The sequence below is a fragment of the Hyperolius riggenbachi genome, chromosome 11 (genome assembly GCF_040937935.1).
Source record: "Hyperolius riggenbachi isolate aHypRig1 chromosome 11, aHypRig1.pri, whole genome shotgun sequence".
NCBI lineage: Eukaryota > Metazoa > Chordata > Amphibia > Anura > Hyperoliidae > Hyperolius > Hyperolius riggenbachi.
In genome coordinates this window covers 128,205,647-128,720,270 of record NC_090656.1, presented here as the reverse complement: position 1 = coordinate 128,720,270, position 514,624 = coordinate 128,205,647, and the positions used below count along the sequence as shown (strand labels likewise).

At 45.4% G+C, this 514,624-nt stretch overlaps 3 protein-coding genes and 1 long non-coding RNA gene across 6 annotated transcripts; 2 read left to right on the top strand and 2 right to left on the bottom strand.

Annotated features, from left to right (window-relative positions):
* Nucleotides 1–185,681: 185,681 nt before the first annotated feature.
* On the top strand, nt 185,682–191,954 carry LOC137538920 (uncharacterized). Its single transcript, XR_011024900.1, has 2 exons — nt 185,682–187,445; nt 189,570–191,954. It is a non-coding gene; the product is annotated as an uncharacterized lncRNA (long non-coding RNA).
* Nucleotides 191,955–196,397: 4,443 nt separating this feature from the next.
* Nucleotides 196,398–216,535, bottom strand: TMEM80 (transmembrane protein 80). Of its 2 annotated transcripts, none has more exons than XM_068261309.1 (5): nt 215,860–216,535; nt 214,264–214,280; nt 202,411–202,504; nt 198,368–198,460; nt 196,398–196,884 (listed from the first exon to the last, which is right to left on the bottom strand). In XM_068261309.1, exons 1-5 carry the CDS (start codon nt 215,876–215,878, stop codon nt 196,679–196,681), a joined length of 429 nt encoding a protein of 142 aa, XP_068117410.1. In that variant the 5' UTR covers nt 215,879–216,535; the 3' UTR covers nt 196,398–196,678. The 2 variants fall into 2 exon arrangements, with proteins under 2 accessions (XP_068117410.1, XP_068117411.1); XM_068261310.1 differs by lacking the exon at nt 215,860–216,535 and adding an exon at nt 214,425–214,623.
* Nucleotides 216,149–288,347, top strand: DEAF1 (DEAF1 transcription factor). 2 transcript variants are annotated; one of them, XM_068261307.1, is made up of 12 exons: nt 216,149–216,559; nt 220,707–220,795; nt 228,931–229,060; nt 232,099–232,245; nt 236,825–236,964; nt 238,712–238,777; nt 244,582–244,708; nt 249,283–249,411; nt 265,089–265,303; nt 272,072–272,134; nt 274,468–274,557; nt 283,344–288,347. In XM_068261307.1, exons 1-12 carry the CDS (start codon nt 216,403–216,405, stop codon nt 283,434–283,436), a joined length of 1,446 nt encoding a protein of 481 aa, XP_068117408.1. In that variant the 5' UTR covers nt 216,149–216,402; the 3' UTR covers nt 283,437–288,347. The 2 variants fall into 2 exon arrangements, with proteins under 2 accessions (XP_068117408.1, XP_068117409.1); XM_068261308.1 differs by lacking the exons at nt 216,149–216,559; nt 220,707–220,795 and adding an exon at nt 222,142–222,357.
* Nucleotides 288,348–289,168: 821 nt separating this feature from the next.
* On the bottom strand, nt 289,169–456,769 carry DRD4 (dopamine receptor D4). Its single transcript, XM_068259920.1, has 4 exons — nt 455,952–456,769; nt 410,897–411,009; nt 402,704–403,275; nt 289,169–291,737 (listed from the first exon to the last, which is right to left on the bottom strand). The coding sequence occupies exons 1-4, from the start codon at nt 456,189–456,191 to the stop codon at nt 291,535–291,537; spliced, it is 1,128 nt and encodes a 375-aa protein (XP_068116021.1). The 5' UTR covers nt 456,192–456,769; the 3' UTR covers nt 289,169–291,534.
* Between the last annotated feature and the right edge of the window lie 57,855 nt (nt 456,770–514,624).

Sequence of the window (514,624 nt, the reverse complement as noted above, 5' to 3'; positions counted from 1 at the left end):
GCCAGATTGTAATTTCGATCAATTTCGGTCCCAAAGCGTTCAAAATTATTGATTGTACTGAAGAGCTTGCTTCGAAAAGGGGCACAGTGGGGGTGCAGCGGTAAATCGATGGTAGACTCCTCCTCTCGTTTTTCTGCAGGATACTCGCAGCATGTTCTATCATGTGTCCTGACTTCTCCATCCTCATGGTATTTCTGTCCCCATGACCCAGTGGCATATTATGTGAGGAGGTCATACATGCTACCGGTGCATGAAGAACAGGCACATGTGGAAATGGAGACAGAAGGACACAGGAGGGAGGAACGCACTGGCCAGACAGGTGAGTACTCCACTGCGAGTACTCTGCTGCAAAACAGAACCATGGGATAAAACTATTAACAATATTGTGGGGATAAACCGGGGGGGTGGGGGGGGAGGAGGACAGTTAGCCACCTCTTGGCCACACAGGGACAATACTATGCGGCGGTAGCAGCAGTCTGTAACATAGAATTTTAGCCAATAAATTCTAGATTCTCTAAAGAATCACTTTCACAGATGTAACTATAGCCACTCCACAGAATCACATGCATTGAAAAAACCTGCAGGTGCACCCCGCAGAATCGCATGCACGGACCCAAATGTAGGCGGGCACCACAGAATCACCTGCAGGCACACACCACAGAATCGCATGCACGGACGCACCTGCAGGCACACACCACAGAATCCCATGCACAGACTTAACTGCAGTCACACACCACAGAATCACATGCATGGACGCACCTTCAGGCACACACCACAGAATCACATGCACACACCAGAGAACCGCATGCAGAATCGCATGCACAGACCCACCTGCAGGCCCACACCACAGAATCGCATGCACAGGCCCACCTGCAGGGACACACCACAGAATCACATGCATGGACGCACCTGCAGGCACACACCACAGAATCGCATGCACAGACGCACCTGCAGGCCCACACCACAGAATCGCATGCACAGACCGACCTGCAGGCCCCCACCACAGAATCACATGTACGGACGCACCTGCAGGCACACACCACAGAATCGCATGCGCAGACGCATCTGCAGACACACATCACAGAATCACATGCACAGACCCACCTGCAGGCACACACCACAGAATCGCATGCATGGACGCACCTGCAGGCACACACCACAGAATCCCATGCACTGACACACCTGCAGGCACACACCACAGAATTGCATGCACAGACCCACCTGCAGGCACACACCACAGAATCGCATGCACGGACGCACCTGCAGGCACACACCACAGAATTGCATGCACTGACACACCTGCAAGCACACACCACAGAATTGCATGCACAGACCCACCTGCAGGCACACACCACAGAATCGCATGCACAGACCCACCTGCAGGCACACACCACAGAATCGCATGCACGGACCCACCTGCAGGCACACACCACAGAATCGCATGCACGGACGCACCTGCAGGCACACACCACAGAATCCCATGCACAGACTTACCTGCAGTCACACACCACAGAATCACATGCATGGACGCACCTTCAGGCACACACCACAGAATCACATGCACACACCAGAGAACCGCATCCACAGACCCATCTGCAGGCACACACCACAGAATCGCATGCACGGACGCACCTGCAGGCACACACCACAGAATTGCATGCACAGACACACCTGTAAACACATACCACAGAACTGCATGCATGGACACACCTGCAGGCACATACCACAGAATTGCATGCACGGACGTACCTGTAAGCACACACCATAGAATCACATGTACGGACGCACCTGCAGGCACACACCACAGAATCGCATGCACAGACCCACCTGCAGGCACACGCCACAGAATTGCATGCATGGACGCACCTGTAAGCACACACCATAGAGTCGCATGCACGGACACACCTGCAGGCACAAACCACAGAATTGCATGCACAGACCCACTTGCAGGCCCACACCACAGAATCGCATGCACAGACCCACCTGCAGGCCCACACCACAGAATCGCATGCACAGGCCCACCTGCAGGGACACACCACAGAATCACATGCATGGACGCACCTGCAGGCACACACCACAGAATCGCATGCACAGACGCACCTGCAGGCCCACACCACAGAATCGCATGCACAGACCCACCTGCAGGCCCACACCACAGAATCACATGTACGGACGCACCTGCAGGCACACACCACAGAATCGCATGCACAGACGCATCTGCAGACACACATCACAGAATCACATGCACAGACCCACCTGCAGGCACACACCACAGAATCGCATGCATGGACGCACCTGCAGGCACACACCACAGAATCGCATGCACGGACACACCTGCAGGCACACACCACAGAATTGCATGCACAGACCCACCTGCAGGCACACACCACAGAATCACATGCACGGACGCACCTGCAGGCACACCACAGAATCACATGCACGGACGCACCTGCAGGCACACATCTCAGAATCACATGCATGGACGCACATGCAGGCACATACCACAGAATTGCATGCACGGACGCACCTGCAGGCACACACCACAGAATCTCATGCACGGACCCACCTGCAGGCACACACCACAGAATCACATGCTCGGACGCACCTGCAGGCACACACCACAGAATTGCATGCACGGACGCACCGGTAAGCACACACCACAGAATCACATGTACGGACACACCTGCAGGCACACACCACAGAATTGCATGCACAGACGCACCTGTAAGCACATACCACAGAATTGCATGCATGGACGCACCTGCAGGCACATACCACAGGATTGCATGCACGGACGCACCTGTAAGCACACACCATAGAATCACATGTACGGACGCACCTGCAGGCACACACCACAGAATCGCATGCACAGACCCACCTGCAGGCACACACCACAGAATTGCATGCACGGACGCACCTGTAAGCACACACTACAGAATCGCATGCACAGGCCCACCTGCAGAGACACACCACAGAATCACATGCATGGACGCACCTGCAGGCACACACCACAGAATCGCATGCACGGACCCACCTGCAGGCACACACCACAGAATCACATGAACGGACGCACCTGCAGGCACACACCACAGAATCGCATGCACGGATGCACCTGCAGGCATACACCACAGAATCGCATGCACGGACCCACCTGCAGGCACACCACAGAATAACATGCACGGACGCACCTGTAGGCACACATCTCAGAATCACATGCATGGACGCACCTGCAGGCACATACCACAGAATTGCATGTACGGACGCACCTGTAAGCACACATCACAGAATCACATGTACGGACGCACCTGCAGGCACATACCACAGAATCACATGCACGGACCCACCTGCAGGCACACACCACAGAACCGCATGCACGGACCCACCTGCAGGCACATACCACAGAATCACATGCACGGACGCACCTGTAAGCACACACCACAGAATCACATGTACGGACACACCTGCAGGCACACACCACAGAATTGCATGCACAGACGCACTTGTAAGCACACACCACAGAATCGCATGCACGGACGCACCTGCAGGCACACACCACAGAATTGCATGCACAGACGCACCTGTAAGCACACACCATAGAATCACATGTACGGACGCACCTGCAGGCACACACTACAGAATTGCATGCACAGACCCACCTGCAGGCACACACCACAGAATTGCATGCACGGACGCACCTGTAAGCACACACTACAGAATCGCATGCACAGGCCCACCAGCAGGGACACACCACAGAATCACATGCATGGACGCACCTGCAGGCACACGCCACAGAATCGCATGCACAGACCCACCTGCAGGCCCACACCACAGAATTGCATGCACAGGCCCACCTGCAGGGACACACCACAGAATCACATGTACGGACGCACCTGCAGGCACACACCACAGAATCGCATGCACAGACGCATCTACAGACACACATCACAGAATCACATGCACAGACCCACCTGCAGGCACACGCCACAGAATCGTATGCATGGACGCACCTGCAGGCACACACCACAGAATTGCATGCACAGACCCACCTGCAGGCACACACCACAGAATTGCATGCACAGACCCACCTGCAGGCACACACCACAGAATCACATGCACGGACCCACCTGCAGGCACACACCACAGAATCGCATGCACGGACGCACCTGCAGGCCCACACCACAGAATCGCATGCACGGATGCCCCTGCAGTCACACACCACAGAACCGCATGCACAGACCCACACCACAGAATCGCATGCACAGACCCACCTGCAGGCACACACCACAGAATCGCATGCACAGACGCACCTGCAGGCACACACCACAGAACCGCATGCACAGACCCACCTGCAGGCACACACCCCAGAATCGCATGCACAGACCCACCTGCAGGCACACATCACAGAATCGCATGCACAGACCCACCTGCATGCACACACCACAGAACAGCATGCACAGACCCACCTGCAGGCATACACCCCAGAATCGCATGCATGGACCCACCTGCAGGCACACATCACAGAATCGCGTACATGGACGTACCTGCAGGCCCACACCACAGAATCGCGTACATGGACGCACCTGCAGGCACACACCACATAATCGCATGCACAGACGCACCTGCAGGCCTACACCACAGAATCGCGTACATGAACGTACCTGCAGGCTCAAACCACAGAATCGCATACATGGACACACCTGCAGGCACACACCACAGAATTGCATGCACAGACCCACCTGCAGGCCCACACCACAGAATTGCGTAGATGGACGCACCTGCAGGCACACACCACAGAATCGCATGCACAGACGCACCTGTAAGCACACACCACAGAATCGCATGCACGGATGCACCTGCAGGTGCACACCACAGAGACGCATGCATGGACACACCTGCACATGCATAGCACAGTACGCCTGACCTAGATCACGTGCTAGGTGCAACGCGGAATTGCGGGTGAGGCGCACTGGACCTACTAGCCTTGCCACTGTGACATGCCACTATCTCCATCTTGGAGTTTGTAAGTGTTTGGAGGGCGCGAGAAGCGCAGTTGTATTTTATCTGGAAACTAATATGTTGCGCGATGAGAGTTTTTATGTGTTTTATTGAAGAATAAATACGGCCATTTTACAACGTAAACATGGATGTGGATCACTGATGTGCTGAGTGAACTATATATAGTGCGAGAATCCCACCGATGACATGGTGGTTTTAATCTGGTGAGCCGCTCCTATATCTGAGGTGGTGGGATCACGAGTGGGCACGTTTTATCACCTGCCCGGCTGAGTGTGGTGTGGCATAACAGTTGTCTTATTGAAGAAGGATTACACTATGTGAGGTTATCTTCACAGGTTTTGGAAGCGCGCAGTGGAGTGAAATAAATTAAACATAGCACAGAATTGCATGCACAGAGGCACCTACTAGACCCACCACAGTTGAGGGGTTTGTGCGCAGGTGCATCGGTGTATGTGATTTTTTTAGAGATATGTTCTTCACATCTTCTTTCTCTCCCCTAATTGAAATGCTTTCATTGAAGTGGACTTTAATTTGAGGGCTCTTTCTTTTTGTTGTTGTTTTTTTGGTTAGATTTGAGAGAGAGAGAGAGAGAGAGAGAGAGAGCGTTTAGTCTGTCTAATGCTTCCTCATTTGCCTCTAATCTCAATTTGCAATGTGATCTCTCCCCTGTGTCACCTGAATGCCATAGAAGAGACGGCAGATAAGCACAGGCCATAGCCATTTGGTTCCCAACTGCTTCTGAGCTGAGTGCTTCTGCCTTACTTTTACCGATTGTTGCCTGGATTTTGACTACTTTCAGCCTGCAGCCTGCACTGACGTCTGCCTGTATTTTGACTACTCTCTGCCTGCTGCCTGCACCGACCTCTGCCTAGATTTTGACTACTCTCTGCCTGCCGCCTGCACTGACCTCTACCTGTATTTTGACTACTCTCTGCCTGCCGCCTGCACCAACCTCTGCTTGGATTTTGAGTACTCTCTGCCTTCCTTATTTGTACAGTTTCACAATTTTGTAAGTTTAATCATAAATTTAATGAATTCAATAATTTTGTGTTCCAGTCTTTTATTTATATGCAGAATGTCTCCCAGGCTTTTACGCGTATTCTGACATATTTTGGTGAGTTTATGACTTAACAATAGGAGGCCTAAAATTCTTGAATAAAACGTACCGTTTTGACTCATAATTGCAGACGGAAATGCACCACCAGGGAGGTTAATGGTGTTATAAGCAAAGGTCTTTATATTTATGATACAATTATATCAATTTGCAATTAAATTCACAATAGAAAGTATCTGCTCTGTGCCCAGTGTGAGATTATTAGTACATAATAACAAGTAATCATAAGGGTGTGGTATTGGATTTACTGCACTGAAACTGCCACATAATGAATTCCTTATCTATTTTATATTTAACCCTTATACCTTATTCCAATTCATTTGTAAAGGTGGAATGAGGAGCCCAACATAGTAAAAACACTTATGTTAGTCTTGGAAGCAGAAAAAAATATACAGTATATTTTTTCGGGTTACAGAATTTATTACATCTAAGCGTATGCCGATTTTATTGGACTTAGTTACCAACATGTCATACAACCACTGAGAAACAGAAAGAAACTTTGAGGTTTATTCGCAAAGCTTTATTTTGCATTATCTTACCTTACTTTTTTCACTCCAACTATTAGGAGAGCTACGTAATTCATGCAATAAATAGATAAGAAAAAATCATGAGTTAAGACGGATAAGGAGAGATAAACTGTGAGTTAACAAGTAAGGAGAGATAATTCATGAAATTAATTTTGTGAATAACCCCTCCCCTTTCATGTATAGTTTGTGTAAATGTTTACAATGGTTAATTTGCATATATTCAGCAGTGATGCACTGAGGATCTCGGAGCTCACTCCAACCTGAATTATCGCAAATACTTTCTATTTTAAGAAAGCAAACTTTTGTAAATGTTTAGTCACGGTAGTTGGTAACTATCCCAATGGTGTCTATATACTTATATATTTTAAAGTAACATATTTTAATTATTGCTGTTAAAAAAATTGCAGAATAATTTTCAAAAAATCATTTTTTTCATTGACCAAAAGGTTTATTGAAATATATCACAACAACAATACAAAAGTATAGTGCAATACACCCAGCATATATTATCAATCAAAGTATATTGTGCATATCAAGTTATTACTCTATGACGTTAGTACATACCATGGGAATGTAAAGAGAGCAGAAGTGAGAGGAAAGAATAGGGAGGAGGAGCTCAGGGAGAATAATTGCATATAGAGGAGAAAGTAAGAGGAGAATAAGAGGAAGAAAAAGAAGGCCAGAAGGAGACAGCTAACATACTGTATATGAGAAGAAGACACTCTACATCAATGAAAATATTAGCAGTTAGCTTTGACTATCCAACGGTCCCAGACTTTATTAAATTTAGCCCCTATGCTGATAGACTCATTTCTTGAGAGAGAGCGAGTTTTCAATCCTAGTTTTAACCAGTAACTAAATGTTCGAAGGATAGGGAACAGCTATCTAAAGGCTATGCATTGCTTGAGCATAAAAACAGATTCCAGTAGAAAAGACTTATTAAATTTGTTAATATCTTCATCGTAGATGTTAAGTATGTAGCTTTTAATGTTGAGAGCAATAGGAGAGCCCATTGTGTCATGGAGAAAATTAACCGCTTGTTTCCAAAGGTCCGCAGGAGGGGGGCATTGCCACAATATGTGTATAAACGAAGGGTCAGGGCCAAACACTTGGGACACTGATTAGGGGTGTTGGGGGGTAAATTTAGAGAAGCGACTAGGAGTAAGATACTCAAATAATTATTTGAATGAATTCTGCACTATAAATGAAAGAAACATGGGTAAACAGAGGTGCCAAGTTAGGATAAAATACACTTAGATCCAGATAAAAAGGAGGTAATGCTGGACTTACCTCCGAAGCAGGCGCTGTGCCTACTCCTACTATGCCACAGTGACGCCCATCATTTTTGCCTGAAGAAGCAGGAAATAACTGTGAAATGCGTTGCAGTTGGAGTTTTATGTCTTTAGTAAAGCTATTTTAGAAAACATTTTGACTGTCTGTGTCACATACAGAGGTAAGTCCACCTCTACCTACTTTTTAACTGGATTTTAGTGTATTTTATCGTTATTATTTGTTGGCGCCTCTGTTTACCTACGTTCCTTGAATTGTGATGTCCATGCTTAGCGGGGGGTATCCCCTTTTTCTTCATTCTACAGTGAGCGACTTTTTAACCCAAGTGGGGTTCAGCTTGTTCTCCCCACCTGCCTACACAGTGGTTGCCTTTGAGGTATTAACTTCACCTATAACTACAGTGGTTTGCAAAAGTATTCGTCCCCCTTGAAGTTTTCCACATTTTGTCACATTACTTCCACAAACATGAATCAATTTTATGGGAATTCCACGTGAAAGACCAATACAAAGTGGCATACACGTGAGAAGTAGAACGAAAATCATACATGATTCCAAACATTTTTTACAAATAAATAACTGCAAAGTGGGGTGTGCGTAATTATTCGGCCCCCTGAGTCAATACTTTGTAGAACCACCTTTTGCTGCAATTACAGCTGCCAGTCTTTTAGGGTATGTCTCTACCAGCTTTGCATATCTAGAGACTGAAATCCTTGCCCATTCTTTGCAAAACAGCTCCAGCTCAGTCAGATTAGATGGACAGCGTTTGTAAACAGCAGTTTTCAGATCTTTCACAGATTCTCGATTGGATTTAGATCTGGACTTTGACTGGACCATTGTAACACATGGATATGTTTTGTTTTAAACCATTCCATTGTTGCCCTGGCTTTATGTTTAGGGTCATTGTCCTGCTGGAAAGTGAACCTCCACCCTAGTCTCAAGTCTTTTGCAGACTTAAAGAGGTTTTCTTCCAAGATTGTCCTGTATTTGGCTCCATCCATCTTGCCATCAACTCTGACCAGCTTCCCTGTCCCTGCTAAAGAGAAGCATCCCTGGAGCATGATGCTGCCACCACCATATTTGACAGTGGGGGTGGTGTGTTCAGAGTGATATGCAGTGTTAGTTTTCGGCCACACATAGCATTTTTCATTTTGGCCAAAAAGTTTCATTTTGGTCTCATCTGACCAGAGTGCCTTCTTCCACATGTTTGCTGTGTTTCCCCCATGGCTTGTGGCAAACTGCAAATGGGACTTCTTATGCTTTTCTGTTAACAATGGCTTTCTTCTTGCCACTCTTCCATAAAGGCCAACTTTGTGCAGTGCACGACTAATAGTTGTCCTATGGACAGATACCCCCACCTGAGCTGCAGCTCGTCCAGAGTCACCATGAGCCTCTTGACTGCATTTCTGATCAGCGCTCTCCTTGTTCGGCCTGTGAGTTTAGGTGGACGGCCGTGTCTTGGTAGGTTTACAGTTGTGCCATACTTCTTCCATTTCTGAACGATCGCTTGAACAGTGCTCCGTGGGATGTTCAAGGCTTTGGAAATCTTTTTGTAGCCTAAGCCTGCTTTAAATTTCTCAATAACTTTATCCCTGACCTGTCTAGTGTGTTCTTTGGACTTCATGGTGTTGTTGCTCCCAAGATTATCTTAGACAACCTCTGATGCCGTCACAGAGCAGCTGTATTTGTACTGACATTAGATTACACACAGGTGCACTCTATTTAGTCATTAGCACTCATCAGGCAATGTTTATGAGAAACTGACTGCACTCAGACCAAAGGGGGCTGAATAATTATGCACACCCCACTTTGCAGTCATTTAATTGTAAAAAATGTTTGGAATCATGTATGAATTTCGTTCCACTTCTGACATGTACAACACTTTGTATTGGTCTTTCATGTAGAATTCCAAAAAAATTGGTTCATATTTGTGGCAGTAATGTGACAAAATGTGGAAAACTTCAAGGGTGCCGAATACTTTTGCAAACCACTGTATATGATCATATAGTATTAACACAACTTAGTACATTATTGTGATGAATAGCGGAAAAGCCGCCGCATGCTCCGCGTTGGATGCGCCGGTTTGTCCGCGTCAGCATGCGTCTGGAACTAATGGTGCGCATGGGAAGAATGGCGTGGGGGGCTGCCGCGTGTTCTAATGGTGAGGCGGCGGATTCCGCGTCCAGTACAGCAGTATCCCCGCAGCAACATGCCTCTGGGGTTTCTGGACCTAGTAGTACACACAGATGGAGAGCTACGTGCGCGCGCGCTGCAAGACAGGCTCTTTATACCAATAGGAGGAAGATCAGCTGATCAGGGCGGTCAGCTGACTCCTGCTCAGCTAGTGATTGGTTGATGGGAGCTGGGCGGCACTGAGGGGCGCTTTACTATATATATCTCTTGCTGTTCAGTTGCTGGTTGTCTGGCGTTGCGAATACATATGTGTTAGCACTCAGACCTTAGTCAGATCCGTCAGCATGGTGGAACCAGGAGGACCTGGGAATCCATACTTAGCCAGATACTGTATATCATCTGTGTTATTCTCTAGCATAGTTCCAGGGTGTTGAGATCACGGCCCTCACACCCCAGACTAGGAATACTGTTTATCATCTGTGTTATTCTCTAGCATAGTTCCAGGGTGTTGAGATCACGGCCCTCACACCCCAGACTAGGAATACTGTATATCATCTGTGTTATTCTCTAGCATAATTCCAGGGTGTCAAGATCACGGCCCTCACACCCCAGACTAGGAATACTGTATATCATCTGTGTTATTCTCTAGCATAGTTCCAGGGTGTTGAGATCACGGCCCGCACACCTCAGATTAGACCTTATTCTGATATCTGTTATGACCTATTGCTTTCCTGACTACTCTTCTGTTCTCTGATTTGGTACTTTGCGTATCTGATATTCCGTTGCCGACCCGGCCTGTCCGACCTCCTGGCTGTCACCCTCCATTGGGGTTCCAGCCTTCCTGCAGGGCTCCTCTGCTCCTCAGAGGGGACAATGCTCCTTAGCAGTCAGGGACTTCCTCTCCTGGTGTCCTTGACTGCAGTATAGTCTTCTCTACTTTTTGGACCACTTGCTACCCCGGTGGTCCAAAGTTACTGTTGCACCAAAACACTAACACACTCAGGTGTGAGGTGTCTAGAGGTTAGACATATCTGATTATTGGTGATTCTGCAGATCCCCAATAATCAGGTATATCTGTATTCTTGGGGATACTGCAGATCGCCAAGAATCAGATTCTCTCTCTGGTTGCTGACACCGATCGTTACAATTATATAGGGCTCAATTGTTGCATTCACTTCTGGCTCCATCATAATTACGCCAACTGAGCTGCACAGTACCAGACAATACGCTTGTTACTCCTGCATACAAATGAATGACAATGAGGTACCATGTGCTGTGACACGCAGTTTATTTTTTAAAGCAGTGATTTCAGTGTAAGGTACAATCTGGTTTATTCAGCTGTTAACAAAAAGAAATAATGATTACTTTTAGGCTCTGTTTTGTTATGAGCAGTGTTTGATTAGCCAAATAAAACAAATTTACTTCTGTTTTCTTTTCAGGAGAGCCATGGCTGCATAATGCTAGGTACACACCAGGCGTTTTTTCAGCAGTTAGATGGTTTGATAGATAAATTCCGTCATGTCCGATATTATTTGCAATAATTTTTCTATTCGATTTCTTATAGAAGTGAATGGAAATTGATAAGAAAAGATAAGAGAATCAAGCGGAGAATCAATCGGATGGAAAATCGACCAAAAAATGCATTGTGTGTACCTAGTATAATGCTAGGTACACACCATACAATTTTCTTGCAGATTTTACCTACCAGATCGATTATATCCAACATGTCCAATCTAATTTTCAATCGATTTTTCGATTTTCCGATTTTCTTAAAAATCTTTTGTGTTTGCTTTTATAAATTGATCAGTTCTATGAAAATCGATCAAAAAACAACAAAAGATGCAAATTTGAAAAATTGATCAAAATTCAGATCGGACATGTTGGAAATAATCGATCTGGCAGGTAAATCTGCCAGAGAATTGTATGATGTGTACCTAGAATTAGACTTGCTGTTTGACTGCTTCATTTGCATACAACACTGCTCTAGTAACACTTGCAATGCAAAAAATAAACAGTGGGCACATACAGGTTCTAAGTAGACTTATTACTATCTGTACCCTTGTTTATTTCACCGTGTCACATGTAAATTCAGGTATAGAGATGGCCTGAACCTCCGATTTTCGGTTCCCGAACTTCCGCAAAAGTTCGGTTCGCGCGAACTTTCGCAAACCGAACAGACTTCAATGGGGAGGCGAACTTTGAAAACTAGAAAAAATTATGCTGGCCACAAATAATGTATTAGTGTACTGCTTCACACTGACAGTGACACACCAAACTCACTGTGTAACGCACCACAAACAGTTGTTTGTGTAGTGACGGCCGTGCTGGACTGGTGCGCACCATGGCCAGAGTGCAGTTAACAGATATTTCGACATCATAAGAAGATATACAGGTAAAAGCTCACGCGTATTGGAGCAAAGCATGGTTCCTTAATCATAGCTTACAGAGAAATGTGCTACACAGATGAAATAGGCAGGTAAGCACCTTCCAATAGGTGCTACACCCTTCTTGAAGAGACTGATACACCATTAAAATGACAGAGATATCACAAATAGCCATCATATTATAAAAACATCGAAATGTAGAAAAACACATATACAAACAACAAACGCACCAGGTTATATATATAAATATGTTACAAAATGATATACATGCATAGACCAAGAAGACATTCAATCTGATACAGTAATAGGCTGGATCGCAAACACACAGACGCACTTTGGATGCTATAAAAGAATTGAGGTACATAAAACCCCAACCTACAGACCTGTATTATATGTGATGTTCAGATCCAGCCTAGGATTGAGTCCTAAAGGGACACAAGTCCCTAAGCTCCAGATCCAAAAGCCTTGCGTTTAAGCAAGACCCTATGCAGGTTACCCCCTCTAGGGAAGCATGTGACCCTTTCTACCTGAAAGTTAAAATTCGATGTATCTCCTTGATGAGTGTATAAGAAATGTTTTGAAACACTGGAAACATGAGTGATATATGTACTACTTTTAATACACCGACCAGGTCCATTGTAATGCTCTGCAATACGTTGGCGGAGAGGTCGAGTAGTACAACCAATGTATTGTAATTTACATTCCTGACATGTTATCATATACAACATTACTTGACTGACAGTTCATATACTTTTTGTTTTAATGTATACCTCTGTCCTGTATTTACATCCTCCCAGTCATTGTTCCACCTCCTCAAGAAAAGGTCCTAGCCAAGTGCCCAGAGGATTATGATAGATCACAATGTATGATCCACCCCCTCAGCTGGACGCCATATTTGTGTACGGCTTGTATTGAGCAAGTTTGGGACTTAACAGGCCCACGTTCATGAAGAGTAAGGCACTAAGAGAAGCATGATTGCTGTGCAAATAATGGTTTTTTACGTCTTTCTTAAAGAGAACCTGTAACGAAAAAAGTTTCCCTGGGGGGTACTCACCTCGGGAGGGGGGAAGCCTCAGGGTCCCAATGAGGCTTCCCCCTCCACTGCATCTGCAGGCAGTCCAGCGCTGGCTCCCCCGAAGTGTCCCGGAATACTCCCTCGACAAGCCTGAGAAGCGCTGATTTATTTATCTTTCCTGGCTTTCCAAGAGGCTTGCGTCTGCGCAGTAGAGCAGCCCGACAGCGATCGGCTATTTCCGCCTATCTCCGAGTGGAGCGCCAATACTGCGCCTGTGTTGGAGCTGGGAAGGTAAATATTTACATCCCCGCTGTTCGAGGAGCTGTATCGCAGCCACCGTTGGACCAATGAGGAAGGGGGAAGCCTCAATAGGATCCAGAGGCTTCCCTCACCCCAGGTGAGTACCCCCCAGGGGAAATTTTTTTCATTACCGGTTTTCTTTAAGATATTAAGGGATTGATGCATGCAGCAGTGGTAATATTGCTGTCCGGAATAATAAAGGAAAAATCGTAGGCAGTGATGAAATCCTGACCACAAACTTCGCAAAAGAGTGTAATATGGTACAAAAAGGATTCAATTTATTGGTATCAAAAAATATTAATAGCTAATAGGTATATGGACATCTGAAATTTGAAAAAACACGATTCTTAAAACACTTACTGACAAACCCGAATATCGTGTCACATACATATACACAATGAGGCACCAAATAGCACTGTAAGCAGATGCAATAGGCACTGTGCAGTTCAAAGCAATACTCCAGGGCAAATAGCATTCCTTGTAGGTAAAATACATACAGCCAAAGTCCCAGTCGCAGACTTAAAGGACCTCTGTCGCGGAAATCTTAACATTTAAAACATATGTAAATATATACAATTAAAAAGTACGTTTCTTCCTGAGTAAAATGAGCCATAAATTACTTTTTTCCTATGTTGCTGTCACTTACAGTAGTATAAATCTGACAGAACCGACAGGTTTTGGACTAGCCCATCTCCTCATGCAGGGTTTGCAGGGATTTCTTTATTTTCAAAATGCACTTAGTGAATGGCAGTTGCTCAGTCCAACTGCCAAAAAAAGAGTACGGTGAGCAGGTAGGCTGGTCAGCATCTTTGTATTAATCTTTTTTAAGGAGTGTCTTTATAAAGAATAAATGTCATGCTGAGACTCCCCTATGGAGTGATGGACTAGCCCAAAACTTGTTAGTAATGTCAGATTTCCACTACTTACTGTAAGTGACAGCAACATAGGAGAAAAGTAATTTATGGCTCATTTTACTCAGGAAGAAATGTACTTCTTATTTGCATATGTTTTAAATGTTACGATTTCCGCGACAGTTCCTCTTTAAGGTTAATGCAGAATCATGCAGAGGAAAATGCCAAGCAGAGCAGCAGTAGAGTTTGTATAAGTTCAAAGTCCCAGTCGCAGACTCAAATGGATCTAGCAAAGTTAATGCATATTCTGCAAATCAGATGAGGCGATAGCACTAGGCACAGTTTCAGATATTAGGATTGATGCATCAGATTTAGCAATATTATCAGGCAAAGTAGCATGCCAAGCAGTTGAATTCCACTAATTGCCTTGTAAATGTTCTGTGACGCTTCACCTTAGGGAAAAGTCCATGGAGTAATCATAGCACAGGTCCTTATAACTTGCTAGTCTTCCATAACATGAAGGGTTTTGATGGAATAGACAGTGCTATGGCTGACATCTGGCAGCGTGGATCGCGAGATGCCAATGTGTTTCCTGGTAATCCATCCACTGGCTGTGCCTCATGTGTGTGACGTCGGAGGTCTCCTGGCTCCGCCCACCGACCAGTTTCGTGCATTCGCGCTTCCTCAGGGTGTGTCCAAGTGATGTGGGCAAACACAACTTATGCTGTGTGGCCTCCCTCATTCTACCCACAAGGGTGGGAATAACTACGAGGTTGAGAGCCGGAGCAGAGCAGGGACACAACAGGGACACAACGTGATACATACAATTGAGGCAAAATGAAAACTTGGAAAAACAAATGAAAAATAATAAAAAGAAGTTTCTAACGCTCAAAGTGTATAATATGTACATAAGGGAATCTATAACTCTCAGCCTGCAGAGTTGCAGTAATATTGCTGTCTGTAGCTTTTGTAATAAATATATAGAAAGTACCTATCTGGCTTTGGACAGATTGCAATGCAGAAATAAGGTGATTAGGCCTCCACCTGGATTCATAGCTATTTATTTCATCATAGCAAAAGATTGCACACAATGTTTCTCGGCCACAGAGCCTTTTTTAAGTACTTAAAAAGGGCCGTGTGGCTGTAATGTGATATGATGAAATAACTAGCTACAGTTGCTAAAAATCCAGATGGAGACCCAGTCATCTTCTTTCTGAATAATATCTTTACTAGAGATGTCACAAACATCAAATTATAGGGTTGCGAAAAGCAAACGCGAAATTTCGCAAATGTTCGCGTACCTGCGAACCGTCAAACCGCCAAACCGCCATAGACTTCAACGGACAGGTGAATTTTAAAACCTACAGGGACACAAAAAATGTTTCAAGGGGTCTAACACCTGGACTGTGACATGTCGGAGGGGGATCCATGCCAAAAATTCAACCAAAAATTACGGAGTTGACGCAGAGTTGGGTTTTAATCCCTAAAGGGCAGAAATCACAGTACAGTCCTACAAATAATGCACTGGAGTGGTACTGTGCCTGCAACTTAATGTGGCCACAATTGCAGTGGTGTGCACAGCTATGGGTGTTAGTGGGCTGTGGAGTATTCTTTGTAAGAAGTCGCACTCACTGGTCTTCCATCAACATTGGATGGTAAGGTGTGCAGATCAAAGGTCCATAAAATCACAAAAAGACACGCACACCAGCCTCTTGGAATGCTCAAAAAGTGTATTACAAAAACAGACACAATAATATATAGTGGTGCAAGCTGCTGGTCTGAACCCTCAGTACCAGTATAATGATATACACATAACATACATATAAAAAGGAACAATAAAGTGCTGTTATACAAATACTGATGGGGAGTAGCACTACAAAAGTGAGCCTATATAGGCAATAGTCCTTTTATGCATTCAAGACACTTGAACAGTTCAAACTTGAGTGCATTGTAACTCCACCAAAACTCAAAGAGAACAAGTTCCATTAAAACAAATGCATATAGTAGCACAGTTCAGATGGTCAGAGCAAGATGAGGTGCTGTCACCCTCAAAACAATTTACCCAAACGTCGGCGTTTCGGAAGAGATCTGTGAGAAAACGCGGAAAAGCCGCCGCGTGTGTCAAGAGCAAGGCGGCTGACACCGCGTTCAGCGCGGCAGTTTGCACGCATAGACACGCATCTGGTAGTATGGTGGAATGCAGAAAGGCTGCCGCATGTCCTGACAGCAAAGCGGCCGTTTCCGCGTCCAACGCGGCGGTTTGCATGCAGCGGCGTGCGCTTGGTGTGGCTGGGTCTGTTAGTGCACATAGGCAGATGGAAGAGCTATGCGCGCGCGGGCCTGAACTCAGGACCTTTATACCAGCAGGGGAAGTGTCAGCTGATCAGGAAGATCAGCTGATTCCTGCAGGACTCATGATTGGCTGAGTGGCTCGGGCGGGGCGGCAGAGTCCAGCTACTATATATTCTGCTGCTTGTCAGTTGCTGGTTGTCTGTCATTGCAAACACTTTGTGGAAGCATTCAGACCTGTAAGGCTTGGTGGTGTATTCTCCACAGTCAGCATGCAACGCATGAGCTGACATGGAGGAGGTACACACACTAGCACAAGGAAACAGGCTATCCCCAGTATAGTGGAGGGGAGGACCGACTCCAAAAGGAGATTGTGGCGCACAGAGCCGGTGCAGATCCGACAGCCACAAACAATGCTTTCGCTATAACGTCTCAGCGCAAAGTAGCGCTGAGCGCATAAACCAGAACTGAGGAGATCAGGACAGGTAGACAGAATGAACGCTTGCTAGCTAGCCGCTACTTAGTGACAGCAAGCGTCCACAACAAGACAGGCTGGAATGAGGCAGCCAATGCGTTGCAGCGATGGCGTGCCTCACAAAGACAGGACAGGATAGTCAGGAAATAGCAGGATCAAGATAGATGAACGTAACACAGACAAATATACAATAAGTATGTTTTCCTAGCGTATTACAATTACAGCTATCAATGAAACTATTTGTAACGTCTGACTAACATATGTATATATCGGCAATGAACCGATATATGACATAAGCAGGAACGCTGACTAGGACTGGAGTAATACAGGGAAAAGGACTCAGAAGGATTCGCTATCTCTTCGCAGAGATGAACGCAATCCACAAACGGTAACAGGACAGGATTCAGAAGGATTCGTTATCTCCTCGCAGAGATGAACGCAATCCACAAACAGGACCAGGAACAGGATAACTAGCTCAGCACGGGTGATCAACGTGCTAGAACTGACTAACTGAACACAGGATATAAACAGTTCGTGTACGTATATATCAGCGTCACTGATGTATCAACGTAACACGAATACAAGGAAAATAATAAACGTGCTGGTATGCATATATATGGGCAATGAACCAATATATGATGCAAAACCAGCAAAGTATCTTTAGAACAAGAAACACGATCGGGGGCTGAAGCGACAGCAAGACAGGCTTAAACTGAAGCTATGAAAACCCGAGGAGTCCTGCAGGAAGCAGATCTTTATACTGAGGTCATCCAATGGGAGCAGACATGCAGATTCCCACACAGGTGAATGATAATCAGTCACAAGCTGACAGCAGGGAAAGGCAGACAAAGCTATGCAGCTTGCATGAAAAGAGATCAGAACTACCTGAGCTGCAGCACTACTACTTCCAGCAATGCCTGCTGCAGCAGCGCTCATTACAGTACCCCCGCCCTTAAAAGCGGATTCCAGACGCTTTTCAAAACTGAAATTCCCAACAAAACAGTCTGACTGATAATTCATGATGACCGGGACAGCCCGGCAAGACCGAATTCCAGAATCAGTCCCCACAAGACTGGACCCATCAGAACCAGAACCTACAGAACCATGCCCATCAGTACTACAAGCCCCAGTGTGACACCCATCAGAACCATGATTTCCAGAAGAAAGCCCTCCGAAACTCCCTGAGCGATACCCACCGCCTTCCAGGAACCGTTCAAAAACGCCAAAGCCTTTGCAATGCCCACCGGGACTGTCTTTACCAACACAAAACCCACTGTTGAACCAGTCCAAGGCACCAGGACAAGTTTTCTCAGAGACCTCCCAGAACACCTTGAAGCTCCAAAGAGATCCCCATAGGTCAGAACGCCCCTTAGGCTCACATGGAGAACTATCAAGAACCCCTATGGAACCTAGGGCAGTTCCCGAGTCAGGGCCACAAGGACAAACATCAAGATCAGGGCTTTCAGGGACCAGAACCATCTCTGGGCATGCAGGCAGACTGGCAACATCAGAACATGTTCCCACTAAGGAAGCATCAGAGCACGCTAACACCTTAGACACACTTGGGCATTCTGGCACACAAAGAACATCTGGGCACACTGGCACAAGAGAAACCTCTGGGCATGTCAAGGAACTGTGAGCCTCAGGGTCAGCCAAGACAGGACCAAAACCAGGACTGGCCAAAAAAAAATCATCATGACTAGACTTCGCAACTACTGGACTTTTACACGAGAATGCAGGATCAGACTTAGATGTCGCTGATTCCAGCAAAGTCAGTAACAAATCAGATTCAGGGGCACTAACAAGACAGGACGAATCTTCTGATGTATGCACTGAACCAGATAGGGACTCCACAACTACCTCTGGACTGGACAGAGACTCATCTAATACACTGGATTGAAGCTCATGAGGCGCTGCAGAACAACAGACAGGAAGGGGACTCTGGAACCTCTGCCACAGCGGCCAGAGAACCAGAATCTTTCAGGATACAGGGCTGGGTTTCAGGAACACTCATCAGACCGGACTGAAATTCTGAGATTTCTATTATTTTGACCAGAGAATCAGAATTATCCATGTTACAGGGCAAGACTTTTGAAACATTCAGAGGACAGGGCTGGAGTTCCTCGGCTGTTACAACACTGGAGAGGGACTCAACAACATTGGTTAAATCAGACTGTGTACAGGGCAAGGTATCTAACACACTTGCTGACGAGGACAATATTTCAATGGCTTCTGCTTTGCTGGGCAGAAATTCATCAAGTTTTATTAGAGCAGACTGTAATTCCAAAACAGCTGCTAGACAAGTGAATATTACTGCAACACCAACTGAGGTAAGCAGTGCCTCAGACTCCTCTGCTAGAGGGTTTGAAGTATCCAAAGTACTGGGTGAAGCATAAGACTCTGCGACCACAGCTTCACTGGACAGGATCACTGAACAGTCCATATTGCAGGGCAAAACGATGGAAGCACCTGCTGGACAGCATAATGATTCTGTGACCTGAGTTTCATTGGAGAGATCTACTGCACAATTCATGGTACAGGGCAAATTTACTGGAACATTTTCTAAACAAGGTAATAATTCTGCGATTTCAGGTTCACATAGCAGATTCTCTGAGCTATTCACGAAACTAGAGAGAGGTGTAGAAACAGGAAGATCAAGACACAATGTTTGCGCATCTGAATCACCATTCATTTGTAAAATTGGAAAATTCAGATGCTGGGGTTCTGAGGTTTCTAGACAGGATTGCTGGGACTCGGAAACTGATGTAGTGCATCTATTGGCATCTGCTGGATCAGACAGGAGTTGAACTTTATTAACACAGGTAATTTCTGCAGAAGTGTTTGCAGAGGCAGGCAAGATTTTTCTGGTGTCTGTTTCACTGAACAAAGAGTCATGAGTACTGGCTAGGCTGGACTCGGAAGTCAGCAGGACCTCTGGATTCTCTGCTGAGAAATTTGCGCAGGGCAAGGTTAAGAATGTATCAGTGGCTTCTGTTTTACTGGTAAGTAACACTGAGTTATCCATGGTACAGGGTGGAATTGCAGGAACTTCAATTTCACACAAAAAGAGCTCCGAATCACCTGCTGAATCAGCCAAAGGTGCTGAAGCAGGCGGGTCAGAACGCCAAATTTGCGAATTCGGAGTCACATAAAAATCATCCAAAATCAGTTCCCACACATCAATCAATGGAGCCACAAAGTCATACCCACACACACCAGTTTTTATTAGGTTATAGGCAGACTTAATGCATGCATTCAATACTAATTCACTTTTTGCACTGTAAAATTGACAAAATGAACTTGAATCATTCTTCCATTCATTGACCAGAGCTTCCATCTCTCCTTTCTCAAATGGAGGATTCCAAGCATACTTAACAGGCAGATCATGGTTTGCAGATATGATTGTAGCAGGGACATATATTGGGTTAATTAGCAGGTGATTGGCAGATTCCTTATTCCTAAGAATCTCCAATACCTGTAGCAAGTGCTGAACTGTAGTGTATGCAAACTTTCCTTGCTTCACAAATAAGTTGATTTGTTCAATACTCTGTAATATCTCCTCATAATCATACTCAGATACTTCTTTTAAACAAAAATCTTTATTTTCCCTAGCCAGGGAGGAAAGTTCATTAGTAGTTTCATAAGTCCATTTAACTCCCCTGAAAGACAATTGCATTTCATTATCTGTTAATTGCAGAATCTCAATATAGGTCTCAGTCGCTAAGGATAACGACTCTGCAGATCGGACACGTTTCTTAGAACGTTTGCGTTTTGCCTTAGACCCTGCTGTTTTTGGTGATTTATTCAAGGCTGCAGGAAAATTATCAGTAACACTTTCTGCTTGCTGAACATTTTTGCAAGCAATTGAAGGAGAAGCTGATTGGCCTGCTGCCAGGAGTTCATTAAGAGGAAAAGGCAATGGATCTATGCGCAACCAGTTATGGATCACAAACGCTAGAAATTCCAGCGGTCTCTCTTTCAAATCGGAATGATTGAGAACATCAAATGCCCACTGGAATAATTCCCCTTTAAACAAAATATAACTTAGTTGGAGTGCCCAGGTTGAAACAGGAGTCGCTTGGAGATCGGGATTGGCCAGGAACCTGGCACATTCAGAGAAAAACTCATTTTCTGTTTCAGAGTTAAGTTCTTCAAATTTCTTAAAGGAACAGGAACCATAATTAACAGTGTCATACTTTCTGGGAATCCCCCCCACAATGGGGATTTGTAATGGGGTTTTCATAATGTAAGGCTTGGTGGTGTATTCTCCACAGTCAGCATGCAACGCATGAGCTGACGTGGAGGAGGTACACACACTAGCACAAGGAAACAGGCTATCCCCAGTATAGTGGAGGGGAGGACCGACTCCAAAAGGAGATTGTGGCGCACAGAGCCGGTGCAGATCCGACAGCCACAAACAATGCTTTCGCTATAACGTCTCAGCGCAAAGTAGCGCTGAGCGCATAAACCAGAACTGAGGAGATCAGGACAGGTAGACAGAATGAACGCTTGCTAGCTAGCCGCTACTTAGTGACAGCAAGCGTCCACAACAAGACAGGCTGGAATGAGGCAGCCAATGCGTTGCAGCGATGGCGTGCCTCACAAAGACAGGACAGGATAGTCAGGAAATAGCAGGATCAAGATAGATGAACGTAACACAGACAAATATACAATAAGTATGTTTTCCTAGCGTATTACAATTACAGCTATCAATGAAACTATTTGTAACGTCTGACTAACATATGTATATATCGGCAATGAACCGATATATGACATAAGCAGGAACGCTGACTAGGACTGGAGTAATACAGGGAACAGGACTCAGAAGGATTCGCTATCTCTTCGCAGAGATAAACGCAATCCACAAACGGTAACAGGACAGGATTCAGAAGGATTCGTTATCTCCTCGCAGAGATGAACGCAATCCACAAACAGGACCAGGAACAGGATAACTAGCTCAGCACGGGTGATCAACGTGCTAGAACTGACTAACTGAACACAGGATATAAACAGTTCGTGTACGTATATATCAGCGTCACTGATGTATCAACGTAACACGAATACAAGGAAAATAATAAACGTGCTGGTATGCATATATATGGGCAATGAACCAATATATGATGCAAAACCAGCAAAGTATCTTTAGAACAAGAAACACAATCGGGGGCTGAAGCGACAGCAAGACAGGCTTAAACTGAAGCTATGAAAACCCGAGGAGTCCTGCAGGAAGCAGATCTTTATACTGAGGTCATCCAATGGGAGCAGACATGCAGATTCCCACACAGGTGAATGATAATCAGTCACAAGCTGACAGCAGGGAAAGGCAGACAAAGCTATGCAGCTTGCATGAAAAGAGATCAGAACTACCTGAGCTGCAGCACTACTACTTCCAGCAATGCCTGCTGCAGCAGCGATCATTACAAGACCATAGTCAGATCCTTACAGTGTGTTTGAACCGAGAGGACTTGGGAATTCACACTGAGCCAGATTACCTTGTACTGTTATTTGTTAGACCAGTTCCAGAGTGTTGAGATCAAGGCCCTCACACCCAAGACTAGGGAACTGTATTGTCTTTGTCAGGGCCGGATTTCTGGAAAGGCCACAAAGGCCACGGCCTAGGGCGATAAAATCAGATAAGATAAGAAGGGCGGCATGACTTGGAGAGAGAAAAGGTCATATGTCAAAATTAATCACCTCTTCTGGTCCCGCAGCGCAGCCAGCCAGCGCCCTGCTCTGCACTAATAGCTGAATTCCAGAGTTCCCCAATTCCAACAAGTCTCTCTCTCAATCAACATCTGCTGTCACCTCATCTGATGATCAATTCCTCTTATCATGATCATACAAGTTGATGTGAGAAATACCAGGGATTTACATTACAAAGCAGATAGAACTAAGTTCCGCTGAGTTTTAATGCAGGCATTCAAAGACATCAGTGAACCCTGCTAATTTCTTCACTTTCTCCTTTACAGTTTTGACACTGACCCCAGCAGCTATAAATTACACTTTCTTATCTCTAGTCTACTTAAATTTATGGCTTTAGGGGTTTTTTTCTTCCTAGCCAGCAGTGGTCTCAGTTAACTCTTTCCTGACTCATTTTCTGTTCCTACAATCTATGAGAGGAATAAAAATGCTGTTTGCTTTACTTTCATTGCTACACTGTCACTGTCACCTGAGCTGTTACTATCTCTATGCTAGTCTGTATAGTTTGGCATCCTTCTCCTTTCCTGTAGCAGTAAAGCATTGTACCATTTTAGCCACAGCGAAAGCAAAGAGTTTTGAATCAGGATGATACCATTTATTGGCTTAAAAGAAAAAAAAGTAATCTTTCTGTGAATAAGCCTTCGTAAGACTTTGTTCCTGTATACTGTCAAAATGTTAGAGCACACCACCAAATGTACTTTCAACATTCAAAAGAGATACATAGATTTTTCAAATATAAATAAATATCATTCAGATGCTTTAAAGTGGAGCTGAACTCTTGCACAGGACAGAAGGAAAACATAGAAAAATCTACCTTGTATTTGTTTAGAGAGCCTGTGTAATTCCCCCTCATCTGTGTCTAATCTGACGTTGTAATTTGATCTCTCCTGTGTCCCCTGACTGCCATAACATCTAAGCTAATTTGAAAGCACAGGATGTTAACAATATGTCTGCTTCCATGAAAGCAGGAAGTAGACACTACCGATTGATTGCAGGATTTGTATCAGCTGTAACAAAGAAATGTTTTTTTAAAGGTTATTATGTTATTGTGTATCTTTTGAAGCAGAGAGGAAGTTCTGAGTTCAGGTCCGCTCTAATTACAACCAAACATCCAAAGTGGGTATTGACAGGATGTTTGCTACTTACCTGTTCTTTGTTTCTCTCCATTGAGCTGTCCTGTCACCTGTTTGTGGCTATGACTGCAGCCAGTCGCACAGAGGACAAAGAAGCAGCGCATGCTCTGGCCACTCACGCTCCCTGTTACCTGTTTGTGGCTCTGACTGCAGCCAGTCTCACAGAGGACAAAGAAGCAGCGCATGCTCTGGCCACCCACGCTCCCTGTCACCTGTTTGTGGCTATGACTGCAGCCAGTCGCACAGAGGACAAAGAAGCAGCGCATGCTCTGGCCACTCACGCTCCCTGTTACCTGTTTGTGGCTCTGACTGCAGCCAGTCTCACAGAGGACAAAGAAGCAGCGCATGCTCTGGCCACTCACGCTCCCTGTCACCTGTTTGTGGCTATGACTGCAGCCAGTCGCACAGAAGACAAAGAAGCAGTGCATGCTCTGGCCATTTGCGCTCCCTGTCACCTGTATGTGGCTATGACTGCAGCCAGTCTCACAGAGGACAAAGAAGCAGCGCATGCTCTGGCCACTCACGCTCCCTGTCACCTGTTTGTGGCTCTGACTGCAGCTAGTCTCACAGAGGACAAAGAAGCAGCGCATGCTCTGGCCACTCGCGCTCCCTGTCACCTGTATGTGGCTATGACTGCAGCCAGTCGCACAGAGGACAAAGAAGCAGCGCATGCTCTGGCCACTTGCGACTTGCGCAAGTTTTCTGCTCCTGCCCAGATGTGCACAGCAACCAATGCCAGTATAGTGTTATGCATTCTTGACAAGTACATATATCAGCGTCATTTCTCAAGTATGCATTCCCAGAACACTATTGGCTGCTGTGCACTTTCGGGCAGGAGCACAAATTGCAGGAATTATTGAGCAGACAGAGCATCCTCTGATTCTTGGCTGAATGGGAGGCAGAGCAGCACAACTGAAATGAGCCCATTCAAACCAATGATCGATAGTCAGTGTTGGTCAGAATGTTTTTTGGTAGTGGTGGTGGTGGCTAGTGATGGGCGAACAGTGTTCGCCACTGTTCGGGTTCTGCAGAACATCACCCTGTTCGGGTGATGTTCGAGTTCGGCCGAACACCTGACGGTGCTCGGCCAAACCGTTCGGCCACATGGCCGAACTAAGAGCGCATGGCCGAACGTTCCCCGAACGTTCGGCTAGCGCTGTGATTGGCCGAACGGGTCACGTGGTTCGGGCCCGAACGCGCTCTGATTGGCCGAACGGTCACGTGGTTCGGGTAAATAAATACCCGAACCACGTCATATCTCCGCCATTTCTCTGTGGGTTTAGCTTTGGGTAGGCAGGCAGGGTAGTTCGCTCTCCAGCCACGCTAGCCAGGGTCCCCCCCAGTCATTGTGTGTCGCTGCTGGGAACAGTAGTACACCGCTCGCTCAGCCACACTATATAGCATTCTGTTTACTGCCACTCTGTGTACCTCGCTCAGCCACACTATATAGCATTCTGTTTACTGTTCTGTGTCTGCTGGGAATAGTAGTACACCGCTCGCTCAGCCACACTATATAGCATTCTGTTCACTGTTCTGTGTCTGCTGGGAATAGTGGTACACCGCTCGCTCAGCCACACTATATAGCATTCTGTTTACTGTTCTGTGTCTGCTGGGAATAGTGGTACACCGCTCGTTCAGCCACACTATATAGCATTCTGTTTACTGTTCTGTGTCTGCTGGGAATAGTGGTACACCGCTCGCTCACCCACACTATATAGCATTGTGTTTACTGTTCTGTGTCTGCTGGGAATAGTAGTACACCGCTCGCTCAGCCACACTATATAGCATTGTGTGTACTGCCACTCTGTGTACACGGCTCAGCCTGACTATATAGCATTGTGTGTACTGCCACTGTGCACCTCGCTCAGCCACGCTATATATAGCATTGTGTTTACTGCCACTCTGTGTACACCGCTCAGCCAGACTACATAGCATTGTGTGTACTGCCACTCTGTGTACACCGCTCAGCCAGACTCTATAGCATTGTGTGTACTGCCACTCTGTGTACACCGCTCAGCCAGACTATATAGCATTGTGTGTACTGCCACTCTGTGTACACCGCTCAGCCAGACTATATACCATTGTTTACTGACACTCTGTGTACACCGCTCAGCCAGACTATATACCATTGTTTACTGACACTCTGTGTACACCGCTCAGCCAGACTATATACCATTGTTTACTGACACTCTGTGTACACCGCTCAGCCAGACTATATACCATTGTTTACTGACACTCGGTGTACACCGCTCAGCCAGACTATATACCATTGTTTACTGACACTCTGTGTACACCGCTCAGCCAGACTATATACCATTGTTTACTGACACTCTGTGTACACCGCTCAGCCAGACTATATACCATTGTTTACTGACACTCTGTGTACACCGCTCAGCCAGACTATATACCATTGTTTACTGACACTCTGTGTACACCGCTCAGCCAGACTATATACCATTGTTTACTGACACTCTGTGTACACCGCTCAGCCAGACTATATACCATTGTTTACTGACACTCGGTGTACACCGCTCAGCCAGACTATATACCATTGTTTACTGACACTCTGTGTACACCGCTCAGCCAGACTATATACCATTGTTTACTGACACTCTGTGTACACCGCTCAGCCAGACTATATACCATTGTTTACTGACACTCTGTGTACACCGCTCAGCCAGACTATATACCATTGTTTACTGCCACTCTGTGTACATGGCTCAGCCAGACTATATAGCATTGTGTGTACTGCCACTCTGTGTACACCGCTCAGCCAGACTATATAGCATTGTTCACTGCCACTCTGTGTACACGGCTCAGCCAGACTATATAGCATTGCGTACTCTGCCAGTCAGTGTGTATATTGCTGGGATCAGTAATACTCCACTCACCGTCAACCACTATATGAGCTCACCATGAGTTCCTCAGAGACCTCCGCTGTGAGCAGCACTCCCAACAACAGCAACAGCCAACGCCCCACGCAAGCTATAACATCCACCCCAGCAGCCAGTGGTCAGCAGCAGCCCTCCCCGGAGGAGAACGTTGTGTCCATCGGTCCGGCGCCAGAGCGATTAATGAGGGCTGCCATTGAGGGGATGATGGGGCCTGATGTGGAGGAGGAGGTCGGGCTCAGGCCAGCATCCCAAGTTAATGTTGAGGACGATGAGGGGTCTGTGACTGTGTCTGGGGATGTTGGGGTGGCAGAGGTGGTGGGTGGGTCAGACTCAGGAGAAGAGTTGTATGATGAGGATGATGATCGGGACCATCTGTATGTGCCTCAGAGTCCGACCCCGGAAAACATGTTGTATCGTGTGTTTAGGTACTAAAATCTGCGTTCCCAGTAGTGTTGGGCGAACAGTGTTCGCCACTGTTCGGGTGCTGCAGAACATCACCCCGTTCGGGGTGACTATATAGCAGACTATATAGCATTGTGTTTACTGCCACTCTGTGTACACGGCTCAGCCACACTATATAGCATTGTGTTTACTGCCACTCTTTGTCTGCTGGGAACAGTAGTACACCGCTCACCCGCCACTGTATAGCATTGTGCTCTGTGTCGCTGCTGGCAATAGTGGTACACCGCTCACCCACCACTGTATAGCATTTCTGTACTGCCACTGTACTGCTGCCAGTCAGCGTGTACTGTAAGGATAAGTGAAATGAGGAAGAAATCCGGTGAAAGAGGGAGGGGCAAGGGAAGAGGTGTTTCCCCTGACGGTTGTGCTGGGGAGCTGTACTCCACGGCGGCGGCCCCCCACAATGACATATGACGAGTTTGAGGAGATGGAAGAGGAGGGTATGGACAATGTGGACATAGACCCAGATTTTGTTTGTGAACGAGAACATCGCCGTCGTAGCAGCAGCACAGATGAGTCTGTTGAAGAACCCACTGCTGCACGAGTTCGCCTTGTGCCACAAGGTAGGCGGCGCGCAATTTCAGGCACCACAAGCGTGGAAGTTCAAGTGAGAGGCAAAAGAGGCGCAAACAGAAATCGCCAGCAAGGCAGGTGCTCCAAATTCTGGGCTTTCTTTGAAGACTGCACTGAGGATGTTACCATGGCGATTTGCAAGGTGTGCAAGACCCGCCTGAGCAGGGGGAAAAGTATTAACAACCTCTCCACCACCAGCATGAGCCGCCACATGCTATCCAAACATCCCACTCTGTGGGCAAACGCGGCAGGACAGGGTACCACCAGCAACACTGCCTCCCTTGGGTTCACCAGACTCACCACCAGACCCGCCTCAGCAGCAGCAGTAGCCCAGCCATTGCGTGGTTCAAAACATTCCAAAAAATCAGATGACGCTGACACTGTCACTTTCCGGAGTAGTGCTCTTGAGGTCTCCCAGTGTTCATCAAACACAACAACCAACAGCCCTTCGTTGTGCAGCCCTACGGTTCAGTTGTCTGTCTCGGAGATGTTTGAGCGCAAGAGGAAATTGCCAGCAAATGACCCCCGGGCCGTGGCAGTAAGAGCCAGCATAGCCAAGCTTCTGGCCTGCGAAATGCTGCCATATCGAGTGGTGGAGACAAACAGCTTCAAGGGCATGATGTCAGTGGCCATCCCACGTTACGTGGTTCCCAGCCGCTACCACTTTGCGCGCTCTGCAGTGCCTGAGTTGCATGAGCACGTGGTCAGCAAAATAACCCGAAGCTTGAAGAATGCCGTTGCCTGCAAGGTTCACGTATCCGCCTCTCCACAGAAAATGCAGACCGTCTGACTCAAATTAAAATGAATCAATCCTGGATTGGAAATGACTACGCAACACTCCAGGACCCCAACCAAGTAACATGACCAATGAACATCTGGGATGGTTTAGCGTTTCCGGTCCCTGTTTATTGAACCTCTCATCTGTATTACATTTATGACTGCATGGCGGCAAAAAGCATTGCTGCTATATCCGCACGCTTTTTGTCCTCATGCAAGGCCTGGGTTGTTGTGTCTCAAAAAGCATGGCCTTCTCCTCCTGCGCCTGCTCCTGTTCCATCACGTGTGCTGCTGCTGCTGGGTTAGCGTTTCCGGTCCCTGTTTATGGAACCTCTCATCTGTATTACATTTATGACTGCATGGCGGCAAAAAGCATTGCTATATCCGCACGCTTTTTGTCCTCATGCAAGGCCTGGGTTGCGTCTCAAAAAGCGTGGCCTTCTCCTCCTGCGCCTCCTCCTGTTCCATCACGTGTGCTCTGTGCTGCTGCTGCTGCTGGGTTAGCGTTACCGGTCCCTGTTTATTGAACCTCTCATCTGTATTACATTTATGACTGCATGGCGGCAAAAAGCATTGCTATATCCGCACGCTTCTTGTCCTCATGCAAGGCCTGGGTTGTTGTGTCTCAAAGCGTAGCCTTCTCCTCCTGCGCCTCCTCCTGTTCCATCATGTGTGCTCTGTGCTGCTGCTGCTGCTGCTGGGTTAGCGTTACCGGTCCCTGTTTATTGAACCTCTTATCTTTATTACATTTATGACTGCATGGCGGTAAAAAGCATGCTATCTGCACGCTTCTTGTCCTCATGCAAGGCCTGGGTTGTTGTGTCTCAAAGCGTGGCCTTCTCCTCCTGCGCCTCCTCCTGTTCCGTCACGTGTGCTCTGTGCTGCTGCTGCTGCTGGGTTAGCGTTACCGGTCCCTGTTTATTGAGCCTCTTCTCTTTATTACATTTATGACTGCATGGCGGCAAAAAGCATTGCTGCTATATCCGCACGCTTCTTGTCCTCATGCAAGGCCTGGGTTGTTGTGTCTCAAAAAGCGTGGCCTTCTCCTCCTGCGCCTCCTCCTGTTCCATCACGTGTGCTGCTGCTGCTGCTGGGTTAGCGTTACCGGTCCCTGTTTATTGAACCTCTTATCTTTATTACATTTATGACTGCATGGCGGTAAAAAGCATGCTATCCGCACGCTTCTTGTCCTCATGCAAGGCCTGGGTTGTTGTGTCTCAAAAAGCGTGGCCTTCTCCTCCTGCGCCTCCTCCTGTTCCATCACGTGTGCTGCTGCTGCTGCTGGGTTAGCGTTACCGGTCCCTGTTTATGGAACCTCTTCTCTTTATTACATTTATGACTGCCTGGCGGTAAAAACCATGTTACCTGTGCAAAGAAACATGACATTTTCAGCATTTAAAAGACAATTTTTCCTTTGAAACTTTACAATCAATTTTCTCAAAAACTATAAGCTCTTTTTGCTAAATTTTTTTCCCTCTTGTACCCACTCCCAAGGTGCACATACCCTGTAAATTTGGGGTATGTAGCATGTAAGGAGGCTTTACAAAGCACAAAAGTTCGGGTCCCCATTGACTTCCATTATGTTCGGAGTTCGGGTCGAACACCCGAACATCGCGGCCATGTTCGGCCTGTTCGGCCCGAACCCGAACATCTAGATGTTCGCCCAACACTAGTGGTGGCGGGGGGGCGGTAGATGACAGCAGGCCTAGGGCACTGGAAAGTACAAATCCGGCCCTGGTCTTTGTGTTATATTCCAGACTAGTTCCAGTGTGTTGATGATCACGGAACTCACACCCAAGACTAGGGAATTGTATTATCATTCATGTTATACTCCAGACTAGTTCCAGGGTTTTGATGATCACGGAACTCACACCCAAGACTAGGGAATTGTATTATCAGTTATGTTATACTCCAGACTAGTTCCAGGGTGTTGATGATCACGGAACTCACACCCAAGACTAGGGAATTGTATTATCATTTATGTTATACTCCAGACTAGTTCCAGGGTGTTGATGATCACGGAACTCACACCCACGACTAGGGAACTGTATTATCATTTATGTTATGCTCCAGACTAGTTCCAGGGTGTTGTGACTACGGACCTCACACCCCAGACTAGGATTGTGCTATTACTGTGTTACGTTAGCCCAGTTCAGGGCAAAACCTTGCATATTAGCAGCAGGGCTTCCTGCAACCCAGCCTCGGTCCCTCGTCCAGGGGTCCACAGGCTACAGGAATATCACCCACCGTCAGGGGTGAATTCCTCAGGAGTCTTAGGCCGCCAGCTCCTCTGGTGGTCTCCACTCAGAGTTGTTACTGTTACACCAAACACTCACACACACAGGTGTCCAGAGGTTAGCAATATATCTGATTATCTATTACTATTACTATATAAATACTAAATAATAATAATAAAAAACAATAATAATTATCGGTGATACTGCAGATCATCAATAATCGGGTATATATCTGTATTGTTGGTGATACTGCAGATCACCAATAATCAGATTCTCTCTGCGTGCTGACACCAATCGTTACAAGATCCTTTATCAATGGGCTTGTTGCAGTAAATAGCAGTTATAGCGACCAAAGCGTGGCAGATGGGAGGCAGATCAGATCAGGATGCTGCCTCCCATCTGCCACGCTTTGGTCGCTATAGTAGGGTAACCAGGGCCGGATTTACGATAAGGCACACTAGGCACGTGCCTACAGGCGCCTGATTGGTCAAAGGCGGCATCTCTTTCATGTCCCCTTTAAATTTAAAACTGTGAAAAACAATAGCGGCCGCTCGCGTCCTTATTTACATAATAGTACAGCGGACAGCCGCAACTACAGACAGGGGCGGGCAGCTAGTGACAGCGCACACACACACATAGATAAAGCCGCTCTCCCCACCCACTGGCCGCCGTTTCCATGGCTGCACGCAGCGCTGCAAACAGCTGCGTGCATAGGCGGCGGGGGGCGGAACGATTGTCCGTCTTCTGTGGCTGGGAGTTTGAACTTTGAAGAACCACGTGGGCGGCCAAGGTGAGGCAAGCATGGCATCACTTACTGCCGGCAAGTCACACAGCGTGATTAGCCTTAACACGGCGATTAAAGCGCTGCATGAATTAGGCGCAGCTATTCCTTCAATGCAAATTTCAGCTATAAAACTTCTTGCAGGCGCAGACTGCATAGTATGGGCGCAGGGCAGCCCGACCTCTCCCTTCCTATATAGCGGCTATATGTGTATGTTTACCGTCCGAAACATTTATAGGTTATCTCGCTGTAAAGGATGGGGGGAGCCACAGAGAGGGCAGCCCGACCTCTCCCTCCCCTTCTCTCCCCGCGCCGCTCTCCGTGCTCCCTTCTAGGACTCAAGAGTAATGCGCACCGACACAGGGAAGTGATGTAAATACCTGCCTCACCTCCAATTGTCGCTCACTCGCCGCCGGTCTTCTCCTCTCTGCATAGCCGCTGCTGTGTACAGCGGCTGTGCAGAGAGTAGACCGGCGGCGAGTGAGCAGCAATTGGAGGTGAGGCAGGTATTTACATCACTTCCCTGTGTCGGTGCGCATTACTCTTGAGTCCTAGAAGGGAGCACGGAGGGCGGCGCGGGGAGAGAAGGGGAGGGAGAGGTCGGGCTGCCCTCTCTGTGGCTCCCCCCATCCTTTACAGCGAGATAACCTATAAATGTTTCGGACGGTAAACATAAACATATAGCCGCTATATAGGAAGGGAGAGGTCGGGCTGCCCTCCCTGCGACTGCTGCTCAGGCTCCCCCCTCCATTAAGCGATAAATAGTTCGAACAATAAAACAGACGTATAGCCGCAATATAACAAGTACGATAATCGCGCCCAATTTAACAAGCGGCTAATTCAAATGTACGCTGATTAGCCTGCCCTGCCTGCACCAGTGCGCTCAGCCCCAGAGCCCCCTGATGGAGTGGGAGAATTGGAGAGAAGGTGGAGGAGGAATCAAGCGGCGGAGCCGTACAGCACAGGTAGGCAAAAACGTCCGCCCTCCTCCCTGTCCTGTTCTAAATCAGCCAACCAGCATATGTATAAGTGACAGATGGGGAGGGGGTGGGCGAAACAGCTCTGCCCCTTTAGGTCGTAGAAGAGAGCCTGGCCCCGGCTGCACTGCACTGTATTTGTTACAGCTCCGCCCCCCGCCCCTTGTGTATTCTATTGTTTCCTGCTCATTAGGGGGTCTGGGGCTGTTACGTTGTGTGTGAGTGTGTGTGTGTTTAGAGGGTGCTCTGTGTACTTAACTCTGCTCCTTAGGGGGGCTGGGGCTGTTGCAATGGCTGAGTATTTGTATGTGTGTTTGTGTTGTGTACAGTGTGTGTGTTTATAGGGTGCTCGGTGGTTGTTTTCATTGCTTTTTTGATGGGGAAGGGGGATTCTATGGTTAAAGGGAATCTGTGTCCTTAACGCTGCAAAAAAAGTATCACTTACCTGGGGCATCTACCAGCCTCCTGCAGCCATCCTGTGCCCTCTACGTCGTCTTCTCTGGTACCCCGCTGTCAGCTAGTTTCGATTTTGCCGACTCACGTACCTTTACAGGCATTCCCGCTGGTGCAGGTCAGTATCGCGGGCGGCAACACGTATCTTTATACGTGTTGCGCCTGTAAAGATACGTGTTCCCACTGCACCGTGTTCCCTGCACCAGTGGGAACGTGTGCAAAGATACGTGTGGCGGCCTGCCTACTTCAAGGCGGCAAAATCGAAGCTGACAGTGGGGGACCAGAAGAGACGTGACTGACGTAAGGGGCACAGGATGGCTGCAAGGGGCTGGTAGATTCCCCAGGTAAGTGAAAAGATTTCCTTTAAATGGAACCTGGGACAAGAAGCGTCTCAGGTTCCATACTTACCTGGAGCTTTCTTAAGGCCATTCGTCCCTCTCCATCTCCCTGGGTGGCTCCGGTCCCTGCCAATTCAGCCCGCAGGTGCAGATTACTCCCAGGGACGGGCGCTTGCCAGGCCACGCATGCGTGGTGAAGTGCGACTCAGCCAGGATTTTGGGCTGAATTGCCAGGGAGACGGCGAAGGATGGGCAGCCTTAAGGGGGCTTAAAGCGGACACAAACCAAACATTTTTTTTAATTAAAAATATTTAGTTGCACCACTCTGACACATACAAAGATAAATAAACACTCCTTCAAACCTATGAGCATTTCAGTGCATGCTTTTCACCCTTCTCTTTGCATAACTAGAGTTATACTGGGGGCAGCCATTAGCAATTACTCCATTGCTGGACACCTCCTTCTCCACCACTCTGCCGGATTCTGTCCCGGCAATATGAAAGGAAGGAGGGGTTCCTCCAATAAATGTAAAATATTTTATATTTGTCATCATGCAACTGAAAAAAGGCTGCTATTTATTATTATAATTTAGAAAATAGATTTTATTTCTGAAACCTTGTATTTTTAATTTGGGTCCACTTTAAGGAAGCACCATGTAAGTATGGTATCTGAGACGCTTCTTGTCTCAGGTACACTTTACAGGGAGAAAAAAAAGTGCACCTTGGGGTACTTATCTTGGGGAGAGGGAAGCCTAAAGAGGCTTCCAGAATCCAGTCTTCCTCAGTCTCCTGGATCCAGCGGTGGCACCCTCAAAAGTCCGCTTCTTGGTGTTGCACGTAGGCACAGTAATGGCTTTCCACTCAGGCTCTGGCAGGAATAGCTGGGCCCGATCATGTTCGCTCTACTGCACAGTCATCTCACGTCTGCACTATAAAGTGGACCCGATCAGGTTCAGTTATTTCCACCCAAGCGGGAAGCCACTATTGTGCCTACGCGCACTGGCTGCCAGCACTGGATCCCCTCTGCTGAGAAAGACAGGGGAAGTCTCATTAGGATGCAGAGGCTTCCCCCTCCCAAGGTATGTATCTGATCCTTTTTTTATTCTTAATTTTTGTGTGGCATGGAGGTGTGGCCTGTAGTGAGGGGCGGGGCTTAAGGCGCCAAGACTTCTGTGCCTATAGGCTCCTGAGCTGTAAATCCGGTCCTGAGGGTAACAAGTAGGGGAATAAGTTGTTATTGTATGCCAGACTGTAATTGTAATTTGTACTAAATGTGTTGTGGAATGCTGTACTTGCATTGGAATGCTGTGGAATGCTCTAGTCTTGCTTTTTCGGACTATAAGACGCACTTTTTCTCCCCCAAAAGTGGGAGGGGAAAGTCAGTGCGTCTTATAGTCCGAATACTACATATTGGGACCTGCGCCTCCTTCCCCTGTCCAGCCTGTCCTAGTGTCTGCGTGTCCCCGTGTATTAAATACATTCACGTAGCCGCAGGCTGTCCTGTCTTAAAAACATTTTTGTCTGTAATGTCCCCGGGTGCTAACAAGTGGAAGTCCGCACAACATACCATACATGCAGCTATCCTCAGGCTGTCCCCGCTTTCATTACCACGCTGTCCCGCTTTCATCACCGCGCTGTCCCGCTTTCATCACCGCGCTGTCCCAAGCACTTGGATGTCCGTGATGTCCCCGGCCGGTATTACCGATGCGTTCCTAATCAGGAAGTGTCCCGCTCAGCGTTGTCGATAAATGGGCCAATCAGACGAGGGACGCTGGCCCCAACTGCCAATCACGCCGCACACTGCTCCTAGCAACTCTGTTAATAGGATGAGATGGCTAGAGGGCGGGACAGCCTCTCCGTCATTGGGACCAATCACTGTAGAGTGCACAGTGAAGAGTGTGCGGCGTGATTGGCGGTTGGGGCCAGCGTCCCCGTCTGATTGGCCCATTTATCGGCAATGCTGAGCGGGACACTTCCTGATTAGGAACGCATCGGTAATACCGGCCGGGGACATCACGGACATCCAAGTGCTTGGGACAGCGCGGTGATGAAGGCGGGGACAGCGCGGTGATGAAGGCGGGGACAGCGCGGTGATGAAGGCAGGGACAGCCTGAGGATAGCTGCATGTATGGTATGTTGTGCGGACTTCCACTTGCTGTAAACGACTTCCACTTGCGGTAGACGGTAGTACCCGGTTTCATTACAGACAAAAATGTATATAAGGCAGGACAGCCTGAGTATAGCTGCAGCTACGTGAATGTATTTAATACACGGGGACATGCAGACACTAGGACAGGCTGGACACGGAGGACAACAGACACAGGGGGACATGCAGACACTGGAACACAGAGGACAGGGATAGCAGACACAGGGATAACAGACACTGGACATGGAGGAAACAGGACAATCGAGACAGAGGAAGGGGGACAGATGACATGGGGTCAGAGGAAGGGGGAAAGAGGATAGAGGAAGACACCAGAGGGCACAGAGAGACAATGGACACAAGGGGGACATAAAAGCAGCAGAGGGACAGAGGAGACCACAGGGAAACAAGGAAGGCACAAGGGAGACATAATAATTGTAGGGGGGAAAGTCTATAAGACGCCCCTGCAGCATGGACGCATCAGGCTTAGTATATTATTTTTTCCTTGGTTTTGGTCCTCTAAACCTAGGTGCGTCTTATGGTCCGGAGCGTCTTATAGTCCGAAAAATACGGTAATTTGCAGGTGATAACAAACCTGTTTATCTGTAAAATAGATTTACTTTAGCTAATAATCCCTTTGTCCTCTCCTTGGACATTCTGGACTGCAAAAAAGGATACAAAAAATGGCAAGCCAATGAGCAACAAGGTATTTATAATCTACGAGTGTACTAAATCACATAAACTCATGCATGCACACAAGGGAATGTTAATATTTCTGAACATTAACTTTAACACACCCATTAACACCCCTCTGCTCATTTGGCAGAGCCTGATATGATTTACCGTATATTTAGATTGTTATGAGACCTGAAGCAGGATTAAACTAATTAAAGAGAAACTCCGACCAAGAATTGAACTTTATCCCAATCAGTAGCTGATACCCACTTTTACATGAAAAATATAATGATTTTCACAAACAGACCATCAGGGGGCGCTGTATGACTGATTTTGTGCTGAAACCCCTCCCACAAGAGGCTCTGGTACCGTACGGTACTCTGGGCAAACTGCCACAATGTAACAATGACACACACAGGAAATGGCTGTTTATAGCTGTCTGTTAAAGCCAGAACAGCTACATAATCTGCCCACAGTAACAATGTCACCATGTAATACATGTCAGAATGTGAATGCGGGAGAGGAAAGATTTTACAATGAGCAAACTCTGACTAAATCATGTATACATAATTATTGTAAAAATTAAGCACCTTTTTATAATAAATTGTTTTCACTGGAGTTCCTCTTTAAGCACAGCTATGCTTTTGTTATGTGAAATAAACATTTTCTTCAGTCAAGATTTTTTTTTATTTTGTTTACAATGAAAAAAAGAAAAAAGTGTGGCCTCATTAACCAAATCAGGTCAATTGGCAGGTATTTAAAGCGGTATTGTCACCATAAAAATCAAATTTCAACAGCAACTGGTCTGAGTGTATTAAGTGATAAAGATGCTAATCCTGCATTCAAAACTTTCAAAACGTTTTCTGCTGTTATGGTTTGTAGTTATCACATACTTTAGGAGCACTAGTCCTAGTGCCAAAGAGTTGAATGCTGGGAGTTTTTTTTTTACCTATAATATATTTTATTTCCCTGCCTAGCAGCTTATCAGAAACACCCTCTGATTACTTGTGTTTACAAGCAAGACTGAGGTGACTCAGTGATTGGATGTGTAAAAAAAAAAAAAAAAAAAAAGTGCAGTTGTTAGTATACACCTCAGTGGGAGTGTCTGAAGACTCTGGGAGGAAGCCAGCTAATGAATACACAATGAGCAAGAGAAGAGGGGTGCTAAAACAAGAGTCAGGGAGGATATGATGTCAGCATTAGCTTGGCAAGATGGCCACTGCCTAGAATAGGATTTTCTGCTTTTCCTTTATAAAATTCACAGGAATCATTACGTGGATAGCACAATACATCTGTTATGTAAGTAGAAGTAGTATTTATCTACTTATATATGTGTTTTTTATTTCTAGGTTAGCATGGGTGTCGCTTGTTCTTTAAAGGGATACTTAAAGAGAACCTGTACTGAATAAAAATATTTAAAATAAACACATGCGGTAACTTCAAATGAACATTACATAGTTACCTTGCCATCAGTTCCTCTCAGAAGCTCACTATTTTCTTCTGACAATAATCCCTTCCAGTTCTGACAACATTTTGTCAGATCTGAAATATCAGTTGCTGTCAGTAAAATATCAGTTGCTGTCAGTTATAGCTGAGAGGAAAACTGATGTACCAGGTAATGTCCATGTTTCCCTATGGCTCAAGTGGGCGATGTTACAGTTTAACAGTGTGCTGACCAGCAAGCTGTTATGGGTAATGGCCATTTTCAAAATGGAGGACGGAAAATTCCCTTGATCACAGTGAACAAATAGGACGCGGGACAGGAGAAAGACACTGAGGAGTGACTACATGGAAGGTAAGTATGACTTGTGTATGCTTATTTTGACTTTTAATTTTCAGTTCAGGTTTTCTTTAAGTCATGCGGAAAAAATGAGTTTAACTCACCTGGGGCTTCCCTCAGCCCCATGCAGCTGATCGCTTCTTGCCGCAATAGCAGTATATGGGGTGCTATTGTGGCTGGGAACGCAAAGAATCACTCGCATTCCCATGCCTGTCGGCCGGTGACGGCGAAACCGGAAGTCGCTGCCGGAAGGTCCAGGAGCATAGGAGCCGGGCTGCGAGGGCACCGATCAGCTGCAGGGGGCTGAGGGAAGCCCCAGGTGAGTTAAACTCATTAAACCTTTAAAGAGTAGTTGTCAGCCATACTATCTCAGAAAAAAACACATATATAAGTAGATACTTGCTCTACTTACATAACATATGTATTGCACTGTCCGCGTCTTGATTTTAGTGATTTTCTACAGTAAAAAAAAAAATGGCCATTTCACTCTTGTAGGCGTTGCACCAATGCCAGTTTGTAATACTCATGATAATACATATTATGCTGAAAGATTGGGTGTGCTAGTTGGATGCCTGTACAATTAAGGCCACAGCCAATTCCGTCATATTGGATCCTCTTCCCTGTAGGCTTTGTCACTTGTTATGGTCATTGCACATTAATTTTCTTAAATAACTGTCAGACAACCTTGGTGAGTGCGTTCATGTCAGTTGATCATTGCAAGTGAGAGTGTGTATGTGTGTACTCGTATGTGCATCTGCCATGCAGACTGTGGGGATTCGCCTCTTGGTCAGTAAATGTCTTTCACCTTGAAGGGGGAACCTTGAAAATGGGGTGAAAAATAGTCCCCTACAAACTTGCACCCTTGTGTTATAGCAAATTGCTCTTCCCCACCACAAGTGCTCAGGAAGAGGTGGGAGTAATAGTTATACCATGAGTGGGGCTTATGGTCACACAAATAAATAAGTAAAAGTTGTCTTCCACTAGACCTCTTACTTATTTACCACAAGAGTAACATAGTAGTTAATAAACTAGACAATGTTGCAATAGTTTGTTTTATTCTAAAGGTGGCCACTAACAATACAATTTCTAGCGAAAAATCGTTCGAGCGATCAGAAATTCTAATCGGATTGGTTGTAAATAATCTCTGTTGATGGGCACAATCGATTATGAACGATTATAAAAACAATCGTCCGATTGAATTTTCGTTGAACCAAAATTTGGATTTTCTTGTTGGTCGTGATAGATAGGAAGGAAAGTTTGGTTCGTTGATGGTGTAGTGAACGATTTCACTTCCGAGCAGAATTTATGATAGCTCAAATTATTTTTCGCTAGAAATTGGATCATTAGTGGCCACCTTCAATGATGCTTAGAGTTTTGCAGTTTCTTTTCTAGGACCCAGGTCTTGATTCACCGCTTTTATTGTGTAAATAAAAAAAAAAGTTTAAGTTCCCTAGAAGAATCTCTTGACAACTTTTTTTTTAAACACTTTCATTGATATAAAAGTCAATTTACAAGCAATTGTTGGTCAGCAAGTACATTACTCAGAACGATGGAATATATATAATGATCCAATTTCTAGTGAAAAATCGTTATAAGCAAAGATTGGTTTGTTGATGTTCTAGTGAACGATTTCACTTCTGATCAGCTTTTCTGATCGCTCAGTCGATTTTTCGCTAAAAATTGGATCATTAGTGGCCACCTTTAGGTCGTCGCAATTACTAAATACATAAAAGCACATATGATCTATATCATCCAAATATGCTTTTCTCACATTGTTAATAGTATTCGCATGTTCCTAAAGTTGACCAACAAATTGCAAACAGTTAAACAGAAAACTTAGGCCGGGTTTCCACTGCTGCGAATCCAGGCCGATTCCCCGCCCACGAATTCGGATGGATTTCAGCAGCCTATAGAAGTCTATGAGAGCCATCCGAATTCGTGGCCGAGGAAAAATCTGAGGCCCTGCAGCATAATTTCGTCCGTAGCTGTCCAAATCCCATAGCCGCGCATAGCACGGCTAGAGGGATTCAGCTGCGAGAGGCAACAGCTGTGCCGGCATCGCGTCTCGCAAGACGCATGCCGCCGCACAAATGGAAACCTAGCCTAACAGTCTCAAATCTGGTCTTCCCCCTCCCATAGAGGAAATAAATTCAAGATACTTCTTAAACAGATCTATTCTTCCCTTCTCCTTGCTTATTAACATATTTAATATACTGACAGTTGTTTGTGGTGGGTGAGTCTAACCATTTACAGTATGCCAAGCTGCTATATATTTTGCAGCACAACCGCTGTGCATATATACCAATTTATGGAATGGCAGGACAGTATTTATAAGTTGTAGCCATTGAGATATGGTAGGAGATGTAGCAGCCATCCAATGCAAAATGCTTTTCTTGCCATGCACAGGGTCTCTCCAATGCCCGATTCACATTAGTGTTTCGTGCCGAATATGTCAGTTCCAACCGATCCGTTGTCCGTTCGTACGGATCAGTTGCGGACCGGTGTTAATGTTTCCGGTCCGTTTCATTTCCGTTTGTATCGGTTTTGCATGCGATTTTTGTCAGTTTCCATTTTTAAAGGGGAAGTTCTAAAAATAGCATTAAAGATAAGCTATATATACCCCAGAGCTCTGAATGATCAGTAAATACATTGTGGTCATTGTGTCATTGAGGAGAGAGCTTGCTGTTTGGATAGCCTTTTTTTTTATATTTACCTACTACTATGCGGGGCAGTGGCCTGCTATTCGCAGGAGATGGTGGGTGCACCCTCTACTCCTGCAAAGGCAGAGGAAGGGACAGTTCAAGACACTGTACCAGGACTTGAGATGACACCCAGAAAAATTCTACAGCTACTGCCGGATGTCCATATCCCTGTAAGTATCCATACTTACCCACCCCAACCCCACTCTCCCCACAACACCTTGCCCCACAGCAAACTCTTTCCAGTTCTAATCCTTTATACCTCTTGTCACAGGTTTGATACCCTCCTGGAGATGGTGAGGAATGACCTCAAGAAGAAGGATACCCATTTTCACACCAGAGGAACAGCTAATGATCACTCTAAAGGTGGCCACACACCATACAATTTTTTAAATATCTGTTCAATTTAAGAATTGCAATCAATTTTTCTGACTGACTGTAACATTTCAAAAAATATGACCAATGTACCACACACCTATGTTCAATTTTATCCCAATTATGATAAAAAATTGTTGGAAACTCTGAGGAAATTGCTAGGGTGTGTATATTAATAAATTGACAATCTAACACACACCATACAATCTTTAGGGAAATTGAAGAAAAATATCTGGCATTCCGGATAGATAAAATTCGAAAAAAATGGGAAATCCGATCGGCTTTTTCAGTCGAATGAAAAATAAGCTTTCAATTTTTTCGGGAGATCTGATCGTTTTTATCGAATTGATTAAAATCGGATCATTTTATTGTATCGTGTGTGGCCACCTTAAGGTTAGTAACAACAACTCCAACATTTTAAACCACAATGAAAAGTTTTATTACAAAACCTATCAACAATTGAAAAATAAATAACAAAGCTTTCAACATGGAAGTAAACACAGCAGTCTTCCAACATGGAAGATAGAAAAAAAATTTAAATTTTTAAAAAACAGAACATAAACTCTGGGCACATAGTCCCTTGGGCGTCACCTTCTAAACCTGACCCACAGGGACGGCAACATTCCATGCCAAGGCCAAAGGAACCAAGCCGGTAGCCGGGTTGGGCCGAGCCATGACATGTTGCGGTTCCTAGGGGACAGGTTCTGAAGGCCACGTCCAAGGGGAGGCAGAAGTAGTGCTACAATTTGCAGTTCAGCAGACACACACTGGGTGTGGGTACAATGGGGCACAGAGACCAACTAGTGCAAAAAAAGGACACTATATTCCATGGGTGAGGGTAGAATGTGGGCACAGAGTCCCTTGGGCATCGCCTTTTAAACTTGACCCACAGGAAAAGCAACATGCCATGCCAAGGCCAAAGGAACCAAGCCGGTAGCCGGGTTGGGCCGAGCCATGACATGTTGCTGGATTTGGTCAAACTGTGTACGATATTCATCATGCAGCAGTTTCACTTCATCCTGGTAGTGTTTGTGCACCACATTTAGCTCTTTTTGAAGCTACTCGATATGGAGCCGATAGCCATCTATCAGATTGCTTCTGTCTCCATCCTGCATCTGCCTGGTAATGATGGATTTTTGGCTTCCGAGGATGCCAAGTAGCCCTGACACTGCACCCAACATCTCTTCCTCAGTCTCCCTTCTTGTGTGTACAGGAGCAGCTCTCCATCTCTTTGGAGCTGGAGGGGTTGCTGCCTCTGAGGCTTGGACTCTACAAGGCTGGGCAGCACTAGTGGACGGTGTTGGTGCCTGTGGAGTGTCCTGGACAGTGTCGGTTGGGGTAGGATCAGGGCCAGGTTCCTGAGGAGGGAGGGTCAAGTCCTCAGTTTCGGACCGCCTGGGGTCCTCGGAAACCTGCCTACTGGCAGGTGGTGGCAGCAAATAGTCCGTGTCCAGCACAGGGTCATCATCAATGTCATCAAAATTATCGTTGTCACTGTCCCCAATACCAATGAACGCCTGATCCGTATCGAGGTCCTTATCCTCCTGAAAATTATCTTCAGTCCTGTAGATAATATAAAGGAAAATGTTACCATAATATAAAGCGTGTTGTTGTTGTTATCATCATATACAGTGTTTTTACCAATGGTAAAAGTAGTTAAACTTACTATCTAGCCTCCACACAAGTTCTCAAGAACACCAGCTGACGTGCGTAACAATTGGGAGTTCTTTTGGAGGATCCGCTTCCACTCCTTTGTTCTTTGTGTTGAATTCTCAGTTCCTTGACATAGGAGTCACATGCACTGCGCCATCGGGTCGTGTATTATTCAACTGCAAAAAACAAAAAATAATAACTTTATTATTTCTCTCCTAGGTTCTTGGCAACTGGGCAATCCTACGCATCGCTACACATAACATTCAGAATTGGGAAGAGTACGGTGGCAGGCATCATAGTGAGGACCTCCAAAATTATCTGGAGAAGGCTGAGGGCCACATATATGCCTGTTCCACACACCAGAAAATGGGAGGAGATCTCAGACCATTTCTGGAAAGACTGTGGGTTCCAGAATTGTGTAGGTGCGATCGACGGAAAGCACATCAGGATCCAGAAACCATTGAGGAGTGGCAGCCATTACTTCAACTATAAAAAGTACTTTAGTATTGTCCTAATGGCAGTGGCTGATGCGGACTACAAATTTATATATGCAGACGTGGGGTCACACGGGAGAGCCAATGACTCCGGCATATTTCAAAATACCACACTGTACCTCCGGCTGGAGCAAAACCAACTGCACCTACCCACTGAGAAACCTTTGCCTGGGAGAACAACACCCGCCTACCCCTTTGTCTTTGTGGGAGATGAGGCTTTTGCCCTGTCTACCCATGTTATGCGTCCATCCCTGACAGGGGCCTCGACTGGAAACAGACTATTTTTACCGCACGGCTCAGCCGCGCTCGCCGAATGGTGGAGTGTACCTTTGGAATCCTGGCGAACAAGTGGAGGATGTTGCACACAACGCTGCTACTGAAGCCGGACAACGCTGTCCACGTCGTCAAAGCAGCATGCATCCTCCACAATTTTGTGCGCCAGGAGGAAGTGGACATTCCCAATGTTCCAGAGGTACTCCCACTTCGGCCGATGCGGAGGTACACGCAAAGGCCAAGAGTAGTCGCCCTTCGCAACAGGGACAGTATGGCTGACTTTTTTTTATTACACCAGAAGGACAAGCATAACATTTTGTTTATTTTGTTCATTGTTTATTTTGTACATTGGTTATGTGGTTCATTAGTTTATTTTGTTCACTGTTTTATTTTGTTCATTTTTAATACAAAAAAATTATTAATTACGTTTGTAAATTGTTTGACTGGACGTAATGTCGGTTGTGGGTACACAGAGCATGCATGTCTGAGCCGCAGGCAAGCAGTCGTATGCCTGCGGCCCAGACACATGTGGCTGGGACACGGGTAGTGGGTGGGACACGGGTACACAGGGCATGCGTGTCTGAGCCGCAGGCAAGCAGTTGTGCGCCTGTGGCCCAGACACACGTGGTTGGGACACGGGTAGTGGGTGGAACACACGTGGTTGGGACACGGGTACACAGAGCATGCGTGTCTGAGCCGCAGGCAAGCAGTCGGGCGCCTGCGGCCCAGACACATGTGGTTGGGACAAGGGTAGTGGTTGGGACACGGATAGTGGGTGGGACACAGGTACACGGGGCATGCGGGTCTGAGCCACAGGCAAGCAGTTGTGCGCCTGTGGCCCAGGCAGACACACGTGGTTGGGACACGGGTAGTGGGTTGGACATGGGTACACAGAGCATGCGTGTCTGAGCCGCAGGCAAGCAGTTGTGCGCCTGCGGCCCAGACACACGTGGTTGGGACAAGGCCTGCATGCTACATATTCAATATGAACCCCCCACTTCAAGAAATCACACAGCTGCAACACATCACAACCTCCCAACATCCATTGTAAACATACAATGGCCTCATATGTCTTCCATCTCTTTCCAGAAATCCACAAACTGGGATGGATCCCAATCCTGCAGCACTTCCAGGCCCATGTGCCAAGCAAACAAGCCAAGATGGCCGCTGTACCATAGAGCTGTATCATAGAGAGTACACAGGAAAGCAGCTAGAAAGGTCCGTTTTTATAGCCAGCGTGTTGTTCAGTTCCGTTTTTCATTGGTTCCTAACGCCCTGCAAAACATTCCGTTTCAGGTCTGCAAAGAGCAACGATCTAAAATTAGGGCCTGCGGCATTTTTTCGATCCGGGGACCTGAACATATGCAACATATCCGTCCATATGGACGGATGGGTACTGCCCCATAGATTAACATTGGATCCGTTCGCATCCGGTCCGTTTGTACAGTATATGGTCCTGTTCCGATCCGCAAAAAAGCTAATGTGAACCGGGCCTTTGTAGCGTCTTTTGGAACTTATCTCCCAACCCCATCTCAAAAATGCCCAAAATACAAAGCTTAGGCTGCCAGTGCCAGATATATTGCCTGATAATTCACCTCTCGTCTGCCTGTACCACTGCCTGATAATTGGCCTCTAGTCTGCCTGCCAGTGCCAGATATATTGCCTGATAATTGTCCTCTAGTCTGCCTGTACTAGTGCCAGATCTACTGCCTGATAATTGGCCTCTAGTCTGCCTGCCAGTGCCAGATATATTGCCTGATATTGACCTATAGTCTGCCGGCCAGTGCCAGATCTATTGCCTGATAATTGTCCTCTAGTCTGCCTGCCAGTGCCAGATATATTGCCTGATAATTGGCCTCTAGTCTGTCTGCGCCACTGCCAGATATATTGCCTGATATTGACCTCTAGCCTGCCTGTACTAGTGCCAGATCTACTGCCTGATAATTGGCCTCTAGTCTGCCTGCCAGTGCCAGATATATTGCCTGATATTGACCTATAGTCTGCCTGCCAGTGCCAGATATATTGCCTGATAATTGACCTCCAGTCTACCTGTACCACTGCCAGATTACATGTATTTTGGGTTATCTGCTGCCAGATTACTCCCATTTGGGGGAACTGGTACCAGATTATGTGTATGTTGGGAAGACTGCTGCTGCCAGATTACGTCTATTTAGGGGGAACCACTGCCATATTATCTGTATTTTGGAGGAACTTCTGCCAGATTATGTGTCTTTTTGGTGAAATGCTGTCAGATTACATCTATTTTTAGGGGATACACTATGGCAGAGCTCAAACTTCCCCAGCAGACCTTTTACACCACTGCTAAAGTCATGTACATTTGGCCCCACCCATGACCATGCCCACGTTCTGATGCGTGACCACGCCCATTTTTCTACGTGCAGTGCAAGGATTTTTTAGGTGAGTCCACTCACATTTTTTTCCCAGAACTAGACCCCTGTTTTTAACTCTGAAGCCCTTTTTTTTTTTTTTTTTTTTTTTTTTTTTTTTGGTGTAATTAGGCTTCCATATCTAAAAATCCTTCTTTCAAGTTTTAGGCAGGTTGTGTAGGTGGAGTACTTTAGCTGGTGCCTGGTTGTACAGTGCTGATTACAAGGAGGTAGGCACAGACTGTATTTCTGCAATAAACATTGAAACCTATAGCAATGATGCTCTATGGTGCAAGTAGTGTCCAGTGTCTAGGTTCCTGACTAAGTATTTGAGAAGTATTTGACATTGGCCACTAAAGGAGTTTCAGATAAAAAAACAAGCTCTGCAACTGAGTGCCTAAGCAGGTCTAGAGATGTCGCGAACATTAAATTTGCGAACTCCCGCAAATGCTCGCGAACAGGCAAACTTGGCAAACCGCCATAGACTTAAATGGCAGGCGAATTTTAAAACCTACAAAGACAAAGTTTCTAGTCACAAAAGTGATGGAAAATTTGTTTCAAGGGGTCTAAAACTTGGACTGTGGCATGCCAGGGAGGGATCCATGCCAAAAGTCCCACCAAAAATTATAGAGTTAACGCAAAGTCGGTTTTAATCCCTAAAGGGCAGAAATCACATTATGCACAGATCTGGGTGTCAGGGGGGTGTGGTGTGCCACACACAGAGAAATGCAATACAGTGAAATAATAATGCACTGGAGTGGTACTGTGCGTGCAACTTAATGTAGCAACAGCAGTAGTGTGCACACAGCTCTGGGTGTCAGTGGGCTGTAGAGTGTCATACAAGAAAAAAAAAACACACAAAAAAAAACACAGGAGACTGATGTGCTAGTCCTCAAAAGGGCTGTTTGGGGTGCCTTCACAGCAAGTGAGGAACAAGAACACAGGCCTAGCTAATGCTTTCCCTACCTGCAGCAAGTCTGACCCTGCTTTCACTAACAGTCAGCAGCCAGCAGAAAATGAATCCAATATGGCCACCGCAACTGCTTTTTGATAGGGGGCTGGGGGGTTCAGGAGGGGGTGCTAGCTGATTGGCTGCCATGTGTCTGCTGACTGTGAGGTAAGGGGTCAAAGTTTAGCTCAATGATGATGTATAGGGGGTGGGTTGAACACGTCAAATGTTCGCTGTTCGCCGCAAATGTGAACAGCGGAAGTTCACAGAATACTGTCCACCGGCAAACAGTTTGGACCATCTCTAAGCAGGTCTAGGAAAACATTTGTGCTTGGAATTGGGTTTTGGTATCAATAGGCTACAACCACGGATCAGTTGCGGACCGGTGTTAATGTTTCCGGTCCGTTTCATTTCCGTTTGTATCGGTTTTGCATGCGATTTTTGTCAGTTTCCATTTTTAAAGGGGAAGTTCTAAAAATAGCATTAAAGATAAGCTATATATACCCCAGAGCTCTGAATGATCAGTAAATACATTGTGGTCATTGTGTCATTGAGGAGAGAGCTTGCTGTTTGGATAGCCTTTTTTTTTATATTTACCTACTACTATGCGGGGCAGTGGCCTGCTATTCGCAGGAGATGGTGGGTGCACCCTCTACTCCTGCAAAGGCAGAGGAAGGGACAGTTCAAGACACTGTACCAGGACTTGAGATGACACCCAGAAAAATTCTACAGCTACTGCCGGATGTCCATATCCCTGTAAGTATCCATACTTACCCACCCCAACCCCACTCTCCCCACAACACCTTGCCCCACAGCAAACTCTTTCCAGTTCTAATCCTTTATACCTCTTGTCACAGGTTTGATACCCTCCTGGAGATGGTGAGGAATGACCTCAAGAAGAAGGATACCCATTTTCACACCAGAGGAACAGCTAATGATCACTCTAAAGGTGGCCACACACCATACAATTTTTTAAATATCTGTTCAATTTAAGAATTGCAATCAATTTTTCTGACTGACTGTAACATTTCAAAAAATATGACCAATGTACCACACACCTATGTTCAATTTTATCCCAATTATGATAAAAAATTGTTGGAAACTCTGAGGAAATTGCTAGGGTGTGTATATTAATAAATTGACAATCTAACACACACCATACAATCTTTAGGGAAATTGAAGAAAAATATCTGGCATTCCGGATAGATAAAATTCGAAAAAAATGGGAAATCCGATCGGCTTTTTCAGTCGAATGAAAAATAAGCTTTCAATTTTTTCGGGAGATCTGATCGTTTTTATCGAATTGATTAAAATCGGATCATTTTATTGTATCGTGTGTGGCCACCTTAAGGTTAGTAACAACAACTCCAACATTTTAAACCACAATGAAAAGTTTTATTACAAAACCTATCAACAATTGAAAAATAAATAACAAAGCTTTCAACATGGAAGTAAACACAGCAGTCTTCCAACATGGAAGATAGAAAAAAAATTTAAATTTTTAAAAAACAGAACATAAACTCTGGGCACATAGTCCCTTGGGCGTCACCTTCTAAACCTGACCCACAGGGACGGCAACATTCCATGCCAAGGCCAAAGGAACCAAGCCGGTAGCCGGGTTGGGCCGAGCCATGACATGTTGCGGTTCCTAGGGGACAGGTTCTGAAGGCCACGTCCAAGGGGAGGCAGAAGTAGTGCTACAATTTGCAGTTCAGCAGACACACACTGGGTGTGGGTACAATGGGGCACAGAGACCAACTAGTGCAAAAAAAGGACACTATATTCCATGGGTGAGGGTAGAATGTGGGCACAGAGTCCCTTGGGCATCGCCTTTTAAACTTGACCCACAGGAAAAGCAACATGCCATGCCAAGGCCAAAGGAACCAAGCCGGTAGCCGGGTTGGGCCGAGCCATGACATGTTGCTGGATTTGGTCAAACTGTGTACGATATTCATCATGCAGCAGTTTCACTTCATCCTGGTAGTGTTTGTGCACCACATTTAGCTCTTTTTGAAGCTACTCGATATGGAGCCGATAGCCATCTATCAGATTGCTTCTGTCTCCATCCTGCATCTGCCTGGTAATGATGGATTTTTGGCTTCCGAGGATGCCAAGTAGCCCTGACACTGCACCCAACATCTCTTCCTCAGTCTCCCTTCTTGTGTGTACAGGAGCAGCTCTCCATCTCTTTGGAGCTGGAGGGGTTGCTGCCTCTGAGGCTTGGACTCTACAAGGCTGGGCAGCACTAGTGGACGGTGTTGGTGCCTGTGGAGTGTCCTGGACAGTGTCGGTTGGGGTAGGATCAGGGCCAGGTTCCTGAGGAGGGAGGGTCAAGTCCTCAGTTTCGGACCGCCTGGGGTCCTCGGAAACCTGCCTACTGGCAGGTGGTGGCAGCAAATAGTCCGTGTCCAGCACAGGGTCATCATCAATGTCATCAAAATTATCGTTGTCACTGTCCCCAATACCAATGAACGCCTGATCCGTATCGAGGTCCTTATCCTCCTGAAAATTATCTTCAGTCCTGTAGATAATATAAAGGAAAATGTTACCATAATATAAAGCGTGTTGTTGTTGTTATCATCATATACAGTGTTTTTACCAATGGTAAAAGTAGTTAAACTTACTATCTAGCCTCCACACAAGTTCTCAAGAACACCAGCTGACGTGCGTAACAATTGGGAGTTCTTTTGGAGGATCCGCTTCCACTCCTTTGTTCTTTGTGTTGAATTCTCAGTTCCTTGACATAGGAGTCACATGCACTGCGCCATCGGGTCGTGTATTATTCAACTGCAAAAAACAAAAAATAATAACTTTATTATTTCTCTCCTAGGTTCTTGGCAACTGGGCAATCCTACGCATCGCTACACATAACATTCAGAATTGGGAAGAGTACGGTGGCAGGCATCATAGTGAGGACCTCCAAAATTATCTGGAGAAGGCTGAGGGCCACATATATGCCTGTTCCACACACCAGAAAATGGGAGGAGATCTCAGACCATTTCTGGAAAGACTGTGGGTTCCAGAATTGTGTAGGTGCGATCGACGGAAAGCACATCAGGATCCAGAAACCATTGAGGAGTGGCAGCCATTACTTCAACTATAAAAAGTACTTTAGTATTGTCCTAATGGCAGTGGCTGATGCGGACTACAAATTTATATATGCAGACGTGGGGTCACACGGGAGAGCCAATGACTCCGGCATATTTCAAAATACCACACTGTACCTCCGGCTGGAGCAAAACCAACTGCACCTACCCACTGAGAAACCTTTGCCTGGGAGAACAACACCCGCCTACCCCTTTGTCTTTGTGGGAGATGAGGCTTTTGCCCTGTCTACCCATGTTATGCGTCCATCCCTGACAGGGGCCTCGACTGGAAACAGACTATTTTTACCGCACGGCTCAGCCGCGCTCGCCGAATGGTGGAGTGTACCTTTGGAATCCTGGCGAACAAGTGGAGGATGTTGCACACAACGCTGCTACTGAAGCCGGACAACGCTGTCCACGTCGTCAAAGCAGCATGCATCCTCCACAATTTTGTGCGCCAGGAGGAAGTGGACATTCCCAATGTTCCAGAGGTACTCCCACTTCGGCCGATGCGGAGGTACACGCAAAGGCCAAGAGTAGTCGCCCTTCGCAACAGGGACAGTATGGCTGACTTTTTTTTATTACACCAGAAGGACAAGCATAACATTTTGTTTATTTTGTTCATTGTTTATTTTGTACATTGGTTATGTGGTTCATTAGTTTATTTTGTTCACTGTTTTATTTTGTTCATTTTTAATACAAAAAAATTATTAATTACGTTTGTAAATTGTTTGACTGGACGTAATGTCGGTTGTGGGTACACAGAGCATGCATGTCTGAGCCGCAGGCAAGCAGTCGTATGCCTGCGGCCCAGACACATGTGGCTGGGACACGGGTAGTGGGTGGGACACGGGTACACAGGGCATGCGTGTCTGAGCCGCAGGCAAGCAGTTGTGCGCCTGTGGCCCAGACACACGTGGTTGGGACACGGGTAGTGGGTGGAACACACGTGGTTGGGACACGGGTACACAGAGCATGCGTGTCTGAGCCGCAGGCAAGCAGTCGGGCGCCTGCGGCCCAGACACATGTGGTTGGGACAAGGGTAGTGGTTGGGACACGGATAGTGGGTGGGACACAGGTACACGGGGCATGCGGGTCTGAGCCACAGGCAAGCAGTTGTGCGCCTGTGGCCCAGGCAGACACACGTGGTTGGGACACGGGTAGTGGGTTGGACATGGGTACACAGAGCATGCGTGTCTGAGCCGCAGGCAAGCAGTTGTGCGCCTGCGGCCCAGACACACGTGGTTGGGACAAGGCCTGCATGCTACATATTCAATATGAACCCCCCACTTCAAGAAATCACACAGCTGCAACACATCACAACCTCCCAACATCCATTGTAAACATACAATGGCCTCATATGTCTTCCATCTCTTTCCAGAAATCCACAAACTGGGATGGATCCCAATCCTGCAGCACTTCCAGGCCCATGTGCCAAGCAAACAAGCCAAGATGGCCGCTGTACCATAGAGCTGTATCATAGAGAGTACACAGGAAAGCAGCTAGAAAGGTCCGTTTTTATAGCCAGCGTGTTGTTCAGTTCCGTTTTTCATTGGTTCCTAACGCCCTGCAAAACATTCCGTTTCAGGTCTGCAAAGAGCAACGATCTAAAATTAGGGCCTGCGGCATTTTTTCGATCCGGGGACCTGAACATATGCAACATATCCGTCCATATGGACGGATGGGTACTGCCCCATAGATTAACATTGGATCCGTTCGCATCCGGTCCGTTTGTACAGTATATGGTCCTGTTCCGATCCGCAAAAAAGCTAATGTGAACCGGGCCTTTGTAGCGTCTTTTGGAACTTATCTCCCAACCCCATCTCAAAAATGCCCAAAATACAAAGCTTAGGCTGCCAGTGCCAGATATATTGCCTGATAATTCACCTCTCGTCTGCCTGTACCACTGCCTGATAATTGGCCTCTAGTCTGCCTGCCAGTGCCAGATATATTGCCTGATAATTGTCCTCTAGTCTGCCTGTACTAGTGCCAGATCTACTGCCTGATAATTGGCCTCTAGTCTGCCTGCCAGTGCCAGATATATTGCCTGATATTGACCTATAGTCTGCCGGCCAGTGCCAGATCTATTGCCTGATAATTGTCCTCTAGTCTGCCTGCCAGTGCCAGATATATTGCCTGATAATTGGCCTCTAGTCTGTCTGCGCCACTGCCAGATATATTGCCTGATATTGACCTCTAGCCTGCCTGTACTAGTGCCAGATCTACTGCCTGATAATTGGCCTCTAGTCTGCCTGCCAGTGCCAGATATATTGCCTGATATTGACCTATAGTCTGCCTGCCAGTGCCAGATATATTGCCTGATAATTGACCTCCAGTCTACCTGTACCACTGCCAGATTACATGTATTTTGGGTTATCTGCTGCCAGATTACTCCCATTTGGGGGAACTGGTACCAGATTATGTGTATGTTGGGAAGACTGCTGCTGCCAGATTACGTCTATTTAGGGGGAACCACTGCCATATTATCTGTATTTTGGAGGAACTTCTGCCAGATTATGTGTCTTTTTGGTGAAATGCTGTCAGATTACATCTATTTTTAGGGGATACACTATGGCAGAGCTCAAACTTCCCCAGCAGACCTTTTACACCACTGCTAAAGTCATGTACATTTGGCCCCACCCATGACCATGCCCACGTTCTGATGCGTGACCACGCCCATTTTTCTACGTGCAGTGCAAGGATTTTTTAGGTGAGTCCACTCACATTTTTTTCCCAGAACTAGACCCCTGTTTTTAACTCTGAAGCCCTTTTTTTTTTTTTTTTTTTTTTTTTTTTTTTTGGTGTAATTAGGCTTCCATATCTAAAAATCCTTCTTTCAAGTTTTAGGCAGGTTGTGTAGGTGGAGTACTTTAGCTGGTGCCTGGTTGTACAGTGCTGATTACAAGGAGGTAGGCACAGACTGTATTTCTGCAATAAACATTGAAACCTATAGCAATGATGCTCTATGGTGCAAGTAGTGTCCAGTGTCTAGGTTCCTGACTAAGTATTTGAGAAGTATTTGACATTGGCCACTAAAGGAGTTTCAGATAAAAAAACAAGCTCTGCAACTGAGTGCCTAAGCAGGTCTAGAGATGTCGCGAACATTAAATTTGCGAACTCCCGCAAATGCTCGCGAACAGGCAAACTTGGCAAACCGCCATAGACTTAAATGGCAGGCGAATTTTAAAACCTACAAAGACAAAGTTTCTAGTCACAAAAGTGATGGAAAATTTGTTTCAAGGGGTCTAAAACTTGGACTGTGGCATGCCAGGGAGGGATCCATGCCAAAAGTCCCACCAAAAATTATAGAGTTAACGCAAAGTCGGTTTTAATCCCTAAAGGGCAGAAATCACATTATGCACAGATCTGGGTGTCAGGGGGGTGTGGTGTGCCACACACAGAGAAATGCAATACAGTGAAATAATAATGCACTGGAGTGGTACTGTGCGTGCAACTTAATGTAGCAACAGCAGTAGTGTGCACACAGCTCTGGGTGTCAGTGGGCTGTAGAGTGTCATACAAGAAAAAAAAAACACACAAAAAAAAACACAGGAGACTGATGTGCTAGTCCTCAAAAGGGCTGTTTGGGGTGCCTTCACAGCAAGTGAGGAACAAGAACACAGGCCTAGCTAATGCTTTCCCTACCTGCAGCAAGTCTGACCCTGCTTTCACTAACAGTCAGCAGCCAGCAGAAAATGAATCCAATATGGCCACCGCAACTGCTTTTTGATAGGGGGCTGGGGGGTTCAGGAGGGGGTGCTAGCTGATTGGCTGCCATGTGTCTGCTGACTGTGAGGTAAGGGGTCAAAGTTTAGCTCAATGATGATGTATAGGGGGTGGGTTGAACACGTCAAATGTTCGCTGTTCGCCGCAAATGTGAACAGCGGAAGTTCACAGAATACTGTCCACCGGCAAACAGTTTGGACCATCTCTAAGCAGGTCTAGGAAAACATTTGTGCTTGGAATTGGGTTTTGGTATCAATAGGCTACAACCAAGCCAATGTTGCTTTGAATAATATAGTGCCTTCTCAAACAAAAGTTCCTTCAAACCTGTGAAGTGTACTACAAAAAGAAAGGACACACTCTGCTGGAGGCTGTAAGCCTTTAATAGCTTCAGAACTACGATTGATTCTTGGTCTGAAACCAAGACAAACAATATTTACACCACAATTACACTGCACTACTTTCACCAATGGTTGTGTGCATTTCCCAATGTTGGCTGCAAGGGAAACCACTGGTAAACAAACTGGTGAGAATATGCATTGATTTCTTTCCAATATTATTACAGAGCATAATAGCCTCCAAAGTATTTTCATCTGTGTGTCTGATAACACCACTAATATGAAATCAGCCTTTTGCAATGATGAATGAATATAATGAGCTGGTCCTCATCTCTTGAAGTCAGTCATGGTCTTCAGCTATTGGAAAATGAAGATGATCCAAATATCTCTCCAAAAGAGGTGCATTCTTCAGAGACATATATACAGGGGTGCATGACTGATATGTGCCATCTTACTTTAAGGAGCTGGGGTTCTATTTCTGGAATTCACTATATAGATTCCTATTCTCTCCCCTAGAGATCACAGCAGCTCTTCTCTCCAGTGTCACGTGACATGGGAGAAGGGCCCAGAGCATATCCATTAGGAGGGGCGGAGCTTGATGCTGGTCAGTATGGAGACAGCTAAGCTCTATCAGAACACATGAGAAATGCTTGTTAATGAGAGCTTTATAACAAGACAACTGTCTGTTACTGGGGATCCTGTTTGTTACAAGGTCACTGATGTGCTTTCTAATACTCGGGGTGCTGTTTGTCAATTGGGGCTGTTGCTGAAGGGGGGGGGGGGAGGATGGGTCTTTCATGGGGTGCTGTAACTAAAAGAGGGAGGGCAACAGCCATCTGCCATCAGTGTCTGTCATATGCCCTAGCTGTTACTGGGGTCTGACATGGAATCTATTTTTTTTTTTACTGGGTCAAGCATACTTCTTCATTATTATTTATGATGATTTGTGTTAATTGGGAAGTTGTCTGTTTTAACTTGGGGGTCATTCTTCTGCTTTTGTTTTTCTTTGGGGGGGGGGGGGGGGTGTTATGCTACCTGTTATTTGGAGGACATATACACATGTTGCTATGCTTCGGTCTTAAAAGAGGAACTCCAGCCTAAACAAACATACTGTCATTAAGTTACATTAGTTATGTTAATTAAAATAGATAGGTAATACAATCTCTTACCCACACTGTTTTAAAAGAACAGGCAAATTTTTGATTTCATGATGGCAGACATCTTTTTGGTTGAAAGGAGGTGACAGGGACCAAGAGACACAGCTCCAACTGTCCAGTGTGCTGAGCACCTCTCCCAGTTGCTAGGCAATGTGAATAACAACATAGGAAATCCCATCATGGTCTGCACAGCATCATGTAGCTAAAATGATGCTTTGGTAAGAAAAACAAAGTTCTGATGCTGTGAAACTGTTAAAGAAACACCATGCCTTTCCAGTGCTGCTGAGTAGATTTTTAGTCCGGAGGTTCACTTCAAAGAGAATCTGTACTCTAAAATTTTTACAGCAAAAAGCATATCATTCTATTCATTATGTTCTCCTGGGCCCCTCTGTGCTGTTTCTGCCACTCTCTGCTGCAATCCTGGCTTGTAATTAACAGTTTTAGGCAGTGTTTACAAACAAACTAACCAGCTTGTGATAGGCTCACATAAGCAGAGTGTGTGAGTCATACAGAGCCTGCAGGGGGCCTGCAGAGGGTGTGTATCGCTTCTATCCAATCACAAGCAGCCCTGCACATTCCACACATTCCAGCCTTTGCCGACAGAGCCGACAGAAGAAAACAGATTAGATCATATAATAGAGATAACACAGCCACTGTGCAGTTAGGAAAGGCTGCAGTAAACCAGAGCACATTAGAACAGGCAAAGGAACTTATAGGATAGAAGAACTAAGGCTGAACATTTTGTTACAGAGTCTCTTTAAAGGAAACAAGATGTGAAAATAGTCTGATGAGATAAACAATTGTATCTATCCTCCTTTTCCTAAAAATGAATAAATATCCCTCCGTTTTATTTTCTTTTTGAATCTGCATGAGTTTTTACTGTATCATTGTCTCTGCTCAATGTCACATGCATTGAAGTATTCCAGAGCTACAATCTACGTACGATTGACCCTTTTTATCTCTTTCCTGCTCTCATAAGCCATTTTCTGCTATGAAAGTGTTTTTTGGTTGTAATTCCTCATCAGTGATCGTTACACTATAATCCGACCGAGTCCTGACCCGGACAGAAACTGTCACCTGCATACCTGATTTTTAACTATTTCAGACAGAGAAAGAAAAAAAGAAACACAGCATAGTTATTTGTGTGCTTGGCACTGTACATACACATGTCTATCACATGTCTATCTATCCTTTAAAGGCCAAGCTTTACGTTGAGACTACATATTAACATGTTTGGAGGGTAGAAGTAACCCCCTTAGCCAATATTTATATACTATTATTAATGACAAAGCTAAACACAAAGCAGGAGGTGACTGAAAACAACCTTTTTCCTTGTGATGTATGCATGCAGTGGCCTTAACCTGTGAATTCATTGTTGCAATGTTCAGTACTTACAAACTTAGTACACGCTACTTATAAAGCGGGACTGGACTTGCTTTTCCCACAGTATTCAGCAGCCCCATCAGCGCTTTCAGTGGTTACGAGTTGGACATACACTTATAGTTACATAGTTATTTGAGTTGAAAAAAGACATACGTCCATCGAGTTCAACCAGAGAACAACACCAGCCTGCTCCCTCAGATATTCCTGTTGATCCAGAGGAAGGCAAAAAAAACCTTACAACGCATGGTCCAATTAGCCCCAAAAGGGAAAAAAATTCCTTCCCGACTCCAGATGGCAATCAGATAAAACCCCTGGATCAACATTACTGGGCATTACCTAGTAATTGTAGCCATGGATGTCTTTTAACGCAAGGAAAGCATCTAAGCCCCCTTTAAATGCAGGTATAGAATTTGCCATAACTACTTCCTGTGGCAATGCATTCCACATCTTAATCACTCTTACTGTAAAGAACCCTTTCCTAAATAAATGGCTAAAATGTTTTTCCTCCATGCGCAGATCATGTCCTCTAGTCCTTTGAGAAGGCCTAGGGACAAAAAGCTCATCCGCCAAGCTTTTATATTGCCCTCTGATGTATTTATACATGTTAATTAGATCCCCTCTAAGGTGTCTTTTCTCTAGACTAAATTAACCCAGTTCTTGGTAAGTGAGACCTTCCATCCCACGTATCAATTTTGTTGCCCGTCTCTGCACCTGCTCTAAAACTGCAATACCTTTCCTGTAATGTGGTACCCAGAACTGAATTCCATATTCCAGATGTGGCCTTACTAGAAAGTTAAACAGGGGCAATATTATGCTAGCATCTCAAGTTTTTATTTCCCTTTTAATGCATCCCAAAATGTTATTAGCTTTAGCTGCAGCGGCTTACAATTGAATACAATTATTTAACTTGTTATCGATGAGTACTCCTAAGTCCTTCTCCAAGTTTGATGTCCCCAACAGTATCCCATTTATTTTGTATGGTGCTAGACCATTGGTACGACCAAAATGCATGACTTTACATTTTTCAACATTGAATTTCATCTGCCAATTATGTGCCCATATAGCCATCCTAACCAGATCCTGTTGCAATATGTCGTTATCTTCCTGAGAGTTGATGATTCTGCACAATTCTGTATCATCTGCAAAAATAGCAACATTGCTTTCTACTGCATCTACTAGGTCATTAATAAATACATTAAAGAGCACTGGACCCAGTACAGACCCCTGTGGGACCCCACAGCTAACAGTCACCCATTTTGAGTATGATCCATTGACCACAATGCTTTGTTTTCTGTCCATTAGCCAGTTCCCTATCCATGCACGCAGACTCTTCCCCAGTCCTTACATCCTCAACTTTTGCACCAGACATTTGTGGGGAACAGTGTCGAAGGCCTTTGCAAATTCCAAGTATATCACATCTACAGCATTCCCAATAGCCACATTAGCGTTCACTACCTCATAAAAGCTGAGCATGTTGGCCAAACAGGACCTGTCTTTAGTAAACCCATGCTGATGCTGAGGAATAAGATTATTTTCTACTATGAAGTCATATATAGTATCGCTTAGTAACTCCTCAAATAATTTGCATACAACTGGCTTTAAGCTTACAGGTCTATAATTTCCTGAATCTGATATTTTGCCCTTCATAAATAATGGGAAAACGTGGGCTGTACATCAATCTACTGGGACTCTGCCAGTTGAAAGAGAGTCACAAAAGATAAGATAAAGGGGTTTATCTATAACTGACCTTAATTCCCTCAGGACCCGAGGACACATGCCATCCGGGCCAGGTGTCTTGTCTATTTTGAGTTTATTTAGTATTGCCTTTACTTCTTCCTGCGTTAAGTATTTAATATTACAATTGGAAGATTGAGAGTCTTCTGCATCTGTAATTTGCAACAGTGATGTTTCCCTTGTGAAGACAGAAGCAAAGAAAGCATTTAATAACTCTGCCTTACCTTGGTCATCCACCATTGAGCTCCCATCCTCATCCTTTAGGAGTCCAATACAGTCAATCTTTCTTTTTTTAGAGTTGATGTACTTGTAAAACTTCTTTGGGTTAGATTTGATATCCCTAGCGATTTGATTTTCAGCTTCAATCTTTGCTAGCCAAATTTATTTTTTACAACTTTTATTGCACTCCTTATAATTGCTTAATACAGCCTCGGCCCCCTCCTGTTTTAGGACCTTATAGTATATATATTATATTCGACTTCATTTTATCTCTAACCTTTCTATTCATCCATAGAGGCCTTTTTTTATTCATAGATGTTTTGTTTCCATATGGGATATACATACTACAATATTGATTGAGAATAAGTTTAAAAGCTTGCCATTTCCCTTCAGTGTCCTCCCCTTGTAGTGCATTATCCCAGTACACCAAACTTAGTGCCTACCTGAGTTGATTGAACTTTGCTTTTTTAAATTTCATAGTTTTAGTGGTCCCGCTGCCTATCAGTCACTAGATCAAACATTGTGTGATCACTATTTCCCAAATGTTCTTGAACCTGCACATTTGGTACATTATCTGGTCTATTTGAAATGATAAAATCCAGTAATGCATTCCCTAGTTGGTTCCATTACCATTTGAGTCAGGTAACTGTCCTGTAGTGTAGCCAGAAATCTGCTGCTTTTAGCAGAATGGGTAGCCTCAATACTCCAGTCAATGTCTGGAAAGTTGAAGTCACCCATAACTATGACCTAATATTTAATAATTGCAGTTCTGCAGCTTCATGAATATGTGGTGGTCTGTAGCATATCCCAATAAGTAATTGGCAACCTTTATTTCCACCATGAATATTTACCCAGATGGACTCCCAACTTCACAATCTTCATCCATCTCATCGTTCAGGACAGCTGGAAAAGAGTTCTTAACAAAGAGACAAACCCCTCCACATTTTTCCCTGTTCTATCCTTCCTAAACACATTGTATCCCTCTTAATTTGCTATACAGTCATGGCTTTCATCCATCCATGTCTCGGTTATTCCCACAATGTCATAGCCTTTGTCAATCAGAATTAACTGTAGTTCGTCCATTTTATTTGCAAGGCTCCTAGCATTGGTTACCATGCACTTTATATTTTTACCACCACATTTTCCAATTTTGGATACCTGAAATGGGCTACTTGAAGTTTTACCAACCTCCTTACTCTTTACACTGCCCCCCCCCTCTCCACCCCCCCCCCCCCCCCCTATAATGTTAGGCTCCCACTGTCTTTTTACCTTATCTTGTCTTCATATTAAGACGTTACCCTACGGCTTCCCCCAGATCCTAGTTTAAAATCTCCTCCAACCATTTAGCCATCTTCTAGCCTTTCATTCTAATTTACATTCTTATTCTTAATTGATTCCATATCTTACTGTTGGGTGCTAGGATGCTCTGGGCATTTAAGAGTTATTTATTAAATTTTCAGATTCATATATAATAGTGTCTATGAATCCTATCTCCTGCATCTAGCATGATATGCAGAAGGCTATGTCTCTGACAAGTGGGTGTTTCCCCATGCCCACCTTATGAAAGTGGCCTTGTGTGTGATAAATACCTCCAGCAACGGAGTCTTCTGCGTGGGGAGGAGTTGGGGTTTGACGTTTAGTTTTTTCCCTGAATCCCCCATGTCAGCCAACACATCTATTAGGTGTCAGTTTTTTCAGGCTTAGTACAAATTGGCAACACATAAATATTTCTGTCATGGTGTATTTTAACCATATATACAGGAAAAGCTTTCTGTCTGTTGCCTCCTTACCATGCAAGTGACATTAATTCAGCATTTTATGATAGTGTAAAACCCTTTCCATGCTGCTTGCAGCTTGTACAACCTCACAGTGAGAAACACAAGCACCCATTGATCCAATTCTTCTGTTCTTTCTCTGACATTGTGGTCATAACAGTGTGTTTGTTTGGCCTGGGCCTGGGCCAGGGTTTCTCTTACCAGTTCAACCAGTGACTTAATTTTGTCTCTGAATGCAAGGACGTAATCAACTACAGAAACTTGACTTCTGTTGTCCTTACCTTTAAGTCTCATGGATCAGTTTGAAGGGTCCTTCCACTCTTGCGCCATACAAGAGTTCAAAGGGTGAGGATTCCTTCGTTCAACATGAGGTAAACACCAGTAAGGATTACATCACTTGTATTTTTAGAAAGAGGGCCTCCATCCAGTCATTAATATATTTTGGGCCCTGGTGACTGAGACTCTCTGCAGGGATTTCCAGCAAAGCCTCTGCAACCTTATCTGCTCTTTGAGAGTTAACCAGTACTGCTTTTGGATAATGGGTGGAGTATAGTCTACCCCTGTCAATTTTACCTATTATGGAGGACCTAATAATAATAATGAGACTCCAAGATGTCTGCCACCTTCCAGGTAAAACGATAATGAGGGTTATATTTAATCCCCTAAATATTTATAGCCAAGGATTTAGAGTAAAGGTTTAAGAAGGGTCCCATTGCTTTATGCACCAACCAATGGGATTTCTCAGCAGTTATATATGTATGTAATATAGAATGAGCCACAAAGGCTGAATAGTTCATTTGCATAGCTGAAGACTGCAACAGGTTACCTACACTATGGCAATGAGGGTTGGATGGACTCCATGAAATTGCTTAGGGACATAACCAAGGGTAAGGCCTGAAACCCACTAGGAGCGCTTTTCTAAGCGCTTTATGATTTGAACAGCTCTTGCTAATGTAATGCTATGGGTGTGATCGTACTGGAGCGATGTGATTTTATAAAAATCCACCACAGCATTGCATTAGCAAGAGCTTTAACAAATCACTAGCGCTTAGAAAAGGCTTCTAGTAGGTTTCAGCCCTAAGGGCCCATTTACACTTAATCAGGTGGTATGCGTTAGTGTGCGTTAGTGCGCGTTGGTACACGTTTTTCCATAGCAGTGCATTGTGAAAAAGATTTCAGTTAAAATGCGTTAAGTGTGAAAGGCGCCATAGGAAAACATGGGCATTACTTTTTTTTTTAACTTTTTACAGTTTTCTTTCAGTTATAAGTGAGAGCAACTGATTAAGTGTAAACGGGGCCAAAGGGGTGTTTTCAATTTTTTTTTCTAAAAAACATTAAGTTGTATACTTTGAACAGACCTTTCCCTGTAAAATGTTTTTTCAGCAAGGAATTTGGTTAAAATGTCAAGATTGAAGCAAGGTCTAAAACACCAGGAAATACAGTATTTAGCAAGATAATACAAAGATCAGTGATGACAATATGTACATCTTCTGTTGTTAGCTACAAGGAACTGCACATACAGAGCTCCCTCTGCACACTGGGCACAATATAATGGGCACATATGGCCTTCTTATGTACCTGGACGGCTCTAGCCCTGGTTTATTTTCCATTGAGAACGTATTACCAATATGGTAACTGTTATTGTTATTTGGCCTCTGATGAAGTGGCTAGAGAACTGTGAAACACACATTAGGCATTATCTGCACCTCACATTATGTGCACAAGATATGCACCTCACATTATCACACCACTGGTTTATAGAGCAACAAATTGGATTCCTCAGCAGTAAGGAATCCCATTGGTCAGTGCATAGACCAAAGGGAACCCCTGGTGACAAATACAATGATGCTTTTCTGGAACTCCTAGGACTCCCACATTATCAGAGAGAATAGAGCCTTGGCATAAAGCATCTTTAAATCGTCCACAGGAAGGATTCTCATTGGTCCAATCAATGAACCAATAGGGAGTCCCAGTGGGAGATTTAAAAATGCTCTCTAAATATGACTAAAACACCTTATTACATATCTATTATTTTCAATGCTTGCATATACAGCACTATTTAAGTTAATATATGATAACGAGTAGCGGTGAGTAACTTTCATGTGATTATTTTTCCTGATCTCTGCCTCCCTTGCAAACTGCTGACCCTGACCTTGCTATCTAGATGAACCTTAATCTCACCTTAGGAATGCTGGAAATTGTGGGTCACAAGGGCTCAATCGCATGTGCGGCGGTAACAGCGTTTGATATTGCAATAACCAATGGAACCACCGGCAGGTGTTCTCCAAAGTGTAAATGCGTGTTCCTCCCTCCCCCAGGTCTGTGCTCAAGTGTAGTGTTGAAGGCTCATCTGTCATGCCAATGGCAATCCTGGCCTCCTCCATTGTCCGGCATCACTGAGAACACCTGTACCATGTGACAGCAGCGCATGCAGCAACGTCACTACATGCACTGCTGTCATGTGGTACAGGTGTGACACCGGACAATGGAAGAGGCCAGTATTCGTGCCAGCATGTAACAGGTGAGCCTTCAACACTGCAATTTTGCAGGGGAGGTAGGGAAGGGGATGACAGCAGGACGATTTCCAACAGATCTTATGCTGAAATCTATTGGAAATCGGTGTGCAGTGTGTGGGCAGTAGAGCGTTCTCCGATCAGATTCGATCAGAGAGGGATCTATCTAATGGTCAACCTGGTGGTAGATTGACCTTTACACCAACCTAAGCTTTAACCTAAGAATATCCCAATGCCAACCATTCTAGCTGCTGATGCTAGCAATGCTTACCAATGGGACACAGAGTTCAGCATACCCTGCTCCCTGGTAAGGAAAAGCGGTATTTCACACATAACTCCTTAGAATAAGTGTAGCCATGCTCCTCACTGGATCAGTGAAGAAAAATAATCCATAATAGAAGATTTACTTAAAGTGTACAAAGTTTCACCATCACAAGCTTAGAACTGTATTGTGTAACAATCTCCATCCATGTATTGGCATCTTAACCTACCGCATCCTGAGTTTGCAGCTTTGTGGGAATGTTATGTTTCAATTCTTTAAAGGGGTTCTTTCGCGAAAAAAGTAGGCAGTTAAAAAAATGTGACAGATGACAGGTTTTGGGCCAGTCCATCTTTTTAAGAGGGATTCTCAGGGCTTTCTTTGTTTTCAACAGCATTTCCTGAACAGCAGTTTAACTGCCAAAATAGCAAGATACCAGCCGGCCTCCCTAATCACTTGCACACTATTATGTCAGTTAGATTTTGCAACTGAATCAGAATCAGAATCAGTTTTATTAAGAGCTATAATCGGAATTATTTGTGGTACACATGGCATAGACAGAGTAGAGACACAAACACATGCAATTTGAAATACAGTAGTCAGATAGACAGATAGTGATGCCGGTAAAAGCTGGTAAAGGCCCCCATTTCCGGATTGAGACCGGGGACCAGCTGACCTCCCGGCAGTTGGAACAGCAGGCCGGGCCGGGGAGGGTCAGAGTTCAGAGTTCAGTGACCGAACGGCTTGAGGGAAGAAAGTGTTCTTGCGCCTGGTGGTTTTGGCTGGTTTAACTGTTGTTCAGGAAATGCTGTTGAAAACAAAGAAAGCCCTGAGAATCCCCCTTAAAAAGATGGACTGGCCCAAAACCTGTCATCTGTCACGATTTGTAACTGCCTACTTTTTTCGCGAAAGAACTCCTTTAATGTTTCCTCTAACCATCTTGTAGCCTTTGGCCAAAGTGAACAAAGCATTTACTGTTTAATAATATAAGGCGAAAACCAGCTGAAAGAGATCTGTATGTGATATAGAATGAGAAAATCAGCAGTGGTTTTCCACAAAGGCTGAATAGTTCACTTGTATAGCTGAAAACTACAACAGGTGAGCACTGTTACCTACACTATGGCAATCAGGGTTTGGATGGACTCTATGAAAGGGTATTTTCAAAAAAAAATCTTGTTTAACCCCTAAGATTAAGTTTTATACTTTGAACAGACATTGCCTTCCTTGTAAAATGTTTTTTTCAGCAAAGAATTTGGTTAAAATGTCAAGATTGAAGCAAAGTCTACAACATCAGGAAATATTTAGCAAGATAATACAAAGATCAGTGATGACAATATGCACTTCTTCCATCTTTAGCTACATGGGGTTGTACATACGCATCTCCCTCTACACACTGGGCACAAGAGAATGGGCACATATGGCCTACTGATGTACCTGGACAACTCTAACCCTGGTTTATTTTCCATTATATTCATGATATGGAAACTGATATTGTTATTTGGCCTCTGATGATGTGGACAACTTTTTGGGTCCGTTCCCAAACATTTTGTACAGTTAAAAGTTAAGTTTTAATTAAGACTGCCCCCCCCCCCCCCCCCCACACACACACACACACTAAACTATATGCATAGTACATGCTGGCCACTGTGCATAACACTGTCATTGCTGCTTATATACAATGTGTACTAAGTCATATAAATAATCGGAAAACAGCAACTATTCTTTACATTTTAAAGTGTCAACAACCAGAGTGCATTATAAATGATAAGCTCTGAAGTTGTCACACAGTAATGCAGTAAAATCAATTCCAATTAGAATTATACTTTTCTGTAAATTGACTCAAAATTACTGATAAAAGTTAGAAAAACTGTGAAAAATGCAAAATAATCAGCTTTAGAAATATTTCTCAAACACAACATACATTTATATAGTTAAATTGAGCTTGGGCACTTGGCTATAATAGTTGATGCAAGTGCTCAGTGGCTTTTGACTACAAGGAGTTGATTTGGGTACTATTTCTCTACTATCGCATAGCTAGGGTGAGGTAGGGGTACGGTTATTGGTGGGAGAAGAGGTGATACCAGCATTGCATGCCTGAAGTATCAGACCACATTTGCTGATATTTGGCACGAATATTAAATTCACCAGTGCCAATGTACTCAACCTCTTTTACCATGGCAAAAACTGGACAACTACAGAAGATCTAGTAGACAAAGGGTTATACATTTGATGCAGTTTCTTTTGGTGAGGGACTGTCATTAATGTGTGAGAAGAAGGCACATAAGTTAGTAAACCTACCAGATCTTTCTCCAGGATTTGGAATACAAAAACTTTGCATGCAAGTCTGAAAACCTAACATACCGTATTTTTCGGACTATAAGACGCACTTTTTCTCCCCCAAAAGTGGGGAGAAAAAGTCACTGCGTCTTATAGTCCGAATGTACAGCTTTGTGTCCCCCAAAAGCCGGTGCAGGACATAGCGGGAGCCCTCACCTATCCAGCCGCCGGCTCCGAGTCCTGCATTCTGCTTTGTCCAGCGATTCATCCAGCTGTCATCCCGACTTCTCTTGCTGATGAGCGGCACACCCCCAGAATGATCCTGTGCTCGCCGGTGCACCCGTCTGCAGCCGCCCGACCACCGCTGTCACACACTGCCGGAGACCTGGGCCAATGTTTCGTCTGCAGGGATGATGAGCGTCACCCCCTGGAAACCTGCGCTCGCCGGTGCACCCCGTCTGCAGCCACCCGACTACCGCTTTCACCACACTGCCGGACCGGGCTGATGTTCCTTGCCTGCAGGGATGATGAGCGCCACGCCCCCGGAAACATGCGCTTGCCGGTGCACCCGGGGAATCCTTCGCTTGCTGGTGCACACCGTCTGCAGCCGCCCCACCACCGCTGTCACCACACTGCTGGAGACCTGGGCCGATGTTTCTTGTGTGGAGGGATGATGAGTGTCAGGCCCCCGGAAACCAGCGCTCGCCGATGCACCCCGTCTGCAGCCGCCTGACCACCGCTGTCACTACGGGCCGATGTTCCTGGCCTGCATCACGCCCCGGAATCCTGCGCACGTGGGTGCACGAAGTTTGCAGCCACTCCACCGCCTTTGACGCTTCTTCGCTGGAGACCCCCGGGAACATGATGATGATGAGCGCCACGCCCCCGGAAACATGCGCTCGCCGGTGCACCCGGGGAATCCTTCGCTTGCTGGTGCACCCCGACCACCGCTGTCACTACACTGCCGGAGACCTGGGGCGATGTTCCTGGCCTGCAGGGCTGATGAGTGGCACACCCCCGGAATCCTGCTCTCGCTGGTGCACAAGTCTGAAGCTGCTCCAAGACCCGGACCATTGTTTCTGCTGGGCTGCCTTACCCACATACTTTCGGAGGGCACTCATGCTCCCATCTGTGATCAGGGTGCACACCAGTGGGGACCTCCAGCTCCTGGCTCCTCCACCGTTGTTGATTAGAGACCCTACCGCTGCAGAGGACCCACAGCAGCTGTGATCCTGTGTCCCTGGAAGCACCCCTCTGCAAGTATTGGAAATGTTGTATGATTACTGTATTAGTATTTAGTGTAGGTTGTGGGGACTATGTAGATCAGTTTAGCTTAGTGTAGGTTATGGGGTCTGTGTAGCTTAGTGTAGGTTATGGGGTCTGTGTAGCTTAGTGTAGGTTATGGAGCCTGTGTAGCTTAGTGTAGGTTATGGAGTCTGTGTAGCTTAGTGTAGGTTATGGAGTCTGTGTACCTTAGTGTAGGTTATGGGGTCTGTGTAGCTTAGTGTAGGTTATGGGGTCCGTGTAGGTTATGGGGTCTGTGTAGCTTAGTGTAGGTTATGGGGTCTGTGTAGCTTAGTGTAGGTTATGGAGTCTGTGTAGGTTATGGAGTCTGTGTAGCTTAGTGTAGGTTATGGGGTCTGTGTAGCTTAGTGTAGGTTATGGAGTCTGTGTACCTTAGTGTAGGTTATGGGGTCTGTGTAGCTTAGTGTAGGTTATGGGGTCTGTGTAGCTTAGTGTAGGTTATGGAGTCTGTGTACCTTAGTGTAGGTTATGGGGTCTGTGTAGCTTAGTGTAGGTTATGGGGTCCGTGTAGGTTATGGGGTCTGTGTAGCTTAGTGTAGGTTATGGGGTCTGTGTATGGTATGGTCAGACCACCACACCATCCACTTCTCTCTGACAGCACCAGCGATAAAACACAGAGGGAAAGAACTCATAAAATACCGTTCACTGAAAGATGTCTCACCCCAGCACGTTCAGAATATCCTCAACTTCGACGCATTAACCAATCATTGCGCAGACCCAGACTCCATGGTCCTGATATACAACCATGCAGTGTCATCTGCCTATGACGCCCTCGCTCCAGTTCGCATCAAACGATCTACACCACTTCACCATGCACGGTGGTTTGACAGCTCACTAAAGGACATAAAGAGAGAAGTGCGCAGACTAGAAAGGAAGTGGCGAAAATCTCAGAATTCAAAAGATAAACACACCCTTGTCTCTCACCTGGAAAGCTACCAAAATGCGATCACCAAGAAAAAATCCTCCTACCTATCACAGGAGATCGCAAAGGCCGCCAACAGACCAGCCCAACTATTCCGCACAGTTGATAGACTATGTAATCCATCCTGTCTAAAACCCACTATAACTCCCTCAAAGGAGCTATGTGAGAAATTTGCTTGCTACTTTGCTGACAAAGTATCTTCTATTCGGTCTCTCATTCAGTCCACAGCACCCAAGACTCATGCAACTAATGGAAATAGCTGCAAAAACAACCTAACACCCTGGACTGACTTCAAAAGTATTAGTGAGGAAGAGATCTCAGACATCCTCTGTCGTCTCCGCCAGACAACCTGCGACCTGGACCCTGGACCAACTAAACATATGCTGAAATGCCCTGACCTGCTTGGTCCAGCATTTCACAAAATAGTAAATTGCTCTCTGCAAGCAGGGAGGTTTCCTACCTCTCTAAAAGAAGGAATCATCAAGCCCCTTCTTAAAAAACCTTCCATGGATCCAGATGCTATGAGCAGCTACAGACATGTCTCCAACCTCCCCTTCTTAGGTAAAGTTATTGAAAAGGCTGTCTATCTGCAACTTGAAACCAGGCTGTCAGTAAACAACATCCTGGACCCTCTACAATCTGGCTTTAAGAAACACCACAGCTGTGAAACAGCCCTCACCCAAAGTCTGCAACGATCTGCTCATGGCAAGGGACAGAGGGGAATGCTCCATTCTAATCCTGTTGGATCTCTCAGCTGCTTTTGATACAGTTGACCATAAAATCCTGCTTAACAGACTGCAGGAGTACTGTGGCATCAGTGGATCAGTCCTCCAGTGGCTCAGATCATTCCTGACTGACAGAACACAGAGAGTATCCCTAGGACCTATAATGTCCAAACCTGCACCTCTACAATTCGGAGTGCCACAAGGATCAATCCTATCCCCTCTGCTGTTTGCAATCTACATGTTGCCAATCGGTACACTTATCCAACGACATGGCCTGACGTACCACTGCTACGCCGATGACACACAGCTATACCTGTCCTTCAAACCTGGTGGAACAGACCCTACCCCAAAAATAAACTCTTGCTTAGCTGAGCTTCAGACATGGATGAATGATAACTGGCAGTGGCGTAGCTACAAGCCTCGGGGCCCTGATGCGGAATTTGGACCCGGGCCCCCATCCCGATGTGGAATTTGGACCTAGGTCCCCCCCACCCTACATTAAATAGCCAGGTATAGGCGCCTCAAGTATAGGTAGACAGGAATAGGTGCCCTCATTATTGGTAGGCAGGAATAGGGGCCACCAGTTTCAGTAGCCAGGTATGGGTGCTCCAGTATAGATAACCCAGAAATAGGTGCTCCCAGTATAGGTAGCCAAGAATACATGCCTCTGTATAGGTAGCCAGTCATAGGTGCGTCCAGTATAGCCAGGAGTAGGTGCCTCAGTATAGATAGCCAGGAATAGGCTACCGACTCCAGGTACCTAAAAATTGCTCCGACTCCTCAGCTCCATAGCCCTACCTCTGGGGACAGTCAGTGACTATGTACTTTATAAAGTGACACAGAAAATGTCCGTGCTATAACATAAATAATATGGTAGGACATCAGGTAACAACTTCGGGAATTAAACTGTTAGCTTCTGTGAGGTACAGTTGCTGACATAATTGTGTACTGTGTAAAGCACAGGGGGGTCGGGGGGGGGGGAGGTAATCAATTCTATATACAGCAAATTAAGATGAGAGAGTGGAGTGTGAGATAGGGAAATAGAGAGTGATGCTGGCGAAAACATAAGAAAGGAAAAGTCAAGGAAAGAGAGGGGGGACATATAGGAAAGTAGGAGAATGTGGGAAAGGGGAAGATAAAGAGGTATAGAAAAGGAGGAGACAGATTGGGGGGATATGGAGCAAGATTTAGCTGAGAAAACCTGACACCAACACCCTGCACTGTGGAGGAGAGCACATGCAGAGCCTGACACAAAGTAGACCACATGATGACAGGGGGAGAGAGGGGAGAACAGACGACCAGAAAGTATACAGCCGGCAGGTTATCTTTTAATCTTAATTGCCTAAACTAGTTCACAGTTCCTTTCTCTGCTCCCGTATTTACAGACATCAGCATGTCATAACGTCAGTGTATATACATGTGATAGCCTGTGAGACTTGTGTGATGCCGGGTGAGTAGTGAAGCACAGTGCAGCGGCAGAGGGCTGCGCAGGACTTACTTGTCCACAGCTGTGTGCTCGTTCTCTGAGCTTCTCTGATAGCCGGAGCCTGGAGCAGGAAGGAGGGGGGCAGAAGTGAAGAACTGCAGACAGCGCTGCAAGCTCTGTGGTCACTTGCTGCCTGCTGGAAACAGAGAAGCGGCCATCCCTCGTTTCCGTTTCCTGTGCACAGCAGTCTGCATATGTGGAGTTGCGAGTGCGGCAGAAATCTGGCTCTGATGTGGGGAGGACGAGCGAGCCACTCGGGGCCCTTAGGGGCCCCGGGCCCGTTCGCACAGGCGACTGCTGCGACCGTGGCCCCTACGCCCCTGATAACTGGTTGAAACTGAATGCTGACAAAACTGAGGTCCTGTTTGTCCAAAGCCAGTGCTCGCCATCAAAACAGCTCTATCCTAAAGCAACACCAATCAGGATTGGGAATTCAGACATAAACAGCTCCAACCTTGTGCGCAGCCTTGGCGTACTAATCGATGGGGAATTGAGTTTCAGAAACCAAATTTCATCTGTAGTTAAATCTTCCTTCTTTCATCTGAAGAACATTGCAAAGATTAAACATCTGATTCCCCCAGAGGATCTTCAAACCCTAGTCCACGCCTTCATCACATCACGGCTGGACTACTGCAATGCCCTTTATGCTGGCCTCCCCAAAAAGGACCTGCGTCGCCTGCAATTAGTGCAGAATGCTGCTGCCAGATTGCTAACAAACCAGCCTCGCCACTGTCACATTACACCGATCCTTCGCTCACTGCACTGGCTACCAGTAGAATGGAGAATACTCTTCAAGATTGGACTGCTGACATTCAAATCCCTGCACAATCTGGGCCCTGGATACATGAAGGACTTGCTGAAGCTGCACCACACCTCTCACAACCTCAGATCAGCAAGTTCTATAAACTTGGTCACTCCCAGAGTGCACCTCAAAAAATCTGGAGACAGAGCCTTCTGTCATGCTGCCCCTACTCTTTGGAACTCCCTACCACACCCAGTAAAGACAGCACCATCCCTGGAGCTATTCAAATCCAGACTGAAAAGCCACCTGTTTAGCCTGGCATTTCCAGACTTATAAAATTCTTCCTCTGTACCACGATGGTCGGAGCCATGCTTATGCGCTTTGAGTCCCACGGGAGAAAATCGCTTTACAAATGTTATTTGTTGTTGTTGTTGTTGTGTAGCTTAGTGTAGGTTATGGAGTCTGTGTACCTTAGTGTAGGTTATGGGGTCTGTGTAGCTTAGTGTAGGTTATGGGGTCCGTGTAGGTTATGGGGTCTGTGTAGCTTAGTGAAGGTTATGGGGTCTGTGTAGCTTAGTGTAGGTTATGGAGTCTGTGTAGGTTATGGAGTCTGTGTACCTTAGTGTAGGTTATGGGGTCTGTGTAGCTTAGTGTAGGTTATGGGGTCCGTGTAGGTTATGGGGTCTGTGTAGCTTAGTGTAGGTTATGGGGTCTGTGTAGCTTAGTGTAGGTCAGTGTTTTACAACCAGTGTTCCGCGGCACACTAGTGTGCCGCGGAACGTTGCCTGGTGTACCGTCCTCTTCTCCCCCTCCTGCCCGTGCCGCCGCTGTTATTAGCATAGCAGCGGGCGCTCTCCCCTCTCCGGCGCCTGTATATTCTAGCAGCGTATCTCCGGCTGCTCTGTCTGTGTGATGCGGAAGGAGGGAGGGCTCGGTTCCCATAGTAACGGCGATACATATCGCCGTTACAGGAAGCCGCTGCCCGGATGCTTCCTTCCGCATCACACAGACAGAGCAGCCGGAGATACGCTGCTAGAATATACACGCGCTGGAGAGGGGAGAGCGGCAGCTGTTAAGGTAATAACAGCGTTGGCCGTGGGGATGGGCGGGAGGCACTATACTGGCTATCCTGGGGCACTATTCTGGGGCACTATACTAGCTATACTGGGGCACTATTCTGGCTATACTGGGGCACTATACTAGCTATACTGGGGCACTATACTGGGGTACTATTCTGGCTATACTGGGGCACTATACTAGCTATACTGGGGCACTATACTGGGGTACTATTCTGGCTATACTGGGGCACTATACTGGCTATACTGGGGCACTATACTAGCTATACTGGGGCACTATACTGGGGTACTATTCTGGCTATACTGGGGCACTATACTAGCTATACTGGGGCACTATACTGGGGTACTATTCTGGCTATACTGGGGCACTATACTAGCTATACTTGGGCACTATACTGGGGCACTATACTGGCTATACTGGGGGGCTATACTGGGGCACTATACTAGCTATACTGGGGGGCTATACTGGGGCACTATGCTGGCTATACTGGGGCACTATTCTGGCTATACTGGGGCACTATACTGGCTATACTGGGGCACTATACTGGGGGGCTATACTGGGGCACTATACTAGCTATACTGGGGGGCTATACTGGGGCACTATTCTGGCTATACTGGGGCACTATACTAGCTATACTGGGGCACTATGCTGGCTATACTGGGGCACTATTCTGGCTATACTGGGGCACTATACTGGCTATACTGAGGCACTATGCTGGCTATACTGGGGCACTATTCTGGCTATACTGGGGCACTATACTAGCTATACTGGGGCACTATGCTGGCTATACTGGGGCACTATGCTGGCTATACTGGGGCACTATGCTGGCTATACTGGGGCACTATACTGGCTATACTGGGGCACTATACTGGGGCACTATGCTGGCTATACTGGGGCACTATTCTGGCTATACTGGGGCACTATACTAGCTATACTGGGGCACTATGCTGGCTATACTGGGGCACTATTCTGGCTATACTGGGGCACTATACTGGCTATACTGAGGCAACTAAACTCCCTACACTGGGGCAACTATGCTAGCTATGCAGCCGCAACTCCGCCCGTCGCCGCACCCCCCCCCCCCCCCCCCCCCCGCGCCGTTCCCCGGAGAAAAATTTGGTCAGGCAGTGTTCCCCGGGCCGGAAAAGGTTGGGAACCACTGGTGTAGGTTATGGGGTCTGTGTAGCTTAGTGTAGGTTATGGAGTCTGTGTACCTTAGTGTAGGTTATGGGGTCTGTGTAGCTTAGTGTAGGTTATGGGGTCTGTGTAGCTTAGTGTAGGTTATGGGGTCTGTGTAGCTTAGTGTAGGTTATGGAGTCTGTGTACCTTAGTGTAGGTTATGGGGTCTGTGTAGCTTAGTGTAGGTTATGGGGTCTGTGTAGCTTAGTGTAGGTTATGGGGTCCGTGTAGGTTATGGGGTCTGTGTAGCTTAGTTTAGGTTATGGAGTCTGTGTACCTTAGTGTAGGTTATGGGGTCTGTGTAGCTTAGTGTAGGTTATGGGGTCTGTGTAGCTTAGTGTAGGTTATGGGGTCCGTGTAGGTTATGGGGTCTGTGTAGCTTAGTGTAGGTTATGGGGTCTGTGTAGCTTAGTGTAGGTTATGGAGTCTGTGTAGCTTAGTGTAGGTTATGGGGTCTGTGTAGCTTAGTGTAGGTTATGGGGTCTGTGTAGGTTATGGGGTCTGTGTAGCTTAGTGTAGGTTATGGAGTCTGTGTAGCTTAGTGTAGGTGGTGGGGTATGTGTAGCTTAGTGTAGGTAATGGGGGACGTAAGGGTTAGTTTAGCTGGGCAGTGTAGTTTAGAGAAAGTCTTGGGGAAAGGACCATAAGATGCCCCTGCGCTATAGATGCACCAGGTTTCATTTTTTTTTTTTCCCATGGATTTTGTCCTTTGAAACTAGGTGCGTCTTATGGTCCGGAGCGTCTTATAGTCTGAAAAATACGGTAGGTCACGAAAAACAGACTAAAAAACTATAGGGTTTTCTTCCTTGGTGATTCTTGTAAGGGCCAAGAATACCTAGGTGAGAATGATAAAGGGGAAAAGAGGCGCCCAGAGAAGATGCAATGCGTTAAAAACAAAATGAAAAAAGTGAGGTGGCTTACCTCCATGAAGACAAATTCACGTATTAATAGAATTTTATTGCCCTGGCAATCCAGTCAACCCTTTATCCTGTGCATTCACCCTCCTTTCGGAGGGAGATCATCCCTCTTTGACCAATTTAGGTCATTTGAGGTTTGCTTTTTATCAAGAGTGCGACCATTACCAGCTCTGTCTGGTCACCCTAGTGGAGTCGGGGTTATACATCTCTACCTGCTTCTAGTGGTCGTTTGCCCTTATGCAGCCCACCTGGCTATACTGGGGCACTATTCTGGCTATACTGGGGCACTATACTAGCTATACTGGGGCACTATGCTGGCTTTACTGGGGCACTATACTAGCTATACTGGGGCACTATGCTGGCTATACTGGGGCACTATTCTGGCTATACTGGGGCACTATACTGGCTATACTGAGGCAACTAAACTCCCTACACTGGGGCAACTATGCTAGCTATGCAGCTGCAACTCTGCCCGTCGCCGCCCCCCCCCCCCCCCCCCCCCCCCCGCGCCGTTCCCCGGAGAAAAATTTGGTCAGGCAGTGTTCCCCGGGCCGGAAAAGGTTGGGAACCACTGGTGTAGGTTATGGGGTCTGTGTAGCTTAGTGTAGGTTATGGAGTCTGTGTACCTTAGTGTAGGTTATGGGGTCTGTGTAGCTTAGTGTAGGTTATGGGGTCTGTGTAGCTTAGTGTAGGTTATGGGGTCTGTGTAGCTTAGTGTAGGTTATGGAGTCTGTGTACCTTAGTGTAGGTTATGGGGTCTGTGTAGCTTAGTGTAGGTTATGGGGTCTGTGTAGCTTAGTGTAGGTTATGGGGTCCGTGTAGGTTATGGGGTCTGTGTAGCTTAGTGTAGGTTATGGAGTCTGTGTACCTTAGTGTAGGTTATGGGGTCTGTGTAGCTTAGTGTAGGTTATGGGGTCTGTGTAGCTTAGTGTAGGTTATGGGGTCCGTGTAGGTTATGGGGTCTGTGTAGCTTAGTGTAGGTTATGGGGTCTGTGTAGCTTAGTGTAGGTTATGGAGTCTGTGTAGCTTAGTGTAGGTTATGGGGTCTGTGTAGCTTAGTGTAGGTTATGGGGTCTGTGTAGGTTATGGGGTCTGTGTAGCTTAGTGTAGGTTATGGAGTCTGTGTAGCTTAGTGTAGGTGGTGGGGTATGTGTAGCTTAGTGTAGGTAATGGGGGACGTAAGGGTTAGTTTAGCTGGGCAGTGTAGTTTAGAGAAAGTCTTGAGGAAAGGACCATAAGATGCCCCTGCGCTATAGATGCACCAGGTTTCATTTTTTTTTTTCCCATGGATTTTGTCCTCTGAAACTAGGTGCGTCTTATGGTCCGGAGCGTCTTATAGTCTGAAAAATACGGTAGGTCACGAAAAACAGACTAAAAAACTATAGGGTTTTCTTCCTTGGTGATTCTTGTAAGGGCCAAGAATTAGTGTTGGGCGAACAGTGTTCGCCACTGTTCGGGTTCTGCAGAACATCACCCTGTTCGGGTGATGTTCGAGTTCGGCCGAACACCTGATGGTGTTCGGCCTTTTAAGTTCGGGTTCGACCCGAACTTCTAATGGCCGCCGAACAGGGCCGAACAGGGCTCCTGTTCGGCCGAACAGGGCCCTGTTCGGCCGAATACTGCCCCCCTATGGGGTCGCAGGCATAAGGGGGGAGCATGCCCCGATCGCGGGGGGGGGGGTCGGAAATTCCCCCCACCCCCTCCGCTAGCGCTCCCCCCTCTGCCCGCTTCCCCATACAAAAATTTCAAGAAGTACCTGTGTCCGGTGGTAGTGGGTGGCTGCCTGGCTGGCAGTGGGCGGCACTATGAAGGGACTGACTGAGGAGGAGGAGTCCGGAGAGTGACGCGTTGAGGGAGGCCGGGCAGCGGGCGGTTCAGCAGTAGTACCGTACTACTGCTGATCCGCCCACTGCCCGGCCTCCCTCAAAGCGTCACTCTCCGGACTCCTCCTCCTCAGTCAGTCACTTCATAGTGCCGCCCACTGCCAGCCACCCACTACCACCGGACACAGGTACTTCTTGAAATTTTTGTATGGGGAAGCGGGCAGAGGGGGGAGCGCTAGCGGAGGGGGTGGGGGGAATTTCCGACCCCCCCGCGATCGGGGCATGCTCCCCCCTTATGCCTGCGACCCCATAGGGCCCCTAAAAGCGGGATGTTCGGGGAGTTCGGGGTTCGGCCCGAACATGCCGAACATTGCGGCCATGTTCGGCGAACTTTCCCGAACCCGAACATCCAGGTGTTCGCCCAACACTACCAAGAATACCTAGGTGAGAATGATAAAGGGGAAAAGAGGCGCCCAGAGAAGATGCAATGCGTTAAAAACAAAATGAAAAAAGTGAGGTGGCTTACCTCCATGAAGACAAATTCATGTATTAATAGAATTTTATTGCCCTGGCAATCCAGTCAACCCTTTATCCTGTGCATTCACCCTCCTTTCGGAGGGAGATCATCCCTCTTTGACCAATTTAGGTCATTTGAGGTTTGCTTTTTATCAAGAGTGCGACCATTACCAGCTCTGTCTGGTCACCCTAGTGGAGTCGGGGTTATACATCTCTACCTGCTTCTAGTGGTCGTTTGCCCTTATGCAGCCCACCTTTGTGAGTATAATCCATCTGCATATTTTATATACTTCTAGGACTGTGGTGTGCTGCACCGTTTGGGCTCCTGTTGTCTCTGTGTTTTCTTTTTGCAGGATGCTATTTTTATTATCCCTACATTTTGACCTACAACAAAATGAAGACACGGCACTCAGAAGCTGTATGCAGCCACAAGCTGTATTGAAGCAGACAGTACACTACATGTTTCGGGCGGAGCCCTCCATCAACATAGGCAATTTATACCCACCCCCAGGAAGTGACAATATTCAAAATAGAAAGCCATCAACAACAGGGAACTACACTCTTGGTGTCTACCCTGAAAGATACTGATATTACATATTAGTGTACAAAAATCATCACATTTAACTCTTATACATTTATATACATCCTCAGACAAAGAGTAAACAGTGACTTATCAATATGATGAAGTGAGTCCATTATTCATCTGTGGAGTCCCCCCTGAAAAAAAGAGTCAGAGAAAACAGGCCAAATTATTGTTTTCATTCAAAACGTTAGGACTTAGGAGATTCATTTTGACCTAGGTGAGAAGCAGGGATAGACCAGGAGCCCAATGGTGCAGTATTGTCAGCTATAGGGAGGATACAATTATATAGATATATATACTCACAAAGGGGGGTTGCAGTTCCTGCAACCACCATATAGGCCTGCAGGGAATTAACCATCCCTGCTCGGTACTCCAGGTCCTGCTGGATACTGGATGGTCGCTCTCCTGTAGTACGAAAGACTTTCCAGAAAAACTGCAAAGCTATTACCTTCAAAGGAGGTCTGGCTGGTAATGGGTAAGATGGAGGCACCCAAAGTGTGTTCTATTTTAGTATTTTAAAATACAAATAAAAAATTATATAATAAAAAAAGATGTAATTGCTTACCTCTCCAGAAACCAGACTAAAAACTAGATAGTCAGTGGTTATAGCTATTTTAAAGAGCCCTACAGCACTATTCTGTTTTGGTTCCTAAATTCCTGATGTTCTCTGTTGCTCTTATTTCAAGTGTAGGCGCCTCTTAGATTTCATTCTGAAATGTATTGGAAATCTGTTCCTAGTGTGTGGCACACAAACAGGCATCTGACAGAAATCTATCTGATGGTCAAATCTGATGCAAATCTATAAGGGCTAGTTGTTTCCACTTGTGCCACACGCGTCTGCGAGACGCGCGACGGCACTTCCAGGTCTGCGGGTACGCAGACGAACCCCATCAGCCGGGCCATTCACGCTATGGGATTCACAGCCTCCCGCACATCTTCGGATGGAAATGCCGGCCGAATCGCTAGCGCAAGTGATTCGGCCAGCGGCGCTATTAGGGCCCTTTTCCACTAGCAATCGCTAGCGTTCACGCTGAACGCTAGCGATTGCTGAATCGCAATTACCGGCGATTCCCCGACGTTCGCGGCCGCGATTTTGCTATGCTATGCACTGCATAGCAAAATCGCGGCAATTATCGCTCCGCCGCGCGTTCGCGTTCCCCGCAAAAACGAATCGCGGTAGTGGAAATGACCTACCGCGATTCCCATGTTAAAAAGCAAACCGTAGCGATTGTAAAATCGCTAGCGGTTTGCGTTTTTGCGATTCAGCCAGCGCAAACGCGCTGGTGGAAAAGGGCCCTTACTACCTATTGAATGCTGACCATTTATTTGGTTAAACACCTTTCAACAGCAGACATTGGACCTGATTTCAGCAGAATTCTGATCTAATATTTACCACATTACCCCACTGCTAATTCTGTGCTGCTTAACCTCCCTGGCGGTAAGCCCGAGCTGAGCTCGGGCTATGCCGCCGAGAGGCACCGCTCAGGCCCCGCTGGGCCGATTTGCATAATTTTTTTTTTGTTACACGCAGCTAGCACTTTGCTAGCTGCGTGTAACCTCCGATCGCCGCCGCTACCCGCCGATCCGCCGCTATACCCGTCGCCGCAGCCGCCCCCCCCCCCACCCCCAGACCCCGTGCGCTGCCTGGCCAATCAGTGCCAGGCAGCGCTGTGGGGTGGATCGGATTCCCCTTTGACGTCACGACGTCGATGACATCGGTGACGTCATCCCGCCCCGTCACCATGGCGACGGGGGAAGCCCTCCAAGAGATCCCGTTCTTTGAACGGGATCTTTTGATCTCCGTTCGCCGAAGGCGATTGGAGGGGCTGGGGGGATGCCGCTCAGCAGCGGCTATCATGTAGCGAGACATTGTCTCGCTACATGAAAAAAAAAAAATTTAAAAAAAGGTATTTGCTGCCCCCTGGCGGATTTTAACAAACCGCCAGGGAGGTTAATATAGTACAAAGCAATGCAACTGCCAATTGTTCACCACTCCTGCCCATGGCTTACTACATTCCCAAAAGGATTGATTTCCCAAAGAATAGGCATTAGTAATCGATGTTCGATTAAATAGCCTATAATTGTGCATTCAATATTTATACTGAGTCTAATGTCTTAACAATATATACAATTATGTAGCTGACTTAAAGCAAATTTAAAAACAAACACACAGATACTTACCTTAGGAGAGGGGATGCTCTGGGTGCTATAGAGCCTCCCTGCTCCTCTCTGTGTCCCGCTGTTCCTGTGCTGGCTCCCCTGTTAGCATTCTCCAGTTGGTGGGTTGGAGACTGCTCTCTTCCATTTTGGGTGGGCTTCGAAAGTCTTCGGTAGCACTCGGGCCACTCCATACTGTGCATGCGTGAGCACCTTGTCTCGCACATTCACACTTAAGTGACAGGGATATGGAGGCTGCCATATTTATTTCCTTTTAAACAAAAACCAGTGCTCGGCAGCACTGCGGATCTATTTGGCTGCAGTGGTGTCTGAGTAACAATAGAAACAAGCATGCAGCTAATCTGTCAGGTCTGACATTGTCAGAAACACCTGATCTGCTGCATGCTGGTTCAGGACCTGTAGCTAAAAGTATTAGAGGCAAAGGATCAGCAGGATAGCCAGGTAACTGGTATTGTTTGTAAAGAAATAAATATGGCAGCCTCCAAATCCTTCTTGCTTCAGATGTCCTTTAAGGAAAGGTAAAAGTCTTAGAGAGGAACTGTAGTGAAAAAACATAATGAATAAAACTACTCTTTTTTTACAATATTAATTAATGAATGATTTAGTCAATGTTTGCCTGTTGTGAAATATTTCCTCACCCTGATCTACATTCTGAAATTTATCACAGTTGGTGAAATCTTTAGTCCTGGCAGGTGACCTTTGTGGAATGTTTGGTTACTGAGAGTTCTGAAGCTATTACAAAAAATACTTGGTCTCCCAGAATGCTCAGGAATTGGGGAGGGGGGTCACCTAGCTAATAAGCCTAGGCAGTGACATTACTGTGAGGGCAAGGCTTCACACAACAATACTGTGTACGGCAATATATAGCTGTAGGAAGTGTTTCTGGTACTGAATCCAGGTAACTTACATTGTATTCTGCTCTATTTTACTACAGTGCCTCCTTAAAGAGAACCTGAACTGAAAACAAAAAGTCAAAATAACCATACACAGGTCATACTTACCTCCTGTGCAGTCTACTCCTCAATCTCTTTCTCCTCTCCTGTGTCCCATTTGTCCACTGTGATCAATGGAATTCTCCGTCCTCCATTTAAAAATGGCCATTACTTTATAACAGCTTCCTGGTCAGCACACAAACTGTAATATCACCCACTGGAGCCATAGGGAAACATGGACATTACCTTGCAGATTCAGTTGTAACTGACAGCTGCTGATATATAACTGACAGCAACTGGTATATTTCATTTCTGACAAAATCTTCTCAGAACTGGAAAGGATCACTGTAAGAAGAAAAATGTGAGCTTCTGAGAGGAACTGACAGTGAGGTAAGTATGTAATATCCATTTGCAGCTACATCATGTGCTTATTTTAAATAATTTTCCTCGCTTCAGGTTCCCTTTAAGACTGGTCTACAATTGCCCTGATGTGTGGACAAAAGTTCCGGATGCTACATTATCTTTGCTGAGCATTTTATTTCCCTCCTTACCCCACCAGTTGCATGACACCTCTGTACGGCACTTGGCTATGAGCTGTCGCCCGGAGGGATAGAGTCCTTATCCCTGCAGGTGATAGTCATTTTGCGTTCATGTGGCGCTTTACCTCAAACCTGCTTGCCAGTAGAGCACACCAAGCCTTTGCAAGTTTTGTAAAGATAGTTCTACCACTACTCCAGCTTGAAGCCCACAGAGAGCTTTGCAATGTTGGTCCATGGACAGGTGTAATGTTGCAAAGTACAGACGGTAACGTGAGCCTAGTTGTGAGGATTGTTTGTGTGTACAAAGGCAAACGCTCATTAACCCCTTTTCTGCCACCAGTGAAGGACACAAAGACATGCATGGAATTTTTCCTCAACGGTGTAATAAGTGCATCTTTGTGTCAGGAGCTGGAAAAACATCACTAATGAAAGAGCTGCAGGAACTTCACTGATACAGTAGAAGAAACACAGTCGCTAAACAAACAATAAGTCCTTTGTACGCAACGTGAGAGCTGAAATCTGGGCCATCTCTCTCATGGATGGAATTTACCATTACACTGCATCAGCATAAAATGGCATGTTCATTCTCTACTACTTTACTTTACTAGAAAAATATATTTTGTTCTGTTTTGTTTTTAGTTAGAATAGTTAGAACTTCATGTGTGATGTGTTATTGTGGTCAATCGCTAAAATCTAGAGGAAAATAAACAAACTATAACCAGTCAGGATCAATTTCTACTTTTCCTGTATACAGAGCACATAAGTCAGCACCTTACTAGCTATTAGGGATAAGTGGGGTGTCAAAGGAGGCCCTAGTGGTCAGACCTCAAATTGCCTTCCACTCGGTTTCAGCACACAGACCATGCAAGCTTTGGCCGCGATCTTTGCGCAGAAACCGACAGAAATTTGGGCAGGAGCCCGACCAGAAGGGAGCCTGTGAGGTACAGGTAATTACAACTTACACACGATTCAGGGTATAACTGCCACCACCTCGGTTACCATGGGCCCGAGGAGCCCGCTGACTGACTAGTCCTGCGAATAAAAACGGTTAAACACACTCTATTCTGTCTAGCCAACAACAAACAATAGTAGTAGCGTCTCTCCAGAGACCTGGGATCAGTTTCTGTGTGTGTGCTGAATAGTAAGGTATCTAGAACAACAACTGACGATAGCGTCGGTTTATTGAAAGCAATATAAATAATTAATATATACAGACAATTATTAAAATCAACAATTATTAAAACAGTAATAGCCAGTATGAAAAATAAAAGAAGGGAGAAAAAATACTTAGTTCCTGGAAAGATGTCCTTTAGTGGGAAAACTTGTAAAGTTCTTGGTTTCAATCAAAGTTCAGAGTTCAGACCAGGTGGATGCCAGCATATCCTCAAGCTGGCACAGATGAAATCAAGATGATGTTTCAGGGTGGAGGACACTGAGTTTGGGTCCTCTGCCATTCTTATGCCCCTGATTCAGTAGGAGGGAGTGAGGACGGGGAGCCACACACCCCCTTAGAAGATGAGATGAGCCCTCCCCTTTTCCTGGGGACCAGAAATCATATCTAACCATACATGGGCTCTATCTCACAGAACGGTACAGGTCAGGGCAGATTTATTAACATTTTCAGGTCTGTCTCGATTTACCCAGCGCCCTGATACCAGACATGAGGGGTGGGACCCCTGTGGTATCATCAGGGCACTTTCAAACTGCCTAACTGGCAGTCTTTACCTCAGAATGTTCTGAAACTTCCTCAGAACAAGCACCGGGACTCATGCTACACTTCCCCCACGTTTGGCGAAGCTGCCATCTCAGGAACCCCAGAAATATGACAGATCTGGGAAGTTATGGATTATCCTATGAGACTCAGGTTATTCAGGATGTGTGCTAGCTGCTAGCAGCTGGCTTCCCTTTGATCCTTACCAGGGAGCAAGGTGTCAAGACCTCCCGGGGGTTCGTAGCCTGCCTGGCTGAACCTAGACCTCCTTATCACTCTTTGGTTAATTAACATCTACATGAGATCAGCTAGGTGTCACCTGGTTCCCAGAACAGAAAAGGGAATTCATGCCTCCATGTTATTCTGCCTTCCACAGGGAATATGTCCAAGCTAATTAACACCTCCCCCAGGCTCTTACTCAGCTAAGACAAATCCCCCAGCTGTTCCTAGGCAGAGGGAGACTACACATCAAATCTTGGTTTAACGATTTGTGTCGCAAAGCGACCGCAATTGCGTTTTGGCCGACTGGGCGTCGCCCGGCGTCACATGGGGTCAGAAGGATTTGTGTGCACCATGAAATCTCCACTAAGGCTTTGTTCACATCTAAAATCGAAATCGCTGACGCCGTTTTGTTTTTTGCACATTTTGTTTGCGCCTCCCGGCACTCACCTGTGCGCTGCGTTTTTAAGCAGGCATTTTGTAAGCGCTTTTTTGGGGGTGATTTTTAGCTAGTTTTTGGCCAGATTTAAAGAGCCCCTTACCAAAATAATTGTAAATAGTATAATTAATATTTTAATGAGTGTACTGGGCAAGATACAGTGGGATGCGATAATTTGGGCAACCTTGTTAATCGTCATGATTTTCAGGTCATTTGAGAGTTGTTTTGAGACCCCCATGTTGCTACTCTTCAGAGAAAATTAAAAGAGGAGAGAAACTTACAATTGACCCCCTTAAATACTCTTTTTCATAATTGGATTCACCTGTGTATATAGGTAAGGGGTCACTGGGCTTACCAAGCCAATTTGAGTTCCAATAATTAGTTCTAAAGGTTTTGGAATCAATAAAATGACAGTGCCCAAATTTATGCACCTGCCTAATTTTGTTTAAACAATAATTGCACACTTTCTGTAATCCAATAAACTTAATTTCACTTCTCAAATATCACTGTGTGTGTCTCCTATATGATATATTTAACTGACATTTTTTATCGTATCAACCAACGATTTATACAGGAAAATCATGACGATTAACAAGGTTGCCCAAACTTTCACATCCCACTGTATATAAGGGGAGTGGTAGCTTCAGTGTTTTATGGGTTGTAGAGAAGAGTATAGCCATGGAGGAAGAGTTGGTGTTCTTCTTGTCTGCTGTTGCTTTCTTGAGGGCAAGGTCCATGCCTCGTCAGTCCTGGGTGCATCCCATGAATGTGAGTCCACATTTGAAGGGACAATTCCCTTATACTGACTAAGATTTAATTGCTAAATCTGGAAAACCATTTGATTACACTAGAATGAATATAGGAAGCTAACTTTAACTATTTTGTTGGGTTATCTCTATGTAATATAATGTGTAAGTTAGATTGTGGTTCTTCAAAGCCATTGTATCTTGAAATATGTTAATTCAGTGCTGATCGTAATGGAAAAAGCTACGCTTACGGATCATTACGCGTAATTTTACGCTATTACGCATTACGAAATTACGCTTACGGCATAGACATTCAATTTCGGTACATGTCTGTAATTACGCATTGCCCTTACACAATTACGCGTAAGAATACCGTAATTCAAGTTGTTACGTTATAGGCTTACGCGTAAATTCCTACTAGCAATTAATGCGTAAGGTCATGCTGCCAAGCGGAAAAGTTGACGCATGGATCAATGTTAGGTAGCCGCCGACTTTAAGGGTTAATAGCAAAGCCCCCTTAAGTGCTAAGAGCCTCAAATTTGGAGAATATATTAAGGAGATCAGAAGGAATAAGAGGGAAAAATTTTTTTTCAAAAAGACCTTATAGTTTTTGAGAAAATCGATGTTAAAGTTTCAAAGGAAAAATAGATACATTTAAAAACCCGCCGACTTTAACGGTTAATAGCAAAGCCTGCTTAAAATTTAGAAACACCAAATTTACAGGGTATATTAAGGGGATTAGTGGGAATAAGAGGAAAAATTTTTTTTTCAAAAAGACCTTATAGTTTTTGAGAAAATCGATTTTTAAGTTTCAAGGGCAAAAATGTCTTTTAAATGCGGAAAATGTCAGTTTTTTTTGCACAGGTAACAATAGTGTTTTATTTTCATAGATTCCCCCAAGTGGGAAGAGTTTTACTTACTTCGTTCTGAGTGTGGGAAATATTAAAAAAAAAACGACGTGGGGTCCCCCCTCCCAGACCTCTTTAACCCCTTGTCCCCCATGCAGACTGGGATAGCCAGAATGCGGAGCACCGGCCGCGTGGGGCTCCGCACCCTGACTATACCAGCCCGCATGGTCCATGGATTGGGGGGTCTCGGAAGGGGAGGGGCAGCCAAGCTTTCCCCTCCCCCTCCGAGCCCTTGTCCAATCCAAGGACAAGGGGCTCTTCTCCACCTCCGATGGGCGGTGGAGGTGGAGGCCGCGATTTCCTGGGGGGGAGGTTCATGGTGGCATCTGGGAGTCCCCTTTAAAAAGGGGTCCCCCAGATGCCCACCCCCCCTCCCAGGAGAAATGAGTATAGAGGTACTTGTACCCCTTACCCATTTCCTTTAAGAGTTAAAAGTAAATAAACACACAGACACTTTGAAAAAGTATTTTAATTGAACAAAAAACATAACCACGAAAAAAGTCCTTTAATATTCTTAATTAACCATTAATACTTACCTGTCCCTTTAAAAGCCAGTTCCCACGCAATATCCTCGGAAATATACTAATCAGTTACAATGTAACAAAGCTATTACAATGTAACAACTTTGTTACTTTGTAACACCACCGCACCCGACGTCACTCGCCGCCACCGCCGCGTCTGCGCTGACCCGACAGAGCTCTGAGCTATATAGCTCAGAGCTCCCTAAGCATCTTTGTATTTGGGCTCCAAGGAGCCCCATTGGTCCTTAGCAGACCAATGGGGTTCCTTTAAATCAGAAGGAACCCCATTGGTCTGCTAAGGACCAATGGGGCTCCTTGGAGCCCAAATACAAAGATGCTAAGAGAGCTCTGAGCTATATAGCTCAGAGCTCTGTCGGGTCAGTGCGGGACGCTAAGTCCCCGCCGCCTCCCGCTGTCCTCCCCGCCTCTTCCACATGTCACCCACATGTCACCCACATGTGGGTGACATGAGGGTGACAGATGTGGGCGGGGCTGACAGCGGGAGGCGGCGGGGACTTAGCGTCCCGCACTGACCCGACAGAGCTCTGAGCTATATAGCTCAGAGCTCTCTTAGCATCTTTGTATTTGGGCTCCAAGGAGCCCCATTGGTCCTTAGCAGACCAATGGGGTTCCTTCTGATTTAAAGGAACCCCATTGGTCTGCTAAGGACCAATGGGGCTCCTTGGAGCCCAAATACAAAGATGCTTAGGGAGCTCTGAGCTATATAGCTCAGAGCTCTGTCGGGTCAGCGCAGACGCGGCGGTGGCGGCGAGTGACGTCGGGTGCGGTGGTGTTACAAAGTAACAAAGTTGTTACATTGTAATAGCTTTGTTACATTGTAACTGATTAGTATATTTCCGAGGATATTGCGTGGGAACTGGCTTTTAAAGGGACAGGTAAGTATTAATGGTTAATTAAGAATATTAAAGGACTTTTTTCGTGGTTATGTTTTTTGTTCAATTAAAATACTTTTTCAAAGTGTCTGTGTGTTTATTTACTTTTAACTCTTAAAGGAAATGGGTAAGGGGTACAAGTACCTCTATACTCATTTCTCCTGGGAGGGGGGGTGGGCATCTGGGGGACCCCTTTTTAAAGGGGACTCCCAGATGCCACCATGAACCTCCCCCCCAGGAAATCGCGGCCTCCACCTCCACCGCCCATCGGAGGTGGAGAAGAGCCCCTTGTCCTTGGATTGGACAAGGGCTCGGAGGGGGAGGGGAAAGCTTGGCTGCCCCTCCCCTTCCGAGACCCCCCAATCCATGGACCATGCGGGCTGGTATAGTCAGGGTGCGGAGCCCCACGCGGCCGGTGCTCCGCATTCTGGCTATCCCAGTCTGCATGGGGGACAAGGGGTTAAAGAGGTCTGGGAGGGGGGACCCCACGTCGTTTTTTTTTAATATTTCCCACACTCAGAACGAAGTAAGTAAAACTCTTCCCACTTGGGGGAATCTATGAAAATAAAACACTATTGTTACCTGTGCAAAAAAAACTGACATTTTCCGCATTTAAAAGACATTTTTGCCCTTGAAACTTAAAAATCGATTTTCTCAAAAACTATAAGGTCTTTTTGAAAAAAAATTTTTTCCTCTTATTCCCACTGATCCCCTTAATATACCCTGTAAATTTGGTGTTTCTAAATTTTAAGCAGGCTTTGCTATTAACCGTTAAAGTCGGCGGGTTTTTAAATGTATCTATTTTTCCTTTGAAACTTTAACATCGATTTTCTCAAAAACTATAAAGTCTTTTTGAAAAAAAATTTTTCCTCTTATTCCTTCTGATCTCCTTAATATATTCTCCAAATTTGAGGCTCTTAGCACTTAAGGGGGCTTTGCTATTAACCCTTAAAGTCGGCGGCTTTTTTATATTATACGGGAGCGTAATATTACGCGATTACGGCAGACTGTGTAATTTCAATGGGAGTTTACTGTCTTACGCGTAATTTGTTACGCGTAAAACGTAACCCACGGTCTACGCGTAATTAATTACGCGTAATACCGTAACCTTACACGTAACGCTTACGGTGCATTTGTAGTGAATTACGATGCGTAATTACGCTAATGCGTAATTTCGGCCCAGCACTGTGTTAATTAACTGAAATGTAAACATATCTGACCCCAATGTCCTTAGCAACAGCTATAGGCTACCAATTTGCTCCCACTATACCCTAAGCTATTGTCACAGGAGCCCTAGTGGCTGACCGCACTTAGCCTTCTAAACGGTGCCAGCGCACACATCGTGCGAACTCTGGTCGCAGTCAATGCGCAGGAACCGTTAAGAATTAGCCGCAGACAACTCAGAAGGGAGCCTGTGAGACACGGGTGATTACAACTTCACCCACTGGTTCAGAGTAAACTGCCACCACCGCGGTTACCATGGGACCGTGGAGCCCACTAACTGACTGACTAGTCCTGCGAATAAAACGGTTAAACACACGGTATTCTGTCTAGCCAACAACAAACAAACAGTAGCGTATCTTCAGAGACCCGGGATCAGTTCTGTGTGTGCTGATAAGCAGGGTAGCGGACAGTGAATGACTTGGAGAAAGTCGTTTATTCACGCAATATAAATAATTAATATATACAGACAATTATTAAAATCAACAATTATTAAAACAGTAATAGCCAGTATAAAAAATAAAAGAAGGGAGAAAAATACTTAGTTCCTGGAAAGATGTCCTTTTTGTGGGAAAAACAGAGTTCTGGGTTTCAATCAAAGTTCAGAGTTCAGACCAGGTGGATGCCAGCATATCCTCAAGCTGGCACCGATGAGTTCAAGATGTTTTCAGGGTGGAGGACACTGAGTTTGGCTCCTCTGCCATTCCTATGCCCCTGATTCAGTAGGAGGGAGTGAGGGCGGGGCCACACACCCCCTTAGAACATGAGATGAGTCCCCCCCTTGTCCTGGAGACCAGAAATCATGCCTTAACCATATATGGGCTCTATCTCACAGAACCGTACAGGTCAGGGCAGATTTACTAATATTTTCAGGTCGGTCTCGATTTACCCAGCGCCCTGATACCAGACATGAGGGGTGGGACCCCTGTGGTATCATCAGGGCACTTTCAAACTGCCTAACTGGCAGTCCTTACCTCAGAATGTTCTGAAACTTCCTCAGAACCAGCATCGGGACTCATGCTACACTTCCCCCACGTTTGGCGAAGCTGCCATCTCAGGAACCCCAGAAATATGACAGATCTGGGAAGTTATGGATTATGCTATGAGACTCAGGTTTATTCAGGATGTGTTCTAGCTGCTAACAGCTGACTTCCCTTTGATCTTTACCAGTGAGCAAGGTGTCAAGACCTCCCGGAGATTCGTAGCCTGCCTGGCTGCACCTAGGCATCCTGATCACCCTTTGGTTAATTAACATCTACATGAGATCAGCTAGGTGTCACCTGGTTCCCAGAACAGAAAGGGAAATTGTGCCTTCCACAGGGAAGATGTTTAAGCTAATTAACACCCCCCCCCCCCCCAGGCTTCCACTCAGCTAAGACAGATCCCCCAGCTGTTCCTAGGCAGAGGGATACTACACATCAAATCTTGGTTCTATTGATCTGAAGCGCAATCGATGCAGGGAATCGAGTGCGATCGTTCTTTTCTTCACGGGCGGTTCCAGGACGCGCCTGCGGCCCCGCAACCGTCCGTGACAGCCCTCCCCCTTGTCTGCGGCTTAGCCACACATCCGCAAGATGTGTGGCGGCGCCGCTAACCTGGCTGACGGGCCTCGAGTTGCCGGTACGGCGGGAAAACCTATTGGAGCCTGTGGCTCGGTTCCCCGGGACCGGTCGCGGTCTGCTACCCTCAGGGTTGACCCGACATGGACCGTTCTGGACAGGGCGTTTGCGCCACTGCAGTCGGACGTGGTGTCTGCCGGGACTGCTGACAACGGGCAGTGGGTTGGTTAGGTCAACAGCCAGCGCACGCAGGGTTCCCCTGCTAAGTGGCTGTGGACCTAAGGGAACCCCGCGGGAATCCCTGGACCTTCCCAGCTCCTGACAGACGGCACATGCTCTGCAGTAGTTTGCTACATCCCTGTTCATCCGGGGCCAATAAAACTGTTTCCGAATACCGGCAAGTGTCTTGCGGACCCCTGAGTGCCCTGTCAGAGGATTACCATGTGTGGATTTCAGCACATGTCCCCTGAACGCACTCGGGACCACAAGCCATTTGGTATTCGCGTGGGATCTACCTGTAAGAGGCTGTACAGACTCACTGTACAGTCTCCCACCTTCCCAGTACACCTTGAAAGCGGCCCCGTCTGCGAGGGGCTCAGCGGCTTGCTGCCTGAGCACCTCCAGGCTTGGGTCACTTTGTAGTGCGGCTGAGAATACGGCGCTGTCAGTTTCAGCCAACTGGCTCATGTCACACGAGGGCAGCGGCTGAAAGGTCTCATCCCTGCGGTCAGAGGAGGGGGAGGAGGCCGGAACCCCCTCCACCTGTTCTGAGCTCGGGTTCTGAGCAGTGCAGCTGCGCGGTACTGCTAGCACAGGTACACTGTCAGAATGGCACAGACGGACATTACTCAAATCATCATTGCATGCAGTAATGACATTGACAGGTATAGACATTTTTTCATTACAGACAGGTTGTACAGTAAACTCAGATACAGTTACAGCATCATCACAACAGACAGTCTGTACATCAAACTCAGGTGCCTTTGAAGCAGGCACTATTGAACCTGGTACCCTTGAACTGGGCACATTCAATCCACCTCCCCCTGGTGCTCCCCCAAGTGTATAAAGTACCTGGTGGTGGGTGGAGAGTCCGTCTCCTTCCGTGAGCGACAAGGCGGTCGTGGCAGGTTCATAGTAGGACACAAGCTTGCCCAAATCAGTCCCCAGCAACACAGGGACTGGAAGATCCTTCATAACCCCAACAACCCTTTCTTGGATTCCTCCTACTCCCCAATCCAGCTTCACTCTTGCGTGGGCTATGTAAAAAAGGGTGCCCTCTACTCCAGTAAGGGCAAGGGATCGGCTGGAGCTGATGCTCTCCTTTGGCACAAGGTGTGAGTGAACTAACGTGATGTCAGCTCCGGTGTCTCGAAATCCGGTGACAACTTTGCCGTTCACTCTAACAAGTTGCTGCTGGTCGGTTCGGTCGCGGATTTCCTTTCCGCGGGCAAACAGAACAAAATCTGATGATCCAGGCTGTGGTTCGCTGGCGGGTTGCCTCTGCTGTGGGTGAGGTACAGGTGATGCAGATGATCCAGGTGCTGGTGGTGTCTGTCTCCGCTCCGGACAGTCGAATTTCATGTGTCCGGGCTGGCGGCAGTAGTGACAGGTGACCTCTCCAGGGGCTGCACGCCTGGGTGCAGCAGCTGTGCTGGATGGCCTCTGTGGCTGACGGCTCACAGGGGCAGGAGAGTTTGCCGAGGTATTGGGCTGACCTCCTCTCCAGCTGGATGGGACAGTTCTGCGGGTATCAGCCACCCGAGTAGTTGCAAAAGTATCAGCAAGGTCTGCCGCGACAGTGGCTGAAGCCGGCCTGCGTTCTAACACAAACTGTCGTACATCAGCAGGGCAAATGTTCAGAAATTGTTCGAGGACTATCAAGTCCTCCAGGACTCCATAAGACCCTTTGGTGAGGCCTAGAGTCCACTGGCGGAGTGTGGTGAGCAAGCTGCTGACCACATCTCGGTACGAATCAGAAGACTTTTTCTGCCAGGCCCTGAACTTTTTCCGATAGGCTTCTGGCGTCAGCTGGTACTTAGTAATGATAGCGTCTTTTATAGCAGCATAATCATTATCCTTCTCCGCAGGCAATTCTGCGAAGGCATCAAGCGCTTTGTAGCGCAGCAAAGGTGTCAGATGTCTGGCCCACTGGTCTTGGGACAGACGATACTGACGGCATGCTTTTTCAAAAGACCGCAAAAACAAGTCAATGTCTGTGTCTTTCTCAATATTAGCAAATTTAAATTTTGCACTTACGGGTGCTGCAGCTCCTTCAGCAGGGAGACTGGGCGGTGAACTCCGGCTGGCCTGTTGCACTTTTGCCATGTTTAGCTCATGCTGTCGTTGGCGCTCCCGTTCTCGCTCAGCGGCATCCCTCTCCGCGTGGCGTTCAGCAGCAGCAGCAGCAGCTTGCCGCTCCCGTTCCTCCCGCATTTGGCGCTCTGTCCGCGCTTCTGCAGATTGGCGCTCCTCACGCATGTACTGCAGGTACTTGTCCAGGTCAGTGTCCATCAGCTTTTGTAATGCCTGCTGCATTAGCGGATCAGTACAAACGGACAGTCCAGTACTGGCCGGTTCCAGGCGAGTACTTTCAGAAACTCTGGGATTGGGGTCCATACTGACAGTCTCTGGCGTAACTGTTGCAACAGGGCCCGCAGGATGCTCAACCTCTGTACGCCTAGGATCTTCAGCCTCTGGTTCCCCTTGCCTTGAGTCAGATGGGGCAGCGTCTACCTCAGCAGACACATTCAGCTCCCGCGGTTGCTGGGTATCCCATTGAAACAAGTCATTTACCATGTCCTGTTTGTTCCTGCGGAGGGTGTCAATGCCTCTCGCTTGGCAAAGATTTTGCAGGTCCGACAGGCACATGTTCTGGTAATTCCCGGGCATTTCACTGCCAAATAAAATAAAACTTTTGGGGAGGGGTACTGGCTACACAGTCTCTCTGTATATATAAAAAATATATTGCCTTCCAGCTACACCAACGAATTAGTTCGTTTCTCGATAGCGCTAGCGCTATCGTAGATACTTTCAGCACAACACAGGTCCCAACCGCTGCCTAACACTGTCACAGGAGCCCTAGTGGCTGACCGCACTTAGCCTTCTAAACGGTGCCAGTGCACAGATCGTGCGAACTCTGGTCGCAGTCAATGCGCAGGAACCGTTAAGAATTAGCCGCAGACAACTCAGAAGGGAGCCTGTGAGACACGGGTGATTACAACTTCACCCACTGGTTCAGAGTAAACTGCCACCACCGTGGTTACCATGGGACCGTGGAGCCCACTAACTGACTGACTAGTCCTGCGAATAAAACGGTTAAACACACGGTATTCTGTCTAGCCAACAACAAACAAACAGTAGCGTATCTTCAGAGACCCGGGATCAGTTCTGTGTGTGCTGATAAGCAGGGTAGCGGACAGTGAATGACTTGGAGAAAGTCGTTTATTCACGCAATATAAATAATTAATATATACAGACAATTATTAAAATCAACAATTATTAAAACAGTAATAGCCAGTATAAAAAATAAAAGAAGGGAGAAAAATACTTAGTTCCTGGAAAGATGTCCTTTTTGTGGGAAAAACAGAGTTCTGGGTTTCAATCAAAGTTCAGAGTTCAGACCAGGTGGATGCCAGCATATCCTCAAGCTGGCACCGATGAGTTCAAGATGTTTTCAGGGTGGAGGACACTGAGTTTGGCTCCTCTGCCATTCTTATGCCCCTGATTCAGTAGGAGGGAGTGAGGGCGGGGCCACACACCCCCTTAGAACATGAGATGAGTCCTCCCCTTGTCCTGGAGACCAGAAATCATGCCTTAACCATATATGGGCTCTATCTCACAGAACCGTACAGGTCAGGGCAGATTTACTAATATTTTCAGGTCGGTCTCGATTTACCCAACGCCCTGATACCAGACATGAGGGGTGGGACCCCTGTGGTATCATCAGGGCACTTTCAAACTGCCTAACTGGCAGTCCTTACCTCAGAATGTTCTGAAACTTCCTCAGAACCAGCATCGGGACTCATGCTACACTTCCCCCACGTTTGGCGAAGCTGCCATCTCAGGAACCCCAGAAATATGACAGATCTGGGAAGCTATGGATTATGCTATGAGACTCAGGTTTATTCAGGATGTGTTCTAGCTGCTAACAGCTGACTTCCCTTTGATCTTTACCAATGAGCAAGGTGTCAAGACCTCCCGGAGATTCGTAGCCTGCCTGGCTGCACCTAGGCATCCTGATCACCCTTTGGTTAATTAACATCTACATGAGATCAGCTAGGTGTCACCTGGTTCCCAGAACAGAAAGGGAAATTGTGCCTTCCACAGGGAAGATGTTCAAGCTAATTAACACCTCCCCCCCCAGGCTTCCACTCAGCTAAGACAGATCCCCCAGCTGTTCCTAGGCAGAGGGATACTACACATCAAATCTTGGTTCTATTGATCTGAAGCGCAATCGATGCAGGGAATCGAGTGCGATCGTTCTTTTCTTCACGGGCGGTTCCAGGACGCGCCTGCGGCCCCGCAACCGTCCGTGACAGCTATCAATATATTTAACTCACATTTTCACCCCTTTCAACAATGCATCGAACAGTATTTGTAAGCCTTATGATTGAACAAAGGCAAAGAGGATGGTTTAATTTTTTATATTATTTTTCTGTCATTAACTAACTGAATATTACTATTTTTTTTTTTTTTATGCAAAACACATAAAACTTTAGTTAAAACAAAAGTCAACAGTACACACAATAAAACGCGTAGCTGGCACATGTCACACTTAAATGTTTCTAATGTTTAAAGAAACTATTTTCACCACAGTTTACATAATGTCCTGGAAAAAAAATTGGCCTAGACGTTTATAGACAACTAAAGTCTTACAGCTGCCTATATGTCCTACACAACGACTTTTAATTATATTTAAGTAATTTTTAAGCAAAAATATGAGCACTGTGTGCTAAAATATCTGCTTAAGAAAATAAAGTATAAACTTTAAAAGTAAACCTTAATGACCAGTTTGTGTATGTAAGGAGGCCACATTACATCTCAGTCATAAACAATAATTGAGGGTACATTTTCCTGTGGGTTGTTATGTCCACTACCTTGACCACTTAGGTCTGTGAAGACTGGTGTGTCAGGAGAGGGGTCTTGGGGACTTGATGGTCTTTGAGACATAGGTGGTGGTGTGGGTGGATTGTAGGGGTGTGCAGCCCTCAGAGAATAATTTGGAAAAGTAGGAAAAGAATAGTTGTGATGCTCATATATAGGTTGGCCATAATAAGGTGGCTGTACTGGGTGTTGGTATGGAGCAGGAGGTTGACCCATATGAGTCTGGCCATTATAGGAGGGGTCTTGGGGATCTTTAGATGGTTCTGGGTTGACAAATGTGTCTATAACATCAATGATAGTACGTTTGGCACACATTATTTTCTCACGTGGGATTTGTTTGAAAGAGGGAGCTAAACAGAGAAGAAACGGGACGTTAGTGTCAGGCATCGTGGGGGGGGGGGGGGGGGTGTTTGGGTTAGGCATTTTGTGTGGGGGGGGGGGCATCGGTAGAGGGAGGGCTCGTGTAAGAATAGTGTTAGTGATATATTAGCGATAGCAGAATATCTGTGAAATTTACTGATACTTTACTATTAGAATTACCACTACCTAATAGAATATTGGTAATTTTTACCATATTATTATTATTATGCCATATTATTTCTCTTTCATCTATAGCCTAAATGTAACTGGGAACTTAAGTCATCTGAACTGTTACCATTTTGCATTCAGCAGAGGAACCTTAAAACTATCCCCCCAATGTTGATTATTTCATCACTACAGCATGATTGCCTGTGTATTCGCAATGCATAGCAATATGTTTGTCCTGCTCTATCAGACGCTGGGGAAGCTCCGGTTACCCTTCAGGTGGTGCTCCTTACCACATACTATATAACCCACAGTGTGTTATCAGGAGGACTACTAAACACTAATTACAAATCTCCATGCAGAAATGCTAGTCTCATTGTAATTCCTCTGCTGAAATCATGAGTCACCACTTATGCTAAACATATTGTGTGAAAGAAATATTGTTTTATCAGGATTACAGGTTGATGATTGTGCAATCTTGACTCAGTGACGGCGCCGTGGTAGTTGGTAAAGCATTTAATTACAACCTTGGAAAACAATGCAAATTATGGCAAGATGTAACTGATCAGTCACATGTCAGACACTAGAATGTATTTGTGCAGTGGTCACATGACTTATTGCACACAATGGCCTCAATTCACTAAGCATATCTCCTGTCTTTAATAACGTTTCTAGAGTGGTCACCATGGTGATGAGGCATGTAGTATTCAGGAAACATTTTACCTCAGGCAAACCTAAAGTTAACTCTTCTGTCTTTAAGTTAACTCTTCAATCCTTAAAATAACTCCACAGTTTAAGACAGGCTGTTTATTAACTGCGGGTGAAAATAACTACAGAGGAGGTAAATTAACTACAGAGGAGGTAAATTAACTACAGAGGAGGTAAATTAACTACAGAGGAGGTAACTTAAGGAATTAAGAGATAAGATAATTCTCTCACTGTGTGGTGGCAAGTTTTCTCTTGCCTTATTATCTCCAGCATTATAGCCTTGTACACACAAATGAGTACTATCACCTCCAATGATAAAGACTGGATCCCTAGGATGAGGACAGGGTCCAGTAGTAAATGATGAGCAGCAATGGAGTCAGGGCGGAGGGAGGCACACACAAAACACTCAACGCGTGGTGTGGTTTACGTGACCACTTCGTCAGGAGCGCTCCACAGTTTATACTGTCGTGCTCATCCCTGTATGCACTGTTCATTATTAGCACTCTTTAATATATGTTTGTGAGCATATTTAAACTTTGATATTCTTTCACTATTTATGATCCTTTAATGCACTTATCTGGAAACTGTTGGTGTATTTGCATGTATGGCACCAGCACTTTAACTAAATTATTCAGATCAGATCAGTGGCGGACACAGCCAGCAGTGGGCCCCTGTGCACAATTGCAATTGTTGGCCCCTATGACCTGCGCCGCAGCAAAAAATGGGTGTGGCTATAACCTAAAAATGGGTGTGGATACAACCTGCGGCGCGGCAAAAAATGGGCGGAGCAGATTTGCCCAGAAAATACATGCAATCATGTCGGCAGATTTGCCCAGAAAATATGTGCAATCATGTCGGCAGATTTGCCCAGAAAATACATGCAATCATGTAGCAGATTTGCCCAGAAAATACATGCAATCATGTGGCAGACCTGCCCAGAAAATACATGCAATCATGTCGGCAGATTTGCCCAGAAAATACAAGCAATCATGTGGCAGACCTGCCCAGAAAATACATGCAATCATGTAGCAGATTTGCCCAGAAAATACATGCAATCATGTGGCAGACCTGCCCAGAAAATACATGCAATCATGTCGGCAGATTTGCCCAGAAAATACAAGCAATCATGTGGCAGACCTGCCCAGAACATACACCTGGTAATATAAATTAAAAAAAAAAACATTTACTCGCCTGCAGCAGCAGACCTCCTGTCCAAGCCTCCATCCGGCGCGCAGCTCCCATGAGTGGTTGGGTGGGTAGGTTGCCTGGTGGGTGGGTGGGTAGGTAGGTAGCCTGGTGGGTAGGTAGGTAGCCTGGTGGGTGGGTAGGTAGGTAGGTAGGTAGCCTGGTGGGTGGGTAGGTAGCCTGGTGGGTGGGTAGCTGGGCGGGTAGGTAGCCTGGTCAGTGGGTGGGTAGGTAGGTAGGCGGGTGGGTGGCTGGGTAGCCGGGTGGGTAGGTAGCCTGGTGGGTGGGTGGTTAGGTAGGTAGCCTGGTGGGTGGGTGGGTAGGTAGCCGGGTGGGTGGCTGGGTAGCCGGGTGGGTAGGTAGCCTGGTGGGTGGGTAGGTAGCCAGGTGGGTAGGTAGCTGGGTGGGTGGGTAGGTAGCCGGGTGGGTAGGTAGCCTGGTGGGTAGGTAGGTAGCCTGGTGGGTGGGTAGATAGGTAGGTAGCCGGCTGGGTAGGTAGCCTGGTGGGTAGGTAGCCTGGTTGGTGGGTGGGTGGGTAGGTAGCCTGGTGGGTGGGTGGTTAGGTAGCCTGGTGGGTGGGTTGGTAACTAGCCCGGTAGGTAGGTAGCCGGGTGGGTGGGTGGTTAGGTAGGTAGCCGGGTGGGTGGGTAGGTAGCCTGGTGAGTGGGTAGGTAGGTAGGTAGCCGGGTTGGTGGTTTGGTAGCCGGGTAGGTAGCCTGGTGTGTGGGTAGGTAGGAAGCCGGGTGGGTGGGTAGGTAGCCGGGTAGGTAGGTAGCCTGGTGGGTGGGTAGGTAGGTAGCCGGGTGGGAGGGTAGGTAGCCGGGTAGGTAGCTATCCGGGTGGGAGGCTCCCGACTCCTATCCTCCCTCACCTCGGGGGGCCCCCCTCCCGGTATAAGCGGCTGGAGAGCGGCAAATACAGGAAGTCTCCGGGGTTCCAGCAGGCGCTAGAGGCTCAGCCGCTTGGTCTCCGCTGTCTCCTTTCCTCTGTATACTGCTCGCTACTTCCTGGTTTAGTGGCGAGCAGTATACAGAGGAGAGGAGACAGCGGAGACCAGGAGCCTCTAGCGCCTGCTGGAACCCCGGAGCCTTCCTGTATTTGCCGCTCGGCTCTCCCGTCGCATGAGGGGGGGCCCCGAGGTGAGGGGGGGAGGATAGGAGTCGGGGCCCCCCAGGAAAAAAATAATAAATTAAAAAAAAAAAAAAACCAGCAATACTCAATGGGCCCCTGAAGCAACAGAACTTCAGGGGCCCTCGTGCGGCGGCACGGCCTGCACAGCCGTATGTCCGCCCCTGGATCAGATCCCCAGGACCCGGGTCCTTACTTTCCATACTGGGATCCATTTTGGAACTCGGATGGATGTATATGCAGTTTAAAAGGGTTACTATTTATTTATGGGAGGTGAGGCACTGTATTTGAACAGTCCTTCCCCACATTACATTGTGTTGTGGAGGGTTGCTCTTGTTGTGCGATGTACATCATTTTAAATGGTTTTATGATTCTTGTCTTAGTGTGTTGAATAAAGATAATTTGATGGTAAATTATGGTGGTGCAACACATTTTTGTGCTGGATTTCTGTTTCTCAGTTTGTAGGGGGAAATTGATGGGTGTATGGGAACCTTAAAGCAACCCTGAAGCAAGAAAAAATACAAAAGTCTTGGATCCTCACCCAAGAAGAAGAAAGGCTCTGGATCCTATCCAGCCTTTCCAGTCCTCTCTCTGTGTCCCCATTCCTGCACTGTTCCTCTGGTGATATTATTCAGCCTGCAGGTGGGATATGTCTTCATCCCTCTTTGGAAAGCCTTCAGAAGTATTTGTGTACCCAAGTACTTCAGAAGACGAGCGGATCTGTACTAGCGGATGCTCCTGCGTGCACAATACCGATGCACCCATCTTTGGAAGAATTTGGGGACACAAGTGCTCCTGAAGCCTTCTGAGGAGTCCTGAAGGTGCCTGTAAGGATCTGCACATGCAGATTCTTATCAAGACAATGCAAGAGCAAGGAATCACATATATGAAAATACTGAGGTCTGCACAGGATGGATTTGAAGGTGAATAAACATGTTTATTTACAGAAGTGCAAATTAACATATATACACATACAAACAATTTGCATGCAATCGTACAATATGACCACCGTGCACTGATATCACCCTGACTAACTAACTAATATTTACAATGAAGCTGCAAAGACATGGGTCACACAATATATACACAATAGCAGCACACAGGAACCTGGGTCACACAATAGATACAATAGCAGCGCACAGTAACCTAGATCACACAATATATACAATAATACAATACATACAGACACCTATCAGCAGAATCAGCACACAGGAGAATTGTTGTACAGGCCAGGATCAATGATCAGAATATCAGAAGTATACAGACAGTGGACAAGAGAATAGGCAGACAAAGCAAGAGAACAATACCGGGAGATCAATACCAGCGGCGGATCTAGAGGCGTGCAGGCATGGCTCATGCTATGGGCGCCATAGCAACATGGGCGCCTTGCCTGCCCTCCGTTTTGAGCTTCCACCGCTCCCTCTGTGCGCAGCCCACCAGCAACTGCTGCCCCCCGAATGACCGCTTTCTCCCCATCACAGGCAGCATCACTTGATCATGCAACCGCAGTGAGCACACAGTACCTGTGGACGCTGCACATTACCACATGTGAAGTACAGCCGTCTTGGTACTGTGCGCCCTCTGCTCACTGCGGTTACGTAAACGAGTGATGCTGCCTGTGACTGAGAGAAAGCAGAACCTGGAGTGCGTACAGTTTTCCCGCTCTGGTGCCGTGCTTGAAGCCTCCTGTTTAATCTGAATTCGCTGACTCGAGCCATGCCCACTTCCCATGGCCAATAATAACAAAAGTATATGGAGCTCTATTGGCCGGCAATACGTATGACGTCAATTCCTCTGGCCACAAGCGCTGGAAACTGATGACTGACTCCTCCACCGATATTGTCCTGGCAGACGGTTGTGGCGATCCGGAGCAGAGTGACAGATGGGGAGCAGTACGGCGGTGGGAGGGCAGCAGCAGCCAGCTGGGACAGCGTGGGTGCATCACTGAGTGTGTGACTGCACCACATTGTGCTGCCCAGCTTCTGCTGCTGGCTGCTGCTGCAGACAGTAGATCATTTATTTATTCCATGTGTTGTAAAAAAAAATAATTGTAAACATGAGTTTTAAAGTTTAATGTTGTCCCTTAACACCCTCCCTCCATCCCTATCCTAGTAGTTTGTGTAATTTTGTATACTGTGGGGCACTAAAAGATGAAAGGGAACCTTATGTGAATGAAAGTTGCATTCAGTTGAACTTACCTAGGGGCTTCTACCAGCCCCCAGTCAATCAGGTCTGTCGCTGTCCTCCCAGTGCACTGTGTTCCACTGCAGTGCCCCTCCGAATGCTGGCCCACTGAGCCCTGATGCGGGCTACTGCGCATGCGCATCCATAGCGCAGCCCTGTCCTTGATTGTGTTCCTGTCGTCAGGAGCATTATGCGCTTGTGCAGTTCATAAAGCTTGCAAATGCGCATGCGCAGAAATCTCCCGACTACGGGAGCGTGGTTGAGCCAGGGCTGCACATGTGGGGGGCAGTTGCGGCGCTCCCGGGCAGTGGATGCTTTGTGGGGGCGTTTGCGCTGCCCTTCATTTCCTGGGGGTACAAGGAGACCTACACGCGGCACCCCTGTTGAGATGCAAGTATTTGCGTGGGCCAACTCCTGCAGGAATGTCAGGGAGTTAGCCTTAGATCCTGCATAATCTGGTAGGCGATTGCAGTTTGCAACGCTTTGCCATTTTAATTAGACGAGAGTCAGTTAATATTCAAATTTGAATGAGTCAATAGACTTGAGGCAGCCAGTATATAAGTCAGGTGAAACTGGTTAGATGCACACACCTCTGTTTCTCCCTTTGCAATGCATTGTGTTCTTTTTTCTTGGGGGTGTTTGGGGGGGGGGGGGGGCGCGCGGATGGGTCCCCCGGTAGTAGTGTTGCACCGGGGTGTGTGTCTGTGCCCCCCCCCCTCGCCCCTTTTGGTGTGTTTGCTCCCAGGATGCGCATATACACCACAGGTAAGCAAAACTCGCAAGATTAGGGCATCTATCCTTTGAGGGGCAGCATGGATGGTTCTCTCCGGGCGTAGGCCGCGTCTGGGGAGTATACCGTTCATGCATTCTTGCCCCCCCCCCTGTGAGGGGCAGTTGCGGCACTCCCGGGCAGTGGATGCTTTGGATGCTTTGTGGGGGCGTTTGCGCTGCCCTTCATTTCCTGGGGGTACAAGGAGGCCTACACGCGGCACCCCTGTTGAGATGCAAGTATTTGCGTGGGCCAACTCCTGCAGGAATGTCAGGGAGTTAGCCTTAGATCCTGCATAATCTGGTAGGCGACTGCAGTTTGCAACGCTTTGCCATTTTAATTAGACGATAGTCAGTTAATATTCAAATTTGAATGAGTCAATAGACTTGAGGCAGCCAGTATATAAGTCAGTGAAACTGCTCAGAAGCACACACCTCTGTTTCTCCCTTTGCACTGCACATGTGCAGTAGCCTGCAACAGGGGTCAGTTGGCCAGCATTTGGAGGGGCACAGCAGTGGAACACAGCTGACCGGGAAAATAGCGCAGGTTCTGATGGACTACTGAGGACTGGAAGAAGCCTTAGGAAAGTTAAAATGAATGCCTTTAGTTCACTTAAGATTGCTGTTTGAGTGGGCGGTCCTTTGTTGCGCTCCAGCAATGGCGCTGGGGGGCGCAATTTCAGTGTTTGCCATAGGCGCCATATCACCCAGATACGCCACTGATCAATACAAATACAGGAGGCAAGAAGCTAGGAGCAAAGCCGGGTGACCAAAGCACAAGGCCTACAGCACAAAATATTCTAACAATGTTCTTCTGCTAGAGGCAGCCTTAAATACTGCACAATGGTCAGGTGACTGTTCACAGAGTTCCCAAGATGAGGTGAGACCTCTGCTGGTGGACAGCGGAAGTTCATGTAAAGTCCATAGTGTGACACCAGCAGGAATTCAAACAGCAAGCAGCATGACAGTGCCAGTTTTGAACAGGGGCAGTGGGGGAACAAGGAGACAGAGAGAGACCTATGGGATTCAGAGCCTTCCCTCTTCTTTGGTTAGTATCTAAGTCTTTTGTTGTAGGTCACTTCAGGGTTGCTTTAAAAGATACCTGAGGCAAATTAAACTACTGCAGCTTTAATTACCTGGGGCTTCCTCCAGCCCCTAGGAGTCTCTGTGTTTCCTTTGCCGCAATGTCGCTGTCTCCTATTCTTCTGTAGTCTTGTCCATAGCGGCGGGTGGCCAGCTTCTGCGCATGTGCACGCAGATGGCTTCCGCTATGGACAGGATTACAGAAGAACGGGTGACAGGGAAACTGTAACGAGGGACACAGAGACTCCTAGGGGCTGGAGGAAGCCCCAGGTAAGTAAAGCTACAGTAGTTTAATTTGCCTCAGGTATCTTTTAAGGGATAGATTTGAAGGCTTTGCTTAGCTGGTCATGATAATGTGTTGCCTCTGTTTCATTTGCAAGAAGTGATAAGGACAAGAGCCTTACTTGGTCAGACTAATCACTTAGGGCTGGGATCCACTAGGTGTGCTTCGCAAGCACTTGCTGATCGTCGATAATTGGCAAATCGCTTTGCCAGTGGAATCCCAATGGGGGTGGTCCCACTAGCGGCAATGCAATCGTGGCGCGATTGCAAAATGTTGCTTGCAGTAGTTTGGTAGTGATCACATCAGTGGCTACAGTAGCCATCTTGATCACTCTAGGAAATTGCGGCACTTCTGCGATTATGCAAATCATGCTTGCGCAGTGGGCCACAACCCTAAATTCTCCATGAGGTCTTCTATATACCAGCAGTCCTACTATTAGGTGTAAAAAGGTTGCATGTTCCGTAAATCACACTATTCCGTAGTTAGGATTGCTAAAAAGCCTAAGAACACCCCCAAAGCATTAGGTTCCCACCACCATGTTTGACAGCGGGGATCGTGTTCTTTGGGTTGAAGGCTTCTCTTTTTTTACGCCAAATGAAGGAAACATCATTGTGATTTGTGACCAAAAAAAATTCAATTTTTGTTTTATCTGACCATAACACAGAAGACCAGAAGTCTTTTTCTTTGTCCAGATAAACATTTGCAAAGGCCAAGCGAGCTTTTGTGTGCCTTATCTGGAGAAATTTGGAAAAGAAGCAGGCGGTTTACTTCCGGCAAACAGAAGGAGCGATCAGTGTGGCAGGGTAGAAGAGGGGAAGGATAAAGGTGCTGCTCTTGGTATCCACCTCGGTGGCAAAAGTATCTGTGTTTGAGACAAGAAGAGACAGAGTGCACTCAGGGAAACAGTACAGCAGTAGATTGGGTGAATTTAGAATGATCTCACCTCTAGAAGTTGCTGGCGAGCCTGTACAGGAGTAGCCAGCGTGTAGGCTTTTATCCCTCTAGCCAGGGATCAGGCACAAAGGCAGCTGGATTCCTCCTTCACTCGGATGGTTGTTGGCAGGCAACGAGCGGCTCTGAAGTTGTATACCCTGTCTGTGTGCGAGTCCGCTATATGCGGTTGCACAAACAGATTGTGGTGGATTTCAAAGCATCAGCTCCAGGATTGAGGGATCTAAAAGCAAAGCTCCACGCTGCTCCATGAGTCTTGCACATGCAGTTTACGGGCAGTTGGCGTGGTAGTCTGATTGTAATGCAGCAATGCGTGTAGGAAAGAAGAAACGGCGGCTGCCGTATAGTGTTAAGATTTATTAAAATATATTGCAACGCGTTTCAGGAGACCAAGTCCTCCTTTCATCAGGCAAAGAGTTACAATGATGTTTGCAAGACAGTTAAATACATAATTTCCTGTTCAATTAGAAAAAGTTTTTTTAAAAGGACTAATCAGGGTTGAGGTTAGAAGGGACCAATCAGGATTGAGAGCCAATCAGGGTTGAGGTTAAAAAGCATGGGCTAGGTTTTGGAGAGCCATGTCATCAATATGCAAATGACTGGCTCCCATGAGTCTAAATGTGCAGCATATCAATATTTGAGCTGCAACTTTGGCAGAGGAAGTGAAAGTTTAAAATAAATTTCTGTTGGCAGATAAAATACTTGAAGATTGTGGGTTTAAAATTATATCTTGTGTAAAATTTATATTAAATATTTATGGGGGTCGCCCTAATATTAATAAGCATATTATAGAGGATGGGTGCATAAGAGCTTCTAACCATTTGGCAGTGCTGTACAAACAGCAACAGCCAAAACGCCAGAACAAGCAAGGCCAGACAACAAAACACAACAAACACCAGGCGACCGGAAAACCACACAAAAAACACACATCCATGTCCCAAAACAGGACCCGGTCCACACCACAAAAGCAAAAACAGAGGGCGTCAGAAATCTTGCAAATGACTCTCTTCAAGTCTAAAGAAATGTGGGACTTGATTACTAAAATAATCCATGGATAATAAATAGTCTATGCAAATATCTGTCTACAAGATAAAAAAACATGAAGAATTATAAAATATCACTAAACAACCTTTTGATAAATAATTGTAGATAATAATTAATAGAAATGGAAATAATTGTATGCATACACACACACACACACACACACACACACACACACACACACACACACACACACACACACACACACACACACACACACACACACACACACACACACACACACACATATATATGTGTATACACACACACACACACAAATACACATATATATGTGTATACACACACACACGTACATATACATACACATATACATATACACATGCACATATACATATACTGTATATACACATACATACACACACACATATGTACACATACACTCAAACATATACAAATACACACATACATACACACACATACATACACATACATATATACTCACATACACACATTTACACATACACACACATACATACATACATACACATTTGGCCTAACGTTCACAGCGAACATTCATCCTACAACAATCGACTTCTTAGATTTGACAATTTTTACTGATAACATATCTAAAAGAATTTTAACTAAAACTTTTTTTTAAAAAAACAGACTGTAATGGCTACCTGAACTATAATAGTGAACACTATAAGCCTTGGATGAAAAATGCACCTTATGGCCAATTCAAAAAATTAAGAAGAAATTGCACAAATACATCAGATTTTATCGACCAATCAAAAATTTTACAGAAATGTTTCCTGAACAAGAAGTATCCACCACAAATCGTTAATGATGCTCTAAAAAAAAAGCCTCGCAACTGAGTCAAAAAGACTGTCTAGTACCTACTAACAAAGATCAGCCAAGCTCTAACTCAGAAAAAAGAAAAATGAACATTGTTATAAATTTCTCTGGACAGCACAGAGAGTGTCGAACGATTTTCGAAAAACACTGGGACATTCTTCTAAGTGATCCTCTCTTAAAAACAATCCTCCCCAAAAAAACAGCTATAACCTTTAGAAGAAGCAAGACTATACGTAATTTGATAGCTCCAAGCCAACTCAAAACAATAGATAAAAACCAACAACAACTAAGGAATATAACGCCAATTTTTGGCTGTTATAGATGTAATGGAAAACGTTGTCTATGTTGTAAAAGCATACAAAATGGAAAAAAGAGTTTCACATCTACCACAAACAATCAAACTTGGCCTATTCACCAATTTTTAACGTGCAAGACTTCTTTCGTGATATATCTTTTAGAGTGCCCATGCAAACTGCAATATGTGGGACGCACCAAACAGCCCTTCCATAACAGACTAAATAAACATAGAGAGAACTTTAAAAAAAGGTTGTGACAAGCACAGCGTCTCTAAACATTTTAACGAAACCCACAATAAGAACTTTGATTTGCTGAAATTGACCATTATTGAACAGATTATAGATAATAACAGCAAATATAAACGATTAAGGACTCTGTGCAATCGAGAAACCTTCTGGATACTACAGTTGGACACTTTAACCCCTAATGGACTTAATATTGCTTTGGAGAATATGAATGATTGAACGTTTTGTTCCCTTTCTTGCACATGTGTGTGTGTGTATGTATGTATATGTATGTATGTATGTTAGTATGTATGTATATGTGTGTATGTGTGTGTGTGTATATGTATAAATGTGTGTATGTGAGTATATATGTATGTGTATGTATGCGTGTGTATGTATGTGTGTATATGTATATGTTTGTGTGTATGTGTATATATGTGTGTGTGTATGTATGTGTATATACAGTATATGTATATGTGTATGTGTATATGTATATGTGTATGTATATGTACATGTGTGTGTGTGTGTATACACATATATGTGTGTGTGTGTGTGTGTGTGTGTGTGTGTGTGTGTGTGTGTGTGTGTGTGTGTGTGTGTGTGTGTGTGTGTGTGTGTGTGTGTGTGTGTGTGTGTGTGTGTGTGTGTGTATGCATACAATTATTTCCATTTCTATTAATTATTATCTACAATATTTATCAAAAGGTTGTTTAGTGATATTTTATAATTCTTCACGTTTTTTATCTTGTAGACAGATATTTGCATAGACTATTCATTATCCATGGGTTATTTTAGTAATCAAGTCCCACATTTCTTTAGACTTGAAGAGAGTCATTTGCAAGATTTCTGACGCCCTCTGTTTTTGCTTTTGTGGTGTGGACCGGGTCCTGTTTTGGGACATGGATGTGTGTTTTTTGTGTGGTTTTCCGGTCGCCTGGTGTTTGTTGTGTTTTGTTGTCTGGCCTTGCTTGTTCTGGCGTTTTGGCTGTTGCTGTTTGTACAGCACTGCCAAATGGTTAGAAGCTCTTATGCACCCATCCTCTATAATATGCTTATTAATATTAGGGCGACCCCCATAAATATTTAATATAAATTTTACACAAGATACAATTTTAAACCCACAATCTTCAAGTATTTTATCTGCCAACAGAAATTTATTTTAAACTTTCACTTCCTCTGCCAAAGTTGCAGCTCAAATATTGATATGCTGCACATTTAGACTCATGGGAGCCAGTCATTTGCATATTGATGACATGGCTCTCCAAAACCTAGCCCATGCTTTTTAACCTCAACCCTGATTGGCTCTCAATCCTGATTGGTCCCTTCTAACCTCAACCCTGATTAGTCCTTTTAAAAAAACTTTTTCTAATTGAACAGGAAATTATGTATTTAACTGTCTTGCAAACATCATTGTAACTCTTTGCCTGATGAAAGGAGGACTTGGTCTCCTGAAACGCGTTGCAATATATTTTAATAAATCTTAACACTATACGGCAGCCGCCGATTCCTACACGCATTGCTGCATTACAATCAGACTACCACTCCAACTGCCCGTGAACTGCCTGTGCAAGACTCATGGAGCAGCGTGGAGCTTTGCTTTTAGATCCCTCAATCCTGGAGCTGATGCTTTGAAATCCACCACAATCTGTTTGTGCAACCGCATATAGCGGACTCGCACACAAACAGGGTATACAACTTCAGAGCCGCTCGCTGCCTGCCAACAACCATCCGAGTGAAGGAGGAATCCAGCTGCCTTTGTGCCTGATCCCTGGCTAGAGGGATAAAAGCCTACATGCTGGCTACTCCTGTACAGGCTCACCAGCAACTTCTAGAGGTGAGATCATTCTAAATTCACCCAATCTACTGCTGTACTGTTCCCCTGAGTGCGCTCTGTCTCTTCTTGTCTCAAACACAGATTATCTGGAGAAATGGCGCCCTTTTTGGTCTTTATCCGTGGAACCCATCAGTGTGCAGTGTCCGTTGGATTGTCTGCCTTGAGACATTGCCACCAGCAGAGCCCAGACTCACCAGGATGGCCTTGGTGGTGATCCTTGGAATCTTTTTCACCTCTCTCACTATCCTCCTGGCCAGCACAGGTGTCACTTTTGGCTTCCGACCACGTCCTCTGAGATTTTCCACAGTGCGGATTTCCACAGTATTTTATACTGTGGAAATCCGCAGTATTAATACTTTGCACTGTAGCCACTGGAACTTTACATCTGCGCTGCATAGATGTGAACGAGGCCTGACTGTCCACAAACCAACTGCAGAGAGCTGCTGTTTTTCACCCGTTGAGTTGATTAAAACAGCTGTTCCCAATTAATCAGCGTAACTAGGATGCTTTAGAACAGCTTATTTTCCACAATAATGCCTCTTGTACATCGTCTTATTATCTTTTGGGAGACACCTATGTCATGCCCCATAAAAAAAATGACTTGCTGGTTGAATAAAAGTAACTTTAAAGGGTACCTTAACCTACGGCAAAAACATTTTTTCACTTACTTGGGGCTTCCCTCTGAGTCGGCTGAAAACGAAAATAATCAGCGGCGGGACCGGAGTGCACTCGAAGGAGCAGCAAGGGCACAGGATGGCTGCAGGGGGCTTGGGGAAGCTCCAGGTAAGTTAAAAAAAATTTTTTTGCTGTGGATTAAGGTTCCCTTTAAGTGAAAATTTTCCAGGGGAATGAATAATTATAGGCAGCACTGTATATTCAGCATATTATACCCTTTGTTTAAGAAAAATTACTAATTTCAGTAGAGTGTAGTTTAGTGCAATAGCATGCCAGCTATCTCACTATTCTCACTAACCTTATAGCAACTATCACTATGGCCTCGATTCATAAAAGTGCCTGCGAGCGGGGAAAGTCGAGCGGGGAAACACCGCTGTCGGTATTTCCGCCTTCAGGGAGGTAATTCATAAAAATGTTGCCTGTTGTGACAGGCGTGCGGAGATACTCCGCTGTAGGCAGGCGTTAGGCTGTCCTACGCATGCGGAAACAGGAGAAGCAGGCGGAATCCCTCCGTGCGGTGTTCTCTCTGCAGCTGCTTGGGAGGTCTGTCCCATTCACTGCAACGGATTCCGCACGCTTCTCGCCACATCAGAGGTAGCGGTAATACCCGTCCGCATACCGCTACCTCTAATCTTTATGAATTGACATTTGTTACTTTTGCTGTGATAATCACCGCGCAAGGCGGTGATTGATCACTCTGCTTGTGGATGTCGGCTTTTCATGCGGAAAAAGCCTTTATGAATACATATTTTGCTGTGTGGTCGGTAAAGCGAGCGGCTTTCTGCATTTCCTCATGCGGAAATGCTTTATGAATCGAGGCCCATGGCTTGTGATGACCTAGGTCAGGGTTATACATGTTTGCCACCTAAAGGCACAACATTTCTTACTATATCCAAGCCAGGTTTGTGAAATTCTCTACAATCCTCCTTTCTTAGAATACCATGGGAAATCGGGACTCATTGTGATGCATTCTGGGACACCTCAGAGCTCACTCCAACCTGAATAACCGCAAACACCTTCTGTTTTAAAAAGACAAACTTCGACCTTTAGGCCGGTTTCAGATTACAGATTGGCGTGGGCACCACGAAAAACAGGCCTTTGGGGATTACCGAGTTAGTATGGGGTAATCCCTGTCTGGAAGCCAGGCAAGCAGGAAGTGACGCTCACTTCCTGTGGCTGAAGCGTTTACGTGCGCAGAAGCGTATTGCTAAAAATACACTTTCGCGCTTGCGGACGTGTAAAACTTTTCACACACGTGCGTCGCCATAGACTTACATGACTTCCAGTCTGCCACACATTACCACAGGTCGACGCAGAACCACATGGCAACGTAGATTTATCCGAGCATCGGGGATGCGGTGAAAACATCACTTCTGTCACATCGCATCACGTCAGTATGAAAGTCCCCATAGACTTTCATTGCTTTGGGTTGGGGTGCGGTAAAAATACTGCACCGCTCCAGTGTAAAAGCACCCTCAGGCAGAGGCAGTGCCCTGCACCCACCACACACTCATCCAGCAGGCCCTTCTAATGTACACGTGCACAAACTGGGTGTTTAAACCACTGAATTTATTTTTGAATAAAACAGCCTAAGCAGTGCAGAGCATCTTTTCCTTCTCCATATACAGGCAGCTTTGTATTGGTCCTGAGCATGCTGTATGTTTCATGCTGGATGCAGCCTCACAGGTTCACAGCCATAAACTGAGCTGGTAGTGCCGGGCTTCCTGTATCTCTCCATTGTCATTGGACATTTGAGTATTTTAGGGATTGGATTGTGAGGCCCTCTAGGGACAGTTAAGCAACAAGATTATATATACTCTGCAGAGCGTTGCTGAAGATGCCAGCGCTATATAAATACTAAATAATAATATTCCCTCATAGATGTTTTGGGATTTTTGTTATTAAGGACTTTAGTCCAGCTTTCAGGCAGGAAATTAGGCAACCCTAGATAGTTTGTTATATGGCTGGCTGCACTCTTTGTGCTTCTTCCTTCCTCGCGGGGTGAAGTATCAGCTTTTGTAATCAGCTTGTGATGACAGACTAGAGAGGACACCTTCAGAGAGAAAGCCGATTAACTCCAGCGAGTAACACCTGAGCCTTGACATAAGCCTCTTCAAATATGTCCCTTTTAAATATTTTAAACCAATACTGCCCAGTCCAGCTTCTTGAGTTGCAAATGATTACATCCGTGTTCTCCTCACCCTCCTGCCATGGCCACCTAGTCTTTACACAAACTACAGACTTACACACCAGAGTTTTACATGGTGTGTGTATTATATGTGCATATGTAACTAAAGCATCTCAATGTTTCACACGCACGCTAAAGGTGCCCATACATGGTACAATTTTTAAATTGTTTTTGATTAGATCATTTTGTTCGATTATTCCATTAGATCGAATATAAAGATTTTTCCAACACGTCCAATCTAATTTTTATAGAAAAAAACAGGATAATTGTTTGTTTTTCTTGATTGATATAAAGATTCTTTTTGACTTTTATTTGATTCAATAATTTTAGTCAAATAAATGGGAAAATCAAACGTTTTTATTATCCGTTAGACCAAATATAAAGATTTTTCCAACATGCCTGATCGTATTTTTATTGAAAAAATGGGATAATCGATTATTTTTTTGTGGTTGAAAGGTACCTGACAGGGGCGTAACTAGAAATCACTGGGCCTCCTGCGAAAATGAGGATGGGGCCCACCCCCATAGGCGCCAAATAATCGTAATGGGGCAGCGTTTCACTATAAAATAATCCTAATGCAGCAATGTTTTACCAGAAATGAATCGTAAATTGGGCAGCATTTCACCAGAAATGAATCGTAAAATGGGCAGCATTTCACCATAAAATAATCGTAAAGTGGGCAGCATTTCACCAGAAATTAATCATAAATTGGGCAGCATTTCACCAGAAATGAATAGTAAATTGGGCAGCATTTCACCAGAAATTAATTGCAAATTGGGCAGCATTTCCCTATAAAATAAAAGTAAAGTGGGCAGCAGTCACCATAAAATAATCATAATGTGGGCAGCAGTCATCAGAAAATAATCGTAAAGTGGGCAGCAGTCACCAGAAAATCGTAATGTGGGCAGCAGTCACCAGAAAATCGCAATGTGGGCAGCAGTCACCAGAAAATCGCAATGTGAGCAGCAGCCACCAGAAAATCGTAATGTGGGCAGCAGTCACCAGAAAATCGCAATGTGGGCAGCAGTCACCAGAAAATCGTAATGTGGGCAGCAGTCACCAGAAAATCGCAATGTGGGCAGCAGTCACCAGAAAATCGCAATGTGGGCAGCAGTCACCAGAAAATCGCAATGTGGACAGCAGACACCAGAAAATCGCAATGTGGGCAGCAGTTACCAGAAAATTGTAATGTGGGCAGCAGTGACCAGAAAATCACAATGTGGGCAGCCGTCACCAGAAAATTGCAATGTGGGCAGCAGTGACCAGAAAATCGCAATGTGGGCAGCAGCACCAGAAAATCGCAATGTGGGCAGCAGTGACCAGAAAATTGCAATGTGGGCAGCAGTTACCAGAAAATCGCAATGTGGGCAGCAGTTACCAGAAAATCGCAATGTGGGCAGCAGTTACCAGAAATCGTAATGTGGGCAGCAGTCACCAGAAAATAGTTATGTGGGCAGCGTTCACCAGAAAATCACAATGTGGGTAGCAGTTACCAGAAAATCGTAATGTCGGCAGCAGTGACCAGAAAATTGTAATGAGGGCAGCAGACACCAGAAAACTGCAATGTGGGCAGCAGTTACCAGAAAATCGCAATGTGGGCAGCAGACACCAGAAAATCGCAATGTGGGCAGCAGTGACCAGAAATCGTAATGTGGGCAGCAGTCACCAGAAAATAGCAATGTGGGCAGCGTTCACCAGAAAATCACAATGTGGGCAGCAGTTACCAGAAAATCGTAATGTAGGCAGCAGGCACCAGAAAATAGAAATGTGGGCAGCGGACACCAGATAATGGCAATGTGGGCAGCAGTCACCAGAAAATAGAAATGTGGGCAGCAGTTACCAAAAAAAAAAACAATTTCACCTGTGAAAAGAAAACCAATTCACTCACCTGACAGAAGTCTCCTCTCCTGGCATCTGGCTCGCAGCTCCCCGACGATCCTTCTGCAGCACATCTCCCGCGCTGACAGGCAGAGCGCAGGGCTACGGCAAGATGGCTCCCGAAGCCCTGTACTGGAGACATAAATAGTCTCCAGTGCAGGGCTTCGGCAGCCATCTTGCCGTAGCCCTGCATTCTGCCTTCCGGGAGACTGCGGGGCTGCGGGCAATTAACTGGCCCACCGTCTATTACATGCCGCGGCCAGTTCTACACCTGGCTGGGGGGCCCCACAATCGGGGGGCAGCGCTTCCCCCGCACACGGATGGGGGGCCCCAGAGCGGCCCCGGGCCCCCTGCAGCCGATGGGGTTGCATCCCCAGTAGGTACGCCACTGGGACCTGAGTCTAATGGGTCTAATCAAAGTGCTGCATTCATACTCACCTGGGGCTTCCTCCAGCCCCCTCGCTGTCCTTCATGGACTGGCATTATCTCTTCCTTCAGTCGGGTCCAGTCATGCTGTACTGCGTATGTGTGGCCCGGCCATCACTGGGAGCATTCTGTGCCTGCACAGTACTAACTGCACAGGGGGCATGTGTGTGGCCGTGCATGCGCAGTATGACTGGGCCAACTGAAGGAAGAGACCAGACAGGACAGCAAAGGGAGGGCTGGAGAATTACTGCACAAGCTTAGAATGTTCCCGCCATGGGAGCATGATGGAAGTAATAAACGGCACAGGGGTCACAGGACCAGCTAATGCCAATAGGTTTGCAGGGAACAAGCACTCGCATGAGCACACGTTCACTGCAGTGGGCAGAGGGGGCCACCGTGAACAGCGATCTAGCGCAACACTGTACTTAGAGTGCCCGTCACTTAACTGTCCCTCGGATGGGCTCACAATCTAATCCATGCCATAGTCCTATCCCATGTAGAGGGGGGGTACGGGGGGAACAAAAGTAATAGTGTTTTGTTTGTGTTTTTTTTTAATGACCTATTTTAATTAATAAAAAAAATAAAGATTGCAGTAGCAATCAGAGTCCACCAGGAGATAGCTCTATTAGGGGGAAGAAAAGAAGGTAAAATTCATTTGGGTGGTAAGTTGTATGGCCAAGCAATAAATCGTTGTATGGCCAAGCAATAAATCGTTGAAGCTGTGAAGTACTGAATTGTTAATAATCGCCTGGTCACTAGGGAGGTGTAAACCTGTGGTCCTCAAGTGGTTAAAAGATTACAAAAAAAATTCACATCTACATTTTTTTATTTCTTCTAACATTTTTCACATATATGATATAACTGTGTCATTTATTTATTCAGATTCCCTTTGTCTATCATTGATACTGATCCTGATTTTTATCTAAATTCTAAAGTTCAAAAAGCAATTCAGCGTGAACAAAATAAGCAATAACGAGGGAAATCAGAAGGTGTGCAAATTTTTCACATCATCATAGTGCTTTCTTTTTCAAAAATCCATGAGGCTTTACATGCAAAATGCCATGGATGAGACCAGACAGGATGAGTCTAATAAACCTCCACTCACCCAGGAAGTGAAAGCTGCACTAGCAAATTGAATCCACATTAATTTCCTGATTAGGCCACCTTCACATTAGCAAATGCATGCAGATGGACGTGTGTTCAGAATGTTATACATGTGTTCGCGCGCCATCTGTGTTGCACTCCGTTGCGCTTAATTTTGCCGAAAACATGTGTAGCAGTGTGATATAGCATCGAACTGCTGCAAAGAGCACAGAGTGGGAACTCTAGACACTGCAGTCTATGCACTTCTGGTGATGACCTTGCGAATGATACGCGTTGCTGAAATGCGCACAGCAACGTGTATAGTGTGAGATTTGCATATTTGGAGAGATCTCTGCTCATACAGTATGTAATATTGAATTCTTATTGGCTAGTGTCACTGCCAGTCTGCCACTAAGCAGATGGGAGTGGGTACAAGTCAAACAGAATTAGTCAGCTAGCTGTAAATGGAATGCATTAGCTGTGTTGATGTTTTTGACATCTTGCAATTACAAATCTTGTTATGAAAACTGACGTGTTAGCTGTGTGTGCAGGGCCGCCATCAGAAATTTTGGGGCCCATCACAAATCATCAGTCCTGCCCCCCCCCCCCCCCCCCTTCATATGATGATGATTCAGCTTTTCCTATAGTCTCACAGTCAGCAATCGTGTGACCCCCAACAAGACAAATTCAGCAATCATGAGGCACATAAATAGACAGCATTTTCACATAAATATGCTTAAAGGGACACTTAAGTAAAAAAAAAAGTGAGTTTTACTCACCTAGGGCTTCCGGTGCCCTCGCCGTCTCCCTCCGATCCTCCCGGCCCCGCCGGTAGCCACTTCCTGTTTCGGTGACAGGAGCTGACAGGCTGGGGACGCGAGTGATTCTTTGCGTTCCCAGACACATTAACACCCTCTGTGCTGCTATATGGTATATGATATATGCTATAGCAGCATAGATGGCGCTATTGTGGCCAGGAACGCGAAGAATCACTCGAGTCCCCAGCCTGTCGAAGTGGCTGCCGGCGGGGCCAGGAGGATCGGAGGGAGACGGCGAGGGCACTGGACAGCTGCAGGGGGCTATTGGAAGCCCTAGGTGAGTAAAACTCTTTTTTTTTTTAACTTAAGTGTCCCTTTAATATGGAAGACACCTATCACCTGGATTCTGAATTCTGACAGGGACCCCCCAGGTTAGATAGTGAGTGACAGGCGCCCCCCAGGTAATATAGTGAGTGACAGGGACCCCCCAGGTTAGATAGTGAGTGAAGGGCTCCCCCCTCACCTCCCAGCAGCAGCCCAGCATCAGACCTCGATCAGCGGGCGACCCGACCAGTTAGAGCGGGCGCACGGACGCACCACGCTCTATATGCGGAAGTGATGTCACTTCCGCATATAAGTGCGGCGTCCGCTAGGTCCTAGCGCCCGCACAGTGGTCACCTGCTGATCGAGGTCTGATGCAGGCAGCGGCGTCCAGCGGCGAGGCGTAGCTAGGGTTTTCAGCGCCCGGGGACAATGACAGTTTTACCGCCCCCAGAGCTTGCACTTAAAAATGGGCGTGGCCACACAATAAATTGTGGGCATGGTCCTAGGTGAAGACAAATGTACATGAACTTAGCAGTGATGTTAGGGCCAGTTCATAAAGGTGCTCGGGCAGGTCGCATTTTAGCTGATGCTAAACGCTTCTTTGCAAATGAGCAGAGAAGCATTTGACATCGGTCCCCATGGTTCGTCAAATATTCAACATTTTGACCCCCAGCAGGGAGACACAGAAGTGCCACAACTACCCGACAAGACATTGGGAAACGGTACAATCGAGTGCGGTGTTTGTGCGAACGATAATTATTATTTAGTATTTATATAGCACCAACATATTGCGCAGCTCTGTACAGAGTATATATTGTCCTGTCACTTAACTGTCCCTCAGAGGGGCTCACAATCTAGTCCCTACCATAGTCATATGTCTATGTACCTTATGTATACAGGATCTTCTCAAAAAATTAGCATATTGTGATAAAGTTCATTATTTTTTGTAATGTACTGATAAACATTAGACTTTCATATATTTTAGATTCATTACATACAAGTGAAGAAGGTCAAAGCCTTTTATTGTTTTAATATTGACGATTTTGGCATACAGCTCATGAAAACCTAAAATTCCTATCTCAAAAAATTAGCATATGACGAAAAGGTTCTCTAAACGAGCTATTAACCTAATCATCTGAATCAACTAATTAACTCTAAACACCTGCAAAAGATTCCTGAGGCTTTTAAAACTCCCAGCCTGGTTCATTACTCAAAACCGCAATCATGGGTAAGACTGCCGACCTGACTGCTGTCCAGAAGGCCATCATTGACACTCTCAAGCAAGAGGGTAAGACACAGAAATAACTTTTTTAACGAATAGGCTGTTCCCAGAGTGCTGTATCAAGGCACCTCAGTGGGAAGTCTGTGGGAAGGAAAAAGTGTGGCAGAAAATGCTGCACAACGAGAAGAGGTGACCGGATCCTGAGGAAGATTGTGGAGAAGGACTGATTCCAGACCTTGGGGGACCTGCGGAAGCAGTGGACTGAGTCTGGAGTAGAAACATCCAGAGCCACCGTATACAGGTGTGTGCAGGAAATGGGCTACAGGTGCCACATTCCCCAGGTCAAGCCACTTTTAAACCAGAAACAGCGGCGGTGACATCATCTTGGCATGATGTCTAGCTTTTGAGGTGCTTTTGGTCTACTTCTCTGTATCAGATAGCTCCTATTTAAGTGATTTCTTGATTGAAACAGGTGTGGCAGTAATCAGGCCTGGGGATGACTACAGAAATTGAACTCAGGTGTGATAAACCACAGTTAAGTAATTTTTTAACAAAGGGGGCAATCACTTTTTCACACAGGGGCATGTAGATTGAGTTTTTTTTTCTCACTAAATAATAAAAAACATCATTTAAAACTGCATTTTGTGTTCAATTATGTTATCTTTGACTACTAGTTAACGGTTTTTGATGAGCAGAAACATTTAAGTGTGACAAACATGCAAAAGAATAAGAAATCCGGAAAGGGGCAAATAGTTTTTCACATCACTGTGTATATATATATATATATATATATATATATATATATATATATATATATATATATATATATATATATATGAAAATGGTTGGGTACTATGGTTTGTGGGAGGGAAATTGTTAATTTTATATGTAAGTGTGTTTATTTGTATTAAATAAAATGTGTTGAGATGTAGTTTTACTATTTGGCCACAAGATGTCCTCAGTCAATATTTCCGATTCGCGTATGCAAGGACGTGAATCGGAAGTAATGCGTGGCAGTATAACACCCGGAAGATACAATGACGCAGGCATCTAATAGATGCCAGCGTTCATTGATTTGGGGACTTAGATTAATGAATGGGAACTGAGTTCCCATTTATTCATGTCCCCACTAACCGGCGATAACGGTAGCATTGACTAATTTTTGCGGCCTTGGCACTACAAATGAAGTTTACCAGGACGTGATTATTCTGCACCTGGTGCAGTAAGAAGTTAAAGTAAAAATGTCAATAAAAAATGCCCAAACTGTTGCCTCAAGAGTCCCGCTAATGATACAATCACCTGGGTAATTGATAGGAAATAATCAATCGTGCCTATTAATTCCCGCTAACCAATTCTATGGGATCAATGCGAAAAAACGATCGATTCCATTAACCCCTTCACTCACAGCCTTTTTGTAAAGTCAGTAGTTTCTGCTCAGAGTTTTGTTTACAGAAATGGAGTAAACAACATCTCTTTTCCAGTGTAACATGCAAACCTGCAAACCGCCACCATATTTGTGTCCCACGCCACGCAACATGCCACAGGAACAGAATAATTGCAATGTCCCACCCTGCGGGACATATGCGTGGAAAAGGGTTAATCTGATCAAAGTTGTTAGCGGGAAATAATCAATAGGCCGCGGGATTGTACCGTTAGTGGGCACCTTCAATAGTGAAAGGGGTGTAACGATCGGTGTAACACAGAGAGGGTCTGATTATTGGTGATCTGCAGTATCACCAAGAATGCAGATATATACCTGATTATTGATGATCTGCAGTATCACCGATAATCAGATATATTACTAACCTCTGGACACCTGAGTGATATGAGTGTTTGGTGCAACAGTAATACTTTGAGGACAATATCTGGAGGACAGGTACAAAGGCAGTAAGGAATACTGCACTAGAGAACGAGTACCTTCCAGCAGCCTGAGAATCTCCCGCAGGGAGGAGACAGGCTGGGAGAAGGAAGGACCAGAGCGTGAGCGACACCAATAGGAGGATGTCACTGACTGATCTGTGAACTATCTCTAAACTGCGGAGATAGTTCTCAAGGTCGGGCAAGCCGGGTCGGCAACACACGGACATACAAAATACAAAGACAGAAGGCTGATTCGGTAATCCTAAGGCACGCAGGGTTTGGCAACAGAGTATCAGATGTAGCGAAGTACCGAATCAGTGAACAGAAGAGGGGTCAGGAAAGTAGTAAGTCATAACAGATAATAAACAATGCCTAGTCTTGGGTGTGAGCTCCGTGATCATCAACACCCTGGAACTAGTCTGACATATAACAGAATGATAACACAAGTCCCTAGTCTTAGGTGTGAGGTCCGTGATCATCAACACCCTGGAACTAGTCTGAAGTATAACAGAACAATAACACAAGTCCCTAATCTTGGGTGTGAGGTCCGTGATCATCAACACCCTGGAACTAGTCTGAAGTATAACAGAATGTTAACTCAAGTCCCTAATCTTGGGTGTGAGGTCCGTGATCATCAACACCCTGGAACTAGTCTGAAGTATAACAGAATGGTAACACAGATTCTGACAATAAGGTCTGAGTGCTTCCACGTAGTGATCACAACGGCAGACCACCAGTGAATGATAAGCACCCGGTATATATAGCACAGCGCTCTCCAGCGCCTCCCCTAAGTGCTGGACCAATGGGAACTGGTTGCATCGTCAGCTGACCGGCTTGGTCAGCTGACTCCCTTCTGGCTGTCATAAAAGTTCTGCCTCTCAGCACGCGCGCGTCCTTCTGAACCTGTGTGGACTATCAGTCCCAGCCACACCAGACATGTGTTGTGTACCACCCGCCGCGCTAGACGCGGAACCAGCCGCACCGCTATCAGGGCATGCGGCGGTTTCTCCGCGTTTAGCCATACTGGCAGATGTAGGCCCACGCGTGCAAACCGCCACATTGGATGCGGAATCAGCCGCCTTGTTCTGAGCACATGCGGCGGCTTTTCCGCGTTTTCTCACAAGGGGCAAATTGATTAAATCCACTAGCAACATTGGTGGGAATGCATTAGTTTTGTATGGGTATTGAATGAGATGATTGCCTCTAAAAGCTATCTTTGTGAAACTTAGGTGCAGTGCAATATAGCTCAAAATCTGGAAATGTTCAATCTGTCAAGCGGTTGCAAGTGTAGAGAAATGAGGAAAAAAAAAAAGATCTGCAATAATTTGCTATACCCCAAAAAAGTACAGGCCTGTTTCCTTGAAGCTGGGCAAGGACAAGTTCATATGGCACAATTTGTATTTGTCGGGGGTTGTGTGACCCTCTGGGCCTAAGGCATACCCCAGGTACTGTGTTTTATCTAGCCCTATAATGCATTTTTTGAACTGGTATCATGCTTTTGAGAGCGCATCTAACACTAAGGGCCCTTTTTCACTAGGTGTGATCCGATCCAGAAATTGGATTGCACCCGTTTTGCTGATTGGAACAGCACCTCAATTAACATGTAAATTGCAGTGCTGTTTTTACACTTGTGTGATTAATTTTGCCCTGCATTTCAGTCACCAGCCTGCACGATTTTTGGTGCATTTGCACTAGTTTCCATGGAGTACCACTGTGTAGGCTCCGTATGGGAAAATTTAAGCAAACACCCTCCAGGACTTGAGACAGTTCCAGATAATAATGGACTTCTCTCAGCTCTGGAATAAAGACTATGGACACCTCTTCTGCTCCTGGCCTCATGGCATGTTCAGCCAGGGATATATCTGCATGGAGTTTGTATGTTTTCCACGTGTCTGCGTGGGTTTCATCCGAGCACTCCGTTTTCCTCCCACGTCCTAAAAACATATAGATAAGTTAATTAGCCTTCCCTTAAATTGGCCGTAGGTCAGGGCGAGGCAAACTTTGCATGCTGTGGACCATGCATTCTTTACATCCTCCGCAACCCCCCGCCCCCCCTCCCCCGCGGAGTCATGAGTTTTAAGTAACCGCCTGCAACCGCCTGCTCGCGACGGGAGGCTAATCCGGCTGCCTGTCGGATGCGGCCCACGGGCCGTAGTTTGCCAAGCACTGCTCTAGTCTATGGTACATATATACTACATGATACATAGATAGACATATAACTATGGTAGGGATTAGATTGTGAGCCCCTCTGAGGGACAGTTAATGACAAGACAATATACTCTGTACAGCGCTGCAGAAGATGTCGGCGCTCTATAAATACTAAATAATAATAATAAATGTTCTGTTTTTCCCCCCTACTCCTTCCCCAATTTCCTCCTCTATAACATTTCCTGTCTTGTAGTTGTACATTGCCTGTAGAAGAGTACTCCATCTTGTGGCAAATTCTCAGTACTACAGGCTTATTATATAAATGGCAAACAGTGGACTAATTTTTGCAAAAACAAGAACTTCCTTGAAAATGTGTTTTCTCGTGTCCTTTGTCTTTAACACACCTGGTAAAGGTGATTTTTCTCATGCCCATATTGTTGTGAAAATGATGCAGAAATTAAAATTGTCATCGCTCATCACTACTCCCTATTATCTGCTATTGGCTTGCAGCAGGATTCACTGAGTTGCTTGTAAACATTCAACCTGCTTGTTGCCCTTCCAGCTGCAGGACTGGCACCCAAACTTTTAGCACAACCTGTGATTCAGGCTGCATATTGGGTCGTGTCCAGAGAACACGGATTCACCCCTATTGATTTAGTGGGTGTCTCAAGTCATGGAGTTGGAAATGGGCCAGTTATACCTTTTTAAAATATACTGTGCATTCTGTCTGTCATAGAATGCATGGGTTACATATAGATTCCGTACAAAATACACAAACCATGAGCAAGCACAAACCAGTTGTCAGTAGCACACAGCAGTGTTATTCTTCACACTGCCTTCAGATATATACATTTTTTTTTCTACACAAAGCAAAGCATTTAAGCCTGTTGTACTTCATGAGCTATGGTCTAAGTGAGGTTAGTGCACTGGAACAAAATGACAGAAAAAATGCAATTATGTAACAGTTATGCTCTCCCCTCACTGTGGTCTTTGGCTTGAAAAAAACAACATAGTGCAAAAGGGCTTGATTCACAAAGCGGTGCTAACCTACTTTGCACGCCTAAAGTAGTTTAGGCATGATAACCTTTGCACTAGTAGGTTAGCACCGTTTTCAGGAATAAAACTCAAAGTTTTACGCGCGCAAAGTCCGGTGCGCGCAGAAAGTTACAAAGGGTTTAATGGGTGCATAAAACTTTACGCACGCAAAACTTTATGCGCACTAAACTTTGCGCGCGCAAAACTTTGCACGCGGGTATTTCACGCGAGTTTGTTTTTATCACACCTAAACTGAGTTTACGTGTGATAAAGGGCTTTTCACCAGCGTGCTAACAGTTTGCACCGCTTTGTGAATCAAGCCCAAAATGTTGTAATACATCGATTATTTTACCATCAACCAACCAATCTGTACTTCCTATCCATCATAGCCAATTATAAAACAGTTTTTCTGACACACAAAATTGCTGTCAAGCGATCCCTTTTAGAATCGATTGGGAACATCTACAGAGTTTATTTTCTGTCAATCTGATCACAATTATCTGAACACTCAAACGATTTGTAACTTTAGTGGCCACCTTTAGAATATGTGACTCAGTACACTATGATGTGTTTCTATAACAAATTTGAAAAAAAAATGTGCTTACACTCTGCTCCTTCACTGTTAAAAGTCCCAGTCAGGGACATTGCTAGAGATACAATGAGTCCCATCAGCTGCCAAGAGGCCAAAAGTCCTCAGATAGACTCCTAATTGCAAACTCTTCCAAACACCTCAGCGTTACAGGACAGTCCTCACTGTCGTTGCCATCACCAAACACCCTTTAAAGTGCAGGCTTACCGGATCTAGGTCAGACCCAAATTATAAGGTCTAATGCGCTCAGTCAGATAACCTCTACGATCACCACCGCAGTCACGTTCCCCTTAGATCCTTGATAGTCACTTATTCTTTAAATGCCAGTTGCTCTCAGCATAAAGTATATGACATAAAACCAGAAAACAGATCTGAGCGTATACCGTTTAAAAACCAGTACATTTATTGCACATCCTTATAAAATACAAATCCAGCAAAGTTTCAGATACTCACTTCCGGGCCCTTCCGACAGCGAAGCGAGCCCCTGATGACGCAGAAGCGAAACCGGTCGGGCCTACGGATAATAGATAAGGACAGCACTTCCAGAGGAGATTGGAAATATATGCGAGATTATTTCATGGGTCCCTGTCGGAAGGGCCCGGAAGTGAGTATCTGAAACTTTGCTGGATTTGTATTTTATAAGGATGTGCAAGAAATGTACTGGTTTTTAAACGGTATACGCTCAGATCTGTTTTCTGGTTTTATGTCATATACTTTATGCTGAGAGCAACTGGCATTTAAAGAAGACGTGACTATCAAGGATCTAAGGGGAACGTGACTGGGGTGGTGATCGTAGAGGTTATCTGACTGAGCGCATTAGACCTTATAATTTGGGTCTGACCTAGATCCGGTAAGCCTGCACTTTAAAGGGTGTTTGGTGATGGCAACGACAGTGAGGAATGTCCTGTAGCGCTGAGGTGTTTGGAAGAGGGACATTGCTAGGGTCCCAAAAAGCCTGGGGCACCAATAAAGGAAGAAGGGCAACAAAGAGTGTGAGTGGTCACAGGAGATTGTGACCATGGGCAAAAGAATATTTGTAATGCTGGCAGGGCTGTAAATTAGATGCATTTCCTGTCCAGCAATACAGCCATATCACATGATAAAAAAAGTAACGTAACTCCCACTTTATACAAGAATAATTTCTCGAATTTTAGATCACAATTAACCAGGTGCATCCAGCAAGCAAGAAATAAGAAGCATGCTCCCCCAACCAACATAATTAGGCACGCAAGTACACGAAAGTAATATAATTAGGAAGTTCCCACAAAAAAATAATCTAACCATGCAACATGTATCCCTGAACAACATGCAATGTTTTACTCTGTAAAACTGTTGTTCCTGAACTGTTCTGGGTTTTGCACAGGAAAAGCAATAGCTACCAAAATAATACAAATAAGCAGAAAACGGCAAACTTTTCTGGTCGCATTCACAGTGCCACGTTGCGGAGTTGCGTTATAAAGTCTCATAATGCAGCTTACCGCACTGCAATGCTAATCCTATGGGCCGTTCACAGTGCGACGTTAAAGTCGCGTTGAAAAATGTTGCGTTGTGGTAACTCACTGCTTGCAGTGCGTTACCTCTCAATGCGGATACATTCCGACTTTAACGTCACATTAAAACGCAACGTCCCACTGTGAATGCGACCTAAGTTGGGTAAAATGAAGCAGTTCAGTCACTCAGTTGGGTATGCTTATGCTGGGGTGGCCGGAGCTGCATTCAGCATCCACTATTTGAGTTTATTAGAAGAACGCTTCTCACTGCATGGAATTGAAAACACACAACTTTAAATCTGCTAACCTTTCAGTAATCCCTGTTGTGTCAACATAACAGAAATGTGGGTTGCAATCTTTAATCTTGTACCAAAAATGAGTAGCAAGGTGACTTGCCCGAAGCAGGTTATTACTCCTGCAGCAAGGTGGGGGTTTCTGTACAGTCTCATAGTCTCCCTGGATTACTGAGAAAGCAAATGGTACAGTTGCTAAGGCTGCAAAGAAAAGCAATCTGAACTAAGTGTAAATTTTGCAGCTGCTTAGCTCTCTTATTAGACTGAAATGAAAAGATAACTTAAATTATATAAATTGCAGCAGCTGCAGTTTTTTTTCCACTAAGTCTAGGTTTGCTGGATCACTTGTGGCATTCCCAGTGGAAATACTAAAAGAAAAAAAAAGGTAAGCAGGGGTCTTTGCAAATTAGGCCCAGAATTGTGCAGGCAACCTTAATTAATAATGAACCTCTGTTCACCTGGGGAGATTTTTGATTATGGGTGTGCACTGTACAAGGACTCAATCATTACAGCTAATGCTGGGGATACACGGTACGTTTCTGTACCGTATATCGACCAGCTGATCCGGCCAGCTGATAATATTCAGCTGGCCCGATCAAGCCGCTCGACCCTCGCCCGCTCGATCCGCGCCATCGAACAATGGCAGGGAATCGAGCGCTGATAAGGAAGCGCCGGCGGGGATGAGCGGTAATCGATCCGCGCGGAGACGTGGCGGGGACGCGGCTGGGGTCGATCTGTTGGCTAATCGAGCCGCCGGTCGACCCGTCTATTCCCAGCATAAGCCTCGCCTCTTCTAGTACTAAACCCCCACTACTCAACAGTCCAACAGCATATTATAGGGGAAAAGCAGTAGGAATTGGTGGGGAAAAGGATTAAAATTAGATTGCTAGCCTACAGATTGCCATTTTATGCTCCGTCATTGTACACCGCTTGGCTGTCTCTTCACCGCTGAGCTGAGGTCTGAAGTATGCCACAGGGCAGCACAACCACAAGCAAGTGAGGGAGAGCCGAACTTTGAGGACCAGGACAAGCGGCACGCCGCCAAATAAGTGGCAGTCAAACCTGGTGCGTACCACCTGGCCAACAGCGAAGTACCACCGGTGGTACTAGCCCTGATCTAAATGGCTCAAAAACGAGCCGTGTATGCCCAGCATTAGGGTCCATTCACACTGTGATATATCCACTGCGACTTAGAATAATTCTGCAGGTCAACCCAATGTCCATATAATGGGCATGTTAACATCTCTGCGTTGTAACGGATCATGTTATTCTAACTCGCTGCATGCAGGCTTTGAATGGTAATGTTCCATTTCCACTTTTTAACCTGCATTTTAAAATCATTTTCCCAATTACATTGTATTTTGCCACAGTACATAAAATTGCAAACAAACACAGAAAATCATGAAATCACACCAAAAATCGCACCACTGTGTACAGTCTCTCTCGATTTGTTTTATTTTCATGCAATTCTCAAACTGCAGCGCAGCCAGTGTGTATAGGCCCTTAGTCAATGGTGAGGCAGATTTTTTAATGGTTTGCCTTAGCAGTGCGCATGTGCGGATGCTTATTTTTTCAGGACACTTGCTTGCACGGCATATTGTCGCCACAGGAAGTGAGCGGTAGAGAGGCTAATTTATAGTGTGGTTTGGAGCCAGGATTTACATTAAAGATCATTAACACAAATATCTACAAAGCTTGTTTTTTTACGATGCGTTCCAGTGCGATCATCAAATTGCACCACAATGAAAACGCTGGTTGCAGATGTGAAACCGACCTTAGACATAGATCCTGAACATGCATGCATATCAGATGATTGATTGAAGTCTGCCTGGATTAGCTGCATGCTTGTTTTAGGTGTGTGATTCAGACACTACTGATGCCAGAGAGATCAACAGACCAGCCAGGAAACTGAAATTGTTCAAAAGGAAATAAATATGGTAGCCTCCATATCCCTCTTACTTCAGGTTCCCTTTAAGAACTTGAGTTGGGAAGCATATATCCCATCTCTAAAATTTGACCAACTAAACCAAAATGGTTATTGTGGGGAATCAGAGAATAATAAAATAACTTGGCAGCCATGATTTAATATATTCTAAAGATATATCTCACTGTTGTGTGCAATAGACATTTGCAATTTAGATTCAGTTCATCAAGGAATCTAAAAGATGTTAGCTTTAGACCCACATTGGTGCTCCAACATGGGCGCCTGCAGACAATTTTCCAGGGGGAGGTAAAAAACGATGGAAGGGGGCAAGCCATGCGGTCACGGGTGGAGCCAAAATTACATGAATTTAGCAATGATGGGACATTAGACTAGGAGGACCATGGTAGGGATTAGATTGTGAGCGCCTCTGACACAGGTGTCAAAAACCTGAGCGGTTCTTGCCTTTTTCATGATTGCTAACTCAGTAAAGGACCAGCCCTTAAAGCGTTGCTATCATATAAATCCGGCATAGCAGGGTCTGAACCCTCTATAACAGTAATTATAGATTGACGGTGTACCTTGAAATGAATCAGAGCACTCAGTATATGATTTTATATAAAAAATTGTATTTGCTTATCATACAGCATATATACAAAATATGAACAGTTCCAAGTAGTGTTTCCTTCTCATCAAGCCTTTAGAGGCAAGCAATAATCAATCTTCTACGTACATTCAAAAAAGAATATAACAGTTGTGTTGTCTAGAATAGGATAAAAAGTAGTCTCATCTGCATTAATAGCTGTGTATATAGTAGCTGTGTAAATCTTGTAGTAATCTTATTAAAGAAATAGCATAAAAAATAGCTTCTAAAAAAAACTTCTTGCTAACATCTTAACAGAACTTAAAGAGGAACTGTAACGTCAAAACGTCCCCTGGGGGGTACTCACCTCGGGTGGGGGAAGCCTCCGGATCCACGCCGTCCTCCGTCCCTCAGGGATCTCGCCGCAGCCCTCCGTGCAGCGGTGACGTCAATATTTACCTTTCCGGCTCCTGCGCAGGCGCTCTGACGGCTGTCGGCTTCGAAGTAGGCGGAAATACCCAATCGCTGTTGGGTCTGCTCTACTGCGCAGGCGCAAGTTTCCGGCGCCTGCGCAGTAGAGCGGACCCGACGGAGATCCTGTATTTCCATCTATTTCCGAGCCGAAAGCAGCTACAGCGCCCCCGCTGGAGCCAGCAAAGGTAAATATTGAATCTACAGTCGGGTCTGTCGCCGGCTGTTCGGAGGGCTGCAGCAAGACCCCCGTGGGACAGAGGACGGCGTGGGAAGCCTCATTAGGATCCGGAGGCTTCCCCCACCTGAGGTGAGTATCCCCCAGGGGAGGTTTTTGATGTTACAGAGTCTCTTTAATGCTGAAAAATTAATAAAGCAATTTACCAGAATATTAGGCATATTACCCCTTCTCTGTCATCTCTTCAGCATCTAGAACCAGGTGTGGGAAGGTAGCTTCTGCCTCGTGTGTCTTCTCAGGAGATTAGTAGGCTAGTTTAAACTAGAAAGGGCCCGAACGGTCGCTGGCGAATGGTTCCTGGCGAACTTCCGGTGGTTCGCATTTTGCGGACGTTCGGTTCGCCCCCATAATGCACCATTAGGGTCAACTTTGACCCTCTACATCACAGTCAGCGGGCACATTGTAGCCAATAAGGCTACACTCTCTCCCGGAGCCACTCCCCCCTTATAAAAGGCAGGCAGCGTAAGGCTTTGGACTCACTCGTGTGCCTGCAGTAAGTAGGGAAGGGACAGCTGCTGTAGACTCTCTCATAGGGAAAGATTAGTTAGGCTCTTGTAGGCTTGTTAGCTTGCTCCTTGCTGATTATTATTGCTAAACTAGCACCCCACAACAGCTCTTTTGAGAGCTAATCTTGTTCTTGTGATCTATTTTTTTGTTGTTGTTTTGCCCACTGACACTGCATTATACAGCCCTATCTGTTGCAGCTGGACCTTGATAATCACTATACTGTGCAAGGCCCTGTCTAACTATCTATACTGGAACACCTACTTATGCCTAGCTAACTACTGGGGCACCCACCTACCTATACGGGAACACCTACCTATGCCTAGCTAACTACTGGGGTACCCACCTACCTATACGGGAACACCTACCTATGCCTAGCTAACTACTGGGGCACCTACCTACCTATACGGGAACACCTACCTATACCTAGCTAACTACTGGGGCACCCACTTACCTATACGGGAACACCTACCTATGCCTAGCTAACTACTGGGGCACCCACCTACCCATACGGGAACACCTACCTATGCCTAGCTAACTACTGGGGAACCTACCTACCTATACGTGAACACCTACCTATGCCTAGCTAACTACTGGGGCATCCACTTACCTATACGGGAACACCTAACTATGCCTAGCTAACTACTGGGTCACCCACCTACCTATATGGGAACACCTACCTATGCCTAGCTAAATACTGGGGCACCTACCTACCTATACGGGAACACCTACCTATGCCTAGCTAACTACTGGGGCACCTACCTACCTATACAGGAACACCTACCTATGCCTAGCTAACTACTGGGGCACCCACCTACCTATATGGGAACACCTACCTATGCCTAGCTAACTACTGGGACACCCACCTACCTATATGGGAACACCTACCTATGCCTAGCTAACTACTCGGACACCTACCTATGCCTAGCTAACTACTCGGACACCTACCTATGCCTAACTACCATATGGGCTTGAAAACCGACATCGCCTGCACTCTGGCCATGGTGCGCACCAGTCCAGCACGGCCGTCACTACACAAACAGCTGTTTGCGGTGCGTTACACAGTGAGTTTGGTGTGTCAGTGTGAAGCAGTACTCTAATTACACTCCCTGATTGATGTATACACGTGCAAGATGTTTTAAAGCACTTTAGGCCTGCAATTTAGCATTCAATGTGATTTCTGCCCTTAAAACGCTGCTTTGCGTCACATCCAGATTTTTCCCGGGGACTTTTGGCGTGTATCCCACTCCGCCATGCCCCCCTCCAGGTGTTAGACCCCTTGAAACATCTTTTCCATCATTTTTGTGGCCAGCATAATTTTTTCTATTTTTCAAAGTTCGCCTCCCCACTGAAGTCTATTGCGGTTCGCGAAAGTTCGCGCGAACCAAACTTTTGCGGGAGGTTCACGAACCCGGTTCACGAACCGAAAATCGGAGTTTCGGGCCATCTCTAGTTCAAACTTAGCTTTCAGCTCCTACTTTTATAGTGATTGGATGCAATATGGCTGCCTAATCTGGAATTTCCCTAAATCCCAGGTTCTGATTGGCTGAAACGTCCGTGCGTCAATGCTTTATCATGTTTTGAATACCTAAGGCCTGGTTCACATTAGCGTTCCCTGTCTGGATCCGCCTGATCGGATCCGGACCGTATACTGTACAAACGGAACGTACGTTCCGCATAGCAATGCAAAGTCTATGCGGACGTTCACATGCGTATGTTCCGTACAGAACGGAGCCGGAACGGATCCGGACTCCGGACACTTTTCCAACATGCGCTATTTTTCGGGTCCGGATCATCCGGCCCACGCACCCGGACCGGAGCCTGACTGCACCATCTGGAAATAGAAACCTACTGTATGGGGAACGGAAAGCACAGAACAAACAGGATACAAACACCTGACGTTCTACCCCACTTCCTATGCGTATTCTAGCGGCCATTTCGGATGGGGACACATGGGCAGCAGTGGAGCAGCAGTGACTAACGTGCTGGAGCTGTTTGGCAGTATGTCGGAGGTGGAGGTGATGCCTAAACAGCGGAGGACCTGATTCTACAGGTGCACCTTCTGCTGACCCCAACAATTTTATTAGTAATTTCGCTGTTTTTACCACACGGATCCGGATGGCAGCCTGATACATTCCTGATGCAAACGGACCGGATCGGATCCGGATCGGAACCGTATGGTTCCGATCCGGATCAGGTCCTGATCCGATCCGGATCCGGTCCGTTTGCATGCCAAAACGCAAGTGTGAACGGGGCCTTAGTCATAATATTATTGTTTATAAATTCCTTAATTACCTTATCTTGTGAGAATTAACGTCATTTGTAGTGTTTACAAATTCTAACATTTGATTATAAGGTCATATTTGACGCAGTAAATAAAAATGGACATCACCAGCCATCTTGTCTGCTGGTTGTAGTGTTTCCTTAATTACGGACGCAAATTTTGCCGCTACAACATAAATTCGTAATTTTGTAATTGCCATACAAACCGTAATTCGGAATTCCGTAAGCGAGATTTCGGTTTCATAATTTCGCGTTTCGTTGCAAATTCGTGTTTATTGCAAAATTTAGTAATTTCATGTTTTTTATAGAAACAAAGTTATTTTAGTTAGGAAAATGAACGTAATTTCGTTTCTAATAGTAATTATGCACATTTAGGTAATGACTAAACTCAGGAAAGTCACTCATTAATTGCAATTACTGATAATGCAAAGGCCCCTGCACATGCTGTCGCTTTAAATGTATCAGGAGGCTCTATCTGCAGCCACTTCTAAGACAGGTGCTCTTTGCCATGGTGTACTTAGCTGTCATGTTGAGACACTTGGTTTTGGGCCTTGCAATATCGGATAATGCAAAGGTCCCTTCACTTGCTGTCACTTTAAATGCATCAGGAGGCTCTACCTGCAGCCACTTCTAAGACAGGTGCTCTTTGTCAAGGTGCACTTAGCAGTCATGCTTAGACACTTGGTTTTGGGCCTTGCAATATCTGATAATGCAAAAGTCCCTGCACGTGCTGTTGCTTTAAATGTATCAGGAGGCTTTACCTGCAGCCACTTCTAAGACAGGTGCTCTTTGTCAAAGGTGCTCTTTGTGCACTTAGTGGTCATGCATGCTGAGACATTTGGTTTTGGGCCTTGCAATATCTGATAATGCAAAGGTACCTGCAAGTGCTGTCACTTTTAATGTATCAGGAGCCTCTGGACTGGAATACAATTTTGAGAAAGGTCGAATTTGCATGTTAAACACAAAATTCTTATTTGTTTGTTACGTAAACGATCGTAATTACAAAATTCCCCCAAAACACAAAATTTTGCATAGTTTCGGGAAATTAGCTAAATTTCGATTATGGCCATAATCGTAATTTCGTGAATTATGCAAAATTTCACGAAATTTCGCGTAATCGTAATTGGGTCATTACGCTCCTCACTAGCTGGTTGACTTATTTGCCTCAGACATTGGGACTTTGAAAGATTAAACATTGTCATTTATGACGCATTTCTGATAATGTGTCCTTCTGCTAATTAGTTTGGAATGTGTCTGTATTTTTCCAAAAAATAAATTGGTCAGGTTGACCCAGTAAAAAGTCTACAGCAATTAGATGCTTATTGAGGTACACAGGGCTTCTAATAAACTAATTTAAATATAAAATGTATTAAATAATTCTTCTAATTGCATAGTAAAACTTATTATATCTTCTATATATTTTTGTCTTTCTTATGAAGAAATAAGTATAATAATTTCCACCGGCAGATGTCACCATTCAATCATGTTTAAATAATTGGAAAACCCCTTCTTTTTGTTTTATATTTTTCCTATTTTGACTATCTCTGGCTGGAAAAAAGTTTTACCGTCTCATACTATCACTGACAGAATCCAGCATTTAAAATGTATTTCAAAGTAATAAATTATATTATATGTAATTATAGGGTTTAACAATAATTATTTCTTTCTTTAAAAGGACTGTATTGATTATTAACATTTATATATAATAACTGAGCAAATGTGAATATATATGATTGCTGCAGTAATGTGACTTTTAAACTTCTTTCTTTTCACACAGTACGCTGTCTAACCTTGACATTTGAAAGATGCATGTAACATAAACAAAAATGTTTTAGCTTCTGTAACTAAAATAATATAATAATTATGAGTTTCACTGCCTGGAATATGCTGAGATGTCCCAGAGCAATATTTTAAAGAAGTGCGCTAACTACAGTTTACAATGAAATTTTGCATAGAACATTACAACATACACATATGACAGCTTTTCTGCATAAATAAACTGCTAGAATTCTGACACAGGTGCCCCCCAGTTTAGGCAGTGACAGGGACCCCCCTCGCTTAGGTGATGACAGGTGTCCCCAGTTTTATGTAGTGACAGGGACCCCCCATGTTTAGAGACAGGGACCCCCCCCCCAGTTTAAGTGGTGACAGGTGCCCTCCAGTTTAGGTAGTGACAGGTGCCTTACAGTTTAGGTAGTGACAGGTAACCATTAGTTTAGGTAGTGACAGGTGTCCCCCAGTTTAGGTAGTGACAGGTGCCCCCCAGTTTAGGTAGTGACAGGTGCCCCGCAGTTTAGGTAGTGAAAGGTGCCCCCTAGTTTAAGTAGTGACAGGTGCCCGCCAGTTTAGGTGACAACCAGTGCCCCCGAGTTTAGGTAGTGACAGGTGCCCCCCAGTGTAAGTAGTGACAGGTGTCCCTCCATGTTTAGTGACAGGGACCCCCACTCACCGGCATTCGTCCAAACAGCCAGCGTCAGACCTCTGACCAGCGACCAGTGAGAGTGGGTGCATGGTACCTCCGTGGACACCACGCTGCATATGTGGAAATTATGTCACTTCCGCATATCAGTGTGGTGTCCATGAGGTCCTAGCATCTGCACTCACTGGTCGCCGGCTGATCGGAGGTCTGACACTGGCTGCTGGTACTCTGTCTATTACATTATAGGCAGCGAGGACTGCCGGTGGGGGGGGGAGAAAGCTGATGGCTGGGGGAAGGGCATCCGCCCCATTTTGGCCCTCTGTGCAGACGCCCATGACCTCCAATGCATACACATAGATATAGGGAAGAATCCAGAGTCGGCCATTTGCCTTCCAAAAGGGAGCCAACAAACACATACAGTAAATACTCAGAGCCCTGTATAGTGCTGTATGTTAATAGAAAGTAAATTAAATTCAAATAAAAAGAGAAGTACTCACAAACACGGGGTTGGCAATCATGGGTCATCACCTGTGAAGAAAGGCCCGCTGTCACAGATGAGCCGTGAAAAACCACAATCGCAATCGGTTTTCTGCACCGATTGTGATTAACAGTACAATTCCAATTGTATGTGTGGTTATAGCAGAATGCAAATCACTTGGAGTTGCTTGTGTTTGGCTGAAATTGTGTCTTTGAAACCTGGCTATTCAAGTTTTTTAATACAGATAGAGCTTTTCACAGTTACCTGTGAAAGACCACTGCACACACACGTGGTCTCCTACAAAGAAATTCAGGAAACCCACAGCAGAGGACCTATTCAAAAACTAGGATCCTGTAGATAATTTGGCACCAGCCCCAGCATGACTTCCAGTGTGAGCAGCACATGTTGGAACCAGTCATTTTTGGTAAGATTTTAGCAGACTATCTAAGGTAATAACACATTCATGAGCAGATTAAATTGAGCATGTTTTAAGATATCGTGGATGTTCATAGCTTTTACAAAGCCGAGATATTAATTTTTGTGCAACTAATTGGGCTAGACTATTGGACTATGGTCTCTATGGAACCACATGGATCCCCTGTGTATAAACCTGTTATCAGCAAAAATATATCATTTCTCATTTTTGAACAGCGAGCGTTCCACCTAAATTTCCCTCCAAGGAGGCGAACTGTGATTGGTTTGTAAACCGGAGGGGGCACACTTCGTCCCACCCCAAAACTAGCTTCAATAAAACCAAGATGCATGCAGGGAGGAGGAGTTCTCCCATTTTCTATCTGGCCGGAACCAGCTGGAGGACCTTTGATGCTGGGTTCCCTGTTGCCTTAATTCTGAAACAAAGGACTTTGACTTTCTTCCACAAAAGGACATGTTACTCCAAAACCTTTTTTTCCCTTTGATTTTCACTGTGGCTATTGTCTTCATAATTGTTACTTTTAATGATTTTCTGTATATATTAATTATTTATATTGCATTTATAATTAAAATACTTTTAAGTAATTTTCTTCGTCTACAAACCTGCTTTCAGCCAAGCGGAAAGAATCCTAGCCTTTCTGAAGATTTGCTACCTGAAGTTTTGTATTGTATCAGCAGTTGAAGGTGTGTTAACGATTTTTATCCGCAGGTCTAGATTAGTCAGAAAGGTTTCACTCAGCCTGCAAATGAGTGGTGGTAGCCTAGTACCTGAAATATTGGACGTAAAGTGTTTCTGTAGCTCGCAAACTCCTTTCTAGCCTGTCAGCTGCCCAATTCCGCCGGTTTCAGCGCACAGATTGCATCCACGAGGTTGGATGGTCTGTGTGCTGAAATAGATGAAAGGCGTTGAGCAGTCCAGCCACTAGAGGGCATGTGACAACCGCCAACACTCGTGTGTGTGTGTGTGTGGTAACCTATGTAGAGGTAGGTGGTCCAATCAAAAATAGTCATGGATAATCAAATGCTTTTTACTTATTTTTTAAAAAATTATTTTTATTGTCACAAAAAAAACAAAAAACAGACAAAACAGTAACACAAGAAGAAAACATATTCCATGACAGTATCATAAGTATGAAAATACAGCCATCCAAATTGCAGGTGTACAGAGATATCATGCATATCCATAATGGTGACATTTTATCAGTGTAAATAAATACAGGTCAGGGGAGGAACATTCCAAAACAAATCAGTATGAAGGACGAGGATATGTATCAAATGAGCGTGAAAATTAGCAGAAGAGCTCAGGGGCAGAATCAGGCAGTACATAGATCACAGGATGTCAATAATATGAGGTGTAATATCAAGTTCAGGAGAAACTGACTCAACCGAGTCAAGCCAGGGATCCCAGATTTTATGAAATTTAGAGTTAGCACCAAGTCTTTCCCAGGTAAGTTTATAGAGAGGAAGGGCCTGATTCATTAAGCGGGCCCAAGTTAGGACGGAGGGTTCTGAGATACTTTTCCATTCAATAGAATTTTTTTTTTTTACCATAGAACAGAAGATATTGCATGAAAAGCTTTTTATATTTTTTACAGGAAGATCCCACATCATAACCAGAATACAAGTTTTGTAGGACAAAATAAAGGGGAGATCTAGCTTGTCTTGCATGAAAGTCACAACACATGACATGACAGTCCCAACACATATGTTTAAAAGAGCCTGGGTCATAACCACAACACCAACAGGCACTAGAAACACTAGATAAAAACTTGCTCATCCTAATAGGGGTGAAATAAGTCTGGTGAAAACAACAAAGTTGGATCAGCTTATCCCTAGAGGGAATAACTGTTTTAATATAGTTTTCTTCAAAATCAGCCCAATCCTCAGAGGACAGTTCCTCACCCAAATCCAGCCGCTTAGACCTGGCTTTATTATCCTTATGTAAATACTTATTTTCAATAAGGTTAGAGTAATATCTAGAGATGAGTTTGGAAGGGTCATTAATCAGAAGCCATTTCTCAACTATACCTGGGAAAAGCTGTGTTTCAAGTCCACCGAATTGGCACAAGGCAGCATGGTGTAGCTGAAGATAACGAAAATGGGCACAACGGGGGAGGTTGTATTCTGGAGCCAGGAGAGACTAAGATTTGAGACGGTTATTTTGAAAAAGCTGATTGATATATTTAATCCCTCTAGAGACCCAAAAGCCAATATCTTGTAATGATGAAAATTGATTTCAATTAGGATTACACCAAAGGGGAGAGCTAGGGGAGCAAATCTGTTTATTTTCTCCAGATATCTGTTGGGCCTTATGAAATATTTTGAGGGAGAAAGTCAAGATATTGGAACCTTCTTTGAAGGGAGGACTGCTACTGTAAATAAGGTTACAAAGGGCCTCATAGGAGGAAGCACAATCAGCTTCAGCATCGAGGGAGGAATCATTTCTAATGTTATGTACCCATCTAAAGATATAGGAGAGTTGGGAGGCTAAAAAATACAGTTGGAAGTGGGGAAGAGCCAGTCCTCCTTTACAGACGGGGAGACGAAGGGTGTCTAAAGAAAGTCTAGGGGATTTTCCGGCCCAAAGAAAGGATTGTACCGAAGAGTTAATCTTGGAAAAGTATGACATAGGGAGCCAACAAGGAGCCATCAAAAGAACATGAAGAAGTTTTGGAGCAATGATCATTTTAACAAGATTAACTCTTTCCAGCAAATCTAATGGTAAGTTGTTCCATTTCTTAAGTTTCCCTTCAACATTGGACATAACAGGAATTAGATTATTATTAATATAGGAGTTGTTGTGCCTAGAAATCGTTATCCCCATATACTTAAAGGAGGAGCAAACTTGGAGGGGGAGATCAGGGGGGATATTCTTCATCCACCGGAAAAAGCAGAGACTCTTCATCCACCGGAAAAAGCAGAGATTTTGACCAGTTAACGCTCAAGCCTGAAAGACCACCAAAAGTTTTGTATACTTCGAGAACTCTATCCAACAAGGATCCAGGACTGTCAAGGTAAAATAGGACGTCATCAGCATGCAAAGATATTTTCTCATGCACCCCGCTGATCACCCAGCCAGTAATATTGGGGTTACCACAAATAAATGCAGCTAAGGGTTCCATGGCTAGGGCGAACAGGAGGGGAGAAAGTGGGCACCCCTGGCGAGTGCCCCTACATATATGGAAAGGATCAGAGATTTGACCATTAACTCTCAGTCTGGCAGTAGGTGTATTATATAGGATACAAATCTCTATTTCCTAAAGCCTGGGCCAAATCCAAAAATTTCAAGAACCGATTGAAGATATTGCCAAGATCAATAGTGGTGGGGGTGATGCAGCACCCTATAGGAAAAGACACAGGAGACAAAACGGGAGCCCAGTAGTGCAATATGTATGATACCACAATGTGAAGAGAAGAGTAAAAAGGCACTACTCACAAAGGAGGGATGCTGGGAGCAACCAACCACAGGAAGCAGGTGGAGACAATAAACCCGACTCCACTCGGGGTGGTCCTAGCCAGGACCGGACGATAGGTCGCTCTCTTAGTGAAAAAAGGTTGAGACCACCACTGTGGGACCCCACTAGTGGTGTAACACCACCCCTCGAGCAGGATCTGTTCGAGGGTATACTTAGCACAATAGAGGAAAGAGGCGCCCTGAGGTATTAAAAGCGTTTAAAAACAGCTAAAAACAATCGATATTAGGAGCCTCCCTATGCGGAAGGAATTTTTTCATTTGGCACTGCAATTGGCCTGATGAAGCGGGCTGTGACCCGTGAAACGCGTTGCCGCTTGTGCTAATAAAAAATCTTTTGTAATCTTTACAGAGATTTCGTCATTGAGGTAAGCTACCTCATAATATCGATTGTTTTTAGCTGTTTTTAAACGCTTTTAATACCTCAGGGCGCCTCTTTCCTCTATTGTGATATTGCCAAGATAACGTGTCAAAAGCTTTGTTAGTGTCCAAAGCCAGAAGAATTACCGTATTTTTCGCCGTATAAGACGCACTTTTTCTTCCCCAAAATGTTGGGGGAAAAGTGGGTGCGTCTTATGCGGCGAAGGTACGGATTTCGGGATGCAGAGGTGCGCAGGGAAGCACTATATACATTACCTGCTCCTGCCGCCGCGCTCCTGGCTCCAATCCTGGCTCCCCGATCATCTACCGCTGCCCGCTGCTGCCCCCGCCGAACATCGCTGGCCGGTCTTAATTAGCCGCAGGGATACGCTATCAGCACACCACGTGCCGGGGTCACGCATGCCGCCGAACGCTGGCCGGTCCTAATTAGCCGCGCAGGGATACACTATCAGCACACTGCGTGCGCCGGGGTCACGCATACGCATGTGTGACCCGGCGCACGCTGATAGCGTATCCCTGCGCGGATAATTAGGACCGGCCAGCGTTGTTCGGCGGCATGCGTGACCCCGGCACGTGGTGTGCTGATAGCGTATCCATGCGGCTAAGACCGGCCAGCGATGTTCGGCGGGGGCAGCAGCGGGCAGCGGTAGATGGAAGAAGAGGATCGGGGAGCCAGGAGCGCGGCGGCAGGAGCAGGTAATGTATGTGTACTCACACTACCTGCACAGGGGGACACCGGCACTGGAGGACACACGGACAACGGGGCCACAGGCACAGGGGACACTGCTACCACAGGGGACACTGCTACAACAGGGGGACACTGGCACAACAGGGGGACACTGCCACAACAGGGGGACACTGCCACAGGGGACACTGGCACAATAGGGGACACTGCCACAGGGGACACTGGCACTATAGGGGACACTGCCACAACAGGGGGACACTGCCACAACAGGGGGACACTGCCACAACAGGAGGACACTGCCACAACAGGGGGACGGGGGACACTGGCACAGGGGGCTGCAGGCAGAACAGGGGGACACGGCAGGCAGAACAGGGGGACACAGCAGGCACAGGGGGACACAGCAGGCAGAACAGGGGGACACAGCAGGCACAGGGGGACACAGCAGGCACAGGGGGACACAGCAGGCACAGGGAGACACAGCACAGGGGGACACAGCAGGCACAGGGGGACACAGCATATAACACTGTCCCCATATGTGGTGTAATAGTATGTAATGTAACTGGAAAGGGGGAGGTAAAAAGTCCTTAAGACACCCCTGCATCATAGACACACCTAGGTTTAGTTTTTTCTTTTTTTCCTGATTTTTGCCCTCTAAATCTGGGTGCGTCTTATATGCCGGAGCGTCTTATACGGCGAAAAATACGGTATTTTACCTGCATTTTTATGAGGATATTGTAAATTAACAAATAATCTGGGAAGGTTTAGTTTAGTAGAGCGCGACGGGATAAACCCGGTTTGATCCAGGGCGACCAGTTTTTTTACTACCAGCTTTAGACGATCAGTAAGAATTTTGGCCAATATCTTCACGTCTGTATTTAAAAGGGAGATAGGACAATAAGAGTTACACATCTCAGGATTCTTCCCAGGCTTCAGAAGAAGGGTTATATGGGCATCTCTAATGGATTCTGGGAGAATACCCAGAGTGTTGGCATCTTGGTAAGTTTGGAGAAGGGCTTGAGAGGTAACTGATCTGCTTTTAATATACCATTCAGACGGTATACCATCGGGACCCGGGGCTTTGTTGACTTTAAGAGTCTTAATTGTGGCCAAGACCTCCAAAGAAGAGTATGATCAGAGATTCCGTGAGGAAGGTATTCAATTGTTTTAATTTTATTGAGTATATCGTGAGAACCTAACATTAAATCAATTCGAGACATAGTACCATGTGAGTCAGAGAAACAAGAAAAGGTTATTCTGTTTGTGTTATTTTGTGTGTGTAATTACACCACCTCCAGATATCAAATAGATTATGTTTCTGCGTCCATTCCACAAAGGCTAGGTGCCATCTATGATCCCCAGGAGAGGATCTGTCAAGGGTTTGATCTGTAATATTATTAAAAGCACCGCAAAGTACAATAGGGCTTGAGGGTAAGTCATAAATAATGGACATAACCTTATCCAAGACAGAGATGTGGAAAGGAGGGGGTACATAAACAGAGGCAATAGTGAACACCCGGCCCTCAAAGAAGAAATACAGAATCACATATCTACCCAAGAGATCTGTATGGACAGAGTTAATTTTAATAGGTGCATTTTTAGAGACAAGAATGGCAGTACCTCTGGAGTAAGAAGACATGACCTATCCAGGGTTTTTTAAGTGTATTTAATCGGGAGCATGTGAGGTGGGTTTCCTGCAAGCACATGATATATGGGTTAATCTTTTTCAAATGATCAAAGACCATCCTCCTTTTAATGGGATGGGTCATTCCCCTGACATTCCAAGAAATAATCTTGAAATCACCCATTATAGATAATCACAACAATGAGATATATTGAACAGAAGTGTTGTAGATATACACACAGGCTGTCAAGTAAAAAGGTTACTGTCATGAAACCAAAAATAACATACAAACCAGAACCCTGAAGAAGACCCCCACCCTTATCCCTTTTGTCCCTAACTTAAACAGCATTCAGAAACGTGGAACCAGAGGTATACTCCAAAACCCCAAAAGAACATACTTAGACTCAATTTAAAGTAAGTACATATATAGTGCACGGCAAGGAACTTCAATTTCAGAGGGTACACCCTGTAGAGAGCAAATAAAGTTATATATGCATACAACATATTAAGACTGACAGAAGCAGCAAAAAAGAAATCATCATAAGGAAGTGATGGGGGGAAGGATAATCAAATGCTTATCACACTGTCCCCCAAAAGGGGGAAGACCAACAATAGGAGGGAGGAGGCGTCCCCCAAACATTTTAAATGGTAAGGATGGTAAGGAAAATGTGAAGGATAGTTTACCTCATTAACACATCACCATAAATGCAAAAAATTAGTAGTTTAATAAGACACTTGAACAACTTGTTTTGTGGGAGCACTCCTGCTTCCTCAGGTCAATGCAAGATTCTAGAGGTATAGCATGCACAGTTAGGATTCCCAACCATTTTTAACTGTTTTTAGATTTTTATTTTTTGGGAGTGTTTCCTCCTCCTTCCATTGCATATATAAGCCTGCAGCACTGCATTGGACTGCTCTAGGCCTAGCCAACTAGAATGGTTGTGACCTAGAAAAAATATTACTATGAAGGTAATACAGTTTATGAACTTCAGATGAGCACCACATTATGGTTCAAATCGCTCAGGGCAGTTTCTAGGCTAAATTGCACCCAGGGCGAGGGTGTAAAAATTGCGCCTTCCCTCCACGATACCCGCAGCCTGGGCAGTTTCTAGGCTAAATTGCACCCAGGGCAAGGGTGTAAAGATTGCGCCACCTTCCCCCCCCCCCCCCCCCGCCCCCGTGCACTCACACACTCTGACTCTTAAGGGATAGTCCCACAGCCACAGGTCACAAGAGCTGCCTACTTACTAGTGACCAGCCGCTCATCCAGGAGGAAGCAGGGACCAGGAAAACACACAGGCGAAGAGAGCCCGGAAAGCCGACTCCTCCATGTGTACCGCGCACTGACAGCCTGCAGTACCGCTACAGGACATCAGGTGTCATCACGCGGTGGTGACGTGATGATGATGTCTGACATCTTCTTCCATTTGGCTGCACCGCATTTCACCAACCCCCCAGCGGTTATCTCCTTCTTCCTTCCAGGCTGCGCCCAGGGTGGCCACCCTGCCCGCACTGCCCAAGAAACAGCCCTGCCCACAGCCTCTATCTCTGTCCTGTCCCAGGCGCCTGTAGCATTGGTAACAGCACCACCTGTGATGACATGCGGTGATGGTGTTACCAACGCGATGGACGTCTGGGAGAGAGAGAAGATAGAGGCTGCGGGGAATCATGGCAGGTGAGTTGTAACTACACTATGCCCGCTCACGCCGCCGCTGCGCCCCCCCCCTTCCTTTCTTTTCAGACAATCCGGCACCCCAGGCGATTGCACTATTTGAACGCCTACAGAAATGGGCTGAAATCACTAAGCTTTGGGTCAAATAGATGCATTTCTGATATGGTAATGCTAGGTACACATGATGAGATTTTCAGGCAGATTTACTGTCAGATCGATTATTTCCTACAAGATTCGCATTATGCTGCTGGTACTAATCCAATTTAACACAATACTGTGGATCTGTGTGGAAAGTCTAGTGAGTATGAATGAAGAGTGGGTTTTTGGCAGGGTGTCTGTGGAACTGCACAGTAGCAAATATCAGTGAACATGAATGTGCTTGCCCTTATCAGATACATCAGCAAACAATCTTATTGTTCTAGTGGGGCGTTACTCTTTAACTGGGCTGGTTCTAGACCTTTTGCTGCCTGAGGCAAACTTGTGAGGAAGCCCCCCCCCCATTTGTATTGATCGCACAGCACCCGACAATTTACTTTGCTTCATTTCATGTTCTCACACGACATGCTGCAGCTCAACACAACAGCACACTGGCTGGCTGTGAGCCTGTGACAAACAAACTGCTCACCCTCAGCCACTCCATTCCACCTCAGTCAGGACAGCAGTGCCACCTCCTCCCTTCTGCTGTGCAAGTCAAATGAAACACTGCTGCTCTCCTGCTTCCCCCTCCTCACTCACTGTCAGACTCTCACACAGCACAACAAGCTGCTTTTCCCCAATGATGACCTCTACACCTCTCTTTCCTACTACTCTGACTGCATGCTGTTAGGGATGGTCAGAAATGCCAATGCGGTAAATCTGCATTCTGCCATTGCCAATTACCGATACCGCTTTCCGCTACCAATTTCCGCATTCCAATGCGGAATTTCCGCCGCAAATCGCGGAAATTCCGCCCGACTTTAACATCGATTTTCTCAAAAACTATAAGGCCTTTTTGAAAACTTTTTTTGCATCTTGTTCAGAAAATAGGCAGATTCTTGTCACTAATACAGCTTTCTTTTGCTGCTATTTGATTGCTGCTGCGAGTTTCAGTTTTTATTATATTCATCAAAAAAGACATGAATTTTGGCAAAAAAATGACTTTTTTAACTTGCTGTGCTGACATTTTTCAAATAAAGTAAAATTTCCTATACATTTGAGCGCGAAAGTTATTCTGCTACATGTCTTTGATAAAAAAAAAACCATTCAGTGTATATTTATTGGATTGGGTAAAAGTTATAGCGTTTACAAACTATGGTGCCAAAAGTGAATTTTCCCATTTTCAAGCATCTCTGACTATTCTGCGCACCTGTCAGGTTTCATGAGGGGCTAAAATTCCAGGATAGTACAAATACCCCCCAAATGACCCCATTTTGGAAAGAAGACATCCCAAAGTATTCAGTGAGAGGCATGGTGAGTTCATAGAAGATTTTATTTTTTGTCACAAGTTAGCGGAAAATGACACTTTCTGACAAAAAAAAGAAAAAAAAAAAGTTTCCATTTCTTCTAACTTGCGACAAAAAAAAATGAAATCTGCCACAGACTCACTATGCTCCTCTCTGAATACCTTGAAGTGTCTACTTTCCAAAATGGGGTCATTTGTGGGGTGTGTTCACTGTCCTGGCATTTTGGGGGGTGCCTAATTGTAAGCACCCCTGTAAAGCCTAAAGATGCTCATTGGACTTTTGGCCCCTTAGCGCAGTTAGGCTGCAAAAAAGTGCCACACATGTGGTATTGCCGTACTCAGGAGAAGTAGTATAATGTGTTTTGGGGTGTATTTTTACACATACCCATGCTGGGTGGGAGAAATATCTCCGTAAATGACAATTGTTTAATTTTTTTTACACACAATTGTCTATTTATAGAGATATTTCTCCCACTCAGCATGGGTATGTTACCCCATTTTAGAAAGAAGACACCCCAAGGTATTCCGTTAGGAGGATGGTGAGTTCATAGAAGATTTTTTTTTTTTTGTCACAAGTTAGCGGAAATTGATTTTAATTGTTTTTTTTCACAAAGTGTCATTTTCCGCTAACTTGTGACAAAAAATAAAATCTTCTATGAACTCACCATACTCCTAACGGAATACCTTGGGGTGTCTTCTTTCTAAAATGGGGTCATTTGTGGGGTTCCTATACTGCCCTGGCATTTTAGGGGCCCTAAACCGTGAGGAGTAGTCTTGAAACCAAATGTCGCAAAATGACCTGTGAAATCCTAAAGGTACTCATTGGACTTTGGGCCTCTTAGCGCACTTAGGGTGCAAAAAAGTGCCACACATGTGGTACCGCCGTACTCAGGAGAAGTAGTATAATGTGTTTTGGGGTGTATTTTTACACATACCCATGCTGGGTGGGAGAAATATCTCTGTAAATGACAATTGTTTGATTTTTTTTACACACAATTGTCCATTTACAGAGAGATTTCTCCCACCCAGCATGGGTATGTGTAAAAATACACCCCAAAACACAATATACTACTTCTTCTGAGTACGGCGATACCACATGTGTGACACTTTTTTGCAACCTAGGTGCGCTAAGGGGCCTAACGTCCTATTCACAGGTCATTTTGAGGCATTTGGATTCTAGACTACTGCTCACGGTTTAGGGCCCCTAAAATGCCAGGGCAGTATAGGAACCCCACAAGTGACCCCATTTTAGAAAGAAGACACCCCAAGGTATTCTGTTAGGAGTATGGTGAGTTCATAGAAGATTTTTTTTTTGTCACAAGTTAGCGGAAAATGACACTTTGTGAAAAAAAAAACAATACATATCAATTTCCGCTAACTTGTGACAAAAAATAAAATCTTCTATGAACTCATCATACACCTAACAGAATACCTTGGGTGTCTTCTTTCTAAAATGGGGTCACTTGTGGGGTTCCTATACTGCCCTGGCATTTTAGGGTCCCTAAACCGTGAGGAGTAGTCTTGAACCCAAATGTCTCAAAATGACCTGTGAAATCCTAAAGGTACTCATTGGACTTTGGGCCCCTTAGCACAGTTAGGCTGCAAAAAAGTGTCACACATGTGGTATCGCCGTACTCAGAAGAAGTAGTATAATGTGTTTTGTGGTGTATTTTTACATATAACCATGCTGGGTGGGAGAAATATCTCTGTAAATGACACATTTTTGATTTTTTTTACACACAATTGTCCATTTACAGAGAGATTTCTCCCACCCAGCATGGGTATGTGTAAAAATACACCACAAAACACATTATACTACTTCTCCTGAGTATGGCGATACCACATGTGTGACACTTTTTTGCAGCCTAGGTGCGCTAAGGGGCCCAACGTCCTATTCACAGGTCATTTTGAGGCATTTGTTTTCTAGACTACTCCTCACGGTTTAGGGCCCCTAAAATGCCAGGGCAGTATAGGAACCCCACAAGTGACCCCATTTTAGAAAGAAGACACCCCAAGGTATTCCGTTAGGGGTATGGTGAGTTCATAGAAGATTTTATTTTTTGTCACAAGTTAGTGAAAAATGACACTTTGTGAAAAAAACAATAAAAATCCAATTTCCGCTAACTTTTGACAAAAAATAAAATCTTCTATGAACTCATCATACACCTAACAGAATACCTTGGGGTGTCTTCTTTCTAAAATGGGGTCACTTGTGGGGTTCCTATACTGCCCTGGCATTTTACGGGCCCAAAACTGTGAGTAGTCTGGAAACCAAATTTCTCAAAATGACTGTTCAGGGGTATAAGCATCTGCAAATTTTGATGACAGGTGGTCTATGAGGGGGCAAATTTTGTGGAACCGGTCATAAGCAGGGTGGCCTCTTAGATGACAGGATGTTTTGGGCCTGATCTGATGGATAGGAGTGCTAGGGGGGTGACAGGAGGTGATTGATGGGTGTCTCAGGGGGCGGTTAGAGGGGAAAATAGATGCAATCAATGCACTGGGGAGGTGATCGGAAGGGGGTCTGAGGGGGATCTGAGGGTTTGGCCGAGTGATCAGGAGCCCACACAGGGCAAATTAGGGCCTGATCTGATGGGTAGGTGTGCTAGGGGGTGACAGGAGGTGATTGATGGGTGTCTCAAGGTGTGATTAGAGGGGGGAAATAGATGCAAGCAATGCACTAGCGAGGTGATCAGGGCTGGGGTCTGAGGACGTTCTGAGGTGTGGGCGGGTGATTGGGTGCCCGCAAGGGGCAGATTAGGGTCTAATCTGATGGGTAACCGTGACAGGTGGTGATAGGGGGTGATTGATGGGTAATTAGTGGGTGTTTAGAGGAGAGAAGAGATGTAAACACTGCACTTGGGAGGTGATCTGATGTCGGATCTGCGGGCGATCTATTGGTGTGGGTGGGTGATCAGATTGCCCGCAAGGGGCAGGTTAGGGGCTGATTGATGGGTGGCAGTGACAGGGGGTGATTGATGGGTGGCAGTGACAGGGGGTGATTGATAGGTGATTGACAGGTGATCAGTGGGTTATTACAGGGAATAACAGATGTAAATATTGCACTGGCGAATTGATAAGGGGGGGTCTGAGGGCAATCTGAGCGTGTGGGCGGGTGATTGGGTGCCCGCAAGGGGTAGATTAGGGTCTAATCTGATGGGTAACAGTGACAGGTGGTGATAGGGGGTGATTGATGGGTGATTGATGGGTAATTAGTGGGTGTTTAGAGGAGAGAATAGATGTAAACAATGGATTTGGGAGGTGATCTGATGTCGGATCTGCGGGCGATCTATTGGTGTGGGGGGGTGATCAGATTGCCCGCAAGGGGCAGGTTAGGGGCTGATTGATGGGTGGCAGTGACAGGGGGTGATTGACGGGTGATTGACGGGTGATTGACAGGTGATTGACAGGTGATTGACAGGTGATCAGGGGGGATAGATGCATATAGTACACGGGGGGGGGGGGTCTGGGGAGAATCTGAGGGGTGGGGGGTGATCAGGAGGGGGCAGTGGGCAGGGGGGGGGGATAAAAAAAAAATAGCGTTGACAGATAGTGACAGGGAGTGATTGATGGGTGATTAGGGGGGTGACTGGGTGCAAACAGTGGTCTGGGGGGTGGGCAGGGGGGGGTCTGAGGGGTGCTGTGGGCGATCAGGGGGCAGGGGGGGGGGAAATCAGTGTGCTTGGGTGCAGACTAGGGTGGCTGCAGCCTGCCCTGGTGGTCCCTCGGACACTGGGACCACCAGGGCAGGAGGCAGCCAGTATAATAGGCTTTGTATACATTACAAAGCCTATTATACATTGTTTCAGCGGCGATCCGGGTGCTAGTAACCCGCCGGCGCTTCCGAACGGCCGGCGGGTTACTACGAGCGGTGGGCGGAGCCAGTCCCCGGCGGCTGATCGCGTCACGAATGACGCGATCGCCGCATAGCCACTCCCGCAGCCGCCCCCGCCGATGGGCGTATTGCGGTCGTTTGGGCCCGGTCTTTGCCGCCGCCCATCGGCTGGGGGCGGTCGTTAAGTGGTTAAACTGAATCTTGTGAACAAGATGCAAAATAAAGTTTTCAAAAAATACCTTATAGTTTTTGAGAAAATCGATGTTAAAGTCGGGTGGAATTTCCGCGATTTCCGGCGGAAATCTGCCTACCGCACTTGCATTACCGATTTCCGCATTCCGATGCGGAAATGCAATTTCCGATCGGAATTTCGGAAATTGCATTTCCACGGAATCAGAATGAGCATCCCTACATGCTGTTGGTGTAAACACAGTAGAAAAATGATGCCCCTGTAATTTCTGCACCTGATGCAAATGTTTCACCTTGCTTCATGGGAGAAGAGGCCCTGCTCTTTAACAGGGCATCTCATGTCCACCTAGACTACCAGAGTATAACTATCTGAATGTTCCAGGATGTGCTTCCTTCTCAGTGTAGCAGATCACACTCTCAACAGTAAATGTAGTTAAACACTTATTCTTTTGACCTTAGTGCATTTTGAATGGTTTTAAGTATATTTTTACATTGACTGCAAGTGAAAAGCTTACTTATTCTTTAGGAAGTAAAATTTCCCTGTGTTTTCATTGTGCAGAAAGCATAGGAATGTCAGTGTTGTAGGAACTCGGCTAAAAAGAAAAACAATAATTTCAAAGAATCAATATTTGCCTCGGTCTTGCCTTATGGCACCTCATGCAAGTTAAACTGATGAGATAAATAATTGTATCTATAGTTCTAATCCTAAGCCGGATCTTTCTGGAGTCACATAGTCTTTAATAGCTAAAAATCTACAGTGGGTTGCAAAAGTATTCGGCCCCCTTGAAGTTTTCCACATTTTGTCACATTACTGCCACAAACATGCATCATTTTTATTGGAATTCCACGTGAAAGACCAATACCAAGTGGTGTACATGTGAGAAGTGGATCAAAAATCATACATCAATCCAAACATTTTTTACAAATAAATAACTGCAAAGTGGGGTGTGCGTAATTATTCGGCCCCCTGAGTCAATACTTTGTAGAACCACCTTTTGCTGCAATTACAGCTGCCAGTCTTTTAGGGTATGTCTCTACCAGCTTTGCACATCTAGAGACTGAAAACCTTGCCCATTCTTCTTTGCAAAACAGCTCCAGCTCAGTCAGATTAGATGGACAGTGTTTGTGAACAGCAGTTTTCAGATCTTGCCACAGATTCTCGATTGGATTTAGATCTGGACTTTGACCGGGCCATTCTAACACATAAATATGTTTTGTTTTAAACCATTCCATTGTTGCCCTGGCTTTATGTTTAGGGTCATTGTCCTGCTGGAAGGTGAACCTCCACCCCAGTCTCAAGTCTTTTTCAGTCTCCAAGAGGTTTTCTTCCAAGTTTGCCCTGTATTTGGCTCCATTCATCTTCCCATCAACTCTGACCAGCTTCCCTGTCCCTGCTGAAGAGATGTACCCCCCGAGCATGATGCTGCCACCACCATATTTGACAGTGGGGATGGTTTGTTCAGAGTGATGTGCAGTGTTAGTTTTCTGCCACACATAGTGTTTTGCATTTTGGCCAAAAAGTTCCATTTTGGTCTCATCTGACCAGAGCACCTTCTTCCACATGGTTGCTGTGTCCCCCACATGGCTTGTGGCAAACTGCAAACGGGACTTCTTATGCTTTCTGTTAACAATGCCTTTCTTCTTGCCACTCTTCCATAAAGGACAACTTTGTACAGTGCAGGACTAATCATTGTCCTATAGACAGAGTCTCCCACCTGAGCTGTAGATCTCTGCAGCTCGTCCAGAGTTACAATGGGCCTCTTGACTGCATTTCTGATCAGCGCTCTTTCTTGTTCGGCCTGTGAGTTTAGGTGGACGGCCTTGTCGTGGTAGGTTTACAGTTGTGCCATATGCCTTCCATTTCTGAATGATCGCTTGAACAGTGCTCCGTGGGATGTTCAAGGCTTTGGAAATCTTTTTGTAGCCTAAGCCTGCTTTAAATTTCTCAATAACTTTATCCTTGAACTGTCTGGTGTGTTCTTTGGACTTCATGGTGTTGTTGCTCCCAAGATTTTCTTAGACAATCTCTGAGGCCCTCACAGAGCAGCTGTATTTGTACTGACATTAGATAACACACAGGTGTACTCTATTTAGTCATTAGCACTCATCAGGCACTGTCTATAGGCAACTGACTGCACTCAGATCAAAGGGGGCCGAATAATTATGCACACACCACTTTGCAGTTATTTATTTGTAAAAAATGTTTGGAATCATGTATGATTTTCATTCCACTTCTCATGTGTACACCACTTTGTGTTGGTCTTTCATGTGGAATTCCAATAAAATTGATGCAGGTTTGTGGCAGTAATATGACAAAATGTGGAAAACTTCAAGGGGGCCGAATACTTTTACAACCCACTGTATGTCTCAGGTGAAAGATGACAGTCTTTTAATGTTTTACAGCCTACTGACCTTTTTTATCTCTTTCCTTGCCATGAAAGTTTTATGGCCTGTAATCAGTTATTCTACGCTCTGACTCAAATCTGCAGAGAAAGTGTCCTTTACAGCCCTAGATTCTTAACCCTTATAGTGAGAAAAAAAAACCAAAAAGGAACACAGGCTAGTTCTATGTAGGATTGGGAATGTACATGCACGTATATCTCATCATCTTACATGTCACTATAGGTACCCTGTAAAAAAGAAAAAACAATAGCTGACACTGTTTATTGAAGTTCCCTTTGTCTAGTAGTGAAAAATGTTGTTTAATTGACCACTCTAGCAAAAAAGTGAACAGTTAAAATCTGGCATACCCAATGAAATCGTCTCCTGACCGGCTCAGGGAGTTCTGCCGTCATAGGGACGGCAAAGCAAGAGGGCTACAGCGGTGGGAAATCTGCATGAACGGCGATAGTGGTGGGTCAAGGCAGTGTGACGTTGGTAAGTGCTACTTTTTGATGAACCAGCATTTTCTAGTCCTTATGGGGTCAGAAACTCCTGGTATGGAAGGGGTTAAACTGCGGTTCAGGAAATACATTTAAAAACAAAGAAATCCTGAGAATCCAACATAAATAAATGGACTAGTACAAAATCTGTTGGTTCTGTCAGATTTTAATTGCTTACTTTTCGCTGGAGTGACACTTTAGCGGTGTGGGGCGTTCCGGTTGCGAATGGTTGATCCCAGTAAGTAAATGGTATTTAAGGCTGAGTACGGATAGGGGAATCTTGTATATTGGGCCTCTGACATAACGGTAACACTGCGAAACAGCTGTCAGGTCGTTGCTCTATGTATACACCCACCACATGCCACTTTGTATGTGTATTCAGCAGATCAATAAAGGTATTTGCTTCTATGAAAGGGCACTCCACCCTGAATGGAACCAGTCAGAGCTGTGAATGGAGGCTACACCAGCAGCATGAGGCCGAGCACAAAAAAGGAACACCAAATGTCTGATGAACTAATGCCTAATACACACGGTACGATTTTCCATGCGATAGATGGATCCGATTGATAAAATCCGTCATATCCGATATTGCTCCTGATCTTTCTGCGCTCCATTTCTCATAACAGTGAATGGAATAGATAAGAAAAACTAATGACGATAAGAGAACCGAGCACAGAATCGAGTGCAGAAGCGTGCGGGAAAAAACGATTGGGTCGGAAAATCGCACTGAAAATCGTACCGTGTTTACCCAGCATAAGAGCGTAAGCAGGTATGCATAATCTTCAACATTTTCTCACCTTAGGTAAACTTTAACCCATGATTTACCTCTCCCCATCTGTCTTAATTCAAAATGTATCTCTCCTTATCGGTATCAAGAGTTTCTCCTTATCTGTTTATCTCTTGAATAATCTCTCCTTATACAGTGGTGTGAAAAACTATTTGCCCCCTTCCTGATTTCTTATTCTTTTGCATGTTTGTCACACAAATGTTTCTGCTCATCAAAAACCGTTAACTATTAGTCAAAGATAACATAATTGAACACAAAATGCAGTTTTAAATGATGGTTTTTATTATATAGGGAGAAAAAAAAACTCCAAACCTACATGGCCCTGTGTGAAAAAGAAATTGCCCCCTGAACCTAATAACTGGTTGGGCCACCCGTAGCAGCAATAACTGCAATCAAGCGTTTGCGATAACTTGCAACGAGTCTTTTACAGCGCTCTGGAGGAATTTTTGCCCATTCATCTTTGCAGAATTGTTGTAATTCATGTAATTCAGCTTTATTTGGGGGTTTTCTAGCATGAACCGCCTTTTTAAGGTCATGCCACAACATCTCAATAGGATTCAGGTCAGGACTTTGACTAGGCCACTCCAAAGTCTTCATTTTGTTTTTCTTCAGCCAATCAGAGGTGAATTTTCTGGTGTGTTTTGGGTCATTGTCCTGCTGCAGCACCCAAGATCGCTTCAGCTTGAGTTGACGAACAGATGGCCGGACATTCTCCTTCAGGATTTTTTGGTAGACAGTAGAATTCATGGTTCCATCTATCATAGCAAGCCTTCCAGGTCCTGAAGCAGCAAAACAACCCCAGACCATCACACGACCACCACATTTTACTGTTGGTATGATGTTCTTTTGCTGAAATGCTGTGTTACTTCTACGCCAGATGTAACGGGACACGCACCTTCCAAAAAGTTCAACTTTTGTCTCGTCGGTTCACAAGGTATTTTCCTAAAAGTCTTGGCAATCATTGAGATGTTTTTTTAGCAAAATTGAGACGAGCCTTAATGTTTTTTTTGCTTAAAAGTGGTTTGCGCCTTGGATATCTGCCATACAGGCCGTTTTTGCCCAGTCTCTTTCTTATAGTGGAGTCGTGAACACTGACCTTAATTGAGGCAAGTGAGGCCTGCAGTTCTTTAGATGTTGTCCTGGGGTCTTTTGTGGCCTCTCGGATGAGTTTTCTCTACGCTCTTGGGGTAATTTTGGTCGGCTGGCAACTCCTGGGAAGGTTCATCACTGTTCCATGTTTTTGCCATTTGTGGATAATGGCTCTCACTGTGGTTCGCTGGAGTCCCAAAGCTTTAGAAATTTATAACCTTTACCAGACTGATAGATCTCAATTACTTTTGTTATCATTTGTTCCTGAATTTTTTTGGATCTTGGCATGATGGCTGGCTTTTGAGGTGCTTTTGGTCTACTTATCTGTGTCAGATGGCTCCTATTTAAGTGATTTCTTGATTGAAACCGGTGTGGCAGTAATCAGGCCTGGGGGTGACTACAGAAATTGAACTCAGGTGTGATAAACCACAGTTAAGTTATTTTTTAACAAGGGGGGCAATCACTTTTTCACACAGGGCCATGTAGATTTGGATTTTTTTTTCTCACTAAATAATAAAAACCATCATTTAAAACTGCATTTTGTGTTCAATTATGTTATCTTTGACTAATAGTTAACGGTTTTTGATGAGCAGAAACATTTAATTGTGACAAACATGCAAAAGAATAAGAAATCAGGAAGAGGGCAAATAGTTTTTCACACCACTGTAGTTGAAGTGAACAATAAATAAGGTGACAAAGAATGACACAGAGATTCCGATATAGTGTAGTATGTACTGGTAAGGATGAATTGATTGTAGAGTAAGTATGTTTATACTCACAAGCCAGGGTTTCCACTCAGGCAACCACTGTAGATGCAGGTGGGGAGATTAAGCTGCTCCCAGGGCCGGGCCGAGGCATAGGCTGGAGAGGCTCCAGCCTCAGGGCGCAGTGCAGGAGGGGGCGCAGAATTCATTCATCTGTCATTCCTAATTGTGTTTGAAGCAGAAAGAAATAAGAAAAGGGGGTACATGGCAGTGACTGCAAACCAGATAACTAGATATTAAGGTGTTGGGGAGGTTGTGGGCCCTGTGGTCCTCTTAGTCTAATAGCAATCAGTGTGTGATGGCTGGGGTGGCAGGGATGGGGGGGCGCACTTTGCTGTCTCAGCCTTGGGTGCTGGAGGACCTTGTCCCAGCTCTGGCTGCTCCCCACTCAGGGTTAAGAGGTTGCTCTCCGTAGATTAGAAGAAAAGAGTAACACCCCTCCACCAGGGGTGGACTCGTATAGTACAAGGTGAACAGAGGCACCAAAAGAGTAAAAATAGATTAAAGTTTTAAAACATGGGGAGGCAGTGGTGGACTTACCTCCTCCAAGTAGACACAAAAACGCATTAACGTTTAAAACATAGAAAACGTATTGATACATTCCACGGTTCTTTGCAACGCATTTTGCAGATATGACCCTGCTTCATCAGGCGATTGGCTCAGACTGAGACCTGCATTTGCCATATTCTCAAGAAAAAAAAGTTTGTGAATCGGCCCTATAACCTGAAGATTCCCATAGTTTCTTTAAAACAATCAATACTTGTACAGCAGTTCATCCTGCCCACCTCTAAGGGCCCGTTCTCACTTAGGCGATTAGCTATATTAAGTATATGGCAATGATCTCACTGCCGCGATTGCAGACGATCACGGGCATTTTGCGATTAGCGGCAAATGCGTTACATGCAGCATTTTTTGGCCATTCGGGAGCGATTGCGATTAGTATGGTATTGAAGCGCTAATCGTGATCGCTCGTTAAAAGCAAATTTGTACAGTAATTTTACCGCAATAATCGTGATAAAATATTTGCCTTTTTCAAGTATGAATGGGATCTCTAGGCACTGCTGAAATAAAAGGGAGGATGTCATTTAGATCAGTATAGAGCCTCATTTCTATCATCCTACTGCACCCTCTAGTGGTGGATAGGATTGCTGCTTTAGAAGAACTTAAAGCTGCAGGCCACAGGTTGTAAAACTTTTTTTTTACTTTGTTGTAAAACTATTACTTTTAATAATTATTTTATCCTATTATAATAACTTTGCACAAGAACATTTTCAAGGGCATCGGGCTCTGTCCAAATACATGAGACTAGCAAATGCCCACACATCCTTGGGAAAATGTGTTATGTAGCTTAAGTACACCTGTCTAAATGTATTCATGAATACCTGCTACAGCCAGCCTGTCATCACATTGCAGGGTCACACGGTAACAAGAGCATTGTTCCATACAGAGTGAACTTTCAGGAAAGACTTTTCTGCAGTGTTTTCTTGTCTCATGTCCTCACTGTTCTTGTTTGTGAAAGGGAGAGATCACTGTTGGAGTTTTCTTTACAATAATGCTCCAAAAGCCTATATGAATAAATGTGATATTAAAAGAAAAATGTAGGTGTAACGATGGGTGTCAGCACGCAGAGAGAATCTGATTATTGGTGATCTGCAGTATCACCAACAATACAGATATATACCTGATTATTGATGATCTGCAGAATCACCGATAATACAGATATATTGCTAACCTCTGGACACCTATAGGTATGTGAGTGTTTGGTGTAACAGTAGTACTTTGAGTAATGCACCTGCTGAGCAGGTGATCATAGGCAGTAAAGGAATACTGCTCTTGAGGGAACAGGAACCTTCCAGCAGCCTGAGACTCTCCAAGGGGTGGAGTCAGGCTGGAGATGGGAAGGACCAGAGAGTGAGTAACACCTGAAGGTGGATGTCACTATCTGATCTGGAGACTATCTCTTAAGAGGAGAGATAGCTCTCGAGGTCAGGCACGCCTGGTCGGCAACACACGGACAGATAAAGTACAAAGACAGAAGGCTGATTTGGTATCCAAGGCAAGCAGGGTCTGGCAACGGAATATCAGATATGCGAGGTACCGAATCAGAGATCAGAGGGATAGTCAGGAAAGCAGTAAGTCATAACAGATATCAACAATGCCTAGTCTGGGTGTGAGGTCCTTGGTCTCAACACCCTGGAACTAGTCTGATGATTAACAGATAGATAACGCAAGTTCCCTAGTCTGGGTGTGAGGTCTGTGGTCTCTACACCCTGGAACTAGTCTGAAGTATAACAGATAGATAACACAAGTTCCCTAGTCTGGGTGTGAGGTCCGTGGTCTCTACACCCTGGAACTAGTCTGAAGAATAACAGATGGATAACACAAGTTCCCTAGTCTGGGTGTGAGGTCCGTGGTCTCTACACCCTGGAACTAGTCTGAGCATAAACAGGAAAACAGTACAAGTAATCTGGCTCAGTGTGAATTCCCAGGTCCACCTGGTTCAAACACACTGTTGGATCTGACTAAGGTCTGAGTGCTTCCACGTAGTGATCGCAACGGCAGACAACTTGAGACTGGCCAGCAGTAACTATGTATGGAGTAGTGCTCTCCGGCACCACCCCTAATTGATCAACCAATAGTAACCTGCTCTGGAGTCAGCTGATCGGCGTGATCAGCTGATCTCTCCTTGCCCAGTATAAGAGTTCTGTCTCTCAGCACGCGCGCGTGTATTCCTAAGCCTGTGTGCACTAACAGACTCAGCCACACCAGACACACGCTGCCGCGTGCAAACCGCCGCGCCCGACGCGGAACCAGCCGCCTTACTGTTGTTACATGCGTCGGCTTTTCCGGCGTTCTGCCCTGTTACCAGACGCACGCTTCCGCGTGCAAACCACCGCATTGGACGCGGAATCCGCCGCCTCCTCAGCAGCACACGCGGCGGCTTTTCCGCGCTCTCTCACAGTAGGCATAGTTCAAAATAAGTGATGCTTGCTGACTGCTAAATGCAGAGTTTCTTCCAGAGACTAGACTGGATGCCTGTAAGAATGTTAAATTGTTAAATCATTGTTTACAAAATGAAATGTATTGCAGTCAATGGGGAAAGCGATTGGCCCTTGTAAAATACTGGTACGGAACTCGTGAACAGCGGCCAACTTAAATCTGTATCACAGACAAAATATATGGGTTTCCATGCTAAGATTTATCCCTCCAGCTATATGCTGGGCGCTAAGTCCCTCGATCAGGGCCAGATTCAGGTTTCACAGCCCCCTGAGCGAAACATGATTTGAGTGCCCCCCAGATTTCGGCCCCCACACTGGCTCATTTAGCGTTACTTACAAATGAGCGAGAAACGAGCATATTGGGGCATATTAGTGAAATAGAGGTAACAACTCCAGTGTTAAGGTACACACACAAAGCAAAGACTGTCGCCTATAGGAATTGGGCTTCATCCCTCAGTGGAGAGTTTGGGGTTGAGTGCTGTACAAACACATTGTGAGGCTACAGCTGAGTGATGACTTCTATTGCTATGGAGAGGGGAGGAGGAGAAGGGACAATGGTACATGCATGGGGTTCTCTTAATGATACATCTGGGTGACTGTACACATGCTACAATCAAGGCCATGACTGGCACTCTTGGTTGAGAACACACTAGTGTGTGGACCGGGGTTAAAGGGACACTGTAGGGGGGTCGGGGGAAATTAGTTGAACTTACCCGGGGCTTCTAATGGTCCCCCGAAGACATCCTGTGCCCGCGCAGACGCTCACCGATGCTCCGGTCCCGCCTCTGGTTCACTTCTGGAATTTCAGACTTTAAAGTCTGAAAACCACTGCGCCTGCGTTGCCGTGTCCTCGATCCCGCTGATGTCACCAGGTGCATACTGCGCAGGCCCAGTATGGTCTGTGTCAGCGCAGTATGCTCCTGGTGACATCAGCGGGATTGAGGACACGGCAATGCAGACGCAGTGGTTTTCAGACTTTACAGTCTGAAATTCCAGAAGTGAGGCGGGCCCGGAGCATCGGTGAGCGTCTGCGTGGGCACAGGATGTCTGAGGGGGACCGTTAGAAGCCCAGGGTAAGTTCAACTCATTTTCCCCCGACCCCCCCCCCCCCCCCCCCTACAGTATCCCCAACCACTTGACGACCAGGGGATTTTTCAGTGATCGGTGCTGTGTGGGCTCTACAGCCCGCAGCACCAATCAGGAGTGCAGCAGGGCGATCAGACTACCACCCTTTTTTCCCCACTAGGGGGATGTCCTGCTGGGGGGCTCTTATCGCCACCGGCTGCATTTGCTTAGCGGGGGGGCTCTTCAAAGCCCCCCTCCGCAGCGTTCTCCGCCGTCTCGCCCGCTCCCTCCCTCTCCCTTCCCCTCTGAGCGGCGCAGGACGGATATCCGTCCTGCGCTCTGATAGAATAGGCTTCTGCCTATCAGATGCCGGTGATCCCCGGCCAATCAGAGGCCGGGGATCGCCGATCTACGTCACGGCGCTGCTGCGCAGCAGCGCCGTATGATGCAAACAGCGGGGATTTCTTCCCCACCTGTTTACATTTTGCCGGCGAGCCGCGATCGGCAGCTCTCCGGCTGTTCACGGAGACACCCTCCGTGAACTGACATGGAAATCCATGGAAACCCTCAGACAACCAGTTTACGCCAATCGGCGTTAGCTGGCCGTCAAGAGGTTAAGTCTTAAAGTAGGAGGTCCAGAATGTAATTTTGCATGCAAAGCCCATCAAGTCCCCAGACTGAAGTGTGACTTGTATGGGGCTCACAATGTTTTTATGAATTCTTATAGGAGCCCTAATCATTAAAATACCAGCACTCTAGAGTGCAGCAAAGCAAAACTCGGAGCCTGTGTCTGTAGCAAACATCTATATATAGAAGCAATGGCCCTTATTCAATTCCCTTTTTCTCCTACATCATTTTTCATATTCTGTTTAAAATAACTTATATGAAAAGTACTGTCATAATTATCCAAAGTATTTTCTTGCTTGCTGGTGGGTTAAAGGGCATTTTATTGATAAGGTATGAAAATATCACCTAGGAGAAAAGTTGGAAGAAAAAGTGAATTGAATAAGGGCCAATATTTTTAAATAATTTAGAACCCAATCAATACACTAAGCAGTTTAGACCAGTCTACTGATGGTTTTTAGTCTACTGATGGTTTGGTGTAAATCAGTTGCATCAAGAGGGAATTCACTAATAATTACCAAATGTTTTTGACCTGTTTTTAGACCTAGTTTAAAACATTTGGTAATTAGGTCAGTAAAGCAGGAGAAATTATCAAAAGAGTCAATTCACAAATGAGTAGCTATGACTGACATCCCTTCTCCTCTGATGTGCTCTCCTCTGGATAAACTTCTGCATAATTAATTAAAAAAGTTCCATCCTCATGTCTAAAATACCTCACAGAATTACTTTACCGACTGAAATCTGCTGGTCTAATCTCTGTCAGAAAATGTGGGCGTGGTTACTCCTTGTTTGCCTTTGTGAATTGCATCTTTTGATCATTTCCCCTGCAATACCGACCTAATTTCCGAATGTTTTAGACCAAGTCTAAAAACAGGTCTAAAACATTACACCAAACCATCAGTAGACTAAAAACCATCAGTAGACTAGTCTTAGTGAATTGAGGCTAGATTCCTGTAATTTAACTACACTTTTTCATCTAAGTACAAAATTAGGACCATGTAGTTTTAGTGTTGACAGCCTACATTCCCAGCTTGCCTTTAGAGATGCTGTGAGTGTGACAGCGGTGAGTCAGGGCAGGTTGCACACTGCATGTTCTTGTTTTGACAGACATTTGGCTGATGACGCTCATTTTTCTGCTGCTGACTGTCGCCTCCCTAGCTGGGTGTGATGCATACCAAGTACAAGTCAATGTCCTGTATTGTCACGGTTATTAAACACTAGTGTTTATCTTGACATCAGAACTCTCCGGGCTTGCATAAGTTCCTTGCTATTTTTTTTCTGCTATTTTAGATGAAAAATAGTGAAGATGGGTACTAAGAATGATCTTTCATTGCCTGTGGTAGGGGAGTAGGCAGAGGCTGGCAGGGAATGCTGGAATTTGTACTTCTCCCACACACACAGAGCCACTGGTCTTCATATGTGAGTTATATGGCTGTTCTCAGATACCCAATTAGGGGAGTTTCTTAAAGTCCCATATTACACTCAGTACAAGCAAGCTAAAATACCAAGCTAAAACTTACAGATGAGCTTAAAGGGGACTCTGGACAAAATGTGTAATGTTACATGGGGATATTGTTGTATTTCTGCTTGTCTTTTATATGCTGTATTTTCTAGATAAAGTTGTTAAAAATGTATATATGGTCGCTATTCCTCTTTTGGGATGACATTAATTAGTTACAGTGATTATTACATCCGTTGTCACTTAATTGCCTGCAGACCAGTGGCGTACCTACCATAAGGCTGCAGGTGTTCACAGCCACAGGTGTAGCCATGGCTAGGGGTGCCGCTGTGGTGCTTAGCCACTGTGTTCTTCCGCATGAGAACTTTTTCATAGTTCGGGCAACATTGAGGAAAATAACAGCAGGCAGTGTAGGGGACTGTATTACTTCCTGCACTAGACGTAGCAACCCTCCCCCTTCCTGTCCTGTGGGCAATGTGTCTCCTCGCTCTCTACACACAGCCTGCAGTGAGTGAATATGGAGAGCAGCAGGGTGAGTAGAGAGAATGATTGCTGTTTTGCAGCTGGAACATTAGCAGGAAGAGGTGGCAGGATGTGTTTAGTGCTTCAGAAGTTGCCTGTCATTAGTAGCCATTTGCACTGGCTTCTGTAATACCAGAGCGCCCTGGACTATTGATTATTTATCCTGATCAGAGTGGTGAATGAATAATGCAGAGCAGTCTGCTGTTGCAGAACCCAGTGATAAAGGTGCTGACAGCTGACTTCTGTAGTGAGCAGAGAAGCAAGCCCCAGGCAATTTAGATTAGCTTGAATGCAGGTAATCTTATCTCTTTTCCCAGCTCTCCCTCCCACCCTGTTGTCTTCCCCCATTACCATTTTCTCTTTTCAGATTTCAGTGGCTTCTTTTAACATAGTATATAAGATGCGAGCAGATCTCACCTATAAATTGGCAAAACTCAAAGAGGAGGGCATACCTGGAAAAACAATAGCAATCAAAAATTAAAGCCAAGCCAAAAATTAAAGCCTGTGCATCTTGAAAAAACGTTATTGGTACAACATAGGAGGTGGGACAGCAGCTTGGTAATCCCTATTAAAATACTTAAAACCACAAGAAACAGGAGGGAGCGCTCCTTCTCACAATACTCCACTAGCCACCATTAGGTTATTGCACCACACGATTGCCCAGCATCAGCCTATGCAAATTGTGTCTGCCCCCCATGCGGTCTGGCCATGTGTGGACCCACCCCCAACGCCCACCTCAGAGGCCTCAAAAAAGCAGCTCCAAGCACCGTAGGTGCTACAAAACACTCTGTAATGTCCGGTTGGGATCCTGTGTGTTTAATGCTTTAGTATGAACCTGCAACGTATCTTCCGTGTCACTGGACTAGTACTAATGAATCACCACTTTTCCAACCACGCTGCCATCACAGATTAAACTCAAATGTCCAGGTTGCAGGACCATGGAATGTACATTGGATGATAGACACTAAGCGTGAACCCAGCCTGTTGACATCATAAAAATTGTCCATAGACTTTTAGAAAATGCATTCCCTTCATGCTTACTAGCATCTTCAGCCGTCATCTCTTTCCGCAGGACTCTTGGTGTGCGTCCGTCAAGGGGTCACGTGAGCGTTCACTCCAGTTCCTCCCCTCCTGCAATAGCCCTATACGGGGAGTGCATTTTGTAAAAGTCTCTGGACACTTTTTATGATGTCAACAGGCTGGGTTCACGCTTAGTGTCTATCATCCAATGTACATTCCATGGTCCTGCAACCTGCATATTTGAGTTTAATCCATGACGGCAGCGTGGTTGGACAAGTGGTGATTCATTAGTACTAGTCCAGTGACACGGAAGCTACGTGGCAGGTTTATACTAAACCATTAAACACACAGGATCCCAACCAGACATTACAGAGTGTTTTGTAGCACCTACGGTGCTTGTAGCTGCTTTTCTGAGGCATCTGAGGTGTGCGTTAGTGGTGGGTCCACACATGGTCAGACCGTATGGGTGGCAGACACGATTTGCATAGGCTGATGCTGGGCGATCGTGTGGTGCAATAACCTAATGGTGGCTAGTGGAGTATTGTGAGAAGGAGCACTCCCTCCTGTTTCTTTAAATATTTTAATAGGGTTTACCAAGCTGCTGTCCCACCTCCCTCCTATTTTGTACCAATAAAGTTTTTTCAAGATGCACAGGCAGGGCCACTTGGCTTTATTTTTGATGGCTTCTTTTAACAGCATGTCCCTGCCAAACAGCACTGATGGTGGCTGCAGCTCTGATGAGAGTCCTTCCTGCCATTTCTCCTCTCCCACCAGGCTCTCTGGCTTGTGCCTCTATCTCTTTATCTCCCCCCCCCCCTTCCTCCTATGCACCCCCCTCTTTTGTATGTCCCCTTTTCTGACTGTCCTCAGAGAAGCTCACAATCTAATCGTACCACAGTCATAGTCTAATGTCCTACCATATTATTATTGTGTATTTACAGTGGGTTGTAAAAGTATTCGGCCCCCTTGAAGTTTTCCACATTTTGTCATATTACTGCTACAAGCATGAATCAATTTTATTGGAATTCCACGTGATAGACCAATACAAAGTGGTGTACATGTGAGAAGTGGAATGAAAATCATACATGATTCCAAATATTTTTTACAAATAAATAACTGCAAAGTGGTGTGTGCATAATTATTCGGCCCCCTTTGATCTGAGTGCAGTCCGTTGCCTATAGACACTGCCCGATGAGTGCTAATGACTAAATAGAGTACACCTGTGTGTAATCTAATGTCAGTACAAATACAGCTGCTCTGTGAGGGCCTCAGAGGTTGTCTAAGAGAATCTTGGGAGCAACAACAGCATGAAGTCCAAAGAACACACCAGACAGGTCAAGGATAAAGTTATTGAGAAATTTAAAGCAGGCTTAGGCTACAAAAAGATTTCCAAAGCCTTGAACATCCCACGGAGCACTGTTCAAGCGATCATTCAGAAATGGAAGGCATATGGCACAACTGTAAACCTACCACGACGAGGTCGTCCACCTAAACTCACAGGCCGAACAAGAAGAGCGCTGATCAGAAATGCAGTCAAGAGGCCCATGGTGACTCTGGATGAGCTGCAGAGATCTACAGCTCAGGTGGGAGACTCTGTCTATAGGACAACGATTAGTCATGCACTGTACAAAGTTGGCCTTTATGGAAGAGTGGCAAGAAGAAAGGCATTGTTAACAGAAAGCATAAGAAGTCCCGTTTGCAGTTTGCCACAAGCCATGTGGGGGACACAGCAACCATGTGGAAGAAGGTGCTCTGGTCAGATGAGACCAAAATGGAACTTTTTGGCCAAAATGCAAAACGTTATGTGTGGCAGAAAACTACCACTGCACATCACTCTAAACACACCATCCCCACTGTCAAATATGGTGGTGGCAGTACATCTCTTCAGCAGGGACAGGGAAGCCGGTCAGAGTTGATGGGAAGATGGATGGAGCCAAATACAGGGCAAACTTGGAAGAAAACCTCTTGGAGACTGCAAAAGACTTGAGACTGGGGTGGAGGTTCACCTTCCAGCAGGACAATGACCCTAAACATAAAGCCAGGGCAACAATGGAATGGTTTAAAACAAAACATATTTATGTGTTAGAATGGCCCGGTCAAAGTCCAGATCTAAATCTAATCGAGAATCTGTGGCAAGATCTGAAAACTGCTGTTCACAAACACTGTCCATCTAATCTGACTGAGCTGGAGCTGTTTTTCAAAGAAGAATGGGCAATGATTTCAGTCTCTAGATGTGCAAAGCTGGTAGAGACATACCCTAAAACAGGGGTCCCCAACCTTTTTGAGCCCGGGGCCCACTATCCCGACCAAAATTTTCCCCGGGGCCCCCCTGGGGGGGGGGGTTGAGTGGGCGTGGCTAGTGTCGGCGGCAGCAGCCCCCCCCTTTTTTCCCAGATTCTACAGTATAGCAAGTACAGTTTCCACAGTATAGCAAGTCCAGTTACCACAGTATAGCAAGTACAATTACCCCAGTATAGCAAGTACAGTTACCACAGTATAGCCAGTATAGTTACCCCAGTATAGCAAGTACAGTTACCACAGTATAGCAAGTACAGTTAGCCTAGTATAGCAAGTACAGTTACCACAGTATAGCAAGTACAGTTATCCCAGTATAGCAAGTACAGTTACCACACTAAACCAAGTACAGTTAGCCTAGTATAGCAAGTACAGTTACCCCAGTATAGCCAGTAGTTACCCCAGTATAGCAAGTACAGTTAGCCTAGTATAGCAAGTATAGCTACCCCAGTATAGCCAGTAGTTACCCCAGTATAGCAAGTACAGTTAGCCTAGTATAGCACGTATAGCTACCCCAGTATAGCAAGTACAGTTACCACAGTATAGCAAGTACAGTTAGCCTAGTATAGCAAGTATAGTTACCCCAGTATAGCAAGTACAGTTACCACACTATAGCAAGTACAGTTAGCCCAGTATAGCAAGTATAGTTAGCCCAGTATAGCCAGTAGTTACCCCAGTATAGCCAGTAGTTAGCCCAGTATAGCAAGTATAGTTAGCCCAGAATAGCAAGTATAGTTAGCCCAGTATAGCAAGTATAGTTAGCCCAGAATAGCAAGTATAGTTAGCCCAGTATAGCAGGTATAGTTAGCCCAGTATAGCAGGTATAGTTAGCCCAGTATAGCAGGTATAGTTAGCCCAGTATAGCAGGTATAGTTAGCCCAGTATAGCAGGTATAGTTAGCCCAGAATAGCAGGTATAGTTAGCCCAGTATAGCAGGTATAGTTAGCCCAGAATAGCAAGTATAGTTAGCCCAGAATAGCAAGTATAGTTAGCCCAGTATAGCAAGTATAGTTAGCCCAGAATAGCAAGTATAGTTAGCCCAGTATAGCAGGTATAGTTAGCCCAGTATAGCAGGTATAGTTAGCCCAGTATAGCAGGCATAGTTAGCCCAGTATAGCAGGTATAGTTAGCCCAGTATAGCAGGTATAGTTAGCCCAGAATAGCAAGTATAGTTAGCCCAGAATAGCAAGCATAGTTAGCCCAGTATCGCTGCCCCAGTGTCGCCAGTACAGTTAGCCCAGTGTAGCCTCTCCTCTCTTCCCCCCGCGCGGCCGCCGCTCCTGTTACCTTACGAGCGGGCAGTCGCTTCCTTATGTTCCCCATAGCTCCTCTCCTCTTGCAGCACCTCGTATTACAGCAGCGCTTCCCGCGCGGCTGCTGTAGGAAGCGTAGGAAATAGGGCAGCGGCTTCCTGTAGCGGCGATCGCCGTTACCATGGGAACGCTGCCCCGCCTCCTTCCCTCCTTACAGCAGTCGCACAGCAAGCGCTGCTGTAATACGAGATGCGAGAGGGGCCATGGGGAATATAAGGAAGAAAGCGGCCGCCGCTCATAAGGTATCAGGAACGGCGGCCGCTGGGGGGAGAGGGAGAAAGGCCAGATCCGCCGCGGCCCCCCAGAAATCTGCCAACGGACCCCCAGGGGGCCGCGGCCCCCAGGTTGGGGACCTCTGCCCTAAAAGACTGGCAGCTGTAATTGCAGCAAAAGGTGGTTCTACAAAGTATTGACTCAGGGGGACGAATAATTACGCACACCCCACTTTGCAGTTATTTATTTGTAAAAAATGTTTGGATTGATGTATGATTTTCGATCCACTTCTCACAAGTACACTACTTTGTATTGGTCTTTCACGTGGAATTCCAATAAAATTGATGCATGTTTGTGGCAGTAATGTGACAAAATGTGGAAAACTTCAAGGGGGCCGAATACTTTTGCAACCCACTGTATATAGCATTGACATCTTCGGCAGCACTTTATAGAGTACAGAATTTCATAATGGGTAGCTCCGTCCACATCCTGATGACTCCTCCCACCATTTTTTTTGTTGGGGGGGGGGGGAAGGGGGTGTTGTCTGTAAATAATCAGCACCGGGTGTCAAATTCCCTAGGTACGACACCACTGCTGCAGACCTATGAACTGACATCAGCCCTTGTTATTGAACAATGTCAGTTGGGCATCAGAATTTAAAGGACCACTATGGGGTAGCTGTCACTTACAGTAGATATTATAAGCTATGAGTTCTGCACCTCTTGCTGACATGTTTTGGATTAGTCCATCTCATAAAGGATTCTCACATTTTTTTAAACAGATTCTCTTCTCAAACAGATTCTTAAACTTTCTTTTAATTGTTTCAAAAGTATTCCCTCAAAGGACCTACTGGACCTATGCAAACATGCATACCTTAAAGAGACTCTGTAACAAATTGTTTATCTTTATTTCTTCTATGCTATAAGTTCCTATGCCTTTTCTAATGTGGTCTGGCTTACTGCAGCTTTTCCTAATTGCACAGTAGCTGTGTTATCTCTGTTATATGATCTAATCTTCTCTCTATAGTCGGCACAGTCAGGCTGAGGCAGTCAGACTGGAATGTGCAGGGCTGCTTGTGATTAGCTAGAAGCTGTACACACCCCCTGCAGGCTCTGTGTGACTAACACACTCTGCTTAGCTGAGCCTATTAGAAGCTGGTTAGTTTGTTTGTAAACACTGCCTAAAACTGGCAATTACAAGCCAGGTTTGCAGCAGAGAATGGCAGAAACAGCACAGAGGGGACCAGGAGCACATAATGAATAGAATGGTATGCTTTTTATTGTAAGAATTTCAGAGTACAGATTCTCTTTAAAGAGGAGCTGTTAGGTATAGGGTCTCAGAGAAAATAAACACATATATCAGTAGCTAAAGATTGGCTGTACTTACATTACATATGCATTTCACTGTCCACGTTTGGATTTCACAGAATTTGTATATAGTATATGCAGAGAATGATGCTCCTGACAGCTCATGGCAGGTTCCATGTTTGTGAAGCCAAATGTGTCGTCATGTCCTGCCTGCTTCTGATCACAGAACAGCTCATACTGAATAACACTAGTTTGCAGTGAATATTAATGAGCCATGTGGCTAGGAACAATAGCGGACTCCTGCAGTGTACGCTGCCCCGAGATTTATCTGTGCTGTGGCTGGACTGAGTTTTAGAAGCTGCTGAAACTTGATCCCGTCTTCTCCTTAGCAGCCGAGGGGAGGGCCCCAGAATGCTTTGCAGTATGTTATGCGGCTTGCGTCCAGCTTAGCTCTAAGCTTTGCTGATAAGCATACATCAAAGGTAAGATAGATCTTTATCTTCAGTAATGTCTTTTTGGCTTCCTTCTAAACTGTTTAACACAGGAGACTAGAGGTTTAAATTAGCTTCTGCAGCCTGACAGTTACTCTTTAATTGGGGGGCTCTCTGGATGCCTTAATGAGGGGGCTTTCTGGCTACCTAAAGGAGGGCCTCTCTGGCTATCTAAATAGGGGCTCTCTAGACACCTAAACAGGAGGGTTCTCTGTCCACCTAAACATGGGCTCGCTGGCTGGCTACCTACAGGGTGGGAAGGGGGGGCTACAGCTGCCTAAATAATACTGGGGCCTCTGGCTAGCTAGATTGGGGGCTACTACCTAATACTGGGGCGCACCTCAGGCTACTGCAGCGCAGCAGTGTGCCCGAGTCTGGGGAGGAGGGGGAGGCGCAATTGATACACCCTCGCCCTATGTGCTGCAATTGCTTCATCTAGGATTTCACTCATAGGCAAACTCAGGGGGGGATTACAGCTGCCCAGAATCCCCCCTCAGACCAGGGCCAGTGCAGTGTCTGGGGACAGGCACAAGTTGAGACAACAGATTATCTGCAGGCATTCTGCAGCTCACAGCACTGCCCCCTTTCTTTCCCTGCTACAGTTGACTTTGGATGGAGCAGCAGCTTGTGTACAGAGCATGGAGCAGCTCTGGGGAACATAAGAGAGTCAGGTATGAGCACAGCCCTGTGCCCTGCTGTGTGAGTGCTTCACTTTCCCCTTCATTAGCAATGTCGGCTGTCCTCATTTTTATCTGTATTCAAATTGCTCCTGATAGACACTGTTGTCGATCGGGAGCAGATTGGACATTTAGGAAATAATTGTCCGATCCTGTCAGTCGGACGGGAAATTGCATTGTGTGTACCCAGCATGATGTCCTACTATATTATTATACTGTATTGTGCGTGGCTGAGGGAGACCTTTCAGGAATCCCCCAATTGAAAATCCTGAGTTTGCCCCTGTCACTATAGTACACACACATCCCTATTTGTTGAGATAAAAGAGAGGGACATTTTTAAGGCATGCCCCTGCCGCACCTCTAACCACACCGATAGTCATGCTTACCACTAAGAATTCATGAGCAAAAGGATTCGCTTTATGATTCAAACCACGCTAGTCTTGTATCATTACTAGTTGTTCCTGACATGAACATTTCAGAATAGGAAATATATCAATTTAAAAGCTGGGAACAAAGTTTATTTAACCACATTTTCAGTAGAAAATACATATATTTACATAAAGCTGTACCTCAGTCCTAAAAGAGGGACACATGAAGGAGAAAGGGATTTGTGGGACACATTGCCTATAATGTTTTTGGGCAGACTCTGCCAAGTTATTTTGGGGCAATTTGGAGAGGGGGAGCTGCCTAATTATTTGGGAGCTTTTAAAAGTGGACTGTGCCTAATTATCTTGGGGGGGAGGAGGGAGGCGGGGCACTGCATAATTAAGTTTGGGGATTTTTATTCTCTGGGGAGGAGGGAAGGGAGCTCTAAGTATATTTGAGGGTGGTGCTATATCTAATTATGTTTGAGGATTTATGGGAGGCTCTGCCTTATTCCATCTTGGGATTTAAAGGGGGACTCTGCCTAATTATATTTGGGATATATGGGGTGCTGTGCCTATTTATGTTGAGGATCTAACAGGGCACATTACCTATTTATTTGACATTATGCTTACTTATGTTTTTGGAGACAGACTGGCTAATGTGTGTGTTTTGTTACGTCTTGCATGAAGCTTTTTGAATGGTAACTGGGGCCCTATTTTTAATCAAAGGAGAGGGGACTGAGTGTTAAGGCAGGGCCACTGTCTTTGAACTACACCACTGCTATGGCTCCGCCCATGACCTGCCATGTACTTTTGGCCTGGCACACTCCTGCCTACTTTGTGCACATTTTCTTACTTCAATACAGAGTGCTGTCATCCTGACATATAGTACAGTACTAAAGTGCTAGAATTTAATTTTGAATAAGCTGATTAACTGATTATTATTATTGATGTATAAATTGCCAACATATTCTTTGGTGCTATAGAGTAAGAAATTGATGATTGAATGCTGCATTAATATTTTATCCAAACAAAAATAAAAATTGAGCTATTCAGCTGAGTATATTCCACATACAATACAAAACAGTGCAAAACCGGTCTTTAGAGAAGTTCCAAGATATGTTAACTTAAAGAGGAACTCCAGTGAAAATAATGTAATAAAAAAAAGTGCTTCATTTTTACAATAATTATGTATAAATGATTTAGTCAGTGTTTGCCCATTGTAAAATATTTTATATCCCTGATTTATAATCTGACATTTATCACATGGTGACATTTTTACTGCTGGCAGGTGATGTAGCTGCTGCATACTTTTTTGGCAGTTGGAAACAGCTGTAAACAGCTATTTCCCACAATGCAACAGGGTTCACAGACAGGAAACTGCCAAGAGTAAGTACTCAGAATTTCTTTGTGGGAGGGGTTTCACCACAATATCAGCCATACAGCGCCCCCTGATGGTCTGTTTGTGAAAAGGAATAGATTTCTCATGTAAAAGGGGGTATCAGCTACTGATTGGGATAAAGTTAAATTCTTGATTGGAGTTTCTCTTTAAAACACAAACAGTGACATTCTTGGAATACATAAATGGATATATCTCTGGCAATTAACCTTAGCAAACATTCACAGCTTAGCTATACAATCTATGGATCTAAGTTTCACTCTAGTTTTATCACAAAACTAGAAACACAATACACAGAACCAGGGGCGGAGCCGGGCAGCACGCTGACAATCCGGAAGCACAGGCAAGCCAAGTGAGGGCGGGGAGCCTTGTATCCGCGGCAGAGGCGGGACAAGGTCCTCCAGCACCCAAGGCTGAGACACCAAAGTGCGCCCCTCCATCCCTCCCACCCCAGCCGTCACACACTGATTGCTATTAGACTAAGAGGTGCCACAGGGCCCACAACCTCCCCAACACCTAGTCTAGTTCTAGTTATCTGACTTGCAGTCACTGCTATGTATCCCCTTTTCTTATTTCTTTCTGCTTCAAACACAATTAGGAATGACAGCTGAATGAATTGTGCACCCCTCCTGCACTGCGCCCCGAGGCTGGAGTCTCTCCGGCCTATGCCTCAGCCCGGCCCTGATCCACGGCCAAGGGCTGCTTTGATGTCCGGTGTATCTTGGATTGATTTTTATTGATTTTAAAATAAAGGAATTTTACGTGGAGTTCACTGGAGGAGCGTGGATTACTGTATACTTCTACGTGCAATATGCCAAGCTGCTATCCGGTAAGTGGATTCACAGAAGGGGGAACTCCGTTTCTATTCCCAGTGGTGAAGGCACATCCCCCTGGAGTGCAGCACGTGGTGGAAGTTGCAACTTGTTTATACAGTGTTGAGCACTATGTGCGTTCTTTTGTTTGATTTGTTTTTATAGGGGTCATTTCTCTGTTGGAGATGAAGACTAAGTAAGCGCAGCAAGTGACTTGTGACATTGTGTGTAAATTGGAGTGAAGTTTCACTCTAGTTTTATCACAAAACTAGAAACACAATACACAGAACCAGGGGCAAATTCAGGATTTTCAGGGGGGGGGGGGGGGGAGCATTCCTTAAAGGTCTCCCTCCGTCACACACAATACAGTATAATATGGTAGGAAATCATGATGGGTACACATAATGCAATTTTCCGTCCGACTGACAGGATCTGACAATTATTTCCTGAAAACATTCTGCTCCCGATCAACAACGGGATCGATAAGGAGCAGTTTGGTTACAGATAATAATGAGGACAGGCAACTTTGCTAATGAAGGGGAAATGAAGCATTCACCCAGCAGGGCGCAGGGCTGTGCTCATACCTGGCTCTGTCATGTACCCCAGAGCTGCTCCATGCTCTGTACACACTCTGCTGCTCCATGCTCTGTACACACTCTGCTGCTCCATGCTCTGTACACACTCTGCTGCTCCATGCTTTGTACACACTCTGCTGCTCCATGCTTTGTACACACTCTGCTGCTCCATGCTCTGTACACACTCTGCTGCTCCATGCTCTGTACACACTCTGCTGCTCTATGCTCTGTACACACTCTGCTGCTCTATGCTCTGTACACACTCTGCTGCTCTATGCTCTGTACACACTCTGCTGCTCTATGCTCTGTACACACTCTGCTGCTCTATGCTCTGTACACACTCTGCTGCTCTATGCTCTGTACACACTCTGCTGCTCTATGCTCTGTACACACTCTGCTGCTCCATGCTCTGTACACACTCTGCTGCTCCATGCTCTGTACACACTCTGCTGCTCTATGCTCTGTACACACTCTGCTGCTCTATGCTCTGTACACACTCTGCTGCTCTATGCTCTGTACACACTCTGCTGCTCTATGCTCTGTACACACTCTGCTGCTCTATGCTCTGTACACACTCTGCTGCTCTATGCTCTGTACACACTCTGCTGCTCTATGCTCTGTACACACTCTGCTGCTCCTAGCTCTGTACACACTCTGCTGCTCTATGCTCTGTACACACTCTACTGCTCCATGCTCTGTACACACTCTGCTGCTCTATGCTCTGTACACACTCTACTGCTCCATGCTCTGTACACATGCTGCTACTCCATCCAAAGTCAACTGTAGCAAGGAAAGAAATGGTCAGTGCTGTAAGTTGCAGGATACCTGCAGATATTCTGGTGTCTCAACATGTGCCTGTCCCCAGACACTGCACCAGGTCTGGTCTGAGGGGTTATTCTGGGCAGCTGTAATCCTTCCCTGCATTTGCCTATGAGAACCCCCCCCCCCCCCCACATTTGTAATGATTGCATAGCACCCAACAATTCACTTTGCTTCAGTCAGCAAGGGAGGATATGCAACAACCTGTGACATGACATGCTGCAGCTCAACACAATAACACACTGGCTGGCTGTGAGTTTGAGACAAACAAACTGCTCACCCTCAGCAAGTCGGCCATCCTCCATTACTCCTCAGTCAGGACAGCAGTGCCAGCTCCTCCCTTCCGTAGTGCAAGTCAAATGAAACACTGCTGTACTCCAGCCTCTCCCCTCCTCGCTCACAGTCAGACTCCTCACACATCACAACAAGCTGCTTTTCCCCAATAATGACTTGACCTCTTCACCTTCATCCTCTCACTTCTCCTTCTACTCTGACTGCATGCTGTCAGTCTAAACACACAGAACAAACATGCTGACCCTGTAATCTCTGCGCCTGATGCAAGTGTTTCACCTTGCTTCATGAGAGAAACGGCCCTGTTAGTATATGCGGCAGAATGCATTGACAGGGAAACTGGAGGCAACCTGCCTTCAAGATGTCACACCCTTCAGTCATGAGTATACTGATGAGCAGGAAGTATGTCATCCACAAATATGCATCTACGCATGGGCACTGCAATGCAAACACAGCAAAAATAGAAAATGTACATATTACCATTGACTTTCTTTGCTTCTGGTGCCACCTGCAGTGTACAGTAACACACTGCAGCTTCTCCGTCAGCTTTGAAACAATGTTAAAGAGACAATGAAGCGAAAAAAAAATTATGATATTATGATTTGTATGTGTAGTATAGCTAAGAAATAAAACATTAAAATCAAATACATCAGTCTAATTGTTTTCAGCACAGGAAGAGTTTAGAAACTCCAGTTGTTATCTCTATGCAAACAAGCCATTAAGCTCTCCGACTAAGTTAGTCGTGGAGAGGGCTGTTATCTGACTTTTATTATCTCAACTGTAAGTGAACTGTGTACTTTTCCTCTGCTAGAGGAGGGGTCATTACTTCACAGACTGCTCTGAAAGAATCATTTTGAATGCTGAGTGTTGTGTAATCTGCACATATTATAGAATAATGCAATGTTAGAAAAAACACTATATACCTGAAAATAAAAGTATGAGAATATTTTCTTTGCTGCTAATCTTCTAGTAATTATTCATAGTACACAACCAATTTATTATATCATATTTTTTTTTCGCTTCAGTGTCTCTTTAAGAGGCTTCAGATTAGCAGATTAACTGGGGTGGTATAAAGTATAGATATAGCTTTTGTATTGAAATCCTGTTGAAAATTGAAAGTACAGCACAAAGTTTTATTATAACTTGAACAGCACTACTGTTTTTCATAGAGCTATAAAGATTGCAGTATAATCAGCTATGAGCAAGGTTGAGCTTGAATTTCTACAATGAAATAAAAATTTTTGGTTGGCTCAAACTTTTCTCTAAAATACAACACATTTTCATAAGATACACATCAACACAAAATGAGACCTTTCTTGAAAATGTGTTTGCGCATTCCCATTGACTGTAATGCATTTGGGGAAATGGTTTTTTTGTAAGCATATTTTTTGAAAAAATTCTTATCTATGCAAAAATGACATTTTCATGCCCATAGAATTTAAAGACCTTTAGTCCAAGGGATCTATTTTTTTGCATATGAAAATATGCTTGAGGCTGGGTTCACACATAGCAAAAACGCTAGCATTGCGGAAAATGCTGCGTTTTTACCGCTAATGGAAGTCTATGGGCCGCAGGAGAAAACGCATATAAAAACGCATATGCGTTTTCTCTGCGTTTTCAAACCTGCATTTTTAAAAACGCTGGTTTTGTTGCATAATATTCATAGACGCATCAAAAACGCACATAATGAAAGTCAATGGGAACGCAATGGTATGCGTTTTTTATGCATTTTCATATGCATTTTTTCCCCCAAAAAATTTTTTATGCTGTATTTCCGCTTCCTGTTGTCTTCTGAGTGATTTGCATAAATGGAAATAGAAAAACATATGAAAAACGCATACAAAACGCTCATGAAAAATGCATCGCAAACGCACCAAAAACGCAGTAAAAATGCACAAAAAACTCACAAAACATTAACATAAAACATGACATAGAACGCAGCCTTTCACGTTATGTTATGCATGCACCCAGCCTACAGTAAAGACAATCTTTTTAGCCATAGGCTAAGTATCCACTACACACTTGTCTTATGCGTTTGAGAATTCACATGCCAATTTGCACATGGAGATAAAGAAAGATATGTGATTTCTCCTATGCGGCTAGCATAATGGGCAATTTCCTTCTCCACTGCTTTCTATGTACCAGTGAGGTATGGAACCCACTACAAAACGCTATTGCTAATCGCAATCGCTAGCATTTTTAATGAGCATTTTGTAAGCGATATCATGAGTTTTCTGGAGATTTTGGTCACGATTTTAAAAAGTGTAAGCATTTTGCCAGCGATTGTGTAGCGATTAGCGTTTTTAATTCTGATTGGTCCTTTCAATTAATTTAAACATTTTTACAGTGTGCAGTAATTTAAAAACGCTAGCAAAATCGCTCTATGTAGGTTTTGACGAGCGATTACGTCAGCATTTATATACTTACGGTAACGCTAAATGCTAAAAATGCTGCATGTCCTGCGTTTGCGATTTTGGTAATTGCAATCGCTCCAGTGGAATTTAGCCCATCCATTAACATTAGCTGAGCGTTTAGGGAAATCGCTAGCGTTTTAGAATCGCTCCCTAAACACTCAAAAAATCGCTCTAGTGGGTTCTGTTAGAATTTAAGTATTATATACCCTAAAACGTATGCAAATTGTCGCATTACGCAAGTGGAGCCATGCACAAATCGGAAATGAAAGCATGCGTAGTGCAAAAAAAAGGCCGCAGGCTGTTTTTTTTTTGTTTGTTATTTTTTTTTATGGAAATTTGCATGCGTTCTAATGCAATTTTTCATTCTGAAAAATCATAAAAATCACAAATGGTAACCCTGCCATAGTCTTTCCCCCGTGGATTACTGGAAAGTTTATTAAAGCTTTCATTTATTACAATGTGGCTGTGTTCTATATCTCCAGGTAATGGAAACCTACCATCTTCCTCTCCTTTAAAGAGAATCTGTATTGTTAAAATCGCTCAAAAGTAAACATACCAGTGCGTTAGGGGACATCTCCTATTACCCTCGGTCACAATTTCGCCGCTTCTCGCCGCATTAAAAGTGGTTAAAAACAGTTTTAAAAAGTTTGTTTGTAAACAAACAAAATGGCCACCAAAACAGGAAGAAGGTTGATGTACAGTATGTCCACACATAGAAAATACATCCATACATAAGCAGGCTGTATACAGCATTCCTTTTGAATCTCAAGAGATTATTTGTGTGTTTCTTTCCCCCATGCACTGAAGTTTCAGGCTGCTCTTTTCTTCCTGCAAACAGCTTTGCCCTTGTTTGTAATTCCTCAGTATGTGAAAGCCCAGCCAGCTCAGAGGACGATTTATCCAGCTTGTAAAAGATAAGAGAGAAGCTGCTCTAATCTAAATAACACACAGGCAGTGTGCATAGAGGGGCCAGGAAGGGGGAGTTCATAGCAGAACCACAACACTGAAGAACTTGGCAGCCTTCCAGACACAGGCTGACAAGTCTGACAGGGGAAAGATACATTGATTTAATACAGAGACAGTGATAGTATAAAGTGCTGCAGTTAGCCACAACACATTAGAATAGCTTTTGGAACTTGTAGGATGATAAAAAACAGGATGCAATTTTTGTTACGGAGTCTCTTTAAGATTTTCCTATGATCACTACCCCCTAGGCCAGGGGTCAGGAACCTTTTTGGCTGAGAAAGCCACATATTTTAAAATGTAGTTCCCTGAGAGCCATACAATATGTTTTTAAAACTGGCACAGTGCGCATGCGCAGCAGAGGGCTCATGTCCCTGTTGCCATGGTGATGTGTATACAGTTGAACCTCCGGGCAGCAGAAGTGTCAGACAGGTCTTCAGCTTCTCTTGGGTTTCAGCAACATCAGCAATTTCCCCGAGAGCCAGACAGGAGAAATACAGACTAACAGCTCTTACGATTAGCTAGCTGACTTGGGGGTTGATTCACTTTGTAGGAGGAGATCCCCGCAAATTGGCCCAATAGGCAGCTTGTCAAGTGACAGACAGTCTATTGGGCCAATGAAAGTGTGAGGATCTCATCCCACAAAGTCACTGGAACTGACAGGGTCCAGGGTGGTACAATTGGAGCAGCTGTTAGTTTTGGGGTAGCGCGAGTAAGCTAGTAGTGCACGCTACAGCGCTGCCACACTAAGCTGTGCTGCTTGAGCGGCTCAGCTTAATGAATCAACCCATACTGTTTTGTATGTGAGCCAGATGTAGCCATCATATAGCTCCTGAGCCATAGGTTCCCTACCCCTGCCCTAGGCCAAGCATTACCAGGCAGATTTAAAGCAAACTTAAAGCCACGCAAAAAAAAAAGTTAGCCACTTGCCATTGTACATGGAAGCCTCAGGATGCTGCAAAGACCTTCCCAATCCTCCATAACCTCTTCCCTGCCGACTAGCTCCCCTATGTGTACAAACACAGCTGTACTGCACAGGTGCCAGTAGGGTTTGCGCCTGCATGGAAGCACTACTACTATGCAGGCCATACTTGTGCACAGAGGACTATCCAGAGGTTTCCCTCTACTGAGGTATCTACTTTCCCCATTCAAGGGCACTTTCACAGCAGTTTTACACCTCAGGTTTGGAAATGTATTTTGCAACATTGCAGATACACAGTACTTGATTGGATTGCAGCAGCTTGAAATTCATATCTGCTGATTTCATTATTCTGGACCTGCAAGCCCAGGCTTTAGAAATGGATTTCTTATCTGCAGGGGCGTATCTGGGTAATATAGAGCCTATGGCAAACACTGAAAATGTGCCCCCCCCCCCCATTAGAGCCCCCTTTCCCTCTGAAAATAGCATCCTTTCTCGCAGGCATGTGTTATGGTTGTCTGTGTTTTCTGGCTGAGGATATTGCTGAAGTTACTGCTTTGGAACTATCTCTTCTTATTCCCTCTCTGTCCTCTTAAGTAGCCATGTTCCCCAGATAACAGAATTCATCTAATCTGAGGTCTGAGTGATGGGGGGGCATGGCGGTGCAGCACAGGGGCAAGCATGGCGCCCTTGCTGCTGTGGCGCCCGTGGCATGAGCTATGCCTGCACCCCTCTAGATACGCCTCTGCTTATCTGTCACATGGGAACTGATGGTGATGTACATTTACCCTCTGAACCCATCCTCAAAAGTTTGAGCAAATCTAGTAATAGTGACTTCTGGTTTAGTTATCCTTACCTTCTGACCACTCAAACCTTGGTTCTCTTTATTTGTAGATGCAAAAGAGCTGCCACTACATCATCCCCTGAAACAAGATCTAACCTTGGCCAGCTTTCTTCATCCAAATCTTTAAAATATAATTCTATAAATGTTAAGTCGTAGAAACATTACTTAAATCCAGGAAGTACTATGTTGATTCTACATACTTTACAATATGGAGAAAGTTTCACTCTTTTGTTCAGCAGGGGAACTTTGATACTGTTGATACTTGGCAAACCCATAATCTGGGTTTTCTTCATTTAGTAGCTGAGAACAAGGATAGTCTAAGATCAATAAAGGTGCAAGTTTTCTGTCCAGCAAATCTTGGCAGTGAATCCTCTGACGGCCAATACATGATGTAAGCATTAATCAAGACAAATCCCCCTTTCCCCCTTGTCTATCCAAGAAGAGCTGCTCTCAATCTTCAATTAATGTTAAGATGATTATTTGTAAAAGATTGACTAAATGTAATCTAATCAAGCACACAGTGCAGTCCAATTGTAATCACAATTACTTGCTATTACTTGCTATTACTTGCTAATCCAATCTAAATTTCTACTCCATATGGTACATCAGTGCAGTATTAAATGTTTGTTTTGCTGCCAGCTTGGTTGAGATCTTCTGTCCCATTCCCATGTGACTGCATTTTCAATCAGACAGGCATCTAAAATCAATCAGATGTTAGTGTTCAATTTTGAGTACAGTAAAAATTTTGGAAAGATCCAGTCAAAACGATCAAATCTGCTAAAATTCATGTGGAAAAAATGAAGGCAAAACCACACCAGGAAGAAAACAACGCATGAGGAAAAGGTAAGAGGTGTGAACAGGGAAGAAACATGTTGTGCACAAGGAGAGGGTAGAGTAAAGATAGAAGCTCACCAGGGGAGCAGCAGCTGGACACCGGACACTCCACTGACAACCTTGTGAGCTTCTCTCTGTACACTACCCCTTCCTAGTGCACAACTTTGATGTTCCTCCCCTGTGTGCACCTCTTACCTTTTCCTCACACCCTTTTTTCCTCCTGGTGTGGTTTTCCCTTTATTTTTTTCCATGTGGCCTCCCTCATTCTGTGTTTTACACCTTTGTATTCATTGCAGTAGAATCTTCACTATATTACATCAATGAAATACAAATATTTGATCTCATTGCACTGTGCACTATATTTAAATGTATCTACCATGGACCTTATTACAATCATGTTATTGACTTAACATACATTATTGACTACAATTTCATTGTTTTTATATTTCCTACATTAATTGATTTAGAGATATTTTGTAGTCTGGTGTGGTATTTGAACCTTCTTTTCCTTAAATGTGATTTATTGACAAGTCCAGAAAGGAAAGTCTGCATGGATTAAGCTATCGTAATAAATATGCATTAATACAGTACTTATTACAGATACTATATTCACAAAACCTTGGTAACGCAATCTACATAGCATGTTACACAAATCTTGTTATATCTGCAATGCCGCTTGTATAACAGGCAATGTAAACATTGCATGTATAACGTAAGTTATAACGTAAGTTAAAGGTTCATACACACCTACCAACTATCTGTCCAACTATCTGCCAAACTTGTCTGTTAAGCCCCATTCACACGCTCAACAGCGGTCTTTTAAGGCGCGTACACACGCCATATTTTCACAAACGACGGGTCCATCAGACCCTCCCGCTGGGCGGACGATCTGCCGACAGTAGGACATGTGTCTTATCAGTCTGCCGACAGACTGTACACATGTCGTACTGTCGGCAGAACATCCGCCCAGTGGGAGGGTCTGACGTCATTAGTGAAAATATGGCGTCTGTACGTGCCTTTATGCAGCACAATTGTCAAATAGCTTTTGTTGTGAAACAAGTTCAAAGAACTAAAAAAAAGTATTTTGCTATTGTTTAAAAAGCTGATAAGACTGATAAGACATCAACCCAACAGTTGGACTGACTTCTTATCAGTTGTTGAACAATAGCAAAATACTTTTTCAACTTGTTTCACTACAAAAGTTGTATGGGGCTTAACAGACAAGTTTGGTAGGTAGTTGGACAGATAGTTGGTAGGTGTGTATGAACCTTCAGGGTATAAACATAATGCGCAGGTAACATTTGTGAATATATCTCTAGACTACTACCCTATCCTAGCAAGCTGACAAACACTGAGAAACATTTACAAATAATGTACAGTTTACAGTGTGTAGCAAGCAGAAAAAGATGCAAAGCAAAAAAAAAGTCCACTTATGCCATCTAGTGTTTCCAAACAGTACATCAGGAATCAGGACAATAGCAGAAAGTAAAGTTTTCATACATAAGAAACATATAACTATGGTACATAGAATGCAACAAATGTATGTTGTAAGTGGGAAGAAGGGAAGGTGCCAGGGCAGACCCCATTTCAAAAATTTCACTTTTTTGCCTGTTGTCCTGGTTACCTGCTTACACTACATTTCCTGTCAGTGACCCATACCAAGTATCACATCCTGTGTACTGCATCATATAAATGCAAAATTGTTGCAAGTGTGTGGCTAGGACAACACTGAGACCAAAAGTTCAGCACAACAGTCCGGTTTACACTGAAGGTGGTTAAAAATGCATACATTTTAGGTTCTCTGTCAAGTTGCTATGCAGTTCTTGTGCACTTTTGTGTGTATTACATAGGGGTGCACATCACAAGCTCGTGATCATGAGTAACTCGTGTTCACAAGCTGATTTTTGCAATCACGAGGTCGTAACCGAATGCACTCGTGACCACACTCATTACCCGACTCGTGATCACGAGTTACTGCACTCCCTCACGGAACCCCCCGCCCCCTATAAAAATGCAGCAGCGTTGCCCATGTTCAGTCTGTCTTCGGCTGGAATGGTGAGAGGGACAGAGCTTGCTGGAGATAGGGAAAGCGTTAGGTAGGCTTGTTTATTTTAATCCTAGCTGACTGGTTGCTGTTTAATCACCCCAAACAGCCCTTCTGAGGGCTACTTCATCTTTCTGCTGTTTTTCTTTTTTTTTGTGTGTGCGACACTCCACAGCCCACAGGCACCCACCATTGTGCCCAGTGCCCACTACAAGCACAATAGTGCTCCAGGGCCTGTGTTATTACCACTAAATTGTGTTTAAACTGTTGCAGCATTCTCAGGGTCTGTCTGATAGTGCAAAGACAGAGCCACACCTGTGCCCACATATAGTTATATCTAATTGTGTGCCACATAAAAGCACAAGCACATTTTTCTCTTCTACTGTGCTCCAGGGCCTCTGGTACTATCAATAAATTGTGTTTGAAGTGTTGCAGTTCTCAGTGTCTGTCTGATAGTGTACAGACAGAGCACACTGGCACTGAGCCACACCTGTGCCCACATATAGTGATTTCTAATTGTGTGCCACATAAAAGCAAGCACAAGCACAGTTTTACCACTAGGGCCTCTGTTATTATCACGTTATTGTGTTTGAACTGTTGCGTATCTCTGTGTGTGACACTACACAGCCCACTGACAACCAGAGCTACTGCTATTGTTGTTGCCACATTCAGTTGCAGGCACCTCCACTGCATTACTTTTCACTTGTTGCAGGCAGAGCACCCCAATAAAAAAAATGACAGCGTCAGAGTCAGAGGCAGGCCACCACACAAGTGTCCTCGAGGTCATGCTGCTGTGATTTCCTGCAGCCCTGGAAGAATGCAGTGTTCAGAGGGCACATACTCTCATCCCCTAAAATTCTGAGGACGTGGTTGACTGGCTTACACAGCACACCACATCTTCTACAGCTTCCGCACGGAACCTCCTTGATACACCGTCGTCCTCTGCTTCTGGTATCCCACAACAATTTACCACCACCACCACTAGCACCACTATGTCAGAGGAGTTATTCACACATGATGCATTTAGTGATGCACTTGTGGCCAGCCAGCCAACATGCCCTTCAACGCCTGCTGTTGCCACCACCCGAATGCCGACATTCCAAAGCTCACCAGTGTGGCATTTTTTTGTTTGTGTACCTCTGATACCAGCAATGCCGTCTGCAACCTCTGCCAAAAGAAACTGAGTAGTGGGAAGCCCAACACCCAAACTAGGGACAACTGTTTTGCAAAGGCACCTGATCGCAAAACAAAAACACCAATGGTATGCACACGTTAATAAAAGCAGCACACAAATATAATAACTTTATAAATAATTTTTTATAAATAATTTTTTTTTTGTAAATGACAGACATTTTTTTTCTAAAAAACAAATACTTTTTTTTAGATTTGATAAGAGAGAGATTTGTCTTTTGGTTGAATCGGCCCATACATCGCTAGATATATGGCTACCTTAAAGGACAACTGTAGTGAGAGTGATATGGAGGCTGCCATATTTATTTCATTTTAAACAATACCAGTTATCTGGCTGTCCTGTTGATCTATTTAGCTGTGGCAGTGTCTGAATACATTCAGATACAAGCATGAAGTTAAAGGGAACCAGAAACGTTGGGGGAAAGCTGTTATACATACCGGGGGCTTCCTCCAGCCCCATACGCACGGATCGCTCCCACGCCGCCATCCTCAGCTGCCTGGATCCGCTGGTACCGGGTCCCGTCATTATCGCCAGTCGGCAGGCAGACACGGCCAATTGTCCGCATCACAGGGGGCTCCCTCCATATAAGTACGCGTGAGGCTGCATACTGCGCAGCCGCATGCGTACGGATATGGAGGGAGCCCCTGTGATGCGGACAATTGGCCGCGTCCGCCGGAAGTGATGGGACCCGGTACCGCTGATACAGGAAGCGGTGGACGGCGGCGTGGGAGCGATCCGTGCGTATGGGGCTGGAAGAAGCCCCAGGTATGTATAAAAGCTTTTTCTGTTTTTAACGAGCGTTCCTCTCTGGTTCCCTTTTCATATCTAGCAATAATGGCAGAAACATCTGATCTGCATATGCTTGTTTAGGGTCTATGGCTAAATGTATTAGAGGCAGAGGATCAGAAGGACAACCAGGTAACTGGTATTGTTTATAAGGAAATAAATATGGCAGCCTCCATATACCTCTCACTTCAGTTGTCCTTTAAAAGTTCATAAAAATGGTACCGTTAATGGGCACCTTTAGAGACAGCTAATCAGTCCAACAGCTAGACAAAGCATAGAAATAAACAAAGACTGCAACCCACATACATATGGCTCTTTGCAAGTATATTTTATTTTGTTTTATAAAATGCCCCATTTAAACGTATACTGTAAGAATACATTTACACAGTAAAGATATACAAAAAGTAATTTATTTTATTTTATAGAGAAATCACAATTTTACATTTTTCATATAAAAGTGAAAAAATAAAAAACACCAATCCAAGATTGAGCAAACTTGAAATATTAAACATATAGCATATAGGAGTAGCACTGCCACACCACAATGCCAAACTAGATGACACTAATATTGTTTGCAACTGAATGTAGCAGAGGAATCTGCATAGATCTGCAGTGTGGCTGGACTATGGAAATCAAATGACTGTCTGTACAACAACTTATGTGTACCCCACAAGTCTTGACTGCAATACAGAATTTACCACCCTTTTACGGGTGCTAGTAGCTTGAAGGGAACCCAAAGTCAATTGGATATGGAGGCAACCTTAATTATTTCCTTGTATACAATGCCAGTTGCCTGGCAGCCCTGGTTGATCTTATGGCATAAGTAGTGTCTGAGTCCAAACCCTGGAAGAAGCATATGGCTAATCCAGTAAAAGTACCTGATCTGGTGCACACCGTATTTTTCGGACTGTAAGACGCTGCGGACTATAAGACGCACCCAGGTTTAGAGGACAAAAAACAGGGGGAAAAAACAGTGGCGTCCCTACCATGGGGCGGCCAGGAGCGCTCCGCTCCGGGTGTCAGCTCCAGGGGGGGTGTCATCAAGGCCTCCCCAGAAGACTTGATGACACAGGAGGGGAAGCAGCGCTGAAGGAGGGGTGGCAGCGTCGGCGGGGAGGGGGGAAATACCCCCCCACATCTCCCTCACCTGGGTCCCCTCCTTCGGCGCTTCCCCTCCACGGGCGCCGGCAACGGGCACTGACAGGGCGGCTGATAGCCGCCCTCAGTGTACCCGAGCAGGGCTACGAGAAGATGGCCGCCGAAGCCCGCACTGGAGACAAAAATAGACGGCAAGATGGCCGCCGACGCCATCTTGCCGTCTATTTTTGTCTCCAGTGTGGGCTTCGGCGGCCATCTTCCCGTAGCCCTGCACTGATGACGCAGCAGGAGACGGCGCGGGACATTCAAGAGGAGCTGCGGAGGCTGCCTGGGACTCGGAAGAGAGGTTTCATCTGCAGGTAAGGTTTTTTTCTTTTACAGGTGCACCGGCCACCCACCGCTGCTGCCCACCTACCCACCGCTGCTGCCCACCTACCCACCACTGCTGCCCACCACCTACCCACCACTGCTGCCCACCTACCCACCAGGCTACCCACCACTGCTGCCCACCTACCCACCACTGCTGCCCACCTACCCACCGCTGCTGCCCACCTACCCACCACTGCTGCCCACCACCTACCCACCACTGCTGCCCGCCTACCTACCAGGCTACCCACCACTACTGCCCACCTACCCACCACTGCTGCCCACCTACCCACCGCTGCTGCCCACCTACCCACCACTGCTGCCCACCTACCACCACTGCTGCCCACCTACCCACCACTGCTGCCCACCTACCCACCAGGCTACCCACCACTGCTGCCCACCTACCCACCACTGCTGCCCACCTACCCACCGCTGCTGCCCACCTACCCACCAGGCTACCCAGCAGGCTACCCACCGCTGCTGCCCACCTGCCCACCGCTGCTGCCCACCTGCCCACCGCTGCTGCCCACCTACCCACCACTGCTAGCAGGCTACCCACCACTGCTGCCCACCTACCCACCGCTGCTGCCCATCTACCCACCGCTGCTGCCCACCTACCCACCGCTGCTGCCCACCTACCCACCACTGCTGCCCACCTACCCAGCAGGCTACCCACCACTGCTGCCCACCTACCCACCACTGCTGCCCACCTACCCACCACTGCTGCCCACCTACCCACCAGGCTACCCAGCAGGCTGCCCACCTACCCACCACTGCTGCCTACCTACCCACCAGGCTACCCAGCAGGCTACCCACCACTGCTGCCCACCTACCCACCACTGCTGCCCACCTACCCACCGCTGCTGCCCACCTACCCACCGCTGCTGCCCACCTACCCACCACTGCTGCCCACCTACCCACCGCTGCTGCCCACCTACCCACCAGGCTACCCACCACTGCTGCCCACCTACCCACCACTGCTGCCCACCTACCCACCAGGCTACCCAGCAGGCTGCCCACCTACCCACCAGGCTACCCACCACTGCTGCCCACCTACCCACCACTGCTGCCCACCTACCCACCACTGCTACCCAGCAGGCTGCCCACCTACCCACCAGGCTACCCAGCAGGCTGCCCACCTACCCACCACTGCTGCCCACCTACCCACCACTGCTACCCAGCAGGCTGCCCACCTACCCACCAGGCTACCCAGCAGGCTGGCCACCTACCCACCACTGCTGCCCCCCTACCCACCATGCTACCCACCTACCCACCACTGCTGCCCACCTACCCACCAGGCTACCCACCACTGCTGCCCCCCTACCCACCACTGCTACCCAGCAGGCTGCCCACCTACCCACTAGGCAATCAGGCTGCTCACCCTTCACCACCTACCCACCAGGCTATCAGCTTGCCAACACTCAAATCTGCTACCGATATTGTGTATTTTGTTGTCAGATCTGCTACCGACATTGTGTATTTTGTGGTCAGTTTAACTACCGTCATTGTGTATTTTGTGGTCAGTTTAACTACTGATATTGTGTATTTTGTGGTGAAATCTGGTGCTGACATTGTGTATGTTCTGGTCAAATCTACCGCAAGATTGAATGATTTTTTTCTGGTCAAATCTGCCGACATGATTGAATGTATTTTCTTGTGAAATCTGCTCACATAACGTGTAATGTCTGGTGAAATGTTCTCGCATTACGTGTATTTTATGTTGAAAGCTTCTGACATTTTGTGTATTTTCTGGAGAAAAGCTGCGCAATGATGTGAATTTTCTGGAGAAAGGTTGACTAAAACTTGGGTGCACTTTTAAATTAGCTCCGCCCCATCCGGTCATAGCCACGCCCATTTTCCTCACCTGGGTCCCCTCCTTCGGCGCTTCCCCTCCACGGGCGCCGGCAACGGGCACTGACAGGGCGGCTGATAGCCGCCCTCAGTGTACCCGAGCAGGGCTACGAGAAGATGGCCGCCGAAGCCCGCACTGGAGACAAAAATAGACGGCAAGATGGCCGCCGACGCCATCTTGCCGTCTATTTTTGTCTCCAGTGTGGGCTTCGGCGGCCATCTTCCCGTAGCCCTGCACTGATGACGCAGCAGGAGACGGCGCGGGACATTCAAGAGGAGCTGCGGAGGCTGCCTGGGACTCGGAAGAGAGGTTTCATCTGCAGGTAAGGTTTTTTTCTTTTACAGGTGCACCGGCCACCCACCGCTGCTGCCCACCTACCCACCGCTGCTGCCCACCTACCCACCACTGCTGCCCACCACCTACCCACCACTGCTGCCCACCTACCCACCAGGCTACCCACCACTGCTGCCCACCTACCCACCACTGCTGCCCACCTACCCACCGCTGCTGCCCACCTACCCACCACTGCTGCCCACCACCTACCCACCACTGCTGCCCGCCTACCCACCAGGCTACCCACCACTACTGCCCACCTACCCACCACTGCTGCCCACCTACCCACCGCTGCTGCCCACCTACCCACCACTGCTGCCCACCTACCACCACTGCTGCCCACCTACCCACCACTGCTGCCCACCTACCCACCAGGCTACCCACCACTGCTGCCCACCTACCCACCACTGCTGCCCACCTACCCACCGCTGCTGCCCACCTACCCACCAGGCTACCCAGCAGGCTACCCATCGCTGCTGCCCACCTGCCCACCGCTGCTGCCCACCTGCCCACCGCTGCTGCCCACCTACCCACCACTGCTAGCAGGCTACCCACCACTGCTGCCCACCTACCCACCGCTGCTGCCCACCTACCCACCGCTGCTGCCCATCTACCCACCGCTGCTGCCCACCTACCCACCGCTGCTGCCCACCTACCCACCACTGCTGCCCACCTACCCAGCAGGCTACCCACCACTGCTGCCCACCTACCCACCACTGCTGCCCACCTACCCACCACTGCTGCCCACCTACCCACCAGGCTACCCAGCAGGCTGCCCACCCACCCACCACTGCTGCCTACCTACCCACCAGGCTACCCAGCAGGCTACCCACCACTGCTGCCCACCTACCCACCACTGCTGCCCACCTACCCACCGCTGCTGCCCACCTACCCACCGCTGCTGCCCACCTACCCACCACTGCTGCCCACCTACCCACCGCTGCTGCCCACCTACCCACCAGGCTACCCACCACTGCTGCCCACCTACCCACCACTGCTGCCCACCTACCCACCAGGCTACCCAGCAGGCTGCCCACCTACCCACCAGGCTACCCACCACTGCTGCCCACCTACCCACCACTGCTGCCCACCTACCCACCACTGCTACCCAGCAGGCTGCCCACCTACCCACCAGGCTACCCAGCAGGCTGCCCACCTACCCACCACTGCTGCCCACCTACCCACCACTGCTACCCAGCAGGCTGCCCACCTACCCACCAGGCTACCCAGCAGGCTGGCCACCTACCCACCACTGCTGCCCCCCTACCCACCATGCTACCCACCTACCCACCACTGCTGCCCACCTACCCACCAGGCTACCCAGAAGGCTACCCACCACTGCTGCCCCCCTACCCACCACTGCTACCCAGCAGGCTGCCCACCTACCCACTAGGCAATCAGGCTGCTCACCCTTCACCACCTACCCACCAGGCTATCAGCTTGCCAACACTCAAATCTGCTACCGATATTGTGTATTTTGTTGTCAGATCTGCTACCGACATTGTGTATTTTGTGGTCAGTTTAACTACCGTCATTGTGTATTTTGTGGTCAGTTTAACTACTGATATTGTGTATTTTGTGGTGAAATCTGGTGCTGACATTGTGTATGTTCTGGTCAAATCTACCGCAAGATTGAATGATTTTTTTCTGGTCAAATCTGCCGACATGATTGAATGTATTTTCTTGTGAAATCTGCTCACATAACGTGTAATGTCTGGTGAAATGTTCTCGCATTACGTGTATTTTATGTTGAAAGCTTCTGACATTTTGTGTATTTTCTGGAGAAAAGCTGCGCAATGATGTGAATTTTCTGGAGAAAGGTTGACTAAAACTTGGGTGCACTTTTAAATTAGCTCCGCCCCATCCGGTCATAGCCACGCCCATTTTCCTCACCTGGGTCCCCTCCTTCGGCGCTTCCCCTCCACGGGCGCCGGCAACGGGCACTGACAGGGCGGCTGATAGCCGCCCTCAGTGTACCCGAGCAGGGCTACGAGAAGATGGCCGCCGAAGCCCGCACTGGAGACAAAAATAGACGGCAAGATGGCCGCCGACGCCATCTTGCCGTCTATTTTTGTCTCCAGTGTGGGCTTCGGCGGCCATCTTCCCGTAGCCCTGCACTGATGACGCAGCAGGAGACGGCGCGGGACATTCAAGAGGAGCTGCGGAGGCTGCCTGGGACTCGTGTGATACAAGTCTGAAGAGTCTGTGTGAATGACTGGCTGTTAGGTAAGAAACACATTAGCAAGCTAGTCTGTAGGCAGATAGGACATATTTTGATCTTTTAGTAGTGATGCACCATTCTCCATAAGAAAACCATTGACAGAAGAACAAAAGGTTACTGCAAGTTATAAAAACATACGGCTGTGCGCTGTGTTCACGCGGTTATCACGAGGGATGAATCATACTTCCACGTTGTGGATAGGCTGAAGGACGAACCCACCCAGTCACAACAAGTACTGAGCATGCGTGGCACGTGATATGGTTATATAACATTGTGTTGCAATAAGCGCGTAACCCTGAATTAACTGTTTCAGGGAATGCGCAACTTAACTAGAACTAGTTCTGTTTATGAAAATATTGACTATAAGTCATCCAACCATAGTGAAGCTCATGCCTGTGCATCCCCAGGATGCAATAGGGAAAATGGGTGGAGCTATGAGTATAAGAAAGAGAGATTTCCCTTGCTCTGATGGGACTCTCCACTACTGACGAGTTGTGTGATGTTGTGTATGCGCTGCCTCCTGACGATCGCTGGTCCCCCGATACGGAGTGATGATGCAATATCCGGTAATGTATTGATTCTTTACTCTATTACTTATCCATGATTCACTGCTATACCTGTAAATAATGTAAATAATTGAATAAATATCCTAATACAGTGTGAAGTCGTAAGCTATGTATTTACCTAGTCTGTGTGCTAGTGTGAGTCGAGTGTGAGGCCTTAGCAACGCCAAAAACATAGCATTACATAAATGGCGACGAGGATGACTTTTGACCTCTGAAATATATTGCCTATGATTCTGTGGGTCTCTGGGTGTAATTTTGCAAAATTTGGCATTTTGCCAGTTAGTGGGGCAATTAATATAAATCTTTGTAAAATTGCCCCTGTATGGTATATTGACTTGATACTTGACATGTATATATCTTAGGACAGATTACAGGTGTGGGCAAAGTTTGGAGTCAGTAGCTCCTCCCACTTAGTTTCAAGTCAAGATATCTTTTGAACTAAGCAAAATTTACCTGTGGGAAGTTTGACCATTGGTGTCTAGAAGTTGAGGGGCACCTCTGGTCAAAGCCACGCCCAGTTGGCAGTGTGCCAAAAGTAAGGCAATATGTTTAAGAAAAAGGCCAAATGCCTAAAAGAACCTGCGGAGATCCCCGGCTGGACCGAGTCTCCGTATAATATTATAGCAGTGGAATTAGCTAGCCATGGGTTGGCAGAATCATGGGATAAGCAGTTAAAAGAATCAGAACCGGTTGATTTAGTTCAAGTACTTGAAAAACTCCCTGCCAAGGTAGGTGATGCAGTTACCCTAGCTAGAAGGAGCTGGGTGTTGGCCTCTGCATATCGTGGTGTGCACAAGCGATTGCAGAAGGCGTTCCAGGATCAAGAAAAGGCGGAACAGGCTCAACTTGAGGTTGAGGGACGCTGCCTGATGCTGGAATATAGTGGTTCCCCGTTAAAGCGGGTGATGTTGTTGCTCTCTCTAGATGTAGATAAGACTCTAGGGGGGGTTCCCCGTTGAAGCGGGTGATGTTGTTGCTCTCTCTAGATGTAGATAAGACTCTAGAGGGGGGCCCTGTTAAGGCGGGGCATGATGTCGCTCTCAGGCGGCATAGTGGGATGTTGTTGACAGCTTATAGAAAGCTTCAACAAAGATTGTGTAGGTTGAAAGAATCAGAATCCCTCAATGTTGTTACTTTACTTGAGGGTATTCCTGTTGGAAAAAGGCTAGTCCTGTTAGGAAAAGGAACTAGAGTAGGATGACAGAGTGATAGTTGCACAAGTGTCATCACAGGCAGCTGCAGATAAATACCAACATGTAACAGAATCTGCAGCTGGTAAAATAAATGTACTGGAGGAAGTAGCTGGGGAAGAGGCTCCTGTGATGACACATTTTGGATTGTTATCAGTGGAGCAGGGAGCTTCTGTAAATAAAAGGAAGCCAAACTCTGCCACTGATCATTGCACAAGAAATAGGACAATGTGCATTGAACTGGAATTGGAAGTGTTTAGCACAAATGTATTTTGTTCCATTTGAAAAGATTAGGAATAGCTGGGAACTTTCTTTAGGTTGTTACTGCTGTTTTTGTCCCTCTTAAGGAAAACCCCATATTTTTAATGATAAAATATGGATGGGAAAAAGGGGCAGAGAGTAACCTGACAGTGAATCTCAGCTTTTACTACTACGGTTTTTAATACAGTCTGTGTCTTTGTTGGTAGATTTCGGAGTATAATCTTGGAGTGCTGTGTTTAAACTTGTAAAGCAAATTCCTTAAAGTGACAGTATCTGACTGCACTGGCAGAATTGAAATGGTAATATAATCTGGACAAGACAGGTGGGTTAACATTGTTGTTTCTAGTGAATGTTTTATATGGTGAATCCGTTATAGCGAGTCCTGATTAATCGTGTATTCATATGTCTGGTTTTTGTTTAATTGAATGCATAGAGGAATGTTTTTTTAAAAAAAATGCATTTGTGCACGGGAGGTGAGTGCTCCTAGGGAATGTGTGTGAGCCAGTGAGTGTTTGAGATGCTGCTCTCCTCAACTGGGGATGCTTGGCAAGCATTATTTTTTTTTCATTCAGGAGTACATGCTGTAAAAAAAATATTGACCTTTAACTCTTACTTCATGGGATATGCGTCTTGTTTGATAAAATAAATGGTTAAAGAGGTGAGAAATAGTAAAGCAACTTTCTTGTGTGTGTGTGCGTTGTGTGTTTGGTGCAGCACTGTGCGTTGTGCTGGGTTTTGCTAGAACTTCCAAATCCCTGCAAATGCTCATTTTTTTTTTGGGGGGTTACAGGGTTAAATGTGATTATGGTGTCACGGTGACATCTCTGCCAGCAATTTTTCCCCTGGTTTCTAGCTATAATTGTGCAGGAGTGAAATTGTTTACCTGTTGAGCTAAGAAAGCTAGATTAGATGAGACCGTGTGAAAGAAATAGAATTGTGAAGTCTATTATGGCAATGTAGAATGAAAATATTGCGTAATTAGACTGGAAAACCTTTTTATATAATATGCCAGTGTCTCTGCGTCTATTCAGAGTTTTTTTTTTTTTTTTTTTTTTTTTTTAGCACTGCACATGTGCAGGGAGGGGCGCAGAAACACAGGGGAAAAGTTGAGGGAGGATAGGGCCAGAGGCGGCTAGCGTGTGCGCAACGGTGTATGAGGGCACGCGCGTGGCGGGTGCATGTGCACAGCGGGCACATGCATGCGCAGCGAAAGGCCTAGCTTGTTTTTTTTTAAACGGGCTAAGGTCATTAGTTACTAAATGAGATTTGTTTGTCTTGCAGAGAAATGTCTGGTTTCTCTAGGGTTGAATGTTGTACTGATTAGCTGAATGGCGTGAAGTGGCAGAATGTGTTGATGATGAAGTGTGAATTGAGTTGTTTCTAATGAATTGTATGAAGTTTGCTTTGAGACCTTACTGATATAGTGTATTATATGTTTAAGAATACCTCTGTTAAAGATGCTAGAATGTATGCATATGCTAGTTTAGAATAATACAAACAAACTGTGAAGATGACAGATTTTTGTTTATACCAGAAACTAGCTGGTGGGGTGGTTAAAGTAGAAACGATTTCTTATTGAAAAATGCATAAGGATGCGGTAGCTCCATATAGGGGAAAACCTGTATCAGCTGGGTTGGATTTGCATGCTTTAGAAGTTGTTATCATTAACCCCTCACAGGTTACAACCATTCCCACAGGTATAGGATGTAAAATACCTGACTAACATTATGGGCAAATAGCTACCCAATTCAGTTTTGCTCAGAAAAGAGCTATAGTAATAGGAGGAGTAATTGACTCCGACTATCAAGAATAAATTAAAGTGATCATGATTAACCTGGGAAATAGTGAGTTAATTATTGGAAGAGGAGAGAGGATGGGTTAAAGTTTTTAGGGGAGGACACTGTGTATACACAGGCCAAAGAGTTGTATAGCCCAGGTTCTCCTGAGGGCCCTTTTACACTTAATGCGCTGGTATGCATTAGTAGTAGTACGCATACAATTTTGTTGTTGTTTGTTTTTTCTTGTTTTTTGTTGTTGTTGTTTTTTCCCCAATGGCAATGCACTGTGAAAAGATTTCAATGTTTTTTCAGTGTATGGTGTGAAAGAGGCCATAGGGGGACACGGACGCTGGACTGTACATCAGTTGTTATTTTTTGATTACAGTTAACAGCAGCTGATTAAGTGTAAAGGGACCCTAATTCCTTTATTTGTAGAGAGGGAAGCCCATCAGTAAAGGGTGATGAATATTTTGGTTCTACTAATACAGTAAAGGTTGGAGCTAAAATGTGGGTCAGAATCCCCAAGGACCGCCTCCTCCAGCAGATGTGATTGCAGTAGGCAAGGACCGAACTCTGCTGGAGGCCAGAACAGGAAAAGTGGGAATATATCCTACAGGAAAAAAATGTTATTTGCAAGAATAAGTCACACTTGTTTGGGTTTTTTGCAGATTGATCTCCATGTCTATGGCATTGTCCTTGGAATCCTTGGTATCGTGTGGTTGGAAAGCTGTTGCGTTAATGCAAGGACTTCAGGTATTCGAGTAACCGATACAGGGGATCCACGGTGACTTTCGTGTGGGGAAATAAAACCAAGAGTTGTCTACAGAGAAACTTTACCAGTAATGCTAGGCAAGCATGTGACGTTCTCAATGTTACTTTCAATGGAACATGTCTCGGTGGGGCCTACTTTGATATTTGTGGATATGATGGATGCTAAAGTGGACCCTGGGCATATAAAGAGACTACCTTCCACTTGTGTAAAGGTGGGGCAACATGCCTAAAAGACTGTGATTCATGCTAAAATCACGTTTCCAGCTGCCATAAACTGTTCTAAACCACACCAAATACGAAGAGAGTGGTATGACACTTTGTTAGGAGGATATGGGACATTGACTGGAACTCTTAATAGTTTTGATATTGAAACATTAGCAAATAGATTGCATAACGTTGGAAGTAAAATAAATGATGTCTTAATTTTACAAGCTAAATGGATGCCAACTATATGGGCGCCATTTAAGTTACAAGCTAAAATAGATGATGATTTGCTTGGCTTAATTAACGCAAGTGCCTCTGTTATGTATGAAACAGATGTTAATATAACTAGAATTGTAAACTGGACTATCTGTTCCATGCAAACCTTACAACAGCAACAACAGAGAGTTATTTCAAACTATGTTGTTGACTGGAAATGAGGAGGTTTGGAGGACCGTGTTCAGTTCCATGATAAGAACTGATCACTGGATAGATATCAAAGCACCTAAAGTGATGTGCAATGATACATTTTGCATGGGACAATTGACACTTTACAATGTTACTAAAAGTAGTATAATGTGTAAGAATGTTATTTTGCCATTATTAATTGGGCCAGAAGGTGATCAGCACTTCTGGGTACCTACGTTTTATGGACAGGTTATTGATGACAGCAACAGAACAGATGATTTGACTTTTTGTGATAATACTTTAAACAGTAAAATATGTAAGTTACAGTCTACTGCATATGAACCTTGTTTGTTACAGAACACTGTAAACAAATGTGGGCGGACCATAATGCCTATAACATACCGCTGGATGGTGGAAATAACACCTCAAGTGGTATGTGTAGTGACAGATCGTCAGGTGGTCCCTAAAATGAGGGTGCCTTTTGCAGGATGTATACACAATATCACTGTATTCCAATGGGAAAATGAAACTTTTATGTTGATGCCTGATATAGCGTTAACTACAAAGGTTTCCTGGCAAGGCCAAGGTTTGGAAGTTCCCAATTGGGATCTAAACCTGACTAAACTAAAGCGGATTGTTGAAAAAAATCTAACGGAAGTGAAAAAGTGCTATTAAAAAGTTGAATAGAAGTATAATCGTACACCAGCTCAGTACTGCCATGATTGCAAACAAAATTGTTAAAGTGGGCTCTGCCATAGCAGATGCCACCTCTCACCATTGGTGGGATGTATTTATGGGTTATTCGCCATCAGCAGAAACAATGATGAAGTGTATAGTTCATCCTATTTTTTGATTGTAATGATTGTTATAGTTATCCTATCCAGATGGAACTGGTATGTGGCATATGGGATCTGTTGTAAGAGGAAAAAAGTTGTCATGGTTTCATATGTTAATGGTCATCACTAAGGACCGAATGTGATACAAGTCTGAAGAGTCTGTGTGAATGACTGGCTGTTAGGTAAGAAACACATTAGCAAGCTAGTCTGTAGGCAGATAGGACATATTTTGATCTTTTAGTAGTGATGCACCATTCTCCATAAGAAAACCATTGACAGAAGAACAAAAGGTTACTGCAAGTTATAAAAACATACGGCTGTGCGCTGTGTTCACGCGGTTATCACGAGGGATGAATCATACTTCCACGTTGTGGATAGGCTGAAGGACGAACCCACCCAGTCACAACAAGTACTGAGCATGCGTGGCACGTGATATGGTTATATAACATTGTGTTGCAATAAGCGCGTAACCCTGAATTAACTGTTTCAGGGAATGCGCAACTTAACTAGAACTAGTTCTGTTTATGAAAATATTGACTATAAGTCATCCAACCATAGTGAAGCTCATGCCTGTGCATCCCCAGGATGCAATAGGGAAAATGGGTGGAGCTATGAGTATAAGAAAGAGAGATTTCCCTTGCTCTGATGGGACTCTCCACTACTGACGAGTTGTGTGATGTTGTGTATGCGCTGCCTCCTGACGATCGCTGGTCCCCCGATACGGAGTGATGATGCAATATCCGGTAATGTATTGATTCTTTACTCTATTACTTATCCATGATTCACTGCTATACCTGTAAATAATGTAAATAATTGAATAAATATCCTAATACAGTGTGAAGTCGTAAGCTATGTATTTACCTAGTCTGTGTGCTAGTGTGAGTCGAGTGTGAGGCCTTAGCAACGCCAAAAACATAGCATTACAACTCGGAAGAGAGGTTTCATCTGCAGGTAAGGTTTTTTTCTTTTACAGGTGCACCGGCCACCCACCGCTGCTGCCCACCTACCCACCGCTGCTGCCCACCTACCCACCACTGCTGCCCACCACCTACCCACCACTGCTGCCCACCTACCCACCAGGCTACCCACCACTGCTGCCCACCTACCCACCACTGCTGCCCACCTACCCACCGCTGCTGCCCACCTACCCACCACTGCTGCCCACCACCTACCCACCACTGCTGCCCGCCTACCCACCAGGCTACCCACCACTACTGCCCACCTACCCACCACTGCTGCCCACCTACCCACCGCTGCTGCCCACCTACCCACCACTGCTGCCCACCTACCACCACTGCTGCCCACCTACCCACCACTGCTGCCCACCTACCCACCAGGCTACCCACCACTGCTGCCCACCTACCCACCACTGCTGCCCACCTACCCACCGCTGCTGCCCACCTACCCACCAGGCTACCCAGCAGGCTACCCATCGCTGCTGCCCACCTGCCCACCGCTGCTGCCCACCTGCCCACCGCTGCTGCCCACCTACCCACCACTGCTAGCAGGCTACCCACCACTGCTGCCCACCTACCCACCGCTGCTGCCCACCTACCCACCGCTGCTGCCCATCTACCCACCGCTGCTGCCCACCTACCCACCGCTGCTGCCCACCTACCCACCACTGCTGCCCACCTACCCAGCAGGCTACCCACCACTGCTGCCCACCTACCCACCACTGCTGCCCACCTACCCACCACTGCTGCCCACCTACCCACCAGGCTACCCAGCAGGCTGCCCACCCACCCACCACTGCTGCCTACCTACCCACCAGGCTACCCAGCAGGCTACCCACCACTGCTGCCCACCTACCCACCACTGCTGCCCACCTACCCACCGCTGCTGCCCACCTACCCACCGCTGCTGCCCACCTACCCACCACTGCTGCCCACCTACCCACCGCTGCTGCCCACCTACCCACCAGGCTACCCACCACTGCTGCCCACCTACCCACCACTGCTGCCCACCTACCCACCAGGCTACCCAGCAGGCTGCCCACCTACCCACCAGGCTACCCACCACTGCTGCCCACCTACCCACCACTGCTGCCCACCTACCCACCACTGCTACCCAGCAGGCTGCCCACCTACCCACCAGGCTACCCAGCAGGCTGCCCACCTACCCACCACTGCTGCCCACCTACCCACCACTGCTACCCAGCAGGCTGCCCACCTACCCACCAGGCTACCCAGCAGGCTGGCCACCTACCCACCACTGCTGCCCCCCTACCCACCATGCTACCCACCTACCCACCACTGCTGCCCACCTACCCACCAGGCTACCCAGAAGGCTACCCACCACTGCTGCCCCCCTACCCACCACTGCTACCCAGCAGGCTGCCCACCTACCCACTAGGCAATCAGGCTGCTCACCCTTCACCACCTACCCACCAGGCTATCAGCTTGCCAACACTCAAATCTGCTACTGATATTGTGTATTTTGTTGTCAGATCTGCTACCGACATTGTGTATTTTGTGGTCAGTTTAACTACCGTCATTGTGTATTTTGTGGTCAGTTTAACTACTGATATTGTGTATTTTGTGGTGAAATCTGGTGCTGACATTGTGTATGTTCTGGTCAAATCTACCGCAAGATTGAATGATTTTTTTCTGGTCAAATCTGCCGACATGATTGAATGTATTTTCTTGTGAAATCTACTCACATAACGTGTAATGTCTGGTGAAATGTTCTCGCATTACGTGTATTTTATGTTGAAAGCTTCTGACATTTTGTGTATTTTCTGGAGAAAAGCTGCGCAATGATGTGAATTTTCTGGAGAAAGGTTGACTAAAACTTGGGTGCACTTTTAAATTAGCTCCGCCCCATCCGGTCATAGCCACGCCCATTTTTTCGCCGCGGCGCACCGTGGGGGGGGGTTGTCTTTCAATACCTAGCACCGGGTGTCAAATGCCCTAGGTACGCCACTGGGAAAAAATATACTAAACCTGGGTGCATCCATGGTGCAAGGGAGACTTGTAGACCTTTTTCCCCACCAGCTGTCCCCACCAGCTACAATAACTAAGCTTCAGTGCCCAGCTACACTTACCCCTGCTGCCCCAACCAGCTAAACTAAGTACCCTACCCTAAAGCCTGACGCCCCACCAGTAACCTTGCACTACACTACACTAGTTCCTGATTTCCCCACCAGTTACTACACTATACTATATCCACCCCTGCTGCCCAACCAGTGACACTACACCCTACATTAAACTAACCCTGCCTCCCTACCAGTTACAATAACTAAACCCTACAACTTGTATGACCTCACCTATCCAGCTGTCCCTCTGATGTGAGCTGTGATGACCTTGATGTGGCAAGGGAGCAGTGGCACGATCCAGGCATCCCTTGAGGGACGATCTCATGGCTAATTGCAGCGGATGTCCTCCTCGGCGGGGGGCCATGGCTAATTGCATCGGATGTCCTCATCGGCGGGGGGCCAGGGCTAATTGCAGTGGCTGTCATTTTGTAAGTTCCTGCGCAGCGGCGGGGGGTGTGACAAAAGACGGGAGATTGTAGAGGTAGTTATGACTACCGATGCCTCAGTACTTCCTTGTTTACTAGCGCCATGACGTGTGACGCTCATGCGTGGAAGGAAGTACAAGGGAGTACTGAGGCATCGGTAGTCATAACTACCTCTACAATCTCCCGTCTTCTGTCACGCCCCCCCCCCCCCCACCCGCTGCGCAGGAACTTACAAAATGATAGCCGCTGCAATTAGCCCTGGCCCCCCGCTGATGAGGACATCCGAGGCAATTAGCCATGGCCCCCCGCCGAGGAGGACATCCGCTGCAATTAGCCATGGCCCCCCGCCGAGGAGGACATCCACTGCAATTAGCCATGGCCCCCCGCCGAGGAGGACATCCGCTGCAATTAGCCCTGGCCGCGATACATGGAGGACAGCCGCTGCGGCTTCCGAAAGCAGGCATGGAAGAAACATGGGGATCATTGCGGGCGGCCACATTGACGGTATCAAGGCGGATGGTTGGCGGCATGGGCAGCGGTGTGATGTAGCAGATGATTGAGCTTTTGGTTTGCTCCACGCCACCAGAGACCCTCAGAGGGAAATAGTAAGCAACGATTTATGTATTTTGCAATATGTATACCACTTTTTTTTGCTACCTTCGGACTATAAGATGCAGGGACTTTTTATCCCCACTTTTGGGGGAGAAAAAGTGCGTCTTATAGTCCGAAAAATACGGTATTTGTTCAGGGTTTATGGCTATGACACAGGATCAGGTGGGCTGCCAGGCAACTGGTATTGTTTAAAAGGAAATAAATAAGGCAGCCTCCATATCCCTCCCAACTCGGGTTCCCTTTAATGTGTACCGGAGATAAACTGGAGAAGAGCATTTTTACTTACCTGGGCTTCTTCCAGCCTTCTGTAGTCCTTTAGCTCCCTTGTGCTCTCCAGGTCCCCTCAGTCGCGCTTCTGTCAGACCCATAAAGTAGGCAACTCGGCTCAATCATGGACTACTGCATCGTAGGAGCTGTCAGACTACAGGAGGCTGGGGGAAACTCCAAGTAAGTAAAAATCCATTACTCCATTCATCTCAAGTTTACTTTAAGTAGTCTCAGTCCAATATAAATAGATGCTAAAATAATGCAAACCTTTGCTAAAGGCTGTTATTTTTCTGTAATGTTAAGCTGAGGTGAAGGCAGCAAAATCCTTAAAAGGGGAACTACCAGGCACTACCATAATAGTACCCCATGCTGATTGGGCCCAATTATTTCTTCAACTGTTCAGGCACGATAAACTTACGTAGAGTTCACTGTGAAACATCTCCATTCATATACCGGTAATTAGATCTCTACTTTATGAGCTCTTTATAGGACCAGTACAGCAAAATGTAAGCAGTTAAAATTTACAGAACCGTCACGTTTTGGACTGGTCCATCTGCTCATAACGGATTATTTTTGTTTGTTTTCAATAGCAATCCCTGAACAGCAGTTTGCTCAGTCCAACTGCAAAAATAGTGTGCAAGCAAGTAGGAAGGCTGGCTGATATTTTACTACTTTGGCAGTTAGACTTAGTAACTGCAGCTCGGGAAATGCTTTTGAAAACAAGGGAACCCTAAATATTCCCCATGAGGAGATGGGCTAGTCCAAAACTTGTCAGTTCTATCAGATTTTAACTGCTAATGTTTTTCACTGTAATGGGCCCTTTATTAAGCAGTTGGTTTGTTTCTCACAGTTACACCTGTCAGTTATGTTCTGCTGTCTGTGTCCCCACCATAGAGATTCCTATTACCTCCTTGTTAGCAGAGACAGAAATAGAAACTGTTTTAATAGTTAGGGGGAAAAAGGTATAAGCTCGATCTACATAGTGTATTTATTGCAGTAAGTGTAGTATACTACTGATTGCAATCCATGAGACAAGATGTGATGATCAATCTCCTTAGCCAGTGCCTAGACAACATAAAATCCTGAGAGTGGTTTTATCAATTCTCTCTGTGGAAACCCAAAGTAAAGATTTTGGATGATATTCCACTTGAATTGAATCAGTCCTACTTCAGGTCCAGCGTGAGAGTCCTTCAGGTACAACCTGCAAAGTGCTGTTGATTTTAACGGAAGAATGCAGCAATGGTGAATATTTCCAGGACTACTTCCAGACCATAGAAGACCAGCAGAATACCATTGATAATGAGATCTGCCCTCAGGATGTATGTCTCCCATACCAGGAAATATACAGACAGAAGGACATTGCCTACAGTGAAGAACAGACTTGATCCTAAGGGAAGCTGTTCTTCTGTCAAATTTCCCATCATACCTGAAATCAAATAATAGTGTGACTATTATAATCCAGTGCTTTCTGCAGCATCAAAATCACTAATATCTTAAAGAACCACTATGACCAAAAAGTAACATTTGTGCCAATGTAACCATACATATAAGGTGCTTGTGTGTCTCAGAGAACATTGTACTGTTAACAACGTATTTGCTATGTAGCTGTCTCTTACAGTAGGTATTTTTAATCTGACAACTGTAAAACTCTTACTGACAGGATTTGGACTAGACCATCTCTGCATGGGGGATTATCAAGGCTCCCTTTATGCTTTTCAAAAGCACTCCCGCGCAAGAACCTACACAAAGATGCCAGCCTGCCTACTTATGGCACACTATTCTAGCTGCTGGACTTTGTATCTGGCATCCAGGGAGTATGTCAGAAAATAAAGGAAATAATCCATATTTTAGATGGTCCAGTCCAAACAATGCCAGCCAAGAGATTCAGAGTCATCAGATCATCATTGCTAGTGTAAGTGACAGCTACAAAGGAATTAAGTAATTTACAGTGCATTCACTTGGGTATAAATGTCTATATGTGTACATATACTTAAAAGTGGATCTCCAGCCTCAAAGAAAAAAAAAAACTTGCAGCCTCCTTGTAACAGAAAGTTATATTTACCTGAGAAGCCTTGTCCCGTGAAGCCGTCCCGAAGACCCCCGCATCATCTCACTTCCGGTGCCTGGCCCCGCCTCCCCTTTCCCCAGAGAAAAACGCCAAGCTATTTACGGCAGTTGGTCCAGGCACCGGAAGTCAGATGATGCGGGGGTCTTCGGGACGGCTTCACGGGACAAGGCTTCTCAGGTAAATATAACTTTCTATTTTAAGGAGGCTGCAAGCTTTTTCTTTGAGGCTGGAGATCCGCTTTTAAGTCATGGTGTCAAGTAGAGTTTTTGTTTCATTTTAGTTTTATTCATTAGACAAATACTATTTTTTTTCAAGTGTTAGTTTTTACTTTCTATCAGGAAAAAGAAAAATGATTTGGTGTGATGACCTTGCTTTCCAAACATCATCAAATGTTATGGGTAAACTTGTACAGAGTCAGTAATATTGTAGGATTACAATCAGGTGTATGTTTAATCAGTTATACCAAACACGTGCTAATTATCATTCTCCTATGTAGGTTAAAATGCAGTCTTTAATTGAAACAAAAAAATGATGCGTAGGAGACTTCCAATTGGGTGAGGAACAGCCAAAGGAACAAAGTGAGAGTCACAGATGATACACTATGGCAATACTGAGCACAGCAACAGGACGCAAGCTACTACATCAGCAATGCTCCTCCCAGGCAAAGATTTACAAGCAGACTGGGATTTCAAGACTCACAAAAATTATCTCTCCTTGTAGTTGAGTTGGAAAATAAGTAACGTGAGATAACGTAAGAGAAAAGCTTTCTCGATCAACTGCTTTGTTTATTATAATTGTTGTACAAATTGTAGCTTAGAATAATAAGAATTTGGCAGCTCACCCAGATATAGCCGTACAGACTCGATTATCGCCATAAGGAACAGCAGACCAAGATCTAAAGCCAAGTTAGAGTCAGGATAACTGAAGACCTGGCCTGCAAGAGAGACACAGAGGTGAAAGGCTGGACAGAAAGAAAACTTTAGGTCATTGTTCAGTAGGAAGCAACTTGTTATATACGGTAATACTGAGACCATTATTTATTACACAATGGCCTAATTTCTGGTAGGTTTAGCATCCATTTTATCATACATTGTATTTTTTTTCTTTAAAATTATTTTTATTATTATTTTAACAATAATAAAAACAAACAGTAACAAGACAACAAGACAATGTTAAAGAAATCTGTACCAAATGTCCCGCAGAATAATAAAGCACTTCCAACATCATACACGGTATTTTACAGCATGCGGTAAAAGCAGTTTGCTATTCTGCTAGATTTTAGTCACAATGGACCGCCTAATTTACCGAATGTGGAAAATTAGGTAATAAATTGTGCGGTATTTTGGAATATTTTACTGAAAATCGGAATTCTCATGAAAAATAGGGGGCATGTTAGCACATAATTTACCAGTTTATCAGTTTAAGGCCTGCCTGTACCTGGCAGTAAAATCAATTTGTGTGCAATTTGCAGCTTTTAGTGGAGTTCCTGTTACTGTTTTAGTGGAGTTCCTATTCAGTCTATGTAATAAATTATTATTATTTTATCGGGGATGCCTATAATAAAATACACATGATTTAGAGGCTTGCAAGTGCTCCGGGCCAATTTATTTTAGAACATTTTTTTCTTTATTTATTTGTTACCTTTTTTTTGCTTCTAATTAGTACTGCTGTAATGTGTATTTATGGCCACTCGTCACTAGGGGGCAGTGTGAGAAAATAACAGAGAACTTCTGCTTTTAGTTTCTATATGTTCTGCTAGGAAGAAAGATCAAAGCATTTAAAGAATTTACAGCACAATAAGTTCTGCCTACTGAGGTCAAAATCAGTGCATTTATCTCAAATGATAGAACTCTATTGAAGCTGCTAATGGGTTAGGGGCAGTTGCACACATGGTGTGGCATTACTGCATAATTACCTATATTTTTTTCCCTTGGGCAAACTGCGCCAATAGGGAAATCACTGTGACCCTACCCCCGAACATCTACGTTAGTGAAATAGAAAAAACCGAGAGCCCAATATGGTGTAGTATGTTAAAGACAATTGGTAAGTGGTTTAGTGAGAGAATTTATACTCGCAAACATGGGTTACCATTCAGGCAACCACTATGAAGGCAGGTGAGGAGATTAGACCTGTCCTCACTCAGGATTAAGAAGTCGCTCTCTGTAGTAAAGAAACAAGAAAGGGGGTAGCACTTTCCTCCACCAGGAGTGGACACAGAGTATTTGTATGTAGAACAGAGGCGCCAGCAGGATAAAAGTCAATAACACTTTTAAAAATTGCTTGGAGGAAGTGGTGGGCTTGCCTCCCAAAAGCAGACACGAGATCCTGTCTTCATATAAATCAATACATTTATTATACAGTACCCCAAAAACAGTGCAACGCATTTCGCAGGCCCAGCCCGCTTCATCAGGCAATAAAAGTGGGGACAAAACAGAATGTCAGCAATAGCAGGTGTAGGCTACACCTGCTATTGCCGAAATTCTGTTTTGTCCCCACTTTTATTGCTTGATGAAGCGGGCTGAGCCTGCTATTGCGGAAATTCAGTTTTGTCCCCACTTTTATTGCCTGATGAAGCAGGCTGGGCCTGCGAAACGCATTGCACTGTTTTTGGGGTACCGTATAATAAATGTATTGATTTATATGAAGGCATGATTTTGTGTCTGCTTTTGGGAGGCAAGCCCGCCACTCCTGCTGGTGCCTCTGTTCTACATACAAATATCTACGCTAGTGAGGACCCCCTCAGTCATGTGCGCACACACATGGGCAGGAAGCGCGTCACGTGTTTTTGCGATATGTGCATGTGCGCGATATGTGCAGTGGCTGGATAGTGTAATGGTTAAGGGCTCTGCCTCTGACACAGAAGACCTGGGTTCAAATCTCGGCTCTGCCTGTTCAGTAAGCCAGCACCTATTTCAGTAAGGAGTTTCTTGGCAAGTCTCCTTAACACTGCTACTGCCTACTGAGTGCGCTCTAGTGGCTGCCTCGCAAGTGCTTTGAGTCCGACAGGAGAAAGGCGCTATACAAATACTGCAATTATTATTAATTATTATTGGTTCTGCGTTTACCATGCGCTATCATGCTGTGTCAGCCAGACCACATCACGTTGCACCGCAGTTACTGTCTCACAGATTGTAATGTCCACTGCGGCAGGGGAGAGTACTGCAACATAACACTGTTAGTGTAAAAGGATCCTTAAAGTTACACACTATTTAAACCTGAATACATAAGTGAAACAGCTAGGGGCTATGGACAAAGTCCACTGAAAACTGACTACTTAAAGAGACACTGAAGCGAAAAAAAATTATGATATTATGATTTGTATGTGTAGCACAGCTAAGAAATAAAACATTAAGATCAGATACATCAGTGTAATTGTTTCCAGTACAGGAAGAGTTAAGAAACTCCAGTTGTTATCTCTATGCAAAAAAGCCATTAATCTCTACGACTTTCAAAGTCGTGGAGAGGCCTGTTTTCTGACTTTTATTATCTCAACTGTAAGTGAACAGTTTTCTTTTTATCTGCCAGAGGAGAGGTCATTAGTTCACAGACTGCTCTGAAAGAATCATTTTGAATGCAGAGTGTTGTGTAATCTGCACATATTAGAGAATGATGCAATGTTAGAAAACACACATTGGCTTCAATTCATCAAGCATTACCGCATTCGGTAATGCTGAAAACAGCTGACTTAACGAAGCACTTTAGAAAATGTTAATTCATCAAAGCTGTTACCGAATGAGAAGCTGAAATGACACAGCAATGAGATAAATTACCGACATGTGCTCAACAAATGTTAATTCATCAAGGTTCCCACATTCGCTAACACATTCGGTGTTTATCTCAAGCTCTCCCCTGTCGTTACAGGCTTCGTTACAGGCTTCGAAAGCCTTCTGTGTGAATGTTTTCATGATTAGCAGGAGCAGGCAGCCAATAGAAACAGCCCCTGTTCTCCTGCAAGTGCCGCTGATAGGTCACACAGGCTTCTCCACACAAGCTTTCAGACCCCCCAAGCAGTGAGCAGAGAGAACGGGTCAAAATATATCCCCAGATTCCCTTCGGTGGTGTAACCCTTTCAGGCCCTGTTTGATAATGCAAAGATGCTGGTGGTGAAATCACCAAGCATGGCATTTGTAATGTCTCCAGGAAGTTCATCTACGTTGTGGCAAATAAATAAAATGTTAAGAAAGACTGATCGACAGATTCAGAGCAGCAGAGGCAGTATAAATAACAGTAACTATAACACCTTTACATCACAAAGGGATGTCTGGATGCCTTCTATTGTTATCAGCTTGTAACAACACACGGACATTCCAAGCTGCTCTGCACCACTCTGCAGTTATCGAACAGCCTTTGATGAATTGAAGCCTAGTAGTTCGGTAACTTAACGAACCTCTACCACACATGGGAAAATATTGATGAATTAGCACAGTGAAGTGTAAAATACTGAATGCGGTATTTTAAGGACTGGGGTTTTGTTATCGAACACCCTTTGATGAATTGAAGCCTATATACCTGAAAATAAAAATATGAGAATATTTTCTTTGCTGCTAATCTTCTAGTAATTATTCATAGTACACAACCAATTAATTATATCATATATATTTTTTCGCTTCAGTGTCTCTTTAAGTGTACACATTTCCTTAGGACCACACTTTTGTTTACTGCTACTATTACTGTGTGTAATTGAGCTGTGACACTATTATAGTACATACTGTATATATTATACGTAGTGTGTGAGGAAAATAATAATGCAGTACATAGAGTGCAGCCCATGGCTTGCCTTCCACAACATTCAGGAAACTTTTAGGTGCCTTGCCAGCATATATGAAATAATCCTGTGTGAATGTTTAATATTTGCATGTTTAATTACTCCAGGTGTTTACTTACTTTTATAAATGATCATAAGAAGGGAAGCAAGAAAATAAAACACATAGTACATAATATTGATGTATAGTAGGATCTGGAGGGGAACAGATGACAACTGTTAATTATTATTAAGGAATCAAAGAAATATAATGCATAGATGAAAACATCCCTTTTCATAAAAGTATCTTTTAAAATATCTAATTCCACTTTTGATTTTTACCCTAAACTGGCGAAATGAAAGTGGTAAAATATGGCAAAACTGACAGACAATGCACCAGAGGTTGTGAAAAATACAAAAGTGGAGCTATTGAACTGAGAGGATGAAGTAACTTTATGCCCATGTTTCTTTATCAAACGTATCTCAACACTCTACTCCTTAGAGTCCAATGGCTACCAAGCATATCTGTTCTGAAGCAAACCTGAACTGAAAATAAAATTAAGAGATAATTAATCATTTGAGTCTGAAGCTCACACTTTTGGTGCCTGCAGTAGGTGGCGTCCTCGTCAGTATAGTGCTCCCTGATGCTTAGATTCGGCACACTTGGCAATAGATTTTTTGGAAGTCGGTAAGCGGCTGTACCGCGGTATTGCAATCAGGAAGTGATGATGGGAATGCTCCAGCAATCCCTGAGGACGGCGTAATTGCCAGAACTGGTCGGAATGAACTAGAGAGTGGGCGTCTCCAAATTTTTACTTACCACTTGCTTTGAAGATCTACCAACATTTCAGATGCTAAACTTAGCATTTATAATGTTGCTATATTACTATATAAGGCTTATATAGCAATTTACCAACATTATAAAGACAAGTATACTATATTTGTCTTATACTGTATATAGTAAAATTTAGCATTTGAAATGTTGGTAGATCCCTCGGCACTCTGAACTGCACCACAACCATAGACACACACACACACACACACACACACACACACACACACACACACACACACACACACACACACACACACACACACACACACACACACAGTCACAGAATCCTCCCTTCCCTCTCCCCCCTCAATCCTTTCTCCAGCCCCCCTCCTGACCACAACCACCACAAAAAATAGAGTCAAGGAATCTCCACCCCACCCCCCCCCCCAACATCAAAAATATGTGCCCACCTAGAAAAGAAAGCCGTTCTGTCCCCTTGTCGCTCTCTGAACTCACTGCACACCACACAAGATGGCGACGACTTATGTGTTAAATCCCCGAAGAACTGCGGGACCTGGGGGTGTGTGGCCACATTGGTGTGCACTTCTCACACAGCCTGGAGGGGAGGAGATGCTTTCTCATCATTTTCTCCTCTCCCCTATGGGCCATGCATCTCCCCTTCAGCAGCACGTCTCCTCCTTCCTCATTGATGCGGCTAGGCATCAAATTCTGACCGCCGCAGCTACTAGGCAGCAAATTGTGACACCCACGGGTACACAGTGGTAGCAAAATTTGACAGCTGCAGCTACGCGGAAGTAAAATTTGACTGGACGTGGCCACGATCTACTCAAGAGGCGGTCGTGATCTACTGATAGATTGCGATTGACCTATTGGGCACTCCTGAATTAGCACAAGTGGTGCATTAAGGCTTGCTTATGTTGATTGGGTCCCTGTTGTTCAGAGTGTGTCTGTTTTTTATTTGTGCAGTTGTTTGAATAAATAGATGTTGTTTTGTACCCCTGGACGCTGATCAATGGGCCAGATTTATCAATACATTACCGACAGTTTTTTCTTCTGAAACTGTTCTAACCAGCAGGGAGAACAGCTCTGCATGATAATAGGAACCTTCTTAAATCCTAGGTAATCGCGGTAGTTTAGCGTGAATTTCTAGAGCTTCACTACAGTTAAAGTGAACCTCCAGACTAAAAATCTACTCAGCAGAACTGAAAAGGCTTGGTGTTTCTTTAACAGTTTCACAGCATCAGAACTTTGTTTTTCTTACCAAAGCATCATTTTTAGCTGCATTTTTACCTAAGCTCCACCCATCAAAGAAAAAAAGCCCAGGCTTTTTTCCCTGATGCTGTGCAGAGCATGATGGGATTTCCTATGTTGTTGTTCACATTGCCTAGCAACTGGGAGAGGTGCTCAGGACACAGGACAGTTGGAACTGTGTCTCATGCTCCCTGTCACCTCCTTTCAACCAAAAAGATGGCTGCCATCATGAAGTGTGGGTAAGAGATTATATTACCTATCTATTTTAATTAACATAACTAATATAACTTAATGACAGTATGTTTGTTTAGGGTGGAGTTCCTCTTTAAGAAAAGTGCAAATCTGTCCCTAAACTGCTGCAGATTAAAAAGTGCTTAATAGCAGTTCTCCAGATAGTGCAGAGTGCAGACTAGACATGATTTGTGAGGTGCTGAATTCCACCTCAGAGCCTGCTGGTATCAATACAGCAGATGTATTGGTTACCTCAGCAACAGCAATTTCCCTCACACACTGCACTGTCTGAGAGACCTTCCTAGCTCCTCCTATTTTACAACAGTTTAAGAAGGAATCTGCACTATCTAGTGATTTCTTAGGATGTCTGAGACAGTTCTGCAGGGATTTCTCAAAATCTACCAATATGTTGTCTCAGACATTGTTGACAAAGTTCCCCCAGTGCTTTTATTCACATTTGGTGACAGCCACCTTGTCCATGAGCACTGGGTATCTGCAGGAGGTTACATAGCAGCTGCACAAGAGAAGAATTACACACTATTGCGAGTGCTGAGCTTTTTTGGGGGAACAGTATAGCTGCTGTCTGGGCTTTACAAGCAAGAGATGTGACTGACAGCTGTTAGAACTTTAATTCAGTTATGTGGGGAATAAAACAACACATACAGCACAAGCTTGACAGTTCATCCCCCAGTGTGGCAGCTTTGCATGCGTTTTAGAAGTGATATCAACCACTTCTTATTTCCAGCACAGATTAGCACTGGATTTGCACTGTTCTAACTGTACGACATTTCTAGAAATTCATGCAAAACTAGGGCAAAAGTCTTCTTATTTTGTAGGAAGAGAATTTACGCTCAGAACACATGCAGATTACAATTCTGATGGAATAGATCGGAAATAAGAAGAAACAAATGTTGTCATTGCTATGAAAAATCTGGCCCAGTGAGTAGTGGTAATAAGAGGGATAGATTTAGTTGTAGCGGTAGTAGACGAGTTAGTGTAAGTGTGTAAGTGTAGCGTCAGTGAGTAGTGTTAGTAGGAGGGATAGATTTAGTTAGCAGTAGTAGAAGAGTTAGTGTAAGTGTAGCGTCAGTGAGTAGTGGTAGTAGGAGGGATAGATTTAGTTAGCAGTAGTAGAAGAGTTCGTGTAAGTGTAGCGTCAGTGAGTAGTGGTAGTAGGAGGGATAGATTTAGTTGACGCGGTAGTTAAAGAGTTAGTGTAAGTGTAACATCAGTGAGTAGTGGTAGTAGGATGGATGGTTTTAGTTGTAGTGGTAGTAGGAGGAATAGTGTTAGGTGTATTGGGAGAAGGCAGATTAGTGTTAGGTTTAGTGGGAGTAGGAGGGTTAGTGAGAGAGAAGAGATCAGGAGAAATTTGGCACAAGCATTGCGTTTTTACCTTAATAGTATAATATTGGTTTGGAGGTGGAAGCATGGGGATACTTCGGGGTTTACATGACAGACCTCTACACATCATACTATGTCCCGGATTGACTTTCTTTGCCTCAGGAGAGGCCCTCCTGGACATAGTATCTATTGAACGTCTCCCCTGGGCACTTTCGGATCATGCGCCCCCAGCCGCTTGTTTTGGCGATGGGCAGTAGGAGTGGGGTCTGTACCTGGGGATTGTCAGGTTATTGGGTTAAGGACATGGAGGTGCATATACAGGTAGAGAGGGAGAGGTCTATATTCTGGGAAGTTAAAGAGGAACTTCAGCCTAAACAAACATACGGTCATTAAGTTACATTAGTTATGTTAATTAAAATAGATAGGTAATATAATCTCTTGCCCACCCTGCTTTAAAAGAACAGGCAAAGGTTTGTGATTTCTTAAGGACATCTTTTTGGTTGAAAGGAGGTGACAGGGAACATGAGACACATTTCCAACTGTCCTGTGTCCTGATCACTCCTCCCAGTTGCAAGGCAATGTGAGTAACAAAATGGGGAAGACGAAAGACTGGCACCAGATGAACCAGAGGCAATGAGTACACCGGATCCTGTACCAATAGCTAGGACGTGCTCTCAAGAACATACATTAGCATGATAGGAACAGAAAAATGGAGGCACTGTTGAAGCAGAAAAATGGTACCTTTAATCCACGGTGGAACAGACAACGGGGTTCACAGTGGGGGTGAGGGGGTGCCTGACAGCTGTTTCGCTAAGAAAGCTTCTTCTTGCCTCTGAAGAAGCTTTCTTAGCGAAACAGCTGTCAGGCACCCCCTCACCCCCACTGTGAACCCCGTTGTCTGTTCCACCGTGGATTAAAGGTACCATTTTTCTGCTTCAACAGTGCCTCCATTTTTCTGTTCCTATCCTGCAATGTGAATAACAACATAGGAAATCCCATCATGCTTTGCATAGCATCAGGAGAAAAAAGCCTGGGCAGTTTTCTTTGATGGGGCGGAGCTTAGTTAAAAATGCAGCTAAAAATGAGACTTCTATAAGAAAAACAGAGTTCTGATGCTGTGAAACTGTTAAAGAAACACCAAGCCTTTTCAGTTCTGCTGAGTAGATATTTATTCTGGAGGTTCACTTTAACAAAGGTTCTGCCACCCACTCTATAGTTTGGGGAGCCTCTAAGGCCTTTTTCAGAGTTTCCTATAATTCTATCATCAGAAGAGTGAGGGAAGCTAGAAAAGCACGCTTAGTATGCGCACAGAATGAGGCAGCGGAGCGGGAGCTGGAGTTCTACAAAGATCAATCCACTGATAAATGGAAAACAGCTCAAATAGTGTCAACTTAATAGAAGTTGAGCTGACAAAAAAAGAGTCTCCTTGCAAAGAACCATCGAATTGTTGAGCAAGGTGAACAACGTGGTAAACTTCTTACTTGGATGGCTAAAGAGCAGCAGGTTACAACGAGTATTCCTTGTATACGGGATCCGGCTGGGGCTGAGTTTGGCGATCCAGGGAATATAAATTGGATTTATGCAGAATTTTACCAGCTCCTTTATTCCTCCAGGGTTACATATGATATGGCTCAGTTAGGGTCATATTTGGATGGAATTTCTCTCCCACGACTGACAGATGACCAGATGATGGCTCTGGATGTGGAGGTGACCCCAGAAGAGGTTGAGGGTGCTATACTGGCTATGCAGAACGGTAAGACCCCGGGGCCGGATGGCATCCCGGTGGAATATCATAAGCAATACAGAGATATAATTAGTCCAAATTTGGCTGATTTGTATAACCATATGTTGAATAACCGGACAATTCCGGACTCTATGCGGGAAGCACTGATTATTGTAATACCAAAAAAGGATAAAGATCCCCTGTCCTGTGCATCCTATCATCCCATTTCTTTATTGAATGTGGATATACAAATTTTGGCCAAAATATTATCTAAAAGAATGAAATCGGTCATAGAATCACTTGTCCATCAATACCAGACAAGTTTCATGCCAAACGGCGGTACGGACATCGACATTAGGAGACTATACAGAAATATATATACCACACATGACAATGCTAGAGATAGAGTCATTGCGACCCTGGACGCAGAAAAAGTGTTTGACTCTGTTGAGTGGCCGTACCTCTGGGAAGTTTTGAGAAGGTTTGAGATTGGGGAGAAGTTTGTCACTTGGGTTAAGATGCTGTATCAGTCCCCAATAGCTTGGGTTCGAACAAATAACAAAAAATCTGACCCCTTTTTTTGGAGCGGGGCACCTGTCAGGGTTGTCCGTTGTCCCCCCTTTTGTTTGCATTGGCGATTGAGCCATTGGCTGTTAGAATTACGGGGGAGGAGGGGATCGGAGGAGGGGATCAGAGGACTGATCAAGGAGAAGTTGGAGGAAAAAATTGCACTTTATGCGGACGATATGCTCCTCTTTCTTCAGGACTCTGGTCCCTCCCTCCAGAAGGCTCTGGCGGTTATGGGCCAGTTCGGTAACTTTTCAGGGATTAAGATAAATTGGGATAAATCATTCTTTTTCCTATAGATAAAAATAATACACTTCAGGCCGACTTAGCGGGGATAAGACAGGTATCTAGCTTTAAATATTTAGGTATTGTTGTTGATCACATACCAGAGTCATATTTCCCTCAACCTACAATCAATTATAGATGGATACTACAGGAGCTGCCGTCTATGGATGAAACTACCTATGTCAGTCGTGGGAAGAGTAAATGTATTTAAAATGCTTTACCCCCTAAAGTTTAATCATATCTTTCGCCAATCGCCAGTGTGGATTCCCCGGTCGATATCCCGTAGAATAGATTCTATAACGTCTGATTTTATCTGGGCCGGTGGTACTCCGAAGCTGTCACTGGAAGTGCTGTGCCTTCCGATTAAAGCGGTATTGTCACCAGGGGCGCCTCTAGCCATTTTGTCACTCCAGGCGAGAAAACCTGTGGCGCCCCCTCCCCCAATGCGTCAGCGTTTCACCAGAAAATAATCGTAATGCAGCAGCATTTCACCAGAAAATAATCGTAATGCGTCACCGTTTCACCACAGTCAGTGACATGACTATGTACTCTGTAAAGTGCTGCAGAATACAGTAGTCAGTGCTATATAAATACATAATAATATGGTAGGCCACTAGACTATGGTAGGGATTACATTGTGAGCGCCTCTGAGGACAGTCAGTGACATAACTATGTGAAGACAGAGACATGATAACAGCACTATGAAATTAATGCACTATAATCTTCAAGAACCTGAGCTGAAGCTCAGAAATAGATACTTAGCCAAAGAGAGGGAAGCCTCAGGATCGTATTGAGGTTTTGAGGCTTACCTCAGCGTCGTCTCCTCTCCCACTACCCAGTGCAGACTCCCTCCACATCGGGGCTGCACTATTCTTCTGTGACGAGCACGGCTATGCGTGTGCAGCTCCACCTTACTGCACATGCGTGACGGCTGCGCTGATGCCAGAAGAGGAAAGCAGCTGCGCATGGCAAAGGGGGGGGGGGGGACCACAGAACGCAGAGGGAAGCCTCAATAGAATCCTGAGGCTTGCCTCTCTTTAGCTAAGTATCTTTCTGAGCTCGAGCTTCAGCTCAGGTACACTAATACAGGACAATAAAGGCCCATACACACGTCTGATTTTCGCAAACGACCTGTCGCTTGGACGTCAAATTGGGTGTGTGTACAGTCTGTCGTTCAGCTGATAAGACTGGACTTGAGGGACCGCTTGGTGGATCGCTCAGGTCCAGTCTTATCAGCTGAACGACAGACTGTACACACGCTTGATTTGACGTCCGAACGACCGATCATTTGGACGTCCAAACGACAGGTCGTTTGCGGAAATCAGACGTGTGTATGTGCCTTAAATAAGTTATTTCATGAGATAAAGGAAAGTGAGAAAAAGTGAAAGACACAGCAGACTGGGAGAGAAGGCAGGTAGACAGAGGGCAGTAGGAGATGGCAGAGAAAGATGCAGGAAAGTAGGAGAGTGTCCTAAGAGTGGTGAGGTAGAGGAAAAAGATTGGGGAAAAAATAGGAGGGAGAGATGGCAGAAAATGGAGAGTCAGAGTGAATGTGGGAGAGAAAGCTGTCTCTCACCACAGGTGGTCCTGTTTGACAGGGTCAGATTGAAGCATTGGGAGGGGGGTACATAAGTAGGGTGGGAAGGGGGTACATAGGGAGGGAGGAGGGGTGGAACATATGGAGCCAGAGACTAGCAGGACAGTCACAGGGAGTTCAGACACAGCATCGTTTTAGCCAGCTATCACTACAGTGCATGTAAACAATGAATGTACCTTATATGGTGCTTCCCTGCTCCTGTCACTATGGCTGCCATCATTGTCACCAGGATGCATGCAGAGAATAGCTGACCAGATGCAGGACACACACAGCTGATCTCTCCCCACCTCCTGACATCATGCTCACCGTGCAGCTCTGTCCCTCAGGCAGCCCTGTGATGGCATCTGTGCATGGCTGATCTCTCCACCACCTCCTGACATGCTCCCCGTGCAGCTCTGTCCCTCAGGCAGCCCTGTGATGGCATCTGTGCATGGCTGATCTCTCCACCACCTCCTGACATGCTCCCCGTGCAGCTCTGTCCCTCAGGCAGCCCTGTGATGGCATCTGTGCATGGCTGATCTCTCCACCACCTCCTGACATGCTCCCCGTGCAGCTCTTTCCTTCAGGCAGCCCTGTGATGGCATCTGTGCAAGTCGTCACTGATGCCTGGAACTTTCAAATTCCCGGGGAATGAGAGGGGGCGGACACACAATCAGACATAGAGCAGGCAGCTCTCTGGTGCTCTGTGTGCCACATCCTTCCCCCTGGGCGGAGCAATGGCACTCCCTCGTTCCTGGCTGTCCTCCGATGATGCGAAGGGGGTGGGCGGACTTCTCCATGCAGCCGGGCTGGCCGACTCCTTCTCCCTCCATCCATTGCCGCTTGCCTTCTGAGCAGCCGGCAGATAATACCGCTGAGCTCCCGCGACTTAAAGGGGCCATGCCGAGGGAGCATAAAAGGCAAACAATTGCGCCTTTGAACTGGATGGCGCTGTAGGCCAATTGCTGTAGTGCCTGTGCCCAAGGGCGCCCCTGATTGTCACCATAAAAATCAAATTTCAACAGCAACTGGTCTGAGTGTATTAAAGGAGAACTGTAGTGAGAGGGATATGGAGGCTGCCATATTTATTTCCTTTTAAGCAATACCAGTTGCCTGGCAGCCCTGCTGATCTATTTGGCTGCAGCAGTGTCTGGATAACACCAGAAACAAGCATGCAGCTAATCTTGTCATATCTGTCAGAATTGTCAGAAACACCTGATCTGCTGCATGCTTGTTCAGGGGCTATGGCTGAAAGTATTAGAGGCAGAGGATCAGCAGGATAGCCAGGCAACTGGTATAGCTTAAATGGAAATAAATATGGCAGCCTCCATATACCTCTCTCTACAGTTCTCCTTTAAGTGATAAAGATCCTAATCCTGCATTCAAAACTTGCAAAACTTTTTCTGCTGTTATGGTTTGTAGTTATCGCATACTTTAGGAGCACTGGCCCTAGTGCCAAACAGTGCCAAAGAGTTGAATGCTGGGAGTTCTTTTGAATGCTGAGAGTTATTTTTATCTATAATATATTCCTCCTCTTCCATTTATTTCCCTGCCTAGCTGATCACTTGTGTTTACAAGCAAGGCTGAGGTGACTCAGTGATTGGATGTGTAAATAAAAAAAGACTCTGGGAGGAGGGCAGCTAATGAATACACAATGACCAAGAGAAAGGAGGGGGGAAAACAAGATTCAGGAAGGATATGATGTCAGCATTAGCTTGGCAAGATGGCCACAGCCTAGAATAGGATTTTCTGCTCTTACTTTGTAAAATTCACAGGAATCATTACGTGGATAGCACAATACATCTGTTATGTAAGTAGAAGGAGGTCAGCATGGGTGTTGCTTGTTCTTTAAAGGGGAACTTCAGCCTAAACAAAAATACTGTCATCAAGTTACATTAGTTATGTTAATTAGAATAGATAGGTAATATAATCTCTTACCCACCCTGTTTTAAAAGAACAGGCAAATGTTTGTGAGTCATGGGGGCTGCCATCTTTGTCATGGGGGCAGCCATCTTTTTGGTTGAAAGGAGGTGACAAGGAGCAGGAGACACAGTTCCAACTGTCCTGTGTCCTGATTACCCCTCCCAGCTGCACACGCTAGGCTTCAAATGTCAAATTCAAAATGTAAAAAAAAAAAAATTGCACCAAAACAGCAGAACGAGAACAACATCAGAAATCCCATCATGCTTTGCACAGCATCAGGGGAAAAAAGCCCGGGCAGTTTTCTTCTGTGCAGCTAAAAATGAGGCTTGTATAAGAGAAACAAAGTTCTGATGCTGTGAAACTGTTAAAGAAACACCAGGCCTTTTCAGTGCTGCTGAGTCGATTTTTAGTCCGGAGGTTCACTTTAATAGAGGGGGGTTGAAGCTGCAGTAATGGGTTCATATGAAGCCCTTGCCGGCCTCCCGTATTGGGGTACTGGTGGGGACACGAGGATAACACCTTCCATGCAAGCCCTCATAAAGGCCTGGGTAGCTGCAAAGTTAAAGTTTGCTGGCCCAAACTCTATGTCTCCCTATACTCCCCTTTGGGGAAATCCCAACCTGAACCATTTTTTGGACATTCCAGACCCGCATCTATGGACCCGAAAGGGGATCACTCAGGTAGCACAGATAGCTCCCAGAGGAAACCTCTTACCCTTCTCTCAGCTAAGTGCCAGATTCCAACTTCCTAATACGATGTTATTTAGGTATTTTCAGTTACAACATGCCTGGACAACACAGTTCCCTGGGGTGTGGAATTGGGATTCAGATAGATTGGAAAACCTATTATTTTCACATAAGGCTGCTAGCTTATTATCTGCAGTATACGCCACTTTGATGCCTTCTACCACTTTAAGGCTTACAAAGGCTCGTATAAAATGGACTGCAGACATTAGCCCCATCTCAGGTTTGGAATGGGTGGAGGTGTTGGAGGGTATGATTGAGGTGTTGATTTCTGCAACAGATAGGTATGCACATTTGAAATTGATATACCGGGTCTATTATACCCCTCAACAATTACATCAATATTATCCAGATAAGTCTGGTTGGTGTCCGAAGTGTAAAGTTGCTAAAGGGGATTTCTTTCACATGCTACGGAGTTGCCCATGTATTGTCAGCTATTGGACGGACTTGGCCAGAACTATGACGGAGGTGATGGGTGAGAGGATAGTAAGGGATCCAAAAGCTCTTTTACTTTATACACTAATTCCACCCACTCCTCTCATTGCATCAACTTGGTCTAGATTATGTGCTTTTATGGGAGATGGGAAATTGTCAGTAGATGGGGTAATTAAACTTTACCCTCAACTTCTTCATGGTCTAAAAGGTTAAACAAAGCAATGGTTTGGTATAAACTAACTTATATTAAGCGTGGTGGTCTACACAAATTTCGATTGATATGGCAACAATGGATAGACTATGCTGACTCACATGATGTGTTGGAATAGCTTTAGAGAGGGTGGTCTCATTATGTGTGCATGTGTATGTATACAGTGTGTATATATATATATATATATATGTGTGTGTGTGTGTGTGGGGGGGGGGGGTTGTTCGGTTGCTTTGTATTGTTTATGTTTTCTAAAAATTCAATAAAAATGTTGCACTAAAAAAAAAAATAGTATAATATCGGTAATACAAACTCTGCACAACTTTTATTTATGACGATCTTCATCTCCTCTGGAGAGATTTCACCTGATACTGTCATGAGGGGAATTCTACCAGTTGAAAAGCAAAACAACAATAAAAGCTTTGAAGACATTCTAACCATTTGCTAAATTATATAAAACTTAGATCATACTTGTGGCTTTAGTTGGGCTTTAGGGCTGGTTCACACGGACGTCTGCATGGCGTCGCGTTTGGGGGCATTGCGGCGGCTGCGCGGTCAGGCTTTCAGCAGCCTTCGCGTCGCGTTCGGATGCGGTCGCGTTTTTTCTTCCCCTAGGGGGACATTAGCCGTCGCGGTTGGCCGCTCCTGGAAGCTACATGTAGCTTCCAGGGCGGCCACGAACGCAAGCGAAAATCGGGACCCGAACGCCGCGTTCGTGTAAACGCGTGTAAAAGCTCGGTGCAAACGCTCCCATTCACTTGAATGGGAGCGTTGTTTAACGCGACGTTCCGAACGCTTGCGGTAAACGCTCTGAACCAGCCCTAATCACAAGCCTCCATTGTGAGACACAAATGAAACAATAAAAAACAAACTGAAAACAAACAGGTACAGAATATGTAAAGTGTAAAGGATACAACCAAGGCGCTCTTCCCTGCATATAAAAAACAACAACAATTAGTTACAAAAATATAAAAATGCATAATTCATCAACAATATACAGCATAAATAATGTCCTTGCCGAATAAGAGCCATTATATAGATTTGCATTATAGTAAAATATGATATATACACCTACCAGATGTTCTTTTGGTGTTTTCAGAATTTTATATAAAAAAATACCAGCAAATGGGTGTCCTTTAGTTTTATAAAAGTTTGTAAAAGTGATAGACAGCTAAGTGGGAGATAGAAATGAGTGAGAAATGGGAGGGCAGAAAAGAGGTATTGGGCTTGATTTATCAAGCTGCACTGCTAAAGCAGCACAGCATAATGGGCTGTAGTGCGCTCGCTGCCATGTCAGGAGAGTGCCTTCCTTAGTTATGCGCATTGCTTCCTTAGCAATGCACGTAACATTAACTGCGGGTAGTCCTGCTCCTGTGAATTACTGCTACCGCAATGTTATTTAAATTAACACAGTAGCGGTCACGATTGAACTATCGCGGTTTCTGAAAACTCACAGGAGCAGGATTACCCACGATAATGTTACGTGCATTGCTAAGGAAGCAATGCATGTAAAGGCCCATACACACGGGCTACAACTGTTGCTGGAAACACATGGCGCGCGCATGTTGCGGCAACAGGTCCTCAATGTGTATGAGGCGCGCGCAAGCAACTGTTGCTAATCAGAGCTGTCTCCAGGCGATGGAGGTTGCTGTCGCTAGTCCGCGTACTCACGCGGACTAGCGACAGTTGCGGCGGGGGGGCAGCGGCGACTGTCGCCATGCGATTGAAAGTTTCAATCGCATGGCGACATAGCGACGGGCGACAGTTCGGGGGCGCGCGGGCGTGCGACGGCCCATACTCACGGGCGACCTGTCGCCGCAACACGCGCGCGCCGCGTGTTGAGGCGACAAAAGTCCCTCGTGAGTATGGGCCATCAAGTCGGTGCAGTCGTGTGTATGCTAGTCTCTAGCAACTCTTGTGAGTCCGACAGTTCGTGAACCTGCAAAAGAAGTTGCTGAGCAACAGTTTCCACTATGTTACAGACAGGTTGTTGCCGCGTGTATATAATCGTTGCTTGTATACAACTGTCGTTGCTGGAGACTTTCAACTGTTGCTTGTCTCCATGCAACTGCATCATGTGTATGTAGCTTAACTAAGGAAGGCACTCTCCTTACATGGCAGCGAGCGCTGCTATGGTGTGCATAGCGCGCACTACAGAACATTAAGCTGCGCTGCTTTATCAGCGCAGCTTAATGATTCAAGCCCATTGGCCTGTTTAATTCACTTTTTTCTCCTACGTTTTCTCCTAGGAGATAATGTTTCATCTTCTGTTTAAAATAACTTTTAAAGTGCTCTGCAACTGAAAAAGTACCAAAAAGTGAAGGAATACTGTCAAACACATAACATATCCTAGAAGACATGCAAAACAAAAAGAGACACATAAGCAATATTCTCTGCAAACAGGTGAAAGTGCGCCTGTAATATATCTACACTCAGAAGCTGATAGATAACCAGATAAGGCTCTAATTTGGGGGGCCTCTAGTAACTATGGCAACGCGTCTAGCACGTACCTCTTCTGTACAGCGCCATGTTGCTGAGCACTTCGCGTATTCTCGGCAATCTCCGACGTGGACTCGATGCAGAACACCCTCATGAGCTTGTAGTGGCCATCTTTAGTCAGGGCAATTGTAACATTTGCAACTGTCTCCTATTTTACTGCTGCCTTTTAATCGACACCCGGCATTTTATAACATCCATTCTGGGGTTTGATCCCATAAGCAAGTAGAAATATAATTTATGGTTTCACTTCGGGGAAGCGTGACCTTCTATAGTCGGCACAAAGCACTCTGCACATGCGCAATAGCTGTCGGCTCTCGGGGGTGTAGAAGGAACTCCGTAGCCATCTTCGGCGGCAATCGGCTTTTCTCGGTGGTTTTCGTGCACGGGCCTGAGACACGTCTGAGAGTCGCTCGGCGTTCGGGAATTTCCGTAGCCCATCGGGTGTTTTCGCACTATTCCGGTTATTGCTTATCCTTTCCGGAAAGGCAGATCGGTTGTTGCCGAGGTTCACTTTCGGGTGTTTCCGGAAAGTCTATTCGGCTGTTTCCGGAGAGATGGATGAGGCTCAGGCTTCCCGGCTCGGGTTATCGGAAGCGGCAGCGGCGGTGGCAGCAGTGGCGGCAGCAGCTGTGCGGGACAGGCCAGAAGTGACCTCAGTCACCGTTATGACTGGGCCTGATGGAAGGAGCGCTGCAGGGAACGGCTATACAGGTGAGGGCTGGTGCAGTACAATAATCTACCCACTAGGTGGCTCTGTTCTCGGCTGCATTTGTTGATGTAATACCTACGCTTGACGCTATGTGGTGCTACTGCTGCAGTTTTGTGATAATGCATGTACAGTATAATATTCTTACTTCAATTGCATATCTAAAGTTTATTTTGCTTATGAAGGTTCTTCCTTATCTAGTTCTGAGTAACTTTTATGGAACATGAAACAAATTCATGTAGTCATATTATTATTATTATTTTTTTTTTTTACATAATTGAAAATATTTCACCACTAGATTGGTTAGATTGTGGAAGAGGGTTATCTGAAGTCTACGCTCATAGATACAATTTATATGAATTTTCGGTACTATTCCGTTAGCTGGGCGCAACTGAGCTAAGTAATGTACCGATTCATGTTTTTACTGGTCGGAGTTAATTTAATTAAATTAAGCCGGCGGCAATGTAACAGATGAAGCCGCCGGCTTCGGCTCTCTCTCCTCCCCCTGCCTCTCTCCTATACAATACTGGCAGCCGGGATCATGCATGTCCCCCCCAGAGTCATTTGGGAATCCTGCCGTTCGTTCTTGCAGAGCGGGTGCTGGCAGAAGCAATGTCTGCAGCCTCCCCACTCTGCTTGTTTCTTGCGACGAACGACTCTCGGGGACACGCGTGTCCCCCGGCTGCCAGTGTTCTATAGGTGAGAGGCAGGGGGAGGAGAGGAGGCAGAGCCGAAGCCGGCGGCTTCATCTGTTACATTGCCACCGGCTTAATTTCATTCCATTAAATCACTTTTGATACATTTGGCCGCAGCGATACGGACAGTAAAAACATGAATCGGTACATTACTTAGCTCAGTTGCGCCCGGCTAACGGAATAGTATCGAATTTTCTTTTTACAGTACAGACATACTAAATCACTTTACATTCTACAAGAATGTTTACAGTTCTGCGATATGTATGCTTATTATTAAATCTCTTATTCAATTTTTAGTCTATCCCAACAAATATTTAATGTTGAAGGTCTGGTGTTTTCAGTCAATGTGATGGCAATCAGGTGTGATCCCTGTTTTATTTAATTAGCAAAGCCTGAACATATACTGTGGGATGCAAAAGTTTGGGCAACCTTGTTAATCTTGTTAATCGTCATGATTTTCCTGTATAAATTGTTGTTTGTTACGATAAAAAATGTCAGTGAAATATATCATATAGGAGACACACAGTGATATTTGAGATGTGAAATGAAGTTTATTTGATTTACAGAAAGTGCGCAATAATTGTTTAAATAAAATTAGGCAGGTGCATAAATTTGTCTTTTTATTGATTCCAAAACCTTAACATGTAATTATTGGAACTCAAATTGGCTTGGTAAGCTCAGTGGCCCCTGACCTACATACACAGGTGAATCCAATTATGAGAAATGGTATTTAAGGGGGTTGATTGTAAGTTTCCCTCCTCTTTTCATTTTGTTTGAAGAGTAGCAACATGGGGGTCTCAAAACAACTCTCAAATGACCTGAAGGCAAAGATTGTTCACTATCATGGTTTAGGGAAAGGATACACAAAGCTGTCTCAGAGATTTCAGCTGTCTGTTTCCACAGTTAGGGACATATTGAGGAAATGGAAGACCACGGGCTCAGTTCAAGTTAAGGTTTGAAGTGGCAGACCAAGAAAGGGACAGAAGAGACAAATGGTGAGAACAGTCAGAGATAACCCACAGACCAGCACCAACGACCTACAACATCATCTTGCTGCAGATGGAGTCGCTGTGCATCGTTTGGCGCACTTTACACAAGGAGATGCTGTATGCAGAGTGATGCAAAGGAAGCCATTTCTCCGCTCACAGCACAAACAGAGCTGCTTGAGGTATGTTATAGCACATTTGAACAAGCCAGCTTCATTTTGGAATAAGATGCTGTGGACTGGTAAAATTAAAATTGAGTTATTTGGGCATAACAAGGGGCATTATGCATGGAGGAAAAAGAACACAGCAGTATCTGCAGATTCTGGAGACCAATGTCCAGAAATCAGTGACAAAGCTGAAGCTGTGTCGGGGCTGGATCTTTCAACAAGACAACAACCCTAAACACTGCTCAAAATCCACTAAGGCATTTATGCAGAGGAACAAGTACAGCGTTCTGGAATGGCCATCTCAGTCCTCAGATCTGAATATAATTTAAAATCTGTGGTGTGAGTTAAAGAGAGCTGTCCATGCTCGGAAGCCATCAAACCTGAATAAACTAGAAATGTTTTGTAAAGAGGAATGGTCCAAAATACCTTCAACCAGAATCCAGACTCTCATTGGAACCTACAGGGAGTGTTTAGAGGCTGTAATTTCTGCAAAAGGAGGATCTACTAAATATTAATTTCATTTGTTTTTCGTGGTGCCCAAATGTATGCACCTGCCTAATTTTGTATATTCTCTACAATAAAACCCCTGTGTCCCTGCGTGTGCTGTCTCTGTGTAGCTGGTCCGTGCTTTTTGCTACTGCGTATGTGCGCAGCACGGACCCAGCCTCACAGAAACAGGAAGACGGGGACGGGGCTAGGGAGCGGGCGGCCGGGTGTGTGGTGGGTGCATGCGCGGTGGGTGGCGAGCGGTGAAAAACACAGACCTAGAGCCCGTTTTTAAACGGGCTTAGGCTTGCTAGTATGATATATTTAACTGAAATTTTTTATTGTAACAACCAACGATTTATACAGGAAAATCACGACGATTAACATGGTTGCCCAAACTTTCGCATCCCACTGTATGCAACACATTTATGGATATGTATCATGCAGAGGCAAACCTCGGATTTTCAAGGGGGGATTCCTAAAGAGTCTCCCTCAGCCACGTACAATACAGTATAATATGGTAGGACATCATGCTGAGTTCACATAATGTAATTTCCTATCCGACTGACAGTATCTGACAAATATTTCCTAAATGTCCGATCTGTTCCCGATCGACAACGGGATAGATTAGGAGAAGTTTGGTTACAGATAATAATGAGGACAGCTGACATTGATAATGATGAGGAAAGTGAAGCATTCACACAGCAGGGCACAGGGCTGTGCTCATACCTGACTCTGTTATGTTCCCCAGAGCTGCTCCATGCTCTGTACACATACTGCTGCTTCATGCTCTGTACACACCTTGCTGCTCCATGCTCTGTATACATGCTGCTGCTCCATGCTCTGTACACACCCTGCTGCTCTATGCTCTGTACACACCCTGCTGCTCTATGCTCTATACACATGCTGCTGCTCCATGCTATGTACACACGCTCCTGCTCCATCCAAAGTCAACTGTAGAAGGGAAATAAAGGGGGCGTTGCTGTGAGGTGCAGGATACCTGCAGATTTTCTGGTGTCTCAACTTGTGCCTGTCCCCAGACACTGCACCGATCCTGGTCTGAGGGGGGATTCTGGGCAGTTGTAATCCCCTCACCCCTGCGTTTGCCTATGTCATGGCGTGAACAAAGGAGGATGTCAGTAAAGAGTTGTTGACCATAAAGTTGGATAAGGTTACAAGACCATTGCTAAAGAGTATGGACTTCACCAACTGGCAGACAGATTGTGCACAAATGGAGCGGATCCAGTTCTACTAGGTATGACCATCGCTAGCAAGGAACCGGGGTAACTTGTAACTGAAGGCATCTCTCTCATTGATGAATGCTGATATTCATGAATCCATCATCAGGAGAACACTGAATAGAAATGGCGTGTATCACAGGGCAGCAAGAAGAAAGCTTTTGCTCTCCGCCAGATATATTGCTGACTGTCTAAAGTTTGCTAAAGATTATGTGCACAAAACAAAAGGGTAGCGGAAGAATGTTTTGTGGACAGGTAAAGCCAGAATATAACTTTTTGGCTTAAATGAGGAGTGTTACATTTGGAGAAAGAAAAACACTATACTCTAGTATAAGAACATTTCCCCTTCTGGGAAACATGGTAGTGGGACTGTTCTGATGTGGGCCTATTTTGCAAAGGTGCTCCTGAATCCAACTAATCGCATCGTTTCTCTTATGGTATTTTGTCACTTGAAGTCTGTCATGAGGTGCATTGCTTTGTTAAAGTTTTTTAGGCTCATTGAATAGCCGAGTCTTCCATATTCATGTATATACAGTAGATGATTTGTGCTTCAAGTTTACCAGCTTGTTTTATCCTACAGAGGTCACAGTGTCCAGCGTTGGAGCACCAGGAGAAAATGTGTTTACCACATCAGTGGCCAGCACAGCATCACTCTCTGATCATGTCTTGGTGAGTGTATTATTTAACAGCTTATTATGATCCTGTCTAGTTTTTATTAATGAGAACCTGTCAGATCAAAATAGTGACCACATATACAGTACCAATGTGCAGGTGACATCCTATGAGTTATAAATAAAAATGGGCTATCACAGCCCCTCATTCTCCTTGCATTCATTTGCCCACTGATCTGAATCCCAACCTGCCCTGGGAGAAGGACAGGTATAGCTTTACTGAGCGGCTGGGGACTCCTGCTGTGAATAGTGGTTCCATCTGTCATATGGACAGAAAGAAATGGGGTGGCTGCTGTTGAAGGAGGGAGAGGTGGAACATAAGGGACCAGTCAAGATGCTTGATTTTTTTACTGGAGGCTTAGTTACATTTTTTCCACCAAATTCTTATTGGTCAACATTAATGCACAAATAGGAAGCCTCAGCTGAAGATTTAGATGAGCCACTGTTGAAGTTTATGATGAGTATAGCTATGGGGGCGTTGTGAGGATGTATGGGTTGCAGCAATCTCCAGAGAGACTAGAAGACAGAAGACTTTATAAAGATTAAAGTGTACCTGAGATGTTACAAACAAAAGGATTATACTTACCTGGCGTTTCCACCAACCCCCTGTAGTCTGTGGGCTTTCGTTTTGCATTCAGTGCTGTCTGTTTTCCCACAGTCAGTTCTGGGAAAGACTTTGACTGAGTCAGTTGGGTACTATTGTGCATACGTGGTCTTGGCCAAACGCCTCTTTGGTCGCACTCCCGTGGCTGGACCACCGGTGTAGATACTGCTCTGTCTGATCCCGCTGGCCATTGGAGATATTTTTCAAATGTGAACTGTGCCTCATAACAGCCTGCATGCCATTTTTGGGGGGATTGCACATTTACACAGCTGTAGTAAATCACCCTTTTCATCTATCTGCCCCTACCTGTGTGCGACAGCACTCTCAGACTATATTAGGTGAATTCTATGCACAAAGGCATGACATTTTTTAGAAATGTATTTTATGTTGTTAAATTAAGACTAGCTAGCAGTCTGCATTAAAATTATTCAAATAGAGTGAGGGGCATTTATACGGTACAGTATAAGGTATACATATTTAATGCCACCGTATGGAGTAACTGCAGAGCAGATCCTTATGCCTGTCAGGTAAGCCTGTAAACCAGCAGCAGTATTAACATAGCTGCTCAGATGTAGCAGAGAAGATGTAAAGATAATCATGTGATCACTTTAATCAATGGATACATTTATTTGTGAAGTTTTGATTTGCTGGTCACGATCATGTGACACTTCTGTTTTCTGTGTAGGCTAAAGCAGGAAGTGGTCACAACAAATCAGAGCCTTACAAACGTGTCACCTGATCAAACAGATTACATGCTTCTCCATGAGTTCTGCTTCACACAGCCTTGTCGTGGACTGTCCTTCGGTTCCTAGTTTCCAAGCATCGCCTTTCTATAGTCTGTGGTAGTTAGGAACTGCATGAACTAGGCAGCAGTGACACAGCACTAGCTGTGGAAGACATGACCACTTGGGACAGTACAGTAGCAGGCAACACACTTCAGAGTACCTTCTTGCTCAGTGAGTAAATCATTCCTCCCATCCCAAGCCCGCACCCTTGCCCAGACTACAGTTAGCAACTGTTTATCTCTGTTATTAACTTTTTTATAAAGACTCTGGTGTGTGTATGTGTGCGTGTGTCGGAGTTAAATAATTTATTACACAGGTAAAAACTATATTGGGACTAATGACTTTCTTTTAAAGTGCAGCTGCAGTGCTGATTACAAAGAGGTTGGCAGGATTAAATGATCTACGCTCACAGGAAAAGGTTTAGCAAGGGTTTATTAGCAAAAATTAGAAACTGCAATTAAGATGTCCTCTCTATTACCCACTGCTTTCTCACACACTCTACACAGAGGCCGCTGCATACAGTAGGATGAAGAAAGATTTAAACTGTAATGTAAAGTAACAGATGAGTGAAGGCCTGCACACATAGGGACAACTGCTGAAACCTATGCACCACATTTTCCACTCAAAATGCAGGTACTTTAGGGCTTCCTTTTTGTAAGGTGACATGGTAATAGAAAATAGGTGTGCTTTACTAAAATATCTTTGAGAGGTGCGCTGAAGAAACAATACCCGCTCTGCGTGGCCTTATTTCGTTTTATTTGTATAATTTCCTGATATTAAAATATTGTTAAAACATACGCATCCACCAAAAACTGTGTGTAGGAGGAGCAAACCAAGAGCGCTTAGCACATCCACACCACCACACAAAACCACACTGTTAGCGTTTCAATACATCCATACTGCCACACTTAGCGTGCTGGTTCCCTGTAGTTAAGGGAGATATACTCCTCTTAAAAAACAAAAATAACAAATAATTACAATTGTAAAAAATGTAAAAAATTATATATATTAAAATATATGTATGTGTGTCGAAAATAACAACCACATAAATATGAGGTAAGGATCCCAAGGATAAAGATTGTAGTGTTGGGAAGTTTTGAATCAATACCCGGGTTTCCGTTCCAAAAGTCTCAGGCCTTATTATAAATATTCAGCTGGATCAAATGTATGCTAGGTCTCTGTTCCAATAGCACTATATCCCTTCAAAATAGAGGTCTTATAGATACTCCACCGATAACTGGGAAAGCTCTTATTAACGTTCCATTACCTCACCTTCTCTGGCGGGTCTTCATTTAATAGTTACAATGTCCCGGTCCCATGTAGGTTGGTAGATGGATCGTCTATTCCAAAAGGTTTATCCGGGTGAACGTCCAAAGGATCAGTAGCGGAGATCCGTCTCTTACCAGTCCTCTCCCACTCCGGTATCAACTTCCGGCTTTCGGCTACTTCGTGATGGCGTCACTTCCTCCAGTGCGTCTCACCACTGCTGCTCAAACCACTTCCCTGCGTTCCACCTTGCCGATATGGGGTTGTTATACTCTCCTCAGGCTGATGTGCAGGTAGAAGTGGGCTGACTAGTAGATAGAATGGGGCGCCCCTTCACCTCTACTGCAGTATATAGCTGATTGACATGTTTCAGCGGTAACGACCGCCTTCATCAGAATCTTCTGAGCCATTGAACCGGTCGTCTTTTTATACCAGCTGACATCTAGACCACAGACCCTCCCCTTCTTTCTCCATTAAAGGGATACTTCTGCCAAGGTTTTTCACATACTCCAGGGTTCAAGGGGCATGTAGCTATATACATATTAAAGTTTATTTGAGTCCATTTTAACACTGTGTGCCCCCGAGACCTGCATACTGTAGGTACACTTGCTGCTGCCATTATTTTATTTTTATTTTTATTTCATTTCTATTGTTATTTATTTGCTCCAAATGTTCCAAATATTTCAAACACTTCAGATATCTAGAAACATCACAGCCTCATGTATCTAATTAATAGTTAATGAGCTGTCTCAGGGAACCAGACTTTTTTCAGGGAACCAGAACGCTTACACATACAACACACTATATCTACTTCATAAATCCAAACAGCTCCATCTCTTCATTCAATCCCCTTGGTGCAAGACTGTCTAGATTAAAAATCCATCTGCTCTCCTGTCTTGACATTTTAGCGATGTAATCCCCACCTCTTAAGTCTCGGTGAACTACCTCTAGTCCAAAGTAAATTACATCCCTTGCACATCGGTTGTGGTGACTTTCAAAGTGTTTGGAAAGTGGGTGTCCCTGCCACCCCTTCCCAATGTTGTTTAAGTGTTCCCCGATCCTACTGGATAGGGATCTCTTAGTACGTCCCACATATATTTTTCCACACGGACAGGTCAAACAATAAATGACACCCCTGGTGTCACATGTAATCAATTCTCTAATCTTATAGGTCTCCTTCCCTCCCCTAATCTCAGTTATTTTATTATACCCTTGTGTTTTCCTGCAACTAACACATCTCCCACATCTTACAAACCCTCCCCCCATCCCCCCCCCCTCCCCTAAATCTAGGGTTATAATCACTAGCTGCCAGGGCCACTCTTAGACCCACATTTTGGGATTTTCTATAAATAATAGCTGGGTTAGTTGGTAGAATTCCATTTAATACTTTATCTTCTCTTAGTGTGGGCCAATGCTTAGCAATAATATTCCGTACCACTCGACTGCGTGGACCATATCTCAGACACATCTTCAAGGAATGATCCTGTGGGTCTCCGGTTCTCCTTTTGCATAATAGATCTTTTCTATCAATTCTCTCAACCTCTCTCTTTGCTTCCTCTATAATTTCATTAGTATATCCCTTCTCCCTAAATCTTTCTGCCAGGGTGTCTACTTCTATTTGATATTGAGTATCCTCTGTGCAATTACGTTTCATACGTACAAACTGGCCTTTTGGAATATTATCTAGCCACATGGGTAAATGGCAGCTAGTGGTTAAAATATAGCTATTAACATCTGTGGGTTTTGTGAACGTGCGTGTTTTCAAACAATCATCTTCTATATAGATATTCAGATCTAAAAAACTAATTTCCTTGTCACTGATCTCAGATGTAAATTTCAGGTTGACCGTATTACAGTTCAACCTTCCCACAAATTCCCTTAAGGACCCCTCGGAGCCCCTCCAGACGAGCAGGACGTCGTCAATGAAACGTTTCCAGAGGACCAGGTCCGCGCCAGGACCCTCGGGCCCATATATATGGGTATGTTCCCAATGGGCCATAAAGAGGTTGGCGTACCCCGGGGCGAACCTGGTCCCCATTGCCGTCCCGCTCGTCTGGAGGAAATATTCATCTCCGTATCTAAACCACCCTCTGCATACCGTCTGCGGACTGATCCTGGAAAATTGTTTGGGAAAGAATTAGAACTTATATTAAAAGATGCCCATCAGGAAGGCATCCTAAATAAAAAAGAATTTGAATTTGTGAGTATATCCCACCCCAGGACAGCAATCTTTTACCATCTTCCCAAGATACATAAGGGCTTGGTTGACCCTCCAGGGAGACCTATTGTCTCAGGGGTGGGATCGATGACATCCAACCTGTCCAGGTATGTGGACACTTTCCTCCAAAAATATGTTAGAACTATCCCCGCCTTCCTAGAAGATACCAGACATGCCTTAAACATCATAGAAGGGATTGGATGGGAGAAAGGGTGGTTGCTTGCCACTTTAGACGTAACCTCCTTATATACTGCAATACAACATGAAGATGGTCTGGTAGCCATTGACTATTATTTGGGGCTGGATCCCATCATGAGAAGTGAACAGAGGAAATTCATTTTACGGTCGATCGAATTTATTCTGAAACATAACTGGCTTAGATACGGAGATGAATATTTCCTCCAGACGAGCGGGACGGCAATGGGGACCAGGTTCGCCCCGGGGTACGCCAACCTCTTTATGGCCCATTGGGAACATACCCATATATATGGGCCCGAGGGTCCTGGCGCGGACCTGATCCTCTGGAAACGTTTCATTGACGACGTCCTGCTCGTCTGGAGGGGCTCCGAGGGGTCCTTAAGGGAATTTGTGGGAAGGTTGAACTGTAATACGGTCAACCTGAAATTTACATCTGAGATCAGTGACAAGGAAATTAGTTTTTTAGATCTGAATATCTATATAGAAGATGATTGTTTGAAAACACGCACGTTCACAAAACCCACAGATGTTAATAGCTATATTTTAACCACTAGCTGCCATTTACCCATGTGGCTAGATAATATTCCAAAAGGCCAGTTTGTACGTATGAAACGTAATTGCACAGAGGATACTCAATATCAAATAGAAGTAGACACCCTGGCAGAAAGATTTAGGGAGAAGGGATATACTAATGAAATTATAGAGGAAGCAAAGAGAGAGGTTGAGAGAATTGATAGAAAAGATCTATTATGCAAAAGGAGAACCGGAGACCCACAGGATCATTCCTTGAAGATGTGTCTGAGATATGGTCCACGCAGTCGAGTGGTACGGAATATTATTGCTAAGCATTGGCCCACACTAAGAGAAGATAAAGTATTAAATGGAATTCTACCAACTAACCCAGCTATTATTTATAGAAAATCCCAAAATGTGGGTCTAAGAGTGGCCCTGGCAGCTAGTGATTATAACCCTAGATTTAGGGGAGGGGGGGGATGGGGGGAGGGTTTGTAAGATGTGGGAGATGTGTTAGTTGCAGGAAAACACAAGGGTATAATAAAATAACTGAGATTAGGGGAGGGAAGGAGACCTATAAGATTAGAGAATTGATTACATGTGACACCAGGGGTGTCATTTATTGTTTGACCTGTCCGTGTGGAAAAATATATGTGGGACGTACTAAGAGATCCCTATCCAGTAGGATCGGGGAACACTTAAACAACATTGGGAAGGGGTGGCAGGGACACCCACTTTCCAAACACTTTGAAAGTCACCACAACCGATGTGCAAGGGATGTAATTTACTTTGGACTAGAGGTAGTTCACCGAGACTTAAGAGGTGGGGATTACATCGCTAAAATGTCAAGACAGGAGAGCAGATGGATTTTTAATCTAGACAGTCTTGCACCAAGGGGATTGAATGAAGAGATGGAGCTGTTTGGATTTATGAAGTAGATATAGTGTGTTGTATGTGTAAGCGTTCTGGTTCCCTGAAAAAAGTCTGGTTCCCTGAGACAGCTCATTAACTATTAATTAGATACATGAGGCTGTGATGTTTCTAGATATCTGAAGTGTTTGAAATATTTGGAACATTTGGAGCAAATAAATAACAATAGAAATGAAATAAAAATAAAAATAAAATAATGGCAGCAGCAAGTGTACCTACAGTATGCAGGTCTCGGGGGCACACAGTGTTAAAATGGACTCAAATAAACTTTAATATGTATATAGCTACATGCCCCTTGAACCCTGGAGTATGTGAAAAACCTTGGCAGAAGTATCCCTTTAATGGAGAAAGAAGGGGAGGGTCTGTGGTCTAGATGTCAGCTGGTATAAAAAGACGACCGGTTCAATGGCTCAGAAGATTCTGATGAAGGCGGTCGTTACCGCTGAAACATGTCAATCAGCTATATACTGCAGTAGAGGTGAAGGGGCGCCCCATTCTATCTACTAGTCAGCCCACTTCTACCTGCACATCAGCCTGAGGAGAGTATAACAACCCCATATCGGCAAGGTGGAACGCAGGGAAGTGGTTTGAGCAGCAGTGGTGAGACGCACTGGAGGAAGTGACGCCATCACGAAGTAGCCGAAAGCCGGAAGTTGATACCGGAGTGGGAGAGGACTGGTAAGAGACGGATCTCCGCTACTGATCCTTTGGACGTTCACCCGGATAAACCTTTTGGAATAGACGATCCATCTACCAACCTACATGGGACCGGGACATTGTAACTATTAAATGAAGACCCGCCAGAGAAGGTGAGGTAATGGAACGTTAATAAGAGCTTTCCCAGTTATCGGTGGAGTATCTATAAGACCTCTATTTTGAAGGGATATAGTGCTATTGGAACAGAGACCTAGCATACATTTGATCCAGCTGAATATTTATAATAAGGCCTGAGACTTTTGGAACGGAAACCCGGGTATTGATTCAAAACTTCCCAACACTACAATCTTTATCCTTGGGATCCTTACCTCATATTTATGTGGTTGTTATTTTCGACACACATACATATATTTTAATATATATAATTTTTTACATTTTTTACAATTGTAATTATTTGTTATTTTTGTTTTTTAAGAGGAGTATATCTCCCTTAACTACAGGGAACCAGCACGCTAAGTGTGGCAGTATGGATGTATTGAAACGCTAACAGTGTGGTTTTGTGTGGTGGTGTGGATGTGCTAAGCGCTCTTGGTTTGCTCCTCCTACACACAGTTTTTGGTGGATGCGTATGTTTTAACAATATTTTAATATCAGGAAATTATACAAATAAAACGAAATAAGGCCACGCAGAGCGGGTATTGTTTCTTCAGCGCACCTCTCAAAGATATTTTAGTATCCATTCCTTGTGCATGGTGGGGAACGGGGGTTAACCCCACCCGAGAAGGTCGCAGCAGGAGATAACATTATACAAATCTGTACAACACAATTATTGTAATTATTCACAATTTAGGCAGCGCCCTCTGATTTTTGTATATTTGAAAGGTGTGCTTTACTTTTTATCCTGGATTTCCTCTTTAAGCATAATTTTGTATGTTTATGTGCATGTTTGTGTGTAATTACAGGCAGAGAGGGCTTCCCTGCAGATTGGAGACAGCCTGAGCACGGAGAAGGCCACACTGATCGTGGTACACACTGATGGGAGCATTATGGACACACAAAACATTAAAGTGCCGACAGCCTCAATGACATCTGGTGAGCTGAATGGTTGTCAGCTGATGAGTCCTGCATTTTTTCACATGGTTCTTGTATATTATTGTCAGGTTTGTTTTACTGGCCACATCCTTATTAGGGGATGTACCATGGCATAGTGGATGCTGAAATCGATTGGGAACTGGCCTGTGGTGTATAGGCAACCAATAGATCTCTCTCTGATCAGACTCAATCAGAGAGAGATCTGTCTCTTGGTCGGTCTGCCCATACATATAGATTTCCCTCTCCAACCATTACCCACATTGTGTACCTGTCAACCTGTCCTCCACGCCGATATATCCCCCTCTCCAGCTATTACCCACAATCTATGCCTGTCAGCCTGCCTTTTGCTCCATAGATTCCCCTATCGAACCATCACCCACAATCTGGGCCTTTCAACCTGCCTTCTGCTCCATAGATTCCCCTCTCCAACCATCACCCACGATCTGTGCCTGTCAGGCTGCCCTTCACCCCAATAGATTCTCCTCAACCATTCTTTACTGCATAGATTCTTCTCCCCAACCATCACCCACACTCTCTGCCTGTCAACCATTCTTTACTTCATAGATTCTCCTCTCCAACCATCACCCACATTCTCTGCCTGTCAACCATTCTTTACTGCATAGATTCTTCTCCCCAACCATCGCCCAAACTCTCTACCTGTCCTTCACTCCATAGATTCCCCTCTTTAACCATCACCCACATTTTTTGCCTGTCAACCATTCTTTACTGCATAGATTATCCTTTTGGAAGTAGGATAGAAAGGTGCTGGCACTGCAGCTAAGGGTGCAGGGAGAGTTGCGGGGGTGCAGACCAGGTATCCAGTGCGATGCAGATAGATCAGCATGCTCAGGCTCAGATAGACATCATATGCAGGCGGAGAAAAAGATGAGAAATGCCAGCACTGCTGTAAACTGCTTGTTTATTCATAACACATGGTGCAACAACGTGGATTCAAATTTCATGCATATTGAGAGCTAACATACCGGTTTGCTGGTGAAGCTGTGCGGTGGGTGCTGGGGGATGAGAGCCTTATGGCCGTTTCGTGCAGATGCGCTTCTACGGAGGCTGCGGAGGTCGGGTGTCTGTCAGCTTAAATCCTAAACAGATCAGTGTGCGGCAAATTGCTGCTAATGGCACCGCCTCCTCTCCGCCAAGGGTGGGCAACAACACTCTGGGTTACAGTTCAATCCAGCATGGGATGCATGGATTTAACTGTAACCCAGCATGTTATTGGCCACCCTTGGTGGAGAGGAGGCGGTGCCATTAGCAGCAATTTGCCGCACACTGATCTGTTTAGGATTTAAACTGACAGACAGCCGACTTCCACAGCCTCCGTAGAAGCGCATCTGCACGAAACGGCCAAAAGGCTCTCATCCCCCAGCACCCACCGCACAGCTTCACCAGCAAACCAGTATGTTAGCTCTCAATATGCATGAAATTTGAATCCACGTTGTTGCACCATGTGTTATGAATAAACAAGCAGTTTACAGCAGTGCTGGCATTTCTCATCTTTTTCTCCGCCTGCATAGATTATCCTCTCCAACCAGGACCCACATCCTCTGCCTGTCAATCGTCCTTCACTCCATAGATTCCCCTCTTCAACCATCACCCACATTCTCTGCCTGTCAAACATTATTTACTGCATAGATTCTTCTCCCCAACCATCGCCCACATTCTCTGCCTGTCAAACATTATTTACTGCATAGATTCTTCTCCCCAACCATCGCCCACATTCTCTGCCTGTCAACCATTATTTACTGCATAGATTCTCTTTTCCAACCATCACTCACATTCTCTGCCTGTCAACCATTCTTTACTGCATGGATTCCTCTCCCCAACCATCACCCACAATCTGTACCTGTCAACCTGGCCTTCAGTCCATAGATTCCCCTCTCCAACCATCACCCACATTCTTTGCCTACCCACCTATCTTCCCATCCCTTTTTTGGCTTCTATACCCAACAGTAACATATTTGCTAGTGATTTACAAATCATGATTGATATTAATAGTGAAAGTGTCTAACCTGTTTCATTCCTCTGCTCATGCTTGTTCGTTATGACTAGGCCAGTCTATATTAGGTGAATTCTATACACATGGGCATGACATTTTTAGAAGTTTATTTTGATTTTTATAAATATATAAACACCAACATATCTTGTAGATTGATCATCTATTATTAAATTATGATGCAAAGCCTGGCTATCAACCTGCAGTTACACACTCACTCACTCACTCACTCACTCACTCACTCACTCACTCACTCACTCACTCACTCCACTGTCTGCTGACTTGATGGGTTAAGCAGTTGACCTATTTTTATTAGATTTGTATAAAAATGCATGTAATCATTGTTTATGTTACTGAATTAAATTCTTGGTGAAATTTGCCTAATTGCTTATTAGTAGGAGGGCTTTTCGGTCTCTTGTATACCACTATACATTCCTAGTGGTTTGGGTCACCCTGAGCTGCTTGGTTACTCTGTTGAATTAAATTCAGCTTTAGGGGCTCGTTTCCACTAGTGCGGTGCGGATTCGCCTGCATTCCACCGCGGACGAAATCGCATGCGGGTGCGATTCCGCATGCGTTTTTGCCGCGATTCCGCATAGGTAAGGCTGTATGCGAATTTAACCATGTCACTGCCTGAGTAAATTAACATTAATACCTATGCGAAATCGCATGCGATTTCGTGGCAAAAACCGCATGGTCACCCCGCATGCGATTTCCCTATTAGTTACATTAGCGGCGATTCGCGCACATTCCTTCTGCACGCGAAATCTGACGGCCCTGCCGTGCAGATTTCTGCCGCACCAAAAAACGCTGCCGCAGCCGCACAAGTGGAAGCAGCCCCATCCACTTACATTGCCTATGCGAATCCGCGTGCAGTGCCCGCATGCGGATTCGCTATAGTGGAAACGAGCCCTCAAATAGATTTGTTTTCTGTAAGTTGTTGCACTTTGCATAGTTCTCTAATACTCATTTAAATAAGCCTGATAGTTTCCACCTGGTCATTTAACGCATTTTTTAATACTGTGTGCAGGATCTGATAGGTCATCAAACGGGCAATCACCTGGCCCAGAGAAGGATGGCACAAAATACAATTGGGACCAGTCTGCTTATGACAGTGAACTCCCTGTGCGGTGCCGTAATATCAGTGGCATCCTGTTCAAGAATCGTTTGGGATCAGGTACAGTACCGCAAAATGGTCTTTTGCAGCTGATCTAATACAATTTGTCTATAACACTTAAAGTGGACCTGAACTCTTGCACAGGGTGCAAGGAAAACACAGAGAAATGCACCCTGTGTGTTTTTAGAGAAAAGAGCCTGTCTAAATCCCCCTCATCTTCAAGTAATCACAAGTGTAATTTGATCTCTTAGCTGTGACGCAGCTAATATGTAAACGCAGAATGTTAACCCTTTGTCTGCTTCCATGAAACCAGGAAGTAGCCACACTGCAGATTTACTGCATGAGTTCTGTAAGCTGTAACAAATAAATGTTTTTATTGAAAGGTTATTATACTATTGCTTAATTTTTAGAGCAGAGAGGAAGTTCTTATTTCAGGTCCACTTTAAAGAGGAGCCATAATGTAATAACATAGGGAAGGATGCAGTTCTGTAGTCCATAGTGACGTGAGCTGATAGCTCTGCCTTCCTTGTTTTTAGGGAGAAGATTTAACTCTTGTTCCCTTTCCTTGTAGTAAGGTAAATAGAGGCTCATGTAGTTAGAACTCGATAAAAATGTCATGTTTTTTCAACCAAGAAAACTTAATTTTTTGACTCATCAGGGTCAATTCATAAAAGGCTGTGCGAAAAAAAAATTCTCTTTGGGGAAAATACAGCTTTCGGTATTTTAGACTTTTGTGTACCAATTCATAAAAATTTTCACGGGTGCGGTAGAAGTCCGATAGATTACGAAGCCCATTGACAAAAATCTCTGCGGTAACAGCAGAGCAGTGTGGAGTGTCTCTGTGTGCTTACAAGCTGTGAGGGCATTGAGAGGCATCCTGACATCCCTTTAGATGTACATGTTTTGTTATACTGTCTCTGCTTGCTTTGAATCTGCTCTGATTCTATCTGTGTATTGTCTTTCTTAAAGCGGACCCAAACCAAACATTTTTTTAATTCAAAATATTTAGTTGCACCACTCTGACACATACAAAGATAAATAAATACTCCTTCAAGCCTATTAGCATTTCAGTGGATGCTTTTCACCCTTCTCTTTGCATAACTAGGGTTATACAGGTGGCAGCCATTAGCAATTCCTCCATTGCCGGACACCACCTACTCCACCAGTTTGCCGGATTCTGTCCCGGCAATATGAAAGGAAGGGAGGGGTTCCTCCAATAAATGTAAAATATTTTATATTTGTCATCATGCAGCTGAAAAAAGGCTGCTATTTATTATTATAATTTAGAAAATAGATTTTATTCCTGAAATCTTGTATTTTTAATTTGGGTCCACTTTAACATTCAATTTAATTGCTACAGCTTAGAAGAACTTCAAGAAACTTTACACATGGCATGCTTAGGTGATTTTCCCGACTAGTTCATACACATCTTCAAACAGGAACCCAAGAGGTTAAACAGCCAAAGGTATTTAGGGGAAGCCTGTTTTGTTCCTATCACTCTGCTGCTGCCTGGGGGGGGGGGGGGGTTATACACTTGTCCTGTCTGAGAAGGCTGCAAGTCCTATCAGAGTTCCTCATTCATACTTGCAGGAGAACAGGGGCTGTTTCTATTGGCTCTATGCTCCTGTCAGTCACAGTTCTCACTGCTTCTGTGTGTGAGTCACAGCTCCCAGCACAGACTCCGCATTCTTTTCACCACTTCAAAGCAGACGGTATTTTTCCGTGGCTTTACCGCATGTTGTAGGCTTTATGATTTGAAATTTAAAGACACGTGTTGAGGTATTTACCGCACAAATTGGTAATTTACCTCGCTGCTCGATAATTTAAGTTTTTCATGCAGCAACAGTCTTTATGAATTGACATTTTCCTAAGTGCTCGGTAAAGTCAGCTGTTTTCTGCATTACCGAATGCAGTAATCTGTGCCGGATTTACCATAAGGCACACTAGGCACGTGCCTACAGGCGCCTGATTGGCCAAGGGGCGGGTTTAAATCAAGTCCCTTTAAGATGGGAAGCCACCCAGAAAAAGCAACCTGCCAGCGCCGGCCGGTGCGGCCGCAACTACAGTGAGGGGCGGGCGGCTAGTGACACACATACAGACTCGCTCAGTCCTTAGTGCCGGCGCCGCTCTCCCCGCCCACCGGCCGCCGTATTCATGCCTGCACGCAGCGCTGCAACTTGACAGCGGCTGCTGCATGCATAGACGGCGGGGGGCGGCGTGATTGTCTGTCTCTGCTGCTCGCTCTGACTGATAAACCACGTGGGCGGCCCGAGGCGGGTGCATGATCCGGATTGGCGAAATTAGCCTGCCTGCGCTGGTGTGATGGAAGGGGACAGAGAGGAGGACAACTCAACTCGTGCAGCACAGGTAGGAAGAAGCTCCGCCCCGCCCTGCCTCTCTTGTCCATTAACAGGCAGCCAGCCGATCAGCATGTGTTTTGAAGTGACAGGCGGGGAGGGGGCAGAGGAAACATCCCTGTAGGTAGGACTCAGGAGATAGCCCTGCACTGTCTGTCTATATAGTTACAACTCCGCCCCGCCCTCTGTATATACTATTTGGGTCTTGAAGCTGGACTCTGCACACGTGTGTGACATAGTGTGACAGACAGTGGTGTGTGTGACCCAGTGCCCTGGTGGTGGGTGGTGGTCCCCCCTGGAGTGGAGAGTGAGACCTTGCTGTGGCACTCAGGCGGTGCAGTGACAGCTGTGGAAAACGACATGTCAAGGCTGCCTGTGGTAATGACTTTTTAGCTTGCTGCCTGAATATCCAGTGGGGAGGGGGGAGGAGGAGGGAGTTGTGTGTACTGTGTGTGTGTGTGTGTGTGTGTGTGTGTGTGTACTGTGTACAGCGGATGTATGTGTACAGTGTGTGTACAATGTGTACTGTGTTCGTATGTACAGTGTGTGTGTGTGTGTGTGTGTGTGTGTGTGTGTGTGTGTGTGTGTGTGTGTGTACCATGTGTTATGTGTCTTTGTGTATCATGTGTGTATGTACACAATGTGTACTGTGTGTATGTAGAGCCAATTTCCACAAGTGTTTCAGAATGGGACACAGCACCTGTGCAGTTGCTGTGCAATGGCTGTAGGGATTAGGAAGCATGCTGCAGGAAAATGCAGCATGCTATCCAAAATCGCAATGGCATGTGATTTGGAGGGGAAACCCACTGACTGAATAGGCAGCGTTTCCTCATCCGACTCGCATGCGGGGAAACGCTGTGGATTTGGAACAGATTCATCCCTACTGGAAACGGGCCTTTAGTGTTAAAAAGACATGCTCTATGTGGTGAGGGGTGGGTTTAGAATGGTTATTGCGCAGGCCACAGTCTGCCTGGGGGGAGGATTTTGTATAGGCCAGGGGCTGCTTAAGGGGGGCACAGGAGTTGAGCTCCGTACTTACCACCCGACGGGTCCAGCGACATCCTTTGACGATGGTCGTTAGGCGATGCCTCCTCCTGCTGGCGAGTATGCACAATGTCAAGTGACGTTACATGTCGGCGCGACAAGACTGTAATCCATCACGTTACTTTGCGCGAGAGTCGTCGGGGATCTTAAAGATCCGATCAGCCATGATGGTCGTTATTGCAGCGCGATGCTAAGCAACAGTTGTATAGTTGTGTGACTGTATCCACATCGCGATAGCGCAGAAATGACTGCTCGGTGCTCAAAAAATTGCTAGTCATTGAGAAAATCGTGACGTAGGTACATATTAATAGAAACTATACATCACAATTTTTGTGTTATTAGTCTCATTTCCTTGTGATTTGTATTATTTGCATGTCGTTGGCATTCTCTGCTTGTCTTTAGGGATATCTGCATTACCATGTGTGGTTTTATTTCTTAAAGTGAACCTAAACCCAATAAATGAGTTTCACTTACCTAGGGCTTTTACCAGCCCCCTGCAGCCATCCTTTGCCCTTGACGTCACTCCCGGATCCTCTGGTCTCCCGCCGCCAGCTAGTTTCGGTTTGCTGACTCGAATCAGCGGGCCGCCATGTGTATCATTTCATGCATTACCGCGGTTACAGGATGCTGCAGCGGTTGGCAATGCGTACAAAGATACATGTTGACACCCACTGTAGCGTCCTGTAACTGTGGTAATGCGTGCAATGATATGATTCCGAGTTGGCAAAAACGAAACTAGCTGGCGGCAGGGGACAAGAGGATCCGGGAGTAATGTCAAGGGCAAAGGATGGCTGCAGGGGGCTGGTAAAAGCCCCAGGTAAGTGAAACTCATTTTTTTATTGGGTTTAAGTTCACTTTACGAAAAGGGGGTGTGATTTGGGGTGTGGCTTCAGCTGAGGGGCGGAGTTTAGGGCGGCAGAACTTCTGTGCCTATAGGCTCCTGAGCTGTAAATCCGGCCCTGGCAGTAATGCTTTATGAATCGACCCTATAATGTTTTAACAGCTGTACACAACTTTGCCAGATAGCTAGTACCATGATTCTATTCAGATCAAAATTAGCAATAAAATCCCTAACGCCTCCATATATGGTTAGTTGAGTTCATTGAATTAAGCAAAGCATGACAGTGCAGTAACGCACAATAGTCAATCAGCTTTCTATTCATTGTAGGAATTTATTGTATAGATTTAGTTGTTAGATAGAAAATGAATTGTCTGCCATTGCTGCTGTTCTTTCATAGGAGGTCGCGGGCGCTGTGTAAAGCATGGAGATGGGTGGTATACTCCCACTGAGTTTGAAGCCATGGCGGGGAGAGCTAGCAGCAAGGATTGGAAGAGAAGTATCCGTTATGCAGGAAGACCACTGCAGTGTCTGATACAGGTAAGTGAAGCAGCAGGTGTGATAAACCAGTGCTGGGCTCCATTATCTCCATATTGCCTTCAGAAGAGAGTCCGATTCATTGTGTGTTTCATCTGTTTACCTAGTGTGTACTATAAGAGGACAGCATATTTTATTTCCCTCTGCTTCATGGACATGATTTAGGGTCCTTCCACACTGTGCATGTTGCGTTGCGAAGGCAATGGTGCCGAAAAGTAGCACTATACAGTGAGGCATACAGTACAATGATAGTATGCCTCACTGTCACTGTAAACATGAATGTTGTCCAGTAAACAGACAGTATGCTGCATGTTATGCTGACGGGACCCGCCTCACCGTGCCCAATGTGAATGTACCATAGGAATATTGTATCACGTCGCAATGCGATGATATTGCCTGTCGCAAAGGACGCAGTGTGAAAGGACCCGTAATGACTTTTATGTTCATATTAAAAATCAAATCCAAGACTATGACCTTTATTTTAGTTTCTTGTAGCATGAAAAGGGTTCAGAACTAGAGATGTGATGCCAGATTTGAGTAGACATTTTTTTCCTAAGCAGGAATGGGAACTGGATAGGATTGATCAGATTTGGAAGACTTATGAATGATTGACACCAGTCATCTACATTGAGGACTGGATTAGACTGTCAGTCAGTAGTTTAGGAATCTGATTAGCCACAGGCAAAGTTTCAGTTCTGTGCATGCTAATTCCACTTCCTGTGTAGCAACAAAAACACCCAAGTTGGGTTTTCAGCACGTGCCTTTTTGATTTTTTTTTTGGGGGGGGGGGGGGGAATTATTATTGCTATCTGTGCCCCATCCTAGGTAGTTTTTGTACATCCTGGATGGAGCTTAGCCAGGAATCTGGTGTGTGTACTGTTATCCCTCAAGTTTGCTTAGAGATTGTGCCTGATCTTTAAAGGGAACTTAAACTGAGAAGGATATGTATCTTTCCTTTTAAAATAATACCAGTTGCCTGACTTTCCTGCTGATCCTATTGCCCTGTTATCTGAATCTGTAAACAGAATGTGTGCAGTTTTCTATGCTGCAGATGCAAAACCCAGAGCATTTGGTTCTGCATACTGTCTACAGAATGATAAAAGCCAGATCATAGAGGTTCAGTGGCAATGAACTGCTGTGTAAAATAAGGGAGACTACCATGTGGTGTAAGCACAGGACTGCAGGATCTTAAAGGACAACTACCGAAAAAAAATAGAAAAAGGTAAAATACATGTTTATTAGGTATACATTTGTCCCAGAGTAAAATGCACTATAAATTTATTTTTTCGCATGTAGTTGTCATTTGCAGTAGCTATGGACTAGTCCATCTCCTCAAGGACGATTTCCAGTATTTTCTTTATTCTTTTTGAAAACAGTCCTTGGAAAGGACATTTACAATGGTGCTGGAAAGCCAGTCTGCTCCTGTACACACTGATTTGGCAGTTGGAGTGTGCTGCTGCTATCCAGGGAGTGCTTTTATAAATAAAGTAATCCCTGAGAATCCTTCGTGAGGAAATGGATTAGTCCAAAATATGTAAAATCTATCACATTTTTACTGCCTGCTGTATGTGACATGAAAATAAGAAAAAAATAAAGTGCATTTTACTTTGGGATAAAAATAATACATGTGCATTTAAAATTTTACCGTGTTTCATTTTTTTGTGATGGCGGTCCTGCCAATATTATTGTAGAAAAGGACAGCTTATTCTGCCATACTAATATTGTAGCAACACCTGTTCTGTGTTTTCAGGATGGTCTGCTGACCCCCCATGCTGCTTCCTGCACATGTGCAGCCTGCTGTGATGACCTCAGCCTTGTAAGTAGCACATTATATATTATCTGGATCTTATTATCTGTGTACAGGGTCATCAAACCTGTTAGTGTAATGTTCGCTTTTCTCTGTGTAAAACTACAGATATTCGCCTAGTTCTTTAGGTTATAGTATGTAAAAAAAAAAACTTGCTGGCAGTATCTTCAATGTAGGAGGGGTGATGACAAGCTTCCTTCTCGTGGGCAATGTGCCAAACATAGCCAGGCTGACTGTGATAAGATTTATTACAGCAGAAACATTTCTGAATAGATTGAAGTGCCTGCAATGCAGAGTAAGGCTGCAGGAAACATAATAAACACAGTGCAGTGGGTAAATTGATTTTGTGGCTGACAATCCCTCTTTAAAGAGAGCTTGGATGCTTTCATTGCATTTAAAAGGGTTCTGTGTGGGGGTGTTACAAATAAAAACAGACACTTACCTGGGGCTTCTATCAGCCCCCTGTAGCAGTAATGTCCCACACCGTCCTCCTTGGAACCGCCGTTCCCCGCCGCCGATTCGTCTAACAAGATGAATAATGCGCGCTCCCACTCACGTCATCAAAAGCTTACTGCGCAGGCGCTGTACGAAGTTTTTTTGTAATGCACCTGCGCAGTAAGCTTCCGATGATGCGTGCGGGAGCGAGTAGGCCGTTGGATGGCATGCTGCGCTAGACCGGGACCGGCGGCGAAGAACGGCGGATCGGAGGAGGACGGCGTGGGACATTACTGCTACAGGGGGCTGATAGAAGCCCCAGGTAAGTGTCTGTTTTTATTTTAAACACCCCCTCACAGAGCCCATTTAAGGGCAACTGACGCTATAATTACTGGGTAATTCCCAGGAGAGTTGTTCCAAGGATTTCATCTGACTGCCATCTGGAGTCAGAAAGAATTTTTCTCTTTTAAAGGAGTTATCAGCCAAAATAGCTCAAATGAGCTTTTCTCACCTGGGGCTCTCTCCAGCCCCTTGCAGCTGACTGTCCCACACCGACCGCTCCGCTCCCTGCTGCTCTCCCGGTCTCGCTGCTCATTATTCAGGCCTTACTGCAGCTGCGCCAGGTAAGTTCAACCCTTTTTTTCCCCCCTACCACGTTACAGTAATCCTTTAAAGTGTACCTGAAAAGTGTCTCAGGTACCATACTTCCCTGGGGCTTCCTTAAAGGATTTCCGAGGCCAAAATTAATAAAATCACACTATACCTTTTTTTTGCAGAATCCATGGAGGACGTCCTGCCCATCCTCCACTCCGTTCCGCCATCAATGCAGGTCTTTTTGTTCCCCTAGGGCTCGGCCCGACCCCACCGAACGGGTCGCATCGATGCCACCTCTAACATGGGTGCCGCCTTGCTCCGCGGCTGCGCAGTACGCTTTGTCGCTGACGTACGCTTGGGGAGCATGCCGGGACCTAGTACACGGCGGGAGGCGGGCAATAGGCTGCGCAGTCGCGCTAGCGACAAAGCGTACTGCGCAGCCGCGGAGCAAGGCGGCGGCCATGTTAGAGGTGGCATCGATGCGACCCGTTCGGTGGGGTCGGGCCGAGCCCTAGGGGAACGAAAAGACCTGCATTGATGGCGGAACGGAGCGGAGGACGGGCAGGACGTCCTCCGTGGATTCTGCAAAAAAAAAGGTATAGTGTGATTTTATTAATTTTGGCCTCGGAAGTCCTTTAAGCCCCCTTGAGGCCGCTCATCCCTCGCCATCTCTCCAGATGGCTCCTGTCCCCCTCACTTCGGCTCGAAATCTTGGCCGAGTCGCACTTTGTCACGCATGCGCGGCTTGGTCGAAAATGCACACCCGTTGTGCTCCCGTGGCCAGGCGCTTTCTGCACCTGTGCAGAACTACTGCGCAAGCATAGAACATTCCCAGCTACGGGAGCACGACAGGGTAGCTTGCGTGGCTGAGCTGCGCATGCACGATGAAGCTCGACTCAGCCAAACCTTTGCGCTGAATTGCGAGGGTCAGGAGCCACTTGGGGAGACAGCGAGTGGCGGTGCGGTATGGAGGAATCTGTAGGCATAACGCAATGCATGCATGTGCGTTTAGAGTTGCAGAGAAGCATACTTTCTACGTACAGTATGCTTCACTATATGCGGCGTGCCACACACATAATGCACAAAGTGACCTTTCCCATCCCTTGCGATTCTGCTTTTACAGACTACGCACTGCAACATGCCACTGTGAACATAGCCTCAGTCTTCAACTATAACAACAGTACAGTTTAACTGGCAAAGGACAGCGATTTGTAACCCTATTTATTTACATGACTAATCAGTAAGGTTGACTCCTTTCCTCTAAAGATTTGCTGTAAATTCCCACTGACACTGCCTTATGGCTTGCCTGTCAAACAACAACAGTGCTGTTATGATTACAGGAAAGAAAAAAAAATGCTTTGCTCTCTGGCAGTCTCAGACATACGGCTTCTGCTTTATCAGCTGAGAGAGAGGGGGAGAGAGGAGTTTCTCTGTACTGCCCATTATTATGAAGTTCTCTGAGTTTACACAGTTAAAGTTTTTTTGTTTCATCCTGCATTGAATAGAGCAGCGTGAACTCGTGTCCTTGGCTGTTTGTTATATAAGAACAGAGTGAGCTATGATTATTCCACTGTATGCTGGTATTTATACATTTGGCAAGAAGTAGAGCATACAAACTTTTTTAGTGTTCCTGTGGGACTCTACTTTGTGATCAGCCAGGTTTTGTTTCTCTATAGTCCTCGGGGAATATGAAGCACTTACAGTTCTTTGCATCAAACGCGTTTTTCAGAAGTCGTGTCACTTCTATCTCCAGGCTCTTGAAGTCCTGCTGATTCTGTCATCGCAGCTTGTCATCTGCTCCTCCTAATTATCTATGCAAGTTCTTCAAGGAGAAGTCTACTTACTATGTCCTGTGGCATTTCAATTTAATTAGGTGAAATAAAACACTTGATAGCCAATTGCAGCTATGCTGGCAGAGCTTCCTATGCCTGTCACCCATTGACATTCAAACAGTCCTTGGCATAGAATAAATACAGAACTCCACAATGCAGATGACTCGGTGCTCAGGATCTCAACTTATGTTGTTTAAGATAATGGAAAAGCCCCTATACTATCACATTTGGAAGTATATGTTGCTGAAGTTGCCCATAGACATTAGATAGCAGCAGTCAGCCATACAGGCATAGTGTCTTCAGACACCTTGGTAAGTGATCAGCAGGAGGGTGAAATGCTCATATTTATCCCTAAGGTGAGAGGAAACTTTTGAGGAAAATTCCTGATCAAGTCATTTATATCATCTCACGTGGATTTGTTGTAATACTGAACACACATTAAAACAGAGAAACTTTGATTCTACTAGCAGATGTCTTGAGCTGAGTTTAGCACCATCTAGTGCTCTTTCTAAGTTTCCACCATTTGGTTGGAACCAGAAAACCACCGTGGGACGCATAATCACTTCCTCTTCCTACTCTGACAGAGTTACGCGTCATAGGCGGACAGTAGTACGCATGCGCACAAGTGTTTATCATGCGTCAGGCGGATTTATTGACGCATGCGCAAAGGACGCATTAGAGGAAAGGAAGGGACGTTTTTAGCGGCGTGAAGTACGCGGAAGCCGGAGCGGACGCCCGGACTATTTAAGATTGCAACTATCGATTGCCCCGCGCACGGAGCCTCAGAAGAAGCTCATTTGAGCGAAACAGCTGTCAGGCGGACCGCTGCTCCCACATTGCCCCACAGCAAGTATCCAAAGGGTATGTTTGTTATCCGTACATTTGCAATGTTTATGGACTTGTTTGCATGACCAGCAACACAGATACAATAAAGAACAGCTTCTGCTTAACCTTCAGAGGTAGTGCCGGATGAATCTATCTCTCTATTATATGTATATGTTTGATGTTATCTTCAGCATCCAGAGCACACAGGAGGTAAATACCCTGAATACCCGGATCCATATTGACACCTCCAGTAAATAATCCCCAATTAGACCCCACGATCGCAGTGCCAGTCTTTTTTTTCTTTTTTACTTGAAACGCATTAAAACAGTAATTGAGCTGCTGGAGCAACAAAAAAACTTTATTATCAAAATAATGTTCTTTCAGATCATTTATAAGGTTTACAGTGGCTGAGACTTCAGTGTACGCGAAACATCCTATGAAGCCAACAGAGTGCAAAAAGTATAACTGGGAGAGAGGAGGGGGGCCCCCAAAACAGCTTACCTCTAAAAGAAGGTGCATTGCCAATTTCAAAATAAAATTGAATATTCAGATACTTGAACAATAACACGTTTTGCGGAGCACTGTCTGCTTCCTCAGATCAAATAAACAGTGTCTCAAATAATAAACCGTATAGGTACTCCTTAAACCATAGAAATATCCATCAAAATTACATAATTTATAATTTTTGTAATGTATTATAAAAAGTTTTATATATATATATATATATATATATATATATATATATATACACACACAGTGCTGTCCATATATATTCATACCCCTGGCAAATTTTGACTTAAAGTTACTTTTATTCAAAGTATATGAACTCTCCAATTTTACTTTTATTCAACCAGCAAGTAATTTTTTTTAGGGGAAATGACACAGGTGTCTCCCAAAAGATAAAACGATTGTTGAAGAGGCATTATTCATGGCACCGTTTACTGTGATTAGGTTCCCTGGTTCATTGGCTGAAAAACACCACCAAAGCATTAGGTTCCCACCACCATGTTTGACAGTGGGGATTAGTGTTCTTTGGGTTGAAGGCTTCTTTTTTTACGCCAAATGAAGGAAACGTCATTGTGACCACACAATTCAATTTTTGTTACATCTGATCATAACACAGAAGACCAGAAGTCTTCTTCTTTGTCCAGATGAGCATTTGCAAAGGCCAAGCGAGCTTTTGTGTGCCTTATCTGGAGAAGTGGAACCCAGCAGTGTACAGTGTCCATTGAATTGTCTGCCTTGAGACACTGCCACCAGCAGAGCCCAGACGGCTTTGGTGGTGATCCATGGATTCTTTTTCACCTCTCTCACTATCCTCCTGGCCAGCACAGGTGTCACTCTTGGCTTCCCACCACGTCCTCTGAGATTTAGTGCGGAACATCGTGTATTTTTTAATAATACTTTGCACTGTAGCCACTGGAACTTGAAAACATTCAGAAATGGCCTTGTAGCCCTTTTCTGACTTGTGAGCAGCCACAATGCGCAGCCACAGGTCCTCCCTGAGCTCCTTTGTCTTAGCCATGACTGTCCACAAACCAACTGCAGAGAGCTGCTGTTTTTCACCTGTTGAGTTTATTAAAACCATTAATAGCCAGAAGGTTAAATAAAATACTAGTTGGTGAACGGAGTAAAATAAATAATCACAAGTTACCTGTATCGTAGCAAAATCAAGCTAGAAGCACCTAAAAGAGGAGCTCCTGCTTGCTGAGTGGTTTAAATAACAGTATGGGCTGAAAAGCCCTGTCTGAAGTGGAACGCCCGCCAAAGCGTCTTTTTGTATTGAATGACGTAGGCAAAGGTAGGAACTTCTGTCGTGGTGTTACATTGCCTGTAGGAGTTGTTTCCCAGAGACACAAAGGGGAAATGATGGAAATCTCCGCAAAGAGAAGGGAAATGCCAACTTTGATAGCAGTTACTGCAATAGGTGTCTTTATTGTGAGATTCATTCCCAACTCTTATTACAAAGACAGAAATCGCTGGAACAGGGGTGCAGACAACAATTAAAAAAAACAGAAAATCTAACTCTTTACCAACTTAGGATGCTGTAGCTGATGTTCTATTTTAATGAGAAAAATGCTTTGCTAAATGAAATTGATAAAATACTTATTATTATCCATCATTTAGAGCGGTCCTGTCCGTCTGTTCATTCCTTATAAGCGCCGCAAGAAGGAGGGAGAGATGTCCGCAATTTCTACCAAGAAGGATCCAGCAAAGAACATCAGCCTTCTACCAGCAGCAGCTGAAACCACATGTAAGACAGCATTGCAGATATAAAGCTTGTATGCATACCTTCCATCTATTGAAAACACATGTCCTATTATCAATGCTTAAAAACAAGAAGAGAATCGAGAGCCCAATATGGTGCAGTATTGTCAGGTAAAATTAAGAGTTCAATACAATTTTATGTATATATATATACTCACAAACACGGGTTACTCATAGGCAACCACTTTAAATGCAGGTGGGGAGCATTAGGACCTGACCCCACTCAGGTTAAGAAGTCGCTCTCTGTAGATAGTAGATGGGGATGCACCCCTCCACCCAGGGTGGACTAGAAGATCAGCATAAACTTGGTATACAGAGGCGCCAGAGTAGAGTAAAACGTTTTAAAAACCGCTTAAAAGGAGAGGGGGATGTTAAGGTGGACTCGCCTCCCTCTTACAAAAAAAGAAAACTCACTTGAGTCTCAATAAAACAGAATTGTCAAATAATTTATTCAACTCCACAAATGCAACGCTTTTCGCTGGCCTGACCCCGCTTCCTCAGGCAAAAATGGGAGCACAACTCAGTGGGTCAAGCAATAGGTTTGAGCGCCTGTGATGACATTTTTTTTACAATATTATTTTATAAATTATTTAGTCAGTGTTTGTCAAATCTTTCCTTAACTCTGATTTACATTCTGAAATATATCACAGGTGGCGATATCTTTAGTCCTGTCAGGCGCAGCTTTATGGAATGCTTATATACTCTGTATACATGCTTATATACTCTGTTATACAGGATCTTCTCAAAAAATTAGCATATTGTGATAAAGTTCATTATTTTCTGTAATGTACTGATAAACATTAGACTTTCATATATTTTTGATTCAAATATACACAACTGAAGTTGTTCAAGCCTTTTATTGTTTTAATATTGATGATTTTGGCATACAGCTCATGAAAACCCAAAATTCCTATCTCAAAAAATTAGCATATTTCATCCGACCAATAAAAGAAAAGTGTTTTTAAAACAAAAAAAAAGTCAACCTTCAAATAATTATGTTCAGTTATGCACTCAATACTTGGTCAGGAATCCTTTTGCAGAAATGACTGCTTCAATGCGGCGTGGCATGGAGGCAATCAGCCTGTGGCACTGCTAAGGTGTTATGGAGGCCCAGGATACTTCGATAGCGGCCTTAAGCTCATCTAGAGTGTTGGTTCTTGCATCTCACAACTTTCTCTTTACAATATCCCACAGATTCTCTAAGGAGTTCAGGTCAGGAGAGTTGGCAGGCCAATTGAGCACAGTAATACCATGGTCAGTAAACCATTTACCAGTGATTTTGGCACTGTGAGCAGGTGCCAGGTTGTGCTGAAAAATGAAATCTTCATCTCCATAAAGCTTTTCAGCAGATGGAAGCATGAACCCACTTTTGAACCAGAAACAGAGGCAGAAGCGCCTGACCTGGGCTACAGAGAAGCAGCACTAGACTGTTGCTCAGTGGTCCAAAGTACTTTTTTTGGATGAAAGCAACTTTTACATGTAATTTGGAAATCAAGGTGCCAGATTCTGGAGGAAGACAAGGGAGAGGGAAATGCCAAAATGCCTGAAGTCCAGTGTCAAGTACCCACAGTCAGTGATGGCCTAGGGTGCCATGTCAGCTGCTGGTGTTGGTCCACTGTGTTTTATCAAGGGCAGGGTCAATGCTGATAGCTATCAGGTGATTTTGGAGCACTTCATGCTTCCATCTGCTGAAAAGCTTTATGGAGATGAAGATTTCATTTCTCAGCACAACCTGGCACCTGCTCACAGTGCCAAAACCACTGGTAAATGGTTTACTGACCATGGTATTACTGTGCTCAATTGGCTTGCCAACGCTCCTGACCTGAACCCCATAGAGAATCTGTGGGATATTGTGAAGAGAAAGTTGTGAGATGCAAGACCCAACACTCTGGATGAGCTTAAGACCGCTATCGAAGCATCCTGGGCCTCCATAACACCTGAGCAGTGCCACAGGCTGATTGCCTCCATGCCACGCCGCATTGAAGCAGTCATTTCTGCAAAAGGATTCCCGACCAAGTATTGAGTGCATAACTGAACATAATTATTTGAAGGTTAACTTTTTTTTGTTTTAAAAACACTTTTCTTTTATTGGTCGGATGAAATATGCTAATTTTTTGAGATAGGAATTTTGGGTTTTCATGAGCTGTATGCCAAAATCATCAATATTAAAACAATAAAAGGCTTGAACTACTTCAGTTGTGTGTATTTGAATCTAAAATATATGAAAGTCTAATGTTTATCAGTACATTACAGAAAATAATGAACTTTATCACAATATGCTAATTTTTTGAGAAAATCCTGTATATGCACTGCGGAAGATGTCGGGACAATATAAATATATAATACTGTAATAATGTTTTGGAAAATTCCAGATCCAGTGAAAATAATGCCTAGCCTCCCAGAATGCTTTGGGAGGAGAATTCTGCGCTAGGCTAAGCCTCACTGGGAGGGCGGGGCTACAGACCAATACACAACAATACAGTACATAGATATAGGTAGTGTTTCTGATGCTGAAACCAGGATAATTACTGTAAAAGTTGGTATTCTACTATACTGTATGTCACTACAGTACTTCTTTAATTCCATGTAAGAATTAAGCGATAAAAAGTTATTATAAAGCAATAAAAAGACTTATTGACAAAACACATTTTCTACGTCATACTCACTACATAGTGTGTATTTAAAGGAAACCTAAGATGAATAAATATAAAAGTTTTATACATACCTGGGACTTCCTCCAGCCGCCTCCGCACCGATCGCTCCCATGCCGTCTTCCTACTCCGCCTCGTTCTACTGATAGAAGCCCCGTTAGCTTGGCCAGATGGGACGCACTGCGCACGTGTACACTCCGCTGCGCTCCCAGTCACAGGAGCAAGATAGGGAGTGCGCGCAGCCGCACTGCGCATGCACCGACTGACTCCGACTGGCCAAACTTACTGGGCTTCTACCGGGAGAACGAGGAGATGTAGGAAGACAAGACAAGACAAATAACACTTATATCGCGCTTTTCTCCTGGTGGACTCAAAGTGCCAGAGCTGCAGCCACTAGGATGCTCTCTATAGGCAGTAGCAGTGTTAGGGAGACTTGCCTAAGGTCTCCTACTGAATAGGTGCTGAACAGGCAGAGCCAAGGTTCGAACCCTGGTCTCCTGTGTCAGAGGCACTTAACCAGTACACCATCCAGCCACCACCATCAAGCTGGCATGGGAGCGATCGGTGTGGAGGGGCCTTTTTTATATTTATTAATCTCAGGTACACTTTAATTAACGCCTTATGTTTCATACTTGACAAGAATATACAGTATGTCGTGGTAATGCAAGTGGTAATTTTTTGCCTGATTTGTGATCTTCTCATTTGGAGTAAAGCAGTGGTTTGTACTTTTACTCTAAGGGCATTTCCCTATCATTCCTGTTTTGTATCCCTTTACCTCATTTGTTGCAGCTGGGTAAATGCACCCATACACTTATATATTGCCACCTGATGTGGCAGAATGTTCAATTCCTCTTTGATCTGAATCGATTCCGAGAAGAATTGATTCCTACCATGCATATCACATAATTTCAATAGATTCCAGAAGTAAAGGGAGTCTTTGAATTTCCCCAAAGCTTTTCCATTGGTGGCCTATATATCCAGTTAGCTATAGCATATTATTTACAGGAAAGAATTGGCAGTGCATCCTAAAACTAGGCTGCTTCTGAAATGACTACCAACAGAGCCCCATAGAGGGAACATACACACCCTGTATTCAAAACAGATGCTAAACGATGCACTAGAGCCCTAACCTCTGAATTAAAACTGAATGTAAACATGAAATATCAAATAGGTTAGCTAGCATAACACGCCGCCATGTAACCATGCTGGGTGTCTGTGCTTCCTCCCTGCTTATGCAGACCTGCCATCCAATTGGTTTAGCCGCCTCCCCGCATTCTTATTAGACTGCCACCCTGAATGATCCCCATCATTCATTTTAGGTGACAAATCTGAAATATCTATCAACTCTCTACCTGTTCTGCACTCTATATGCTGTACTATAGCTGATCAACAAGACTTCTGCACAAATGTTCAATGGTTTCAGGCAGACAGAAAAAATATATTTAAAAAGAAGAACGCTCGTGTTAAATGCCTACCTCACCCTAGAGTGACAGCCATGTGCATGCTCTTTACCTGCCTAATAGTAAGTTTGGCCTGGCTGCGCTGGATTCATCATTTTCAGCAGCAGATATTCCCTAATGGCCGTGGTAGAAGCAAGTGTAAGATATACGGTAGTTATCAAATCTCCCTGAAACCTATTGGCTCTGTCACCCTGTGTGACAGATTCTCAGAAGGGTTCATTAATAAAAATACATTAGAATGAAAAAAAAAATCAATTTGTGTTTGACAATCTCCAGTGCTCTGTGGCCTGACCTTGCTGATGTACAGGTACTTATTGAACACTGTTGCCTCTAATGTATAACAGAATCCACTTCAGATGATAAGCATCTCAATCTTGCAATGCTAATGGTGTGCTCTACACTGGTCTATGCATTATAATGAGAGTGTTATAATTGTCTTCCCTCTGCAGTCACTGTGTCATCATCCGGCCAAATCACAGCTACAGATTCGCTGACCTTTGAGAGAGAAGCCGCTGCAGAGGCAACTACCATACTGACTGACAGCCCTACACAGGCAGACGTGTATACCGGGGCTACAGGTGAGGTGCAGCATACATGGCTTTACTCAGCAACTACCATACTGACTGACAGCCCTACACAGGCAGACGTGTACACCGGGGCTACAGGTGAGGTGCAACATACATGGCTATACTCAGCAACTACTATACTGACTGACAGCCCTACACAGGGAGACGTGTACACCGGGGCTACAGGTGAGGTGCAGCTATACATGGCTATACTCGGCAACTACTATACTGACTGACAGCCCTACACAGGGAGACGTGTACACCGGGGCCACAGGCGAGGTGCAGCATACATGACTATGCTCAGCAACTACTACACTGACTGACAGCCCTACACAGGGAGGCGTGTACACTGGGGCCACAGGCGAGGTGCAGCATACATGACTATGCTCAGCAACTACTATACCGACTGACAGCCCTACACAGGGAGGCGTGTACACCGGGGCCACAGGCGAGGTGCAGCATACATGACTATGCTCAGCAACTACTATACTGACTGACAGCCCTACACAAGGAGACGTGTACACTGGGGCCACAGGTGCAGCATACATGACCATGCTTAGCAACTACTATACTGACTGACAACCCTACACAGGGAGACGTGTACACTGGGGCCACAGGTGATGTGCAGCATATATGACTATACTCAGCAACTACTATACTGACTGACAGCCCTACACAGGGAGGCGTGTACACCGGGGCCTTAGGTGCAGCATACATGTCTATGCTCAACAACTACTACACAGACTGACCGCCCTACACAGGGAGACGTGTACACCGGGGCCACAGGTGAGATGCAGCATACATGGCTATATTCAGCAACTACTATACTGTCTGACAGTCCTGCACAAGGAGACGTGTACACTGGGGCCACAGGTACAGCATACATGACTATGCTCAGCAACTACTATACTGACAGCCCTACACAGGGAGACGTGTACACCGGGGCCACAGGTGAAGTGCAGCATACATGACTATGCTCAGCAACTACTATACGGGCTGACAGCCCTACACAGGGAGGCGTGTACACCGGGGCCACAGGTGAGGTGCAGCATACATGACTATACTCAGCAACTACTATACTGACTGATAGCCCTACACAGAGAGACGAGTACACCGGGGCCACAGGTGAGGAGCAGCATACATGACTATGCTCAGCAACTACTATACTGACTGACAGCCCTACACAGGGAGACGTGTACACTGGGGCCACAGCTGAGGTGCAGCATACAGGACTATGCTCAGCAACTACTGTACGGGCTTACAGCCCTACACAGGGAGATGTGAACACTGGGGCCACAGCTGAGGTGCAGCATACATGACTATGCTCAGCAACTACTACATTGTCTGACAGCCCTACACAGGGAGGCGTGTACACTGGGGCCACAGGTGAGGTGCAGCATACATGACTATTCTCAGCAACTACTACACTAACTGATAGCCCTACACAGAGAGACGAGTACACTGGGGCCACAGCTGAGGTGCAGCATACATGACTATGCTCAGCAACTACTATACTTACTGACAGCCCTACACAGGGAGACGTGTACACTGGGGCTACAGGTGATGTACAGCATACATGGCTATGCTCAGCAACTACTACACTGACTGATAGCCCTACACAGGGAGGCGTGTACACCGGGGCCGTAGGTGTAGCATACATGTCTATGCTCAACAACTACTACACAGACTGACCGTCCTACACAGGGAGACGTGTACACCGGGGCCACATGTGAGGTGCAGCATACATGGCTATAATCAGCAACTACTATACTGTCTGACAGTCCTACACAGGCAGACTTGTACATCTGGGCCACAGGTGAGGTGCAGCAAACATGGCTATACTATGCAACTACTATACTGACTGACAGCCCTGCACAAGAAGACGTGTACACTGGGGCCACAGGTACAGCATACATGACTATGCTCAGCAACTACTATACTGACAGCCCTACACAGGGAGACGTGTACACCGGGGCCACAGGTGAAGTGCAGCATACATGACTATGCTCAGCAACTACTATACGGGCTGACAGCCCTACACAGGGAGGCGTGTACACCGGGGCCACAGGTGAGGTGCAGCATACATGACTATACTCAGCAACTACTATACTGACTGATAGCCCTACACAGAGAGACGAGTACACCGGGGCCACAGGTGAGGAGCAGCATACATGACTATGCTCAGCAACTACTATACTGACTGACAGCCCTACACAGGGAGACGTGTACACTGGGGCCACAGCTGAGGGGCAGCATACATGACTATGCTCAGCAACTACTACACTGTCTGACAGCCCTACACAGGGAGGCGTGTACACCGGGGCTACAGGTGAGGTGCAGCATACATGACTATGCTCAGCAGCTACTATACTGACTGACAGCCCTACACAGGGAGGCGTGTACACTGGGGCCACAGGTGAGGTGCAGCATACATGACTATGCTCAGCAGCTACTATACTGACTGACAGCCCTACACAGGGAGGCGTGTACATTGGGGCCACAGGTGAGGTGCAGCATACATGACTATGCTCAGCAACTACTACACTGTCTGACAGCCCTACACAGGGAGGCGTGTACACTGGGGCCACAGGTGAGGTGCAGCATACATGACTATGCTCAGCAACTACTATACTGACTGACAGCCCTACACAGGGAGACATGTACACTGGGGCCACAGGTGAGGTGCAGCATACATGACTATGCTCAGCAGCTACTATACTGACTGACAGCCCTACACAGGGAGGCGTGTACACCGGGGCTACAGGTGAGGTGCAGCATACATGACTATGCTCAGCAGCTACTATACTGACTGACAGCCCTACACAGGGAGGCGTGTACATTGGGGCCACAGGTGAGGTGCAGCATACATGACTATGCTTAGCAGCTACTATACTGACTGACAGCCCTACACAGGGAGGCGTGTACACTGGGGCCACAGGTGAGGTGCAGCATACATGACTATGCTCAGCAGCTACTATACTGACTGACAGCCCTACACAGGGAGGCGTGTACATTGGGGCCACAGGTGAGGTGCAGCATACATGACTATGCTCAGCAACTACCATACTGACTGATAGCCCTACACAGGGAGGCGTGTACACCGGGGCCACAGGTGAGGTGCAGCATACATGACTATGCTCAGCAGCTACTATACTGGCTGACAGCCCTACACAGGGAGGCGTGTACATTGGGGCCACAGGTGAGGTGCAGCATACATGACTTTGCTCAGCAGCTACTATACTGACTGACAGCCCTACACAGGGAGGCGTGTACACTGGGGCCACAGGTGAGGTGCAGCATACATGACTATGCTCAGCAGCTACTATACTGACTGACAGCCCTACACAGGGAGGCGTGTACATTGGGGCCACAGGTGAGGTGCAGCATACATGACTATGCTCAGCAGCTACTATACTGACTGACAGCCCTACACAGGGAGGCGTGTACACTGGGGCCACAGGTGAGGTGCAGCATACATGACTATGCTCAGCAACTACCATACTGACTGACAGCCCTACACAGGGAGGCGTGTACACCGGGGCTACAGGTGAGGTGCAGCATACATGACTATGCTCAGCAGCTACTATACTGACTGACAGCCCTACACAGGGAGGCGTGTACATTGGGGCCACAGGTGAGGTGCAGCATACATGACTATGCTCAGCAACTACCATACTGACTGATAGCCCTACACAGGGAGGCGTGTACACCGGGGCCACAGGTGAGGTGCAGCATACATGACTATGCTCAGCAACTACCATACTGACTGACAGCCCTACACAGGGAGGCGTGTACACTTGGGCTACAGGTGAGGTGCAGCATACATGACTATGCTCAGCAGCTACTATACTGGCTGACAGCCCTACACAGGGAGGCGTGTACATTGGGGCCACAGGTGAGGTGCAGCATACATGGCTATGCTCAGCAACTACTACACTGTCTGACAGCCCTACACAGGGAGGCGTGTACATTGGGGCCACAGGTGAGGTGCAGCATACATGACTATGCTCAGCAACTACTACACTGTCTGACAGCCCTACACAGGGAGGCGTGTACATTGGGGCCACAGGTGAGGTGCAGCATACATGACTATGCTCAGCAACTACTACACTGTCTGACAGCCCTACACAGGGAGACATGTACACCGGGGCCACAGGTGAGGTGCAGCGTACATGACTATGCTCAGCAGCTACTATACTGACTGACAGCCCTACACAGGGAGGCGTGTACACCGGGGCTACAGGTGAGGTGCAGCGTACATGACTATGCTCAGCAACTACTATACTGACTGATAGCCCTACACAGAGAGACGAGTACACCGGGGCCACAGGTGAGGAGCAGCATACATGACTATGCTCAGCAACTACTATACTGACTGACAGCCCTACACAGGGAGACGTGTACACTGGGGCCACAGGTGAGGTGCAGCGTACATGACTATGCTCAGCAACTACTATACTGGCTGACAGCCCTATACAGGGAGGCGGGTACACCGGGGCCACAGGTGAGGTGCAGCATACATGACTATGCTCAGCAGCTACTATACTGGCTGACAGCCCTATACAGGGAGGCGTGTACACTGGGGCCACAGGTGAGGTGCAGCATACATGACTATGCTCAGCAGCTACTACACTGTCTGACAGCCCTACACAGGGAGGCGTGTACATTGGGGCCACAGGTGAGGTGCAGCATACATGACTATGCTCAGCAGCTACTATACTGACTGACAGCCCTACACAGGGAGGCGTGTACACCGGGGCCACAGGTGAGGTGCAGCATACATGACTATGCTCTGCAGCTATGTACTATACTGACTGACAGCCTTACACAGTACAGTTTATCTACTAGTGCTCTATTTGCATAACATACTACACTATCCAGACTCCTGTTGTTTTTGTGTTTATTTTACAAGTTACAGTACATCCTAAATCTCAAGTCGTGCTCGTCTTATCTTGCATGAGATGCATGCATGCTGTCAGGGTGCATGAAATAGTGGTAATTGCATATACAGCAAAGTCCCTGTTATCCGAGTATTTTAATGCAGGCATTAAAATACTCACTGAGCCTCCAGTGACCTCTTGTAGCCTTCCTGTAGCACCTCACGGCGTCCAGCATCTTTGCACGGCTCCCGGTGTGTCACTTGACCCGATGCGGGTCAGGTGACAGGCTGGCTTCCGTGCATGGATGATGCTAGAAAGCCGCTAGGAGCAGCAGGAAGGCTACAAGACGTTGTTGGAAGCTCAGTGAGTATTTTATTGGAGAGGTTTGTGCTTTTTTTGGCATGTATCTGGCATCAAGTGATCCCGGCATCAAGTGTCACTAACTATCCCACAAAGGAGCTCACAATCTAGTCCCTACCATTGTCATACGTCTATGTATATATCATGTAGTGTATGTTTTGTAGTCTAGGGCCAATTTAGGGGGAAGCCAATCAACTTATCTGTATGTTTTTGGGGTGTGGGAGGAAACCAAAGTGCCCGGATGAAACCCACACAGACACGGGGAGAACAGAAAAACTCCTTGCAGATAGTGCCCTGGCTTGGATTCAAACTGGGGACCCAGTGCTGCAAGGCGAGAGTGCTAACCACTAAGCCACGGTGCTGCCCTGAGGGAACACAAAGAAATAGGCAGTACTGATGACAGTAGATGTAGTGGCCAATGAAGGAAACTTAGTGAAGAAAGACACGTCATGCCTACTTTCCTTCAAAATAGGAACATGTCAAGAGCTTGGAAGTGGCATATACCTGTGGGTCACAGGGGCACCCATCTATTGTTTAGAGAAGTCTGGCAGGTGCAGAAAAATGCCACCAGGCGCTCTGGGCTTATGAATTGAACATTTTAAATGCTGGGCTGTAGCAAAAGGTGGTTTGTTCACTGAAGGGCTGGAGAGCTGGAAAGTGGTACAATAAAAGTCTGCAGGCAACAGTGAAGCATGGTGGTGGTTCCTTGCAATGAGGGGGCTGCTTATCTGCAAATGGTATTGGGAATTTGGTTAGAATTAATGGAGTCCTCAATGGTGAGAATACAAGAAGATACTTAGGCCTCTTTTCCATGAGCCTTCCGCCTGCTGACCATAGGCACCTTCCAGCTGCAATTTATAGGAAATCTAAAGCGAAAATAAACGTATGAGATAATGACTTGTATGTGTTGTGCAGCTAAGAAATAGAGCATTTGTGCTGTGTCCAGGTGTACCTTAAAGAACAAATGTTTTGAATGCAAAGGATGGTCACACCATATAATGATTTGATTTAGATTTTGCTTCTGTTCATTAACTTTGCATTGTTAATTGATAAAATAATCTATTAACAGTTTGATATGTGAAAGCATCCTTCATTCACAACATTTTTGTGTCTGCTGAATAATTTATGTACATACAGTGGCTTGCAAAAGTATTCGGCCCCCTTGAAGTTTTCCACATTTTGTCACATTACTGCCTCAAACATGAATCAATTTTATTGTAATTTCACATGAAAGTCCACTATAAAGTGGTGTACACATCAGAGAAGTGGAACGAAAATCATACACGATTCCAAACATTTTTTACAAATAAATAACTGCAAAGTGGGGTGTGCGTAATTATTCAGCCCCGAGTCAATACTTTGTAGAACCACCTTTTGCTGCAATTACAGCTGCCAGTCTTTTAGGGTATGTCTCTACCAGCTTTGCACATCTAGAGACTGAAATCCTTACCCATTCATTCTTCTTTGCAAAACAGCTCCAGCTCAGTAAGATTAGATGGACAGCATTTGTGAACAGTAGTTTTCAGATCTTGCCACAGATTTTCGTTTGGATTTAGATCTGGACTTTGACTGGGCCATTCTAACACATGGATATGTTTTGTTTTAAACCATTCCATTGTTGCCCTGGCTTTATATTTAAGGTCGTTGCCCTGCTGAAAGGTGAACCTCCACCCCAGTCTCAAGCCTTTTGCAGACTCCAAGAGTTTTTCTTCCAAGATTGCCCTGTATTTGGCTCCATCCATCTTCCCATCAACTCTGACCAGCTTCCCTGTCCCTGTTGTAGAGAAGCACCCCCAAAACATGATACTGCCACCACCATATTTGACAGTGGGGATGGTGTGTTCAGATTGATGTGCAGTGTTAGTTTTCTGCCACACATAGCGTTTTGCATTTTGGGCAAAACGTTCAGTTTTGGTCTCATCTGACCAGAGCACCTTCTTCCACATGTTTGCTGTGTCCCCCACATGGCTTGTGGCAAACTGCAAACAGGACTTATGCTTTTCTGTTAACAATGGCTTTCTTCTTGCCACTCTTTCATAAACGCCAATTTTGTGCAGTACATGACTAATAGTTGTCCTATGGACAGATTCCCCCACCTGAGCTGTAGATCTCTGCAGTTCGTCCAGAGTCACCATGGGCCTCTTGACTGCATTTCTGATCAGCGCTTTCCTTGTTCGGCCTGTGAGTTTGGGTGGACAGCCTTGTCTTGGTAGGTTTACAGTTGTGCCATACTCCTTCCATTTCTGAATGATCGTGTGAACAGTGCTCCGTGGGATCTTCAAGGCTTTAGAAATCTTTTTGTAGCCTAAGTCTGCTTTAAAATTCTCAATAACGTTATCCCTGACCTGTCTGGTGTGTTCTTTGGACTCCATGGTGTTGTTGCTCCCAATATTATCTTAGACAACCTCTGAAGTCGTCACAGAGCAGCTGTATTTGTACTGGCATTAGATTACATACAGGTGCACTCTATTTAGCCATTAGCACTCATGAGGCAATGTCTATGGGCAGTGACTGCACTCAGAACAAAGGGGACTGAATAATTATGCACACCCCACTTTGCAGTTATTGATTTGTAAAAAAAATGTTTGGAGTCATTTATGATTTTCGTTCCACTTCTCACGTGTACACCACTTTGTATCGGTCTTTCATGTGGAATTCCAATAAAATTGATTTATGTTTGTGGCAGTAATATGACAAAACGTGGAAAACTTCAAGGGGGCAGAATACTTTTGCAAGCCACTGTATGTTTTACTGTGAGATGAGGTTTGGGGAAAGTTTAGTAGGGATTGAGGAAGTGCCTGTCTGTTTTTTTGTTTTTTGGTAGGTTGCAGGGTAGGATGCTGCAGTACTATATACACTGATAAGCCAATACACCCTCCTAAAAATGTGCATTAGTAAGCCATGGACACCCATGAACCTGCCACCATCTCACTGGCTGTCCTTCCTTGGAACAAATTTGACCACGGTATAAGAGGAGCATTTCACTGGACCTTCCTGTTTTTTATACACTGTGATGAAGTCTAGCCATCACAATTTAGCCCTTTTCAGAGTTGCTCAGATCCTAAAGGTGCCCATTAACAGTGTCCTTTTAAGAAACGATCGATCTTCCGATCGGATAATTGCAATCCGTAGGAAACGAGCATGCATAAATCTTCGGTTGGCCTCATAAATGGAATTGAAAATATAAACATCTAAACATTTAAGAAATAATCAATGTAACTCCCTTCACCTGTCAGAGGTTTTAGTACTAGGATCAGTGTATACTTTTGATGGCTCCTTTCGTGAAATGACATCACCTTGGCAGCACATAACCTCTAAGGTGAGATCTCGCTGAGCTAAATATACACACACTAGTGCAGTGCTTGGAGCTGTGCCATCCAAAGGTGCAAATTGGCATAAAAAGTACTAGAGACCTAACAGAATACAGTTCTTTGTTCTTTCACCTTGGCTGTTTATCCCTGCACATCTGAGTGCATGCTGAACCCTTCTGCTCTTTTCTCTATCCTCCACTTTGTACTTTTTTAAAATTCTGTTATTTCTGCACTAGACAGTAGTTTCTAATGGCAAGGCTGCTCAAATCACTAATATAAACTTTTCAGAATTTTTTGTATTTTATGTACCAGTCAACTAATCTAATACCACCTAGAATGTCTGTGTCTGTCCTCCGTGTTTTGGGATCATTGTGAGGCATGATGGACACAATACACAGAAGATGTACTTGTTGGAATGGTTCTAGGGGGCAGAGATTTGTTTTCTCTATGTCTGATGAGACCCATTTAACTATGACATGCTCTGGAGGAGAATTTCTTAGGTGGGCACATTTATGCAGGAAATGTGAGCATCTTGTTGAACTTCTTTAATCTTGTTTCCTTCTGTCTTCTTTCTTCTAAAATTTTGATTGTAAGTTTGCTGCCCCTGTACAATTGCTGGGCACCCCTCGCCACCAATACTCACCGCCACTACCTGCCACAGGACTGTTGACACCTTTACCACCAGAAAGAGACACAGAGAGCCCAATATAGTGTAGTATGTACTGGTAATATGGGTGTGACAAAGTAAGTATTTGATATGACTACTTACAAACCAGAGTTACCATCCAGGCAACCACTGTGTCAGCAGGTGGGGAGATTAGACCTGTCCCCACTCAGGAATAGGAAGTTGCTCTCTGTAGGTTGGAAAAAAGGGGGCAACACCCCTCCACCAAGGGTTGACTTAGATCATGCACAGGAAAACAGAGGCCCAAAAGGATTTACATACTCCAGAAGTGTGGAGTATGTAAATAAATATGTTGTTGAACTCTTATCAACAGTTTATTGTGTCTATCTGGAGGAGGGAAATCCAGCTCGGCCTCCCTCGATTTTTAAATTTTTTATCGACTTTTATCCTTTTGGCACCTCTGTTTGCCTGTACATTTATCACACCATTGTTCTCTGGACTAAAGAGAATCCTGCTTAAAGGATACGTCCAGGCATTTTAAAAAATAAAATTCCACTTATCTGGGGCTTCCTCCAGCCCCTGGCAGCCATCCTGTGCCCTCGCCGCAGCTCCGATGGTTCCCGGTGTCCTCCTCTGCAAAAGCCTCGGCTTTTGGGTCGGCTTCTTGTGCGCTCCACGGTTCGAGTCACGTGGTCTGCCCGACGTCATCAGGACTACTGCGCAGGCACAGTAGTTCTGCACCTACGCAGTACAATACTTATGATGTCTGACAAACCACGTGACCTGCGCCGTGGAGCGCACAAGAAGCCAATCCGGAAGCCGACCTTCTGCAGAGGAGGACACCGGGAGCTGCGGCGAGGGCACAGGATGGCCTGGAGGAAGCCCCAGGTAAGTGGAATTTTATTTTTTAAAATACCTGGAGGATTCAATTGGTCAGTTCAATGGACCAACAAGGTGCTTTTTCTGGGATTCCCTTATTGTACTATTGCAGGTTTTCTAGCAATCCCAGCAAAGCTGGAAGAAATCCAAATTGGTCAGTGCATAGACCAATAGAAATCCCCACCAGCAAATTCAGAGGTGCTTTTGCCGGGTGTTTCCTAGTATAGGAAAACCCTTGTGGGAAAAGTACAATAAGGGAAGCCTATGAAAAAGGATCTTCGAATCTGCCATCATTGTTCCCCACTTGCACATTGAACTAGTGGGATGCAGTGCTGCAGCGGGTAGTGGCGGTGTTGAAATGGCCGGCATTAGTGTGGCAGTAGTACACAAAAGGCGCAGACCGGGCACTGTCTCATTCGCTGGTTTATTGTTTCTATGGAGTACAGCCAATGACATCCATCACATTTATGGCATTAATGCTCTGCACTTTTTGTGTACTCTGGCAAATGTGTTTCTTCACTCTCCTCTGCTCTGTAACCAGGTCCTGCTGGAGCTACTGCTTTAAGGTGAAGGCAGGTTTATATTGTATGGGGGAACTGCCTGACTTTAAAGTCCTGGCCTGTTGTCGAGCGGCACTGTGCTTGCTTGTGTATTTTATTAGTATGGCAGTTGTAGATCTGGGTGAAGGTTGCTTCACAGCTGTGATGTCCTCTGAAGCCAGAATGAAAAGGGACAAGGATGTTGCATCTTGAGAGCCTGGCTTCAAATTGGAGATAGACAGCCTTTTCAATAACTTTCCCCAGAAAGGGGAGGTTGGAGACCGGTCTGTAGCTGTTTAGAGCATCTGGGTCTAAGGATGGTTTCTTGAGTAGCGGTCTGACGATTGTTTCTTTCAGGCAGGTGGGATAGAATCATTACACAGAAAGCTGAATGATTCTAGAGAGCAGAGTTTTGTTTTCTCGATTCCCGATGAGACCCATTTAACTATAACATGCTCTGGAGGAGTGGCTGCATGACTGTGAGGCGCTAGAGATTTTTTCTTTCCCACTTGTTGTGAGTCCAAGTTCTGCAGAGGTGGCTTCATTGCTGCAGCTGCCTATTGGAAAGGAGACTTTACTGTGCTTTAGAAATTGTGGGGAGTACTTGAATTTATGAAGCATGAATTTTGGGAATGTGAGGAGACCATATAAACCTCACATCAGACTGAATATCATGAATATACAGTATTATTATTGTTGCCCTCAGATGAAGAGCCCGCAATCTTAAGAAAAAATCTTCAGGATAGTACTTTGGATAATGCACTTAAATTGAAGAAAAACAAATAATTCATTCTCACAAATATATAGAAGAGTAGATACTATAATGTTAATGGAAAGGATGACTCATACTCTTGATAATACTCTACTTACATTCTGTTGGAAGTGGCAGGAATGGATTGTGTAATGGGATTAAAACAACATTTTTCACAGACATCTATCTGCTAACTAGGAGAGGATTCTAGCTCTGGGAGCTGTGATAGTGGCATATTTCCCATAATCCCTGGCTGGCGGCTAGGGTTTTCTGATTCTGTTGCTAAACTCTTATTCTCTGTATGTGGAACTACAGTATTTTGCAGTTTATTTACTGTTTCATAATGCTGTTACATAAAGCCTGAAAAAAGGTACAAATGTTTTCTTACATCTGGGTAGACACACAGTTGCAGAGCCTCTTCCTGTCTGAAGGTACACACACACACACACACACACACACACACACACACACACACACACACACACCACACACACACACACCACACTCACCACACTCACACACACCACACACACACACACCACACACACACACACACACACACACACACACACACACACACACACACACACACCACACACACACCACACTCACACACACACCACACACACACACACACCACACACACACACACACACACACACACACACACCACACACACACACCACACACACACACCACACACACACACCACACACACACACACACACACACCACACACCACACACCACACACCACACACCACACACACACACACCACACTCACACACACCACACTCACACACACCACACACACACACCACACACCACACACACACACCACACACACACACCACACACACACACACACACACACACACACACACACACACACACACACACACACACACACACACACACACACACACACACACCCACACCCACACTGCTGTCCATATATATTCATACCCCTGGCAAATTTTGACTTAATGTTACTTTTATTCAACCAGCAAGGGGGGGGGGGGGGGGGGGGAGGACGGACATGTTTCTCCGCTTTTATTTACATTTGAGCAAAAAGTGTCCAGTCCGAAATTATTCCTACCCTTCTCAATAATCAATAGAAAAGCCTTTATTGGCTAATGGCTATTACAGCAGTTAAAGCTTCCTATAGACCAGCTATTTGTATGTCTCCACAGGTATATTTGCCCATTCATCTTTAGCAATAAGCTCCAAATCTTTCAGGTTGGATGGTCTTCTTGCCATCACCCTGATCTTTAGCTTCCTCCACAGATTCACAATTGGATTCAAGTCAGGACTCTGGCTGGGCCACTCCAAAACTTTAATGTTGTTGTATGCTAACCATTTCTTCACCACTTTTGCTGTGTGTTTTGGGTCATTGTCATGCTGAAATGTCCACTGGTTCCTAAGGCCAGGTTTCTCTGCAGACTGCCTGATGTTGTCGTTGAGAATCCTCATGTATTGCTCTTTTTTCATGGCACCGTTTACTGTGATTAGGTTCCCTGGTTCATTGGCTGAAAAACACCACCAAAGCATTAGGTTCCCACCACCATGTTTAACAGGGGGGATGGTGTTCGTTGGGTTGAAGGCTTCTTTTTTTACGCCAAATGAAGGAAACGTCATTGCGACCACACAATTCAATTTTTGTTACATCTGATCATAACACAGAAGACCAGAAGTCTTCTTCTTTGTCCAGATGAGCATTTGCAAAGGCCAAGCGAGCTTTTGTGTGCCTTATCTGGAGAAGTGGAACCCAGCACCCACCTTTTGCTGCACACAGGGTAAAAGGACTCGATTCCGAGGGGGACAGTGATACTGTACAGACGTGTTGCTAACCTACAGGCTAGCTATGCATTCTGCCAGGCGGAGGAGGGACGACTGCACAGCAGATGATTGAGAAGCTTTCAGGGCGAGGAGTGAGGAGAGGATTAATGTGGTCGGGTATCATTGTTGCTTAAAGGACCACTATCGCGAAAATCAGTTAAAATCTGACAGAACAGACAGGTTTTGGGCCAGTCCATCTCCTCATGGGGGATTCTCAGGGTTTTCTTTGTTTTCAACAGCATTTCCTGAACAGCAGTTTAACTGCCAAAATAGTAAGATACCAGCCAACCTCCCTAATCACTTGCACACTATTTATCAGTTATACTTTTCAACTGCTGTTCAGGAAATGCTGTTGAAAACAAAGAAAACCCGGAGAATCCCCTATGAGGAGATGGACTGACCCAAAACCTGTCGCCCCTGTCAGATTTTAACTACCTACTTTTTTCGCTATGGAGGTCCTTTTAAGCCCCATCTACACTATACAATTTTTTGTGCGATTCGATTCATAGATTCGATTCAATACAACATGTCTGATCGGGATTCGATTCGATTCAATTTGCCATTGTTTTTCAATGGCAAATTGAATTGAATCCCAATTGGACATGTCAGATTGCATCGAATCTAATCAATGAATCAAATCAGACAAAAAATTGTATGGTGTAGTTGGGGCTTAAGATCCATCATCACGATATATAAGTCATTTTGGGCCTGATGCACGAAAGGTCGGCACTTTAGCAGTCCTAATGTCAGGGGAGCACCGCTCGTTACTTTATTAGCGCATCGTGTGTTACCGGGGTAATGTGCCCACTGCTATGGTAATGCATGTTATGCCGCACATTACCATAGCAACATGACTCTAATTGTGTAACATGCAGTGCTCCCCTGGTGTTAGGGCTAGGAAATTTGCTGTACACTGCCTGAGCACAGCAACATTACTGACCTTTCTTGCAGTAGGCCCTTTGTAACTTAACCTGCAATTATTACAATGACATACCTGTAATTACTCTGGTGTTGTCCCTGCTCTTTTTTTGGGGATGTCTCTAGATGCAGCTTAGTGAGTGACTGTCAAGGCTGCTTTGCATTGTTGTGTCACCTGTTACTCAAACAGGAGTGATTATATATATACTAGTGACTTAGCCCGTTTAAAAATGGGCTAGGTCTGTCATTAATACCGCCACGCCCATCTCGCACGCGCACTCGCCGCGCGTGCCTGCCCGACGCACAGGCACGTACGCCCCTTCTGGCCCCGTCCTCCTCCGGCTCTCTGCAGTGTCTCTGCCTCTGTCCCTGCACATGCGCAGTGCAAAAAAGCACTGACACAGGGACGGACGCAGGGACATTAGGGTTTTATTATATAGATTATATGTGTATACACATAAGTGGGATCTATCTGCCCAGTGGAATAAATGTGTCATTGCAGTAAATCAAAACCAGTACAGCTAAAGGGATTGGAAGGACCAGTAAATTTTACTTTCTGCTAGGGGCGTAACTAGAAATCACTGGGCCCCCTGCGAAACTTTGGATGGGGCCCCCTCCACCCCTCCCCCATGCCACATTTGTTTATAGGTAAACTGAGAACCAATGTTATTCAATTGGCTAATGCACACTTTAATGTGTTTTCCCCATGCAGATAAAGACAGCTATGAAGCACTGCAGGCATTTTCTTTATCAATTACATTAGCTTCTGTGATAGAACAAGCATGTTTTCACACATACAGACACACATGGGGTGCCGAAAACACATACAGAAAATCAACAGATGAGTGCTCCCAGCCTCAGCTTATTACACTCACTCTGTCCACCTCTGATGGAGCAGAACTGGCCCTGTAGACTTCTCCAACATCATTAGGGAGGGGTAGAGAGACTGGGGGCTGGGCGCTGCTGTACACAAGAGCCTGCTGCACACTGAATAGGGACTGGCTACAAATCTTTGTCTACAAAACTTTGTATGATTCCTTATCAGTGGCTGAGCAGATGCAGTCATTGGAACTATTGTGCAGAGAACAGAAAGCTTTTTCTCTCCGTGCCCTTAGTTGTTAGTCTCTCCCCACTGGGCCCCCTGGGGCTTCTTGATCCCCCTGCGGCTGCATCCCTTGCAGGGACTATTGTTACGCCCCTGCTTTCTGCTTCATGCAGACTTTTGCACCAATGAGACAGAAAGAAGAGAATTCTTGGTATCTTTTAAACCAAGCTAGATAAGGTTGCCATGGTTTCCAGAAAATGTCCTAAAGCCGTTATAGCAGCTCCAGAGGGGAGTTCAAAGATATCTAATGGTTAAAAATTGACTTGTACAGTGACAATGGAGTATATGCAATAAACTGTGAGAATTAAATGCATAAAGTCTTACTACACGATGAGTAGAGCAGAATGCAATACATTACTCATTGTGCGGTAAGAGTGTTCTCGTAATTCTGCTTAACGCAGTTTATTGCATACACACCACTATGTATTAAACAGATTTTTCAGCTCCTCTTTAGCTCAATGACCTTTCTTGTTTCCTTACAGTGTTGTCTTCCCTCCCAGCACTGGCTCTTGCACCCAGCACCCCCACTAAGGAGCCCCCACCAGCTGTTGTCAATGGACTAGAGGTGTCAGAACAGCAGAGGCCCTGGCTGTATCTAGAAGACATGGTGAATTCCTTGCTCAGCACTGCCCAGCAGCTAAAACACTTTATAGAACAGACCAAAAATGAGGCAGCTGCCGCCTCTGACAGGAAAGAGGTAAGACTGAAACCAGAGCATCTTAATAAATGAACATATAGAAGCCTGGCTTATGGCTTTCCTCTGGGCACCTTAGTTTCTGCCATCACCTCAAAAACATATTGGTAGGTTGATTGGCATGTGACCAAACTGGCCATAGAGTGGCCATAGAGAGTGACCATAGAGTGTGGGGGTAGGGGTATGGGCACGGATCAGGTGATTTGGGTGCGAGGATCAGCAGGAATCTAATAAGCGCCTGGACAAAGTATCGGTAATCGGGTGCCAAGACGGTGAGTTGGACCCTGATGTGGCACTAGTAACCTATTGGCTACGGAAGTAGCCGGTCGGATACTAGACAGGGAAGGAATAAAGGGGGACGATTGTTTATTTGGTTGACAATCAGCTACAATAGCGGTTGTTTCTGTGCCAGAGAGGGAGATAGTGTTAGGCACTTGGAGGGGTGTTAGTGTTAGGCACTTGGATGAGGGTTTATTGTTAGGCATTAGGTTGGGTGATAGTTTTAGGCATTCGGAGGGGAGGGTCCAAGTGGGAATGGCTGCCGGGTAGTGCATAGTAAAATATACATTGGTAATGTAAATTATTAATATTTTTACAAGTTGGACCACCCAGTGCCCAACTCATGTGGCAGCATTACTATATATACTCATATGTGTATGTGTGCTCCTTTAGGAGATAGAGAGAGGTTGGAATGGTTATTTATATTCAGTGTGTGGCCATCCTGCAAACATGGCTATATTCAGTACCTGTACAAAGTATTTTCTCTGTGTAATCATATCGCTGGATTTGTGGTTTTATGAAATCAGCTCTGAAACAGTTAATTGCTAAATAGTTTGCTGTTTGCAGTTTTCTCTCCTACATCTAATTGGAGAATTTTTCTCACCAATAGGAGAGCAGCTTTTATACTGTGGAGATTTTGTAGCCAATGGGCTTGATTCACAAAAGAGTGCTAACTGTTAGCATGGGCGTTTCACGCGAATTTTCGCATTGCGCGTGATCGCGAATTTCCGTGCGAAACGATAAAGTTTTGCGTGCAAACGTGAATTCTCACGCAAAAACAATATTGATTTCGTGGCAAAATTCGCGTTTGCGCTCGAAAACGTTACGTTTCGCACGAAAATGCGTGATTGCGTGCAATGCAAAAATTCGTGCGAAAACACCTGTGCCAACAGTTAGCACTCTTTTGTGAGTCAAGCCCAATGAGAGAAAGTCTGAGTCTTAGCTCTAAGAGGAAGAAATGTTCCAGAAGGGGAGTTTTAGTGATCTGGGAGCAGAAAGAACTGATAGAGATCTGAAGAGGAGAGCGTTAAGATCGTTCAGAAACAGCCTTGTCAGTCTGCCGACAGACTGAACACACGCTGTACTGTCTGCTGAAAACCCGCCCAGCGGGAGGTGCCGATGGACCCGTCGTTGGCTGCAGTCAGGCGTGTGTACGAGCCTTTACTCAGAGTTGCTGAGCTATCTGTGAGGTAAAAATCCTTTTTTCACTGGCAGCAGTGACTGCATCCTTTCTGAGTAGAATTGTGGCAGACAGATTACTTCACATGGCTGCTTCATTCTGCCTCATCTGAAGGAACTGTAAGCAAGCTACTTGACTGGCTGATAGTGAATCCAGTTTATTGGTATATTTATCTGCCTGCATAGCAGCTCCTGCAGATTCACAAAGCCAGCTTTGAGTGAATGATTCCTGTTGGATTGTGACTTTCACATGGTCAGGCCCCCCAAGGTCTTATACAACGCAGTTCCAGTTACGGCTAGAGTCAGAAACTGTCATATTGGCCTAACAATCTGCTCTGAGGTGTCTAGGCCTATCAGAAGAGGATCATTCACATATAGTTAATAATCCAGCCTTGTCCTTGTGACATCTTTCTGCTGCTGCTCTCCTGAGTGAAGCTCCTTGTTCATTACAAAAACTGTTTTATATATGAGCTCCAACTGCCAGCATACTACTTAAGAGACTCTGTAACAAAATGTTGAGCCTTATTTCTTCTATCCTATATGTTCCTATAGCTGTTCTAATGTACTCTGTCTTACTGCAGCCTTTCCTATTTGCACATTGGCTGTATTATCTCTGTTATATTATCTAATCTTCTCTCCTATGTCGGCTCTGTCGGGCTGAGGCAGTCAGGCTAGAATGTGCTGTGGTGCTTGTGATTGGATATAAGCTATACACACCCTCTCCGGGCCCCCTGCACACTCTGTATGACTCACACACTGAGCTACTCTCAGCTTATCACTTGCTACGTCTTTTGTTTGTAAACATTGCATAAAATGGCAATTACAAGCCAGGATTGCAGCAAGGAGTGGCAGAAACAGCACAGAGGGGCCCAGGAGAACATAATGAATAGAATGGTATGCTTTTTGCTGTAAGAATTTTACAGTACAGATTCTCTTTAGATTAACATTGGCCAATGTTTAGGGAAATTAGCTTAAATGTTTATCTGAGTTTGATTATAACAGACTGTTTATACATTTGTCATTTAAAGTGCACTTAATAATTTACTGTGATTTTTGGGATTTGACATCTCTGGATTTTCTGATGCTTCCTTGGGCCAAACCCTTTCCAGAGACTTTGAAGGTGTAATTCTCTATTGCATTATTCCATTATTGCCATAACTGTGAATTCAGATACTGTGACCTATCTGTTAGAACATATTGCTAGAAGGTAAACTGTTAATTTTATCTTTATTACTGGGTCTCCAGATCCAATAAAATTGCTTAGTATTATATTGCTGGTTTATGTGTATCACTGGAGGTTGCGGGTGCCACCAGAGGTGGACAAGAGCAGAACCCATCTAACACGGCTACACCTACAGGGTACGCTAGTGAAACTGCTGTATAATACAGTATATCCATGCTATATACTCTGTATATAGTTCATCATTCATAAACATTCACGAAGGACACATTTTCAAAAGTAAAAGTGCTGCAGCAAATAGAGACTTCTCCTCAATACAAATGGCCACTGAGTTGCTGATCATTTTGGCTTGCATGCAGTTAATGCAAATTGTATGAGGCTCGGATTTTGGACAGTCAAAGCTGTCAAGAATGACATTTGATAAACAAATATGCAAGCTGCTTACAGTTCTCATCAATGTGAATGCAAGCCAGAATTATTAGCATTGTCTTGACCATCTCCACTCCTCAAGGCAAAACTCCTCCACTGAGTAGAGATGGGAAGTTTGGATCTTTTCAATGATCCGGATGATTTGAATCGGATCATTGAAAAGATCCGGATCTTTGATCCGAATCTCGGATCATTTTACTAAGGAAGCATTCGGGGGTGAAATGACTAGCAGGACAGGAGAAGGGGAGGGGGGTGGACACACAGAGAAGGGGAGAAGATGGACAGAGGGCAGGGAGTGGACAGAGAACGGAGGAGGGACGAGCAGAGAGCAGAAATGTTTTCTTGCACACAATACCCACATGCTGCAATCATATGCTTTACATGTATTTAACCTATATGCTCATCTGTGTACTTTGAATGCAAACGTCGCACAGTGAAAGAAAGCATTCCCCAAAGCATTCCCAGAAGTAAAGTGCAGCTGTTTAGAGCAGTGCAGGAGGATCGTATTGCGCTGCAATCACAGTGCCTGCAAAGTTACTGAGCTGTGCTGAGCCAAAAGCTTCCAATTTGTTCACTGTGCACAACTACGGAACAGACAGCCTATAATCAGCAGCACGTTATAGCCAGTATGTGTGCTCTACACATATCTGGCAATGGCACCCATGTCCCCTCTCTCTCATCTACCTGTCTCCCTGTCTCATCCAACAGAGCGATCCATCTCCGCTCTGCTTCCAGGAACCCGCTGCCCGCTGAGAGGGGGCGTGTCGCTCCTGGCCCCGCCCCTTTTGCGATCCGAATCACTAATTTTGATGATTCGGATGATTCGACTCACAAAATAGATTCGGATCAAAGATCCGAATCGTTCATAATCCGGACAACACTACCACTGAGTGATCTAAAAAGGCATTCACTGGCTTCAAAAACCATTTGCCACACTCACCACACCTCACACGCCCTCATCCTGGGCATTTTCTTTCCTCTGGGATGCTGGGGGTTTTTATGACAATAATAACAATAACAATAATATTTTTATAGCGCTTTTCTCCCTGGGGACTCAAAGCGCTGTGACCCTGCATTATGCAGTCTCAAAGGCTCAGGAAAAGAGGTGAGTTTTTAGCCTTCTTTTAAAGCTGTTTTTATGGTAGTTTAGGGTGAATTGTGATCGCTGGAGCAGTGGGGACCGAGAGGGAGTTTACCTCATCGCACTAGAGCGAGAAGGTGACCAGGCATCAGGGGGATGGGCAGGGCCAGCGTTAGTGTGCATACTGTAGCTCCACCCCATTGCACGTGCGTCAGTGTAATTACGTGGCACAGCCAGGTGTCAGAGGGGATCAAAGTGTCTGACACTGATCCACATAGGGTGACGCCGTACCGGACTAAATCTGGCAATGTTGACCCTAGTGAAGAGCCCAAATGTGCCCACGTAATAATGAAATTACCTGGCGAAGCAGCAGAGGATGGGGCCAGTGATCAAAGTGATTGAATTAGTCTATAACATGTTATTCCTGTGTTGAACTATGTACGACATTGGACCTATGCTGGAAAAGGCCAATGTCGGACAATATTTGTTATTTGGGAAAGGTGTTGTGTAATTATGTTATGGGGGTGGACACTACCTGTTTCTCTGCTATTACAGTGGACATGCTGCATAATTTTTTTTTTTTTGTAGCACATCTGACTAATTATACTATTTTTATTTGGGGAACCAGCAGCATTATGTTATTATTATTAATTGTGTTATTTGGGGATATGCAGCCCAGTTATGCTATTTATTATCTCTCATAATCGCTGTCAATACAGCAGTTATGGCATTATTTATTGTCTTTGGTTAATGGGGGCTTCCGACCCACAGTTTTAATGGGGGCCCAGTGATTTATAGCTATGCCCCTGCATGAATGTACAAGATGGAGTCACAATAATTCATATGACTGGCTGAATCTAGCAACCATTTTGCCTTACTTCACCCCTCCGAATACCCATGACAAAGGTCAGCGAGATGATCTGTAATTAAATCTTTAATCCTCTTATGAGACAGACAGGTTCCAGAGCGACTGAGACCTGCTGTAAATCCATGATGTTTGAAGATATTGTTTCCTATATACTGTCCTCCTTCCAAGCCAGAGCTTTCTCTCAATGTAGGTGTTGGCCCATATTACTAAGTGTAGTTGATGAGCTCGCTAGATCGATTGCTAATGTCTGGCTTTATGACAGTATGTGGGAGTTGGGGTATGCATATTCTTCCAGGTGGATCAATCAATCTACGTGAGGACTTAAAGTGAGCCTGAGGTGTTATTAATTTAGCATCTGGAAAAGGATTATGTGCACTTTGAACCTACCAGTGATGTATTGACTTGAGGCTGATTAATAAACCTCAATATCATGCAGTTTTTTTTTTGTCAAAATTCTGATCAGGTATGCTGGTAATGTTAAATGGGAGGGAGGAGAAGTGGCTGGGAATTGATACAGGCATGCAGTAGCTTTGTATTGCATCAATCAGTAGAAAGCTAATGAGGTCAGGGTTTCTGCAAGGGTCAGATTTCTGAAAGGTCCGGGCCTTGGGCGGCTGCAGCCCTAGGGGTTACCTGAACATGAAAGAAGGGTTGCAACTACGGATGATCAATGAAATGCAAATTTCAGAGATTATGCAAATTTATGCAGCTTTTTTTGCAAATATATGCTTGAAAATGGACCAATCATGTCCCGCTCAGGTTTAAATTGATTGGTCCATGTTCGAGCTGTATATATTTGCATAAAAATGTGCATAGATTTGCATAAATTTAGAAATATTTGCATCTCATTGATCATCCCTAGTTACTACATATGGTTCATGTGAAGCCCTCCAAAATAATATCTTCACCAAATTTATGTCAGGGTCACTAGTGGCAACAATATGTGTCTTTTATTTTTTAAAAGACCCCGTAGTATTTGGAGAAAACTGATTTTAAAATTATGACGAAAACGTTTTTTTACCCTGTGCAGCGTCACTTTGCATTGGTTCAGTGCTTACTAGCTCTCACATATTTTTTATCTAGAAAATATATTTTTTAAAATTTTAAGTGACAATACACATCTTTAAGTAGTGACTGGATAGGGTACTGGTTAAGGGCACTGCCTCTGACACAGCCGACCTGGATTCAGATCTCGACTCTTCCTGTTCAGTAAGCTTGCACCTATTCAGTAGGAGATCTTGGGCAAGACTCCCTAATATTGCTACTGCCTACTGACTGTGCCCTAGTGGTTGCAGTTCTGCTGCTTTGAGTCCACCAGGAGAAAAGCGCAATATAAATGTTCAGTGTCTTGTCTTGTTTATCTTTAGCAATTTAAAAAAAATGGCCAACATAGGGTTCTCCTTACAATTACAGCGAACCCCCTCCATGCAGGCTGGCATTACACAAGAAATTTGGAGACTGCCAATGTGGGGCTACCCCAACTCTAAAGCAATACCAGCCCAGATGGATCATGGGATTTGGCTGGAGGTCAGGTGGTAAAGGTTATAAACAAGGGGTTCATCCCTAACTTCGTTGCCCAGGGAGAGGTAGGTGTAATTTATTGAGGAGGTAGGAGTGACTTATGGTGGTATCTGAAAGCCCCTCCCAGATTCACTGGCCTCATGTCTTATCCAATGCTGAGAGATTCACTGGGATTTCTATCCTGACAGGTCCCTTTTAACCTAATTCATCCCATGAATCTGTATTCTCTTACAGTTCCCAAGTCACTTGTTCCAGCAGACTGAGGAAATGGATGGCAAGCATGAGATCCTGCTAAGGGTAACGCTTCTCTTTCTCTTCTGTTGCGTCGTTTCACCCGTCTCTAGAGAATAGCGCTTTCTGTAGTGAAATAATGTATACTGCAAGTTGCTGCTCTGTAGCAGGACCTGTGTTCTGCGCTGTGACGTCTGCTTGTTCTATATACGTGGCTATTGCATCTCTGCAGAAGAATTACATGGTAAAACACACGTTTCTGAATATTAATATCCAGGTGGAGGTGTCCTATATATAATGTACATTCCCACTCAAAGCGCTTGACGTGTGACAGATTTATGAATGTATCGTTAAAGCAGAGTCACACCCCCCTCCCCTCTCACTCTGCATCTCATTAACTCGCTATTTTCAGGAATGTTTGCTTCTCCAGCTTCACACTCTCTCCTCCATATCCTGTGTGCTGGATGCATTTTCTTCATCATTGTTTATTTGTAAATTGTCTGCCTTACCGGCTTACATCCTAACTGTGTCTCTGTAACTGCAAGCACAAGTGTTATTCATGTATATCACGTCCCATTTATAGTCTATGTGAATCTTGCTGCTTTTACACCTTTCTTTCTTCATGCATGGTGAACTTCTGCTACAAATTCAGAATGCAATTATCCAGCACCACTAATTTTTCCTATACCATACATTAAAGTGCACCTGTTAAAGTGTAGTAATCAATGCAGCAAATGATGCCCAATCGATTGATTTCTGGCTGAAATAGATCGAATTGGTCGATCCTGTTATACGGAATATACAGCTCGATTGGCAATAGGTCGGGTGTGTGGCCATATTGGCGTTCGATTACAGGACGGCCGACGTGCAGTGTTGGCAGCAGAGCTTGCACTCGCCTCCCCCCCATTGCGTCTTCTTTACATCCCTGCCAGGCGCTCCACACTGTCTCTTCTCTCCCGGGGTGCCTGTGTCACGTGACAAATACTAGAGGCCGAATACAGATTCCACTAGTGGTCACATAAGGTACATGCCACTTTGCCTCTAGAGTTTGGTCTCTAGTGTTCAGCACCCCCGGGAGAGAAGAGACAGTTATGTGGGTTGAAAAAAATGTCCATCAAGTTTAATCAGAACTTTTTTTCATGAAACTGATTATATGTACCATGCCCTGCAAATAGTCAAGGGAAGTCATGAATTACAGTTGTATTTGTGAATGTGCTCTGTAGAAACCAGCAGCGCACTACAATAACAATATTTTCCATGGAATTGTCCTGCATGAAAAGAATAAAGCTTGAGGCTGCTGAATTATTGGCTGATATTGAATGGTGCAGGAAAATGACTGATATCTGGCAGATACCAGTTGTATTCCTGATCTACCACAAATCTAAAGATGCCCATACATCTACTGATTTTGCAGCCCGATCGACCATCCTATTCGATAATTTTCTCAAATGAAAAATCAATGCTGCAAGATGTCTGCCTGATCAATGATATGATCAATTAAACTAAAACAGGGTCAAATGCGTTGATCGGTCACGCGGAAAAGCGCTTGATTGGGTACATGGCGGTAATGGCACTTGATATTGTGACCACCTACGAACATGATGGACCTCTGGCCACTGTCCCCCCTAGTGTAAATTGTTACCCCTGGTGCCTGTGCAGTGTAAAATCTCACCTGTCCTGCTGTCACCCTCGTGGGGCGCCAGGCATACCGCCGGGATAGATGAGATTTTACACTGCAAGGGCACCGGGGGGAGGAACACTTAGATTTGGGTGGCTGGCAGCGGAAGTGGTGTCACTAGGCCAATTCCTGATAGATTAAAGGCTTAAATCTATTGTGAATCATTCTGTGGTGTATGAGCAGGCAACAGATCATTCTTTAATCATATTCGATCAGAGAGAGATCAGTCTTATGGTCGATCTACTCATACATTACTAGATGTATGGCCACCTTACAGCTAAGTTCACACTGGGGCATTGCATTGTGCACCCTGTAAAACAGGATTGCAATGGAGAGGAGAAGCTGATGTGATGCAATGCACGGAGTACATAAAAAATATGCTTAACCGCAACTGTACACACACATATCATCTGATAACCTGTGCTGATATGAATGTACCATCGCATTTGCTATGCAGTCATATTTTGTGATGCATTGTGTGAAAGGAGCCAGATAATGTGTGGGTACCACTAACTCACTAGTTAGATTTTTATTGCTGTTTTTGTCTCTGTTGACAAAACTTTTCTCACTAATAGTGAGGAGACAAAGACCAGTAAAAATCTGATAGAACTGTCTGGAGGGTGATTGTAAATTGTGCTGCAGAGATAATGGTTTGGTGCACTCTAGGCACTATTATGACAGTGAGACCTTCTTACACTTTTCTGATCTTCTCCGTGTTTAGCAGTCCTGCGTTAACTGCGGCAGAGAAGCTCTTAGTGAATGTACGGGCTGCCACAAGGTCAATTACTGCTCCATCTTCTGCCAGCGCAAGGTAAGGCTGTGATAATACAGCTATCTGTGAGCATAGCTGCTGGTAAGAGCGTTAGTTAAAGAGAACCTGAGATGAGAAGCATCTCAGGATCCATACTTAACTGGGGCTTCCTTAAGCCCCCTTGAGACCGTTCGTCCCTTGCCGTCTCCCCCGTGGCTCCGGTCCCCCGCAATAGTGCCCGAAAGCCTGGCCTAGTCATGCTTCATCGTGCATGCGCGGCCCGGCCCCTGGGAGTGTTCTGCACCTGCGCAGTACTACTGCTCAAGCACAGAACACTCCCAGTCGCGGGAGCAAGATGGGGCAAGATGGCTGGGCTGTGCATGCGTGATGAAGCGCAACTTGGCCAGGCTTTCGGGCTGAATTGCGGGGGACCGGAGCCACCCAGGTAGACGTCGAGGGACGAGCGGCCTTAAGGAGGTCCTAGGTAAGTATGTTACCTGAAAAGGCTTCTTCTCTCAGGCACACTTTAAGATGGTAGTAGGGGAAAAAATTAAGACATTACAAAGTGAGAAATAAAAAAACTGAAGATAGATCACAAATTGATTGATACTCGCCATGTAATTTGTTCAGGTTGTTTGATTCTCTGTGAGCCCGCAGGTCAGTATCTTTACTGCTGGCAGGCATGGAAAAAAAATGGGCATCACGAACTGTCCTTATCTATAACAAATCCACTAACAATGGCATAGGCTCAAGGGTGTTTTTTTTTTGTTAATATATATATGCACAGAGGGAGATACTGCATCCTTGGCAGTTAGCAACAGCTGCTATTTCCCACAACGCAATGAGGTTCACAGACAGGGGTTTCACCGCAATATAAGCCACACAGACATCCCTGATGATCTATTTGAGAAAAGTTATAGATTTCTTGTGGGAAAGGGGGTATTGCCTACTGATTGGGATAACGTTCAATTATGCATTACATTTCATTTTTAAGCTGTGGACAGACATTACAGTTCTGACAGCCAATAGGTTTGTTTGTAGTCATTACAACTGCCAGTTGATGTCTGTACAACAATCACTCCAAGCCTTCTGTGCAACCCAACACATGGGTGCCAAGCAGCTGGCTGCAGCTGAGTGTTACACTTTTCCCCAGATGCTTCTGTAAGTAATTCCACAGTAAAATCAGTGAAAGATGATTTCCCTTCAATAGCTTGTTCAGTATTAGCATTTAAACTGCACATCTGAAAAGCTCATCCTGTTTGCTGTAAAATCTCTGGACATTCACCTTAAAAAGAGGAAAATTATGAATTAGAAAATTTACAGACCACAAATAAGAAAACAGGCTGCAGGAAAGTACTTGAAGGACCCCTGTCATGAAAAATTGCAATGTTTGCAATACATACATGTAAAATAAACATTTCTCTCAGGGCCAGTTCACACTGGGTGCTTTGGTAGCGTTTTGCTGATCACCGGCGATCATCAAAAAGCTGTTTTTTTCACTGTACAGGAAAGCGATTTAGGAGTGATTGCATTTTGTGATTCTATAACATTGAAATGCAATCACTCCAAAAATACTGCATGCACCATCAGCAAATCACTGGCGATCACTACAGTGTGAGTACTACCATTGACTTGCATTAGCAGCAGCATTTTGCTGATCGCCGGTGATCAGCAAATCGCTGAAAAATCGCCCAGTGTGAACTAGCCCTCAGAGTAAAATGCACTGTAAATGAACATTTTACCATATTGCTGTCACTTACAATAGGTAGTAAAAAGCTGACAGATACAACAGATTTTAGACTAGGCCATCTCCTCATGAGGGATTCTTATTTACGTTATTCTTTACAAAAGCACACCCTGGAAAGGATCCATACAAACCTTGTCAGACAGCTTCCCTACTCTGTTGAACACTATTCTGGCAGTTGGACTGAGCAACTGCTGTTCAGTAAGCGCTTTTCTAAGTAAAGAAAACCCAGATAATCCCCATGAGGAGAAGGGCTAGTCTAAAACCTGCCAGACTCTGTTTTTACAATCATCTGTAAGTGACAGCAACATGGGAAAATGTAATAAATAGTTGATTTTTCTCTGGGAGAAATGTACATTCATATGTATGAATTTTACATTTCACACTTTTTTTTTGCAATAGTGGTCAATTGAAGAGGAATTGTAATGAAAATAAATTAATAAAATTACTTTTTTTTTTTTTTTTTTTTTTAAACATTATTCATTTTGTAAATTATTTGTTAGTGTTTGCCCTTTGTACAATCTTTCCTCATCTCCATTTAAACTCTGAAAGTTATCACTGGTATCACATCTTTAGTTCTGCCAGATGCATCTCTGCGGAATGTTTGTTTACTGAGAGTTCTGAAGCCAGTGGAAAATATAACTTGTCTCCCATAATGCTCTAGGAGGAGAGTTCTGCATAGCTAAACAGCCTAGATTAAACATGACTGGGAGGGCAAGATTTCATACCAATATACAGCAATATATACATATAGAAGGTGATTCTGATGCTGAAAACAGGAAAATTACTGTAAAAATGGGTATGGGAATAATTGACTGCATTCTAGTACATGTCACTACACTGCTTCTTTAACCACTTCCCGACCGCCTAACGCACAGAGGCGGCCGGGAAGTGGAGCCCTTAAGGACCGGCTCACCCACAGAGGCGGCGGTCCATTTAAGGGCATGGGCGGAACGATCGCGTCATCCGTGACGCGATCCTCCGCCGGTGCCTGTCACCGCTCGCCCGCCGCAACATCCCGCCGGCTATACGGAAGCGCCGGCGGGATGTTAACCCCGCGATCGCCGCATACAAAGTGTATAATACACTTTGTAATGTTTACAAAGTGTATTATACCTAGTCTGCACCAAGCACACTGATTTTTCCCCCCCCTGCCCCAGATCGCCCACAGCACCCCTCAGACCCCCCCCCTGCCCACCCCCCAGACCCCTGTTTGCACCCAATCACCCCCCCTAATCACCCATCAATCACTCCCTGTCACTATCTGTCAACGCTATTTTTTTTTTATCTCCCCCCCTGCCCACTGCCCCCTCCTGATCACCCCCCACCCCTCAGATTCTCCCCAGACCCCCCCCCCCCCCCTGTGTACTGTATGCATCTATCCCCCCTGATCACCTGTCAATCACCCATCAATCACCCCCTGTCACTGCCACCCATCAATCAGCCCCTAACCTGCCCCTTGCGGGCAATCTGATCACCCACCCACACCAATAGATCGCCCGCAGATCCGACATCAGATCACCACCCAAACGCAGTGTTTACATCTATTGTCTCCTCTAAACACCCACTAATTACCCATCAATCACCCCCTATCACCACCTGTCACTGTTACCCATCAGATCAGACCCTAATCTGCCCCTTGCGGGCACCCAATCACCCGCCTACACGCTCAGATTGCCCTCAGACCCCCCCTTATCAATTCGCCAGTGCATTAGTTACATCTGTTCTTCCCTGTAATAACCCACTGATCACCTGTCAATCACCTGTCAATCACCCATCAATCACCCCCTGTCACTGCCACCCATCAATCACCCCCTGGCACTGCCACCCATCAATCACCCCCTGTCACTGCCACTCATCAATCAGCCCCTAACCTGCTCCTTGCGGGCAATCTGATCACCCACCCACACCAATAGTTCGCCCGCAGATCCAACGTCAGATCACCTCCCAAGGGCAGTGTTTATATCTGTTCTCTACCCTAAACACCCACTAATTACCCATCAATCACCCCCTGTCACTGCTACCTATCAGATTAGACCCCTATCTGCCCCTAGGGCACTCAATCACCCGCCCACACCCTCAGAATGCCCTCAGGCCCCAGCCCTGATCACCTCGCCAGTGCATTGCTTGCATCTATTCCCCCCTCTAATCACACCTTGAGACACCCGTCAATCACCTCCTGTCACCCCCTAGCACACCTACCCATCAGATCAGGCCCTAATTTGCCCCGTGTGGGCTCCTGATCACTCAGCCAAACCCTCAGATCCCCCTCAGACCCCCTTCCGATCACCTCCCCAGTGCATTTATTGCATCTATTTTCCCCTCTAACCACCCCCTGAGACACCCATCAATCACCTCCTGTCACCCCCCTAGCACTCCTATCCATCAGATCAGGCCCAATACAACCTGTCATCTAAAAGGCCACCCTGCATATGACCGGTTCCACAAGATTCGCCCCCTCATAGACCACCTGTCATCAAAATTTGCAGATGCTTATACCCCTGAACAGTCATTTTGAGACATTTGGTTTCCAGACTACTCACGGTTTTGGGCCCGTAAAATGCCAGGGCGGTATAGGAACCCCAGAAACGGACCCCATTTTAGAAAAAAGACACCCCAATGTATTCTGTTAGGTGTATGACGAGTTCATAGAAGATTTTATTTTTTGTCAAAAGTTAGCGGAAATAGATTTTTTTTTTTTTTCACAAAGTGTCATTTTTCACTAACTTGTGACAAAAAATAAAATCTTCTATGAACTCGCCATACACCTAACGGAATACCTTGGGGTGTCTTCTTTCTAAAATGGGGTCACTTGTGGGGTTCCTATACTGCCCTGGCATTTTAGGGGCCCTAAACCGTGAGGAGTAGTCTAGAAAACAAATGCCTCAAAATGACCCGTGATTAGGACGTTGGGCCCCTTAGCGCACCTAGGCTGCAAAAAAGTGTCACATATGTGGTATCGCCGTACTCAGGAGAAGTAGTATAATGTGTTTTGGGGTGTATTTTTACACATACCCATGCTGGGTGGGAGAAATCTCTCTGTAAATGGACAATTGTGTGTAAAAAAAATCAAACAATTGTCATTTACAGAGGTATTTTTTCCACCCAGCATGGGTATGTGTAAAAATACACCCCAAAACACATTATACTACATCTCCCGAGTACGGCGATACCACATGATTGGCACTTTTTTGCAGCCTAACTGCGCTAAGGGGCCCAAAGTCCAATGAGTACCTTTAGGATTTCACAGGTCATTTTTGTTTCAAGACTACTCCTCACGGTTTAGGGCCCCTAAAATGCCAAGGCAGTATAGGAACCCCACAAATGACCCCATTCTAGAAAGAAGACACCCAAACGTATTCTGTTAGGAGACTGGTGAGTTCATAGAAGATTTTATTTTTTGTCACAAGTTAGCGAAAAATGACACTTTGTGAAAAAAAACAATTAAAATCAATTTCCGCTAACTTGTGACAAAAAAATAAAAACTTCTATGAACTCACCATACTCCTAACGGAATACCTTGGGGTGTCTTCTTTCTAAAATGGGGTCATTAGTGGGGTTCCTATACTGCCCTGGCATTTTAGGGGCCCTAAACCGTGAGGAGTAGTCTTGAAACAAAAATGACCTGTGAAATCCTAAAGGTACTCATTGGACTTTGGGCCCCTTAGCGCAGTTAGGCTGCAAAAAAGTGCCAATCATGTGGTATCGCCGTACTCGGGAGATGTAGTATAATGTGTTTTGGGGTGTATTTTTACACATACCCATGCTGGGTGGGAGAAATACCTCTGTAAATGACAATCTTTTGATTTTTTTACACACAATTGTCCATTTACAGAGTTATTTCTCCCACCCAGCATGGGTATGTGTAAAAATACACCCCAAAACACATTGTACTACTTCTCCCGAGTACGGCGATACCACATGTGTGGCACTTTTTTGCACCCTAACTGCGCTAAAGGGCCCAAAGTCCAATGAGTACCTTTAGGATTTCACAGGTCATTTTGAGAAATTTCGTTTCAAGACTACTCCTCACGGGCTTACTTGTGACAAAAAATAATATCTTCTATGAACTCACTATGCCTCTCAGTGAATACTTTGGGATGTCTTCTTTCCAAAATGGGGTCATTTGGGGGGTATTTATACTATCCTGGAATTCTAGCCCCTCATGAAACATGACAGGGGGTCAGAAAAGTCATAGATGCTTGAAAATGGGAAAATTCACTTTTTGCACCATAGTTTGTAAACGCTATAACTTTTACCCAAACCAATAAATATACACTGAATGGGGTTTTTTTTATCCAAAACATGTTTGTCCACATTTTTCGCGCTGCATGTATACAGAAATTTTACTTTATTTGAAAAATGTCAGCACAGAAAGTTAAAAAAATCATTTTTTTGCCAAAATTCATGTCTTTTTTGATGAATATAATAAAAAGTAAAAACCGCAGGAGCAATCTAATAGCACCAAAAGAAACCTTTATTAGTGACAAGAAAAGGAGCCAAAATTTATTTAGGTGGTAGGTTGTATGAGCGAGCAATAAACCGTGAAAGCTGCAGTGGTCTGAATGGAAAAAAAGTGGCCGGTCCTTAAGGGGTAGAAAGCCCTAGGTCCTCAAGTGGTTAACCTCATCAATATACAGTATATTAACCCTCCTGGCGGTTTGTCAAAATCCGCCAGGGGGCAGCAAATACGTTTTTTTTTTTTTTTTTTTTTTTTCTTCCTGTAGCGAGACGAGGTCTCGCTACATGATAGCCGCTGCTCAGCGGCATCCCCCCAGCCCCTCCGATCGCCGCCGGCGATCGGAGATCAAGAGATCCCGTTCAAAGAACGGGATCTCCTGGAGGGCTTCCCCCGTCGCCATGGCAACGGGGCGGGATGACGTCACCGACGTTATCGACGTCGTGACGTCATAGGGGACTTCGATCCACCCCACAGCGCTGCCTGGCACTGATTGGCCAGGCAGCGCACGGGGTCTGGGGGGGGCGGCTGCGGCTACGCGTATAGCGGCGGATCGGCGGGTAGCGGCGCAGATCGGGCACTGCACGCAGCTAGCAAAGTGCTAGCTGCGTGCAGCAAAAAAAAAATTATGCAAATCGGGCCAGCGGGGCCTGAGCGGTGCCTCCCGGCGGCATAGCCCGTGCTCAGCACGGGCTTACCGCCAGGGAGGTTAACAGCATTTAATGTATTAAACACAAGCTTTCTTTTAACGTATTAAAGTGGAACTGAAGCATTCTAAAAATCCTATTTTTATTTGATATTTATCATCTGCAATACAACCAGTGCTAAAACTCTGCATCCCTGCGGCAGAACGCTGTCATTAAACCCCCCAAATCCCCGGGTCAAAATGTGGGGAGCCTTCCTGATAAAGGCAGAGCTTAGCGCTGTAGCTCTGCCTCTACTCGCGTCATTCCCCGCTGATCGCCACTAGAGCGCACTCAGTAGGCAGTAGCAGTGTTAGGGAGTCTTGCCCAAGAAACTCCTTGCTGAATAGGTGCTGGCTTACTGAACAGGAAGAGAGTAAAGTTTTACGCGCGCAAACCGCTGCACGCGGCTGATCGCGTGATAACTGCTATGATAGCAGTTATCACGCTTTTGTGAACCAAGTCCAAGGTGTGAACATATAACCTAAGAGAAAACGTAGGAGAAAAAGTGAACTGAATAAGGGACAAAATCCAGATGTTACATTTTGTATAAATGGGGTCCTTTAAAATTAAAAATGTTGAAGTAGCAGAGTGGAATGAAGTAACCTTGTGTGGAACTGCTGCTTGATTCTGTATCATCATACTGTTCATCCCGCAAAGGGAGGGGAAAAGACTGAGCTCTGGGAGGAGATTTCAGCATATAGCTGTGATGTGGCTTTTGAAGGGGCTTCCTGGACAGGTAGTTTGTAAGTGACTTATTATCAGGTGCACAGATAAAAGCAGATTCCGCAAATGCGTAGGTAAACATGACTAGGAAACACTAGTGCCTGGAGATTATCTTTAAAGTTGTAGTCCACTCTCTCAGATTTTTCCTTTGTTAGTAAAGCTGAATAGGGGGACTGTGACATTACTCCCACAAAAATCATATTTGTTGCAGCCGTTCCAGAGAAACTTTAAAAAAAAAAAATTAAAAGTCATGTGACCCAGAATCCATTAACATAAATTTGCAGCTACAAGCTAAGTGGTAGTTCTGAAGCTATGGAGCAACTTTCACTGCTGAGCACCCAACCACCCCACCCACGTTCTTCCCAGGGCTGTGGAGTCGGTGTCAGAGTCGAGCCAGTTTTGGGCACCCGGAGTCGGAGTCGTTGATTTCATAAACTGAGGAGTCGGGAGTCGGATGAATTTTGTACAAAATCCACTGCCCTGTTAAGTATTAGACTAAGGAGTCGAGGAGGTGGAGTCGGGCCATTTTGAGTACCTGGAGTCGGAGTTGGAGTCGTGGTTTCATAAACTAAGGAGTCGGAGTTGGAGTGAAGATTTTTGTACTAACTCCACAGCTCTGGTTCTTCCTATGATGTTAAAGATGGAACACTTTGTGACCAACAGCGCAGGTACAGCCTATTCTCATTGTTACAAGATTCTGCTGTAGCTGCAGTGCTGGTTGCAAAGCGTAATGCACAGCAGTGGGAGGAGATAGGAAAGGTCAGGTGATCTGTGCTGACAGGAAAACCTATTTTGTGTCCCCTTCTTGACTACCTCATGTGGGTAATCATGGGATAGGAGAAGCCTGGACAGTGTTCTGTCCTGTAAAATTGTACAGGAAATGGATCTACATGACCAAGCTAGCCAGATAATTTTAACATATCCACATAACTATTGCAAAAAATACAAATTTACTATTATATCCTTTAAAATGAGAGTTACCATTACATAGTTACATAGTTAGCTGGAATGAAAAAAAGACATGCATGTCTGAAAGTGTGTCTGATAGAAGGTGGCATTAGGTACCCACAGCAGTCTGTACTTTTTACATTCACAGCTGCATTGAGTGAATGAAACTGCCAGTTTGAGTGGTTGCTATGAGCAGCACAGACCATTCTTCCAAGCATCCTGATAAAGCTCTCCTGACACTGAGAACGTCCTTCTTACCTGCCCTTGTTCTTTTTTTCTTCTACAGGACTGGAAGGACCACCAGCATATGTGCGGCCAGACGTCCACCTTGTCAGTCCATGCGGAGGAGGTTCACGTCACAGAGAAGGATCCTGTCTGATTATCTTCATGTGCCACGTCCTGCAAACATGCTCTGTGACATTCTGGAGAACAGATCGTGCCCTTACACACAGGCATCATCAGTAGACAGATAACTCCACTTTTGCCAAGGATCTGAAGTGGATTTTCCACTATATCAGTATTCATTATCTCAGCAGAACGTTTGTTCGACATTTGTTTCTAAAGCCCAGTTCTGTGTAATGTAGGCTTTAATATGCAATACATGAGGGGAAAAGGGCTGTATTTTGGAATGGTACCTTCCATTATGGTACCATGTTGCCAACAAGCCTGTATTTGCTGTGCGTTTTATATTGCTAAATTGGAAATGAACTGTGCACATACTTAATGATATGCTCATAGATCAGTGGTTTATAGGATAAGTGTATTATCCTACATTCCCCCTCCCAGTACAGGCGAGGTAGGTAATTTGAGCGCCGCGCAATGCCTGGTAATTTAGGTGCCACCATATACCGTAATCAGAATTGCAGCTATAGAAGCACCCAATGTGTATCGTATATACTTAGCTATAAGTCGAGAAATTTAAGTCTGCCTCAATATATAAACATATGGGGGATCGACTTATATGCGTGTCAGACCTAAATTTCTGACTCCTAGCCGGGTAAGGGGTGCACTTTCAGCTGCATGGGTCCCTCCTGCCCAATGGTATGCCACTGGTCCCCTCCTGCCCAATCTCTATTCCCCTTCCTGATATACGCTGGCCAGCGCAAGTGGAGGAGATAAGGACATCGCCTAGTGTAGCACTTTGTGAGTGGCTTTCTGCAGTTCAGAGCAAGAACTGCATTAACGAAGGAAGGGGAATAGAGAGCGGGAGGGAACCAGAGGCACACCGATACACAAGAAGGCTGATTGGTGAGTGGATTAGCGGCATACCGATACACACTGAGGCTGATTGTTGAGTGGATTAGCAGCATACCGATACACACGGAGGCTGATTGGTGAGTGGATTAGCGGGATACCGATACACACTGAGGCTGATTGTTGAGTGGATTAGCAGCATACCGATACACACGGAGGCTGATTGGTGAGTGGATTAGCAGCATACCGATACACAAGGAGACTGATTGTTGAGTGGATTAGCAGCATACCGATACACACGGAGGCTGACTGGTGAGTGGATTAGCAGCATACCGATACACAAGGAGACTGATTGGTGAGTGGATTAGCAGCATACCGATACACAAGGAGACTGATTGGTGAGTGGATTAGCGGCATACCGATACACACTGAGGCTGATTGTTGAGTGGATTAGCAGCATACCGATACACACGGAGGCTGATTGGTGAGTGGATTAGCGGGATACCGATACATACGGAGACTGACTGGTGAGTGGATTAGCGGCATACCGATACACACGGAGGCTGATTGGTGAGTGGATTAGCAGCATACCGATACACACGGAGGCAGATTGGTGAGAGGATTTATATTTTTCAAGCAGCCATATGAATGCAAGTACAGCAAGTATAAGTAAAGCCATACACCTTAAGGTGCTTTAGCCAGACAATACTACTATATTATAGTTGCAAGCTCTGGTACCATCACTGACTGACTGGTTCCACTAGGACTGACTGAGCCTGGAGGAGTTATTGGCTGCACTTAGGGGCCAGGAGGAGTTAATAGCTGCAATACTTTATGCAGTGCAGCCGTTAACTGCTCATGGTCCCCAACTTTGCTGGATAGACTTATGCTAGAGTAATCAAAAAATTCCAGCTGAGTGAGTAGGGTCAAATATTTGGGTTGACTTATACACATAGTCGATGTATATGCGATTATATGCAGTGATTTAGCCGGGCCCAAATTATGTTAGGAAGTGTGTAATTTGGGTGTCAGCAATGGCATACAAATTACGTTAAGAAGGGAACACTACCCGTTAGGCTTAGGGTTTACAGTATTGCTAGATTAGGCATAGCTACCAGTATTGTTATATAGGTAAAAGCCTCAGTAGAATATCAGGAGGGTTGCCGATATTCTGCTAGCTGCTTCACCCGACGCCCACATTACCTTGTGTCTTTTTCCTATGTACGCCAGCACAGTTATCCTTTAAGCACTGAGAATGAATTGAACATGCATATGACAAATTCCAGAACTGGGTATGGCACTGGAAGGAAAGGAGGGTGGGAGGGGGACAATGACAATAAGAAGAACCTAATTATTTGCTTTAATTTTTTTAAATCTTTTATTCTTTGCACTAGCCCCTTTTACTGCTTCTGCCATGGAAATACCTGATCCAGCATTGACATTTGGCTCCTCCTGTGTAATGTGCCCTCCATATGACTGTGCCCCCACCTCTGACCTCTGCATTGGTGCAGAGGGTGGCAGATGTACCCAGCAGCCTGGCAATTCCAGTGTTCGCCTGTGTGCCATACCCTATCGTCACACACACATAGGAGAATGTGTTGGGCACAGTGGTGGCAACACAGGGATCATGGAGAAGATCTTGGCCAGAAGGAACATTGTGCAGCTGTGGCAATACAGTCTTTAGTGCCATAAATGAATTTCTAACAGTGGATGGAAGCCACTTTAAGAATGATTATTGTATGATCTCTTCATCCTGTACAATGCACTTTACAGTAGTCTACAGTCTTATCTACTATCCCTTCTCTAAATCAATATTGATGATTTTACCTTGCAGCAGCTGGTTAGGAGTACACCACTGCCACCATCTTTCCTCAGGTCAGACAGCTTGTGTCTTTAGCCCAGAGGTGAACCTCAGTGTACATGAGAGCGGCATGCAGGCTGGGGGAAGCTAGAGCAAGATGGGCCATTAAAAGTGGATGTGCAATGACAGTACAGGTGCATACATAGTCCATCAAATTCCATGTATAACGTAAACCTGAATTTCGCCTTATTTTCTTAGTTCCCAGTGAAGTCATTATGAACCTCAAGGCCTGAAGTGTTGTCAGAGTTAGGAGGGCAAGTTTCTACAAGGTTCCAGTGCTACCTGAATGGCAACTGTGATGCATTCAATGATAGCTGGAGCACTATGGAGGATAACATATTCCAGATATCTGCACTGGAACAAAAAAGATGGGCAAAACTGCTACTGAAATGGCATGGAGAATTCAATACATGGATACAGTTGAGAAATGTATACGAGTTTGTTGTTGCAGTCCCATCATATACTGTATATGAGATCCTCCTTGCTGCTTCTTTTTCCCAGCTATGCTGTCCTGCAAAGGTTCATCTGCAAATATGGCTGGTTGAGTCATGTTGGGAAATGAGTGGTTTGACAGGATGGGAACCAACATACAGGTGGAGTTTGTTTCCACTGAGGCCAGTGCTAGACTTGTCTGCATGTACTTCCTTGCCCTCAGTATAAAGGTTGTCACATGTCCTAATCTGATCATTGCATCAATAGGCTGCATCCAGGTGAGTCATCACTCTATAGCTAATGTAACAATATGTGATTCAGTCCTTTAAATGAAGGTGAGACTAAAACATAATACAGTACATTTGAAAGTATTGACAGCAATTATAAAATAATTAAGTTATTAATCAAATGATCGATTGCACTATCTTTTCTGATTGCCATTACCAGTATTTTCCAAACTGAGCAAAAATACAATTGGTTTAATTTTATGAAATATACTAGACAGATGAGCGCATTGTAGTATCGTTTACCTCATCTACTGGGAGCCACTTGGTGGTGTACCGCCTCCTCCTCCATTGAACAGGGCACGCCTCTTGGTTATAGCTGAGCAACACGTCTGTACATCGCTTATTACATACAGTGCCGCCTCAACTAACCATGCATAATCCTTAAGGGTGACACGTATTGCGCATTGAGCACTTATCGCTAATGCTGGGTTATGCCTGCATGGCTACCTATGCACTTTTTACTCCTCTGATGACAATGCCGGTTCAAGTGCAGCCCTGTTTGTAATTCCTGTTTATCAAAATAGAATTTGATACTGTGTTTACAACTATCATATAGTGTTTACAGTGTACCTATGTTCAGACTTGAAATAGTAAATGGAAAGTATTGCTTGTTAATTTCTTTCCTAAATTTTATACTGGAGTTTGATATAGCAGTAAGATTACTAGGATTACTTTTATACATTTGACTTTGACTTAATAAATTGTCACCTGGAAAAAAATATTTTTCATAAAATAATTGCACCTCTTTTTGTCTTTCTTATGAATGCATTTGCGTTACAACAATCACCCTAACCTTTATAAGCTCTTTTAGACTATGGCAAGATAGAGACACTTTGAGCTAAAGCCAGGACTACATGTTTTCACTGTTATGCACTATCACTCTGTGTATTTATGTTATATCTCTGACGAAGCCTTTTTTGAGGCAAAACATGGATAGTTGGTGGGGGTGATTTTTGTGTGTATTATGTGTGTTTTGGAGGGGGTGAATTTAGTAGTCACTAGCAAACATGTTCACTTGTACCAAACAGCATTACACAGGTGTAGTGACTACCTCAGGCCAAAACCTTGAGAGCCTGAAGCTAGTTACTGTGAGAGACATACACTTATGCCCTGTACTGCTTGTTCACTAATTAGGGGACCCGGGTAGCAGTCAAACTGGGAAAAAAATATCTGAACCAATTAAATTACTCCCCGTACTCCCCTAGATGACTCATATCCCTTTATATCTGATTGTCTTGCCATATTTTAAAAGAGCTATCAAAGGTTATATTTTAGGGCATTAGATTGCTGTAACAAACAAGTGTTTCACTGTTATATATTGAGTGCCCTTATCGTGCTTTTTTTTCTTATGCTTTTGCAAGATGTTTATCGTATGATTTCTCACTGTAACAGTTTGTTATGGTTATGTCATTGACTTTTATGAAACATGAAATCTCCTGTGGCATAAGTTATTATACAACCTAGCTAATACAGCCTTTTCTTCTCAGCATGGGTAGTCGATTCACCACAGATAAGAAAAAGATTTACGGTAGTGACCTTTAATGTTGGATTAAAGATTAAGCTGTTTTTTAAATGTTGTTTAAACTACCTCCTGATTGCTGACAAATGTATTTAAAGATACTTGAAAATATTGTTGAATACGCTGAACTTGCAGTCATGTGCTGGCAGGTCACACTTCTCATTCACAGACTGCCAGGCTAGGTACAGTACAATAGCATGAATTCACCAAAACTGCACCTCCCCATGAACAACTTGCCAAACCACAGGAGCTATGGTAACATCCTGTACTAGTCAACACAAATAACATAAACAGTGCTCAACTGGCATGTGAGATAAAGTAACATTTTATTATTATATAACCTAAAAGAACTGCAGTAAAACAGAAACCCAACACACATATCCTACATGCAAACACACAAATAGAAAGAACTTTGTGTGTTCACCCATGTGTGCTCAGGACTCAGTCCTCCGTATAGTTCCAGGTGTCTAGGTAGCCTCAACAACCGGCATCTCACAAGCGCAAATAGCCGACAATATTTTGCATTTCAGCGGTCTGAGACTTTAGTCTTGTGAAATGCTAGGTATTGAGGCTAGTCTTTAAAAAGATGATTCGTCAGCGCCAAACGGGACCTTAAAAACACTCCTTAGTTACATGTGTGATTAATTATGGAACATCCCTTATCACTCCTCACCAGCCGATTTCAGGACCACATTATAGGGTGTTAAACGCATGTGTTCCGAATACCCTAGTTAGGCGCAGCCGGCCACTCACATCACATTCTACAGACATGTTTTACATGACAAAAGTATAACATAATAGGTACTCACTGCTAAATCCTTTTAAAGATTCTTTAATGGGTTATACCAAAAAATATAAAAGCGACTTACATTCAAAGCCATCAAAATGGACTCATTGAAAAAGATGCACAGTAAAAACACACCATATACTTGGATCAGATGAGCCACCGCCTCTCCATCCAACCAGTTTCGCAATTAGCGTTGTCAGGGGCGTAGTGAGGGGCAGACTCGCAGCTCTTATAACTTACCCACTAAGGGTTCAAAGGATAGGCTGACATCCAGTTTTATGCTAGGTACACACCATACAATTTTCTGTTAGATTGACCTGCCAGATAGATAATTTCCAACATGTTCTAATGCTGGGGATACACGGTACGTTTCTGTACCGTGTATTGAGCAGCTGATGCGGCCAGCTGATAATATTCAGCATGTCCGATGATGCTGCTCGATCCCAACCGGCAGACAATGGCAGGGAATCGAGCGGCTGATAAGGAAGCGCTGGCGGGGACGAGCGGGAATCGATCCGCGCGGACGAGCGGGGACGCGGCGGGAGTTGATCCAGCGGCTAATCGGCCACCGGATCGACCCGTGTATGCCCAGCATAACATCTAACCATCTATCTGCCTAGCAATTAGGCATTGTTCTACTCAGCAGGAGATAACCAGAAGACAATTCACCAGAGATAATGACCAGTCTCTACCAGTACTTAAAGGTGCATACACACGCACTACATCTGGCAACGACGTCCGTCAGACCCTCCTGCTGGGCGGACGTTCATCCTACAGTAGTGCGTGTGCTCAGCGGATCATTCAGAAACAGCCTTATCAGTCCACCGACAGCGCACTACTGTCGGCTGAACGTCCGCCCAGCGGGAGGGTCTGACGTTGCCGGATATAGTGCGTGTGTACGCATCTTTACAGAAAATAATCTAACAGAAAATCTAACAGAAAAATCTAACAGATAATTGTATGGTGTGTACTAGGCTAGGCATAGTAGGATTTTAACAATGTGAGCATTGTTATGCTTGCCGTACGTGCCTAAGTACACCTAAAAGTCAGATTGAATTTCTGGAAGCTTATGGAACTAAACGCTATAAAATACAACTTGTTATCACATGTTCAATTAAATTTGTAGTGCACCATTCGTGCTGAAGAATACGATTTCCGAAACATTGCATTGTATGAAAAGACAATATGTATTGGCTGCATTTGGGACTTCCTTTAACTATATTTGTGTGCTGTATTATTTCTTATATGTAGTTGTATATGAAAGGTGACAGTTTTAGTTTAGGCAGCAAGGTGGATGGATGAATTCATGTAACACTACAGGGCTGGTTTAACCTGCTAATGAGCCAGAGTAGAGGTGAGAGTTATCCCTATTAGAAGGCAGTGAGAATATCATCTCAGGCAACAACTTACTTGGTGACTAGAGAAGGTCAATGAGATGCAAATAGTTCCATTTTGCATACGGATTACATGAAATTTGCATGCAACTGGGACCTGGACGACAGGAAACGCATTTGACTAGCCCAGCTCCAAGCTGCATACAATTTGCATAAAATTTACATGCAAGTCAGACTTATTTGCATGTCATGGTCCCGCCTCTTGGTAGCATATTAAAGCTTTGGATAAATTCTCAACACCATGTGTCGGACGCCCCAGACCAGTGGCATCCTAGCATGTGGGAGTATGGATTGTTTAATGAGATATCATGAGAGACAATTTCATATCAAATAATGAATTTATTGATCTATACAAAATCTCCTGTCCTGCATCATGGGAATTTATTACAGAAAAAGTATGGTTTATGTCCACTGGGTGATAAAGGAACATAAGGAACACCCTTCATGTGATAAAGCATTGGTAGACAGAGTGCTGTTGTGGACAGATAGGACTGCTCCCTGCTTCTGCACAGCAGAAAGGGAATATATTATGCCTGTAGCCATAGCAATGTTATTACACACTTCCACTTTGGAAAGCTCTTCATAACCAAACTCTACTGGGAGATCCACAATAATATGTTTGCATGCATAAAGGTTTAAACCCAGCAGAGACCTTGGAGTTGATGATCTCATAATGTACTCGTTCCCAAAATATAGCAGCCAGAGATAAATAAGGTAAAATTAAACCTGAAGTCTGTGCATTCCTATTGTACAAGTGTGTCTTTTTCCAGCATCTGTAGTAAACATTCATTATGAGTAGACTGCAAGCAGTTCAATACAGTCACAGTGAGAGCACTACCAGAGTTGTCTCCGAACCACTGGAGCAGTGTGGTCACTCACTGCGGTCATCTGCCATGCATAGTGGCATAACTAATCCATTTGACTTGACAGGTGAGTTTTTCAAGTCAGGCCAACATTCAGAGGAGCTATCGTCATCCTGTGAGGTATCCGACTTTCACAGGCATCAGCAGCATATCCGCAGAACTTTGCGGAAATAGTTCCTAAACTCTGTGTTGAAGATAGTGTAGATTACAGGGTTCAGCGCGCTGTTGACATATCCCAACCATGTGACAGTGCTGAAGAGAGGCTCGGGGATGTAGCAAGTTTCACACAGGGCTCGCGTTATGTGCACCACGAAGAATGGTGTCCAGCAGAAGAGGAAAGCACCTGGGGAACAAAAGTGTGGCAATTAGAAAACTATTCAGTGAGTCAGATGATAATTAATAGGATTCAGGCAGTGACTCAGAGCAGATATAATATTAGCATTCAGCGCTTTGACGTCTGGAAGAAACTAAAAAAAAATGTGTAATGCATATCTGACACAATAGCAAAGTTACCCAATTAAGTACTAGTTTTAATAACCAGAGCTCAGAGAAACAGGAAATGTATGCTATCGGAAATGTATTCTATGTTTTAAAAAATTAGGAAAACTCTGTTTCATAATGATTATCACAAATGTAGGAATCATTACAACTCTTTTGGGTTTATAAAGAGACATTGGAGATGATTCACATACGCAAAACGTACTTATTTTTCACCGTTATGTTAGTAGAGCTAATGCATGAGATAAGCAAATAAGGGTCCATATGCAATTCACTTTTTCTCCTAAGTAATATTTTTTTTTACATCTGGTCAAAAAAATGCCCTTTAAGCCACCAGCAAGCAAGAAATAGGATAGTACTTTTTAACCAACTTTTGGGTACTTTTTCAATTGTAAAATGCTGAAAAGTTAGTTAAAAGAGAAGATGAAAGTTAACTCCTAGGAGATAACTCAAGTGAAAAAGTTAATTGCATATGGGCTCTTAGCCCAAGAGTGATCATTTGTGAGATAAACAGATAAAGGCCCATATGCAATGAACTTTTTTTCCAGAGTTTTCTCCTAAAAGTGTTATTTTCAAACTTGTCAATAAAATGCCTTTTTAATTGCCAGCAAGCAGAAAACTACTTAACATAATTTTGATGGTACTTTTCCAGCTACTCCAAGAAGAAAACTCAGGAGAAAAAGTGAATTGCATATGGCCCCAATGAGAGATACATAAATCATGAGTTAGGTCAGTTAAGGAGAGATAAATCTTGAGTAAAGTTACATAAGGAGATATAAATCACGAGTTAAGTCATTTTTAGGAGAGATATATCTTGAAGTAAGTTAAATAAGGAGAGATAAATCATGTGTTAAATCATTTAAAAAGACTCTGAAGTCTCATAACATGCCACTTTTTATGTAACAGTTACCTTCAGCAGTATCGCCCTAACTAAAACGCTGCATCCCTGCGGCAGATCACTGGTTTTAAACCCCCCAAATACCGGGGCAAAAATACATGATTTTCAAAGTTGTGGATTTTGCTGGCCAGGGAGGCAGAGCTTTGAGCTGCAACTCTGCCTCCATTCACGTCAATCCCCACGGATCTCCGCCTCTCCCCTGCCCCTCTCAGTGATGGAAGACTGAGAGGGGTGGGGAGAGGCAGCGATCAGCAGGGATTGACATGCATCGAGGCAGAGCTACAGCCCAAAGCTCTGCCTCTATGAGGAAGTACTCCCTGCATTTTCCCATGGGGATTTGGGGGGTTTAAAACCAGCAATCTGCCGCGCGGATGCAGCATTTTAGTTACGGAGATACTGCTAAAGGTAACTTACATAAAAGTGGCATTTTGTGAGCCTTCAGAGTCTCTTTAAGGAGAGAGAAATTGTAAGTTAATAAGTAAGGTGAGATACTGGAACAGAAAATCTTTGTCAATCAGCCCCATAGTACCATATTCTATTAACTTTTCTCCAAGGAGATATTTTCAAACCTTACAAATAAAATACATTGAAAGCTCTCACCATGCAAGGAAATACTCAAAATAGGTTTCAAATTACTTTCTTTTTAGTACTTTTTCAATTTCTTAGTGCTGAAAAGTTTTTTTTTTAGATAAGACAAAAAATGATCTCCTTGGATTAAACTCAGGAGAAAAAGTTAAATTGTGTAACTGTGTATTCATTAAACTGCGGTAAGAATAATGTGCGTAAAGTCTTATGCAATGCACTACACTCTACTCATCATGCTTAAGACTTTATGCACGTTATTCTGCATACTGCAGTTTAGTGACTATACCCCATAGAGGCTGTTATCTTTATTCCCTTTAAACAAAGGCCCGCTGGTCTTTTGGCTCCAGGAGTTGCTGATTTGCACACTTCTCATTAGCATGCAGCCATTGGAGGTAGAATACCTAACAAATACTGTTGGGTGACACTGTAAGTGCCCCCCTGAGAAAGCCTGAAGCTGGTGAAACTGTTGGGAGTTCACCGCTCACATAGGACACCAGGTAGCACGGGACTGTAAGAAGGCATCAACATAAGCCTGGAATTCCGCTAGTGGCAATTGCCTTCCACTGTTTTAGCAGTTCTTGGTCCTTGCAGTTGCAGTTTATTTGCAGTTGTTGAGGCTCTAACTTCCAAACTATGCAAGGCCCTAACTTTTTGGCTGTGAGAAGTCCAACATTCCCTGCAGAGATGCAGGAACAACCAAAATAGCAGAAGACAACAGACAGGGGCGTTGCTAGGATCCTAAGAGATCTGGGGCACTTTTGGGCACTCCATCCAGAAAATGGGTGTGGCCACACACCAGAATGTGGGTGTGGTCATGGGTGGGGCCAAATTTACATGAACTTAACAGTGGTCTAAGTAGGCCTCCCCAGCAAAATGTTGGATGAAGTTCCCCTCTCCATTAATACACAAAAAAAAATGCAGCATATCACATAAATAGGCAGTGTCACTTCAGCACTGGCTGGTCTGCTACCAGGTTGTCTGGCAGGTCCCCCATAGCATTCCCTGACCTCCCACCCTATCCCCTATCACTAACCCTCCTACAACTACGCCTAACACTAACCTCCAACCCTATCCCCTCACACTATCCCTCCTATAACTAAGCCTAACACTAACCTCCCACCCTATCCACTAACTCTCCTACAACTATGCCTAACACTATCCTCCCACCCTATCCCCTATCACTAACCCTCCTACATCTATGTCTAACACTAACCTCCAACCCTATCCCCTAACACTATCCCTCCTATAACTAAGCTTAACACTAGCCTCCCACCCTGTCCACTTACACTAACCCTCCTACAACTTCGCCTAACACTATCCTCCCACCCTATCCATTAACACTAACTCTCCTACAACTATGCCTAACACTATCCTCCCACCCTATCCCATATCACTAACCCTCCTACATCTACGACTAACACTAACCTCCAACCCTATCCCCTAACACTATCCCTCCTATAACTAAGCTTAACACTAGCATCCCTCCCTGTCCACTAACACTAACCCTCTTATAACTATGCCAAACACTAACCTCCAAACAGAGGCGTTTCTAGGGTCCTTGGAGATCGGGGCACCTGTGGGCACCAGGCGGGGAGGGGCGTGGCCATGAGGTGCGTGGGCGGGGCCAAATGTACATGAACTTAGCAGCGGTGTAAGCTACAGATAACGGGCCTGCCCATCGAAATATTGGATGGAGCCCCTGTCCTTTATTTGGATAATTTACAATCAGTATAGGCATAGATCAAAGATGTATACGCACATACAATTTTGATTGGTCAATCACTGACCCCCAATTTTACCACCCCCGTGCAGTAAGTGGGCCAACAGACAATAAATTTTATGAACAAAGCTAAAATTGGCTAATCAAAATTGTATGTGTGTACCAGGCTTTACAGCTAATACTGTACATACTGAAAGTAGCAGGGATCAGCATACAATATAGCTGGTTTACAATCAGTAAAGGCACAGAGTAACACCTTACACTGTACACACGGGAGGTAAATCAGCACACAGTGCAGGCACTAGAGAACAGCGTATACTGTACATACTGTAGGCAGCAGAATTCAGCACACTGCAGCTAGCGTGCCAAAAATATGAGGATCACGTTGTGCGGCGTGCTTATCACGCCGCACCGAAAAATGGGTGGGCCATGGACCAGAATATAGGTGTGGTAACGGGTGGAGACAAATTTACATGAACCTAGCAATGGTGGGACATTAGATTATGACAGTGGTGGCGAACCTTTTGGAGGCCGAGTGCCCAAACTGCAACCCAAAAGTCACTTATCTATTGCAAAGTGGCAACAGCAATTTAAACTAAATACTGTACAAACGTTTTAACTCATACATGAACATTATGGAAAATCCAAGTTGAAAATAAACTGTGAAGATAAACAATTTCATCCATCCTACTCCTGAAAAATGTATTCAATTTTTTAGAACCTCCTAGTTTTATTTTCTGTTTCAAAAAGCTAAAAAAGTAGGTTTAATGCTATTGTCTCATATGATAAGGATTCAGCTTTTCCCATAGTCTCGCAGTTAGCAATCATGTGACCCCCAACAAGACAAATTCAGCAATCATGAGGCCCCCAACAAGACAAATTCAGCAATCATGAGGCCTCCAACAAATCATGAGGCCCCCAACAAGACAAATTCAGCAATCATGAGGCCCCCAACAAATCATGAGGCCCCCAACAAGACAAATTCAGCAATCTTGAGGCCCCCAACAAATCATAAGGCTCCCAACAAGACAAATTCAGCAGTCATGAGGCACATAAATAGACAGCATTTCAAATAAATAGGCAGAATGCCCCCTTAATATGGTAGCCCCCCAAGTTAGGTAGTGAGTGACAGGGACCCCCAGGTTAGCTAGTGAGTGACAGGCGCCTGCAGTTAGGTAGTGAGTGACAGGGACCCCGATAGTGACAGGGAGCCCCTTTAGGTAGTGAGTGAGTGCCAGGGAGCCCCTTCAGGCAGTGAGTGAGTACCAGGGAGTCCCTTCAGGCAGTGAGTGAGTGCCAGGGAGCCCCTTCAGGCAGTGAGTGAGTGCCAGGGAGCCCCTCCAGGCAGTGAGTGAGTGACAGGGATCCCCTTTAGGCAGTGAGTGAGTGACAGGGAGCCCCTTTAGGCAGTGAGTGAGTGCCAGGGAGCCCCTTTAGGCAGTGAGTGCCAGGGAGCCCCTTTAGGCAGTGAGTGAGTGCCAGGGAGCCCCTTTAGGTAGTGAGTGAGTGACAGGGAGCCCCTTTAGGCAGTGAGTGAGTGCCAGGGAGCCCCTTTAGGGAGTGAGTGAGTGCCAGGGAGCCCCTTTAGGCAGTGAGTGAGTGCCAGGGAGCCCCTTTAGGCAGTGAGTGAGTGCCAGGGAGCCCCTTTAGGGAGTGAGTGACAGGGAGCCCCTTTAGGGAGTGAGTGCCAGGAAGCCCCTTTAGGGAGTGAGTGAGTGCCAGGGAGCCCCTTTAGGAAGTGAGTGAGTGACAGGGAGGCCCTTTAGGTAGTGAGTGAGTGCCAGGGAGTCCCTTTAGGGAGTGAGTGCCAGGGAGCCCCTTTAGGGAGTGAGTGAGTGCCAGGGAGCCCCTTTAGGGAGTGAGTGAGTGACACGGAGGCCCTTTAGGGAGTGAGTGAGTGACAGGGAGGCCCTTTAGGTAGTGAGTGAGTGCCAGGGAGCCCCTTTAGGCAGTGAGTGAGTGCCAGGGAGCCCCTTTAGGCAGTGAGTGAGTGCCAGGGAGCCCCTTTAGGGAGTGAGTGAGTGCCAGGGAGCCCCTTTAGGGAGTGAGTGAGTGCCAGGGAGCCCCTTTAGGGAGTGAGTGAGTGCCAGGGAGCCCCTTTAGGGAGTGAGTGAGTGCCAGGGAGCCCCTTTAGGGAGTGAGTGAGTGACAGGGAGGCCCTTTAGGCAGTGAGTGAGTGCCAGGGAGCCCCTTTAGGGAGTGAGTGAGTGACAGGGAGGCCCTTTAGGGAGTGAGTGAGTGAGTGAGTGAGTGAGTGACAGGGTGGCCACCTAGGGAGTGAGTGAGTGACAGGGAGGTCCAGCCACCGCCGCTCCCCCCCCTTATCTCGCAGCAGAGTCAGACCTCATGATCAGCGGCGACCCGACCAGTACCAGCGGGCACCGGACGCACCCGCTCGATATGCGAAAGTGATGTCACTTCCGCATATCAGTGCGGGCGCTGGGTCCTAGCGCCCGCTAGAGATGGGAAGTTCGGATCTTTTCAATGATCCGGATGATTCGAATAGGATCATTGAAAAGATCCGGATCTTTGATCCGAATCTCGGATCATTTTACTACGGAAGCATTCGGGGGTGAAATGACTAGCAGGACAGGAGAAGGGGAGGGGGGTGGACACACAGAGAAGGGGAGAAGATGGACAGAGGGCAGGGAGTGGACAGAGGAGGGACGAGCAGAGAGCAGAAATGTTTGTTTGCACACAATACCCACATGCTGCAATCATATACTTTACATATATTTCACCTATATGTTCATCTGTACACTTTGAATGTAAAGTAGCACAGTGAAAGAAAGGATTCCCCAAAGCATTCCCAGAAGATATGTGCAGCTGTTTAGAGCAGTGCATGAGGATCATATTGCACAGCAATCACAGTGCCTGCAAAGTTACTGAGCTGTGCTGAGCTGAGCCAAAAGTTTCCAATGTGTTCACTGTGCACAACTAAGAAACAGACAGCCTGTAATGAGCAGCACGTTATAGCCAGTATGTGTGCTCTACACAAATCTGGCAGTGGCACCCATGTCCCCTCTCTCTCATCTACCTGTCCCTGGCTCCCTTCCAACAGGGCGATCCTTTTCTGCTCTGCTTCCAGGACCCCGCTGCCCGCTCCTGGCCCCGCCCCTTTTGCGATCCGAATCACTCATTTTGATAATTCGGATGATTCGATTCACAAAAGAGATTCGGATCAAATATCCGAATCGTTCATGATCCGGACAACACTAGCGCCCGCACGATTGGTCGCCGGCTCGCCGCCTGATCCTGAGGTCTGAGGACGCGGCGGCGGCGGCTGGAGGGAGCCGCTGACAGAGGGGGCGGCCGGGCGGAGATCCGTGGCACCCCAGGACAGATTGGGGGCACGTGCCCCCCCAAAATAGGGCTAGCGACGCCCCTGCCTCCAAACCTATCTCCTAACACTAACCCTCCAGAGTCGATCAGGCGGCCACTAATTTATTGTCAATATTCAGAGTTTTGGTTTATAATAGCCAAACCCCACAGCCCTGTCACTTGCTGCACTGCTATCTGGAGCTCAGCAATATAATAGGCGAAAACCCGGCAACCAAATTAATAACTCGGAATCTAAGTGGCACCTGAGTTGTACAAACCCTGTGATCGATCACTTTGCACACGGTAATATTACCAACAAAGTACTGTGCATTACACAATTAGCGTGGCCAGCGGCACATAGGTAGTATACCACGGGTCATGCATATTGCAAAATGCGCGGTATTCTGCTGGTGTTAGTACTGGCAATATTGCCATGCATTGTCCCCACCAAAAGTTAGCCTTAGGCTTTGATAGGGACATATGACTATGGTATTATATTGTGGGCTCTGACTATACTCTGTAAAGCACTGCAGAAGGTGTCGGTGCCAAATACATACACTGTAACATTAATAATATGTCTCAGGCCGCAATGCACAGTTATCAAGGTTCTATTTCTAGTATTTCTGGAAGAACAGAAGCTGAACAGTTCTAGACCACAGCAGTGCAAACTACATAAATCTAAACTGCCCTAACACAGCTCGACTTATTTTTATATGTTCCCTGTAGGCTGAGCTAGGTAAGATTAATCACAAGCTGTATTTTATCCTGTCATCCACAATACAGATGGTACTTTACCAACAGTGGAATGGAGTCAGCTGACCTTTTTAGCAGACACTTTGTTATCAAGGCCCTCTGTCAGAGTTTTAAGCAATGGAGGTGTGACAAAGATTAGCAAACTTAGCGAAACAAACCATAATGTGCATGAATTCCTTATGCCAGTGACTGCAATATTGTATCTTCACAGGGGAGATACCAGTCTGCTATATATTAGCACAGAATCTCGAGATGATGTCAAACTATGGTTTTCTTTACCAACACGAATCAATTCCATTAATTTAAATACTTAAAGAGAAACCGTAACCAAGAAATGAACTTCATCCCAATCAGTAGCTGATACCCCCTTTCCCATGAGAAATCTTTACCTTTTCACAAACGGATCATCATGTGGCTCTGTATGGCTGATATTGTGGTGAAACCACTCCCATAGTGTGATGTCAGGACCATGGTTCTGACATCACACTGTAGAAGCCTTGTTGCATTGTGGGAAATAACAGCTGTTTACAGCTTTTTCCAACTGCCAAAAAAAAGCACGCAGCATCTCCTTCCACTGACATCACCTGCCAGCAGTAAAAATGTCACCATGTGATAAATGTCAGAATGTAAATCAGGGAGAGGAAAGATTTTACAATGGGCAAACAGTGACTAAATAATTTATACATAATTATTGTAAAAATGAAGCACTTTTTTTGTTACATTATTTTTACTGGAGTTCCTCTTTAACCACTTGATGGCCCAGCCTTTACCCCCCATTAAGGACCAGCGCTATTTTTTGTGATCTGTGCTGGGTGGGCACCCCCAGCACAGATCAGCTCACACGCAGAGCGATCAGATCGCCCCCCTTTTTTCCCCCCTATGGGGATGATGTGCAGGGGGGGTCTGATCGCTCCTCCTGGCTGGCATGTTGCGGGGGGGGGGGCACCTCAAAGCCCCCCTCCGCGGCGAAATTCCCCCCCTCCCTCTCCTCCTGCTCACCCCTGATGATCCGGGCTGCACAGGACGCTATCCGTCCTGTGCAGCCAGTGACAGGCTGTCCCCTGGCGGCGATCCCCGGCCGCTGATTGGCCGGGGATCGCTGATCTGCCTTACGGCGCTGCTGCTGTAAATGTATGCTACTCCGCTGTAAATGTAAACAAAGGAGACAAATGTCTCCTACATTTACATTTAGTCTGCGAGCCACAATCAGCAGCTCGCAGGCTATTCACGGAGACCCGCTCCGTGATCTAACAGGAAACGGCCGCTCGCGCGAGCGGCCTTTCCTGATTAATTAGGGAGGCACCTGGCGACGCAGATCTGCATCGCTGGTCCTCCAGCTACCGCTTTGCCGCCGCACGGTATGAGTGTGCGGTCGGCAAGTGGTTAAATGGGACCTGAAGTTATAGACAATGCCAGTTGCCTGGCTGTCGTGTTGCGCTTTTGACTTTAGTTGTATGTATCATAACTACAAATGTCCATATCTTTGTAATGCTAGAATTTCTGTTGTGTTGCTTAAAGTGGACCTCCGCTGTAATTTCCAAAGTAAAAAAACGCCAGAAGGACACTTACTATGCCTGTTCCCCCTCTTTTTGCACCTAATGCAGGAACTGCTGACTACATTATTATGCAGCAGGGAAGCAGTGTGTGGCAGCTCTGGAATGCAACATGGCTCAGAAAAAGGGGAAAAAAGAAACCTCCTCGCACTCCAATGAAAAGACTGGTGCATGTACAGTGCAAAACGCCTTACAAATATTGTGCCTCCACAAACAGATTAAAAGCTTGTTGCAGTCCTTAATAGAAGATAGCATGGGCACCAATATATTCCAAGCAGCATTTATTGCACATAAGTGTAAAACCAAGCAGCAGTGTCACAAGGTAAAAAGACCATTGTACATCACCCTCCGGAGATCACCGCACACACAGAACCTGGTCCCCCAACAATTGTTTCGCACCGGACCGGTGCTTGATCACGGGAAGCCTGTCGCTATGGCGCCCCAGGAAATCACATGCTGGAATGCAACATACTGTGGCTGGCACTGCACTACTTTTCTCTCTTCACTTCTCCTCTCTGTGATAGGATGGCTCAGAAGCACAGACAGAAGCAGAGTATCTCTCAGGCGTAACTATTGGGCTCCTCCCACCCACAGATGGCACAGACTATTAGTAGTCTGCAGAAAAGGGGCATGGCTAACAAAACCTGGATTTTATGGCAAAAGTGGTAACATTTTAGACCTTTTCTTCCAACTACTATTTTATAACTCTTGCTGCCTGTGCTGACAGTGTGAGTTTTACTTTTACACTGATCCACTTTAATTTAGCAATAAAAGCCTTTTGAGTTAGAAAAGTGCTGTGCACAGAGATGCGTGTACAAATGGTAATGTTACTTCCGGATGTACTGAGCACAAGAGAGCAAGTTCACGTTAAGGTGAGAGGAGCTCAGAAATGATCACTGTATGATATCCGTACACTGTGCCTTCTCATGGATGCCATACTCTGCCACATCAGCTTTCATATGTAATTATGCCTGAAGAAGGAGTCTGTGCGTCTTAAAACTTGAATTATGAAACCTTTACTTAATTAGCCATTAAAAAGTATTAGTTTATCCATGAATTCTACACATTTATTTCTCCTGGCTACCAATGTTCCAAAAAAACAAAGTATCTTGCATTAATCACCCAGCATGTCGCCATAACATGTAAGATTGTCGTATATTTTGTACACACTGCAGTGATCATAATTTAGTGTTATAGTGATGTTTCCCCGTAATTTCTGTTTTACTGTCATCTTGCCTTTTCAGAGACAACTTTTCCCAAACATGACCCATATTCTCTGGTACAGAATGCTCTCAGCGCTGTTACTTCCATTTATGTTTCTGTTACAAAACTGTCTTGGCTGATCCTTGTGTGATAATTAGGATGAAATCTTGTAGTGTGCAGTGTAAATATAATAATCTTATTTGCAGGGACGTTGCTTGCTCAGGTTAGCAGTCCTTCACCATGTATGGCAAAAGTAGGTGAATAGTCAGGGCCGGAGCTACCATAGGAAAAAATGGGCAATTGCCCCAGGGCCCCAGAACCTGTAGGGGCCCCAAGGTGTCCCTCCCCCATCTTAACTGTTGCTCCCCAGGGACTCTGCAGAGTCTGTTAAGTTGGGAGGTCAGCAGCTAGCTCAGGGGCCCAGGAGGGAAATTTGGCTGCAACAAAAGGCCTCTAATGATGCTTTTTGGTCGGGGGGTGTCTGTTGGGGGGCCCCCAGGCTAATTTTGCCCTAGGGCCCAATTGTTACTTGAACCGGCCCTGTGAATAGTAACTGTACAGCAGACATAACAGCTAAACAGACATAGTTATGTGCACAAGGAGCGTTTGTTTAATTGGTGGCATTATATATATTCAGTTGACTATGTTTTTTCTAGGGTAGGAACACACTAAGGAGATTAACTGTTAGGCAAAAAAAGCTAATTTAAATCTCTATTATCCTGTGTTAAAAATTTTGGAAGGAAGCCAAAAAGGCAATACTGAAGTTAAAAATCTATCTTACTTTTTTGTGGCTGAATAGTAATCATCTTTTCCCCCAGGTTGCTAAGGAGGCCGCAGGCCGCACATGAGAAGTTGCAGAGCATGCAGAGTGACAGAGCTGGCGACCTTCGTGCACCCCCCAGCCCGCATAACCACCCCCCGCCCCCCCCCCCTGCTGAGTGACTGAGCTAGCGACATGCACACACTTTACAACCCCCCACAGAGTGATAGAGCTGAAGACATTTGTTCACATACCCCCTCCCCCCCCCCTGCAGGGTGGCAGAGCTGGCGACATTCGCGCACCCCCCAGCCCGCATAACTCCCCACCCCCCTGCTGAGTGACTGAGCTGGCGTCATTCGCGCACACCCCCCCCCCCCCCTGAGTGACAGAGCTGACGATATCCCCCCCCCCCCCCTTATTCCAGAGACATGTGGGAGTGTCTGAGGGCTAGGAGTTGGGAGGGCTAATGAATAATAAACCAGGAAGCAGGGTAAGTGAGGATATTACATCACGACTGGCTTCAGACACAGACAGTCAAAGATGAAACCTGCCAGGAACTGTCAGGAGCATAAATCTCTGCAGATACTAGATAAAAATTCTGTGAAATGCAAACGTGGACTGTGAAATGCATATGTAATGTAAGTAAAGCCAATACTTAGCTACTGATATGTGTTTTTATTCTCTGAGACCTTATACCTAACAGCTCCTCTTTATGTGCTATGAAAAATGCATATGCAAATGCAAATTCTGCCTAGTGTGTTCTATTGCTCTGAATATTTAGGGGTGTATCTGTGCTACACAGCAACAGTTAGAGCACAATGATGTCGGAACGATTTGCATGACTTTGTCCACTACACTTAAAGGACCGCTATCACAATAAAGTATACAATGTAAAATGCCAATATATAAAATGTAGATTTCTCCAAGAGTAAAATTGTGAGGAAACGCGGAAAAGCCGCCGCATGTGCCAAGAGCTAGGCGGCTGACTCCGCGTCCTACGCAGCGGTTGCACGCGTCTGGCGGTGTGATGGAACACAGAAAAGCCGCCGCATGTCTTGACAGCAAAGCGGCTGTTTGCATGCAGCAGCATGTGCTTGGTGTGGCTGGGTCTGTTAGTGCACCTAGACAGATGGAGAGCTATGCACGCGCGGGCCTGAATGCAGGACCTTTATACTAGCAGGGGAAGTGTCAGCTGATCAGGAAGATCAGCTGACTCTTGCAGGACTCATGATTGGCTGAATGTTTCGGGCGGGGCAGCAGAGTCCAGCAACTATATATTCTGCTGCTTGTCAGTTGCTGGTTGTCTGCCATTGCTAACACTTGCGTGAAGGCACTCAGACCATAGTCAGATCCCAAAGTGTGCTAGAACCGGCCGGAGCCGGGGATCCACACTTAGCTAGATTCTGTTGATAGTTTAAAGTACTAGTTTGATTGTGATTATTGTCATGACCTGTTTTCCTGTCTGACCATTCTTCTGAAACTCTGATCTTGTACTTTGCTATTCTGATACTCTGTTGCCGAACCCCGGCTCGCCTCTAGACTCCGCATCTGCACTCCTGATTCTGTACCTCGATATTTCTGATACTCTGTTGCCGAACCCTGCCTGTACTTTAGACTCCGCCTCTGCCTTTTGAATCTGTACTTTATCTGTCTGTGTGTTTTCGACTTGGCTTGCCCGACCTCGAGAACCGACCTCACGATTGGAGGCGGTTCCTTGTCCCGTTAGTGACACTTGCGCCTGAGTGTCACTTTCGGACTTTCCTTCCCACTGTCAGTCTGACTCCTCCCGTTTTGGAGAGCTCAGACCTGTGGAAGGAATCTGTGCAGTACTCCTTGCTGCCCTGTACCTGCTCTTGAGGTGCAGCCCTCAAAACTTTACAGTTGCACCAGACACTTGTTACTCAGGTGACCAGAGGTTAGCTTATATATCTGATTATCGGTGAGACTGCAGATCACCAATAATCGGGTATATTCTGCATTCTCGGTGATACTGCAGTTCACCGGTAATCAGACCCTCTCTGTGTTACACCGATCGTTAAAGAACGCCAGACCTGTTAGTGACACCCTCTCTCTGGTGTCACTCACGTTCTGTCCTTCCCTCTCCCTGTCTGACTCCTCCCCGTGGAGAGTCCAGACTACGGAAGGAACTTGTTGCTAAGACTGCAGTAAGGTCTGAATCACCTGCTCCACAGGTGACCATTAGAGCCGTGCTATTTGTATCTCTGAGACTGCAGTAAGGTCTGAATCACCTGCTCCACAGATGACCATTAGAGCCGTGTCATTTGTATCTCTGAGACTGCAGTAAGGTCTGAATCACCTGCTCCACAGATGACCATTAGAGCCGTGTCATTTGTATCTCTGAGACTGCAGTAAGGTCTGAATCACCTGCTCCACAGATGACCATTAGAGCTGTGTCTTTTGTATCTCTGAGACTGCAGTAAGGTCTGAATCACCTGCTCCACAGGTGACCGTTAGAACCGTATTTATCTGTCTGTACCTTCCAGCCCCACTGAGGGGCCTTGTGTCTGGTCTGTTCTGTTGGTGTCCTGAGTGTTCCTTGCCAACTCCTGTGGTAAGGTCCTGTAAAACCATTATTCCGCAGATCACCAACATTCAGTCATCTGAGTAGTGGCATAATCGTTACAAAAATGCACTATAAATCACTTTTCTCCAATGTTGCGCTCACCTACGGTAGGTAGTAAAGTGCTGACAGTTCAGACTGATTTTGGACATATCTCCTCATGGAGGATTCACAGTATTACCTTTATTCTTTACAAAAGCACTCCCTGGAAGGGATCTATATAAAGATGTCAGACAGCTGTCCTACTCGTTTGCACAATATTTTGGCAGTTGCATTGAGCAACTGCTATTCAGTAAGTGCTTTTTTAAATAAAGAAATACCTGAGAATCCCCCATGAGGAGATGGACTAGTCCAAAACTGTCAGATCTGTCAGATTTTCACTACCCACTGTAATTAGCAGCAACATAGGAAAATGTATACATTTATAAAGGTAACAAGAATAGAGAGACACAAATTATCCTTTAAAGTAACAGGATGGGAATTTCCAAAACAGACACTCCCTGCACCACAGACTTTCATAGCTATAGGCTGCAGTCTTCTCAGAGAGTTAATGTATGGAACCACTCAGCCTCAGGGCCAGACTTAGCACTAGACATAGTAGGCATGAGTCTAGAGGTTTCAGTGTCCTGAGAGTTGGTTGCCATGTGTTTGTTAACCTGCACTCATTATCCTCAAGGAGTGCTAATGTCAGGCAGGGCAGACAGAACGGAAGCGAGAGTCCTGGATATATTTAATAACTATACTTTCATGTTTTTGCCTTTTTTAAAAGATACCATACTTATAATCTATTTGAAAATTATATCATGTGATCGCTAAGGTCCTGTTGAGTATCCTCATGTTTAATTTATCAAGCTGGCTTAACCAGAAACCCAGTTATTAAACTTCTCAGGAAGGGAGTTTCACACACTATTCATGTCTGGTATTAATGTGATCCATATTCTGTGAGGTTGCAGAATTTGCTATTATTATCTGTGTGCAATGAATGTGGGCTAAGATATGGAAATGTCACATATTGTGGATTTAAGATTCCTTCCCAAAATAAGATAAGGGCCCCAACCCAGGGGCTGGGTATGAGTTCTGCCCTCAAGAGCTGAGTCCTATATAAGCGAAGGACTGAAATATGATAAGAGTCCTCTATTTTGAACACCACTGAAGCTAGCAGAGGACAGTGAGGCTGGCTTCTTGAATTCTGAAACAAAGGAGCTTTGAATTTCTTGGATTTCCACTCAAAGGACATACTTCTTCCAAAACTTTAAGTATTAATTTTCTTTGGTTTTGACCCTTTTATTTTAAATGTGGCTACTATCTCTATAATTTTCACTTTTAATAATTTTCTGTCTATATTATTTACAGTATATTGCATTTACAATAAAATACTTAAGGTCATTTTCCAGCTACCTACCTTCTTTAAGCACCTGGCCTTTCTGGATGTGGGTTGCAGTACTAGAAGCCACAGAGTGAAGGTGAGGAAAGCCAATCTCACTTCTGTTCTTTAAAGGAATACTATCGATTCACATATTTTTTTCAATTGACACAGACATTGTTTGGGAAGTGCTGCTAATTACTGGTGTATACATTTTAGTAGCAACTTCATTGTTTACTGTTATCAAAATACTTTCAAAGTTTACTGACGCCAAAACTGACGGCTGACTGAGCCATGAGGAGAGGGGAAATTCCCCTCACACTTGATCAGTTAACTCTATGTGTAGCTCTGTGTGTGACAGAGAGAGACAGGACACAGGAGCTGCAGCTGTTGGGAGCTCTGTTTCTGACTGAAGTGTCTGAAGAGAGCAGAGGAAATGTAACGAATTGTCACAGCTTTTTCATATTGTTTTTGCTTTCAGAGTTTGATATGTTTGATATATGCTTTCTGTAGCCTGATATGCAACTCTGGCTGTGCATTGAAGCAGACACCCCTTCTGCAATTGATTTGTCCCAATATAGCTAAATCCTACACTCAATAAATTACGGCTTTTGCCTCTGATATTTAACATGAAAAGTAGGAAAATGTTTACACAGCTACTTAGACATTATTTGTACATTGTCATTTAGAACACTTGGGTATCGATAGTATTTCTTTAACCTATTTTGTTTCCTGGACGTAGAAACTACGTCCAGGAACCATGCGCGCTACCGCGTGCTCCCGCGGCCGATCGCGCGCGTGCACGCGCACTCCTGGCCGCGGATTCGGTAGCCACAGAATCAATGTATCGGGCTATGGTGCCCGATCACTGATTCCTCTCCCCCGCTGAAAAAGCGACAGCTTCTCTCGGAAGCTTCGCTTTTTCTGGCCGTTCCCTCGCCGATGCGTCACTCTAAGCGTGTTACGCTTAGAGTGACGTCATGTAAACAAACTCATAGCCGCCATCTTGTGGCCAAAAAGTAAAACTACAACAAAAAGTAAAAAAAATTAAAATCAACACACATTTACATTAAAAAACTTTGGTTTACATCCCACCCTCCCAAAAATACCCAAATAAAATGTTTAATATAAAAAAAACCCATTACAATAAAAAAAACATGTAAATATTTACCTAAGGGTCTAAACTTTTAAAATATCAATGTAAAGATGAAATATTTCTATATTTTTTTTTTTTTAATTTGTAAATATTGATAGATGCAAAACGGAAAAAATGCACCTTTATTTCTAAATAAAATATTGTCGCCATACATTGTGATAGGGACATAATTTTAACGGTGTAATAACCGGAACATATGGGCAAATACAGTACGTGAGTTTTAATTATGGAGGCATGTATTATTTTAAAACTATAATGGCTGAAAACTGAGAAATAATGATTTTTTTCCGTTTTTTCTTATTCTTCCTGTTAAAATGCATTTACAGTAAAGTGGCTTCTAGCAAAATGTACCCCCCAAAGAAAGCCTAATTGGTGGCGGAAAAAACAAGATATAGATCAGTTCATTGTGATAAGTAGTGATAAAGTTATAGGCTAATCAATGGGAGGTGAACATTGCTCAAGTGAAAACGACGGAACGCGAATGGGTTAAGGTCCTGACCTCCTTAACATGAGGAGGGTTTCACCCTACAAAAGCTGCTGAAAGTTCAAAGAACTTAGAGCATTACCAAACACCCCCCCCCCCCCCCCCCCCCCCCCAAAATAGAAAGCAAAAAATTGATTGGTTTGTATTTTTGTTTTTTAAATGGTCTAAAACTCTAACATAACGTTCAGTAAAAATGTGTTTTCCTACTTTTTATTACCCATACAGTTACCATATTTGTTTTTGTGCACAAGTAATATTTGTTCCAAAAGTACAGTTTATCTGCTCTGAAAGTTGCCATTGCATTTTATTCAAGCTGTTTTTTGTTATACATTAAAATCTTCTAGCATGCTGTTCTGAACTGTGCGCATGCTTGAAGCAAAGAGAGCTCGCTTCCAGTGGTTACACGCAGTGTAACAACATCGTAATGTAAACAAAAGATATTGTTATCTCCTCTGTGGATGCAGATCTAAAGCCTCGTCTACACAGTACAATCTACTAGATATATCTAATAAAATCGTGTGTAAACGTCCAAATTGTTTCAGATCAATTTTGCAATACATTTTGCTTTGATAAGTACCCCAAATCTATTGCAAGTTGTACTGTGTAGATGAGGCTCTAAGCTTTCCAGTGCTGAGCAAAGTGGTGTGTTTAATTATAATAACTATCATTTTGTGGACTTTGGACGTTGTTCATTCTCTGCAGCAATATCATATGTTCTATTTCCTTAGCGATGATAAAGTGTTTGCTGGGGTGTGTAACTGTTTGAATGCCATTCTGATACAATTTTTTTTTGTGGTAGTAGGTTTAAAGCTGCAAGGAATCTTTTAAAGGAAAGAAGAAATGTTGAGTTTCAGACCACTTTAAAGAGGAACTCCAGTGAAAATAATGTAATAAAAAAAGTGCTTCATTTTTACAATAATTATGTATAAATGATTTAGTCAGTGTTTTCTCATTGTAAAATCTTTAGTCTCCCCGATTTACATTCTGACATTTATTACATGGTGACATTTTTACTGTGGGCAGGTTATGTAGCTGCTGCATGCTGTTTTGGCTGTAAACAGCTATTTCCTGTCTGTGAATCTTGTTACATTGTGGCAAACTGTCAAAAGTACCGCTGTCCTCAGAGCTTATTGTGGGAGGGGTTTCACCACAATATCAGTCATGCAGCGCCCCCTGATGGTCTGTTTGTGAAAAGCAATAGATTTCTCATGTAAAAGGGGGTATCAGCTACTGATTGGGATAAAGTTAAATTCTTGGTTGGAGTTTCTCTTTAAGGTAACTAGGAGGGAAGAGGTTAAAAAAAACAAGATATGGATAATCCAAAATAATATAAGAAGATTTCTTACCTCAAAACAAGAAGAAACCTTGCATGAGGTAAACCGTTTCTTTCATTGGACACTTAAAGAGAATCTGTAACTTCAAAACGTCCCCTGGGGGGTACTCACCTCGGGTGGGGGAAGCCTCAGGATCCTAATGAGGCTTCCCACACCGTCCTCCGTCCCTCAGGGGTCTCGCTGCGGCCCTCCGTACAAGATGACGTCATTATTTACCTTCCGGGCTCCTGCGCAAGCGCTCTGGCGGCTGTCGGCTCCGAAGTAGGCGGAAATACCCGATCGCCGTCGGGTCTGCTCTACTGCGCAGGCGCAAGTTTCCGGCACCTGCTCAGTAGAGCGGACCCGACTGAGATCGGGTATTTCCGTCTACTTTGGAGCCGAAAGCAGCCACAGCGCCCCCACTGGAGCCAGCAAAGGTAAATATTGAATTGACAGTCGGGTCTGTCGCCGGCTGTTCGGAGGGCTGCAGCGAGACCCCCGTGGGACAGAGGACGGCATGGGAAGCCTCATTAGGATCCCGAGGTTTCCCCCACCCGAGGTGAGTACCCCCCAGGGGATGTTTTTGATGTTACAGAGTCTCTTTAAAACCGATAACACGTTTGGCGGATCTCTGTCCGTCAATATACAGGATATGAAAAAAAAACCTTAGAGCTCTGAGTGCTCCCGGCGTTTTTTTCAGACACTGTATATTGATCTGACAAATCGGGCAAGATCCGCAAAACAAATTTATCTGTTCAATGGCAATGTTGACCTGCATGAGGGACTAGAGGTTAAAAAAGAGTGATGCATGGTGCTGCAGAAAACGTAGCAAACGCAATAGAAATTGACCAGCAATTTTCTTGAAAGCACCTTTCAGTCAGCTAAAATACCAAATAATATAGTGACATCTACTTTTCTCCATTCAAAGCACTTGGGAGCTGCTGTCACTTAAGGTTTTGTCTGAAGAGCACTCTGAAGACTTAGGGAGTTTTGCCCAGGAACTCCTTAATGGTTAGGTACTGGCTTCAGGATTTGAAATCTGGTCTCCTTCATCAAAACGTACCCTAAAACCTGGTACACACTTTCAATTATGACTGGCCAATTACTGACCAATTTTACCACCTCCAAGTAGCATGAGGATCAACAGATACTGAGTACAATGAGCAGTTTGTGTAAGTAAACCATCATACTACAGGGAGGTGATAAAATGTGTTAATGATTGGTCAATCAAAATGGAAGGTGTCTGCCAGGCTTTAAGCTAGGGTCACAGCGATCAGTTCAGTTGCATAACACATGTGTTGTGAGTGTGAACTGCAATGGAGACTGGACATAGACGTTACTTCAGAGACTGCATGCAGTGAGTTAGAATAATGCGATAAATTACAACGCAGTACTGTGAACAGCCACATAGAATTGTACGATCAATGATTTGACATGCAGGATTATTGTGCAATGCAACTGGCCACTGTAAACTAGCAATAAATGATTTGCCCATTTTACCACTTCCATGTAGTATCCTCTTCAAAATTGTCATGCTAACATTCAAATCTCTAGATGACCAAGGCCTTGGATACCTGAACAAGTTTTTGCAACTGCTTCACACCTCCCACAACCTCAGATCAGAAAGATCTAATACCATGACCACCCCAAGAGTCCAACTGAAAACCTTTGGAGCCAGAGCCTTGTTATGCTGCTCCTAACCTTTGGAAAGCCTTACCACACCCAATCATGACATCTCTAACCCTGGAAGCTTTTAAATCAAAACCATAAAATCACCTGTTCAGTCTGGCATTTGTGATGCTATAACTTTTTTAGTTCCTCAAGCGTCCAGGAGCACCAACTAGGCTCAGCATAGAAAACTAGCGTGCCACGGTCCTCACCCCAGTACCCAGGGGCCACAGTCAGCAATCACACGAAAAGGACCGGCACCACTCCAAAAGGTTGTAGCTCTTTCACAGCTTTACTGTGCAAGCATGATAAGCAACAACAAACTGTTGTTTCGGCCTCCAATGGCCTTTGTCAAGTTGCTAAACGGTCAACCGTGACCGTTTAGCAACTTGACAAAGGCCATTGGAGGCCGAAACAACAGTTTGTTGTTGCTTATCATGCTTGCACAATAAAGCTGTGAAAGAGCTACAACCCTTTGGAGTGGTGCCGGTCCTTTTCGTGTGATAACTTCTTTAGTGTAACACGTCACTATGTACTGATCATACTGGAGAAAAACACTTTACAAATGTTTTATTGTTGTTGTTGAGAGCTAACCTACACAATCTGTTCATAGTATTCAAAATCTGATGGCCCTCATACTACCTGAAAGTGGTAAAATTGGCCAGTTTGTTGGGTGATGGATTCTGTACACGCACGATCGCTAACTAACAATATCTATACGTACAGTGGCGTAACTAGAATTCACTGCCCCCCCTGCAAAACTTTGGATGGGGTCCCCCTTGACCCTGCTGAACACTGAATAGGGACTGTCTACAAATCTTTGTCTGCAAAACTTTGTATGATTTCTTATCAGTGCCTGAGCAGATGCAGTCGTTAGAAAAATTGTGTAGAGAGCAGAATCTTTTTTTATCTCCGTGCCCTTAGTTGTCAGTCTCTGAGGACAGGGAAAAGAAACTTCTCCCCCCACAGGGTCCCCTGCAGCTTCTGGGCCCCCCTGCAGCTGCATCCCTTGCAGGGTCTATTGTTACGCCTCTGTATACGTACTGTTGGAAATAAACAATCATTGTTCAATCAGATCCGGTAAGATGGATCAAAGTATGCTACCAATGTCTCTTCGGTTGTTATTTTAAATGATCATTTGTGAAATTTTCTGCACACGATTATCAACAAACGACTAGTCTAAAGTGTGTACACAGCTTTAAAATTGCCTTGTCTCTTCAGGCTGGCTCTTGAAAGAAACTGTGATTGTAGTACATCATGCCAGACTATGTGACCTAATCCCAAATCGTGCGTCACAAATGGTAAGCAAACATTAGTGACAGTTATCTATTTTTAAAAAGAAGCTTTACCAAACTTAGATCCTGGATGAAGCTCACAGTTTAGTGGTTTAGAAGCTCAGTGATGTCACTGGCTCTCACTAATCATCAACTGACAGAGAACAGCGTCTGGATATGGCAGTAGACAACACAAAGGCATATTTTCTCCATCCTTATTAGTTCAAGTAATAAGTATTTGTAAAGTGTATTTGAAGCAAAATAGTAAATGCTGGAAGGAACATCTGCAAAATCTGGCAAATAAGGAGAAGTGACAGTCTGGACATTATAGGATCAGGAGCATAGCCGGCCTTTGATATGAGCGACCGGAGCGGTCGCTCAGGGCGCCAGCTTCCAAGGGGGGCACCTATAGCTGGCTAACTATACGGAGAGCACCTTCACTTGACTTCCTATATTGGGGGCACCTATAGCTGGCTACCTACTGTATACTGAGGGAGGACATCTACTCCTGGCTACCTATACTGGAGGCACCTAAGCTTGGCTACCTATGGGGGGAGACCTACAATTGACTTTCTATACTGGGGGAACCTATGCTTGGCCACCTATATTGAGGGAACCTTACACATGAGATCCTATACTGGGGGTACCTATACCTGGCTACCTACCTATACTGAGTCTGATGGTGCGTTTTTTTTTGGGGGGGGTGCTGGGGCAATAACGTGTGGTGCTAATTGTCGGTGCTGTGCTATCATTTCAAATTGGGGGGGCTAACTGTCCCACTGATTGTTTTTATTAATATTCCTGAAAGGTTCTACCCTTCATTTTTAAGTTTATTCAGGATAATGCACTCTTTCCATCCATTTTGTGGTTATTAATATTTTTTTTTCTATTATACATATGTGATGTGTCACGAAGATCTGAGCATTTGACATGATGTGTCACGACTTCAGAAAGGTTGGGAAGCACTATCCTAGAAGTTAACTCAGGAGAGAAGTTGAATGGCATATGGGCCTGTGTGCGTGCGTAAGTGTGTGGGCACGCACAAAGCAGATGAAGAGGGGGGGGGGGGGTACAAAAATCAGATTTCGCTCAGGGCGCTGTGAACCCTAAGGCCGGCCCTGATCAGGAGCAGCTGAATCCCCCTCCCTTCTCCTGCTTTACAGCACACTGCATGGTGGTGCTTACAGTATGTGGTTGAGAATTACTTTAATGTTGTCCAATGGTTATATATTAACCTATTTTGGTTCCTGGACGTAGAAACTACGTCCAGGAACTATGTGCGCTACCGCGCGCCCCCGCGGCCGATCGCGCGCGTGCACGCGCACTCCCGGCCGTGGATTCGGTAGCCAGGGAATCAATGTATCGGGCTATGGTGCCTGATCACTGATTCCTCTCCCCCGCTGAAAAAGCGACAGCTTCTCTCAGAAGCTGCGCCTTTTCTGGCCGTTCCCTCCTCGATGCGCCACTCTAAGCGTGTGTTACGCTTAGAGTGACGTCATGTAAACAAACTCATGGCCGCCATCTTGTGGCCAAAAAGTAATACTACAACTGAAAAAAAAAAAAATTAAAATCAACACACATTTACATTATAAATCTATTGTTTACATCCCACCCTCCCAAAAATACCCAAATAAAATGTTTACTATAAAAAAAAAAAAAACCATTACAATAAAAAGAAAAAAAACATGTAAATATTTACCTAAGGGTCTAAACTTTTTAAATATCAATGTAAAGATGAAATATTTCTATATTTTTTTTTATTTTAAACTTGTTAATAGTGATAGATGCAAAATGGAAAAAATGCACCTTTATTTCCAAATAAAATATTGTCGCCATACATTGTGATAGGGACATAATTTTAACGGTGTAATAACCGGGACATATGGGCAAATACAATACGTGAGTTTTAATTATAGAGGCATGTATTATTTTAAAACTATAATGGCTGAAAACTGAGAAATAATGAATTTTTCCATTTTTTTCTTATTCTTCCTGTTAAAATGCGTTTACAGTAAAGTGGCTGTGACGGACGAGCCGTCAGTGCGCAGAAAACGCAGCCGCAATCGACTTCCTGCCTCGGTTGTCGTTGCGCTGCCCCAATCAGAATCTCGTGTCTGTGGACACCAGGCAGTCCAGCCTGGGGAGTCTCTGCTGTCTTCAGGGGAGTAGTTAGCAGAGTTCTTTTCATGAAGCCTGTGCCCTGTGACTTGCTAATGAAGCCAGAGGGGTAACACTCAGATGTTAATTAACAAACCAGGAGTCTTTTCAGAGCCAAGGAAGCTAATCCCAGCAGGGGGCAGACTTAGCGGAACCATTCAGCCAGGATAGGGAAACATAGAGTTATGATCTTTATGCATGTTTTAGAAGTATCATACATCGGAGAGCTGTGGGAGTTATATCCTTCTGCTGGTCCGGATCTTGTGAGTATTTTGATATTAAATTGGGGCCACTGGCAGAATCAGAACTCGGGGAATTCCACCGGTTTTTAGCCGGGCATGCAAACATGCCCAAGTTTGATATCATATTAATCGGTAGGTTCTGGGGATCGAGAATATGTAATTATTATTTGTGTGCCGGCCGCGCAGGTCTGCCTAGGGAACATGTCAGGATTATGAGGTTGCTAAAGCCCCTGCCCAGATGTGATTACCATAGTCCGGCCTGGGGGCCGACTCTGGAAGCCCGCCTCTGATCTCAGCTCCATTAAAAGTGAATGAGCTGCCTGGGAAGGGAGTCCTCCCATTCCATCCATATGAGAACATCCTGCTGCCAGCTCAGAGGACATAGGGCTGGTGGCCATTTTGCTGAACTTTGAATGAAGCTCTGAAACAAAGGAACATGTGCTGGCGGCCATCTTGATTGGCCATCTTCTGTAACCTGGAACAAAGAATTCTGCTGAACTTTGATTGAAACCGTTTCGCTTGAACTTTCTGATTTTCCCACAAAGGACATATTTCCACAAACCATAAGTATTTTCTCCCCTTTTATTTCATACTGGCTATTACTGTCTTAATAATTGTGATTTTAATAATTGTCTGTATATATTAATTATTTATATTGCGTGAATAAACGACTTTCTCCAAGTCATTCACTGTCCGCTACCCTGCTTATCAGCACACACAGAACTGATCCCAGGTCTCTGAAGATACGCTACTGTTTGTTTATTGTTGGCTAGACAGAATATCGTGTGTTTAACCGTTTTATTCGCAGGATTAGTCAGTCAGTTAGTGGGCTCCACGGTCCCATGATAACCGCGGTGGTGGCAGTTTACTCTGAACCAGTGGGTGAAGTTGTAATCACCCGTGTCTCACAGGCTCCCTTCTGAGTTGTCTGCGGCCAATTCTTAACGGTTCCTGCGCATTGACTGCGACCAGAGTTCGCACGATCTGTGCGCTGGCACCGTTTAGAAGGCTAAGTGCGGTCAGCCACTAGGGCTCCTGTGACAGTGGCTCTTAGCAAAATGTACCCCCCAAAGAAAGCCTAATTGGTGGCGGAAAAAACAAGATATAGATCAGTTCATTGTGATAAGTAGTGATAAAGTTATAGGCTAATAAATGGGAGGTGAACATTTCTCTCGTGAACACCACGGAACCTGAATGGGTTAATCAATGCTATCATCACTAAACTGATACAATGGGACAAGTTTCCTCTCCCTAGTAAAGCAATCCCTTCCCTCCAGCAAGAGGCCAGTCTGACTCCCCCCACTAATTATGGTCAGTATAACACTAACCCCACCCCCTTCCCCACTTATAGCAAATGTGGCCAGTAAAAAAAAAACCTTCCCCACCCATAGCATGTGTGGCCAGCATAGCACTCTAGCCCAGCCTTTCTCAACCTTTTTAGCCTGGAGGAACCCTGCAAATACTTTTTGGATCTCGAGGAACCCCTGGCATGGTCTTTAAAAGCTGATGTGGCTGTTTATGCCTCTACCCCCTATTACAGTGCCCTTTTTTTTAATTCTAATGTTTTTTATTAATGTGCTCATTATTATTCTGATTCCCAATTTAGTGCTTCTTTTTACAGTACCCCCTATTATAGTGTGCCTGCTATCTGATACTTCCCCCAACCCCCACGATGGGGAAAATGCCAAGGAACCCCTGCAGAGTACTCAAGGAACCCTGGTTGAGAAAGCCTGCTCTAGCCAATAAAGCAAATAAAGCATTAATTCACTTCCAACCTCCACTACTAATTGTGGCTAGAATTACAATGTCTCTCTTCCTGAGATGCAGGGAGGAGCATAACTAGAGGGGAGAAGCCCTTGTGATAGCAGAGGGGCCCAGAGCTGTGCAGGCTCCAAATTACTAACCTTCTCTTCCTCTGATACAGGGGACTATACAGTATTTCAGATGGGGTGTTTTAGCGGCTACATTTATGGGTGTGAAGATTATGATGGCCACAAGGGCCGGATTTATCATAAGGCACTGTATGCTCATGCCCACAGGCGTCTGATGATGGAAAGGAGGCTCACGCCCCTCCACAAGTGCCAGGGCCGGTTCAAGCCACAAAAATAGCCTGAGGGCCCCCCTCCCCCAGCATATTCACCCCCAGGACACCTGAGCCAGCTGCCGTTGCCCCCCCCCCCCCCCCCGATCCCTCCATTCAACTTTACTGTGTCCCCCAGGGCCCCTGCACTGTTTGTGTCAGAATAGCAACTCGCCTAATCCCTGCGCGCTGCTCCATCCATGCTTCCTGTCTTCATCCCCACTGGCAGCCTCTTCTCCATGACTCTGTGCTTGTTATTGCGTAATGACTGGTCATGGAGAAGAGGCAGCCAGTGGGGATGAAGACAAGAAGCATGGATGGAGCAGCGCGCCGGGATAGGTGAGTTACTATTCTGGTCTCCATGATCAGTCATTATGCAATAACAAGCACAGAGTCATGGAGAAGAGGCAGCAAGCAGGGATGAAGACAGGGAGTACGTCTTCTGACAAAAACAGTGCAGGGGCCTCAGGGGACACAAGTCAGGGAGATCTGGGGACCCTGCAGTACTCAGGGGCCCTGGGACGATTGCCTCCCTTGCCACTATGGTAGCGTCGGCCCTGCCAAGTGCCTTCCATATGCAGAGTCCCAAGCAAAGTGTAAATGAGAGGTTACTCAACCAGCTCTCACCATTTCACTGATGAGATCAGATCACACTTCAGTCTGGGGTATTGGGCGAATGCTAAGGGACATTTGTAATGGCTGACGACAGCGCACTTAAAGCGGAACTGTAAATACGTTTTCAAGACACTGTTTCACTTACCTGGGGCTTCTGCTAGCCCCCAGCAGCTGTCCTGTCCCGCGCAGTTCCTCCATGAGTCTCCTTTCTCCCGCTGCCGCTCCTTCCGTACCTCTACTTGTAAGTCAAGGCCAGCGCAGCCCTGCCAAGGGGATATGCGTGGCCAGAGCCGCGCAGGCGCAGAGGCCCTGCGGCGAAACCGAAAGTAGCTGGCGGCGGGAGAACGGAGGCTCGTGGAGGACCGGAACGGGACAGGACGACTGCTGGGGGCTTGCAGAAACCAAAGGTAAGTGAAACAGTGTTTTCAAAACATATCTACAGTTCCGCTTTAAGGGCCCTTTCACGCAGCCAGCTGACAAGCGGTGAATTCACCGCTTGTCACCTGCTCTCCTGCACCAACTGGGTGCTTGTTAGCACCTGATACCGGCGCTGTACATATGCCCCCCCACCCCCCACGGAGTGAAAGTTGAGCATGGCCACAGCCGCACTCAGACTCGTCATGCCGCGTTCCTCTGCCGCCCAGTAACAACCATTGCAATTCAGCTCCATTTAAATTCACCCGAATTGCACTGGCAGGCAGTGGACAGTAGGCTGAAATGCTCTTCAAACATGCAGTCCAGCCGTCTATCTGAAAGGGGTCTAACTACTTGTCAGCCACTCCTGTTTATGTGCAGAGCGCTGGAAGATAGCTGCAAGCATCTAGCTCTTGTGCATCCAACCCTGGACGCTCTAGCTTGTGTTTTTTTTTATCAGGCAGTAACCGCATTGCATGTAAATCGCTGATTTGCTCGTAGTTACAAATGCACCCATTTAGGATGCATTATTTTGCAACCGGAAGGCGATTGACCCCAGCAATCGATGAGTAAACGGTACAGTTAATGCACCGTTTATCTGAAAGAGGCCTTAAATTGGGAATGTACACTTCTGGGTAATGTAGTCTTGTAGCAAATATGACTATTTAACCCTTGCCTGCAAATCTGTTCCAGGCCAGCAATACATATAAAGCACCACATCCAGTCTATGCAGCTATAGAATTAGATGTCCAATTGATCATCAGAGATTTATTTAAACATATTTTTATTATTCAAGGAAAGGAGAAAAATCTAATTCTTGGTTGAGACCTCTCGTGGGTGAGAGTTTTCAATTTGAAAATCCACAGACTTTCTACTAGATAATCAATTTAAATTTGCAGGTGGACATTTCTTTTCACGTCCGAAGTCTGCTCGTCCAAATTCCTGGCCCTATGTGCTGTCAACAAGGGGCGAGGGCCAACAATTTGGGCGATCTTGGGGTCCGACTGTAACACATGTTATCTATTCTCGAAGATTCCCCGTAATTGTGGCCAGTGGGTTCCATCAAGTTATAATACGTGATGGTCCCTGAATTTTAGAGTTATTCCTTCACTTATTCCCTCTCCCCAACCACTCATTTTGTTCTCTGGAATCAACCCTCTCAAAGCTCTTGCTTAATAAGTTCCTCCGATATCCCCTCTGTTCAAATCTTCTTGTTAATGCGACAGTAGCTGTCTGGTACAATTCCAACGCAGTCGGATATATTGACCAGTAGGAATACCCCTAATGAGGGGACCAGGATGAAAGCTTGAAGCATGTAAAAGATTATTGCCTGCTGTCTCTTTACGAAAGGTAGAGGTACAAAGGACCCTCCCTTACTTTTGAATTTTCAGATCTAAAAACGTGATCTCGTTCAGATCATATGTATAAGCCAGTTGCAGGGGCGCCGCCAGTGTACAAGCGAGGAAAGCCCCTGCTTTGGGCCTCACTGTGGTGGGGGGGCCACGCTCTGCTGCTGGCGGCCGCCGACCTGGTCTGTGTAGCCCCGGGTGTGGATGGGTGGTCCTCCCCCGTCAAACTTACAGAACCTCTCCTGTGCAGACTCCACGCAGCTCTCTCCTACTGTCCTGTTGCTATGGTTACCTAACGGCGCCTCTGACGTCAGAGGTGCAGCCGGAAGTAACATAGATCCAGCGAGTTGGAAAGCCCAGGTGGCGAGAGGAGAAGAGCCCAGCGAGGGGAGTCTGTGTTGTAAGAACAAGGTAAGTCACTGCTACCTGCAGCCTGGGCACCACTATCTGTCTACCTAAACTGCTGCCCCTATTGCCCACTATCTATACTGAAGGCTCATCTGTACCTGGCTACCTATATACTGATGCCCCTATAGCTCACTACCTATACTGAAGGCTCCATCTGTACCTGGCTACCTACTGCTGCCCCTATAGCTCACTACCTATACTGTCTGCAGCTCGCTACCGATATTGGGGCACCACCTGTACTTGGCTACCTATACTGCAGCACCTATAGCTCACTACCTATACTGAGGGCACCACATGTACCTGGCTACCTATACTACGGCACCTATGGCTCGCTACCTATACTGAGGCCACCACATGTACCTGGCTACATATACTGCAGCACCTGTACCTGGCTATCTATACTCCAGCACCTATAGCTCGCTACCTAAACTAAGGGCCCCACTTGTACACTATATTGTATGTTAACTACTACCTGCATTTTGCTAGTATTTGGCTCCGCCCACAGCACATTGTGGCCACACCCACTTTTTTTGCTTCGTGACGTGCCCCTGGTCTGAAGATAAAAGGTTCTGTCAAAACAGAAACAGTTGGATCATAGCACCAATCTGAAAGCTTGATGGATAAATTGATTGCTCACGGAGGGATAGTTGAATGACCTGGATAAAAAGAAAAGTGTAAGGGTTATGCCCAGACTAACTAACTAAATCTGTTCACACTAACAGTCGGAACGTCGCGTTTAACGCACCCAGCAAAGAGCTGTAGTGATAACGTCAGGTGAGCAAATAATTGTTTTTACTAGTTGACACCTCCAGGAAATAAATGTTCTATTGGTGGCAGTCCTATTGGCGGCAGTCTTTATGTAGTGGTGTGTAGTGGCCGTTGTGCTTGTTCGCACGTTCGCAGGAGTGCAGTCGATCGTGGTTTTCCAGCTCCTTCAGTCGTGCTGAGCTAGTTCAATCACAGTTAAGTAACCAAAAAAAATAAAAAAAAAACACTGATTCTGCACTGAGGCCTTATACAGGGGGCAGTAGTGGATACTAGATTCCAGTAGTGGTGGTGGATTATTGGGTTTTGGTCTGTGCACTACTAGGACAAACAGACCTGTCTCCAACAGCTAACGTGTGCACTGGACACACAGGATTGAAATATAACAATAGCAAGAAAAAGCAAAACAGCCCATAGAAGGGTGACGTATAGTAGCACCAGTAACAACAAGCACTGACTGCACCTGTCTGCAACAGCTAAAGTGCACTGTGTGGACACACTGAACAGCAATATCACAAGATCAAAACATAGTCTTTAGAATGGCTCTGGGGTTATGTAGGTGGTGAATTGGTACTGTAGCAGCAAGAAACTCCACTGAGTACATAGAACACAGGCCTTGTTAACACTTTCCCTATCTGCAGCACACTCTCCATGATCTGCCTAGCCCAGAAGCCAAACTGCAAAATGGCTGCTGTGCTGGCTTTCTGATAGGTGAGAGGTGGGGGGTCCAGGTGGGAGGGATAGCTGATTGGCTGCCATGTGTCTGCTGACTCTGGGGTGAGGGATCAAAGTTTGGCTCTATTATAATGTATTGGGGGATCGAACATGCCATGTATGCGACCTGAGAGGGCGAACTCGAACATGCTTTTTTTTTTTTTTGCCGCAAACTATTTGCTGGCAGAACAGTTCGGGCTATCTCTATCTATGTAGTGTATGCAGAAAAACAATCCTTTTCTTGCTCATCCCGTGTGTTGAGCTTGCACACAAACATATTGGCCTCCATTAACGATGAGTTACCGTATTTGGTAACCAAATGTCAGAAAATTACAGACTGAAGTATGACCATGTTTACCACGTAAAATTACCATTTGTGGAAAAAGTGCAGTGATAAAAGTGCTGTAAAGTGTCGGAAAAAAAATTATTGTAGAAATAGATTCTGCAAAAAAAAAAAGAATTCATAATGGGAAAAAAAAACCCAGTACGTTGTTTTATCGTTAATTACCTTTTTTTTTATCTTGTACGTACCAGGCGCTGTTTTTCACTGCACATCAAATTACATGTAGTCTACAGTTTTTTGAGCTGTGTTTGCTGGACTTTGGAATTTTTCCACAGAAAACAATATTTTATGCACTAAGGCCTAGTGCACACCAAAAACCGCTAGCAGATCCGCAAAACGCTAGCGGTTTTTGAAGCGTATTTTCTTATTATGAAGCGTTTTGCTAGCGTTTTGCGGTTTTCTGTAACTTTTTTTGTGTAGCAGATGACAGGTATTGTTACAGTAAAGCTGTTACTGAACAGCTACTGTAACAAAAACGCCTGGAAAACAGCTCTGATCTGGCATTTTATCAAGCGTTTTGCGTTTTTCCTATACTTTACATTGGAGGCAGAAACTCCTCCGAAATCCAAAAAATGCTGCAACCCGGGAGTATGCGTTTCTACAAAACGTCTACCGCTCTGGTGTGCACCAGCCCATTGAAATACATTACCCAAGCGGATTAACAGGCGGATGCGGCCGGTGGATCACATCCAAATCCGCTCGGTGTGCACTGGGCCTTATTCCGCATTTTTAACAATTGTTTAACAACTTATTTACTCTACAGTATTACCGCCATGTTACAGCACTATTTTATCAATTTAACTCTCTCTTGGAGGGTTGGTGCACACATAATATAACATGAAAGGCTGCGTTTTACGTCATATTTTCATCTTATGTTGTGTGCATTCTATGTGCGTTTTTGCTGCATTTTTAGTGCGTTTTTGTTGCGCTTGCGTTAGTGTTTTGCATGCATTTGCGATTTGCATATACTAAACGCATATGCGTTTTCTATGCATTTTTTTAGACGTTTTACACGTTTACAATTGAGTTTTATGCAAATTAATAGGCAGCCAACAGGAAGCGGAAATACATCACAAAACAATTATTTTACAAAAACGCATGAAATACGCATACCCATTGACTTTCATTATGTGCGTTTTTTATGCTTTTTTGAATATTATGCAACAAAACCAGCGTTTTTGAAACCGTACGCATTGAAAATGCATGTGTTTTTATATGCGTTTTTTCCTGCGGCCCATAGACTTCCATTAGCGGCAAAAGCGCAGAGGTTTCCGCAATGCTAGCGTTTCTGCTATGTGTACACCTAGCCGCAAACATTTTTGTGAATGTGGAAGAAAATGGTAATTACCGCTGTTGTTAATTTTGAATTACAAATGTCTGTACAGCACATAATACTGTGAATGGAGGCCAATTAGGGATGGTCAATAATTCTGACTTGTTGAAGGGCAATGCAAATTCTGTATGCAAATATAAGCAGTTTAAAAATGGACTAATCAAATTAAACCTTGGTGGGATTAGATTGGTCCATTTTCAACCTGCATGAATTTGCATACAAAATTGACAGAGGCCCAGTGCACATCAAAAACCTCCAGCAGATCTGCAAACAGCAAGAGGTTTTTAAAAGCAGATTTTAGAGCGATTCTAGGCATGTTTTTGTAACGGTCATGTAGCGGTTTTGTGTAACAGATTACAAATATTGTTACAGTAAAGCTGTTACTGAACAGCTACTGTAACAAAAATGCCTGGAAAACTGCTCTGATCTAGCGTTTTTCAGAATGGTTTTCCACTTTCCTATACTTTAACATTGAGGCAGAAACACCTCCGAAATCTAAAAAATGCTGCAGCCCCCGAGTTTGCGTTTGTGGAAAGAATGAACTGCTCTGGTGTGCACCATCCCATTCACTTTCATTAGCCAAGCTGTTTTCCCACTGCAAGCGTTTTAAAAACCACTTTAGAACCGCTCTGGTGTGCACCAGCCCATAATCCTGAATGAACTTGTCAAATTTGCATGTCATTGCATGCAACCTTCCCTACACACAATCCTTTCCTTGCTCCTCTACTCTCTGCTGTGCATGCATACACAATGATGTCATCATGCATGACATGTTCGGATACAGAGAGGAATGAGAGAGTCACCAAAGACAACTGTGAAGTACATACAAAGAAAAAGAGCTGGATCTTGTGCATGTAAGTGAGAAATGTATGTTACAGGCCAGGGGATGTTACCTGGCTAGCGGGTGGGTGTATCCAATATGAAATCAATCAGCTTATTATGAAATTAAATTGTATTTATTTGTTCTTGCAATATTAGTCTAAACTGCTGTATAAAATGTATATGTCAAGGTATTTGACCCTTTAGGCAACTTTCACACTGGTGCATTCCATTGGACAATAAAAACCGCTAATGTTATGCAATTGTATTGTAATGGTACTGTTCATATTCATGCGTTACCAATGCAGTATGATGGAATCCTTTGGCATAACACAATGGGCTCTATTCATAACATATTTGTGGCAAAAAAACTCCTGGAGGGAAAATACCGCAGCGGTATTTTAGACTTCTGGGTGGTAATTCATAAAAATATTGCCAGCTGCGATGCAAGTGCGGAGATCTCCCGCTGAAGGCTGGCGGTAAGCTGTCGGAAGGCATGTGGAAACACTTCAGCCGGCAGAGTACTTCCGTGCACTGCTCTCTCTGGGAGGTCTGTCCCATTCACTTGTATGTAATCCACAAAATCAGAGGAAGCGGTATTTCCCGTCCACATACCGCTTCCTCTAAACTGTATGAATGGCCATTTTGTTACTTTTTTCTAGATAAAGCTAGAAAAACACTGTAGAAGGCGGAAATTTCTCGCTCTGCTGGGGGATTGTAGATTTTAATGCAGGAACAGCTTTTATGAATGCCCACTTTGCTAAATGGACGGGAAAATCCGCTGTTTTGAGCGGAAAACTTGCGGTAACCTTTTATGAATAGAGCCCAATGCATGCAGTGTTGCATAACGTGCATGTTAATGGTGGCACTGAAGCATGCTTTCTACATACTGTATGCTTTACTGCCTCGCTCCACACATAACAACCCAGCTATAGCTAGCAGCTGAATTGCATCTTACCCCTGAGTCCATGGCGGCCTGGAGGGGGAATAGTAATTAAAGCCACCAGGACTTCTGCAAGAATAGGGTGAGTCTTTTTTTTTAATTGAATTTTCAACAACCGGACATACATGAAGTAATATACGTCGCATATTGAATACAGACAATTTACTCTACTAAGGGTATCATTCATAAAGGACCAGTCGGTAGTGCGGGAAAACACCGTTCTTCTCCGCAACCGGTAATTAAGACTTCTGGGTGGGCATTCATAAAGAAGTTGCCTGTTGCGATACAAGTGCGGAGGTTTTCTGGAGGAAGCTGGCGGTAGCGTGGCGGAAGACATGCGGAAACATAAAAGCTGCCCGATTCCCTCCGTGCGCTCCTCTGTCTGATGCTGCTTGGGAGGTCCGTCCCAATCATTTACATGTAATCCGCCCGCCTATCGCTACTGTCGAGCAAGCGGTATTTTCCTTCCGGATACCGCTTGCTCTAATCTTTATGAATGGATGTGTTTGTTACTTTTTCTAGATAAATCTAGAAAAACTCAGCACAAGGCGGAAATGTATCGCTCTGCACGGGAATGTCATTTTTCCATGCGGAAAGAGCCTTTATGAATGCTGACTTTGCCGAGTGGTCGGTAAAGTCAGCTGTTTTTAGCATTTCCGCATGCGGAAATGCTTTATGAATGATACCCATAGAGTTTAAAAACACAATACTATATGCATAGTCTACATATATTTAGAAAATAAAGATAAATGAGATGTTTGAGCATTACCTAAAACACTACATACAACTTACAAACTACTAATTATAGGGTTTTAATTCTCGAATTATGGTGGGCTTTAATCTAAACAGAGAGTTCCTAGCTTCCGTACAACAAATAATAGTTGCTAACTGCTTCGTGTCTTTCCCAATGTAACACTGTAGGGCCTGGATCCCACTACAAATCGCTTGTACAATCGCTAGCGTTTTTAATAAGCGATTTGTAAGAGATTTCATGAGCGGTTTCCGGTGCTTTTGGGATCGATTTTTTTTTAAAAAGTGTAAGCTTTTTGCCAGGGATTGTGTAGCAATTTGCGATTAGTGATTTTAATTCTGATTGGTCCTTTCAATGTATCATAATTTTATTTACAGTTTGCAATCGCACTTAAATCGCTATGTGTATTCATGAGCGATTTGCCAGCGTTTCAGTACATTACATTGAAGCGCAAACTCTTTCAAAATGCTGCATGTCCTGCGATTGTGATTTTGCTAATCGCAATCGCTACTGTGGAATTTGTTACATTTATTTACATTGGCAGAGTGTTTAGGGAAAGCGCTAGCGATTCAAAGCGCTCCCCAAACGCTCAAAAAAATCGCTCTAGTGGGTTCCAGCCCTAAAACCCCAGGTTCTCCCACCAATGGTAGCTGGGGTTACAGTTCGGGGGGGGGGGGGGGGGGTAACCCAATCAGGGGGAAAGGAGGGGTCGGGGGGGGGGATACAGGTTCCATAAATATCTTCTCTCTTGGAGTTTTCAGGTATACCTTGCTTTTTATAAGATAGCTATCAGTGCTTATTCTATAATTAGGATGTCAACATATTATAGTTAAAGGTCCAATTATCTGAGTATTTGTTCTGATTATTGCGAAGTTTGAAGAGTCTTTCCATTTGTAAGTTGACTTTAAGTATGTTTATTAGTTGGTTAAAGCTAGGTCTGTCGGTTTGTTTCCAGTTGGAAACTATTAGTTGACGAGCAATACATTGGATGTGAGTAGAGACCAATCTTACATTTTTAGGGAATTGGTCCACATCAGTAAAGAATAGGGCCATTTTGGGGGATAGTTTTAGGCTGCTTACACACTAAGACGTTACAGGCGCACGTTAGTGCAGCCTGTAACGCTCCCCCAACGCACCGCAATGTAACACAAGTGGGCTGTTCACACAGCCCACGTTGCGTTACATGTAATGCTGCACGTTCGGTGCAAAGTGCAGCATGCTACGGCGTTAGAGCGGCTATAGCCACGTTAGACTGTTTGCACATGCGCAGTCGGGGGCGGAGAGGAGGCGGGGAGATGCAGCTACAGTAGCCGTGCACATGGCTACTTAATATTCACTGCACTGGCGGACGCTGATTGGCCGGCGGGACCACGTGATGCGGAGTGTCTCGCTCCGCATCACGTGGTCCCGCCGGCCAATCAGCGCCAATCTGGGAGACCTTATACGGATAGAGCCGCCTAACGCGCCTCACTCTACCGTCCTCTCCCGCACCACCATACGTTGCGTTAGGTGCACGTTATGCGACCTTAACGTAGCACCTAACGCAACGTCTTGGTGTGCAAGTAGCCTTAAGTTAGAATCTAGTGCTTTAGACAACATAGCTTCTACTTCATCCCAAAAGGGACGCATTTTAGGGCAGTCCCATAAGAGATGTACTAAAGTGCCTGTATTGGAACACTGTCTGCAACAGAATGAAGTAATAGTTGTAGAGAATTTAGAAAGCTTGATTGGGGTAAAATACCATTTTGTTAGAATTTTTGGAACTGTTTCGATATGGGAGGCGCACTTTCAATATTTCCTGATGTTTGAAATGGCTCTAATCACCTCTGTCAAGTTTATAGGAGTATTCATGTCATATTCCCAAGTACATATATATTTAAGAGTGGAGATACTAGCATTGGTAATCCAGGAGTACCATAAAGTTATACCCTTTTGTCATTGAGTAGGGTTGGACATAAAGTTCCGAAGGTCTGATGGAAATGTAGGTACACGTAAATGTCTTTTTTTTTTATTTTGGTTGGCTATCTGGTAATAACTGTATTGCTCCGAGTCAGGGAGTTTGTATTTCCATTTTAGGAAGGAAAAGGACTGGAGTTGGTTATGATCTATGATGTCATTCAAGTTTGAAATTGGGTGAGTCGTTATTTAACTTCATCCTGCACCCAATTTTCCAGGCACCCTTTTTGCATATATGCCCCTCTTACACCAACCCAATGGGGAAGGGGGTGGATGAATTAAATCACTAGGGATGTCGTGAACATCAAATTTTGGGTTTGCAAAGAGAGAGCGCGAACTTCAGCAAATGTTTGCGAACATGTGAACCGCCATGTACACCTGACTATCTCCTCTGTAACACAGTCCAGCCTGCAACCCTGTATTCATCACAACTATGCGCTTTGAGCCCTTTGGGAGAAAAGCGCTTTACAAATGTTATTGTATTGTATTATTGTATAAACTTCAATGGGCAGGCACATTTTAAAACCTACAGGGAACTGCTTCTGGCCACAAAAGTGATGGAAAAGTTGTTTCAAGGGGTCTAACACCTAGACTGTGGCATGCCGGAGGGGGATTGGCTGGCGGTGGGAGGAAGCAGGGGAAAAGCAATAAAAAAAGGGCTAATTTTTGGCGGGACTTTTGGCATAAAAGTCCCGCCAAAAATTAGCCCTTTTTTTATTGCTTTTCCCCTGCTTCCTCCCACCGCCAGCCAATCAGGGTGATCAGCTGTCATAGGCTTCAGCTTATGACAGCCAATCACTGTCCAGTCTCAGGAGGTAACAGCCATGTCACACGGCTGTCCCCAGTACAGCGCTGCTGCCGATCACAGCACTGTACATGTAAATAGACGGCGATTATGCCGTCTAACAGTCTCCCGAGCCTGAAGGTGGGGTGAAGCTCCGCCCCGAGAAGGAGATGCGTGCGCAGCCTGCGCGCGATCTCCTTCAATAGCCGGCTCCACCCCATTGCCGTGGGGCGGTCTTTAGGTAGTTAAACTTTAAAAATCATGAAACTGTACAAATAAGGCAGGCAGAGAGTAGTCAAAGTCCAGGCAGAGGTTGGTGCAGGCGGCTGGCAGAAAGTAGTCAAAAACCAAGCCGAGGTCTGTGCAGGTGGCAGGCAGAGAGTAGTTAAAATCCAGGCAGATGTTGGTGCAGGCCGCAGGCAGAGAGTAGTCAAAATCCAGGCAGAGGTTGGTGCAGGCAGAGTAGTCAAAATCCAGGCAGGTGGCTGGCAGAGAGTAGTCAAAAACCAGACCGAGGTCGGTGCAGGTGGCAGGCAGAGAGTAGTCAAAAACCAGGCCAAGGTCGGTACAGGTGGCAGGCAGAAAATAGTCAAAAACCAGACCGAGGTCGGTGCAGGTGGCAGGCAGAGAGTAGTCAAAAACCAGGCCAAGGTCGATACAGGTGGCAGGCAGAAAATAGTCAAAATCCAGGCCGAGGTCGGTACAGGCGGCAGGCAGAGAGTAGTCAAAATCCAGGCAGAAGTCGGTAATAGAAAGGCAGAAGCACTTAGCTCAGAAACAGTTGGGAACCAAATGGCTATATTGTGATCCTGTGCTTTCAAATTAGCTTATCTGTCATCTCTGCCATGGCAGTCAGGTGACACAGGGGATAGATCAAATTACAATTTTGACTTAAAGTTACTTTTAGTCAACCAGCAAGTATTTTTTTGCCAGGAAATTATATAGGTGTCTCCCAAATGATAAGATGATGTACAAGAGGCATGGGGTATGAATAATTATGTGCAGTACTGTATATACAGGTCCTTCTAAAAAAAATTGCATATTGTGACAAAGTTCATTATTTTCTGTAATGTACTGATAAATATTAGACTTTCATATATTTTAGATTCATTACACACAACTGAACTAGTTCAAGCCTTTTATTGTTTTAATATTGATGATTTTGGCATACAGCTCATGAAAACCCAAAATTCCTATCTCAAAAAATTAGCATATCATGAAAAGGTTCTCTAAACGAGCTATTAACCCAATCATCTGAATCAACTAATTAACTCTAAACACCTGCAAAAGATTCCTGAGGCTTTTAAAAATTCCCAGCCTGGTTCATTACTCAAAACCGCAATCATGGGTAAGACTGCCAACATGACTGCTGTCCAGAAGGCCATCATTGACACCCTCAAGCAAGAGGGTAAGACACAGAAATACATTTCTGAACGAATAGGCTGTTCCCAGAGTGCTGTATCAAGGCACCTCAGTGGGAAGTCTGTGGGAAGGAAAAAGTGTGGCAGAAAACGCTGCACAACGAGAAGTGACCGGACCCTGAGGAAGATTGTGGAGAAGGACCGATTGCAGACCTTGGGGGACCTGCGGAAGCAGTGGACTGAGTCTGGAGTAGAAACATCCAGAGCCACCGTGTACAGGCGTGTGCAGGAAATGGGCTACAGGTGCCGCATTCCCCAGGTCAAGCCACTTTTGAACCAGAAACGGCAGAAGTGCCTGACCTGGGCTACAGAGAAGCAGCACTGGACTGTTGTTCAGTGGTCCAAAGTCCTTTTTTCAGATGAAAGCAACTTTTGCATGTCATTCGGAAATCAAGGTGCCAGAGTCTGGAGGAAGACTGGGGAGTGGGAAATGCCAAAATGCCTGAAGCCCAGTGTCAAGTACCCACAGTCAGTGATGGTCTGGGGTGCCATGTCAGCTGCTGGTGTTGGTCCACTTTGTTTTATCAAGGGCAGGGTCAAGGCAGCTAGTTATCAGGAGATTTTGGAGCACTTCATGCTTCCATCTGCTGAAAAGCTTTATGGAGATGATTTCATTTTTCAGCACGACCTGGCACCTGCTCATAGTGCCAAAAGCACTGGTAAATGGTTTACTGACCATGGTATTACTGTGCTCAATTGGCCTGCCAACTCTCCTGACCTGAACCCCATAGAGAATCCGTGGGATATTGTGAAGAGAAAGTTGAGAGATGCAAGACCCAACACTCTGGATGATCCTAAGGCCGCTATCGAAGCATCCTGCGCCTCCATAACACCTGAGCAGTGCCACAGGCTGATTGCCTCCATGCCACGCCGCATTGAAGCAGTAATTTCTGCAAAAGGATTCCCGACCAAGTATTGAGTGCATAACTGAACATAATTATTTGAAGGTTGACTTTTTTTGTGTTAAAAAACACTTTTCTTTTATTGGTCGGATGAAATATGCTAATTTTTTGAGATAGGAATTTTGGGTTTTCATAAGCTGTATGCCAAAATCATCAATATTAAAACAATAAAAGGCTTGAACTACTTCAGTTGCATGTAATCTAAAATATATGAACGTGTAATGTTTATCAGTACATTACAGAAAATAATGAACTTTATCACCATATGCTAATTTTTTGAGAAGGACCTGTATACACATAAACATATAAAGGGCGCATTTCGCTCTGTTTTTCTTTTGCCCTGTGCGAATCTTAAGGTTCACTTTAAAATGTTGTCCCGCCCTGTGAAATCACTCCACTACCGCCGCTCCGCCACACTGATTGGGCGCCGGGTCCCCAGAATAAGTGCGGAGATATGTGGATCCTGGCAGCCGGAGAAGGCTGCAGACAGCCAGGCACAGAGGCTTTAGTCCCTCTGTGCAGCGCAGATCGTGCGCGGGGACTCCTAAACAGTCGGGAATGCAGGTAATACACTACCCCGACCTGAGCTCAGGATTACCGCTCGCAGCAATTTTTTCCTACCCTGAGCTCAGGTCAGGGTTACCACCAGGGAGGTTAATCCCTAAAGGGCAGAAATCACAGTACATTCCTACAAATAATGCACTGGAGTGGTCAGGCCCGGATTTACATCACAGGAGCCTATAGGCACAGATGTCCTGGCACCCTAGACTACTCCTCCGTGAACCTACAAAACCTTGCCGAACTGCACTGCTAGTGTGCAGGCTGGCCCATCTGTCACTTCTCTCTTTCTTCCCTTGCCCGTCATAGGTTCCTACAGGTGTTCCTTATCATTAGGTAACTAGAGGTAGCCAGTATAAAGTAGCTAGTGGTGCCCCCAAAGGAAGGGAGATCTCATCAGTAGAATACCAAGAGTGAGCAACCTCTCATTTACGCTCTGCTCAGGACTCTGTACAGGGAAGGAAAGAAGGAGGCACTAGGGGAGGGGAGTGAGCCGCCTTTTCATCATTAGGCGCCTGTAGGCACGTGCCTACAATGCCTTATGGAAAATCCAGCCCTGGGAGTGGTACTGTGCCTGCAACTTAATGTGGCCACCAGTGCTGCTCAAAACCGATCCGGATGCTACTCGGATAGTAGCAATCTGGATTTCTCCCAGTAATGCATTGCAGCCTGGGCGGGGGATTAAATCTTACCTATCATGACGTCTTCTTCGTTCGTCCCTCGTCACCTCCCACGATGCGCTCCAATCCGGCGTCACGTGACTAAAAACACTTCCTCCTTCCGGGTTGAAGGAGGAAGTGTATAGTCACGTGACGCCGGATTGGAGTGCATCGTGGGTGGCGACAAGGGACGGACGAAGAAGACGTCATGATAGGTAAGATTTAACCCCCGCCCAGGCCGCAATGCATTACTGGGAGAAATCCGGATTGCTACTATCCGAGTAGTACCCGGATCGGTTCTGAGCAGCACTGGTGGCCACAATAGCAGTAGTGTGCACAGCTATGGGTGTCAGTGGGCTGTGGAGTGTCGCACACAAAATAAAAAAACAGGAGACCGACGTACTAGCCCTCAAAAGGGCTATTTGGGGTGCTTTCAGCAAGTAGTCAGTGAGGAACAAGAACACAGGCCTAGCCAGGGCCGTTTTTACTGCCGTGCGGCCCGTGCCGCCGCACTGAGCGCTGCTGGGAGGGGGGCGCTGTGATGGATGGGGGAGCCGCAGCCGCGGGGAGGGCAGCCCGACCTCTCCCTCCCTCCCTCCCCCCGGGCCGCCCTCCATGCGATTCCCCCCTCGGACTGCAGAGTAATGCGCAGGGAAGCGCTATAGAAAACTACTCACCTCCCTGGTTCCAAGCGCTGCTCTCTCGCCGCCAGTCTCATCTCTCCATACACGCTGATATACACGCTGCTTCCTGTTTAGCTGAAAGCAGCGTGCGTGTGTATCAGCGTGTATGGAGAGATGAGACTGGCGGCGAGAGAGCAGCGCTTGGAACCAGGGAGGTGAGTAGTTTTCTATAGCTCTTCCCTGCGCATTACTCTGCAGTCCGAGGGGGGATCGCATGGAGGGCGGCCCGGGGAGAGGGAGGGAGAGGTCGGGCTGCCCTCCCTGCGGCTGCGGCTCCCCCCTCCATCATGGGGTGCACCTATCTAACCTATCCTGGGGGGCACCTACTTATCTAACCTATACTAGGGGGCACCTACCTAACCTATACTGGGGCAGCTACCTATCTAACCTATCCTGGGGGGCACCTACCTATCTAACCTATCCTGGGGGGCACCTACCTATCTAACCTATCCTGGGGGGCACCTACCTGTCTAACCTATACTGGAGGGCAGCTACCTATCTAACCTATACTGGGGGGCAGCTACCTATCTAACCTATACTGGGGGGCACCTACCTATCTAACCTATACTGTGGGCCACCTACCTAACCTATATTGGGACAGCTACCTATATAACCTATCCTGGGGGGCACCTACCTATCTAACCTATCCTGGGGGGCACCTACCTATCTAACCTATACTGGGGGGCACCTACCTATGTAACCTATACTGGGGGGCACCTACCTAACCTATATTGGGGCAGCTACCTATCTAACCTATCCTGGGGGGCACCTACCTATCTAACCTATACTGGGGGGCAGCTACCTATCTAACCTATACTGGGGGCAGCTACCTATCTAACCTATCCCGGGGGGTACCTACCTATCTAACCTATACTGGGGGGCAGCTACCTATCTAACCTGGGGGGCAGCTACCTAATCTAACCTATACTAAGGGGGCAGCTACCTAATCTAACCTATCCTGGGGGGCACCTACCTATCTAACCTATACTGGGGGCAGCTACCTATCTAACCTATCCCGGGGGCAGCTACCTATCTAACCTATACTGGGGGCAGCTACCTATCTAACCTATACTGGGGGCAGCTACCTATCTAACCTATACTGGGGGCAGCTACCTATCTAACCTATCCCGGGGGGTACCTACCTATCTAACCTATACTGGGGGGCAGCTACCTATCTAACCTATACTGGGGGGCACCTACCTATCTAACCTATACTGTGGGGCACCTATCTAACCTATATTGGGACAGCTACCTATCTATACTATCCTGGGGGGCACCTACCTATCTAACCTATCCTGGGGGGCACCTACCTATCTAACCTATACTGGGGGGCAGCTACCTATCTAACCTATACTGGGGGGCACCTACCTAACCTATATTGGGGCAGCTACCTATCTAGCCTATCCTGGGGGGCACCTACCTATCTAACCTATACTGGGGGGCAGCTACCTATCTAACCTATACTGGGGGGCAGCTACCTATCTAACCTATACTGGGGGCAGCTACCTATCTAACCTATCCCGGGGGTACCTACCTATCTAACCTATACTGGGGGGCAGCTACCTATCTAACCTGGGGGGCAGCTACCTAATCTAACCTATACTAAGGGGGCAGCTACCTAATCTAACCTATCCTGGGGGGCACCTACCTATCTAACCTATACTGGGGGGCAGCTACCTATCTAACCTATACTGGGGGCAGCTACCTATCTAACCTATTCCGGGGGGTACCTACCTATCTAACCTATACTGGGGGGCAGCTACCTATCTAACCTGGGGGGCAGCTACCTAATCTAACCTATACTGAGGGGGCAGCTACCTAATCTAACCTATACAGGGGGGCACCTACCTATCTAACCTATACTGGGGGGCAGCTACCTATCTAACCTATAGTGGGAGCATTAACTTATCCAACCTGTATTGGGGGCACCTACCTACCTAGCTAGCTAGCCTATACAGGTAACAACTATACTGGCTACCTATATTGGAGGCACCTACCTAACTAACCTATGCTGGGGGCATCTACCTATCTAACCTATGCTCAGGCAACTATTCTGGCTACCTATATTAGAGGCACCCACCTAGCTAACCTGTACTGGGGGCACCTACTACCTATCTAATTTATACCGGGGATGCCTGCCTATCTAACCTATACTGGGGGCAACTATACTGGCTACCTATACTGGAGGCACCTACCTGGCTAACCTATACTGGAGGCAACTATACTGGCTCACATATGCCTGGCTACCTATACTGGGGGGACCTATAGCTGGCTACCTATACTGGGGTACCTATTCTGGGGGAATCTATACTGAGTGCAACTAGACCTGGCTTACCTATACTACGGGCACCCATACCTTGCTGCGGGGGGGGGGGGGCGCAATTTTTACACCCTCGCCCTGGGTGCATTTTAGCCTAGAAACTGCACTGGGCCTAGATAATGCTTTCCCTAACTATCTGCAGCAAGTCCGACCCTGCTCTCACTAACAGCAGCCAGCAGAGGATAAATCCAAAATGGCGACCGCAACTGCTTTTTAATAAGGGGGTGGAGGTCCAAGAGGGGGTACTAGCTGATTGGCCGTCATGTGTCTGCTGACTGTGAGGTAAGGGTCAAAGTTTGGTTCCATGATGATGTATAGGGGGCGGGTCAAACACGCCAAATGTTCGCCAGGAACGCGAAAAGTGGAAATTCACCCCGAACTGTCCACTGGCGAACAGTTTGGGCCATCTCTATAAATGACGTGGAAGTCAGAACAAGTGAAGGAAGCGTTCTGCTGTCTGCTAAACACTTCTAGTAATCGAAATAAACTCAATAAGTTTCAAATCCACTGCGAAGTGGATTTGAAAGAGCAGTGAGAGCGCAGTGGATTTGAAACTTATTGATGTTCAGAATTGGACATAACACAGCAAACCCACAAACCCACGGAAATATTTTTTAAGAGGAGTGTTGTTAAGTGGACTATTTGGTGTATCTATTTTTACTGTTTAGGATCTAAATAAACTGTATGAAATTGCTTTGTGTGCCACACAAGTTGCAGGTCCATATTTTATTTCATATATCTTACATTCTCTACTTTGCATGGTAAAATCTGCTGACCTGCACACCTCTCCAAAGAAGGTCAGTTATAATCTGCCAACCAATCGTGAGTTTGCAAGAGACTATAGTTGTTATTTGCATATAAACTGGAGGACAAGATGCGCACAAAGGCCTAGTGCACACCAGAGCGTTTCGGCTGCGGTTTGCGATCCGCTTGCGGGAGCGGATCCGCTTGGGTAATGTATTTCAATGGGCTGGTGCACACCAGAGCATGAGGCATTTTGCAGAAACGCATACTCCCGGGCTGCTGCAGATTTTGGATTGCGGAGGCGTTTCTGCCTCAATGTTAAGTATAGGAAAACCGCAAACCGCTCTGAAAAACGGCACTTCAGAGCGGTTTGCCAGGCGTTTTTTTGTTACAGTAGCTGTTCAGTAACAGCTTTACTGTAACAATACATGAAATCTACTACACCAAAACCGCTACACAAAACCGCAAAACGCTAGCTGAAACGCTGCAGAAAAAGAAGAAAAAGCGTTTCAAAATCTGCTAGCATTTTGCGGATCTGCTAGCGGTTTTTGGTGTGCACCAGGCCAAAAATAGGGATACAAAGCGTTAATTGTTTATATTTAGTGATTTCATCAGTTCCTCATTTAAAACACCACCCTGCTCTTTAATTAGTCTAGAGATCTCGTTTGCTTTTTTTACTCGTTAATTTGGGGATTTGCATCTTAATTATTCTGACATATCACTTACTAACCCACATTTGGATTTATGCAGTAAAAACGCAGTGCCAGCTGGAAAGAGCAAAGATCTTTGCCACCAGCTTCATGTACGGTCTTCTGCTCTTCCTCCAGATCACGGCAGCTTAATTAGCCATGATGAAGTATAGTAACTGGCATGAGCAAGAGTGTTTGTAGGACAACCAATATAAATGTGCTAGATACTGTATCTACAGTGAAAAATCTGGACATGTTTCTTAGCTGAGCACTCACTGCATTTCATTCCACTCACTACTGCAAAGCAGATGCAGCAATAAAGATGGAGTGTTAGCAGATATGTGAACAAAGGAAGACCTGGCTCCTTTATCACATGGCCCTGGCACCTCCAGGTTTGGACAAAAGGGCAGGACCGGATTTATCTTCTAAGGCCCGGTTCACATTAGCGGTCGCCGTCCGGAATCGCCGTGCCGGAGCCGGACCGCATGCGGAACGGACGCACGGCATAGCAATGAAAGTCTATGCGTCCGTTCACATGCGTCCGTTTCGTCCGGACCGCGAAAGACCCAACATGCGCTATTTTTTTGGTCCGGCTCCTCCGGCAGACGTATCCGGAGCGGAGCCGGACTGCACCATCCGGCCAATACAAACCAATGAGAACCGGAGAGCGCACAACACACTGGCTATAAAATCCGGATGTTCTACCCCACTTCCTATGTGTATTGTAGCGGCGATTTTGGATGGGGACACATGGGCAAGCATTTTGGAGTGGAGCAGCAGTGACGTTTAACGTGCTGGAGATGTTGGCAGTATGTCGGAGGTGGAGGTGAGTTCTAAACAGCGGAGGGCCTGATTCCACAGGTCCACCTTCTGCTGACCTCCCAGACCCCAACTTTTTTATTTTATTTCTACTCTCTTTTGCCAAACGGATCCGGATCGCATCCTGATGCACACCTGATGCAACCTGACCGGATCTGGATCGGATCCGGATCAGAACCATACGGTTCCGATCAGGATCCGGTCCGGATCCGGTCAGGTCATCCGGTCCGTTTGGCAGAGAACCGCAAGTGTGAACCGGGCTTAAGAGCCTTCTAAGGCACAGATGTCTTGGCACCCTAGACTCTGCTCTCCATGAACCTACAAACCCCCACTGAACCGCACTGCAAGTGTTCTGGCTGGCCTAGCTGTCACTTCTCTCTTACTTCCCTTACCCATTATAGGTAGCTACAGGTGCCCCTTAGGTAGCCAGAGGTACTCTCTTTAGCTAGTGGTGCACCTGACTGAATGGAGAGCTCATCAGGGAATGTAGAGAGCAGGGTGAGTAACCTCTCATTTATGCTCTGTTTGGGACTCTGCATAGGGAAGGAGGGACGAAGGCACTAGAGGAGGGAAACAAGCCGCCTTTCAATCAGGCTCCTGTAGGCACCTGCCTACAGTGCCTTATGGTAAATCCGGGCTTGCAAAGGGGGTCAGCGAATAGGATGTACCAATGCGTTGCTCCGCCCCATCACATTGCTGAAAACTTCATTCATATGACTCTGTGACAGAGTGCGTCGACAGGGTCATATGCATAGCGCCGCTGCCCCCCCCCCCCGCACACCCTTTGTTTCCGCCCCTCGCCTAGTGACATACTCCCTGTTGGACAGGAAGTAAATCAGTGGGATTCCCAGCTTTCCCATGGTATTCCAGTTGTTCCATGCATGTGTGCCACTGTCACCGGGCTTAAAATGTATGTGTCACCTATTGACTGACATTAGTTGGTTTGCAATGGTTTTGGCGGCAAATCGGACATTTCTAGCGCAATGCTACAAAGCAGCACATAGCCACTAATTTAGCATAGGCCAAATAAACCGATTGTCACAAGACTCTGATGAATCAGAGGTGTGCAGCAAGCTGGGGTGACACGAACGGAGAAAGTGCCTGGAGCAGTTGTCTCGGGGTGATTAAGTGCAGCTAGACTGGCTAAAAGTCGGGGATATGAGCATAGGGTGGCTGCAAGTCTAACCAGTGGCGTAGCAAAGAAGCTATGGGACGCAGTTCGGGTTTTACATTTGGAGCCCCTCAACTAAGCACTCTATATATAAGAACTGTTACGGTCAGGGGCGTAACTAGAAATCACTGGGCCCCCCTGCGAATATTTGGATGGGCCCCCCCCCCCATAGGTGCCAAATAATCGTAATGGGGCAGCGTTTCACTGTAAATTAATTGTAAAGTGGGCAGCATTTTACCAGACAATCGTAATGTGGGCCAGAAAATCGTAATGTGGGCAGAGTTCACCAGAAAATCGTAATGTGGGCCTTTAGAAAATCATAATGTGGGCAGAGTTCACCAGAAAATCGTAATGTGGGCAGAGTTCACCAGAAAATTGTAATGTGGGCACCAGTCACCAGAAAATCGTAACGTGAGCAGCAGTCACCAGAAAATTGTAACGTGGACAGCATTCACCAGACAATCGTAATGTGGGCAGCGTTCACCAGAATATCGTAATGTGGGACAGAAAATCGTAATGTGGGCAGAGTTCACCAGAAAATCGTAATGTGGGCAGCGTTCACCAGAAAATTGTAACATGGACAGCATTCACCAGACAATCGTAACGTGGGCAGTGTTCAACAGAAAATCGTAATGTGGGCCAGAAAATCGTAATGTGGGCAGCAGTCTGTCACCAGAATATCATAATGTGGGCAGCACACACCAGAAAATCCTAATGTGGGCAGCAGTCACCAGAAAATCCTTATGTGGGCAGCAGTCACCAGAAAATCGCAATGTGGGCAGCAGTCACCAGAAAATCCTAATGTGGGCAGCATACACCAGAAAATCGTAATGTGGGCAACAGACACCAGAAAATCGCAATGTGGGCAGCAGACACCAGAAAATCGCAATGTGGGCAGCAGACACCTGAAAATCGTAATGTGGGCAGCAGACACCTGAAAATCGTAATGTGGGCAGCAGACACCTGAAAATCGTAATGTGGGCAGCAGACACCTGAAAATCGTAATGTGGGCAGCAGACACCTGAAAATCGTAATGTGGGCAGCAGACACCTGAAAATCGTAATGTGGGCAGCAGACACCTGAAAATCGTAATGTGGGCAGCAGACACCTGAAAATCGCAATGTGGGCAGCAGTGAGTAACCAGAAAATCGCAATGTGGGCAGCAGTGACCAGAAAATCGCAATGTGGGCAGCAGTGACCAGAAAATCGCAATGTGGGCAGCAGTGACCAGAAAATCGTAATGTGGGCAGCAGACACCTGAAAATCGCAATGTGGGCAGCAGACACCAGAAAATCGCAATGTGGGCAGCAGACACCAGAAAATCGCAATGTGGGCAGCAGACACCAGAAAATCATAATGTGGGCAGCAGACACCTGAAAATCGTAATGTAGACAGCAGGCACCTGAAAATCGTAATGTGGGCAGCAGACACCAGAAAATCGTAATGTGTGCAGCAGACACCTGAAAATCACAATGTGTAGGCAGCAGACACTAGAAAAAAAAATGCACCTGTTAAAAAAAAAACAATTCACTTACCTGACAGAAGTCTTCTCCTCTCCCGGCATCTGGCTCGCAGCTCCCCGAGTCCTCCTGCAGCACATCTCCCGCGCTGACAGGCAGAGTGCAGGGCTACGGCAAGATGGCTGCCGAAGCCCTGTACTAGAGACACAAATAGTCTCCAGTGTAGGGCTTCTTCGGCGGCCATCTTGCCGTAGCCCTGCTCTGCCTGCCGGAGACTATGGCCTCAATTCACTAAGATCATGCTGGAGATAAGGCAAGAGAAAACTTACCTCCACACAGTAAGAGAGTTATCTTATCTCTTCAGTCCTTACGTTACCTCTTCTGTAGTTAATTTACCTCCTCTGTAGTTAAGTTACCTCCTCTGTAGTTAAGTTACCTCCTCTGTAGTTAAGTTACCTCCTCTGTAGTTATTTTCACACGCAGCTAATGAACAGCCTGTCTTTAACTCTGGAGTTATTTTAAGGATTAAAGAGTTAACTTAGAGACAGAAGAGTTAACTTTAGGTTTGCCTGAGGTAACATGTTTCCTGAATACTACATGCTTTATCACCATGGTAACAACTCTAGAAGAGTTATTAAAGACAGGAGATAAGCTTAGTGAATTGAGGCCTATGCAGGCTGCTGGAGCAGGGCTGCGGGGAATGAACTGGCGCAGCGTCTATTAGACGCTGCGGCCAGTTGAGCACCTTGCTGGGGGGTCCAGAGCAGCGCTCCCCCCACGCACAGTGAGCGGGCCCCAGAGCAGCCCCGGGCCCCCCTGCGGCTAAGGGGGTCGCATCCCCGGTAGGTACGCCGGTGGTTACGGTGCAAGGACAACCACAGTGTCAGAGGTGAAAGAAGTGGATGGGGAACAGTTAGTTAATGATTACTACTATTCAGTGCATCTGTAGAAGTGATTATTACCAGCACAGGACCGATAGAGAGCTAATACTGTGGTTGAGGGTGGGCCCTTCGTGGCCCCTCTGGTCCAAGGGCCCTGATGCAGTCGCAACCTCAGCACCCCTTATTACTACGCAACTGAGTGTCATAGACCTGGCTTCTATTACTGTGTAAGCAGTTTCCAGGGTTTTTATTTGCAAGTTGCTGCATGAACAGGAACTAGTGGCGTAGCAAAGAAACTATGGGCCACGGTGCAAGTTTTACATTGGGGCCCCCCAAGCACTCTAAACATAACAATTAATATGGCACACCAAAACCAATCAAGGACAAGTACAGACTTGGAAGTGCAAGAAGGGGATGGGGAACTGTGTGTTAATGATCACAATTATTTAAAGCATCTATAGAAGTGTATTTTATCAGCACATGACCAATAAAGAGCTAATTCTATGGCCAAGGGACCCAATGCAGTTGCAACCTCTGCACCACCTACTGACATAAAAGCGAGCAAATCGTCCCACCAGGGGCTGAGAAATCCTCTGCGGCGGCTTAGCCCGAGCTCAGCTCGGGCTTACCGCTGAGGAGGTTAATGTGTTAAGTGCAATATGAGAACAACAGTAACATATTTTCTATACAGTGTGTGTAATACACAGTGGCGTAGCAATAGGGGGTGCAGAGGTAGTGACCGCATCGGGTCCCTTGGGACAGAGGGGCCCACCTGCAACCACAGTATTAGCTCTCTATTGGTCCTATGATGGTAATATTCACTTTTATAGGTGCTTTTATTAGTAGTAATCCTTAACAAACTGTTCGCCATCCCCTCCTTGCGCTTTTGACACTGTGGTTGTCCGTGGCAGGTTTTGGTGTTCTGTATCAATTGTTATTTATAGAGCGCTAGGGGGGCCCCATGTAAACCTTGCATCGGGGCATACATCACATGTTGCTTGCTACCATGCAAATAATACTGGTCCTGGCCAGCAGCAGTGGGTTTACGGAAGATCTGCTACCCACTACTTAGGTAACACTTTTTCTCCTCACTGGGTTGCTCTACAATAAAATACCGGTAATATCCTGTAGTTGTGTTATAACTATTCAATCAAGAGAAGAGGATTGTCAACCAATGTAGTTCTGACCAATGTATTTCATCACCTGGCTGTATCATCATGACGCTGTTAAGAAATGCTGATAGGAGTAGATCAGTCCAACTGGGAAATATTTGATCAGCAAGGCTGAATATAATCTATGTCCTCACATTTATAAGGTTCTCTGTAGATAGGTATAAGTGGAAATTGCACTCAGTGTAGATTGCTACCAGCCATTGAACAATTCCAGCTTGATAGAGCAAGTTGTAATCACTAATCATAATAATAATACGCTTCACAATATTAGTACTTTGAAAATATAATTTCCTGTACTTGTTATCTGTGTTGATGACACCTTTATTAAGTCGTGTGTTGATAATGTCATTATTACTTCAACACAATTCACAGGACAATGCTCACTTCCTCAGGAAGGACATGGTGTCACACAATTGTTGTAAAAGGACAATCACCTAAAACACATGGAACCACTAAGAAAGTAAAAAGGTCTCAAAGAGGCCAAAAATCTCTTTTACTAAAAGGTTATGTAAAATATAAAGTTGCCTTCATAAAGCAAACGGTATTTACAATAATTCAGCTAAAAGTGACTTAGAGGTGAACTGTAAAAAAAAGATTTATACATACCTGGGGCTTCCTCCAGCCCCATCTGCTCGGATCGCTTGATGCTGCTGGAGAGATATATGTAGAGGGCGCACTTCTCATGCGTAGACTGGAGCCGACTGATGGCAGTGACGGGACCCGGTTACCGAAGCTGCAGACGGCGGAGGATGACAGCGTGGGAGTGATCCGAGCTGATGGGGCTGGAGGAAGCGCTGCATGCAATGAGTTTGAATAACGCGATCCGTTCCAATGCAGTACTGTGAACAGGACCATAGAACAGTATGGACAGTGAGCTGACATGCAGAATTATTCTGTAACCTCACTGAGCACTGTAAACTAGGCCTCAGAGTTGGTGGTTCCTAATATTTCTAGGTCATAATTAACTACCTGCATATACAAATGTATAAATAGTATTCTGTAGTGCTCAGTCCATGCCTTATCTCATAGATCCATATTAATCCATGATGCCATGCATTGATGAGGAGCAGAAACTCTACAATGGCTGCATGCATGATGGATAAGTATGGCTCTCTAAAATGTATAGGCTATAGGCATGCTGTACAACAGCGGTTCTGGATGTGTGTCTAGATTTAAAGGATACCCGAGGTGACATGTGACATGATGAGATAGACATAGGTATGTACAGTGCCTAGCACACAAATAGCTAGCCTGTGTTCCTTTTTTTCCTCTCTCTGCCTGAAAAAGTTAAAGAGCCCGAGGTGGGCTCAAAAAAGAAAAAATAGACTACCTGATCCGCAGGGCTGAGTGGATCAGGTAGCCGCAAAAAACGGACGTTCCTGTGGGTCACAATGGCCCACTTTCACTTGCATGACCTCTGGGTCACGACGCTGTGCTGAGAGACTGTTGTCTCTCACAGTGTGCAGGGAGGCGGGGGAGCAGCAGGAGGTGTGGCCAGGGGAGAGAGCTGCCCAACGGCAGCTCAGGAAACCCTGTGGGAATTCCTCTCTCCTCTGTTTATCTCCGAGTTAGCGACAAATCTTGTCGAGTTAGCTACAATTCTTGTCGCTAAACTCGGGGGGGCTATAGCGAGGCGGTGGAGGGGCAGAGAGTGGCAGTTGGGGGACACAGAGCCATGTCATTAGGCAAAGAACATGGCTCTGTGTCCCATCTGCCCCCCTGAAGATCCACCTCAGGTTCTCTTTAAATATCAAGTATGTAAGTGGCTGACCCAGTTCTGACTCAGACAGGAAGTGACTACACTGATAAGAAATTCCAACTATAAAACACTTTCGTAGCAGAAAATGGCTTCTGAGAGCAGGAAAGAGATAAAAAGGGTCAATAGTTAATACATTTTAGCTTTGGAATACTTCAATGAATGTGTCATGAGCAAAAACAATAAAACAGCTAGAACTTAAAAAGTAGATTTAAACATAAAATAAAACAGTGGAATATCTTAAGTCTGAAGTTTTTTCTTGATACCTTCCATGGTTTCCATGTGGAAAAAACGTTTTCTTTTTTTTCCTAGGTTCAGTAGAAAGAAAAAAAAAATAGAGAAAATGCGCGCGCGCGCACACACACACACACCTCTTCTAAATCTAGCTGTTGGAAGATAAGTTGGGCGTTTGTATGGCTGGAAAACAACCAGATGACCAACTGATAAACGGGTTGTTTGCAAGTCCAACCGGTGGATCAATCTGCCCAACTGTCAGGCAGGTTGGAATGTGCGTACAAGTCTTCTGAACAACTTTATTGTTTTTGAATAAGGACATGTTGTGCCGTTTGTCATTCAGCTTGCACAGATAGCACGTGAGTTGGTTAATTGGTGTGTGTGTATTTACTTGTCAGGTAAACAACTTGTGTGTGGTTGTTCATGTTGTGGGGTTTGTTGTGCATTAAGATGGATGTGTATGAGCCTTAAAGAGGAACTCCAGTGAAAATAATTTAATATAAAAAGGTGCTTAATTTTTACAATAATTATGTATACATGATTTAGTCAGTGTTTGCTCATTGTAAAAGCTTTCCTCTCCCAGATTCACATTCTGACATGTATTACATGGTGACATTGTTACTGTGGGCAGATTATGTAGCTGTTCTGGCTTTAACAGTCAGCTATAAACAGCCATTTCCTGTGTGTGTCATTGTTACATTGTGGCAGTTTGCCCAGAGTACCGTAAGGTACCAGAGCCTCTTGTGGGAGGGGTTTCAGCACAAAATCAGTCATACAGCGCCCCCTGATGGTCTGTTTGTGAAAATCATTATATTTTTCATGTAAAAGTGGGTATCAGCTACTGATTGGGATAAAGTTCAATTCTTGGTCGGAGTTTCTCTTTAAGTGTGAACAAGCCCACTAATTGATTAATATGGGTTCTTGCACATGTAAACAGACAAATGTGAACCCTGCCTAAGCTGAATTATTCTATAACACTTGGCTGTTGCAGTGTGGTGTTGCTTATTTTTTCCCATGGATGGCCAAGTAGATTCTGAGATCCCAGCTCATATTGGTAGCAATAGTATATTGCAGGGACGCATGCAGGGCCCAGAATAGAAACACATATTGGATATTAGGCACTCACAACCAGGCTAGGAAAATAAACCGGCACAGTTAATAATGGTGCAAATTGAAAAATGGTGCACCGTTCCGCTGATCAATGTAACATAAATCGCTATTTACCGTTTTAATGTAAATGCATTAATGTTTAATAATTTAAAACCGGTAAATTGTGTTTTCTGATACAGTTATCGTCAGAACGGTGCACCATTAAAAAATTCAGGGGGGCTAGTGTTAGGTAGCGGGGTCGGAGGGGGCGAGTGTTAGGCAGCAGGGGTGGAGGGAGTAGGATTAGGTGGAGGGAGGATGTGTGCATAGGCATACATTATCTTGTCCCAGCGATCGCTCCTTCACTTCCTAGTTGGTTTGCTGTAGTCCTGCATCCAGCCAATCACCATGCGGGGACTGAAGCCACAAGGTGATTAGCTGGATGCAGGACTACTGCAAACTAACTGAGGAAGTGAAGGAGCGATCGTCGGCCGGGACAAGGTAATGTATGCCTATGCACATATCCTCCCTCTACCTAATCCTTCTCCCTCCACCCCTGCTGCCTATCCCCCTCCAACCCGCACTGCTTAAAGGGGCCCATACACCTAACGATTTTCCCGCCGATATACAGCAGATTGGATCACTGTGATCGAATCTGCTGTGAAATCGTTGCGCAAACACAAACGATTGATTTCCATCCGAAATCGTTCCCGGCGAGCCATCCGTGCGGAACATTTTGCTCGATCGCCGGCGGGTCGGGAGTGCGTTGATAGCGGTGTTCGAATGCCCGACGACCGATGCAATACAGCGGCAGTAAATTACCTGCTCCGGCCGGTGTGACTCCTCCCGGTCACCGCTGTCTCTTCTCCGCTGGGATCCAGGGCTGCAGCTTCACTGAACTTCCTGTCCCGGCAGGAAGTTTAAACAGTAGAGTGCCCTCTACTGTTTAAACTTCCCCGGACGGAAAGCAGTGAAGCCTGCCGGTCCGGAACCCAGCGGAGAAGAGACAGATGTGACTGGCGGGACTCGTGCCGGCCGGAGCAGGTAATGTATGCAGGGGGGAGCGGCAGCACCACCACAGATTGTGATCGGTTTCATGCTGAAATCGAGTCACAATCTGTTTGCAGTAAAGGCAGCCATACGATCCCTCTCTGATCCGATTTGATCAGAGAGGGATCTATCTGATGCTCAAAAGGCAGAGGGCGCTTATTTTGGGAACCCCTTGTTACTTGTGATTTGCCCGCAGCTAACCAATGAAGTGTGGGTACCCACACTCCCACACAAATTATGAAACCTAAAAGCAAAATCAGGTTGCGCTGGGCAAGTATATTGCTATATAATAATAATACTAATAGTGATTTAATGATGCCAAATGTGCTTGAGGGTCATGCATGATTGACTTATACTGATTTTTATTGTGAAGCATTTATATGAATTTGAAAGAATTTGGAAATGCTAATGAGCTGGTACTGATTGTCATAACGAATGATTTCTAACTTTTGTCGTGGATATTTTTATATATGAGGAAATAAAATTATATTTGGTTTCACGCACAATTGGCATCATTAACCCATTCAGGTTCCGTCGTTTTCACGTGAGAAATGTTCACCTCCCATTCATTAGCCTATAACTTTATCACTACTTATCACAATGAACTGATCTATATCTTGTTTTTTCCACCACCAATTAGGCTTTCTTTGGGGGGTACATTTTGCTAAGAGCCACTTTACTGTAAATGCATTTTAACAGGAAGAATAAGAAAAAAATGGAAAAATTCATTATTTCTCAGTTTTCAGCCATTATAGTTTTAAAATAATACATGCCTCCATAATTAAAACTCGCGTATTGTATTTGCCCATATGTCCCGGTTATTACACCGTTAAAATTATGTCCCTATCACAATGTATGGCGACAATATTTTATTTGGAAATAAAGGTGCATTTTTTCCGTTTTGCATCTATCACTATTTACAAGTTTACAATAAAAAAAATATAGAAATATTTCATCTTTACATTGATATTTAAAAAGTTTAGACCCTTAGGTAAATATTTACATGTTTTTTTTTTTTTTATTGTAATGGTTTTTTTTTTTTTATAGTAAACATTTTATTTGGGTAGTTTTGGGAGGGTGGGAGGTAAACAATAGATTTATAATGTAAATGTGTGTTAATTTTAATTTTTTTTTTTTTTTTACAGGTGTACTATTACTTTTTGGCCACAAGATGGCGGCCATGAGTTTGTTTACATGACGTCACTCTAAGCGTAACATACGCTTACAGTGACTCATCCGGAAGGGAACGGCCAGAAAAGGCGCAGCTTCCGAGAGAAGCTGTCGCTTTTTCAGCGGGGGAGAGGAATCAATGATCGGGCACCGTAGCCCGATACATTGATTCCCTGGCTACCAAATCCGCGGCCGGGAGTGCGCGTGCACGCGCGCGATCGTCCGCGGGAGCGTGCGGTAGCGCGCATGGTTCCTGGACGTAGAAACTACGTCCAGGAACCAAAATAGGTTAAATCACTATTAGTATTATTATTATATAGCAATATACTTGCCCAGCGCAACCTGATTTTGCTTTTAGGGATCTATCTGTTAAGCGACCTTAACACTAGTCCCCCTAAATTTTTTAACACTTACCGCTATTTAGCATTAGAAGTGTAAGTCACCCTGCATGCACCATTTTTTAACACTTTTAACGCTAAATAGCATTATATAATGTTAGTCGGCACCATTTTACCCTAGGCACTGTGCGCCATTTGTATCTATCCTGAAATAAACACCCATTGTGGTTCCAATCCAAAATAGAGGATATCCTAAAGTAAAGGGTCTATTCCCATCAGAGACAGCTTATGGTATTTGTGTCATCAAATATAGGCAGGTGTAATATGTTTAGAAAAGTGACAGATGTACTTAGAGTAAGTGCATTATGAATGAGCTTAACTAACGTTAAGAGATGACTATTATGTATTGCTGCAAGACTTAACCACCTGGAAATGTGAGATTCAGCTGAGATAATGGCAACACATATAATAAATAGAGACGGTCCATGAAATCTAAAAACAGTAAATATTTTGGTATGAAAAGCAGATTTGAGGAGCTTAAAAGAGAAAATGCAGGAGTGTCTCTGCATAGAAATTAATACATATATCCAGGCACATCCCTTCAAGTTAAGACATTGAAATAAGTTACTAGGGAGGTGCTAAAGGGGCCAGAAAAATAGCAAAAAAAAAATTACCTTTAGGCTACTTGCACACCAAGAAGTTGCGTTAGGTGCTATGTTAAGGTCGCATAACGTGCACCTAACGCAAGGCCTGGTGCTCTTCGATGTGGACGTCAGAGTGAGCCGCGTTGTGCAGCTCACTCTGGCATCCGTGATGCCGTGATGCGTACTCTTGGACGCATGCGGCATCCCGTGGTCCCACCGGCCAATCCCCGCACAGAGCGGTCGCACCAGGAAGTAAACACTGCACGTCACAACGTGCAGTGAATATTATTTAGCCATGTGCCTGGCCGCTCTCCGCTCCTCCCCAACATGACTGAGCATGTGCAAACAGTCTAACGTGGCTTAAGCCGCTGTAACAATACAGTATGCCGCACTTTCGGAAGAACGTGCAGCGTTACATGTAACGCAACGTGGGCAGTGTGAACAGCCCACTTGTGTTACATTGCTGTGCATTGGGGGAGCGTTACAGGCTGCCCTAACGTGCGCCTGTAACGTCTTATTCAACAATATTAAAGTCTCATCCCTTTGTACCTCAGTCATCTGATACCCGTTATAGACCTCAGCTAGCTTAACGACTTTGTCTCTGTCTCATCCTTGTCTGTGCCTCGTATATCTGATCCTATGTGTATGACGTCTGCCTGAATATAGACCTAGCACCTGTCTCTATCCCTTGTACTGTAGTCATCTGATTACCTGTGTAACGATCTTAGCCTGTTTTTGACCTAGCTCTACATTAGTCCTTCTGTACCGCGCATTTCTGACTTTTCGTGTATGGCCCGAGCTTCGACCTGACCTTGATTTATTGTATTTTCTTTGTGTACGTTAGACCCAGCATTACAGCACGTGCAAAGGGTTAACTTTTCGTGCTTGGGGTTTTTTTTTTTTTGTTTGCAACTTTTTGGGCCACACCCACTTTAGCACCTCCATAATAACATTTATTCAAAAGTCCTTACTTGAGGGGATGTGCCTGGATATATGTATGTTTTTCTTGTAACTGACCCTTGTGGCCAGGGTTTAATCTTGGTTGCAATCTGGCAGGCAGTGCATTTGGAAAAAGCATTCATTTGTAACTGGGGGGTGGGGGATGGTCGATGAAGTGTGACATCACACGGTGGGTGGGGGAGTGGCGCTGACAATGCGATCGTCTACAGTTGATCCATCGGGCGGATGGCTCGTGGCTTGGGGTTGGTGGCCGATGTACATACATCTGACTAAGGGTTGAGGAGGTCATCAGCCAACCTTAGTCAGGCTTGAATACTGGCCTTTCAGAATGGTCGTTGTGTATGCTTGAAAATCAATGTAAGTAAGCTGATATGTTTGTCATTCATTAGTCCTTATAATGTATAGAGCTGACCTGAAAGGGTTGTAATTTCTCTTGAAAAGTGGGATTTCTATTTTGGACCACACCACTGGAACTTGCCGCTTTTAGTGTAATGTCTAGAGCAGCATCAGGTCTTGACCATACTGCAGCAAGCCACTCTTTTCTGAGAGAGGAGCCCAGCCACAGACTCAAGATACTGCATTTGGAACATTTCCTATTTTCTGCACTCCAGTATTTTGTTTAGTGTAGAAAAACTGGAACAAATCAAAAAGGACTGATAAGTATGCAGAAGGAAAAATGGGACACATCTTGTAAGGCAGGCAGGGCCGGGACGACACAGAGGCCCGAGAGGCTCCGGCCTCTGAGCGTCAGGTCAGGATGGGGCGCTTTCAAAGGCATTTCATTTCACAGACAGTCTAGAAAAAAAAAAGTTTTTTCCCCCTGTCCTGAGAGACACAAGTAAGGTAGGGAGAGAAAAAGCTTTCCTCACAGTAGTTGTAAAGACTGCATCTGATAAGGAGTTATACATAGTTTTGTAGGGTAAGATTGGTAGACAGTTCCTAGTACACTAGTAAGGGCGCTCAGCTGGTCTGAAAGTTTGTTTTTTCAACTCTTTTTCACTGACTTCTGTCAATGATGTCATCCAGTTGCTCTCCTAGAATGGAGTAATAAAAGCCAGCCCAGTGAAGCGCGGCTGGCTGATGGAGAATGGAATTCTAATGGCTAGAGGAAAGGTGTGTGTGTGTGTGTGTGTGTGTGAGGGAGAGCAGCAGCCCCCTTCTGCATCCTAAACTGTGCTAACGCCTTCTCTACTTCTCCCTGACCCCCCTCCACTCCCAGTACTGATAAGGACCTGGACATACAGGAATGACACTGCACAGGGTCCTAATGCTGCCATGCTAGAGTAAAGGTAGCCATACATCTAGCAATGATGAATAGATGCCACCAAGAGACAAATCTCTCTCTGATCAAATCTGATTAGAGAGAGATCTGTCAGCTGCCCATACACCGCAGGCAGATTCCCGGAAAATCAATACGGAATTGGGCGAGTCCCCTGCATGTGCTGCATCCGCCACCACCCCCTAGTGCAGGCATGGGCAAACTCGGCCCTCCAGCTGTTACGGAACTACAATTCTCACAATGCATTTGCCTTTATGAGTCATGACTGTGGCTGTCAGCCTCGTGTAATGCATTGTGGGACTTGTAGTTCCTTAACAGCTGGAGGGCCAAGTTTGCCCATGCCTGCCCTAGTGTATAAATGAACCCCTTGTGTGTGTATTTATACATAACCTGTCCTGTGTTGCCCATTGTGCGGTGCCCATCCGTCTTCCACTTCCCGCTCCTCCATTTGCACATCACACGCTGCTGGCATTTAGCACACGTGACATCACACATGAGTCACACACTATATGCTGGTGGCATGTGAGCCACAAATAAAACAGGAAGAAGCTGAAGATGTATGGGCACCGCGCAGTGAACGACACAGAACAGGTAATATATAAATGCACACTTGGGGGCACATTTATACACTTGGGGGAACAGTGCCAGTGGTTTTATCGAGTTCATCACTCGCACCACTTTACAAAGTACATAGTCATGTCACTGACTGTCCTCAGAGGAGCTCACAATCTAATCCTACCATAGTCATAGTGTAATGCACTACCATATTATTATTATGTATTTATATAGCACTGACATCTCCTGCAGCACATTACAGAGTACATAGTCATGTCACTGACTGTCCTCAGAGGAGCTCACAATCTAATCCTACCATAGTCCTAGTCTAATGTCCTACCATGTTGTTGTTATGTATTTATATAGCACTGACCTCTTCTTCAGCACTTTACAGAGTACATGGCCATGTCACTGACTGTGCTCAGAAGAGCTCACAATCTAATCTTTGCCATATGTTGGCGCTTTATAAATCAATAATAATAATAATCATAATGTAATCTCCTACCATATTATTTGTGTGTACTTATATAGCACTGACATCCTCTGCAGCACTTTACAGAGTACATAGTCATGTCACTGACTGTCCCTAGAGTAGCTCATAGTATAATCCCTACCATAGTTATAGACTAATATTTTCACTATAGGATTGTTTAGGGGAAACCAGTTGACTTAGTATGTTTTGAAGATAAGAACACAGAACCTGAATTTTTACTGCAAACACTACAAGTAATCCTGTTTACTGAATCATTAAAACTTAACTTTTAATAAAATATAAAAAAGAGGTTGTTGGCTGTCTGATTGCTCAAAAATTCTTGCAAAAATGACGCTGGACCTATACGGTCAATGCTAAGTGAATAAGGGAAAGATTTGCCTCTCCTAGGTCCTCTAGCATCACTTAGTTAAACATAAAAATTACAGACCCCCCACCAAATAACCCGACATGTTTCACTCCATTAACTGAGCTTTTTCAAGGGATAAAGTGCTCAAGATAAGTGCCAAAGTGATAAGGTGCAAAGTTTACATTTTAAAATAACAAGTTTAGAGACATAGCATATCAGCTCATAACATGATAGCAGCCAGACTGCTATCATGTTATGAGCTGATATGCTATGTCTCTAACTTATCTTGAGCACTTTATCCCTTGAAAAAGCTCCGTTAATGGAGTGAAACATGTCGGGTTATTTGGTGGGGGGTGTGTAATTTTTATGTTTAACTAAGTGATGCTAGAGGACCTAGGAGAGGCAAATCTTTCCCTTATTCACTTAGCATTGACCGTATAGGTCCAGCATCATTTTTGCAAGAATTTTTGAGCAATCAGACAGCCAACAACCTCTTTTTTATATTTTATTAAAAGTTAAGTTTTAATGATTCAGTAAACAGGATTACTTGTAGTGTTTGCAGTATGTTTTGAAGATGTAAGAGAATATGTAGTGTCTGAATGAAAACTGGGGGCACTTATACCTGGCTTCCTATACTGGGGAAACCTATTCCTGGCTTCCTATACTGGGGGCCCCTATACCTGTACCTGGCTACCTATACTGAGGCCACCTATACCTGGCTACCTAAAAACCCATAGCAACAGAAATACTTCAAGTTATCTGTACTACTGTTGTATGCATGCCAAATGCAGTCCTATTGCGAAGCTCACTATATACACCACCCCGTTAAGAGGAACAATAACAGGGACGGATTGGCCATGAATCCATGTCAGTAACATAGTTGTGGCCCATGGCGGAGGGGCGCACTTGGGCAGCTCAGCCTCTGTTGGTGGTGGACCTTGTCCCGGCCCTAAAGGCAGGATCATGTAACATAATTTAAACAAAGCTAGAGCATGTTGTTTATTTATTTGTGGAAAAAATAACAGCTGGAGGGAAGCAAGAAATTTGGGAACCTGTGCCAGCGCAGCCACGTACTGTGCAGGCACAGCCCAGTATGGTCTGTGCCTGTGCAGTGTGCTCGTGGTGACATCAGCGGGAGCAAGGACGCAGGCGCAGTGGTTTTCAGACTCTGTAACAAAATGTTCTTATAAATTCCTATGCCTGTTCTAATGTGGTCTGGCTTACTGCAGCCTTTCCTACTTGCACAGTGGCTGTGTTATCTCTGTTATATGATCTAATCTTCTCTCCTCTGTCGGCTCTGTCGGGCCCAGGCAGTCTGGCTGGAATGTGCTGTGCTGCTTGTGATTGGATAGAAGCTATACACACCCTCTCCAGGCCCCCTGCAAGCTCTGTGTGACTCACATACTCTGCTTACTTGAGCCTATCACAAGCTTTTAGCAGCCATGTCTTTTGTTTGTAAACACTGCCTAAAACTGGTAATTACAAGCCAGGTTTGCAGCAGAGAGTGGCAGAAACAGCACAGAGGGGCCTAGGAGAACATAATGAGTAGAATGGTATGCTTTTTATTGTAAGAATTTTAGAGTGCAGATTCTCTTTAAAGTCTGAAATTCCAGAAGTGAACCGAAGGCAGGGCTGCAGCATCGGTAAGTGGCTGCGCGGGCACAGGATGTCTGCAGGGGACCATTAGAAGCCCCGGGTAAGTTCAACTCACTTTCCCCTGACTTCCCCCGCCCCCCCCCCCTCCTTCCTTACAGAATTCCTTTAAGGTTAGGCATCAGGTTCAGTGTGAGAATCTACTTAGGTTTAGCTGTAGTAAAATACCGGTATTTCATGCTGATATTTTACTATTGTTTTTTACACTTAAATTATAGAATATTGGTAAATTTACTGATATTCTACTATTGGCTTTTCTGGGCACACAAATATCCCGGTGCCCTTTTATTGACTTATGCAACTAAAGCCCAATTTACTGGATTAAAAAGACAAGGAAGTACGTACTAAAGCAGGTGTGGAGCTGCATGTACCAGCAACAGGTGCTGCAGGGAGTTTGAAGTAGCTGAAAGAGCAGAAGGTAGCGTGCTCTCAAAAAGTCCAATGTTAAAGCAAAGTAGAGAAAAGCAGCGAGGCACAGCACGCCATCAAAATCCTTTATTTCTGCTCGAGTAGATACAATGGCATCAGCGCAGTCGGGGTGAAAAAGTCTCACAGCTGTTTTGTTACTATGCGCTTCGTCAGAGGCAGTATGTCTGACGCGTAGAAGGATACATAAAAATACTATCCAAATAATGGGTGAGAAAACAGTGTAAGTCATTCAAACATAGAAGACTACAAATGTTAGATTCAGAAATAGTCCTTGCTTCTAGCTGTAGAAGCTGCTGCACAAAACATCAGTCATAGTTTTTCTGTCACCCCCCACTGCTGATGCCATTGTATCTACCGGAGCTGAAATGATGGGCTTTTATGGTAAGCTGTCCCTTGCTGCTCTTTTCTACTTTGCATTAGCATACTGAAGTACATAATGTTTGTTCATTACATATTGTGTGCAGCCGCATCAGTTGGATACCGGCTGATGCTGCTAATAATAAAATATTGGTAATTTAATAACCAATATTTTACTATGCACCACCCAGCACCTATTCTAACCTACACAAACACACACACACACACACACACACACACACACACACACACACACACACACACACACACACACACACACACACACACACACACACACACACACACCTCATGCCGATAATCAAATTGGATGACAATCGGTGCGTCCAAGTGCATGCCTGATCGACAATGCGTCCAATTTCAGGATTATGGAATGACGTGTCATAATTGCGAACGATGAACCCAACAGAAACCCACAGATGCTCCCCCCTCTAACGTTTCCTGTGCCCCCCCCATGCAGTTATACTTTTCCTGTCACGCTGCCCGCTAGTGTCTGCTGCTGTGCCCACTGTACTTCTGCATTCTGGCCCTGGAGAGATCTGTCTCTTGGTCAATCAGCTGCTAAAATTGCTAGATGTATGGTTACCTCAACAGTAATTTTTGGAACACTAAAGTAGGGACCACGGTTTAACCAGGAGGCATGATGTGCTGCCTTGGCTTAAAGTGCATTTTATTTATGTGCAGACAAATCCTGATTTTTTTAATGACAATTAGAGTAAGTGATTTTTTTGCAGGCCTGCAGGGGGTGCCCCAAATGTTTTTACAAGTGTGGTTTCAAGATTCACATTGGGTAAGAGTTTTTGTGGTACTTTTGGGAGAGGTTAGACATTAGGCATGAAAATATTAAGCTCTGGTGCAGGTTAGCCATTTTAGGGTAGTGGTAATCAAGGTGTTAGTGTAGTGTTCAGCATGCAGAGGTTTAGGTCAAGGCACTGGCCAGGCGAATGCGTCTAAAGCCTGGTACACACCATGCTATTTCCCATCAGATAGATGGGTCGACGATAGATATTTTCCGTCAGGTCCGATCTTATTTCCGATAGTTTTTCTGATCGTTTTCTGATCACTTCTATGGAAATCGATCAGAAAAAATGATCGGAAATAAGATTGGACCTGTCAGAAATTATTTACTCGACCCATCTATCTGACGGGAAATTGCATGGTGTGTACCAGGCTTTATACATCGCAGGAGATTTGGGCACAGCCGGCGGCACCATAGACTGTAATAGGAATTACGGCTATAGTGGTGTACAGTGAGTAACTTCGGCGCCGTGGGAAGACTGAGCTGCAGTTACTTTTAAAACACTGTAATTCAGCCGCAAGCAGTAGCTGGCAGCCGAATTACAACATTCCCCACCATCCACAATGACTTGGAGGGGGAATAGTTATTAACGCCGCCGGGACTTGTGCAGGAGCAGGGTAAGCTGTATATTGGCTGTATCGTGAACCCAAGTCTCCCGGCAGCGATTTCTAGCCAGGATGTAAAATAAGGGTAAGGCCTCCTTCACAGGGAAGGTAGAAGATGATGAATTCACTGCCTGTCAGCTGCTCCCTTGCACTAGCCAGGCACATGCTAGCACTTGGTACCGGCGGTGAAGCTGCGGCCCACACATGGTGTCACATCTGAGTGCGGCCATGCTCATGTGCTTTGCCGCCGGGTAACACCACCAAGTGTCAAGCACTGACACACGTGGAATTACAAAAGCTGCCATGTGGCACCATTTTAATTGCACCCGAACAGCACTTGTGATCAGCCGCTGGGAGAATGGACTGCCCAACAAGCATGTAGTTCAGCTTCCTGTGTGAAAAAGGCCTTTAGGCGAGAAGGTTTGGAATAATTTAGGAGTGAAGGAGGGAGACCTGAAAATTTAGTTTTGGAGATCTTTACCTTTCTAAACATTCACCCTGAAATTACTGTGGCACCAAAACACTCTCTGCTAGAACCGGTGTTCTAGTGTACTTCTTGTTCTCGTCTATAAACTGAATGATCTAATGCTGTACTACAAAGAGCTAAATTAAAATAACAGCTTGAAGAAGCAGATGGCTGTGAATGATTCATACCAAACAACTGTGTGACGTACATTAGAGGTTCCGTCCTGTACACATGAAGTAACCATTCAAAAATTGTGAAACCAAAACAAGGCAGTTTCGAGCTGGACACGTTTTTCTGTTCTACATGGTTCTTTGGCGTTACAAGTGAAATGTTGTGTAAGAATACATTTATTTGTACTGATAATTCACTTCAGCCATCAGAAGAATAAAGCCTAGATGGCACTCATTAGGCGAATGTTAATTGTTTTTCAAGTTACCAAGCTGATGAAGCCTACAGAAAATCTATACACACAGTCCACTCTTTCCTCTCTGAATGCCACCACTCACTGGAACACCAGCTGTATGGCAGAACTCAGAGCTGGGACAAGGTCCACCAGCACTCAAGGTTGAGACATCAAGGTGCGCCCCTCCATTCCTTCCCACCCCAGCCGTCACACAGATTGATATTAGAATAAGATCCCCCCCCAACACCTTAATCTCTAGTTATCTGGCTTGAAGTCACTGCCTTTTCTTATTTCTCTCTGATTCTCTGCTCTACCAGGCTTTTCAGTCAGTGTCAGATCCAGGTTATGGCCCTCTGGTGACAGGAAATTAAATAATTGCGCTTTATGCCTTGCATTTTGATTGAAAGGACTGGGGACTCAAAAAAGATGGGTCTAGGACTACAATGATTTTTCTATGTCGCAGTTCACATTGGCTCACTCCATTTGGGTCAACTGTGGTTTGTTGCGGAAAAATCTAACCGCACCTATTTAGGAACAAGAACAGAGACGCCAAAAGGATAAAAACAAACTGTTAAACTTTTAAAATTGCTTGGGAGTAAGTGGTCGACTTACCTCCTATAAGCAGACACTAGAAACTGTTAATGAATGAATGAATGAATTCATTCATTCATTGACAGTTTCTAGTGTCTGCTTATAGGAGGTAAGTCCACCACTGCCTCCCAAGCATTTTTAAGAGTTTAAAAGTTTGTTTTTATCCTTCTGGCGCCTCTGTTCTTGTTCCTGAGTATATATCCACCCTTCGTGGAGGGGGATCCCCCCCTATTTTCCTATCTACAGAGAGCGACTTCTTAATCCTGAGTGGGGTCATGACAATCTCCCCACCTGCCTACACAGTGGTTGCCTTGGAGGTAACCCTGGTTTGTTAGAATATTATCTTTGTACTCTTCATATCTTCATATTATCCACATTCCAGTACATACTACACTATATTGGGCTCTCGGTGTCATCTCTTTATATAACCGCACCTATTTATTCAGACAGCGGGTTGCATTACCATTCATTTGATGAATGGCAGGCCTCTGCTCCACGGTGGTATCGGCTCTGCAACTGACCGTGTCTGCAACAATAGTACATCCATCAGAAGGGAATGCGGCACCATCCGGCATAGTGAGAGCCGAGTCTTAGAGTGAAACGTTTCCTATCTGGTGATTCAACAATGGGGATACTAAGAAAAAGAACACTAGAGGGAGTGTGAGGGGAATCTGGAACTCTGAATAGACTAAGGACCCCCCTCAGGCTGAACCTTTGCAAATGTTTGATCAGGTCAACTAACCGCAATTTTGAGTCACAAATAAAGTTAACTTGCATGTAACATGTTCCTCAGATATACAGAGCCTCCCCAGGGGTTAGAGAAGCAATGGGAAATTGCTCTTATAATTCAAATGGAACTAATGTACCATGTGAGATCATGCAGAATCTAGGGATCATCAGGATGAAAAATTACCACAACAAAAGTTCAGGAAAACCTCCATAACTTGGGCACAGATGGGAATAAAAGCCTTAGGCTGGGAACACGCTAGGCAGTGCGGGAAAGATAGTGTTTTGCTGCATATGTGTTTGTGTGTTTTTCCGTGCGTTTGCGTTTTGCAGTTTTTCCTGCGTTTTAATGCGTTTGTGGTTCACATATATAAATTGCATATGCCTTTTGCATGCTTTTTTGTATGCGTTTTAAGCAAATCACTAGGAAGTTAACAGGAAGTGCAAATACATAATCAAACGTGTTTTTTTTTAAAGCATACAAAACGCATAAACGCACTCAAACGCAATACCTCTGAATCCCCATTGAATTTTATTATGTGCATTTTAGATGCGTTTTGGAAAAAATGCAGCAAGACCAGCATTTTTAAAAAAGCACGTTGCAGAACGCAAACATATGCATTTTTTTCATGCGGTCCATTGACTTGCATTATTTGTGTTTTCGCTGCGTTTCTGCCTAGTGTGTTCCTACCCTAAAGAAGGCCGGACACCTTCACCCACAGCTACGAAAAAAAAAGAATCAGAGATCCTCATTAGTAATTGTATGCCTTTTCTTACAAAAATGTGTTTTTGTGTGAGAGATGGATTAACTTTATGTGAAAGCACGGAATGCAAATGAGTAGAAAACAGGCCAAACTTAAGACAAATTGCTACTTCTGATAAATTGTTGTAACCTACTTGTAAGATAACAGAGTTCCAGCCAAATAGCACAGCGTGGCAGATCTCAGCGAGCTTGTATAATGCTGGGAATACACAGGTCATTTTTTCCACTAGATTCTCCGCTCGATCGATTTTGCCACTCGATTCTCCTCTCGATCTCCTCTCCATTCTCTTATCTTCCCCTCGTTCTTATCTTTTTCCACTTACCTCGATCAGGACTCGAGCGGCAAAACGATTGAACGGGAGATCGGACATGTCGGAAATTATCTCTCTAGCCATCTATCTGTCGCAAAAATGACCCATGTATTCCAAGCATAACACTCGATCTTCTTTGCTTTTTCATAATGGTAATAGTCCATCTTAATCTGTTAAAGTGGCATTACACTAAAAAATTTAATGAAATGTTTGCCCTGATGCAGTAAACACAGTAAAAAAAGAATATCAAACACTATAAAGGTGCGTACACACATGCGACTATAGTCGTTTGTAACGATCGTTCCCCGATCTTTACCAACGACGATCGTTACAAAAAACGAACCAACGACTATTAAGGCAAACGACGAACGAGGCAAATCGCTACAAAACAAAGTTCTGTCTTGGCGGATTTTTACCACCGACGATCGTTAGCAAAAGTGGTACATCGTTGGAAACGATCGTTCGTACCAGGCTGGACATGCGCATTTCACTTTTTCTCCAAGGAACTTTACAATTTTATGCGGAGGCGCATTAAGTGCTTTTACGTGGTGTAACGTTCGTTCTAACGATGTGATCGTTACACACTTTTTACAACTAACTTTACTTCGGTCGTTCTTTCGTCAATTAAAAGATCGTTCGTCGTTGACAACGAACGATCGTTGTCGCATGTGTGTACGTAGCATCAGACTACTCTGACATCATTTCAATGCATATTTACATCTCACTAATGCTGGGGATACACAATGAGATTTTTCAGCAGATTTACTGTCTGATCAACTTTCTGATCGTTTTTCACTCACTACTATGAGAAATCGATCAGAAAAACAATCGAAAATCAGATCGGACCTGTCGGAAATTATCTATCGAACCATCTATCTGCCAAAAAATCTCAAGGTGTATTCCCAGCATAAAGCTAAGTAATATAATTGCCAGCTACGGGACACATTAAGTGACCTGCATCCCCCCCCCCCCCCCCCCCCCCTTGGATGCAGCAGAAACTTTTCGGTCTTGTTTACACAGTTTTACTCTTACAAAACAATCTAATAATGCTGATGGCAAAGGAAACCTTAAGGGCCCGTTCTCACCTGAGCGGGAATCGCGCGATTTCCGCTCACGGCAAACCGCTAGCGGTTTAGCAAAAGCCGCTACACAATGTAGCGAGTGGCAGTGTTCTCACTGCCGCGGTTGCGGTTAGCGATAACCGCAACCGCGCTGCATGCAGCGGTTTGCCGGCGACGAGCGTTCTGCGATTAGCGATCGTGATTAGCGTGCAAAGCATGCTAATCGCAAACGCTCCAAAACTGCCGCAGTGTCCAGTGATTTTTCCGCGCTAATTGCGGGAAAATCACTCCCGCAAAACGCCGTCGGTAATCGCCGGCGTTCTGCGATTATAAGTGTGAACGGGCCCTAACAATTAGAAGCTAAATGAGGTAAAAAGCTTGAGTTTTAACCCTTCCAGTACCTTGAAAAATAGATAATTTGGGCTGTTCATTGTATGCTGTAGATGAAATTTTAGTATAATACCACTTTAAAGTGCTCATACACACATCAGACTATAGTCTTTGGAAAATGAAAGATCACAGACCAATCTTACCACCCTTCATGTAGTATGAGAGCCATACTCTACACAGTCTTTTCTATGGAGCTGAACTCCCCATCAGAAAAAAAATCTTTGCAAGATGCTGCACACACAGATGCTGTACAGACACAAAAGATCAGTATCTGCAAAAGATCTGTTCCTGCCAAAAATCCATTCCTGCAAATTGCAATGATAGTCTGAGATCTGCAGATCATCATACACACATGATTTAACTGACATTCATCTGCAGATCAGATCCACCAGGATGGATTTTCAGATCTGCAGATGATTGCTTGATCTGCAGATGAATGTCAGTTAAATCATGTGTGTATGATGATCTGCAGATCTCATAGACTATCATTGCAATTTGCAGGAATGGATTTTTGGCAGGAACAGATCTTTTGCAGATACTGATCTTTTGTGTCTGTACAGCATCTGTGTGTGCAGCATCTTGCAAAGATTTCTGTCTGATGGGGACTTCAGCTCCATAGAATAGGCTGTGAAGGTATGGCTCACATACTACATGAAGGGTGGTAAGATTGGTCTGTGATCTTTCATTTTCCAAAGACTATAGTCTGATGTGTGTATGAGCCTTTAGACATCCCACCAACTGCCCTGAAATGATGCACTGTGGGTCTTGATTCTTGCTCATGAAAGTGAAACTTGCAAATACCTCTTCTTCTTTAGAGTTTAAACTATATGGAAATAAATGAGCTGCTCAATTCCAAACTGCCAATGTATCTCCCTGAGAGTTCTTATAACTGAAATTACAATGGCCTCGATTCATCAAGACGTATCGAATCAATTACCGACAGCTTGGTAAAATACCGAACTCGATAAATTGATTTTAGGATTCATCAAAGTTATCTACAGCAGTTAGCGAGCATTCGGTAATGATGCGCTAAAACAAAGGAAAGTGCAATTCATGAAAATGAAAATGGGCGTGGTTTAGCGTTAAATTTAGGATTAGTTATCTCCTTCACTGCTCTGTCAATATTCCTGTCAGATCATTGCTGACAAAGAAGATGGAGCCATCTGAAGTAGTTATGTATCAGCTGAGAGTGATTCAAAGGCGCAGAAGGGCAAGAATAAGGTCATGAACTACATCAATTTGCAAGAGAATGGATTTCTTTGCTATACCAGGACATCTGCATTTCTCTTGAATCATCTTGTAAGAGAACACAGGCAGTGCCAGGGTTAACTAAATTGCTAGCTGCACTACATTTTTTCAGAAAAGGCTCCTATCAAGCCATAGCTGGCGAAATTGTGGGATTGTCCCAAGCCACTTCCAGAATCCTGGTCCAGGTGTTAAGCCCTATTCGGAATGTTGCTATGTGGTGTTCAAAGGACTGCCTTTTTACCCACAATTCCACGGGAATCTTATGGCCTGGTGTTAAATTACCGCTGTAAAATGGAAATATCGAGACATTACCGAATGGTTACCGCATTGTTATCGAATTCACACAGAATGCGGAAAAAAACCTTGATGAATACAACTAGAAATCGATAAACTTCGAATTCGGTAATTTAACGAACTGGAAAAAGCTATTGCAAAGACAATGATGAATCGAGGCCAAAGATTTGAAATAACATAACCCCATATACCAGATAAGCAGTTACATATGGACTACTTGAGCTGGTTTAAAACAAGCCATATAGGTATACTGGAGATGCTATCATTTAAGTGCGGTATTGCCTCCTGTGTATCTGTAGTTAAATATTCCATATAACTATAAAGTATGCCTGAACCCAAAAAAATAACAAACTGAGGTGATGTGACCCACTGACAAAACACGCAATTATTTACTGCAGTGTTTGACATGTTTTTCCAGCATGCTTCATTAAAGTAAGCAGCTTCTACCAAATAACATGATTAGACAGCCATAACCCCCAAATAACATACCGGTAAGTAAGCAGATGTGACATCCAACACCCCTCCCCAACACACACATTCCCCCCCCCCCCCCCCCCCCGGAAAAAAATATACATATTGCTAAGCAGCATGAGGTTCACCAAATAGCATTAAGGCTTGGAACCCACTGCAATACGCAATCGCTAATCGCAATAGCTAGCGTTTTGTATGAGCAGTTTGTAAGTGATTTCATGATCATTTTAGGGAGCGTTTTTAAAAAGTGTATGAATTTGCCAGCGGTTGTGTAGCTATTAGCGATTAGTGTTTTAAAGTCTGATTGCTCCTTTTAATTAATTTTAATTTTGTTAATGTGCAGTAACTTTAAAACGCTAGCAAAATCGCTGCGTGCAGGTTTTGATGAGCGATTACGCCAGATATGATATACTTAACATTGAAGCGTTAACGCTCCCAAAATGCTGCATGTCCTGCATTTGCGATTTTTAGGAAGCGCAATCGCTTCAGTGGAAGTTGCCCCATCCATTAACATTAGCTGAACGTTTTGGCAAAACGCTAGCGTTTTGAATCGCTCCAGAAATGCTCACAAAACCGCTCTTTTGGGTTCCAGCCCTAAGTCTTTGTTCACATCTAAAATCGCAATCGCTGACACCAGCGTTCTGTGGTTTTGTGCGCAGTTAATTTTGGCGCCTCCCAGTGTTTACCTGCACGTTGCAAATTTTTTTTTTTTGTAAAGCGCTTTTCTTAGCGCTTTTGCGGAGTGATTTGTGACTTGCATCAGGAAGTTAACTTTTTGACCCGAAAAAGAATAAATAAAAGCGCTGGGGAAACCGCTATACAAAGTGCTTTCTCAAGCGTTTTGCAATTTCCTTATACCTTCCATTGAGGAAAATCGCCCCAAAAATAGTACAGGCAGCGCTTTGGTGAGCGGATCATAATCGAGCCGCTCAGATGTGAAAACTCTCATAGGGAATCATTGCACAAGCGCTTTCAGGGCAATTTTCTAAATCGCCGGCTCTTAAAAAAAATCCTGAAAACGCCCTTAGGCCCCCTGCACACTGCAAATCTGATTTGCGATTCCGATTTGCGATTCCCTGGATATTATCAAAAGAAAAAATGCAGCATGCAGTACTGTTTAAAAATCGAAATTGCATGTAAAAATCGATTAAAAATAGCAAGTCTGAGTCCAGAATTCCTCTTGAAGATCTGCCTGAGTGTAAGGAACCTATAGGTTCAAAAGGCCCCTTACCTTAATCTTTGCTCCCCAAAACATGACACACTCTGAATCACACCTCATTTATAAAAGTTACAGGTCTGAGCAGGTGCTGCAGACTCAGTCACACTGAAGGGGACGGTATGGGGTCGGTGAGATCCAACCACAGAATAAATCTAATAATGGGTAGGATGGAGGTGCCCAATGTGTGTTTTACTTTAGTGCTTTAAAATCTATATAAAAAGAAAAAAAAGAGGTAATTGCTTACCTCTCCAGAAGATATAGACAAAAGTTAAACTGGAAAAAAGTGTTTTTTTAATAAAAAATCTTGACAACGCGTTTCACAAGTCATGAGCCGCTTCCTCAAGTCAATACAAAATGCCCTGATAGCATAGGGGATAGAGAGTAGGTGCCTCTAATAATAAATAGGAATAAATCTGGTCCTGTTTACAGATCTACATCAAATTTGCAGCTCAGAAGTGTTTTGTCAACAGTGCAGTAGTTCTGCGCCTGCGCAGAATGCTCCAGGCCACGTGAGCGCGATCCCAAGCAATGCGATCCCAAGCAGCGCGGCCATAGGCCGACCTGGCGAGGCCGGCATCTGCAACGGAGGGGATCCCGGGTCACCAGAGCTCTTGGCAAGGGACATATTGGCTGTCAGGGGCTGGAGGAAGACCCAGGTAAGTAGATCTTGTTTTTTATTTTTCCTTGGACATGTCCTTTAGGGGGGGCTTAGATGCTTTCATTGCGTGAAAGACATTCATGGCTATAATTACTAGGTAATTCCCAGAGGTGTTGATCCAGGGATTTTATCTAATTGCCATCTGGAGTCAGGAAATTTTTTTTTTTCCATTTTGGGGCTAATTGGACCAAGCCTTGCAAGGGTTTTTTGCCTCTGGATCTATTAAAGATATGTGAGGGAGCGGGCTGGTGTTGTACTTTATTTTCTGGTTGAACTCGATGGACGTATGTCTTTTTTCAACCCAAATAACTATGTAACTATGAATACTATATATAATACGGTAAAACTTTTAATAATGCTGGTTAAGCAGACCTCATATTTTTATTCGCACTTGTGCATCCCCTTCCCCCTTTTTCCACATGCAGTATTATAAGGCTCTGTCCTGCTGTTACTGGCTGCACTTGGGGGGCCACATGGTACTATGGCTGCATTTGGGTGACTTAATTATGTAAGCAGACAGAGGCACCAGAAGAATAAAATATACTAAAGATTTTAAAACGAGGAGGAGGCAGTGGTGGGCTTACCTCCAGACACATACGAATGTTGTGTAAATTCAAACAACAAAAGATTTATTTGTATACTCGTTTCGTGTGCATCTCCCGCTTCATCAGGCAATACAAAAGGAGCATACAACTCAAACAGGTCTGCTACAAAGCTCAGCGCCTCTGTGAAGTGAATTTGGGGACTTAAGCCCTTCATGGCAGTCATCAAAAAATTTCAGCTTAAAGAGACTCTAACAAAATGTTCAGCCTTATTTCTTCTATCCTATAAGTTCCTATACCTGTTCTAATGTGGTCTGTCTTACTGCAGCCTTTCCTAGTTGCACAGTGGCTGTATTATCTCTGTTATATATTTATCTAATCTTCTTTCCTCTGACGGCTTTGTCGGACTCAGGCAGGAATGTGCTGCTCTTCTTGTGATAGGATAGAAGCTATACACACCCTCTCCAGGCCCCCTGCAGGCTCTGTGTGAGTCACAGACTGAGCTCTTCTCAGCCTATCACAAGCTGGTTAAAAGCCATGTCTTTTGTTTGTAAACACTGCCTAAAACTGGCAATTACAAGCCAGGATTGCAGCAGGGAGTGGCAGAAACAGCACAAAGGGGCCCAGGAGAACATAATGAATAGAATGGTATGCTTTTTATTGTAAGAATTTTAGAGTACAGATTCTCTTTAAGAGGGTCAAATATTTCAGTCTATTTCTACATGATGTCAACTTGTATCCGACTATATACAGGTAAATTATATGCTGTACGGTTCCTCTTTAACCTCCTGGGCGATAATCCCGAGCTGAGCTCGGGGTATATCGTGCAGGAGGATTTCTCAGTCCCTGGTGGGCCGATTTGCATAATTTTTTTTGTTACACGCAGCTAGCACTTTGCTAGCTGCGTGTAACTTCTGATCGCCGCCGCTCGCGCCGATCCGCCGCTACCCGCCGTGCCGCGCAGCCCCCCCCCCCCAGACCCCTTGCGCAGCCTGGCCTATCAGTGCCAGGCAGCGCTGAGGGGTGGATCGTGACTCCCTCTGACGTCACGATGTCCATGACGTCGGTGACGTCATCCCGCCCCGTCGCCGTGGCGACCGGGGAGCCCAGCAGGAAATCCCGTTCTGAATGGGATTTCCTGCTTACTCTGATCGCCGAAGGCGATCGGAGTGGGTGGGGGGATGCCGCTGCGCAGCGGCTATCATGTAGCGAGCCCAGGGCTCGCTACATGATTTAAAAAAGAAAAAATTAAAAAAAAAGTGCTGCGCCCCCGCCTGGGCGATGCAATTGTATCGCCCAGAGGGTTAATGAGTGTGTGTTCTGTTATGTGTGATCTGTCTTATTGTTCCCTCTTATGAGGGAATTTGTGTGCTGCACGCATACAGTTCAGTAATGGCACACATTACATTTCAGTTGTGGAGAATAAAAAACCAGCAGCGACTCTATAATGTCCCATGAAGGCTTCATCCATACTGAGGTCACATCATAGTGCACCTGAGTTTTCTTAATTTGTTTGTATATCCTAGTTTTCTCTAGTTATTACTTTTCGCCTTTATATAACAGCTTGTCTGAGGAAGGGAGTTATCCAAATTCCTCAATGCTTGCTTCTGTATAAATATTCATTTCGCCAATTAAAAGTTTTGCCTGTAACACCAATCTTCTTTCACGCATCTATACAAATTTAAATATGGTAAGTGGCTGAAACTGAAAAACACATCGCTAATGACATCCGGTTAAATCCTAATTAAATTAAAGTCGAAAGCTTGCAAACTGCAATCCTTCAGCTCAGTAAAGCAGGTCTATTACCTTGCTATATGCAACCTGTATTTATGGCAAATAAGAGTGAAACTCCACATTAGTTATATGGAGGCTGACATTAATTTCCTGTTAAACAATACCAGTTGCCTGTGCTTGAAAAAAGGCCAAAAATGTCCCTAGTGTGAACGAGCCCTTAGTCATAGACCCTGAACAAGCATGCAGCAGATCAGATGTTTCTGACATTATTGACAAATCTGAAATTTGATTAGCTGCATGCTTGTTTCATGTATTATTCAGACACTACTGCAGCCAAATAGATCAGCAGGGCTGCCAGACAACTGGTATTGTTTAAAAGGAAATAAATGTGGCAGCCTCCATATCCCTCTCACGTCAGTTGTCCTTTTAAAGTGGTCCTGAACTCTGATAAGAGGCCGTCGGTTTTTCTGCCGGGGACATAGATCAAAGAATGGGAACTATATTCCCATTCATTGATCTCAAGGCTAACGGCAGGTGGCGGGAGCACGCGCAATCGTGCGCATAGTGCCGCTGCAGCAGCACAGACTATCTGGATGGATATATCCGTCCAGATACTTAAGTGGTTAAAGGTTATTATGCTGTTGTGTATCTTTTAGAGCAGAGAGGACATTCTGAGTTCAGGTCCTCTTTAAGTAAATGGGAACTTGGAAAGAAAAATCAACCAGATACTCACCTAAGGAAAGTAAAGGCTCTGGGTCCTATAGAGCCTTCCCGCTCCTCTCCTGGTCCCCACATTCCAGGGCTGGATTCCCCAGTAGCAGTATTCCCCGAATTTGCTTAAATACTGCTTTCAGCCATCGAAGGAGGCTATGGAAGTCTTTCGGGAGCCCGAGTGCTCCTGAAGATGGGCCGCTCCGTACTGCACATGTGCAAGTGCGCTCTCTCACAAGCTCACACATAAGCTGCATGGAGCCACACGTCTTCAAGGAGGAATCAGGCTCCAAAAGACTTCCAAATCCTCAGGCGGCGAATTCAAACGGGGAGCCAGAGCTTAAAGAGCAATTCCAGTGAAAATAACGTAATGAACAAAAGTGCTTAATTTTTACAATAATTATGTGTACACTAGTCTACCTAAGCCCGTTTAACCACTTGACGACCAGGGTATTTCCCCCTTATCTGTGCTGCGTGGGCTCTTCAGCCCACAGCACAGATCGTGTTTGCAGCATGGCGATCAGACTTCCCCCCCCCCCCTTTTTCCCCACTAGGGGGATGTCCTGCTGGGGGGGTCTGACCGCCGCCAGCTGTTTGGGTTTTGCGGAGGGGGGGGGCTCCTCAATGCCCCCCTCCGCAGCGCTATTCTGCCCTCTCCGCCATTCCCTCCCTCCTTGCTGTGGACGGCACAAGACGGCGATCCGTCCTGCGCCGCCTCTAATAGGCTTTAGCCTATCAGATGCCGGCGATCCCCGGCCAATCAGAGGCCGGGGATCGCTGATCTCCTTTAAGGCGCTGCTGCGCAACAGCGCCGTATTGATGTAAACACCGGGGATTTCTTCCCGGCGTGTTTACAATTAGCCTGTGAGCCGCGATCGGAGGCTAGCAGGCTGTTCCCGGAGACACCCTCCGTGAACTGACATGGAATGGCCACATGGAAACACCACTTCAAATTGCCGACGCCTATCGCGTTAGGCGGTTGTTAAGTGGTTAAAAACGGGCTCTAGGTGGTGATCCTACGCCACCATCGCCAGTCAGCGTGCGCGCGCACACGACCGCCCTGCTCCCTGGCCCGTCCTCCCATCCCAACGGTTTACAGTACTGCGCACATGTTGGAAAGAGCTGTTATTTCCCACAATGCAACAAGACTCCCACAGTGGGATGTCAGCACCATGGTCCTGACATTACACTGTGGGAGGGTTCTCAATACAATTTCAGCCATACAGAGCCCCCCGATGATCCGTTTGAGAAAAGGAAAAGATTTTTCATGGGAAATGCCAACAGTAAAGCATCCTGAGACCATTCATGTGTGGGGTTGCTTCTCATCCAAGGGAGTGGGCTCACTCACAATTTTGCCAAAAAACACAGCCATAAATAAAGAATGGTACCAAAACACCCTCCAAAAGCAACTTCTTCCAACAATCCAACAACAGCTTGGTGAAGAACAATGCATTTTCCAGCACGATGGAGCACCGTGCCACAAGGCAAAAGTGATAACTAAGTGGCTCAGGTACCAAAACGTTGAAATTTTGGGTTCATGGTCTGGAAACTCCCCAGATCGTAATCTCATTGAGAACTTGTGGTCATTCCTCAAGAGGCGGGTGGACAAACAAAAACCAACTAAGGGCTGGTGCACACCAAAACCCGCTAGCAGATCCGCAAAACGCTAGCAGATTTTTAAACGCTTTTTTTTATTTTTATGAGGCGTTTTGCTAGCGTTTTGCGGATTGCTGCTGCGGTTTTCAGTATAGTAGATTTCATATATTGTTACAGTAAAGCTGTTACTGGACAGCTTCTGTAACAAAAACGCCTGCAAAACCGCTCTGAAGTGCCGTTTTTCAGAGCGGTTTGCGTTTTTCCTATACTTAACATTGAGGCAGAAACGCATCCGCAATCCAAAAAATGCCTCACCCAGGCATTTTTCGTTTCTGCAAAACGCCTGCCGCTCTGGTGTGCACCACCCCATTGAGATACATTGACCAAGCAGATCCGCAGCCGCAAGCGGATCTGAAAACGCCCAAAAAGCCGCTCGGTGTGCACCAGCCCTAATTCTGAGAAACTCAAAAGAAGTGATTATGGAAGAATGGGTTGCTATCAGTCAGGATTTGGCCCAGAAGTTGATTGAGACCATGCCCAGTCGAATTGAAGAGGTCCTGAAAAGAAGGGCCAACACTGCAAATACTGACTCTTTGCATAAATCTCATGTAATTGTCAATAAAAGCCTTTAAAATGTATGAAGTGCTTATAATTGTATTTCAGTACATCACATAAACAACTGAAACAAAGATCAGTTGCTGTTGAAACTTGATTTTTATGGTGACAGTCCCGCTTTAAAGGAAACCTGAAGTTACCTCTGTTTTGTTTAACCAGAAACTGTTAACCTCCCTGGCGGTTTATTTATTTTGCCAGGGAGGCTGCAACGTGGTTTTTTTTTAATAAAAAAAAAAATATTTCATGCAGCCAACTGAAAGTTGGCTGCATGAAAGCCCACTAGAGGGCGCTCCTGTTGCGTTCTTTCGATCGCCTCCGGCAATCGAAAGTAACAAGATAGGCCGCAATTAGCGGCCTATCTTGTTTCGCTTTTGTCGTCGCCATGGCGACGAGCGGAGTGACGTCATGGACGTCGGTCGACGTCCTGACGTCAGAGCCGCCCGATCCAGCCTCTAGCGCCGGCCGGAACTGTTTGTTCCGGCTGCGCTGGGCTCCGCGGCGGCGATCGGGCAGCACACGCGGCTGGCAAAGTGCCGGCTGCGTGTGCTGCTTTTTTCAGAATTGAAATCGGCCCAGCAGGGCCTGAGCGGCGACCTCCGGCGGCATACCCCGAGCTCAGCTCGGGATTACCGCCAAGGAGGTTAAATAACGTCTACTCAGAGAGCAAAAAAAAGAGCAGTGTGTGTTCCTGCCAGAAACCAAAGCATGAAGCCTGTGTGAAATGTATCCTCTACCTGAGATTTGCTGTAACTCACAAGATAAGACTAGAAAGCAGCATCAGGCCGGTTATCCCATCTCTTAAAGGAAACCTGGAGATTCTTAAAGGTGGCCATACACTTATAGATTTGCAGCAAATTCGACCATCAGATAGATTTCTGTCAGATGCCTGTCAAGTCCAATCTGACAGGAATCTATCTGATGTGTGCCACACACTAGGAACAGATTTCCAATAGATTTCAGAATTAAATCTATTGAAAATCTATTGGAAATTGATCGGAATGCATTATTGGACTATTAGATCCAATGCAACAAAATGGGCCATCAATCTACTGCCAGCAGCAGATCGACCTACAGTAGATTTTCCATCCTGTCAGATAGATCAAATCGATTGAAATTGTCCGCAAATCGATCGATAGAATTGATTTACAATCGATCGATTCCACAGAATCGATCGCTGAAATCGAGCAGTTTATGGGCCCCTTAAAGCTGGCCATACACTGGCCCGATTTGCCGCCGTTTCGACAGCAGATTTGATCACTGGGATCGAATCTGCTGCCAATCGTTCACGCTACACGCCGAATTTCGATCCATTCTGTCCGATCCCGTCGATCGCGCCGTATTTTTCACGGAAAATAACCGTCGATCGCCCGCGGGTAAAGAGCGCATCGCTAGCGGCGTTCGAGTGCCCGACGACCGACGCAATAGAGCCGCATACATTACCTGCTCCGCCGGCGCGACTCCCGGGTCTCCGCTCTTCTTCTCCGTCTCCGCTCTGGTCTGGTCTCCGGCATGCATCCCTTCTTCCTGTCCCGGCAGGAAGTTTAAACAGTAGAGGGCACTCTACTGTTTAAACTTCCCCCAGACAGGAAGAAGGGAAGCATGCCGGAGACCAGAGCAGACCAGAGCGGAGAAGAAGAGCGGAGACCCGGCAGTCGCGCCGGCGGAGCAGGTAATGTATGCGGGATGGGGGGAAGCGGCGGCAGCACCACCACAGATTGTGAACGGTTTCAGGCTGAAATCGGTTCACAATCTGTTTGCAGTAAAGGTAGCCATACGATCCCTCTCTGATCAGATTCGATCAGATAGGGATCTGTCTGTTGGTCGAATCTGATGGCAAATCGACCAGTGTATGGCTACCTTAAGAGTTTCACTTACCTGATTCTTCTGCCAGCCCTCTGCAGCCATACGGTGCCTGCGCCATCCTGAAACGATCTTTCAGGGGATCGTTCAGAGACAGCGTGAGCACAGGGTGGCTGCAGAGGGCTGGAAGAGGCTCCAGGTAAGTGAAACTATTTTTGGGTTTCCTTTTAGTGGGCTTGAACTCTTGCACAGGACAGAAGAAAAACAGAGAGAAATGCACCTGGTATATAGTTAGAGAGTTTAGCCTGTTTAATTCCCCCTCATTTGTATATAATCACAAGTTGCAATGGTATCTCACCTTGTGTCACATGACTGCCTATGGCAGATAAGCTCATTTGAAAGTACTGGATGTGAACAATATGTCTGCTTCCATGAATCAGGAGGTAGAAACAGTGCAGATTTATTTTAGGATTTGTATCAGCTGTAACTGAAAGGATTTTTTTTTTTTTTTTTGTTTAAAGGTTATTCTGCTGTTGTGTATCTTTTTTAGAGCAGAGAGGATGTTTGGAGTTCAGGTCTGCTTTAAAGGGAACCTTAATTGGTGGGGGAAAAAAATTCACTTACCTGGGGGCTTTCCCAAGCCTCCTGCAGCCGTCCTGTGCCCGCGCCGGTCCTTCGGTGCCCTCCGGTCTCCCTCCACGGCTAAGTTTCGTTTTTGCCCGAGGACTACTGGCAGTCGTCCGAAAACGAAACTTAGCCGTGGAGGGAGACCGGAGGGCACCGAAGGACCGGCGCGGGCACAGGACGGCTGCAGGAGGCTTGGGAAAGCCCCCAGGTAAGTGAATTTTTTTTCCCCCACCAGTTAAGGTTCCCTTTAATGCGAAGTCCACATCACACAATTTTCTGTTAGATTTACCTGCCAGATTGATTTTTTTTTTTCCAACATGTTCGATCTGAATTTCGATCAATTTTTCGATCATTTTTATTCGTTTTTTCAATCTTTTTTTTTTAAAATCGATTTTCAAAGAACTGAATGAAAATCGATCAAATAACAATCGGAAAAACGATAAAGATCAGAAAATCGAAAAATCGATTCAGATCGGACATGTTGGAAAAAAATCGATCTGGCAGGTAAATCTAACAGAAAATTGTATGATGTGTACCTAGCATTGAGAGATGGGATAACCAGCCTGATGCTGCTTTCAAATCTTCTCTTGTGAGTTAGGCCTAGTGCACACCGAGCGGTTTTTGGAGCGATCCGCCGGCCGCATCCGTCTGTAAAAACGCTTGGCTAATGTATTGCAATGGGATGGTGCACACCGGCGGTTTGAGGTTTTTGCCTAGCCGCAAACGTGCCTCCTGCTGCACGTTTGCAGTTTGCAGAAGCGTTTCGTCCTCAATGTAAAGTATAGGAAAAACGCAAACCGCTCTGAAAAACGCTACTTCAGAGCGGTTTGCCAGGCGTTTTTGTTACAGAAGCTGTTCAGTAACAGCTTTTACTGTAACAATATGTGTAATCTGCTACACAAAAACGCACCCAAAACCGCTAGGTATGTTTAGAAAACCTCTCTAAACATACCTAGAATCGCTCTGAAATCAGCTCCCAAAACCGCTAGCATATTGCGGATCTGCAATTGGTGTGCACTGGGCCTTACATCAGATCTCTGATAGAGGATAAACTGCAGACAGGCATCATGCTTTGGTTTCTCTCAGAAACACACCCTGTACTTTTTTTTCCCCTCTCTGAGTAAACCTTATTTAGGCTAATTTCACACCAGGACGTTGCGTTAGAGGGGGCGTTAAGGTCGCATAACGTCCCCCTAACTCAACGCCTGGTGGTGCTGGATCTGGACGTCAGAGTGAGCCGCGTTGTGCAGCTCACTCTGGCGTCAGTGATGCCGTGATGCGCACTCTTGTGCGCATGCGGCATCACGTGGTCCCGCCGGCCAATCGCCGCACAGAGCGGCTGCTCCAGGAAGTAAACACTGCACGTCATAACGTGCAGTGCATATTAATTAGCCATGTGCCTGGCCGCTCTCCGCTCCTCCCCAACATTAGTGAGCATGTGCAAGCAGTCTAACGCGCCTCAGCCGCGTCTAAAGTACTGCATGCAGTACGTTGCCTTGTGACGCAGCGTTACAATGTAACGCAACGTCTGCACTGTGAACAGCCCCATTGATTTTTCATTACTGTGCGGTGGGCTGCGTTACAGGCTGCTCTAACGTGCGCCTGTAACGTCCCACTGTGAAACCAGCCTTAACCGTTCTTGGATAACAAACCTTCAACATTGTCACATGACTCTATATCAGTGGATAAACTGTATAAGGGCATATGAATCATCACATATCTAAACAATAGACCCTGATCAGGTATGTAGATCAGATATTTCTGACTGAAGTGACTGAATTTGTTGCATGCTTGTCTATGAAGTGTGATTCAGACACTGCTCCTGCGAAAGAAATTGGCAGGACTGCCAGGCAATGTGTATTGTTTAAAAGGAAATAATTCCATATCCCTCTCAGGGTAGGAACACGACAGTTGCGTAGAACACTAGAGTTAACGTACATAATGTAAGTCAATGGGGCGCATGAAAAAACGCATTTGTTTGCGCTCTCCAATGTGCGTTTTTGCAATGCAGAACTTGCTGCATATTTTTCCAAAACTCATCTAAAACGCACATAATGTATGTCAATGGTGACGCAGAGGTATAGTGTTTTAGTGTTTTATTGCGTTTTTTTAAATTCATTTTTGTATAAGAACCAGTGATGAGCTTCCAAGTAGCTACGAGTTTGTAGCTACTCGCAGTAGAAGTGGCAATCAACTTTAATTACACCAGGTGTGACCGCAAGAGACCGGGGGGGAGGGAGTGGTGGTTAACTTGCCCATAAGTCCTCAGGATCCTATGCGTTCCATTTGCATCACAGGCAAAGCAAGCGGCCGCCACCTCCTGCGACAGATCAGGCTCACCTGGTCCCCCTCCCCTGTCCTGCTTGTAGACCTCAGATCCACGTGACCCACTCCGGCTCCCATAGCAGTACGTATATCAGAAGTAGTTAAGGTCCAAAAGGAGCAGGACAGGCGAGGGGGACCTGTTAGCCTCTCACCTGGATCCCCTCAATGTTAGCCCATTTATAATCATCAACAATGTTACATGCAGTTTTTAATACATGTATAATTAAATGTGCCTCGATAAAATGAGGCTGTAATCAGTGATGCAATGTATTTGCATTTGTTATTTTGGCACTGATTTTTGTATTTTCTGATAACATCTGCACAGGCATGGTAGGAACTAGAAAATTTAAAACAGAGATGTAATGAATAGCGGAGATGTCGCCGCATGGGAGAGCGGCATGGCGGCTATCTCCGGGTCCCAGCCGGCGGCTGCTGACGCGCAGCAGCGTGATGCTGCCTTGCCTGGTCTTTCTACTGCACACAGATGGAGAACTGCGCGTGCGCGCCAGGCGACAGGACCTTTATGCTGCTAGAAGAGGAGTCAGCTGATCATGCCGATCAGCTGACTCCAGCTATGCTCCGGATTGGCTGAGTGACTGGGGCGGCGCTGTGGAGCTTGTCACTTGCAAATTGTCTGCTGTTGCGAACATATACGTGTGAGCGCTCAGACCTGAGTCAAATCCCACAGTGTGTTAGAACCAGCCGGAGCTGGGAATTCACACTGAGTCAGATTCCATTGATAGCTTTAAAGTACTATTGCTTGCTACTGTTTATGTGTTGGACTAGTTCCCAGGTGTTGAGACCAAGGACCTCACACCTAAGACTAGGATTGAGAGAGATTTCTGTTACCTGTTATGACCTTTGGCTTTCCTGACTACTCTCCTGTTCTCCGATTCGGTACTTTCGCCCATCTAATTACCTGTTGCCAACATTGCCTGTACCTGGATACCGAATCAGTCTTCCGCTTCTGTACTTTGGCTGTCCGTGTGTTGCCGACCTCGCTTGTCTGACCTTTCTGGCTGTCACCTAGCCCCTGGGTGATCAGCCTTACTGTACACCTGTGACGCCTGCTCTTCAGGTGGTTATTAGCTGCTATATCAGGCCTATGGTCACCAGCTCAACTGGAGACCATCGTGCAGCACAGTCAGTGGGTCTCTAACTATCCAAGGTCCACTGGCTGCAGTACAGTCTGATTCCCTGCCTCTCAGGGAATCCTTGGCTGCAGTACAGTCTGATTCCCTGCTCCTCAGGGAATCCCTAGCTACAGACCAATCATCATCACTATTACTCCAGACAGTGATTCCTGCTCCTCAGGTATCCACTGGCTGCAGTACAGCCTGGTTCCCTGCCCCTCAGGGAATTTTTGGCTGCAGTAGTGTCTGTATCTCTCGCCTCACGGGAGATAACTTCTCTGTTTACTGTTGCACCAAACACTATATCACATTGGGTGTCCTGTGTCTAGCTATACTAGCATTATTGGTGATTCTGCAGATCACACATAATCAGGTATAGCATCTGTATTATTGGTGATACTGCAGATCACCAATAATCAGAAAAAAACCTGTGTTGCTGACACCAATCGTTACAAGAGACAATTTACAGAAAAAAAAGGAAGAGCGGAGAGAGTATACTAGAAAGCAGGGGCGTAACAATAGACCCTGCAAGGGATGCCTCCGCAGGGGGGCCCAGAAGCCACAGGGGGCCCATGGAGGGGGAAAATTTGAGAGGCTGACAGCTAAGGGCATGGAGAGAAAAAAACGTATTCGGCTTTCGCACCATTGTTAGATTGACTGCATGTGTTCACAACACAGATAAGGACTCATACACACTTTGGAATTTGTACACTGTCCCTGCTCCCTAGGGTTCACAAAAACATCTGTCTCTCACTGCTGATGACTTCATGTACAACCTTACAAACAAAGGAGTCACATTTTGAAAAAAAGATGTAGACTTTCCCTTTTCAGCAATCACTCCGAAAGGATTCCTAGATTCTTATCACACACAGGTTAATGACCTTATGGCTCTGATTACTTTTACAACACAGTGGAGTGGAGATTGATGTCTTAAGGGGCCCATACACCTAACGATTTTCCTGCCGATATACAGCCGTTTCGATCACAGTGATCGAAACGGCTGTGAAATCGCCGCGCACACCACTGACAGAATGATCGATTTCCGTCCGAAATCGATCGTTCCCGTCGACCCATCCGTGCGGAAGATTTTCCTCAGTCGCCGGTGGGTCGGGAGTGCGTCGTTAGCGGCATTCGAATGCCCGACGACCGACGCAATACAGCGGTATACTATAGCTGCTCCGGCCGGCGCGAGTCCCCTGGTCTCTGCGGTCTTCTTCTCCGGCCGTTCCTGCTACACAGAACTTCCTGTCCCAGCAGGAAGTTTAAACAGTAGAGCGCCCTCTACTGTTTAAACTTCCCCTGGACAGGAAGATCAGTAGCCGGAGCGCCGGCCGGAGCATGTAATGTATGGGGGGGGGGGGGGGGGGGGGGGGCGGGCAGGCGGCGGCAGCACCACCACAGATTATGAACGGTTTCAGGCTGAAATCGATTCACAATCTGTTTGCAGTAAAGATGGCCATAAGATCCCTCTCTGATCAGATTCGATCAGAGAGGGATCTATCTGTTGGTCGAATCTGATGGCAAATCGACCAGTGTATGGCCACCTTTACTGTTGTTGCTTCATTAAGAGCTTTTTGTCTCAAACTGAGTCCAAGTTCTTGTAATAACAGTATCAATCAGTGACATTCTGAATGTTTGCCAAAGTTACAGTAAATACTATATCTTATGTTCAGCATGTTATTGTTGTTCCTCCATATAGCATGTGCTCTCATGTAGTAAAACAATATGGCTGTGTGTGTATGTACAGTATGTACTGGGAGCAGAGCTGCAACGAGTAGCATAGATTGCCTGATGTTTCCTTTAAGTCTAAGTGTTTTTATCTGTATGGGGAAAACACATTGGTCCTCAGTTTTCCTGTGCAGAAAGCGAGGGGGGTGGGGGGCCCCATCCAAAGTTTTGCGGAGGGCCCCATCCAAAGTTTCGCAGGGAGGCCCAGTGATGTCTTGTTACACCCCTGCTAGAAAGCACTGAGATTGATCTAGAAACACTTATTTCTAACCAGGATCAGTGCTGCATCTAGTTTGCTATTGTTAATTTGCAACTTGTACTACATATACTGGGGTTGAAGTACCTGTACCTTAAAGAAGGGGAAAAGCAAGGGTATAACTAGAAATGACTCAAAGCAAAGCTTAGGATGGGCCATTCTCTTACCACACCCCAGCCCAGGTTATTGGTATTAGATAGCCCCCCCCCCCCTTCCCATTAGAATGAGGTAGTCTATGTGCCCCCAAGAGATCTTGTATTCACAGCACCACCCAGCATGTAACTGCATAGCTCTGTACAGCCTCTGTCCCAGGTGTTCCTTCATGTCATGTGACAGAACATTCAGGATGGGAGCCGTATAGAGCTATGTGGCCATACAACAGGCGGGGCTGTGAAAAGGGTAACGCAGGCAGATCTGACCCAGCAATGGAAGCAAATTTAAAACATAACTTTTTTTTTTTTTGTTCTAGATAAAAACTGTGTAAGCGCTGATCATATTGATGGTGATTGAATATACAGTGGGATATAGAAATATGCTGGAATCACCCCTCAAATTCTACCCTCTGGTTATGTTTTGAGTCGCTCACTATTGCTCCTTCTATGCTTAATGGAACTCTTTGGATAGACATACAATTTATATGGCGCTGGTAAGTAACCCTACACAAGCTGCGTGTTGCAGAGGGATACCTTCAACCCTCTCTCAATGTAATACCACAAAATATAATGTAATCACAACTCGCGCTAATTCTGTATTCTATAGAATAAATTTTATTAAAATATAATGTATAAAATTCCAACAATCCACAATCCACACTCCACACTCATACACACCACAACCACTCAATATTGTTATAGGGCCCTTTAAATCAGCAGTGCTCTAATTGCCAACCAACTATAATAAGTTCGATAGGAATCACTTATCAATACACAGAAGGGATCCAATTTGTGCTTAAACTTGTGAATAGATAGTTCTTATGTTTATAGATAACACATTTATTATGCAGAAGCGCTCATATCTGTGCACGAAGGGGATCCAATTTAAATTGTCCCGTTTTCATTGAGGAAAATTACAAACAGATCCTACTTGTGTCTCAAAGTGACAAGGTTCAGGTCTCTTATATAGGAGCTCTGTTAGTAATCACTTAGTATCCAGTACAACGATTCCTTGTATGTTTAACCACCCTGGCGTTCTGATTAAATCGCCAGGGTGGCTGCGGGAGGGTTTTTTTTTAAATACAAAAAAAACTATTTCATGCAGCCAACTGAAAGTTGGCTGCATGAAAGCCCACTAGAGGGCGCTCCGGAGGCGTTCTTCCGATCGCCTCCGGCGCCCATAATAAACAAGGAAGGCCGCAATGAGCGGCCTTCCTTGTTTTGCTTACATCGTCGCCATAGCGACGAGCGGAGTGACGTCATGGACGTCAGCCGACGTCCTGACGTCAGCCGCCTCCGATCCAGCCCTTAGCGCTGGCCGGAACTGTTTGTTCCGGCTACGCTGGGCTCGGGCGGCTGGGGGGACCCTCTTTCGCCGCTGCACGCGGCGGATCGCCGCGCTGTAGCGGCGATCAGGCAGCACACGCGGCTGGCAAAGTGCCGGCTGCGTGTGCTGCTTTTTATTTCATTAAAATCGGCCCAGCAGGGCCTGAGCGGCAGCCGCTGGCGGTGTTGGACGAGCTGAGCTCGTCCAGACCGCTCAGCTGGTTAATTCTTATATGTCAGTCTCTCATAGCCAGCTGCACTCACCACGGATTCTTTTCTGAAAACCGCTCTGATGCGAGTGCTTATCCTCTACGATCTCCGCGCTGCCTTCCACTGTCGGCGGTGTTCAGGCGGGGCCGCTCTGGTTGTCCACAGAGTCCCCTCGCTGTACTACTTTCGCCCAGATGGTACCGGTGTGCGCTAGTTGGGTGACGTCACCACTGCAGGGTATTGGATCTTTGTTATTCAGAACGGCTGCTGCGCGCTGTAGGTCAGCCAGATCCTTGCCCTTAACTGATCGTAATAGTAAATCAAATTAACCTTAACGCGTTTCGACCGATTAACGTCGGTCCTCTTCAGAAGGATTTTGGTGTGGAATTCTATATTGACACCAAACTATTCCTAAAACTTAATAGTATTGTGTAGCAAAATCCCCTTCTGAGGCTTAAAACTGCACATTTAAGCCTCAGAAGAATCTGATTAAGGCCCCGTTAACACTTGCGTTTTGGCATGCAAACGGACCGGATCCGGATCGTATCAGGACCTGATCCGGATTGGAACCGTACGGTTCCGATCCGGATCCGGTCCGTTTGCATCAGGACTGCTTCAGGCTGCCATCCGGATCCGTGGGGAAAAAAAAAATACCTTAAAATTTGTTGCGGTCTGCAGAAGGTGCACCTGTAGAATCAGGTCCTCCGCTGTAGGCCTCACCTCCAACTCCGACATACTGCCAAAACAGCTCCAGCACTTGTGTCACTGCTGCTCCACTCCAGATATGCTGGGCCCATGTGTCCCCATCCGAAATGGCCGCTATGATACGCATAGGAAGTGGGGTAGAACGTCCGGTGTTGTCTCCAGTGTGTTCTGTGCTTCCGTTTCCCATTGGTTTTCTATATCCGGATGGTGCAGTCAGGCTCCGGTCCGGGTGCGTGGGCCGGATGAGCCGGACCAAAAAATAGCGCATGTTGGAAAAGTGTCCGGAGTCCGGATCCGGTCCGGCTCCGTACTGTACGGAACGTACGCATGTGAACGTCCGCATAGCCTTTGCATTGCTATGCGGAACGTTCGTTCCGTTTGTACAGTATACGGTCCGGATCCGATCAGGCGGATCCGGACAGAGAACGCTAATGTGAAGCGGGCCTAAGCGAAACGGTCATCAGGCCGTGCACCTAATGGCACCCACTGTCATCCCCCATCCCCTCAACGCTGCTCACAATACGTATCACTTTTTATACTGCGTGCTATGCACAAGATGGACTATTTATGCATGCTTTGTGAAGTCAAGTCAATGAAGCAGTACATTGTCAGTAGTGCCAAGAATTTCCACTGTCTTGTTGTTGCTAGTTATGGTTTAACTTAGTTTAGTCTTTGGTTGTATTACCTAAGTTATTATTTGGTAAATAAGTAGTCATTTTGTCTTTAAGGCGAAAGATTTATACGATTTGAAGAGAAACCAGAGTATAGTCATTTTGTCTTTTGGACTTGTCATTTGCCCTCTTTGTACCCTTTTGATTCATTGGTCATATCTGTATCTATTTTTCTAGACCGTGTATTATATGAGGTTTTTTTTACTATTGTCATTATGTGACTTGTTCTTGACTGTTTGTTTTTCTTGAAGTTTCAATAAAACTTGAGTAAACGTAAAAGGTACCTGAACTGCCATGTGAAATGACAGAAATGTGTATGTAGCTTCAAACCCACATAGAACTAGTCTGTGTTCCTTTTTTACTCACTGTAAAGGTTAAGAATTCAGATATGTTATTGGACCTTCTCTGTAGTTAGACTTGAATCAGAACTTTGCATAATTCTCACTGATAACTAATTACAAGCCCCCAAACTGTTGCATGGAGTAACTCATCTGAGTGCAGGGAATGGATAAACAGATCAAGATGGGAGCTGTAAAACATATAGGGCTAATTTCCAATACTTTCAAATATGCAGCATATCCCAGCATTAGTGATGTTGTGAATTTGTAATTTTTCGGTTAACGAATGCGAATTTTAACCCTGTGTGTGAGATAAAGCTCTCAGCTGCTGCAGCTGCTGTGTCTCTGACTGCAGTGTGTGAAGAGAGCAGAGGAAATGTAACTTGCTATAAACATTTGTAATTGTATGTGACACCACAGCTTTTCATACTTTTTTAGTTTGAGAGAAAAATACTCTGTAGTCTCATATGCTACACTGGCTGTGCATTAAAGCAGACACACCTTCTGCAATGAATTTGTTCCAAATAAAGCTAAATCCTACAATCAATTAATTAAAGCTTTTGCCTCTGATATTTAACATGAAAAGTAGGAAAATGTTTACACTGCTACTTGGACATTATTTGTACATTGTCATTTTAGCACGCAATGTGACACGCGCAAAGGTTTGCGCGCGTAAAGATTTACGTGCGCACGCTACCGAAGGTTGTCGCACAGTAATGCGCGCAGTTTGCCTAGTTAGTACGCGCACCTAAATCTTTACGCGCGCAAACCTTTGAGCACGTCACATTGCATGCTAAATGCTTAGCACGGTCATGCTACGCATTAGCAAGGCTTTGTGAATCAACCCCAAGGTTTGATAGTGTTCTTTTAAGTGACCAAAAAAACACTGATTCTGCACTGAGGTCTTATAGGGGGGCAAAAGTGGATACTGGATGCCAGTAGTGGTGGTAAAGGATTATTGGGTTATGGTTGGTGCACTACTAGTACCAGCACACCTCTCTCCAACAGCTAACGTGTGCACTGGACACACAGAACTGCAATATAAAAATAGCAAGAAAAAGCAAAAACAGCCCTTAGAAGGGTTAAATACAGTAGCACCAAGCACTGACTGCACCTGTCAGTAACAGCTAAAGTGCACTGTGTGGACACACTGAACAGCAATATCACAAGATCAAAACACAACCTTTAGAAGGGTTCTGGGGTTATGAAGGTGGTGAATTGGTACTGTAGCAGCACAAAACTATACTGGGGACACAAAACACAGGCCTAACCAACGCTTTCCCTAATAGCAGTACAGCTCTGCCCCAGTCTCTTTCACTGTAGCCACAGTCAGAGTGTAAAATGGCTGCTGTGCTGCCTTTCTGATAGGTGGGGGTTGGTCTAGGTGGAAGGGAAAGTTGATTGGCTGCCATGTGTCTGTTGACTCTGGGGTGAGGGGTCAATTATAATGTATAGGGGGTGAATCAAACATGCCATATGTTCGCGAATAGACACAAATGCGAACACGTGTTTGCTGTGAACTATTCACCGGATTAACAGTTCGGGCCATCTCTATCCAGCATGCGAACTGGACGGGGAAGAGCTGCCTATTCAGACAATAGGCGCATGTCTAAATTGCATGCTGGTGCAATTCTGGATGGCCTGCTGCAGTTGTCCCACAGAACGCAACCGAATCCCAATAGATGTGCAGCTATAGCTATTGGCTGCAGCTTCGTAAAGTCCTATTCAGGAACAGATGTGGCACCCTGGTGGAAACCAGTCATAAAAGACTGCTTCATTCAGTTGGGACAGTAAAAACTTCACACTTATGTTAAGCTTTAAAACACAAAACAAGACCATAAGGGTCTAGGAAAGTCCTATTTAGGACTAGGGCTACAGATACGATTGTTTATTTTCATTTTAGGTTTGCTTTAAAGAGACTCAGCCTTATTTCTTCAATCGTATAAATTCCTATACCTGCTCTAATGTGGTCTAAATTACTGCAGCCTTTTCTACAGGGAGTGCAGAATTATTAGCCAAATGAGTATTTTGACCACATCATCCTCTTTATGCATGTTGTCTTACTCCAAGCTGTATAGGCTCGAAAGCCTACTACCAATTAAGCATATTAGGTGATGTGCATCTCTGTAATGAGAAGGGGTGTGGTCTAATGACATCAACACACTATATCAGGTGTGCATAATTATTAGGCAACTTCCTTTCCTTTGGCAAAATGGGTCAAAAAAGGACTTGACAGGCTCAGAAAAGTCAAAAGTAGCGAGATATCTTGCAGAGGGATGCAGCACTCTTAAAATTGCAAAGCTTCTGAAGCGTGATCATCGAACAATCAAGCGTTTCATTCAAAATAGTCAACAGGGTCGCAAGAAGCGTGTGGAAAGGCCAAGGCGCAAAATAACTGCCCATGAACTGAGAAAAGTCAAGCGTGCAGCTGCCAAGATGCCACTTGCCACCATATTTCAGAGCTGGAACATCACTGGAGTGCCCAAAAGCACAAGGTGTGCAATACTCAGAGACATGGCCAAGGTAAGAAAGGCTGAAAGACGACCACCACTGAACAAGACACACAAGCTGAAACGTCAAGACTGGGCCAAGAAATATCTCAAGACTGATTTTTCAGGTTTTATGGACTGATGAAATGAGAGTGAGTCTTGATGGGCCAGATGGATGGGCCCGTGGCTGGATTGGTAAAGGGCAGAGCGCTCCAGTCCGACTCAGGCGCCAGCAAGGTGGAGGTGGGAGTACTGGTTTGGGCTGGTATCATCAAAGATGAGCTTGTGGGGCCTTTTCGGGTTGAGGATGGAGTCAATCTCAACTCCCAGTCCTACTGCCAGTTTCTGGAAGACACCTTCTTCAAGCAGTGGTACAGGAAGAAATCTGCATCCTTCAAGAAAAACATGATTTCCTGCAGGACAATGCTCCCTCACACGCGTCCAAGTAGTCCACAGCGTGGCTGGCAAGAAAGGGTATAAAAGAAGAAAAACTAATGACATGGCCTCCTTGTTCACCAGATCTGAACCCCATTGAGAACCTGTGGTCCATCATAAAATGTGAGATTTACAAGGAGGGAAAACAGTACACCTCTCTGAACAGTGTCTGGGAGGCTGTGGTTGCTGCTGCACGCAATGTTGATGGTGAACAGATCAAAACACTGACAGAATCAATGGATGGCAGGCTTTTGAGTGTCCTTGCAAAGAAAGGTGGCTATATTGGTCACTGATTTGTTTTTGTTTTGTTTTTGAATGTCAGAAATGTATATTTGCGAATGTTGAGATGTTATATTGGTTTCACTGGTAAAAATAAATAATTGAAATGGGTATATATTTGTTTTTTGTTAAGTTGCCTAATAATTATGCACAGTAATAGTCCCCTGCACACACAGATATCCCCCTAAAATAGCTAAAACTAAAAACAAACTAAAAACTACTTTCAAAAATATTCAGCTTTGAGATTGAGTTTTTTGGGTTCATTGAGAACATGGTTGTTGTTCAATAATAAAATTATTCCTCAAAAATACAACTTGCCTAATAATTCTGCACTCCCTGTAGTTGCACTGTCTCTGTAATATATCTAATCTTCTTTTATTTGTCAAGCTTTGTTGACCCAGGGAGGAATGGCTGCCTCTGTTGTAATGAATACAAGGTATGCGCGGCCCCTCCAGTCCCTGTGTGCAGTCAGTGCCTTTGCACCCCAAGGTATTCCGTTAGGAGTATGGCGAGTTCATAGAAGATTTTATTTTTTGTCAAAAGTTAGCGGAAAATTGATTTTTATTGTTTTTTTCACAAAGTGTCATTTTCCACTAACTTGTGACAAAAAATAAAATCTTCTATGAACTCACCATACTCCTAACGGAATACCTTGGGGTGTCTTCTTTCTAAAATGGGGTCATTTGTGGGGTTCCTATACTGCCCTGGCATTTTAGGGGCCCTAAACCGTGAGGAGTAGTCTGGAAATCAAATTCCGCAAAATGACCTGTGAAGTCCTAAAGGTACTCATTGGACTTTGGGCCCTTTAGCGCAGTTAGGGTGCAAAAAAGTGCCACGCATGTGGTATCGCCGTACTCGGGAGAAGTAGTACAATGTGTTTTGGGGTGTATTTTTACACATACCCATGCTGGGTGGGAGAAATACCTCTGTAAATGACAATCTATTGATTTTTTTACACACAATTGTCCATTTACAGAGTTATTTCTCCCACCCAGCATGGATATGTGTAAAAATACACCCCAAAACACATTATACTACTTCTCCCGAGTACGGCGATACCACATGTGTGGCACTTTTTTGCACCCTAACTGCGCTAAGGGGCCTAGAGTCCAATGAGTACCTTTAGGCTTTACAGGGGTGCTCACAATTTAGCACCCCGCCCACTTGCCAGGACAGTTAACAAACCCCACAAATGACCCCATTTTGGAAAGAATACACAACAAGGTATTCCATGAGGGTAATGGTGAGGTCATTGAAAATTTTATTTTTTGTCACAAGTAAACGGAAAATGACTTTGTTAAAATAAAAATAAAAAAAAAATTCTGCTAACTTGTGACAAAAACTAAAATCTTTTATGAACTCACTGTGCACCTCACATAATACTTTAGGGTGTCCTCTTTTCAAAATGGGGTCATTTGTGAAGTCTGTCCTGGCATTTTAGGGTCTCTGCAATCATTACATGTATGGCCAGTATTCAGGGCCGGATTTACAGCTCAGGAGCCTATAGGCGCAGAAGTTCTGGCGCCCCTAAACCCCGCCCCCATCCAAGCCCCCTATTTTTATGAAATAAATATGTTACCAAAGAAAAGTACAGGAGGACTCGTGGACAGTGAAGGGAAGACGTGGGCAGCAGATGACACAGGGATAGACAGTTAACTTACCCTTCTAGCTGCCTATAGCCGATACTCTCCTTGTCGGGTTTCATGTTCCTCCAATACTTTCACCTTCTGCGTTTGAAGGAGCAAGCATTGGAGAGATGGAATGCAATGGAAAGCAACGTGGAGAAAATTGGCTTTAGGTGGCAGCAAGGATAGGTTGACTACCTCCCTGCCGCGGTCCAAACATTTCAATTGAAATTTGGAATCCAAACGCTGGCTGGAACTCAAACCCAGTTACAAGATGATGTCCATAAATACATAATGAATATTAATAAACCTAGAATATTAGACTAGCTATGGTAGGAATTACAGAGGGACGCACAGAGGGTGGGCACGGAGGGAATATACAGAGTGTGGGCACATAGGGAATGTACAGAAGGTGGGCACATAGGGAATGTACAGAAGGTGGGCACGGAGGGAATGTGCAGAAGGTGGGCACGGAGGGAATGTACAGAAGGTGGGCACGGAGGGAATGTACAGAAGGTGGGCACGGAGGGAATGTACAGAAGGTGGGCACGGAGGGAATGTACAGAAGGTGGGCACGGAGGGAATGTACAGAAGGTGGGCACGGAGGGAATGTACAGAAGGTGGGCACGGAGGGAATGCACAAAGTGGGGGCATGGGGGGAATGCACAAAGGGGGAGGCACGGAGGGAATACACAAAGGGTGGGCATGGGAGGAATGCACAGAGGGTGGGCAAAGGCAGGAGAATCACAAAGGACATGCGCGGGAAGCACAGAAGATGGACATGAGGGGTATGCAAAGAGGGTGGGCACACAGATGGAGAGAATGGGCGGGGTACGCAGAGAGGGAATGGGGAAGCACAGGTGGGCACGGATGGGAGAAGCATAAAGGGTGGGCATGAGGAGGGGAATCACAGAAAGTGGGCACAAGAGGAATACTCAGGGGGTGGGCACTGGTGGAGTACACACAGAGGGTGTAAGGAGGGGGGGGGGAAGCAAAGAGGGAGGGAATGGGTGGGAGATGTACAAAGAAATGACATGTGAGGGAAGCACAGAAGGTGGGCATGAAGGTGAAGCACAGGTGGGGTAGGCACAGAGGGTGAGCATGAGGAGGAAACGCAGAGGGTGGGCATTAGGGGAAGCACTGAAATAAACAGTAACAAAGGGAAGTAAAAATAGAGAATGAGTAAAGACAAAGTGAAGAAGCCAGACAGAGTATATTGCCTTCTACCTCTCTGTCACTGGCTTTGACTGCGGCTGTATCCTCCTCTGTACGTCCCCAACTCCTTTGAAGCAGGCATGCTGATCTCTGGCTGTCTCTCTACACTGCTGTGTGTTAGCTGACAGCTAGCAACACACAGCTCTTTTGATCATATCTGCTGTCCCTCTCCTCCTCCTCCTCCTCCCTGTGTTGCTCCCAGTACTCCGGAGTTCAGAAATAACACGCTCCAGTGTCCTCACGTCACGTCTCTTCTCAAATTTCGCGCTAACACATCTATTGGTGACACGCAGCCTCGGCACTCACCAACACCAGAGGGGAAGAAAGAGGGAGGCGGTGCTCTAAACATCTTATGCTGTCAGCTGTCAGCCAGGTATGTGAACAGAAGAGCGGAGCTTTTTGCTTTCCTCCGCTGTCACTCGTCTCTCTCCCCCTTGTTTAGGGCTCAGGATGCAGGCTAATTTAGCAGTTAGTAAAGCGATGCCCTCCCCGTCCACATAGTTTCTCCCTGCAGCAGCACAGCCTGACAAGCGCTGAAGGCTTGCAGCAAGTTGCAGCGCTGCGTGCAGGCGTAAATACGGCAGTGGGCGGAGACAGCAGGACTTTGCCTGACTAACCTAAGCTTTGACTGTGACTGTAAGAGTTGGAGGCGGCCGCGGAATCGTGACGCGAGTGGGCGGGGCAAGCGGGACTGTCATGGATTACGCTCTCAGGTTTGAAATTTTGAAGAGGGACATTTGTAATGCCGCCCTTGCCCAATCAGGCGCCTGTAGGCACGTGCCTAGTGTGCCTTATGGTAAATCCGGCCCTGCCAGTATTAGGAGTTTCTGCTATACTCCTTATATTGGGTATACGGGTAATGCACTCTGGGCTGAAAGGAAAAATGAACGGCAAACATACCTTGCTCCACATCAATGGCAGATCTTCCTCCACATCAATGGCAGTGATAACCTCAGGAGAGAGACACCCCGTGCCACCCTGCACTCAGGGTGAGCCACCAACTTATGTGACTGGGCCTCAGAACTTTAGTATACAGCATTATGCCTGTAGGATACAGCAATATGCCTGCCAATAGAGATGACTCTGTGTGGCATTAAAGCATCATCATAGGCCCAAATCACATATAAACCGGGGGTGTCCACACTCAAGGGAAATTCAAACATGCCGTCTTATATCGCCAACCCAGGACAGATCAGCAATATCAAGCATGGAAACCGATCCTTCTTCCGACTTTTATGCTTACCCGTTTGGTTTTCAAGCTTACCTCTCCTCTCCCTGCGACAATGTGCGAAAGACCACTGAGTGTGTGCCTACTCCTGTGTCTGGAGTTCCCTAGGTTCTAATAGTGTACCTGCTCGTGGTACCTCTCAAAACACTCCCCTACGCATATGCCAGGGTGGTCAGGACATTTGGGACAATAAAAAACGGTGTCAGTCCTTCTTCTAGCACTGCTGCAGACACGACAACGTTTTCTTCGGATGCGTTGACCTGGGGTACTCGGAATCTGATAGGCGTAATGCCTTCCATGCAATCGGCTAGTTGCATCGGGGGGGGGGGCCCTGACACCTCCTGGATACAGGATGTCCAGAATGATCTGTTCCTGAAATTGAAGGAAAGATACAGTTCTCCCAGCCTTACTGTAGAGAACAAAGCTGTTGTATACTGCCAATTGAATCAGATAAAAAGACACTTTCTTATACCAGCGTCTTGTTTTCCGGGTAACTAAATAGGGCGCTAACCTCTGGTCATTGAAGTCCACCCCTCCCATGTTGACATTATATTCGTGGACGACAAGGGGCTTTTCAATGACCGCAGTTGCCCGTTGAATTTGGACTGTCGTGTCTGTGTGAATGGTGGACAGAAAGTAAAAGTCCCTCTTGTCCCTCCATTTCACCGCGAGCAGGTCTTCAGTACGCAAGGCGGCCCTCTGCCCCCGTTCAAGTCTGGTGGTAACGAGCCGTTGGGGGAAGCCCTGGCGACTAGGCCGCGCAGTGCCACAGCATCGGATTCCTTCTAACTTTAAGTGCTGAAAGAGGGCCACACTTGTGTAATAATTGTCCACAAAAAGATGGTACCCCTGCCGGAACAAGGGTGACACCAAGTCCCACACAACCTTTCCACTGCTTCCCAGGTAGTCAGGGCATCCGACCGGCTCCAATTTTGAGTCTTTTCCCTCATAGACCCTAAAACAACATGTATAGCCTGTGGCCCTTTCACAGAGCTTATACAGTTTCACCCCATACCGGGCGCGCTTGCTTGGGATGTACTGTTTGATGCCAAGGCGCCCGGTAAAGCGTAAGAGGGACTCGTCTACGCAGATGTTCTGTTCAGGGATATAAGCATCTGCAAATGTTGATGACAGGTGGTCTATGAGGGGCCGAATTTTGTGGAGCCGGTCATAAGCAGGGTCTCCCCTTTCATGACAGGTTTTGTCGTCGTTGAAGTGCAGGAAGCGCAGGATGGACTCAAATCGTGTCCTGGACATGGCAGCAGGGTACAAGGGAACATGATTTACTGGGTTCGTAGACCAATACGACCGCAGTACATTCTGTTTCATTAGTCCCAAGTGAAGGATAAGGGCCAAAAACATTTTAATGTCGGAAACTTGGACTGGTTTCCACCCGAAAGGCTGGGCATACATGCTCTCCGGGTGCTCGGTGATGAATTGTGTGGCTTTACGGTTGGTCTCAACCACAATTAAGTCCAAGAGAACCTGGGTGATGAACAGCTGCAAAAAGTCTAGGGCCGTTCCTAGATGAGCTGTCGCCACCTGGACTCCAGACTGGGCGGTGAAAGGGGGCACTACGGGTGCGGCGGAATCAGGGGATTGCCAATCTGGTTGTGCCAGCACCTCTGGGAGTCTATGGGTACTACGGGCCCGTCTTCTTCTTGGTGGCTGCGACGGGGGTACTACTGCACTTGCCACCGTACCAGTTTCAACTTCCATGCTGACGCTCACCACTTCGCCAGGGTCTACAGAAGTACTGGTACCAAGTCCAGGAGATGCTGCGCTGCTGGTGCCTGCCTCACCAAGAAAACTATCAACAGCGCTAGCACCACCCTGCTGTCCTTGAGGCGGATCCTGCGGTCTAACGACTTGGGGTCTGGTACGCCTGGCTCTAGCCGGGACCAAAGCCTCGTCATCACTTTCGGTCAGGGAACCACTGCTTTCTACAGGTTCAAATTCGGACCCGGAAGATTCGACGGATGATTCTTCCCAAAAGAACTCATCCGACTGGTCCATGTACCTGTATACCTCGTCATCGGAAAGCCCCCTTCTTGCCATTGTGGATTGCTAAATTTATGGGGTTTTCCTCCGAGACTACCCAGAAAAAAAGAGCACCTACCTAGCAAAAAGGGAGTATTTGAGAGGTATTGGGGTTGGTGGTAAGTGGGGTCTCAGAGGCAATCAAACAATCACGGGACAATCAAATACAATTCCAGCACAATCGACTCCAATCACAGCACAAGCAAATCTGATGCACTCGGAAGGTGGTGGTTGGAAGTGGTGGGGGGGAGGGTGGGGTTGGGTGTGGTGGGGGGGAGGGTGGGGTTGGGTGTGGCGGGAAGTGGGGTCTCAGGCAATCAAACAATCACGGGGCAATCGAAGCTGATCACGGGACAATCAAATACAATTACAGCACAATCGAATCCAATCACAGCACAATCAAATCTGATGCACTCGGAAGGTGATGGGGGGAGGGTGGGGTTGGGTGTGGCAGGAAGTGGGGTCTCAGAGGCAATCAAACAATCACGGGACAATCGAAGCAGATCGCGGGACAATCAAATACAATTACAGCACAATCGAATACAATCGCAGCACAAGCAAATCTGATGCACTCGGAAGGTGGTGGTTGGAGGTGGTGGGGGAGGGTGGGGGAGGGTGTGGCAGGAAGTGGGGTCTCAGAGGCAATCAAACAATCACGGGGCAATCGAAGCCGATCATGGGACAATCAAATTCAATTACAGCACAATTGAATACAATCACAGCACAAGCAAATCTGATGCACTCGGAAGGTGATGGGGGGAGGGTGGGGTTGGGTGTGGCGGGAAATGGGGTCTCAGAGGCAATCAAACAATCACGGGACAATCCAAGCAGATCACGGGACAATCAAATACAATCGCAGCACAATCGAATACAATCGCAGCACAATCAAATACAAGCGCAGCACAAGCGATACAATCACAGCACAGTCAAATACAATGCACTTGGACGGTGATTAGGGGGGGGGGTCTGAGGGCGATTTGAGGGGGTGGGGGGTTGATCAGGAGCCCGCACGGGGCAGACTGAGTCCTGATCTGATGAGAGGCAGACACGGGGGTTACTGATCGCAGATCAGTTAGTGATTGCTGGGGGGGACAGATGTAAACAAAGAGCAGGGGATGTAATCAGGAGGGGGATATGAGGGCAATCGAGGGCCTGGGCAGGTGATCGGTTACCCCCGCGGGGCAGTTAGGGTCTGCTCTGATGGGTGGGGGTGCTGAGGGGTGATGGACAGGTGATAGACAGGTGATCAGAGGGGGATCAGGGGGTAAGGTAGCTGTATACAGATGTATACAGTATACAGGGGGGTAGTCTGGGATGGGGTCTGGGGGTGATCTAAAGGTGGGGAGGGGGGATCAGGGGTGACTAGGAGGCAGTTAGGGACCTAAACTAAGGGGCAGCGTCGCTAGTTAGTGGCAGGTGGGGGGGTGGGGGTTTTGCAGGGGTGCAAGGGTGCTGGGCAGGGGTCTGCTGGGGTGATCAGGGGGGGTATGAGGCCTGGGGTGGGAGATCAGGGGGGCTGTGGGTAAAAAAAAGCAGTGTAGCTTGTAACTTACAAAGTGCTTCCTCCTCGCTGGTGGTCTCTGCAACAATGAGACCACGAGGCGAGGAGGAAGCACGTATAGGGCACTTTGTTTACCTAACAAAGTGCCTTATACATTCTGATTGGCCCCATGCACGGATTCCTCCGCTCGCCGGCGCTGCTAAGTGGCCGGCGAGCAGAGACAAAATGCCGGGCTTCCGACTCCCGGCGGAGGATCGCGTCACTGATGACGCGATCGCTCCGCCCATGCCCCTACAAGGACCGCCGCCTTTGGGCATGAGCTGGTCCTTGTGGGGTCCACTTCCCGGCCGCCTCTGTGCGTTAGGCGGTCGGGAAGTGGTTAAAAAGAAACTCCAATCTAGATTTATCCCAATCAGTAGCTGATACCCCCTTTTACATGAGAAATATAATGCTTTTCACAAACAGACCATCAGGGAGCGCTGTATGACTGATTTTGTGCTGAAACCCGACCCACAAGAAGCTCTGGGACCGCGGTACTTTTGGCAGTTTGTTACAATGTAACAAGATTCACAGACAGGAAATAGCTGTTTACAGCTGTCTGTAACAGCCAAAACAGCTAGGAGCAGCTACATAACCTGCCCACAGTAAAAATGTCACCATGTAATAAATGTCAGAATGTAAATCGGGGAGAGGAAAGATTTTACAATGAGCAAACACTGACTAAATCATTTATACATAATTATGGTAAAAAATGAAGCACTTTTTTTACTACATTATTTTCACTGGAGTTCCTCTTTAAGTAATCTATGTGAATTCACCAAATGTCTCTGAAACAGCAACATTTAATAACCGTTAAAACCCCATTCACACTGTGCATTTTCCTGAGCAAAAAATGCAATGGAACTGACAGCCCATATTAAGCAATGGGCTGGTTCACATCTGATGCATTTTTGCCAGCAGGTTAAAAAATGACATTTCAGACACCTCATTTACATTTGGCATTAAAATATATTGAACTGCTGCTGAGAAAAACTGCTGAGCTGAAGCTTTGTAGGCAAATGGAAAAAAGAAGTGGGAAGTGTATGGAGCTAACGGACTGACAGACAAGCACACCCACTGAGACAGGTGAGAGTAATCCTCTCTACCCTATCTCTCAATACTGTAACATACTGCACTATTGGCTCCTGTGTTTTCCTCTTCTGTGATTTTTCATTCTTTGGATCTTCCAGGCCCAGCCTTCTCCAAACCACTGTTTTAAGAGTGAAGGCTAGGGTGAAGTGTTATAAATCAATCTCTATAGCTGAATCCTGCTGCCAGCTGCCAAACAAGCCACACTGACTCCATAAAGATGCATAACAATGTGACCACAGCAATGGCAGGGGGGCCCGGGAGCTATGGGAATCTGCTCCTTCTCCCCAAACACTTTCATTCCAGCGCAGGAGACTTGGGCGCAGCAGTGAGTAACTTCAGCGCCGTCAGAAGACGGAGCTGAAGTTACTTATAAAACCCTATAATTCGGCGTCCAGCAATTGCTGGAAGCCAAATTATTTCATTCCCCACCATCCATCGCGGCCTGGAGGGGGAATAGTATTTAACGTGGATGGGAATTTGTGCAGGAGCAGGATCAGCCATACCGGCTGTATGCTGCACCCAAGTCTCCTGCGTCGATCCTTTCGTACGCCCGCTATGCTATGTGTCCTCTTCCTCCCATCAGCCACTCGATCATGTGACATCGGGAGGCATGCATACAGCACAGAGTGATTGGCTTCTGGGGGGAAAAGGAGGTGCGACACATTGGAATCAGGTAATTATGTGCACATAGCACTGCACGAATACTCTGCATAGTGGGTGAGAGGAGGGCGTACGAGAGGAATCGGTGCAGGAGACTTGGGCACAGGATAGCGGGACCAGATATGTGCACGGTGCAGTGGGATCAGGTGTGTGTGGTTACTGGCCACTTTGGGGGGGGGGAGGGAGAGTCTTCTGCAGGGAATCCTGGGATAACCTTGTTTGCCGGAGGATGGGCCCTGGGGAGTGTTATGCCTCTGAATCCATATTACCGGAGGAATGCTTATTTATGTGCCTCTCTTTGGAAATGCTTGCTGCATTACGATTATTAGTAGTATTTAGGTTGTTGGATCTAAAGTTGCCAATAAAAATTAGTAAAGCACATCAGATGAAGTGTTGGCACTTAAAATACATGGCAAGCAGATGAGTGCAGAGTGTAGTTTGCTTCTTCTATCAGTATCCCCACTGCTAATAGTAGCATTACTGTACCAGCATACATAAAGCATGTTCTGGCCAGTTCATACTTGTGCAATCACTGTAATTCGATAAAGAACAGAACTTTTCCCCACCTCTCAGGGATTGCAGGGGTCCTAGAATACAAGATGTGAGAAGTCCCTTAAATATATGATGCCATTTAACAGATTTAGCTCTAAAATGACACCAAATTCAGGCTGTTACTTGCTATAAAGATGACCTTCTACCATATGTGTTTAACCACTATACAGGCTATTACTAGACACACTAATCACTGTTTATGTCGCAAATCATTTATTTACATAAATGTCAGCGAGATGTTCTCAGCCTATTACACAAATGTAACCAAAGATAAAACTACAGATGGCAAGTGCTAACATACTGCTCATCACAGCATCAACTGTGGAAAAAAAAACTCGACTCCTGCCAACACTCCATTTCAGGTGTAAATAGGGAAAGGGGGAAACTCAAGTGTTAAAGAGAATCTGTACTGTAAAATTCTTACAATAAAAAGCATATCATTCTATTCATTATGTTCTCCTGGGCCCCTCTGTGCTGTTTCTGCCTCTCCCTACTGCAATCCTGGCTTGTAATTTCCATTTTTATGCAGTGTTTACAAACAAAAGACATAGCAAGTGGTAGGCTGAGAGTAGCTCAGTGTGTGAGTCATACAGAGTGTGCAGGGGGCCTGGAGAGGGTGTGTATAGCTTCTATCCATTCACAAGCAGCACAGCACATTCCAGCCTGACTGCCTCAGCCCGACAGAAGAGAGAAGATTAGATCATGTAACAGAGATAATACAGCCACTGTGTAAATCGGAAAGGCTGCAGTAAGACAGAGCACATTAGAACAGCTATAGGAACATATAGGATAGAAGAAATAAGGCTCAGAATTTTGTTACAGAGTCTCTTTAAATGATTAGCAAGTGTAAAATAGGAGTGCAGGTCACTAGGCGCTTGCCTCCCTAAGCAAAATAGTAGCCCGATTGGCAAAAAAAAAAAAGCACCACTTAATATATCAGCACGAAGTGCATCTGTCACATACAGCAGCTGATTGCGTGATTGGGTATTTGGACTTTACACATTTTCAGTTTAGAGTTACTTTAAAGCACATCTGAAGTAAGAGGCTGACATATTAATATCCTTTCGAACAATACAAATTGCCTGGCTGCCATGCTGATCCTCTGCCTCCAATACATTAAGCCGCCATAGACACTGAACAAGCATACAGATCAGGTGCTCTTACTGAAGTCTGACTGGATTAGCCGCATGCTTGTTTCAGATGTGTGATTCAGGTACTGCTGCAGCCGAAGAGATCAGCAGAACTGCCAAACAGCTGCAATTTGCATTGTTTAACTACTTGCCGACTGCTCCACACCAATTGGGGTGAGCAGTGCGGCAACCCCAGGACTGCTCCACGCCGATTGGCGTGAATGGCCGTCTATGGGGATAGCAGGAGATCATGCATGCTGCGCGCGCATCTCCTCCTTGGGGGGCTGAGCTCTGCCTTCAGTCTCTGAGCAGTGATTACCGCTCGGGAGACTTAGACGGCGAAACCGCTGTCTAATAGGGTAGTACAGCGCTGCGAACAGCACCAGCGCTGTACTGGGGACAGCCGTGTGACACTGCTGTCCCCCTGGGTGACACAGAAGCGATCGCAGTGATTGGCTGACTGGGGGACGGAGGGAGGGAAAACATTTAAAGAAATGTTTTTTTTTAATTTCAAAAATAATAATAAAAATATTTACATAAAAAAAAATAAACATGGGGGAAGCGATCAGACCCCACCAAAAGAGAGCTCTGTTGGTGGGGGGGGGGGGGGGGGGATCACTTGTGTGCTGTGTTGTGCGGCCCTGCAGCTTGGCCTTAAAGCTGCAGTGGCCCAATTAAGTAAAAATGGCCTCGTCACTACGGGGGTTTAACACCGCAGTCCTCAAGTGGTTAAAAGGAAATACATGTCAGCTTCCATATCCTTCTTACGCCAGATGTGATTTCATCTTAAAGGAAACCTGAAATGGAAAAAATATATACTTCCCTAGAGCTTCCTTCAGCCCCCTCTAGGCTGTGGGCTCCCTTGCCATCCTCCCGGGACACTCTGATGTTCTGCTAACAGACCCGGTCTTTTCCTCCAGTTGCGCTTCAAGGACATCTGTAGCGAGAGGTATGTGGAGGCTGCCATATTTATTTCCCTTTAAGTAATATTGGTTGCCTGGCTGTTCTGCTGATCCTAATACTTTTAGCCCTGAACAAGCATGCAGCAGATCAGGTGTTTCTGACATAGTCATATCTGACAAGATAAGCTGCATGTCTGTTTCTGGTGTGATTCAGACACTACTGCAGCCAAATAGATCAGCAGGGCAACCAGGCAACTGGCATTGTTTAAAAGGAAATAAATATGGCTGCCTTCATATTCTTCTCATTACAGTTGCACGTGTGCCCCCCATAGCTGAGTCCCCATCGCTGTGCAGGCACAAAATGCACATAAAAACCGTGAACACAGGGAAAAAAATGCAGATACGCACATGGCAGAAAACTGATGCTTTTCTGCATGGACCAGTGTGATGCCTGCCATAAGTTGGATTCACACTTGTTGGTCTTTCTGTGTATTTTCAGCATAAGAAAACTGACAGCTAATGTTAATCAATCAGCTAAAGCACACTTGATGTAGTATTCAAAACAATTGACAGCAATGCAGCACTGTCACAAAGACAAGTGTGACCCCTGTCTCAGTCAACAATGACACAGTTAACTGAAAATTCTAATTACTTGCTATTTAAAATTCAGAATTTTCTTTTCAAGAAACCATCAGAAATAATTCTGTAAGGATACAAAAAGGAAAGCAACATTTTAACTTCAGATACATAACTATCATATACAGGGGCAATACATTCTAAGAAAAGACTCCCTCCCCTCACCAAGTAGGAGGAAAGAAGGCAAACATCAGTTCACAGAGAGATAATACAGTACAGTTTTAATAACGGCGTATTAAAAAAAAAGCACTCCAATGCTAACTAAAGATAGGGATGCATTATTATTTATTTCCATAGGCAACACATTAGATACAGTAAAAATATAAAGGGCCGGCATGTCAGCCAAATGCTTCCCTGTAAGTGGGCATAATACAGTTAGCAAATCATGCAAATCAATCCTTTATGTCTTTAAGATCTAGACATACATTCAAAAAACACTGGATTATGGGATTTGGAAGGTAAACTGTATTACCCATTTATGTCATAGAGATCCAGAACTAGTAATATTTTTTAGTGGGCTGAAAAAAAGCTTAAAAGAACCTTTGCTTAAAAAAACAAACAAAAAAAACCCCACTGTGCCAAATACAATTTTGCCTTCCGAAAACAAGGTGTTTGCAAATATTTAGCTTTAAATCAGCAAGAAGTTACCTCCATGATGCATCAATTTCTGTTACGCTGGGAATACACAATGAGTTTTTTTGGCAGATTTAATTTCCGAACGATTGTTCGATCGTTTTTCTGGTAGATTTCTCTACACTTCTATGAGAAAATCGATCAGAAAAACAATCAAAATCAGACCTGTTGGAAATTATGTATCCAGCCATCAGTCTGTCAAAAAAACCCATGGTGTATTCCCAGCATTAGAGGGAAAATATGCAAATAACTGATCTGGAGAAGGTAATAATTACTATAGATACACCCTATCAAATTGAGCAGCAGAACAAGTGTTAGCAGTAATGTGGATGGCATGTGTGTATAGTGTGCATGGCTACTCCATAAATGCATTCCTTCAGGACAGTCAGTGGGCATGAAAATCGTTCCTTCATTGCACTTACTTATAGAACAGCTACAGCATTTACAGAACTGTACACAGTAACTTGCATACAGATGTTTTTCTTGCTTTCTTGGCCTCTGCAACATTATCTACATGCTGCTACATAAGTGAGTAAATATGATTCATGGAATGCTATTTTTCCAAGTTAAAGTAAATTATTGCAATTTGTAGATTGTAAATCCGTATGCAGCTTGAAATTGGACAGATCAAATGCAGTTGTAGATGCTTATGCTAGGTGTACTTCCAAGCTAGATACAAACTGCACACAAATTATTTTCAAGTTGAAGAAATAGCATATTATTGATCATTCATATAAATGAGCATGAGCTAATCTCTGGGGCCCAATCAGTGGAAAGGAACATTAATCACGGGGCATTCAGCTCTGAGCTAGGCTTTCAGAAGAGGTAAGGCTCTGTGTTCCCCTTGTCATAGGGTCCGTGGGTGCTTTGAGTCCGCCAACATCAGAAGGAATGGGCGATGCTTTTTAAAAACACTGATTTACACCACTGGGGAGGTAGATGTATCCATTTTAAGTCCTAATGATCTAAAACAATTAATATTTTTGTAGCAGGGTAAAAAGAAGAAATAGCTCCTCTACCAGAAAACTATTTTTTTTTGTATTAGCAGTTTTCAACCATCTTGGCAGATCTGGCTAAAAAAATTAAAAAAAACATTATTACCCAAAACGAAAAAGAGTACACTGGTTTTTGTTTTTCCAATCAGTGGGGCTGATTTACTAAACCTACCTCACTCAACCAGCGTAGGTTAATATTAGCGAGCTCATGCTATGTACTGTCCTGTCAGCCTAGCGTGCACTCTTAACTTACACACAGTCCTTCCTACTGATGCGGGATGTGCTGGTAGCGCGACCGCAATACTTCCTACATGAATTGACATAGCAACGGCAGCACTACCAGCACATCCCGTATCAGTAGGAAGGATTGCATGTAAATTAAGGGCCTGTTTCCACTACACACGAATTCTGAATGCAGAAAAACTGACTCCAATGAATGCCAATGGGAAAATTTGCATCCGAAAAATCGCGTTTAGTGGAAACAGGCCCACAGGCATTAATTGGAGTCGGTTTTTCTGCATCCAATCTGCGTGTAGTGGAAACAGGCCCTAAGAGTGCACACTGGGCTGACAAGACCACATGTAGCGTGCACTTGCTACTATTAACCCTCACGGTTTGAGTGCGCACGGTAGGCTTAGCAAAGTGGCCCTAAAGTCTGCTACATATCAATAACAACAAAATATGAGCAGCAATAAAGGCATGCTGTACAGTCACATTACACTGCCTCTCTCATCCTATTATCCAGTCATTGCCAGGTTTCATTTTCATATATGTATATGGTAAATAGATGTATAGATAGAGTTTAAAGTAAGGTTTAGCCCGGCCGCCCTTAGAGAGACTGGCATGGAAATAGCCCCCACTCTGTATCCTGCCTCTTTTTGTCTGTTTACTGGAAATATGGTCATGTGGATGCTGGTCACGTGTGCCACATTATCACCACTGCCCCAGTTGGACAACAGCATGGTGTTTTGAAAGCATAGTACTCAGATTTAGAGAAGCCTGACAGCTACATAAGCATGAGGGAGCACTGCATACAAGTGGAGGAACTGTGCTGGGGCCAATATAATTACTCCCACTTAGGAACCCGCCTCCACTCCACTAGGATTTACTGTTGGGCACCTTGGCACGGTGTAGTTCACCAGGCAAGCTGTTTGAATGCCAACCAGTTAACCTGAAAGCTAGCACTCAAGGGTCCTAAACCTGAGTTTGTCGACTAAATTAACATTGCTGGCCATTGGTCTAAAACATTTTGTGGCATCCTGCCTTAGATGTTGGATGGCAGTTCAGGGTTGTGAGAAGGTAAAGGGAAGGTAAATACACCACTCTACAGGGAGTATAGGGACCGTATATAAAACCACTACAACTTAGGGGCACTAACTTAGGACATAGCACAAACACGATCCACATGACCCAGACAAGCAATCTTCTAATGCAATGGCACTTTTAACCCAATCCCCCCCCCACAAAAAGTCGCTTACTGCCATGCTGAAAACATTATATTTCTACAGTAAAGTCAAAGAGGCACAGTTCAGTTTCATGGCCAAACTTAAATCAGGGAGGAATTACCTAATCATTTATTTAGATAATGTATTAAAGTAAAAGAAATTATGCACTAATGGAAAAAAGAAGAAAAACAAATAAACAAAAAAAAAATCACTGCACAAAATAAATGGAGGAATTAAAAGAAGATTTATAGTTGAGGTTCCTGGTTTCTGTTTTCAAGAAACCCCATTGCAAGCAGGTTAAAAGTTCAAGGTGTCAGTTCACCAGAAAGCTCCAGAATTTGGCAACCTTTTTTGTTCCTGAGTCCACAGGGAGGGTTTGGGATTAGCAGCCAGTCACAGCAAGCGTAATGCTGAGCCAGGGACTAGTCTACTTACAGAACCATGAGAAGAAATAATATTAAACTTTCATTGAATACAGGATTGATTCTTACCAATGTTTGCTTAGCAAGGTAGTAAGCATTTCCATTGAAAGTATCTTTTGTTCACACATTCACTTATATACTTTTATAGTAGATTTACTGTACAGTATGTTGGTCAATAGAAGCAGCTAAGTTAAGGAGAGAGCACTGTTTACCATATACCTATGTTTAAAATTATTTCAGAGCAAAGAAAAGTAACAGAGAAACAAGTTATGAAGCAACTGATAACAATAAGAATAAGGATGTAACAGGTTTTTACAGAATCTGGATACAGGTTCACCTTTGAGTTTCTGAACACCAACGGTTTTAAAGAGAACCTAAAGTGAGAGGGATACGGAGGCTGCCATATTTATTTTCTTTTAAACAATACCAGTTGCCTGGCTATCCTGCTGACCTTTTTGGCTACAGTAATGTCTGAATCACACTCCTGATTCTGACTAGATCCAGATTTTTGTCAGAAACCTCTGATCTGCATGCTTTTTCCGAGACTATAAGTATCAGAGGCAGAGGATCAGCAAGACGGCCAGGCAACTGCTATTGTTTAAAAGTAAATAAATATGGAAGCCACCATATCCCTCTCACCTCAGGTTTCCTTTAAGAATGAGAAACGTGCACACTGTGTTGAGAGGATAAGATATACACATAGCTGCTAAGGTGATGTAAGGTTAAAAAGACACAATTTGCAGCTCTCTACATGTCAAGTGCTGACACACAGCTGGAGGCTAACCTGATAAGCACGTAGTTCAGCCTCCCGTGTGAAAAAGGACTAAAAGCTTTTAATATTGAGAGAAGATTTTTGCCCACTTGTTGTTTTACTTCCTGATTTAGTAACACTAATGGCCCATACTCACGGGCTACAATTGTCGCCGCAACACGCGGCGCGCGCGTGTTGCGGCGACAGGTCGCCGTCTATTTTCAATTATGTTGCTGTCGCTAGTCCGCATACTCACGCGGACTAGCGACAGTTGTGGCGGAGTTTCGGCGGCAACTGTCGCCAGGCGATTGGCCGCGTCAATCGCCCGGCGACATCAGAGACGAGCGACGGTTCGGGGTGCGCGCCCGTGCAACGCCTCATACTCACGGGCGACAATTGTAGCCCGTGAGTATGGGCCATAAGAACCCATGAGAAATGTTTTTTTTCTTTAATTGACACCTAATTATGTGCATAAATTAATGTCTTTGTGCAAAATCATTCAGTATTACCGTATGAATCATGGCAGCAATTCAGCACCAGGGCTTAAAAAAACCCTGTATGCATCATTTATTCAAACCAGCTGTAAAAAAATATAGCAGCCATGCTTAAACCAATCTTGGTAAAGATGATCAGTTTCCCCTGCATAACTTCTCCTATAGGATATATCAGGCAGCATAAAAGATGAGGAAGGCGTGTCATATGAGCATGCCTAGCCCATGAGGCACTTGAATGAATCATGTTTTATTCTACATGATTTAGTCAATAGGAGAAATTGTGCAGCGGAAACTGATTGTCTCCAGTATGGAAAATCTGGGATCGTAATACTTGACTTTAAGAAATACTTTCAACACCTGAAATATCGTTCAGAACCCATGAACTGTACTGCAAGGTTAATCTGGCCAGACACACCGGAACCAAGTAGGGATCCTTGAGCTTAGATGCCCATGAGGTCTTATTTTACCTTATTTACATGTAGGCTTTTGCTCACAATTCAATATTAAAGGGACTCTGTAACAAAAATGTCATTGTGTTTTCTACCATCCTACAGGTTCCTAAACCTATTATAATGTGCTCTGGCTTACTGCAGCACTTTCTACTATCACCATCTCTGTAATAAATCAGCTTATCTTTCCCGTCGGACTTGTCGTCCTGTGTCTGGAAGGCTGCCAACTCTTCAGTGTGATCTGCTATGTACACTCCCCTGTGTGTGTGTGTGTGTGTGTTATTTACATTAGCCAGCTTTTCTCTGCTCTCTTATCTTTTACAAGCTGGATAAATCCTCTGTTCACATACTGATGAGTCACATACTGCAGAATTACAGACAACCGGGTAGAGCTGTCTGCAAGAAGAAACAAACAATCAGCTTGTAACTCTTCAGTGAGCTGCAGGGGGAAAGAAACACACAAATGATCTCTTGAGATTCAAAAGGAAGGCTGTATACAGCCTGATTGTGTATGGATGTATTTTCTATGTGTGGACATACTGTACATCAACCTACTTCCTGTTTTGGTGGCCATTTTGTTTGTTTACAAACACACTTTTTAAAACTGTTTTTGACTACTTTTAATGGGGCGGGGAGCCGCGAAATTGTGACAGAGGGTAATAGGAGATGTCCCCTAACACACTGGTATGTTTACTTTTGTGTGATTTTAACAATACAGATTCTCTTTAAATAAATATCTGAAAGCACCACCAATGAATCCTTCACCATGCAACCTTGGAATACATCCAAAAATTATAAAACATATGAGAGCTGGAACATATACAGAAAAACATTCCATTTGTTGATGAAAGTGTGAGATCAGTCCAAAACACTTTGCTCCGATGAACCACTGTACCTTGTAAGCCATCAAATTTGTTTGTATCTGCAGCTTAGTTACATTTCATCAATACATGGCATATGTTTTTTTTCTGTATGTAGCTGAGCTCTATATCCTCAAATGCATTTTCCACATATCACATTGACATTTCAGAAGACGGATATCTTCTTGGAAGCATACCTCTGCTCCTTCATTTCTTGTCAATCAATAGAAGATCATCATCATTTTTTTCAAACTTTTCTTGTACTATAAATATAGTTACAGATATGTTATATATTAAACTCTGAACTTACCCACAACCACTGGGAGCACTCTCATTGCCTTTCTCTCCCGACCATTGATCTTGGTATGCTTCCGTTCTGGCTCCATGCTTGATGAATATTTCAGATGCGGGTAAGCAACCGCTTGGATTCCATGACCATTGTCCACGTACGCCTTGGAAAAGGGGCAGTCAGGTTGGTCATACAGCATTTCCTCTAGCTTACTGTCTGTAGGACTACGCTCAATCCTATCTATTCTATCAAATATGAGGGTTTGGCTGGGTGGTTTATGTCTTGGAGACATATGACTCCGTAACTTGGCCTTTCTGGTCTCTTCCCACTTGCGGAGTCCACGAAACATTGCACAGTACAGAACCACCATTATTGGACAAGGGATGAAAAATGAGCAGATAGAGGAATATACCACGTAGTTACTGTCTTCCAATTTACACTCATTGGGATCTCTATCTTTTACGTTGTTAAGCCCAAAAATGACTGGAGAGGCCACAGCAAAGGCAAAAATCCATGTGGTGGAGATAAGGAAGAGTTGGCGGTTATCCACTTGTTGTCTGTTGTAGTTTAGTGGTATGGACACAGCTATAAACCTGAACAGTGAAGAACAATACATTGTTAAGCACTTAAAAATGTAACTATAATAACACTAGCACAACTGTACTGTGCATAAATCCCACCAAGGACACAATCTGCATGACATTATTTCTTCCTGTCTAAGTTTTCTCCAATACCCCAAACACTTTCTGGTTGGTTAACTGACAACTTTCCAAATTGAGTGTGTATGTCTGAATGAAGTTCTGAAAGTTCTGGTATAGAAGGATAAGTGCGGATAATAGGCATCAAATATATATCAGATAAGAAGTGTGGGAAAAATAAAAAATGGCATGGAGTGCATCGGCGAGAGGTGGTGACTTAGTTGAGTTAACCCCATCTGTGTGGCCCCCACAAGTTTGGGGATACATTTTTTTTTTTGCCAAACTGATTGTGCTTATAACTAGACACCACCAGTACATAGGGCCTGATTCACAAAGCGGTGCTAACAGTTAGGCATGATAAGTTTAGGTGTGATAAGTTTAGGTGTGATAAGTTTAGGCGTGATACGTGATAAGTTTAAGCGCCAACTGGGTTAGCACCGCAGTGCACAGCTGATCAAATGTTTTGCGCTAGCAAAGTCTGGTGCACTTTGCATAAAGTTTAATGGCGCTGCTTTGCGTGCGGGACTTTGCAAGCGATCTAAACTTATCTAAACTTATCATGCCTAAACTTATCACACCTAAACTGGCTTTTCACCAGCGTGGTGCAATGGTTATCATGCCTAAAGTCTCTAACTGGGTTAGCACCACTTTGTGATCGACCCCATAGTGTCTGAAACCTTGAAACCATCTTGCCTAATGTTTCATGCTCTCCTATATACTGATGTTTCTCAAGCCTGGCTTCAGGCTTCTACAACAGGGCATGTTTTGTGGACTCCTCTCCATACAGGGCTAATTCAAGGCACAAGCTGACAAGGTCTACATCTAAGGTGCCTCCTAGTGCACAAGTAATACTCTTGAGGCTTCCGCTGTCTGCCTGCCACCAATGTCTGTCAATCACTACCTGCCTCTTACTATGATGCACTGATTGCTACCGAGCTGTCACCAGAATTTAGTGATTGTACAGACTTGGAAGAAGCACATCAAGCATGAAACAGCCGCAAGGCTATTAGTTTTTTTTAAGTGAAACAGTGTGTACCAGGCAGTGGGGACACTGCCTGATACCCACTGTTTCACTTAAATAAAACTAAGCCTATTACTTGGTAGCAGGGCCAGACCAAAGCAGAGGCGAGAGAGACTCCAACCTCAGGGAGCAGTGTAGGAGGGACGCACAACTCACTCAGCTATCATTCCCCTATTGTGTTTAAAGCAGAGAGAGAAATAAGAAAAAGGGATTCGTGGCAGTGACTGCAAGCCAGATAACTAGAGATTGAAGCGTTCGGGGGAATTGGGGGCCCTGAGGTGCCTCTTAGTCTAATAGCAATCAGTGTGTGATGGCTGGGGCGGGTGGGATGGAGGGGCACACTTTGGTGTCTCAGCCTTGGGTGCTGGAGGACCTTGTCCTGACTCTGCTTGGTAGTTTGAAGCTGGATATCTCTGGTTACATCTGGCAATAAAGAATATTTGCTTTTCATATGCAAATGCGGATCCATTTGTTTATTTGGACATTATTAATACGTAGTGCTGAACTGACTTTCCACTGTACTACTACCATATAACAAATCTTGTGATTACAGCCTGTTTGCCAGTAGAATCTACAGGGAAGGGGAGGTGCTGCTGGTTGAAACAGGTTGCCTTGCTTGGGTCACCTCCCCAAATAGGTCAGAAAAACAAAAACAGTCCTGTGTCTACAGTACAGTGGAGGTAATTAGCTAAATTTTACTAGTTAATCCACAAAACAGGCACTGTTGATGAGACTTGAGGGCAGGTTTGATAATCACTGATCTAGAGCATCTGCTACCCTATTGTATCAATGAGCTATTTTTCATGAAGCAGACTGCATAAACAAATGACTACAGGAAGCCAAAAAATATTTATCATGTGACAAACATGCAAGTACCACACAAACTGCTACAAATTGTATAAAATCTAAAATCATACTGGAGTTTTGTGATGAGATGATTTAAAAGTCAAAGTCTTAAATGCTTAGTATTTTAGAGTTCTCGTTAATGAATAGATCAGCACAGTGTACATAACAGAACTTCCTCACAGTTTGCAGTCAGATTTTTAAAAATTGTTGAAGAGGCACACTGAATCTGTTTAACATCTACGCTGAGTGATGGATGCTGCAAGAGAAATCCTGTGATCCCACCTTAATGCAGGGTCTATAGTCCTGTTACCCAGCTTTACTGCACTGTACATTCTGTCTCATATCAGGGCAAAGGACTTGCCTGAAAGAGCACAGCTTCAGTCTCTGATGAAAACTCTGCTGTTACAATGAAGAGGTTTACATAAACACCTTTTATCTACCTCTCTCTGCATCAGTTTTATTTGTCTCTTCTGATAATCTTCACAAACTGTCCTGAAAGTATATTGAGAGGAAAGATAGACTGCAAAAAGGGTTAACACAATTATAAACCATGGCTTACCTCAAAGTGTGATTATTGTTTTTTTTTTTTTTTATCAAACACTTTTAGCATTATGCTACCATACTTTCTGGTTGAACTCAATGGACGAGAGTCTTTTTTTTCAACCCAACTTACTATGTAACTATATTCTTGTTTTTCAGATGCCTCTTATAATGAAGCAATAGCAGATTTGGGTAAACCACTAGGCCACTCTTGTATATTCATAACATAAGAATTGTTATTTTCCGCAATAACATAACAGTGCTTTAATCTCCTCGGTGAGACTCGCACATCAGTAGCCAGAGCTTCCCGCCTTTATCGTGAGGGAACAAAGATCAGTACGGCTTTGGCCTGGAAGGAGGTAAGAAACTGCTCTAACAACACTCTGTTATTTAAGATTTTACATCATTTAGATGTTTCAGCTCATCCTCAACTTTTGTCTGCCTGCAGAAAAGTCTCTAAGCCACCGTCGGGTTCCTGAATGCAGATTCAAATCCTCTGATCGCTTTAAAAGCATAATCTCATTTTTAGAATGTCACTGTTCATTTTATTTAAGAAAGTCCTCTAAGTACATCAGCTGGATTGTTCTTTTTCCTGCAAATCCTTTTGATAGTCATTAGGAGCCCAGAAAAGATTAAGCTGCAATGAATGGAGTCGGCGCGCACCATCAAGTGTAATGTGACTGAAATGTTCTTGTATTTAGAGAATCTTATCACATGGAATAGGTATTGTTCGCTGCACAATCTAGAACAAGAGTTCATATTTTGCCATTGTCAGGCGTGATGACCTGTCTGTTTCCTGTTCTTCCATCATTCTTTGTCTTGAATTGAAATGTATGTGGCCTAGTTAAAATGAATATTTTAGATTTTATACATAGTAAGGAATTTTGATGAGTGATCCAATTTAAGGCTTAGTTATAAAGTCTAACATCATGTAGTAAAAGACTCCCTAACACAACCCCGTCCACCCCAGCACCACCACCCACCTATGCCTGATTCAGTCTAATTAAGAAAATAAAATGGCAGTTCCTTGCCTATTCCCCCACAGCAGCAGTCAAAGATCAATGGGGCATCATCTTAGCTTGACCTGCAAGATAACATTTCCAGGATTAGGAAGTAGGAAGCTGACTTCCTACTTCCTTATTCTGGAAATTAGATCCTGCCGTCCATGGCAGTGAGATGTTGGAGGCTGACCTGCAAATTGAGTGGAAATAGAGATGCACAGGCAGCATAAGTTCTGCATAAAGGTCTGGGCTACTTGGTGATTGATACTGAATAGTCCTGTGACTGCAGCTATGGAGGTCCACAAGAAAACAAATGCATGGCTTGCTTTAAAGGGAAACTTCAGCCTAAACAAACATACTATCATCAAGTTACATTAGTTATGTTAATTAGAATAGGTAGGTAATATAATGTCTTACCCACCCTGTTTTAAAAGAACAGGCAAATGTTTGTGATTCATGGGGGGTGCCATCTTTGTCATGGGGGCAGCCATCTTTTTGGTTGAAAGGAGGTGACAAGGAGCAGGAGACACAGTTCCAACTGTCCTGTGTCCTGATCACCCCTCCCAGCTGCACGCGCTAGGACTCAAATGTCAAATTCGAAATGTAAAAAAAAAAAAAAAAATTGCACCAAAACAGCAGAACGAGAACAACAAAATCAGAAATTCCATCATGCTTTGCACAGCATCAGGGGAAAAAAGCCCGGGCAGTTTTCTTCTGTGCAGCTAAAAATGAGGCTTGGGGAAGAGAAACAAAGTTCTGATGCTGTGAAACTGTTAAAGAAACACAAAGCCTTTTCAGTGGTGCTGAGTCGATTTTTAGTCCGGAGGTTCACTTAAACTGCCTAAAGCTGATTCTGGGATAAAGGTGGCTGGTGGGAGCCACCTTGGCCAAAAACCTAACATGTTTACAGTTGCTCTAGACCCCACTCAATTTGCAGCAGATCAACTTGGCCAAAGGCATTACCTACTGCTCCTGCACGTCTTCCTTTTTTTATGCATGAGCACTTTCTTTTACTTTCTTTTACACATGCCTACTTCAAATTCACTCGTCTACGGCAGTGGGGATTTCCTCCAACTTATTCGACTGACAAGCCAACAGAAGATGAGAAGGATTCCGAAGACAATAGGCAGCAGCAACAATGGCAGCAGCAAAAATAATGGGTGTATCCAGTAGAACTCCAAGGAACTCCAGGAATTGGAATGTAAAAAGACAGAAAACACCAGGAGTTCCTATATAGTGTAATGGTATTATAAATTGGATGGTAAATTACTACTTACAAACCCAGGTTGCTAAAGGCAACTCCGGTAATGAGCAAGTGAAGAAACCTGTCTCCATGTGGATCTGAGGAGGAAACTCCTTCAGAATTATTGTTGGTCGATCACCAAAATGTGGACCACTGCACAAAGTCACAGAGGAAAAACTCCTGTCTAGGGGAGAGCTACTATAACAGATGAGAGGAGGTTCTCCAACAAAATATTATACACAGTACATGTAAAAACATTCTTAATTCAACCAAAGCATATAGATTAAAAGACAAATTTTATTGGATAGCAGTAGGAGAACAGAGGCGCCAGCAGGATAAAAGTGGATAAAAACTTTAAAATTTGCTGGGAGGAAGTGGTGGACTTACCTCCATAAAGCAGACACGAAAGACTGTCTGAATAGTAGTCACATTTATTAATTAGTACCCCAAAACAGTGCAACGCGTTTCGCAGGCCCAGCCCGCTTCATCAGGCAATAAAAGTGGGGACAAGACAGAATTTCAGCAATAGCAGGTGTAGCGCCACACTGAGGCGCTACACCTGCTATTGCTGAAATTCTGTCTTGTCCCCACTTTTATTGCCTGATGAAGCGGGCTGGGCCTGCGAAACGCGTTGCACTGTTTTGGGGTACTAATTAATAAATGTGACTACTATTCAGACAGTCTTTCGTGTCTGCTTTATGGAGGTAAGTCCACCACTTCCTCCCAGCAAATTTTAAAGTTTTTATCCACTTTTATCCTGCTGGCGCCTCTGTTCTCCTACTGCTATACCGTGTCCACCCCTGGTGGAGGGGTGATCTACCCCCTTTCGCATCTACAGAGAGCGACTTCTTATCCCTGAGTGAGGACAGGTCTAATCTCCTCACCTGCCTATACAGTGGTTGCCTGTGTGGTAACCCATGTTTGTGAGTATAATTTTCTCACGATAACCTTTACTTCATTTATGCTTAACATACTACACTATATTGGGCTCTCGGTTTCTCTAAATTTTATTGGATACTCAACAGGACCCACTTCTTCAGGTCAACAAAAAAACAGTGTCTTTGCATAAGCTACAGTATCTGGAGCAAAGGAGTGCTTTAGCGCTGAGATGAGCTCTGAACAGCTATTGCCAAGTCACTGATGGTCTTACTGTATTTTGTTTTTAAGTGTTAAAAAGTGCAGCCTTTATGCTAATTCATCTCCCATAAAAAACAATGATGACTTATTAACCACTTAAGTCTATCTGGACAGATATATCCATCCAGATAGACTGTGCTGCTGCCAGTGCGCCGGGCACGCTTCCGCCGCCTTCCAATATGTTCCCATTCATCGATCTAAGTCCCCGGCAGAAAAACAGACGGTCTCTTAACAGAGAACGCTGTCTTTCTGCAAAAAAAAACGTTTCCTGTCCTCCTTGTAGCTCATGGAAGCGAGATCTTTCGCTTCCAGGACTTTTTGACTGTGGCCATGTTGTGGCCAATAGAAGACTACACCTACATGCATTTTTTTATCAAACAAACCCACAATATTACATTTAAAATTAACTGTTTACCTCCCACACCAAAAATTACCCAAATAAAATAAAAAAATTACAATGAAAAAAAACCCATAAATAATTACCTAAGGGTCTTAACTTTTTGAAAATGCATGTCAAGAGTATATAAATATCATTTTTTAAATAATAAGTTTGTAATTAGTGATGGATGCAAATTGAAAAAATGCACCTTTATTTCCAAATAAAATATCGGTGCCATAAATTCTGATAGGGACATAATTTAAACGGTGTAATAACCGGGACAAATGGGCAAATAAAATGTGTGTGTTTTCATTCCGGTAGCATGTATTAATTTCAAACTATAATGGCCAAAACCTGAGAAATACTGTTTTTTTCCATTTCTTTCTTAATCTTCCTGTTAAAATGGATTTAGAAAAAAATAATTCTTAGCAAAATGTACTACCCAAAGAAAGCCTAATTAGTGGCGGAAAAAACAAGATATAGATCAATTAAATGTGATAAGTACTTAAAAAGTTATTGGCGAATGAATGGGAGGTGAAAGTTGCTCAGATGCATAAGGTGAACAACACTGTAGGCTGAAGTGGTTAAATATATACAATCTTTAGATTGTAAGCTTACAAGGGCAGGGATCTCCCCTTGGTAACATAGTTAGTTTTGTTGAAAAAAGACATGCGTCCAGAGAAATAAAACAGGAAACCAGAAAAAAAACACCACAGGTTTTCTCGTCTGGAGTGACAAAATGGCTAGAGACACCCCTGCATGCCATGCTTATGTGATTTCCCCTCTAGCTACTTTGGCTTCTGCTCCTGTCAGTCATAGCTTATCCCTCTCTGCTTGTGTGAGTCACGCTGGCTTCCTACAAACTCGCACAGTCTCCGCTCTCATTTCGCCACACCAGAGGTAAAATTTCAGGCTTTTACGGCATGATCTATTCCTTATGGATTGACATTTACTGACATTTGTTGAGGTATTTACCGCTCAAGTCAGTAATTTACCTCACTGTTCTGTAATTTGCTTTTCATGCGGTAACAGCCTTTATGAATTGACATTTTCCTAGGTGCTCTGTAAAGTCAGCTGTTTTCAGCATCACCGAATGCAGTAATGCTTTATGAATAAATGTCATTTATCACCCTGTCGTGTACACCATTTCTTACCCTTCTAGTGGGAAAAAGAAGCACACAGCCAATTTCTAAGTAGGATTACTGTATACACATTTATTCACCTTATGACACTACAGGTTACTTTATGAACACTTTAAAACTACTATTTAGTGAATTCTTGACCAGAAACACATATGAAAAAGCATGAAAAGGCAGGGGACAAGGTACAGCTAATTTAATAGCACTCACCTGTCCACACTGATTGCACAAAGATTGAAGATGGAGGCAGTACAGAGCATAACATCCATGGTCATTAGGACATCACACAGGACAAGGCTCAGAGTCCACACTCCTCCTAGAAACTGAAACGAAAGGGTAAAAAGTAATGTAGTGATAATGAAGAGCAAGAGAAAGAGGCGATAACTAAAGAAAAATGGAACAGAGGCAAAACAACAATTAGTATTTCTTAAAGCAGAGCAAAATATGTTTGGTTCTTGTTGCATGAAGCACAATAATCTGTCTTGACTTGAATGAACTTTAGTGACATATAGAAGAATGCAGTAAATTATTCAGGATATTTACTCTTACATGAATTATCCTGCATCAGCAACACCTCTTATAGCTACAGTGCTGCCCATAATTATTCATACCCCTGGCAAATTTTGACTTAAATTTACTTTTATTCAACCAGCAAGTCATTTTTTGATGGGAAATGACATACCGGGTAGGTGTCTCCCAAAAGATAATGTGATAATGTACAAAGCATTATTGTGGAAAAAACATTCTCCGTTTTTATTTAAATTTGAGCAAAAAGTGTCCCGTCCAAAATTATTCATAACCTTCACAAATTGTCACAGTCTGTGGGAAAATCCAATGTTTTATACCATTCGAAACAGTCCAAGCTGTTCTAAAGCATCCTAATTACCCTGATTAATTGGGAACAACGGTTTTAATCAGTTCAACAGGTGAAAACAGCAGCTCTCTGCAGTTGGTTTGTGGACAGTCATGACTCATGGCTAAGACAAAGGAGCTCAGTGAGGACCTGCGGCTGCACATTGTGGCTGCTCACATGTCAGGAAAGGGCTACAAGGCCCTAAATGTTTTCCAGTTCAAGTGGCTACAGTGAAAAGTATTATTAAAAAATACAAGATGTTCTGCACTGTGGAAAATCTCAGTGGATGTGGTCGGAAGCCAAAAGTGACACCTGTGCTGGCCAGGAGGATAGTGAGAGAGGTGATAAAGAATCCAAGGATCACCACCAAGGCCATTCTGGTGAATGTGGGTTCTGCTGGTGGCAATGTCTCAAGGCAATCCAACGGATACTGCACACTGCTGGGTTCCACAGATGCAGAACAAGGACACTACTTCTCCAGATAAGGCACACAAAAGCTCGCTTGGCCTTTGCAATTGCTCATCTGGACAAAGAAGAAGACTTCTGGTCTTCCGCGAAGCGAAAACTGAATTGTTTGGTCACAATGATGTTTCCTTTATTTGGTGTAAAAAAAAGGAGAAGCCTTAAATCCAAAGAACACCATCCGCACGTTAAATATGGTGGTAGGAACCTAATGCTTTGGGGATTTTTTTTTCAGCCAATGGACCAGGGAACCTAATCACAGTAAAACAGCACCATGAAAAAAGAGTAATACATGAGGATTCTCAATGACATCAGGTAGTCTGCAGAGAAACTTGGCCTTGGCCACCGATGGACAGTTCAGCATAACTATGACCGAAAAAAAAACACAGCAAAAGTGGTGAAGAAATGAATAGCAGATGACAACATTAATGTTTTGGAGTGGCCCACCCAGAGTCCTGACTTGAATCCAATTGAGAATCTGTGAAGGGAGCTAAAGATCAGAGTGATGGCAAGAACGAAGACCCTCCAACCTGAAAGTTTTTGAGCTCATTGCTAAAGATGATTGGGCAAAAATACCCATGAAGACATGCAAAAAGCTGGTCTGCAATTATAGGAAGCGTTTGATTGCTGTAATAGTTAATAAAGGCTTTTCTATTGATTATTGAGAAGGGTATGAATAATTTTGGACTGGACACTTATCGCTCAAATGTAAATAAAAGCTGAGAAATGTTGTTTTCCACAATAATTCCTCTTGTACATCGTCTTATCTTTTAGGAGACACCTATGTCATTTCCCATCAAAAAATTACTTGCAGGTTGAATAAAAGTAACTTTAACCACTTGAGGACCGTGGGCTTTACCCCCCTTAAGGACCAGGCACTTTTTTTTTCCATTCAGACCACTGCAGCTTTCACGGTTTATTGCTTGCTCATACAACCTACCACCTAAATGAATTTTGGCTCCTTTTCTTGTCACTAATAAAGCTTTCTTTTGGTGCTATTTGATTGCTGCTGCAATTTTTACTTTTTATTATATTCATCAAAAAGACATGAATTTTGTCAAAAAAATGATTTTTTTAACTTTCTGTGCTGACATTTTTCAAATAAAGTAAAATTTCTGTATACATGCAGCACAAAAAATGTGGACAAACATGTTTTTGATAAAAAAAAACCCATTCAGCCTATATTTATTGGTTTGGGTAAAAGTTATAGCGTTTACAAACTATGGTGCAAAAAGTGAATTTTCCCATTTTCCAGCATCTCTGACTTTTCTGACCACCTGAGATGTTTCATGACGGGCTAGAATTCCAGGATAGTATAAATACCCCCCAAATGACCCCATTTTGGAAAGAAGACATCCCAAAGTATTCACTGAGAGGCATAGTGAGTTCATAGAAGATATTATTTTTTGTCACAAGTAAGCGGAAAATGACACTTTGTGACAAAAAAAAAGTTTCCATTTCTTCTAACTTGCGACAAAAAAAAAAAATGAAATCTGCCACGGACTCACCATGCCCCTCTCTGAATACCTTGAAGTGTCTACTTTCCAAAATGGGGTCATTTGTGGGATGTGTTTACTGTCCTGACATTTTGGGGAGTGCTAAATTGTAAGCACCCCTGTAAAGCCTAAAGGTGCTCATTGGACTTTGGGCCCCTTAGCGCAGTTAGGCTGCAAAAAAGTGCCACACGTGTGGTATTGCCGTACTCAGGAGAAGTATAATGTGTTTTGGGGTGTATTTTTACACATACCCATGCTGGGTGGGAGAAATATCTCTGTAAATGACAATTGTTTGATTTTTTTTACACACAATTGTCCATTTACAGAGATCTTTCTCCCACTCAGCATGGGTATGTGTAAAAATACACCCCAAAACACATTATACTACTTCTCCTGAGTACGGCGATACCACATGTGTGGCACTTTTTTGCACCCTAACTGCGCTAAGGGGCCCAAAGTCCAATGAGTACCTTTAGGATTTCACAGGTCATTTTTGTTTCAAGACTACTCCTCACGGTTTAGGGCCCCTAAAATTCCAGGGCAGTATAGGAACCCCACTAATGACCCCATTTTAGAAAGTAGACACCCCAAGGTATTCCGTTAGGAGTATGGTGAGTTCATAGAAGTTTTTATTTTTTTGTCACAAGTTAGCGGAAATTGATTTTTATTGTTTTTTTTCACAAAGTGTCATTTTCCGCTAACTTGTGACAAAAAATAAAATCTTCTATGAACTCACCATACTCCTAACGGAATACCTTGGGGTGTCCTCTTTCTAAAATGGGCTCATTAGTGGGGTTCCTAAACTGCCCTGGCATTTTAGGGGCCCTAAACCGTGAGGAGTAGTTTTGAAACAAAAATTATCTGTGAAATCCTAAAGGTACTCATTGGACTTTGGGCCCCTTAGCGTACTTAGGGTGTAAAAACGTGCCACACATGTGGTACCGCCATACTCAGGAGAAGTAGTATAATGTGTTTTGGGGTGTGTTTTTACACATACCCATGCTGGGTGGGAGAAATATCTCTGTAAATGACAATTGTTTGATTTTTTTTTACACACAATTGTCCATTTACAGAGAGATTTCTCCCACCCAGCATGGGTATGTGTAAAAATACACCCCAAAACACATTATACTACTTCTCCTGAGTACGGCGGTACCACATGTGTGACACTTTTTTGCAGCCTAGGTGCGCTAAGGGGCCCAACGTCCTATTCACAGGTCATTTTGAGGAATTTGTTTTCTAGACTACTCCTCACGGTTTAGGGCCCCTAAAATGTCAGGGCAGTATAGGAACCCCACAAGTGACCCCACTTTAGAAAGAAGACACCCCAAGGTATTCCGTTAGGTGTATGGCGAGTTCATAGAAGATTTTATTTTTTGTCACAAGTTAGTGAAAAATGACACTTTGTGAAAAAAAACAATAAAAATCAATTTCCGCTAACTTTAGACAAAAAATAAAATCTTCTATGAACTCGTCATACACCTAACAGAATACCTTGGGGAGTCTTTTTTCTAAAATGGGGTCACTTGTGGGGTTCCTATACCGCCCTGGCATTTTACGGACCCAAAACCGTGAGCCGTCTGGAAACCAAATGTCTCAAAATGACTGTTCAGGAGTATACTGTAAGCATCTGCAAATTTTGATGACAGGTGGTCTATGAGGGGGTGAATTTTGTGGAACCGGTCATAAGTAGGGTGGCCTTTTAGATGACAGGTTGTATTGGGCCTGATCTGATGGATAGGAGTGCTAGGGGGGGTGACAGGAGATGATTGATGGGTGTCTCAGGGGGTGGTTAGAGGGGAAAATAGATGCAATCAATGCACTGGGGAGGTGATCGGAAGGGGGTCTGAGGTTGATCTGAGGGTTTGGCCGAGTAATCAGGAGCCCACACGGGGCAAATTAGGGCCTGATCTGATGGGTAGGTGTGCTAGGGGGTGACGGGAGGTGATTGATGGGTGTCTCAAGGTGTGATTAGAGGGGGGAATAGATGCAAGCAATGCACTGGTGAGGTGATCAGGGCTGAGGTCTGAGGGTGTTCTGAGGGTGTGGGCGGGTGATTGAGTGCCCTAGGGGCAGATAGGGGTCTAATCTGATGGGTAGCAGTGACAGGGGGTGATTGATGGGTAATTAGTGGGTGTTTAGGGTAGAGAACAAATGTAAACAATGCACTTGGGAGGTGATCGGACGTCGGATCTGCGGGCGATCTATTGGTGTGGGTGATCAGATTGCCCGCAAGGGGTAGGTTAGGGGCTGATTGATGGGTGGCAGTGACAGGGGGTGATTGATGTGTGGCAGTGACAGGGGGTGATTGATAGGTGATTGACAGGTGATTGACAGGTGATCAGTGGGTTATTAAAGGGAAGAACAGATGTAAATATTGCACTGGCGAATTGATAAGGGGGGGTCTGAGGGCAATCTGAGCGTGTAGGCGGGTGATTGGGTGCCCACAAGGGGCAGATTAGGGTCTGATCTGATGGGTAACAGTGACAGGTGGTGATAGGGGGTGATTGATGGGTGATTGATGGGTAATTAGTGGGTGTTTAGGGTAGAGAACAGATGTAAACACTGCACTTGGGAGGTGATCTGACGTCGGATCTGCGGGCGATCTATTGGTGTGGGTGGTTGATCAGAATGCCCGCAAGGGGCAGGTTAGGGGCTGATTGATGGGTGGCAGTGACAGGGGGTGATTGATGGGTGGCAGTGACAGGGGGTGATTGATGGGTGGCAGTGACAGGGGGTGATTGATGGGTGATTGACAGGTGATTGACAGGTGATCAGTGGGTTATTAAAGGGAAGAACAGATGTAAATATTGCACTGGCGAATTGATAAGGTGGGGTCTGAGGGCAATCTGAGCGTGTAGGCGGGTGATTGGGTGCCCGCAAGGGGCAGATTAGGGTCTGATCTGATGGGGAACAGTGACAGGTGGTGATAGGGGGTGATTGATGGGTAATGAGTGGGTGTTTAGGGTAGAGAACAGATGTAAACAATGCACTTGGGAAGTGATCTGACGTCGGATCTGTGGGCGATCTATTGGTGTGGGTGGGTGATCAGATTGCCCGCAAGGGGCAGGTTAGGGGCTGATTGATGGGTGGCAGTGACAGGGGGTAATTGATGGGTGATTGATGGGTGATTGACAGGTGATCAGGGGGATAGATGCATACAGTACACAGTGGGGGGGAGGGGTCTGGAGAGAGTCTGAGGGGTGGGGGGGCGATCAGGAGGGAGCAGGGGGCAGTTTAGGGCATAAAAAAAAAATAGCGTTGACAGATAGTGACAGGGAGTGATTGATGGGTGATTAGGGGGGTGATTGGGTGCAAACAGTGGTCGGGGGGTTTGGCAGGGGGGGGGGGGGTCTGAGGGGTGCTGTGGGCGATCAGGGAGCAGGGGGGGGGAATCAGTGTGCTTGGGTGCAGACTAGGGTGGCTGCAGCCTGCCCTGGTGGCCCCTCGGACACTGGGACCACCAGGGCAGAAGGCAACCTGTATAATACACTTTGTATACATTACAAAGTGTATTATACACTTTATATGCGGCGATCCGGGTGCTAGTAACCCGCCGGCGCTTCCGAACGGCCGGTGGGTTACAGCGCGAGGGGGGCGGAGCAAGTCGCCGGCGGCCGATCGCGTCACGAATGACGCGATCGCGCCGCCCATGCCCGTACAAGGACCGCCGCCATTTGTACATGCGGCGGTCCTTGCGGGGTACACTTCCCGGCCGCCAATTGTATATACGCCGGTCGGGAAGTGGTTAAGTTAAAATTTGCCTGGGGCATGAATAATTATGGGCAGCACTGTAAATATTGCTGTATAGATATCTCCTGCTTCTGCCTCTGCACAGCAGCCACGGGACGCAATGTACTGGCTATACCGGGATGACTATACTACATACACTGGGGGCAACTATTCTAGCTATACTGGGGGCAACTATACTACCTACACTGGAGGCAACTATACTGCCTATACTCAGGGTAACTACACTACCTATACTGGGGCAACTATACTACCAATACTGGTGCAACTAAACTTCCTATACTGGGGCAACTATACTACCAATAGTGATGCAACTAAACTTCCTATACTTAGGTAACTATACTACCTATACTGTGGCAACTATCCTACCTAATAAAACCTAACTGTCGCCGCATCCAGCAGCCAGCTGTCCCCGTGTCCCAGATTTTTTGTTACTGCACATGTGTGCAGTAATGGACAGCTGAGACCAGGGAGCTGGGAAGACGAGCGAGGAGGGCCGGTGTGGGCGAGCAAGATGGGCGGGTGCGGGCGAGCGAGGTGGACGGGCGCGCACTCGGCACACGGCATGCGCGCTGGCGGCTGCTACCGCCGGAAAAAGACCTAGAGCCCGTTTTTAAACGGGCTTGGGTCTACTAGTACTCACTATATTTGGGTAACTAAACTACCTGTACTGGGGCTACTATACTCTTTATACTGGGGCAACTATACTATCTATACTGGGGTAACTATACTCCCTATACTGGGGCAATTATACTAGCTATACTGGGGTAACTATACTAGCTATACTGGGGCAACTAATCTCCCAATGCAGGGACAACTATGCTGGGTACCCTTACTGGGGGCATCTATATCTAGATACCTTGTACCTGGCTACCTACATACCTATACACGCCAAATCAACCAGAGAAAAGTTTGGTCTGGATAGCGGTCCCCAGGCCAAAAAAGGTTGGGGACCCCTGGTTTACAGCTTGTGCTTTCAAATGGGCTTATCTCCTTATCTGCCATAGGCAGTCATGTGACAAGGGGCGAGATCAAATTACAAATTGTGATTAGACACAAATGAGGGGGAATTACACAGGCTAAACGCTTTAACCACCTAAGGACCGCGTTGTTAACCCCCCCTCCCCCCCCCCCCCCCCCCCGTAAGACCAGGCCATTTTTCATAAATTGGGCCACTGCAGCTTTAAGGGCTTGCTGCAGGGCCGCACAACTCAGCACACAAGTGATTTCCCCCTCCTTTTCTCCACACCAAACAGAGCTCTTTGTTGGTGGGGTCTGATCACTCCCCCAATGTTTATTTATTTTTTTACACATATTTTTATTATTATTTTTAACAAAAATGCCTTTTTTAAAATGTATTTTCCCTCCCTCCCCCAGTCAGACTATCACTGCGATCGCCAATGGCTTCTGTGTCCCCAGTACAGTGCCGCCTTAGATCGCCGCTGGGACGCTGAAGGCGGAGCGGAGCTCTCCTGCTAGCCCGATAGAAAGCCGTTCACGCCAATCGACATGGAGCGGTCCCGGGGCTGCCGCCCCGTTTACGCCAAGAAGTTCAATATATTCAGGGTGCATTTCTGTTATGTTTTCCTTGTGTCCTGTGCAAGAGTTCAGGTCCACTTTAAGACAAGATTTGTCAAATATCGGGGAACATACTAAAGAGTAAGTGATGCAGAAGATAAGATGGCACCTGCACTGCATGACTTTAAAAGAGAGTTATTGCTAATGCTGTAGCCAGTTCTGACAAGAACAATAATTTAGAGAATAGGCTTAGGAGAAACAATATAAGATTTATTGGCTTTCCAGAAAATGTGAACAAACTGATCCTACAATATTCATTGAGGCCTGGAACCCACTGCAAACCGCAAACGCTAAACGCAACCGCTAGCGTTTTGCCTGAGCGGTTTGCAAGCTGATTCATGCGAGTTTTCGGTCGCGTTTTGCAACAGTGTATTTTTTTCCTCAGCGGTTGTGTAGCGTTTTGCGTTTCGCGTTTTTATCCTGATTGGTCCTGTGAATAATTTTTAATTTTGTTACAGTGTGCTGAACCGCAAAACGCTAGCAGAACCGCTCAGTTTAGGTTTTGCTGAGCGTTTCTGCTAGCGTTTCAATACTTTGCATTGAAGCGCTAACGCTCCCAAAATGCTGCATGTCCTGCGTTTGCGTTTCTGAGAAACGCAAACGCTCCTGTGGAAGTTGCCCCATCCATTAACATTAGCCCAGCGTTTTGGCAAACTGCTAGCGTATCGCAGTGCTGCCAAAACGCTGCCAAAAGCGCTCCTGTGGGTTCCAGCCCTGAGACTTGGCTGTTTGAGACTTTTGGGTCCACTTACTTAAAGGATACCAGAGCTCAAAAAGTTTGGAGAAACAGCAGGAGCAGGCATATACTACCACCTGTCCTTATGCTCACCGCTCCCTCCGTTCTCCTCTCTGCCCCCCGTAGCTCATCCTCTTCTGGTCGGCAGAGTTGGGACTTACTACGCAAGTGCCATGGGCCGGGAGCGCACTACGCATGCATATGACGAAACAGCATCATGTGCTTGATGTCATATACATACGCAGTGCACTCCCGGCCGCACGCTGTAGGACGCACTCAGCCTGGCCAGCGCCTGCACAGTAAGTCCTGAACCTGCCGACTGGAAGAGGATCCCAGGGGATTATTAGGTGAGCTACAGGGGGCAGAGAGGAGAACGCGGGAGCGGTGGGCATAAGGACAGGTGGTAGTATATGCTTTCTCCCCCTGATTCTCCAAACTTTTTGAGCTTTTTGAGCTCATCGCATTCCTGAATGGCCCCCACAAATGGGAGCTCCAACGAGGCCTATCCTAGCAAAAATTTTGCATTATCGAGATAGAAAATTGATTCTTCAGAAGGCGCGCAAGCTGGGCCACATAACCTATAATGGGCAAAAGATATCTCTCTACCCCCACTTCTTTGCAGAGGTGCAGAAGCAGCGCACACAATTTATTGCAACAAAAAGAGGCTGCAAAAACGGAACCTGAAGTATGCTATGTTGTGCCTGGCTAAGCTGAAGGTTATTTGGAAAGAATCTCACTTTTTTCAGGACCCAGTAGTAGAAGCTATGCAGTGGCTAGATAGGAACGAGCAACATATTCCCTCACAACCTGGGAACGATGACACCTGAAACAAACTTCCTGTTGATTTTGACTGGCCACATTTCAAGTATCTCATTGGCCACCTCTAGCATAGTCGGAGCAATAAACACAATATAGCCTAGACACATGTTGTAACATTTTAGCTCAGAAACCTGAACCAAACTACTCAATATTTGTTTTAAAACGTTGTTACTATATAATGTGGGAAAAAAACAATGTTGTTACTATATAAGCATCAAGATCACAAAAAAGTAACTTACCCAGTCATAAATACATATAAATATCTAATCAATTGTATGAGCATGTTCACTCTGCTCTGCTTTGTAATGGACCACACTTTATACAGTGTGTTTGTGGATAATGTGAGCATGTTACCACAGCAATCTCTATGCTATGAAAAGTAACATGCATTTTATAACATGCAGTTGTGCTATGCCAGTGTTGTAGTGCAGGCATTCCGCAACGAGCATAGTGTGAACTTAGCCAAAGTGTCATACCCTCGGCAGCAATGTGGGCTGAGAAACAGGTTAGCAGTCACTTGATGTTTCATGGTATAGCAACCACGTTCTCTAACACATGTAATATTATATATTGTCTGGACATGTATTTTTTAACAATAGTATTGTCTTTGCAGTATTTTAATTTGCCAGCCTGCACAATGGTCATTAGTTACTGCCAGATATGTTGGAATGTTTTATACATTATTACCGTATATACATTTCAAGTTGCATACTAAATTTTGTTTAGATTGCAAGGGCCCATTCACACCGTTTATAGTGATTTAAAATAGTGTAATGGCCACCCCTTCAGTTCAGTTAACAGGAATACAATGAGTGAAAATCAAAAACAAGGGGAGGATTTAAGGGCCCTGACTAATAATGCAATAAATTATAAAACATAGCTTTTAATTATAATCTTTAAATGGTCAACAGGTATAACAAATGTAATAAAAGTCTGCGTGTCATGATAATTGTCAACAATGGCTTGACGCACGTTTCACGGCATAGAGAACACACGCTTCTTCAGAGGCAAAACTGGTTCTTCATAACGGTTGTATATGATTCTGACCCTTTTTGAACCAATAAAAATTGTTTTACCTAAAAAAAAAAAAAAAAAAAAAAAAGCTGTGACAACTGTATACATCCATATTCCAAAAATGCACCAGACATCCTTTCCCTCTGGTCAAACCAGATGTCAGTATAAATCAGCCAACCAGCAGAAGAGTAATTTTTGGCGCATATTGTCTATCCATATGCAGATCAATAGTATAGCAGCCGTCGGGATGTCTGTGGCTGCAATGTAGTCCTATGAATGAAAATGACATGGCTGGAGACCCAGCTCACTCCAGATGGGTTTAGCCCGCCCATCCTTCACCCTTTTGCAAATCTTTGCCAAGAAGGATGCAGGAGTTTTATCACCATGTAGTGGTAGGCCCCATTCGATCGGAGCAGGAAAAAATGGCGCACAGCTCCGTCTCACCATTATGGCGCCGTCAATTACCATTTGTAATTGTAACAGGAATGGTCATTGCTATGCTGCAGAGAGAAAATTATGGCGTGGCGGAAACTTAATTTGCAGTGAAATTCTGTCATAGCACAGCAGTAAGGGATCGGGCTACAGTCTATAGCAGGTTCAAATCTTGTCAATTACACTTTTTTTTTATTATTATTGCGATCTATCAAGTAATAAAATATTAGTTTAAAAATACTTCTATGAAGTAGAAGTTTTGTGCTGTAAACATCGCAAGTGCATAATGTATGCAAAGGCAGGTAACAAAAACTGTACTATTGTAATATTATTGGAACATTTTTAAACAAGGAGTGGAAATGCAGAATAAGGATAAGAGACAAGGAATTAGTGGGTGCAAACTGACAAAAAATGGTGGTAGTGATTAGTCAAAGATAAGTATTTTCTCTTTGACTAATCACCAATATTTTTCGTCAATTTGCAGCCACTAATTCCTTGTCTCTTATCCTTATTCTGCGTTCCCACTCCTTGTTTAAAAACGTTCCAATAATATTTCAATAGTGCAGTTTGTGTTAATTCCCCTTGCATACCGGTATGTTATGCATTTGTGATATTGACATCACAAAACGTTTAATTTATTAAAATAATGCTTTTCTTTTATTATTCCATAGATAGCTGCGCATCTCTTTTAAATAAAAAAACGTAGTATTGACCAGATTCCAACCTGCAAAATTTTAAACTAAAGCTGGCCACTAACGGTCCAATTTCTAGCGAAAAAGCGTTCGAGCGATCAGAAATTCTGATCGGATTGGTTGTAAATAATCTCCATTGATGGACACAATCTATTATGAACGAGTGAAAAAAATGTCGCCCGAATGAATTTTCGTCGAGCGAAAATTTGGATTTTCTTGGTGGTCGTGATAGATAGGAAGCAATGATTGGTTAGTTGATGGTGTAGTGAACGATTTTTCGTCCGATTAGAATTTCTGATCGCTCGAACGATTTTTCGCTAGAAATTGGAACGTTAGTGGCCAGCTTAAGTCTGCTCCATTACCACTGTGCTAATCTTTCTCTGGACAAAATCCTCTGACAAAACTTAGACTCTGTAACAAAATTTTCAGCCTTAGTTCTTCTATCCTATAAGTTCCTTTGCCTGCTCTAATGTGCTCTGGCTTACTGCATCCTTTTTTAATTGCACAGTGGCTGTGTTATCTCTGTTAGATCCTTAAGGTAGCCATACACTGGTCGATGTGCCATTAGATCGACCAGCTGACAGATCCCTATCTGATCGAATCTGATCAGAGAGGGATCGTATGGCTGCCTTTACTGCAAACAGATTGTGAATCGATTTCAGCCTGAAACCGATTCACCATCTGCTGAGCTGCTCCTGCCGCCTGTCCCCCCGTATACATTACCTGACGCTGGCTCCCGGGCATCTTCTCCGCATTGCACGGCTCTGTTCCGGATCCATTACGGCAATGTAAGGCTTGGTGGTGTATTCTCCACAGTCAGCATGCAACGCATGAGCTGGCGTGGAGGAGGTACACACACCAGCACAAGGAAACAGGCTATCCCTAGTATAGTGGAGGGGAGGACTGACTCCAATAGGAGATTGTGGCGAACAGAGCCGGTGCAGATCTGACAGCCACAAACAATGCTTTCGTTCGTTATAACGTCTCAGCGCAAAGTAGCACTGAACGCATAAACCAGAACTGAGGAGATCAGGACAGGTAGACAGAATGAACGCTTGCTAGCTAGCGGCTACTTAGCGACAGCAAGCGTCCAAAACAAGACAGACTGGAATGAGGCAGCCAATGCGATTGCAGCGATGGCGTGCCTCACAAAGACAGGACAGGATAGTCAGGAAATAGCAGGATCAAGATAGATGAACGTAACACAGACAAATATACAATAAGTATGTTTTCCTAGCGTATAACAATTACAGCTATCAATGAAACTATTTGTAACGTCTGACTAACATATGTATATATCGGCAATGAACCGATATATGACATAAGCAGGAACGCTGACTAGGACTGGAGTAATACAGGGAACAGGACTCAGAAGGATTCGCTATCTCTTCGCAGAGATGAACGCAATCCACAAACGGTAACAGAACAGGATTCAGAAGGATTCGTTATCTCTTCGCAGAGATGAACGCAATCCACAAACAGTAACAGAACAGGATTCAGAAGGATTCGTTATCTCTTCGCAGAGATGAACGCAATCCACAAACGATAACAGGACAGGATTCAGAAGGATTCGTTATCTCCTCGCAGAGATGAACGCAATCCACAAACGGTAACAGAACAGGATTCAGAAGGATTCGTTATCTCTTCGCAGAGATGAACGCAATCCACAAACAGAACCAGGAGCAGGGTAACTACCTCAGCACGGGTGGTCACGGTACGCGCAACCTACCAAAACGTGCTGGAAGGCTGACTAACTGCACACAGGATATAAACAGTTCGTGTACGTATACATCAGCGACACTGATGTATCAACGTAACACAAATACAAGGAAAATAATAAACGTGCTGGTATGCATATATATTGGCAATGAACCAATATATGATGCAAAGACCAGCAAAGTATCTTTAGAACAAGAAGCACGATCGAGGGCTGAAGCGACAGCAAGACAGGCTTAAACTGAAGCTATGAAAACCCAAGGAAACCCTGCAGGAAGCAGATCTTTATACTGAGGTCATCCAATGGGAGCAGACATGCAGATTCCCACACAGGTGAATGATAATCAGTCACAAGCTGACAGCAGGGAAAGACAGACAAAGCTATGCAGCTTGCATGGAAAGACATCAGAACTGCCTGAGCTGCAGCACTACTACTTCCAGCAACACCTGCTGCAGCAGCGATCATTACAGTACCCCCACCCTTAAAAGCGGATTCCAGACGCTTTTCAAAACTGAAATTCCCAACAAAATAGTCTGACTGATAATTCATGATGACCGGGACAGCCCGGCAAGACCGAATTCCAGAATCAGTCCCCACAAGACTGGACCCATCAGAACCAGAACCTACAGAACCATGTCCATCAGTACTACAAGCCCCAGTGTGACACCCATCAGAACCATGATTTCCAGAAGAAAGCCCTCCGAAACTCCCTGAGCGATACCCACCGCCTTCCAGGAACCGTTCAAAAACGCCAACGCCTTTGCAATGCCCACCGGGACTGTCTTTACCAACACAAAACCCACTGTTGAACCAGTCCAAGGCACCAGGACAAGTTTTCTCAGAGACCTCCCAGAACACCTTGAAGCTCCAAAGAGATCCCCATAGGTCAGAACGCCCCTTAGGCTCACATGGAGAACTATCAAGAACCCCTATGGAACCTAGGGCAATTCCCGAGTCAGGGCCACAAGGACAAACATCAAGATTAGGGCTTTCAGGGACCAGAACCATCTCTGGGCATGCAGGCAGACTGGCAACATCAGAACATGTTCCCACTAAGGAAGCATCAGAGCACGCTAACACCTTAGACACACTTGGGCATTCTGGCACACAAAGAACATCTGGGCACACTGGCACAAGAGAAACCTCTGGGCATGTCAAGGAACTGTGAGCCTCAGGGTCAGCCAAGACAGGACCAAAACCAGGACTGGCCAAAAAAAAATCATCATGACTAGACTTCGCAACTACTGGACTTTTACACGAGAATGCAAGATCAGACTTAGATGTCGCTGATTCCAGCAAAGTCAGTAACAAATCAGATTCAGGGGCACTAACAAGACAGGACAAATCTTCTGATGTATGCACTGAACCAGATAGGGACTCCACAACTACCTCTGGACTGGACAGAGACTCATCTAATACACTGGATTGGAGCTCATGAGGCGCTGCAGAACAAGTCAGTATTGCAGCAGCCCCCACTGGACTAGGCAAAACTGAGGAATTCCCTGGACAGGAAAGGGACTCTGGAACCTCTGCCACAGCGGCCAGAGAACCAGAATCTTTCAGGATACAGGGCTGGGTTTCAGGAACACTCATCAGACCGGACTGAAATTCTGAGATTTCTATTATTTTGACCAGAGAATCAGAATTATCCATGTTACAGGGCAAGACTTCTGAAACATTCAGAGGACAGGGCTGGAGTTCCTCGGCTGTTACAACACTGGAGAGGGACTCAACAACATTGGTTAAATCAGACTGTGTACAGGGCAAGGTATCTAACACACTTGCTGACGAGGACAATATTTCAATGGCTTCTGCTTTGCTGGGCAGAAATTCATCAAGTTTTATTAGAGCAGACTGTAATTCCAAAACAGCTGCTAGACAAGTGAATATTACTGCAACACCAACTGAGGTAAGCAGTGCCTCAGACTCCTCTGATAGAGGGTTTGAAGTATCCAAAGTACTGGGTGAAGCATAAGACTCTGCGACCACAGCTTCACTGGACAGGATCACTGAACAGTCCATATTGCAGGGCAAAACCATGGAAGCACCTGCTGGACAGCATAATGATTCTGTGACCTGAGTTTCATTTGAGAGATCTACTGCACAATTCATGGTACAGGGCAAATTTACTGGAACATTTTCTGAACAAGGTAATAATTCTGCGATTTCAGGTTCACATAGCAGATGCTCTGAGCTATTCACGAAACTAGAGCGAGGTGTAGAAACAGGAAGATCAAGACACAATGTTTGCGCATCTGAATCACCATTCATTTGTAAAATTGGAAAATTCAGATGCTGGGGTTCTGAGGTTTCTAGACAGGATTGCTGGGACTCGGAAACTGATGTAGTGCATCTATTGGCATCTGCTGGATCAGACAGGAGTTGAACTTTATTAACACAGGTAATTTCTGCAGAAGTGTTTGCAGAGGCAGGCAAGATTTTTCTGGTGTCTGTTTCACTGAACAAAGAGTCATGAGTACTGGCTAGGCTGGACTCGGAAGTCAGCAGGACCTCTGGATTCTCTGCTGAGAAATTTGCGCAGGGCAAGGTTAAGAATGTATCAGTGGCTTCTGTTTTACTGGTAAGTAACACTGAGTTATCCATGGTACAGGGTGGAATTGCAGGAACTTCAATTTCACACGAAAAGAGCTCCGAATCACCTGCTGAATCAGCCAAAGGTGCAGAAGCAGGCGGGTCAGAACGCCAAATTTGCGAATTCGGAGTCACATAAAAATCATCCAAAATCAGTTCCCACACATCAATCAATGGAGCCACAAAGTCATACCCACACACACCAGTTTTTATTAGGTTATAGGCAGACTTAATGCATGCATTCAATACTAATTCACTTTTTGCACTGTAAAATTGACAAAATGAACTTGAATCATTCTTCCATTCATTGACCAGAGCTTCCATCTCTCCTTTCTCAAATGGAGGATTCCAAGCATACTTAACAGGCAGATCATGGTTTGCAGATATGATTGTAGCAGGGACATATATTGGGTTAATTAGCAGGTGATTGGCAGATTCCTTATTCCTAAGAATCTCCAATACCTGTAGCAAGTGCTGAACTGTAGTGTATGCAAACTTTCCTTGCTTCACAAATAAGTTGATTTGTTCAATACTCTGTAATATCTCCTCATAATCATACTCAGATAATTCTTTTAAACAAAAATCTTTATTTTCCCTAGCCAGGATTAGTAGTTTCATAAGTCCATTTAACTCCCCTGAAAGACAATTGCATTTCATTATCTGTTAATGGCAGAATCTCATTATAGGTCTCAGTCGCTAAGGATAACGACTCTGCAGATCGGACACGTTTCTTAGAACGTTTGCGTTTTGCCTTAGACCCTGCTGTTTTTGGTGATTTATTCAAGGCTGCAGGAAAATTATCAGTAACACTTTCTGCTTGCTGAACATTTTTGCAAGCAATTGAAGGAGTAGCTGATTGGCCTGCTGCCAGGAGTTCATTAAGAGGAAAAGGCAATGGATCTATGCGCAACCAGTTATGGATCACAAACGCTAGAAATTCCAGCGGTCTCTCTTTCAAATCGGAATGATTGAGAACATCAAATGCCCACTGGAATAATTCCCCTTTAAACAAAATATAACTTAGTTGGAGTGCCCAGGTTGAAACAGGAGTCGCTTGGAGATCAGGATTGGCCAGGAACCTGGCACATTCAGAGAAAAACTCATTTTCTGTTTCAGAGCTAAGTTCTTCAAATTTCTTAAAGGAACAGGAACCATAATTAACAGTGTCATACTTTCTGGGAATCCCCCCCACAATGGGGATTGGTAATGGGGTTTTCATAATGTAAGGCTTGGTGGTGTATTCTCCACAGTCAGCATGCAACGCATGAGCTGGCGTGGAGGAGGTACACACACCAGCACAAGGAAACAGGCTATCCCTAGTATAGTGGAGGGGAGGACTGACTCCAATAGGAGATTGTGGCGCACAGAGCCGGTGCAGATCTGACAGCCACAAACAATGCTTTCGTTATAACGTCTCAGCGCAAAGTAGCGCTGAACGCATAAACCAGAACTGAGGAGATCAGGACAGGTAGACAGAATGAACGCTTGCTAGCTAGCGGCTACTTAGCGACAGCAAGCGTCCAAAACAAGACAGACTGGAATGAGGCAGCCAATGCGATTGCAGCGATGGCGTGCCTCACAAAGACAGGACAGGATAGTCAGGAAATAGCAGGATCAAGATAGATGAACGTAACACAGACAAATATACAATAAGTATGTTTTCCTAGCGTATAACAATTACAGCTATCAATGAAACTATTTGTAACGTCTGACTAACATATGTATATATCGGCAATGAACCGATATATGACATAAGCAGGAACGCTGACTAGGACTGGAGTAATACAGGGAACAGGACTCAGAAGGATTCGCTATCTCTTCGCAGAGATGAACGCAATCCACAAACGGTAACAGAACAGGATTCAGAAGGATTCGTTATCTCTTCGCAGAGATGAACGCAATCCACAAACAGTAACAGAACAGGATTCAGAAGGATTCGTTATCTCTTCGCAGAGATGAACGCAATCCACAAACGATAACAGGACAGGATTCAGAAGGATTCGTTATCTCCTCGCAGAGATGAACGCAATCCACAAACGGTAACAGAACAGGATTCAGAAGGATTCGTTATCTCTTCGCAGAGATGAACGCAATCCACAAACAGAACCAGGAGCAGGGTAACTACCTCAGCACGGGTGGTCACGGTACGCGCAACCTACCAAAACGTGCTGGAAGGCTGACTAACTGCACACAGGATATAAACAGTTCGTGTACGTATACATCAGCGACACTGATGTATCAACGTAACACAAATACAAGGAAAATAATAAACGTGCTGGTATGCATATATATTGGCAATGAACCAATATATGATGCAAAGACCAGCAAAGTATCTTTAGAACAAGAAGCACGATCGAGGGCTGAAGCGACAGCAAGACAGGCTTAAACTGAAGCTATGAAAACCCAAGGAAACCCTGCAGGAAGCAGATCTTTATACTGAGGTCATCCAATGGGAGCAGACATGCAGATTCCCACACAGGTGAATGATAATCAGTCACAAGCTGACAGCAGGGAAAGACAGACAAAGCTATGCAGCTTGCATGGAAAGACATCAGAACTGCCTGAGCTGCAGCACTACTACTTCCAGCAACACCTGCTGCAGCAGCGATCATTACAGTACCCCCACCCTTAAAAGCGGATTCCAGACGCTTTTCAAAACTGAAATTCCCAACAAAATAGTCTGACTGATAATTCATGATGACCGGGACAGCCCGGCAAGACCGAATTCCAGAATCAGTCCCCACAAGACTGGACCCATCAGAACCAGAACCTACAGAACCATGTCCATCAGTACTACAAGCCCCAGTGTGACACCCATCAGAACCATGATTTCCAGAAGAAAGCCCTCCGAAACTCCCTGAGCGATACCCACCGCCTTCCAGGAACCGTTCAAAAACGCCAACGCCTTTGCAATGCCCACCGGGACTGTCTTTACCAACACAAAACCCACTGTTGAACCAGTCCAAGGCACCAGGACAAGTTTTCTCAGAGACCTCCCAGAACACCTTGAAGCTCCAAAGAGATCCCCATAGGTCAGAACGCCCCTTAGGCTCACATGGAGAACTATCAAGAACCCCTATGGAACCTAGGGCAATTCCCGAGTCAGGGCCACAAGGACAAACATCAAGATTAGGGCTTTCAGGGACCAGAACCATCTCTGGGCATGCAGGCAGACTGGCAACATCAGAACATGTTCCCACTAAGGAAGCATCAGAGCACGCTAACACCTTAGACACACTTGGGCATTCTGGCACACAAAGAACATCTGGGCACACTGGCACAAGAGAAACCTCTGGGCATGTCAAGGAACTGTGAGCCTCAGGGTCAGCCAAGACAGGACCAAAACCAGGACTGGCCAAAAAAAAATCATCATGACTAGACTTCGCAACTACTGGACTTTTACACGAGAATGCAAGATCAGACTTAGATGTCGCTGATTCCAGCAAAGTCAGTAACAAATCAGATTCAGGGGCACTAACAAGACAGGACAAATCTTCTGATGTATGCACTGAACCAGATAGGGACTCCACAACTACCTCTGGACTGGACAGAGACTCATCTAATACACTGGATTGGAGCTCATGAGGCGCTGCAGAACAAGTCAGTATTGCAGCAGCCCCCACTGGACTAGGCAAAACTGAGGAATTCCCTGGACAGGAAAGGGACTCTGGAACCTCTGCCACAGCGGCCAGAGAACCAGAATCTTTCAGGATACAGGGCTGGGTTTCAGGAACACTCATCAGACCGGACTGAAATTCTGAGATTTCTATTATTTTGACCAGAGAATCAGAATTATCCATGTTACAGGGCAAGACTTCTGAAACATTCAGAGGACAGGGCTGGAGTTCCTCGGCTGTTACAACACTGGAGAGGGACTCAACAACATTGGTTAAATCAGACTGTGTACAGGGCAAGGTATCTAACACACTTGCTGACGAGGACAATATTTCAATGGCTTCTGCTTTGCTGGGCAGAAATTCATCAAGTTTTATTAGAGCAGACTGTAATTCCAAAACAGCTGCTAGACAAGTGAATATTACTGCAACACCAACTGAGGTAAGCAGTGCCTCAGACTCCTCTGATAGAGGGTTTGAAGTATCCAAAGTACTGGGTGAAGCATAAGACTCTGCGACCACAGCTTCACTGGACAGGATCACTGAACAGTCCATATTGCAGGGCAAAACCATGGAAGCACCTGCTGGACAGCATAATGATTCTGTGACCTGAGTTTCATTTGAGAGATCTACTGCACAATTCATGGTACAGGGCAAATTTACTGGAACATTTTCTGAACAAGGTAATAATTCTGCGATTTCAGGTTCACATAGCAGATGCTCTGAGCTATTCACGAAACTAGAGCGAGGTGTAGAAACAGGAAGATCAAGACACAATGTTTGCGCATCTGAATCACCATTCATTTGTAAAATTGGAAAATTCAGATGCTGGGGTTCTGAGGTTTCTAGACAGGATTGCTGGGACTCGGAAACTGATGTAGTGCATCTATTGGCATCTGCTGGATCAGACAGGAGTTGAACTTTATTAACACAGGTAATTTCTGCAGAAATGTTTGCAGAGGCAGGCAAGATTTTTCTGGTGTCTGTTTCACTGAACAAAGAGTCATGAGTACTGGCTAGGCTGGACTCGGAAGTCAGCAGGACCTCTGGATTCTCTGCTGAGAAATTTGCGCAGGGCAAGGTTAAGAATGTATCAGTGGCTTCTGTTTTACTGGTAAGTAACACTGAGTTATCCATGGTACAGGGTGGAATTGCAGGAACTTCAATTTCACACGAAAAGAGCTCCGAATCACCTGCTGAATCAGCCAAAGGTGCAGAAGCAGGCGGGTCAGAACGCCAAATTTGCGAATTCGGAGTCACATAAAAATCATCCAAAATCAGTTCCCACACATCAATCAATGGAGCCACAAAGTCATACCCACACACACCAGTTTTTATTAGGTTATAGGCAGACTTAATGCATGCATTCAATACTAATTCACTTTTTGCACTGTAAAATTGACAAAATGAACTTGAATCATTCTTCCATTCATTGACCAGAGCTTCCATCTCTCCTTTCTCAAATGGAGGATTCCAAGCATACTTAACAGGCAGATCATGGTTTGCAGATATGATTGTAGCAGGGACATATATTGGGTTAATTAGCAGGTGATTGGCAGATTCCTTATTCCTAAGAATCTCCAATACCTGTAGCAAGTGCTGAACTGTAGTGTATGCAAACTTTCCTTGCTTCACAAATAAGTTGATTTGTTCAATACTCTGTAATATCTCCTCATAATCATACTCAGATAATTCTTTTAAACAAAAATCTTTATTTTCCCTAGCCAGGATTAGTAGTTTCATAAGTCCATTTAACTCCCCTGAAAGACAATTGCATTTCATTATCTGTTAATGGCAGAATCTCATTATAGGTCTCAGTCGCTAAGGATAACGACTCTGCAGATCGGACACGTTTCTTAGAACGTTTGCGTTTTGCCTTAGACCCTGCTGTTTTTGGTGATTTATTCAAGGCTGCAGGAAAATTATCAGTAACACTTTCTGCTTGCTGAACATTTTTGCAAGCAATTGAAGGAGTAGCTGATTGGCCTGCTGCCAGGAGTTCATTAAGAGGAAAAGGCAATGGATCTATGCGCAACCAGTTATGGATCACAAACGCTAGAAATTCCAGCGGTCTCTCTTTCAAATCGGAATGATTGAGAACATCAAATGCCCACTGGAATAATTCCCCTTTAAACAAAATATAACTTAGTTGGAGTGCCCAGGTTGAAACAGGAGTCGCTTGGAGATCAGGATTGGCCAGGAACCTGGCACATTCAGAGAAAAACTCATTTTCTGTTTCAGAGCTAAGTTCTTCAAATTTCTTAAAGGAACAGGAACCATAATTAACAGTGTCATACTTTCTGGGAATCCCCCCCACAATGGGGATTGGTAATGGGGTTTTCATAATGTAAGGCTTGGTGGTGTATTCTCCACAGTCAGCATGCAACGCATGAGCTGGCGTGAAGGAGGTACACACACCAGCACAAGGAAACAGGCTATCCCTAGTATAGTGGAGGGGAGGACTGACTCCAATAGGAGATTGTGGCGCACAGAGCCGGTGCAGATCTGACAGCCACAAACAATGCTTTCGTTATAACGTCTCAGCGCAAAGTAGCGCTGAACGCATAAACCAGAACTGAGGAGATCAGGACAGGTAGACAGAATGAACGCTTGCTAGCTAGCGGCTACTTAGCGACAGCAAGCGTCCAAAACAAGACAGACTGGAATGAGGCAGCCAATGCGATTGCAGCGATGGCGTGCCTCACAAAGACAGGACAGGATAGTCAGGAAATAGCAGGATCAAGATAGATGAACGTAACACAGACAAATATACAATAAGTATGTTTTCCTAGCGTATTACAATTACAGCTATCAATGAAACTATTTGTAACGTCTGACTAACATATGTATATATCGGCAATGAACCGATATATGACATAAGCAGGAACGCTGACTAGGACTGGAGTAATACAGGGAACAGGACTCAGAAGGATTCGCTATCTCTTCGCAGAGATGAACACAATCCACAAATGGTAACAGAACAGGATTTAGAAGGATTCGTTATCTCTTCGCAGAGATGAACGCAATCCACAAACAGTAACAGAACAGGATTCAGAAGGATTCGTTATCTCTTCGCAGAGATGAACGCAATCCACAAACGGTAACAGGACAGGATTCAGAAGGATTTGTTATCTCCTCGCAGAGATGAACGCAATCCACAAACGGTAACAGAACAGGATTCAGAAGGATTCGTTATCTCTTCGCAGAGATGAACGCAATCCACAAACAGAACCAGGAGCAGGGTAACTACCTCAGCACGGGTGGTCACGGTACGCGCAACCTACCAAAACGTGCTGGAAGGCTGACTAACTGCACACAGGATATAAACAGTTCGTGTACGTATACATCAGCGACACTGATGTATCAACGTAACACAAATACAAGGAAAATAATAAACGTGCTGGTATGCATATATATTGGCAATGAACCAATATATGATGCAAAGACCAGCAAAGTATCTTTAGAACAAGAAGCACGATCGAGGGCTGAAGCGACAGCAAGACAGGCTTAAACTGAAGCTATGAAAACCCAAGGAAACCCTGCAGGAAGCAGATCTTTATACTGAGGTCATCCAATGGGAGCAGACATGCAGATTCCCACACAGGTGAATGATAATCAGTCACAAGCTGACAGCAGGGAAAGACAGACAAAGCTATGCAGCTTGCATGGAAAGACATCAGAACTGCCTGAGCTGCAGCACTACTACTTCCAGCAACACCTACTGCAGCAGCGATCATTACAGGCGCTTCCTGTGTTACTCCGTGACCAGGAAGTTCAAATAGAGCGCCCTCTATTAGAACTTCCTGGTCACTGCAGTGACACAGGAAGCGCCGGGATGGATGGAGCCGGAACAGAGCCGTGCAGCACGGAGAAGACGCCCGGGAGCCAGCCTCAGGTAATGTATACCTGATCGGATCGGCCGCCGCTAGCGACGCGCACTTTACCCGCGGGCGATCGAGGGTAATTTCCCGCACGGCGCGATCGACGGACCGATCCGATTTCGGGAGGGAATCGGATCGGCGGCTGCGTTTACCGCGAACGATTGGCAGCAGATTCGATCCCAGGATTGAATCTGCTGTCGAAACGGCCGGGAATCGAGCCAGTGTATGGCTACCTTTAATCTATTTTCTTCTGGGGCTAGGCTGGAATGTGTGGAATGTGCAGGGCTGCTTGTGATTGGATAGACGCGATACACACCCTCTGCAGGCCCCCTGCAGGCTCTGTATGACTCACACACTCTGCTTATGTGAGCCTATCACAACCTGGTTAGTTTGTTTGTTTGTAAACACTGCCTAAAACTGTTAATTACAAGCCAGGATTGCAGCAGAGAGTGGCAGAAACAGCACAGAGGGGCCCAGGAGAACATAATGAATAGAATGGTATGCTTTTTGCTGTAAAAAATTTAGAGTACAGATTCTCTTTAAGTACCGGTCATGATAGTTTTTCAGAGTTGAACTGCATTTAAACCAAATATCTCTCTGTATATTAACAGCCGACACTGCTGTGATATATACAGTAATCAATGTGCAGCTTTGTTGTTCTTTGGCATCTTTACATTCTGGAAACGTATAGCACCAAAGGTTTGTTTACATTTCTGTTTCAAATAATCTTAAATTAATATATAGATAGCAGTGCATCTCTTCCATGTCAGCTGCTGTGATCTGACAAGCTCTGTTAACCTTCCTGGCTGAGCCGCGCAGGAGGTTTTCTCAGGCCCTGCTGGGCCGATTTGCGCTCAAAGCAGGCGGGGGGATGCCGCTGAGCAGCGGCTATCATGTAGCGAGCCCTGGGCTCGCTAAACTGCTGCGCTGCCTCCTGGCGGAATTTATTAGACCGCCAGGAGGGTTAATGTATACTGCCATATAATACTAAGCAGGTGAATACAAGCACACAAGGCTACTAAATGCTTTCTGAACCTATCAACCAATACGGCGGGGGGCGCTGCCCCAGAACCGGCAATCACGGCTACTCACTTCTCTGCTCCATCTTATAAAATTGGACCCAATGCTCCCGCCTCCGAGACCTTCGGTCCAATTAGAATAGGGAGCAGAGAAGTGAGTAGCGCTGATTGGAGGTTCAGGGGCAGCGCCCCCTGCCTGATTGATGGATAGGTTCAGATAGTATTTTGTAGCCTCCTTTCTGGATACGTCGATCAGATCCTTACATTGCTCTGTGTAGTATAATACTTCAGGTAAGGGGCAGAGGACAGACACCGGGGACAAAATTGAACATGGGGAGGAGAGAGGGAACACAGTTGAACATGCTGGCTGCAGCTATATAATGAGAACGGTATTTAACTATGTATGATTTTGCAAAAAAAGCGCAAGAACATTTTTTAAACGGTATTTAGGGATTAGGTGAAAACGCTAAATAGCGTTATAACATCAGGAGATACTGGCATCCCTTGCGCCATTTTTTCCCTGCGCCTCTTTTTGGCTGCATGCCCATTGGATGGCTTATGGTGGCATCTGGAAGCAATGCAAAATATTCAGCACTGACAAAACTAAGTGTTAAGCAACTTCAGAATTTCATATTTTAACTTGGAAATGTTGATTTCTGATTGTGAACTCAAAAAATCTGAATCCCTTGCAACTTAGAAGCTCATGCCTACTAGTTACGTTATTACGGGACCTGTAACCACCAGAATTTTTGGTAGTAATTAAAAAATAACCTAAAAGCCCTACTAGAAGCACTGCGAAGTACAGCAGTGCTTTCTTAAAATAAAAGGTGTCTGTTTCAATTCTGGAAAATAAACACTTGCTGCATGAAAATTTCCTATCACTCTGTATCAAACACTCGTCCTGATGCTTGCACAAACTCCCCTGTCATGTTAAACTAATTCACTTGAGCATAAAGTCTTGTACACATGGCATGTTGCCCATCGGGGATCAGTAAGCAATCTGGCAATTTGGTTGGGCCAAGGCTAATAGAGGAATCATTAGCATGCAAGTGTTCCGTTCCTATGTAGGACGCATGGTGGGGTGGCGTGGGCATTGGAAGTGGAGAGAACAATACTCTCGGCCATCAGTCAGCCAAAGTGATCCGTCAGGTGGATTGCTAGCAGAGTAGTCAGAGGCTGCTATACACACCCTGGATTCTCAGCAGAGGTGGTCATTAACGACTTTCATCTAGTTGTGTGTAGCTTCACACATTGATTACTACCCCAGTCCTCAACTGTCATTTATTACATCTTTTTTTATCTTTTATAATAAAACCCCTGTGTCCCTGCATGTGCCTCCTGTCTCTGTGTAGCGTTGTCCGTGCTGTTTGTTACTGTGCATGTGCGCAGCACGGACCCAGAGACAGGAGGACGGGGCCAGGGAGCCAAGCGGGCGGCGTGTGAGCGGGCGGGAGGGTGTGCGGCGTGTGAGCGGGCGTCCGGATGTGCGGCGGGTGAGCGGGCGGCGTTTGCGCGCGTGGTGGGTGAGTGCGCGGTGGCTGGTGCGCACAGCGGACTTGGCGGGCGCGCGCGGCGGCAGGAGGCCGCATTAGCAGCATAGGGGGCAATATACAGGCTGGGAGCGCAAACAATCACTCGCGATCCCATGCCTGTCGGCCGGTTATGGCGAAACCGGAAGTCGTCGCCGGCGGGTCCAGAAGCATCGGACCGGAGCTGCGAGGGCACCGATCGTCTGCTGGGGGCTGAGGGAAGCCCCAGGTGAGTTAATCTCATTTTTTTTTTTTTGCCTTTAGGTTCACTTTAAGGAACTACAAGTCCCACAATGCATTGCAGGAGTCTGACAGCCACAGTCATGACTCATAAAGGCAAATGCATTGTGGGGCTTGTAGTTCCGTAACAGCTGGAGGGCCGAGTTTGCCCACGCCTGGTGTAGGTCCTGCTAGGAGACCTATGGTGGAATCTGGGAGTCCCCTTTAAATAATTTGATGTCCGCTACCCTGCTAAGATAAACAGTAAAATGATACAATTGTTACCCCCTACCTATTTATAACAAAGGGATACATGCTGACAATAAAATCTTTAACAAAACTACATATATTTTTTAAAACCTTTTTTAAAACCTCCTTGCTTAATTTTTTATCTGTTTACTTCTATCTTCTCTTATCTAATCTACTGTCTTCTTCAGTATATTTCTATCCTGTGACATCATCCTATTCTATATAGTTTAATCTCCTTCTGTTATCTGTAAACTTCCTTCTTCTGTAAATTATTTATGCCCTTTTATTGACTCTGACTACACTGTGTGATTCAGATACTACTGAAGCCAAAAACATCAGCAGGCCACCCAGGCAATTGGCAGCTTCCATATCGCTTTCATTAAAGAGTAACTTTAAACCGAGCTTGCAACCAGTCAAGTGGAAATCTGCCCACTGATTATAAGAGTCCATTCCACTTTAAAAGTGGCTCTCTGGTATGTTTAAAAAAGAGAAAACTGACACTTACCTTGGGTTTCTATCGGCTTGCTGCAGCTTTAATGTCGCGGGCGCCATCTTCCTCCTATGCTCCGTTCCCTGCTGCCGGTAACCTGCGAATTATTTGTCTAGACGAATAGAACTGCAGCTGTGCAGCTACGCCCACGCGCGTGCTCACTCCCGAGCACGTCATCGGGAGCTTACTGCGCAGTACGAGGTTTTCTTAAAGAAAACCTGTAACAAAAAAAAAACCTCCCCTGGGGGGGTACTCACCTCAGGTAGGGGAAGCCTCCGAATCCTATTGAGGCTTCCTCTGTCCTCCTCGGTTCTACGGCAGCGGTGATAAAGCCCCCCGAATAGCGGGGATGTAAATATTTAACTTCCCGGTTCCTGCGCAGGCGCAGTATCTGCTCTCCGCTCGCAGATAGGCGGAAACAGCCGATCGCTGTTGGCCCACTCTACTGCGCCTGCGCAGCAGAGCGGACCCAACAGAGATCGGCTATTTCTGCCTATCTCTGTGCGGAGAGCCGCAACAGCGCTCCCGCTGTTGCCAGGAAACTTAAATAAATTAGCGCTTGTCAGGCTTGTCGGGGAGCCAGCGCCAGATTGCCTGCAGCTACTGGGGAGGGGGAAGCCTCATTGGGACCCTGAGGCTTCCCCATCCCGAGGTGAGTACCCCCCAGGGGAACTTTGTTTTGTTACAGGTTCTCTTTAAAGTAGATCCGAGATAAACTTTTACTCATTGCATAATTGTGTTCCTTTCATATAGTTTATAGGGCATTCCTTAAGCCAAATACTTTTTTGCTTTTATTTTAATACTCTAATTCCCTATAAACTAAACAAACCTCGCCCACAGCTTTTCAAAGTGCCTTGGCATATTCAGACAGTAGCAAGGGCTTATGGGAGCTCAGTCTGGGCAGGAGGATTGGGAGGTGTTACTAGCCAGAGATTTCAGAGGCAGAGGGGAGGAGGTAGGAGAGGGGATTAGGTTTTCACAGGCTGAGGGCTGGAGATGCAGATCAGCTTGCCTGTGTGTAATGATTACAAACAGAACATGGCCGCTGTCATTGTATCACAGGAAGAATTAATCATATTCTGTTGAAGCTGTTTGCAGCTAGATTTGCTGTGTAAACTATCTAAACTTTAGATAAGATATATATAGACAAGTTACTTGATAGAGTTTTTCATCTCGGATCCGCTTTAAGCTCCTGATGGCATGCATGCTCGCTCCCGCGCAGGGCCACGGCCACGCAGCCGCAGTTCTGTTCATCTGGTTAGACAAATAATTAGCAGGTTCCCAGTGGCAGGGAACGGACATCGGAGAAGGGCGGTGCGGGACATTACAGCTGCAGGGAGGAGATAGAAGCCCCAGGTAAGTGTCAGTTTTAGCTTTTTTAAACATACCAGAGAACCCCTTTAAGCTGAATACTCACCACCTAACGGGTCCAGTGATGTCCCCTTTTGTTTCTCATGGAGGCAGAGCTTAGCCTTGTAGCTCTGCCTCCATACGCGTCAATCAGCACGTATCTCTGCCTCTCCCCCGCCCCTCTCTGTGAAGGCAGATTGAGAGGGGCGGGGAGAGGCGGCAATCAGCGGGGATTGACGTGCTAAGAGGCAAAGCTACAGCGCTAAGCTCTGCCTCATCAGGAATCACTCCCCCAAGTTTGCAGAGGGGATTTGGGCGGTATAAACCCCTCGGTTTGCCGCGGGATGCGTCGGTTTAGCACTATCTATAGTGCTTTACAGTAATAACATGCTTTTAGACTTGCTTCAGAGTCTCTTTAAAGACTACCACTATTCAAAGCATCTATAGAAGTGATTATTACCAGCACAGGACCAATAAAGATCTAAAATTGTGGTTGAGGGTGGGCCCTAGGGCCCCGATGCGGTTTCAACGTCTGCAACCCCTACTGTTATTCCACAACTGCCCACTCCCCCCAAAAAAGCAAACAAACAATTTTTTTGTTGGGAGAGTCGATGGGTTGGGGTGCTAAGCGTGTCACTGCAAATTTTGGGGGATTTTTGGGGAAAAGAAGTCGTCAGGATGTGGACGGAGCTAACCGTTATAAAACTCTGTACTCTATACAGTGCTGCAGAAGATGCCAGTGCTATATAAATACACAATGATAATATGGTAGGACATTAGACTATCACTATGGTATGATTAGATTGTGAGCTCCTCTGAAGACAGTTAGAAAAGGAAGACATACGAAAGAGGGGGATGCATTGAAAGGAGCGGGGGGGGGGGGGGTAAAGATGTAGAGGCACAAGACAAAGAGCCTGGTGGGAGAGGAGAAACGGCAAAAAGCCCTCTCATTAAAGAGACTCCGTAACAAAAATTGCATCCTGTTTTTTATCATCCTACAAGTTCCAAAAGCTATTCTAATGTGTTCTGGCTTACTGCAGCACTTTCTGCTATCACAGTCTCTGTAATAAATCAATGTATCTTTCCCTTGTCAGACTTGTCAGCCTGTGTCTGGAAGGCTGCCAAGTTCTTCAGTGTTGTGGTTCTGCTATGAATTCCCCCTTCCAGGCCCCTCTATGCACACTGCCTGTGTATTATTTAGATTAGAACAGCTTCTCTCTTCTCTCTTATCTTTTACAAGCTAGATAAATTGTCCTCTGAGCTGGCTGGGCTTTCACATACTGAAGAATTAAAGACAAGGGCAAAGCTGTTTGCAGGAAAAAAAAGAGCAGCCTGAAACTTCAGTGCATGAGAACAGGGGGAAAGAAACACACAAATGATCTCTTGAGATTCAAAAGGAAGGCTGTATACAGCCTGCTTGTGTATGGTTGCATTTTCTATGTGTGGACATACAGTACATCAACCTACTTCCTGTTTTGGTGGCCATTTTGTTTGTTTATAAACAAACTTTTTAAAACTGTTTTTAACCACTTTTAATGCGGCGAGGAGCGGCGAAATTGTGACAGAGGGTAATAGGAGATGTCCCCTAACGCACTGGTATGTTTACTTTTGTACGATTTTAACAATACAGATTCTCTTTAAGACTGCAGACATCACCAGTGTTCTTTAGCAGGGACATGCTGTTAAAAGAAGCCAGTAAAATCTGAAGAGAGGAAAGGGTCATGGCGGAAGACAACGGGGGGAGCTGGGAAAAGAGATAAGATTACCTGCAATCAAGCTACTGTAATCTAAATTGCCTGGAGCTTGCTTCTCTGCTCACTACAGAAGTCAGCTGTCAGCACCCGTATCACTGCCTTCTGCAACAGCAGACTGCCCTGCGTTATTGATTAATTACTCTGATCAGGATAAATAATCAATAGTCCAGGGCACTCTGGTATTACAGCAGCCAGTGCACATGGCTACTAATGACAGGCAACTTCTGAAGCACTAAAGACATCCTGCCACCTCTCCCTGCTAATGTTCCAGCTGCAGCACAGCAATCATTCTCTCTATTCACCCTGCTGCTCTGCACATTCACTCAACAGATGTAGGGTGAAAGGAGCCGTAGCTGTCTTTTTTTTTTTTTTCAAGCTAAATAAACCATTTTGCCCAACCTTTCTTAGCAAGTGAGACCTTCCATCCCTCTGATTAATTTAGTTGCCCATCTTTGTACCTGTTCTAGTATGTTAATGTCCTTCCTATAGTGCGGTGCCTAAAACTGTATTCCATACTCCAGATGTGGCCTCACAAGTGATTTATACAGAGGGAGTAGTACACTAAAACATTTTATTTGCGGTTTTATGTTACAGGGTCAGTTCATGACATAATTACTCTGCAATGCACTCTGTAAAGAAAAGTAGAAAATGTGTAAACACTGCATAAACAATTAATCCATAATATAGCATTCTGCTATCCTTATCCAGATAATAACAGCAGAGTGAAATGCTTGAAGGACACATCCGAGTAAAAAAAAAAAAATTACTTACCCGGGGCTTCCTCCAGCCCCTGGCAGCCAATATGTCCCTTGTCATAACATAGCAGCCATTTGTGATAGTGGAATAATACAGAAGCCATATTTTTTCCATTTTTCTGTCTGCTGTGTACTATTTTAGATGTGTATGTATGTTCAGAAGCCGTCTGCCGTTGGGGGTATAATTGTTACTTGGCTGAAGGAAGTTGCTATTTTGAGTTTCTGTATGTCAATGTAAATTACATTTGCATTCAATGTCCAGCAAGGAAGCTACCATTGTCTGCATTGAATAGACCAGTTACGTTGAATAGCCCAAAGAAACCTGGACATTTAAATAGGAAATATCTACCTAGCCTACAGCAAGGAAACAGGTAATTAGATAATGACCCACTCTTTTGTCCTGCATCCTGAAAAGGTGTTGCATTGCTTTGAACTTTGTATTCATATAAACAGCTACCTGTTGACCCAATATACAAGCTGGACTTTACTGGGTCTGGAAAGTTGGAAGCTAAAACAGGAACCTTTGAAGTTTGCATATCACAGCCAGCAAGGATTTTACAGAGGGCTCAGCGAAAGGTGGTGTCACAATCTGGGAAATTAAATTATATCTGGACTTGTACCCCCGGGCTAAAAATCGGACTATATAAGTCGGCCTAGGACAGTCACAACTCATCTTCTCCTGAAGGTAGCGACAGCTAGAGATGATCCTGATCCAATCAGAATTTGTGTCCTCCTTCCACGGCCAAGTTGGACCTTTGCGCTGGTAAAAGTTCAATTTCTGTTTTGATTCCCGTTTTTATTTTTGCAATCTGTCTTGTTGTGTGTCTTTGTAATTTTTACTTTGTTTTTGTAAATCTTTTTGTATATATTCCTGTCTGCACTGTTCCACTTTTTGGAATAGTAAATATTTATTTAATAACCCTGACTTCTGATGTACTAACAGCTCATAGCCTAGAGAGAGACTGCAGTGTAATTTGCGTTACAAGTTCAGTGCCTGATTATGCCTTGCTACTGTGCGATTGTATTGTGTGTGTGTGTGGCGTTCCCGTATTTGGCCTAAAGCGCAAAGCTGACCCAAATACAAAAATGCCGGACTGAGTGCAGACCACTCGACAGCAGAGTGGGAATTGTTGGAGTGTCTAGCAGCAGCTAGTGGTGGCAGTGAGAAGTGTTTTGAGGGGTGACAGCCTTGTGTTAGCTTGAATAAGGCTGCTTCCCCTCGCGATCTGGTCAAACCCCCAGTCGGCCGTGCCTTGGGGCTGGTTCCTGACATCCCTCGCCGCAGCTCCGGTGTCCCGGGGTCCCCTCCATTGCAGATGCCAACCTCGCAATGGAGGGGGCACCAGAGCTGCGGCAAAGGACAAGTCGGCTTCCAGAGGCTGGAGGAAGCCCAGGGTAAGTAGATCTTGTTTTTCCTTTTTTCCTAGGACCTGTCCTTTTCTTTATCAGAAAAAGCTCAGAATTGCCATTTTCAATATCTGACAGCTAGTGTTCTGTCAGCTGGATGATTGTTGAGGACAGTTACCCCCCCACCCCCTCACCTGGTCTTTGCCTTCTGGGAAACAGTTGTTGCCTCACCACAGTAACTGGCAGGCCAGCAGGTATATGCAGAGAAATGATGCCAGTTACACATCTAGTGGAAGAGATTAAACAGAATCTCCGACCTTATCAGAAGCTCTGCTGCCAGATAAGCATTTTTTAAAACGTAAATTATATAACAAATTTTATTCTGTTGCTATTACATAACTGGCTTTAGAAGTAGCAGAATCTTCCCATTCTCAATAGAGCACCCCTTTAAATAAACGCAGAGTCTAACTAGAAATAACATAATTTTGCTGAAACCAGCACTACTGCTAAACAATATGGCCACCCAGCCACTTAGGCAATTATCCATGTTTACAACATTAATGAGGCAGATTCTTTTGCTGAAGAAAGCAGAGAAAATATTTATATTGCACATCCCCGAAAGGACTGAGCCCACAAATCTGGAGATTAGTGGTGCTTTTTGCTTTTTATGGTAGTGACATTTCACAGCTTCCTAATTTTTATTTTTTTGTACCATCTTCAACTGCAGTAGGTCAGGATTATAGTAACAGGACTCTTGTGGAAGAACAAAAATCTGCTGCAGGAGTTTGACAAGGCTATACCATCACCTTACCTTCTTTATATACAGTATACAGTATGTATACAGTATACACACACAAAGGGTTTGTGGCAGAAAACACTAGATTAGAGTGTCAGCCTCTTGCAGTGACTTAGCCAGTCCAGATGTGTGACCCGGAAAAAAAAGTTTTCCTTTGTCTATCTAATTGCTCATGCAGGAAGATGAAAATAAGAGGATGCTCTAAACAAGAATGAGTTAAACAATTGTTGAGTTGCTGCCGTAGTTACAAAGACTTAAGGCCCATACACACGTCGGATTTCCGTGAACGACGGGTCGTTTGAATGTCCCGTCGTTCAGTCGTTCGTCCGCTAAATCGGGCGCGTGTACAGACTGTCGTTCGGGTGATAAGACTGGTCTTGAGCCAAAATCAGTCTTATCACCCGAACGACAGTCTGTACACATGCCCGATTTGGCGTGCGGACGACTGAACGACGGGACGTTCAAACGACCCGTCGTTCGGAAAAATCCGACGTGTGTATGGGCCTTTAAGCTTCTTTGCAATTTTAGAAATTCAAGGCTGGCTACAAACTAAAATGGGCCAGCACTGTTACTTGTAACCTATTGTATTTTTTTTTACAAAGGAGAAACAACACTTTACTTATTTACTCGAGTATTTATATGGCACTGATTGACATCTTCTGCAGCACTTTACAGAGTCATGTCACTAACTGTCCCAAAAAGAGGCTCACAATCCATTTCTTACACGGTCACGTCTCCATAGTTTGAGGCCGATTTTGAGGAAACTATACCATCTATACTGGAGCAACTATACTAGCTAACTATACTGGGGCAACTATACTAGCTAACTTTACTGTGGAAACAATACTACCTCTACTGGGGACAACTATACTACCCATACTGCTGCAACTATACTATCTATACTTGGGGCAAGTATACTACCCATACTGCAGCAACTATACTATCTATACTGGGGGCAAGTATACTACCCATACTGCAGAAACTATACTATCTATACTGGGGGCAAGTATACTACCCATACTGCAGCAACTATACTATCTATACTGGGGGCAAGTATACTACCCATACTGCAGCAACTATACTATCTATACTGGGGACAACTATACTACCCATACTGCTGCAACTATACTATCTATACTGGGGGCAAGTATACTACCCATACTGCAGCAACTATACCATCTATACTGGGGGCAAGTATACTACCCATACTGCAGCAACTATACTATCTATACTGGGGGCAAGAATACTACCCATACTGCAGCAACTATACCATCTATACTGGGGGCAAGTATACTACCCATACTGCAGCAACTATACTATCTATACTGGGGGCAATAATACTACCCATACTGCAGCAACTATACTATCTATGCTGGGGGCAGCTATACTACCTATACTGGGGTAACTACTGTATACTAGCTAACTATACTGGGCAACTATACTACCCATACTGCAGCAACTATACTATCTATGCTGAGGGCAGCTATACTACCTATACTGGGGCACCTATACGGCAGCACCTATACCTGGCTACCTACCTACCTATACACGGGTGCTGTGCGATCACTCCAAATCGAGGAGGGGGGGGGGGCATCCTCACAAGTTTACCTCAGGCAGCAAAAAGTCTAGACCAATCACTGTGATCAATGGTATGAGTTCAATTGTCAGTAGCAGAATCACAGATAGTCATAGAACAAGTGTGGGATATAGTGTCCAAGGGAACAGAAAAAGTTGATCCTCTGTTGTTGTCCGCTTAGTAATGTGTTTCAAGTATCCCACATGATAGTGGTAGCAGCAGATGCGTGCCCCTAGCCACAGTCTGAGCAGAGAAACAGATTGACAAGTGTCACCTTACTCAAGGCTAACTTGTATGTCCCACTTTAAAGTGACAGCACAGCTTTAAAGTATTAAGGACAGCAGACTTCAGGTGTGCTTTAAAGCGGACCTGCTCAAAAAGATACGCAACAGTATAATAACCTTTAAAGAAAAACATTTCTTTGTTGTTACAGCTGATAGAAATCCTGAAATAAATCTGCAGTGTTTCTACTTCCTGCTTTAATGGAAACAGACACATTGTTAACATCCTGTGCTTTCAAATGAGTTTATCTGCCGTGGAAGTCAGGTGGCACAGGGGACAGATCAAATTACAACTGTGATTAATGGAAATCTTCATCCTTCATTTTAAAAATGGCGATGACAGCTTCCAGGTCAGCACTCCGTTATTCAGTAATATCGCTTGAGCCATAGGGAAACATGGACATTACCTTTCACATCAGTTGTCCTTTTAGTTATAATTGACAGCAACTGATATAGTGAAAAAGGGCCACTTTTGGGGGAGAAAAAGTGTGTCTTATAGTTAAAAAAATATGGTTAATATTCTATTTTGTAAATGTTTAAATATAAAATAAAATATATAATAAAATATAAAATAAAACCATAAAACCATATCTAAAATAAATGTAAAAAAAAGTTATTTTTAGGAGTAGGATGATAAATACAATTTTTTTTATCTCATCACTTTATTTCACCTCGGGTTCACTTTAAAGGATCCAATTCAAAGTTCTTAATTTTATTGGCAGCCAGTGGAGTGAGCAAAGAGCTGGTGTTGTGTGGCAAGGGCAACAGCCTGTAAGCTGCATTCTGTACTAAATGAGGATGGTGTAAGTACTTATTTGAAAGGCCTGTATAGATGTATTGCAGTAGTCCTCCACTGTGTAATGAAAGTTTGAACAAGTACTGGCAGATCTTTTAGGGAGGTGTTTTATTTTTTCAATGTTCTTTGGGTGAAAGTAAAAAGATTTCACAACAGCAGAGTGTAATTTCTCATGATATAATTCGGTTTCTGGGTCTTTTCTCACCTCATAAAGATCTACATGAAATCTGTGGTAGCCTTTAGTAATTGTGTGATATAGGCTCTTCTTGAAAACGTTTGTTGTTGGTGAGATATTTATGCATCAGCAGCAGAGTAAAATAGTGAAACCTGTGTGAAATCACACGTGGTGTGCAAATTTATGCTGCAAAATGTAAGCTTTTTTCTCATAGTTTTGCAAATTTTAACCTGAATTTTTTTTTTATTGACTTCCATCACAAGTGTAGAGATGGCCCTAACAGTTGGCATAGGAATACCTATACTACATCGTTGGGCTAATCTTTGACCCTCTACATCACAGTCAGTAGACACATGGCAGCCTGCAATCAGGCTGCACTCCCTCCTGGAGGCCCCCCCCCCCCCCTTTATAAAAGGAAGCAGCGTCGGCCATTTTCTCACTCAGTCTGCTGCTGTGTTAGTGAGATAAGGGAGAGAGGTTGCTGCAGAGATAGAGAAAGCTTAGTTAGGCTTTTGTTAGGCTTGTTAGCTTGCTCCTTGCTGATATATATTGCTAAAAAAAAAACACAGCTCTTTTGAGAGCTAATGTTCTTGTGATGTGTTTTTTTTTGTGTGGCCCACTGACACTTGCATATACAGCCCTGTCTGTCGCAGCTGGCCCTTGCTAACTGCTATACTGTGCCAGGCCCAGCACATTCAGTGCCTACCTTTTAACTGCACCTGTGTTTGACAGCTGCACATTCGTAATACCAGTCCGTGCATACCTTTCACTGCACCTGTGTGACAGCACGCAGTTTTATATAACAGTAACTGCATACCTGTTCACTGCACCTGTGTGACTGCACATTGTATTAGTCAAGTCAGTGCATACCTATCACTTCATTCCCCCCCTCCCCCCCCCCAATATGGACAAAACAACAGGCAGAGGCAGACCACCCGACAGGTCTGTTCGAGGTTGTGCTGACGTGATTTTGTGCGGCCCTGGACCAAAGTACAGTGCTCAGAAGAAGGCACGTGCCATCCACTCCCAAGATTGTCAGGACGTAGTTGACTATTTAACACAGAGCACCTTATCTTCCGCAGCCACCAGCACTACTACAAGCACCACATCCGCTCCATTTGACACTTCGCAGGAGTTATTTGGTCGGGAATTAACTGATTCTCAGCAATTATTGTTACAACAAGATGAAGGCGCTAAGCAAGTTACACCACCTCATATGTCTGAGTTAGGCGTCACTATGGACGTAAGGTGTGAGGAGGATGATGAAGTACCTGCTGTTAGTGCAGTTTATGAGGTGTCTGATACAAGCGAAGCTGTGGAGGATGATGATGATGATGATGATGATGATGATACTGGCATGGATGTCAAGTGGGATCCTAATAGACATGATGACCGGAAGAAAGTTCAGAGGGGGAATCAGAGAGGAGTAGGAAGCGACGAGTTGCTGAAAAAAGCAGACGGAGCTCGTCGTCAGAAACAGCTCGTAGCAGTGTCCGGCGGCATGTATCGCCACCTATGGACAGCCAGCCAACATACCCTTCAACGTCAGCTGCTGACGCCACCACCAAAACGCCATCATCCGAGGGCTCAGCAGTGTCGAAATTTTTGTGTGTGTCTGCCTCAGATGAAAGCAATGCCATCTGTACTCTCTGCCACCAAAAATTGAGCCGTGGAAAGACCAAGACCCGCGTAGGGACAACTGCCTTATAAAGGCACATAACGAAAAAACACAAACTGCAATGGGAAGACCACCTAAAGAAAAAAGAAGCACACAAAAGAAAAGCCACCCTCCTTCTCCTCTTCCTCCTTCAGGTGCGTTATCTTCAGCCGCTTTCTCCCTTGCACCTTCACAGCCACCCTCCTCCACTCCGCCTCTCACCTTGAGCGGTTCCTGCTCCTCTGCCCAGAGCAGCCAGGTGTCCATGAAGTAAATCTTTGAGGGGAAGAAGACAATGTCTGCCAGTCATCCCCTTGCCTGGCGTCTGACAGCTGGCTTGGCGGAACTGTTAGCTCGCCAGCTGTTACCATACCAGCTGGTGGACTCTGAGGCCTTCCGAAAATTTGTGGCGATTGGGACACCGCAGTGGAAGATACCAGGCCGCAATTATTTCTCAAAAAAAGGTGATACCCAAACTGTACCATGAAGTTGAAAGGCAAGTGGTGTCATCTCTGGCGTTGGATCAAGGGTCCATCTGGCCACGGATGCCTGGTCTGAAAAGCAGTCAGGGCAGGTACATTACTTATAAAGCCCATTGGGTCAACCTGGTGACCGCTGGCAAGCAGGGAGTACGTGGCTGTGCAGCGGAACTAGTTGTGACACCTCCATGGCTTGTAGGCAGGCCTGCTGCCACCTCCTCTCCTTCGCCTCCTACTTCTCCTGCTACATCCTCTTCGCTGTGCTCCTCCTCCTTGGCTGAGTGGCAGTGCTACTCTACTGGTGCTGCGATCTGCTCTCCAGCTACACACTCCCCAGCTCCCCAGGGCCTATGCTGCATGCAAGGTACGATGGTGTCACGCCATCTTGGACATGTCTTGCCTCAAAGCGGAGAGTCACACTTGAGCAGCTCTCCTGGCTGCTCTGAACAAACAGGTGGATCAGTGGCTGACCCCACACCAACTGGAGATCGGCAACGTGGTGTGTGACAACGGCAGCAATCTCATTTCGGCTTTGAGTTTGGGAAAGTTGACACATGTACCCTGCATGGCACGTGCTGAATCTAATAATTCAAAGATTTGTGTGTAAGTACCCATTCTTACACGAGGTCCTGAAGCAGTCCAGGAAGGTGTGTGGTCATTTCAGGAGGTCCTACACGGTCATGGCACGCTTGGCCGATATTCAGCAGAGAAATAACTTGCCAGTGAGGCGCTTGATTTGCGATAGCCCGACTCGCTGGAATTAAACGCTCCTGATGTTTGACCGCCTGCTACAACAGGAGAAAGTCGTCAACCACTATCTGTACAACTACAGTGAAAGGTCATGTTTTGGGGAGCTGAGGTTGTTGTGGCCAAAGTACTGGACACTCATGCGAAATGCCTGCAGGCTCATGCGGCTGTTTGAGGAGGTGACAAACCTGGTGAGTCGCAGTGAATGCGCCATCAGCGACTTGATCCCATATGCTTTCTTCCTGGAGGGTGCCGTGTGTAGAGTGGTGAAACAAGCTGTGGAGGAGCATGAACAGGAACAGGAGGAAGAGTTGTGGGAACTATCATCAGCAGAACCAGATGTTTCCTCAACACCTGCGGCAGCACAGAGGGGGGACGAGGAAGAGTTGTGTGGGGAAGAGGAGTCAGATGAGGAAGGTGTTTTTTTGGAGGAGGAGGTGGAAGAACAACTGCAGCAGGTGTCGCAGGGGGCTTGTGCTGCTCAACTTTTCCGTGGTATTGTTTGTGCCTGGAGGGAGGAGGAGAACTTATCTGACATCACTGATGAAGAGCAAGAGGAGATGGATAGTATATCGGCATCCAAATTTGTGCAGATGGTGTCTTTCATGCTGTCCAGCCTGTTGAGGGAACCCCGTATAAAAACAACCCAAGGGGAATGACCTGTACTGGGTGGCAACGCTACTATAAGCACAAAGTGGCGGAGATGTTACCAAATCACCAGAAGGCAGAAAGGATGCAGCACTTGCACAACAAGCTGGCAAGTATGCTTTACAGTGCGTTTAAGGGTGATGTCACAGCACAACAGAATAAAGGTGCCACTGCCAGTAATCTTCCTCCTCCTCCCATGTCCACGCAGGCAAAGACAGGGCGCTCTAGCGATCTCATGGTGATGTCAGACATGCGGACATTCTTTAGTCCAACAATTTGTAAGCAGAGGCGCCAACAAGGTTAAAATGGAGTAAAAAAACCTTTAAAAAAGGGGGAAGTTTGGTGGACTTACCTCCCTCGTGGGAAAAACAGACTAAAGAACGTGATTGTAATTCACATTGACTAGAATCTCTAAGGTGCAACGCGTTTCGCAGGTCACAATCCTGCTTCATTAGGCAATTAACTGGAGAAAGCAAAAAGGGTCTGTACTGGGGCCAAGCGCCTCTGTGACTTTTTGCTTTCTCTAGTTAATTGCCTGATGAAGCAGGATTGAGACCTGCGAAACGCGTTGCACCTTGGAGATTCTAATCAATGTGAATTACAATAACGTTCTTTAGTCTGTTTTTCCATGAGGGAGGTAAGTCCACCAAACTTCCCCCTTTTTAAATGTTTTTTTACTCAATTTTAACCTTTTTGACGCCTCTGTTTACAAATTGCAACTTATGTGGAATCACCACTATTGCCTTTAATTAGCCTAGCGCTTTTGCAATCGCCCGTGATTCCACAGCATGGCTGAAAGCTAGGGCTGTGGATTCGAGCAATTTTGCGTACCTGGAGTCCGGGTCGGAGTCGGTGGCTTCATAAACTGAAAAATCGGAGTCAGAGTTGGCTGATTTTTGTACCCACCCCACTGCACTACTGAAAGCTCTCCTGGGGGGGTCCCAGCTCTTAGGATAGCAAAAATTCAAAATAATTGTGATAGACTTTCTTTAGAATTGTTTTTTAGATGAACAGTCGGGGATACAGTGAATACACAATCCAATATCATAACCTGCAAATTGCACATACAGGTGGGTGTTTCCCACTTAGTCAGGTCAGTACAGTGTCTGCGGGTGAGCGCTATAATGGCGTGGCAAAAAGGCCCTCCTAGCCGTATACTTTGTGCACCTACTTCCTCATGCTGCAGCTAGTTTGGTCATCTAAATTAGTTCTATCTCTGTTGGTAGATTAGGAAATGGAGGAAAATGAGTTGAATAAAATAAAGTGCTGGAATGGACGTTGTGCGCATCTCTTTTGGTTTTCTTAGTTGTTGTTTTTTTTGTTTTTGTTTTTTATAAATGAACCCTATTGCTTACTACAGTATATTCTTGCCAATTGTCCATGAACCTCAGAATCTTATTCAGATAAATGGTGAGAAACACCTGGTGACTTTCTATAAGATCCCTGGTGATTCTGAAATATTACATTCAATGCTTTCCTCAGAGCCATAAGAAACCCACACCCTACACTAAAGAAGGCCAGATAGGCCTAGTGCACACCGAGCGGTTTTGCCAGCATTTTCAAAAACGCTGCCGCTTCTGAAAACGCTTGGCTAACGTATCTCAATGGGATTGTGCACATCAGCGGTTTAAGGTTTTAGCAAACCGCAAACGTGGCTCCTGCAGCATTTTTGCGGTTTGTAGATGCGTTTCTGCCTCAGTGTGTAAAGTATTGGAAAAGCTCAAACCGCTCTGAAAAATGCTAGATCAGAGTGGTTTTCCCAGTGTTTTTGTTACAAAAGCTGTTCAGTAACAGCTTCACTGTAACAATTTATGAAATCTGCTACCCGAAAACGCTCCCAAAAACGCTAGGCATGTTTAGAAAACCTCTCTAAACATGCCTAGAATCGCTCTGAAAATCTGCTTCAAAAACCTCTAGCGTTTTGCAGATCTGCTAGAGGGTTTTGGTGTGCACTGGGCCATAGCCTGAAACTGCTGTATTTAAAAGACCACTATTGTGAAAGATTGTTGATTTTAAAATACATACATCCAAAATGTTCATTTCTCCCCAAGTAAAATTCGCAATAAATTACTTTTCTCCTTTCTCCTATGTTGCTGTCGCTTACAGTGGCAGTAAAAAGCTGACTAATCTAACAAGATTTGGACTAGTCCATCTCCACATGATGGATTTACAGTATCTTCTTTATTCTTTACGAAATCCTTTTCTGGATTAAGATCTATATATAACCATTCCGGCAGGCCTCCCTGCTCTCTGCACACTATTCTGGTAGTTGGACTGAGTAACTGCCTTTTGGGAAGTGCTTGTGTAAATAAAGAAGTACCTGAGAATCCCCATAAGTAGATGGACTAGTCCAAAAATCTGTCCGATTTTCACTGCCTACTATAAGTGACAGTTATATTGGAGAAAAGTAATATATAGTACATTTTACTCTGGGAGAAAATACATTTTATATGTATTCATTTTAAATGTAAAATGTTTTATGATAGTGGTCCTTTAAGCATGGTTCTTGGCTCTTCATATGGCTGTAGCTATGCTATGGATCTGCTGTACTAAATGCTCAAATAGGGCATATAAGTATAAAGGAATGATTTGTATGGCTCCTTCCACTCTCCCACACTGCCTTACCACCTCAGCAGCACTGGCTACTGACACTTAGGGCTGGTTCACTTACAATTGCAAAACAATTTTGCTTTGTGGTTTTGTTCAGGCAACAAGAAACTCATCATGATTGCTTGAAAAATGCTGCATGCAAAGCATTTGCGATTTTATACAAATCGCAGCACTGCAGTGAGAATGCTCACATAGGGTTACATTGATAGAGCACTTTGCTGATTGCTGAGAATCAGCAGAGTACTGAAATAGGGTTGCTTGTAATTGAAATTACGAGTAGCATTTCCTGCCCACGGGAGAGGGGGGTTAACTTACCCATGCCGCCTACAGCTGATGCGCTCCACTCACGTTCCACGTCACGTCCCAGGGCGTTCCCACGCTTCCTCCTTCGACCCAGAAGAAGGAAGCATGGGAGTGACGTGGAGTGCATTGGCTATAGGTGGTGGCATGGGTAAGTAACCCCGTGGCAACATGGGTAAGTAACACCTCCCTCTCCTGCAGGCAGGAAGTGCTACAAGTCATTTCAATTACAAGCAACCATGTACTGAACCCCCCATTGTGAATCAGCCCTAAAGGTGGCCATACATGATGCAATCCAGTGAATCCATAGAACAATCATTTCAATTACATGATTGAATTGATGATGAAATCAAATGCAAAATCTCTTCAGCATCATCAAAAAAACTTGTTTAATTAATTAAGCATTTCTCTTCTGAAATGTATCAGAATAAGCTGCAAATTGACATTGTTTTATAATTTATTTATTTTGTGCTGCAATCAGTCACAATGTACCTTTCAATTATTTTTGTTTGAATTGTCAAATCGATCCTTTGTAAGATCACATTGTGTATGTGCTAGTGATGAGCGAAACATGCAAGCTGATTTCACCAGCAAGAGGAAAGTTGTGGCAAGCAAATCATTGAATAATTACCCCAGCTGCTGGTTAATGGACCATATGCTAGAAGTTTTGATAATTCCAACTTCTGTCTCCTGGGTGGGGATAATTAGCCTATTAGGGGAATGCCATCTCAACAGAGCTATTCAGAGTCAACTTCTGAAGGTTTCTAATTTCAGCTTGGGTTCTTGGCTAGGAAATCCCAGACATGCTCTCATCTGCCTGACCATGCCTATCACCCATGCTACACCTCTTCACACCAATGTCATGTGACCTCTGACCCCCCCCCCCCTTTGTCCGTGCCCCGGCAACCTCAACTTCTGTGCCCATGCAAAGACCAATCAGCAGCCATATGAGCTGGGCAGATGAGTATGGTCAAGTCCCTAGATGGAGTGTCATCTGACCTTGGAATACGCCAAGGCTTACCAGGGAACTCACTGGACGTGGCCCTGTGCATTCAGGTGCCAGTGTTCAGCTATTGCATAGTCAGTGCTGGCTGTCATGGGAGTTTGACTGTCTGCAAGAGTCACTTTGCCTATGTGTTGATGGGGTGGGTGATGGAATGCTATTGGATGGACGCTATGTTAGAACCAAAGAGCAGTATATTAAGAAATTAGCTGAGAATGGTTGACTTGATGGCATTGTTTGGCTATTGTACACCCAATGCACAAGATAATAAGTTGATAATAAGGATATTGTGATTACACAGCAGCAATTGCGATTTCCCCAAATTACAATCGAGGGTCCTACAGCATTTTTGGAGCACTTGCGATACAAAGCAATTTTGCAGCAATTTTACTACCAAGAACCACAAAAAAGTTGCAATTGCTCTACAAATTTCAAAAGCACTTTAAAATTACCAGAATCGCTCTGGAAAACTCTGCTAAAATCACAACAAAAAAAGTTTAGAGATTGCTATTTCTTGTGGGCCCCATCCCTTAGGTGTTAAGGATGAAGGTTAGGGTTAGGCATGAGCAAACTGTTGACATTAGGTGACAAGTTACAGTCTAGACATTAACAAGGGGCTAATGTTGGGGGGGTTAATATCAGCAGTTAGGGACAGGTATTACATTAAAGTAATTGATAACAAGTTAATGAATGATGGGTTAGATTACAAAAAAAATGCCGATGGCCAAAAGCCAAAATCAGTGGTGCCCAAATCAAATGTATTCTCATCAAGCTTTTTCGTTAGCATGCTGAGAAACTGAGATTGCACAGTACAATTGTGTTATTCTGGAAATTTGACAGAGGTGATACTTGTAAATATGTTCTGTTTAAATGTGAAATTCTAGTCGTGCCTAACATTTGTTATAAACTTGGATCAGTTCTACACAAAGATTTTTGCAGTTTAATATTATTAAAATTACTCTCACATTTCAAAGTACAGCCAGTTCTCCATCTGCAAAACGAGTTGTGAGCACAATTAGTACAAAAGCCCAGGCATTTCCACTTCCTGCATGAGTACTTAGTTGCACGAAGCAGTTGTGTTAGTAATGTCCAACCCAACTGAACTAACTGAGGGGGAATATAAGCAGCACAAGCACATCACCAGGTTGTCAGGCTGCATTAGGATCATGGCGGAGGGGCTGGGTGAGCGTGTGCTTAGAATCAAGGTACACAGCTTTTGTCATTAATCCAAGTACCACAGAGCTGACAGGAGGAGGCTGCATATTTGTCAACAAAAGTTTCACTTCAGGAAAGGCTTCTTCACACCTTCTATAGAAAGTAGAGCATACAGGCAATGAAAAGTATGTTTCCAAGTCATTACTGAGCATGTGCAAACAGTCCAACACAGCAAATAACGTGTATAACGCACAGCATGCAGCACTTTCACGAACGCAACGTGTGCACTGCGAATGGGGCAGTGAGTTTTCATTGCAGTGAGTTATTCTGCGTTAAATAACGTGACTTTAACGTTGCACTGTGAAAGAGGCCTTCATGCATATTTTATGCAGATTGGAACTAGAAAAAATCCAAATCGGCAAGAAGTGCATTTTATTAGCCTTTTTCCAAATTGCATACAATTTGCATTACATAAGCATGCAAGCCTCTTGCATCTCTAGCAGCCAATAGAGGTAAGACAATACATTTTCATGTGCACACAACTCCACATAAGCAAGAGGCAGGGACACACTATACCAAATCATTTCCTCCTGAGTAGTTCTGGTGCCTTGATACTTCACAGAACTCCTTCATGATGTATTATAAAATAAAGTCTTGCACAAGAACTGTGTGAGAGTATGGCAGGTCCACTTACCTCTGTGTACACGTACAGGGGGAGCACCAGGACGGCCAGGAGCAGGTCAGCTACAGCCAGGCTAACTATGAAATAATTGGTGGTGGTTTTTAGGGCTTTTTCTGTGCAGACGCTCAGACACACTAACACATTTCCACAGATGATAAATACAATCAGTATGAGGCCGAATATCAAGGCCAGAAAGTTGTAGTGAGTATCTTCTGTGGGCTCAGCCGTTTCGTTGGATGTATTATTGACCATGGCTTCCCTGCTGAGCTAAGACCCCAGTGTCCCATGAAAGCAGAAGACTGCACGCCAGAGTGGACTTCTTCCTTGGTCAATCTCTCCCTTTGTCCTTGCTCTTCGAGTAGCTTGTCCCATGGAGAAGTCATCTATTTCTCCTTCTCAGAGGATGGTGTTCCTAATCAGGTCAGAAGATCCTCTTGCTTGCATAAAGGGGAGCAGAAATGTGGGTCTCCAAGCTTGCTTCCCATTCTTGCTTTTCTTCAGGCAGTCTAAAGGGTTAACTCCCTACCTAGAAGAAGGTCAGGAGAAAGCTTACAACCAGACACTGACCCCCTCATGTGGACTCACTATTGGAAGTTCTCCAAGCCTCTGTCCACATGTTGGAAGCTGTACACATCACTGAAGACTGAACAGCAGCACGTGTGGGATCTGCTGGTCTGTCTGATGGAAGAAACAAAGGGGGGGAAAATCTTCCCTTTTCTTTTCTGTGAAGAACTGACCGGTCCCAAGGTGATTAATTCGCAAGTGGGTCGCGTCCAGTACAGGAGAAGAAAGCCGATTAAGGTAGAGAGGGTTTGTCCGGGAGCTCCTCCAATCAGCACAGAGATCTCGGAACTGCTCACATCCCAACACAAAGCTCAGCTTAGTTTAGCTGTGAATGTGACAGCAGCACAGGGAGGCAGCCTAATGTGTGCTAATGTGTGTCTCCCCTACTCTGTCACCTGGCATCTGTGTGTAGCATAAAGCATGTATCACAGCCTCTGTGCTTACCATAGCAATGCCTTATATGCAGCTGTGTATCACTGGTGTGTTAGCAAAAGGAGGTTACATAGGAAACATTACAGAAGGCATCTATTTCACAGGCACAAAAGTAGATGGAGAAATTTACAAAGGGCACACTGGTACATGAGTAATATGATATCTTAGCAAAGAAGGGGACATTAAGATTTATTTTCTTTAAATTTTAATTATTATTATTCTTTGCTATATGTTGCTATTTTTATATTTTATTTTGACAAAGTATAAAATTGGCCATCTACAATGTGGTTAATTGCTTGCTACCTGATCATCAGACATCAGTGCTTCCTAGCATTCAAATGATCTTTTTTTTACCAACTAACATTTACTTACAAAGGATTTTTTTAATGCTAGGGATGGTGTTTTTGGAGGGAAATACATTTTAATTTACATTGTGTAACATGTTAACTGAATTGAAGGTATGACACTCTCAATGTACAACAGTAACATCCACTTAGGATAGTATTTGACTGTAAATTACCAAAACCTTTTCAATGTACTGCTAAATATATTAGTGAAGCTAATATTCCTCAAATAAGAACATAACATGTAAAACATGCTTCATTGACTCCTCTGTTAACAATAGGACCCTTAATGTCAAACCAGTGAGTACCTGCCATGGAAGACAAGTTAACTCTAGATGTATCTGGCTGCAGGAGTGTAGTTAGAGGTCATGGGGCCTCATAGCAAAGTTTGGGTGCCCCCTCCCCCCAAAAAAAGTTAAAAAGCACCTTTGTGCCTTGTTTGTTTGGTAGCTAGAGGCCCCACTACCTTCCAGTATAGGTTAGCTGAGGAGGGCAGGGTCGGATTTAGACATTTTCCCGCCCAAGGCCCACTGTCAACCCCCCCCAGTCATGTGCGCTCCGTCCCCTTTGTTCCCCTGGTCCTGTGCTGTTGTCTTGTGCTCACCCCATCCTGTGTACTTCACTGGTCCTGTGCTCCCCCCATTCTGTGCTGTGCTTGTGAGGGAGAGCAGCACAGGATGGGGAAGCACAGGACCAGTACTCCACAGCTCGCCCCTATGGAAGCAGGGCAGCTGCAGACTGGGGTACTGCTGCGGTTTACATGTTTGGCAATTAAACTGGCTTACTCTGCCAGCCCGCTGCCCGCCCCTTGCTTCTTGGTGCCCTAGGCCATGGACTATGTGGCCTTGCCTCAAATCCAGCCATGGGGGGGGGGGGCAGTGTAGTTAGGCAGAGGTAACCCATTGTAGGTAGGCCCCCTCAGTATAGGTAGCCAGGGGGCCCCAGTGTAGGTAGGCAGTAGGACCTCAGTATAGGTAGCCCCCTCAGTAATGGTTAGCCAGGGGGGGGCAGTGTTGTTAGGCAGAGAGATCCCCTTGTAGGTAGCCCCCTCAGTATAGGTAGCCGGGGGCCCTAGTGTAAGTAGGCAGTAGGACATCATTATAGGTAGCCCCTTCAGTATAGGTTAGCCAGGGGGGCCCAGTGTAGGTAGGCAGTAGGACCTCATTATAGGTAGCCCTCTCAGTATAGGTAGCCAGTAGTGATGGGCGAACAGTGTTCGCCACTGTTCGGGTTCTGCAGAACATCACCCTGTTCGGGTGATGTTCGAGTTCGGCCGAACACCTGACGGTGCTCGGCCAAACCGTTCGGCCACATGGCCGAACTAAGAGCGCATGGCCGAACGTTCCCCGAACGTTCGGCTAGCGCTGTGATTGGCCGAACGGGTCACGTGGTTCGGGCCCGAACGCGCTCTGATTGGCCGAACGGTCACGTGGTTCGGGTAAATAAATACCCGAACCACGTCATATCTCCGCCATTTCTCTGTGGGTTTAGCTTTGGGTAGGCAGGCAGGGTAGTTCGCTCTCCAGCCACGCTAGCCAGGGTCCCCCCCAGTCATTGTGTGTCGCTGCTGGGAACAGTAGTACACCGCTCGCTCAGCCACACTATATAGCATTCTGTTTACTGCCACTCTGTGTACCTCGCTCAGCCACACTATATAGCATTCTGTTTACTGTTCTGTGTCTGCTGGGAATAGTAGTACACCGCTCGCTCAGCCACACTATATAGCATTCTGTTCACTGTTCTGTGTCTGCTGGGAATAGTGGTACACCGCTCGCTCAGCCACACTATATAGCATTCTGTTTACTGTTCTGTGTCTGCTGGGAATAGTGGTACACCGCTCGTTCAGCCACACTATATAGCATTCTGTTTACTGTTCTGTGTCTGCTGGGAATAGTGGTACACCGCTCGCTCACCCACACTATATAGCATTGTGTTTACTGTTCTGTGTCTGCTGGGAATAGTAGTACACCGCTCGCTCAGCCACACTATATAGCATTGTGTGTACTGCCACTCTGTGTACACGGCTCAGCCTGACTATATAGCATTGTGTGTACTGCCACTGTGCACCTCGCTCAGCCACGCTATATATAGCATTGTGTTTACTGCCACTCTGTGTACACCGCTCAGCCAGACTACATAGCATTGTGTGTACTGCCACTCTGTGTACACCGCTCAGCCAGACTCTATAGCATTGTGTGTACTGCCACTCTGTGTACACCGCTCAGCCAGACTATATAGCATTGTGTGTACTGCCACTCTGTGTACACCGCTCAGCCAGACTATATACCATTGTTTACTGACACTCTGTGTACACCGCTCAGCCAGACTATATACCATTGTTTACTGACACTCTGTGTACACCGCTCAGCCAGACTATATACCATTGTTTACTGACACTCTGTGTACACCGCTCAGCCAGACTATATACCATTGTTTACTGACACTCTGTGTACACCGCTCAGCCAGACTATATACCATTGTTTACTGACACTCTGTGTACACCGCTCAGCCAGACTATATACCATTGTTTACTGACACTCGGTGTACACCGCTCAGCCAGACTATATACCATTGTTTACTGACACTCTGTGTACACCGCTCAGCCAGACTATATACCATTGTTTACTGACACTCTGTGTACACCGCTCAGCCAGACTATATACCATTGTTTACTGACACTCTGTGTACACCGCTCAGCCAGACTATATACCATTGTTTACTGACACTCTGTGTACACCGCTCAGCCAGACTATATACCATTGTTTACTGACACTCTGTGTACACCGCTCAGCCAGACTATATACCATTGTTTACTGACACTCGGTGTACACCGCTCAGCCAGACTATATACCATTGTTTACTGACACTCTGTGTACACCGCTCAGCCAGACTATATACCATTGTTTACTGACACTCTGTGTACACCGCTCAGCCAGACTATATACCATTGTTTACTGACACTCTGTGTACACCGCTCAGCCAGACTATATACCATTGTTTACTGCCACTCTGTGTACATGGCTCAGCCAGACTATATAGCATTGTGTGTACTGCCACTCTGTGTACACCGCTCAGCCAGACTATATAGCATTGTTCACTGCCACTCTGTGTACACGGCTCAGCCAGACTATATAGCATTGCGTACTCTGCCAGTCAGTGTGTATATTGCTGGGATCAGTAATACTCCACTCACCGTCAACCACTATATGAGCTCACCATGAGTTCCTCAGAGACCTCCGCTGTGAGCAGCACTCCCAACAACAGCAACAGCCAACGCCCCACGCAAGCTATAACATCCACCCCAGCAGCCAGTGGTCAGCAGCAGCCCTCCCCGGAGGAGAACGTTGTGTCCATCGGTCCGGCGCCAGAGCGATTAATGAGGGCTGCCATTGAGGGGATGATGGGGCCTGATGTGGAGGAGGAGGTCGGGCTCAGGCCAGCATCCCAAGTTAATGTTGAGGACGATGAGGGGTCTGTGACTGTGTCTGGGGATGTTGGGGTGGCAGAGGTGGTGGGTGGGTCAGACTCAGGAGAAGAGTTGTATGATGAGGATGATGATCGGGACCATCTGTATGTGCCTCAGAGTCCGACCCCGGAAAACATGTTGTATCGTGTGTTTAGGTACTAAAATCTGCGTTCCCAGTAGTGTTGGGCGAACAGTGTTCGCCACTGTTCGGGTGCTGCAGAACATCACCCCGTTCGGGGTGACTATATAGCAGACTATATAGCATTGTGTTTACTGCCACTCTGTGTACACGGCTCAGCCACACTATATAGCATTGTGTTTACTGCCACTCTTTGTCTGCTGGGAACAGTAGTACACCGCTCACCCGCCACTGTATAGCATTGTGCTCTGTGTCGCTGCTGGCAATAGTGGTACACCGCTCACCCACCACTGTATAGCATTTCTGTACTGCCACTGTACTGCTGCCAGTCAGCGTGTACTGTAAGGATAAGTGAAATGAGGAAGAAATCCGGTGAAAGAGGGAGGGGCAAGGGAAGAGGTGTTTCCCCTGACGGTTGTGCTGGGGAGCTGTACTCCACGGCGGCGGCCCCCCACAATGACATATGACGAGTTTGAGGAGATGGAAGAGGAGGGTATGGACAATGTGGACATAGACCCAGATTTTGTTTGTGAACGAGAACATCGCCGTCGTAGCAGCAGCACAGATGAGTCTGTTGAAGAACCCACTGCTGCACGAGTTCGCCTTGTGCCACAAGGTAGGCGGCGCGCAATTTCAGGCACCACAAGCGTGGAAGTTCAAGTGAGAGGCAAAAGAGGCGCAAACAGAAATCGCCAGCAAGGCAGGTGCTCCAAATTCTGGGCTTTCTTTGAAGACTGCACTGAGGATGTTACCATGGCGATTTGCAAGGTGTGCAAGACCCGCCTGAGCAGGGGGAAAAGTATTAACAACCTCTCCACCACCAGCATGAGCCGCCACATGCTATCCAAACATCCCACTCTGTGGGCAAACGCGGCAGGACAGGGTACCACCAGCAACACTGCCTCCCTTGGGTTCACCAGACTCACCACCAGACCCGCCTCAGCAGCAGCAGTAGCCCAGCCATTGCGTGGTTCAAAACATTCCAAAAAATCAGATGACGCTGACACTGTCACTTTCCGGAGTAGTGCTCTTGAGGTCTCCCAGTGTTCATCAAACACAACAACCAACAGCCCTTCGTTGTGCAGCCCTACGGTTCAGTTGTCTGTCTCGGAGATGTTTGAGCGCAAGAGGAAATTGCCAGCAAATGACCCCCGGGCCGTGGCAGTAAGAGCCAGCATAGCCAAGCTTCTGGCCTGCGAAATGCTGCCATATCGAGTGGTGGAGACAAACAGCTTCAAGGGCATGATGTCAGTGGCCATCCCACGTTACGTGGTTCCCAGCCGCTACCACTTTGCGCGCTCTGCAGTGCCTGAGTTGCATGAGCACGTGGTCAGCAAAATAACCCGAAGCTTGAAGAATGCCGTTGCCTGCAAGGTTCACGTATCCGCCTCTCCACAGAAAATGCAGACCGTCTGACTCAAATTAAAATGAATCAATCCTGGATTGGAAATGACTACGCAACACTCCAGGACCCCAACCAAGTAACATGACCAATGAACATCTGGGATGGTTTAGCGTTTCCGGTCCCTGTTTATTGAACCTCTCATCTGTATTACATTTATGACTGCATGGCGGCAAAAAGCATTGCTGCTATATCCGCACGCTTTTTGTCCTCATGCAAGGCCTGGGTTGTTGTGTCTCAAAAAGCATGGCCTTCTCCTCCTGCGCCTGCTCCTGTTCCATCACGTGTGCTGCTGCTGCTGGGTTAGCGTTTCCGGTCCCTGTTTATGGAACCTCTCATCTGTATTACATTTATGACTGCATGGCGGCAAAAAGCATTGCTATATCCGCACGCTTTTTGTCCTCATGCAAGGCCTGGGTTGCGTCTCAAAAAGCGTGGCCTTCTCCTCCTGCGCCTCCTCCTGTTCCATCACGTGTGCTCTGTGCTGCTGCTGCTGCTGGGTTAGCGTTACCGGTCCCTGTTTATTGAACCTCTCATCTGTATTACATTTATGACTGCATGGCGGCAAAAAGCATTGCTATATCCGCACGCTTTTTGTCCTCATGCAAGGCCTGGGTTGCGTCTCAAAAAGCGTGGCCTTCTCCTCCTGCGCCTCCTCCTGTTCCATCACGTGTGCTCTGTGCTGCTGCTGCTGCTGGGTTAGCGTTACCGGTCCCTGTTTATTGAACCTCTCATCTGTATTACATTTATGACTGCATGGCGGCAAAAAGCATTGCTATATCCGCACGCTTCTTGTCCTCATGCAAGGCCTGGGTTGTTGTGTCTCAAAGCGTAGCCTTCTCCTCCTGCGCCTCCTCCTGTTCCATCATGTGTGCTCTGTGCTGCTGCTGCTGCTGCTGGGTTAGCGTTACCGGTCCCTGTTTATTGAACCTCTTATCTTTATTACATTTATGACTGCATGGCGGTAAAAAGCATGCTATCTGCACGCTTCTTGTCCTCATGCAAGGCCTGGGTTGTTGTGTCTCAAAGCGTGGCCTTCTCCTCCTGCGCCTCCTCCTGTTCCGTCACGTGTGCTCTGTGCTGCTGCTGCTGCTGGGTTAGCGTTACCGGTCCCTGTTTATTGAGCCTCTTCTCTTTATTACATTTATGACTGCATGGCGGCAAAAAGCATTGCTGCTATATCCGCACGCTTCTTGTCCTCATGCAAGGCCTGGGTTGTTGTGTCTCAAAAAGCGTGGCCTTCTCCTCCTGCGCCTCCTCCTGTTCCATCACGTGTGCTGCTGCTGCTGCTGGGTTAGCGTTACCGGTCCCTGTTTATTGAACCTCTTATCTTTATTACATTTATGACTGCATGGCGGTAAAAAGCATGCTATCCGCACGCTTCTTGTCCTCATGCAAGGCCTGGGTTGTTGTGTCTCAAAAAGCGTGGCCTTCTCCTCCTGCGCCTCCTCCTGTTCCATCACGTGTGCTGCTGCTGCTGCTGGGTTAGCGTTACCGGTCCCTGTTTATGGAACCTCTTCTCTTTATTACATTTATGACTGCCTGGCGGTAAAAACCATGTTACCTGTGCAAAGAAACATGACATTTTCAGCATTTAAAAGACAATTTTTCCTTTGAAACTTTACAATCAATTTTCTCAAAAACTATAAGCTCTTTTTGCTAAATTTTTTTCCCTCTTGTACCCACTCCCAAGGTGCACATACCCTGTAAATTTGGGGTATGTAGCATGTAAGGAGGCTTTACAAAGCACAAAAGTTCGGGTCCCCATTGACTTCCATTATGTTCGGAGTTCGGGTCGAACACCCGAACATCGCGGCCATGTTCGGCCTGTTCGGCCCGAACCCGAACATCTAGATGTTCGCCCAACACTAGTAGCCAGGGGCGCCGCGAGGCATAAAGCGAACCAAGCGGTCGCTTGGGGCCTCACAATCTTAGGGGCCTCGGCGGCTCCGTGACGTCGGCGTGACGTCACTTTTTCCCCGCAGCCCCGCCGGGCTGGCAGAGCAGAGCAGGGCTACAGGAAGATGGCCGCCGCCGAAGCCCTGCTCTGGAGACTATGTCTCCAGTACAGGGCTTCGGGTGGCCATCTTCCCGACCCGTAGCCCTGCATGAATCAGCGCGGGAGATTGGAGGAGGAAGCCAGGGAGGGAGCTCCGTGGGAACTGCGCGCCTGAGAAGCCGGCCGGGAGAGGAGACCAGGGAGAGAAGACTTCTGCCAGTGCCAGCCTGCCAGGTGAGTAAATTCTTTTCTTTTTGCAGCCGCAGCCCTAATTGCGAATTTGCGATTGATTTCTGCTGAACTGTGCCCTAATTGCATTTGATATCTGCTGAAAATGTGGCCCTAATTGCGATTGATTTCTGCTGAACTGTGCCCTAAATGCGTTTGATATCTGCTGAAAATGTGGCCCTAATTGCGATTGATTTCTGCTGAACTGTGCCCTAAATGCGTTTGATATCTGCTGAAAATGTGGCCCTAATTGAGATTGATTTCTGCTGAACTGTGCCCTAATTGCGTTTGATATCTGCTGAAAATGTGGCCCTAATTGCGATTGATTTCTGCTGAACTGTGCCCTAATTGCGTTTGATATCTGCTGAAAATGTGGCCCTAATTGCGATTGATTTCTGCTGAACTGTGCCCTAAATGCGTTTGATTTCTGCTGAAAATGTGCCCTAATTGCGTTTGATTTCGGCTGAAAATGTGCCCTAATTGCGTTTGATTTCTGCTGAAAATGTGCCCTAATTGCGTTTGATTTCTGCTGAAATGTGGCCCAAATTGCGTTTTTATTTTCTGGTGTCTGGGGTAACTGTTGCTGCATTTATTATTTAATGGTCATAGTTGGCTATATTTGCTGTGCTACGGTTAAGCTTCGCCCATACAATGTCATGGCCGCGCCAATCTTTCGGCGCGCTACGCGCGCCTCAATCACCCCAACATCCATTTTTTCCCCGCAAACAGCCCCGCCCCAATCCGCCCTCCTGCTCCACCCACATGACATGGCCACGCCCACTTATGCGGGATAGCCACACCCATTTTTCGAGGGCCTCTTGCTACAGTCCGCTTGGGGCCACAAAAACCTTAGCTGCACCCCTGTAGGTAGCTATAGGGGCCCAGTGTAGGTAAGCAGTAGGACCCCATTATAGGTAGCCTCCTCAACATAGGTGGCTAGGGGGACCCTAGTGTACGTAAGCAGAGGGACACCCTTAGGGTAACCATATGTACACCCCCTCCCCAGAATGCAGAGCAACGATGCCACTGCCTGGCTGGAATGCATCAATATTTCCTTGCTATTAGCTGCTTCTGTGTGGACAAGTCACAGACTGGTCATCCTAGCCCCAGTCTGTGTCGGAATCCCTGTACATGCTGACGGGTGTTTCTAGCCATTTTGTCACTCCAGGCAGCGAGGATGCATAACACAGGGAGTCCCCGAGATACAAATAACCCGCCGATTCTATCGCATTTCGTTGCATACCTCCTTCCTGCACTACCCCAGCTTAGTGTGTAAATGCTGAGTATTGCACAGCAGAAGCTGTGCTCTCACCTCTCCGCTAGAGTCCAGTGCTGTGCTTCCGTCTGTCCGCTCACCAGTCGCCCTAGTGCCCAGCATCTCCCACTGCATGCATGTAGCATGATTACACACTACATGAGGAGAACCAGTACTATTGAGAACAGAAAACTGTCAGGATGGTCGCACAGGCACAGCACTGGACTCCAGAGGGGAGGTTAGAGCACAGCTTCTGCTGCGCTATACTCTTCCTTTATGCACTGGACTGGGGGAGCACAGGAGACGGTGGGGACAGGTAGTGGGACAGAGGGAGGTTCAAAGGGGAACAAAAGGAGGCACAGTGGGACAGACGGAGGCTCAGAAGGACGCACACAGAGCTGGTTCATCCACAAGGCAACTTAGGGCAGGGCTTGGAGAGAGTCTAGAGGCCTGGTATATGCTAACCCCCAACAAATCTTGCCAAGAAAAGCTAGGTGGCCATCAAGGGTGAGCCCAACGTTCTTGCATGCCTAGGGCACCATTTCACTTTAATCTACAGGTGTCGAACGCCAGGCCTGGAAGGCCAGATCCATGCAAGTGTTTAGGATAGACTGAGAAAGAGAGGAATGTGTTCTACCTGATGGACCACACATTTCCTGATTCAGAAGCCATCAATTAGAGCTGTGTCAAAAATGTGTGAGGACCTCGGCCCTCGAAGGACCGGTTTGACATCCTTGCAGTTTAATCCATCTCTGGATGCACTTGGGGCCAGAGGTGGCAGAGGGGGACTGAAGATGGCACAAGGAGACAGGAGGCACATAGGGAGACAGGAGGAGGCACAAAGGGAGAGAGAAGGAGGCACACACAGGGGGCCAGAGGTGGCAGAGGGGGACTGAAGATGGCACAAGGAGACAGGAGGCACATAGGGAGACAGGAGGAGGCACAAAGGGAGAGAGAAGGAGGCACACACAGGGGGGCAGAGGTGGCACAGGGGGACTGAAGGTGGCACAAGCAGACAGAAGAAGGCACAAGGGAACAGAAGGAGATAGAAACACCCATGGGTGTGTGGCTTCATTTGGCGGGGCATGGCTTAGTTAAGGGGCGGGGCTTAACACCCCTACATGCTGCACATAACATGTGATACCTGCCAAGGACAACCACAGTGTCAGAGGTGCAAGAAGGGGATGGGGAACAGTTTGTTAATGATCAATACTATTCAAAACATCTATAGAAGTGATCATTACCAGCACAGGGCCAACAGAGAGCTAATACTGTGGTTGAGGGAGGGCCCCTCTGGTGCAAGGGCTAGTGCAATCATAACCTCTTCATCCCCTATTGCTATGCCACTGTGCTGAATAACTTACTATTTATACTTCTCTGAAATACAATTATTTAAAAAGTACATGTGCATGAAGTAGGACTTTGAAATTGAAGTGGAGTTACCTTTTAGACGCTTATTCTTCTTTCAGGTTGTATCTTTTTTACTTGCAATGTGTATGTGCTCCCTGATGACGTCTTGTCTCTCGATGAATAGGTTACATGTAAGTGTGTTACATTGCAGTTGTAAAGTTGTCAGCTTTGGCTCCTGCAGGTGCACAACAGTGATTACCAGTGAAAGGTGTGAACACTGCTTGCTGGAAAAAGGGCAGATGTCTGGGTGGGAGTAATGAGACCCCCTACAACAGGCATGTGAACACAGACCCTTCATCCTCAGGTACTTTGTACTCTTACATTGTATAGTGGCATCCTTGTTCTCAGTAGTCTCTGCATCTCTCTCTGCAGGATGAACAGGCATTAAAGAAATGGCACAGAGAACACACACTAATACCTTGAAATGAAATGGGAGGATAAATGGTAATTATCCCATTAGATTCAACAATTCTCTGTAAAGATTCTTGGTAACATGGCAGCTTAGTCTAACCGTAAATGTGTTAAATGGATACTCAACTCTTCAGTTCCAAGCTGTCTGGCTGAGCTTCACAGGGATATAAATCAGGCAGCTGGTGGCATGTGCTACATTAGCCATCCTCTGTTCCAAAAGCCAAATATGCTCCACTAGTCTGTCACTTATCTGGAATCCACAGGGCACACAACATGATTAATGTACGGCTCATTCTGCTTATCGTGCAGATCTTCATGCAGTAATTATATGTACCTAAATGAGGCAAAATTACCCAAACGTATTATCCAACCCGAGTAGTTGAAAAAAAACCTATTAACCTATGCAGAGAGAAACAGGTATACTCACCTGATCCATGGCATCACTGTTGCTGACATGCCTTCAGAGATGGATTAAGATGTTATTGGGCCCTAGGCAAGGTAGTACATTTGGGGCCCCCATATGGTCTTTTTGGTAAGCTGAAGTGGAGAGAGGTCAGAGAAGGTGGCTGGTGGGCCCCTTGAAACCTACTAGGCCCCAGGCGCCTGGCTAGGTTGCCTGGTGGATTCTGCTCCAATATTTTAACCTAACCCTGCTGACCGCTGATTACTTTCGTTTGCATCCATTGCTAGATTGACATCTATTGGAGCAATAGCCAGAAAATGTGATTGCAGCCATAGCTCGTACTGCATCACAGTGCTGAAAAGTCAGCAGTCATCAGAGAGTTAGTCAGCAACCGGGATACCATGAACCAATTAAGGGAAGTGGCATGTGACCTGATGCAATAAACATATGTGCAGGGCCGGCGCTACCATTAAGGCAAAGGAGGCAGCTGCCCCAGGGCCCTAGAGCTTGTAGGGGCCCCCAGTGGCTACAAGAGGAAAACAACATTTTTCAAATCGGCCTTATAGTTTTTGAGAAAATCGATTTTAAAATTTCAAAGGAAAAAAAAAATACACATTTAAAAACCTGCCGACTTTAATGGTTAATAGCAAATCCACCTTAAATGCTAGAAACCCTAAATTTGCAGGATATGTTAAGGAGATCATTAGGAATAAGAGGAAAACACTTTTTTTCAAAAAGACCTTATAGTTTTTGAGAAAATCGATTTTAAAGTTTCGAATAAAAAAAAAAGTATACTTTTAAATACGATAAATGTCACTTTTAGAAGCAAACCTAACGGTAGTGTAATTTTACATGCATCAAACGAAAGCGCAATAAATTTCCTGACGGGGTTTCCAGGGGGTCTATACGCAGCCGCAGCGCTTTGGCTAGGGATCGCTATACAGCCGCAATATGGCTGTATGAAGATCCCTGGCATTTTTTCCTATTTTCCCAATTTTTTTTTTTATGTTTAGAGTGTGGGAATTTTTTTTTTTTTTTTAATTATGTGGGGTCCCCCCTCCTGAAACTTTTTAACCCCTTGTCCCCCATGCAGGCTGGGATAGCCAGAATGTGGAGCTCCGACCGATTGGGACTTCACACCCTGTTATACCAGCTGCAAAAAAGGTCCCCTAATGCCGATTTTTGTTCCGGGGTATATGTTGGGGGGGGGGGGGGGGGCAGGTTTATGTTGCCCTGGGGCCTCATTGTTGCTTAAACCGGCCCTGCATATGTGCATATAGAACCAATCCCACTCAGAACTTGCCTGTGTTTCTTTTTTTCCCCAATTCGATGGTTGGTAAACCAGTAATTTATCTGTGCAGTTAGAGAAGTCTTGGCAGTGGCCTGAAAAGTGATTAGAGACCAAAACATTTTCTATCTGGCTGTGCAAACACGCCTGATAACAGGACAGTGATGAAACGTTATAAAGGATTTTCATTCTCTGTGTGAGAACTGAAAGAATCCAATTACACCTCACACTGAGATGATTGCTGTCGTATGTTGTCTTTTAATTGAAAATAACATGCAATTCCAGGAAAGTTTACCATTACTACTACACATACAATTAATAATCCCACAAGTTCATTTTTAATTTAGGTTGGCATTATTAAGTAAACCTGTTTCATTTTGTACCGAAAGTTAATGATGCAAGTTCTTGTCCCTCTGTTCTCTAATTGAAATGTCCACTTATCCGTGCTTGGACAGCATGATCACCAAGCACCAATAGCCTTCTCCAGCAGGCCTTTAGTTCAAATGACCCCGAGGTGAAAATAAACTGATGAGATAAACAATTGTATTTATCCTCCTACTCCTAAAATTAAATTTTTTTTTTAGCTATCCCATGTTTTTATTTTATATTTAATCATTTACAAAGTAGAATTAATATTTTATTCTCTCTGCTCAGTGGAAGCCTATTAAGTGCCCCTAAATGAAAATACATGAACTATTGACCTTATGTTATGATCATGTCTGCAGCGTTTACTGCTGGCTGCAGTGGTATTGTAACCCAAGCAGTTCTGATGTCATTACATGCATTTTCTTGCATAGTTTGGTTTGCACTTAAACTAGTTGCTGATTCCATCTGCAGTCACTCTGAAATTAATGACAGTTTAACATGCTCTTGTGTAAACAAACATTGTCTGCTGCAGTGGAGGGGCAGTCCCTTTCCTGCAGGCTGCATATCATTGTCTGCCTTTTCCTGCTATCAGCCTGTGATTAATTACCATTCACTTGTGTGGGAATCTGCAGGTCTGCTCCCATTGGATGACCTCAGTATAAAGAACTGCTTCCTGCAATGTCTCATGGGCTACCATAGTCTCAGATTCTATCTGTTACTCTGCTCGTGCCCCACCTCGTTCCTGGTCCGTGTGGACTGCGCTGACTCCTGCGAAGGGGTCAGCGAGTCCTCCTAGTTCTGCTCTTGTTCTAGAAGTTGTTACTTGCTTGTCTTGTGTCATATATTGGTTCATCGCCAATATATACGCATACTTGCGCATTTTGTTATTTTCCTTGAATTCGTGTTACGTTGATACATCAGTGTCGCTGATATATACGTACACGAACTGTTTATATCCTGTGTTCCGTTAGTCAGCGTTCCAGCACGCTGAGCTAGTTATCCTGTTCCTGGTCCTGTTTGTGGATTGCGTTCATCTCTGCGAAGAGATAGCGAATCCTTCTGAGTCCTGTTCCCTGTATTACTCCAGTCTTAGTCAGAGTTCCTGCTTATGTCATATATCGGTTCATTGCCGATATATACATATGTTAGTCAGACGTTACGAATAGTTTCATTGATAGCTGTAATTGTAATACGCTAGGAAATCATACTTATTGTATATTTATCTGTGTTACGTTCATCTATCTTGATCCTGCTATTTTCTGACTATCCTGTCCTGTCTTTGTGAGGCACGCCATCGCCGCAACGCATTGGCTGCCTCATTCCAGTCTGTCTGGTTTTGGACGCTTGCTGTCGCTAAGTAGTCGCTAGCTAGCAAGCGTTCATTCTGTCTACTTGTTCTGATCTCCTCAGTCCTGGTTTATGCGCTCAGCGCTACTTTGCGCTGAGACGTTATTACGAAAGTGTTGTTTGTGGCTGTTCGGATCTGCACCGGCTCTGTGCACCACAATCTCCTATTGGAGTCAGTCCTCTCCTCCACTAAACTGGGGATATCCTGATCCCTTGTGCTGGTGTGTGTACCTCCTTCACGTCAGCTTATGTGTTGTATGCTGACTGTGGAGATTACACCTCCAAGCTTAACATTATGGTAGCTCCATTACCAATTCCCATTGTGGGGGGGGGGGTTCCCAGCAAAAATTACACTGTTTGTTATGGTTCCTGTTCCTTTAAGAAATTTGAAAAACTCAATTCTGAAACAGAAAATGAGTTTTTTTCTGAATGTACCAGGTTCCTGGCCAATCCCGAGCTCCAGGCTACTCCTGTTTCAACGTGGGCCCCCCAGCTAGTTTATGTTTTATTTAAGGGAAGATTGTTTCAGTGGGCCTACGATGTCTTGGATCATACCAATTTAAAAGAGAGACCACTGGAATTTCTAGCATTTGTGATCCATAACTGGCTGCGCAAAACCGATTTGCCTAGCCCTTTTGATAAGCTCCTGGCAGCTTGTCAATCAGCTGCTCCTTCTACTGCCTACAAAAATAATCAGCAAGCAGATAATTGTTCTGATAACTTTTCTTCTGCTAAGGCAGTAGGGTCTAAAGCCAAACGTAAACGCTCCAAAAGAAAAGCGTTACAATCAGCGGAGTCGTTGCCCTTGGCGACTGCGCATCAGATCTGTAATGAGACTCCGCCAGTAGCAGATAATGAAATTCAGTCACCATTCAGGGGAGTCAAATGGACCTATGAAACTACTAATGAACTTTCATTGCTAGCCAGGGAAAATAAAAGTTCTTGTTTAAATGAATTATCTGAATATGATTATGAAGATATATTACAGAGTATTGAACAGATCAATTTATTCGTGCAGCAAGGGAAATTTGCATACACTACAGTTCAACACTTGCTACAGGTACTGGAGATTCTTAGGAATAAGAAATCGGCCAATCTCCTGCTAAATAACCCAATGTATGTTTCTGCCACTAACACATTTGCAAACTATGATCAGCCGGAATGCTCAGCTGTTAAATATGCATGGGATCCTCCATTTGAGAAAGGAGAGATGGAAGCCCTGGTCTATGAATGGAAGAAAGATGCAAGTTCATTTTGTCAGTTTTACAGTGCAAAAAGTGAATTAGTATTGAATGCATGCATTAAGTCTGCCTATAACCTAATAAAAACTGGTGTGTGTGGGTATGACTTTGTGGCTCCATTGATCGATGTGTGGAGAATGATTCTGGACGATTTTTATGCGATTCAATCAGTTGATACCAGGGAAGACACACTGTCAAGTGGAGATTGTTCCACTTCCTCAGTTCCTGAGGACTCGCCTGCTTCAGCACCTTTGGCTGATTCAGCGAGTGATTCAGAGCTCCTTTTGTGTGAAATTGAAGTTCCTGTAATTCCACCCTGTACCATGGATAACTCAGTGTTACTTCCCAGTAAGACAGAAATTACTAATACTTCCTTAATCTTGCCCTGCACAAATTTCTCAGCAGAGGACCCAGAGGTCCTGCTGACTTTTGAGTCCAGCCTAGCCAGTACTCATGAGTCTTTGTTCAGTGAAACAGACACCAGAAAAATCTTGCCTGTCTCTGCAAACACTTCTGCAGAAATTACCTGTGTTAATAAAGTTCAACTCCTGTCTGATCCAGCAGATGCCAATAGATGCACTACATCAGTTTCTGAGTCCCAGCAATCCTGTCCAGAAATCTCAGAACCCCAGCATCTGCATTTTCCAATTTCACAATTGAATGGTGATTTAGATGCGCAAACATTGTGTTTTGATCTTCCTGTTTCTACACCTCACTCTAGTTTCATGAATAACTCAGAGCGTCTGCTATGTGAGTCCGAAATCGCAGAATTATTACCGTGTTCAGAAAATGTTCCAGTGAACTTGCCCTGTACCATGAATTGTGCAGTAGATCTCTCCAATGAAACTCAGGTCACAGAATCATTATGCTGTCCAGCAGGTGCTTCCATGGTTTTGCCCTGCAGTGTGGACTGTTCGGTGATCCTGTCCAGTGAAGCTGTGGTCACAGAGTCTTATGCTTCACCCAGTACTTTGGATACTTCAAACCCTCTAGCAGAACAGTCTGAGGCACTGCTTACCTCAGTTGGTGTTGCAGTAATATTCACTTGTCTAGCAGCTGTTTTGGAATTACAGTCTGCTCTAATAAAACTTGATGAATTTCTGCCCAGCGAAGCAGAAGCCATTGAAATATTGTCCTCGTCAGCAAGTGTGTTAGACACCTTGCCCTGTACACAGTCTGATTTAACCAATGTTGTTGAGTCCCTCTCCAGTGTTGTAACAGCCGAGGAACTCCAGCCCTGTCCTCTGAATGTTTCAAAAGTCTTGCCCTGTAACATGGATAATTCTGACTCGCTGGAAAAAATAATAGAAATCTCAGAATTTCAGTCCGGGTTAATGAGTGTTTCTGAAACCCAGCCCTGTATCCTGGAAAATTCTGGTTCTCTGGCCGGTGTGGCAGAAGTTCCTGAGTCCCCTTCCTGTCCAGTGAGTTACTCAGTTTTGCCTAGTTCAGTGGGGATTGCTGCACTACTGACTTGTTTTGCAGCCCTTCATGAGCTCCAATCCAGTGTATTTGATGAGTCTCTGTCTAGTCCAGAAGAAGTTATGGGAACCCTGTCTAGTTCGGTGCATACATCAGAAGATTTGTCCTGTCTTGTAAATGCCCCTGAACATGATTTGTTAATAACTTTGCTGGAATCAGAGACATCTAAGTCTGATCCTGTATTTTTTAGTGAGAATCCAGTAACTGTGAAGTCTAGTCATGATGATTTTTTTTTGCCCAGTCCTGGTTTCGGTCCTACCTTGACTGACTTTGAGGTTTGCAGTTCCTTGACATGCCCAGAAGTCTCTCTTGTGCCGGTGTGCCCAGATGTGCTTCGTATGCCAGAGTGCCCAAGTGTGTCTGTGTTGGCGTGCTCACACGCTTCCCTAGTGGAGACATGTTCTGATGTTGCCGGTTGGCCTGCATGCCCGGAGATGGTTCTGGTCCCTAAAAACCCTGATCTTGATGTTTGTCCTTGTGACCCTGACTCTAGAGTTGCCCTGGGTTCCATAGGGGTTCTTGATGGTTCTCCATGTGAGCCTAAGGGGCGTTCTGACCTGTGGGGATCTCTTTGGAGCTTCCAAGTGTTCTGGGAGATCTCTGAGAAAACTTGTCCTGGTACCTTGGACTGGTTCAACGGTGGGTTTTGTGTTGGTGGGGACAGTTCCAGTGGGCATTGCAAAGGCTTTGGCGTTTTTGGACAGTCCCGGGAAGGCGGTGGGTATCGCTCAGAGAGTTTCTGGGGGCTTTTCTCTGGAAGTCGTGGTTCTGATGGGTATTACACTGAGGCTTGTGGTGCTGACGGGCATGGTTCTGTAGGTTCTGGTTCTGATGGGTCCAGTCTTGTGGGGACTGATTCTGGAATTTGGTCTTGCCGGGCTGTCCCGGTCATCATGAATTATCAGTCAGATTGTTTTGTTGGGAATTTCAGTTTCGAAAAGCGTCTGGTATCCGCTTTTAAGGGGGGTAATGTTATGATCATGTCTGCAGCGTTTACTGCTGGCTGCAGTGGTATTGTAACCCAAGCAGTTCTGATGTCATTACATGCATTTTCTTGCATAGTTTGGTTTGCACTTAAACTAGTTGCTGATTCCATCTGCAGTCACTCTGAAATTAATGACAGTTTAACATGCTCTTGTGTAAACAAACATTGTCTGCTGCAGTGGAGGGGCAGTCCCTTTCCTGCAGGCTGCATATCATTGTCTGCCTTTTCCTGCTATCAGCCTGTGATTAATTACCATTCACTTGTGTGGGAATCTGCAGGTCTGCTCCCATTGGATGACCTCAGTATAAAGAACTGCTTCCTGCAATGTCTCATGGGCTACCATAGTCTCAGATTCTATCTGTTACTCTGCTCGTGCCCCACCTCGTTCCTGGTCCGTGTGGACTGCGCTGACTCCTGTGAAGGGGTCAGCGAGTCCTCCTAGTTCTGCTCTTGTTCTAGAAGTTGTTACTTGCTTGTCTTGTGTCATATATTGGTTCATCGCCAATATATACGCATACTTGCGCATTTTGTTATTTTCCTTGAATTCGTGTTACGTTGATACATCAGTGTCGCTGATATATACGTACACGAACTGTTTATATCCTGTGTTCCGTTAGTCAACGTTGCAGCACGCTGAGCTAGTTATCCTGTTCCTGGTCCTGTTTGTGGATTGCGTTCATCTCTGCGAAGAGATAGCGAATCCTTCTGAGTCCTGTTCCCTGTATTACTCCAGTCTTAGTCAGAGTTCCTGCTTATGTCATATATCGGTTCATTGCCGATATATACATATGTTAGTCAGACGTTACGAATAGTTTCATTGATAGCTGTAATTGTAATACGCTAGGAAATCATACTTATTGTATATTTATCTGTGTTACGTTCATCTATCTTGATCCTGCTATTTTCTGACTATCCTGTCCTGTCTTTGTGAGGCACGCCATCGCCGCAACGCATTGGCTGCCTCATTCCAGTCTGTCTGGTTTTGGACGCTTGCTGTCGCTAAGTAGTCGCTAGCTAGCAAGCGTTCATTCTGTCTACTTGTTCTGATCTCCTCAGTCCTGGTTTATGCGCTCAGCGCTACTTTGCGCTGAGACGTTATTACGAAAGTGTTGTTTGTGGCTGTTCGGATCTGCACCGGCTCTGTGCACCACAATCTCCTATTGGAGTCAGTCCTCTCCTCCACTAAACTGGGGATATCCTGATCCCTTGTGCTGGTGTGTGTACCTCCTTCACGTCAGCTTATGTGTTGTATGCTGACTGTGGAGATTACACCTCCAAGCTTAACACCTTAGGCCCCGTTCACACTTGCGTTTTGCCATGCAAACGGACCGGATCCTGATCGGATCCTGATCGGATCAGGACCTAATCCGGATCGGAACCGTACAGTTCCGATCCGGATCCGGTCCGTTTGCATCAGGCATGCATCAGGCTGCCATCCGGATCCGTGGGCAAAAAATAGCGAAATTTTAAGAAAAAAATGTTGGGGTCAGCAGAAGGTGCACCTGTAGAATCAGGTTCCTCCGCTGTAGGCCTCACCTCCACCTCCGACATTCTGCCAAACAGCTCCAGCACGTCTATCACTGCTGCTCCACTCCAGACATGCTTGGCCCATGTGTCCCCATCCGAAATGGCCGCTGGGATACGCATAGGAAGTGGGGTAGAACGTCAGGTTTTTGTAGGCAGTGTGTTCTGTGCCTTTCCGTTTCCCATTGGTTTCTGTGTTCCGGATGGTGGAAAAGAGTCCGGATCCGATCCGGCTCCGGTACGTACGGAACGGACGCGTGTGAACGTCCGCATAGACTTTACATTGCTATGCGGAACGTACGTTCCGTTTGTACAGTATGCGGTCCGGATCAGATCCGGAAAATCCGGATAGCGAACGCTAATGTGAACGGGGCCTTATCCTATCTCCCTCTGCTCTCAGAAGTTGTATTCTGCCAGAAAACCTTTTATGGCTGTAATTTGCTTATCAGTTATGTTTACTATATTTCCAACAAGGTACTGACAAGACAGAAGCTGTCACTTCTGTGCCTAAAAATGAACTCTTTCAGACAACAAAATAAAATAAGTAAAACAGCCTGATTATTAATATGTTTTGCACTGCAGATGCACATGTTTATCTCATCATGTCACTTCGCCTCGGGTACACATTAAATATATTATTATTATTTATTGTATTTATAAAGCGCCAACATATTATGCAGCGCTGGACAATAAATATATTCAATGATACAAGGATGACAGACATAACAAGGTTATACAACATAGAGCAAAGTTATACATGCAAATTGTACAAAATACATGATCATGCGATATGGACTGGTTAGGTAGGCCCAGTAATACAAGTACAGGCTGTCATAGGACAGGAGCACATGATCCTGTAGACTACACTAGGGAATGGAGGACCCTGCCAGAGGCTTACAATCTAAAGGGTGGGGTGGAAACACTAGGTGGGGCTGTGAAATATTCAGTAGAGAGTTACTGTGTGGTAGGAGGTGGGTAGGCCATCATAAAGAGGTGGGTTTTGAGGGCTTGCTTGAATGTTTTGAAAGAGGGTGCAAGCCTGATGGGTGGTGGAAGGGCGTTCCAGAGGGTGGGGGCGGCTCTTGAGAAATCCTGCAGGCGGGCATGGGAGTGGGAGATGCGTGGGGTAGTGAGGCGAAGGTCGTTGGAGGATCGGAGGGGGCGACCTGGTGTATACCTGTGAACAAGCTCCGAGATGTAGGTAGGGCAGGTTTTGTGCACAGATTTATACGCCAGGCATATCATCTTGAAAGTTATCCTGAAACAGATAGGGAGCCAGTGCAGGGATTCACAAAGGGGAGATGTGGATGCGGAGCGGTGCGACGAATGGATGACTCTTGCAGCCGCGTTCATCACTGATTGAAGGGGGGCAGTGCGTTTCAAGAGGAGGCCAGAAAGGAGGGAGTTAGAGTAATTAAGGCGGGAGATGATGAGGGCATGGTTGAGCAGTTTGGTCGTGTCCGGGGTCAAGAAGGGGCGGATCTTGGAGATATTACGGAGGTGGAAATTGCAGGCTCTGGTGATGTTTTGGATGTGTGGGATGAAGGAGAGGTCAGAGTCCAAGGTGACACACAGACAGCGGGCCTGGGAGGTAGGGCGAATGGTTGTGTTGTCGTTTGTGAGGTGGAAATCTGGGAGGGGTGCAGCAGCATGGGGTGGAAAGATCAGGAGCTCAGTTTTGTCTAGGTTAAGGTTCAGGAACCTAGCAGCCATCCAGGAGGAAATTGTTGAGAGACACGAGGAGACCTTGTTTATGGTGGTGGATGAGAGATTGGGGGTATGGAGGTAAATCTGAGTGTCATCGGCATAAAGGTGGTATTTGAAGCCCAGGGAGGAGATAAGCTTGCCAATTGAGGAAGTGTATATGGAGATTAGGTCTCTCTTCCATCGACCAGGCTGAGGGGTGGGGAGAGAAGTGGATGATGGGGAAATGGTGAAGGTGAGGAGGTGATGGTCGGAGATAGGGAAAGGTGCGATGTCCAGGTTGCTGAGGGAGGTGGACTTTGAGAATATGAGGTCAAGAGTATGATCAGCGCGGTGGGTGGGGGAATTTGTGTGCTGAGAGAGACCAAGGGATTTGGTGAGGGAGTGTAGCTGTTTGGCAGCAGTGGAGTTAGGCTCATCAATAGGTATGTTGAAATCCCTGAGTATGATGGTGGGGAGGCCAGATGACAGGATGTGGGGGAGCCAGGAGGCCAGGTTGTCAAGCAAGAGTGAAGTTGGAGCAGATGGGGGGTAATATAGGACCGTAATGATGGCTGGGAGAGGTTGGTACAGGTGGATTGCATGGGCCTCAAAGGATGAGAAGTGCAGGGTAGGGGGTGGTGATAGGACTCGGGAAGGTGCAGGGTGCGGAAAGAAGGAGACCCACCCCTCCTCCAGTCCTGTTGTCAGGTCTGGGGGTGTGACTGAGGTGCAGTCCCCCATAGCAGAGAGCAGCAACTGCGGTACAGTCAGAGGGGGTGAGCCATGTCTCTGTGAGGGCGAGGAAGGTGAGGGATTTGGAGAGGAAGAGCTCATGGATGGATGTGAGCTTGTTGCGGACAGATCTGGCATTCCAGAGACCACAAAATAGAGGGAGAGAGTGCCTGGGGGTTGTATGGATGGGAATGAGATTATTATGGTGTGGTCTGCGGATGCAAGAGGAGTGTGGTGGGGCTGGGAAGGGGGTGGCTGGGAGTTTAGGGACCAGTGAGGGTCTAGGGATGGGTGGGTAGAGGATGGAGGGAGAAAGTACTGGGACAAGCTGGAGAAGCAGGTGGAGGAATAGTATGTGGTAGTGGTGGAGGGGTGGTAAAGGGTTAGGACTTGGGAGGAATATGGTGGGTGAAGTGTGGGTGAGCCAGGGAAAGGGCAGGGGGGAAGGGGTACATTACATTGTGTGGTGATGACGAGGCTGGCAGTGGTTTGGACTGATGTGTAGAGAATGGTGAAAGAGGCATGGGGTAGGAGAGAGGAAGAAATATGTGTGCAAGGTTTGGATAGTGATCAGGAATGCAGGTGAGGCTAAAAGGTTGAGGAAGTTATCTTGGTGTAATGCTGAATTCTGCTGAATTGCTGTTGAATTCTGGTAAATTCTGGTTAATTTCCAGCCTTTGAAGACGACCCTTAGATGACGAACCGACTAGCAGACCTCCTAATATACACACAGGCCCTTTTGAGCACTGTACGGCCCTGATACAGTTTTTGTCCTACCTTTTCCCATGGAAAATGTCTTAAAGGGGAACTGAAGAGAGAGGTATATGGAGGCTGTCATGTTTATTTCCTTTTAGACAATACCAGTTGCCTGGCAGCCCTGCTGATCCTCTGCCTCTAATACTATTAGCCATAGCCCTTGAACAAGCATGCAGCAGATCAGGTGTTTCAGTGGTTCAGACTTATAAGTCTGATCTGACAAGACTAGCTGCATGCTTGTTTCTGGTTTTAATCAGATACTACTGCAGAGAAATAGACCAGCAGGGCTGCCAGGCAACTGGTATTGATTAAAAGGAAATAAACATGACAGCCTCCATATACCTCTCTCTTCAGTTCCCCTTTAAGATCTTATCAATCAATTTTTCAACCATCAGCAAGCAGTAAAGTAATTAAAATAAATTGGCCCTAATTCAATTAAGGTCAACATTACCTTCTTACCTACTTTTTAAAATTGGCCCTAATTCAATTAAGGTCAACATTACCTTCTTACCTACTTTTTAAAATTGGCCCTAATTCAATTAAGATCAACATTACCTTCTTACCTACTTTTTAAAATTGGCCCTAATTCAATTAAAGGGGCACTATGTCGAAAAATTGTAAAATTTAAAACATGTGCAAACACAGACAAATAAGAAGTACGTTTTTTTCCAGAGTAAAATGAGCCATAAATTACTTCTCTCCTATGTTGCTGTCACTTACAGTAGGTAGGACAAATCTGACAGAAGCGACAGGTTTTGGGCTAGTCCATCTCTTCATGGGGGGATTCTCAGGGATTTATTTATTTTCAAAAGCACTTAGTGAACGGCAGTTGCTCAGTCCAACTGCCAAAAAACTGTGTAGCGAGCAGGGAAGCTGGCCAGCATCATTGTTTAAATCCTTTTTAGGGAATATCTTTATTAAGAATAAAAGCCTTGCTGAGAATCCCCTATGAAGAGATGGACTAGTCCAAAACCTGTTGGTTCTGTCAGATTTCCACTACCTACTGTAAGTGACAGCAACAGGAGAAAAGTAATTTATGGCTCATTTTACTCTGGAAAAAACTTACTTATTTGTTTTGCACATATTTTAAATTTTACAATTTTTCGCCATAGTGCCCCTTTAAGGTCAACATTACCTTCTTACCTACTTTTTAAAATTGGCCCTAATTCAATTAAGGTCAACATTACCTTCTTACCTACTTTTTAGTACCTTTTTAATTTCTAGATGCTTTAAATGATATTTTGCAAATAATGGCACATACACATGGAAGACAAATGTCCTTAGCTGCAAGGCAGAGACAAAAGATTTCAGCGTGCGGGCACAAGCGACAGTTCATCCTAGTGACAGTTGTACACACGCAACAACATCCGTAGCGATATTACAGCGGAAGTTGTCTGTCAAAGACTACATAACAACGGATGTTATGTGCACACCTGCTGGAAATGATTCTGCTGTCTCTAGCAAACAGCCGTACACATAGCGCAGCATGCCGAGTCTGCGCGACGGTTTTCGCGACAAGAGTTGCAAGCGATTGGAAATTTCACAGAGCTTGTCTGCAGACAGTCTTTGTCGCACGCTGCATACACACAGCACAACTGTCGAATGTCTGCAGAGACATTTGTCTGCCGTGTGTATGGGCCCTAAGATAGGATGCTTTTCCTTTTAAAGGCTCATACACACGTACCAACAATTTGCCCAACTATGTTTCAAACTTGGTCTGCTGTAAGATAGTTGGGTGTCTGCGGGACAGTAAAAAAGGGTGCACATGGCTAATGGACAAAAAGGGCGCCGCCATAGACTGCAATGCAGAATATCGGCTATTGGGCGCCTGACAAGAAAAAAGGGCACCCGAGAAATAGCGGTTGGAGGGATCGTGTTCACAACAACAGTTTTCGTTTACAGAATAAGGTTTATAACAAATATAATTTACAAGTTCGTTTTGACTTTGTGTTATACTTATTTTTCGTTTTTAAATTTCGCTTATAGGAGCTTTTACTTATTTTCCCATTTTTAAATTTCGCTTGCAGGACTGTAACAAGTAAATTTTCGTTTACATTTATTTTGTAATTTAAAATTCGTTTTCATACGGTATGATGCTTAAATATCGTTTTCAACCTTATTCTATTAGAAATACATCGCTTTTGGTATTAACTTTTTTTTAAACACTTATAATGCGTCAATTATAGTTTTATTAACTTACTAATATATCTCCTTTTTCTATTTATAATATTATTAATGTGTACGTGATTTTAACGCTATTTATTCTATTACAAATATATAAATTATTTTATTCATGTTATTTATAGTGACGTATTTTAAGGATTAAATATATTATTGTTTATATGTGTGTAAGGGTGTTTGTGCAGTGGGAATGGTTAGGGTTAGGCACCACCAGGGGGATGGTTAGGGTTAGGCACCACCAGGAAGGTCTTAGGGTTAGGCACCATCAGGGGGGTGGTTAGGGTTAGGCACCACCAGGGGGGTCTTAGGGTTAGGCACCACCAGGGGGGTCTTAAGGTTAGGCACCACCAGGGGGGTGGTTAGGGTTAGGCACCACCAGGGGGATCTAGGTGTTAGGAATAGGCACAGGGAGGGTTCTATGTGAGAGTAGGGTTAGGTATAGTTACAGTACAATATACACCATCAGGGGGGTGGTTAGGGTTAGGCACCACCAGGGGGGTCTAGGGGTTAGGGATAGGTACAGGGAGAGTTCTGTGTGAGAGTAGGGTTAGATATAGTTACCGTACAATGTACACCACCAGGGGGGTGGTTAGGGTTAGCCACCCCCAGGGGGGTCTAGGAGTTAGGGATAGGTACAGGGAGGGTTCTGTGTGAGAGTAAGGTTAGGTATACAATGGCTTGCAAAAGTATTCGGCCCCTTTGAAGTTTTCCACATTTTGTCACATTACTGCCACAAACATGAATCAATTTTATTGGAATTCCACGTGAAAGACCAATACAAAGTGGTGTACACGTGAGAAGTGGAACGAAAATCATACATCATTCCAAACATTTTTTACAAATAAATAACTGCAAAGTGGGGTGTGTGCGTAATTATTAAGCCCCTGAGTCAATACTTTGTAGAACCACCTTTTTTGCTGCATTTACAGCTGCCAGTCTTTTAGGGTATGTCTCTACCAGCTTTGCACATCTAGAGACTGAAATCCTTGCCCATTCTTCTTTGCAAAACAGCTCCAGCTCAGTCAGATTAGATGGACAGCGTTTATGAACAGCAGTTTTCAGATCTTGCCACAGATTCTCAATTGGATTTAGATCTGTGCTTTGACTGGGCCATTCTAACACATGAATATGTATTGTTTTAAAGAGACTCTGAAGCGAGAATAAATCTCGCTTCAGAGCTCATAGTTAGCAGGGGCACGTGTGCCCCTGTTAAACAGCCGCTATAGCGCTGCTAAATGGGGGTCCCTTCACCCCCAAACCCCCCACTGCGACACTTGCTCGCAGACTTGGTCGCTCCTGGAGGCAGGGCTAACGGCTGCAGCCCTGCCTCCAGTCGCGTCTATCAGCGGCGCATCGCCGCCTCTCCCCCGCCCCTCTCAGTAAAGGAAGACTGAGAGGGGCGGGGGAGAGGCGGAGATACGCGCTGACAGACGCTCGTGGGGCAGGGCTGCGGCGGTTAGCCCTGCCCCAACCAGGAAGCGCTTCCCGGCTGCACCGAGGGGGATTTGGGGGTGAAGGGACCCCCGTTTAGCGGCGCTATAGCGGTGGTTTAGCAGGGGCACACGTGCCCCTGCTAACTATGAGGTCTGAGGCAAGATTTATTCTCGCTTCAGACTCTCTTTAATCCATTCCATTGTTACCCTGGCTTTATGTTTAGGGTTGTTGTCCTGCTGGAAGGTGAACCTCTGCATCAGTCTCAAGTCTTTTGCAGACTCCAAGAGGTTTTCTTCCAAGATTGCCCTGTATTTGGCTCCATCCATCTTCCCATCAACTCTAACCAGCTTCCCTGTCCCTGCTGAAAAGTAGCACCCCCAGAGCATTATGCTGCCACCACATTTGACAGCAGGGATGGTGTGTTCAGAGTGATGTGCAGTGTTAGTTTTCTGCCACACATAGTGTTTTGCATTTTGGCCAAAAAGTTCCATTTTGGTCTCATCTGACCGGAGCACCTTCTTCCACATGTTTGCTGTATCCCCCACATGGCTTGTGGCAAACTGCAAACGGGACTTCTTATGCTTTTCTATTAACAATGGCTTTATTCTTGCCACTCTTCCATAAAGGCCAACTTTGTGCAGTGCACGACTAATAGTTGTCCTATAGACAAATTTCCCCACCTGAACTGTAGATGTCTGCAGCTCGTCCAGAGTCACCATGGGCCTCTTGACTGCATTTCTGATCAGCGCTCTCCTTGTTCGGCCTGTGAGTATAGGTGGACAGCCTTGTCTTGGTAGGTTTACAGTTGTGCCATACTCCTTCCATTTCTGAATGATCGCTTGAACAGTACTCTGTGGGATGTTCAAGGCTTTGGAAATCTTTTTGTAGCCTAAACCTGCTTTAAATTTCTCAATAACTTTATCCCTGACCTGTCTTGTGTGTTCTTTGGACTTCATGGTGTTGTTGCTCCCAATATTCTCTTAGACAACCTGTGAGGCCATCACAGAGCAGCTGTATTTGTACTAACATTAGATTACACACAGGTGCACTCTATTTAGTCATTAGCACTCATCAGGCAATGTCTACTGGCAACTAACTGCACTCAGACCAAAGGGGGCTGAATAATTATGCACACCCCACTTTGCAGTTATTTAATTGTAAAAAAATGTTTGGCATGATGTATGATTTTCGTTCCACTTCTCATGTGTACACCACTTTGTATTGGTCTTTTTCGCATGGAATTGCAATAAAATTGATTCATGTTTGTGGCAGTAATGTAACAAAATGTGGAAAACTTCAAGGGGGCCGAATACTTTTGCAAGCCACTGTAGTTACAGCACAATATTTGTAATAAATATATACAATTTATTAAATTATGTATATTTAAACAAAGAGTGGGTCTAGGGGTTAGGGATAGGGATAGGGAGAGATCTGTGTGAGCCTACAGCTAGGTATAAGTATACCAGTAAAATATCTGTAAAATCTACCATTGTATTACTATGCTTAAAGAGACACTGAAGCGAAAAAAATATATGATATAATGAATTGGTTGTGTACTATGAATAATTACTAGAAGATTAGCAGCAAAGAAAATATTCTCAAATTTTTTTTTTCAGGTTTATAGTGTTTTTTCTAACATTGCATCACTCTATAATATGTGCAGATTACACAACACTCGGCATTCAAAATGAGTCTTTCAGAGCAATCTGTGAAGTAATGAACTCTCCTCTAGCAGAGGAAAAGTAAACAGTTCAATTACAGTTGAGATAATAAAAGTCAGATAACAGCCCTCTCCATGACTAAGTTAGTCGGAGAGCTTAAAGAGAATCTGTACTCTAATATTCTTACAATAAAAAGCATACCATTCTATTCATTATTTTCTCCTGTGCCCCTCTGTGCTGTTTCTGCCATTCTCTGCTGCAATCCTGGCTTGTAATTAACAGTTTTAGGCAGTGTTTACAAACAAACTAACCAGCTTCTAATAGGCTCAGCTAAGCATAGTGTGAGTCATTCAGAGTGTGCAGGGGGCCTGCAGAGGGTGTGTATCGCTTCTACCAATCACAAGCAGCCCTGCACATTCCACACAATCAAGCCTTAGCCCGACAAACAGGACAGAGGAAAGATACATTGATTTATTACAGAGACAGTGCAGTTAGGAAAGACTGCAGTAAGCCAGAGCAGATTAGAACAGGCATAGGAACTTATAGGATAGAAGAACTAAGGCTGAAAAATTTGTTACAGAGTCTCTTTAAGGGCCCTTTTCCACTAGCAATCGCTAGCGTTCACGCTGAACGCTAGCGATTGCTGAATCGCAATTACCGGCGATTCCCCGACGTTCGCGGCCGCGATTTTGCTATGCTATGCACTGCATAGCAAAATCGCGGCAAATATCGCTCCGCCGCGCGTTCGCGTTCCCGGCAAAAACGAATCGCGGTAGTGGAAATGACCTACCGCGATTCCTATGTTAAAAAGCAAACCGTAGCGATTGTAAAATCGCTAGCGGTTTGCGTTTTTGCGATTCAGCCAGCGCAAACGCGATGGTGGAAAAGGGCCCTAATAGCTTTTTTGCATAGAGATAACAACTGGAGTTTCTCAACTCTTCCTGTACTGGAAACAATTAGACTGATGTATCTGATCTAAATGTTTTTTTTCTTAGCTGTATTACGGTAACAGTAAAAAAGGGCGCAGGAGGCTAGTGGACAAATCGGGCGCCGCCATTCACTCCCATAATAAATATCGTTTAATGGGCGCCCGATAGGAAAAAAGGGCGCCGGAGAAAAATAACGTTTTAAAAGCGGCGCCCGGAGACTTAATGTTTTATTACTGCTTCTCATGATTACACATTATTTAATGATTTATATATTTTTTAAAAACAGTACAATATTTTTTTCAAACATTATTTTTAAACGAAAAACAGTAAAAAAAATTTTTTCATTATTTTTAAACGAAAAAACCGCACAATATGTTTTTCAAACTTTAATAATGCTTATCACAGGGAGGTCTTAGGTTTAGGCACCAACAGGGGGGGTCTTAGGTTTAGGCACCAACAGGGGGGTCTTAGGTTTAGGCACCAACAGGGGGGTCTTAGGTTTAGGCACCAACAGGGGGGTCTTAGGTTTAGGCACCAACAGGGGGGTCTTAGGTTTAGGCACCAACAGGGGGGTCTTAGGTTTAGGCACCAACAGGGGGGTCTTAGGTTTAGGCACCAACAGGGGGTCTTAGGTTTAGGCACCAACAGGGGGGTCTTAGGTTTAGGCACCAACAGGGGGGTCTTAGGTTTAGGCATCAACAAGGGGGTCTAGGGGTTAGGGGTAGGTACAGGGAGGGTTACTTAGTAATTTTTTTTTTTAAACGTTATTATACGTTTCACTATTTAAATGAAAGATTAACGTTTTTACAATTGCCGATTTAATGCACATTATTTAATGATTTATAACTTTATAAAACATTAATTTTAAATGAAATACAGTACAATACATTTTTAAACGTTATCCATGCTTATCGTTTAAAACCCCGCACCCTTTTTTCCCAGCGCCCCTTTTTAGCGTACGCCTGTATTACACATACAAATCATAATATCATTTTTTTTTTCACTTCAGTGTCTCTTTAATACAAATGTAAATATCGTTTTTTGTTATAGATGCTATTTGACGTTTCATTTCAGAATTTGTTTGTTGTTATAGACGGCATTTTGCCGTTTCAATTCCGTTTATACTGAACCGATTTAGCACTACATTTTCATTTACAAGCTATAAACAAAAATTATTGTTTTACATTACAACCTATAATTTCGGCTATATCCCGCGCCCTTTTTTCCAGGCACCCTTTTTTGCTTTTTTGATACACGTGGGTGTCTGTATGACTGGAAAATGACCAAATGACCAACTCATAACAGGTTGCTTGACAGATCCATCTGGTGGATCGAACTGCCCAACTATCATGCAGGCTGGAACATGTGTACAAGTCTTTTGAACAACTTTGTTGTTTTTAAATGCAGACATGTTGTGCAGTTTGTCATTTAGCTTGCATGCATAGTATTTAAGTGAGTTGGTTGTTTAGTTGTTTGGCGTGTGTGTATGTGCTTGGCAGGTACAACTTTTTGTACAGTTGGTCATTTTGTGCAGTTGGTTGTGCATTAAGTTGGATGTGTGTATGAGCCTTAAGTTAGCCAATAAATGGTATCATTCTGATTCAAAACGTCTTGCTATCTTTAGGGAGAAAAGTCAGAAAAAAAAAGTGAATGAAATTGGTGCCTAGGTGTTGCCAGCAGACAGAAATATCTGCATGTTTGGTGGCCCTGCCTGCACTAATATTATAACCCTGTGGAGAGAGGTCTTTGGCCTGACAGTCCAAACTACACACACCAAGTAAGGTTTCCAATTATCCTTAGTACTGTTGAATGTAGAACTGGAAGATATATAACCTGCACACAGGAGGGTGATAATATTTTTTTTTTGTACTAGTAAAAGGAAATAGAATGGCTATTGCCAGGAATTTGAATAAGACAGACCCACCAGACATAACAGAACGTCTATTTTCAAAGTTAATTGTGGTTATGAGTGCGTTATTGGTATTCAATATGGCCTCTGTGGTAGCATGCAATGTAATGCAGGCAAAGAAGCAAATGACGTCCAAATACATGCACTTTTAAAGAGAGTCTGAAGCGAGAATAAGTCTCGCTTCAGACCTCATAGATAGCAGGGGCATGTGTGCCCCTGCTAAACCGCCGATATCGCGCCGCTAAACGGGGGTCCCTTCACCCCCAAACCCCCTCCGTGCAGCCGGGGAGCGCTTCCGCATTGGGGCACGGCTAACCGCCGCAGCCCTGCCCCACGCGCGTCTGTCAGTGCGTATCTCCGCCTCTCCCCGCCCCTCTCAGTCTTCCTTCACTGAGAGGGGCGGGGGAGAGGCGGCAATGCGCGGCTGATAGACGCGACTGGAGGCAGGGCTGCAGCCGTTAGCCCTGCCTCTAGAAAGGGAAAATATACGACCAACTTTGCGACCAAGTTTTGCGGGGGTGGGTTTGGGGGTGAAGGGACCCCCGTTTAGCCACGGGATAGCGGCGTTTTAGCAGGGGCACACATGCCCCTGCTAACTATGAGCTCTGAAGCGAGATTTATTCTCGCTTCAGTGTCTCTTTAAGGTCACACATTTGTACCTATAAAACACCACCTTACTAGTGAGCATTGGAGTGGTAAAGGAAATGGTTCTTTCAGTTGCAACATGTTGCCCAGTGCAGATGAGCAGTTGTCTGTGGAGTAGAAATTCTGTTTAATGTGCAAGTACTTCAATATGAACCTTTACTGGCTAATATTGTGCATATCAACCTGTAGAAAAGTACATCCATTGCATTGTCATAGATGTGCATGTCAACATTGCTTCTAGCCAGGGCCTGTTCTCTCATGAAGCAAGGTGAAACATTTGCATCAGGCGCACAGATTGCAGGGGCACCATGTTTGACTGCATGTTGTAAGTGTAAACACAGTACAGAGTAGGAGGAGAAACGAGAGGAGAGCAAGGTGAAGAGGTCATCATTGAGGAAAAGCAGCTTGTTGTGCTGTGTGAGGAGTTTGCCAGCGAGTGAGGAGGAGGAGGGGGGGGGGGAGGCAAGAGAGCAGAAGTGTTTCATTTGATTTGCACAGCAGAAGGGAGGTGGTGGCTCTACTGTCCTGACTGAGGAGGAATAGAGAGCGGCCGACTGGCTGAGGGTGAGCAGTTTGTTTGCCACAGACTCACAGCCAGCCAGTGTGCTATTGTGTTGAGCTGCAGCATCATCGTGTGAGAGCATTAAATGAAGCAGAGTAAATTGTTGGCTGGGTGCTGTGTAATCATTCCAAATCATATACACAAAAATAACTGGCACACCAAGCAATAGTGATGCTTAAATCTGATTATATTATAAAGAAAATATACATAAACAGTGTACAAACAATGCAAAGACAATGTGCAGTGGGCTCTGCATGACAAAAAGTGGCCCAAACAATGAGATCATACATGCATGACAATGGGCAAACACAGCAAGAGATATAATAGACAGTCAGTATAGCATGTAAGAATGAACAGCTGCTAAAGATGTAGCACAATGCTTCTGCAAAAGGCAGATCAAATGAATGGGCTGCTAGCAGCAGTCAGAGGATTTGAATGATTGTCCAGATAAGCAGAAATGGTTACCCTGACAGCGCTGTTTCGATTAGTCTTTATCAAAGGGTAAGAGGTGGTCCCCAGGTAGTGCTGCACCATTCCTATGTATGGCCGCCATTTAAATAGCGATCTGCGCTCAGCTACATCCACGCCAGACACCGTGGGCCGGCCCATTGACGTCGATGACGTCACGCGGCGCCCTGCCGCGACGTCAGTACGTCACTTCCGCATTCCCATTCATTGGGAATAGACACTGCCAGCCACCTGTGGCCAGCAATTGCCAGCCACAGTATGGGAGGCAAGCGCCCCTTCTCCCACTGGTGGGACCGGGTATTGCAACAATTAAATACATGTTTGGGGAAATTTGCATACAGAAGCCTGGAGCTGAACAATTATGTAATAGAGCGGTGTCCGGCTTGTCAGATCATGTCTGTGTCTGGTCGTGGAGGCACAGTTGTCCTATAATTTAGAACAAAAGAGAAAGTATTAAAAACATGTAACAAGCACCACAAAAAAGGAGGAGACAACCCATTAATCAAATAGAGATCTGGGACATACGGAAAATAGCAGGGATTGCAGAAGGCGATCTAATGCTTTACAAACAGAGTATGGATGGCAGTACCCAGTACTCAGGTACACCTACCTAGCGCAGGCAGTGGACTTAGAACATAATAGGTTGTACAAAAAGTCACTAGAAAAATATTTATTCACATGGGTCATATCAAGACTAAGCGGTGATGTAAAAATTTATATTAATGATAGAAAAAGTATGAGTAGTGATCTGGACAGGATAAGTTTAATTATCGTGTGAAGGGGACTAGGCTAACATCCTCATTCATACCTAAAGGTACTTTACATTGCAATTTGTATATCCAATATAGTTCACGTTGCAGTAGTTTGAGTTCTAAGTCTCCACCTCTGTAAGATGGACCCACAATCTCTAACACCCTAAAACGCAACTGGGATACACTGTGACCTGCCATGAGAAAGTGTTTCGCAACCGGTGAATCCAAATTAACACATCTTATATTGCTCCGATGCTCGCTAATGCGAGTTCGGATGTCCCGTGTGGTTTGGCCCACATAGACCTTGCCACAAGGGCAATTCAGACAATATACAACATTTTTTGAGGAGCAGTTAGCAAATTCATTCAAAAAAATGGCTTTGCCCGTTTGTGGATGGGGGAATGATGGACCCCGTCGTACAAATCCACACTGGACACAGTGTCCACAGGGGAACATGCCTATTGGTCGATTTAAGTTGGAAAGCCAATTACCTTGGTTAGAATTTGGATTGGTTATACTTCTGGCGTGAACCAGAGAATCTCGGATGCTCCTAGGGCGCCTGAAGGCGCAAATCGGTTTCTCCCGAAACACATCGGCTGTGGTAGGGTCAGTGCTCAGTATATGCCAGTGTTGGCGGATGGTCTTTTGTGCCTGTAAGGATAGGGGAGAATACGTTAGAACCACAGGTATACGATTTTGTGATCTAGTTGGTCCATGTGTAAGTAGATCACTCTGTTTTTTGGCAGCAGCGCGTGATAGGGCCCTATTTAGGAGACTGGTTTTGTACCCCCGATCTCTAAAGTGGTTAAACATCACCCCTGCTTCTTTAAAAAAAGGCCTCATCGGTGGAGGAAATGCGTCTGAGGCGCAAAAATTGGCTATATGGAAGTCCCTGTTTTAGACGTTCTGGATGGTAACTTTTTGCCAACAGATACGTGTTTTTGTCCGTCGGTTTTCGGTAGGGGGCAGTTCTTATGGTCCCATCGACCATTTGGACCCTGACGTCCAAAAAGTGCACTTCATTGGCACTGTAATCCAGGCTAAAAGAAATGGTGGGGAAACAGTGATCTAAATCCTCTTTAAAAGAAAGTAGTTGGGATTCGGAGCCGGACCAGATGAAAAAGATATCATCTATATACCTCAGCCAGCACAAAGTCTGACTGAGGTATAGCTGGTGCGTGTAAACGAAAGTTTCTTCAAAAAATTCCATAAAGAGGTTTGCATATTCCGGAGCGACATTGCTCCCCATTGCCGTGCCCTGTAGCTGTTGAAAATACGTGCCCTCAAAACAAAAATAGTTCTGTTTCAAAACCATACTCAATAGGGCCATAAGAAAGTCTGCCAATAATGGTTGTAAAGATAATTTGTCAAAATTCTGTCGAATCACCTCTAGGCCTGTGTCATGTGGGATGGAAGTGTACAGACTGGTGACATCCATGGTACAGAGGAGTATGGGAGACGGAAAGAATCCAAAGCCTGATAGTTTGGAAAGGAAGTCCGTGGTGTCTAATAGAAAAGAACGCATAGCCGTCACCCGTGGTCGTAGTACTTGGTCCAGAAGAATGGCTAAAGGTTGAAAAACCGAACAAGTGCCCGCTACAATAGGTCTACCAGGGGGATTAACTAGTGACTTGTGTATTTTTGGAAGGATATAGAAGAGTGGAATAAGAGGAAATGGAGTACAGAGAAAATCAGAGAGTTTGTCAGAGATGATGCCAACCTCAGAGGCACTTGAAATAAGGGCATCGATATCCTTTTTGATTGCGGTTGTCGGGTCACCTGGAAGTTTGAGATATACATTGGTGTCATTCAGTTGTCTCATCACCTCACGCCTGTAGTCAGTGGCATTCATAATAACAGTGGCCCCGCCCTTGTCGGCCGGCTTGAACACCAACTGGGAATTATTGCTCAAAGATTTGAGCGCCTCGCGCTCTTGTCGTGGTAAGTTACTGTATAGTTGGTGTCCCTGTCGGCCGATCGAGGCTAGGTCACGTTGGACCATGTTAATAAACGTCTCTACTGCTGGTGACGAATTTGGTGGTTGCCACTTACTTTTGGATCTACACATGGTGAGGTCCACGTCTGGTGGGATAGAGATTGATGGTCTGGGAGGGCTGAATGTGCGAGGCAGATGACTTGCTGAAAAAAGCCCTGATACGCAATGTCCTAAAAAAATTGAATAGATCAGTGTCAAGTTCAAGCAAGTTGCCAGAGTGGGTGGGAACAAATCCCAGGCCACGTCCTAGTACCTTGCGTTCAGAGTCGTTAAGGATGTGTGAGGATAGGTTAACCACTAGCTCTTCCCCTGCGTGTGGCTCCTCAGCACTCTCGAATCTGCTGGAGCGCCGTCTGCCCCTCCTCGTCCTCTTCCTCTTCCCCCTCTGCCCCGTGGGCGTGTTCCTAAAAAAGCCCCTGATCCTGAAGAACCCTCTCCTGAACTGGATTCTGATGGTGGATTACCCGGGGTTTGTGGGCGGCGTCCAGGTCGCCTGTCTCCACGCCAAGTGTAGACGCGATCCACTGTGAAAAGTGGTACAAAATTTTGAACAAATGCAGTCTTGACCTTATCACATTAACCCCCTTGGCGGTATGAAAAATACCGCCAGGGGGAAGCGCAACAGTTTTTTAAAAAAAAAAAAAAATTTTATCATGTAGCGAGCCGAGGGCTCGCTACATGATGGCCGCTGCTCAGCGGCATCCCCCCGCCCGCTTCGATCGCCTTCGGCGATCACCGATCAGGAAATCCCGTTCAAAGAACGGGATTTCCTGGAGGGCTTCCCCCGTCGCCATGGCGACGGGGCGGGATGACGTCACCGACGTCAGCGACGTCGGGACGTCATTGGGAGACCCGATCCACCCCTCGGCGCTGCCTGGCACTGATTGGCCAGGCAGCGCTCGGGGTCTGGGGGGGGGGGGCCGCGCGCCGCACCGGATAGCGGCGATCGGGCGCGCGGCGGCGGCGATCGGGGTGCTGGCGCAGCTAGCAAAGTGCTAGCTGCGTCCAGCAAAAAAAGAATTAAGTAAATCGGCCCAGTAGGGCCTGAGCGGCACCCTCCGGCGGCTTACCCCGTGTCACACACGGGGTTACCGCCAAGGAGGTTAACCATCCAAGGCATCCAGGGTGAGATTACAAGACTAGAGGCCTTAGCATCTAACCTTTGCACTAAACTTGAATCCGTCCTCAACGAGGAGGACTTTGAGATATACTCAGAAGAACACAACGCAGCCCTTGAAAAATATAGACAAGAGGTCCTGGCCAAAAAACTGGACAAATTTCGTCGCGATACTCTTGACTATCAAGAGGATCGCGTCTACACTTGGCGTGGAGACAGGCGACCTAGACGCCGCCCACAAACCCCGGGTAATCCACCATCAGAATCCAGTTCAGGAGAGGGTTCTTCAGGATCAGGGGCTTTTTTAGGAACACGCCCACGGGGCAGAGGGGGAAGAGGAAGAGGACGAGGAGGGGCAGACGGCGCTCCAGCAGATTCGAGAGTGCTGAGGAGCCACACGCAGGGGAGGAGCTAGTGGTTAACCTATCCTCACACATCCTTAACGACTCTGAACGCAAGGTACTAGGACGTGGCCTGGGATTTGTTCCCACCCACTCTGGCAACTTGCTTGAACTTGACACTGATCTATTCAATTTTTTTAGGACATTGCGTATCAGGGCTTTTTTCAGCAAGTCATCTGCCTCGCACATTCAGCCCTCCCAGACCATCAATCTCTTCCCACCAGACGTGGACCTCACCATGTGTAGATCCAAAAGTAAGTGGCAACCACCAAATTCGTCACCAGCAGTAGAGACGTTTATTAACATGGTCCAACGTGACCTAGCCTCGATCGGCCGACAGGGACACCAACTATACAGTAACTTACCACGACAAGAGCGCGAGGCGCTCAAATCTTTGAGCAATAATTCCCAGTTGGTGTTCAAGCCGGCCGACAAGGGCGGGGCCACTGTTATTATGAATGCCACTGACTACAGGCGTGAGGTGATGAGACAACTGAATGACACCAATGTATATCTCAAACTTCCAGGTGACCCGACAACCGCAATCAAAAAGGATATCGATGCCCTTATTTCAAGTGCCTCTGAGGTTGGCATCATCTCTGACAAACTCTCTGATTTTCTCTGTACTCCATTTCCTCTTATTCCACTCTTCTATATCCTTCCAAAAATACACAAGTCACTAGTTAATCCCCCTGGTAGACCTATTGTAGCGGGCACTTGTTCGGTTTTTCAACCTTTAGCCATTCTTCTGGACCAAGTACTACGACCACGGGTGACGGCTATGCGTTCTTTTCTATTAGACACCACGGACTTCCTTTCCAAACTATCAGGCTTTGGATTCTTTCCGTCTCCCATACTCCTCTGTACCATGGATGTCACCAGTCTGTACACTTCCATCCCACATGACACAGGCCTAGAGGTGATTCGACAGAATTTTGACAAATTATCTTTACAACCATTATTGGCAGACTTTCTTATGGCCCTATTGAGTATGGTTTTGAAACGGAACTATTTTTGTTTTGAGGGCACGTATTTTCAACAGCTACAGGGCACGGCAATGGGGAGCAATGTCGCTCCGGAATATGCAAACCTCTTTATGGAATTTTTTGAAGAAACTTTCGTTTACACGCACCAGCTATACCTCAGTCAGACTTTGTGCTGGCTGAGGTATATAGATGATATCTTTTTCATCTGGTCCGGCTCCGAATCCCAACTACTTTCTTTTAAAGAGGATTTAGATCACTGTTTCCCCACCATTTCTTTTAGCCTGGATTACAGTGCCAATGAAGTGCACTTTTTGGACGTCAGGGTCCAAATGGTCGATGGGACCATAAGAACTGCCCCCTACCGAAAACCGACGGACAAAAACACGTATCTGTTGGCAAAAAGTTACCATCCAGAACGTCTAAAACAGGGACTTCCATATAGCCAATTTTTGCGCCTCAGACGCATTTCCTCCACCGATGAGGCCTTTTTTTAAAGAAGCAGGGGTGATGTTTAACCACTTTAGAGATCGGGGGTACAAAACCAGTCTCCTAAATAGGGCCCTATCACGCGCTGCTGCCAAAAAACAGAGTGATCTACTTACACATGGACCAACTAGATCACAAAATCGTATACCTGTGGTTCTAACGTATTCTCCCCTATCCTTACAGGCACAAAAGACCATCCGCCAACACTGGCATATACTGAGCACTGACCCTACCACAGCCGATGTGTTTCGGGAGAAACCGATTTGCGCCTTCAGGCGCCCTAGGAGCATCCGAGATTCTCTGGTTCACGCCAGAAGTATAACCAATCCAAATTCTAACCAAGGTAATTGGCTTTCCAACTTAAATCGACCAATAGGCATGTTCCCCTGTGGACACTGTGTCCAGTGTGGATTTGTACGACGGGGTCCATCATTCCCCCATCCACAAACGGGCAAAGCCATTTTTTTGAATGAATTTGCTAACTGCTCCTCAAAAAATGTTGTATATTGTCTGAATTGCCCTTGTGGCAAGGTCTATGTGGGCCAAACCACACGGGACATCCGAACTCGCATTAGCGAGCATCGGAGCAATATAAGATGTGTTAATTTGGATTCACCGGTTGCGAAACACTTTCTCATGGCAGGTCACAGTGTATCCCAGTTGCGTTTTAGGGTGTTAGAGATTGTGGGTCCATCTTACAGAGGTGGAGACTTAGAACTCAAACTACTGCAACGTGAACTATATTGGATATACAAATTGCAATGTAAAGTACCTTTAGGTATGAATGAGGATGTTAGCCTAGTCCCCTTCACACGATAATTAAACTTATCCTGTCCAGATCACTACTCATACTTTTTCTATCATTAATATAAATTTTTACATCACCGCTTAGTCTTGATATGACCCATGTGAATAAATATTTTTCTAGTGACTTTTTGTACAACCTATTATGTTCTAAGTCCACTGCCTGCGCTAGGTAGGTGTACCTGAGTACTGGGTACTGCCATCCATACTCTGTTTGTAAAGCATTAGATCGCCTTCTGCAATCCCTGCTATTTTCCGTATGTCCCAGATCTCTATTTGATTAATGGGTTGTCTCCTCCTTTTTTGTGGTGCTTGTTACATGTTTTTAATACTTTCTCTTTTGTTCTAAATTATAGGACAACTGTGCCTCCACGACCAGACACCGACATGATCTGACAAGCCGGACACCGCTCTATTACATAATTGTTCAGCTCCAGGCTTCTGTATGCAAATTTCCCCAAACATGTATTTAATTGTTGCAATACCCGGTCCCACCAGTGGGAGAAGGGGCGCTTGCCTCCCATACTGTGGCTGGCAATTGCTGGCCACAGGTGGCTGGCAGTGTCTATTCCCAATGAATGGGAATGCGGAAGTGACGTACTGACGTCGCGGCAGGGCGCCGCGTGACGTCATCGACGTCAATGGGCCGGCCCACGGTGTCTGGCGTGGATGTAGCTGAGCGCAGATCGCTATTTAAATGGCGGCCATACATAGGAATGGTGCAGCACTACCTGGGGACCACCTCTTACCCTTTGATAAAGACTAATCGAAACAGCGCTGTCAGGGTAACCATTTCTGCTTATCTGGACAATCATTCAAATCCTCTGACTGCTGCTAGCAGCCCATTCATTTGATCTGCCTTTTGCAGAAGCATTGTGCTACATCTTTAGCAGCTGTTCATTCTTACATGCTATACTGATTGTCTATTATATCTCTTGCTGTGTTTGCCCATTGTCATGCATGTATGATCTCATTGTTTGGGCCACTTTTTGTCATGCAGAGCCCACTGCACATTGTCTTTGCATTGTTTGTACACTGTTTATGTATATTTTCTTTATAATATAATCAGATTTAAGCATCACTATTGCTTGGTGTGCCAGTTATTTTTGTGTATATGATTTAGTGTAAGACCTCTGGTTAGGTCTGGTTTATCAACTGAGCACCCATCTGTTGTCTACTACTTTGAAGGTGTGCATACCGAGTTTGATTGAATAATCATTCCAAATCAGCAGCAAAATGTCTAGAACAGGCCCTGCTTCCAGCAACACACTGCATGTTCTGTGTGGTAAAAAATGGAATCTGTTGTATCATATCATAATGCCACTGATGATGTCTGAACTGTTCATAAACTTTGAATCCACCGCATTACATTGAGCAAAACTGTGCATATTGCACAGCTTGATATGTTCATGTGAAAGTACCCTGCCTATTAACGGTGCAATTTTTAGTGAATGATCGTATTTTTGATAAGATCCTTCAGACTGAAATAAAAAATAGTTTTTCATTGATCAAATCCACATCACTAAAAAATCCAACTTCCGATCTCATATCTCCAACTGTTATCATCATGTTATCATCATGTCCATCAAAAATTCCACCAAGTGGAATTATCATTTCTTAAAGGAAGTGATCAATAATGTGACTGTTACGGATCGATTAGGCATATCAGCTTTCCTGTTTTCATGCAATACAAACTGAATAACCTGATCAAAAATATCAAAAGTACCATAAGCAAAATGCAGGGGGGGAATTACAGCTGCCCAGAATCCCCGTGCAGTGTCTGGGGACAGGCTTAAGTTGAGACACCAGAATATCTGCAGGCATTCTGCAGCTCACAGCACCGCCCCCTTTCTTTCCTTGCTACAGTTGGATGGAGCAGCAGCCTGTGTACAGAGCATGGAGCAGCTCTGGGGAACATAACAGAGTCAGGTATGAGCACAGCCCTGTGCCCTGCTGTGTGAATGCTTCACTTTACACTTCATTAGCAATGTCGGCTTTCCTCATTATTATCTGTATCCAAACTGCTCATGATCGATCGTATTGTCAGTCGGTGGGATGGGAAATTGCATTATGTGTACCCAGCATGATGTCCTACCATATTATTATACTGTATTGTGCGTGGCTGAGGGAGACCTGTAAGGCATTCCCCCCCTTGAAAATCCTTTTGGGTTGGGGGGGGGGGGGGGGTGCTACAGTGCTTCAAGTGAACCTATAAGGAGAAATAAGGTACAGCCTACCGTTCTTGTGCAAGGACCCTCTAAACATATCTAACAAGCATTTATTGTATTTGTTCTTGTGCCAGCACTCCTGTCCGTGTACAAGCGCTGATGTGCTGTGCATGAGCGAGTACAGTCTGCATGCATGTATGCAGCAGCATTAAGCCGCTTGTGCATGAGAGAGTACAGTCTGCATGCATGTATGCAGCAGCATGAAGCCGCTTGTGCATGAGAGAGTACAGTCTGCATGCATGTATGTAGCAGCATGAAGCCACTGGTGCATGAGAGAGTACAGTCTGCATGCATGTATGTAGCAGCATGAAGCCACTGGTGCATGAGAGAGTACAGTCTGCATGCATGTATGCAGCAGCATGAAGCCGCTTGTGCATGAGAGAGTACAGTCTGCATGCATATATGCAGCAGCATGAAGCCGCCGGTGCATGAGAGAGCACAGTCTGCATGCATGTATGTAGCAGCATGAAGCCACTGGTGCATGAGAGAGTACAGTCTGCATGCATGTATGCAGCAGCATGAAGCCGCTTGTGCATGAGAGAGTACAGTGTGCATTTATCTTGCGAGCTTCATAAATACTTACCTGTACCTTTAAGAAAATGTTCCCACGCCGAAATATCCTCGGGAAAAAGTCCCACGCCAATATCCTCTATCTTGCGAGCTGCATTACAGTTGATTGAAGATCACCGCGCGCACCCGCCATCACACACGCAACCCTCGCCGAACTGCTCTCAGCTATACTATAAAAGCATCTTTAAATTTGGTCATGTGCATTACAAGCATACAAGCGCTGATGTGCTGAGCATGAGCGAGTACAGTCTGCATGCATGTATGCAGCAGCATTAAGCCGCTTGTGCATGAGAGAGTACAGTCTGCATGCATGTATGCAGCAGCATTAAGCCGCTTGTGCATGAGAGAGTACAGTCTGCATGCATGTATGCAGCAGCATGAAGCCGCTTGTGCATTAGAGAGTACAGTCTGCATGCATGTATGCAGCAGCATAAAGCCGGTGTTGCATGAGAGAGTACAGTCTGCATGCATGTATGCAGCAGCATGAAGCCGGTGGTACATGAGAGAGTACAGTCTGCATGCATGTATGCAGCAGCATGAAGCCGGTGGTGCATGAGAGAGCACAGTCTGCATGCATGTATGCAGCAGCATGAAGCCGGTGGTGCATGAGAGAGCACAGTCTACATGCATGTATACAGCAGTATGAAGCCACTGGTACATGAGAGAGCACAGTCTGCATGCATGTATACAGCAGCATGAAACCGTTGGTACATGAGAGAGCACAGTCTGCATGCATGTATGCAGCAGCATGAAGACGGTGGTGCGTGAGAGAGTACAGTCTACATCAGGGGTCTCAAACTCACAGCCCGCGGGCCATTTGCGGCCCTCGGTACAATATTTTGTGGCCTACGCCGGCAAAAGCAAAAGAGACACTGAAGCGAACTATTTTTGCCTATTTTACCTTATAGTTCGCTTCAGTGCTCCCAAGTAATCCGCCGCATCCCCGCCGCTAAACGAGGGCTGCAGAGCCCCCAAATCCCCCGGGCAAACATTTTGCTGCACTGAGGGGCAGAGCTTCCAGCTGTAGCTCCATACCTCCCAACATTTTAAACTAAGAAACCGGGACACTGGCCACACCCCTAACCACACCCCCAAGACACGCCTACCATGTTTTTTTGAAGATTTTTTTTTATTATTATTAATATTTATGCCCTTATTCTTTTTTTTTTTTACTAAATATACCCTCATACACCCTGCCCGTGGGTGGGGAGGAGGGTAAGGGTGCCCGTGGGTGGGGAGGAGGGTGAGGATGGGTGCCAAAAAAAGATCCAAGTCCCGGCGGCAGTGGGCAGCAGTAAAAAAAAAAAAAAAAAAAAAAAATCGAGGCGCCAGCCGCACGTGGTATGAAGGATGCGGCCATATCATTACTACCTCCCTCCCTCCCTCCCTCCTTCCCTTGAGATCTGTCCCCGTGTCCCGGTTAGCAGAGTGCGCAGCGAGCGGAGCGGGCTGTCATTTTACCTGCGTCCATGCACGCATACCGATGTCTTTATCCAGCTTCCTGCTTCCTGTGACGTCACAGGAAGCAGAGTGAAGCCGGACATCGGTATGCGTGCATGGACGCAGGTAATGACAGCACGCTCCGCTTGCTGCGCGCTCTGCTAACGGGGACACTGGGCAGATCTCAAGGAAGGAGGGAGGGAGGTAGTAATGATATGGCCGCATCCCGCATTCCACGCGCGGCTGGCGCCTCGATCATTTTTTGTTTTACTGCTGCCCACTGCCGCCGGGACTTGGGGGGCTCATACCGTGACAGCGGGAGAGCCCCCCCAAATCGTGACAGTCCCGACGAGATCGGGACGGTTGGGCCCTCTGTGTAGCTCTGCCCCTCTTGACGTTAATAGCCGCCTCTCCCCGCCCCACTCTGTGAAGGAAGAGTGAGAGGGGCGGGGAGAGGCGGCGATCCGCCACGATTGACATCAGGAGGGTCAGAGCTGAAGCTGAAAGCTCTGCCCCTTCCAGGAAATGCCGGCGAATTGCCCCCCGGGGGATTTGGGGGCTCTGCAGCCCTCGTTTTGCGGCGGGGACACGGCGGATTGCTTGTAAAGGGAGCACTAAAGCGAACTGTAAGGTAAAATAGGAAATCCCTTATGCGGCCCAGCCTCATCCTGACTTTGCCTACTGCGGCCCCCAGGTACATTGAGTTTGAGACCCCTGGTCTACATGCATGTATGCAGCAGCATGAAGCCAGTGGTGCGTGAGCGAGTACAGTCTGCATGCATGTATGCAGCAGCATGAAGCCGGTGGTGCATGAGAGAGCACAGTCTGCATGCATGTATGCAGCAGCATGAAGCCGGTGGTGCATGAGAGAGTACAGTCTGCATGCATGTATGCAGCAGCATGAAGCCGGTGGTGCATGAGAGAGTACAGTCTGCATGCATGTATGCAGCAGCATGAAGCCACTGGTGCATGAGAGAGTACAGTCTGCATGCATGTATGCAGCAGCATGAAGCCGGTGGTGCATGAGAGGGTACAGTCTGCATGCATGTATGCAGCAGCATGAAGCCACTGGTGCATGAGAGAGTACAGTCTGCATGCATGTATGCAGCAGCATGAAGCCGGTGGCGCGTGAGCGACTACAGCCTGTATGCATGTATGCAGCAGCATGAAGCTGGTGGTGCATGAGAGAGTACAGTCTGCATGCCTGTATGCAGCAGCATGAAGCCAGTGGTGCATGAGAGAGTACAGTCTGCATGCATGTATGCAGCAGCATGAAGCCGGTGGCGTGTGAGCGAGTACAGCCTGTATGCATGTATGCAGCAGCATGAAGCCGGTGGTGCAGCATGAGAGAGCACAGTCTGCATGCATGTATGCAGCAGCATGAAGCCAGTGGTGCATGAGAGAGCACAGTCTGCATGCATGTATGCAGCAGCATGAAGCCAGTGGTGCATGAGAGAGCACAGTCTGCATGCCTGTATGCAGCAGCATGAAGCCGGTGGTGCATGAGAGAGTACAGTCTGCATGCATGTCAGGGGCAAACGCAGGATTTTTAAGGGGGGGATTCCTGAAAGGTCCAGAAGCACTTATGTCTCCGAGTGCTTCCGAATACAGGTGGCTCCATACTGCCCATGCACAAAAGTGCGCTGGCGTATTACGGAGCTGCCTATCTTTGGAAGTACTCAAGGACACAAGTGTTTCTGAGGGCTTCTGGAAGTAGCGAATTTGAATGGGGGACAGCGCTGGAACAACTCCCCGAGAGAGGAACGGGAGATAGACTTAGTTTGGACAATTCAGTGGAATATGTCACATAGCGCAAGTGATATCCATATGATGCAGGGATATATGCATCTGCGGAAGATGGCGGCGCTATATAAATACTAAATAATAATAATTTGCCTCACCAGGATTGCACTTTTATTTAGCTTTCCTGTATTACAAGAAGACACAGCCAGCCAGCACTAGGGGAAGAGGGAAACAAAGGTGAATGAAGGAGGGCTGCTGCACACTAAGAGGGCTTCTGAGCGTTTTTCAAATCAACATTGATTTGAAAAGCACTTGGCAAATGTTACCCTATGTGGGTGTTCCCACAGCAGCGTTGTGATTTTTTCAAAATCGCAGGTATACTGCATGTAGTATTTTTTTAGCGATTAATTCAGAAATCGCTCTGAAAATCGCACTCAGTAATTGCTAGCGATTGCTATTGTGATTTTGGCGTGCACTAGCCCAGAGAGAAGAGGAGTGGAGAGAAATTGAGAATAGCCTGAGATGGAGCATTATCTGTATTGCAGTCCCACATCACACAGAGGCTACTTCCCTGTAATAGGACTCCTGTCCCTGCCAGTCAATCACACAAGTCAGAAAGCAGCCCTCCTGGAGTCTAGGGACTTTTAAAAAAATGTTCACCTTGTTTAACACCTTATCCACACATGCAGTCATTATAACATAGGGGAGAGACCAGACAGATTTTTGCCCACGGACCCTCTAGGCAAGCTCTGCATCATGCTGTGTACATTTACCAGCTTGCCTGCCCTTTAACTGCACTTTTATCAGCTATCCAAGTATTTTGCATTGCCTTACAACAACAAACCTGAATACACCAGACACCAGCCCTAAATCACTGAATGAAAGGGGACCTGGGGGGAGATTGCCCCCCAGGTGGAGTGGAGAGACTGAGATAGAGCAGATAGCATATCTGTATTGCAGTCCCACATCACACAGAGGCTACTTGCATGCACTGTGTCTCCTGTCCCTGCCAGCCAAATCCAAAAAAGCTTTATTGGCAGGACCAAATACATTTAGCATTGCCAAAGCAAAAACAAAACATTAACAACATGGTGGGGATTGTGGGAATAGGGGAAGGATATAGCAAGTATACCGTCCATAGGGGTGTGGAGGATGTAAGGGATGGTCAGCCTCTCACACAAGCTGCAGGCAGCCCTCCTGGAGTTTAGGGACTGCCAAAAACTTTTCAACCTGTGACATACCTTATGTAGCTGTCTACATGCAGTCTTTACAATAGGGAAAGAGCTGAGTTTTCCCACAGACCCTGCAGGCAAGCCTCTGTATATTTACCAGCTTGTCCGCTTCAGCGATTTCAGGGAATTTTTTTTGGTACTTATCCGTTAGCCGGGCGCATCCGGCAGGTGGCGCTAATTACTATTCCCCCTCCAGGCCGACATGGATAGTAGGGAAAGATGTAACTCTGGTGGAGTTTTGTCGCCACCTAGAGGATGCGCCCGGCTAACGGATAAGTACCTTTTTTTTAAAGGTACAGGAGTCTCAGGGGGGTGTTCCATACATCCTGAACCCCCGGCTGAATACACCAGTGCATGTATGCAGCAGCATGAAGCCGGTGGCGCGTGAGCGAGTACAGTCTGTATGCATGTATGCAGTAGCATGAAGCCGGTGGTGCATGAGAGAGTACAGTCTGCATGCATGTATGCAGCAGCATGAAGCCGGTGTCGTGTGAGCGAGTACAGCCTGTATGCATGTATGCAGTAGCATGAAGCCGGTGGTGCATGAGAGAGCACAGTCTGCATGCCTGTATGCCGCAGCATGAAGCCGGTGGTGCATGAGAGAGTACAGTCTGCATGCATGCATGTATGCAGCAGCATGAAGCCGGTAGCGTGTGAGCGAGTACAGCCTGTATGCATGTATGCAGCAGCATGAATCCGGTGGTGCATGAGAGAGCACAGTCTGCATGCATGTATGCAGCAGCAGGAAGCCAGTGGTGCGTGAGAGAGTACAGTCTACATGCATGTATGCAGCAGCATAAAGCCGGTGGTGCATGAGAGAGCACAGTCTGCATGCATGTATGCAGCAGCATGAAGCCGGTGGTGTGTGAGCGAGTACACCCTGTATGCATGTATGCAGCAGCATGAAGCCAGTGGTGCATGAGAGAGCACAGTCTGCATGCATGTATGCAGCAGCATGAAGCCAGTGGTGCATGAGAGAGTACAGTCTGCATGCATGTATGCAGCACCATGAAGCCGGTGGTGCATGAGAGAGTACAGTATGCATGCATGTATGCAGCAGTATGAAGCCGCTGGTACATGAGAGCACAGTCTGCATGCATGTATGCAGCAGCATGAAGCCGTTGGTACATGAGAGAGCACAGTCTGCATGCATGTATGCAGCAGCATGAAGCCGGTGGTGCGTGAGCGAGTACAGTCTGCATGCATGTATGCAGCTGTATGAAGCCGGTGGTGCATGAGAGAGTACAGTCTGCATGCATGTATGCAGCAGTATGAAGCCTTTGGTACATAAGAGAGTACAGTCTGCATGCATGTATGCAGCAGCATGAAGCCGGTGGAACATGAAAGAGCACAGTCTGCATGCATGTATGCAGCAGCATGAAGACAGTGGTGCATGAAAGAGCACAGTCTGCATGCATGTATGCAGCAGCATGAAGCCGGTGGTGCATGAGAGAGTACAGTCTACATGCATGTATGCAGCAGCATGAAGCCACTGGTGCATAAGAGAGTACAGTCTGCATGCATGTATGCAGCAGCATGAAGCCAGTGGTGCATGAGAGAGTACAGTCTGCATGCATGTATGCAGCAGTATGAAGCCGTTGGTACATGAGAGAGCACAGTCTGCATGCATGTATGCAGCAGCATGAAGCCAGTGGTGCATGAGAGAGAGCACAGTCTGCATGCATGTATGCAGCAGCATGAAGCCGGTGGTGCATGAGAGAGTACAGTCTGCATGCATGTATGCAGCAGCATGAAGCCACTGGTGCATGAGAGAGTACAGTTTGCATGCCTGTATGCAGCAGCATGCAGCCGGTGGTGCATGAGGGAGTACAGTCTGCATGCATGCATGCAGCAGCATGGAGCCGGTGGTGCATGAGAGAGTACAGTCTGCATGCATGTATGCAGCAGCATGAAGCCGGTGGTACATGAAAGAGCACAGTCTGCATGCATGTATGCAGCAGCATGAAGCCAGTGGTGCATGAGAGAGCACAGTCTGCATGCATGTATGCAGCAGCATGAAGCCAGTGGTGCATGAGAGAGTACGGTCTGCATGCATGTATGCAGCAGCATGCAGCCGGTGGTGCATGAGGGAGTACAGTCTGCATGCATGCATGCAGCAGCATGGAGCCGGTGGTGCATGAGAGAGTACAGTCTGCATGCATGTATGCAGCAGCATGAAGCCGGTGGTACATGAAAGAGCACAGTCTGCATGCATGTATGCAGCAGCATGAAGCCAGTGGTGCATGAGAGAGCACAGTCTGCATGCATGTATGCAGCAGCATGAAGCCGGTGGTGCATGAGAGAGTACAGTCTGCATGCATGTATGCAGCAGCATGAAGCCGGTGGTACATGAAAGAGCACAGTCTGCATGCATGTATGCAGCAGCATGAAGCCGGTGGTGCATGAGAGAGCACAGTCTGCATGCATGTATGCAGCAGCATGAAGCCGGTGGTGCATGAGAGAGCACAGTCTGCATGCATGTATGCAGCAGCATGAAGCCAGTGGTGCATGAGAGAGTACAGTCTGCATGCATGTATGCAGCAGCATGAAGCCGGTGGTGCATGAGGGAGTACAGTCTGCATGCATGTATGCAGCAGCATGAAGCCGGTGGCGCGTGAGAGAGTTCATGCTGCTGCATACATGCATGTAGACTGTACTCTCTCACGCGCCACCGGCTTCATGCTGCTGCATACATGCATGCAGACTGCACTCTCTCATGCACCACCAGCTCCATGCTGATGCATGCATGCATGCAGACTGTACTCCCTCATGCACCACCGGCTTCATGCTGCTGCATACATGCATGCAGACTGTACTCTCTCATGCACCACTGGCTTCATGCTGCTGCATACATGCATGCAGACTGTGCTCTCTCATGCACCACCGGCTTCATGCTGCTGCATACATGCATGCAGACTGCACTCTCTCATGCACCACCAGCTCCATGCTGCTGCATGCATGCATGCAGACTGTACTCCCTCATGCACCACCGGCTTCATGCTGCTGCATACATGCATGCAGACTGTACTCTCTCATGCACCACTGGCTTCATGCTGCTGCATACATGCATGCAGACTGTGCTCTCTCATGCACCACCGGCTTCATGCTGCTGCATACATGCATGCAGACTGTGCTCTCTCATGCACCACCGGCTTCATGCTGCTGCATACATGCATGCAGACTGTGCTCTTTCATGTACCACCGGCTTCATGCTGCTGCATACATGCATGTAGACTGTAGCCGGTGGTGCGTGAGCGAGTACAGTCTGCATGCATGTATGCAGCAGCATGAAGCCATTGGTGCGTGAGAGAGTACAGTCTGCATGCATGTATGCAACAGCATGAAGCCAGTGGTGCATGAGAGAGTACAGTCTGCATGCATGTATGCAGCAGCATGAAGCCGGTGGTGCATGAGAGAGTACAGTCTGCATGCATGTATGCAGCAGCATGGAGCCGGTGGTGCATGAGAGAGTACAGTCTGCATGCATGTATGCAGCAGCATGAAGCCGGTGGCGCGTGAGCGAGTACAGTCTGCATGCATGTATGCAGCAGCATGAAGCCACTGGTGCATGAGAGAGTACAGTCTGCATGCATGTATGCAGCACCATGAAGCCGGTGGTGCATGAGAGAGTACAGTCTGCATGCATGTATGCAGCAGCATGAAGCCGGTGGCGCGTGAGCGAGTACAGCCTGTATGCATGTATGCAGCAGCATGAAGCCGTTGGTACATGAGAGAGCACAGTCTGCATGCCTGTATGCAGCAGCATGAAGCCGGTGGTGCATGAGAGAGTACAGTCTGCATGCATGTATGCAGCAGCATGAAGCCGGTGGCGCGTGAGCGAGGACACTCTGCATGCATGTATGCAGCAGCATGAAGCCGGTGGCGTGTGAGCGAGTACAGCCTGTATGCATGTATGCAGCAGCATGAAGCCAGTGGTGCATGAGAGAGCACAGTCTGCATGCATGTATGCAGCAGCATGAAGCCAGTGGTGCGTGAGAGTGTACAGTCTACATGCATGTATGCAGCAGCATGAAGCCGGTGGTGCATGAGAGAGCACAGTCTACATGCATGTATGCAGCAGCATGAAGCCGGTGGTGCATGAGAGAGCACAGTCTGCATGCATGTATGCAGCAGCATGAAGCCGGTGGTGCATTAGAGAGTACAGGCTGCATGCATGTATGCAGCAGCCTTAAGCCAGTGGTGCATGAGAGAGTACAGTCTGCATGCATGTATGCAGCAGCATGAAGCCGGTGGCGTGTGAGCGAGTACAGCCTGTATGCAGCAGCATGAAGCCGGTGGTGCATGAGAGAGCACAGTCTGCATGCATGTATGCAGCAGCATGAAGCAGCTGGTGCATGAGAGAGTACAGTCTGCATGCATGTATGCAGCAGCATGAAGCCACTGGTGGATGAGAGAGTACAGTCTGCATGCATGTATGCAGCAGCATGAAGCCGGTGGCGCGTAAGAGAGTACAGTCTACATGCATGTATGCAGCAGCATGAAGCCGGTGGTGCGTGAGCGAGTACACTCTGCATGCATGTATGCAGCAGCATGAAGCCATTGGTGCGTGAGATAGTACAGTCTGCATGCATGTATGCAGCAGCATGAAGCCGGTGGTGCATGAGAGAGTACAGTCTGCATGCATGTATGCAGCAGCATGGAGCCGGTGGTGCATGAGAGAGTACAGTCTGCATGCATGTATGCAGCAGCATGAAGCCGGTGGCGCGTGAGCGAGTACAGTCTGCATGCATGTATGCAGCAGCATGAAGCCGGTGGCGCGTGAGCGAGTACAGTCTGCATGCATGTATGCAGCAGCATGAAGCCACTGGTGCATGAGAGAGTACAGTCTGCATGCATGTATGCAGCACCATGAAGCCGGTGGTGCATGAGAGAGTACAGTCTGCATGCATGTATGCAGCAGCATGAAGCCGGTGGCGCGTGAGCGAGTACAGCCTGTATGCATGTATGCAGCAGCATGAAGCCGTTGGTACATGAGAGAGCACAGTCTGCATGCCTGTATGCAGCAGCATGAAGCCGGTGGTGCATGAGAGAGTACAGTCTGCATGCACATATGCAGCAGCATGAAGCCGGTGGCGCGTGAGCGAGGACACTCTGCATGCATGTATGGAGCAGCATGAAGCCGGTGGCGTGTGAGCGAGTACAGCCTGTATGCATGTATGCAGCAGCATGAAGCCAGTGGTGCATGAGATAGCACAGTCTGCATGCATGTATGCAGCAGCATGAAGCCAGTGGTGCGTGAGAGTGTACAGTCTACATGCATGTATGCAGCAGCATGAAGCCGGTGGTGCATGAGAGAGCACAGTCTACATGCATGTATGCAGCAGCATGAAGCCGGTGGTGCATGAGAGAGCACAGTCTGCATGCATGTATGCAGCAGCATGAAGCCTGTGGTGCATTAGAGAGTACAGGCTGCATGCATGTATGCAGCAGCATGAAGCCAGTGGTGCATGAGAGAGTACAGTCTGCATGCATGTATGCAGCAGCATGAAGCCGGTGGCATGTGAGCGAGTACAGCCTGTATGCAGCAGCATGAAGCCGGTGGTGCATGAGAGAGCACAGTCTGTCTGCATGCATGTATGCAGCAGCATGAAGCAGCTGGTGCATGAGAGAGTACAGTCTGCATGCATGTATGCAGCAGCATGAAGCCGGTGGTGCATTAGAGAGTACAGGCTGCATGCATGTATGCAGCAGCATGAAGCCAGTGGTGCATGAAAGAGCACAGTCTGCATGCATGTATGCAGCAGCATGAAGCCGCTTGTGCATGAGAGAGTACAGTCTGCATGCATGTATGCAGCAGCATTAAGCCGCTTGTGCATGAGAGAGTACAGTCTGCATGCATGTATGCAGCAGCATGAAGCCGCTTGTGCATTAGAGAGTACAGTCTGCATGCATGTATGCAGCAGCATAAAGCCGGTGGTGCATGAGAGAGTACAGTCTGCATGCATGTATGCAGCAGCATGAAGCCGGTGGTGCATGAGAGAGTACAGTCTGCATGCATGTATGCAGCAGCATGAAGCCGGTGGTGCATGAGAGAGTACAGTCTGCAATGTATGCAGCAGCATGAAGCCACTGGTACATGAGAGAGTACAGTCTGCATGCATGTATGCAGCAGCATGAAGCCGGTGGTGCATGAGAGAGCACAGTCTGCATGCATGTATACAGCAGCATGAAACCGTTGGTACATGAGAGAGCACAGTCTGCATGCATGTATGCAGCAGCATGAAGCCGGTGGTGCATGAGAGAGCACAGTCTACATGCATGTATACAGCAGTATGAAGCCACTGGTACATGAGAGAGCACAGTCTGCATGCATGTATACAGCAGCATGAAACCGTTGGTACATGAGAGAGCACAGTCTGCATGCATGTATGCAGCAGCATGAAGACAGTGGTGCGTGAGAGAGTACAGTCTACATCAGGGGTCTCAAACTCACAGCCCGCGGGCCATTTGCGGCCCTCGGTACAATATTTTGTGGCCTACGCCGGCAAAAGCAAAAGAGACACTGAAGCGAACTATTTTTGCCTATTTTACCTTATAGTTCGCTTCAGTGCTCCCAAGTAATCCGCCGCATCCCCGCCGCTAAACGAGGGCTGCAGAGCCCCCAAATCCCCCGGGCAAACATTTTGCTGCACTGAGGGGCAGAGCTTCCAGCTGTAGCTCCATACCTCCCAACATTTTAAACTAAGAAACCGGGACACTGGCCACACCCCTAACCACACCCCCAAGACACGCCTACCATGTTTTTTTGAAGATTTTTTTTTATTATTATTAATATTTATGCCCTTATTCTTTTTTTTTTTACTAAATATACCCTCATACACCCTGCCCGTGGGTGGGGAGGAGGGTAAGGGTGCCCGTGGGTGGGGAGGAGGGTGAGGATGGGTGCCAAAAAAAGATCCAAGTCCCGGCGGCAGTGGGCAGCAGTACAAAAAAAAAAAAAAAAAAATGATCGAGGCGCCAGCCGCGCGTGGTATGAAGGATGCGGCCATATCATTACTACCTCCCTCCCTCCCTCCCTCCTTCCCTTGAGATCTGTCCCCGTGTCCCGGTTAGCAGAGTGCGCAGCGAGCAGAGCGGGCTGTCATCTTACCTGCGTCCATGCACGCATACCGATGTCTTTATCCAGCTTCCTGCTTCCTGTGACGTCACAGGAAGCAGAGTGAAGCCGGACATCGGTATGCGTGCATGGACGCAGGTAATGACAGCACGCTCCGCTTGCTGCGCGCTCTGCTAACGGGGACACTGGGCAGATCTCAAGGAAGGAGGGAGGGAGGTAGTAATGATATGGCCGCATCCCGCATTCCACGCGCGGCTGGCGCCTCGATCATTTTTTGTTTTACTGCTGCCCACTGCCGCCGGGACTTGGGGGGCTCATACCGTGACAGCGGGAGAGCCCCCCCAAATCGTGACAGTCCCGACGAGATCGGGACGGTTGGGCCCTCTGTGTAGCTCTGCCCCTCTTGACGTTAATAGCCACCTCTCCCCGCCCCACTCTGTGAAGGAAGAGTGAGAGGGGCGGGGAGAGGCGGCGATCCGCCGCGATTGACATCAGGAGGGTCAGAGCTGAAGCTGAAAGCTCTGCCCCTTCCAGGAAATGCCGGCGAATTGCCCCCCGGGGGATTTGGGGGCTCTGCAGCCCTCGTTTTACGGCGGGGACACGGCGGATTGCTTGTAAAGGGAGCACTAAAGCGAACTGTAAGGTAAAATAGGAAATCCCTTATGCGGCCCAGCCTCATCCTGACTTTGCCTACTGCGGCCCCCAGGTACATTGAGTTTGAGACCCCTGGTCTACATGCATGTATGCAGCAGCATGAAGCCAGGTTTGTGTGAGCGAGTACAGTCTGCATGCATGTATGCAGCAGCATGAAGCCGGTGGTGCATGAGAGAGCACAGTCTGCATGCATGTATGCAGCAGCATGAAGCCGGTGGTGCATGAGAGAGTACAGTCTGCATGCATGTATGCAGCAGCATGAAGCCGGTGGTGCATGAGAGAGTACAGTCTGCATGCATGTATGCAGCAGCATGAAGCCGGTGGTGCATGAGAGAGTACAGTCTGCATGCATGTATGCAGCAGCATGAAGCCAGTGGTGCATGAGAGAGTACAGTCTGCATGCATGTATGCAGCAGCATGAAGCCGGTGGTGCATGAGAGAGTACAGTCTGCATGCATGTATGCAGCAGCATGAAGCCGGTGGTGCATGAGAGAGTACAGTCTGCATGCATGTATGCAGCAGCATGAAGCCACTGGTGCATGAGAGAGTACAGTCTGCATGCATGTATGCAGCAGCATGAAGCCGGTGGCGCGTGAGCGAGTACAGCCTGTATGCATGTATGCAGCAGCATGAAGCCGGTGGTGCATGAGAGAGTACAGTCTGCATGCCTGTATGCAGCAGCATGAAGCCAGTGGTGCATGAGAGAGTACAGTCTGCATGCATGTATGCAGCAGCATGAAGCCGGTGGTGTGTGAGCGAGTACAGCCTGTATGCATGTATGCAGCAGCATGAAGCCGGTGGTGCATGAGAGAGCACAGTCTGCATGCATGTCAGGGGCAAACGCTGGATTTTTAAGGGGGGGATTCCTGAAAGGTCCAGAAGCACTTATGTCTCCGAGTGCTTCCGAATACAGGTGGCTCCATACTGCCCATGCACAAAAGTGCGCTGGCGTATTACGGAGCTGCCTATCTTTGGAAGTACTCAAGGACACAAGTGTTTCTGAGGGCTTCTGGAAGCAGCGAATTTGAATGGGGGACAGCGCTGGAACAACTCCCCGAGAGAGGAACGGGAGATAGACTTAGTTTGGACAATTCAGTGGAATATGTCACATAGCGCAAGCGATACCCATATGATGCAGGGATATATGCATCTGCGGAAGATGGCGGCGCTATATAAATACTAAATAATAATAATTTGCCTCACCAGGATTGCACTTTTATTTAGCTTTCCTGTATTACAAGAAGACACAGCCAGCCAGCACTAGGGGAAGAGGGAAACAAAGGTAAATGAAGGAGGGCTGCTGCACACTAAGAGGGCTTCTGAGCGTTTTTCAAATCAACATTGATTTGAAAAGCACTTGGCAAATGTTACCCTATGTGGGTGTTCCCACAGCAGCGTTGTGATTTTTTCAAAATCGCAGGTATACTGCATGTAGTATTTTTTGAGTGATTCATTCAGAAATCGCTCTGAAAATCGCACTCAGTAATTGCTAGCGATTGCTATTGTGATTTTGGCGTGCACTAGCCCAGAGAGAAGATGAGTGGAGAGAAATTGAGAATAGCCTGAGATGGAGCATTATCTGTATTGCAGTCCCACATCACACAGAGGCTACTTCCCTGTAATAGGACTCCTGTCCCTGCCAGTCAATCACACAAGTCAGAAAGCAGCCCTCCTGGAGTCTAGGGACTGTCAAAAAATGTTCACCTTGTTTAACACCTTATCCACACATGCAGTCATTATAACATAGGGGAGAGACCAGACAGATTTTTGCCCACGGACCCTCTAGGCAAGCTCTGCATCATGATGTGTACATTTACCAGCTTGCCTGCCCTTTAACTGCACTTTTATCAGCTATCCAAGTATTTTGCTTTGCCTTACAACAACAAACCTGAATACACCAGACACCAGCCCTAAATCACTGAATGAAAGGGGACCTGGGGGGAGATTGCCCCCCAGGTGGAGTGGAGAGACTGAGATAGAGCAGATAGCATATCTGTATTGCAGTCCCACATCACACAGAGGCTACTTGCATGCACTGTGTCTCCTGTCCCTGCCAGCCAAATCCAAAAAAGCTTTATTGGCAGGACCAAATACATTTAGCATTGCCAAAGCAAAAACAAAACATTAACAACATGGTGGGGATTGTGGGAATAGGGGAAGGATATAGCAAGTATACCGTCCATAGGGGTGTGGAGGATGTAAGGGATGGTCAGCCTCTCACACAAGCTGCAGGCAGCCCTCCTGGAGTTTAGGGACTGCCAAAAACTTTTCAACCTGTGACATACCTTATGTAGCTGTCTACATGCAGTCTTTACAATAGGGAAAGAGCTGAGTTTTTCCCACAGACCCTGCAGGCAAGCCTCTGTATATTTACCAGCTTGTCCGCTTCAGCGATTTCAGGGATTTTTTTTTGGTACTTATCCGTTAGCCGGGCGCATCCGGCAGGTGGCGCTAATTACTATTCTCCCTCCAGGCCGACATGGATAGTAGGGAAAGATGTAACTCTGGTGGAGTTTTGTCGCCACCTAGAGGATGCGCCCGGCTAACGGATAAGTACCTTTTTTTTAAAGGTACAGGAGTCTCAGGGGGGTGTTCCATACATCCTGAACCCCCGGCTGAATACACCAGTGCATGTATGTAGCAGCATGAAGCCGGTGGCGCGTGAGCGAGTACAGTCTGTATGCATGTATGCAGTAGCATGAAGCCGGTGGTGCATGAGAGAGTACAGTCTGCATGCATGTATGCAGCAGCATGAAGCCGGTGTCGTGTGAGCGAGTACAGCCTGTATGCATGTATGCAGTAGCATGAAGCCGGTGGTGCATGAGAGAGCACAGTCTGCATGCCTGTATGCCGCAGCATGAAGCCGGTGGTGCATGAGAGAGTACAGTCTGCATGCATGCATGTATGCAGCAGCATGAAGCCGGTAGCGTGTGAGCGAGTACAGCCTGTATGCATGTATGCAGCAGCATGAATCCGGTGGTGCATGAGAGAGCACAGTCTGCATGCATGTATGCAGCAGCATAAAGCCGGTGGTGCATGAGAGAGCACAGTCTGCATGCATGTATGCAGCAGCATGAAGCCGGTGGTGTGTGAGCGAGTACACCCTGTATGCATGTATGCAGCAGCATGAAGCCAGTGGTGCATGAGAGAGCACAGTCTGCGTGCATGTATGCAGCAGCATGAAGCCAGTGGTGCATGAGAGAGTACAGTCTGCATGCATGTATGCAGCACCATGAAGCCGGTGGTGCATGAGAGAGTACAGTATGCATGCATGTATGCAGCAGTATGAAGCCGCTGGTACATGAGAGCACAGTCTGCATGCATGTATGCAGCAGCATGAAGCCGTTGGTACATGAGAGAGCACAGTCTGCATGCATGTATGCAGCAGCATGAAGCCGGTGGTGCGTGAGCGAGTACAGTCTGCATGCATGTATGCAGCAGTATGAAGCCGGTGGTGCATGAGAGAGTACAGTTAGTGTTGGGCGAACAGTGTTCGCCACTGTTCGGGTTCTGCAGAACATCACCCTGTTCGGGTGATGTTCGAGTTCGGCCGAACACCTGACGGTGCTCGGCCAAACCGTTCGGCCACATGGCCGAACTAAGAGCGCATGGCCGAACGTTCCCCGAACGTTCGGCTAGCGCTGTGATTGGCCGAACGGGTCACGTGGTTCGGACCCGAACGCGCTCTGATTGGCCGAACTGTCACGTGGTTCGGGTAAATAAATACCCGAACCACGTCATATCTCCGCCATTTGTCTGTGGGTTTAGCTTTGGGTAGGCAGGCAGGGTAGTTCGCGCTCCAGCCACGCTAGCCAGGGTCCCCCCTGTCATTGTGTCGCTGCTGGGAACAGTAGTACACCGCTCGCTCAGCCACACTATATAGCATTCTGTTTACTGCCACTCTGTGTACCTCGCTCAGCCACATTATATAGCATTCTGTTCACTGTTC

Bases quoted from the DNA above. Each gene is read 5' to 3' on its own strand.
- DEAF1 (XM_068261307.1), top strand. From the start codon at position 216,403: ATGGATGAGGCTCAGGCTTCCCGGCTCGGGTTATCGGAAGCGGCAGCG. The intron at 216,560-220,706 runs GTGAGGGCTGGT...TTTATCCTACAG, and splicing joins TGCAGGGAACGGCTATACAG to AGGTCACAGTGTCCAGCGTT. The intron at 220,796-228,930 runs GTGAGTGTATTA...GTGTAATTACAG, and splicing joins CACTCTCTGATCATGTCTTG to GCAGAGAGGGCTTCCCTGCA.
- TMEM80 (XM_068261309.1), bottom strand. The intron at 198,461-202,410 runs GTAAGTAAACAC...TCTCTCTTGCAG, and splicing joins TCTTATGATCATTTATAAAA to GCCAGGTCTTCAGTTATCCT. The intron at 196,885-198,367 runs GTGAGCTGCCAA...ATTTGATTTCAG, and splicing joins GTCTGTACGGCTATATCTGG to GTATGATGGGAAATTTGACA.
- DRD4 (XM_068259920.1), bottom strand. From the start codon at position 456,191: ATGGTCAATAATACATCCAACGAAACGGCTGAGCCCACAGAAGATACT. The intron at 403,276-410,896 runs GTGAGTGCTATT...TTCACTGTTCAG, and splicing joins TGTGCAATCAGTGTGGACAG to GTTTATAGCTGTGTCCATAC. The intron at 291,738-402,703 runs GTAAGTTCAGAG...TTTGTTCCCCAG, and splicing joins AGTGCTCCCAGTGGTTGTGG to GTGCTTTCCTCTTCTGCTGG.